The 576,716-nt window shown below is 43.5% G+C and overlaps 3 protein-coding genes across 14 annotated transcripts; 2 read left to right on the top strand and 1 right to left on the bottom strand.

Moving 5' to 3' along the window:
* Positions 1 to 11,911: 11,911 nt before the first annotated feature.
* FAM107B (family with sequence similarity 107 member B) lies at positions 11,912 to 74,806 on the top strand. Of its 3 annotated transcripts, XM_069874701.1 has the most exons (5): positions 11,938 to 12,016; positions 14,412 to 14,498; positions 64,425 to 64,608; positions 69,367 to 69,520; positions 71,429 to 74,806. In XM_069874701.1, the coding sequence occupies exons 3-5, from the start codon at positions 64,481 to 64,483 to the stop codon at positions 71,543 to 71,545; spliced, it is 399 nt and encodes a 132-aa protein (XP_069730802.1). In that variant the 5' UTR covers positions 11,938 to 12,016; positions 14,412 to 14,498; positions 64,425 to 64,480; the 3' UTR covers positions 71,546 to 74,806. The 3 variants fall into 3 exon arrangements, with proteins under 3 accessions (XP_069730982.1, XP_069730802.1, XP_069730887.1); XM_069874881.1 differs by lacking the exon at positions 14,412 to 14,498 and having other exon boundaries at positions 11,912 to 12,016; XM_069874786.1 differs by lacking the exon at positions 11,938 to 12,016 and having other exon boundaries at positions 14,394 to 14,498.
* Positions 74,807 to 152,225: 77,419 nt separating this feature from the next.
* On the top strand, positions 152,226 to 540,014 carry FRMD4A (FERM domain containing 4A). Of its 9 annotated transcripts, none has more exons than XM_069873274.1 (24): positions 152,226 to 152,276; positions 152,745 to 152,879; positions 399,374 to 399,439; positions 433,175 to 433,269; positions 441,483 to 441,575; positions 456,078 to 456,162; positions 461,883 to 461,939; positions 464,428 to 464,450; positions 473,307 to 473,390; positions 480,702 to 480,767; positions 480,978 to 481,035; positions 482,857 to 482,943; positions 498,430 to 498,506; positions 503,628 to 503,766; positions 510,199 to 510,340; positions 517,423 to 517,556; positions 521,487 to 521,609; positions 525,049 to 525,277; positions 526,452 to 526,508; positions 526,979 to 527,216; positions 527,625 to 527,789; positions 529,534 to 530,393; positions 532,839 to 532,935; positions 536,440 to 540,014. In XM_069873274.1, exons 2-24 carry the CDS (start codon positions 152,835 to 152,837, stop codon positions 536,540 to 536,542), a joined length of 3,123 nt encoding a protein of 1,040 aa, XP_069729375.1. In that variant the 5' UTR covers positions 152,226 to 152,276; positions 152,745 to 152,834; the 3' UTR covers positions 536,543 to 540,014. The 9 variants fall into 9 exon arrangements, with proteins under 9 accessions (XP_069729375.1, XP_069729459.1, XP_069729541.1 ...); XM_069873358.1 differs by lacking the exon at positions 152,226 to 152,276 and adding an exon at positions 152,580 to 152,646; XM_069873195.1 differs by lacking the exons at positions 152,226 to 152,276; positions 152,745 to 152,879 and adding exons at positions 323,845 to 323,963; positions 534,665 to 534,736.
* Positions 540,015 to 544,655: 4,641 nt separating this feature from the next.
* Positions 544,656 to 561,914, bottom strand: PRPF18 (pre-mRNA processing factor 18). 2 transcript variants are annotated; one of them, XM_069872400.1, is made up of 11 exons: positions 561,830 to 561,914; positions 560,222 to 560,299; positions 560,074 to 560,100; positions 557,201 to 557,305; positions 555,401 to 555,514; positions 553,465 to 553,611; positions 551,836 to 551,904; positions 550,598 to 550,738; positions 550,039 to 550,110; positions 547,462 to 547,617; positions 544,656 to 545,339 (listed from the first exon to the last, which is right to left on the bottom strand). In XM_069872400.1, the coding sequence occupies exons 1-11, from the start codon at positions 561,893 to 561,895 to the stop codon at positions 545,259 to 545,261; spliced, it is 1,056 nt and encodes a 351-aa protein (XP_069728501.1). In that variant the 5' UTR covers positions 561,896 to 561,914; the 3' UTR covers positions 544,656 to 545,258. The 2 variants fall into 2 exon arrangements, with proteins under 2 accessions (XP_069728501.1, XP_069728582.1); XM_069872481.1 differs by lacking the exon at positions 560,074 to 560,100.
* Between the last annotated feature and the right edge of the window lie 14,802 nt (positions 561,915 to 576,716).

Below are 576,716 nucleotides of genomic sequence, written 5' to 3'. Positions count from 1 at the left end.
GCTGGGCTTAAGTGCAGTAGATGAGAAAGATATTTCCTTATTTCAGTCTAACTACCCCCTTCTCCTTGTTTCCTTCCACTGTGAACTCTCTATGTGAGCAGAAACTCTCTAGTTTCCTCCAACTTTGCTAGGAAAGCTATTGTGCTTATGGACTAAATAACTCTAACTCCACCCTTTTCTCCATCCTTTCTTGCCATCACTTCAGCACATTCCTACGATCCCAGGGACACAAGTGGATTTGCAGACCTAAGTCCTGTATCCTGTAGTCAGAGCTGTACCAGGCGACTTCAATATCTAGCAATTTCTGTAGGTGCTGTTTTATTAAGGAAATTGGCTGGGACTATTGCATCATATACAAAATATGACAACCTCCTAGCCCATACGCGCAAGTTATTAATGATGGTTGAGATGAAATAAGATAAGGCGGCAATACAAAATATTCATGCTCTGGAGGTCTGGATGATCTAAAATGTCAGAAACACTGAAATTTAGTCTGCTTCTGTAGGTCTAAATAGTTTAGGATTGTTTTAATTGGATTATGTATTTAGTTTATATGAGCACAGGATGGCTCTAAGAAGTCATTGAATAATGAGATTAACAAAGGACATGGACTGAAAGCAGAAGCATTTATCTAAAGCTTCCCAGACAGGGACTTGTGATTATGTCCCAGTCATTCCTACTTTGGATTTTGCAAAACAAAACTCATCTGGCATACACTGCCCAATACAAACAGTTCTTCAGATTCGGTGCTTGGACTGGTAAAATCATGTTTGTATGCAGGACGTGGCAGGTCCCGGGAGAGCTGGTGACACGTGGTAAGCTTCAGTTTGCTCTCTCTGAACCTTTGATCTTAAGGTCTGTGAAATGAAATGTGCCATGGGACAACTTTGCCAGCCTTTCTCCATTTAATTAATTACTAATAAAATGCATGTCTTGGCTGGATGCGGTGAGACCAGGACAATGAAGCCCATGGACAAAAACAAAAAGCCATGACCAAACAATACCAAGCTTCCCTTTCCAAAATCCACCTTGTAAAACATACACAAACAAAAACCAGCCACTGATTTTTCATTCTGTCTTTCTGGAAAGGGAGATCATAGGAGACAAATGACATATCCCTCCACTACCCATTAAATCCAGGGAACACAGACAGTGAGAGAAACACTTGATGTCAAAGGCAACAGATATGCCACTTGTCCAGGACTTAATACACAGGAGGGCCCTGTAAGCTGCCCACAGGGAAGAATGAACTGAGACTCACCCACATAAAAGGGTCTGCCCAGGATTGCCTGAAGTCTAACATCAGCTCCTCTATTATAGAAGAACTGGTATCTCCAAAAGAAGCTTTTCCCAGAAATGGGTTTTTAGACTAAGTGGAAATATTTGTCAAAAGTTTTAGGAGGGCATGTGCTTTTTGGTTAATACATGAATGAACCTGGAAAAATATGTTTGATTTTAAGCTGAAACAAAGTTGTTTTCAAGTTTTCATTTAAATACATTGCAAGAAAAACAGAAATTATGTCTAAACAGCTCCTTTTATCAGATCAGAGTCAGCTTGAGTACGTGTACCAATAAAGACATAAATTTGCAATTCAGTAGAACAGCACAGAGAGGTTTACATAAACTACTGGCAAACCCCCACCCTGTAATTATTTCCACCCAGGTGGTACACTTTCCCCTTGTGTTTTCCACAGTACAAAGGCTTTTAATATAAGTAAAGATTAGGGACCAAGTGCCTTCTGCAGGGGTGAGACAGTGAGCAAATGCACTGGGAAAACTCCATTCCTCTTTATAGGCAAGATGTTTACTATTTCACTTCCAGGATTGTATTTTTGTAAAGGTTAATTTCTGATGTTTTTGAACTATCCTTTATTTCCACAGGACACTAAAATGAATTATTTCACCTCTGTGTTTCCAGGAAAAGCTAGCAGGAAGCTTTTTGTTTCCTTTTCTTCCTCTTTTGTGCTTATGGGGATTTATTTAATACAGCTGGGAGGCCAGGGCCCCCTGATGTCTATTTGTATGTAACTTTACAACTGACTTGCATTATAAAAGAATGTAAATGCAACACATGTTGACTATGTAGGTCATGATGGCACATCTAGTTTGGGAAAATGTTGAAGTTATCTATAAATAAAGAAAGAAGGGAGTCCTCTTCATTGAAGCATACTGTATTTACGGGGTACCTCTGCCTTAGTTAATAGCACAGTAGAAAACAGGTGATCAAAACCAGAGCAGAAATGGTATAAATTTGAGGGGATTACGAAGAGATCATCTGGATTTAAATCCTTTGATAAAAGAGGCTACAATTTAGGTAGATGAGTACTGTTGCTATGTAAATGAGAACAGAGCTTTTTATTGGACCTTTTTGTTTCTGTAATTGTTTATGGGGCAGCCCCACTCACCATTCATTAGCATTCATCCTTTCATTTTACCTTAAGAAACACTCTGTAGCTCTTTTTTTGAAGTGAAATCAATGTTTTGATGCATCCTGCTAGAAATCAAAGCAGTATTGCAAAGCCAACTGTATTAAAAGATACTGGCTACTTAGGAGATGTTAAATCTCACTTTAACTAAGTCATGATTTTGAATATTTTTTTCTGGTAGCCAGGACCTATCTAAATTGTAGACCTACATAAAACCAAGAATCTCTTGCTGATTTTAAGGAGGTTTGAGTTAGACCATGTTGCTGAGATCCATCACCAAAGAAGACTGCATAAATTTGCTTCCATTGGTTGCAGAATTATGGTTCCTACAAGAAAAATTTTACTAAATGGCAAAGATTAACATTTACAAAGCCTATTTCTACCAATGGTAGCACAGTATCCTCTCCCATGAGAAGACTATTGAGCTTTGCAATTTCTTGCCAAAAGATATCGCCAAAACCTTTACATGAATATACAGGAAGGCTGGACAGATTCAAGGGAAGGAGATCTACTGAGAGTTATTTATAGAAATCTGTATCTATTTGTAGAAATTAGTAGAAAACTACATCCAGCTCAGGAAGCTGCAGGTAGCTGGGGGTTGTGATTGGGGTGTCCTGCCTGTTTGCCCTTTTCTTGTGGTATTCCTTGGGTGTCTTTTGTTCACTGACAGAGATGGGTTTACACGGATCTGTAGTCTGAACACTGCAACCACTCATACAGTCTTTTTTACAGAGTGTTGTGACTGGGAAGGAATCCACGAGGATCATTGTCCCCTCCTCTTGTCTCTGCACAGGACAACCTCAGCATTCACAAGTGTCTTTATCCTATATTACTGATCAGGAGGAAGTGCAAGAAAAGAGGTTTCCAAGAGGATCCTATAAGGGTTGTCCACAGGACAACCTGTAACTGTAACATAGACTGAGGAAAGATGATCTGTGTGTACTCCCACCATGTCCTCAGATGGGTGCTCCTCCTTCTATCATCTTACATCCCAATCTGTCTTGCCCTCCTTGGCAAAAATTAATGATCTAACAAACAGCCCAAGTAGATGATAACAGCAATGAGACAGCTTGTTCATTTCCCACCAGAGATGGCAAAATTCACTCTATATTTGGAGCTGGGTGAGTAATTAACTTCCTTGAGATGAAAAGAAATGCTGTGGAATAAATGTTTTTGTGCACAATTACAATAAGTCATTAACATTACATTGAGTCAAACTGCTATATAACTTTGGCTTGGGTTCACAGACTCCATTAATTTAGTTGCTAGAGGTACATTCGCTCCTGAATGAAATAAATACTTCTGTTTCTTCCTATTTATCCAGATGAAAACACAAAGCTATACATAGAAGTCGGCTTATCTATTAGTGCCGAAACATACTTGTTAGATTTGTATAAAGAAAGCATGCAACTCTACACTATCTCCAGTGAGAGGGTGCTCACAAAAGACAACGTTCAAGAAAGGCCAGAGCTCAGGCAGGACCTGCAAAGCTGTACACGGGGGCTATGATGTGCGAAGGTCATAGAAAGTGATGGCAGTTGTCTCAGATGCTAGAACTTGCAGCAAGTGCTAACCCAGCAGGAGCTCTAATGGGGTCCTTTATTCACCCTTTATTCAGTATGGTAAGATGCTTCTACAACATGAGGTATTTTTTGTTCACGGAGCTCTGAACTGGACTAACTCATCTCCATCAGCACTGATGTGTTGAACTCATCCTGCAATCCAGGACATAATTTATCTTCGTAACATGCAAAAATGTCAAGATAAGTTTGTTCCTTTTCCATTTGCTCTCTGTCATTCATTGATCTCAAAAATTAAATGTCTTTCCTCTATCTTGGCATGGAGATGAAGTATCTTCCAAGGCTTTCTGCAGCAGACTGGAGAGTCTAAAGCAAGTGACTTATCCAGTACATTTCCTAGAGTTGTCACCTGATTGTCACATGTGGTTCTTGCAGACAGAAATACTTACAAGTAGTTCCACTGACAGGCGTATGGACATCTAATTTTTAACTCAGTTTTGTGGTGAAATAAGAGTCAACATTAACAGGAGTGGTGATACATTATTCTACTGGAAACCACATGGAAATCAGGAGACTGGCCTGGAAACGCTTAGCTTCACTCTTGAGTATTCATGTTTACACTACTTAGGAATGGTTTATCTCATTTCATGTTCACCAGGGAAGTCACTTCTTGAACAGTACTCTCCAATAATTGAAGAGACATGCAGGATTAGATCAGGTTTTATAATGAGGGGAGAGCAGCCCTGAGACAGATGCTCTTAAGCAGAGCTATAATTTACTGGCAACTTTATCTAAGACATGGTCAGTCAAGAAGAAAGCCTCAGTGGACTTCAGGGTAGCCACAATCTCAATCAACCTGCTGATTTCTTTATAAGGAATGCCAGCTGGTTACTAAACCACAGGAGGCAGACAATGAAAACGAAGAGTTGGGGACAGAATAATGATTTAATTCAAGTGGGAAATCAGGAAAAAAGTTGAAAACATTTTTCTGTCATTTGCTTGTGTTACTGTCATTACTCTTTATTACTGTTTGTATCAGAATTTTTGACTAGGGACTCAGCCAAGGTCATAAGCTGATTAAGCTGAAATGGATCTATTGAGCTCACACTGTGCCTACCATACCCACTGTTGAAGACTCTGATACAGTGTTCTCCATATTTTCCTTCTTGATAATAGACAATACACTGTCACCCTGCTTTGAAGCCACGGTTGGAAGTGCAGGCTATGGCCCTGCTTTCCCTTGAGACACTAAGCCATTTACTTTGCCTCTTCAGTTTTTTTCCCACAGTTTTCCCCACGTGTCCAGAAAACCAAGACAAGCGCTCCCATGATGAATGACTCACTGAGAAAGAATCAGAGAAACTTTGAACTTATTTTAGCACAACTCCCCCAGGAAGAATGACCCCAGACGTCCCAGTAGCATTCAGGGGCAGAGATAACACAGGCAGAATTTCATGGTGGGACAGTCTAAGACATGCCTGAACTAGCCAGAGATGTCACATGCAGATCAGACACCTGAACTGGTTCTGGGGTGGAGACGCAGTGTGCAACCTACCTGTTACTGGGATAGTGAGAACCAGGAGCTCTGACTCCTGTTCCTGGAATTGCTAGTAGCCCAGAGTGTTGACTTGTGTGTTTCTGTCAACTCTACCACGTCTCTAAGTTATCTGCCATCCTGTGGCTTTTTCTGGTTTTGTAGGAATTTATGGACTTGGGCACATCCAAAACTCTTCAGGCACGCTGTGAACGTACCCACTGATTTTTCTGAGCTGACAGAAAAGGTCTGAGATTTTGAGCTTGCACAAGACTTGCTGTTCTGCATAGCATGAGCCACATTCATCGATTTCTGCATAGGAAGTCTCACATAGAAATGCATGGAACTCAACAACTAGGGGATAAACTTTCTGCTTTTAGATGTCAAATGCCAGCAGGTATGATGTAGGGTTCTTTTTCTTTTTCTTCCCTTTATTTTCAGTTGTAGTTTACTCTAAGGCTCCCATTAACTTCAACAAGGGTTGGCAGTTCTTGGAAAATGAAAATCTGTAGTTTTCCATCTCTAAATTAGACATGCATATGTAATCTGGTGGTTCTCATGCTGGAAATGGCATGGTTATTGATTTCGCACAGTTGTTAGGTTTAATCAACACTTAGAGATCCTACAAAGGAAGATGCTGTAGAGTCCCAATACATGTACATGTTCCTCTGCAAACGTGTACATGACCTGTGGAAAGTCTTGGGACTCCAATCATTGCTACATGGAAAACAGAACAAAAGCTACTTGCCACTTGCAATGTGTTTGTACTTTATGGTACAGACCACAAAGGGTATCTGCCTGTCTCTCCTTTTGTGAGAGAAAGATCACTTTATTTTGCTTTAGAATCATAGAATGGTTTAGGTTGGAAGGGACCTTAAGGATCATCCAATTTCAACCCTTTTCACCCACCTGACCATGAACACCTCCAGGGATGGAGCATCCACAACTTCTCAGGGCCACCTGTCCCAGTGCCTCACCACTCTAAGAATAAAAAATTTCTTCCTAATATATAGTCTAAATCTGCTCTCTTTCAGCTTAAAACCTTTGTCCTACCTTTGTCCTACCCTTGCACTTGCTGATAAAGAGCCCCTCCTCAACTTTCTCATAGGCCCTCTTTAGGTACCAGAAGGCTGCTCTAAGGTCTCCCCATAGCCTTCTGTTCTCCAGGCTGAACAACTCCAACTCTCTCAGCCTGTCAGTTTCCTTTTAATGGAAATAATATGAGATTGACTGTTCCAATTGCCATAAGGCCACCCTGACTACAGTCTGCTAATGGACCGTTCTCTTTAACAAATAAAACCTCTTGGAAATTGAAAAAATTGCCCAGCCTGCACAACACTCCAGAAGTGTCCTGGTTGGAGGTAGGGACACACCTCCTCAGAGGCTTTGTCTCAGGTTTTTCTGTGTCTCCAGCTATTACAGCTGTATTTTTATAGACTTTTCTGTGTCATCCCTGGGAAGACTGCTGGGCATGTCTTTATAGGCCCAGTCCAAGCAAAATTCCTTGTGATCTCCACAGGAGCAGGAGTAGTTTCCAAGCCTTCATCAGGCTTTGCTGCTTCATCTCATTGAGGAGGAAGGCAGAAATGAGGGCTCAGTCTAAACTCACTTGAGGACCATGGCAATTCTAGCAATGGCTTTAATTAGCTAAGGATGAAGTTTTCTGTGTCAGACCTGACTCTACGGAAATCAAATGAGGAGGAATTCTGGTATTATTAATCTCAGCATCTCAAGGCTTTAACCCCAAAGCAGATGCCAGTGACATGTTGGTTTGAGTCTGTTAGAAAGTTCTGCATTACAACTCTGGGCCCACCTACTACTGTATATTTGAGGATCTGATTTCCTCAGAAAAGTGCCATAGAGTGCTAGGCAGGGGCCAGTGGTACAGAATGATCTAGTGTTATTAGAATGATCTAAGTTGACTACAATGACGTGAGAAGGCAAATACAATCTAAAGACAGATAAGAACTGCAAGATGGGGGTAGAAGGTGGCTGGAAAACCATGATTCAAATGCAGTTATGATTTTCTATCCTAATCCTGTGAAACCTCTGGATTGTAGAGGTCCATATCTAATTTTGTCTGAAGAAGAATTTTGTTCACTGTCTTCTATCTGCATATTTGAAACTGTGTCAGCAAGGAAAGCTCAGTTATTTTTGCTGCTCTGATAGACCAGAAACTGAGACAAAATCACTAATTTCAGGTTGTTCTGGCAGCCAGTAGCAGACACTGTACAAGAAGGGTGATCTTGGAAGTCCTAGTTGAGGAAGTGCGGAACAGCTCTTCAGAGGCTAACCTACAGGCAGGGATACAATCAGTCATCAAAAGAGTGGTCAAATAAAATTCTGCTGTTGGAAGGTAAATTAAATCCCCCTTTTTCCTGCAGCCTGGGGAACGAGCACATTTTGGATCCAACTGTGCAACATTAATCACAATACGGAATATTTGAGCCAAAGGTCAGCCACAGGGGGCCAACTATTAACATATGGGATTTATCTGTCTCCATCTTCCATAAAGATGCAGCCTGCTGGATAATTAAACTTCTGAGTGCCAGCGTGGAGTGTAGTCTTTTTTTTTCCATTGCTCTTTGTGATTCGATCCAGAACCATTTCCTTTCACTGTATGCTCAGAAGGGGAGGAAACAAAGGTGGCATCCTGATCTTCATTATTAATACACAGGAAAACTTGGAGGAAATCCCTTTTATGCTCCTGGCTTTGTGTAAAGAAAACCCTGCAAACTCTAAAGTCGTATTGTTCAGCTCCTGTATATATTTATATATCTATGTGCATAGCAGATGTTTCTTTGAATTCTTAACCGATGTTTCTGCAGAATTTTGGTATGGAAAAATCTTCATAGCAACCTGCATTCTGGTTGATTTATTTTAATTAAATAAAAAAAATCTAGGAAAAAAACCACTTAAAGTGGGTACAACGGAATGAAGAAAACCACATTCTCCTATGATGCAAGTCACTGCTTCTCTATGTTATGTGGAATAAAAGTACCAGTGGTGTACAGGCAGCACTCATTTCATTTATAAATGGAAATAGGCAATAGGGAGGTGTTTTGCCTCTTTGGGTAAAGGGATGACAAACAGCTAAAGACTATCTGAGGAAGGCATCTAGCCGAATCTTGTATGCCACTGCCTTATATAGCCAGCAGAAGCACTTCCAGAAGCAATTAATCCAGTTCTAGTACAGACACCTAATGTAGGAGGCATGAATCTCCCTCTGGAGGCACCTACCTCTCTCCCAGCCTACATGACCTGCTTAGATGAGACGCCTGCTTTCAGACAGCTAAAATTAAGCAAGGGGAATCCCACAGCTGCTGAGTCTGTACTCCACTTTGTTTCTGCCACAGTAAAATTGTTGTTATTATTATTTAAGGGTATATTATGGTAACATTCAAAGGGCAGGTATGCTGCAAGCATGGAGTAAAATGCAGTTCCCTACTCCACAAAGAGGACAACTCAAATAATTAAAGGGTGATTTTGCTTTTAATTCTGCAGTTTGACTGAAAAGAAATACAAACACCAACAGACAATTAAAATACATAATACTTGATTCATAACATATCAAAATGCCTAACCACATACTAATTACGTCCCACGACAGTTAAACAATAGAATGACTATATACTTTTGGCTATAATATTAATAAAAAAGGGATTTATCTTGGTAACTATTTCCAGTGCATCTTTCTGTCTGACAGTTGTTCTAAAGTGCAGCCTGTTTATTCACAATTTGAATTCCAAATTTTCATTTAAAATAAAATGGTAATGTCTTACATTTCTATCTTTCATCTAGAAAGATCCCTGAGGCCTTCCTGAGCCTGGAGTTTCATTACCCACAGTGCTGGAGGAAGAAGGCTTATCATGAGTAAAAAAGCAGTTGTGGCCAAATTTCTGTATTGCATGAACCATGCATTTTCCTGAGGTCAAGAGGCATGAGGCATACACAATGTGCCTTAAAGAGGGAAGGGGAACACCAGGAACATGAGTGGCTCACAGATGGGAGACAATATTGACTCCTTATGCATCTCTTCCTCATTTATGGGCTGGAGGTGAGCTGTACTGACTCACTCTCTCCCTCGCCAGGGGTTTTGGGTAGCTAGTGGCTCTTGCACCAAAATTAGGCAAAAGCCTGATGAGACAGGCTATTCCTTAAATTACTTGTGAGATGTTTGACTCAGAGCTGTCATTTGACCACTGTCTCATAAGAGGCACTGAGTAAGGAAGTAAGAGTCGAGGATGTTGATTTTAGCTCACACTGGTTCTCAGGTGTGTTCTTGGTGTACCCTTTCAGCCTTCTGCATCTCCCAAATCTTCCTCTTCATTGATTATATCCAGCAATAGTTTTCAAGTTAGGATACAACTATGGAGCTGCATGACATTACAGTCACTTCATGGAGCATAAGCTGACAGTGTATGTGGGGACTGACTTTGCTAAATTTGCACCTGGTATAGCCAGCAATACCACATAACCACACACTTAAACTGAATGCAACACTGGAACAAAGTAGCTATCACCATGAAAAATACCTGTGCTCCTTTGACAAGCTGTGGCAAGATACTCGGAAATTTTTGGTAGCTTCAGCGAAGTGTTACATTCCATTTAAAGGTGTGGATGTGCAGGATCTGCTGGGGAGACAGTTACATATTGCAGCAAAATAGCTGTATGAGCGGAGAAAGTGTTGGGAAACATTGATGTAAAGTGTTGGATTTCAGAGCAGGGACAACTGCCTGTGCAGTGTCTAAGGCAACAGAGTTGAAAATTCCATCAGGACTACAAAGTGTCTTTAGAATACAAATGGTTAATACTTACATACAGAAATGATACGGAGAGGTCCATAAGGTCAAGAATGCAAAAGATAGGGAAATCCAGCATTCCATCTGGCCTTGCAGTTCATTGTCTTTCTTTGCTGTTTGCAGTTCTGAGGTCATATACTATTTCCCTCTCCTGTGCTTCAGATAGACGGTTGCTCACAGAACAGGGAACTATTCAACATTTATACTCCCTTATTCATCTAGGCACATCAATTTACTGCATTTAATTAAAAAAAATCAATTTTTATGAGGTTTTTCTCCATACAGTATCCATGGGCTCCACATACATAACAAAGATATCTCGCAACACTCCTGTAAAGGAAAGGACACATGGGGAATGAGGCTGTCATAATGAGGGCACCAAATGGGTGCTCAATGCCACAAGTGGCCTTTTAGAGGAACGTGTAGTATTTTATAACATTTTGTTTGTTCAAACATAGCTGTGACTGCATATGTAGGTGATGGCCAACAGACTCGAACTAGATGAGGCTCTCCCTGCTCTGGATTTTATCCATTTGTCAAGTTTCACCCAGGCTGACTTTTTTTTTTCCCCACATAGTGAAAGCACAGGCACACATAAAGACCTGAGCAGTCTTTTAGTACGTACCAGCAACCTGGGTTTCAGCCCTAAGCCACAGGAATCACATTTCTCCCTGCCTGCTCATGCCCCTTGCCATGCGGGGGCAAGGGATTACTCAGGCCAGGTTTGGTACAAACAGCACCATCTGCTGAGCACCCAATATCCTGCCTGCAGGGACACCTTGGGACTGTGGATTTTTGGAGGGGAAGGGTCTGTCTCTGCTGCCCAAGCGATGTTGAATGCTCGGCCCCTGAATTTATTGAGCTCCCCAAATCAGTCAGAAGTTTTCCATCCCTAGGACGACTCGAGTTGCTCCTGTCACTTCCCTGTGATTTGAGTCATCTGCTGTGAAGAAAAGCAAAATAATCCTAGTGATAAATATACAAGGGATCTATTCCATCCAAGTTTGTACACCAATGTATAAACATGCATTTTATCCCCAAAGGACTTTTGGGTTTATTCCCCGAACCTGTGCACACTTCGCTGCATCCCAGGCTCTCCATCCCTTATTAGGGGCTATGAAACAGATTTTAGGGCACACTGAGGCACGTTTTGGCTGGCTGGCTGTGATTTCTTGGCCTTTTTCTTCGATGGGTCCGCTCCCAGAGCCGGGACATGAATTCCTATGGAGAAACATCCACAGGGGATGGGGAAAGGGAGAAGAAACCTCGTGGGGAAAGTTAAGCGGGGGCACAGATTCCTCATCCACGAAGAGAAGGGAGTCCTTGGCAGGAGACTGGGGGCACCCAAGAGGACCAGGGCCTCGCCAGGGGTTTTGGAAGCGACCCGCGGGCTCCCCACGCGTGTTGCGCTCCCGGGGACCGCGGGTCGCGGACCGGGGGCTGCTCGTCCCCCCGCGCCCCGGGGAGCCAGGGCTGCAGGGCGCTCCCCTCCCACATCCCCCAACTCCTCTTCTTTAACCCCGTTTCTCTCGGGATTCCCACCCCCCACCCCGGATTTTTCCACGCCTGACAACAAAGGAGGCTGTGGGGCGGTGACTCCGCGGCGGCTCCGCCTCCCCCCGCGCCGAGGCCGGGCGAGCGGACACCGAGCGGGACCCGGGCGGCTGCCGCCTCCCCTGCTGCCCCCGAACCGCTGGGCGGCTCGGGACCCGCCTGCCCTCGCCTCCGGGAGAGGTAGGTTTGGGGCTGCGCACACAAAGGCGCGGCGCGGGTTCCCATCCCCGCATCCCCCTCCCAGCATACCCTCCCCGAGCTTCTGGAGTGGGGGGTCCCATCCCAGCATCCCCTCCTCGAGCTGCCGGAGTGGGGGTCCCATCGCCGTATCCCCTCCCCGAGCTGCTGGAGTGGGGGGTCCCATCCCCGCACCCCCTCCCCGAGCTGCTGGAGTGGGGGGTCCCATCCCGGTACCCCCTTGCCGAGCTGCTGGAGTAGGGGGGTCCCATCCTGCACCCCATCCCCGGGCTGCCAGAGTGGGGGGTCCCATCCTGCACCCCATCCCGGGGCTGCCAGAGTGGGGGGTCCCATCCTGTACCCCATCCCCGAGCTGCTGGAGTGGGGGTTCCCATCCCCGTATCCCCTGCCCAGGAGCTGCTGGAGTGGGGAGTCTGATCCCCGGTATCCCCTCCCCGAGCTGCTGGAGTTGAGGGGTCCCTCCCAGCATCCCCTCCCCGAGCTGCTGGAGTGGGGAGTCCCATCCCAGCATCCCATCCCTGAGCTGCTGGAGTTAAGGGGTCTCTCCCTGTATCCCATCTCCGAGTTGCTGGAGTGAGGGTTCCTATCCCCGCACCCCCTTTCTGAGCTGCTGGAATGAGGGTTCCCATCACCGCAAGTCTCCCCAAGTCGCTGGTGTGGGGGTCCCTGCCCCCTTTCCCCAAGCTTTTGGAGTAGGGGGAGTTCCATCACCACACACCCTCCCCAGGGTGGGAGGCAGCAGCACCCCCAGGCTGTGAGGTTCTCTGTTCCTTCATTCTTGAAGGGAAACAAAAATAAAAAAAGGGGGGAGCGGTATACACGGGAACCCAGGGGGCTGTAAGGGGCAGTGAGGGGACTACAGGTCACTGCTTGATAAGTCCCCCCCCCACTGGGCTGTGGGGCTTCTCAGTGGGGCAGCACTTGTTCTGTGGGGGCTTTGGCTGAGGTTGGGGACCCTAGAGCCCTTCAGGTTCTGTGGCTGCAGCCTGGTGTGGTCCAGGTTGGGTAGGAAGAAGAGGTGGAAAAAGAAAACCAAATACATATTTTATCTCCTATTTGTTCTTCCCTGGGAACTGATGTGGAGGGTGGCTGTTGCCCTGCAAATTTTTCAAAAAAGTAAAAGCTGGGAGCATGGTGAGCCGCAAGGACTTCAGCTTCCATCCCTCCCTGTACGGTGCTGTCAAGTTTCCCTGGAGGGTCCTGGGAGTCGGAATGTCCAGATTTTCCTATGCATTAGATTGAAAGGGGCTACAGCTGGCCAGAGTAACTGCATGAATAAATGTCTTTTGGGGATTCACAAGGGGAAGGGGTGCAACGCAGGAGCTCTGTGTAACTTGACTACTTGTTTGCTTCTTCAATAGGGTTTTTGGTTTTCATAGTATTAATGAGTTCTGGCATATGTCAGTACTGTGGGGATGCTGTGTACGGCAGTGGCTGGCATTGAAACATGGTCTGGTCCTGTAAGACCAGGGAAATGCTCGTAGCAGACTGGAGAGAGAGAGGCAGGAACGTGAACTTTTTGGGTTTTGTTGCAAATTTGCCTGGTCAAACAAAAAAAAATGCAACAAAACAAGGAAAAGATGTGAGCATTACGTGGTTGTTGTCTGTAGTTTGTGTCGGGAGTATTTGCTCTGGCAGTGGTGCTTCTCTGCCTCGTGGTACGTTTATGTGTGCGCTAAATCCTGTAGGGCCAATGAGGATAGTTAACTTTCAATGATTTGGCAGAGAAGTGGGAGCATGGAAGAACATTGTTAAAATTGGGAAAAAGTGCTTGTAGATCTTGTAGGCAATTTGAGAGGCATTTAAGCTGTCTGCAATCTCCCTGTGGTATGAACAGAACTCTGAAAATCTCTTCCTTTATTGATGGCTACTTTCCTAGCAATATATGGACAGACAGCATGTACTGTGAATGTGATAGCTGCTTGCTTATTGTCAGCGATATTTATGCAGGGACAATAAACAATTGTTTGCTGGGCTGTATTAAAAAGAACCACAAATGCCCCATAGCTCCTAAAACAAAACCTTTACTGTCTTAAAGCAACTGATGGCTGATTTTGTGCTTAGTGTGGTTCCACTGATGTCAGTGGAGTTTTGCCAGGGATGATTATAGCAGATGAAGTGTCACTTCTATTTTTCAGAGTCCAAATGCTCAAGACTAATGTTGCTATTTTGCCTCAAGCACTTCAGTATTGTTAATTGAAATGGTATGCTGATGCTTCCCAAAAGTAAGGGGTAGAGGTCAGAGGTCAGGACCTCATCAGGTCCCCTGAAGACTTTCCTTCTTGGCTTCTCCTTTCTGCTTCAGAACTTATATCCTAAATTTACGCTCTTCCTTGTTTTTCAGTCTTGGCATCTTTTTTCTCTCTTCAAAATTAAGAAGTTTCTCTGAGCTCCAGCTCATCCTTGAGCATTTAAAGGTTTTGAGACTTTGTTGAACTGCCCTACAACACCACTGCATGACGAGGTAAGTGAGGAGCTGTCTGGCAGCTGCACTTTGGAGATCTTTCTTGTCCGTTTACTTTTCTTTACAAGCTGATTTGTGTGGTGGCGATGATCAGGGCGTTTGCTGAAGTGGCAAATTGTTTGTCAGAGTTGTGCAATGGAACAGTGAGACTTGAGAGAGACTGAGTAGACTGGGGTGGAGGAGGCACTCAGTTTGTACATAGTACCATACCAGACATTGAGGGACAACTGATTTTTGAGTACACACCTTCATAACATCCATAAGAACAGGGAAATCATCAAAACATTAGAGCAGAATAAAAAAATGGGATAGAAGCAAATACTCTTGTTTACTAGCTGTAGGAAGAAGCATGGGACTGTTTAATCAGTAATTGGCTTTAACAGAACTTTGGCTCCATAAACGTTTTAAAAAAAAAAGATGTTATTGAATAAAACTATGTTATCTTTGTATGCATTTAATGGTATTAAATAGCACTTAATGGTATTAAATACATATGGCCAACTCTAAAGGCTGTTTTAAACAGAGCAAGTTTCAGTGCTCAGATTTGCAGAGTCTGCTAAGATGTTTTTGTATCTAGTATCTTTGTGCTGTACACCTTCCCTTTGCAGAGGGGGAATAAAAGCACAAGAAACTACGTGGGTCATACATGACCATACAGGAACTGTGTTCTGGGATGGGGGAATCACTACAGGAACTGTGTAGTGGTGCAAGGACTTAAGCTGATGTGTCCTGGACTGTTGGCTGGCATTGAAAGAACTTCCCCCTGCATGAAGGAGCAGGAGAAGAGAGGAGCGAAGATGCACGGTATGAAAATCAGCGTGGTTACTGGCTGTGATGCAATTAATGGTTAACTGCTCCTCCACGAACAACATGCATATTTGTCTTTGTTATATGAAAAACAGGAGGGTTTTCTAATGATAAGTGCGTAAACAAAAACATTCACCATTCATAGGAGAGAGAAAAAGTCCAGTAAGGGACATTTTTCTTCTCCTTTCTGCACCTGCCTTTATGTAGCGGGTGCAGTTTTTACAGGTGGGTCTCTGGATGGATCTTTGCAAAGTCCTTCCTCTGACCAGTTCTACAGTTGCACGTGAGTAGGTGCTGGCAGAAAGGAAGCAGAAGCTCTGTGGAGCCAGGAGGGTTGTGGCAAGACCAGAACTGCCTCTCTGTAACCCCAGCATGATGCAAGTGCAGATCTCCACCCTGAGATACCAGGCTTGTGCTTCTTTTTAAAGGTGATTTGTAAAGGAGTGGTTGCTCTTACTTCTGCTATGCACAGACACTCTCTTCCAATTCGGGGCTTTGGTGCAGAGGGCTGTGTGTGTTGTAAGACAGCGGGGAGCTGCGTGTAGCAATTCTCTTGTGGCAGTAGTCTTATAAGGATTATATTTCTTCACAGAAAGGGTCATTGGGAACTGGAACAGGCTGCCCAGGGAGGTGGTTGAGTCACCTTCCCTGGAGGTGTTTAAGGCACGGGTGGACGAGGTGCTAAGAGGAATTGTTTAGTGTTTGATAGGAATGGTTGGACTCAATGATCCGGTGGGTCTCTTCCAACCGGGTTATTCTATGATTCTATGATTCTATATGAGCAAGGAGCACTGGCATCTGCAAGAAGAGGAAGGATGTAGTCAAACAGAACCTTTTCTTCCCCTTTTTATGTAACTTGAAAACCTGGCACCTGCTACCTTCATGTTTTGTCACTGAGTAAACTGAAATTTGAAGTAACCCTTTTCCTCACAGCACTGTGCTTGGCGGTTGACTGTTGTAATTGCCGTCTGTCATAGTTCTAACTTGAGTTTCAAAACATGTTGTGAGCTGGCAGCCTACTTCTTGTGTTTAGGCCAACACTGTAAGATTTGTGCAGTGAAGGGTAGGAAACTCACAGGTGGAAGAGAAAGGTTTCCAAGTTGTGTCTATAAAAGAATAAGTTACAAAAATTTTGGAGCAGTTGTATGCAGTGCTCTGCCCACCGGTCTGCATCACATTTTAAAATAACATTGGACATCATGAGTTACTCTGGTTCTTTAGCCTCGGTGTATATCTGTAAGGACAGGGTTTGTAGTGGCTTGATGCAGTTCACTTTCTAGAATAGATCTTGTCTACCTTGCTTAGATGGAACAAGGACCTTATTTAGCTTTATTTATCCTAGAAGCAAAACTCCTGGATTTGCTTATGTTTTTAAAATGTCTCTAGGAACATGAAGCCACAAAATTGCCTTTTGTGCAAATACATGCTCTTCCTCAAAGGGAGGAATAGTGTAGTAACTTAGAAACAATGGGACAGATTACTGTTTCAGGTGAGATCAAATTCTTTATTTTTGCCTTTATACTGTGATTTCAAGTTCTGTTACATGCCAGATGAAAATCTCCGGTCTGCCCTTTAGCAAATCTCAGCCTCTTTTTATTTACAGTCCGTCTGTGTGAGCTGTATTTGTGTCCTGTAGAGAGCTATATATACAGTGATGAAGCACGAAATCTGCTCTTGCTGTAAAGAGTGCTTTGATGTCCTGGGCAGCAAGCATTCTGCTTGCTTGTGGTGAGATGGGTCTTACTTTTTAACCTTGTACACAGAAATTGTTCACCTTTCCTGTAAGCTAGAGAGCTAAAACCCAGAAATGCTTCTGAAGGAGAAACTGTCTTCATGTTTGACTTTGGTTTAAGTCTGCTTTGCATTGTAGTGTATTTCAGGGAGGGGAAACTGAGTCTTCAAAGTGTTTGTTGTTGTGTAAAGGGAAACACACGTTAGGCTGCTTTGGCTTGCTTGAATATTAAGAGTTCTTTCTGGTTTGGGAGGATGTTCAGTTCATCAGGCCTGTGCCAACTGGTGCTAGCTAACTCGTCTGGTCTGGTGGCGTCTGTTCTGAATGGGAGCCAAACGCTGCCAGTCAAAGGTATTTCTATAGCAATGGCATTTTGTGGGTCTTTTGGTGGGTTGGTGAGAGGAGGATGATGATGGGAAATAACTGAACAATTCTTTTCACTCTAAAGGCAGGGAATGAATGGGCATTCATAAGCCCTCGTGTATGTACACAGGCTTTTGTTCTGGTGCTATTAATAAAACAGAATTCACAGCTCCTGAGTAGTCACGACTATGTGATGAGAAGTGGGTCAAGACCACTCGTGTGTGCATAACTGCACTCCTGATCTAGGCCAGTGCCTGTGCTGGATGCTTCTAAACAAGCTGAAAAGATTTCAGAGGAGCTGGAATTTACACTGTCAAGTGGTGAAGTTCACCTCTAGCTGAGCAGAGCACTTAGGATGGGGATCAGAACGGATGGGTTTGAGTTGCTTTGCATGTTAATATGACCATAGAGGAACAGCTTCACTATTTTGTACCTCTGGAGAGCAAGGAATTTAGTTTGAGCCAAAGGAAATTTTATTCTTCCTGGCAGGTTGAGTTGCTGAGCAGCCCAACAAATATGTGCACTGCTCTGCTATTTCAACTGAAATACATCTCTGCTACCTCAGTTTTCTCTTCAGTGTCAAGATGACTTGCTGAGTATCCATCCTGATGTGTTGGTGCAATGATCTCCAGGCTGGCTGCGGTTATTGAGTGCTTCAGTGCCCTTCAAGGAAGAGTGGATGCCTGGGCTTGTCTTGGGATGCAGTTTGGGGCTTTTGGCTGTTGGTAGAGTAAGAAAGACAGATTTTATCTGAAGCTGCTGGGATGTTTGAAAGAATAAGGAGGAATCCGTTTGGGTTATGATAGTCTTTGCATTGTATTATGATTTTATTCCTTTTTCATCCTAGAGCTTTTTCCAGGTAACTTGTCCTTGAAGATGCTCTATGTCATATAATGCAAACTGCAATACACAGGTTTAACTCATGTAATGGCTGGCATGTCACTGCTGCCCCCTGAAAACAGTCTGGCAGAAACTGGTAGCCAGGTTTGGGTGTCTTAGGAGAAGGGAGGAGAGGTTGGGAAAAGAGTTGTGGCGGTTTGGGGAATTTCTTTGGGTGGGAGGTGGTTTGATACTGCTAGAAGGAAACCAACTTTTTCTTCCAAGCCTTAGGACCTTAGAGGCCCTCCTTCTACGTAACATGCAGAAGCAAACCGGAGCGCTGTGTATTGTAGCCGACTCCCCAGCGGTGCTGGCAGTAGGGTCTGCAAGATGAAGAGATGACTTTTTGTGGGAGGCTGCTAGGGTAGCAATGGGCAGCTGGCACAGCTTGACTTGCTGCTCTCCCACCCTTCTCCTGTGTCCTCCGACAGAGTGAGCAGCGCAGCGACACGTTAACTGATTAGAAATGCTCAGGTATGGGTAGTCTTGCGTATTCTGGAAGGAAGCCCTGGCAGTGCATGAGGTTGTCCTGTGGGTACTATTTGTTACCACAGAGAGCAACTGTGAGGAGCGGGATGGCTCTTGAGAGACAGTTTAAGCATGCCCGTTACTCTTCATTTACCTATTTCTTCTTTCAAGTACAAGAATGAAAAATACGAGTGAACATATTAATCCTTTTTCAGAAAATACCTTAAAAGCAAGCTTTAGAATTCAAGAAATCTAATGTCTCTGAAAAGCAGAAAGCATATGATCTCTTGGGGTGAAGCTGTATCCCCCGTATCCCACTGAAAATATTTACAAAGCTGTTTTTCTGAAGTCTAAGCAATGAGACAGCAGCCTTGAAGCCTGTTATGAAGTCTGTAGTTAGTGACTGTCCATGCCAATCAGCCGCAGGTGGAGGACTTAGTCTAAAAGGTTGTTTTTTTGGTTTTTTTTGCTCAAGGATGTGAGGACAAGTTAGCACATCAAGTTAGAAAATAAGTGTGCCATCTACTGTTTTGTTTTCCAGTGGCCTGGGGGCCCTTCCTGCATAGCACTGTCCTAAAGAGACAGTCTCTGCCTGGAGGAATTTACAGCTTGAACTGGGAAGAAAGAGCACCCAAAAAGATGAGGCATGTTTGTAGGGTGGGTTTTTTTGTGCCACCAGCTTCGTGATTTTGCAAACTTGAAGCAGAAATTTTTTTCTTGCATCAGAGATTAGTTTTGCATTGAATACAGCTACTTTGCAGGAGAGCCAGATATCTACTGCAGCTTCCAGTGCAGATGTAGCTTTATGCATCTGTACAGAGGTGCTTTGTCATTCATGTTTATTGCATTACAGGATCATACTTCAACACTGTAAGTTGCCCTGTAGGGATCTGTATACTTTCCAGCTAGTTAAGGTCTATTTGTTTTCTGTAGAAACACTGAAAAGGCATCACCTCAACCTTCTTACCTGTTTCCATGTAACTAGTAGGATTAACAGGTCCAAGACAGCCTGTTACTTTAGCAAAATGTAATCCATTTGCCAGCTTCAGCCAAAAAGTATTGCAGGGAATTGAAGCACAGGTTTATACAGTAAATTTTAGAGTAGTGAAGTGTGTGCTTTCTAAGAGCTTGTTCCTTCAAACATTGACTGAAATTGAGTTAATGAAGGCCCATCAAATTGGGCATAGTGTGCATTGATGAAATGATGTTTTGTTAAATAACTCCTCTAAGGGATCATTTCAACCACTTCTTCCCATTTAAATATTGGATCTTAATCTCTTTATTATAAGTAACATCAGGATTAGTAGAATTAAGTATTTAAATTTGAGCCAGTGGTGAGTTCATTTATTCCTTCTTTTATCTTTAATGGTGAAGAAGCCTCAGCTGATTTTCTGTCCAGATTTGATGCTTCACAAGTCTTGAAATTCATTTTTATTTTATCTGCAGAATCACATTTTGCTTTAGGGTGTTTTTTCTTTCCAGTGGGAAGCTTATTAAGCTTATTAATTGGCTGCTAAAACAGCCACAGATGTAGTTACTGTACTTTCTAAGCACATATGTTTTGAATGCTACGAAGTCCGGCAGATTGATTTAGAAAGCAAGATTACATGCACTAGTCAACAAAACATTGACTATCAAAGATAACTCATTACTGTAAAAGCAATGAAATAATGAGCTCCCATTTTTACTGGGTATTTTCACCCAGGAAGAGGACTGGGAAAAAAAATCTAGTCTAAACTACGACCATTCAGATTCCTAAGATTAAATGTCTTTGCAATTAATATACTGTTGCATTTTCTTGATTTTGTTCTTTTTTTGTTAACTGCCATAGTTAAAATGACATGAACTCAGTTTAGGGTATCATGATTTGCTAAATGGGAGGCTTAGAAGCACACTGTAGGAAACGTCCCTCAGGAAGAAAAGGATACGAAAGCTCAACAAGCCATTTGCAAAAATTACAATCATTCCAGTTAGTGTGGTTAAACTAGGTAATTTCTGCTTAGGATTTTATAGACTTATTGTGTATTTGAAAAAAACCCACCCTGTGTCAGGGTAAACAAATCCTTCAAATATCTAATTAAGATAAATATTTAGTATTGTATGTTTTCTACAGATTGAGAAACAAAGTCTGAATCGACTTGCCTACAGCTAAAACTAATTAGTGCAGGGATAGAATTTGAACTTGGGAATTTGAACCAAGAGAAGACCAAACAAGCTGAAATATTGCAAGCATAAACATAACGAAAAAGATAACATAAACTTTTTCAAGCATATTTCAAGAATAAACTCACTATCCCAATATAGAAATCATTTTCCCATAAAGGCCCTTAGGCAAGTATGCAGCCTGAAAAGCTGCTGCTTACTAAAACCAGGATCTGATTGGACCATGATCATTACTTTACTTGCCAGTTTTGTGCATTTTGCCTTTACCCCCATTAAGGTTGTTGCTTCTGAGAAAATTCCTCAAGACAAATGGGAATTCAGATTAAATTTTCAAATTGCTGAAGTTCAAATGAGGAGCAGCAGGCAAATTGCACCTAATCTTGAGAAGCTACAACAAGGTCATGCTAGGCATTTCCTTTACTTATCTACCAGATAGGTTATTGGTGTGAGCCACCTAAAGCAGTTGTACTGAATGTGGAAATGTAGCTGACACACATAAGTCATTGGCATCATTTTATGGGATGTCACTGAGTGCAGTTGCATTAAATTGCAGTGCTACCTGTCTCGGTCAAATATTTATTTTCATTACAATTTGGATTGAGCATAGAATAAACTTTTTTTTCTGTGTGTCTGCAATTGTTAAGTTTTTGGGATCACCTTTAGTTTTTATTGTAAAGGTTGTTGCATCTTAAAGGACAGTATTCACTTGCTTCCACGTGGGAGAGGTGGTAGCACTCACAGTTACTGCACAACTTTAGTAATTGTGCACTTTGGGAGAACAATGTGATCCTGTAACAGGGTTTGGGATTCCTTCCCCTTCTTTTCTGGAAATGCTTTCGTAAAACATTTAATTAATTGCAGTACCTAGTGTTTTCAGTCAATTGGTTTGTCTCACTGATGAAAATTAAGAGATAGGGAGTTTTTAGTGGCATTTCTGTATACATTTAAGCAATTTTATACTTTAATTATTTTTTTTTTGTTTCTAAACATACACAGTTAAAAAACAAAGCGAACTTTACTTAGTTTTCTGGATGTCTAAATGTCTTCTGTACTGAATGTTGTTTGAATCTCATTCCTTTGCCTTAGCTGTCATGTTTGCTGTGACGCTTTTGATTGATTTGAATGTGAACAGGCCAGCATGTGACTACTGGAAAACTAAAAGTGATTAGTGATAGTGTGTGATGGAGAACCTGAAGGCCCTACACTGAACCGTGATGCTCTTTAAAACAATGTAAATATCTTTCTATAAACCAGTTGTTGAACGAAGAGCAGATGAATGGAAGTTTAAAAGCTTGAATCATAGAAGTTTGGGATATTTACAGCCTAGTCTAAAGTGTTATTACTTCAGAGTGCCTAATGGAAGTGGAGTAGAAAAGCGCATTTAAAAGAGCTTTCCGCATCTTTGCTTAGGGTTTATAGTTCAATCTAGGGCTTGGAGTTTACAGAGTCGGTTTGGCATTGGAGTGGGAGTATTGACGTACAACTTGAGTGTCAGCTATTCAGCTTAAATAATCAGAATTTTCTGTTTTCCTCTCTTAAACAATTTAGTCTCTACAGTGAATTGCTTTTTTATTTTTCCAATGCACATATCTTCTATGCCTCTTTTATGGGAGGCTTGAATTTATAGTGCAATTCCTGCCTAAGAAGTGTTTGTTAGGAATATCAAACATTTTATCTAGAGCCAACTGTTCTGAAGCTGAAAACCTACCTTCAGAAGCTAAAGTCCCTCAGCTGAAAGCAAGTTAAAGTGTACACATATGTGTGTGCTAAATAAAAGCAAGCTGCCTTGCAGCTGGTAGTTGTGATGGCACCATGGTTTCTCTCCTCCCAGCTCATTTCTGGACTCTGTTGCATTTCATAGGCAGAGCAGAGGGCATAAAGCAAAGCTGTGTGGTTTGGTACAAGCGTGTATGTATCTTCCAGAACCAAATCGTACTGGACTTAGGCCAGGTCTGTGCCTGATTCCGCTCTAGGCATGAATAAAATGAGCAAGAGAAGTAAAAGCAAAGTAGACAGTAACTGAAAAGAGTTCTAGTGATATGACTTGTCCTCAGCTGAATAAGTGGCCTGGGATTAAACTGGGTTTATTCTCATTGCAGCTGGGGTAGACCTTGTTACATTATCCCTTACCAGACAATTTGTTAGTTGTTGTTTTTTTATTTCTAAAGTGGAAACACTTTATATTGTGCGTGACAATTATGTAATTGGCAAATGTCAGGAAGTTTGTAAAATGATCAAAAGTGGTTCTTGCAAAAATCTAAAGTTTTAATCATGTTCAATACAATGATGGTGTCTTTTTCCTAATAGAAATGATCTTTGTACTTAAATCTGGAATAGTTTGGACTTTGGAGGTGTTTTCTGTTTAGTTTTGCTTTTTTTACATTTTCTTAAATGTGTCACAGAAGCCAGAGTTATCCTACAAGACACTCACTTTCAGAAGGAGTGCAGGCAGGTAGGTACGTAGGAGTTGACCTTTTCATCTAGGAAGCACATTTTCATTTAGGGACTGCAGTGATAGGATGAGGGGTGATGGTTTTAAGATAAAAGAGGAGAGATTTAGATTGGATATTGAGAAGAAACTTTTTACTCTGAGGCTGATAAGGCACTGGCCCAGGTTGCCCAGAGAAGTCATGGATGCCCCATTCCTGGAGGTGTTCAAGGCCAGGCTTTGAGCAACCTGATCCAGTGGCAAGTGTCCCTGCCTGGGGGGGATGTGGGTGTGGTGTGTCAGAATTTGAAGTGAATAATCATTCAAGGCCCTTTGAACCCAAAACACTCTGTGATCATCATCATATTTGATAAATATTGACTTGATCTCTGGATTGGGGAGAAAATGGGTCAGACTGCAATACTGGACTGGAAAGAAAATGAAATGTAAGATAACTTAAAAAAATAAATATTTATGTGTTGTATCTGTTTGTACCGTATCTATTTGTACTGTAAAAGCTGTAAACCCAAAGCTGTAAACTTGTGAGCTGATTCCCACAAGATAAGCTGCAATGAATCTTTCACAGCAACATCACAAGCTTGAACTCCTCCCTGCTGCATAACTAATTACTGCTGTAATCCAGTTCACATGTAATCAATGTGAAGATCCTCCAGTTCTGCCTTCCATAAACCTTGGGTTTGTTTTCTTGACACTTTGTTTCCTGTTGATCGAAATTCTTAGAGTTGCTTGTTAGTTTTTCTGGGTTTTGTTTGGGTTTGGATTTTTTCTTTTTTTTTAATGTGCTTCCAAGGGCTATTACTTGCAACTGTTGTCTGGCAGCATGGGAATGAGCCCTGTCAGAGCCTGGACTCCTGAGTGGAGTCCTTCATTACTCAGCCACCAGTTTACGTGAAATTTAGGGGAACTTTGTGTCCTGGAGGCTTCCAACCCTTTAAAAATTTGGCTGAACCAGCCAAAACTTATGAGGAGGCGTGCAAGTGCACACTTGAATTAGCATATAAGAAATCTAAGAAGGTCATTTAACTTAAATACCTGATCTACTCCTATGTTTGTTCCTTGGTTGTGAAGCAATCTCTCTGGATATGTTTTTGCAGCATAGCTTTGCACCAAGGGAACTCCCTGCGATGGCTCTCATAGCCAACTTTTGCTGTCTGGTTTTGTGAGAGCCATACTGATTTAAGTAAGATGCTGGCATCAGAATAGCATCTTAGATTCTTCCTACTTTGTGTCTAAATGCTTTACGACATGGTTGCTACCTTTGTAGAAAGTCTGTTGCATAAGCAAACCACACCAATTTCCCTCAGCTCTGTTTAACTGTCATTTGGTGGGTAGCCGAGGTGGGGAATAGTAGATAGGCTTTCACTCTTGTAAACTTTCTGATCACTGAACCACATAAAAATTTTGTAAAGCAGAAGGCAGGGGAAAACCCCCTCTGTATTTCAGTCTCCTCATTTGGTTACAGCTATCAAGGCGTAGGGTTCGTTTATCACTCCTTCCAAAGCTTTTTGTAACTGAATGAGCTATGCCTGTAATTTAATTACATGTGCCTCACAAAGTCTTTAAAATTAGAACATATAGAAAACTCTTATTTCACATTGTTCTGTGTTTGTAAACTAGCTTCAGGCCTTTTTGTTGAAAGGCTGAACACACCTCTGGGCTGTGTCACAGAAAGACAGAAGTTGGTTTTACATGCAGTGGAAATGTAGACACAGTAGTGTGAAACTCAGTAAGCCCACAGTGAATATACGTTGGCTGGAGGTTTTTTTTACAGTCACGGATTGTATCATAAAGCAATTTCTTTGTATCAGTGGCCTGTCACATCATATAGGATCAGTCTTCCCCTAAGTAGGAAATACTTACTCAGGAAAGCTGCTGCGGACCTGAGCTCGCGTTTTTAGCTGTATTATCTCTGCTGGCCAATAACCACATGTTTTATCTGGTACTCTTTCCAGCCCACAAACATGCCTAGTGAGTAACGCATGAAAAACAAATATAACAAAGGTTGATACATTTGGCCAGCTTGCAGAGTATAGGGATCTCATTATTTTTTCCTACTTCCTGTCTTTTTTTTTTTCATTTGAAACTCACCTTTTAAATACACCATTTCCCTTTAACAGCCTAAGCAAGATTCTGTCCCATTTGACCTGCATGCCAGTCTTTCTATGGGGATGGTTATGTTGAATGATGAATACAGTATTTATTTTATTTTTAGTAGTACCTTTTTCATTTGGATCTTCCAGGAAGTTACATAGTTATTCTTAATTTTTTGTTGTTGCAGTGCATAAAGGCTAAGGACTGCATTCTCCTGGGGAAAAAATGAAGGATGTCAGAAATGTACCATTTTGTGCTATCAGTAAAACTGTAATTAACTAAATGCTTTGTCTGGTCTCTTGACCATCTAATAAAGAATCACAGAATCACAGAATCACAGAATAACCAGGTTGGAAGAGACCCACCGGATCACCGAGTCCAACCGTTCCTACCAAACACTAAACCATATCCCTCAGCACCTCGTCCACCCGTGCCTTAAACACCTCCAGGGAAGGTGACTCAACCACCTCCCTGGGCAGCCTGTTCCAGTGCCCAATGACCCTTTCTGTAAAGAATTTTTTCCTAACGTCTAGCCTAAACCTCCCCTGTCGGAGCTTGAGGCCATTCCCTCTTGTCCTGTCCCCTGTCACTTGGGAGAAGAGGCCAGCACCCTCCTCTCTACAACGTCCTTTCAGGTAGTTGTAGAGAGCAATGAGGTCACCCCTCAGCCTCCTCTTCTCCAGGCTAAACAACCCCAGCTCTCTCAGCCGCTCCTCATAAGGCCTGTTCTCCAGCCCTTTCACCAGCTTTGTTGCTCTTCTCTGTACTCTCTCCAGAGCCTCAACATCCTTCTTGTGGTGAGGGGCCCAGAACTGAACACAGTATTCGAGGAGCGGTCTCACCAGTGCCGAGTACAGAGGGAGGATAACCTCCCTGGACCTGCTGGTCACGCCGTTTCTGATACAAGCCAAGATGCCATTGGCCTTCTTGGCCACCTGGGCACACTGCTGGCTCATATTCAGTCGGCTGTCAACCAACACCCCCAGGTCCCTCTCCTCCAGGCAGCTTTCTAGACAGACTTCTCCCAGTCTGTAGCACTGCATAGGGTTGTTGTGCCCCAAGTGCAGGACCCGGTATTTGGCCTTGTTAAACCTCATGCCATTGGACTCTGCCCAGCGGTCCAGCCTGTTCAGATCCCTTTGCAGAGCCTCCCGACCCTCCAGCAGATCGACACTTCCACCCAGCTTAGTGTCATCCGCAAACTTGCTAAGGGTGCATTCGATGCCTTCATCCAGGTCATTGATGAAGACATTGAACAGGGCTGGACCCAGCACTGAGCCCTGGGGAACCCCACTTGTCACTGGCCTCCAGCTGGATTTCACACCATTTACCACCACTCTCTGGGCCCGGCCATCCAACCAGTTTTCCACCCAGGAGAGTGTGCGCCTGTCCAGCCCAGAGGCTGACAGTTTCTCAAGCAGAACGCTGTGAGAAACTGTGTCAAAGGCTTTGCTGAAGTCCAGGAAGACCACATCCACAGCCTTTCCCTCATCCAGTAGCCGGGTCACTTTGTCATAGAAGAAGAATCAGAGGCTCCCCTAAGCTGTTATTACCTATTATTTGAAATACTTATGTTTCCATTTACGTTTCCATCCCACAGTGGAGCTGAAGAACAACTTGCTAGCAAGTATCTATATGCAAAGGAAACCTGATTCCCTACATTTGCTTGTTTGCACTGATGTCTTAGAGAGTCACCTTTATCAAGCAAATTTACCACAATATGTGGGATGCCACCTGCAGAACTCCTTGGAGAAGTAAATTCCTGTTAGGCAAAGCCTGCTCCTTGCTTCCTCCTATACCATTAACCCGGTTTCTGTGGATGCGAGGTCTTTCTGCAACCCAGTAAGTCAGGATTTAATCTGTCTGAGCAGATATTGGGCAGCTGGGCTGCCAGTGCAGACAGCGGCTTAGCTTTCCTTCCCCAGGAGGAGTTTTTGCTAGTTCTCGACGTTTTTTAGTGGACACTAGAAACTACCCAGCTCTCCAGACAGGAATGATCCAGTATCAATGCTGCCTGTGAGTAGTTGTCCTTTAGGTGCAGTTACAGTGATGAATATTGTGGAGGGAAGCAACAAATTACCTGCCTTGCTTTACTTTTCATACCTGAATCTCCTGTTTTTTATCTCTAATCTGCTGTGAGGTTTAATTGCAGATCCTAACACTGAGCTGATTATGCACAGATCTGTGGGTGAGGTGTTAAGCTATCGGAAGAGACACTTGCTGTGTTGCCTGCTAGATCCCCATCAGGCAGACCACGTATTCCTGTGTCCTTCCAGAGCGCTACTATCAGAACTAGAATTGTGGGGGTCACTGGGTGCCATCCTGTACCACACGAGGGGAGAGTACAGGGTCATCTTCTGTGCTGTGTTTGAAGTGTGCACATCTGCACATTAAGGGCTTCCTGACTCAGACCCAGGTCTTTGTATTTAGAATCATAGAATCACCAGGTTGGAAAAGACCCACTGGATCATCGAGTCCAAACATTCTTATCAAACACTAAACCATGCCCCTTAGTGCCTCATCCACCTGTCCCTTAAACACCTCCAGGGAAGGTGACTCAACCACCTCCCTGGGCAGCCTGTTCCAGTGCCTAATGACCCTTTCTGTGAAAATTTTTTTCCTAATGTTCAGTCTAAACCTCCCCTGACAGAGGTTTAGGTCCTGTTTTGCCTTGCAGTTTCTCCCTGTCACGAAGCGGGTTTGCCATAGCTGACAGCAGCCTCTCACAACAGCCAGCAAAGGGTGGTGGAAAGGAGACATCATCCTAAAGTCCCACCCCCTACAGATAAGGAGCGATGGTGAACCCTGAAACAGGATTCTCTGTTTAGAGCTGGGATTTCCCAGACCTGCTCCTTGGGGCACAGGAATATCCATAATTTTCTTCCATCCCATTTTTTTTTTTTCATTTCCTGGTTCACCACTCCCGTTAAATTTTTTTAAGTGCTGTTTACATTTGCAGCTTTAAAAATGTGGGAAGGGCACTGTTGTGGCAGGCTGTAATATAATAATTATTCCAGAGATGGCCCCAGTGCTGCCTCTTGCCCTCTCATCTGTCATCAGCTCCCTCCTGTGTTTTGTGAATTTTTGTTTCACTGCTGACTGTGGCACGGCAAAAAGTGAGCTCATACGGAGCTCAAATTACTGTTGAACTAGTTCAAATCTCTTTAATGGAAACCTTGCTTCTCCAAACATTTTTGCATTCATTTTACTGAAATCATAAAACTTCTGTTTGAACTTTGTGAAAACAAACCAAAACCTCTCCTGTGTTAATTACAAAACACTTTGATTGCCTTCTGTGCTTTTGTATTATTTATTTAACTGCTGCTGGAGTAGCTTCTTGGGGTAAAAAGACACTGCTTCTTAGCCAAACAATTTAAATTTTTCATAAAGGGAGGTGTATAACCAAACTCTTTGTGAAATGACTTAGACATCTATTCCAGCCTAAGCTTTAAATAGGAAGTGTGGATTACTTCAAAAGCCAGGAAAATTTGGACATGATAGAGTATGGATGTGATAATATTTTTCAGCAGCTTTGGGAATAAAGGAAAATGTCTGACTGGTTCTGGCGAGAGCTTTCATAGATGTATAGCTAGGGGTGTGTGCATGTGATCTCATGAGACAGAACGAATTTTTGCAACAGCATGTAACACTGAGTGGTATGCGATCACCAACCTTTCTTTACAAAATCCTGTTGGTAAGTGTCTTTTGAAACTTTTAACGTTGTTTTTTTCCCAAGGCAGAGATGTGCCAGGATCTATTACAGACCTGACTAAGTAAATTCTATCTCTCCATTTGTATTCTTATTCTGCTTTTTGACTTTATGTGCCAGTGGCTGGTCTGTTAGCAGTGCTCAAGTTTAAAGGGACCTCAGTTGTACAGTCATTCATGTGGAAAAACAAGCAAAAATGTATATACTTCTAAGTTTCTCTCTGAACTCCTTATGTTTCCTCTGTTTTTTTGAGACAGCATGATATTGTCTAAGTTATTTTGGCAGGTTGTGAAAAGCTTTTTAAAGTAGTCAGCCTTGCATTTATGTAGGAAAAGCTTTGGTGTCTTCTGCCTTCAGAATTCCTATGAAGCTCCGGATCACTGCAGAATTATTTGGGTATGGGTTCTCTCCAATTGCTATGTTTGACTTGTACAAGGAATTGTACATGTGTTAAAAAAATGTAATGAGAAATAGTAAGATATTTTAACCCTACGGACTCAACTCTCTGTATGCATTCAATAAATGACTCTTAGTGAAAGCAATGGTTTCCTGTATTTTATTAGCGTGCCAGTTTCAGCTGGTCCTGTAATCTCACATTTCTTTTTATAACTATTTTATAAGGAGAAGGACCCAATTAAAGCAGTTCAGGTTTCTCTGTTACAGCGCTGTTATCCCTGCTCTCATCATAATGTGCCTGTCCTGGCTGTCCGTCTGCTGTGCTTTGCAAGCTGCTGTGTTCCCCCTGGCATTCCTGTGTTTGTGCCAAAAGCTCTTGCAAGCACTTATTCAGCCGTATCTTTTTGACCATCTCTGCCTCCTTTTATTCTGATGTGTACACAAAAGCGCACAATCCTGTGTTTGCTTTGTATTTTTTAGCCAACAGAGGCTGAGATTACGAGGTGGTTCCACCTCTCTGTGCAGGACTGCTCCAGATGTTGAAACTTCCAAAAGTGGGGCTGTGTGCCTCTCTTCTCCCCTGTGCAGTTACTTGCTTCTGTGCCAGCCCCAGCAGAGCAGGGCTGATGTAGGGAGGTGAGAAAAGAGTGGAGAGGGGGAAGGGGGTGGCCAACTGGGACAGCTTCTGCTATCTGATCTCGTAGCCAGGTGGTTTCTGTTGTTGCCAGTAAAAGCGAGGATACAAGGCAGGCAGGAAAGAGGGACCATCCTATACCTGCAGCAGCCGTCGCGCAAGCGCAGGTAGCTGGGCTGTAGTAGGAAGAAAAAGAAGAGTTCAGCTCTTTGAGCAGCGTGCCTCTCCAAGAATTGTTTCCTGCTTCTCCAGGGAAAAAAATGCAGGTGAGCAGAGCCTGAAGATATTCTGCTGGGCAGTAAGTCTGATGTGAATCTGTTCCTGGCGATCTGGGTTCCTGGTGTGTGGCAAATCAGCACTGCTGTGGTATTCACTGCTCTACTATTTAACTGGGAATTCAGTATGGTATGGAAGCATCCACTACGTTTGTGCCTTTGTATTTGTATGAGCATCTTGCCGCTGTTGTGATACAGGAATGAGTCTTATCCAGGGTGTCGTCAGGGCAGTGTACTTAGATTCTCTGTTGGGGTTGTAAGACTTAAATGCTAACTGTAAATTCAAGATTGTCAAAGACCTGTTTCGTGGTGGAATGATCAATGATTTCAGTTTGTCTACCTTGAGTTCTTTGAGTATATTTTTTTATGTGTAGATGTGTAGGTGGAAATATTAATTTAAACTGGATTGGATATATGTAAAAGTAATGGGGGGAAAGGAATTCTTATTTACAAGTAAGATCAAAGTAAACGTGTAGTTTAGCCATAATGAAATATTCAGTCTAACTTCACCTCCCCTACTTCCCTGATCTAAACACCTTAAGGCGTTCCTCCTTGCCCTGAACATTTGTGACCTTTTCACATGTACTGGATAAGAGGCTGGAACCAGTTTTGTTGAAAAACGAGCAAAGTTTCACAGTAGTTTTTGTGTCAAGTTCAGAGATATTTTCTTGGTTTTGTTTCATTTCATTCAATGAATTCCATAACTTGTTATTTCAATTTAATAAGTAGTTATTCCAAGGCTGAGAAAGTGGTGAAGAGTCAGGAACGTGATTGAGATAGGAAAGGAAAACTCTGCTAGTTCTAAAATCTGGAATTGGGACCAAATATAATCAAATTGCTAACTCTAGATAACCATAAATTCGATCTGTAAACAAAATGTCTGATCGCCTTAATGCCCAGCCTGTTCATGTGATTTTATCTAAGAAAATAAAATCAGTTTCACTTTGATGGTTTTGTGGACTTACCCTGTTTACACTTAACTCCCTTAATGCAACTTTGATAGGAATAACAGCTGAAAATGTGTTCACTTAGAACATTGGAACGGAGTAATTTTCCATATGTAATAAAGAATTTGAATAAGTGTGTGTTATATGCGGCCAATTAGTGGTGTAATTTATCTGCCTCTTCTGCAAAGAAAAGGCTCCTGTTACATCAACCCTTCTGCAGAGAATAGCTGAAACATAGGAAATGCTACAAATATTTAAGAATCAAGATTTCTGCTTAAGTTATTTTCTTTTTTACCATCTGTTCCTTAATAGAATCAACACCAGTGCTTTCTCCTCTGATGTGACTTGAGTCCCTTTTAGCTGAAGTGAAAAATGGAGGCATGGGGTTATTTTGTGTTTGAAAATTGAAGCTTGCTGTGATTCCTTTCTTAAATCTAATAGATGGTTAGATAAAGGGAATTAGTCATAAGAGGGAAGTCTTAAAACTGTTTTGAATTAGATTTCAAAGGTGAGGGTTATGTTGGTCATCTAAAACTTTGGATTTCTCACCACCACCAGAGTCAATGAACATTAATGTAACATGAGGTTCTGGCAAGGTACAGTCTGGCCTGTAAAGGGCCTTGTGCAAGTTAAAACAGATGTGGTTTGGGATCTTATGTACCATCTGTGGCTGGTGAAAGAGTAATACATGAGAGGAATGACTTGTTCTCATCAGCACAGGATGGCTGTAGATTCTGCTGATATCGTCCTATCATTTCTGCATGTTTTGTCTAGTCCTTCAACTTGAGTGGGAGAATATAGGTCGGTTGCACCACTGAGGCTCTGGTTTCTGAAGGAAGGTTGCTGATCCTATCCCTGTGCCTCTTTCCAGTACTCTTTGGGCTTTCCCTTGGAAGACTTCATTAACAGTCTGCTTCCTGGCTCTCTTCTGCTCAGAAGTCATCTGGTATTCATTTGCCCAACGGCAGCCATGCAAAAGCTCGCATAAAGGATCCTCTAAGGGAAGCAGAAGGGTCATTTCTTCGAGTCTGTGCTTCCCTCTGTCATCTCCAGCCAGTGTCCTGCATTGACACATGTGAGGATGTGCACAAGACGTATGGTCGGGGAAGGTCCCTACTTCTGCACAGTCTTCTTTCAGTTGCTGTGACCTTCTCGTGTACCTTTTCTGGCTCGTGGAGGAAAGGAAGCATGTGCTTCTTTACGTGTTTGCACAGTAAATAAAGGAAATGGGTATCAAGTACATTACATCCTTCCAGAGCTGTAACAATTTTGCCACCACCACCTTTATTATTGATCTGAATATTCAATATCAACAAGAACACCATAGATTAAATAGTGTTTTCAATCCCAGCTGGATGTGAATGCTGTAATTGTTGCCAGGCGGTATCTGAAGACGTTTCTATCTAAATACAAAACCTAACCACTGGGAGAGGGAAGAAGAGGCTGCTAATGAGATTATGAAGTAAAATATTGACGAGCAACATTCTCTGTCATGGAGACTGGGGAGGAGGAGAACAATTTATGCAAAAGGAATCAAAAAAAGTCTTGTTTTGCATCTTAATTATGGATTGCAATTTGTAGTTTAAACAACGGGATTTAATCTGTTAGCTGAATTAGTCTTTTATAGTTAAAGTATGTGGGGTAAATGGGGATAAATATTCAAAATATAAGTATTGCAAGCATTTAGATCAGAAGCAGGAAGAAGGAGCGGGGGGTAGTAGGAAGGAACTGGTCTCTCTGTAAGGCTCTGAGGCTGACTTGTGTATCCCAACTGCATTTTTTGCTTTGAAGCCCTTTAAAGGGTAGTTAATAATACACATGCCATCTCCTTGAGAGGTCAAGGATTTCTGACAAATTACGTTTATCAAATGAAAACATACTGTAATTTGCTTAGCAATTTAAAAACAACAGAATGTTTCAGCATCTATAGCACCTACCTCTATTAAATTGTTTCAACATCAAAGGTCTTTCATTGAGGATAACGTTTTGCCTGTTTTACACAGTCCACACTTCGTTGTAGTACTTGAATTCTCCTTGTGGCTATTTCCTATGATGACATTTTTGTAAAGAACTTGTACATATTTCTGTTCTTTCTCACATACATCCTTCTGTGCAAGCTTTGAATGTGGGAATGGAGTTTCTTAATGTCGTGGTAAAGCTTTTTTTTTGTACTGAAGAGTACATCAGTCATTATTTTAGAAAACACTTGCACAGTGATGGCACCTATTAAGCATAAAATGCTTCTATGACATCCATTGGAAAGAATATCCATTAATAAAAAATGAACGACTTGAATCAATACTATTACTTTTCATTCTCTGCTTGCCTGTTGCTTTTATTCTCTTTATTATCTTTCCGTGATGGTGGAGCTTTCCTTTCAAAGGAGGCAACATGGCCCTCTTATTTGTTTCATTTGTTGTGTTGTTTCATCTGCAGTGCACGCAGTAATGTGATAGGGAAGGTGGGAGTTACAGTTTCAGAACTGTGCATGCAGATAGTTTGTCTTTAAAACACTCCCCCCCCTTTTTTCTTTTTTCTTTTTTTTTATTTTTGTTTTCTCTTGCTTCTTCTTGGATCTTTTGCCATATCAGCTCTACCTTGTTACCTCTTTTTATTACTTCATTTTATGATCTATTGTACATACTCTGTGAACACGAAGTAAACTGATGGCCTCTGAATCAGAGGCTGTTGCAGCATATTCATGATTTGATGAGATCTGGTTCTCGTTTACTTAAATCTTAAAAGAATCCAGAACACTTCAGGAGTAAGTATAGTCTTAATGATAAAACTTACCCTGTGTTAAATTCCTTGTGGTCTTTGTAACAGCAGTCCTCATTAGGGTCATTAACCTAGAGGTTATTAACTTTCAGATGTTCACTAAGACCAAATCTTGTTCATGTCCCTTCAGTATTCTTTTACTGATTTAATAAACAGCATCATTATATCTTTATTTCACCTGGACTTGTGTCTTTTGTGCAGAGGGTAGTGGTGAATGACTGTCAAATTTCAAGATTTCCAAAGTTTATATGAAGTGCAGTGGCCAGTGTTCATTGAAGCTGATAAACCTTCCCTAAAAGGCTAGTGTGATAACAATGAGGGAATGAAGATGATAACAAGAGCCGCTGTTTTGGAGAAATGAGTAGGTGTTAATGCTAGGCAAAGAATAACAAAGCGTGTAATGAACAGGTAGTGAGAGTAACTCTCCAGCATTGACTTCTGTTCACATCAATTTTGTTCCCTTATTTTTCTCATGATCACAAACCTGGACTGTAATTTAGTGTGGATTTTTATCTTGCCCTTCCTTGTTAGTGTCACAGATGCTGGTAGTAATGAGCCCACGTACTGTACAAAGTCAAGGGAGACTGCAGTTCACTGCTGTGCCCAGCCCCACTTAACGAAGCTTTTTGAGAGCGTGCAGCATTAGTGTGTGCATTTTACAATGATGACAAAGCCTGTTAGTTTTTAAATACATTTTCTTTCCAGCAGTTTGACAGGGTTTTCATGCAGCTTGGTGCTGTGTTTAAGGTTGCATCACCATTTCCATTACAAACCCCTTGTTTCCAGTAACGGTGCTGTGCAGCAGCCTTGTTCTGTTACAAAGTACTTAGTGGAAAAAGTTTTGTTGAGAATAAGAAAGGAAAAATTTTCAGCCTCCTCTAATGTTATGTTCACAAAAAATACTGAAGGGAAGAAAGCCTCTGAGTGCATTATTAAAATGAGCTCAGATGGATTTTCAGGTGCTTGGAATAAGAGGTAAGCTGAAAGGAGGAATGGGATAGCCCTTTACAGTCATTAAGGACTGTGAAGCTATTTGCATTGACCTACAGTAGTAAACACAAATGGTAGCAAGGCTCCTGCAGTGAAAAGAGAGTACCAGCTACTGTAATGCCGTTCTGCTGGAATGCATTACCCTGATAGCTACGCCAACCACAGACTTGGGCTGCAGAGCCATTTATGTATTGTCATTTCTAAGAAATGTGATTGCTGATGAAGGTCTCTGGCTTCTTTCATTTGGCTTGGTGCTGGAGAGATGTGATCTGTTTTGTTGGTAATTGTCTCTAGCTTGGAAGATAAACACTTGGATCTTTACTGGTGGTGAATTTGTGACTTTTAATAGACTTTTCTGTGACCTCGGACCACGTGCTTCACAGCTACGTAAGAAGAAAGTAATGAAACACCTGACTGTACTTTTTAAGGATCAGAGTTTCATTTTTATTTTCTTGACTAAAATGTCATGAATTCAAAGTGAATGCAATTTGCCATGACTTTTGACTAGGGTGAAGCATTATCTTGCCTTTCTTATTCTTTCCCCTTGACTTGTGAAACTGTCATTCTGAATGGTGCATGAGGTAGCCGTTCCTTGCTCATAAACTCAGATCTAAACTCATAGTTGGTGGCAGTTTGTGGTATTCAAAAAGGAAGCCTGGAGTTAATCAACTCTGTTATATTTAGTAAATGAAATCTTAGTGGTTAAATCGACAGACTTCTAGTGCTGGCCTTGTACACTCTTGTAGCAACTCAGCAGTGTGCAGCAATATTCACTTCCTAATGGAAAGGCTCGTTAAAAAGAAGTGCTGTCCTTGCATGACTTCAGTTCTTAATAATCTGTATTATTTTACATTTTCCTATTTTTAATGTAAATTAAATGAATGTTTGACTTAGAGCTAAGAAGGCAAACAGTATCTCAGATTTTTAGAGTGAGAGAGGATCTTCTGGCATTAATGATGAACAGGCTCATGTCTTATTCAGCTTATAACTTCAGTCTGCCAATCAGACTTTTTTTCACATATTTTCTTAATAGTTCACACATGTGGGGATTGCTTTTTTCAAAAATCACTGTAAAAATATCAAATAGAAGTGATTAATCAAGATCTGTTATGATTCTTAACAAGGGGTATATATGTGAGTGAGTATATCTATGTATGTTTATATTTATCTGTATGTGTCTGTGTGTTTTAAAACAATAGGCTTCAGGCTTTAACCACATGCAGAACATAATCACATCATTTTTTCTTGTGGCCAAGAAATGCATTTGGCCAAGAAATTAACTTCTTATTCTCCTTTTAAGTCTATTTGTGGACTTTAAAGGAGAGAAATAGATAGAAGCAATCGAGACTTTTGGGTTTATAAGGAAGTCTAGTATTCTCCATAAGAGTTAGGGTCATCTTTTTCCAATGGTGGAAAATTCAAGAGTCTTCTGTTAGAATTTAAATAGGCAGGGTTTGAAGTTACTGCGCATCAAGAAGTACGTAGTCAAATGCAGACAGGTTTTTCTCACAGGGCTCAACTGGGACTTTCACGATGCAACTCCAGTTTCCAGTTCTACCTAAGTTCCTATATAGCTTGGGACAATAGCTTGATTTCTGTGGTTGGTTGGTTCTATTTTTCCATGTTCACCATCTTACCAAATGAGGAGGTTCGAAGTGTTCAGTGCACAACTGCAGGCTTCTGCTTCTACCTTTAGCCCTGGGCTACTGTGATAACCAGTCAGGTGGTGAGAAATATTTCCAGAAGGTGACTCCAGACTTTTAACTTCAGACCATAAGTGCACGAGTGAATGCCAGTTCCCCAGAGCTGTCGAGTATTCTAGTTTTCTTCTCTGCTGTTACAGCCTTTCTGTCTTCTGGGTACTTCCTTCCAAGCAGTCAGGGAGTCGCTAACCCAAGTTTGCTCCAGCACTTGTTGTGAGCGGGTGTGCTGCTCTGCTCTTCAGTTGTTGGCTCTGTTTCTGCTGTTTGTTCCTGCAAGTCACTTGAACGGCTGATGTTTTGATATGAAACACTTTGTTTGTATATATATATTTCCACAGTGCTACCAAATAAAATGGCAATAATTACAAATTCCATTTTTGAACCTGTGAGGAATGTGTGCGTAGGTTTGTCAAGGGGCACGATCCTGCAAGACTACCTGCATAAATTCATGTTCCTAAAGACAGAACGCAAAGCAATTCAACAAAGCTTTTAAAACTGGGTGTGGGGGGGAATGTTGCTGCCTAATGGGAAGTCTTGTGCTGATTTAAACATATATTTGATTTGAATTTATTGAAATAACTGTGAGAACATGTGCTACTGAAGCCACTTTTCTCAAGACCTAATTGCTTTTAAGTCTTGAAAAACTCCTCTTGTGCATGCACGTCTACAGTTCTAAATATCTTTAACATAAATGTAGATTAATGAAGTGTCTTGAGGATGCTTGCCTATACGTGCACTTAATCTAAATGGATGCTGAACTGAGTATGTGACTGCTTCATTACAGTGAGACAGGTGAATCTGAAGTTTTTAATTTGAATGCAGAAAGCTGGGACTGACTTTTCTATGGGTCCAAGTGGTGCTTGCATATCTCCTTGCTAGGAGTCTGCCATGCTTTTACATTCTGATCTTATTCCTCTCCAACGAGAGCAGATGGAGATTCTTAAACTTGGACCAAATTCCTAGAAAGTCACTGCACTGACGTTTTGGAAATGTGTGAGAGGGAGTGGGAATTTGGATGGCAGAGGGTGCCATGACAGAGAATGATAAAAGGATCAAGCAGCAATGCTTTCCTTCGCTTTATTCAACACTGCAGTGACGACAGTGAATATAAAATACTTCAATGTGGTAGAATAAATGCTCCTCTTGCCATCTAGGTGCCATATCAGATGGATCCACTTTGCTTGATTTTTATTCACTTCCAATAACATAATTAGCTCAAAATTATAGTTCTTAATGGCACTTCCAAATTTAAACATCCCAATACTTGAGTCTTTTCCTGCCCCCTCCCCTATCTGGATTTCTACAAGAATTTTAACTGCTTTGCAGATATTTTGACAAGGCCCATACAGACAATAGGTGAGAGCCACATGCAGGTTATTTCCTATTCGTCTCCACCCTACATCTGCCTGTCTGTTCTTCTGTGGTCCCAGCATTGCTGCTCCCCTCCAGGGGAACCTGGGAGAGAATATTAAAATCCCAAGCAATTTTGAACAAGAAGGTGACATTGACTCTGCTACCGGTTGTTTTCTAATGGAACAAGCAAAGATGACTGTACTACTGTTGATAAAACAAGGTAAAAAAAATTTCTGAGTTATTGTATTTAGTAATAATAATTCTAAAATTTTCCACATGGAAATATGATTCTGCCTATTTGAACAGGCTGTTTGCACTTGTAAACCAGACTGGTAATCCCAGCTGTCTACAGCTTTACTGGTTGAGTTGTTCTTGCTTTGCTTGAAGGATTGGAAATTTTGTGAGCAATCTTACAAGCTGGTTAACCTTAATTTCAAACCAAGTGTTTAAAAGAACAGTGTGCGCTTCTGGCAGAGTAACTTCTAAACACAGAATTTTCTTGCTTCTCTCAAAACATTAAATATTCATACCAGGAAAGGTCTGGTGGTATTTCTTCAAAATGTGTGGCTTCAGCCTCAATACCAGCAACTTTTTGTGTTAGATTGAAATTGCCATATGTTATCAGACTACAGTTGTCTCCTTATTTATTAGATACTACTTGCATGATGGGCTTTTCAAAGGAAAGCTGAGCACATCTTTTGTTCTAGGTGGCATTAGTTTCATATGTGGAAAACCTGTGTGTGTGTGGTGTGTGTGTGATCATACACTGAGCTGAATCACTGCTTTGGAAATTATTTTCAGTTGGTAAACTTAATTTTTTTAATATTTTCTTTCTTTCTTTCTTTCTTTCTTTCTTTCTTTCTTTCTTTCTTTCTTTCTTTCTTTCTTTCTTTCTTTCTTTCTTTCTTTCTTTCTTTCTTTCTTTCTTTCTTTCTTTCTTTCTTTCTTTCTTTCTTTCTTTCTTTCTTTCTTTCTTTCTTTCTTTCTTTCTTTCTTTCTTTCTTTTCTTTCCTTAAGCTTCCATTTATTAGTTATTTTGTTTCGTTGTTCCAGCAAAAAATCAGATAATTTAAATATTTAAATCTTTTGGACCAAATGAAACTGTGTAACAGAAGATTGAACCAGGAAAGGGCGTTACTGCTGGTGAGTGATTAGATCTATGCTGTTTTTCAGTATCTAGCAAGAAAACTGGCAGATGTGTAGGCTGCAAACCTGGTATCTGTGTAATGCAGGCTGGTGGAGTTGTTAACCACAACACCCACAAGACTCCAACTAGCATGGACCCGTCTTGCGTGCATTTTTACAGCTATTTGCTCTCCTGAAGCATAGGTTGCTGTTTCTTACTGACTGCCCTGACTGCGTCCTTCTTTGGCTTTCTTTACGACAAAAAAAGCTAGCACTGAAAATGGCTCACGTACAACCACCCTGCTGTACTGAGCCGTGTCCTCAGAAACTACGCGACAGCTTCCAGATGCCTCTGGCGTCAGTGCAGTGCTGTGCTCTCTGCTTCTCTGTGCCGTAGAAACCATGTGCAATTTTTACCGTGCCTAAAGGCGCTCCAGTCCTGTACGAAACACGTTGCCATTTGGCACTGCTGGGTCAGCAGAGCGGTTTAGCAGTGCAGCTAAAAGACACACCAGAGAAAATGTGAGGAATAGTCTGCCTTTCAAGCTAAATGTTCAAGCAGCTGCTTTGAAGCAGCAAGCCTGCCAGTTCCTATAAAACCAGTTGTCTGCATGCAATGGATAATAGTATCCCTTGCTGCTGAATCTCCTTCGTTGTAACGAGCAGGTCTCAGCTGATATTTCTCGTGTTTTTTACCTGTTTTTTCAGGTCTGCTCATGTTTAGTGTGTTTTTCTTTTAAACTGTGTTACAGTTCCTATAGTGAGTCTTAATTTAATTCTTCCCTGTCAAATGTCCTCTTGTCTGTTTTACATGAAGCATATGCTAACATCCACTCGATTCTCTTAATCAAGTATTTGGCAGCGTAATTATGTATGAAGAGTCATTCAGACCACGCTGGCTTATACCTGCTGAAAGATATGGCTCGCACTGTGTATTTCTCTCTAGCTTTTGATTTACTCAGCTCTTAGAAGATACCTACAAATACTGGGGGGAATAACCATCAGTATTCAAAATATGCAATTGTTTATTTCACTCTTAACTATCAGGGTTATATTTAGTTTACTATATAAAAATAAAAGCAGTCATCTGCACTTGCGGATATACAGATTGTATAAAGGCTTTAAAAGGGTATGAAACATTTTTGTGTGCTTTAGGGGTTTGGCGACTGCAATGTTAATGGTTTGCTACAGAAAGCTTTATAATTGCTGTCCCTCTTGGAGGGACTTGTCCTCAAGGTGTTGTGGATAAAGGAGACTCCTTGGATGCTGCCTAACTTGTTGCTTTGTTCAATAGCAAGTCCAGACCTAAGAAGAGATCACCTGGTCTTTTTTTAGTGTCTTGTTGAACATAGGTTTCAGTAGCAGCTGGTGAGCTGTTAGTCCTTAAGTCTGCCCTGGAAATCCCCAGGATGGCTGGCTACAGGCATTTTGTCCAAGATTCAGGTAATGTGCAAAGTAACATTTGTGCAGTTCTTGTACCCCTGCTCCTGTCTGTGCTGTATGGGATTCAACTTTATCAATGACCTGGATGAAGGCATCGAGTGCACCCTTAGCAAGTTTGCAGACAACACTAAGCTGGGTGGAAGTGTCGATCTGCTGGAGGGTAGGGACACTCTGCAAAGGGATCTGAACAGGCTGGACCGCTGGGCTGACTCCAATGGCAGGAGGCTTAACAAGGCCAAATGCCGGGTCCTGCACTTGAGGCACAACAACCCTGTGCAGTGCTACAGACTAGGAGAAGTCTGTCTAGAAAGCTGCCTGGAGGAGAGGGACCTGGGGGTGTTGGTTGACAGCAACTGACCATGAGCCAGCAGTGGCCCAGGTGGCCAAGAAGGCCAATGGCATCTTGGCTTGTATCAGAAACGGCGTGACCAGCAGGTCCAGGGAGGTTCTTCTCCCTCTGTACTTGGCACTGGTGAGACCGCTCCTCGAATCCTGTGTTCAGTTCTGGGCCCCTCACCACAAGAAGGATGTTGAGGCTCTGGAGTGAGTCCAGAGAAGAGCAACAAAGCTGGTGAAGGGGCTGGAGAACAGGCCTTATGAGGAATGGCTGAGAGAGCTAGGGGTGTTTAGCCTAGAGAAGAGAAGGCTGAGGGGAGACCTCATTGCTCTCTACAACTACCTGAAAGGAGGTTGTGGAGAGGAGGGTGCTGGCCTCTTCTCCCAAGTGACAAGGGACAGGACAAGAGGGAGTGGCCTCAAGCTCTGCCAGGGGAGATTTAGGCTGGACATTAGGAAACAATTTTTCACAGAAAGGGTCATTGGGCACTGGAACAGGCTGCCCAGGGAGGTGGTCACCTTCCCTGGAGGTGTTTAAGGGATGGGTGGACGAGGTGCTAAGGGGCATGGTTTAGTGTTTGATAGGAATGGTTGGACTCGATGATCCGGTGGGTCTCTTCCAACCTGGTGATTCTATGATTCTATGAACTTAAACAGCTTTGTATGCAGATGTCCTAGATCCTTCATGGGGTCACTTGCTTTACTTGCTTTTGATGAAACTATTTTGCCATAGGCATTCATGTCTGTCCGTCTTGTTACCTTGTGAAGAAACAAAATTCATGCCGTCTTTCGCAGCGAATATGCCCTGAGAGTTTATCTGGTCAGTGACCTATTTTATTGTAGTCAGAGAGGTGTGCGAGACTTGGCTTCTTTTCTCTTTGCTAACACAGATGTAGAACAGGTGGATGTTTTTATGAAGTGGATGTAGCATCCAAGTTGGTGGTTGAGAGCTGAACCTGAATTACTGAATTTTAGGTACTCCATGTCCATCTTTGCTGTAGTCTCAGTCTGTATTTCACAGTTAGTAGATGTTTGAGTGACTGGCAGCACTGGGAACTGAAACTGAGGCTGCCCTCTGACTTCTGAGTTGGTGAGTCAGCTTACTCTGAATGTCATATGGCCCTTGTAGAGTTCCAGGGACAGAAGCCATGGTTACAGAACAGCTCAGCATTACTCCAGCTTTTACATCCTTTCTTTCCTGTTTGAACTTTTTTAAGGAACAAGTGGCTGACGCACCAAGTGAACAAACCTGATAGGCAGGGACCAGCTTCCAAGTGAAATTAAAGGCAAGACTTCTGTAACCAATATGCAGAAACGTTTCCATTTCCCATTTCCATGGGCTGGGGCAGAGCTGGCTGTTGCAGCAACTGGCCACTCCTTGCTGAAGTGGAGCAGTTGTTTTTATTGCAGCTGCCAGTGTGGGACTGGTTGGGTCTTTGGGAGTGCAGGACACCTCCAGCTTCACTGGGACAACTGTGCTTGTTACTTTTTAGAAAATAAGGACAAGTGTGTCGGAGGACAGCAGGGAAGTCCTGTGAGCTGGCAGCTGTGAGAATTTGAGCCCTGGGATGGAAAGCTGCCAGCGCAGCTCCTTGACCACGAGTACGACATCTCTACTATGGGTCACGGAGAGACTTGTGCATTTGTCACCCAGGAGATACCCTGCCTGTCAGAAAGGAACAGAGCCACCACAGATGCTCCTTATTCAGTACTTTAGCATTTTCTTGGTGATTATGTGATTTACTGAGGACTTTAATCCCGAGAACCACAGTGTTCAATTTTAGTTTTAATTTTATGTTTTATGGCTTCTAAAACAATGCTTTGTTTCCATCTCATTAATGTCTTTATTCAGAGCGATGATCCAAGCAGGAGGACTAATAATAGAATTTGACATTGTGGTTTTTGATTTGAGAACTGCATGAAGAATGGTGTCAAATTAAAATACTTAGTGTTTTGTGTGTTGCTTTTTGTAGTCTGAACTCTTTTTGTGACAAGCGATGTTAATTTTCATACAATTCTGGTAGAAAGAAATCTGATACCTATTTCTAATTGCTACTTGGTTAGGAATGTGATATGTGTATAATACAGGATAGATTGATTAGGCTCATTATGATATGAAATGAAATGTCAGTTGACAAAAATAAGCAATAGAATTGTTGCATTTTTTATTACACTTCTGCCTTGGGTTTTGCATAATTGAAAAAGGTTCGTACACACAAAAAATAACCTTGCCCTGAAAAACAGAACATCAGAGAAGAAAAAAGCCCTCTCAGTTATTGGAATAAACTGAATCGCAGGAGACTGAGGAATATGATTTGTCTGAATAATTGCTTGCAAAGAAATATATGTGGAAAAAAATAGAAGAAATATGTAGTCTGGTTTAGAATCACAATGAGGAGACTGGGCTGCATCTCTTTACAAGCACCAGATTGCTTTTGAGACTGTGGCAGAAGCAATGGAAACATTTCCAGACAAATCCTTGTGATGCCATGCCTGGAAGACATGGAAGGAAAAAGATGTTCGTATTAGTCTGTTATTTTCTTTAAATAAATTGCAGCGTGTTGTTACAAGAATTGATGCGTTGTTTTAATAGTCTGAAGCATTTCTAAGACTGGGTTCTGATGTCCAGACCCTTCTCCCTTTAACTTAGCCCAGAAGCACCATCAGCAGCACTGTCAGACCTGAATCATTCTGTGCTGGTGAGAACCATCCAAGTGCTGTTTTAGCAAAATGGCATATTTAATGGCTTTCCCTGCCAGCCTCTCCTTCTCCCCCCTCCGCAAACTCCATCTCTGGATTTGTGCCCTGGGAGGTTTGGGAGGCAGGGGAGTGGGAGCTGTCTGCTCCATGGGACTCTCTTCTGAGCCTGTGCCTTTCTGGTGGGAAAACAGAAGGAAGGAGAAGTACGTGCTCCTTTGCCATCGCAAGGGGACTTCGTCACAAGCTTGTAAAAGCTGGGGGATGGAAAACAGGCTTGGTTGGAACATGCTGGAGAGAATAGGGTTCTCTGGGAAAAGAGTGGCCTCTTCTGTATGGCAGAGGGAGGGTACATTCTCAGTGCCTGTCACGGAGAGGATGGCCTTGCTGAGAGCACTGCAGATTTTCTCATGACCTCTGTGATCTCATCCAGATGTTCTAAAAATATCTTCTGCAATGGAAATCTGTTGAACAGATTTTTTTTATTTCTGCTATGTTTGACTCGGGCTCTAAAAAAAAAAATCATTAATCCTACCTGTTTATATCTTCTGGTCTCCCCATGTTAGCAAACGCTAAGCTCTGTATTCACATAGGAACTAGCCAGCAGTTTGATGTTCTTTATATCTATGAGCATTAAAGGCTAACACCTGGAGCTTAAAATGAAATGAACAAATGTGTTTAAATCACATCTTTTTTTGGAGTGAGATCAAGAATGAAACATTTTGGCTCAAAACCCTCCAAGGAAACAGGAGGTGTCAGAGAAGTGTGTAGGTGTGCTACAGCTCGCCCTGGGGCAGGGAAGGGCTGAACAGCCTCTTGAAATTTTTCCAGCCCAGTTTCCTATGATTCTGCAAAAAAAGTGATTACATTGGTTGCTGTCTTTGCAAATTGCTGGAGATAAATTACTTCCAGCAACTTGTGTGTGGTTTACGGCTGTTTTCATCATTTTAGTTGATGTACTCTTGCAGGAGAAGTGCTAGGGGTGCATTCATGCAGGTCTCCGGCATCGCGCTTCTGCATCTGAAGGTTAACTGAGGCCATTGCCCCTGCCAGCACTTCTGCATATGCAACTCCATGGAGAACTGTAATATTAATAATTGTACGCATTGCCTGAGTGAGTCAGATAAGCTGAGGAAGATTAATTAATTTTAGCAGACTGGCTCCAGCTTGTGCCAGCTGAGAATCTAACCTGATGCTATTTATAGTCATATTTCATCTGATTGTGTAATCTTGATGTAAAAATTGGTAATCCCTTGAATGCACAGGTCTGATTCTTCAAGTACTCCTGTAATTTCTGAGCTCTGCAATTCTTGGTACTCAAGTTGAGCTGCATATAAAGTGGCTATGTTTTTAAATCTGCAGATATTTTGATGTTTTAAAAAAACAAAGCCAAAAAAATCCTCACACTCCCTCCCCACCCCAAAACCAACCCTGAAAACAAACAAAAAAAATTAAATAGCGATAACAAAGAAAAAATCCTCACAAATCCACACTGTGAGGACATCACGTTGATCACCTGGAAACAGAGTATTATAAACCACCATCTTAAAATTTTCCACCTACTTATTTTATTGTATTTCCAAATATCTGTGTCGGTATATTTTTAAACAAGTGCTTTGGGAATGCCAGTGAAATTGTTTCAAGTATTTCCACACAGACCTATTTGGGTAGAATTTATTCTGAAACTCATCTTTGTTGAAAAACCTCTCCAGGCCAATTTATCCCTGGAGTAATTTTCCTTGATTTTTAATAGCATTGCAGGAAGGATGAATTTGGCTAGTGTTTTAATTTATAACACAGGAAATATGTACAGCTATAGCACATCTTTGCCCAGGGTATGGTACACAAGGGGAAAAAAAGCATGAATCTATTAGTACTTTGTTAATTTAATTATAACAACAGCTGCAGCATTTAATCTATTTGACTTTTGTTATTGAGTTACTAAATCCCATTCAAAGAATATTTTTATTATCCCCAGCTACAGCACTGAGTGAGAAGCCTCACCACTTCTTGAAATGTTAAGCAGCTTTGCAACTTCCCCTCTCTCTGCATCAATAATCTACTATTTTTGCTGATAGCACTTTGTTTTGAAACTGGGAGATGTACATCTGTCTTCCTTTCTGCTTGTACCAACACCTATTTCCTCCTGTGTTCTCAGAAAGAAAAATGCCACAAGAGAGACCTTCTTCCTCTTTTTCCTTCCCTCCACCTCCCTTCTTTTTAGGTTAGAACATGCTCAAATTTAATTTAAAAACAGATCTTTCTCAAAGATGCAGTTTAGGCACATCTGTGTTCAAGAAAGCACTTCCATTAAAGGCATTTCTCAAATTGGGAAAACAGAGTAGTAAACTAGTAAGTGCTACGTGTGTTTGTCTGGTAATAACAGAAATATTTCCAGTGGTGCAATTTATGTTGCCTGCAAACAGAAATCTGTACCTCTTGCTTAACCAGGATGCACAGGAATGAGCCATTTACAGTTGTGCAAGCTGAGCGTGGTGGTAGTACCCGGCCACATCTGTGGTTACGGAGAAGTAATTCCGCTCAGGGGCTTCCTTCACTCACATGGGTGTCCTGGGTCTAGGAGGGCTTGGCACCTTGTGGTATCTCACTCAGTGTTGGACTGCGTTTATTGATCAGTACAAGCACCTCAAAACCACATTTATCCCATCGTATTATAAATCTGATTAGTGACAGAATCACAGAAGGGTTTGGATGTCCTGCCATGGGCAAAGAACATCTTGCACAAGATCAGGGTGGTCAAAGCCCCGCTCAACATCACCTTGTACGCTTCCAGTGATGGGGCATCCACGACTTCTTCTCCCAGTGTTGCAATACTCTCCTTTTAAAAAATTACTTCCTTGTGTTGTTATGGAAATTACGCATGCCAGTCACCATAACTGGCTTTCGCTGTAGGTTTCTGCTTGTTTTACTCCACCCATGCCTTGTACCTAGTGTTCGACAAGCCACTTCCATGCCAGGAGCTGAGCATTTCTGGGCAAGTTTGGGTGTGTGGGAAGAAGGTGAGGTGTGTGCATCTTCTAAGCAATCTCTGTTGGGATACACCAGGCTCCGCAGCGAGTTGAGCCATTCATGGTGTTGTGCCATTCATGGTGTTGCACTGTTCTTTGGGATTCCACATACAGGACTGAAAAACATTCACTGTATGGCATTTACTACACAGTAAATTGATGTAGTGATTGCTAAGAAGTTCTGTCTCCTCATTGCATTGCAGATGAAGCTAGATGTGCTAGAGTTGATGACCCTTCTCTCCATTGTTTTCAACAGTTTTGCTTCTAGGTATGAAAGCCCTTTCCTGTCTTCAGTTCTCCCAATCACTAGGACTTTCCACAGTTGTAAAATGTTTTAGTCACCTTCCTGCACAGGGAGGAAGGTTTTTTTTTTCATCCATATATAGCAGGTAGGAGGGGGTGGTTCTTCAGCTTCCTTTGTGCTGTAGATCACAGGAGCACATTGCTCTGGTTCTTTAGATGACTACATCAGACTGACAACATTAATGGCACTTGCAGTCATTTTGTTATCTAGATAATTAATCCACAAGGTATTGCACTCAACGTGGTGAATAATACAGGAAATGATTAAACTGACTATTTTCCATGGTTTTATGTTATGCAGCATGTGAAGCTGGAAGTAACTAGCATGCTGGAGATATTGTAAAAAGCAGTGGATGGTTTGATTTGTTCAATATTACTGTAGTTTAAGAAAATTGAGCTGGAATTTCTAACTGTTTTGATTTTTGAAGCAGTTTGGGGGTCTAGGCTCCCTGGATTTCTCATGATCCCAGTGGAGGGAGGCAAGTTACTCTGGAAGCTACTTGAGAGAGATGATAGTTGACATTCGTGCTCAGCATAGCTGCTTTGATTTGCCCTCTGGATACCCATGCTAAGAAGCTTGCTTTCCCATTTTTCCTACAGCAGTTAAGGGCCTAAAGGTAGGCAACATGAATGCTTCCATAAAAATGTATGTTTTAATCAAGCCGTTGTTATAATTAAATAATAATCATAATGGTGGGATATATAAAAGGTCTTAAGTGAGACAGAGATGGTTGTTGTCTTCAGGTTTTAGCTGAGCTCTTGGGTAAGATGAATTGACGGTGTCTACAGCTGAACTACGTTGATTTATCTGATGTAAAGAAGGGGAGAACAAGATGAGAATTTGGATTAAATTCTTGATGCATCTGCCTTACTCATTTAACATACTGTCTCCTCCTGCCTCTCAAGTCACTTATTGAAGTAATGCAGCTGTCCTGTAGTAATTTTTTGGGAAGGGATATTTAAATGACACCTGTTCAGAAGTTTTATCTAAAATGGATGTCAGCACCCTCTAGCAAAGGAAATACCCCTCAGAGGAGACTGAAGAACTCTAAAATCTTTTCTCTGATAAGAGCCTGTGCTCTAGCCTCTACACACTAACTAGGAAACAACTAATAAATATATTACTATCTCTACCAGCGAGACTGGTACTTCTGATGGCAGGCAGGCAGATTTGCTGGCATGCTTTCTGGTAAATCCATTGCTGCTGAATTTCAGAGCTCATCCATTGACTTCAGACTTTTAATGGTCTTATTGTAATTTTTTTTATCACTGCGTGAATTTAACCAAACATTGTTTTCCTGAAAGCTCTGGGTTTTCAATGGTAGTAAATGTTTATATTGGATAGAAGCCATAGGAAACTGCTGAGCACAGTAGGATGCGGATCAAAATTAATTTGCAGACATACACTTCCTGAATCACAATCTGTAGCCCTGTATAGCCACAAACTTATTGTTTGTTCTATGGGGCCCTGAGGTGTATGCTTCATTAGGTGTGTCTGCGAGAAGGAGTTGATTCTTGGAAGAGGGTGTTTAGCCCAAAACTGTGGAGCCGTTAGCTCAGCTACCTGTAAGATGATGCTGTGTTGGTGGACACTAATGGAGTGACTGTCACCCTGCTGAAAGACACATAACATTGCATCTCCTGCAGCCTCACTTTGCAGCAAACAGGTTAGTAGTCCTGGCAAGGTGAGGTTGGGGAATGAAGGTGGCAACCAACGTCTTTTTATCTGGAAAATCTAAACTAAACAGTTACCTAACTTGTTTGGACTCGATGATCTGGTGGATCTCTTCCAACCTGGTTATTCTATGATTCTATTCTATGATTCTATTCTATGATTCTAAAATGTGAGTGGGATGTATACCTGTGTATGAAACATGAACTGAGGGTCATGTCTATCTGGAGGGACACAACGTTGGCCGAGGGAAGTCAAAAAGTAAAATTTCCATAATTCTCCTGTTTTGTAAGCCCTGAAGGCCATTGGCTTCCAAGAAGATTTAAGATATAAAATGGGGATAATGATTTGGCCCTCTGCATGGACTGTAAGCTTGTGGAACATGACTCTCTCAAATGCGTGTGGACAGTGAGGTTGCTCTTATCTTGCTTCTAGTTGCTATTTGTAAAACAAATGTATGGCATGAGCTCTAATGAAACTCAAATAATAATGATTGAAATCTTGTCATTTCAGCCTTTTGTAACTCTTTCCTCATTGCCTTCATATGTCATAAAAGCTGAAGGAACTGGGATTTGTTTTTCTGACAGTATCCGTAATAGGGATATTTCACTTTTCCACCTGCACTTTCAAGTCTGATCTTGTTACTGGGATTCTGACCTGTTCCTACAAGTTGTACTGTTCTATCTGTAGGGTCAAAGTAGTTCAGTTCTCTGTGCTAGCTGTTGTTTATAATGGCTCAGCTGTTTCCAGTCTGCACTAATTTTGATTGACACTGATAAAGACAGACCAGCATGCTGATTTTCACTAGTACATTGCCATGGTAGAAGCTGCATGATCCTAGGTGCCTTTACCTGTCTCTTCTGGAGGTTTTTGCTTCCTTGCAGGGTCTGTTTGCTCATGGATATACCGTACAAGCTGAGGACTGCTGTAGTTTCTCAAATATGGCTGCTTTGGGACTGGCAGGAGCAAGCTGTTGTCTGCTGGTAAAGATCCGTGAGAGACGCATCTTGCTGAGTCAACACCATGTTCAAACCATGTTCAAACGTTTACTAGTTGTAATTTGGTGCCATCAGTACCTGGTGTTGCTGCTCTCAGCAGTGCTGGAAAGGTGTAGGTGAGAGAACAAGACATGTTAATGATAGATCTCTGTTGGTGAAGGCTCCTGGGTAACTTTTGATAGCCTGACTGCTTTCATAACCAAATGCATTTTCAAACTGGAAATGGATCCTGTTGCTGTCTGGCAGTAAGAATACTGCCCTTGTTGTGTTTCTGTGCAGCTTTTCTAATCACTTTATCAGGATCGATGATCCGATGGGTCTTTTCCAACCTGGTGATTCTATGATTCTATGATTCTAAGGTGGGACAGCACCCTTTGTGCAGGTAGGCTGCTGGGTTAAGCGTAGTAGGTAGGAGTTGTGTAACATCAAATATCTCAATGATAACAAAAAGGCTAAGGCTTACTTGTTAACATTTACATGAAAGGATGACTATTAACATTCTCCTGATGAAACGGGATGTAACTGTACAAACATTGGCTGTAATTTTAAGCACTAATGTGTATGGTAAACCCGCATTGATGTAGTGGCTAAAGATGCAGCATTTACACCCTGCTGAGCACTGAGACTGTTGAGGAGCACATGCTGTTTTAAAGAGGAGAGATTTTGATAAATGGGTCTCTGTCTTACTACTAACATGCTGGAGAAGAACATGCTGTATTCCCAACTGGGATTGGAAAGCCCTCAGGCTCCCAGCTCTCATTCTGGCTTTTCAATGTGGATCTTTGTCTTGGAGTCATTTCTGAGAACATATTTACTATTGCAGCTTACAAAAGCATGTGTTTAATGTGTCTTTCTTTGTTGTTGAGATGATAAATCCGTAGACAAATAACAAAAAAAGAAAACACCAGAGACTTTGCTAATAATTTGGGTAGGAAGAAATTCATAAAAATAGTCTTGGGGTGGAAATGGCATTGGTCCTTCAGGGATAAGAATCATAAATCCTTGGCCTTTCTTTTGCAGTATGTAGAAGTTTGCAGCCTGCATGCTATTAAATCCCAACATCTTTTCTAAATTTTCTTCTGTGTATCTGTTAATTTGTAAGTTTTTAGCTTATTTTAAACATCATCCATTTAATTTTCTAAACTTCATTCAGCAAATTACCTACTTATATTGCTTCTTGATTCTAAACCAAGCATCTTTTCCATAAATAAGAGTGTGTAACATGAAGTGGCTCCAAAACTTTTCACAAAATGCTGCCTATAATAGAACAAAGCATAACGTTGTTGTAATTTATGGTGTTTCTTACTGATCTGCTCATCTGAAAAAGCCTGTCTTGCTCTCTCAGCATTTGGTATCCGACATGTTGTCTTGCACTGACAACCACAGCCTATTCCAGATTAATTTAGGCCTCAGCGACTTGCTCAGCATTACAAATCCAGATTTTGGTACAGCTGAGAACAGAGCCTCTTTTCTGTCTCAACTCAGTTCCTGGCTGTAATTACAGGGCAGCTTTCCTGCTGAGTGAACAAGCCTCTGTTGTGACCAAGTCCATTATAATGCACAGATCCCACTTTACATTTTGATGAATTCCCCTTGCTTAGTAAATTTTTTTTGTAGTTTTAAAACCTAATTCTTCAGTGAAACATGGCAAAACATAATTGTCTAATTAAAAAAAAAAAGAAGCAGATGTTAATTTTCTGGTTTGGCAATCTGGAATTCTCCACTACTTGTTAAGAAAGCAGGTTAAGAAAGGGATCATATTATAAAATGATGGACAAGCTGCGGTGGATGTAGGAACTTGAGGAATTTGGGCTAAGATGTTTGAAAGTGTTGTGGAAGTTTGGTTTGTTTCATTCAGACTTAGGAGACTAGTAACAGATCAAGAATTTACAGTAAAGGAAAGGGGTTTCTGTCTTCCTTTACTGATGAAAATAGTGCTTACAATTGCCTACCAGCTTTCTTGTAGTGAGGCACAACCAGAGGAATGAAGAATGCATGACAGGCCAACACAAATAACAACTCCCCTTTCACCCTTGATCACAAAGACAGTTCCTCTCTTTCTTGAAGTCCATAACATCTTTGTAGGTTACACAGTCATGAAGAAAACTAGTAATTAATTTAGTGATGGGAGACAACAGGAGGCAGTACTCGCTGTGATGTGACATGGCACAATGTGTTCTCTAGAGTGCTGAGTATACACCTATGACTCTTGGCGTGTCTATTGAGTGTGTAGCAGAGATGTGCTTTTTGAAACATGACGGTCATACAGGCTCATTGGAATTTTAATTACCATTTTTCTCTATTTGGTGTTTTTGAAATAGCTCATTTAGCTGTTCAAGGGAGTAAAAAGAGGACCACAGAAATACCTCTTGCTATTTCGTCCTTCCTTCTACAAAAATCTGAGACAGTAAGATGATATCCTGCTGGGGACACCTTATGGTGACACTTTTAAGGAGTCTTTAACATGCAATTTATTGCCAGTGTATCAAGTTTGCTGGCCTGAAAATGTCCTTCTTGAACTGCAGGCCAAGCAGATGCTAAGAGCCCCGAAGTTGTCTGTTCAGCAGAGGAACAAACAACAAGGCTGGCTTCAGGTATGAAGAGGTGCAGCTGGCAATTGGTGGTTAAGATTGCCTGTCAATAGGAATTCATTGTATTAATTAAGATGCTGTTGTTAAAACTGGAGGTAGCAGACAGCTTTTCAGCCTACCTGTAAGCTGGGTCATCTGTGAAATGTTGTTAATAAAGGTGTCTCCAAGACTTATAAGAGGGCTTCATTCAAGACCTTTCTCTTCAGGCTGACAGCACCGTCTTTCAGAGACATGTCCGTCTGTCTGTCTGTCTGTATGTGAATGACAAATGGCATTCTCTTCCCTGGAAGCTCTGTATGCTGCTTTCTTGAACCTTGACTATCAAGAGCCAAGCTGTGTCCTAATATTGCTTTTCTTCCTCAGCTCCAGGCATCTAATGACAAAGACTTTCAGACCCTTTCTTGGCTGTAAGTGAATCTAGTTTTGCAGGACTGTGGGTTTTGGCTTTTTAAAGGTTTTTCTTTATTTTTGAGCATGAAGAGACAAGAATATGCACATTTTATTTTCCTTTAGGAGACCATTGTGAATTGGAATGTGACTCTTCAGAATGCAGGTGGTTTGTTTTAAGTTTGATGGAGACCCCTGCAGTGCCTCTTAGGACTACTGAGGGTTTTTTTTCTTATTTAACTTATGTACTTCTGAGTTCCTCTAGTTCAAGTTTAAGGCCACCTTAATTCCACTCTGTAGCCCATAAAGCAAGTGAGTTATCCTCTCAAAAGCCCCAGGGAAGTTTGTAAGGAGCAGAGCTGAGCAGTCCTACTAAATCTGATGGCACAGCTGACCCCCTTCATGACTGCTGCTGAGGAAGGACAGTCTGAGACTTTCCTCCAGGTGGTCTGTTAAGCAGAAAGGTAACAATTGTAGGAAATTCCTTTCCTACCACCAACTCACAAGCTCAACAAACAAACCAGTTGTTGAGAGACAGAGACAGAGGTCATCCCTCTAGTTTCTTATTTTTCTTCATTAACTATTTGGAATTTGTTGAGCAGTTCCTTTCTGGAGGGATTAGGGAGTGGTGGTCTGTTTCTCCCTTCCTGAACCTCTTCAAGCCATTCTAGGCAAACCGAAAGAGAAGATGACATAGAAAACATCCTAGAAATAGTCCCATGTCACTATACTTGACTTACTTTGTTCTGCCAGAGTACAAGCTTCCCCTGTGCACCTGCTAAGCTTGTGGGACTGCTTTTGTTTTAGGTGTTGACATTCTGTGATCTTCATTCAAGGGAGACTAAAAGACCAAAGGCAACTCAGTTGTGTGAGCAATGCTTCAATATACTGTGCAGATGGAGGCATGTTTCTTCTGTCTGAGAAGCAGGGCAGGCTGTGTACCCTTTATGTGCAGCGAACTGACTGATACTCAGCTCTGGTGTCAGAGTTCCTGATTTGTGAGGTTGCTGATTGTAGCTGCTCATAAGTAGTACGTAAAAAGTCACTGGCTTTGACAGATGTGACCTGGTGTCAACATTTTTTTCCAGTTTTTGTTTTCTAGAAGTTCTTGCTTTTCAGAAATTACATTTCTTCCATCAAACCGTGAGAAGATGATGTTCCACTAAATGCCCTGTGGCATGTAGTGTTCTTTGCAGAGCTCCTGTTGATCACTGCTGCAGTTAATAGCTGCATGTAGATCAGTCTTGGATGTCCGAAACCCATGTGATATATGCCCTTCCTCCCATAGCATGCATTTCCAGGAGCTTTGTTCTGACTGACAAACATTCTTACACTCACTTGTTCCTTTTACAGCCATTAGGGCATTGTGCCTTTGGTTAAGGTCACAAGTAGGGTGTGGAATAGCTTTCTCTTTAATTTCTTGCTCCACCTGGTAAGAAGATCAAGTCATCAGTTTTACTGGTCTCCTTGGTTTTGCCTTTTCCTTCAGGTACTTATTCCTTGCCTTGGCCATCATGTCTCTTTCACGTGAGTTGTAGTGAGGAGCCACACACCTAAAATACATCTCTGACAGTGGATAAAACAGGTCTGAGCAAGGAAGGGTGCCTCTCTCTGGACACAGCACAGGCTGGAATGTAGATTTAGTTGCCTGAGCCAAGACTAACTCATTGAGGTGAAGGTTTTATTTCTTTCTTGTGAGTAAGCTCGGAGTGTGTTAGTTAAGAGGAGCTATGTTTCAGAAGATTATTTCTTTTTGTTTCCTTTTATCTAAGAAAATATACTCCTTGTGTTAAGAAATCAAAGTAGATTGCTCTTGCTCTGAGCGGTTTGCCACCACAGAGAGAAGAAAAAACAATCATTGCTAGTACAGATTTTTTGTTTTCTCTTCCCACCCCCCATCCCTCTGCCTCTTCCTAGGAAAGGGATTTCTTCCTAGAAAATGAAGGGAACTCGAGTTGTTGAGTTGGCAGGTAAATCGATACATATCTGTTCTGTCTGAAGAAGTGCTTAACTTTTACATAACTCCCTATGAATATATTTAGGAAGATGGCAAGCTGGAGTGGACGGTGTGTTTTTCATTATGCCTGTGCTTTTAAATTTGTTGAAAACAGACTGCTTTTATGAGTAGTAGAATTCCTTTTAAACTGTCATTCAGAAACATGGAGAGAGGAGGGGAGGTGTGACAGCTCTGTAGATCCTGCTGTGCTGTAACTCCACGAAGGATGCTGGTGTGTCATAAGGAACATGAAGGAAGACCCAGAGGTTCACCAGCCCTGTTATGCTCTGACTAGCAAGACTGAGGGATTTACACCAGTGGTGTAACTTAGGCAGCATGTGAAATAATGAACTTTCTTGTTCTCAATTTTGCTCCTTTAATTACTGAGTAATTAATATACCTGATTAATGCAGAGATTTTAATCTTCAGACCTCCTTGCAAACATTTATTAATTGCATTGATACATTTATAAATTTGTGAAATTAGAAGGGATAATTATGTTCCTGTAATTTGGTCTCTCCAGACAATTGAACTATTTCTGATTTCCTACCACAAATCTTTTATTAAATACAGCATTTTATTCCCCTCGCTTTAAAAGCGTGTGCCTTATTTTAGGGATTTGTTTCCTAGCCCTGATCTCTAGTCACTGGTAACTGTTCAAATTGTTGGCCTTGTTGCTTGTAGGACAATAAAGCTGGTCTTAATCTTCAGTTTTTATAAACCAAATGGACTGAGCTATTATGACTGCTTCAGTATAGAGCATGTTCTCCAGGTCTTAGATGTGTTGCTCTTCCATTTGCTTTTTAACATCCTATTTTCTTTATAAATAAGAAAACTGTGCCTGATGTGCCAATCCTGTTTACATGGTTGCCAAGTAACCTCCCACTTCTCTTGCTCCAAAATCTTGTTACGTATATCAAAAGTCATTTTAACCTTTTTGTCTTGGTTTATATCCGGCTTAGACTTCTGCCTGGTTGAATATTTACCAAGATCCATCAGCATCATAGCACCCAGAAGAATATTTCTCTTCAGGGAGCGTGACTTACACATTTTTGTTCCCGCATCTTGTTTGGCCTGCTTGGGACACACTTTCTCACCTCACTTACCATATCTTAAGGAACAAAATACAGAACGAGTGAAGAAACAACCATCATCAAGGTGTTTCTCTCTTCCCTGTAAAAATCCTGATGAAGCCTTCTGAAGTAGAGTTTAAGAACACTCAAGATTCACCAGTCTCATTTTAAGCATCTCAAGTCAGGTGGTTGAAATGTGTCAGCTCTCCCAGTTCACAAGAGGCTGCTGGCTGCTCTGGATTTAGCTCTGTCCCTCAGAAATCCACCACTTTATTGGTAAACCTTTTGTTTTTGAAGAATCACTGTCCTCTAATGCCAGTGTTCTCAGAAACAGGATGTCTTAGAAGTAACACTTTCTGGTAAAATGGTGTGGGATTTAGTTTGTTTGCTCTTTGAGTTCAGTGGTTTTGTACATAAACATGAATTTGAGTTAGTCTTTCCCCTTCTCCCCACACCCCTTTTCTGCTCTGTTCCTGTCTGCAGGAAGGCTTTACCACTGGGTGACACTGTTTGATAGTTCTTAACATTTGCAACAGCAAAGCCCGGTAGAAACTGTCCTCTGACTCTTTGGACTTCTGATTTTGAATCAAGGCTCGATTTTCACACAAAACCCTCTATTTTAATGTGATTAAATTTGATTCAACCAAACCTGCCCTGATGTTTAATTTAGTGGTCCAAACTGACTGATATAGAATGCTGATGTTCCACTCTAGCTGCAAGGAGTATAAACTGATCTTATTTGCTTTTCTGACCTTAAAATATCTTTAGAAATGTGTCATTTCAGCATCAAATATGGATCACTGTTGGCTCATGTACAAATAAATTGCTAGGTACCTCTTGGGATTAATCTAGGTGCAAACTGTGCTGTGGAGTGTATTTCCTAGGAGGCACAATTTCAATGATCTTCTGAAAGCCGTGTTTACTGTGGCTCAGTAATTACCTGTGCACTGTATTGATGAAAGGCAGATATATATTCATTTTGCAAGCCTTTTGTAGTCATGCTTAATTGCTTTCAAATGAGTGACATTAGATGAGATGGAGGAGAGGGGATGTGTGTTTGACATGCTGTTGTTCTTCAGGAAGAAAGCAATATAATTACTAATGGCCGTTTATGTGAGAGGTGTCCAAAACCCTGGGTCTACTCCTTCTTGTCAGAATGGCTTTCCATGTGCCCAGCCCTGTCTAGGGATTTCAGTAATCACAAGGACCAGAACAAACTGAGTATGGAGTCCTTAATAAACGCACAGGACTTTTGGGGAAGAGAACAGATATAAGATGCATAGTCTGCTTTGTTTGCCATTAGTCTCAGATTGGAACCATGGTGTTACAGCAGGTTCAGCATAGACCGGTCGTTAGGGGAGGTGGGTGTTGTTCACAGTGTGCTAATCTTCATCCTGTATCTTTCTGTCTATTCCTCTGCTTGTATTAAAAATTAGATGCTAGGGACTTAGTTTCAGGGAAAGTCTATATCTGAGTTTTGCCTGCGACTGACAAAAAGGGGATCCAGTCCCTGCCTGCAGGGGTGAATGAAGGACTTCATCTCCTTCTTCCCTCCCAGTGATTGTACAGCCCCTTGTGAAAACCTCCAGTTGCAGTAGGAGTGGAGAGGTACCTTCTTATTCCACCTCTAATTACACAGCTGCGTTGATACCTCTTCAGCATTTTAACTGAGCAAGAGAAGAAATATAGCTATTCGGAGCTGGTACTTTCAGCTGGGTTCAAAGCCAGTGGCAGAGAGCTTCATTGCAGATCTTGCAACTTGAATGAAAATTTTTTTGAATTAATGCAAACTCCTGTTTGCTGAGCCTAGTGATTTTAGTGGAAGGTGAGGCTATTCTTAAAACTGTTTGTGTCTTTCTGCATCTCTTTTCCAGGTAGACTGGAGACCAAGAGGGACCAGCTGTTCTGTCCTCACTAGCACTGCTCTTTAGCCCTCAGCCTCTGAGGGGATCTAGGCTCTTCCCTTAGCACCCAAGACTTGACTGAACTTCAAAGCACAGGAACAGGGACCGCATGGTGCTGTTTAAATTGAACGAGAGCCATAAGCAGCTCTTTGCATTTGAGAGAATTCTAACAGTGTGGAGCACTGCCCCGCATCTTGCACTCTGTCTCCCTTTAGGTGTAAGAGCCAATGCAAACATCTTTAAAATGACCCCCTGTCTTCTGATTTCTCATCTAATGGATCATTTATTAGTGCTTTGTTGACATTACACTCTCAGCAGTACTTAAGGGAAGAAAATGAGCATTAACTGGATTTCCTTGAGATTTTGAGTGGTTTAGTTCTTTTTAACAGCCTCTAAACTGACAACAGGAACAGCTTCAGTAGTGAACAAGCTCTGTTTCATTCTGTATTCTTGACATCACTGAGATCACTTTGGGCTGCCCTGGTCAAGTAAGTGGCATATTTGTTCCCGAGAGAAGTCTATGTGGTTGGTCAGTCTTTTGGCAGCTGAATGAGTAAGGAAACCATTCCAGCGATACCTGGTGTAGGGAAGGGGCTCTGAGTTAAACTGTTCTGGCATAGTACAGGCAGACGTTTTTCAGTCCTGCTGCTTCATTTTCTCTGCTGGTTATTGAAGATTTTAAAAGCTTCATGGCAAGGATCAGTGAAATTGGCCTTGCAGAAGCTTGTGGTGATTTCTAAAATGCTCTTGTCTTGTATGTGCATGAGCTGAGGGACACAGGGATGAAATAACCTGCCTAAGATAAGTAAGGCAAGGCTGTAACCAGAAGCAAGAGCCAAGACCTGCCAAAGCATTAAAAAGTCCAATGTACCTCGTTTTTTTGAACAATAGTAACGTAGGAAGTAATCTGGTAGTGGGTTTATAATCAATAAGTGATCCCTATGGCACAGTAGGTACAAACTACCCTAAATATGTTTGATTTTGAGTCAGGTGAAGATGCTCTTATTTCTTGATCTAGAAGCAAAACTCCTGCAGCTAGGAAGTGGCAGCCTTTTTGAACAAAGCATGAGGGGCTGGGAGGAATTGCAGCTGCCAGGATCCCTCTGGTCCTTCCCTCTCCCTCAGCAGGCAGTCTGGCTGTGTTTTGCCATGATCCAAACCCCGTCATCCCTTTCACCCACAAAAGATGGTGTGAATTAAAGCCAAACTCCTTGGATGATGGCTGGCTTGAGCATCTTGAGTGGGAAGAGTATTTTGTATTCTGTTTTCAGGAACTTTGAATTAAAGGGTGAACTGGGGGAAATTATTAATGATATCTATAATCAAGGATTAATCAAATAAATCTCTCTAGTCAAGTGCCTTTTATGACACTGAAAGCATATGGATAGAAACGATGGTTGTGGGGAGCTTTGATGTGTAAACACAGCTGAGGTTGTGCTTGGAAGGCCCACTCTGCATTTAAGCAGTTCTGTAGCTTTCCACCCAGGCTGGCCCGTGCAAAGCTGTGCTGGTTGTGTAACGTCTGAGCAGGGACTTGCTGGGGTATTTTTATTCCGATTCCTCTCTAAATAGGAAGGAGGAGAGTAAAACCATTTTTCTTCTCAAAGAATGCCTTTGGGTTACTTGTAACAAACCGCAAGTCCATGCAGTAGTTTAAAGACCTAAAAATATAAATCTTAAAAAGTAGCATTTGATGGCTTACAGCTCAGAACAGATGTTGGAGATTTTTTAAAAGAAAATCTTGCTTCAGGAGTTATTCAGTGTTTGAGCTAATGCTTCTGTGGAAGATGTTAATTCAACAATTTATTAAGGCAGAAAGGAAATCACGTGAATTTAGCCTTAATGTAACTTTTGAATACTGGACTAGTCTATTATTTTGATCTTCATCGGTACTTTTAGGCATTTATTTATCTGCGCTTTAGATGGCCCTCACCTCTACCTCTGCTTTCACAGCTGGTAATAATTGTGGGAAGCATCTGAAGGGTGAAAATGCCATATGTATGTATAATAATATAGATATATGGTGTCTCACGGGAATTTTTATACTCAGATTCCATATGTAAAGGGTGATCTGGTATGAGGAACACCAGGTAGAAAATACATGCAATTCCCTGAATCCTATATAAACATAAGGGTGTTTTTGGCATGAACTCCCCTTTCTTTTGGAAGCCATGGGAGCCCTGTTGTAGGAAAAAGCTCTGGCAGCTGCTGAATCCCTAACCCAATGCTGTTAATGTCTACTTTGAATCTGTTAAAAACACTAGTGGCTGTCTGTAGATATTTTTGCATGCGTTTTTCCACTGTTATTACCATTAAGGGAATTTTGGTGGGAAAAAAATACGTCTATAGATAGCATAAAAAATAAACAACACTGGAAGCAAATGTGTCTGTTTGATATGTTTCCCCAAATGTAGCTTATGGGCTTTAGGCTCACCCCAGTGCAGTTGTATCTATTCAGTATGAAAAATGTAAAAGGTCTCATCTGCTCTCCCTGAATTTACTTGCCCTTCAAGGGAAATAAGTGAGAGAATTGCAAGTAAGTGACCATTTGGTCTTGACTTTCCACAACTACAGTGCCAGTGTGGTTCTTTATTGCTCCAAGTGCATCTTTGTATCTGAACACATTAAACTTCAGTCTGGGAAGGTAAGTGAAGTAATTATTTTTTTAATACAGAAGTGTTACATTGTCTACTGGGGCACTGAAATTGCTTTGCAGTCCTGTTTGAGGAGTTAAAACTCTTCTTCCATGCAAGATCCCAAATTTATTCTTTCTGGATGAAAATCCACGTGTATATGAGAAGTCATGGATAAAGTCTGTGAGTGTTACTCAGGATGCAACAGGGTAGATAAAGGCTTTTGTGCTGCTTGCGCAGCAACAGCTAATTCAGCAAATGCACTGGGGAAGCACCTGCCAAATCAGTGGGTGTATTAAACGTGAGCCAAGCTCAGCTAAAACATCCCTCAAATGCAAATCTCTACCCTTTGTTTTCGAGCAAGGTAACAGGGAAACCCAGAAATGGATTGTGCATTTTCATTTGGTCACGTAACAGCAGATGGTGAAAAGAAGCCTCTCAAATGCTCTTAAGGCAGCGTATTCCTGTGAAGTGATTATTTAGATTATTCATGTCCCACTGTTGCACCTAGTGATGATCTGAGAGCAGCTTTATGGGTTATGATTTTCGTGGTGATGAGCACTAGAGACTCGTGCAATTAATGTTTATTTAATTATTATTGCTTGAACATTGATTAAACTTCATTTAAGGACTTTTAACGGATTCTGTTATCAAGTTTGTGCCTGTCTGCTGTTGTGTATCCTTTGTGCCTCAGTTCCCTGTTGACGTGAAACTTGTCTGTGTCTTTGTAAATGTTTGCTTTGAAAGGGTGTGGGTAGGAATCACACTATCGTAATTGGATTGTTTGTTTATAGGATTACACAGTGACTCTGTGGGGATGGGTTGGTGGCCTCCAGCCAGACTGAGGGTTGCAAAGGCTGTGAGAGGATTCACTGAATGGGAGCTGGGTCCCCTGTTTTGCTGGCTCTGTTTGGAAATCCTAGCTGAAATAATTTACAGCTTAATCATACATGGAAAGCGTCTTCAGTTCCCAAGGGAGTTTTATTCATTTAGGTTTGCTGCTAGTAGAGGTACTGTTACATTGGGAAACCACAGTTCTTGACCTCAGAGTTGAACACATGGCCTTAAAAATAGAGGTGGGGCAGAAGAAAGAAGAGTAAATAGACTTCATTTTATGGGGTTTACAAAGCAGATCTAGATGCTGAAAAATATTATATGAAACCTTCTGAAAAATTATTGAATCAAGTTGTTTTTCAGGGGCTCATGTTAAAACAATAGTACATTGCTCATGACAGACAGTTTTAGGGTAATTCTATGTTTTTCTTCTTTGCCTAAGCAAATAGAAGACTTGCCTTGAAGAAGCAGAAGGTTACTCCCCAGGGAAATTGTGAATGTTCCCATCCCTGGAAGTGTTCAAGCCCAGGTTGGATGGGGCATTGTGCAGCCTGATCTAGTGGGAAGTGTCCCTGCCCATGGCAGGGGGGTTTAATTTGATGATCTTTAAGGTCCCTTCCAACTCAGACCATTCTATGATTCTGTGATTTTCAGATATACTTTAAAGGAGAGCTGTCAATGATAAATGCTTTCTAGAAGAGTTTCAGCCCTATCAGTGCAACTGTAGGGAAGTACAGAAAACCAAATATTTACAGTGCAGGTCTATTTCAAGTGGAGGCTGGATATGTAACATTTGAGCTGTTTTAGTTGCGATAAGCCAGACATGAACACTGAGGAAGCATTAATCGATACATCAGTATTTAAAAAATAAAATAGTAAGCTTATTCAATGTCTATGGTAATGAGAATAGACTTCAACACTTTTTATTAACGGTGTGGTGCTGCTTTGTATACGCTAAGAAGTGTGCTGTGGTTTGGGTTTTTTGGGGGCTTGGGTATTTTTATATTGCATGCCATTAAAGAGCAAGGGCTTTGCAGTGTGAGTTCAGTGAAGGGCCACCGAGATGAGTTAGGGGCTGGGGTGCAGGCACTGTGAGTGAAGGCAGAGGGATCAGGGCTGGCTCATCCCTGTGCAGAGGCAGCGTTGGGGGGACCTGACAGCAGTGCCCCGTGGCTGGAAGGAACCTGCTGAGGAGACAGAGCCAGGCTCTTCACTGTGGTGCATGGTTGGAGGGCAGTGGGCATGAGTTGAAACAAGAGCTTCATATGAGTGCAAGGACTAACTTCAGCCTGAAGGGTTGCCCCTAAAGGCTGTGCAGGCTTGGAAGACTTAGGACGTTACTGGGTAAAGCCCCAAGTACCCTGGTCTGATCTCTTAGCTGTTTCTGCTCTCAGCAGTAGATTGGATTAAAAATCTTCCAGGTTTCTTCCAACCTCAATTTTCCAATGATCCTGTGTATTTCACATGTGTGGTGATAGCTTCTTGCTTGACTGATGGGAGAAGTATTTTTGTTGTATGATCAATGTCAATTAGAGGTTTATGTCAGATACAGCAATATACTTACACAGTTTTGAACTGAGGGCAATTTTTGTATTAGTTTCAGAGGTTTCTGTGGGAACTTGTACCCCCACAGAGTTCAAAACCACTACATATAAACTTGCTTTGAAAACCTAATGCAGGGGCCACCCCAAGAGCTGCTTACACTGGTAAGCTGTTTCTCATTGGATTTGCTCCATAGAAATTTGGGGTGTGATACGTAGCACCTATAAAACACAATTCACACCGTCCATTCAAACAAAGAAGCTGAAAGGGCTATTCTGGACCTATTGGACAAGTTCAAATCCAGAGTGGCTTCCCTCTGTCCGCTGAAAACTTAGTCCTGTTGTTTTGCTTCTTCATCTGTAAGTGCACGTGCAGCCCAAGCAGGGTGATGCTGGTACAGATCAGTATTAATGCACTGAAGTGTTAGTGGAAAACTTTCCGCTATATCAAGTGGATTTTGAATCAGTCTTTCTAAACAACCACGTGAGATTCCCAATGAAACAAAATAGTTTAGGGGTTAAACTGAGACTGAATTTAGCCACGTTTTACAGCCTGTGGAGTGAGAGAGGGAGGGAGCGAAGGGCTGGTAACAGAGGGATCTGAATTAAAGCGCATAGTCAGCTTTTACTGGAAAATACATGGCAAATCCCAGTCATTCTCTGAAGTGTCTCATAGTCCCATGTCATACAGTGCGCAGCATTCAGCGGGTCTGCCAGTCAAGCTGATGGAGGTCTCTTGCCTTTTCTTTCATTCTTTCCTTGATTCATCTCTGTAAGCCTACATGCTGTGAGATTACCTTTTTTGGGTCTGTTTGAGGGGCCAGAGTTTCATCAACCTGATAATTGCAGTGTGCAGGTTTCCACAACAGCAAACAGAGGTAGAATTGCTCTGAATGTGCTTTGTTTTGGATGCTGAACTTTTTGTGGCTGAGAATTTAACGGAAGGAGGTATGAACGGTCGTGTATAAATTATTGTAAGCTGTTGATTAAAAGTGTTGTGATTTTGTGTACAGATACATTTTCTGTAACAGTGTAGGAAAGTGCCAGATTTCTAGTTGATATAAATCATCAAGACTTCGTTGCCTTCAGATCAGTGAATCTGTGGATTTCCACTGAGCAAAATTTCCACTCAAAATTCTGTCCCCCATCCAAGCAACTGCAGTTCTGGCAATTTCCACTGCTTGGTACAGTACAGGGCTTATCCGCAGAAGGAGTTTTTCTCATAGCTGGCTGATGGCAGAAAATAAGACACTGATTTTGGTACATATTCACAGTATTTACTTTAGTCAGTATTTAAAATGTCTTTAAGGTCTCAGTATTGCTGATCTAAAAATGCTTCATCTGAGTAGGTTTATTAAAATCAGTAGGGCTTGTCATGTGCTTAACCTGCGTTGTCTAGTTCTTAAAACTGAGGAGTCTGTGTTTCCGAGTCAATAGATGAAGGCTGTTGGAGATGGTATTGTGACATTGCTGCTGCTGTTTGCTCTGAGAGCCTTTACTTACTGCAGATAAAATTAATCTAGGAAAAGCATAACTGTTACCAATGTAATACGCTGGCTTTATGCTTTGATACATTTTTAAAAGGCCTTTCAATGTAGATTTACTGCAGTTTCCCCCTGTTTTACAGATACTGTGAACAAGGACACTGAACTCAAAGATCCATATCCCATTCCAAGAAAGATTATGGCTGAACCGGACTATATAGATGATGACAATCCTGAATTAATTCGACCTCAGAAATTAATTAATCCTGTGAAGTCATCTCGAAATCATCAAGATCTCCATAGAGAGCTCCTTATGAATCAGAAAAGGTAAGAGTTTAAAAATCACTTGTGCCACCCCGAGCACACAGCTTGAGTTTTAGTTGCATCAAAATGACATTTTAGCCAAAGCCCAGCATAATGCTTTTTGTTGATGCAGATCTCGTAGAAGAAAAGGCTCTGGTCCTTAACCATGGCGTTTATTTGTTTGAGTTTCAGTTGACCTGCAAAAGCCTAGTGTAAAAGATTTCTCACTGCGGTTCTGTGAACACTCACAAAGGGTCAGTTTCAGGGGAGGCAGTTCAGTTCTCCCCAACACATTTCATACTGGTTACCTGGGCACTGTAATTTGTCTTGAGCTCTTTATCAAATATGTGACAAAATTTTGCTGTTACTGGTAGGATCATAAAATCTGTGGATTTGCACCATTCCCAGCTCACTGAGTTTATGGGGCCACTTTTAAATCAAACAAATCACATATTTTATTTCACAACTGTTATCTACTTGCTTGATCCTTCTTGCAATGCAGTGTGATAGTCTGGTTTCTGCTCGGCTGCTGCCCAAGTGTTTCTTTGTATGTTATGCAACTGCTGCTTCCTTCGTTCTGGGATGGGTTGCACAGCTGTTGCTCTATATGTTGCTTTTAGATGTAAATAACTGGAACTTGATTTCCTCAGCTTCAGAGGCACAGGCATTTGGCCCAATTCTGTTATTAAATCTCTTCAGCAACGGAGGACTCATTGAGAAAGCATATTAAGAAAATAACCACCAGATCACATGGTGGAGGAAAGGCCACCAAGTCTGTCCAGGCTCCTCCATTTAAACAAACAGAAACTAAATTATGATATAAATTACTGGTTTACTATGTTGAAGCCATGGAAAATGTACTTTCCAAAGGCAAGGGTGTGGAGATCTACTTAACAGGAGTGGAAGAACAGTATTTCAGAGTGTATTTAAGAACAGAGTTGCGGGTAGCAGGCATTTAGGCTTTTTGAGACCTAGGACCTTGATAAAAGAGAGGAGGAAGCTATTGCTTTGGCTACTGCAGCATGACTGGATTTGTCTGTTTGTCAGAAACAGTCCCATTATGAAAGTTTCTCTTATTTTTTTCCCTCTTGATGGGGCAGTACTTTGAGGGGAAGAAGGGTCTTTTCTATGTGTAACAGCAAAATGCTCAAAAATGCTAGGCTTAGATACTTAATTCTAAATGAATCACATACACAATACAGCATTTCTTTAGTGATGAAGAAATAGAAATGTCTTACAGAATACCAACTGAATTGGAAGAAACTGGCCTAAATAGGTGTTTGTCCTATTTTTCGTTAATGGGATTAAACATCAAAGTCAGTTCCTAGCACCAGAAATTTATAGGCATTGAAAGAAAGATAGTTGAAGTTTCCCGACTTATGGTATTATTCTAAAGGATATGGAGGCTGCAATAAATTAAGGCTATTTTTTTTTCTTTTAAGTTTGTGAAAAAGCACTTCTAAATAGTCTGGAGTTCTTTTCTTCTAGAAGAATATCCTATTACACAGAGGAGTTTTGCAGCCCTCAATAGCCGTTCTTCTCTTATTGTAATTTTGATGAACTGCAGCTGTTAATTTTAGATTCTTATTATTGGTGCAGAAATGAAATACTCTGAGGGTTTTTACCAGCAGAAAGCCTGGTATTTCTAAAAAGAGGGTTAGTCTTCTGTGCTTTGTGCCACTGCACTAGTTCTGATATGAGGCTTTTTGGTAACGTAGATATTATGCCTGTGTTCTGCTTTGTTATTGCAAACTGCCATATGTTTGGAGGTCTTTTAGTGCTCTTATAGAAGTCCATTTAACATGCATCTTATTTTATTGTGAAGACTCGGTGTGTAGGCACCAGCAGCTTCACTTTTGGAGCAGTCAGCTCTGAGCAGCCATTTCTGTGTCTTAGAAGATACTAGCCAGTACTGGTCTGATCTTTCTCCATGCCTGCTGTGAGCAGTGTCTGCTGGGTCTTGAACTGATGTTGTTATTTACCTGCTGAAATGGTAGTTGTTTGGTGAAACAAAGATCCAGGCAGTGGTACCTCAAGGTCCTAGTCACTTCTTTTAAACTATTCTTACTTACTCAGCCTCAAGTCCGCAGAGTATTGGTCCTGTCCCTTCCAGAGCTTTTAATCCTATCAGCCCTAACTTGTGTTATAGCACATTTTGCTTACTCCATACCAAAGCTTTAGTGTTTTATATTTAACCACAACAATCATCAGCAGATGATAAAAGACTCCCAGTTAATCCAGTACAGCCTGTTTGTTGCTTTTCCTTCTTACATAGGAGAGGGAAAATAAGATTGATGTTACAATTGTTCTGTTACAGACCTGACTACCTACCCCATTTGATTAGACTGAGAGGTTGTATTTAGTTTTATTTTCTGTGGGTCCCCTTTATTATAGCAACAGCACATCTAAATTGCTCTTGTGGCTCTGCTTTCTTGTGCTGCAACCTTACTGGAAAAAAAAGCAGGAACAAGTACTTTTACTTAGCAGGTTGCCTCTGATCATTGTTGTCTTGATTATGAATTGGCAATATGGAAGTTTCCATCGACATGGCTCTCACTGACTCCATACTAGTAGTAGTAATAAAAATTCATTCCAGCTTTTCTCTGCCCGATTTTAGTTTTTTGTGTTAAAATGTAATTAAAATAGCATAAAACATAAAATATTAACACAAACTTGTAGCTTCTGTTGCATTCAGGCCACAAGAACTGTTATGAGAAATAGGGAATAACATTTGGTGTTACTAAATATTTGATTTTGCTGTCACGGTATGTACAGGGATAGAGAGTTGCATAATATATGGAGTCATTCATAGAGGTAACCATAAAATGGAATTTTAATGCTGTCAGATATGCATATTTATAGAATCATAGAATTGTTTGGGTTGGAAGGAACCTTAAAGATCATCTAGTTCCAACCCCCCTGCCATGGGCAGGGACTCCTCCCACCAGACCATCCAACCTGGCCTTGAACTCTTCCAGGGATGGGGCATCCACAGCTTCCCTGGGCAACCTGTGCCCGTGCTGCATTGTAAAGAGTTTCTTCCTAATGTCTAATCTAAATCGTCCGCCTTCTAATTTAAAGCCACTCCCCCTTGTCCTATCGCTACACGCCCTTGTAAAAAGTCCCTCCCTATCTTTCTTTTAGGACCCCTTCAGATACTGTAGGGCCACTATAAGGTCTCCTTGGAGCCTTCTCTTCTCCAGGCTGAACAACCCCAACTCTCTCAGCCTGTCCTCGTAGCAGAGGTGCTCCATTTCTTTTGTAGTCCTCCTCTGGACCCATTCCAACAGTTCCATTTCCTTCTTATGCTGGGGATTCCACAACTGGACACAGTACTCCAGGTGGAGTCTCATGAGAGTGGAGTAGAGGGGCAGAATCACCTCCCTCAACCTGCTGACTACGCTTCTTCTGATGCAGCCAAGGATACGGTTGGCCTTCTGGGCTGCTGGTGCCCGTTGCTGGCTCATGTTGAGCTTCTCATCAATCAGCACTCCTAGGTCCTTTTCTGCAGGGCTGCTCTCAATCACATCATCCCCCATCCTGTACTGAAACCATGGATTGTCCTATGCCAGGTATAGGACCTTGCACTTGGCCTTGTTAAATCTCATGAGGTTCATATATGGTTCATATTATGAAAGAATTAGACAACTGTAGTTGTATATAGCTAGTAAGCAAGGCTAAAAATAGACTTTCTGAAAGCCTAATTCAGATTATTGAGTTCCTTAAGGTTGAAATAAAAAATCATTGATGTTAAACTCAATTTTGGATGTTTTCACGTAATATTCTTCACAGGGAAGACAAAAATAAGAAAGGTAAATTTTTGATCCTTCTGCTCTAACTTAAGTGACACAAATACCTGAATAATGAGGAGAGCTTTGAATCTTATTGTAACAAATTTTGAAAACTTCGTAACATAACAGATAAAAAATAGCTGAAGTCACAAAAAAAAGTGGGAGTGAGTGTGTATCTGTGCGTGTGCCTGTGCAAATAGAGTCATACATCTTCCCAAAGAAAAAGCTTTCTCATTTTAGAGTAGTTGGCTCGGAAAGCAATTTGAGGTGAACAGAGCTGAAACATTCAGTTGATGTAGTAGCTAAAATCTTACAAGAAGGAGAATCTTCCAGCCTTTTGTCCGGTCTCCAAGGTGACTGCAACGTTTTTTATTCTGGATTTTGTCATCTTTGACTCTTTGTGGTTTGAGTGTAGCCTTGGAGCTCTCACTGGGAATAGCTTTGCAGCCAGGCATGGGTAAAGCTCTCACATTTTCAAGAAAGGACAGAATCCATGATTTCCAGAAGCAACTTTCTGTCCATTCAAACTTCTATGGGCATAATACCCTGCATAGGACTGTCTGAACACAATCTCTCTGAGTTATCAGCCAGCAACAGAAGTCTCTTTGTCTAAAATTTTTTTCTAGCTCTGGTAGAGTCTTGATTTGTGATCATTTCTTTAATCCATTCTTCTGAAATTGAGATAATAGAAGAAAGACTTAAGATGAGAGTAAAAATAGTGAATTATCCAGAAGAAATACTAGCATGCATATTAAAGAGAAATATCCTTAGTAATAACATGGCTTAATTTCTAGCTTAGAGTTTTGGTTAGAAATCAGGCAAAGGTATGCTTGTTTTATCCCTGTAATTAATTATTTGTATTCTGATGTATCTAAATAGGCAACTACTTGACTTTAGAAAAGCTGCCTACAGTTCTGTGTGAATTTCTGCTAATTAAAACTGATTTTTTTTTTCCCCTGTTTCACCACCACTTCTCCCATTTAATTTGAAGGGGTCTTGCACCTCAGAACAAACCAGAGCTACAGAAAGTGATGGAGAAAAGGAAACGAGATCAAGTTATTAAACAACAAAAAGAAGAGGAAGCACAAAAGAAGAAATCAGACCTGGAAATAGAGCTGCTGAAACGGCAGCAGAAACTGGAGCAGGTAAGATGGGGAATAACACTACTTTTACACATCTACATCTGAGCTTCTCACCCAAGGCTCCCTGCGTACACAGGAAAGAAGCACCAGTCCATTGCTGGCATATTTCTTCTGACCAAATGCAAATATATTTTTTAGGATGAGTCAAATCACACTCTAGAAGTACCTCGTTGCTGTCACTTACTGTTTAGGAACTGTATATTGTGTCTGCCTTTGGTCAAAGGAATCCTGTACTAGACAGCCAGAATAGGTGGAGCCCTGACATGACTTAACCATTGAAACTGTGGTGAATTAATCAACTTCTACAGTGTAAGTGTAGAGATGATCCACTGTGAGTGGTTGTTAGGCTGTAGTGCATCAAAACTGGATGCTACCAAACAAAAAATAAATTCTTTCTCCCAGGTTACGTAAAAAAGTATTTTGTAGCCTTAAAACTTACGAGCCCACCAGCGTTTTCAAAAGAAGGTAAAGATTCTCAGGCCTAGAGTATGGAGGTGATGTGGAGTTCATTGTGGTGAAGCTTAGTGCTCAGCACAGGACCAGCCAAACATCTTTGTGCCTCTTAATGCACTTCATGTACCTTCAAAGAAATTTCTATACAGTGGAACACCTCATCAAAGAAGTCACTGTGCAACAAGCACTGCATTTATTTTTAAATAAATGAAGTCTTAAAAACAGTATATCCTGTTTTTCTCAATGGAAATCAATTAAGCGAAATAATTACTTTATTGAAAATGAGGTGTAATCCAGTCATCATTTAGGTTTTGAGATTTTTATAGTTCTTTTTAATTAGGCTTAGAAATATTTTTAGAGGGAGAAAGCTACTGTGTTTTTAAGTGTATCACCCTGTCACTTTTCCCTTCTGCTTTTAAGCACCCAGCTTCAAATGGTCAGCTTGGGGGAAGGTTTGATTTGAAACTGAGACATCCAAGGACGTACTTAGAATAGAAAATTCTGTTAGAAGATGAAAAGCCTGCCAATTGCAAACAATGTTGTGACTTTGTAAACATAATAGGAATGGCATTAATTGACAATGTGACTCCTGGAGGAGTGTTGTCATGATATATTTTAACAAGGCATGTCCCTTGTCACTGAAGCAGAGACAAAGCAGAGATTATTTAGGTGAGCTATACGTGGTCCTCATTGATCAGGGAGCCCTTGGTCTATTAAAAAACTCCAATAACTCCTTTCAGGAGCTTTTGTTAGTTTTCTAAATGGTTGTTTCTTCCTTTCTGCTGATTCATCTGCCTTTGTAGAGTATTGCTAAGCAATCTGTATGCTCTGCAATGTGTAAGCTATGCTCTGTATGGGCACTGTAGAGCCTTGCCCTGTAGAGCACAGCATCTAACCTCACATTATAATTTTGAGTGTCTGCATGGGCAGCAGCTCCCACTGGATTAAAAATGTCAGTGGATGGGCTCTCAAAAATGAGCAATTAAGGGCCAATAAGGAATTTTTTGTATTGCTTTTTGTAATAGAAAAAAACAGATACACCAAAAGGCTCAAGTTAGGTACAGGAATCCGTATGTAGACACTCAGAAATAAAATTTGCCAGTGCGCTCAGTAGTGGCTGTTTGCATTTGTTCTCCCACAAGGCACATTCATCCTTGCCCTGTTGTAAAAGCCAGAGAAGGGAAACACTGTTGTTTCTTTAATGTCCAAGAATTTCCTCAAAAATGCTTCATCTTGTTCTCGTGCTGGGCTTGCAGAGACAGACATCTGGAACAAGGGTTTGAAAAGATTTATCATTTATAAGAAAAGATATTCCCAAAGAAATGCCAGTATCTTTTCCATGAGAGAAAGAAAGGAAACAGTTTTAAGAGTTTTGTATGGCCAGTTATTGAAAACTTTAGATTTTTGTCTCATATTTCAATGACCTGGCTTATGTCCTTCTTTTTTTACGCTTTTAAGCTGGAACTGGAGCAACAGAAGATGCAGGAAGAGCAGGAAAACGCACCTGAATTTGTCAAAGTCAAGGGCAACTTGAGGAGGACGGTCCAGGAAGCAACAGAAGCACCAGAGTCCTAGAGCCAGCACTTGCTAAGACTTCCAGCTTTCCTGTGGAGAGAGGCTTTCGCAGGTTGTCTCAGATCTGCCCTTCAAGAGGGAAAATCACAGTGTCCAGCTGACACTTACTGAAGATGAGATTTTTAATTCCTGAGACATGTGGATTAAAAAGACTGTACCTTAAACAGATCGACTTGCCAAATGCATTTCTGAGATCAATGGATAAAGAGTCTGTCAGTTCAGTGTCATGGACCAATCTGATGTGCTTACTCAGAGATTTTAACCAGGGATACTAGAGAAACTCCTTCAGTGTTGCACTGCTTTATCTCTTGTGATCCTAGTTTAGTGGAGATAACACAGATTATATTTTGCTTTAAAACGCAACAAAAATCTTCCTGTGATATCCTATGAAGCTTTGCTGTGCAGGTAAATTTCCTCCATCTAAACCTACAGCTTGTATATAACCAACAATAATTCGTGTTTAGTTGGAATTTTTACCAAGTCCGGGAGGAAACGAGGTATGTCAAGCGCTGCTGCCCATCCCCACTAGGATAGGCAGGTGTGGGCAAACTGAGAATGCTTAAAATTCACCAGCAGTGAACAGTTAAGCAGCCTTAAAGCCCAGTTCTCCTGTTTAGGATGTAGAATTTGGGCTATGAAAGAGTAAAAAACTGATGATCCTCTCTCCAGAGAGAATCCAGAAGCTGATTTATCTCTGTCTCTAAACTTCTCCCTTCCACCATTGTGTGCAGGCGTGCGCAGTGCTACCTGTGAATTTACCTCTTGCGTCTCAATGCAAAATGACCTGTCTTCTACTTTTTGTGTTATGAAATCCTACATACTTTGCTGTTGTGGCCTTTCTCCTCCAAGGACACGCTGATCTGAGTACAGTGTTAACACATTACTCAGTAGTGTTTAAACTCGTTTGCTGGAACTGAAATCGGGAATCTGATCTGCCATCAGTTCCTGCTTTTGGCTTGCAGGACTTTGTTGCAGTTCCTGCAACAGAGCAGTGCTTAAGCCAGACCAAACTGATCACTGGAATCTACTGAAGTGGAAATTTTTTCCCTAAAGTAAGGCATGAAATGAAATTAATTTTATTTTATCCTTCCTTTAGCCTCAAGAAAAAAGGGAAATGTGTTGCCACTGAGTCTAAGGGTCCAATTCTGTCACCTTCTGTGTTTCCACAAGTTGCCCCTATGACTTGCCATTAAATAAAATATTGCTCAGCTTGCACAGGGATGGCAGAATCTGATCCTTAATGCTTATGACTACTAGTTGTCCACGAAAGCCTGGGATGAGGAGGGGGGAACAGATCACTCATGTAGGATTATAGAGTTGGATTCTTACCTGATGTGAGTGCGTGCAGATACCTTATCTTCAGAATCTGGGGATAAATCCTCATCTTCCTTGGCTGTCACAGTCCTAGGCCTCACTGAAGCTGTGTTTATCCGTATCAACTGAGGATCTAATCCTAGTATTTGCCTTAGGATGCTATACAAAATACTTTCTACTTTGTAGTTACATTGGACATAACTGTTTAAGAACACTTTTTATTAATATCAACAGTGGTGTGTTTGTATTGTAAAGGTGGTGGGGGAGGGTTTGTTGGCTTGTGTTTTAGTTCCTTTTGCCTGTAAGTATTGCACATTTTAAATACAATTTCAGTAGAGCACATGGGAAAAAATGCTCACAATTAGAAATGTTTCCTAGATACAGACTTCAATTTGTCAGGATCCAGGCATTTTTATGAGGTCATAATCAGATCAAGAGTAAATTGAATTGTGATAAGCATATTGCCATTGATTTAGACTTGCAGTGTGACTCATGTCTAGATTAAATGTGAAGATTGTCTACCAGACTGTTCAGATTATGGACATACAAAAGACAAAGGCCAAATGTAAGACTCTTCCATGTATTTTTCAAGTAAGGACACCCTGAATGCTGCAGGTTCTTCCCTCTCTCCTTCCCTTCTTCTGGAAGGAGAATCTTGCTTTTTGAGGCAGCACATTATTCAAATGCTTACACTGATTGAGTTTGTTTCATTTTGTTGAGACAACACTATATACGAGCCTTTCATGCCACACTCATGTTTTATCTTAGCCACCGTTGGCCTACCAAACTTCATGCCTGTTGGACTCCGCTCCACAATTAACCTTCTGTGCAGTATAGAAACATCTAGAAGTAGGTGAGGAAACCCTCCTCTGTCTTGAGCAGACTAATTCTTCTCAGCCATTTCCCCTAGGTGAGCATGGCAATCCTACCATGCATGCACAGTGAAATGAAGTTTGTGCAACCCAGATGGCACTGGAGTCAGTAGGGGATGAGGACCTGTCTTTGGCTTCAATGAGTGTGTTGGATTGAGCCCTTCAAGGCTGAAGGGCATTCTGCTTTCTTTCTGTGTTAGCTTGTGTTTCAGGGTAGCGTTTCTCTTTCTGAAACACAGAAGGCCAGAAAACTCTCTTGTACATCCAGCGTGAAGTAGGTTTTTGTTTTCACTTGGCATTAATTCACTGTGTGAACAGAACATCAATGTGTGTGTTAGAACATCTTTGAATTCTGCTGACCCTTTTGTATAGGAATCCCAGCCACCTTATGTTGATTCGACAGGCAAAAGCTTGTCGTACAGTCAGGATTGGGCTAGAGCAGGCAACCCTTAACTGGGCAGTCAGCTGGCCACACCACAAGTGTCCTGAGCAGCGACTCAAGTAAGAAACTGCTTGCCGCTGAGTGTAAGCAATTCCTAATCTGCCCTTTAGCTAAATGAGTTTTAAAGCAATCTGGCAGATACTTCAGTGATTTGAAAATGGCTCACTTACCACTTTGTACTTTTTTAAAACTCTTGCTTTTGATAGTATAGTAGTAACTTTTTTAGCATTTTTGTGGCTTTAACCTTCTGTTAATATCTGCACTTGTTTGAGTGTACATATATAAATATATATAAATATAAAAAGGGAGCCTTAATGGATTTGTTTTCATAATTTAATATTTTTTGTATTTGCTCTTGTATAATTGTTTTTAACTAAAGGTATTATGAGAACGAGGGTGGAATACTTAGAACCAAAGTTACGCTTAATAAAATCTGCTACGTGCTTGGCATATGTGGTGGTGTCTGTTACGTCCTAGTGAAAATAACACCTTGGGGACTGCACTAAGATCTGGGTTATTTCAAGTTCTGCAGAACAGGGGAAAGTATCAAGATCATGGTGACTTTTGGCTCCTTTAAGCTGTATCTGTGTATTTGTATGCAAAGTTATTGGCAAGATAGTTGGCAGAAAAATCTCATTGTGTGTCATAGTCTTATTATCATAGAATCATAGAATGGTTTGGGTTGGAAGGGACTTCAAAAATCATCCAGTTCCAGCCCCTCTGCTGTGGTTAGAGACACCTTCCACTGGCTCAGGTTGCTCAAAGCCTCATCCAACCTGGCCTTGAACACCTCCAGGCATCGGGCATCCACAACTTCCCTGGCCAACCTGTGCCAGTGCCTCTCCAACGCCACAGCAAAAAACGTCTTCCTAATATCTAATCTAAATTTCCCCTCTGTCAGCTTTAAAGTGTTACCCCTTGTCTTATCCCTGTGCTCCCTTATAAAAAGACCCTCCCCAGCTTTCCTGTAGGCCCCTTTGAAGTGCTGGAAGGTTGCTATAAGGTCTCTTTTCTAGGCTGAACAACCCCAACTCTCTCAGCCTGTTCTCATAAGGGAGGTGTTCCAGCCCTCTGACCATCATTTTGGCCTCCTCTGGACTTGTTCTAACAGATCCATGCCTTTCCTCTGCTCAGGGCCCCAGAACTGAATGCAGTACTCCAGGTAAGGTCTCACAAGAGCAGAGAAGAGGGGCAGAATCACCTCTCTCAGCCTGCTGGCCATGCTTTTTTTGTATATTTTTGATGCAGAAAATTTTCAGGGCTGTGTAGCTCTTCAGTTAGTGCAAAGAGGGGCAGAACATGAAGGAAATCTCTTGATGAGGATGAAACAGTTGTGGAAATCATCCCCTATCCTGCTAACTTCATCAAAATGCACCAGGCAAAGCTCACCCTTGAAATCATAGAATCATAGAATCATAGAATAACCACGTTGGAAGAGACCCACCGGATCATTGAGTCCAACCATTCCTATCAAACACTAAACCATGCCCCTTAGCACCTCGTCCACCCGTGCCTTAAACACCTCCAGGGAAGGTGACTCAACCACCTCCCTGGGCAGCCTGTTCCAGTGCCCAATGACCCTTTCTGTGAAGAATTTTTTCCTAATGTCCAGCCTAAACCTCCCCTGGTGGAGCTTGAGGCCATTTCCTCTTGTCCTGTCCCCTGTCACTTGGGAGAAGAGGCCAGCACCCTCCCCTCTACAACCTCCTTTCAGGTAGTTATAGAGAGCAATGAGGTCTCCCCTCAGCCTCCTCTTCTTCAGGCTAAACAACCCCAGCTCTCTCAGCCGCTCCTCGTAAGACCTGTTCTCCAGCCCCCTCACCAGCTTTCGTTAGCATTGCTGTAGCTCCATCCTGAAAGGGTATGAGGAAAGAGTAATGAGCCTGGTCCTGAGTTCAGCCCTACAAAGGTCTTTTTAATTTTGCTGGTGCTCAAGCCTGTGTTTCTAGTAGGAAAAACCTGGACATGTGAAAGGAAGTGCATGCACAAATGGTTTGTTGGGTCACATTGCTTGGTGCCATTGCTAAAAGCAAAATCCTGTGTCAACAGCAGATTGAATTAGGAGGGGAAAGAACAGGGCTGAAGCAGGTGTGGGTCATCAGATCTCCACAAAGATTTTCAGCTCTTAGCAGTGAGGCCTGGTCAGGCGGGGACAGGTGGTGATGGAGGGGGAGGTGGAGTGGAGTGCTGGTGAGATGAACTGGGGGAGGAGGACAAGAGCAGTGAATTCAGAACAGATGTCAGGAAATGCTTTTTCCTTCAGAAACTGCTCAGCATGTGGACTAGGTCCTGGCAGTACTGCTGATGCAATGATGCTGGACCCTCTCCAGGAGCTGTCAAATATGGGCGAGATAAGAAAGAAGAGAATTATAAGGGGTGGTTTTCTACGGCCTGATGGGGACACTGCCCTGTGCTCTCCTACCTCAAGCATATCCAAATGTGTTTTGAATTATCCTTTGATATTTCACTCCAGCTCCATAAAGAAAAGAGAGAGTGTATGCGATCTGTGTTTGTAGCGTGTCCAGCAGAAAAGATGATTTTCCTTTTGTATGCCTTTTTGGATTGAGTTGAGCTAATACACTTTGTCATGTGGCTTTGCAAGCACTGGTCTGCTGGGGGCTTTGCTTATGCTTCTGTGGCTGTATGCAGGTGGGTTGTGTCATGCCATTGCTATGTGGAAAGAAGGACCTTCCAGTCCCACGGCTGCTGTCACAGTGCCGTGAATGGCATTCATAACCTAAAACGGCTGATGGCTCTTGTGGTGACCAGTTATGCTTAAGAAAATAACTGAATGAAACAGTAGGAAACAGAACAGATTCAGCGCTATGGTTTCCACAGGAGCAGAACTGATGATGTTAGGGTGAAGAACAGGAGGGCACATGGGATTCACAATCGGAAGAGTACTAACACTCAATGAGATATGAAGGAGGGGAAATATGAGGTATCTTTCCCTCTACTTCACCACTTTAAACTGCTTGTGTTCTACTTAAGATCTTTCATCTGTCAGAGGTGGGGTTTGTGGTGCCTTTGTCAATATTAAGGATGAATCTTCTTAATGGAGGTGGTGGAAACCATGGGCAGAGGAAGTGTTTGGTGATAGTAATAGAGCACAGACATCCTGACATCTCACTCCAGTGCTTGTCTTCCACAGCCTGTCTTCTGGCAGTGCTTTAGAGCTAGGTAAAGGCTGCAGGAGGTCCATCACTCTGCCTGCATTGCCTCTCTGAGGTTAGAGAGAAGCTACTTCTGTTCTTTGGGTACCCAGGGGTCCATTTTGCTGAACCTGATAGGTGCATTTGAGCTAATCATCTGGATTTCATTTGTATTGCTGTGGAAAAATCAGCCCTGTGGAGCACAGTTCCCTTCCTTTCTTTGACTGCAAAGGAACCTGCAGCGCTTTACTGGGAGGGAACGTCATCTGCATTGCAAGGACTCTGAAGCTGGGCATTCAAATGCAACCTCTAAACCACCAGGAATTTTTCATGGAGTTTTGCTTGCCAGGAAAGGTGAGGCACTGGATACCTTTAGGAAATTCGGCCTTTAATCCCGATGTGGTTCATAAGTTAATAAAAAGCCTGTCTCTCCACTGCACTCACCAGCTCTGGTGCTGGTGCTGTGGAGTCTTCAGCTGAGCCCCTGAAGTGCTGGGGAGACTTGCTGGGAGCTGGGGAGAAGGGACCTGCCCCTGGCTGAACACCGATCAGCTGGAGGGGAAGTGGCATCTCCACAGTGGTGGTGAGGGACAGCGAGGAGGGTCGTGAAGCACCTGAGAGGGGGCTTCAAGAGCCAGAATCAGCCCATACAGCTGTAGTACTTAATTATCTGAGTAATCATTTCCTGAATTAACTTCTATTATGTACCCAAGTCTAATCTCTCCAGTGGATGGCATGAGCAATTTAACACAGATTGAGGCTGGCATTGAGTAACTCCAGCCTGATTAGATGGGAAGAAGAAATGTACTTCTTTTCCCCTCTTCAGCTATTTGGAAACAAATCTTTCATAATGCAATTGAAATGCCAAGTCTGCTTCATTGTGCTCAAAAATTAAAGAGCACCCAGCAAAGCCTAAATCCTTTAGCAGGGCTCATTTGAAGAGCAGATTGCTCGGTATAGAAAGTCAAAGGGAGCTGCCCTGGCTCCCAGCTGCTCTGGAGTTGGAGGGTGGCAGTCCTGCCCATCCGAAATAGGCTCCCTGAAAAAGGGGGTATGTCCAACAGGATCTCTGTCTTTAAACTCACCTTTGGTAAATGAAGCCTAAAAGATTCTCCAGTGTGAAGCTGATCAGGAGTTTGTTTTCATCAGTAGCAGCAGGAAAAGAGAAAGCCCCTTGAAGGCCCTTCATCACTGCAGTTGTGGACCATAACGTGTAAGTTTCCCTGATGTATAATTTCAGCACTTGTCTTTATCCAGTTTTATTTCTATGCTGATCATTTAGGTGAATTCTCCTCTGTGCAATTTCAGGGTGCTGCCTTCAGGAGCTGAGCTCAGCAAGGAAATGGCTTTTGGAAATTTGCTGAGCACAGTGGTCCCTATACTTCAGAACTGTGGGTTTATTAGGAAAATTATCCTCTCATTTCTAGTACAAATTGAATTAACTCATTAAGTACCAAGAGTATATTATCTTCAAAACACAGATCTTGCATTTCTTGTTATTTTCTTATTGCAAGGGAGTTGTTTCTGGTTTGCATCAAGAACTCTATTCCCTGCTTATTTGGAAATTGTGCTGATAACCAGACCAGAAGTGAACAGCAAACTGCCTATAGAGAGCTTTGAAAACCTCCTCTGCAGGGAGGCCCACTCAATCCTGATGCTGAAGAGCAGGGATTGCTGTCTGGGGAGGAAAAAGGAGGTGCTAAAAAGGAAGAAAACAGTGGGAAGGTGAGTCCATGACTGATGAAGATTTCTACCTTGAACCCAAGGTTAGACAGCAAGTTGAGGATGATGCAGAGCCTGTGTTCTCATTTAATGTACCAAATATCTCCTTCCCCACCCCCAAGCTTCACAGAGCTTTTGACTCCTTCCCTATTGTTTCTTTTCACCCAAGCTCTTGCTGCCTATTTTTTGTTGCCTATTCAGGCTCATTTCCCAGTGCTGATTTGTAATGAAAGGCACTTAATTAGTGAGGAATTCTTGGGATGGATCCTAAAATGGGTGTTTGGGATTGACAATTGCACTGCCTGCAGAGTGAAAGCAAACCTAGCCCAAACTCTCCATATGTTGGGAGTGGAAATAAAAAAGACAGTGTATGCAGGGTAGGGGAAGCAGATAGGAATAAAAATTCAAACTACATGTCTGATACAACATGAATGAGCAACTGGTATATGATGTCTGACACGAAATTATCCTGAGACTGTGTCTGTAACTGTTTTTATTTAACAAATTAAGAAAATTTGTGTCCGTGTGTCAGACCTCATAGTTGTATCAATGTATTTATCTCCCCACTTAAAAGGAAGGGCTGTGATGATGGAAGCCCAGTGGAGGTGAGAAGGAGGATGGATGTACGTTGTGTTATTAGCAAGAAGCCTAAAACACATAAAATGATAGAATTGTTAAGGTTGGAAAAGATCTCTAAGATCATCCAGTCCAACCATCAACACAATACCAACGTGCCTACAAAACCATGTCCAAAGCTCCACATATACATGTTTTTTTAACACCTACATGGATGGAGATGCCATCACCTCCCTGGGAAGCCTGTTCCAGTGTTTCACCACTCTTTCAGTTAAGATATTTTTCTAATATCCAATCTACAACCTCCCTTGGCACAATTTGAGGCCATTTCCTCTCATCCTATCACTTGCTACTTGTTTGAAGAGACTAGTACCCCCCTTGCTACATGCTTATTTCAGGTAGTTGTAGAGAGTGATGAGGTCTCCCCTCAGCCTCCTCTTCTCCAGGCTAAACAATCCCAGTTCCCTCAGCTGCTCCTTGATGCTGTGAAAAAGGACAAACTCAATAATCAATGCTAATTTGATTATTAAACAGGTATTGCTTTAATAAATAACGATGCTGGACACACAGGGAATCATTTTGCCTAATTTGTGTGTCCATTGAGACTGGTAACAGGACTTTTATACTGGTTAAACATACATATTCATATAGATTCTGAGAAACACTGGTTACATATTCTGGAAATATTGGTGAAACATACATAGAACCCATTATCATGTCTTATCACCCACTCTTGAATGTATATCTCAGTTCCTTTGTGTCTTCAGGATCCTCTGATGCTCTTTATCTTATCTCCTCCTTGTGTCCTCTTGGTGAGCTCAGGTATGTCCTTGTTTCAACTAGTAAACAAGCTAAACTCCTGTTACAATCACATTCTTGCTTACTGCAAGCTGGCCAAGATTTGATTCTTATTATTCTTAACGATTTATTCCTTCCTTCATCCTCATAAGGCTTGTTCTCCAGCCCCTTCACCAGCTTTGCTGCCTTTCGTTGGACGCACTTCAGCAGCTCAATATCTTTACATAGAAACAATCCCTGGGCAATGTCAGATTGCTCTGCTCAGGGGGATAAAAAGCTGCTTTGAATTATTTACCGTCGAGGTGATTTTTCCCCCCTTCCGCTGCGCCGCATCCCGAGGCTGTGTGGGCGCCGCTCAACCCGCACCCGCTGCTGCCACCTGCTGGGCAAAGCGGGGCCGAGGGGGGCGGTTCGTGCCCGGCTGGAGGATTTCACCCTCTGGGATGGCCCTGCCGAGGCTTTTTCATAGACTCATAGAATCACCAGGTTGGAAAAGACCCACCGGATCATCGAGTCCAACCATTCCTATCAAACACTAAACCACGTCCCTCAGCACCTCGTCCACCCGTGCCTTAAACACCTCCAGGGAAGGTGACTCAACCACCTCCCTGGGCAGCCTGTTCCAGTGCCCGGTGACCCTTTCTGGGAAAAATTGTTTCCTAATGTCCAGCCTGAACCTCCCCTGGCAGAGCTTGAGGCCATTCCCTCTCGTCCTGTCCCCTGTCACTTGGGAGGAGAGGGCAGCTCCCTCCTCTCCACAACCTCCTTTCAGGTAGTTGTAGAGAGCAATGAGGTCTCCCCTCAGCCTCCTCTTCTCCAGGCTAAATAACCCCAGCTCCCTCAGCCGCTCCTTGTAAGACTTCTTCTCCAGCTGCTTCACCAGCTTTGTTGCTCTTGTCTGGACTCGCTCCAGAGCCTCAACATCCTTCTTGTGGTGAGGGGCCCAGAACTGAACACAGGATTCGAGGAGCGGTCTCACCAGTGCCGAGTACAGAGGGAGAAGAACCTCCCTGGACCTGCTGGTCACACTGTTTCTGATAGAAGCCAAGATGCCATTGGCCTTCTTGGCCACCTGGGCCACTGCTGGCTCATGTTCAGTCGCTGTCAACCAACACCCCCAGGTCCCTCTCCTCCAGGCAGCTTTCTAGACAGACTTCTCCTAGTCTGTAGCACTGCACAGGGTTGTTGTGTCCCAAGTGCAGGACCTGGCATTTGGCCTTGTGTTGTGTGTCCTTAACAGTTGCTGAGACGTCCAGCTAAAAAGCTTTGGGTGTGTTTCGAGATCTCAGCAAGTCGGGAGGTGAATTCACAAAGGGGGGATTTGGTGTCTCAGTTTCTGTTGAAATGCTCAGTCTGATTTGCCATGGAGAGGGCTGTTGTGGAGCATCCAGGGCCGTTTTGCACAGGCAGATGGAGATCCAAAATGTTATCAGGATGTTGTGGGGGTGTGATAAGCCCAGCTGTGCCAGGTTTGTGGCTGGGACTGCCTTCTCCAGCAGCTGGTCCTTTACACTTAGCAGCAACAGCAACCCCTCTGTCTTACTCTGGGGTCATTGCAGAGGATTTACATACCCCTGCAATTCCAGTAACAAACACAAAATCTCTGTGCTCCATCCCCTCTGCCTCCTTCCCCCTGGCTGCCCCACCAGCAATGGTGTTTTTCCTGGTGCCACTGCGGAAGATGTTGCTTTGCCCTTTTTTCACTGTCAGCCCTTCTGCTTCTTGGCAGGAGAGAGACCCTAGCCAGACCCTCACTCTGCCCCGGGGAAGGGGCTCACGGGACGCCATCTGAATGCAGGCTGGGAGAATCCACTCCAACATATCCTGTCCATGCCTCTGCAGTTTCCATCTTGGTCTCCAGACCTTTGTCTTCTCCCTCTCTTCACCTGTTCAAACTCCCTCCTTTGCCTTCTAAAGATGCCCCTGTTCCCCATCCTCATGCTCCATCCTCTCGGCTGACAGCAGATTCCTGCTGTTGCTATAACAACGAGCAGCATCCTGGCCAAGTTGGCCAGACCCTGCCACACTTCTCTGCCTGCATCCAAATCGCTTCCCTATGTGTGAACACATTTGGTTCCTCCTCAGGCCTTCACCATCTGCCTGCAAGAGGGAGATTACTCTGTTCAGGGGGATGCCAGCCCTCTGCAGCTCCCATGTGCCTCCTTCCCCCTCTTTGCATGCTTTGCACCCCTCCAGTCAGGCTCACACATGACATGGATCACATTTACTGTCCCACACGCCCTCCAAGCCAAAACACCACTGTTTTGGCCCATCGACCCCTTGCAGATAAAATCACAAATATATGAAAATGAAAGGATTGCTTGAAATACGGTGAAAAATGATGTGTCCAGGACTGTGTCCTGACCTAGCCTGGAAGCTGGAAGACATGTCTAGCACAGAAGTATAGCAAAAAGAAAACAAATAAAATCATATATCAAAGTCATCGGCTATCCCTGCCCTGTGGTCTGAGCCTCAAGTCCACTCCACGGAGTATCTGCTGGTGCTGGCTAAAACCTCTCTTCTACTGCAGGCTGGTTATAGGGTGCTGCAACTAGAGCTTGCTGTGCCTGTAGAGAGTGGAAAAAGCAATCTTTAAACTCCTGGGGACGCAGCTAAACCGAGCAGCAAGCAGGTATTTGTAGCTTTTCCACCTTGTGTAGGGAGCTTCACTTAAAAGTCCTTTCTTTAAGCCTTTCTGCAGGTTGACTGCAGCAAAATGGAAGATGCAGGTGGGAAACAGCAAGTTCTCCTCTGGCAGGGAAAGTGTGGCACCAAGCTCCTCACCTCTTCTGAGCTCCACCTCTGCTGCTCTTTCCTTGGGGAAGCTGCTGCCCCCAGGGCTCATCGTGAGTTCTTCTGACAGCTGTGCTGAAGATGACCTCAGACTGCCTCCTGGGTTAATGCCAGACCGGTGGGACATCAGGAGCCACATGGTGTCCTCTGCCATCTCATCACCTCACGATTCAAAGTGTTCCAGCTGCCGCTTTACCTGTACCATATTCCATGCCAGGCTGTGGGTCTGGGGAAATCTGGGGGTTTCACAAAAGAAATATTACATAAGGTATTTCCCTCTAGTGGGTTAGTGAGCCTCAGGAGCTGGTCTCCTCCAGTGTTCTCTCTGTTTGTATGATGAATAAGGTACAAGGCAATAGGGACCTGCTGAGAGTTTGTTCCCAAAAAGTACTCTTGTGTGCACTTTTAAGTTCTCCATCCCCTTGGCATTTGTGACTCATCCTTACTAACTGAAATTAAATCACTTGAAAACCAGAAAATTAAAAGCAAGCTGGAATGCTTATGGCAGTTTCTGGTCCTTGTAGAAATGAACTGGTTTTGCAGTCCTGCCTGTGGCTGGAACTATGTATCAGCTAGTGATATTTTTGGTAGTGTTGTGACCTCAACCACAATATAAATTTATTTCTTTATATTAAATTTTATATTAAAGAGCTGTTCTTTAAGTTCATCTTTGGTTGCAGATGTGAAGAGCTCCCTTATTCCAGAGCTTCTCCTCTTTCCTTTTTTAAAACAGCTTTTGGGTGCAAAATGCTTTTGGCTCTGTGTACAGATGGGCTTTTCACACGGCCTGGTTTTGATAATTGGGAAGAAGCTTGAGACAAATTTGAGAAGCTACTGCTACTCTTCCATCAGGAGGAAGCATATGTTCTTCCTGTGACTACCCACAACGGTGCCCTTCGTGCTGGGTTTTGCATCCTTCAAGGTTAGAGAGAGGATATCTTTAAGGAAGCTCGTAAGTGCCATGGGTTCTCTTGCCAGACAGAGTTTTCATAGAATCATAGAATAACCAGGGTGGAAGAGACCCACCGGATCATCGAGTCCAACCATTCCTGTCAAACACTAAACCTTGCCCCTTAGCACCTCGTCCACCCGTGCCTTAAACACCTTCAGGGAAGGTGACTCAACCACCTCCCTGGGCAGCCTGTTCCAGTGTCCAATGACCCTTTCTGGGAAAAATTGTTTCCTATGTCCAGCCTGAACCTCCCCTGGCGGAGCTTGAGGCCATTCCCTCTTGTCCTGTCCCCTGTCACTTGGAAGAAGAGGCCAGCTCCCTCCTCTACACAACCTCCTTTCAGGTAGTTGTAGAGAGCAATGAGGTCTCCCCTCAGCCTCCTCTTCTCCAGGCTAAACAACCCCAGCTCTCTCAGCCGCTCCTCATAAGACCTGCTCTCCAGCCCCTTCACCAGCTTTGTTGCTCTTGTCTGGACTCGCTCCAGAGCCTCAACATCCTTCTTGTGGTGAGGGGCCCAGAACTGAACACAGGATTCGAGGAGCGGTCTCACCAGTGCCGAGTACAGAGGGAGAAGAACCTCCCTGGACCTGCTGGTCACACTGTTTCTGATAGAAGCCAAGATGCCATTGGCCTTCTTGGCCACCTGGGCCACTGCTGGCTCATGTTCAGTCGCTGTCAACCAACACCCCCAGGTCCCTCTCCTCCAGGCAGCTTTCTAGACAGACTTCTCCTAGTCTGTAGCACTGCACAGGGTTGTTGTGCCCCAAGTGCAGGACCTGGCATTTGGCCTTGTTAAACCTCCTGCCATTGGAGTCAGCCCAGCGGTCCAGCCTGTTCAGATCCCTTTGCAGAGCCTCCCTACCCTCCAGCAGATCAACACTTCCACCCAGGTAAGTGTCGTCTGCAAACTTGCTAAGGGTGCACTCGATGCCTTCATCCAGGTCATTGATAAAGACATTGAACAGGGCTGGACCCAGCACTGAGACCTGAGGAACCCCACTTGTCACTGGCCTCCAGCTGGATTTCACTCCATTTCCCACCACTCTCTGGGCCCGGCCAGCCAACCAGTTTTCCACCCAGGAGAGTGTGCGCCTGTCCAGGCCAGAGGCTGACAGTTTCTCAAGCAGAACGCTGTGAGAAGCTGTGTCAAAGGTTTTACTGAAGTCCAGGAAGATACATCCACAGCCTTGCCCTCATCCAGCAGCCGAGTCACTTTATCACAGAAGGTGATCAGGTTAGTTTGGCAAGACCTGCCTTTGGGAACCCGTGTTGATTGGGCCTGATCACCCAGTTCTCTTGCATGTGCTTCATGATAGCACTCAAGAGCACCTGTCCTATGACTTTCCCTGGCACTGAGGTCAGACTGACAGGCCTGTAGTTTCCTGGGTCCTCCCTGTGGCCCTTTTTGTAGATGGGCACAACATCAGCCAGCCTCCAGTCCAGTGGGACTTCCCCAGTCTTCCAGGACTGTTGGAAGATGATGGAAAGGGGTTTGGCCAGCACATCCGCCAGCTCCTTCAGTACTCTTGGATGTATCCCATCTGGCCCCATAGACTTGTAGGTGTCTAGTCAGGCTAGCAAGGCTCTAACCACCTCCTCTTGGATCATGGGAGCCTCGTTTTGCTCCTCTAGCTCCTGGGTTTGTACACAGACGGAACGACTTTCTTTACAATTAAAGACTGAGGCAAAGAAGGCATTAAGTACCTCAGCCTTTTCCTCATCCCCTGTCACTGTTGTTCCTTCTGCATCCAATAGGGACTGTATGGTCTCCCTAGTCCTCATTTTATTATTTATATATTTATAGAAATATTTTTTGTTATCTTTCACAGACTTTGCCAATCTGATTTCTAGTTGAGCCTTAGCCCTTCTGATTTTTTCTCTACACAATCTCACTTCCCTCCTGTAGACCACTCAAGAGGCCTGTCACCTCTTCCAGAGCCCATAAACGTTTCTCTTCTTCTTGATTTCACTCAAGATCTCTCTGTTCAACCAAGCTGTTTTTTGCCCCTGCCAGCTTTTTTTCTGGAACATGGGGATGGCTTTCTCCTGAGCTGCTAGGATTTCCTTTTTGAAGAGCTCCCAGCCCTCATGGGCTCCCTTGCCCTTAAGTACTGTCTCCCACGAGACTTTGCCAACCAGCCTGCTGAAGACGTCAAAGTCTGCCCTCTGGAAATTAAGTGCTACTGTCCTGCTAACCACCCTCTTCACTTCACCTAGAACTGAAAACCCTATCATCTCATGATCGCTTTCTTCTAGGTGTCCACCTACTGCCACATCCCCCACAAGGCCTTCTCTGTTCACAAATAGCAGGTCCAGGAGGGCACCTTCCCTTGTTGGGTCACTCACCAGCTGTGCAAGGAAGTTGTCTTACACACACTTCAGGAGCCTCCTAGACTGCTTCCTTTCTGCTCTATTGTACTTCCAGCAGATATCAGGCAGATTGAAGTCTCCCTCAAGAACAAGAGGCATTGATCTAGAGATTAACCCCAGCTGTTTATAGAAGAGCTCATCAGCTGCTTCTCCTTGGCTGGGTGGTCTGTAACAGACTCCCATCACAAAAGCTACCTTCTTATGGGCTCCTCCGATTTCAACCCACTTTGGTCCCATAAGTGGAGACCGTCAGCTGCTCTTTTTTGCTGCACACTCAGAGGTGTGTTCTATGCCTCAAAGCAGGCTCAGCTGAAAGCCATGGTGAGTCCAGCCTGTGCCAACTGCAATCTGGCCCAGATGTTCTTGTCCTTACTTTGGTTGTTTATATAACTTGCTAATTCCATTTGAATCTCCAGGTCCAGTTGTGCTGGTCCACCTTCCCTAGCGTGGGGATGCCCCAGAGGCAGGGGCGAGAGCAGCTGGCCAAGGAGTGACATGGTCTACTACACAGATGATATCCCTTGACTCAAGTTGACTTACCCAGTGAAATGGAATAAAACCCAGCTGCAGATCACCTTGACACCAGCAAACCTCTGTCACCTGTTTTCTCTGGAGAAAGCATCATTCTTTCTTTAAGCCCATCCAAATAGGTACGTACAATGGATCCTTGTTTCTCACCTGCCATTTCAAGGGCTATTGGAGGAAGACATCAAAGTTTCAGAAAAGTATCCTTGTTTTCCAGTAGCCTGAGTTTCTTTGTTCCTCACTAGTCTAAGGACTGCCCATCTGATCCCACAACAAAGCATTTGAGAATCACTTATTCACAAAGATGAAGTGTTTAGACCCATTTGGTCCTGTGCATCATTTCCCATACAATCCCCCACAGATCTGTGCTACTGTTCTAGGTTAGGGCAATCTTGGGCTTCCTCTTCAATACATGATTTATTGCTCTGTCAATCGATGATTTATTCCTCTACCAGTCCATGATTTCTTCTAAAGTTTTCATTCCAACCCCAGTCAGATTAAACTGAGAACACTACTGGTGCAGTATTTTACAATTTGGACACTAGCAGAGGTTTCCAAATTCTGGTTATTTTTTTTTCAAAAAGAATTGGCCAGTATCCACCTCCATCTAGCAAGTATTCAAATGAGTTTTACATGATTTAATACAACAATTCACAAAACCAGAACCCTTCTGATAATGCCAGAGTACATTAATCATGGCCTACAGGAAAGCTGAGGACGGGCTTCTTATCAGGGAGTGTAGTGATGGGACAAGGGGCATGTTTTTAAGCTGAAAAAGGGGAGATTTAGATTAGATATTAAGGAAGAAATTTTATTCTGTGCGGGTGATGAGTCATTGACACTGGATACTCAGAGAAGTTGTGGATGTCCCCTCCCTGGGAGTGTTCAAGGCCAGGCTGGATGAAGCTTTGAGCAACCTTATCCAGTGGAAGATGTCCCTGCCTATGGCAGGGGGGTTGGATCTAGATGATCTTTAAGGTCCCTTCCAATCCAAACCATTCTATGAGTCTATGATTCTATGAATTTGTGGCTTTCTGAGTCTGTGTATTTTTTCCATTCCCAGTTTTTAACTCACCAAGATATGTAGGGTTGCTGCTAGGAATGTGGTTAAGCCTCACTGGCTCCTATGCCTTTTTCTTCCTGCTTTCTTACTTGAGAAGTATTTCAGAAGAGCTATTTTATGTTCCTTTGTCGATTGCATGTGTCAAAGCAGTTCCCTCAATCTGTTTGTCCACACCTTGAATTGGATTTGTACAATCATGCATTCAGGAAAAGATAAGTTTGGGTTTTTTTTCTTTATTAGCAGTTATTATAATTCCTAAAGATTTTAAAAATAATCTGCTGTGTGTCATTCTGAATAAAGTTTGTAGTCGGATTTAGTTACCACTGAATTCATATGCAGCAATGATGGTATCCCAATACTTGGGCTAATTTAAAATTGAAGATATTTGGAATGTCGAAGTTTCCAAATAAGAGGAAAACATCTTAGAAAATATCTGCATAGTAAAGTGATGCTATTCAATGAAGGTGTTCTGTATGTACATATCCTTCAAAGTGGCTGTCTTCATCAAGGCCAATATTCAGCCAAGGGTCTTCCAAAAAATCACTTGTCTTGAAAATGTCAGGATTATCCCAAATGTAGCAAGAACGGGACTAGAAGACATTCATGATCTTTCTTTCAGCCATGGCTGTCTGTTTTGCCTGTTGTGAGGCAGGGGTTAGCTCATGGAAAGAGCACTGAATTCAGTTCAGAAATATCTCATCTGATATTCAATTTCAAAAATATTTGTATTGCAGGCAATGCAATCGTCCATGTTTTTCAGAAGCTGCTAGGAGCGGTGCTGGAGATATTTGAAGATGATGCTCTGAGCACATGTGGCTCCAGCATTCTCCATTGTGTTTAAATGTGCCTTGAGTCCACAGGAGTACAAGCACAGCTTGTGCAGCATGAGGGTGCGCCTGGGGAAAACCGCCTCAGGATAATTCATTAAGAAAAAGAAAACAGAGGATGCTGCTTGGATCATCTCATTTATGTAGTTTGTTCTTTTCCTTTGTACTACAAAAATACTTTACTGAGTGGCTTTATGTCGTGAACGGCTGCTTTAACAGTTCCTTCTGTTAAAAATTCAGTGTTCATTTTAATATATTTTAACATTTCTGTTTTGTAAGGAGGGTTGAGGAACATGACGCTAAGCCTTCTACAAAGTTGTTAATGCTCCTGCAAATCTACAAGTGTCACATTTCTAGAAGTTCATTGTTTCAATTGCATATTGCTGTACCAAGCAACATTGAGACCTGGGTATTTATTGTTTATAGATCTTATTTTTCGACCCAGTTCTTTGGGCAGCTCTGGTTTATTTCCTCTTGATTAACTGTGTTTAGATTTGTTTACATTCCTCCTCTTAAATATTTTCCTCTTTATGTTACCTCAAGCATCAGTCACTATGAATGCAAAGATGCACAGGCCATCTCCAAATTGTGCATGTAGCTTCCCAGTTATCACCCCTTATTGCTCTTACGTTAAAGCACTGAAGAGAGAAAGCATTGTTCTGTGGGCTGAATGGCAAACAAAGAGCCAAGAAACTCCTGGGTTTTATTCTTGGCACTATTTCTAGCTCACTGTGTGGTCCTGGCCTCCTCCTTGAGGCTCTGTTTCAGCCAACCATTACAGCTCTTTGCTCCTGTTGAGACTTTGAACAGCCCACTGAGTTCAATGGGAAGCTGACAGACTAAATGCTTTTGTATTTTGGTTTTAATCTTCTGGTATCAATTGTTCTGGTGTCAATGTCATGTATATTACATACCCTGAATGAAAAAAATATATCAACATGCATAAAAGATAGAGGTGAATCTACTTACTTCGGGGTTTCTCATTGCCATTTGTAATAGTTCAGAAGGCAAAAATTAATGAGGTGTAGTTAAAACAATAATGCAGCATGAGAGCACAAGTCCAGAACACCAATTAAGCTGACATCTTGTCCGCAGCACAATGAGAAAGATGCCTTTTTGACTTATGTATTTTTTATATAGGCATTGAGCTGCAGAGTTAACTTTGGTACTTTCACTCTATGTTGAAAAACCGAAGAGTGTCTGATGTTGTGTAGCATGGGTGCTTCAGGGAGTGGGCAGCAAAAACCAGATTACACAGAGATTCTGCAAGACAGAGGTTCTAGCTGCTCCTGGGATCCTTCCCAGACATGTGCAAAGGAAGGGGGTTCCTCAAGCAAGAACACTTCAGACTTGTTCCTGCACCTGGAGCTTTTTCCTCTGCCTTACTCTTTGCCTGGATAGGAAAATGAGATGCCTTTAGGTATGATTTAAAGCTGGTCATGCCGATTTAGGGATGGAAATCCTCTTATATTTTAATGTGATTTTTTCTGCCTCTAAGTGCCACTTTGAAAATATATTTCCTGGTTTTTAAAATTGATGAGATAGTCTAGAGGAAGGCAAATGGTGTTCGATACTCTCTACTTTCCGAGGTTTGGAAGGTTGCCTGGGAATATTTCTATATTTCAGAAGCTTTTTGAGAAAAAAGATGTGAAATTGAAAAGCCAGAAGAGAGTTCAAGTGACCTGGGTTATTTCTCTGCCTAGTTAATGAAAATCAAATAAATACACTTGTTCTTAAGCGGTGCTTTCTCTCCGGAACATCAAAACATAGCATGTTACTAGGTAAGATGCATATCATTCCCTACTCATCTTTTGGAGGGGCCAGAGCAAGACCTATTGTAAACAACCCCAACCAGTCTCATGGTCCTTTCTTGTGAGCCTCATCTTGACTTATCCCATCCCTGGGTACATCAGGCAATTTCAGCCAGTTTGCTGTTGCCTGCTCAGCTTCTCACTGGTCTACATTTGGATTCCTGCTGCTGATCCGGGTCCTGTGCTCAGAAAGCCACACAGTCCCTCCTGCCATGCAGGAGCTGAAACAAAAAGCCAGAAAGGACAGAGGAGGGTTATGTGAGCTGAGGAACTGTCACCTCAGCTGACAGCTTGCAGAGTTGCATGGGGGCTGGGCATTGCTGGAGGTTATATGGCAGTCCAGACCAAGAAATTATTCCTGATGGAGACCTGGTGTTGGGCTGCACCTGTGGAAAGCACCAGCAGTGCTCAGCAGTGCTGCCATCCTCGTAGTGCCATCCTTCCGCAACACTGCTGCTTAAGGCATGTACATGTGCTTAAGACACTGGTACTTAAGGCATGCAAGAGAAGATAATGGACACCCGATGTGGTGGACAGGTGTGGAGTCAAAGTCATATGAGATATTCTGTGTTTGTAGCCAGGCTGAAGTGTCTCTGGCCTTGCAGCTTTCTGGCCTCTCTGTGCACAGCAAGCATTAAACCTTCTTCTTGTGGCTAATGAGCTGTGCTGCCTGAGGCATGTGGGTAACACTGAGCTTGGGTTCAGACCCTGGAGAGCTGAAGTGAGAGCTTGCAATGCCTCATGTGTAGAGCAAGATGCTGCCAGTTCCTCATGCCGTGAATCAGTGGAGCTGCAGTAGTGACCTTACACTGGATCTGGCTTTTCAACCAGTTGAAGCTCCGATTCATTTCGACAGAATATGATGTAATTAGTGGAGCTAGAACCTGAACACGATGTGACATTCAAAATTTCTTTCCAAGGAGTTCTAGAGATTTGAGATATATATATATAAATATCTTATATCAGTATTATAATAACACAGATATTTAATGTATAATGTTAAACTTATAACATGACTAAGGATTTATCCTCTGATATGTGACATCCTCAGCTATGTGGAACATGATGAATAGGTAAATAAGCTGCAGGGGTCAACCACAGTCAGGCAACCCATAAATGTAAGCACTTCATTCTCTGCAAAGACCAACCTACAGTGATTGTATTAAAATGTTATATGGGTGCATACTCTACCTGAAAAAGAGGGCCTGTCAATACTAAGATTTCCATGCACAGAGATGGTTTTTCCTGCCAGAGGTGCATTGCAATAGACACAAACATTTGCATTTTCTGCTTCATGAGGCAACTGCTGGATGGGGAGTTTTTCACCCAATAGTGTGGAAATAAAATACGTTTGACAAAGGCAAAGTCTGAATGGCATATACCAATAATCAGAGGCACCAGTCTCAATCGGGGGTTTGCAAAATGCACACTGAAGTTTTTCTAAACAACATCCTCGATGTTTGAATTCTTGAGCTGCCAGATTTCTCAAGGCCCAAAGGCACTAAAGAAAAAAAAAAGAAAAGATGTACAAACAGAATTTTAAATAAAGCTCTCTCCAGAGAGGAAGCTAAAAAAGAATAAGACTTTGCTCCTGTGAGGGAGAAAAGGAGCTGAACACACAGGTCCTTTGTTGTGTTAGACTCTTGAACTCAGCTCACAGTGCTATCATTTCCAGTGTCTTTGACTTGAGGTGGCTAACACCAGAAAAAAAAACAATGCACAACTATCAGACGGCTTTATCTTGGGGAAGACTTCCAGGAACTAGAAATCCTGCCTGAACTGTAACAGTTTTATTTTCGTGAAGCAACAAAACAAAGTCTGGAGGAAGGACTCCCTGTGGAGTTAGTCAATGAAGCAGCTCCTTCCATGCTAGCACAGCCTGCACATTTGGCACTGGGCAGAAGACCCAACCCAAAGAGCTGGCATCCTGTCTGAATTCAGAAACAATTAGGGAATTTGAAACGGTCTGTGCTTGGGGCACCAAAGTGCTTGCTTAGTTACGTAAATCTCAGTCCTGATGTGAATGCCGCAATTGCAATTTGTTAGTGACCTGAGCCTGGGCCTTTAATTCCTGTTGAAATCACTGGAACGTGAGCATGCATCTAACACCATTGTCTAGAAGGACATTTAACTTTGTGAGGGAGCACCTTGGTCTGTCTTCAGAGAGGTATAATCAAGTAAGATCTCACTGTTGGCTTTGATATCTGAAAATCTTCCAAGACACCTTTCCTTCTCCTTTGACTACACAAGGGGCTTGGATACCTAAAGATAATTTTTCATTAGAAGCATGGACCCAGTTTCATACATCTGGTTCCTGCTGCTCATATCTGGATGGAGACTTAAAAGACATTCTTACAGTCAAGAGACTTCAACAGAAATTTAGCAGACATCTGAGGATAATCCCGCACCACTGAACCTAGGTGGGATGGAGCTCACTGCAAGAGATACTCTTGACTACATGCAAGTTTTGAGTAGGGAAAATAAAATTCTAAGGAGTCTGTAAAGGAAATCCTGTCCACAACAAGAAGTTACAGGTAATCAGCTGGTGCCCAAGTGAATTTTGCAGAGAAGCTGTCTTGTTTCAACACAATAAGACATTGAACAACCATGTAAAGATTTTTTTTCTGAGTTTCTGGCTCAGTGGAGGTCTTATGGATGGGTAAAAAGAATGAGAAGAACTGAAGGAAAGAGGAGAAAAAGCTGTTACCTCCTCAAAGTACTTTATATAGCTATTTATGCATCATCATATAAGCATTTTGACCCCCACCAAAAAAAAAGAATGCACACCCTTGGGAAAAAATGTAAGGAATTTTTTTCCAGGAAAACCCTTTTAGGGATGATTTGCATGCTAGAGGGAGGAAGTAATCTCAGCTGTGCAATTCCTATAGTATTTCAAAAAAATGACTTGAGGTGTACCTGTGCTGTAATGACTTCCAGGACTATAAAACAGAGTGAAAGGAATAAAGGATGAGCATGAGAAAGTTCCTCTGAGAAATTCATTGTCCTGTGATGATCAAGAAGCCTTTAACCCTTGGAAAATTTCTCCTACAGACTGCAGATGTGAAAAATGTTTCCTGCCCAGTAGTTCTTACGAGAGAGTTAACAATAAATGGGGTCATATTACACCCCACATCATTAGAGAAGATTGGTCTCATTGTTGCTGAATATAATTTCCTTCTGGCCTGGGATTAAAAATTACTTAAATATGAGCAGAGGATACCAGTGGGGATTCCCTATCATTGGTAGGGAGATGCCAGTGATTTTTTATACCTCTCTTCCTGCATCTCATGTCCAAGGGGGAAGGAAGGAATGACAGCTGCCCTTCAGCTGTCCCTTACCTGTGGGTTGGTCCTGCCAGAACAGCCTGATGCAGGCTGTCTTAGGATACAGCAAGCACCAGCAGCCAGCTTTTCTTAATTCTGCTGCCAGAAGCAGCCAAATCAGGGGCCTAAAGTTATTGGTCTCAAATATTCAAAAAATCAAATGAGAATTGCAAAACTAATGAAACAAGCCTTAAAAAAATAACTTGAAAAACACTCAGTGAGATTATTTTTTTTTTTTCTACCTACAATTTTTCTGCTGCTTTAGGCGCCAGAAGCATATGTTTTAAAGTGATGGATAAGCTGTCCATGCACACATCTTAGGTAAGCAGACATGTAAGGTCAGGAGGCAGGACTATTAACAAATACACCACATCTTTCTAAATACCAAAGTGTTTACCAGTTATTTGTCTTCAGCCCTTAGTTTTGTAGTGCTGCTGGTGAAAAATACGGAGAAGAATCTTTGGAGAGCCTTTCTCCACAGTGCTGCATTTCTGGGGAGCTCCTGATATTTCATTCCTTTCTACTTCACCATGGTGGTATCTGAACAACTTCTTGCTGAGCCTGAAGCTCATGAGTAATATCTGTCAAAACTGATTGCAGCTTTACTGCTGCTGAGACACTGTAATGTCAATTCTTCTTATATTTAGCTTCTCAATAGCCCCATTCTGAATTCAGACGTTTGCTGTAATTTAATAAAACACTCCAACAAATATATTTGTGTCAAACAGAAGTGTCCTCAGTGGTAAGTAATAAAACACTTAATCCAGCTGCAGAAGCATGGAGTGTAATATTTCCTGTAATCATTTCTATTTCTGTGTGGCAAGATGACCTTAAAATCTCGCAGAATGCATCAAACTCCAGTGCTGGAAAAGTTCTCATTTACCCTTCACCACCTAATGAGGATTTTTTCCTTCTCTGGTCTCCAGGTTGAAAGAAGATATAAAAGAATAAGTACTATGTGTGTTGTGGCACTGAATGATCCCAGCTACACACTGCTCAGTTTGTTTTAAGTAATTTAGCATCTTCTTTTTCCTTGTTTTTATTTTTTTTAAATGCCAAAAAATCTGGAAAGACAGTTTAAAAAATTGTTGTCATTGGAAGAGAATTTTTTTTTGCTTTGATTTTTAATTCTGTTAGGAAACCAATGTAGTTTAATGGAATGAGTCTGTAAAATTAAGAATCTCTTTCAACTACTGCTGGTTTTCCGGCTTCTTTTTCTTTTATCCAAAATTTTTGCAGAATATCTATTAACTCCTGGGACTCCACATTCTGGAGGAGCATTTTATGTTTCACCTTACAACTTCTTGGAAAGTCTGGAAGGGGTTTGGTTGGCTTCCCCCTGAACTTCAGACTGTTAGCAAGTAGGAGAGCTTTCCTTTCTTGATGTTTCTTCCCTGGGGCTTTTGAGCACACGAAGAATTTCAGTTAGGAGCTGCAAATAGTAAACACACCAGATTACAGTGAAGGGCACCATGGAAGAGTGTCAGCATCCAAACACCACCGCTCCAGCTTGGTATCACTAATAACTGCTACCGAGAGAGGGGGCTGTACAACACGCTCTTTTAGCTTATTTCTTTGTCTGGTGCACAGATATTTCTCATCTTTCTATTTTGTTGCAGATCCTCTCCCAGGTCCTCTTTTATTTACACAGCCATTTAAAATACATATATTTAAAAAGCTAAAAATAAGTATAAGGAAACAAAAAACCCAGAGGGACACATTGACTAGCTAAACTTCAAAGCCATTCCTTCCCCACTGCCTCCTGTGTCTACACATTTCTCAGTTATGAAACGCCAGTGTTTCATTTAACTTGCTGCCACTAGCACAGCGTGACCTTCCTCTGTTTATTCTGGATAGAAAGAAGAAACTGTCTCAAGGGAGTGCGATGGGCACTGCAGCTGCTGGGAGAGGAGGCTGAGGAGTCAAAGCTTGGCCATGGTTCTGCAGTGCACACTCCCATCCCAGGAAATGCCCAGCACTTGTCTTTTCCCAGACACTCTGCTTTCCCCTCCCGAGCACACAGATTCATCATTGACCACAGATGGGACTCTCCAGGAGGCAGCAGAGACTTGGGAGGTCCAAGTGGCAGGGTTTGCAGCGAGGAAGGTGTCAGTCATTTCTCAGTGGGCCCCTTCTCTTGCAACCAAGATGCTGGAGCTGTCAAGATGTAGTGAAGCTGATCAGAGGATTTCAGACAAGCTGAAAAGAAGATAAATCCAGAGGCATAGTGGGAAATTAACCCCTCTACTGTTTCTACAGCTGTTATGCGTTGAATCTTATGCACTCAGAGTTAATAAAAACATGGCAGAACACGTGGTTTCCACAAAAAACTGCATGTTTTACGTCTTTGATATCCTCTATCTCACTGAATTTCATTCCTAGGGGTGAGAATTTGTTTAGGGTCAATGGTTGGACAAATGAGGCTGAGGGAGGTCTTTGAGACTGGCGAGAAATGAAGGGGATGGGACCTGTACATCTGGGGGCTCTTCTTAGAAAGGCATCATGGCCTTGGAAAGCAGGAATCTGACTCTGAAAGAGAACTTTGCAGTTTCCAGAGTAGCAGTAACACCTCTAATGTATAACATGTCTACTTACCCACACAGAATTCCATGAGCCTGAAAACTGGGACAGAAAATCTAGGCTGTTGTGCCCAAAAAAACCCATAAGCTGGGCTGTTGTGCTTCAAGTATGCAACCAACAAATGGGTCAGATTTCCTCCCTGACTTATTGCTTATTTCTGTTCTTACAGGACTTTTTAAGCATCTAATTCACATTTCCAGTTACTAGGTCCTGGGTTTATATTTGGGTTCCCTCTTACCACTGGGCACAGCCAGATTTTTTGAGCCATATAGAGGACTAATAGCCAGCAATTAGATCATTCTCTCGAGTGTGAAAGAGCCAGGTGCTGGGCTGTCCTCTGCTTTTCTTGACATTTGCATTGAACTCAGGGCTTCTGACTCCTCAGGGACTTACCTACCTCTTGGGCATTTAGAGATGTGCTAAGCTGTGTCTGCCTTTGCTGGTGTTTAGCCACTTTCTATGGTAATTGAGATGATGGAAGAAGAGAAAATAAATGAGAAAACCTGGGAGAGGCAGCAAAAGTAAGCCCTTATAAAGTTGCTATATGTATTTTAAAAGATGTAAATGATCTAAATGTGCAATATATAAATTCCAGGTAACACTACACCCTCATTTATTCTTAAAGAAAATCCTGGGCTAGATTTTCAACTGGTATATTCCATTTTGTTGCCAATTTAAAAAAAAAAATAATTATGCAGATCAACACTTTGTAAAGAATGACTTGGCAGCACGACACCAGCTAGAGCTTTAAGGCTGAGTTTATTATTCAAGCTGCTGCCTTCTGACAGATGTAAAGGTTCAGGTTAAAACGTGATTTCGTGGATTTTTCTTGTGTTCGTGGTTGTTGGGCTGAGTGGCCAGCAAGAACAACAACTAGTTTACCTTGAAATGGACTTAAAAATTCTACCATAATTACACTATTGTGTATCAGCAGAAGATTTCAGCCGTGTTATTCAGTTTTCTTCTCCCCTTTTCACATGCCTCCATGAAATTTGGAGAGGGGTGAGTCACCTGCAGGTAGGTAGTTTTTCTGTAAGTTTTAGAATAATTCTTCAAGATTCAATAGAATCTGGTGTAATTTCAATCATAGCATCCATGTGGAATTTGATTTGTACAGACTCTGTGGATCTGCTCATCTCTCTGCCCTGATTAGACAGACACATCAGCACATCTCTATTCTAAGTCACAGACTCCTTGGAGTTCATTCTTCAGAAACATTAATTACTTCAGTGCTCCATTATGGGGAAGCCCCTTTTTCATGTCCTCCAAATCATTCTGCTTCTTCACATTGCCCATGAATGGCTGGAAAACCAGCATATCTGTGCTGGTGTGCTCAGAGAAAAGGTCTGAGAAAGGACTCATGTTTTGCTGGGGCACTGCTCGTACCAGTTTGGTGAGGAACAAATTGGGGTGGGGAGGGGGTGGGGAGGAAATCACATATGCAGACAAGGAGACAGCCAGCAATGTGCCCTTCAGTCTTTTTACAGCTATGTGCAATATATTACATGGAAATGAAATACACATTTAATTGGTGTTGAGGCTTGTGAAATAATTTGTCTTCCTTGAATCTAACCACATTTTTTTATCAGCTAGGCTGAGATATAACTACCCCTGGATGTCTGATGCTGACAGCTACGCAGATAAACCTATCTAGCTGTGCAAAGATGAGTATTGTATGAAATATGACAGTACTTGCTCATTTCAGCATTTTTTTCATGTGAAAAATTTGTGAAGTATAAAAAGCATGTGTGCTGTCTTGTGCACAGCCACCCACCCTTATGTGCCCCTTTCAGGGCACAGCCTGACAGTAAAATTGATGTAGAATTTTTTTATATAACATGCAAAGCAATGTTTTAAGTCTAATTTGTGACTTCATTGCATTTGGTTAGGAGAGAAGACCTTTAGATACAATATCTGTAATACAGACTAGTTCTCTGGAAAACCAGTATCTTTTCACTTGGACAGTTGCGGAGGGTTTGTACCCTGCTGGATCCATGACTGCAGACTCCCAGGTACTAGATACATCGTCAGAAGGGTCATAGAAAAATAGCATGGTTTGGGTCAGAAGGGACCTTAAAGTTCATCCTGTTCCAAACCCTTCCACTGGATCAGGTTGCTCAAAGCCTCAGACAACTTGACTTTGAGCACCTCCAGGGGTGGGGCACCCATGACTGGTTTGGGCAACCTGTTCCAGTGCCCTAACACCCTCACAGGAAAAAATGTCTTCCTAATATCTAGTATAAATCTCTCCTTTTTCAGCCTAAAACTATTCCCCTCTTATCCTGTCACTGCAGTTCCTGATAAAGAACCTCTCCCCAGCTTTCCTGTAGACCTCCTATAAATACTGGAAGGCTGCTGTAAAGTCTCCTTCGAGCCTTCTCTTCTCTTCTCTTCTCTTCTCTTCTCTTCTCTTCTCTTCTCTTCTCTTCTCTTCTCTTCTCTTCTCTTCTCTTCTCTTCTCTTCTCTTCTCTTCTCTTCTCTTCTCTTCTCTTCTCTTCTCTTCTCTTCTCTTCTCTTCTCTTCTCTTCTCTTCTCTTCTCTTCTCTTCTCTTCTCTTCTCTTCTCTTCTCTTCTCTTCTCTTCTCTCCCTGCCCTGCCTTTCCCCTTTCCCCTTTCCCCTTTCCCCTTTCCCTTCTCCAGCTCTCTCAGGCTGTCCTCATATGGGAGGAAACCCTGGATGCTCTGGACTGCAGCTCTTCCTTGCTGCCTGTAGCCTCATGGCCTGGGGTCCTGAGGGCTACAGAAAAGGTGTAAGGTCAGATCTAGGGTAGGCAAGAGTTCATCCTCTACAGACACTGCCCTCCATAAAAAGATGGTATTTTAAGCCCCTATTTGAGCACCAATGCAGGAGCTTGGGTGGGGTGGTGGTGTTGCTGTAGCTACGAGTGTTCCCCATAAGTTCACTGCTGGGAATAGACTTTGTGTCTGGAAGTGGAAGTGGGAAGAAACCTTGTTTTGTCTTTCAATATGTCATCATATAGCACCCAGACTGTTCCAGGGACAAGAAGGGAAAAAGAGACCTCCACTTCTCTGTGCCCAGAGGTGCTGTTTGGCAGAAATGGTCCTCCCTCTGCTGTCAAAATAACTATAGGATTTTCCATCAGGCTGCAGTGACCCCCTGCAAACTTACCTCTGCAAGTCATCCCAGTGCCAGTTACCCCAGAACCACCCTCGTCATCAGCCATTCAGACACTCACACTGTACTCTGTGAAAGAAGACGTGCTGGGGCAGAAGGAGGAGGAAAAAAAGGCCTAATTTACAGGAGTGGAAAAACCCAATTACAGAGATGAAAGCGGCAGGCCAGGCATATGTTTCTCGGGTTTGGATCATCAGACCTGCCAGTTCTCATTATTTTCTAGCAAGACTCACTCTCTCCCAAGAATGGGCTCTGCTGTTATATGGCCTTTTGGAGAAACATTGTGCCTGCCAGGCTTACCCACGTCTGTGTGAGCAAAGCACCTGGTGGCAGAAGCAGTAATGTAGGTGCATTGTCACAGCAAGAAAAGAAGTGGATTAAAGATAGGCCAGAGAAAGAAGGAAGAAAGAAGGAGATGAAGATGAAAAAAAAAAAAATCATGTCCCAGGAGAATAAACTAATCAAAACCATGGCATTAAATAAAACAAAGCATCTTCCATTAATAATTGAGGAAGCATGCCAGCGCACTGTGTGAGCTGTGGGTATCTCATTTGTCTGAAGAATGGAAGGAGCAAAAGGGAGCGAAGCAGGTATGAAAGGCTTCATTTCCCTGTGTCTCTAATGAGCAGTGCTGCTTTCTTTCTTTCCCAATACCTCCTCCCCCATTACACTTGCTTTTCCCCTCTCCTATTTATCATCTGCAAATGTCTTACTCTTAAGAGGACACTGTTGTGGTGTCAGATCTGAGGGAGGCAGCAGAGCTGCTTTGTCCTTGAGAGCTATTCAGGACTCATCCCTTGGTTAGGAGATTTCTCCAAAAGGAGAGACAAGCTCGGTGTGTTGCCCCTTTGTGATCCTGGACAGTGGTCCAAGCATCTGAAATACATGGAGACTGTATTTTCTTTAGGTGGAGAGACACAGGGATAGATATGTAAATACCTAACTCCTGCATGTAGCATAAAAAAATGCAGCTTTGAAAAATTAAGTGGGAGAAATCAGGCATTTTGAACGAGGAGCGGGCAGGCTCAGCATTTTAACCCAATCTGATCCCTGTCGTATGCTGATGCGATGCCTTCTTGTCTGACTGACTGTCATTTACATCCAAAGCAATGAGTGAGACTGCGTTGGTTGCCTGTAGTACCCTGCTCTGCTTACTGCAGCTGTGAGTGATCACAAAGGCAGCAGCTGGGGTTATGTGCTGCGGCTAAAGAGGTCAAATACAGCCCTTCAGAGCTGTGTCCCATGCCTCCCCAGGATAGCTCCCCACATGAAGGGCTTCATGATGGGTGGTGGCACACATGTTCCTCATTCCCTGGATCCTCTTCGGAAACTGCTTCCTGCAGATCTATTTAGTCTGTTTTGTTTGATATATCTGTGTTTTATTAGTCATAGGAAGCACCAGAGTTTACATGAAAGAAAGGTTAATCTTGTTAGAGCCTGGCCTTTTGCTGCTGTCCTTTGCTTTGGCACATCTCTAAATATCAGCACGGGGCAGGGGCATGCAAATGCAGAGGTGGGATCCCCATGTAGGAACACCACCTCTCTGGAAAAGGACATCTCTGCCAGAGGGACAACTATGGGCTCTCCTCTCTAGGAGGAGAAGATTAGATACGATTCAGCCCATTCACCAAATATTTCCCCACAGAAACAGGCTCAGCTTTTAGCTATACACCAGCATTTTTTGGGGGAAAGACAGCCTTTTTATTCCTGAGAAAAATTGCCATGCAGACAAAGCCTTTATTTGACCAAAGCAAACTGTTCCAAAGAGGCATGGCCAACCCTGTCTTCTCTGTCAATATAGCAACAAATAGTTGGCACTTCCAAAACAAGCCTGAATTTGAATGGCCTGATGGTCTCCTGTTGTTTACTGAACATCTCTATAATGCTTTATGATCACTCTGGTCTCTGCAGTGAAAATTCCTATATTTTGGTGTTGTCACCAAATGGCTTTCTGTCTGCTACCCTTATAACCAAGTCATTCTGATGCAACATAAATGTGCAGTGGTATCACTCCACCTCAGCACATCCTTGGGATGCAAATCACGGCAGTCTGGGAGAGGGTCAGGGAAGCATCTCGGTGTGACAAGCCTGTCTTTACACTTACTTCTTTTTGAAGAAGAAGATAATTTCTGCATCATGGTCATATCTGAAAAATACCTTGTGAAGGATCTTAGGCAATGAAACAAAAGTAGTTTCTCCTCATAAACAACGAGTAAGCTGCAAATGTTTTTTATCTGATCTTAGTGTGTTTTAGAGAGAGTTGCAAGAGACTTGACCCTAAACCCACTGAAGTCAATGAAGAGGCACCTCCTTCTCCTTCTATGAAGCTTTGGCTGGGCTCAGCACTTTCAAACTGTCCTTCCATTAACACAGATAAGGGTTACTTCAAAGGAAATCTCGGAGCATGTGCCAGTATGGAGGAGCAGTGAGAGAATCAGCATCGCCTGTTAGCTCAGTTGCCGAGCTCATCTGCCCTATGACAGGGCTCTGGGGGAATTTATCCCTCTATCACTCTGTGCTGCCTCTGATTGGGTTGATCTAGAGAGCCTAATCAGCAAGGGGAACTCAGTACTTTCTATAAGCATCCCCATCTGAAGGGATGAAAGAGAAAAAAAAAAGTCCATCTCTATTCAAATTCCTCTTTAGATTTCCAGAATCTGAAAGCCTCCTGCTATCTACCACCCAGGAGGACTCAGCTTGCCCCATGGTGTGAGCCCACCTCTCCCTTCACAGCTCAGGAAACTCAGGGCCACCCAAGATGCCTACAGCTGGCTGCAGCAACACAGATGGTGGTGAGGAACAAAGCTGAGAAAGGAGCTGGGTATTTTGACTCCTCCTAATGCTGTTGACCAGGCTGTGCTGCTGCCCAGGGAGGAAAGTCTGTGCCTTGTTTTCTCTCCAGCTTCCTTTCTAAAGACATTTAGCAAGGCAGCAACCGTCCCCTTTCCAAACCAAAAACGCAGCCACACCCAGGACCAACTTTCACAGAGGGAGGACATGGGCAGATACAGGAACCGTGTGGATCCATGCTGCTTTGGGTAAGATAAATGTGTTGTAGTGTGTTGGCACATTGAATAATGGTGGGAGTTTGGGGACTGTTTCTAGAAGCAGCTAAGAAATCTCCTAAACTCCAGCCACGCAGATGGGGATCCAATAGCTCTTTCTGGGCCCTGGAAATGGAGTTATTCCTCTTTCAGTTTACATAAATAGAAGCAAAACTAGGTCTGTACATTGCTCCCAAAGGTATTTTCAAGAAAGTAATTTGTACTAAAGTAGCAGCAAAGAGCCTAGCAAGGTTCAAAGCCGTGCTCTGATAAGATACGGACTGTTCCTCAGAAACCACTTAGTGTAAAGCTGCATCCATACTAGCCATTTGATTCTGAGCCTTGGTGAGATTTCCAAGTGAATCTCCCAGCAGTAGTTCCTGTGCAGGACTTAGTTTGGTTTTCAGGTTGTGTTTAGTGTGCATGGGTTGGAGTCCTTCTGGAGGTCACATAAGTTCTGCTACCACCACCATTGCTCTCCATCTCCTCATGGTGACATAAGGGTCCAATGGGACCAATGATTGCCTTCCAGATACCCTGAAAACACCTGTATGGTGGGATTCACCAAAGTAACAAGTGACGGGACTAGATGAAATGGCGTCAAGTTGCATAAGGGGAGTTTAGATTGGATAACAGGAAAAAATTCTTTACTGAAAGAGTAGTGAAAAATTGGAACAGTCTGCCCAAGGAAGTGGTGGAGTCACCATCACTGGAGGTCTTCAAAAAATGCATAGATGTGGCACTTCAGCACATGGTTTAGTAGGCACGGTGGTACTGGATGATTTGACTTGATGATCTTGGATATCTTTTCCAACCTTAACAATTCTATGATTCTATGACATTCAGTGTAAAGCCAACAGTACAGTTGCTTTCATCACTGCCAGCTTCTATATCTTATCTCTCACCATACTGAATTACTTGCCAGTGAAGATGAAACTTTAAGCCAGAAGAGGTGTAATTAAGGCCTAAATGCCTGGATTGCTTCAGATAAGAGAACATAGGTATATTCTGACTACATGCTTCTGTACTGATCAGTAGCTGCCTAGGTCCAGAGAGGACCCTGCGCTTAGCATGAGGGAAATGATCCCACACTTTTCAGTGTCTCCCAAATTCTCGGTTTACAGTCCTGAAGGGTATGCGGATGGAAATGCGCCAAAGGAGGTTTTCAGTTTAAAGGAGCTCTGGCAGTATATTGCTGAACTACCTGCAGTGAAGTGTAACCTATTGCTGGAATCGATTGCACTGGCAGAGAAATTCTGTTAAAAATCAGTTCTGCATTAAAAAGGACTCTAGGGAGTCAAGGGAACTATTACTTGAATTGAAATAGTTATTTACTATAGCTATGCAAGTATGTCTGTTTACTAGTGTATCTGATGAGTGTATTTGACTTCCACACTAGGAAAATAAGCTAATATAATATAATATAAAGTAAGGAGGGGATACAGGAATAAATACATTGGGGAAAAAAGCATGACATTTTTGAGCGAAATCATGCAACGCAGATGTGTCAGAGCTCTTCAGTGGTCTCAGAGAGGATGTGCTTAGGATACAGAGTAACTGAGAAGTCTTACCTGGGAAAGGTGTGTCTAGGGGGTCAAGGGGGTGAGCAAAGTTGTTGCATCTCAGTGGAATGCAGAAGGTGCCCCAACTGCTTTCTCTTTCAGTGTGAAGAGTTGCACTCTAAGAGACCTGCAGGTGCTAGGCTTTTGAAAACAAGTTAAAGGACATACAAACAGCCATACCATAACTGTGCACAGCAGTAAGGGTGTACTGTAGGGCTTAAGCTATTTTTTCATAAAACATAGACTTAAACTATGGGACTCCTCACTGCAGGATGATTTTGGAAACTTAAAAGGGTATAAAGAGAAAGTAGGCAAGTTGATGGAAGAAAAATCTGTTAAAGACTGTTAAACACTGCTAAACTCTGTTCAGTTCTGGACCCCTCACCACAAGAAGGATGTTGAGGCTCTGGAGCGAGTCCAGAGAAGAGCAACAAAGCTGCTGAGGGGGCTGGAGAACAGGCCTTATGAGGAGCGGCTGAGAGAGCTGGGGTTGTTTAGCCTGGAGAAGAGGAGGCTGAGGGGAGACCTCATTGCTCTCTACAACTACCTGAAAGGGGGTTGTGGAGAGGAGGGAGCTAGGTTCTTCTCCCAAGAGGAAATGGCCTCAAGCTCCGCCAGGGGAGGTTTAGGCTGAACATTAGGAAAAATTTTTTCACAGAAAGGGTCATTGGGCACTGGAACAGGCTGCCCAAGGAGGTGGTTGATTCACCTTCCCTGGAGGTGTTTAAGGCACGGCTGGACGAGGCACTAAGGGGCATGGTTTAGTATTTGATAGGAATGTTTGGACTCAATGATCCAGTGGGTCTTTTCCAACCTGATGATTCTATGACTCTAAATACAAAGCCCTGGGTCTGAGTCAGGAAGCCCTTAATGTGCAGATTTCTGAGTCCAGGGAAAATATTCAGGAATGACTTACAACCCTCTCAGTATCTTCGTCTTGTCCTTTTCCATGGAAAAGTATTGGTCACTGTCAGAAACAGCACCAGGCTGGACTCTCCTTTGGTCTTCACTCTTGTCAACATCCTTATGCATTTATTCCACAGTGTTCAGGAGCCATCTTCAAAATGACTGAACAGTAGTGCATTTTAAATGGATAACAGAAAGTTATTCTTAAAACACCAGAACTGTGGCAGTCATAACAAGTTATCATGGAACCCAAATTTAGAATGGGTTTGAGAGGAAGCTTGGCAAATTCATGGCAAATACATCCATACTGTACTACTAAACATGATGCCCAGAAGCAGCACAAGACTTGGAAGTGCCTGTGCTGCTGGTGGTCAGAAGTTCTGTGGAGATGCCAAGGTTACGGATGACAGTTTCTTATCTCCTCTTTTAAAATCCAGTATTAACTGCTGTAAAAAACTATGTCAGCTGAACTTTGCCTGTTGTCCACTTCAGCAGACCTCATCAGAGAATTTTATCTTAACCCTCAGTGCAGCAGGAGCCTGTGAAGATAGTTGTTGAAATGGCCATTCCATTAAAACCTACTTTTATCAATGCCAAACTTTTAGATCTGTTGGAGTGAGTCCAGAGGAGGCCACAAAGACAATCAGAGGGCTGGAGCACCTCCCATATGAGGACGGGTTGAGACAGTTGGGGTTGTTCAGCGCAGAGAGAGAAGGCTCTTAGGACACCTTGTAGCAGCCTCCCAGTACTTAAAAGAGGGCCTATGGGAAAGCTGGGGAGGGGCTCTTTATCAGGGAGTGCAGGAATAGGATGAGGGGGAATGGGTTTCAGCTGGAAGAGGGGAGATTTATGTTAGATATTAGGAAGGCATTTTTGCCTGTGAGAGTCTTGAGTCACTGGCACAGGTTGCCCAGAGAAGTCATGGATGCCCCCTCCCTGGGGATGCTCAAAGTGAGGTTGGATCAGGGTTTGAACAACCTGATCCAGTGGAAGGTGTTTCTGCCCTTGGCAGGGGCGTTGGAACTGGGTGGTCCCTTCCAATCCAAAACATTCTATGATTCTATGATCATGCAGGGGAATGATGTACTGACACAAATGCAGCTATGCTGGTGTTTATTGAATCCCTGAACATGGTAAACCCAAGGTAAGCAGAAGCCTGAGCTTTCAGTTTGAGTTGAACTAGTAAGCCAAAAGTTCTCTAGTTGATACAGAGCCAACCTCCTCCAGCCAGCTCACCTCCAAAGCACTTAGTATGCAGCCTTCTCTAGGAAGGAAGGGCCGCACCACAAAGGAAATCTTGTTCAAATTGAGTCCAAAACACTGAGAACAATTTTTCTCTTAGTAAACCATAAGCATTTCTGCAAGCTGCACAAAAATCTATAATCGCTAGACAGAAAGATCAAAACCGGATCTTGTTGTAAAGGAAGCCTATTTTAAAAATGCCCAGGCATTATGAGGACACTACTGCATTATAAACCCAGCATATTCAGCATTTCTCCAAAGTCATTTTTCCCCAGGCAATCACCTTTCACTCCAGCTTCCACCCCTGCATCCTCATCTTCCCTAATCTGTGAGAGGATGTTGATAAGATATAGGTTTTCAGCAGGAAATCTTTGATCCACTGAGTTTTAAGAAAAACGGGTTTTATCTTCATGAAAAGCAGATAGAAAATTTACTTTAAAACATTTATTTTCCTAGAAAAATGAATAGGGGGAAAGTTCATGGTCTGCCTGGACATCAGCTCTATCCAAAACAGTGGTAAGAAAATGGAACTGAATGAAAATCGAAGATTTTATTGTTTTCCTATTTGCAGCACTGCACACTTCATTACTATAGTAAAATAATACATTTTTTTTTCTAGGAGTATTATATGAGCTACTGGAATTGAGAGGAAATTAAATATGTGTTTAAGTGCTATTGTTAGTATTTAAAAGTCTTGCTAGGAAATGTATAGGTTCTCTTTTGTTATGACTGACATTTCTAAAAAGGATGTTGGGATTCCTCTGAGAGTAAAATACATTTAGTCTATATAGCAAGTGTCAGAAGTGTATGTCTCAGTCCTGATATATTTTTGATTCCTCAACCATGTATTCATAATATGTCAGACATGCTAAGAAGTTGCTGAAAAATGTGTTGACGGAAGAAATATGAGTTGAACTCCTTTAAAGCCCCTCCAGAATACCAATGAGTAGACTGATCCATCAGAAATATCCACAAAGACCTGATGTATTAAACCCCTCCCTTGTTGCTGCAAGTCGTATGATTAACATAGCTGTCAGATTCTTGTCTTTATCTCTCTCCCTTTCTAAATCATAGTTTAAAAGATAAATTTTTGCAGTTATCTGCCCCTAAAAGGCAATCCAATAATACTATGCACCCCAGAAGTAATTCTAGTCAGAGGAGCTCAAAGCATTTTACAAATAATCCCCAGGCATTGGATGAAATCAATAGATGCTTCTGGAGGGTATGAGGAAGACTTAGGATTGAAGTCCAAAGACACACAGCAATTTCACTGCAAAGCTGTTAACTTCTGGGCTCTTGTTGTCTCCTACCTTCCCTGTTAACAGGGGACCAGTAAGAAAACTTTAATACCAACAAAGCAGATGAGACATGATGCAGTTGTCACCTATGTCTCAGTGGTGACACTCTGAAATAGTTAAAGGTAATTCTCAAACAAAGAAAGAAACAGGGATTTTTCCCTGTGATTTGCTTCTCTCCAAACATAAAAAGAAATCTGGAAGTTCTTTTGTCTTACTAGTTCTCAAAAAGATGCCCTTTTTTTTGGCTTCTTGATACATTAAGAAACTACTTCTGTTCTTTGATTTTGGAGTGTGACTCAGCGATCTCTGATGTATATTATACTCATTTTTTTAAGCTTTATTAAAAAGGTAAGGACATAACGATATTCCATCAAAGGAATTTTTTGAACATTTTTTCCCCCAGGTGTTTGAATGACAATTAATGGAATCACACAGAAAAATAAGGCAGAAATCCTGAGCCTTGTGGCAATACTTGTGTTCAAGAATATTGGATTTCAGTAGTGTTTTAAAAAGCTAAAATTCGTCTCTCCTCATAGGCATTTCGTTTGCTTGTTGTCTTTGATGTCAATTTTCCAGTCTTTTAAAGACTTTTTAATAAAGTACAGGTTTTAAAAGTGTACAATTTCTAGCTAAAAAGACAAGACTTTGTTCTAAACTCATCAATTGTGGTTTAAACAAGGGTTCCTTGGCCTCTTTTTAGTTAATTCTCCTGGGAATGTCTACGGGATTCCTTGTTTTCAGCACTGATCAAGAACATCCAATGTGCCATGTGCAGTCTCCAACTTGACACAAATTATGACAAATCCCAGTATTTTAGAAGTCTTTTTTATTTCCAGACTAAGAATCTGAACTTCCTTGCTGTCAGATCTATGCCCTTACAAAAACATCAAAGAGTCCCAAGAGTCAAGAGGAGTTTAAAAAATAATTCATAAATAAGAAGGCAAGGTGCTTTTACTGTATCTGCTCGATTTTACTTCTGCGCATTAACTCTAGTCTCTGAGCTTTCCTCTTTGATCTTGGAGAACTATGAAAATTTTAATTCAGGCGAAGTTCTCATTCAGGGCAAACTATCTCAAACCTCACTGACAAAATAATGTGAATTCCCAGGACTCCAACTTATTCATTCATAGTAAACTGTTGGAAAAAGAAGCAATGGTTCTTATCAGCACTTCTGGTAAATATTGTCTCACATTGTATTTGTGGATCAAACAAGTTCTGTCTAGGTGAAGTTGTGATGCCAAGACTGATACCAGCTCTCATGAAAGGCTCCTGGACTGTAGCTCAGGGTCAACCCATATTTAAGATCCTAGCCATGATTATTCTGTCAGCATGAAGTCTTCCTCTGGTGGGTTAGCAATGAGGAGCTTCACAAAGAACTGCGCTTTAAATTAAGTTCTGAATTTGGCTGACGCAGATCTTGTACACAGACAATGGGATGACATCCCATCCATACAAGGTATGACAAGAAGAATAAAAGAGGGAAACTAAGGATAAAGTCAGGTTACAACAGACAACAGGAAATATTCTCATGTATATGTTTGACTGCTTCTGTCTTACCTGTAATTGGGTCATAAACTTCAGTATAGAGACTGTACATATTGGCCACAGAACAAATAGGTCCCATTTTTTACCATGAAACCTTAAGCTGCTGCAGCCTCTGGAGATGTTGCAGTGTAAACAGTAATATTAAAAGAAAGATTAATATTAGGGAATTTGAACAGTAATGCAGGTAAGAAAAAGCCATGCAGAGTTTCAAAGGTGATGCTGAAAGCTGAGAAGGGAATTCATCATTATTACTGTTGCTATTATTCATCTATATTGGGCCATAAGTGCGTGTGTCAAATCTGTGAAACGGAAGTTTGAAGAATCAATATTTTCTTATTGCATTTATGTATTTTTGTCAAAGCCTCATAAATTGCTACCATTTTTTGCATCAGATTCTGAACTTCATGCCAAATCCAGCAGTTGTGCATTTCTAACAGAAAGCATCGCTGCCATTTATTGTTAGGCATAAAATTGAGAAACTATCCATAAAAGGATGCTCAGTACTGTAACTCTGACAAATCCATCTCAATGAAGGTTGTTATCTAGAGATATATAAATATTGAATGGGAAGTTGCTTGTTTCCTTTCAGCACATTCTCCTGGATAATCCATTTGGGCATCCCAGAAAAAGCTTATATATAAAATAGATTTGTTTCTTTAGTCCCTAATCACTCTGCCTGTGCTTTGCCTTCCCACTAAACTGGTTGTGTTTCAGTTGCAGACTCCATGGACAGGAGAGAGAGAGCTATTAAAATATCAGCCTCCGAGGAGACCTCTTGCAGCCTGCCACTCGCTTGTACAAGCTGCCACTGTTTAAAACAGCTTTTGTAATTACTGCTGGGCTCCTCGTATGAGGAGATAAGGACAGTTAGCCACCGAGGTGTTAGGAGAATGTCCAGTGATTGCAGTGTGTAAGGAGAATGAATGTCAGGAGATGTAGGGCAATCATTATCTCACGTGCCTAAACCTCCAGCAGATGCTGCATTTGAAGTTCTCCTTTGTGTGGAAAACCACATATTTAGATTAAATATGTCAGATTTCCTCAGGAGATGAAGAGATTATGTGGAGATGGGATGGGGGGGACTACTGTGCTATAAATAGCAGCCTTCTTGAATATATCAAGGGATAACTAACTGCTTTATCATGTAGACACACACAGGAGAAAGCTACACAGAGAATCCTGTTATTCCTACCCAGCAGTCTCTCACTAAGGCATTCTTCTTTCCTCCACCTAATTGCCAAATACAGAGCTGAAAAGGGAAGGTCAGCAATATTGCCTTTATTTATGTGCATAAAATTAATCCAAGAATGTGCTTGCCCTACCCACTTCCATATACATGAATTAAGGGTAGAATTATTGTGTTCAGCTTCAGCTATTGCACAAATACAGTGCCAGCAAGGAATACACAACAGAAACATATATGACAGGGAGATGGAAAATAAGGGGTTTAATGAGTTAAGCCCAAAATAGCCACTTCATGTTTCATAATTTGCAAAATCTGATGATTTCAGAAGACTTCTGTAAGCACAGATATCCCAATAAACTCTAAAAGGTGGGCAAAAAGTAAAGAAGAGGCACATAGAAGAGTGATCTGTGAGTCTGAAGACTCGAGTCTTATTTCCGGCTCCTCAGTTGACAATTTCTGTGAGTAAGATATTTCATCTCCCTTTTGTGCATCTCTCCTTCCTCTCCTCAATTTATATAGTCTAGTTTGAAAACTCCTTCAGCTAAACTCTTTTAGATAACTTGGTTTCCTCCTGCAGGAAAGTGCAGCATAAAGAAAGTGTCTTTTCTGACTGTGTGGTGTCTTTGGAAGCTATTATAAATTAGGAATATTAGCAATAGGCTGCATATGCTATGCATTTTAAGGAGTCACTATTTTGCAAATGTTTAAACAGATATATTAGGAATATTTTTGTATTTTTACTGTCTGACCATCTGTAAATCCAGGTGTCCAAATTACATGACTTAAAAAGACTAAAATAGAGACATATATAGATAATATGTTTGGAAGCCGATGAACTCACTTTAACTCTCAAGCACACAACTGTACGGCATTTCTGAAGTGCGGTGTCTTGTGTGTGTCTAGAAACCTTGCATTGCTATACCAAGGTAAGCAGTTATTAGTATGCTGCAGAGAGCCAAACAGAGGACCGCTAAGATGATTAGGGGGCTGGGGCATGTGGTGTAAAGAGGCAAAGGGGATGGCTTAGCTATCTTGGAAGAGATAAGCAAGTGTGTGACAGCAGATTTCTGGTACTTGGAGGGGCTTGTACAGAAGACAAAGCCATTTTTTTTTCTCAGATATGCAATGGTCACACACTGGATAGAAGAAAGTTCTTGGAGACTTTACAACTCAATTGGCCAGAGCCCTGAGCAGCATGATATAATGTGGAAGTTACCCTCCTTTGTACAGGGGACATAGAGACCTTCCAAGGTCTCTGTGAGGGCTCCTTCAACTTTAATTGTCCTGTAGGTCAGTGTTTTTGTGATATGAAGCTCCTCTTTCTGTTTCTGAAGGTGTATGTATGATGTTTATTTCTCGCACACAGATGGTTCTGACCACTAGAATAACTAGTAATGCTTATTAACGGTTGGACTCGATGATCCGGTGGGTCTCTTCCAACCTGGTTATTCTGTGATTCTGTGATTATGCCTCACAGCTCCTGATGGGATGTGCCAGCATTATTACATCATTAGGAAAAAAGAAATCATGTCAACCTCTTTTCAAAATGGGAATTCATTTTGACCACATTTAGCCTTTATTTAGGAGTCTAATTGAATCGTAGCTTCAGCAGTGACTCTGTGCAAGCCTCCACTACACAAAATCACCTCTTCAACCAGGGCTGAGAGTAGAAGGTTCCTTAGGGCTGAGAAAGGTACCCAAGTGGTTTTGCATTCCTTTGATGCTGGACAAAAATTTCTCAGTGGAGAATAATAGACTTATTCATGGACTTATTGCATTAACTGCTACCAACTATCAGAAGATGGCCAGAGCTACTGCTTCTGCATTGTGGTGACCTTCCACTGTATATGATTTATTTCTTTATGAAAGCATCTTCCAAAGTTCTGCCAAATTCCACACATTTTCCCACATGTCACAGTTTGGCCCCACCTGGCCAAATCTTGGCAGCTAGAACCATGCAGCTGAGCATTCAAAATCCCTTCCCCCCGGATCCTGCAGGGAAAGGGGAGAGGGAAATGACAGGAAAAAAGAGTTGTGGGTTGGAGACTAAAATTACAGCTTTAATGAAATGATGACAATAATGATAATAAAAATAATTAGAGTAATAAGATATATACAAATATATGAGATCATACCCCCACCCCACAATGACTATATCATCATTGCAGAGCAGACATGAGGGAATGGGTCCATGGCTAGGAAGGAGCTGGACTCAGGAACTGGATTCAAGAACACACGGATTGGGGATAAGGAACAACCAGACAGACAAGGTCCTCACTGGACGTTGGCCATCACAGAAGAGAGCGAGGCCCTTGTGATCTCTCAAGTTTATAATGAGTATCATGTGATTGGGATGGAATCCTCTATTGGTCAGTTTAGGGTCACCTGCCCTACTTGCCCCTCCTCACAGGTGGCCCCCCATCTGCCAGTTTATGGATGACCTTGGTTACATATAAACATTGTCCATTTCGCATATCAATGCTCTCAAAACCACGCAGATAGTTTTCAGAGAATGAATTTACAGCAACTGAGTTAGTGAGGAAACTGACTCTAATTTAGCTCAAACCACAACACCACTCATTGCTAAACTCTTGTGACATTAAAGCATCAGGTTCTGTACTTGTTACTGGGGAATAATCCGTCCTTCAGAGCTCCTATATGCTGGACATATTGTTCCCAGTTTATAAGAAGTGTGCTAGCAGAGACAGTTCTTGATGCTTTTTTCAGCCTGCCAGAAGCATCAGGAGATGATTACTTCCAGGCACATCTTTTGAGAATGGACTCTTTCAATTTGGCAGACTTAAACTGCTGCAGCACTAGATCTACCATACTGTAATTAACTGTAACTTTTCTGCACCTATTTCTCTTCATTCTGAGAACCAGCTGTTTCCTCTGTACTACTATCAAGGAAATTGTAATTGTGTGAGAATGATGACATGGTTAGACATCCTACTTGTGTGTGTTGGTAAAGCTCTTTAATCTATGCCATGTAAAAATATGAAAAATATTTGTGGATTTTCCTTTTTTTTGGGTAACACTAAGAAAATTCCCTGAGAAGCTCTCACAACAAGGTGTGGACAGTGGAGGGAAGGCACTAATGTGAGTTTGTCCTGATATGTGGCTCTAAGCAGGTCATGTGGAGATGACTTTCAAAGGCATTTTATGTATATGTATATGTATATGTATATGTATATGTATATGTATATGTATATGTATATGTATATGTATATGTATATGTATATGTATATGTATATGTATATGTGTGTGTGTGTGTGTATATGAATTCGACCATTGTCAGGAAATTATGTGCATTGTGTTGTCGAGGGAGATAAGTCTATGCCATGGGCATTTAGGAAATACCTCAAGCTATGGGAAAAGGGTCACCAGACTCCATTAGCATTTGAGACTTACAAGTTCCCTGGTGGTTCAGAGACCATGAAAGGGTGAGATTTTCTTTATTCTCAGGCAAAGTCCAGCTTTCAATTAGCAGAATTGCAGGAGAAACACAGGATAAATGCCTGGGGTAGGAATCTGACCAAGTGACTTAATGACATCATTTAAGCTAGCTCCTTCTTTTTCCTGAACAGTAGAACTGTTTGGCAGTTCGTGCTTTCAACTGCAGAGCAAGCCTTGTTGTCAACAGAGAGCCCTTTAGCCGGAGCAGATATTCATACATTGCAACTAATTGTCTACACCGTGTGGTAATGTTCTGACAATACCCTCAGAAACAGCCTCCCTGCATCTAGTTCCAGCTGATGAACCCTTTACTGTCACACACACAGGCAAAAGGGCAAGCATAGAGTTAGTCTATGCTTGGACTTACCCAAACCTCCTAGGCAGGAAGATAACAGAAAAAAATAAAATCAAATCCCCCCAGAAATTTTGAAGTACCCAGCTCCAAATGCAGACTCCCGGTGGTATCTGTAGCTTTGGCATAAAACTTTGCTCCAAGTCTGCTAATCTTTCCAAAACTGAGGCGTGCACCATGGTCTGAATTGACATCTGCATGATGATCCATAGATGCTCCTAGAAACTAGGAACTGCAGTTCTGCTCTGCAGATATAGGGCATGACTCATTCGCTAATTAGACAGGACACCGAGAGTGTGTGAAATTTTATTGCACTGCATACTTCCATTTGTGGGTCAGGCATGATCAGCAGACCATAAGACTTAACAGCTTGGGAACATGTTACAATTAATAATGAAATACAGCTGCATTCATTTGTAATTTGTAAGCCATTGTTATCTAGAGGGGGCAGAGGTTTTGTAAATACATGATAGGAATTTCACACAAAAGGCATTTTTAGCAATGTGAACTTTAAACTTCTCACAGTATTTTGCTTATGAATGTTTTTCAGGTCTGAACTCTTCATGGGTGGAAGCATCATACTGGAGATGTAAATTCTATTCTTAATCCTGAGAGTTTTCCTCCCGTTTCTCCATCTTCTCTAGTAGGTGACTCCTATGAAACAAGAATGAAACAACTTAGGATAATGGCAATATTTCCGTGGTTGTGCAGGGAGTGTACCAGTTGAAAGACAAGGGAAAATCAGGGGCAACAGACTCTGTTCATGCCAAGCGCAGTACTTAAATACAGTTCAGTATTTAAAGTCCGTGACTGAAAATTAATATCTGAATACTGAAGTTCCTCACGTTTCTCTTTCCCTTTCCCTCATTCCCATCCCTTCCCATTACCATTCCTTATGTCCTTCCTGCATTTGTTTAATTGGATCCCGTTAATATTGGTAGGATTTGCACCTAAATAAAGAGAAAGTAAACTATTTTTCACATTCCATTTACCAGGGCAGACAAGATTAATACTAAGTTCAGGAGTTAGTAAATGGCAAAACAAGAATAACTTTTTTTAACCCTAACTCTGACCCTTTTTTGCACATGCACTCTCACTAAATGTGTTTTCAGTGTGCACTGTAGAAGTTTTGCATTTCTTCACATCATTTTCATTCACTGTATGAAATTCAGTGTATTTATGCATCAACTAAAAATAAAATCGACACTTCCTTTGCACTGAAAATAGAGATCTTTCCATACAACCTTTGTCAGTCTTCTCAGTATGATACTTGAACATTGTGCAAATATTACTTCTTCTATTCTAAAACAATCCCCTGAGTTTGAGAAATATGACTCCTACTATACTAGCAGGGAATTGAGGCACAGAAGGAATAAAAAGGCTTGCTGGAAGTCACACAATAAATGCATTGTACGTATAAGAAACATGCTTTGCCTTCCCCATGGATCTGGCTTCAGTCATCAGATATTGTACACCAGAGCTCAGGTCAGTCATCATACAGCTTGATCTTATTGGCCTAGGAAGGAGACGGTGTGGGCTAGAATCGAAAATAGAGGGGAGGAAGAGTTAAAGGACCAAACAAGATTTTCTTTCTCATGCCTTTAGAGTTCTTGTTTTCCTTTCACCAGCTGCATATGGACATTTAATTTAGAAGAACATCTTCACCACCACTGAAAATCCAGATATAACTAGATGCTGGTGTTAGAGGACATGAATTCCACCCTTTGCTGTGAAGACATATATTGAAAACTCCTGTTTTAAGTTACTATTTCTACCCCGTATTTGACTGAAAAATGCGGCTCAGAGTCACCTTGTTTGGTTAAAGATATTTACTTAAAGATCTTGAGGTCTCCTATTCCAGGAGGAAATGAATCTTCCCTTAGATCTGGATTGTCCTCTGGATGTGTCTCTCTGTCAAGTGACTACAAAGTGGGTGAAGCTGCTGGTTTAGATCATGGTGGGGCTCACATCTCAGGTAACAGCAGAAACTCCAAAAACTATCAGGATAGAAATAACAAGCACAATGTCTTTGCAACGTGAGTTCCTTGCCATCCTGCTGCATTGCAGTCCCACTCTGGACAGAATGATTTTGCTCCACAAAATCACACATCAAACAGAAAGGTCACTTATGAGCTCTTGTAATGTGGGCTGTCCACAATCACACATTTTTTTGCGTGTGAGACGCCTTTCCTTACTCAGTGCATGAAGTTACCCAATGCAGAAACCTGCATTTAACTGCTGTGAGTTTGATCTCATCTTTATCCAATGCCAAGGAAATAATGGTTCTTCTTGGTCATCACACTCAAGCCTGCATTGTGAATTTAGCGATGGACTTTCATGGCTCCTGTTTTAACTGGCATGACTTTGGTGGTGGTGTAATAGTTTAAAACTGGGGCAGAGTGATGGAAGACAAAGGGCTGCGATTTCAAAAGGTGTCCAGGAGCCAATTAATTAGTCTTCTTAGACAAGTTGTGCTAAGAAAATAGGTCAGTTTCTTCTCTCATTTTTACCATGGTAGGCTCTTGACTCCAATGGACCAGTATTGATTTTTCAGCAGCAAAGTCTCAAGACTGCTGTCTGTCTGAAGCGCTGCTCCCACTATCGACATGAAGTCTGCCTTTGCAATGGTTTACATCCCTTGAAATGATTTGGAATAGGCTGTGTGGAGTCAATAAAGAACAGACCTTTTTTCTCTGCACATTTCCTGTTTTAGCACCAGAAGAAAAAAAATTATTCTGCAGACAATAGGAACGTATATGGCCATTGGAAAGATAAACTCTTGCCTTAAAGCAGGTCTTATTGTTGTTTTTTCGCCAGGGTAATGAGACTGCTCTGTGAGCACTAATAAAAGCTGCAATATGTGAACCTAACTATTTTTGTACCTGTAACAAAAACCATGTATATCTTAAAAGGTTATGTGGGCATAAAAAAATGTAGTACAGAAGCCACATGAAAGTCAAGGTAACCTCATGAGAAATGTAACATAAAGTAGCAAACAGAGGGCAACATTTCTTGATAGAATATATAGATCATATGAAGCCCATAATGAAACACATAGATTTTATGGTGAAATTGCATTCTTTACTGATACATGTGTTATGTGTATGGGGTATTAAAGCAAATGGATGCACTTTCCCAGCAATCGAGGACCACACTCCATGGCACATAGGGTTGAAAAGCATGACACCAGTGAGTTAAAACTACAGTATTATGGAACTGGGAGAAAGAACAATTTCAGCTCATATGGTGGTTGCAGCTTCCCCGGGTCAGTTCCCCTGCCTATTCCACAGGGTAGAAACCTCTCATATATTTACTGTAAAAGATGTGGCTGGGAAACCTGAGACAAAATTACAGGTGGAAGCCCAGGGGATGATTTGACCTGGCATAATCAGAAGCATAGACAGGACTTGGCAATTATGCCTGGTGTTCTGGACTCAAGTTTCAACACCTGACCCCACTGTTGGGTAAACATGTGTGCATTACCACTGTTTATGTTAATACATTTTGCACGCTCATAAAAGTCCCTGATGAATTCAGGCCAGGATGTGGGTTTGATGTAGGACTTCTCTTGCAGCAAAAGGTGTAAGGTCAGGACACCCTTTCTAGGGTAATTTGGTCTGTCACGTGATGCTGAAAAACTAGGTCAATTAGTCCGTGCTGAGCAGTGCACTGCCGTTTAAACAGTGGCTAACAACCTCAGCCTCTCCCTTTACTGAGGTTTGTAGCATCCCCACCTTTTCAGCCTCTTATTGACTAGAATATAATATAGTTCCAGCTTTTGCTTGAGGGATAAATCACACACTTTGCATTAAGGAATAATCAAAATATTATTCAAAGGTAGGCTTGGGGACTAAACTGGGTTTAGTCATACCAGTATGACTAAAGCCAGTATGACCTCCAATTATTTTATTATGGCTTACTTTAAATGAGAGTCGTCAATGAGGGCACAACTTAATTCCTTGTTTATATTTGGATTAATTGCTGTTGTGTATTCTCATCTTGATATGAACTATCCTGCACGGAAAAGATTTGCGCTGAAATATTTACATAAGTTCCTGAGAGAACAGGCGTGAATCCTCATCAGGATTTTGTGAAGTCCATGGTTCTAATTTTCCCAAAGGACACAGGTATGTCATAGACGAGGGCACAAGCTTGGAGCAGGGAGTGCTGAATCTGCCTGCTGAGGAGGTTAAGGTCCGAGAAGGAAAAGTCTGAACTGAAGCCCCAGGAGACTCCAGGAAAATTACTGTATATGAAGATCTAATGCAAACAAATTATTCCTCACCTGTAATTCCTCACCTCACCTTGATAAGTATAGAGGCTGGAGTGCCATGCTATGAGTTTGATCTTCAGCTTCCCGGATGGACATGGAGAAGGAATGAATGAATTTAATCTTTGAATAAGCAGATAGTTTAGTTTTCTTTGTCTATTTTGAGGTTTGGAATTATGGTTAAGCTTCATCTGTCTCAAGTTTAGGGTGATTTTAAGAGACTAGGTTAACATCAAGATGTTCCATAATTCTGACTGTGTTAATACTGGTAGCTCAGTTTCTGATTAACCCATGAAGTCATAGAATCATTGAATAATATAGATTGAAGGGACTCCTGGAAGTCCGTAGTCTTGCACATGTGTCCCTTGCACAAAACAGGTCTAGCTTCCAAATTAGGTTGGGTTGCTTGGGGCTTTTTGTCCAACTGAAGTCTGAAAATCTCCAGGGCTGGAGGGAAGTGGTTGAGTCACCTTCCCTGGAGGTGTTTAAGGCATGGGTGGACTAGGCGCTGAGCGGCATGGTTTAGTGTTTGATAGGAATGGTTGGACTCGATGATCCGGTGGGTCTCTTCCAACCAGGTGAGTCTATTATTCTATGATCATATGACCTCTTTGGCCATCCTCCTCCAGTGCTAACTGTTCTTATAGTGAGGATTTTTTTTCTTGAGATCTTCCTTTGTTCCAGCTTTTGTTTAGTGACTTTGTTCACCTTTCATTGCGAATCCTGAGAACAGACTGACTCTGTCTCATCTATAACCTCCTCGTTAGAAAGAAAAATGCTGAGCTCCAACTTCCCAACACCTCCTCAAAGCATCTATGGAGGAATGGGATACAAACTCTCATGCAGGTACTCTGAGAACTAGTAACAAAGACGTCTGAGACAAAGGAGCGTCTTCACTGGCTCAGTGTTAGGCACAGAGCCCTGAGAGTTCCTGTAGCAAATGTACTTTCCTGGAACCTTAGTGCTAGTTTTTGGCAGCTGGAGCATGAAGATATTTCTGTTTCCTAGTGCCAGAAATTGCTGATGTGTCTTCCAATGGAAGTCTCCTAAAGAATATAGAAAATAGTCACAGGCCCAACACTAGCTATATATGATGTTGGTGAAAGGATTGCCAGTTATTTGTGAGTCGCAGGGAACAAGGAGCCAATTTCAAGAGAAACACACTCAGGAGCCCAGTCCGCTTTCTCTTGAGCCTCTGCATATAGCAGCCACTCGGTGGACTTCAAGAACAGGGCCTTTTCCTCTCATTGTGCCACCTGGCATTGTATGTCTTCTCCTAATGAGATACTGGACATCACACTGTATATGGCCTCAAGCTCCGCCAGGGGAGATTTAGGCTGGACATTAGGTAAAAATTCTTCACAGAAAGGGTCATTGGGCACTGGAACAGGCTGCCCAGGGAGGTGGTTGAGTCACCTTCCCTGGAGGTGTTTAAGGCACGGGTGGACGAGGTGCTAAGGGGCGTGGTTTAGTGTTTGATAGGAATGGTTGGACTCGATGATCCGGTGGGTCTCTTCCAACCTGGTTATTCTATGATTCTATGATTCTATATGGTTTTCATATTCATCTGGGGTAGTATTGAAGCAAATAATGGAAATACTTCATGGATCTGGTCATGGAAAAGTTTTAATTTTCCCATCCTTGTCTACTAAAAGTTTTGATGGTCAAAGTCCTCTGCTTAGTTAAACCACGGAAGGGGAATTGGATTATTCTGTCCGAAGTCCTTCATAACATCAGGATAATCATACCTATTGGCAGAGGGGTGCAGACAGGGGGAAGTGTGAAGCAGGATCACTCTTTCTGCAGGGCAGCAGTGAGAAGTGGAATTAGAAGAAGTGAAATCTGTCCATAAGTAAAATTCCAAACCCCCATTAGTGAAATGATGACAGCCTATTAGGGCCATTCAGATGTGTCCCTTTGGAGCCATAGAGAGCTGTTTAGAAAAGATTAAAGCTTGCTACAAAGGCTGTAAATGAGAATTATCTGTACATGATGACTCCAGTCAGTCTTCCCTGTCTCAGGCACTTCATGCAGCCACAGGCTGCACACCGAAGCGTGTTCCTTGCTCCAAAAAAAGCAAATCCCAATGGTTCATATTTCCTACCTCCAGCAAGTGTGCAATCACGCAAGGGCAGGACAAGCTATGGGACAAGTGTGTGAGTGTGTGTGTGTGTGTGGAGAGCCACTGTGGGCCTGAGATGAAACTTGTGAGGCTGTGAAAACAGATGAACAGGCTTTCTGGCAGTGGGGAGTCTGCAAGTGGTAACTGTGTCTTTTGTTGTTGCTGCCTTTGTTAATGCCGACTCCAACACCATAAGCAGTAGCAAGGAAAACTCTAAGCATTGATACAACCACTTGGTCTTCTAGGTCTGGTTTGGAAGTGTGAATGCTGATTGTGTGATACCAGCCAGAAATTACAAGCTAATCGACTGAAAGATTGGAAGTGGAATTTTTTTGCATCTAAATTACCTGCCAAAAAGTCCAGGAATCTGTGCAGAGTTAGGACGTTTCTGCTCAGTGGTTTTCCAGAGTGCCTGTCTTCATTTGATGCAGCAAAACTGATAATAATTCCTGGAGAGATGGAGCAAAGCAGAGTAGCAGCACCACATGCTCAGCAAGGCACTTGATTGTTTCTACTGTTTTCATCCAAGCATGCAACTCCATTTCTCACTGTGACTCAAATATCAGTCTGTCTATTTACTAGGGCTGGAAAACTCATAATGCACTGTGGTTCAGGGGAAATTTCTTCCTTTGAAAAACAAACCACTTCCACCTGATTAAGTTTTGTGGGTTTTTCCCTGACATAGCTAGTGATGGATCACTGGTGGAATGTACCAAAGTGTAAAAACAGCAAGGGATTTTATTATAATTTCTGTAACGTTTTTAATAAAAACACACTAAGCAATGTAAAGGAAATGCCTTCCAAATTTTATACCCCCAGATGACTTTGGTATCTATAGATCTTCTTATGAATAAAAATGCTCATCTATAGGAGACTTAGTAGAAGTCGGATTCTGCCATGATTTACAGTTATGAACAGTGTAAATATGAATTAATGGACTTAGGGCATCCTGCATTTATTTAGCCTCGGCTCACAGTGTATTTTTGAATAGCCTTCAACTACTTTGACATGCCTAGATTGTGTGCTAGAAACAGCCAGTTGCAATAATATTTTCTTCGAAATAGTATTTGAGAGCCACACTGCAAAGCCCCAGATATTAAGCCGACAGAAATGAAAACACGTGGGCTGATCTTTCCAACTTCTGAAAATTGCATATGCCTTACAGTATGATTGATACAAATGATACCAGGGGGAGAGTTTCCTTGCATCCATTGAAATGTCTTGACTGCAGGGGAGGACCTGCTAAATCATGACCAGGTCGGAGTTGTCAGTTTGGAGCTTGGCAATGAAAAGCCCTCAGAGAGCAAGCTGGTGCTACTTCACCTATTTTTCCATACGCTGCTTCTTGGAAGTGTCAGGGCTGAAGCTGGTGTCCTCCTGGGTAACAGTCCTGGGGGTAGCTTCTATAAGATTACTATGGAGAATACCAGAACAGGGAGCAGTCGCCTTCTACTGATCGCCAGAGAAAGGGTGAAAAGAAGAGGATGAGACCTGCAAATTGCTTGCACCTGGGTCTCTGCAGGTGTTTTGAGGCAGAGCCCTTTTGAACAGATAGGGTGGGTTGCTGGCCAGAGCACTCTCACTATGTTTATTTCTAACTCCAATTAATATACTATGCTGATCAAAAAACATCTTGTAAGCTACTTCCCAGATGCCTCTACCAACATTTTGATTATGACTGAAGTTTCTCAAAGGTCACCGCAGATATTTATTATTTATCTGGATTTTGGATAGCTGCATCCCATCCAACTCAAACAAGCACAAACAGCTTGAGGCTGTGAGGTGATGATGTGCAGACATACCTATCATATTGCAAAAACAAGCCATGTCCACATTAATTTCCTTTTTCAGCATGATCAATAGCTATGAGGTTTATTGACTTCGCACAGGACCCAGCTTGACAATAAAGTATGTATCACTGCGTACAGACCGATAGTCGCATCTATCCTTATCTTCATAGTCAGACAGTCCCCATCTGAATCATTCTACCAGTAGGGTTAGAAATTAAAGGACAGGGGTTTAAGGTAAGAAACAATAACATTCTTTTTTATTGCAGTTGCAAACAAGCTTTTCTTTAACCCTCATTTTCTCTCAATATAAAGTGTTGTGCAAGGGAATTTGCCTGCAGTTGAACTCCTGAAATTTTATCTTTGGATTGGGTAAAGGATTTCAGAGTCAGCATCACCTCAAATGCAGCCTTGCCGAAGCTCATTGTGATCTGAATGGAAGTACTTCAGTGTCTTTATTTGCTTAATCTCTGAAAAAGCAGTGTATCAAAGTGTGTTCATAAACACTGAAGTAGCATTTCTGTCTAAAAGAAAAGTTCTGGGATGTCAGTGCTTAACTCCTTTTATATATTTCCCTTGAAACAACACCAGGAATACCCCTGACTTGTCAGTCCAAAGCCAACGCCCTGCTGCTGGGTCTTGCTTGCTTCTAATTGGCCTTGAGCCCTTCTCCCTGCCCCTGAGACAGGTGCATTTTGCTTGCACTGACTTTGCAGGATGACAGAGCACACATTGCTTTGCCCTGTCTTTCAGGTAATTTCATGAAAGACATGGGTTTGCCCTGGCATGTACAAGTCTCCTACAGTCCAGACTGTCCAAGGAGTGAAAAGCAGGAAGATGAACTACAGCACAAGATGAATTTTAAAAAGAGAAAAGTGGTATGTGCTCAATTCTTGTGAGAAATAGAGACCTCCTAAGCTCTAGAGGTGGTGCTATTTGGGATCCAAAGATGGAAATTTCTCTTTGCAGGTCTTCTGAGGAGATGACCCACCTAACACAATGCAGAGGGAAGTGCAGAGCCCAACAAATGTATCTGCAATGCAGCCTCTACAGTGTGTAACTCCAGGATCAGTAGTCGAAATGGACCAAAACTAATATTCTCTTAACTAATACATTTCTTGTATGCACTTATTTCAGGAATTTCTGGAGAACTCATGGTCATGATAGCAAAGAGGCCAGGTCTTTTCTGAAATGAGAAACAGGCCTGAGTTCCACCTCTAGAGAGCTATGTTGTGACAAGGCCAAGGAGAACCATGCTGAAGGACAGCCACATCCCAGAAAAGCTTCCTTTAGAGCTCAGTTTTGTAAAGCATTAAGCCACCTGGCCTCTGTCCAGCAAAGCACTTCAGCGCATATTTAATATTAAGCATACAAGTAATGGTATTGACTGCAATAGGCATTTGGCAAAAATAGGCTCCTTTGATAGATGTCCCTTTATTGCCTCCCTTCAGGTGTTTCCTGACCATGTTTCCAGGGGTGTGACAAATTCTCAACAGAGTTTGCAAAGGGTACAGACAAAGATGACCCATAAATACACCTAAATTGCAGGCAATAGCTTTGCCATGCTCAAGGGACTAAGATGCTTCCACATGAAAAACTGCTCCTTCCTCTATTCAGAGTCCTTCTCATATTCTTGTTTTCCTGCTGTTTCTGAGGCCAAGGTCTAAGTTCAATGAATGTGCATGAAACTGTAATCCACCAACAAGGTCCTTTTCCATGAAAATTTCTATTCCACTCCAACAAGTTCCTTCTGTCTGTATAGGAGGAACTAAACAAGGAAACTTAATTTTAACAAGGATAATTTTAGGAAGATTTCTCTCTCCTCATTAGCAAAACACAGGAGAGAGGTGCATCATCTGGTGCAGACTGTAGTGGAGTTTAATTGGCTTCAGCTAAGCTATGGCAATGTATATCCCAGCACACTAGCTCAAGCTTTCATTTTGTAGCCATATCTGTAAGTGCGTGCTTATAGAGTTGATGTTCCTTTAGGGGAGCATGTGGTCCATGAGCCTATTTGTTCAACATTTTTTATATCACAGGAGCAGGTATATGTGATCACAGTTATTCTGAGACAATGAGAACAGCAAAAAATTACCACTGGCTTCTAAATGTTTAATTGACATCGGTCATTTTACAAATGAACATTTCTTTAGTGATGTTTCATCAATCCTTCTCATTCAGATGTTTCTCCCCATACTGATAAGAACCTTATAAAATTCTTTTTGCTATTTCCATGTGAAGGTTAAATTCGGCAGTGCAGCTAAGTAATTACACTTCACCGAAGTATGTGTGATTCATCTGAAAAAGATTGTCCTTCTGCCTCCTTATGTTCCAGAAATTTGCAACACAGTGTTAAAATGTAGACCATGAAAAAGGTTTTGTTTGATTAGTTCTGCAAAAAAATGTATTCTCAGAAGCTATGATTCCCTACACGTATGCATACATCTTGAGTGTGCCACCTCACTACTGAATTGCTAGGATGCCCAGATCAAAATCTCTCTGTTCAATTTTAGTTAATTTAGGAAAACAACCAAATAGAAGGCTATGGGTTATGAATGGATAATACCTCCCATTGATCTCTGCAAATAATTACTGATTCAAATTACCATGGAGAAGTGTATTTTCAGTTCCTCACCTCCTGCTTCGAAGAAAGGAAACCTAATCGTATTCAATTATTGTATAGCATTGCTACATGTTACAAAGATTTGACTCTGTTTTAGAGGCAGGAATAATTACATTAGCAATATTGTTACCATGGTGTCACCACTGCTTTGGAAATTTATTATGTTGTAGTAAATAAAATTCAGGCTCCTTAATAGCTTCCACAGACAAGTTTAATAAGAATTCCACCTCGTTATGAATATATGTATAAAACATCTGTAACTCTCATGGCTTAGAGGAAAGCATCATGTGCTGTTAGTATAAGAGCAGCATAAAAGCAGCAGAGATAGGTATGAGTGAAAAAAGGGTAAGGAAGAAGCAGGGATTTTCCATAGTCGAAATCTTCCACTCTTCCTTTTGGGATTAAGACTTCTTTTTTCTTTCCTGAGCATCAACCTGCATTTATGCGGAAGTCTGGTCCAGCAGCATTAGGAGACTTTTTCTACATCACTATGTCACCTCTAATTCCAAGTCTCCAACCCCTGTCTCAAACTCTCAGCCCTTGTAGGACCTAAGGCAGCAAGAGGTGAGAGATGTGACTTGGGGGATGAAGAAGGCTTGAGCTTCTTTCAGCAGAAAAAAATCTGCAGTGCTTTCTTTGTGATGCAAAGTTGCATAACTGCTAATATTTTTGTAGTTTATTCCCCATTAAAGCAGTTCTTTAATATCAGTAAAACAGCACCCATTACAAATTACTTCATGCTTTTGAAATAATTTAGCTGTTTTTTCTGCCCTTCAGTAAACAAGAAAGCTGTTACGATAGAAAGGTTTTCTATCTTATAAAAATGCAAGCATAAATCAATGCCAAGATGAAGTAAGTCACTGCAAGATTATTGCTGAAATGGGACCCTGCAGGCCATCTAGGTAATGGCATTGTGTTATGCAACGAAGAGCGATGCTATTAAAAAAAAAAAGGTGATGAACTTCATGAAAATGATGGTATTGAGCAGTGGAATTTGCCTTTTACAATAGGTCTGTAAGGTGATTCACATCCCTGACCACAATGCTGTTAAGTGCAATGTGCAATAAAACTGTGAATAGATTTATGAATAAATGGGAATAGTTATATTTGTATAAATTATTTCATGATATAAGTAATTCATTTAGACATGGGTTCAAAGGTAGTTAGCATTCTTGGTAGAAAGCCTTCTTAAAAAAAGATTCAAAAGGCAAGAACTTCCCTGTATTTTTCTGATTTGATGCCTCTAAAATGAGCTTTAGAAATGAATATTGGAGTTTTCAGTTCCAGTGTTTCTGCTACACTCTCTGCATCTTTGTGGATGCATTTTCAAATGTCTTGCTTATAAACCTGTATTCCTGTAACCAGGAAAGATGCCAAAGAAAGTCAGGTCAGAATAAGTTAATACTCCTAAGAAGTAAGCAAACTTAAACAAAACAAGACCAAACTCCTCAATTCCCAAATGCCAAAGATATTTAATTAATATGGGTCTTGCTTGCGTGCTGATAACCACTAATGAATATGAATGACTCTGAGTAATCCAAGAAAGGATTTCTGAGAATTTTGTTTGCACCTAAGGCACTGTTTGAAGGTGCCCAGCACAGCAGCAATGAGCTGAGATATGACACGCAAGACTGCTGAGGAGAGACTAATTTTGATTTCTCCCCTTTGGCCAGGTAAGGTGAGGGACCCTCGCAGAAGCTCCTGCATGGACGTGTCCCACCAGACCCTTGATGCTGCCAGTAGATTCTGCTGGGTCGTGGTGCAGCTCGTCCCATGAGATGAAGCCATGAAAGCCTGGAGAAACTGGTCACCAGGGATGCTGAGCTAGAGGGAGTGTGAACCAGTTTAACAACTGTAATATAATAATACAGCTGGGAGTGGGGATGACTTGCCATGCCCCCTGGTTTCTGGAGGGAGAAGACTCTATTTTAAGTATGCTTTAGCAAAATGAGTGGGATCACTTACTGCTTTCTCTTAAACATCCACTTTCCTAGGAGCAGGTCTTGAGGAATGGAAGAGGATGAAAACAAGCCACAAATGGGGCTTTCTTTTTTTGACACTTGCGTATCAATGGGCATTTACTTTTGTTGATTTTCCTCTATTCCATTTTGGTTTTATAGTCTCAAGAGGGAGACTTGCAAACCCAGAATATGGACCCTGATTAAATCCCAAATATTTCTGAATTTCATCCTTCAGTAGCTGTAGGAAAACCTATTTCTTCTAGAGATGGATATGTTCTCACACATGGCATAATGTGCAGAGACTAATCCCCAAACACTCATACATGTCTCTCTTGTCCTTTCAGTGGGAACTTGGTTGAAATGTCCCAATATCTCCTTGCAACCTCAGAGTAAGGGCTGCTTTTATTAGGATTTCTTTCATTAAGATAATGCATTTTATATTCCCCATAGAAATGAAAGGGTGTCCAATCAATAACAATTTTATTCTACAAATCTCTACCACTTACTAGAGAACATTTTCAGTAAATAATTTCAATATCCTCTATCAGAAGACAGATATTTCAATAGAATTTTTAAAATCAGTCTGCAGCCTTTTAGAGATTGTGACTGCTTCTCAAAAGACATGCAAGATGTGAAGCTAGAAGAAACTGCAAAAATAACTTGTTGCTGTTTATTTTCTCCTCCTTCTGGAACAGATGGGCACAGCACAGAGCCAACATTTAACTTGGGCTCTTTGGCTCTGCTCTGACATACCTGTCTGCAGGGCTTTGTTTTCTCCCCATAGTGCCTAAGTAATTTGGTACATCTATGTCTTGCCATGGAAGATATATAAATACCTGTGCCAGTTGTCACAGCTGCCAGCCTGACTATGAAAGCTGGTCCTTACATGCTCCCCACTCCAGCTCATGATTTCCAGCTTTGGCAAACTTCAGTCTTCATCACATCTCTTTATACCTCCTGGTTTTCAGCTCATATGAATGGCCCTGAGTAGTCTGCATGTTCTTCATCCAGCATTTCCTTTTTCAGCTGCTGAAACCATAACTGATGTGGAGGGTTTCCTGTTGCCTGACTTCAGGTGATTGCAGAATAGATGAATAAATCTGAGCCAGCTGACCAGGCTGTTGGTAGTGTGTTCTAGCACAGTCCTCCTTACCTACTGCTGTTTGGCAACCTGGAAAAATGCAGAGTAATTCAGTTCATTAGACCTTCTTACTGGCTGAGAAATTAATTTCATTCAGAAAGGCAGGCTGAGAGAGCTGGGCTTGTTTAACCTAGAGAAGAGAAGGCTCCAGGGAGACATTGTAGCTGCCTTCCAGTACTTCAACAGGAAAGATGGGGAGGGATTCTTTCTCAGGGAGTACAGGGACAGGATGAGGGGTAATGGTTTTGAGCTGAAAGAGGAGAGATTTAGATTAGGTCTTAGGAAGAATTTTTTTCTTATGAGGGTAGAGAGACACTCCTACATGTTGCCGAGAGAAGTTGTGGATGCCCCATCCCTGGAGGTGTTCAAGGCCAGGTCCGATGAGGTTTTGAGCAACCTGACCTAGTGGAAGATGTGCCTGCCCATGGCAGGGTAGTTGGAACTGGATGACCTTTAAGGTCCCTTCCAACCTAAATAATTCTATGATTCTATGAATTATTCCTTTCAAATTCCTCTAACTCTCCATTGACTGTAAAGGAGACCAACTCACAAGTAGGTGACTAAATTTTTGGATTAAGAGGCACAAACTCCACCACAAATGCCTATCAATTGACTGGAAACATGCTCCAACATGAGGAATGAATAGAGCTATGTATCTGCGTATGAAATTGCAGATACACGGGGGACACCGCTACAAAAGAAAGAGAGAGAGGAATCCCAGTGATGGTGGAAGAAGGTAACTCAAGACCATTGAACCAAAAGCTTGTAAAGAAATTTCCCTCCCTCTGAAATGAATATGCTTGACTAACAACTAAAATCTGTGTTTATTAATGTTATTGCTTCTCCTCTCAGCTTATCTAATCTGCTCTCTTATCAGCTCAGCCACTCAGTATTTTTTCTTGGTTGTCCGACAGTAGCAGAAGGGAAGGAGAGTCTGCAAACAAACAGACCATGGACCACGAGGGAAAAGTGATGTGGGCTGAGGATGAGCAATGACTGTCTCATCCAGAGTCTGCCCAGCATAGGGAGCCCTTGGCAGGTTTTTTTTAGTCAAACATTGTCACAATTGAAAATAAACAGCCATGTTTGTCCACACTGATAGCAGGCATTTGCCCACAGCAAATGCATCTGTTTACAAAGGGCTTTCTTGTTGGATGTGTTCAGTCTAAGTCTGGATAATGAGATGCGTATTGCTTCATTGGCAATTCTCCACCAGACAGCAGTTTAAATCTTTGCCCCCCATTTGTGTGCTGTATTTGGTCCATAATGTACCTATTTTCAAGTGTCATTTTTAATTTAACGCATGAGAGAACTTATTACCCCTGGCAGAGTTAAATAGTTAAACTAGGGTCTGTCAATTCCTCCTGAACTGTTGACAAGTGGAATAATATTGCACTGTGATTAGTTTATATGAAGAGTTGTGGACTAGTTGAAGCCCTGGGAGTCATGCAGTGATTTCTGCTCTGCACGCATCAGACGAAATAGGCATCTGCATGTTTTTGCTGGAACCTCCTGTGACAGAAAGAGGTAACTTGGACATAGACAGGTTTGGGTCCCTGAGCATCCCAGAGTTTGAGGTTGCTTAATTATCGAGTTTTGCAATGTTTGGAAGATGTTCCTATGTGCAAAACCTAACAGCAACTTAAACTTAACATCACAGCATTTAGGGATCCCTGAAGGTGGCAGATATGGATTTAGCAGTGAGCTATGCGTGATGCCACTCACAGAATCAATAGGTTGGAAAGGACCCACAGGATCATTGAGTCCAACCATATTAAAAGACATCCCCATGGAGAGTTACAACTTAAAAGAATTTTCTCATTGGCATCTTTCATGATCTGAATGAGACCTTGAGAAATCATTTTTGGGACACTTCTCCCCCTTTGCTTGCATTGCATGAAGGGTGTGTCGAGCTGCACCATCTTTTGCTGGGAGGCAGCTGGTGAGTTGGAGGCAGCTGCCAGTTTGGCTCAGCTGCTGAGAGCTGTGACACACTCTGTCCTGCCTGGTAGAGACTCCTCACAGGCTTTTATTCTGTTCTTCCTATAAGGAAATTAAAGGTCACTCTGGTTGAAGCAGCTGGTAGGTCATTATTGTATAGGGGCAAACATAACACTTACTGCTGCCGTGAAGAGTTCTTAAGCAGGAAATTAGTGAGAAGGAAAATCACATTCCTCACAAAACCCCCAGTGCTTTGGATAACTCTGAAGAAAAGCTGTCATGAAGTGCTTTCATACAGACCTAAACTCAGTGAACAAGATCGTATTTTCCTTATTGCTAAGGATATTTGAAATAAGTATTGCAGCTTGTGTTTGGATGGGGAAAATAATAATAGTATGAATTCTTATGTAAGATTTTTCACCAACAGGTCTTGCATCAAATCAGTACCACTGGCCGCATTTCACAGGAGGTGAAATTGTGGCATGGAGCAGGAAAACAACCCATTCCCAGTCATTCAGAGACCAGTGGCTCTGCCAGAAACTCAGTCCCGGTTTTCTGAAGCCTAATTCAGCTCAGATTACCAGTCGAGACTTCTGATTTCCATATATATCTCAACTTCATGTTTTCATCATTTTTTTTTGTTTGGAGTGAGCCAATGTTTATTCCCCAAGAGTGAAGTTCTTTTGCTTCCCATATAGCGAATATGATGACAGATAATCCTACCATGCTTCTGCCCAAGAACATAGCATCTTCTTGTGCTGATTTTTCAGTCTTGTGTGCTCATTGATATTGTGCCTGGCAGTCAGTTCATATTCAATCATCTCACAAAACCTCTGCCCTTGCTATGAGCAGCATCAGGGCCTGTTGTGGAGGGACCCAGAGAGCAGGGGAACAATGATTCTCCGTGAACACCAACAGACTTGGGTAGCTGGAGATGGAGTTTGTACAATGACATGTAGTGATAGGATGAGGGGGAATGGCTTTAAGTTGCAAAAGGGAACTTTTAGATTAGACATTAGGATGAAATTCTTCATGATGAGGGTGGTGAGGCACTGGCACAGGTTGCCCAGGGAAGTTGTGGATGCCCCCTCCCTGGAAGTGTTCAAGGACAGGTTGGATGGGGCCTTGGGCAGCCTGTTCTGGTGGGAGGTGACCCTGACCGTGGCAATTGGATTGGAACTGGATGAGAACTTTGCTTCAGTAGCTTCACTTTGCTTGGCCATGAACTCATAGCTATAAAACCCAAAAAGACATGAGTAATAATCTTGCATTTCTGATAACAGCTTTCCAACAGGCAGCCTGCCAATTTCATGAGGAAGAATTCCTGCATCAGGTGAGACTCTTGTTGGATTCTGTCATACAGGTGCAATATTTTTCAGTAGGAGACTGGTTTGAAAGGAGGAATTTCTTTGAGTTTTCCTGTTGACTTCTACCCATTCTAAATAAAGCAGATTTCAAAGGTCTCTGTAATAGAAAGTGTGACGCAGAAAAAGTCACTGCATAGTGAGAGTAGTAATTTATGATGCTCGAAACTGTCAGATTTGCTAGGAGCACAGATCATCTAGTCAAGGGAAGCAAAATAAATTTCCCTGAGACCATCATTTTTCATAGGATGTGACTGGAGTGAGCATGCTTGCAGCAACACAGCCACCATGGGCTGGCACAGGAGGCCCTGAGTTGCATTAAAATGTAGCTCAGCAACAGATAAATGATCTTGCACCCACAGAATCACAGAATCACTAGGTTGGAAAAGACCCACAGGATCATCAAGTCCAATCATTCCTGTCAATTACTAAACCATGTCCCTCAGCACCTCATCCACCCATGCCTTAAACACCTCCAGGGATTGTGAATCAACCCCCTCCCTCGGCAGCCTCTGCCAGTGTCCAATGACCCTTTCCCTGAAAATTTTTTTCCTAAAGTCCAGCCTAAACCTCCCCTGGCAGAGCTTGAGGCCATTCCCTCTCATCCTGTCCCCTGTCACTTGGGAGAAGAGGCCAGCACCCTCCTCTCTACAACCTCCTTTCAGGTAGTTGGAGAGAGCAATGAGGTCTCCCCTCAGCCTCCTCTTCTCCAGGCTAAACAACCCCAGCTCTCTCAGCCGTTCCTCATAAGGCCTGTTCTCCAGCCCCTTCACCAGCTTCTTTGCTCTTCTCTGGACTCGCTCCAGAGCCTCAACATCCTTCTTGTGGTGAGGGGCCCAGAACTGAACACAGGGTTCGAGGAGCGGTCTCCCCAGTGCCGAGTACAGAGGGAGAATAACCTCCCTGGACCTGCTGCTCACGCCGTTTCTGATCCAAGCCAAGATGCCATTGGCCTTCTTGGCCACCTGGGCACACTGCTGGCTCATGTTCAGTCGCTGTCAACCAACACCCCCAGGTCCCTCTCCTCCAGGCAGCTTTCTAGACAGACTTCTAGTCTGTAGCTGCTCAGGGTTGTTGTGCCCCAAGTGCAGGACCCGGCATTTGGCCTTGTTAAACCTCATGCCATTGGACTCTGCCCAGTGGTCCAGCCTGTTCAGATCCCTTTGCAGAGCCTCCCTACCCTCCAGCAGATCAACACTTCCACCCAGCTTAGTGTCGTCCGCAAACTTGCTAAGGGTGCACTCGATGCCTTCATCCAGGTCATTGATGAAGACATTGAACAGGGCTGGACCCAGCACCGAGCCCTGGGGAACCCCACTTGTCACTGGCCTCCAGCTGGATTTCACACCATTTCCCACCACTCTCTGGGCCCGGCCAGCCAACCAGTTTTCCACCCAGGAGAGTGTGCGCATGTCCAGGCCAGAGGCTGACAGTTTCCCAAGCAGAACGCTGTGAGAAACTGTGTCAAAGGCTTTACTGAAGTCCAGGAAGATCTTCCACAGCCTTGCCCTTGTCCAGTAGGCAAGTCACTTTGTCATAGAAGGCGATCAGGTTAGTTTGGCAAGACCTGCCTTTTGTGAACCTGTGTTGACTGGGCCTGATCACCCGGTTCTCTTGCATGTGCTTCATGATAGCACTCAGGATCACCTGTTCCATGACTTTCCCTGGCACTGAGGTCAGACTGACAGGCCTGTAGTTTTCTGGATCCTCCCTGTGACCCTTCTTGTAGATGGGCACAACATCAGCCAGCCTCCAGTCCAGTGGGACTTCCCCAGTCTTCCAGGACTGTTGGAAGTTGATGGAAAGGGGTTTGGCCAGCACATCTGCCAGCTCCTTCAGTACGCTTGGATGAATCCCATCTGGCCCCATAGACTTATGGGTGCCTAGCTGGGCAAGCAAGTCTCTAATCACCTCCTCATGGACCACGGGAACTTCGTTCTGCTCCTCTAACTCCTGAGTGTGTACACACAGAGGGAACATCTTTCCTTACAATTAAAGACTGAGGCAAAGAAGGCATTAAGTACCTCAGCCTTGTCCTCATCCTTTGTCACTGTTGTTCCTTCTGCATCCAGTAAGGACTGAATATTGTCCCTGGTCCTCCTTTTATTTTAAATGTATTTATAGAAAGATTTTTTGTTATCTCTCACCGACTTGGCCAATCTGAGCTCTAGTTGAACGTTAGCCTTACTGATTTTTTCTCTGCACAATCTCACTTCCTCCCTGTAGTCCACCCAAGCCATATGTAAAATTTCAGACCAAGGGTATGGGAGTGCATGCAGAAATATATGAGTTACATGCAGGAATACTTGAGCCTTGCTCCTCAGATGGTTTTCCTGCCTGCTTTTTATTCTCTGCTTACAACTTCAGACAATCACCTTCCTCTAGGGATGAGATCAGACCCAGGGTCCTTCTGGAGTAAGTGTCTCATGTTGCAAACACAGCTTCTGTTGAACCCCATGACATTTGTTTCTCTTGCCAGATTGAGTCAAAGTCCCCCTCCTTGTTTCCATTTCCCTTGTTTTAATGCAGGGCCTGTGAACAGCTCCTGCAGTCCTAGAAGGATGTTTGTAATCAGTCATCTTTGCAACTGCATTTAAATGTTGATTCTATGTTTGCTATTGTATAGATGAATACAAAAAATAAGGTTCTGGCTGTGGACACACTCCATATTGAGAGGAGGGAGGGGAAATTTTCCGCTTCACTGGGTCAAGGACTGTTAAGGATGTGACATCTGCACTAGCAAGGTTGTGCTTGCATCTCTAAGGAAGTGAAACGATGCTTGCTGTTATTAAACAGTCTGTCTAGAAAGCTGCCTGGAGGAGAGGGACCTGGGGGTGTTGGTTGACAGCGACTGAACATGAGCCAGCAGTGGCCCAGGTGGCCAAGAAGGCCAATGGCATCTTGGCTTGTATCAGAAACGGTGTGACCAGCAGGTCCAGGGAGGTTATTCTCCCTCTGTACTCGGCACTGGGGAGACCGCTCCTCGAATCCTGTGTTCAGATCTGGGCCCCTCACTACAAGAAGGATGTTGAGGCTCTGGAGTGAGTCCAGAGAAGAGCAACGAAGCTGGTGAAGCAGCTGGAGAACAGGCCTTATGAGGAACGGCTGAGAGAGCTGGGGGTGTTTAGCCTGGAGAAGAGGAGGCTGAGGGGAGACCTCATTGCTCTCTACAACTACCTGAAAGGAGGTTGTAGAGAGGAGGGTGCTGGCCTCTTCTCCCAAGTGACAGGGGACAGGACAAGAGGGAATGGCCTCAAGCTCTTCCAGGGGAGGTTTAGGCTGGACATTAGGAAAAAATTTTTCACGGAAAGGGTCATTGGACACTGGCAGAGGCTGCCCAGGGAGGTGGTTGAGTCACCTTCCCTGGAGGTGTTTAAGGCACGGGTGGACGAGGTGCTAAGGGGCATGGTTTAGTGTTTGATAGGAATGGTTGGACTCGATGATCCGGTGGGTCTCTTCCAACCTGGTTATTCTACGATTCTATGATTCTATGATTCTAAAGCCACATATTTTTTCTTCTGAAGATTTTAGTAAGAAATATCTTTAAACAGGAAAGATTAAGTCTGCCCAGACAATCCTGAGGGCTCAAACCCAGAAATTATCTATAAAATCTAGTGTCATCTACCATGAACAGTTTCTCTGAAGGATGCAGCCCATGCTACACCCTGGACAATCAGGATGGTGTGTGTAGCAAATTGTTGGGATGCTGTGAGAGAAAGAGACAGAGACACCAGGCAGAATTAACCTCCCTATAACCAGATTGTTTGAGAGTGCTCTTTCAATTTTTCAAGTTATCACTTTTACGATCACTGATATATATAATTTTTTTTTTGTGGTGTGTGTGTAAATAAAGATATTTATTTTCACTGTGCCTTAATGTAAGTTAAAGAACATTTCTTGTCAAATAAGAACTGACAAGACATCTCTCATATGTGACCCCATAGGGGTTAGGAAGAGGAAGAAGTGTCTTCTGATAACCAGTCCTGTCCACAAGAGCGTTTGGGGTAGGGAAGGAACTTGGATTCAGAGTATCCCCAGGGTGTCTGCTGTAACAGATTCTCCAGAATAGTATGCTGGTCTGTATTTTTACAACTTAGCAGCTAAGCCTGCTGGTAGAAGCTTTGCAGGATTTGTAGGATGCTGTTGCTCCAAGACAGTACTTCTGAAGGTGGTGTTGAAAATATGTCTACTTGAAGGTGTGACACAAGTTCCCTTCTCAGATCAGACTGAAGAGGACCAGGATGAGGCATCTGCCTTTCTCATACACAGATCAAGAGACCTCGTCCCACAGCCTTCAGTCCTGTGCTGCAAGTCACCAAATTCTGAGTCTGTGTCACCTTTCACTCAGTGAAACTGGGGAAATGAAAAGCAAACAGAGGTATGTTTCTACTCTCCCCACAGACCTCCAGGGTGGGTGCAATGTTTTGGGGTGCCCTGAGTAGCAGCCAGGCAATTGTGCCTTTCTACAATATGGAGGAAAAAAGGTGTTTTGAGCTTAGCAGGAGGGAAGGAAGAGAGTGTATCAATATCCTCTTCAAGACTGCTTTGTTCTCTTTTTGCACTGCATTTTGCTCATAACTGCTGCTGCTGAGTGTCCCTGTGGAGCAAATAACAGATCTGGCCTGTAGATATTACATATTTGATGTAAAAGACTGATTTATAGGATTGGAAGTTAATTAGATTGCAATGATAGGGTGTAAGTGCTGTGTCACTTGCAATAATTAGGTGATTTATGTCCATTAAAAATAAAGCTACCACTATAAAATACAGTGGAGCTGAAGATAGTTGCTTCTCATTAGCTATCAAGGACAGAGAACCTGATTTTGCAGAAGAAGGTGTTTAGTCATGTAACAGAAAACTGTGGCGATCCCAGCTGCATGTGCAGAGCCATTGCACGCAGATGGACATAAATGGCTGAAGCTGCACAGGCTCCTCCTGTGCAGGAGGTTGGCACTAGAAACATTTGCTCCCAGAGACAGTTGCATCAGCCTGGACAGTGCATTTCCCATGATTATGGGGTTGCAAGGTTGATAAATACGACTACACATTAGTTAACAGACTTTGGAGCATCACTGAACACCCACACTGTCTGGATCTATCTCCTTTTCACCTTTCTTTTGTCCTAAAGGATAAATATGACTATTAGGTATATCTGTACCAAACTACCGATGAAGTGTGGCTTGTTTCTGATTGTGGGATGAAGTTATGAGATATACCCATTGCATGTTTTTAGTCATTCTCCATGCCACATGCATAAGCACACATGGTGTATACATAAGTTCAGGTCTGTAGTTCACATATTTCCATTTCTGTTTGCTGGATGAGGAACTCTGCCCCAAGTGTAAAGGCATATTTGGCCCTGTGCTCTTGCGTAAATGTCAGCCTGCTCGAGAGGAGCCAGGACAGCATCAGGGACACGTAAGAAGCAAATGAAGCTGGAGAACTGTGAACCTGTTGTTTTCAAAGCCTGGTGAGTAGGAGTCTGATCCTCCAACTCCAATATTGGTTAATGGGATCTGAATGCTCGACTCCCACACACAGCTTTGAAAATTTACTCCATCTGCTCCGTTTCTTGTTATCCTTCCTCCCTCCCTCCCCCGCCCCACCCCCCACCAGCAGAGAAGACAGAACCCTCTCTTTTCCTGAGATAAGCTTTGAGAACAGTAACAGTTTGAGTACAAATGTTAATTTTACCAAAGCCAGATTTAATGTCAATTGGGAATTTGGTTTCTTCTTTAGCAGCACTATATCGACATTTAAAAATAGATCTGCGTGTCAAATGAATGCACAAGTTCACAGATGCAAAGTAGCAGTAATACGCAGATTAAAACATTATAGTGTACTGATTCTATCACTTCAGTCATAAAATGGATAGGGATCATCTGCAAGGTCAGTGGATTGGGTTTTATTGATCTCCTAGAGTTCCTTTTATTTTTCTTTGTGTCCATTATTACATCACTGGCACAGAAAAACACATAAGTTGTTACGATTACTTCAAAATGTGCTGACTAGTATCAGCTGAAGCCAGAGTGACTTAGTGGTGCTGCTGATTTAAAAGGAAGCTTGTGGATGAAACAACAGCCAAAATCTATATTTTTTTTCCTAAAATCTTTTTTCACCATTTGTTCTTTCAATGCCTTTTTTCACTCTTTTGAAGAAGTGTTGTCAAACTTCTCTTTTGTCTGTTTTTTATCTGATTTTTCTTTGCCTTTTCCCTTCAGCTCCTTTTTTTTTGTGGTTTTCTTTTGTTCTTTTGGGCTTTTTGTTGGCCTTATTAAATGGCTCTTTTAGCAACAATGACATGAGTCCCCATTTCACTTTTAGCATTTCACGGTCACTGATAAAACAGAGCTGAAAATTGTAGCCGAGCTATTGATTTCCACTGAGTATCCTAGAAATGCTGTAGATATCATATTCCTCTCTTTACAACTCAATAAGGGAAACTCAGGCACTCTTGTGCTAAGGAAATATATGACAATTCATGCTAAGTTAGAGCCCTGAACTAAACTTTGTATTAATTAGTGAAGCAATAAAGACATTCTCGCTCGTTATTTGTTAAAAGGCACACAGCACTTACACTTAGGCAGCAATCACTCAACCACTGGTAATACTGAGGCTACAAATAGCTTGCTAGATGTATTCCCAGAACATAAAACAAATGCATCACATTTTTATTTAACAAACATTACTACCTAATATGAGCCATATAGTCTTCTATTATGCCATTTGCAGTAAACATAGCATTAAATATGTTGTCTAGATAAGAACTTGCCTAGGAACACTTGAGTCATAATGCAAGCTGGGAGCACTAAGTTGATTTTAAGTTAATCTGACGTTTTAGAGGAAATTGTCATTATCTGATTCACAAGGAGCTATTCTGAATAACTGTACAGAAAACTCTTCATTTCGCTTGTATCTGGCACTGTGAAAGGTTACATGCTTCTAAGCAGACCTCCTCAGATTACAAAATATGCTTGGAGAGATTTGCATTTGTAGAATTAGAGTATTTAACTGTATTTTAATGAAAACAGCCAGTATTGTTTGTCTCAGAAGAAAGGGAGGATGGAAAGATAAATCCAAGAGGCTGAAGTTCAATTACCTGTTTCTGTGTGTTTGTCACTCACAAGGCTTAGCATATAATTGACTTTTTTGATTTTCTGTTTGTTTGATTAAATTCAGAAGTAGAAGGAACATTTTAGGTCAACCTAAAACAAAAGTAATCTTTTTCATTTTAATTAATTTTTTTTTTCAAATTAAATTAAATATTTTTTCTCCCAAAGAAAACACATATATATGTATCATGGGTTTTTTATATTAGCTAAATCTCTAAATGCAACCTCATTTTAAAGTACAGCATTTACTGAAATAAAACATTTTGCTTCAATTTTATTTTCATCTCATTAATTTTCCCCTGGACACTGTGGGCCAAATGTGAATACAGTTTTTGAATAGCTTCAGTTCTATGGGGGTTTTGCTTTCTTTTGTTTATGTGGCTGCATTCCTCAATGCTTTCACTGGAACCCATCTAAATACTTTCAGATTTCACTCTTGTTTTAACCTTACCAGCTACAGAGCAGGGATATGGGATTTTTCTTACCTAAAATAAAAATAGTGACTAAATGCCTTCAGGAGTAGCTGTTGAGATGCTTTCACCACAGGGGGAAGGAGGCATGTGTGACCCTCACAGACTTCGTGTCATCTTTACTGGGGAGAGCTTAGAAGAAGCCTTACAGGACAGTGATTTCAGTAGGCTCAGTTGTCTCCATATGCAAATATCCAGTTGGTGTACAGTGGGAATTTGCTGGCTCTTAGCTTGGAGCACCATTTGGTACCATTTGTTTGCTGATGTAAAGCAGAGAAATTCCTTACTCCCTTCATTGACTTTACCTGCCTCTTCCTAAACTCAGTGCAAGAAAGGAAGGGCGCTATTACATCTCTGCATGGTGCTACCTATTCAAATACTGTTTCCCAAGCAAAGACAAGGCTGCCTATTAATAAATAGGTGTACGGGTGCAGCACCACACCCGGGTGCTTCATCAGCCAAGCAAGCTGTTGTTTCTTTAATTATGTACAGTCAGTCCAGAGGATGAGACCTGCTGCATCCCTCTGTGTTCATGGACCCTGCATGATGTTTGTATCTCTTTGACTTGGAAGTAGTTTGGTTTTTTTTTAGTTTGCAATTTCATGTTTGCGTAGAAAATCTAATGCCCCAAAGCAAGAACTTGGAATGAGTTGCAGAATATTAGCATTCCCCTGTCCAGGAGAAAGGAGATGTAAGTTTCATGGCTGACCTTCAGTTGCTTGATTCCCGATTTCCAGATGCTGGGCTTGCCTCTTCCTCTTTCTCTTCCTTCCCAGGGACACCCAGTTCATCACAGACAGGTAAAACTGACTAATCAAGGTAAAAGTAGATGAGCCAACCAAACTTGGTGTATGAGGTTTTGATTGTTTGTTTCCTTGGTTATAAAACAGGTTATGAAAATCTGTGTGTAATACCTAAATGGGTCTCCCTTGATGTCTTGTCTCTGTGGTGGCTGCTGCATGAAGCCATAAGGAGTTCAAATAAGGCAAGACCAGATGTAGCCATACATGGTTCATGCACTGTTCACCCAGATTACTAAGCAATACTGGCCAAGAGAGTGACTCTCATTAAACCTAAGTGGGGTAATCAAGGTGAATCTACTTGGGGGACCTCGAGACATCCTCCGCTTGGGAGAGCGTTGGATGAATCGAGCTGTTGCTTATGATACTGGGTTCTCACTGATGGTCTCTTGCACTATGTGGACTAGGAGGGGAGTGAGGCCTTCAGGGCCACATTGAGCATAAGGACAGCAGTACAGACCTCCAGTGAGAAGGGAAAGCATTCCCACTTCTGAGCACACAGTCCAGCTAGGATCTCCTGAACCATGTGCAGAGGTCCTTGGAGAGACTATGTTGAAGATCTACCTCATGAGATCACAAGCAAATGCAATGACAAAAGTTCCTGTTCTCTTTGAAGAACTCCATTTATTAGTCATGCAAACGGAGCAGCATTCCTTGGTGTCACAGACTCAAGCTAACATCATGTTTTTCTTAAGCTTTGAAAATGTATTTTATTAATGGCCACTTGAAAGGCACTCTTACCTATGCCACTTCATGTTCTGCTGAGGATGTTGGGGAAATGAGAGTTGTTAAGTTGGGAAAATGGTGCAAAATTCAAGGTCTGAATATTGTATCTCAGAGTGGCCTTTGCAAATCTGAGCGCTTAGGTGTTGTAGCACTGAGACTGTGCAAAGTCACAGAGATAGCGCTGCCCTCAGCTCAAGCGTGTACTTCCCTGAATGACAACATGTTGCAGAAATCAACAGACATTTCCTTACCCAAGGGAAGGCGCTCCGAGTTAGATGTATATCTCTGAGCCACCCCCTGTTTGTGTGCGAGTAGAAGAGCTGAAATATGTTTTCCCAGTGAGAAGCTGACCTAAATCCTCCTTAATTTCAATAGGAAAATCTACTGAGCTCACCAGACTAATTCAAACAATCAGCATAGCTGAAAATGCAAAATAAAACATTATTCTGTGTTTATTTGCTTTGGAAGGAATGAAGCATGGTTTTTAGCTGCCTGTGTAAGTGGGGTGGGTGTTCAAACTACTGGTGAAAGGTTTACGATACTTTGTGAATCAAACAGCTTTTTCTGAGTAGGGAAGAACTTGGTATATTAATACTGCTTGATCCCAGAAAATTAAGGAAACAAATATAACAAAACAGCACTGCAAAGCATCAGGGTTTTACGTGTTTGTGAAGAACCAAATGTTGTGCCACCTGAGTCCCTCAAAGTGTTTTGCCATACTTGCTTTAGGAGGGTGAAGTGCAGTTCTCTATCTCCACTCTGTTGCTGCTGTTAAAATTTTTCTAGAAATTCAGTGGGAGATACCACCCAGAATATGCTATAAAAATGCACAAGAGGATGTCTTCTTAAGGAGATGTGATGACTCTGTAAATCCTCAGAGACAGGATACCTGGTTTGAGGTAAACCTCTGGAGTGATAAAGACTGGAGATAAACTACTTGCTGCTCTGCAGCTGTTGAAATCTGGTATAGTCCCTTGGAGTTGCATCTGCAAGATGATGTGCCCATGCTCTGCAAGGCAGCACTACACAACATCTCCAGGCAGCTGTGGGTGGCTAAGTGCTGCCAAGAAGTGCAATCCTGCAAAAACTCAGCTGGGTTACTACAGAACCACAGAAGACAGAACTCACTTGGTCCACCATAGGCACCAGACCATGGTGTCCCATGCCTTTTGGGGATATCCAGCCCCTTGACAGCTTGACTGAGTCAATTGCCTTTTCAGTACCTCTCTTCTGTACCTTCCTGCACTTCTTAGGTTTCTGAAATTGCAACCAGGATGCCTGAGCCCAGCAGGAGCTTCTGGGCTGTAGACTCCTCTAGGACCACACTAGGTTGGTTGGATGACACAATCTTCGAGAACAAGCAGATGGAAAAGCTTTCCACCTCCTCACTGCTCAGCATAACAGGGCATGATGGCTCTCTCCTTGGCAGTCTCATGCTCCTGGGAGAGAGCTTAAACTCATCGTGGTGTCCCTTGTCCTTCTGTAATTTGAGATGTTGAGCCCTCCATAGTCATCCCTGCGCTATGCTGGCATCTAAGAGGCATAGACTCTGTGGTCCATGCTGAGGTAGGGGCCAATACCTAGTATTTGAGAGATGGTGAAGAAGAGGAGCTGGGTAAGCTGCTTTAATGGCAAAGCCCAACATGGAAACTGGGGAAATTAAAAATAAATATTCTCTTGTAATAAGCTGCAGTTGCAGGAGTGCTGTGAAGTATTTCCAGATGAAGACTGACACCAGTAGGTTTCTCCAGTGGTACAAACTTGAAGTAATTGACTCTGCTAAAATGGAGATGAATTTCGTCAGATGTAATTATCAGGTACCATGCTCATGATCAACAAATGAGAAGTGGTGAGGAACAGCTCTGTATGCAGGCCTGGGTTGCTGCCTTCATATCTGCAGCAGATCTGCAGGAGTGGTCACTCTGTGGAGTTAGTTGTTAATTGCTGTGGTCTAGAAAGGCATTTAAATGCTTCTAACTCTTCCTCTGAAGAACTACACTCACTCTTCCTGTGAGTACGCACACTACGGTCACCCCTGATTTCTAGGCATCCCAGCCAGACCTATTATCTGTCTACCTAATTAGTCAGAGACACCAGATGTCCAGAAATCCCTGGCTAATATGGAAACTATTCAATATCCCATCAGTTTATGTTCTTGGAAAGGAAAATAAAAGCATATCTGGGGAAAACTGGACATACAATGTCCTCATATGGGCCTGGAGCCCCAGCTCCTGGCTGCCCAGATGTGATGTAGGGAGGACTTGATAAAGTGATGACCAGAAATATCTTTCATAACTGAGTTATACAGGCAACCATAAACACGGAACTACTGGACTTAGGATTCAGAAAACCAATTTTCATTATGAAGCTGCTTTACTGTGAAATCACTGTTGGCTCTTTAATACAGTTAAGCAGTAACTCTTTGGCAAACTAATTGCCGAGAAAGCAGAGGCAATCTATCTTAACGTTTGTTTATATGCAATGAGGTTTTATAATCTAATTTGCAGATTACCAGCCATGATATTTAGGGCAATTAATGGACTAAGCCGAATTGCTCACTCCCTTTATGTGATGTTTTCACAGAACATATTTCTGGACTGCGGAAGGGTACTTAAAATTCTGCACTCACTTCAGTTTATTAATGGCTACACTCTTTCATAACTGTAGATGTTACCTAGAGAACACAGTTCTGCTTTTATTACTATTCCTGTAAATTAGTTACTTGTAGCAGTAATTCAGAAGTGAATAAAACTAATTTTACTTTTTATTTTAAAATTGACTTTTGTTAAGTATGATACTGTTACTCTGACTGCATTATGAAATAGCAACTGAATCATAATCTCTTAACGCTTTGATAACATGCTCTGGCAAGCATCAATTTACAGATTGCTGTAAATATTCTAAATGCATAAAGCCTTTGCATCTTAGTACTGTGAGTACAATTCCACCCCCCCATGCCCTTCTCAAACTACTGCTAGTCCCGCCATCTCACTGTGGATTGTTAGCTCTGCAGCCTGAGCAATTCATCTTACTTAGGTTGTGCCACAGCAATCACCGCTGAAATTGCCATGATAGTTTGAGAGGTTACAGTACTGTGCTGGAAGCCAGGTGAAATAGACTGTGAAAGTATTCATCACTTCTCTATTCTTTAAGCCCAGATTTTACACTGAAGCAGTTGTGATTTGATCTGATGTGGGAGTGGTAACAAATAGTTGATAACAACAGCCCTGGTCTAGTAAAGTATCTGTACAATGCCTAACATCACTGGGTCATCTAAATCTCTTACAGATATCCAAAATCAGCCGTGGGTACACATAAATAATTTTGACAAGGAGATCAAGAGTGAATGTTCATGCTGACTTTCACATGTGAGATTGTGCTATTTTTATTCTTCAGCCCAAGGCAAATGACCTACATCTTTGGGTTCCCCATCCTTGCCACAGCTTTCACAGAATCACAGAATTATTTAGGTTGGAAAAGATCTTTAAGATGAATGAGTTCTACTGTAAACCTAACACTGCCAACTCTGCCACTACACCATGTCCCTAAACGTCACATCTACACACCTCTTCAATAGCTCCAGGGATGATGGCTCCACTATTTCCCTGAGCAGCCCATTCTAGTGTTTGACAATTTCTTCTTATTCGTCTAAGGGAACCTTCTTAAGAATCGCTTTTGTCTCTTTTTAAGATTACCTCAAGGCATAGCAGAACTACAGGGTAAACCTAATGGAGGATGGGCAATCTCCAGAGGAACATCCTGAGTGGTCAACAGCCTCCAGAACCTGGACTGAGTCTGAGCCTGTGGTTTGTGTGCATCCTCAAATACACACCCAGCACTGGAGTGGTGCTTCTGGGTTCAGTCTGGAAAGTCTCAGCTGAGATGTTCAGAGTATGCACAGCCAGCAGCACTCGTTGCTGAGAGTTGCTCCCAAACCTGATACTCAAGCCAAGATTTGCTGACCATGTTAAGATAGGCATTTAGGACTCTGTAGTAGCCAATGGAGAAAGTCTAGGCTCTCCAGAGAGCACTCATCCCGTCTGAAGATTAATAGGATGTGTAACTTACCCTCTGGAGGTGCACTTATTAGTCCACTGAGTAGGGTAGGAGCCTTAATTGGCTATTTTTGGCTAGACATCTCACCCATAAATTGTTTTTACTAGGCTAGGTGTCTCCTGGTCTAAGGACAAAAGATGAGAAAAAGACTGCTCTCAGTAATGTTTGCATTCAGGTAGATATTATTTGCTTTAATTTGTCTGACTTTTTGCCCTAAGGCATTAGTAGTAGAAGTCACTTTACTTACTATCCAGCCAAACAGAATCTGTATGAAATCCACACTGTGCAGAGACTGTTCTGAGGCTGAAAGGCAGAAGCTTTGTCAGGTGAGGAAAGGTACTTCACACGGGGGCATAGATGGGACTGAAGGAATGGGCATCCAGTCCCCTGTTTCATTACAGACTCTCTTTGAGAATATAAGCAAATCTTACACTGTGGCCCTAAAAACGGCCCAGTGGACTTGAGTTCAAAGTGCAGAGGCCTCAAACCTTCGCTTTCCAGGCACTGAAATCTGGTCTACTCAATGTGCAGAGACTTCTGTTACAGAAATTTCAAGAAGTCAGGTACGCCTTTCAGACCCAAGGATAGCACATGGGGCAAAGACTGGAAGCTCCATAACCTCAGGACATTTGAATGTGGTCTTGTACTGATGAACTCATTTCTGTTTGTATTGTGAATTTTTTTATGGGCCTAATGGCGTGTGTAACACATTAATCTGAACATATTTAACAGTGGAATATGTACATAATAGCTGCACTGAGAAGAAAAGAATTTGAATGCTGAGTCCATTCCCAAAGGTAAAGGGAACTGCATGATATGCACAAATCTGTGGCACAGTGTAGTGAAGATGTCAGGTCTCATCTAAAATAACTGTTTGTCAATGCTGTCCAGGAAAGATAAATCCTATATGGTACAGGTAGAAAAGAATTTCTAATGTAAAGAAGTAGTCTTCTCCTTGGAGGACTGCTAGAAGACCTATAGAGGGCAAAACAAAGGCTCAGAAGCAATTTGTCTATCCCAAATGTATCTAGAGATAAACCGTTAGGAGTTAGAGATACTTCAGTTGAATTAAAGTGTCAGTGTGAAGATAAAGAACTGGTTATGAATGAATGTAGATTGGAAGATAAAAATGCACAGTAATACAAAACCTAATGTTTTTCAGCACAGCTATGCAGAGGCTGACTAGAAGAGGAACCAGCCTTGTTGATGAGACTTCAATCTCATTCAGATTCTTTTAAATGAATACTAGGAGAAAAAAAAATTAAAAAAGTGCAAATCAAATCAGTTAAAAGTGCTGCTTTATTTCACTAAGACTGCACTTGCACAGTGCAGTCTAAAGCCCAATAGATCTTGCGATGGCATTTTCAGAAAATAAATATAACTGCAGCGGTAATGCACACTTGCAGACTTCCACAGGCTGTTTTGGGCCTCTGAGTTCAGCTGGTCTCGTGCTATCTGAGTCTGCTGGGGCCACCATCTTATAAATGTCAAATTAATATTAAATAATCATAATATGAAACCTAGGGCTTTTAAATTGAGTAAGATGGTTATTGAATGTTAATTACTATGTTGCTACTAAGTCATACTTTGAGTTATGACATGTTTATTTCCTAGTTGTTAACCTTCAGGGTTCTTTTTTTTAATTAGGATTGTCCCAGTACAGCATTAGCGTGAAGCTGCCACATGCTAAATGAAAAAGAATATAAGCTGGAAGGTCCACTTTTGCAAGATCTTTATGTTCGGTTTTTCTTTTAATCTACATCTTTTCTTCTAACAAGTTGAAATGCCATAGACTGCTTCTCGACGTTCAGAGTTCTGCTGGGAACTCGGCTCTTCTCCTGGCTTGCTCGATGTGAGCTGTGATAAACTTGGAGTGGGCCAGAGAAAAGTCATCTACATGCCTGAGACATATGAGTGCCAAGCAGCTACAGAGGTCAGCCCAGCTGTGGGTTCAAACGGCCGATCATAGACAAAGGGAGATGCTACGTCTGGTTAAAGGAGCTGTAAGACCTGCCCTGTCCAGGATGGCTATAATTCATGACCCCGAATGCCAAGGTTGCCCAGCCCCTGCTGAGTTCAGTACAGAAATTTAGTACTGATGGATGGTAGATGCAGGAGGTGCTGTTGGGTGTCAGCTTCCACTGACCAGAGCTCAGCAGGAGGTGCTTTGCCTCCCAAATATCAGGTACAGACTACCAGGATGCTTAAAATCTTCCACAGCACAGGCTGAAGGCAGAACCTGGAAGACAACAAGCTTTCTTACATTGAAAGTCAGAGAAAAATCGACCAACTACATCTCAAAATTGAGAGATGCAGTACTGTCTGAGGCAGCTGACCTTGTGCAAGAGTAGCAGAACAGCTCACACACGAGTCCATTCACTGCTCCTGATGGAAAGTCATCCAACTTCCAAAAAATATTTCTTATATGTGACTATGGTGCACTTCTCTCAGCCTGTTACTTAGTGTTCTTACTCCTGGTATAACTTTCTCTTTTTAGTTCTCATACTTATATACACAAGCTTTTTCTGGTCCACTTAGGACTCTTGAAAGTGGTCTAAGGCATGACACTGACTCATGGGTCACACAGAGGCCACAAGAAGCCTCAATTCTCTTCCTAGCCAAGGCAGCTGTCTGCTAGGGAACTCTGGACTGGTATTCTTGCTTTTCCAAGTCTCACCCTCGTACCTGCAGGAGAAGTGTGAAATGACCTTTCCTTGCAAGGATCTTTGTTCTCTAGGGATAGTCACCCTAGAGAACATAGTTTTCAGATAGTCTCTGAAGAAGTGTCTTCAGAGGGTTCAAGAAATATCTCTGTATCTAGCTATGGTGATATATCAAGGAAGTTCTGTGCTATCTTGCCCTTGTTATGATAAGATATTTCTAGGACTCTTATTATTCCAAAGCAATGCTTATCAAAGATAAATAGTGTTCAGACATAAGTCATCTTGGGAGAGGGACTGCTTAGCAATGAGCAGCCTGTGGGTTTCTTGCAGAGCTCTAAAGATAAATGATCCAGGGAGGTTCAATCAGGGAAGCACTCAGTACTGGAAGGGAGGCAGAGCCTCTTGTTTATACCGTTCATGAACAGCACCATTATCTAAGTGAAGAGCTGCCAAAAAAGGGAGATGTGGCGGTCAACAGCTAAACTGGAATTTAGAGATGAGTTCGACATCAATCCTTCTTTTACCCTGTGTCATAGTCTAGTTATCCACCTAATGTGGATAGATTTATAGCAATATTTTCTGTAATACCTCCTTACTGAGGAAGGCAAGGAAATGTTTTCCCAAACAACTGGTAGGGAGCCCTTCACTAACTTTCTCCTCCAGAGAAGGTAGCAGTGGAGGAGGAGATTGACCAGACACCCTTCCCCTTATGTATCCCCATGCTGGGCTTCGTTTGACAGACGCTGCCTCCAGGAAAGACATTTCTCCTCCTATATAGTATTTCTTTGGCAGTTTGGAGAATCATCCTTGTCACTGCAATTATAAATATCAAAAGCTTCTAAGAGAGTTTTCAAAGGAAACAGGGCCAGCCCTGCTGGGATCTGTTTGTGGGTCATGACAAGTGATTTTCAGAGTATTTGGGTTGATGCGATGGAGCATGGGAAGGGAAGTAGAAGCACTAATGTAATAAATTCCTTCCAGATCTTTTCTAAAGCTGAGTGAATAATACACAATAAATAATTCACTTGTTGGCATCAAGCTTTTATCTTCTTTTGGGATATGCTACAAGTGAAATGTAGGTCCTCAAATTTGCCTGTTTGAATTACGTGAATATTTCTTTTTGTGTAATTCTCTACAGTTTGGTTAGGCATCTTAGACATCCTAGATGTATTGCTTTGTTGCAGTTTCTTGTATGAAGTGGTTACTCCTTTGTGGATTAAAGCAGAAGCACTTACGTCATGGCCATTCACAATGTAAATTTGATTTCTGTGACTAACACGTACTTGAAACCCATCATTTGAGTTCCAGCAAACAGTTGAGATTCAGCAGGCACATGAATGGCTGAAGGAAATTCAATAAACTCAGCTTTTCATACTCTCACATCACCTCTTCTTTTCACACCCCTGAAAGCTCAGTGTCCTTTAAATTTAAGGTTGAACATATGCAAGCATGGCATAAACTATGATAGATCTCAAGTTATAGAGATGCTTGCTGGGTTTTCCACTGGTTTCTTGGGTGGGTGAGGGTCTTGTAGAGGGATCTGAATCTGGCCATATTGTTGCTTATAGTAATACCATCAACATTAATTGACTATTTTCCTGCCAAGACAATAGCAGGACTGTTATTATTAAATCATGGTAAACTGAGGTAAAAACTTAAAAATCCCCTTGATAAAGTTTCTTCATACACACCTTTGCTTAAATAAGTGATGTCCTGGCAGTTGTCAAATCACTAGATAACATTTCACTCAAACACGCATCTGTGATGCAAGGAGTCAAAGATTTCTTGTAGTTAAAGTATATATGCTAGCAATACACAGGAAATTTACTTTCCATTCAGGAAAAAAACCCAGGAAATAAATCTAATAAGAAATTTAATCTCAGTTCTGGCTGAAATCAAGTCTTGTCATTAACCCTGAATTCTATATTGTCTTTGTTCATACCATTAATAATGCCACCTTCTTCTTGGCCTCCAAAACCTCCTTGTATGGAGGACAATAGGTTCCTGTTGGGTTCTGTACATCCATGAACAGTCAACACGATGTGCTTCTAGCAGAGGATTTTCCTACCACACCACATTACCAGATGCTGAAATCACAGGCCCACCAATCACCAGCTCTAATGACGGTGACTCACCGTGGCATGGCACAGCCATGCTTAGATTATCTCTGTCAAATTATTATCAGTGATAACACTGGAACTGGAGGGTCCCTCTATATCTGTCAGTCTGTAAGTGCTTTGTGTCTCCCTACATGTATCAATTTTGCTGTAATATTAATCCAGCATTCTACATAATAGATTTTATTTGAGTGATTATAAGCAGTTACTTTATTAACCAATTTTAACACCCATTTCTCCTAAAGTATGGGGGGGGAAAGCCCCTGTAGCTAATAAGCATTTCTTTTGCCAATATCATAGCTTTAGGCCTTGAAAAAAACCCACAAGTCTGCACTTTTAACCATTTACTGGATAAGTTCCTTTTTAAAATTATTCTTCTTATCTCTTGACAAGCTGTAGTGAAAGATGATTTTTTTTCTCTCGCTCTATGAAATTTATTCATCTAAATAGAAAATGGCAAACCTGTACGCAAGTTTTCAAATGTAACTTGAAGCCATAGTACATAAACTTGCACACAGATGGCTCCCTGCATATGATCATTACCCTGAGACTTGCAGAGCTCAGGAAAAAAACCAAAACAGATTTTATTTCAAGGACACCACAAATAATAACTAGTTCCCAGTGTTTGACTGGGATTTCATCCACGTCAACTGTTGAGTGAATTTAGGATCTAGAGGTGGAAGAGACATCCACACTTCCAGATGCTTCATTTTAACTGCGTCTAAAAACGTAGGGATCGACTGTTCCTTAGAACCACTTGGCAAAGGAGAAACCTTGCTTGTCAGATTCAAGAGTTACTGAATACATCGTTACCTCAACTTCCTCCTTACAGTACTTCAGATTGGGTTAGTGTAGGGAAAAATGTGATAGCCTTGGGATATTTGTCATGGTACTGTTGAAAAAGATTTGGTGACACATTTCACAATTTGATGCCTTCATCTTTTATGCTGCATATTTTCGCCTTTCAAAAGATATTTAAGTAGCCTGCTTCTCTACTTATAACGGGCAGCAAACTGTTAATCTTCAGGGAGGAAGACAAATCTCTTTGGAGGGAAGGGAGCAGATCACATTGCATGATATCTCATAGCTTGAAGTGACTGTAAGGTGAAGAACAATCTGCTGCAGACAGCCAAGTGGGCTGTCTTGTTAGAAAACACCTTGAACCTCTGCCTCAGCTCTTTGGTCTGATTGAAGCAAATCACTGAAGCAAAGAGCACTTTGCTGCTCAGGTACCTTAATGCATTTGCGAAGCTTGGCCCCTGTTATCCATCAACAGACATGACTTGCACCAGAGGATGAAAAAACCTGAGGCTGCTGGCATAAGTGTGTTTTCATAGGAACTATGGTCACTGCAGTGGAGAAGGTCGGGTCTCAGAAATAGTGCAGTGTCACCCCCAGGTAAGACGGATTCTTCTTAAGTGCAGACGTCTGTGACCCAAAACCAAGGGAGGGGGGAAGAAACCAGAAAAGCCCCTCCTGTGTGCCTGTGAGTCTATGGTTTCCCTTGAGAGGCATCCCCTCTGTGTGCAAGTGGCTTCCTCCTCCCACTCCTCTTGGTGGAGAACCTGCTGGTGAAGGAGGTCCCTGCCCTCCCCACACACCACTCAGGCTTGGTGCTGCAGCTTTTTAGGAACAACGGATTCCAATGATTTCTATATTTATGCAAACATGGTGACGGGAGAGCAATGAGGGGTTGGTCCAATAGGTACTCCAGTGTGGTGCATGTCACAGCTGACCTGCCAGATGTATCTCACAGAGCCCAAGGGCTGAATTACTGCAGCCTGCTTTCATGGAGTCAGTAATTTGATTCTCTTTTCTATCCTGGTGCCAATTTCTATAAAAGTTGCACAAATGACACGTGTCAGAAAATCCAACTCTGGTTGAAATTGTGCGATGCTTTTGATTGGGTTCCTAAATCATGGGGGTGGAGGAAGAATGTGCAGGTGGGAGTTGGAAGATGAACAGACATTGTCATTGTGGGAAGCCTAACATTTTAGGAAACTCAGCCAAAATTCTGTCTGTTCAGAGGGAAGATGTGAGGGTTGATAGGCTCAAGTGAGGAGGCTTTTGAGTGCTACAAAAACAGCGGTCCTACAGGTCTGGCAGGGCACACCTAGGTGAGAGTACTGGCCTTCCTACTAGAATTCTCTGTTTATTTTTAAAGGCTTTCAGAAAGCCATCTTCTGCTTACAGCTAACATTTAAACAAGGGGCTTATTTTCAAGGCTAATTTGTCTTTGTGCTTTAACTGGCCACATTTTCACAATTAGCCATCTTCAGCCCCCAAAGCCACAGGAGCTCGGTGGGGGTTTGTGGCATGTTGCCTTACGAAAGGAGGGAACAGGGTGGCAGGGAGTGGGGGGCTGCCTGGTCGCCGTTTCCATGCGGTACAGGCAGCGCGATCACAGCGCTAACACAACAGCCTGTGTAATTACATGTTTCTAGGAAGTGTGTTAGCTCCACAGGGAGCTGAGTCCATTTGAAGAGGAGGGGGAGGAAGAAGAGACTTTTTTGGGGGGGGGAGGGGAAGGTGAAAAGGGTCAGTGCATAACCCAGCTCTCACTCAAATATGATAAAGGTAATTGTTACTCTCAAGCGAACGCTGGGTGCTTTCTGGTTCTGGCTCCTCTCACTCATTGCTCATGTCTGTATTATGCAGGCATCTGCTTTCAAAACCAGGTGAAGCAGGGCTTTGCAAGAGGGGAGAAGAGATTTGACCCTGTTGGAAGCGGTATGTTGCAGTATTTGACATTGCTTCTGCGCTAGCATCACCAGGGCAGGGAGGAAGGCAGAGTCAGAGGCATGGCTAGTTTACGCTATCTAGGCATTTATTTAGGTGGAAGAAGAAGAGTGCCAATTAAAGGCAATTAATTCTAGTCCATGTGCTGGGGTAGGGGGAGGATGGCTTGGACATAATCTGTCATGTAGGTGTTTGATGCATGTCCTGTGTTGCTGCTGCTCACTGTGGCAGCATGTGCCTGAGCTTTAAATATCCTGCAGTTCCCGATATCTTGTTTCTCCAGCAGTCTCTCCATTTCATTTTCCTCCTCTCTCTAGTGTAAAATTTGGCCTAGCTTAAGCTTCTTTCCCTGGCTGAGAAGGTTATTTCCTTCCCTCCTCTCCTCCCCACCCCCTCATCCATCCTCTCCTCCTCTTGCAAATGCTCTCCGACCCTGATTTGGGGTTTCTCTCTCTGCAGTTAGCTGTGGGCTCTGTGGATGCATTGCCGTGACGGAGGGCCGAGGGCTGACCGAGTCGTGGGGAGGATTTGTACATAGGAAGAGAGGCAATGGCTGTGCAGCGTGCTCCCGAATCTGCTCTGAGCTTGCTGATGGTAAGTGCTTGCTGAAATCCGTTTGGGAAGGGGGGGTGGGCGAGGGGAGCTGCACTGCACAGATTCAGGGCACTAAATCCACAGGAGGATTTTGTGTGAGCCTCCGCTTGGCTTTTAGGTCCTGGAGAACTTTTCAAACGGCTCATCTGATGCTCACACAGAGGCAGTCCCCCCCATGATGGGTTTTAATGCATCTGTACCAATGTTCAAAGCAGAATTTTGAAGTCACCTTTCTGTCAGAGCTGACACTTGCATTCGGGGTTTATCCTGAGCTGTAGTTTTTCATTTGGTTGATTGTACCAGTGTCTAGAATTCTCATGTTCTTCTGCTTTCTCCTGATTTTGTCCTTGCTAATTACAAGACAAATGACAAGAAGGAGAGTATGATTTCTTTGTAGGTTCACGGGCATGTTGTTCGCAGTGACCAGACACTCAGATGTTATATCATTTGGGGAATGGTCCTCTAATGCAGTGAATTGCCATTCCACTAGCTGCTGAGTGTGCCAGACTTGTTACTGACTGCAGACCACGGGGTAATCATTAGTATTTATCTGAGCTATTTGCTACAACATGTTGAGCCACTGACCTACTTCTCAAAGTTTGGCATATTTATAATATTTCAAAGAAGATTATATAGCAAAACACGTGGCTGAGTCCAGAAACATGCCACTGTCCTGCTGCAATTAAAATAAACCCTTTTGGTAGGTTATTAGAGATTTGTCTAGCTTTACTGGTTTTATTTTTTTCCCTGACTCTTAATGCCATTTTCTATTCTGCAGCATCAAGGGTGGTTTTAGTGTAAGATCTCTGCTGGATGTTTTTCTGCCTAAATGTCACTATAATGCTTCCGCTGGATAGTTGTTAAAAGCAAAGGGCGTGTGTGTGTGTGTGAATGCATAGATCTATATGCATTATATAGATATTTACATAATTATTATTACAGATTTTTCTTCTGATTGTATTAGAAAATGATCTCTACCACTCAGACATATGATGAAAAGGGAACGTTGCAGGATGATAGTCCTGTAGTGCCTAAGGTTGTTAATAAAGGTCAAGTGGAGAAAGGCAAATTTTCTGTCCATTACTCAAGAGGCTAAACATGTTATTAAGACTCTGCATGGTTTGTTTTATATTTCCCAGAGACTGACTTCCTGTGTAAGTTCATTTTAACCCCTCTTGCTTACCTCTGGCCTTCTTGGCTTTTTAAATGGCCTCTTTCTATTTATTTTTCAAAGATAATTTGACGGGTGTCTGTCACCTCAGTGTCACTGTTTGGGCAGTATATGCTTTTAGTTTCACTACCATCTTAATTCTCAAGTTAAACCTCTCCTTCCCCCATCTCTGTGCTCCTTGAAAAGACCTTGTCAAACTCTGGTACAGTGCCAAGCTTCCCACAGATTTTCTCTCCTAAAACATGGCTTTCTGCAGCTCCATGGTCTTGCCCTAGTTATCATTTTGAGATGGGTTGAGTGTTTCTACATCTTTAGCCTATCACCTGGACCAGTCAGGTCTCCTCACCTTGGGCACAGCCCTGGGCAGGGCTGTTGTGGTCTCCTGTCCCCACATGGATGGGCTGGGTTAGTTTTGGGGTCAGCAGCCGAAAGAGTTCCTGCCTTTGATCCCATGGATGGTCAGGGTGGTGATTATATATTTCTGGGTTGTAAGAGGACTCAGGTAACTCTTCAGGATTTGTTCTGCAATGGTCTCAGATTAGAGGCTGCTTATGCTCCACTTTTTGCCAACTACTTCTTTTACCCTAGATTTTTCTTCGGTCATGAGTCAGTTTAGTTAACTATAGAAACCTCATCCTTTCCCCTCTGCTTTGCCTTGGCTTTGATTGCATGCTTGATCAGGCTTTCCTTGAATCAATAATAAATTCTTGCATAATTCATCCCACAATGAGCAGCTATAATGGCATCTCTTCTAAAACTGCCACTCTCCAGAGATTAAAGGACTAGATGTCTTTGGGAAGTCCAGAGGAGTAGCTTTTAATACTTTGATGGACTTTCTCCATTGAGAGAGCTTTCTTTCTGCTATGAGGAGTATTTCAGTACTGCATTTTCCCTGCAATGGGATGCAGAATGTGCATCCAACCATCTACTTTTTATGCAGCATCATACTCAGTCTGAAAATAACTCCTTCTCAGTGGGGTACTTCAAAACACTTTGTGTTGCAGGTAAAGAAACCAAGGTACAGAGCTATTCATTGACGTCACTGGAATTTGATGCACTGAATTGAGTGACTAAAATTAGGAGTTTACTCATCTCAAACTCCTTTCTGGTCAACTGAGAAAGATGGGCTTCTTCAGAGTATGGGGTTTCCTTCCCATAGAAGGGCTGTCTATAAGACTTAGGGGTCTAGCATCACTGTGTCCCAGCAGAAAGCTGCACGTGGGACTGCATGGCATTTCTGTGTGCCAGACATGAAGACAGCTCACAATGACTTACTTGTGCATAGTCAGTGCTACCCAGGACATGGAGTTGACATGGAGCCTAAACCAGCTCCCAGACATCAGGTCAGCTGAGAGTTGCACGTTGCTCATACAGCACAGAATTTCATTGGACCTGCAGCCCTAGGTGAACAGATCCTACTTCTTTTTAGGGAAATAAATATTGACCACACAATGCATTAATCTAAAATGAATCTGTCTTTTATTTTGAACTTGTTTTCTAGCAAGTTCAATAGTCAGGTGGGAGTTTTTTCTGGTTTTAGTGATTTTTTTTCTTTTTTTTTTTCTTTTTTTAATCCCAGGCCAGGGAAAGGGCTCAAAGAAGAATTTCAGGCTTAAACACTTATTTTCCTAACATAAAGATATTGGATGTACCTTGTCTTGTAGGACTCCTCACTCAGACCTTGCTCCAGAGATCATAGCAGATGAGGGATGTTGCCTGGTTCAGCATGGAGGAAACGGGGCTGAACTGTGCCCAAAGTGGCTCTGCCTGTAACATTATCAAATCATTAAAACAGAGTTTCCCCAGCTTTTGTGAACCAAGAGGAAGGAGCATCTAAGCATGAAATAGAAAAAAAAAGGTGTCTTGTTAGGAATGATAACACCTGCTGTGGTAAGATAATTAAGGCTGATGGGAGCAAGTGCAATGCCAGTAGAATTTTATGTCTATCTTATTAGTATATTGTAAAATTTTAAAGCTGCAGACATATTGATTGTAGAGATTTTAACAGCACAATAAGATATGATACATGGTGTCTCTTGAGACAGTGTTACTACGTCTCATGAAAATAGATCTTAGGGACTTAACCTTCAAAGTACTGTAGGTCATAACACTAGCACTAATTAATCTGTATTAAGTAGCAACAGAGATTCAGATGAGCAAGGTATACAGCTCACTATATACCGATTAATCCAACACAGTCTTCAAATGGTAGGGAAGAGGAACACGGTTTTCTGCTTCCAGAAAATCTAGCTCCAGGTAACTCCTCTCATTCCTCCATCAAATTGAAGATTTACTGTACTTATAAGCCAGATTTGATACCTCTGGCATGTATATATAAATGATTTCCTTGAAGAAATAACAATGTACCATTTAGAAAACAAGTATACTTGTAAACTGATGGTAACTACTTGAGTTTGGAGGAGCATCTTTCTTTTGAGAGGACCTTTTGATGCTTTCCCACTCTAAAAATAATTATTTTGTGTCTGAGTTGCATTCAAAGCTGAAGCTGGAGTAGAAGAGAGATCCTAGGTGACCCTAACTACATGGGACTCTGTTACCTCTATCGTTCAAAGAGAAAAAGGGTACCAACAGGGAATTTGGAGCATTAACTCAGGCCATGGTGTTCACAATACCCAAGATGAGGAGTGAGAAGTTGGCTGGCCAGCCCACCACTGGGGCTGGCAACCTTGATTTTTCCTTATTCTGCTGAGTTGAAGGCAGATGCCTGCAACAGGAGGTCATGTGAAAACTACTCAATTTCTAAATCTTAGCATAAATAATTGTCATCTGACTGTTGCTGTCCACTGAAAATCCCAGTTTGCTGCTGTACTTCCAGTTCTCCTTTTAAAGGAAGATGTCCTGAATAATCCTTTCATCCCTCAAGGAATGCTACACTAGAGTTCTCAAAACAACGTGAATCTCCTTGATCTGATAATTCTTCTGAAATGAACTCCATAGCACTGAACTCCATAGGATCACCCTTAGAACACACTCAGAGATTTAACTGTAACTTTACTAAATGCTGAGAGCCATGCCCTGCTTGGTTGGCTTTTGAGATGTTGGACTTGACAATGTTACAGATATTTCATAAATTATTTCACATTTGACTGCTAAGTTTTTTATGGCTGATGTCTGTCCTTGTGAAGGTAAATTTGATAACTCAAAAGATAAAGAGTTTCTAAGCCCCGTTTAGACCTAGGACTGATTCCACCACCACCATAAAGCTATGCTCTATCCCACCCAAACTTCTAGACAGATTGCAGCAGCACAGCTCAGCTTGGAGGATCGTATTAAAACCTTTGGGAACAGCAAGGTTACAGTGAAGGATGAAGTCATTTTCTGCCTCTCTCATCTCAGGCTTAAATTATCTGTATGCTGACAGCATGCAAAAGCCCTTCACATTCAAACCTCCTTACTGCAACCTCATTTATGGACCAAGTTGACCTGGAAGGCAAGCTAAGCTTGGCATGCTCCTCCCACGAAAACAAAACCCACCCGTTTCTTGCCACTGCCCAGCATAGGGGTTAGTACAATTCCATCTGATGTTGAAGCAGTGTGACGTGTCAGCAGATTGTGACCCATACATGGGGCTGGGTGTAAGAAGTATTGCTTGAAATGAATGATGCCTTCCCCCAGGAATCGGCTGCACTGCTGACATCTGGCCCTCTTCAGACTCATATTCCAAATGAGGTCTGTGGGGATACTCGAACAGCAAGGGAAAGTGATTATGCAGCCCTCTCTGTGCTCCTTTTACAGATATTTCTCCTGTGTAGGTGTGTGGACTGCATCCACAGCCTTCCCAGAATGTCTGGGAGGGAGATGATAATGCACCATGGCACATGGGGGTCACTGGGGAGGAGCTGTGCTGGCAGGAATCTCTCTTCCTCTCCAGCTCCTTCCTTGCTCCAGTCAGGCAGTAATTTGCTAATGGGCTTCATGAGCAGCAAATAGCTGAGCTGTGCTGGTTGTTCTTTTGGAGGGTGGGATGAGAGTAGCAAATTCCTCCTCAGTGTTTTATAGCTGCTTGCTACTGTGGATCAGGAATTTAGCCATTTCTTGTTGATAGGTTTCTCTGAAACACTGAAATGTATCTGAACTTTACTGTATACCTTTATAAACTTGCAGTAAGACTTCAAACGTGGTGATTTAATTCAGCTGAATGAGATTAAACACTCCCCAGGATTGCTCTTGGATCCCCTGTGGTGGGTGTCACCTTTTACCCATCTGAGTTGCAGGACTGCAAAATCGTTATCCCTTTGATTCTGCCCTGGTGCATGCCATCAATTTTCTTCTCCTTGTCCCTCTTCACGAACGTGCTGTAGAAGAAGCAGACCAGAATGTTTGCACATCTGAATTTTCCCATTTATTACTACGCTTTAAAAGAGGACTAAGAGGGATTACTGGTTTATTTTTTTTTTATTATGAATGTGGCTTATGCCTTTTATTCCAGCTGCTCATTCTGAATGACTGATAAAATTATCTCATCAGAGATGCATCCATTGATTTTTTTTTTATGATTCTATAGAACGTGGCTATTCGTAGAAGAGAATTAACGGGCACTTGAGTAAATGATCATTATGATTAATTGGAATCTTTCTACAATTAGGCAGAAAGTAAGATATTAACAGATTGGAAAGATCACTAAATATGACAACTCCTTTTGACAATACATAAAAGAGCAATGTCATTCTGATTTTTTTAAAAAAATAAAATGCATTGGGAAACTTGACTGATATCCCTAAACCAAAATAAATGTTAGAAATGCTGTAATTGCCACAATTAAAATACAAGGGTATGAATAGCTAGTAATACATAGGAAAGACTTGTAACATTGGGTGATTTTGATTTTTCAATTCTTTGCCTTCTGGTTATGAATATCATAATTCTGTAATCACTGTGCTCATCACTCCTCAGCATGGCACAGACCAAGCTCTCTCACAGCTAATATGGTTAGCACATCAAGGCCCAGTGACATACAAATTTCTGCATGGATCCTTCCTTGGTAAATCCCATGAACATGCAGATTTTTGTGATTTGATGCCTATAGCTTTTGTGCTTAGGTGGCTGGTCGTGTGGATGCTCACAGAGTCTGCCTGTGACGGCAATGGCCACTTCATTTCATGTGTCTCTCAGAAAACAGAAGTCACCATTTGGAGGTGGGGTCAGTTAGAGGGGCTGGACCAAGTTTTTGGGTCTCCCCAGCTGGCATGCTGGCCCCAGCTCTTCATGGCTGTTGTAAATGCTGCTGGGGGATGGGTGTTTCCACCCCTAACACCACCGGCAAATTTTGGTTAAATATCTCGCCTGCTACCCTCCAGGCAGATGCATCAGTTTTGCCCCCAAGTGCCTTCATTCGTTCTGCTTTTAAGTATCAAAAAGAACAGAAACATGCAGAAGTGATTTGAATTCAGTCATTTTACGAACAGGTTTTAATGACACTGAGTGTCCAACTAACTTGCTCTTGCTAGTTCTAGTGCCTGGTATTAGCCTTCCAGGACTCCCAAAAGCTGGTGAATGTGCTGAAACACCAACAACTGACCAGGAATGATTAGACTTGAGCTTTGTTTTCAGGACATGGTACAAAAGCCTTGCTGAAATCACAAAATGTAATGAATGGAAATAAACCAGAAGAGCATAAAGCTGGATGCCTGATCATTGAATCATAGAATCATTAAGGCTGGAAAAGACCTTCAAGATCAAGGCCAATTGTCAGTCCAACACCACCATGCCCACTAAACCATGCCCTGAAATACCACATCTACATGTTTTTTGAACACCTCCAGGCATGAAGACTCCATCACTTCCTTGGGCAGCCTGTTCCAATGCTTCACCACTCTTCCAGTAAAGAATTTTTTCCAAGTATCTAACCCTGGCACAACTGGAGACCATTTCTTCTTGTCCCGTCCCTTGTTACTTGGGAGAAGAGATCAACATCCACCCCACGACAACCTCCTTTCAGGTAGTTGTAGAGGGTGATAAGGTCTCCTCTCAGCCTCTTTTTCTCTAAGCTAATTAATCCCAGTTTCCTCATTTGCTCCTCATGCGACTTGTTCTCCAGACCCCTCACCACCTTTGTTGTTCTTCTCTGGACACACTCCAGCATCTTCTTGTAGTGAAGGGCCCCAAACAGAACTCAATATTAGAGACGAGACCAGATATTCCCTTTAAACCAGTTACAGAGGTATTGGTGCACTAGGCAGTCTGGTAAAAACATAACATCCCTTCCCCTTCCTGGCCTTACCCCCAACACACACTGCCCACCTTTTGCCATTGAAGAGTTGCTCTATGCATTGCATCCTCTAGTATCCTCTCTCCTCTCGATCAATTTACAGCCACCAGAAAGCTGAAAATTATTTTTAGAGTGGTTTTGCTAGTGTAGAAGCAAAATCCACACAAGGTCTGGCTTCAGAGTATTTTTCTACCTGTGGGAAGTCTGTGACGATACTCATTTTGCAAGACACTTGGCTTTGGCTCCCCATAAATTGTGTGAAGTTAATGGGGGAGTGTTGTAGAACATATGTTTGGCTTAATACATGTTCAATCTTTTTTTAGTCTAACATACTAAAACAAAATCCAGGACAACTTCGCAGTAAATAAGATTGAAATGTTTTTCATTTTTTAATAATACAAGGCTAATTGAGCCATACTGGTTGAAGCACATTGTATTTCCTGGTAATTAATTGCCGTCTGTGATAGTTGACTGCATAAAACTATGCCTTGGGCTATTAACCCCAGGTCATTAGCACTCAAAGAAATGTCTAGTGAAGGTCATTATTACTGCTGTTCGATAAGCTAATGTAATAGTAAAAAGTTGGTATGAGCTTTTCAGAAATGCATTTTCCCTATTCTGGTCTCCTTTCAGAGATCTTCAGGAGCAAAGATGGTTCTCAATTATTCTGCATTTACATTGACTTTCAGGGGGTTAGAGTTTGCCCACTTTCTTAAAAACAGACACCAATTAATTGAAGGGTTTGAGAGGATGACCATCTAGTTTTATGTGGCCAAAAATGTTGGCGTTCCCAAAGGATTGGCATAGGTAGTCTTTTCACAGGAAATCCTAGGGGATTGGATAATGACTGAGCAAAAACCCAAGTGATCCTTTTTAGCAGCGTGGCATGGGCACTGGGTAGTTGTCTGTGGGGCAAATGGTGCAGTTGTTGCTACATGTTCGACCAATGGATTTACTTGGATTGAGTTTCCAGGATTTTGGTGATGGACCCAAACCAACCTTCTCATGAAAACCAGCCTTTGTTCTGGTTATCCTACTGCCTCCAGAGTGGATTCTAGCTGCCGGTGCTCACAGGAGCTATAGGGAGATTTGCTTTTGTGCTCTTCACCAAACTACACTGTAGGGCAGAGGCCCCAGAGCAGCAGGATGATAATCAGCTCTGCTGAAAACTAAAATTAAAAATGGCAATTCTAGGAAGGATTAATAGCTGGCAGGCTGGTGTAGTTGAGAATTTCTTATTTTCTAGTTAAAGACAGAGAAAGTGCTAATGAAAAGAAAAGAAATCTTTTTTAATATATTAGTAATAATACCACTTATTTACTGTATTAAATACAGATTTTCATTGAATGCTGTTTTCTTTAATCATGTGTTAAAAATAGAGTCAGTATTTCATGTGGATAAAAGTCCTTGAATCAGTATTCTGAGACTGCTGGCTTTAGTGATATCAAGAGGAAGCACTTCAGCTGTAAATAGACAAAATTACAGAGAGCAGAAGATGAGTGATCACACAGAAAAATGATGGGGAACTTTCATAACTTGCTGACGTTCCTAGTAGTGATTTTTTCCTCACTTCGAATTTTAGTTTTGGAGTCAGGAGTTAAATAATTCTGCATGAAGAGAACCGTATTGCCTTCTTGACTGATATAAAAACTCATTTTGTCCCCATCCTTAATCCAGCATATAAGCAAACACTTATTTGGTCACAGACTTCTACTGATGGATTCTCCTCTTGAACTCTCTTCCTTCCCTGTATCTAACAACAGATTCAGTCTCTGCTGCCCACTGCTTTGCATGAAGAAGAAAACTAAACATGCTATTTACATTGGTTCTAAAAAATGCTTTTGCGTAGCGGGAGTATTTTGACCCATTCTTTTATCAAAGTTTTACTACTAAACTTCTTTTGGTAGGTAGTGCTTAGGTCATTTTAGGGAGTTTCTCATTTTTGGATGCACCATTTAAATTTAAAGAGCTAAATAAAGGATCATCCACGTGAAAATTCTTTAAGAGCATTGATTCATCAGTGTCATGGTGAATGAAACCTTAGCCACAAAGTCCAGAGGACCCTGGTGTTTTGGACATCAATCCTGTTTTTAATGTTCCTGTTCGGTTTACCTCTGGTAATTAGCTTACCTGAGATATCACTTCCAAATACAGGTTTCAGTACTTAACTTTCTACATTTCTCCCAAGAAAACACATCTGTGCTCACATTGCAAATAAAATATGTCTGTTATGGCTAGCACCAAATATATTTGGGGAGGAGAGGAGGAAATGGAGGCTATCCACTTGCATGGTGAAAGGTAAACTGATGTCAGAGAGTAACTGGACATTTTAAGCCTGTATGACCACATAGGCAAATGAAAACCCAGCAGTTTTGTACATAATGGGAGTAAGCAACAAATCCTATTTGAAATCTGCATTATTGTATGTGCATTATCAAGCAAGGATGGCTTAATTGTCAAAGCCTATGCAAACAGAATAATACACAATCATCTCTGAATATGAAAACAGTAAGTTTTAATTCTTAATAATCTTTATATAAGTAAGCATTCACAACACTTCTGGTATTTCTGCATTAACACAACTGTCTCTGAGTAGCCAGAGTCATTCTTTCATACATAGTCTGGTGTCAATTGATTTTTCCATGGTCTGTAGTTGTAGTTGAGTCTGTTTAAGTTCTATAAAACTTCCCCCATTTCAGAAAACCATTCGTGTCCAAGAGATAAAGATTTGATCTTTCTTCTCTTAGGATCAAGCTGGGAGGAAAGTGTAAATCCATATTATTCTACTTATCTCCATGGCATTTCCAATTTCTACAGATGCAATCAAAAGAATTTGGCTTATTGATCTTCAAACTCGTTGACAATTTCACACTCCGAGCTGAGTGGTGCTACCCATACAATCGCTCTTTGCTTTTCATCAATAAAAGTTTTTACCTTCATCAAGATAGCAGAGTTGTTGCATATAAGCTATGAATCTTGGAGATGATTATTAGTTTACTGGTGGAATGTTTATTTGCAAAATGAAAGGAATTCTTAGATGAGTCATTGCACACATACCCTGCCTTGATATTTTTAGGTGCTAAAGCCACTATTTCAATGGGGTGGGGAAAATTGTCCATAATGTTTTGGATGTACAATTAAAGTGCCATCTGCCTCTGTGATGCAGCAGATGTATAATTGATATTCACTGCTGATTTGCCACTTGATTTTCTGCGCTGAATGCTGTAATTGTTTATACAGTATGATCCTAAATACCCATGTGAGAACTTTCCTCCTCACATGTTCCCTACCAGAAGTATCACTGCCATGCCTAACACTCAGAAGACAGATTCATTAAAAGATAATTTACTGTTAGCTAAGTTAAAATCTTGCAGGAATCCAGTGGGGAAGAAAGAAGCAAGTTTTTGAAAGGAGCAGCTTGTTCCTGTAGGCTCATGGTTTAATACAAGAGAGCTTGTTGGGAAAACTTAAAATTCTCGTCTCAGATCTGGTTACCTTTGCACACTGTTTTAAATGTAGGATGTAGCCAGCACTAAGTAAAAAGAGTTGGATTTATTTTCTGGTATTTCTTTGTAAGGATGAGAAAAAATTTATGTGGAGTAAACCTGAAAGGTCAACTGTAACCCCAAAGGAACTATTTTCTCCAGGGCAAAGACTACTTACATTATAGCTGGAGACAGAAACTACAGCAGTGAATTGTAAACAGAGGAAAAAACAGATGTGCTACCTAATTTTTTTTTAACACTGTCATTAATTTTAGGAAATACAATCACTAAAATCTTAAACAATCAGCAGGTGTTGATTCTACCTTATGACTGGCTTCTAAGATTCTCTTTCTGAGAATACCCTAGACCCGAATCTGCTCATGCTGAAAAAGGAAATGTTACCAGTAACTACAATGGCAGAAGGTTAGAAGCTTTATTTCATATTGCTGCCCCTCTTTTTGACTGCACTTGCTATTTCGTGCATTAGTAAAACTCACTATGGAGTGGCAATGATTGTCCAGGGCTTTGCATTCGGCTTCAAAAGATAGTACAGAATCTGACTCTGGCTTCATTGCAAGTGACATTTTGAGTAATTATTTCTTAAGGCAGTTACTGGCTTGCAGGAAAAATCAGCTCTCTGGGCACTCAGAGAAACCAAAGTCCATTTTGTTGCAACTTGTTCCCTTTTCTCAAGCCATTGCCTGTACATGGCACTTAGCATAACCTAAAAGGCTCTCCTGTATCTTCCCAAAGTTGAACGCATGTTCTCATTTTTCAATGTATCTAATGGCAATAGTCTAATTGTACCTAAAGGCCATTATGGCTGATAGTTGTAGCATGTAACTTGGGTGGCAGCATAAGCAAAGGACCAAGCGAGGAGTTAAGGTTGCTGCAGAAGAAAGGCACAGATGATGCAGGGGAGAGTTTGAGGAGGGGAAATGGAGTTGAATGTAAGAATGTATGGTTGGAATCGATGATCCTGGAGGTCTTTTCCAACCTACTGATTCTGTGATTCTGTGAAATGGGGCTGTGTTACTTCAGAGCAATCTGGTTCTTCTCAAGACGAGGTGCTACTAGCCATGGTTTAGTGTTTGATAGGAATGGTTGGACTTGATGATCCGGTGGGTCTCATCCAACCTGGTTATTCTATGATTTTAAGTTTTCTTTCGGATGTCTATTGCTCTCTGAAGAAACCTACCAAGTTAAAGAGAAACAGAGAGACAATCCAGGAGAAACTGTATATCTGGCTATGTTAATGCTTACTAAATATTTGAAGTAGGGAAGTATGTTTCTCCATGAGACATTTGGTCACAACTATGCCAGGTGCTCTGTGACAACAGCAAACAGAAATCCAACTACAGTGCAATATATAGTTATTTTAATTCATGTAGCTTCTTGTTGAGGTCTAGGTGGGTTGTTCAATGTGGAGAGGTGATGGCATCTGAAGGAAAGAAATTTCCAACCGTAGCTTGTGTGTTCTTGTGGATTTCATTTTATTTTAGTGTATTTCTTGTTTCCAGTACCTTTCTCTTATTTTTGTAACAAGCTTTTGGATATTCCTGGGCATAAAGATTCATCTTCAGGTTTGGTTTGTATTTACTGAGAAAGTGGAACTCCAATGGCAAATTTAAACTTTTATTCAAATAAAAAGGTCAAAATACTTACCAGCTTTTCAGTTCTTAGAAATGACTTGAGGATGTGGAACTACTTTCCTTCCAGGAGCTCAGAAGGCTAAGAAAGCAAGGCAATGGAGTCAAGAGACTGCAGTACCTGATGGTGGGTGGGATTGCAGCAGAGTCCAGTAACAGCCCTTGCAATGCATTTGAGTTTATATAAAGGTGCTGGGAAAAGTGAAGAACTCATCCAGGGGATAGGGGCATGGACCACAAGATTCCTGTGACCTGTCTGAGTGCTTCCTGAACCAGAAGACTTACGGACAACTTCCACAAATAGATCTGCCTTCTATGTCCTTCCTTTCCTTGTGGTACAGCTCTGGCAGGGAAGGGAATATATCTTGTGGGAAACTTAGATATGGACCTTCCCTGAGAGCTCATGTGCCTGCAGGCTTAAGAGAGACAGTGGTGGAGGTCTCCAGCTTCAGGGTAAAAATGTCTCTATGGGAAACAAAGCAATATGTTTGGGGGTGCTCAGATGGCATCCAGCAGCCTTTCAGATGGCAGCTTTAGTGACATCTTGTTCCTCCAAAGACATCACCTGCAAATAATATACATTCACCAGCTGCCTTGAAGTTGTTTTGTCCCTCTGTAGCAGTGCTCAGTTTATTTTATATGGTAACAAATTGTAGCTTGTAATTCCCATTGGATCTTCAAAAACATGTGAGCAATCCTAAGGGACTAGTCCATTATCCCTCCAGGCAGCAGGTAGGAAGGACTTCCATGTGGAAAGACTTCCATGTGGAAAGAAACAAGGTTTCTCTCCTCCATTTCTCTTCCATTACAGCTTTATTAGATTCAATTCTGTTTCTGCCACTCTAAATAAGAAAGCAGCTTTCCCTCAGAGAATCATTCCAAGCTTCACATAAAGTGTCTTAATTTTTATCAGGTAGTGCTGTACATGTCAGCTCTGAACTGCAGCAGTTACAAAAGCACCACAGTGTGAGAAACCATGGTGAAGGCTTCCAGAGCACAACATCTGGTGGGGGGTCTGCCTTGCCTGGAAAAAGTTTTATATTATTGCCAGAATCAAATTATCTGAAGCTGTCCTGCTGGTAAGCAGCAAGTATGAGCTGTATTGAGTCCTAAACTGGTGAGTACAAAAGAGGTAGTATTAGATTTTTAAAATCCCTCTTTGGATTATGTTGGGTTTTGTCAATATTCTCAACTAAATCCAAATACAAAGTGTCCCAAGATACAGGCTACGGCTGAAATAAATTTTAATTTTGTTTTTACACATTAGTATTATTTTCTCTAATTTTGGGGAATGTTTCTCACAAGAAGTTTCCCTTAGTAGTGTGAAGGGCTTTGCTGGGAAGCAGAAATTGCTGTCAATTTTGTCCTAAGACGTTTCTGTCTTTCCTTAAAATAAACTCGAACAACCATGGGGAAAGAAGCTTTCATGAGACAGAAGCTGACATAACTGTGGCTGAAAATTAAGCCTGCAGAGAAATGTGGAATGGCGTCCTGTGGGGTAATCTTTAATGTTCCGGGGATCAGGCCAGTGTAGGTGGCATCTGCATCCCAGGTGAGATGCAGTAACTGATCACGTGGATACTCCCTTCTGCTCTTTGTACTCTTCTTGACAGTCTGGGTGAACTGATTTTCAGCAGACAAAATTTAACTCCTAGGTGTCAACTGAGGAACAGTTACCTCAGATGCTTCAGTTTAAATGATTATGGTGGACTTATCATCCCTATTGCCCTATTCATGCAGCCATCTAAGAAAACAGAAATGTCGTGTTTTGAAGGTTTGCCTGAGTTTTTAGCTTTGGGGCATCGCTGGCAGTAGTAGATAAACTTGTTTTCTTTTCCACTTATAAGTAGCAGTCAGCCTCCTACTAGTGACTCACAGCTGTCTCCCTTCCCACATCCCTATAATCAGCTGGGATCATCTAAAACTTATTCCCTTGTGCAGTTGTACATCTATATGCTACCACCCTGCTACAGTGTTTGCATTAGAATGACACCTAGATTCTCGTTGGAGGCAGTAGGATTATTGTAACAGAAATTTTGAAAACATGGTAAAAAAAAAAGTAATATTTCCTTTTCATGCTTTTCGAGATTTGAGTCCAAATCTTTTAGATCACTGTAAATTGCACATTTGTCTCCTTCGTTTGGTAAGGACGACTGCTTCATTTGCGGGTTTTCCTCTGGGGAAATTTATAGTAAGATTTAAATACGAAGTGAGTGGTCCCCTTTAAAGTCACACATGCTAAGGGAATGTGACTTATGAATCCTATTAGCAGTAATGGCTGCATGAGAATATCAAACACTTAGTCAAATCAAGATTTTGCTGTGATGCATCTTGCACTACAACAGTTGCTATAAATTTTGTACTGTGCCAAACGTTTTTATGTACCTCAAGTGCATGGGCTGTTTGATGCTTATAGAAGCTGAGCCTGTTTTGCTTTGGCTACTGATTGCTGGAGGAACACACGCATATGTTTGCGTAGATGAAAAGAATTAAAACTCATCTGAATTGCAATGTTAACAACAGAGAATGCTACTGCCTGCAGTAAAACAGGAGATAATATTAAGCTGCAAATACGCTATCCAGGGAAGTTGCAAAGATCGGTGTTCTTTTCATAACTTCTAGCTGTCAACCCAGGTGGGTTCTTCTGGATAAAGCACATTAATTGGAGAGTAGCAATTTACTTAAAAACTGTCTGTATGAAATATTCATATAAAATCTTGCTTCTTGTAGTGAATATTTGAACAATTAAGAGTCTATTCACTGTCACTTTCTGTCCTTGGGCTACACTAGGGGGCTGGCTTGAGGATGGTGGTGTTTGTAGGCTGACAGCTGTCTGGTACTTATGGGATCCTACAGAAAGGCCAGATGGAGCAGACGGGAAGGCCAACAAGCCTGAAGGAGAAGGTAGCAGCCTGAGCTCCACCAGGAAGCCTGGGTTTTCTCTGCTGTCCTACTCCACAATGGCAAGAGGTGGTTATGGGGCCAAAGAGCCACAAATGTCTGACCAATGTCCAGGAAAGATGACTCTGTGTGCCTGAAATGATCTGAATAGCTAGGCTAAGACGTGGGCATGGGTCCAGATTTCACAGCAAATATATTACAAGCCTCATGCATAAGGATGGGTTGCCACAGCTTCCTAAGTCCCTCTTGAGCAGGTGATGTAGTACTGCTGTGGCTGAGGACAGGGATGCCTTCAGGACATATATTTGATCACATCATCTTTTTGAGCAACATGAGGAATTTTAAATGGGGAAAAAAAACAAACTAGAACTCAAAAAAACTGGATTGGGGGTTCCTTGGAGGAAGCCCCCCTCCAAACGCACTCACATTTCCTCCTGAAATGAAAATAAAGAAAAAATATTACAATTTCATCTTTGTTTGCTTAACCAGCAAAATTCTGCTTGTGCAAATTTCTGGTACTCTTGGTTCTTTTGTGGGTTTATTCTCTTTGAAGAAATATCTTTGTCATCTTTAATGTCATCTTTAATATCTTTAATGTCATACTAATTGCCTGACCACAGCGAGGATCTCGGGGCTTCTGCAAGATGTGGAAACACCACAGTGATGTCAGCTTGTCCCTCAGCACCCTTCTGAGCTGGGGCACAATCATGGGCTGAAGTTGTCCACTGGCAGATTCTTCTTCAGATGTTGTCTCAAACTTCCTCTCTAACAATGAGGCCATTCCAGAGTGAATCAGTGAGGTGGCTACTCTTGTGACTAGGTCTGAAAGGTTTTAAAACCAGCTTTCCAACATGACTATGAGGGCAAGCAGAAGGCTGTGATTTCACCATTCTATTTGTTTCTCTAAGCAAGACTAAAGAGATTCATTTCTTTTGGGTTGCCCACTTGAATACCACTGAATCGGGACAGAAAATTTCTGAATGCATGAGAGGAGTGCAGTAATCATTTGGGGTCAGTGAACTATAGATTGCAATATTTGGCAGAGTTATTGTGCTTGCCTGCGAGCCACAATCGTGTCCCCAGTTCACCCGCCAGCAGCCACTGGAAAGGAGGGGAAGGCTGCTCTGCATTTCGTTCACTTGGCCTTTTATATTGTGCCCCCAGGTCATCGGCCCTTCCCACCTGCCGAAGATTTCAAGATGCATTATTGATTATTTTTAATCAAAGGTTTCAGAGTTATTTTCCCCAGTTGTTGGTTTTGTTTGTGTCACTGTTGATTATTGTGACTCGCTGAGATACTGAAAATAACTGTGTAGATCATGAAGTTTAGAGGTAGAAAATAGGGAAAATCTGACTAGTCAGGGCAACTTGTTCTGTTTGACTTGATACTTGATGGTTTTGCTTCTCTGGCTCTGTCTGTTATGTACAAGCTGTTTTACTTTTGTTTTCCCTAGGCAATCAACCAGTAATTTAATGACAGTTGCCTGTTCTTAGTCCTTGGTTTCTAAGCCTCCAGATACTACACATGAATTTTAAGGATCTATCAAAAATTTTCTGTATGACCTTGCGCAGGCTCCTTCACCGCTGGGTGAGGTTTGTAGATGGGCTCATTGGGATTTGTAAATGGGTACAATGTCTTCCTTTTGCAGGACCACTTTACACATCTCTGGTGCACTAGGTATTTTGGCAGTTCACTAATCCAATAATGAGAGAAAGAAAAAGTAAAGCAGGTAGCTGACCTATGCACAAAGATGAACATATACTGACAAAGGGAGATCTTGGTAGGGAGGATTCATATTCTGCGTGGATGGGCGCTTGTGTGAGTGGAGGTTCATGTTGCAATGGGCAAGGCCCTGGCTGCTGTTTGCCATGCTAGTTGCAAATTCTACCTCCCTAAATCCATTCATTATCTGGAATTGGGCATCTTATCATTGCCACCACGACTCAAGCTATAACAGTGATAGGAACTTTCAAAGAAAACTTTATGACCAAACCCTTCCAGCTTGCTTATTAATGACATGCAAATTATTGAAGTTCAAACATTTACACTCAATGCTCGTAGCCGTTTCTTTGACTGCTAATGATGTTGATTCACAAAGAAAAAGCTGTCTAAAATAAAGAGACTATTTCATCTACCACACCAAAAGCAAATGAAAGGATGTTGCATATAGCTTTTTTTTTTTTGTCATGTTAAGCCCTGTCCAAACACCTCAGGACTCATAAATTAGGTGGAAATAAAATGCAATTTACTGGCTAATGAGCTAGTCTTTAATTTTTAAACAGAATTATAACTTAGAGTAAACAATAAACAGGCACATTTAGTTGTTAACTTCTGTCCTGAATTCTACTATGTGGTTGTCACTTATCTTTATTATTTATTCATGTTACAAGATCAACACAGTCATTGTACACATCCTAAAATGCTCATAAGTTGTCCACTTATAAACTTATGATGTGAACTAACTTTGCTACCTATCCTTGCAACTAGAGACTGTTTAAGAGTGAAAGACAAGACATCAGGCCACTAAGAAAGAAAAAAATCCTCATAATGTATTACAAAGTGAGATTCTTTCTGTTGCATTGCATTTTTATACAGGCTTTCATGAAGTCTTCCAGCAGCCATTTTATGTTTGGGTTTTTTTTATTGCTGAGTGTGAAGGCACTGAGTACTGTTTAAAATAAATACGTGAATAAGAATTCTTTTTTGTCATTTACTTAAATAGAAGCCTCATTCTTTGGGAAAATCTGGTCTTCAGTGCCCAAGCTAGTCTTCAACAGTGAATGAAATACCCTGGTTAGATCAGTGTTTGGGATATGAATATTACTTAATACTTTATAGGCAAATTGTAGACAGGGTTGGACTCACCTGGTCTGGTCATCTGCTGTCCTGTGAGTCAAAGAAGGTCAGTGGGTACTGCTAGGGCTCTGACCTGATTAGGAGAAAGTAGAAGCCTGAAACTGGGCAGATTGTGTCTTTAAAGTATTAATTTTCCTTTTGTTTACAATAAAATGAAGAAAAGAGGCAAGCTGAAAGTTAAAGGAGATTAATCCATCCTTGGTGATTTCTGGGCGCAGCCCCTGGCCTCTTCCAGACATACTTTAGATGTATGATCATGCAGAAGCAGCAAAATTCATCACTTGCAGCACTATCTCAGTTGTAACGTTTATTCCTGGAGTACAAGACTCAATGTCAGTATAGCAATGCAGTTCAACCTTATGAATTTAGGCAACAGAGTTTTTAACCAGTAAGTCCAATATTTACTGGTCATCAAGACATTATCTGCCCAAAATATATCCTCAGGCTTTAGGTGATTTCTGGTTCACAAGGAACCCGGCTAATGTGATGTGTGAGTACATGTGTACAAAGGTGAAGGACTCAATGAATAATTAGGAAGTGAAGAAACTTCACTGAGAGAAAAAATGAGAATTTTTAAAAGTAGAGAAAAATATCTGAACTTGAATATCAAGAAGACTGATCAGCAGATCTTGATGATTCAGCTAGGTCTCGTCTGCCGACCTATTTAAGTTTATATTATCAGGACAAATGGAGGAAAAGTTTATCCCCAGAGAGTCTGCTTTAAAGACTCTACAAAAAAAATATTCTACAACTGAAATAAAATGATGACACTTGGGAGTATGAATACTGATGGTATTACTTGAGAAATGCAACTACATCGGTTTTTTGCTATGCACTGTATAGAATTTTGCTTGGAAATTTAGTGCCATTTTGCTCTTCATAATGTTGCCTTTGTCTCTTCTGACACTTTAAATCTGTTTATAATACTATATTTTGCTGTGAAGAGGCTAAAAATCCACAAATATTAATAAATGGAAACGGGACCAGAGAAGTTGTCATGGTAGACAGCCAAGTTATAAAAGATTTTCTGCTTTGACTTTTAGACAATACTGCTGAGAAATGTACTGTATAAACTCTTTTCTGACTAAAATTAAATAGCAGTCTGTGTGTCTGCTGATAGAAAATACCATCAGGATTGATTTTATTCTTTCAGACATTTGGCTTTTTTAAAAAAAAATCTGTCTTAGCAAATATGAAACAGAGAACTGACACCAGAAATGTAAACAAGGAATGCAGAATTTCTTCAATGGTTTTAAGCAAGATTGTCACATATAAACTCCCAAAGGAGGCAAGATTTACAGGCACCCTCACTAAGATACTTATTCTAGTGACAGTCAGTGAGTTGCAGGTTGTTTTGTTTTGTAGTAGGGTAAAAGGTTTACCCCATTCTGGAGCAATTGGCTTGATATGCTGAGATACTGAGGACTTCACCATTCCATTCCTCCTGAGATATCCTTGGCTGAAGGATCTGGTTCGGATTTGTATATCGATGTGCCTGTGACCTTCAATGTGCATGGTGAGGTTAGCTGCCAGCCTACTAAGGATGCACCTGAGGTGCAGCAACTGTAAAGTATGGATTGATTTGAGCACTGTATGCAAAAACTCCTTGAGCCACCTGGATACTCCTCTGTTTTGTATTAGATTTAATTTTGTTTAAAGAAAGTGTGAACTCAGGAAAAGAAAATGATTACATGTTAAACCATCCTCAAAAAATTTGCATCAGTTTTTTTCCTACCATCTCTATCAATGCTACAAGTAGGACATAGCAGCAACATTGCACCTGCAAGACATAGAATTTGTATTGCGTTGGTGTCAGCCACTAATAGGATTCCAGTACAAAGCACTTTAATCCATTGCTAAGTAAGTGACAGTGTAGTAATATTGTTTGAGAAAGCGGCATGGCTAACGTTACTTCTGCTGTTCAGTGACTTAGTTTTATAATCCTCTGCAAAAGTCTTTGTTCAGGTTTCTGGAAGTATTTTGTGACCGCCCACACATGCCTTTAAATATTGTCTCAAGCCCTACCAATGTATTTGCTACAAAATTCAGTCTGTAATTAGTTATGCTTTCAGTCTCTGAATCACCATATAACGGTATGTTGTGTTAGAGCTGTAACTATTCTCTTTAATATTTCAGTAGGCTAATTGCTAATGCAGTTTTAAGAACCAGTAGGATTGTCACCACAGATCAGTAACTTTATCATCACTGCTAGATAAGGCTTCTGAGCTTAAATATGACATCTGGTCATGTATAGTGTGTCAGCCTTGTGTCTGAGTTAGGGGTAATAGATACTTCCAGACTCATTTTAACCTCACAAGTTTCCATGCTTTTGGGGATATATTGGCATATGTCTGCTGGTCATGCTGGTGCTGCAGGCTGGTGAATGTTTCTGGGTTTAAAGCCATGTGTGTTTGTGCAGTTAAAGTTTATTGTGGTTGAGTACTTTTCACTTTCTTCACCTTGACCTTATATTGAATCATTCAATCCAGATAAGTTTAATCCTTTTCTGAACGCAGTAAATCAAACCTCGGTTGTTTAGAACTCTTTGTTGGGATTCATCTGAAAAATTGCAGTGACTATAGGATATAAATCTAAGTGAGCCTAGGATTCCAAATAATAGAATAGAGCATTCAAATACAGACTCTTGTCAGTGCAGCTTACATTTGGTTAAATGAGTTGTCACCTAAACTCTGTTGACTGACTGAACTTCAAATTCTATGGTGAAAGTCTCAGGCAATTTGCTGAGACACTCAGACCTGTGCTGTGACATGTAATCTTAGGTGGCGTAGATCTTACCATTGATAAGATTACCAGACTGAAAGCTCCTTCTCCACCATTAACTCATTAAAACAGCATATTATTACAGTATTACTTAATATAGTAATCCTTGTTTTCTGTTGAAAGAGACTAGGTGCCAAAGTTTCAGGCTAAAGAACACTGTGAATTCTGCTGAAAACCATATTCAAAACTGAGATCTTAACACACTACTGCTGAATGGGATGATGCTCAGCATCCTTACTGCAGCACAAGACTTATACAAGTGTATCAAGTATGTTGAATCAAAGTCGAGATACAGAGTTCTGGAGAAGTCGCTTTACTGAGGCGTTGCCTTAATTTACTAATCTGTACAAACTGTTAAGATGCTGGAAAAGTGCGTATGGCAAACAGCCATATGAAAACTGCATGTGTGAGGGCAGGTTTGAATTACGCTTTTTTATTACTCAGCCTCCAACACAATGGGAAATGGACTGAGTAAAACACAGCTTCATCCAGTCCCTCGTTCAGAGATCGTAGAAGCATAGAATCATAGAATCACCAGGTTGAAAAAGACCCACCGGATCATCTAATCCAACCGTTCCTATCAAACACTAAACCATGCCCCTCAGCACCTCATCCACCCATCCCTTAAACACCTCCAGGGAAGGTGACTCAACCACCTCCCTGGGCAGCCTGTTGAATGCCGGCAGCTCTGCCTGAGTTGTCGGCAGAGCTACTGAGTGCATGATGATGAACATCTCTTCTAATTCTCACAGCTGCATCTTTGCATGTCCAGATCGTGGACTGCCAACGCTTGCTTATTTTCTGCAGTATTAATAATGGACTATAAAGAATGATGCTTTCACAAATGATTTAGAAACCTTATTCCCTTGAAGCTCAAAGAAAATCAGGCTGTTAAATTGTTGTATAGCTCATGAAAGTGTTCTCCCTTTAATATCAGTAGGTTGTATTAACTAAATATCCTAAAGGTGTTAGCCTTTCTGTCGATGGTACTTTGGCTTCAAAATACCTTTGTGAGTCCATTGAGACAGGCTTTGTAGGAAGAGTTAGTATCTTCTACAAAAGCAAATTATATAGGAGGAAAAGAAAAGAGGCTTTGGGGCACATAAGCCATTCTTTAGGTCATCTGTATTGAATCTAGACTTTAGTTCCAAAGTGATGTATGAGCCCTTCAAAATGTCACTCAGTGGAAAGATTTATGAATTCTGACTTCTTTCTCCCCCTCCCCTTTTGAATGCTGGTGTAAATCAGAAGTGGTTCAGTGGAGCAAGACTGTGTCAAACTGTCCAAGAGACACAGGCTGTACAGTATATTACTGGTACTTGGTTGTAGAGAGATGGTAACTATTACCTTTCCAGTACATCTTGAAAGCTCCCTGTCATTTTCTTTTCTCTGGTGGTCTCAAAATGGAGTAAAGTCAATTACTCTGATGGGAAAAAAAAGTGCCCTTTGCCTGGAAGATAGAAGTTAAAACATTTCTTTAAAAGTACTATATGCTGCTAAATAAGGCTGTGGCTATTTTCACCAGTTATTCAGGTTTTTTTGAAGCTTAATTGTTTTCATTCTATTCATGCAAATCAAAATTATACCCATTGGGATGGACCAAAAATAAAATCTAGCTGCTGTACTGAGAGCTGTGAAAGATTTTAGATAAACCATCTTTTATCCTTTGCCTTTTTTTTCTTTTTTCTTTCTTTTTTTTTTTACTTTTCCTGCAAAGCAATTATAAATATGTTCTGTGACCTGCCCTTATCTTTCTCTGGTGTGTCTGCATACTGCAAGGCTTGTCACAGGCTGCGTGGGTCTCTCTGCTAGCTGTGCATGCAAAGGCTGCAAAACTAAACGCAAGCTCTGAAGCTGTGTCCTATCTTGTTGCCAGGGAACAGTGACAAAGAAATGCCTGAGCTAAACTCGAATTTCAGAACTGTCTTTGCTATGAGCTGCTTATGTGACCTTGGGCAAACAATTTGTGTGGAGTGGGATTCCCTCTTCCAGTGTCAGGCTTTCAGTAGTTAAGGTTCCAACTTCAGTCTGATGGAGGACTCTGCCTATGGAGGGGAGAGCAACAGAAGGACACCGGTCCACTCCTTTAGATGCTTGTCTAAAAGTGGGACAGACCTCCCACTGGGGCCCCTTATCTCTCTCCAGCTATAGTTTGAGCCCAAATGGCTACCTTGGACCGATACCTAACATCTGGACTTCTGCAGAACTGCACAGTTGTTTGAACTCTGTATTAATCCCCATCTGACCTAGATATAATCTCTGAAGCCTCTGCAATTGTCGCAAAAGTTTCAGTCTCTGTTTGGTGTTACGTGACAAGTAGCTGCAACGTCAGAAGATTTTTGCACATCCTTAGATTTTTGAGGGTTGTTGGAGGTCAGCTTTGAAGGGATGATGAATTCTTCACTCTTCCTCACAGTATTTATGAAGCCTGAGTTTTGTTGTTCAAAGTACTTCATGGTCATGGCTGGTCTTATTTCCAAGACTTACAGACCTGACCCCCTCTCTGAGGGCCATTTTCTTTGAAGGCAGCAAGAAGAGAACTTTATCCAGTAGCAAAGATGTCATGTTAGCCAGTGGCTTGCGGCACCCATCACCTGACAGTGTCAGGACCCAAATAAATCAAGATAAGTAACAAAGAGCACATGACCAGTTTGGCAGAAGGATTATTCTGGAATAAACACAGTGAAAATCTAGCTGGAAGGTGGGACCTCCAGCTAGAATGACTTATTTCCAAAATAATTTGATTCTGATGCGATAATTCTGCAGTTGTAAGTGCATGTTCTGCATGTAAATGTGTTCATCTTGTTCTAAAGGATTTCACATGTCCTCTTTTTCATCAGTGAAGGCAATTGGGTTCATTTTGGGTGAGAAAGTGAATGATCAGCTCATAGCTTTTGATTTTAGATCAAGCAAGTTCTCTGCAGTAGGAGGAGAATTAAGAGACTTCTTTCCTTATAGACATTTCATTTCAAGTTCTCTTTTGTTTGTTTTAAATGCGTTTCATTCCACCAAAGGGGAAATGCTTTTCTAGTCTCATCTTTGGAAGAAAGCTGAAAGATTTCTTCTGTTAATGCTTTGATAGTTTGCTGAAGCATCTACCTTAGTTTTGATCTCCTCCTCTCCTCTCCTTATTAATTTTAACACTTGTTAAAAGATTTGTTCTATTTGTGAGTCACAAGAATGTGTCTTAATTTATAGACAGCTCAACTATATCTTGCTGTAATTTCAAAGTATCATTTTTTTCACCTTCAAGAACTTAATCCATGTCTTCAGCTACCATACAGCAGCCCAAATACTTTGAATCTTATGAAACTCTCTTGAATTTCACCTGATAAAGTTTCTGATCTTGTTAGTCATAAAATTTAGAGCTGATTTCTCACCAAGAAATTCGCACGTGAAAGAATCCTCTATCAATTCTGAAAAAAATTTCTTGGTTATCATTAGAAAAGAACATCAGGCACTGTATTGGTAGGAACTACTGAAGTTATCAATATCCAAACAGAAAAATGAATAATTTTTATTAAAAATATATGAAAATTCAATTTTCCTTTTTGAAAAGACCAACCTCTCAAATACTATAATTTTGAAAAGTTTTTGAAGTGCTTTATTCTCCTCCACTTACTTTTTTTTCCATACTGAGAGTGTGCAAGTTGTCTAGGCTACTAGTAGTAAACATGACAATGAAATTAATCCACAGTCTGAGCTTCACTGTGACATGTGTAATGTGACATGATTAACAGTATTAGTAGTACTATTTCTTGGGAGACCCCTGATTTTGTTTTTGTTTCTTTCTGTACACAGAAGGATTAGATTTTTGTCTCTTGTCCCTGTCCATCAGTAAAGATAAGAAATTTCTTATTTTCATGGTTTTTATGTCTGAAAAACTGCAAATTGCAGGACAACATGCAGGCACTTTTGACCATTTTCAGTGCAATAAAACCAGGACAGGGACAAAGGGGTGAATGAGACCAGTTTTAGGCTGTCATCTGAAGGGTAGTGTTGATGTAGTTTCAGTGCCAAATTGATCTATTTTTTGCTAGAGAAAATATTTTTTGTTCTGTGCAATAGACAAAATGTCTTTAAGGTTCATCAGCTCAATGAAAGGCCAGGCTGCTGTGATATCTTCTTGTGAAGCAGAAAAGATGAAATACACAGGCCATGGTCTAGAAAACTGTGCATCAGATCCCGTGGCAAGAGGATCAGCGCCCCACTGAGAGGGTCTGGACTAGCTCTGTGCTGCCAGTATTCTACTGCAACACACTGTCCTCTCTCAGAGGGAAATTTGGCATTTATTTGTAACCCTTGATATAAGGAATACTCCCCAGGCAACAGGTTAAAACAGCAGGAGCAGACTCTATTATCCTGACACATGCTACGTAATAAATGGCAGGTCATAGAAATGCTTTAGAGATGCCTTTCAACCGTAAAATTCACATCAAGACTTCACCCATTCCCCTGCTTCCTTCTGCCCTCCCTCTCATTTTCTTTTCTCTCTCTCTATCTTCCTCCCTCCGTTGTCGGTGATATTTGATATCCGAGACCTTTGACTGAAACAAAGCTTTTATTCATGATCTTAACCTTTGCTTTTTTTCCTTCCCAAGCTCAGGACATTGAACGTCCAAGCAGTGCTTTGGGGCCAAGGTACTTGCTGGTGTTTTTCTATTAGAACATCACAAACACACAATTCACTGATCTGGGGCTGTGCTTGCTTTGGTCCATTTACAGAGACAGACCTGTTTGGTAGTCCATTAACCCTCTCCATTGCCTCCGAGACTATGACAGGTGATATGTGGATGAAAAAGAAAGAACTTTGAATGCTGCAATATAGTTTCTCAGCTCTTTCCCTTATTTGACATGTTGGAACCTTCTTTTTAGGGTAGAAGTCCTCTATCAGCATCTGTACATAAAAGATGGCATTCAGATCTCATTTTGTTGCTGTCTCTGCTTATCTGGGTTGTAAACTAATTCCTCTGGAGCATGCTACAAGTACTCCTTCAAATACTCTTGTTATAGCTTTCGCAGGACTTTGCAACCACCTTTCTTTTCTATTCAACATATAGAGGCACAGGAGAATCATAGAAACATAGAATACTTTAGGTTGGAAAAGACCTTCAAGATTACTGTGTGCAACCATTAACGTAACAATGCCAAGTCCACCACTAAACCATGTCCCTAAGCACCACTTGTACATGTCTCTTAAATACCTACAGGGATGGGGACTCCACCACTTCCCTGAGCAGCCTGTTCCAATGCTTGATAACCCTTCTGGTGAATAACGTTTTCCCAATATCCAATCTAAACTGTTCCTGATGAAACTTTAAACCATTTTCTCTTCTCCTATTGCTTGGTACATGGAAGAAAAGATGGACACACACCTCATAGAACTTCCTTTCAGATAGTTGTAGAGAGCCTGGATCTAGGGGAAGACTCCTTCCACATTTTTCATTGACTTCCCCTTCTTCCTTCCTCTGGCATATTTTGGCAGTTTTGTTAGATCCTCTTTGGTGGCACAAGATTTTTTTGCATGTACTTCTTTGTTTGAACCTCCTCCATCTACCATTTAGCTACAAAAAACTTTTGTTTCCCTCTTCTGCTCAATGCTTTGTGTGTTCTGCTCTTGCATTCTTCTTTTGTAAGTCCTTTCCAAATCTTCTCTCATCTCTTCTTTTGCTCTGCATGATGAATTTCTATTGCTTCATAGAGGAGGGGGTGAAAATATAACTACTACTTCTCACATCCAGAACCTTCCAAAAATGCTTGGTTTTGGTCTGTTCTCAGCACAGCCATGGAATTCAAGTGCTCTGCTAATCTGAGTTTAGAATTACACAGAATCTTGTCAATAAAACTGCATAAAGGCTGAAAAAGAGACATATCTTAAAACCACAGTTTTCCTAGAAAGAAAATCTTCATGTAATCCTGGAATTTAGCCATTTTTAATGGATCCATTTCCCAAATCTTCACATTTAAGATCATAAAAATACTTGTTCTTCTCAAACCAAGCACAATAATGCTCCAAGGAAATCACAATGATTATACATTGTTGCAGTGAGAATGTATACTTATTGACATTTGCTAATTAAATTTGTTCAAACAAGTGAGGTATACCCTGAAGAAGGTGCAGACTAAATGAAAGCTTGAGAGGGAGGAAGTGTTGGGAGGAAATAGTAGTAAAAATATGAATTATTTGTTTCTTGTGATCTATTTAAAAGGCAATAACAAAATTTGCAGAAATGTAAAATGCCCCCGTATCAGTGGCCTAAGCTGTGCCCTAAACAAACAGTAGAATCCCAGCTGTGTGTGTCCTGAAAAGTTAAAACTAGAGGATGTCTGAATTTCAGTTAAGGTGCAGGTGCAACGTATATATCGACAAAAGCATGCTGAATCAGTTTACATCATCCTCCACAATAAGCACCAGTAGAAAGATCTTGCTTCCTGTGATGTTATTATTGATTGGAAATTTCATATCAAAGTGGTTTATAGCAGAGGTGCAGAAATCAGAACTTGTTTTTCTTCCTTATCCAAGAAAGAGGCGGTTTTGTTTGCATTCATTGCCTTTAATTTTTTTTTTTTTGTAATTTTATTTTAAAAGCATTAAATTACACTTTTTCAATGTTACTAAGAGGTGAAAAGTCTTTCTCAGGTATGAGACTCAGCTGGGGGTTATGCAATAGTATTTGCAGATGCACAACCCTTCTCTGTCTTACTTTCAAATATTGCGTCTTTTCCTCCTCCTTTTCTCTGCTTTTGCTCTTCTCACTTAGATCTGAGCCTCCAAGTTACCATCAAGCTCAGCTGGAAATCCATGTTCCTGCTTGCTCATTTAAGGACTACAGGCTATAATCCTATGCCATCACCTCAGCAAGTCTGAGTTCATTTCAATACCTTCATCTCTGCTTTTTGAGGGTCAGCAGGTGGTCTGTCAGCTCTCCCAAAGCAAAGTGCCGTTAATTAACAAAGAAATTTCATAGAAAGTATATTTTAAAATGATAGCACCATTATTTAAATCGCAGACTTAACAAGGTATCACTCATGCTGCATCAGAGCCAGTTCTTGGAGAAGTCTCAGCCTTTCTATTGTGCCCAGTCTTAGTTGTCTCCACCTGAGCTCTCTGTTCTGTCCGTCCTTTACAGACAGTGCCCAAAACCAGGTAGCTTTGGAGCAAGCTTCAGCCATTCTATATGCCTATTTAGGATGAAATGAATTTGAAGTAAAATTTCTAACTCAAAAGGAAGCTAGATAACAGCCATTTTTGTGTTGGGGAGCTGTGGGGGTCAAGTGGTGTGGCAGATGTCATGCAAATTGCCTTTATCGTCATACCATCTAGGACATACGCAACATAGTTCTATACGTAATTTCAATCAAACTAGTCACTGCTAGCCGGTGGTTTGTCAAGTATCTTGTTATCTCCTGTCATAATGGAGAGTCAATGTTATTTATGTCACAGAGTGATATTTCCTGCATGAAAAAAAAAAATCTGTATCTGACTTAGGCTATGAAGACTGCTTTTTCTAAACTAGGACAAAATACACGCTATATAGTTGAAACATTCCTGACATCTCTATGGTTTGCCACATTTTACCAGCCTATTCTGAGTGCTTCAGGTTCATGAAATTGCTGCCACATGGTGTATAAACTGGCCTTTATTCTATAGATGCAAAATACATTAGACACTACAAAGAGGGAGAAGTATTTTTCTTGACAGACAAAAATTATTCCTGTTTTGGGGTTACTGAGGTTTCAAAGTGGTGTTCAAAATGAGAAAATGCAAAACTGGAAGGAAAGGCTAGTACCCCAGATGGGTCATGCAACTATTTGGAGTGAGCTGAATAGCAGGGAGAGATAGGCTGACAGGAACCTCATGACACTCAGCCAAGTGAAATGCAAAATCCTGCATACTGGGAAGAATGACCCCATGTCTCAGAAAATGATAGAGCTGGCAAGCAGGAAAGCATCTTTGTGAAAGAGGGTCCTGGTAGACACCAAAATCACCATGCAGCCGCAGTGTGACCTTGTGGACTGTGCTAGGCAAAGCTTTGCCAGCAGGTCAAGGGCAGTGATCCCTCCACTCAGCACAAGGAGACACTTCTGGGGTGCTGTGCCCGGCTCTGGGCTTGGCAGTATGAGAGAGACATGGACATACTGGAGACAGTCCAGTGAAGGACCGTAAAGATAGGACTGGAGCACCTCTCCTATGAGGAAAGGATGAGAGAAATGGGACTGTTTGGTCTGTAGAAGAAAAGGCTCCCTGATGGGAAGAACTAAAGAATAGGGAGCTAAGCCCATCTCAGTGGTTTCCAGTGACTGGACAAGGCAATGGCCTCAAATAAAACACAGGAAATTCTAGTTAGACGCAAGAAAAACTTTTTTTTTTTTGCTGTAGGGGTGACTGAGAACTAGCACAGATTTGCCAGAGAGGTTGTGGAGTCTTTGTTCTCGGAGATGTTCAGAACCCAGCAGAACATGGCTCTGAACAACCTGCTGTAGGTGACTGTGCTTTGAGCAGGCAGTTGGACAAGATGCAGTGAGTAAAGCTCTAAGTGACATGCTGAGGCCAACCAAGCTTGTGCTTCAGAGCAGAGCACAAGTCCTGCCTTTGGCAGCCTGCTGGGAGCACACACTGATACCTTGGTTCCCTTTGGAGAGCATCCTCCTGGGACTTGTACTGACCATTCTGCCACTCCAGATGTAGGGTATAAAGTCAGGTGGTCTGATTCTTTCTTGTCTTTGAGCAATGGCCAAAGCTCTCAATGCATGTCAAAGGTGACATATCTGTGTTCAGGATCAAGTTTTGTAGTCTGCAGGTGCCTTTGCTGCAGCAAAAGAATGAATGGGGTATTCTTTCATTGGCCTAAAAATAGTAGTTTTTGAGAAGCCCTTTGGAAATATATTTAAAGCAACTATTGCCTAGAAAAAACAGAATTTCACCATGTGTCGCAGGCTGATTTATGCATTCCTCAAAGCACTGTGCTACCTGTAACTTAATTCATTGTTTTAACTCCTCTGCAGCGAGCCTTCAGCTGGTCCTGCTGGATGTGTGCTGCATAGCAAATCAGTCTATACAAAGCTTTACATTTCCATAGGGACAGAGGCTGTAGACATGCCAATGCATAAAAGAATACAGACTTAAACCTTTCTCTCCATGAATTAGATACTCTCCATTTATTCACTAGAGCCCAGAGTGCAGCAGGTAGTACGGGGAGAACTCCAGCAATTCTCTTTGCCATATTATTTTATGAAGATTAATGAACGGAGAAGTGAACAGGAGAGCTCAGCAATCTGTTAAATCAGGGTGTTCAGGCCTGTTTGTAACCAGCAAAGAGGTCCTGGGATAAAGTGATACAGATGAGAGGTGTTAAGACACGTTTGCTGATTTCAGAGATCTGCAAACAAAAATCGTGCTGTGTGATCTGTCATTCATTTTGATTATGGGTTACAACCAGCACTGGAAGACATCTTTGCAAGGTACTACGAGGAAGGTTTTCTTTTACTGACAGAGTGAAATGCAGACTCCATGGACTGAAATAAGCTGTTTTGTTTCAAACATGGAGTGAGCAGAGGAGAGAAATCTTTTGGAAGTGTCATTTTTTTGTCTGTTAATTTATTTTATTTTATTTTATTTTATTTTACTCTATTTTTTCAATTATCTTTAATTTTAAAAGACTGAAACTGTGGAACAAGATCCATTTTTTTAAAAAAGGTCTATTACATGAAATATCTACATTTTTTCTTCATGCCACAAACCGTAACACTTAGTTATGACATTTGCAAGACCAACATCTGACATTTTTTGAAAGTTAAAAGGTTGCAATTAAAGGATGTATTACATGTCTCTGACACTAAATATTTCTTACTTAGTTGTTTGCAAGATCTGTGCTCAGTAGTTAACAAAATCAACTTATGGCTGTATATGCTAGAATAATGCCATGCCTGCTTGAATAGGGAGTCCATGGGGCTTTGCAGATCCAAATCTTCACCCTCTCCTTCATATTTCTAGCTTCCAGCCCTGATGGAAACCTGTGGTGATACTGTCCATATATAAATTCTTGGGTACTGGAGCGGAGTGTTCCCACTAGCTGAAAACTCTCCATGCTGGATGAATTCCTCTGTAGATGCAGTGAAGGCTCAGAGTGGAGTGGTGTGGACAGCAAGAAGTCCTGTTAAGAGTCCATAGTCAGGCATGGGCAATAAAGGACCATTCCCTGATTACACCATATGTATGGAATGAGACCATTTCTTCACCCCAGCTGTGGGCTAGAAAGGGGTAGGACAATCTTCTTTAAAGACTATTATGTAGCAGAACAAATGAGACCTCTACCATCTGCCACATGTATGTACAAGGGAATTTGTTCCTTTCGTTAGATTGTGATCTTATTTTAAGTAGAATCACAATCTGAATTCCAAATGATTTAGTTCATTAGTTCAGAGAGGAAAGGCGTATTAACTGATGCCTGTGAATGTGAAGGTTTCTCATCTGTTCACATCTCCCTATAAGCAATTTCAAATGACACATAACAGTATCTATATCTTCTCTCACTGGTAAATAGATGCACCTTTCCTTGTGAATTTATCAGACTGGTTTTGTTCTCCATCTTTCAGATGAGGACATGGTATTAGGGTTACTGTAGGCCAATATTAGCTCACATGTTGCTTTTCAGTGATGTGGTAAAGATATAACTGATTATATTCTGCTTCCCTTTTTCTGCACAACAAGCAGAGTTATTTTGGCAGCTATCTGTTTTTTTTATCACTCAGTGTTTGTAATGTTCATAGTAGAAAGTGCAGAAAAATTCATACATATGTGGCTTATGACTGTCATAAATGCTTTCTTTCAAAAAACACCTCTTGAAATAAAATCATTTATATGGTCAAAGAAATATTTATTTCATGAGGCCAATGATGGAAATCTTCCTTTACGGCACTTCAGTTCAATGGTGCAAATATATAGACTAATATATTTGTGTATGTGTAGATGATTATTTCAAAATGAAGAATTTTTACTGCCAACTGTACCAAAGTGATAAGTTAAGGTTGTAAAATAGGGAATTATTCCCATGTAATTAATTTTTCATTGTCTCTATGCGCATATATTGTTTTATTGCCTTTTCAGTAGGTAGTACGAAAAATACACACAGTCTTACCTATGGGCAGTTCAACACAGTAATGAGTCTCTTCAGGTATGAAAATGCATCTCTCTTCTTTCTCACTTCCTGTCTCACAAATTGGAACTGACTCCTGCTGAGGTGTCAACTCAAAGTTGGTTGTTCGTGAAGGGAGAATGAAAACCAGAGTATTTGTCTGCAATTAGATCTGCATTTTTACATGTGTTGAATTACAGCTTTGGCAGACAAAAATCAAAGCATACCTTTACACCTACTTGAACACCGGGTTCCCCTAAATTTAAATATATCTTAATATTTCTTGATATATATGCTATATAAGTATGATGATATATAAATATATGTCTTTATTCCCTTGAGTTCACTGGATACATGGTTCATAATACATTTGATAATGTATTTCTGGTTTTCTACCAGTAGCAGGTAATGAAAGGAGGGAACTGTGAATATCTGAGTTACTTGCTGAAGAGAAGTGTTGTTCTGACCTATTTCACGAGAGGTGTATTGCAATAAGGTCACAGCAGGCTTGAGTGTCCTGTGGGAGTCCCTGTAGATTGGACTGTCTTTTCTGACTACTTTGAACTCATACTTTATTGATTTGAATGCCATCTTCAGGCTTAACATAGTCTTTAGAAGACAATTTAACTTCTTCAATAATATTTTTGTGCTGAGAGCAATGCTTAACCTCAGAGAGGAATCATTTTGCAGAGAGAAATGGTGAACGTTAACCTTTAAAACCATACTGATTTATACCCCTAATTCATTGCAGACTTCTACTGATTAGCATCGGGGGCAGATGGAGCTGTTATATTCATAGGTTATAGCTGTTACAGGATACACTAATGTTTCTAGACCAATACCCTTGGGAACTGGGCACAAAGTTTATAGTCACAGAATCACAGAATCACAGAATAACCAGGTTGGAAGAGACCCACCGGATCACCGAGTCCAACTGTTCCTACCAAACACTAAACCATATCCCTCAGCACCTCGTCCACCCGTGGGGTCCTGCCCATGCACGCTCGTTCCTACCTTTCTCTGATGTGTATGGTGCCAAGCCCACTGAACACAGTAGGTTTGCGGTATAATGAATGATCTTTAGAAGCAAAGCACTTCCAGTTTCCTTTGTTATTCTTTTGTCAGAGAAAAGAAAATAATGCTGCATCTACTGTAAAATAGCTCAACACAGTTTTCAGGAATAGCTTCCCAGAGAAATCATATAAATGTCTTAGGGTCTCTAGTTGTTGCTTATAGGAAATCTTTGAAATGAATTTAACATTGCTTTAGCATCTGTCTCCCCCTGAAATTCTCCATGCCTTGCTGCAGACCTCAGATGCAGCGTTGCATGTTGCCGTGGTGAACAGGGCCTGTTCCAAACCCTGATCATGTTTGCATTTGCACTTGTAAGGGGTGTCAGTTCATCTATCAATCACTCCCTACCACCTTGTCTCCCTTCAGAAGTCAAGCTTTTGATACCTCTTTCCAAGTAAGCCCATGGGAACTCTGAAAACCCTTCTTTGAATATGCCCAAAGGAAACTTCTGATTTTTTTTTATTGTGCCTCATAGCCCAAATGAAAAAACTTCCCAACACATATCATATACACCTTACACATATTACTGACTCTGATCTACCATTCTCCATTTTTATATGACCTTTTCAAGAAAAAATGGAGTGTCAGGAGCTCTAATAATAATAGCTAGGGGTCTTGCAGCAAGTGGGCACAATGTAATAAGCTATTAGGTAAAGTACTTACTGCAATAACTTTTATCGGGTCAGTGATAATTATTTAAATGGTTTCTTTTCTCCTTATCATATTCCTCCTATTTGATTGTCCTAAATCAAGAGACCAAGTTCATTGGAAAAAAAAGAGGCAGGCTCCTTTGACTGTGACTAGAGTCTGTGTAGTAAATTGGAGCAGCAGGAGGAAAAGAATTCTGATTTGATTTGCAAATTGACTCTCTTCCACTCCCATTTGCAGAAATCAGGCCCATATGCCCAGTAAGCAATTGCTGCTCAAGGTAAAGCTCTGCACCACAGAGGGTTTCTTGGCAGCAAATGAAAGGAACATTGCCACTCTGTTACGTATGCCAGCTCTAATAAATCTGTGGATTAGTTTCCTAGCTGCCAAAATTGAGCCAACTCAAAACCATATGGTTCTCCTTTCTTAAATGTTGCCAGTCAAAAGGAGCACGACTGCCTCCCTTCCAGACTCATTTTCGTTCTGAGTAGAGCTCCACAACAATAAAGAGTCATAAATACAGGAGAAGTCTGTGACTTAATTTATCCCTGTTGCCTAGTCCGACGGATGGTATGAGACCAGAATTGCATTTTATTGGCCTTCTTGCAATTTCCTTCTGTTTTCAGTCTGTCCTCTGGTTCTCTTTATGAATTGGAGTATGGCACAGCGTGTTCACCTGGCTTATTTATTTGCAAGAAAGAGTCCCTGGGATGCATTCTGAATCATACTTGTTATAATCCTAGAGAGTCTTATGAAAGAGTTTAGTGGTTCTTGGGCTTAAAATGAGATTTTTGTTCAGAGATATATTATTTATTCTCTTTTTTCCGAGTCTCAAAGATTCACTTCTACCCATTAAGCACTAATCTGCTGCTGCAAATGTGCTGGGGCCTGACCCATCCACTGTTCTCTTATGCATATCTCTCACTTCTGCAAGTGGTCTTCATCAGCTGATGGGACAACCCGCATGTGTGAGTGAGAGATATCCAACAAAGAGAGAGGATAAGACTATGTTACAATGGGGGATGCTTAATCTGTTCATCTGCAAGGCAAGGTTTACCTTCCCTCGTGAAATTAATCTTTAAAGTATCTTCTAATTTACTATGCTAAACTGAAGGGTCCTATTCTCATGTGTGAGCGGCTGCAGCTGCTGCATTGGCAGAGCCTTTTTCCAAGAGTTGTGAGCCTCCCATTGGGGCACCTAAACAGAAGATATTTTTACTCTTGAACTACCATAATTTAAAACTTTTGTGTTAATGCTGGTAGAATTAACAATTCAAGAAATGGCGAACAGTCTGTATTTAGTCCTAGCTCTGTAGTGGTTTAAGTGTTTAACTCATTTTAGGTAGTGATTTAACTACTTTAATTCGGGGTTTGGTATTTTTTCCTCAACATTCCCCCCTACATCCCATATTTCTTTTTTTCTTTTAAGTAAGAAAACCTTAACCTAAATTTTGATGCCAAGATAATCTCCAGATTGAATATAGCTATATAGGAAAGCAACTTATACTCCTTTCCAGATTCCTTCATTTGAAATAAAGCCTCTTTATAGCAACATAAGTGTCTCTGCATTGGAGGGCTTGTACGCTTTAACCTAAATCAATACCATTAAAGTAGTTCAATGCTTTTATGGAGACAGAGGTGTTCTTTAGAGGGCTAGTGACAGATTTCATTACACTTGCTGTGTTTTCACCAGGTAATCATTGTACAAACCATTTTCTGGTTTGCCTGGGTTGCATCTCTCCTCTCATCTCTCGTTTTGCTGTTGTTGATTCCTCTTTTCAGGCTTAGCAAGATGCATCACCTTAAAGAATGTTTTCTCTCCTTAATATAGAAGGGAAATTACTGTAGGTTTCTAATTTTTTTTCCCCTCTCTCAGCCATGGTTTTGTATATGAGATAAGTAATGAGTTCGCCTATTTCCAAGCAGTTTAATAGACTCTGAGAAGTCTTAGAAGGTGAGGTGGAAAAAGATACACTTGCTTTGATTCCTCTGCAAGCAATTTTACTCATTCAGAGCCTAAGATGAGTACCCAAATCCTCCTTCTGTTATACAGTAGGTTTGTATTTGTCCAAAGTACTCAATCCAAAATACATTTTTGTTCTATGAGTCCTAGACTTACAAAAAGATTACCTTCAGTAGTACTGTTGTTCGCATTTCTACCTTTTGTTACTGGACTCGCAGGTCTGGACTGCTGCAAAATCGTTGATGCATTATCTGAGGATCCTGCTGGCAAATGGATGATGTGGTGCTGAGGGTGCTGGAACAGGGCTTGCAGGAATTCCCATTTCTGCCACTGAATTCCTCTATGGTCTTTGTCGAATTCACACCAGCTATTTCCTTTTTTTTTTTCTGCTTGTATTGTAAGTCTATTGGTGAAACAGCTGCTTACTCCCATGTGAGTACCTTGTACACACAAGTCTCAGCTGTGGCTTCTACATTCTACAAAATACACATAATAGCTTCAGATCTGCCTATACTATTTCCTCTAAAATGTCTTGGTCATTAATAACTAAAGGTCCCAGCAAATTTTTTAACTACAAGGATTGAAACTGAAGGCCACAATGACCTGAACTTCTGTGTCTTGGATGTCCCAAAAGGGAGAAAAAAGTGCAATAAGGGGAGCTGTGAAATAACAGTAGAAAAGCTGAGCATATGAAAGGTAGGAGACAACAGAGAAAAAGTGGGAGTGATGTATCAAATTGCTCTGGAAAAAGATTTGAAGTCTGGCCTTACTGGGTGGCTTTCCAGGTCCATGGTCCCACTGAGGTCTCACCAGGGGAAGACTTGGGGCAGAAGCAGAAATCATTTGAGCCCCAAATTCAATTTTGCAGACTTTTCAATTTTCGTTGTCCTCATTTCATTTCCAGATGCAGGGAAAGTAGTAAGATAGGCAACGTGCATAGCTCGTGGCTGCTCTTGAATGCAAATTGTTCTTATAAAATGGAGCATCCATCTGCAAACCTGCCTCCTCCAGAGTCCCCTCCTGCACTGCTAATGCATCATGTTACTTGGTTAATTCAAACAGCAAGGTACCAACCCTTCCTCATTATGCACTTCAGAGTTGTTATCTCTTCCTCAGGGACAATCTATTGCTCTGGGGCAGATAAACTCTTTAAGGCAAATATATGGGACCAAATCCATCCCTGGTGCAATTCCATTGAAGTGAACAGGGTTTTACACCTGAGAGAGATGTGAAGCTTATTGCACAAAGACAGACTTTTTCCCGTCTTCCTTTCATTTACCTCTCTATGAATTTGAAATGAGCTCCTCTGCTCATGACTTATTTATGTTGAGCCACACATTTAAACTCTAGGGTTCCCTTTTTTTTTTTTTAAACATGATATCCTTTTACACTATTGTTTCTAGTGGAAATGCTCAAATGATTAGCCAGCAAAAGGGAAGTTTTGTGGGACAGCATCAGCTGACACCTTTCTTTCTCCCACTGAAACACAAAGGGATTGCACAGTTTCGATTTCTTTTCATTCCTCAGCTCTCCAAGGAGGAAACTTATACCATTAATGGGGAGGCTGTTGTACATTAAAGGGGAACAGCATCCTGAAAAGCTGTCCTCAAAACTCCAAGCACAGATTCACTTCAGCATCACTGAAGTGTTCTCAACTGATCTCAGAGTGTATTTTCCTTACTGTAGTGGATTTTGCAGGGAAGGCAAATGGTTGTAGAGACACAGATACAGGTTCAAAAGCAACGTTTAGGCCTCCTGTTATCTATGAACTTGCAAAGTGGCGGTCTTTCATCCCCTTTTCCTTCCATCTGAGCTCATATAGATATTGGCTTACAGAGGAATATTACTCTTTAACAGAAAGAGCCAAATAAATATTGAAGAGTGAAGATTGGGGGATATATGTGAATATAAAAGAAGACTAGTGGAAACAAATGCATGGCGTTACATGGATGTGGTTTCCTTGATCTGCATGCATAGCCCAATTTCAGTGCACTTCTCCAGCCAAACAGAATCTCATAATCCCTCCCACCAATCCTCCCCTTTCAGGATTCAGCTCATTTTGAAGGGATTTTTTTGCACTCCAATTTCACAACTTGGGCAGAGCTATTTCAGGATGTGAAAAGAAATCCCAGAATTTAAGTATGCTTTGGGGCCATAAGAAATGCATTGTCTTAGCGTGTCTAGGAGTGCCCCAAAGGTAATATTTGATTTAACACCTTCTTCTGAAGAGGTATCTCCCAAAAAGCATCAGAGCAAAACTTCTCAAACCAGGGCTCTGTACTGCCTTCGATAAACTGGCGCAGATCCATTGTGTTACAAAAACCCCTTGGTCTGGTTGTTAACATATGTTACTGATGTAAGTAGGGATGTTGAAATTCTTCCAGGTGTCTCTTAAAGAGTGGTGTGTGCCCTAGGAATTTCATACCATAGGACCGCAACTTGTCTGCTACTTGGCAGCTGTCAGGAAATAAAAAAACCCACTATTCGAAAGGGGTTTTTTTTCCTGAACAAATCAACAAGTACTGCTATGGACATCGTGGTGGGAATGAGTTCTCAACAGGTATAAACCAGGATGAAGGCTTACAAAATGGATGCAGCATAGCGGTGATACTTTTCAGCAGAAAGGTGGAATAGACAAGAGCAGAAACATGGACAAACAGGTGGAATGAGACTTGAGAAATATGTCAGGGAGGAAGAAAGATTTCTATAGAAAAAAGAAAGCCTGGTAATTTTTCTGTTTGTTTTTTATTACTAGTGTTAAGTGAGGCTCATTTGGATGCTGAGCAGGGAAATCAGCTCACCCAATGTAGTCTCTACAATATATATGCTTACATGTGTGCTATTTGTCTCAACACCGTCTATTATCAGAGGAGAGAAACAGATGTTTCAAGGACCTGACTCATCTCATCCCAATTTAGCTAAAATAGATGGTTCATGACCTAAACATGCTTGTTTCCATTAAGAGAACAGGGAGCCTGAGCAGTCGGCTCTTATCAGGTGTCTCAGCTGGGAACATCCCTTTCCAGACCTGCAGTACAAAACTTTCTTTTCTTTATTCAATGAAATTTGTGGAGAAAATCAGGTTGTGAGAATCCTGTCTTGTGCCATAGGACACAGTGTCTAGTTTAAATGCGTGCAATACATACTTCAAATAATGACATTTGTATTTACACATGACTCTGGGAAATAGCTTTATCTCATCCTTGAAATGCTGACAAAGAGAAGATTTAGTGGGTGTTTAGTGTAACTGATTATCTCTTGATTCAATCAATTATGTGAACCTGGAGCTGAAGAGAACATTATGAGGCTTTATGCTGGTATTGCAGCTGCTCTGTTGCTCGACCTTATGACACGTTTGCTATCTGGTGTAAATATTTGCATCTGTCAGAGAAACCTGGTCTGTGCCCTACTGCCAAATTGTTCTGCAACAGAGACTGAAACCTTCCTTATTAGCTTGCATAAGGGCAAGCACAACCTGTTCAGAATTCAGGTAGAATAAATTGAATGGAGGGAAAAAGAAATCTTTGAAAAAGAAAAGCTGGGTCAGCCTGCAATACAGCTGAAAACATTTCCAAGGTGGAGCCTATTGAAAGCCCACTCCTGCCTTAAGTGGACTTTCTGTTCTGTTTTCACAGAGTTACCTTTTGTACTGAAGTTGTTTTCCCAGTTGCATGGATGTAAAAGCAAAGAAAATGAGGCTGACAGTGATCCTGTGTGGAATGAATTGCGAAGGCAGATATCGATGAGGAAGATGATGAGCAATTCTGCATTGAAAAGGCTTAGGAAATCGAAATTCCTTCTCTGTGGCAGAGGCTTCTCTCCAGGCAGAACAAACAGTGCAGCTATGGGGGGGATCCAACCCACTGTTTCAGTTACAGTGACTTTTCGCAGTGATGACTGACGCTGACACTTTAGCACAGCAATTCTTAGTGCCTTTCACTTCAGCTGCCTGGATAGTGAGGGAGAAACACTCCTATCAAAACTACTGTATATACCTGTGTCAGGTTTACTGTCACCCACTGAACAGGAGCACAAACAAACACAGTTCTTCTAGACATGTGTTAAGGTCTGAAAGTTGGATTTGGAAGGACAACAATTTGACTGTCCCTTCCATCTTAACCTGGGTGGGGGAGGTTAATGATGATCCTGACATCACACTACCTACTGCCCAAAGAACAAGGGAGATCACAGGAGTGGCCACACTGTCCTTGATGTTCTTTCCAGCACAGCTGGGGCTCTTTGGTGCTCGGGAGGTTGTTCCATAGCCCTTGCTCCTGACAGCAAAGAGGAGGTGATGCTGGCTCAGTCCACAGCAGGAAGTGAGGAGCAGCCCTCACGGCATCCAGCCACAGGAGGACATCCTCAGCCCTGTGGCCACACCAAAGGCACAGCCCTTAGGAAGCGATATCCCTGCTTTTCCTTCTCAGAAACAATTGTCTCCAGGGCTAACATTCCCAAAGCTCTGATTTCACTGGCAAAAATCATTGCAGTTCATCAAACTTGTTTGGAAGAAGTGGCTGTGTCTCATAGCGATGTGATGCATGGACTCTGTGGCTTTCCATCAGCTCACCTTCGGCTCGGGTCAGGCAGCACTGGATAAGTGGGACTTGGGCTGTGGGCTGACACAGGACAGCTGGTGAGTTTGGCAGCTCACTGCTGGAAAATGGCTTATCTGTTTGTCTCTCTCTTCCCTGTTCTGTCTGTCTGTCTGCCCTTGTAGCGTCTCAGACTGTAAATCTTTTAAGTGAGGAAACACTTTTTTTTTAAAAAAAAGATCTTTCTAGTGTCGTAGCAGCATGACAGCTGCTCCATGCCAGCTGTTCCTAAATACTGCAATAACACAGATAAATAATTGAAACGTGGGGTCACTCTAGTATAAATTGAGGCCAAAATCACCATCTCTCTTAGCTCTGTGTCTTACCTGGCATCACTTCCCCATTACCCCAAGGAGACTGAGAAAGAGAAAAAGACAAAACCACAGTACAACTGTTACAATAAAGCTGTTGTACTGTAGCTGTACTGTAAGGACATAATGCATTAGTTGTCATACACTAGGAAGAAGGGGTCACTCTGTGTTTAGAGCTGAATTTTTAATACTCACAAGCTGACAAGCATAAGTAAATGTTGAAGAAAGTCACACGGCAGCACAGCCTGGAAGGAGACTCCTTTTGGGGGATGTGAGAAAGCATGGAAAAAACTTAGCATGTTGGGTTTGAATTTCTAAGCATTATGCAAGCAGTTCAAAGTGGGGAAGTATGCACAAAAGACATCTTCATCTACAATACTTTTAAAGGTCCCTTGAAATAGTCTTTTGTTTTCCTTTATTTAATTTTCTTTTGAAAGGCCATTTCTAAGGGGACAAATTAATACTTTTTTTTGCAGGGGAGGGAGCAGGGGGGGCAGTGGTTCCAAAACAGTTTGAGGTCTTTGGGTGAAGATTGCTGACACTCTTGAAGACTTTGGGATGAGAGCCTGGGATATTTGTTTGGAGCCTCATGTCATGAGGAGGACCCTGTAGAGGCTAATGATGCAAATTATTAATTCTGTCAGTTGAGAGAAGGGGACCAAGGTCCACCCAGGAAGGAGATTCAGTAGTCTTACTAACATGATGTTGTTTCTGGCTTTCCAGCAGCCGCCACTGAACTGTGGAGGCTGCTCCAAGCACACAGAACATAACAGTGGGTGATACATATTATGGGCCAAAACCAGAGCAGTTTTGTCTGGATATATGGCTGAGTTACATTCATGCTTTCAGCACTTCTAAGGAAGGTTTGGTCATTCTTTCTGAGAAGTTCACAGTCAAGAAGGGATAATGCCTTCTCACCTTTCTGTCATGAGAACTGACTGTTCAATGTCTTCATCAATGACCTGGATGAAGGCATCGAATGCACCCTTAGCAAGTTTGCGGATGACACTAAGCTGGGTGGAAGTGTCGATCTGCTGGAGGGTCGGGAGGCTCTGCAAAGGGATCTGAACAGGCTGGACCGCTGGGCAGAGTCCAATGGCATGAGGTTTAACAAGGCCAAATGCCGGGTCCTGCACTTGGGGCACAACAACCCTATGCAGTGCTACAGACTGGGAGAAGTCTGTCTAGAAAGCTGCCTGGAGGAGAGGGACCTGGGGGTGTTGGTTGACAGCCGACTGAATATGAGCCAGCAGTGTGCCCAGGTGGCCAAGAAGGCCAATGGCATCTTGGCTTGTATCAGAAACGGCGTGACCAGCAGGTCCAGGGAGGTTATCCTCCCTCTGTACTCGGCACTGGTGAGACCGCTCCTCGAATACTGTGTTCAGTTCTGGGCCCCTCACCACAAGAAGGATGTTGAGGCTCTGGAGAGAGTACAGAGAAGAGCAACAAAGCTGGTGAAAGGGCTGGAGAACAGGCCTTATGAGGAGCGGCTGAGAGAGCTGGGGTTGTTTAGCCTGGAGAAGAGGAGGCTGAGGGGTGACCTCATTGCTCTCTACAACTACCTGAAAGGACGTTGTAGAGAGGAGGGTGCTGGCCTCTTCTCCCAAGTGACAGGGGACAGGACAAGAGGGAATGGCCTCAAGCTCCGACAGGGGAGGTTTAGGCTAGACGTTAGGAAAAAATTCTTTACAGAAAGGGTCATTGGGCACTGGAACAGGCTGCCCAGGGAGGTGGTTGAGTCACCTTCCCTGGAGGTGTTTAAGGCACGGGTGGACGAGGTGCTGAGGGATATGGTTTAGTGTTTGGTAGGAACGGTTGGACTCGGTGATCCGGTGGGTCTCTTCCAACCTGGCTATTCTGTGATTCTGTGATTCTGTGATTCTGTGATCAAGCTTACTCCTTTCTGACGTTCAAATCCTCAAATGTGCATGGAACTCCTATGGGACAGATATTTCTCCATTCTTTCACAGATGGAAGGAGGCTCTGGGTGCAGCCTCTTGTGTGAATTGCTAAGACATTGCTCATGGGATCAGCGTGCAATTCATTTTAAAGTGTCCATTAAAATTCTCCATCATAGACAGGCTTGAAATTCAGATTGTTCCAATGTAACCTAACAGGGTTTAGATATGACCTTCTAAAGAATGAACCCACAGTGATATGTTGATTAGTTGGAATTGTCCTAAATATCTGAGTACATAAATAGATAAACTCAGGCTTACCTGTGAAGTCAGGTCTATCCATAGTTTTTTCTACAAAGCTGCCAGTTCTAGTTTAGCAATGTAACCATTGACCCTCTCTGAAGTCTTTTTGCCTCCAGATTGGTCTGACAGTCCTGTAATCTATCTGAAAGGGGTTTTGTCTGATGCCCAAAGGACAGTTGCTCTGCCTGCTCCTCTCCAAACAGCTGTGGTCTCTGTAGTTGGTTTGGTTGGATAATTTTCCTTTTCAGCAAGGAAAGCTGAAACTGCTGCCAAGGAGCAAAGACCCACCACAAGAGGCTGTCCTGGCTAAACCAGGAGAAACATAGGAAAGAGCTGTGGTGAGCAATTGAAGTCCATCTGCAAATGTTCAACACTCAATTTATTTAATGATGAAGTAATAACAGAAGATCACTTAAGGAAACATAGTCTCCCTGTATGATAAGTTCTCTTTTGTTGTCCAGTTTTTCAAGGAAAAATGTTGCCTTGACAACATAAACCACTTGGCAGGGATCTACTGTCATTTAAGCAAGGCTGATCTGGAAGAACCTGATGTAGGGAGTGAAACGTTTCACAGTGACATCAGCTGAAGAACACGGCCCTGCAAAACCCTTCAGGACTTCCAAGAGAAGGATGAGAGAAAAGGGATGGGAGTGGGAGGGAAGAAAACTGGGGTATCCCTCTCGTAAGAGATGAATCACTACACGTAGGACCAGGTACAGACCACAGCTTGAGACCTCTAGACTGGGGGTGCACAATGCTCGTTTCAACTCCTCTGGCTCTAAACCCCCAGGGGTCTAGTTTAATGGACCCTCACTGTCGACATGGTGCAGTCTATGAACCTCATGCTGCTATGTGTGGTTATTTTCTATTGCTTTTAACCTGGCAATGTGAAGGTGTGTTAAGTGTAGACATGCTGATCTGGTTCCCATTTTGGATTTTTCTTATTTCACGTGCAACTTAAACTCTGACTGCATCCCTTCACTTGCATTTCAAAGGTCTTTACAAAATAAATTCTGATATTTAAATATTTTTACAACTTCTATATCAGGACATTGCAGCCTCTGCAGAAAAACCTGTATTGTACTGAGTAAATAAACCATGAGTTACAAGCTGCCCAGAGAGGAGAGAGTATGTGACATCTGCCTAATTACCTCATATTCTAGGACACCTTTAATGTTTTACAACATAAGCACAAAGAAACGAAGACATAAAGCATGCACCTACATCTTGTTTTCTTGCTTAGAAAGACCTAATCTTCTCTTTGAGTTGATTTATATAGCCGTGAATATTTTGTATGAAGTATCTATTGAAGTTTCCCTTTAATTTAAGACACAATAAATGCAGAGCTGTTTGCGAAGTTAAGAGAATGGCATACGGATTTCAGAAAATGGGACTACAAAACCCACAAAAAACATGGGGAAAATCTCAGCGAAAAGGTTCTCAGGTCATATGAAATTACTGCAGTACATCCTATACACATTAGGTCTTTGTTCCTGTCTTCACTCTAAACAGTGTCCATTCTTTCAGAAAAATCTGGTATTATTTAAAGACCATAACTGGTAAAGAAACCACTACATCCTTGGGTATATTGATCCAATAATTAATTCCTCTTCTTAAAAATATGCATCTAAAATTATATTACAAGTCCCAGCTTTCAGCCAGTGGATAATGCTACAGTATTTTCTTCTAAATCAAAAAAGCTCCTGGATAAAGTGATTTAAGTGAATTCTTTAAAATGATCAAAGAGATAAATCATGTTCTGTTGATGATTAAAAGCCTACAAAGAAAAAAAATAGCAAACAGCATGTTTGAAGTTCTATTTGGTTGAAGTTGTCTGAAAACTACACAAGGCTGTATTCTCCATTGGATGGATTCTCCAATTCTCATATTGGATGGATGTTCATGACATTATATACCCTAAGCCATAGCAACACAACCCTCTAAAAACCTGTATTCCAGATAAGCAAATTAAGGATTAATTTCCAGCCCTCCTCTTTGCAGCTCTGTTCATTCAGCAGAGGTTATTTGTCACCTGAGTTTGCAAGATTGACTTTTAGTTGTTTTGGCCAGGGACCCCAGTTGCTTTGCTACATAACACAACTATTAGGTCACTAAAATTTTTTAATGGTTACAACAGTCTTGGAGAGATGATGCAGTTCCCTCTTCCTTGTAATGGAAATGACCTGTGGCACCTTTGTCCCTCAGTGCAGTGATAGCAAATGCTGACCATGCAAAAGCAACTGTTGTCCCCGTCACGAGCCATCAGATTCACAGTCCAAACAAAGATAGAAGATAAACCAACGTGGATGTAAAAATGTCATCACAGCCCATTCATGGGTTTATTTAATTTTTTCTTTTGTGAGGTTAGTAGCCAGAATGAAATTGCCTTCTATAGCTGCACTTAATCACATTTACTACTGTAACAGTTCAGGATGAACACAATCCCACAAGTCAACAGGGTTTTGCAGTGACTGATGTTATGTAGACGGAGAAGACGTGTTCATCACAAGTCATCTGTATTTCACAACAGAATTTACAACCTAAGCCAAGAAGCCAGATGTGGCTGTGCTTTGGGGTCCTCTGACAGCAGAAGCCACCTGCATCCCCATCCAGGCTCTTGCAGAGCAATAGATCGATCCACTGCGGTGACCAACAGCACAAGACACTTCAGCAGAACCCTGGTGCCTGGTCTGTGCTGTTGGCAGGGAGACTACAGTTGTATGTGGCAGAGAATAGTCTTTTTTTCTTTTATTGTGTATGAAGACTTCCAGTTTGGTGACTGGAACCCAACTCAGTAGCTGCCACAATCTTCAGTCTGTATTTTGAGCTTTGAAAATGTATTTACTTAAAATATTGTTGCTGTAGCTGTGGCTGCCAAAAGACATCTATATCTGCTTGCTCCTCTATCTCTTTGCCTACTGGGCCTGAGTTTTTGATCTGCTTTAGTGCACCTGCTTGTCTTCCCCGTGGGTAAGAACAAGAATCAGCTTTCTTCATTTCATATAAAACCAGGTGCTGTCGGTTGGAAGTTATGGCTGTTCTGCTGTGAACGGTGTAACTATAGATCAAGTTCATAATTTGACTGGCTTGATGCTAACCATTTTTGTAGTGATAACAATGAATTTCTGGGAACTCATGAGACCCATAAACTCCTCTCAGTAGAGACCTGGTAGATATTTATTATGCAACTGGCCTTGCTGATACTGTCTTTCATCTGTATCTAGTTAAAAGTTCTCTCAGGTAATCCTGTAAGAGTAAATTTATGCTGTTTGGGATTCAAATCAGACTTTGGCACTTCTGCATTCCCAGGAAAATCTGTACTGTTTAGTTTATGCTCTCAGAATTGAAATCCATTTCCAGCAATGAATAATCTTTGCCTGGATTTCAAAGCTTTTGAGGGGTGCTAGCATTCCCCTGACATATCACTGTTGGTCATGCATGGTGCCCAAACCCAGAAAGACTCTAGAAAATAATTACAGAGGCCACTCGCTGATACTTTTATGAAGCCTGGACAGATGCTGAACTGATAGCGAACCTGCTATACAGTGCCTATAAACATATCAAGCAGCAGGCTGCCCTGGTGCAGTCTGATGGACCTCAGTTCTTCTCCTATTTTATCTTAGAAAGAAATAGGTTGTTCAACTGCTGTTTCAACTGGAGAAAGAAAAATACAAAACCAAAACTTTTTATTTTTTAGTGTGCTATTATGGTGTTCAATATCAGCTTCATCTGCACTGCATTTCTTGTAACGGCAGTGGGGAACTGATCAGCCTGTCACACTCTGCTCTTAGGGCATAAGCACTCTTCTGCTCAGCACCTCGGCAGCAGGCACCTCAGAGGATAAGAGAGAAGTGGGACTCTGGGTTTGCCTTCTCTTGTGCTTTGTACAAATCTTAGCAAATGTTTCCCCACTGCTGAAGAGACTTCCCATACCTTGTGTTTCCAAGAAATCTAACCCTTCACTCTGTGCCGTAGGGAGGTGTTTGAGTCACCTTCCCTGGAGGTGTTTAAGGCACGGGTGGACGAGGTGCTAAGGGCCATGGTTTAGTGTTTGATAGGAATGGTTGGACTCGATGATCCAGTGGGTCTCTTCCAACCTGGTTATTCTATGATTCTATGATTCTCTGACTGTTGAGAGCCTGACGTGGGATCCCTTTTGAACAGATCACATTATTGTGGCTTTCTCTCAACAAGTCAACAAGCTTTGAATTTAGTGGATATATACATATCTCCAAAAATCTTCTTATGAATCTGCTGCTATTAGCTGTCCCAGATGCCAAACACGCTACATGGGCATATGGTATCAAGCCCTCCACTGTACATTGTGTGTGATGATTCTTGCCCTGCTCTTGACCGATCATCTCACATCAGTAATCACAGTATTAAATAAAGCTTCCTGCAACAAATCCTGGGAGATTTCTGGGAGAGATTTTGCTGTTGCCTCAAGTAACTCTCTTGTTCTTTGGCTTTTAATACGGTAATTAGGGGGAAAAAAATGAGTAATATTAAGCAGCACGGTCATGCAGTTGAAAATTAGGAGATACTTTGAGTCTCCTTGGGCAACTACAGCAACTAACCTTGGCAGCTGTGTCCTGCTGTCACCCTGGACTGCCAATATATGCTCCTGCTTCCACCTCTCAGCCTGTCTCTGTCTCCTTCATTTTCAGCCATGCCTCACTGATGGTCATTCCCCTTTCCCCCTAACTCTCTCTCAACAATTGTCTATCAGATCTCATGTTTCTTCTCTTGTTTGGGTCCTTTTCATATATTCTTTGTCCAGCTAGACACATTTCTGACCTCCATACCTTTTCTATGGTGGCTTCAGACTTTCCCCAAATCCCCAGCTAATCCCAGCTCTTCCTACTTTCTCCTAGTCCCCAGACTTCTCCTCTTCCCACCACCTCCAAGTTGTGCTCTCCCTCTAGGCTTTATTTCCTTCTCCTTTTTCTGCCCTTGCCTTTGCTATAATTAAATCCCAGTTACTGGGAGCACATAGTAGCAATCAATACAAGAGGGACCTTACCAAGCAGAAGGAAACTTTGTCTCTGGCTGTAAGAATACAATAGTGTGCCATCTGGAGAACTTTAAGAGATGTTACAAGTTCAAGCTTGTTATCTGGGGCCAAAGAATTAGATAATCATAGCTTGACTTTATCAAATAAATGCAAACTTTAATTTTTTTGGAATTTATTTATTTTTGCAAAGTTTTACAGTTTAAATGAGTGGATTCCATAGAGTAACAAAATTCTGTGGAGTGATTATATTGCGTAGACCATGCGTAACAACTTTCAACTGGTTGCTGCTTTGCCTGAGGGTGCTACAACTTTGCAGATTACTGAGAAGGTTGAAAAATGCCTTCACTACACTCCCCTTGCTGCCCTCCCAACTTAGATAAATAACATTAACTTCTGCCTGAATTTAGGGGGTGGAGGAAATAATCAGCCTGAAGCAGACAACCAGAACGGAAATTTCAGTCTGTATTATTAAACCTGAGAAAATCATTAGCAAGCTGGAAAAGGTTTTCCAGTTCAGGAGGGGCGCACCCTTAATTATTTATATCTCCATGGTGGTCCAAGGCAAAAATTATTCCTGACCTGCAAGTATCCATTTATATCAAATATTTGCTGTTGCTTCTTTGTTCACTAAATATATCAGCAGGCTTTTACATATGCTTTACAGATTAGCACAAATGTCAGCATTTGGAAAGAACAACGGTGTATTTTCTGCTTCTGGGCTTTTCACACCAACAATCATGTGGCACCATATGCAAAGGGAATCAAATTGTGTCAGATACACTCCGTTTTTCTGAAATACAATCAGGATTCCTCTCTGTGCATTGCACCTTTTATTCATACTTCTGGTGTGGTTTAACTCTGCATGAACGATACTGTTTGTTTTCATATTGTTTTTATCCTCTTCTGGGACATGTGCATTTCTCTCAGCATTGCTCCGATGACTTAGGGCCAGCACCTTTTTCCTCTTTCCATACAGATTCAGCAACATAAGGGATGATTGACTTAGAGCCTTTTTAAACTAAATAAACCATCCCAACCCAATATTGCACGTGAAATTAGTCAAAAAAGAAGCTCTAGGACTCGAACACAAACACCATGCCTGAAAGTTCTGATGTGCAGATATGAAGGGATTCTTCAATGCATCTTTGAACAGAGTTCTGGAGTAATTAGAGCCAGCACCTTTGTAAGAGACAGAAAAAAACCCAAAAAAACTAACAACCAGGTTAAAATAGTTAGACTGTAGTCCTGCCAGTATGATTTTCATATTAATAATGCAAGTGAATGTAGAGAATACTCACTTCTGGATCAAGGAGTGAATTATCAGATAAATCTTCATAATGCAAACACCAGAGCAGACAGTAAAAATGAGTGCAAGACTGATATGTTTGGAAGCTGTGTGATGCACTCCTGATAGTCTGGAAGGCTCGGCTGTAATATGAAGGAAGCAAGATCAAAAACACGGCTATTGAGCATTTTTCAGTTAGCAGACCATGTTTCTGTTAGACTGCAATGCACTCTCAGGACTGTCTGGTTATTTCCCTGTGAACTTGCATTGATTTTCTTACAGATTGCATTAGTTCCAGTCACAAAAGAAATTGTATCTGTTCTACAGCTAATGCAAACCTACAGCCAGTGTTTTCCTGAAGGCTACTTTTTCATGTCAAATGCAAGAAGTCAAATACCTCTGGGAGCATGCATGGCCCTGTAGAAAGAATTTCAACATCAAAGGCACCAGAGAGGTGGTACCAGTTAACAGTGAGAGTAATAGTAAGTCTAAGGTGTGCTATATTGTCTCCTCAAACTTATTGTTATCTAGAAAATTCATGAAAAGCATTCTTAAAATCTATTTTAATCTGTAGGTTAATTTAATTACCAATTGCAAATAATAAACAAACACATATTGCCTCAGACTCCTGTGGATCCTGTTGGCATCTAAAGACAATGTTCTACAACTGGGAAAAAGGAGGTTTATCCAGCTGAGACAGTGCATCTACCAACCTGTCAGCCTCACATTTGTGCCTGGAAAGATCATGAAACAGATCTTCCTAGAAGCTAAGCTAAAGCACATGCGGGACAGGGAGGTGATTAGAGGTAACCAGCATGGCTTTGCCAAGGGCAAGTCCTGCCTGACTAACATAGTGGCTTTCTATTTTGTGGTAACTACATCAGTGAGCACAGGAAAACCAAGGGATGTGGTCTATCTGGACTTCTGTAAAGCCTTTGACACTGTCCCCCACAACACCCTTCTCTCTGAATTGGAGAAATATGGATTTCATGGGTAGATTGGTCAGTGGATAAGGCATTAGTGTTTGATGGGAACGGTTGGACTCGATGATCCGGTGGGTCTCTTCCAACCTGGTTATTCTGTGATTCTGTGATTCTGTGATTCTGTGATGGTCATATTCAGAGAGTAGTGGTCAATGGCTCAATGTCCAGATGAAGATCTGTATTGGGACCAGTGCTGTTTAATATCTTCATCAATGATATAGAGAGTGAGATAGAGTGCACCCTCAGCAAGTTTGCAGATGACACCAAGCCCAGTGGTGCAGTTGTCACACCAGGAGGACAGGATGTCCTCCAGAGGGACCTGGGCAAGCTGGAGAAGTAAGCCTGTGAGAACCTCTTGAGACTCAGTGAGGCCAAGTGCAAGGTCCTACACCTGCGTCGGGGCAATCCGCAGTTTTGATACAAGATGGGCGATGAAATAACTGAGAGCAGCCCTGTGGAGAAGGACTTGGGAGTGCTTATTGATGAGAAGCTTGATATGAACTGGCAAATGGGAGTTTGCTGAGCAGAAGGCCAATGATATCCAGGGCAGCACCAATAGAAGTGTGGCTAGCAGAGCAAGGGAGGTGATTCTGCCCCTCTGTTCTGCTCTCATGAGACCCCACCTGGACGGAGTACTGTGTCCTGTTCTGGAATCCCCAACATAAGAAAGGTATAGAACTGTTGGAATGGGTCCAGAGGAGGGCTACAAAGATGGTCTGGAGCACCTCTGCTATGAGGACGGGTTGAGAGAATTGGGGTTGTTCAGCCTGGAGAAGAGAATCCTCCAGGGACACTTTATAAGCAGCCTTCCAGTACTTGCAGGGGGCTACAGGAAAGCTGGGCAGGGACTTTTTACAATGGCATGTAGTGACAGAACAAGGAGGAATGACTTTAAACTGCAAGAGGAAGATTTAGATTAGACATTAGGAAGAAATTCTTCATGACAAGGGTGGTGAGGTGCTCGAACAGGTCGTCCAGGGAAGTTGTAGCTGCCTCATCCCTGGAAGTGTTCAAGGCCAGGTTTGATGGGAACTTAAGCAGCCTGGTCTCATGGGATGTATCCCTGCAAAGCTGATTAAATGCCATTTTCAGCCCTTTCTTCCTACTACTTTTTATTTTGTACCTACTTTTTCCCTTCTTGAGTTTTTTCTTTCTTCGCATTCTGTTCTTTCCCAGGATTTTAATTGCTTTGCAATTAAGGCTGAACAAATCTTTGTTCACCCTATAAATAACCAAGCAACTCTGTTCTCTCAAAAGTGGAGACTGTACCTTCCCCTTCTCCTTTCAGTTGCTCATGATGTCAGGGGAAAAGGGGCTAATACACTGCTGTTCCCATCACCCCCATGCTTTGATGTTTTTTAGTATCCTGCTGAAGCAAGATGGTTTTTGTCTGCTAACTCCTCAACCTCCTTTGCACGGGGTTTTATGTTTCCACAAGAGTCTGATCTCAGCCCAAGGGTCTGTTGCAGCAGCACACAGAAATCCTTTCCAGGGGAAGTCAGTACAGAGCTGGGGATTGTACAAACACACCCAAGGCATGGTCTGCTCCCAGAAGAGCTGGGATTCTTAAAGGCAAGAAAAACACTGGGAGGAAAGATGGACTTTCCCATTTTCCAGATGGGAAGGGCTGTGCCTAACCCTAATACCATTGGATAAGGACACAGTGTGGCTGAGGTGTAATTTTTTATCTTCTGTTTTGTAGTCCTGCTCTTCCTTTCAGCAGTAAAAGGTGGAGAGTTTTGTCTGAATGTTGACCGATGAATTTTAAGATGCTACCTCATACCCCTTTATATCCAGCTAATCTCATGGGTGAGTTGCTGAGTCTAATTCCTTCCATCAACACTGCGAAGGGGTCGAGTGGCTGGCTCAGGGTTAGGTTATGACATCTATGTCATACAGCTCTAAAATTATTTGAGAAAACTCCTCACCTAAAACTCTCTGAAAGCTTCGAAGAGGGCATTTTAGGCTCATTGCTCTATCCTGAAGGTCTGATCAGGACTGAAGGCTGAGAGATACAGAAGGGTATTTAATCAACTGAGGTTGAGCAAGTGATGCTAATTCCAAGCAGAACAGAATAATTTCTTGTCTGGAAAATATAAGCTTGAAATACCTGACTAGGTCTCGTGGGAGGGAGCAACAAGGCAATCATGATTCAATTCTAGGGTAAACAAGCAAATTCAAATCTAGGTCTGACATAAGATCCATAAATCAACTGACAATGCCAAAGTATTATGGCAAATAATATTTCATCTCCTGTACTGATCTGACAGCTGTGCAACTGCTTACAACGTAGAAAGTGTCACCCACAACTTCGACACATCTTGTTCTTTTTGTATTGAATCTAAATATTGCCCTGATGTGGGACTTGGGTAAATCTTGCAAAATTTGCAAGTTTAAAAGAGGGAAGGGGTAAATTGTTCCTAGAAGACAAATGCAACACAAGGAAAATGGCATACTACCTAATGAAGTAATTTAAATGCAAATGAAGAAAAATGTATGTGAAAATTGCTGTGAGTTTTTTAAAAGAAGAAAAGTTTGTCATTCATCAAAACATATTGATGTGATTTCTGGGTAAGCCCTTCTGATGCCAAATTTTAGACAAGAGAGGTTGCTGTTTGTGTGAATTCTGGGTTTTTTTGAATGCTGAGATGTCAGCTGCCTCAGAACAGGGGTTTTAGAATGAGTTGGCTGACAGCCTTAAGGACAGGAGTGGGAATAGCAACTCAGTAATTGATTTGAGATGAAATATTCATATAATCCCTGGGGAAAAGGCAGCCCACTACCCTGCTCAGCCCATATCACAGATGTCATCATTAAAGCTGGCGTTGCTCAATACACACTTTGGTTTGATTGGCGTAGAATCCTCATAACTTTTTGGGTTAGATTTTACCAGGTTTTTTTTTTTTCTTCTTTAATCCTGCAGAATTATAGCATGATCTGGAGAGTCCTGGTTCAGAAGAACTGGCTGTGTTCCCACTGGAAAAAATATGGCATCTTGTAAAAGCACATGAATTGCTGCAACTCCTCTTGGGGAGCAAGGGAGGAGGGGGAAGATGCTCGGCAATTAGGAGATGACATTAGGCAACAGTCGGAATAAAAGATCAAAGAAGCACTAGGATCATGGCTGTACTTTACAGGCACACACCTTGCGCCATGGCTCTGGAAGTGTGTCATGACAGATCTCAACAGGGGACTAGTAAAGGGATTTCTTTGTACCACCTTACAGTGGTTCCCTAGCCCAGTTTAAAGACAATGTCATGAATTTAAAGCAGGCTGGGGAGAGGACAAGCCTGTTGTGATCTTGCAAAACAAGATAATAGCCCTCTAGTGCAATAGGAGATGGGATACTTGTCATGTCCAGAATGGCTGCTTGGATTGTGCTAAACTGATAATTTTTAACAATTGCTGAGACTTATACAGTGTGTAGTGAGTCTCTTTCAGTAGCGTGGATTTGTGGGAGGGGGAAGGGAGGCACTGTTTTCTCTGAGGTATAGCCGGAGCCTCCATCGTAAGTCAGTGGAAGCTCAGTTGCCGCTAAATTCGACGAAGGGTGCTGGATGCTGGTGTTGCCCCTAACAACCGTTGCTAAGAGATTTCTGCTGGCATACAGAAGGATTGAAATTGCTGCAGATTATGGCCCTATTTATCATGGTTGTATGAATAGCCTTGTTAAGTGAATGCATGACATATAAATTTAGCGTGCACATGATAGAAATGTAACACACAAGTCGCAAGAGGAGACTGGTATAGCAGAATATTTGCTGGCTTATAAATAGTCATCTCAGCCTATAGTTCCCTCTTACTGCTTTCGTGGTTTCTCATTAAAACTTTTGTGAGAGTCTATGAATTATAAAGCAGTGACTAACTGCTTAACAAATCGGCTTTTTACAGAGGAGTCTAGCAGGAGCAGGGGGATGAAAAATACTGACAGTGTCAGTGTAATATTATTATAAGGTGGCAGCAAGTGACGTATCGTGTTGGCCTAATTCTGCTGCCAATTGCTGCAGCTTGGGAGAGGAGGGAGTCCCTCAGCATCAGCATCTGATCTGGAGGATCCAGCCTCAGCCAGCCAGAGTCCTAACTGGCCACAAAATGAATGGCTTCTTTTCATCATTAGATCACTTTATTAGTAAATTACTGTAGCTCTCCTAATATAATTCACTTCCTGGGGTGAAAAGGGTTTATGCCAATACTTGTTTTGTGTTTAATGGATTCATTATGCTTTTCATCATAAAATTCATCAATGTTAATTGAATGGATTAGCTAAATGTAATTAGAAGAGGGATCTGTAAGGGGGAGGGAGTGTGTCTCTATGTCTCTACTTTCTCCTACTGCCTGAATGTTAATTCCACTCTTCCTATTACCCTTCCAATTTGACTAATCAATATGATCTCTGCATTCATGTCAGGGCTCATACAATGTATTAGATTGCAGATTAATTCAGGACCAAAAGAAACATTATCAACCTTTTAGGGGCAGTAGGTTTTTTTTTTGTGGTGAGAAGTTTTTTTTCCCCCCAAATGTCCTTTTTTTAGCAGAGATTCTTGGTTAGAAAACTATGCCAGCTTGTCAGAAATGACCATCTAACCCAATTATTCCCTCCTTAGTTGTGCAATGGCTGTTAGCCCACCTGATAATCATTTCCAGCACTTGTTGGAGGGTGTTCAGGGACAAAGTGCCAAGTACAGTTGCTGAGTGGTCTGGTTTTTGCTGGCTATAAGTAAATTAAGCAGTGATTAGGTTTCTGTAGCCACTTTTTGTGCAGATAAGATAACTGAAGCTGCAGTAACTGCCTCAGGGAGAAATGTCATACCTGCTTCACTATTTTCTTCATGTCAAGGATGCATTTTTGTCATATCTTTATAGGTCAATAAACAGCTACAAGGGAATTTCAGCTGTGAGATGTTAAAGTAAAGGAGCTTCTGTCTGCCTAGAACATTAATGGTTCTAAATAGACAAAACCTAGTTGTTTCAAATCTCAATTACATTTACTCAAAGATAGGAAGGTAGATCTAAGATCAATTTTTGCAAGGCAGAGAATACAGAAGACCCTTGGGCTAGGTTCAGTAATGAAATTAAGTGCTTGAAGTGTAAGTGTTGTGACTGCCTAAGCAGTGAGACCTTGCAACAGGAGTGTTAAGACACCTCCAAACTCAAAGTCTTTAAAGCCTAACTGTGCAGATGTTTCACTATTGTATGTGGACTAAGCTTTGAAGGAAGCCCTGTGTTGAAACAACATGACACAGCAGCCAGGAGACAGCACCAGTGTCCTCAGGAGACCCAGCATCCTTGCATCGGGTGAGGATGCCTGGGGCATGAGGCTGTTTGTCTACTGAGTTGGCTGGGGAGCTGGCATGTGTCATACGAGTGGGTTTACAGGCAGTGCCAGAGCTGTCAGCACCACGCGAGGCTGCGGAATGTGTCTACAGAGCAAGTTTGTCTTGGAACTGGCAGGTGATAGTGGATTCTGATAGAGGAGAGTGGGACCAGTCTGGATTCCTCTGATGCACAGAAAACACTGCTTGAATAAAGAGGCTGTAGCTGTCGCAGTAAAGAGATGATGTGCTAGCTCCGGTTGCTTTAGCTTGGCAATGTGTCCTGTCCTTCTCCTGTTCCATTAAGTGAACGTGAAGGGTTATCTGGGGATTACTAGAGTTTGTCTACAAGGAAGTGTTAACATGCACCTGTATTTGATTCCAAATACCCATTTTATAACCACTTCCATTTTCCACCTTTACAATAGTTGTTCATATTCTCTTCTACAGAAAATGCAAGAGCGATATTTTATGTAAGAACAATTCCACTGTGGGCAATAAGGAGCGTTTTTACTATTAGTGGCAAGCAATAATCTCACAGAAAAGGAGATCTGGTGCCATAATCTTCTATCTAACATCCAACCAGTTCTGTTGAGAAACTCTCTTTGCGGCTTTCTGTGCTGCTTAGTCTCTGAACACACTCCAAGGCATGTTTGGGGAGACTCTCCCCAGCTGGGAGCTGGAGCAAACATCTATTTTGTGTGAAGCAGGTTTGCCTCAAATTCACCTTTGCAACTGAGAGCAGGAAAAGATGGTCAGGCGACAGAGAAGGACATAGTAAGATAATACAACCACGTAGGTTTGCTGGGGAGCCCACAGGTGCACTGTGCAGTACGGATTCCTAAGTGTGCAGAATGGTTTCTAGAAGAAGGGCTGGACTTGTCCCACATCTTCCTGTACTGAGACATGGCAGCTCCCTCCCTGGCTGATCAGGAGGGGTGAAACTGCTCCAGCGAGGGGAAAGACAACACTGATTTAGGAGATAAAATCCAGTGGAAGGGTTAAACATTTTTCATTTGAGGCTGGACCGCTGGGCTGAGACCAATGGGATGAGGCTTAACAAGGCCAAATGCCGGGTCCTGCACTTGGGGCACAACAACCCTGTGCAGTGCTACAGACTAGGAGAAGCCTGTCTAGAAAGCTGCCTGGAGGAGAGGGACCTGGGAGTGTTGGTTGACAGCCGACTGAATATGAGCCAGCAGTGGCCCAGGTGGCCAAGAAGGCCAATGGCATCTTGGCTTGTATCAGAAATGGTGCGACCGGCAGGTCCAGGGAGGTTATTCTCCCTCTGTACTCGGCACTGGGGAGACCGCTCCTCGAATCCTGTGTTCAGTTCTGGACCCCTCACCACAAGAAGGATGTTGAGGCTCTGGAGTGAGTCCAGAGAAGAGCAACAAAGCTGGTGAAAGGGCTGGAGAACAGGCCTTATGAGGAACGGCTGAGAGAGCTGGGGTTGTTTAGCCTGGAGAAGAGGAGGCTGAGGGGAGACCTCATTGCTCTCTACAACTACCTGAAAGGAGGTTGTAGAGAGGAGGGTGCTGGCCTCTTCTCCCAAGTGACAGGGGACAGGACAAGAGGGAATGGCCTTAAACTCCACCAGGGGAGGTTTAGGCTGGACATTAGGAAAAACTTCTTCACAGAAAGGGTCATTGGGCAGTGGCAGAGGCTGCCCAGGGAGGTGGTTGAGTCACCTTTCCTGGAGGGGTTTAAGAGATGGGTGAACAAGATGTTGAGGGACATGGTTTAGTGTTTGATAGGAATGGTTGGACTTGATGATTCGGTAGGTCTCTTCCAACCCTGTCACCCTGTCAAGGATGATTCTAAGTCACCTACAAGTCCTCACCAAGTGATAAATCCAAAAACCTCACAGGAGCAAATGTTATCATCCTAAAATCTGTGTCATATGTTATCCCAGGGACATAGTAGGCGTCTGCATGCATACATCTGCCTATGAACCCCCATATCCCTCCCCACGTTTTGCCAGCAGGGCTGGCAGCATCCCTCCACCCGGGCTCATCCTCAGCTTCTGAAGGACAGAGGGTGTGAAGGAAGGATGCTTTTAACCATCCAGAAGAAGATCCCACTGAGGGAGCTGTGGCACAGGCTTTCCCCGGGGGGTGCCCGGCTCTCTGAGCCAGGAGCACACCCAAATCCTACCTCTACTCTTTCTGCAGAAGCAATGAGCATCCTGCACCTGCAGCATTGCCTTCCCAGGGCTGCAATTCTCTGATTTGCAAAGTTCACCGCAGAATCCAGCCTTGCTGCTGTGGCTGGGAGCGTGAGCATCAGCAGGTCTGGGGGCAGCCAGCCTGGGAGACACCGAGGGACTCAGGTGGGACACCCAAGGAGACCACACCGGCTGCCCCTTCTCAAGGGCAGGAGTGAGATTTGCTCTTGATTTTGGGGTGCCACCTCAGCTACACTGCTTTTGGGGGAACTCTGGTGCTCACTCATGAAATGGGTGACTAATTATGAACAGTCAGGAGGGAATCTGGGCTTCAAACACACAGTCTTCTGCCTGGTTCCACAGATGGTCCATGGGAGCAGCTCTTGTAGTGCCTCCTAGCACAGATGAGTGTTTGTATTGCAGAGAGTAAATGTGGGGAGCCCTGTGGGTCACCCCAGGAGGTGGATTATAACCAGTACACGTGAATGGGGATATCGAGCAGCAAGAGAGCTTTCTGACAGCACTGGGACAGGCTGCTTCACACCCAAGCACGTGTTTCATCAAGTGTGAAACCAGGAGAAGATTATTTACCTTCTTTGAAAAGTGTGATGAGATTCTTTGTTGAAAAGAGCAGTGCAAGAGGTCGTTATTTATCTTCTGGATCTGTTTATGGGAACTTTTAATTTAACATTTCATTCCTGATGTTCAGTAATTGACTTTTTTTCAGCCTGTCTTGCAAGATCTATTATTGGTGTTCAGTGGACCAGATCAAAGAGAGAAATTGATGTCTTTTATCGCTTGATCTATACACAGTTTGCTACTTGGGAAGATAAAATATTCCATGTTTATTGAGAATCTGCATTATTGAGAATTGTATCAATGCTTGTTTTATGCTTATTGACATTACATTTAGACTGACTATTTCACTGCTGTGTCACGTTTGACCAAGCTTAACTTTATTTCTAGGTCACAGTAGTCTCTTGCCCTGAAAAAAAGGTAAAAAGGAGGATTGCTATTTTAAACACAAAATAATTATAATTTAATTTTGCTGAGATATGCACATTGATGCATACAAGCCTTGATATCTGCCCAGTCCACTGGGGACTCGTTTTGACTTTGAAGTGCAGAATTGTGTTCATATTTAATAATGAGTTCTTTTTAAAGTGAGGCTTAATAGAGGTTTGTTGATAATTATTCTTCCTCATTGATAAAGATCCCAAACACACTAGTTTCAAATGATTTCACGCTGATATATATGCACAAAGTATAATTAGGATCATGTAATTTCCTTGTTAGATTGGTTCTCATTTGAATATAGAAAAATGTCACTTAGAAAAACTTTCATACTTTGTTGTTTGACTGACATTGAAAAATCAAATATGAATTGCAACCACAAAAAAAACCACCACAATAAGAAAGTATAAAATGCTGCATGCTATTACTGAGTACTATTGAAATGCTGCTTTGAAGACAGAATTATACATTGTGTCACAGGTGCTTTTAATGTATTCCCTACTATATATTATCAGAGACCTTCACAAATGTCAATTTTGTAAACACCTCGAAAAGGAGAGAAGATGCTATTACCATCACTTTACCAATGAGGAGCTGCGGTACAAGGGAGTTTAAGGTCAAAAACATCCACTCAATTTAGCTGCGTTACTGGAAAAATCTAGAACTTGATTTTTCAAAGCATTATACAATGCAATATATATTTGAAGCACTACTAAGGTGCACTTCAGTGCTTAGTATTATGCCAAATAAAATTCCAGGATTTTCTGTTGATTTTAGACTGGAGAAAGAGAAAAGCACAGGCTGTGTAAGAGCTGTAGATTAAGTGAGATACCTGTTGCCATGTGGGATGCCAGTGTTGGGGAAAGGGACGGAGTCCAGGTGTCTGCAATGTTGTCTGCAATGGAGGGTTTTTGTAGGAATATGTTAACAGATGTCCACATTTGAAAGAAAAAAAAAAGCCGTTTGTGAATTTTTCAGAAGAACAGTTTCTTTTCCATTGTGAGCATATTTTTTGCTTGGAAACTTTTCTTCTCTAGTGAAGTTAAAATCCAGACTGATACTGAAATAGTGATTCTTGTGGCCAGGGGAAAGAAGGAACGTTTGAAGTACCAGACAGTAGTGCTTTTTGAGAACTCGTCTCATCATCCTGGCATGGAATGGGAAAAAAAAAATCCAAATTATTATCTCATGTAAGGCAGGAGAACAGCCATTTTTTGGTTCTCTGTAAAATTGCCTGCATTTGTGTTAATCCTAAACACTTTTTTCCTTCTCATTTCCCTCTGCCACATTCTTTGCTCACTTCTCAGACTCAATAGGTCTACAGGCATCACCCTCCTAAATTGCTCAGCCACGATTCATCCTCAGCAATCCTGTGTCCTAAGTGAAGCAACAGTCCTCCAGGGAGAAAAAACCCACATGTGATTGTGTAATGAAAGGCTGTTTCATAATATATAAGTACCAGGTGTGGGATTGAGCCTGCCTAATTTAAGCTCCCAATTTGTATCTATAATTTAAGTGCCTAGCAACCCAGTCCTGGGAGGAGGGGCTGAAAATCCCTCTGCAGAGATAGGTAGGTGCCTTTGAACGTCTCCAAAGGGAGATAGAGGCTGCTGCAATCAGTTGCCTGTGGTGGACTGGTGGTGGAGCCAACACAACTTCCTTCCCTTGCATTTAATGCTTGATTTTCATTTGGGTAATTTGCTCTTTGAGGTCCCTGGTTGGGATACTTGTTTGAGCATGGACACATGGCACCTGGAGTTGCAGATATGCAGAACTGGGCTGAGGCTGCTGGCCAAAGCCCCTCCAAAATCCCATGAGGGGTGTGGTCTCCCCATGCAAGCACGTCTCTTGTTTCCCGGTTCTTGGGCACAGGGAGTCAACCAACCGTCCTAGCTTGGGGGAGGGCATCCAAGCAGTTTACATAAGGTATCATTAAAAGCCAGAAGAAAGTGGGGGGTTATGTTAAGAAAACAGACAGAATTTAAATTGAAGAGTATATGCAAGGAGCTCTGCATTTGTTTTTAAAATACATCCTCACACAGAAGAAAGGAAAGGTCTTGATATATGTCTGTCTATGATTCTTATCCTAATATGAAAGGGTTAGACCAAGTATTAAGAGACCTCAGTAACAACCCCTTCTCTGTTATTCCTAATGCAGTGACATTTGCTTCTTTCTTAGAGGTACACGGAATTAATTTTCAATCTCTCTCCACCTTGGGCCCCTTCTGGCTACAAGGGGTCTGTTGAATCATTGCATAGAATCATAGAATCATCAGGTTGGAAGAGACCCACTGGATCATCAAGTCTAACCATTCCTATCAAACACTAAACCATGCCCCTCAGCGCCTCGTCCACCCGTGCCTTAAACAACTCCAGGGAAGGTGAATCAACCACCTTCCTGGGCAGCCTCTGCCAGTGCCCAATGACCCTTTCTGTGAAAATGTTTTTCCTAATGTTCAGCCTAAACCTTCCCAGGTGGAGCTTGAGGGCATTTCCTCATGTCCTGTCCCCTGTCACTTGCTGTTATGACCTGTTTGACACCTCAGATCAGATCTGAACCATGGAGAGAGTGAAATTGAACTTCTCCTCCTGAACTTCCCCTTTCTTATTTTTCTGCAGGTCTTGATTGTGTTCAAGTCATGCTTCTATCAAGTGTCATTGAGAGTCTAATACAGCATGTATGTTAACTGTACTTCTACTCACAGGCAGATGAACCATCACTTATGAAAGGGATCATTTAAAGTCTGGCACTATAATGGAGTGCCAGACCCATACACTCAAAATGATGAATAATTTTCCTTCCCTAATGGTAACAGCTTAAAAATTGTACTAGCAGAAAAGTTGTGTTGTTGGTTTTATATTTTATTTTTCATCTGCATTTTGGAATTTCACATTTGAAGGCTTATTCCTGAAGAACAAAAGTTAGTGACTTTAATGCCATGGCTCCTGGAGCTCAGGTTATAAAAATTCTCTAAGGCATAAAACTGAAGGGCCCAGTTGATGTGTTGAAAGTAAAGACAATTCCATTTTACAATACATTTCACCAAAGAAAATGCCTGATGTCCTCTATATAGTCCATGCTACCCTGTTATGCTACTCTGTTCCATAGCAGACTGCACGGAACTATCACAGCTGTGTCAGGGACAGGAGGGCTCTCAGCTTCATAATGAACTTCCATCTATCACATATTTTAGCTCAAGTCTTCGTTCACCAGCCCATTCTTCCCCTACTCCTTGAGTTACTGAAGCCAGCATTTTCTGTTATGTTCAGCAGTTAAGAGCACTTCAATCGGTTGACTTCCAGACCTGATTGTTTAATGTGACCTCTGAAACCTTTGGAAAGTCCTTCACAACTTCAAATTATGTATAAAGAAAAAAAAGAAAGAAACAAACAAAAAACCCAGGGTAATTATGCACCACTTCTGTGATAAGTGGGGCAAAAAAAAAAAAAGAGCAGAGAAGATGCAGTAACGAACAATTCAGCATTTGCCAGTATATGAATTAGGGGTCCTTGCCATGCTAAGCTCATGAGCATCTCTCATGTTCCACTTAGGCTGAGCTAAAACAGACTTGTTGTCTCATAATATCGCATCTGTGTTTTGACTTGGAGCCTCTTCTGTGTACCAGGAGAAAATAGTCTTGTAATCCGACCATTTAATATTGTCACCCTGTCATACATATAATGAGGTTTATGGTAAAGTTACAGCATTTGAAGCTTTGGACCAAGTTTCCTTAGCAAGTAGTGTGACTCAACAGCAGGTTTATAAAGTGAAAGAGTTTGTGTTGAAGACCTCTCTTATATGCTAAAGCCATTTCATGGCATTTACTTCGGAAGAACTCTAGCCACATCCCATGAACTATCCGGTCCAACAACGTTTGGAGCACATTAGGTGTGTTCCTGAAATGCTTTTAAATCATCTTTTAGTTGAGGCCCACCTGGAAGGAATCCAGGTTATGTGCTTCCAAGACCACTCTGTGAGGAGAACCACACAGCTGTAAGGGAAGACAGTGAGAAGATTCACTCCAAAAGAGGATTCACCATGTAAAATAAAACATGACCTTATACACAGTCCTTGTTGGCAAGGTGCAGTGGTAGGTCTGAGAAAAGAGGGCTGGCTCTGCTGTTGTGCTTTCTGTCAGAGCTGCAAGTGTTGTGCTCCTTTCGTTTGGCAAGACCTGTGTTGCTGGTCCTCAGGCTGGTTAAAGAGGTTGCTGTTTCTTCCTCAGGAAGTGTCACAAATTGAGTGATTCACCGCTTCACAGATGACAGTTGCTAGAGCAGAGCGTCACTAATCAGCAGTGATTGTCCTGCAAAATTATGCAAATCATACCAAGAACGAAGTTGCTTAGGTACTTATAAAAATGACTGAATGGTCTAGAAATGGACAGGGAGACAAATCGAAGGCAGGAGAAACCATCTTTGTCTGTTCTAATTGAGAAAAGCCCATGAGCTCCATCCTCTGCTCTGGCTGTGACATTGGCCAGGGAGTAGCTAAGGGGCATGAAACAGAATAAAGTTTATCTGGACTGAGAAAGACCACGGTCACTGAGAATACCTTCATTTGCTGGTAACACCTTCGTGGATATGAAGGTCCGTCTTTCTACATCCACTCCAGATGTTGGCATAGATCTCATGACCATGATACAGTTTTCAGTAGCCATTCTGGTCCTTTGAGACCTATGATTTCAAGAGATTTCTTGGGTTTTTATGCTTTCCTGAGTTAAATTTACTGGATGAAGGAAGTAGGTTTATTGTAATCTAGCTTGCAAATACGTTGCTTCCACTGATCATACTGTAAATATGAATGAGCCTTTTTCAGTGTTTTATGGAAGTACGGGTTCTAAAGTTATGGACATTAAAGATTGTTAAAGACACAGGATTTGCAAGGTAAACCTTGCAGCACTGGGACAAAGTCCTAGGAAGGGGGCGTTCAGAGTTTGGCAGTGATTTTCCAGATCAGATTTGTTCAGTGATTTACCAGAAGAAAAGGAGAAGACTGATTACTGCATGCATTCTTTGCTAATTCAAAGGCTGGTGCACTCTCACAGATGTAATCCAAGAAATTTTGAGTTGTCCCTGATGGTGTTGGATCCTAGCCCCAGCCTTAGCTGTCCTAACAGATTGTGTGAATGCCCTTAGATCATCTCAGTTTGAACCCAGTCAGGTTTAATAACCTCTTGCCCCATAGCAATCCTGAGTTACCCAAGAGATATTTTTAATCATATGTGGTACCTCTTACTACAAGTGATCCGTGCAGCTCCAAAGATCAGCAGGCATCAGTCACACCAGGCAAGCCACTCACACACCATGCGAAAAATGTAGCTTGTGACCTCCTGCTCTCTGAAGAACAGTTGATATTAAAAGCCGTCCCACAACATTCAATGGTACCAGCAGAGGGCAGATCAGACTGGCGCTTACTAATACACTGTGTCAGTATTTCTTTAGTGACATCATTGGTCCTCTCAGAATTATCTTTCTTCAAAAGATGTCATGTCTGTTTTGTTCTGAAGAAAATCCTCCAGATGAGAGCTGATGTTGCGTGTTCTTGCATCTAGAGAGAAGCGGTATCAGGAGGAGGCATTCTGACCCTTCTTACTCAGGGGGATTTTAACTCTGAAATTCAGTGACATTTCAGTTGCTACCTGTCCTTTAAGAGAGAGAAATACAGCCATTCTGGGTTTGTGGGTTTGGTGTGCTAGGGAAGTACCAGGAGATGTACATGATCAAAAATGCTAAAAGCATGTATGCAAGATCCCAAGCTGAGATCCAAGAGCAGATGGTCTTCTATAAGAATGAGAGATCAGCAACTGCATCACCAAGTCCACAAGCTCAGTTGTAGTTTGTTGTAGTGAGAGTGATTTTCACTGAGCTTATATTATTAATCAGAAAGTATGTATATGTGGGGTTTTTTAATAAAACATGGTTATGTTTGTTCCATTTTGGTTTTGTACTCTGTAAAGCTCAGTATGTTTCATCAGTTGGTTTGCCTTTCAGACTTTGGCATTTTAACCAAACTAAATAAATTTTCTCAAACTTTATTAAATGTATATGCAAAAATGCTGAAAAAGTGAAATTTGCCACAAATTCCATCTTTCCACAGAGTTCTGAGCCACCATTTTAATCTTGCTATCATTTATTTGAAGCTGCCAAACTCCACATGTAAATCCTAAGGGAAGAGGATGGTGGGTAGGAAATAAGTTTGGAGAGGGTTGGGTCTGTTTTTTTGCCACCTTCTATTTGTTTGCAGTTTGTGTTCATGCAGTTTTTTTCATTGTCTTCCTTGCAACAATCAGACATTTATGTCTATAAAACTGAGCCTCATATTCTCTGGGGCCTTCAGAAAAAAAAACAAAACCAAAAAGTGAAACACTGTAAGATTTGCAGTACAATGATGGAAGTTGGCAGTTCTCAAATAGTAAGAAATTATTTTTGTTTAGTCTCATTCTTCTGTATCTCCTACTCATCTACCACCCTCCCTCCTTCCAAGTCAAGTGTTATCTGTGTTTTTTTCTAGTGTTCCTATGATACCTTTGCTCTCCACTTCATAAATGCAATCAAACTATAGAGCAGTGCAGAGCTGGTAAATTAAGGCACTTAAGACAAGAGTTGATTTCAGAAAACAGCCAGAATTTTGTGTGGTTTTCAGACAAAACCCATTCAGGTTCATACCTGGCTTTGCAACCAGCATTGCCAGATCATTAGAGAAAAACTGTGGCTGTGGGAGAGTTAGCAGATTGTTGCACTTGCATTTCTGTCAGTGTATTATTTCAATCCCTGCTCTGAAGAAACATTCTGGAATTATTTAGTTAACTGCTGAGTTCCTATTCACAAGAGAGGTTCTTCATGGAAATGCACTGCTTCGCACCCTCTCTTACAGTACGTATATTGGGAAGAAATAATTGCACAAAACAGACTCGTCTTATTTCTGCCAGGGTGGCCGCTCTTGGGAACAACAGCTCTTGAGAAGCCACAGAGTGGAGGTATGTGTCCCCAGAATGTCATACTCTTGATCAGAACACTACTCTTGCCCCTCACTGCCCTGAATACCAGGACTATTTGCAACTCCTTCTGTTCAGATTTCTCTGCTCTACCAGTGATCAACAATTTGCATTTGCAAATGTTCTGAGTATGGCCTCTGAGGTCCACTGACATTCAGTGTGCTCAGCAGGGACTGAGTGGTTTGCTGGCTCCTCCAGCAGACATTGGAGGGGTAATATTGATCCTTAGAGGTGGCTTGGAAGCAAATTTACAGCGAGGAGTCCATAGAGAAATCCCAGGTTTAGTTTGATGCCATTGGAAGTGGCTCCGTGGTTTTCACTCACACTGCTCAAGGGGGCCACATTCATGATACCTACTATGAGGAGATGGGACAACAGCCTTGACCAAGCTCTGAAGATCTCAGAAATAAAACATCTCCATGGGCAGCTTTAAGGACAAAGCAGTTTGAGGCATCTCTAATGGGGTACTGCTCCGGTGTTCAGGGTGGAAGCTGCTGGCTAAGTAGAACAGTTGGTATGAGGCACTGTGAGCCACAGACAGGTCCAATGAAAACCCATCATATCATCTACTTAAGCAAGCTTGTTCATGGAAAGTGGTTTGATGAGTTGGGGGAATGTTTTTTATACATTGCGAATGTTAAATGACCCCTGACAAATAACAAAAACCTATTAACAGGCTGCTCCGAAGGCAATCAGGCTTAATTATCTCAAAATACAGGATTTTGCCAGACTATTAAAACCTGTTACTTATTTTAAAAGTTTTGAAAACATCTGTAAGCTAAACATATTTGAATATGTATTTGTATATCTACATGCCTATGTATGTGGTGATTATTCAATCAGAATGACCTTCTGCTACTCATTTCTTCTTTTTGGCTCTGGTTGTATTTTCTGACTGTGGCATTTAAATGCTTGGTGTCAGCAAAATGCATATTCTCTCCCTGCATTTCTGGGCTTTTGAAGGAAGATTTGTTCTTGCCCTCCCAAAACAAAATCCTCACCCACAACCTACTTGAGAAGTCCTTTGATGTCCGCTTACTCAGTATAAAGATACAGAACTCCAGATCTCAGCCCTCCCCCGTTTGCCAGCCCAGGCACTAATTCTTCCATCTAATAAAACTTTGTAAGAGGACAGAATAGAACATCACATCTAATCATTGATCAGACCATAATGAGCTGCATATATTATATTAACACACTTGTGCTTTTATTTCACTGTGAGCATCTTCTCTTTTTATTAGAAAGGGGGATAGGGCATAGCATACTTTTTGTTGGTGTTACCAAGGGTAAGGAGAGGAATTATTTCAGGTTTTTTAAAAAATCAACCCAAACACTGCCTTTTCCAGCTGCAGGATTTGCATATATAAAATGAAAATGCTTATCTGATGGTTCACGCTGAGTGAGGCATTCCAAGCAGTCATTAATGATCCAAATCTTTCTAATTCAGGTGTTAAATTTTAATTAAGGCACTGTGCTGATTAATACTAAAGAACACAAGGCAGGAATGACTGCATTTTGCTCACCAGGGACTGGCTGCTGTGCAGATCTAGTGGTGTCAGAGCACCCTCATTAAATGTCTCTCAGCTGTGCTGCTTTACCCTCCAAAATCCAGTGGCAAAATTATACATTTACAGCCTTATTATATCAGTTTGCCCTGTATTCAAAGCATTGTCCTCTGTCTTGCACAGGAGTAGCTAAACAGGTTGTCAAGCCTCATCTTTCTTTCTCTTTGTTGTTGTTGCTATTGTTGAGAAATACTTTACTTGTTCGTAAAGGTGCATAAGGTAAATAAGAAGTAGCTACCATTGCCTTTTCCATCTTCTGGACTTCTGATGGCAAATACTTTGCCTGAAATTGCACATATCTTATGTCACTTGCATACATTTCGTTAGCAACATCAATCCCAAGAAGCAGGCCAAGACCAGCATTGAAAGCTGCCACCTTGACCAGCTGCTGCTCCGGATCAGTGGAGGCCATCAGAGTCCCGGCTCTCCTTACCTACCCATCCACTTGAGCTGCCGTCTAACTGGATAAAGTGATCCAATCCATCATGTTTGCAATAATCGCACTGAAGTAATTGATTGGGAAAGAGTGCATGAATGTAGTCCCACGAGCCTCAGTTTGCTTTGGCTCCTGAAACAGCCACTTGCTCCATGGCTGTGGCTAAGCCTTTTTGAGACACTGGATGTTAAGGTTTGTTTAGTACTCTCCCCTCATTCCCCTGAATATTGTTATTATAGAATCATAGAATCATAGAATCACTAGGTTGGAAAGGACCCACTGGATCAGGGTGTCCAACCATTCCTATCCCAAAGTAGTGAAATCCTTTACATTTACCATTTTTCCCTGAAAGGCCTTCAAAACACTCTGTTGAACTGCATATAGACAAAATAATTTCTTCGCAAACCCCACAGTAGACAACAGACGTGCAAAGGTGCTAAGAACAGGTGAAAAGAAATAAAAGACCATGACTCTGCACTGAGATTATCCCTAGCGGCTTCTTTTTTGCTTCATTATTCACTTTCAGTGTCCTATCATCTTCAGATTGCATCCATTGGGTGGTTCCCCAAACTAATGCACCCCATTTGATTATATAGTCCGGATCCGTCAGCAGGGATCATTCAGGTTTGACTTCCCTTCACACAGGACACTCTTGTACTTCCCTTCCCATCCAGCTGCCTGTTGTCATCATCCACCCTGGTTGTTCTCAAGTCCCTTGAGTGCAGGTCCAAACAGCTCAGCCCTTACCACAAGGGCAGGAGGTGATTTTTCTGACCTAGTTTAGGACATCTAATTCTGGACTATTCACCTTATTGTCTCCCTACAGTCAATGGAAACTACTAAGTGCCTCCTAGAGGTGGTTCATCTCATCCTAAAATTGGCATCTAAGATCAGTTGAGTGGCCTCTGGACACCAGTGCCTAGGAGGAAGCATGGTGTGGGGTGACTAACTTAAAATTATGCATCTGATTTTGACATGACTGAGTTCAGATGGGAGAAACCCTTCCCTTGATGACTGTGTTTACTCAGAGTAAGCCTAACTTGCATCTTCAGGCCGGACTTAGCTCTGTCTTGGATGTCCAGAGCATGTTATTTTCTTTTTTTTCAGAGCTATATGATGACTGTCACATTTTTTTGGAAAGAAAAAATCTGGGGACCTGTGCCTGTGTCCCATTGCAGTTGTGGGTTGCAGAGGTGAGGGTCTGGGTGATCTGCCAGGGTCCCATGAGAAAAGGCAGGTCCCTCCCCCCAATAAACTGTGAGGTCCCTTGGTGCTGTGAGGGGCTCCTTTCTGCTCAGCTGCATCTGCAGAGCCAGATGGCTTAATACTGCTCTGTGTTGGCACTGGAGATATTTTTGCCATCGCTGAAAAAATAGTTTGCTGGAAGCCCCTGGGCCATCATCAGAGGTCATGAACTTCCTAACTGATAAGCAGCAATGACAACCTAGGTGAGGCAGCAGCTGTACCTGAATGCTGAGTCTGAGCACACATGACTGCAGGAGAATTAATCCCAGACAGCGAAAGCACATCGCATGGAGCTGATTATTCACTGCATGTAGCAGAACAGGTGGTCTGCTGTCAAACAGAAGGACAAGTGCTTTACCCTCTTGGAAGCTGGAATCCACAAAATGACATTTCTTTTTCTTTGGCTGCTCTGGCAGAGAGAAGGGTTTTCTGAGCTCCCATGGGGAGTTCAAAATCAGGAAACATGGAGGTCCTGACGCTTCACTCCTGATGGTTCACCCAGTGCAGAAAACAATCAAGACTCAGTGCTGTCCCAGGGTAGCAATGGCAACGCTGCTATCCATGCAGGCAGCAGCAGGGGTGGAAGACGGCTGTGCCGCCTGCCCCATCTTCTCCCCTCTCTGCATAGCAAGTACTGTACAGCATCAAAATAAATACATTTTTATCATATGCAAGAGGCAATTTAGGTGACAATGTTATTCTTGTGGGATGGTAGGTTTGCAGGGGGAAAAAAAAATAAAAAAAGCAAGCCTGCCCAGGTTTAAAATTGTGATGGTTTTTAATGTATTTCTCATCCTAGTATTTAACTTTCGTGTGTTGAAGGTGTGATTGACAAAAAAAAAAGTGGCAATCATCAAATTGTAAATCAAATGGGAAAAGTAGAGTAGGTCAATAGAAATAAATAAGAGGGATAGTCTACTGGGTGGGGTGGAAAGTGCTTACTCTGAAACACACATTTCTCCTCCCTATAATCAAAGGCATTTAATTGCATAGAAAGACACAGGTGAAGTAACTTATCCTGAGAATGGTCATTGTCCAGTGCACCACAGTAACTGCATCAAACTAAACTGTGACAAAACACGCAGCAAAAGAGGCTGTCCTGGTTGCAGTTCTGGGTACTGTTTCCCACTGTCCCCTGACTGAAATATGCCATGCACTGGAGAAACTTGTACCCACAAGCCTCTTATTACTCTTATAAGACTTCTCCTAGATATTCAAATTTCTTAACGGTACTTACCTTCTTCCCGATCAGGTAGTCTGGTAACACCTTCAGAGTTAGCATTCTCTACTTTGAGCTCCTCCAATCCCAGCACAAACCTTCACATACAACCCAGGCTTTACCTTTGCAAACTCTGCAATTCTCCCTGGAAGAGATGCTGGTTCACAGCCCCGTACGTACCACAGTAAACTCTCCAAGTCATTTTTACTCCTTGGTGCAGATAGATTTGACCTCTGGCCTTGAAAGATCAAAGGCTACGGCCTGACACCATTCTACTGTCTAACTTCCACTTCATTTGTTCTGTTTATATGGCCACTATTTTCCACATCATTGACAAGACACTGGTTGGGTGATTTGTCACAAGGTTGACAGTTATAGACTGTAATGTATATAAATAGCCCCTGTTTTTTAAGGTAATCAATGGAAAAATGAGTCTCAAAGTCTGAAAGGCTATGAATATATATATTTATTCCTGCCTTTTGCACACACAAGGGGCAGGGGTCTTCACTGGAGACTTCCGCTCAAAACATATATTGCATAGGCCATCTGTAAGCCAAGACCTCAGCTGATGTAGGGGAACAGAAGCTCTCTTGGTGACACCAGGGCTGTCTTTTTATACCAAACCCTATTTTGCCATCAAGAACTGTGCCGTGTAGTTGTGCTGCCTCTGTAAGACGGGGTCTGTAATGTGCTCAGGTGTCTGAGGCACCCTACAACTTTAGGGCAAATAGTCATCAAGCCCAGGGTCCAGCGTCTGCTGATGGGTGCTTACAGAGAGAAATAAGGATGTGTTTCATACTGCTTTCCAGCAATGAAACTTTTTTTCTTGAGCTAAAAGTTGCAGACAGATTCTTGTGTTTAATAGCCACAAAAGAACTTGACCACTCTAGAATTATCTATTTCCTTTATCCATTTGCTTTTGAGTTTCCTATACCTTGGGATCCGTGGTATCTTTTGGCAAGAGATTTCAGTTTAATGACATATTGTATGAAAAGTGTTCTCTTAGGTTCATTTTAAACTAATGCTTGATGATACTGCTGCATGACTACCACTGCCTATATGATAAGACACAAACCAGTACTATTTTTCTGTCCCTCTTTGCTGCACTATTTGTGATTTTACAGGCCTTTATCTTTAGCTCCTCTCTACCACTTTTCCAAGCCCAAAAGTACTCTGTTCAGTTTCCTCAGTTTTCCGAAAGCCTTTCTATACCTTTGATCATCTCTGTCTCGTCTCTCTTCTCCAGTTTTTCAAGATTAAGTCTTCAGAACAACTCAGAATCTTAAAAATATGAGTGTGCAGAGATTTCTACAGCAATGTAATGAAGTCTGCATTTTATTTTCAACCACTTCCCTTAGATATCTTTATGTTCACTTTGCCTTTTTCATCACCACTCAGTATAAGCCAATATTTTCAGAAAAACATCCTCAGTGTCTCCAGCATCTGTTTCATGACAGAGACAAGCACTTTAAAAGCATCATTGTGCACACGTAGCTAGGTTAATTTCCCCCTCCCCTCTATCCCCACTATTCTCCTTGCACTAATTGTCACTGAATTTCATCTGCCACTTTAATGCTATATAATTCAGGACCCTGATGTCCTTCTGTAGTCTATTACAGTTGACTCTGGAGCTGCAAGTTGTGGCACTTGAGTGTCTGTCCTTTCTGGGATGAGCTGGGAGCAGGGTGGGCAGCAGAGGTGCGAGCACAGACCTGCATTACTGTGAATTTGACCTCTGGTCTTCTCCAGCTCTATACCGAGGAGTCTGAGTTTCCACACGGGTTTGGTGGGGACTTGCTCAGTCTGTGGAAAGTAGCACTCACGGCGTGGGCTGAAAGAGGGGCTGTTACATATTGCATGCACACAATGGGCTTTTTATGGCCTTATTAAAGTCAATGGGAGTTTGCCATCTGCTTCATCAGGGGAGGCACCAAGGTATAAAAATATTGCACCCTGTTTAGATGCTGCATTTTTCTGAGCATTGACTGATCCTTGTGGTAACCCCTGAAGTAGGTACGAGTTATCACTTCTGTTTTTCAGGAGGGAAAGCAGAAATTGAGAGTAACGCAGAGATTTCAGTGATGACTGTCTCTCAGGTGGCCAAGTGTGTCTGAGTGGAGGGAATGAGAAGCAGATGAGGGAATTCTTGGCAGCCTGTCTTATGTGACATCCCCTATCAGCGAGTCCCTATTTCTGTCTGACTTTGTGATCTCTTGTTCTCAATCTTGCAACTCCAACGCTTCACAGTAAGCTGGGAGTCTGCCAGGAAGGCTGTGAGCTAACTAGGTGACAGTGATAGTGAGACACAATAGCAGAAGCTGTAATAAGCAGTATTGATTTTGAATAAACACGTGAGTAATATTGACTTGGAGAAACTGTCTCTTAACAAGTGGAAGAACTGACTGGCTCTAAAGGATGGAGAAGTGGCAGTTGCTTTCTGGAACTGGATAAGGAAGGTTTCAGTCACAGATACAAACCCACAGTTTGTTTCCAGCATCCTGTTTCTCAGTCCCGTTAGCAGATAAAGGTAGAAGAACTACAGGGCCTTGTAACTGAATGAAGAATAAAGAAAGTGTTTTAAAGACGTTGGTAGAAGAAGAGGGACAGAGAACAGAGCAATGCAAGCAAGTGATTGAGTGAGCCATGGTCCAGTGCTCAAGAAGAAACTGACATCTGAATGATGCAGAACTGTTGAGGGGAAAGAGAAGAAAGGTTTTGCTGAAGCATAGCTGTGAGAAGCTGGAAAAGTCAAGCAGTGAAAACGTAGGACTGTGATTTTCCATCTGTGGTTGACAAAGCATCCCCTATAGATCCTTATGGATGGATGCCCAGGCATGAGTCACACCTGGATAGAGCAGCCTGGATACCTTCTCACAAAATTCCTACAGTAGATTCCATTCCTTCTTATTTACAATGCAAAAATCTTCTCTCTTTTATTCTCAATGGCACATATCATCAGTTTGCACAGTCAGTTGCATAAGATGCCTATGGTGACACCATTTCTGGAAAAGGGATATGGAGGAAATGTTTGTATATCTTTTTGAATAACAGTAACTGGAAGAAAACACGGGGGTAAAACTTCTGCCTGTGGTCAGGCAGCTCTCAGCAATCTACACGACTGCAATCAGCAATCCACAGCGGGAAAACATTATCTAACACATGGACACCAACAAGATCTCACAGGTGTCACTGCTTTGGGCTCCAGCAAAAAAACCCTAACATTGAGGCCAGTAATCTTCATAAGTGCTTCTGCCCAAAACCCCACAACCCCCACAATTTCAGATCTCCACCCACACTGCTCTGAGGTCCCTTCAGGATCGATGGAGATGTGTCATGGACTCAGTGGACTTTGGATTGGGCTCACAAGTCATGAGACATTGGTCTTGAACCTGAAATTAGCAATGAAATTACCTGGAAGTAGCACTGAAATTAGTCAAATGATATACAGTGGCAAATGGTCACTCTGATGGCTCATGCCTTGAACAAAGGTGGAAGCGCTTTAACACTTCTCATTTCTTGATGAGCAACTTCAACATCTTTGGGTCAAGGAACCGTCTCTCAATTCTGAGACTTGTTTTGGGTACCTTTCTGTCCTAGCAGACAAGCATAGAAATGTTTCTGTTCTGGGTAGTGCTGTAAAATAACTTTAGAGGACTCACCCAGGCCCCAGAGATCATCAAGTGTCCATGGATCTCTACATGGGACCTGGTCATACTGATATTCCATGGATATGTGGATTATGCTATGTGTAGTAAAACTGTAGATGCTGTGCACAGTAATAAAACCACTGAGATCCTCTGCATAAAAGCTCAAAGAAAGGAAAAGTAGGGCATCTGGGAGGCAAAATCCCCCATCTTTTACAAACTCCCTAGTTGTTATTTCTGTACGGCAGCGAAAAGGCTGCTGTATGCAACAGGGGTCTGCTGAAACAAGGTCATTCCTTCTGCACATGCATATTCAGAGATTAAAGAGAGAGCTTTGAAATATTTTCAGAAAAGGGGTCAATTATGTAGATTTTACATGCCTTGTTATTAAGGCCAAAACTCACATCATTTTCACAAAGGCTGGAGGATACCAAAGCAAGGGTGTAAAGGCCTGAGTCCAAATTTGCCAGTAAGAAGGGAGGGAGAATCAAAACATTGTTAATTATGTCCTCTCGAGAAAGGGCTTGTGGTGCTAGGGATTCATCCCAAGAGGGCTACAAGTTGTAATATATATTATTGCTGGTCTAAGCAGGAGTAGGGAGGAACTCCGACTGTTGCACCTTCAGTAGTTTTGTGCAGGGGACTTTACTTGGAAATTAAACAGCCTCTTCCAAGAAAAATTATATCCTTTCCCCAACCTTTCTGAAGTCTTCAGCACTAATACAATAATGAGTTCAAAGGAAACTGGACAACAATGGTTTTTTTGGACTTTGCAAACTCTGAGAAAGTTTCTTACAAAGGCTGTTAAAGAAAACAGAGGAATTTGATGAAAGGTAAAGTATTGTGTCATTGATTTAAAAACTAGCCAGGACAAGAAAAAAAACAAAACCAAAAAAAACAGAGCAGGAATAGCTAGTTAGTTATTACAATGCCAAAAGCCTAACAAAAAGGTATCAGAGGGAACATATTGGCCATCTTTTCATGCACAAATTAAAGGTATTCACTTAGAGGAATTAAGACTATTATATTTCTTTGATATCCAACTAAAATTCCAGAGGTATTATTTTTCTCAACTTTAATTCCCTGTCCAGGGTTTGATGTATTTCTTCAGTCTGGGAAGGAATGTTGGGACAGGCTGAGAGAGTTGATTTTGTTCAGTCTGGAGAAGACTGCGGAGAGACCTCATAGCAGCCTTGTAGTGTTTAAAGGAGATCTACAGGAAAGATGGGGACAGAGTTTTTAGCAAGACCAGTTGTGACAGGACAAGGAGTAATGGTTTTAAGCTAATGGAGGGGAGATTTAGTCTGGATATAAGGAAGAAATTATTTACAATGAAGGTGGTTAAACACTGGAACAGGTTACATAGGGAGGTAGTGGAGACCCCATACCTGGAAACATTCAATGTCAGGTTGCAGGTGCCTGTGAGCAACCTGATCAAGTGAAAGATGTCCCCTAGTCCTGCAAGGGGGAGGCGGACTAGATGACCTGTAAAGGTCCCATCCAACCCAAAGCACTCTATGATTCTATAAAAATTATGTCTCGTTGTTGTAAATGTGCTTTTGTGCTCATAGTTTCTACAGTGCAAAAAGGAGAATGGATAATGAGTGGGAATGATCAACACTTTATATCTGGGCCAAAAATTCACTGCATGTATAGTGTTACATTTGGATGGCAACTGGATGCTAATGAAAATTTTAAACCCTGATAAATCACCTTGCTGTTCCACAACAGATCACAAGATGATTGTACAAAATAATTTTTCAATGGAAAAACAGCTTTCAACTAAAGATTTAGAGATCATGAACACGTATAACTTTCCAGGAGAAAATAGTCAGTTTTCTCAAAAAGATAAAACATTTGGACCCAAGTAGTGTTTTCCAGAGAAAATTGTGGTCTTTTATGATGTACACAGCTTACATCAGAGGGAAAAATATTTTCTGATCAGCTCTGTACATCCTACATTCCTGACATCCTAGCATGAATTATCTAGGAATACAGAAATGATAGGGTGTTCTTTAGCACTTTTCTTCTAGAGTTGTCAAAACATTTTACAAAGGCATTGATGTATCTTTAGCATAGGAAGGCTGATGAGACTGATAACTCAAGGAAGTACCTAAAGCCATCATGAGATCCTGGAAGGCAACCTGAACATCCTAACTTCCCATGCAAGGGCCCTTTCCAGTAAATTGTGGGATGTGTTATTATCAAATGAAAATCTCTGAGCTGATCCTTTAGAGCTGGTAGAAAGAGGGGATGAATAGTCACAATTAGGAAGCTAATTTTGACTTTTGCTAAAGAGGAAAAATATAGGACTACCCATTTATCTCCAAACTGAATCGAAGACTATGCAACTCTGTGTAAGCATTGTTATTTTCCTTTATCAGCAAGGCATTGTTTTGTTGCATGAAATCTGTATGTTCAATAGATTTGATTTTCCAAGCAGCTGGGTTATCTTGCACTGTGAAGGCTCTCTCTTAATCTCAATTTCTGTGCTGTTCTCAGCGCCATTCCCAGCTGTTCAGAAATGAGCATGGTGCTTTCATCTTTCTTTTTGTGCTCTTATTAGGTGTGACAGTTTCAACAATACCCGTATGTAGAAAAATATGCAAGTTTTAATTTGTTTTTTAAAAACGTGATTGTCAAAAAAAAATATGGGCAGAAAGATGTTGCTTTTAAATAATAAAAATCCTGCCATGATCATACAAAAATGATATAATTCCTTAGAGAGATGGTGGGTTTTTTTTCAGATTGCTGTGACATATAATTGCAGCCAATCCTTATTTATCCTCAAGAGACAAGGGAACAGAAAAAAGCTGAAATATGCATAGTTTGACCATAGGTGCTTTTCAAGTGCTAGTGACGCACAGTTAGGATTAATATATGTATCTGATCATTTGACTTCTGGTTAATGTCTTTTGAGAGACTAGACTGTAGATTATGCACTTTTTTTGTGTGTAAAGAAACCCTTTGCTGGCATGAGGGGTACATGATTTTAGAGAGCACCTACCTTGAACTACCAACACAACAGGAGAGAAAGGGGGAGCAAAACTGCCTGGGAGGATGGAGTGCTTCAGTGGAAACTCTTCGCTCTGAAACTAAATAGCATTCGATGTTACAAGAAATGCTTAGAAAACCAAGTTGGAAATGCCTGAAAATTAGTGTCAGCCTCGCGACTATCTTGGAGGCTGAGCATCTGCAGTGGGAGAGACAGATCTCTCTGCCTGCTTTCCACACTCAGTGTGTTGCCATTTTTGCTTGAGTTTGCTCTCTTTCAGTGCAAAGGAGAGCTTCACAACCTGGCTCCTGTGAAGGCAGGACAGCCAGTCTCATTCTGCAGAGAGGGCCAAGCATGATAAATCATGAGATACGATGAAGTGGTGACTGTACATAGCCTTGGTCCAAACGTTCTTCCCCTAACAGCCCTGGGGAAGAGAGCAAAGGGAAAAGCGATATGCCAAGAAGCAGGAAACAATGTGTTCAGGAGTGAGGATTAGATTTGCAAAGGTACCTACATTTGTATTTCTTACCAGTGCAAACCAACTTCCCTTGTTTAAAGTTGACTGGGCTGCTGTGTTGTCGGTGGTTTAAGTTAATAAGCTGCACTCCAACCAGGGCAACTGACAAGTCATCTCACAGCCAGCTGGGCTACAGGAGTGCTGACCCAGAGGCCAGAAAGTACTTGGCCCACTGTTCTAAATCCAGCAGATCCTAGACACAGCTCTGATAAACCCTGCATCGCTCCATCAGGAAAACAAGAGGGTGGTGCCTTTTCTGGACCACTGTCGCTCTCCTGCCTTTGTAACAAAATGGCTTTGACAAGGAAATCCTCCTATTACGCAGAAGGAATGAGCAATTGCTCTGGTTATGTCACCATCAGATCTAAACTAATGCCATTTGGATAGGAAAGGTCTATTCCCATCGGCTGGAATGCTGCAAAGAAGCTAAGACAGACAAGTAGGTAAGAAGCCAGCCTGTAGTCTGTTAACTTTTGTGTATTTTCCTGTTCGCCTATTGCAACCATGTTTATGAGACAAGCATTGGGAGAATACAGAATCACAGTGAACTCTGTCAACATCTAACCAATCATGTATTGGACACCTACATTTTAGAAGATGTAGAGATGCTGAAGTTTTACATATCTGAGGCTACAATAAGGACGGTAAATAATTTTCGCTTTGTATATGAAACTCAGGAAAGCAACTGATCTGCCTATTCTATGATATTAAAGGTTTATTGATAAAAGTTTGATCTATAGTCCAAGATTCTTGGGTTGGGCAGCCCAGGACAAAAGACACCTTGCGTGACAGAGTTTACTGAACTATTGTAACATAATAGATTACCAGAAAAAGCATTATTTTGCTAGTGCAAGTGTGCTTAAGGGATTTTTCTATATAAGAAAAACTTAAAATTAAGTTTTTCCTTTATGCTGAGATTGTTTTTCTAACCCAATATCTCCCAGATAAATAGCCACACCAGCTTTAGGAACTGGGGAATGGATTTGGGTTTGGAGAAGCAATGGAAGAATAATAGTATCTTCGCTTACTACTGCTAGATAAATCATCACACCAAATCATAGTCTGCGTGTCTGACACTAGTGCTTATAGTCTGCATTGCTGCAGGATGAGTTTTCCTTGGATGAGACAATTTTACCTTCCAGGTGGTTATCACCGCTGGGTAATAAATCCAATGATGTTTCTAAGTGACCTTTTAAAATAAGGACCACTTAGTTATCCTTGAGACACTGATTTAGGGTAAACCAGAAGTGAGATTTCTGCATCCTGATATGGTTTTCTGCCTGTTTTAGGTCCATGTCTGTGACACAGGTTGCTGTTCTCTTGGACATGCGGTATTTGTGAGGGAAAGGCAACAAAGTGGTGCACTCCACAGCCCACTGGTGAATTGATGCCAGGACAGGACAGGCTGCTCAGGCAAGGGTGCTGAGCCCAGTGGCCTCATTCCCACCTTTTCAGAGTCTGCTACAGTTATAGCTGGTATTGATTTGGATGCCCTGTTAACGGGTTATCCAAGACTATAAGGAGCAGCTTGCTAGTGATTTTTACTTAGGAGGAAAAAAAAAAGCATCTAAAAATGTACTTCTGCCTGGCAGGGTTGCTCTGCAGAACTAATCCTTTGCATTTCTTTTGCATCTTCCATCTGTGATTTCATGGTTAATTGACTTATCCATGCAATGTTCCTCTGAGGCATAGTTTATCTCCACTTTCAGGGTGATAAAACCAAGTGCGTAGGGGTTTGCGACATAACTTGCTCTAAACCCTCAAGGGATTACAAGGCAGGGAACAGAGCAGACCTAGGTCCCTGCTCCACACCCCAAAGGTGAGCTCCCTCTCCTTGTGGACACGTGCAAGAAATCATGCTCCATGTGGTTGAAAGCCACCATGTGCTACACGCAGTGGACCTCAGCATTGACCGAAATGTCCAGCCAGGATTTACTGGGTCTAGTCACGACACAAAACATGGAGCTGCTCTTGTCCCACACGTGAGACCCGAGACACAAGTCAGGCCAGTGGTCATGGAGAAATTCTATAGCCACTGTCACGTGTTTGGCTTTTATTTTCAGTCATCCCAGCATCAATAAGTACACCAGAGAACTGGTCATATTGATCGTGCTGATGCTTCGAAGATCAATGTTTGTAACAGTCCTGGCTAGAGCTCTACAGGGCAATCAAAGCTCAGTCCTCTAGTTGTAAGGCTGAACTTCATCCCTGTGAAAGCTGTGGGAGATTTCTTCCTGTTACGGGTTAGAGGGAGACACATAAACATACTTTGGGTTAGGCCTGCATAATGCCTGTAAGGGCTAGTAGAAGACAAACATCAACTTTATTTGAATCAACAAGAGATAACCCCCATCCAGAAGATTTCTTTCTTTCACTAAATTGAATCCTTTCTTAGATCTTCAATTGAGTGTTTGTAGAATGGTGCTGCCTTTTAAATTTTTTAATAAGGTAAAAAGGAAAGGACAGTAAGAAGTCCTGATGACCTCAGAAGTGTAGTAACAGATAAAAAAACATCTGAAGAAACACTTAGAAAAATTGGGTTTCCAGTAGTCATTACATCCAGGTGATGCTAAGACTTCAGTGCAAAGTGAATTAGCTGATTAACTTATTGAACTGCTGTCCACTACCTTTGCAAATAGCATGCACAACAGGCAGGTGTCAGGCAACTGATACAATTTGACCTTATCTCCTCAAACCACAATTTCTGGCTGTTGTCTCATATTGTATGTAATCTACTATTATTTCAAAAATGTCAGCCCCACCAGCATGGTGACTGGCTTTCTTGTCACATGCCAGGTAACTCAGATAGACAATCATGGTTAGAAGGTAATGAGCAAAAACCTTAACAAGATGTTTTCATCCTTATTTCTGCCAGGCTCGTGGCTTGAGAAACACAAAGACCATATTTCTGTTTGGAAGACAGGAAGCGCATCACTTTATCCTAACACAGTTCAAGGGAACTGAGCCTTAGAAGTGCCACTTCATTCCACTTACTATAAAGAAATTATAATGAACCAGCCAAGCTGGAACCAGGCACACTGTAGACATTTCAAGTTAGCTGAGAAGAATCCCACCTCTAAAGACTGACCTGGCTTGGTTAGTTTTGTTGTCATCACCAGCCGAAGAAAGATTGGGGTCCCTGAATTTTAATAGCGTCTAATAGCGGCATGAATTCCAGCATAAAATATTAATTCAGATGAAGCTTTGATGTAAGTGAGGATTGTTGCTTAGGCTGAAAACAGGCTGATGATATGTATTCATTATATGTACAAACTCTCCTGTGCCTTGCTGGGGATGCTATGCTGGCATCATTATTTTACATCTTTATTGACATTCTGGGAGATGGTTAAATGTCCCATTAGCCCAGTAAAGATGGAGAAATGAGGCATCAGGGAGACCTAAGACTGAAAATATTCTTAGAAGAATATCTGCATGACTGTGGCTCGTACAGTGAAAGGAGCACCGAAAAGAGGGTAGCACCTCTGCAGACAGCTAAAGCCCCTGCCCCAAAGAGTGGAATCCACGGGGTGGAAGGGTTTGAGAGTACCAAGAGTTTAAATGAGCTGAATGAGATCAGAAAAACAGATGAACAAGAAAGCAAGGCCTCTGAGTCACTTTAGTCTTCCTCTTCTTTCCAGAGACAATGAAACCTTGCTCAGGAACCATCACACTTGGAACATGTAGTGACCAATAGCTGGTGGGCCAAAGGGCATCCCCAGGCAGGCCTGGAGCTCACAGAGGCTGGTAACCTAAGGAGGGGCTCACAGGAGCCTGAAGAAGCAGCAGATGCATGTAGCTAGAAATACCCATTACAGCACAGGGCAGCAATACACTACTGGTATGAGCTGAACACAATCTTTATTTTGGGGAGTGACAGGGGGCCCAGCAGAGCTGTTAGGAGAGGGGCATCTGTCTTCTATACCATAAAGTAAATCTAACAGACATAGTGATGATTCTGAGTTTATGAACAGTTTGTGAGCACTAGAGGATGGGATTCTTCAGGGTTTGAACAAACCAAGATGAAAAAAATACATAAAATGAAAAAATACATAAAATGAAAAAATGTAGGATTATCATGGTGGAGAATAGTTATATCTTACTTCCCTGAGTCCTGTTTTCAGGCATCTGGTCATATAATGAGAGGCTGTCTGTCTCCATCCAATTAGGGACATGCAGGATCTACCTCAGAATTTGTCATGCAGGTGATCCTCCTGCCTACAGGATTTTTTTCACGTTGATGTATCGTTTTAGGGCTGAGCAGCTGTGAAACTCTCCCCCAGCCTTCACCCTCAGAGGGACCAAAACTGCACAAATGTTTTGGAGAAGAGACAGTCTCTGGTTGCGCTTTTCATTTGGGGTTCTGATCTGCTTCAAAATTTACATGGCCCTTAAAGAAACTCAGCATGAAATAGTATTTTATAGGACTGCTTTTGGGCAACCTCAGCTCATTATTCTTTTGTATTTTGCCAACCCCTTTCTTCCCCCCTGTCCCTGTCTTCTAGTTCTGCTTCTATTTTCTCCCTCCTTGTTTCCTCTTCCCCAAGCCAAAATGACCACAGTCCAGGATTTGCACAGTTGTAATGACATTGCACTTTAGAGAAATGGCTGTTTCTCACTTAATGCCTTTTCTGCCCTGCAAGAGCTGGGTCTCCTCTCCAAATACATGTCTATAGAGCATCAAATGCATTTATGAGCATTTGCAGAACATCTGGGAGTCACCTTGGTTCAGGGGTTGTGTTTTTACAGACATGAAGTGACTATAATCAGGTTTCTAACTGAGAGCATAATAGCTGTGCTTCTGTGGAGTTGTAGCTTTGGGAAACAGTGTTTAATTTGACAGAGATATTAACAGGGATGGTAGTGGAGTCCTTTACATTGGAAAAACCGCTTCTGTTATCCTGTTCTATCGATTTGTTCTTGCAAACCAAACACACTCAGTGTTTGTTTCTTTCTACACTGTAGTGAACATCGTGCCCTGTTTGAATGGTTACTGAAGTGGATGAATAAATCATCTATCTGTCTGTTGAAAATGCATACGTAGACCTAATGCTTTCGTAAAAGGCTTTGTATGTGTTTTGACTGCTAATATCCAGAAGAGCAAATATACCTTGGAGTGAAAGGAAAATATAACACCAGTTACTGTGTAGAGAAGGAAGCCCCTTCGTATTTCCAGCACACAATTTAGCAGAAGAATAAGCAGGAAGCTCAGCTTTGTGGCTGCACCCACTGGAAGCCAGGAGAGCCAAAGGTCATTTTCTCTGCCAGGGCAGAGACTCCAGACAGCAGCTACTATTTTGAGTCTTTGAACCTCATCTCTAATGCTCCCATTTTTCATCTGCAGATCCCCAAAACATCCATAGATTCTCCTGGTGAGCCAACATGGAGGTAAGGGGAAACAAAGTGGTCAGAGCCTCGCCCGAGTCACCAAGCCACAGTTTTGTCCTGGGGACCTTGCTGAGGTGGATGACCTCTACTTCAAACACAGTGATCTCCATCTCTGCTGGGTTGATCTGCTTGTGTGGTCAAGAGGCAGCTTTTCATTCCTAAATGACCACACTGACGTAACAGGAATAAGGATGATAATGGCTGAGATCATTGATGTATTGTAGAGATAAATGACTCCCAGTTGTTGGAGGAGGATGGACAGACCCTGATAGCTGTGCTGGGCAGGGTAGGATGCTAAACTGGCTTTTCCTTAAGTCAGTCTCTCTCTCTCAGCCTTGTACGGAGACCTGCGATCTCCAGATATGATATTTTTTATGTCTGCCTTCCAAATCTGGAAGACAGCTAAATCAATCTTATTAATACCTTGATACTTTAATATTGTTTTTCTTTCATGGAAAATGCAGAACTGTTCTGAAAAAAGCAAGTCATTAGAGCCTTAAGGACAAACTCCAGAAAAGCAAGTGCTGTTTCCAGCCCTCACTAGAACTGGTGTCATATCAGGGTAAGTTGGCAAATGATTTTGACAACACTTACTCATGCAAATGCTGCATCAATGGAACAGCTTGCAAAGAGGATAGGTCTGCCCCTTGTTTACTTCCCCAGAGGCGGGTCCCTCACCCTTGAAGCCACAGGGTATATCTCAAAGGACTGCACCAGCAATCTTGGAGAGGAAAACCTTTGTTGGTTTTGAATATACACCCTATAACCAGCAACATATAATCACAGCTCCAGTTTCTCACTGCTGCCAAAGCAACACACCCAGTAGAGCACAGTTCCTCCCCTTGCATCACTGACAAAGCTGCCAGCTGAATTGCGCCTGTATTTTTGGTACCTTGGAGCTTTACCAAGCAGGAAGCACATATAAGTTTTCAGGAACACAGCAGCTCTTGCAATGCTCAAAAAAAGACTCCAATGCCTTGCCACTGGCCAGTAAGAAGAGCATTTCACTCTAAAAACTGTTGCTGAGAATCTGGTCTTTCAGAGAACAAAGTGTTTTACACACCAGGCGGTGACTTCGGAACAAGATCTGAAAGATCACGGGTTTTAACTCTGTTTATAACTTAATCTATGGCTGAATAGGTAGTGCCACCCCAGAAAGGATGCACCCAACCATCAACACAACCTGCAGTTTGTGCCATGCCACTCGTCCCTGTGCCTTCTGGAGACAGGAGTCCCTAGGCAGGCAGTGCTACGAGCTGCACCCAAATGGGTGGGTACCTGCACTCCATGTCAGTGTAGGTCTCAATTCCTTTTGTCATCCTTTAAAAAGAAATCAGCTTTCTCATCATCAGGGGGTGCAGAATCTGTTTCCCTTGCACAGCCCTGGCAGTAGTGGAAGGGACTCAGTCACACGCGGTACCTTTGCCTTTTCCTAAAGTGTGTTATATAAAAAGGCACATAAAAATATTCATAATTTGGGCTTCTGGGTGGTTTGACCCTCTTTTTTTCACCATTGACTCCTTAGGGAAAAAATGCAGAAGAAGAAAGGCATTACAGGTCATTTCCAGTTGTGTGTTTTTCCTGGATGAATGAAAAAGATTTATTTATTTATTTCCACAACACAGAAAATTTGTTGAAAGCAGCTGTTTTTAAATGAGGAGAGGGGAAAAAGCCTTAACACGGCCTGATTCTTGTAGGCCATAAGAAAATCTTACCCAGTTTCAGATAACCCATGAATAGTTTGCCTTTGTTACCATATCAGTAGACTTGTAGTAAAAGACACAATCTAAACACAGCAGAGACGGGCTAGAGAACTAGAGCACACAACCATTCCAGTTCTCTCCTCACCCCCCGCGACCCGCTGCAGGCATCGGTCCTGATTTGCAAATGCCACTTTTGTGAGGGTTGTGTGCTGGTTTCTACTTTTATTCACAGAAGAGAAATGACAGCCAGGGGAAAACTGGAGAAGCAGGGATGAGACAAGCACGGTAGCAGTAATATTCATATCATTTGGAGGCAAATGTTGTGCTTACAGAACATATGCAACAAAAATAAAAATGCGAGCATGGAAGGCGCTCCAAGTGTTAAATATTCATTAGTATTCCCCACGCTGGCTGTTCTAAATATAAGATATATTTCAGTGCAGCTCTGGTATGTGACTGGGATGTTTCCCCCTCCCTTATATGATGCCATAGACATTTGGATGGCGGGATGTCACCATAGCAACACTGTGATGCTACCTTTTGTTTGCTGGATAAAATGACCAGTTGTGAGGTCAACCAGCAGCATAGATACGAGTGAGCTGTGGCAGCTCCTATTGTCCTGGCCATTGGCAGATCTGGGAGGTGGCAGGCAGGAAAGGATGGTAGCTCTTTGCATCAGAGAGCATTGGAGACTGGGGCCAAATCCAGACTCCTCTGCTCTTCAGGACTGTAACACACAGCACAACTTGGTTCTGTAATGAGATCCTTATTCCAAAGGTTAGGAACGGCTTCAGCTTAGTCCATGCTTGGACACATCCACAGCAGGCGAACAAGAGGAAAGCTGAGGGTTCAGATATATACCATAGAGTCTGGCTGTTTCTAGGACCCTCAGCCAATAGCTTAACAGTGCATATAAGGCTTTTGGGGGCAATTTTCCCCACTACTAGTTACCTTGGGGCAAGATTAAGCTCCAGAGTCAGACACCTAAATTCAGCCATTTACTACTACTTGGCTAAATGACAGCAGGTGTCTCTACTCTCATTCCGGTCCTTAGAGGTCTGTCAATGCAGTCAGCAGAGCCTAGGAAGAGATTCAGCTCCAAGGAGGACATCTATCTTGCTCTGCTGTCTAGATACCCACAGACATTTAGATTATGATAACATAAAGGGGTTTCAAGGTACATATCTTGCTCCCATGATTAACTAAGGAGCCGAGAGAAGCTATATTCCCAGCTTAAATACTTCTTCTAGGATGAGGTGGGTTGAACACAGAACAGGATGAACCTCTGCAACATCTGTGTGAGCCAGACAAGTGGGTGTCCTCTTCCACAGATGGAGAATTTGAGATACACTGGGTGTAGCTGACCAGGCTCTGAGGCAAATGCTGCTCCCCTCCCCAGAGAGAAGATGAGAAAGCAAGTGTTCACATGCTCATTTTGCCTATTTAGTGCCTTTCATCTGAAAATCGCAGGAGCGGAGGCTGTCAAACAAGTCTGTGATAATTTGAGTATTGCCATGAGTCGCAGCCCAGGGGAGGAACAAAAGGTCACACCATGGCACATGCTATCATAGCACCACTCTCCTGGTTAGAGCAACTAAACCTTTCACTTTAAAGTGAGGATAAACTTCTCTGGCTCCCACAGTTGTAAAGTTCTGGCTCTGAATGTGAAAGGAGTTTGCAAACAGGCTGGATGTATACAGAGAGTTGTTCTCCTGCTCCTGTAGCACATGAAAGACAGGTTGGTGGTTGCAAAGGTTAAAACAGAGTATCTACCCAGATACTAGTATAGCTCAAGTCCTACCTGCATGGAGATTGAGACAAGAATGAAATATTATGCCCAATCTTCATTCAGCCACTGCTGTTCCAGCTTTTACTTTTGCTGGAAATTGCCAGCTTTAACACTTTCCAGGGAGCCACACCAAAATTTGCCCAGGCAGAGCCAGATGGTTTTCTCGGCCCCGCTGGTGAAGGTGGGTGTGGACAGACCTCACTGTCAGATACTACTTTAGCTGTGGCTTTCAGTAATCCTCTGTGGGAGCTCATAACTCATCCGGGGGCTAAAATCATCTTCCAGGATGCAGCTGGGGGTCACAGCCTGTGCTCCCCAGATGGGCAAGCTCGCTGCCCACTTACAGCTGTGACGAGGGGTGCTGCTCAAGCATCATCCTCTCTCCCATTCCTGCTCATCCTGCTGAGCTGGGCTCTGCTCTGACTCATGCAGTATCAGCACAATTCCCCAATCCACTCAGATCAGAAAGGCTTTGAGTGCTGCTGAACCAGAAATGCCCTGGCTCACTTTTCTGGTCCCAGATTGAATTACTCTTTTGGTCTTTAGGAAATCTACCTTTTTTTTCACTAGTAAACAGTTATAACACAGGAAACCTCATGAGGCACTGTGGTTTGGCCTAGTTCAAAGCAGAACTGAGCTTTAAAAGAGAACTCGGGATTTATATGCTGCTGTGGGTATACCATCCACATTATCATATTGCATTAGAGCTGGCCCACATGGCCCAACATATACAAAGTTCCAAATGCTCCTCTTTCTTTAGGTTCTTCTTGACACTTTGGAAAACTGAATTCCCCCGATGATTCAGAGGACGGGATAATGGCAAAACCACCTCAGTGGGCATGGGAAAACCAATGGATGTAATCTATTTGGGCTTCTGTAAAGCCTTTGACACCGTCCCCCACAACATCATTCTCTCTAAATTGGAGAAATATGCATTTGATGGTGGACTGTTCAGTGGATAAGGATCGGTTGGATGGTCTCATTTAGAGAGTACTGGTCAATGACTCGATGTCCAGATGGAGATCCATGACAACTAGTGTCCCTCAGGGGTCCGTAGTGGGACCAGTGCTGTTTAATATCATTATCAATTATATAGACAGCAAGATTGAGTGCACCCTCAGCAAGTTTGCAGATGACGCCAAGCCCAGTGGTGCAGTTGTCACACCAGAAGGAAGGGATGTCATCCAGAGGATCCTGGATAAGGTGGAGAAGTGGACCTGTGAGCCTCATAAGGTTCAACAAGGCCGAGTGCAAGATCCTACACCTGGGTTGGAGCAATCTGTGGTCTCAATACAGGATGGGGGATGATGTGATTGAGAGCAGCCATGCGGAGAAGGACTTGGAGCGTATTTATTGAGGAGAAGCTTAACATGAGCTGCCAATACAGGCTTGCAGTGCTGAAGGTCAACTGTATCCTGAGCTGCATCAAAAGAAGCATGGTCAGCAGGTCAAGGGAGGGCATTCTCTCCCTCTACTCCACTCTTATGAAACCCCACCTAGAGTATTGTGTCCTGTTCTGGAATCCCCAACATAAGAAGGATATGGAACTGTTGGAACAGATCCAGATGAGCACTGCAAAGGTGATCAGAGGGCTGAAGCAACTTCCATACGAGGACGGACAGAGAGAGTTGGGCTTCTTCAGCCTGGAGAAGAGAAGACTTGAAAGAGACCTTATAGCAGCCTTCTAGTACTTAAAGGGAGCCTGCAAGAAAGCTAGAGAGGGACTTTTCACAAGGGCATGTAGTGACAGGATGAGAGGGAATGGCTATCAATTGGAGAGGGGTAGATTAAAACTAGATATTAGGGAGAAATTCTTCATGAGTGTGGTGAGACACTGGAACAGGTTGCCCAGGGAAGTTGTGGATGCCCCATAACTGGAAATCTTCAAGGCCAGGTTGGATGGGGCATTAAGCAGTCTGGTCTGGTCATAGGTGATCCTGCCCATGGCAGGGGGTTTGGAACTGGATTATCTTTAAGGTCCTTTCCAACCCAAACCATTCTATGATTCTATGATTCCATCTTTCACAGATACAAAGACTTTTAAACCTCATGCCAGAGTCTCATACAAAGTTGTACAGCAGGAAAACCACACTTGTGTTTTACTGGAGCTTGGGATTCCTGCTGCCATTTATTAAAAGTCTTATCAAAGTCTTGTAAACATCAATAGCAAAACGTATTTATATACATCCAACAAGAAATAGATGAGACTTCCAGCATTATACAATGTCTCCTTAGCTCCAGAAAACTTATCTCTGCATTCAATATGATATGATCAGATTTGTTCACATTTAATAAGGAACTGAATTTGGCTGAGAACAGTTAATTATCTTTGAAATTAATATTAATGACTGTAGGGGGCACCTCCCTTCCCTGTTTTTACCCCATTAGGAATAATAAGAAAAATGCCCTAAAACGGCAAGATCTACAGGATTGAAAGAATTGGAAGGGAGAGATAGAGAGGAAAAGGGATGTGTGGGGTCGAACACCCTCATCTGTGTCACTGCCTAGGTGCATTTCTACAGGGGCTTACCAGGACAAGGGTCATGTCTATCTCTGGCTTCATTCCAGGCTTTGCACTCTATGCCCTTGTACACCACCACAAACATATTCCTTCGCACCATCTCCATGTTGGTGTATCCCTAGGAGCCTGTGTTGGGGATGAAGGATTACATGGGTAGAGATGGTCCTTGCCTCGAGCAGCCAAAGCATGAAAACACGGCAAGAGGAGATGTATATGGAGGGGTGAGGAGCTACAGAGGACCTGAGGACAGGATTGTCCTTGTCTTTGGATATTGGGGGCTAATCATTTTGGAAAGGAGTCTCTCTCATTGGCCTTGCAGGAGTCTTGGTGGCTGGTTCAGAGCGAAGAGCAGAGTTTTAGATGGTGAAAGCTAAACGAGGTGAATCCCCATGTTCATCCAGGAAATGTGTGACAATATCAAGAGTTTAACCGGATCTGCTGAATCCCAGCTTGGTGCCTTAATCAGACAGCGTATCCCCCCGAGCATGTAGCTTTGGGGCCTCAGAGAAGAGTGAGCATTAAAGAGCATTAGAAATTTCTGCCTGTGGTATGCTCCAACCAGCTTGACAGGGCTTTTCTAACACTGAAAATCAGGTTCTAGAGGTGTAACAGGGTTTTTAATTTCATTTTTGGACAGCAATTGGGTACTGGTATGTGGAAGGTTATCCCCTGGGCCAGAGAAGGGGAGGCTTTTTTTGCATCTGTATTAGGAAATAGGGTGGCCCTGGGGGGAGACAACCTTCAGAGTAATGATGGGCAGATGGTGCTCGTTTGACAACCTTTCAGAGGGATTTTATTTTGGACTGGTTTAGTCTGGTCCTGTGGCCTGAACTTTGATGCATTTACAGGTCTGAAGTCCATTGTTGTTGGATTTTTCTCCAAAAGAGATCCAGTCCCAGCATCACCCTGGGATGGAAACCAAAATGCAGGAAATGGGGCATTTAGGGAAATTTCCACAAAGGTGTGCTCTGATCTGAATTAAAATGCTATTAGAAATGCATTCTGTGAGTATCTTTTGCTGGTCAGCTTCGCAGGACCATATTCCTTTTGTTTTGCTCGCTCTTTTTTTCTCTCAATTCCCGGCTGACAATTGATGGGAACTCCCTTTCAGCGTGGGTTTGGTCACTCACTGACAGCAAACACGCCTAGCAGAAAATTCTCCAACTGCTGATGCTTCCTGAGCAGGGAAAACCACTTGGGCTGAAGCTTGGGATTAAGAATCCACCCCTTTAAGTCATTCCTAGGGAATCTGCAATCTTTCCATGGTGACGAAGTTTTCTTGGTTATTTCCTAGCTAGCACAGAGAGCTGATGAGCGCCAGCTCCACGCAAGGACATTACCAGATTAAACCCAGCAGCACAATAGGCAGGGCAAAGTCCCACACCTTCCCATCGCTGCCACCGACTGGATCCCCACGGCTGGGTTGGGATTGCTTGTCCTGTGCTGAATGAATTACGTAAGGCAGGGATCGTTTGTCAGCTGCGATGGTACAAACATAGCTGCAGGCAGATTATGCAGAGAGAGAGAGAGAGAGAGAGGAGGGAGAAGCAGGAAGGTCTCTCCAGGAACGGTGCTCCACGCAACTGAGGATTGCAAGTTGGCAGGTTGGCGGCTGGCTGAGCTGCCGTGAGGGCGTCACTGGCAGTCCCTGACATGCTCTTATTCATGTGGAATGCTTGAGACACGGACAAGAGACTAAGTTGGGGAACAAGGATTGGCATGAGGATTGGACCAAAATGGAAGGGCTTCTGTCTCCGATGAGAACGAAGGTAGGGCAAAATGTTAATGTCTTTTGAAGCTGCTTTTACCCGAGGAGGGGAAGGGGAGGCGTGGGGCTAGCTCTGTGAATAGGGGGCTTGCTGAGCTTTTGTCTCTTTTCTTTCCTCTCTTTTTTTTCCCCTTTCTTCTTTTTCAAAACTATACTTGTGAATGTAACTCAGTGGAGGAGCGACAGTAGCCACCTCCAAGAGGGGAGTAACCCATCACTCTTCCTCGACAAAGATAACCTTTGTGAATGAGTTTGCCTTTTGGAGTAGACAGCAATATTTTTGTTTGAATTTCCAGTTGGAGGATCTCATTGTGTCTGTGTGTCTCTGCGTGTTCTCCAGGGAGCCGTTTGGGGAAAGTGTACAGGGAGTGATGGTGCTGGTGGGCTGCCCCAGGATGGTATTTTTAGCAGCAAGGGATGCACGGACAAGCAAAGAGGGTGCTTTTGTGCATGAATACCCCACCAGGGTGGAAGACCTGGTGGTGTGGACTCAGACCAGAAATCTGTAAAAGAGAAAGTGAGCGTGCAGACCTAAGGAATTGCTTCACTTGTCTGCTGTCTTCTCATGCTCCAGACTCTCTTTAAAGGTTTACAGTTAATCCTCATCATAAAATAAACTTGAATTCCAGCAGGGAAAAGCCAGAGACAAATACAGTGAAGGTTTAGTTTGTAAAATCTCCTTCTTTGCTATTATTTCTGCGTGGTCCTAAGGGACAGACTGAACCCTGATTGTATTTTATTTAGTCACTGTCTCCAAACCATGTGGTAACTGCCTTGGGTAAATCTTTCTGATTTTGGTCCATCACCACATGCAATCCAACCCTGTGTTATTGTATCTCAGGACTGGGAGAACTGGAAATCAATGACAATTCTTGCTGGCAACAGGGTATTTTCTTATGTCTCGAACACAAGCAGTTTTGAAGGTGTAGTCAGACCAGAGTTGTTTCATATAAATGCAAGACAAGAAAAAATTCTGAGAAATCACCTGATCCAGCCCCTATACTGAAGCAGATCAGCTAGTCTGGTCTCCTCAATTACACCTCTAACATCTTTTATCTTAAATTAAAGGCTGTTCAATGACTGAAAGTATTTTCAATATTAAAAGGTAGAAAAGTGATTTAAATAATAATAATTCACCAGCAAATGTCTGTACTGTAATTCTCCAGGGGAGTAATTTCTTTTTTCCACTTTCATTCAGTTAATTTTTGTCTTGCCCAATAAGTTGGGCATTAAAAACAGGACCTACCAACTTCATGTAGCTCTCTATTACCAAGAATAATGCTAACGGGCAGTTTATAGAATGAAAGATTCATAAGGGATTATAGACCCAGCTATTCATACCTCTCATTACTGGGGAATACACACATTAGTATAAGTCTTTGTAAGGCATTTCTCAGTATTAAGTTCTTTTTTAAATCAGAAAATAGAAAACATAAAACCTGCCCAACAGATCTCATTTGCATTATTAGAAAAGATAAGTTTCAGAGTTTTTAGTTGATGTTTGAATCCTGCTCCTTTAACCAGGGTTGAATTGACTGCTGGAGGCAGTGTCTCCCAGCATCAGTGCACTATCAGGTTAGCGCGTGGATTATAGTCAGACGTGTGTACTATCAGCACCTGCAGCACGCGTACAGCTATAAAAATGACAGAGTAAGGGAAGCGGACCAGAACTGGGTATTATGTTTGTTTATCTGACTTGCTTCATAGCTGCAGCTGGAATGTAAATCTTAATAATGCCATTCATAAAGTGTAATCTCAATTATGACTATCGGGCTATTTCAGTGATCCTATAGAAGAATCTACTTGGGAATGTAGACATGATTCTTTGGATCCCAATCTGCTCTAATATCAGAGAAGAGACAGATCCTTGTATATGGAAAAAGCTTCTTAAGTCAAAGTAATGCAATTTTTAACCATCATTACAACAAAGCAAGCTGACTTGATGCCTTTGAAGATCCAGGTCCTGATGTTTCTGTTACGTTGCTGTTAATCTGGAGTAGCTCCATAGCAGCTGATGGAGATATTCAATTAGATTCTGTGTAATAAATATCAGGATTTGTCCCTTACTTCTTTACCTTTCAGAGAAATAAATATGGGAACGTCACTTGAACAGATTTGAAAACTAATCTCATATCCAAGATGCCTTGTAGCTGGCAGTGACTCCCTGCTCAGATACTAGAAAATTGTGTGTAAAATGTATAAGTCTCCAAATACAACCTTAATATGTGATGACTGCAAGAAAAACTTGACAACAGTGAGGCTGCTGATGCGCTGAGACCCCTGCCTGTCACACTCCCTAATATTGCTTCGTTCTTTCCTCTCTACTCCCCCGTCTGTCTGATCCCATCTGTTGTCGCTTGTTTTACACTTAGGCTGGAACTGTTGGAGGCTAGTTGCAAGTTTTTTTGTCTTTTGGTTTGTATGCTGACGTGAAAGATGGTGGGTTCCTGGTCACCACTGGCAGGGCTGCCTGGAGTGAGCCTGGACTGTCTGTGAGCTCCAGAATTTGAACCTGCATTGTAATATCTCTGTGTTACAGTGAAATACAAATAAGTGACCCAGCCAGCTGTATTTAATCTGCTCAAATCTAGACAGAAAACTAAAAAAAAAAAAAAAACAACCCAGCTTTCTTTGTTTCCATGCATTGGTATGAATAAGGGCTGACTTTTGCGGGGACCTCTCACAGTGTGTCACCAATGGCTAAGGACAGCGTTCATCTGCGTCTTGTAGTCAAACAAGTAAAGGTCTCTGTAATTAAAATGGGGTCCAAATCCTTGCAGGAGGGCTTGGGCAAATCTTGTGGTGGCAAATGAAAATATGATTGCTGTCAACTCTCTGATTCCTTTTGCTCATAAAGGTTCCCATTCTACAGCTGAGCTGCCAGAAGGGTAGGTGGGCATATCCTGACTTCAAAAGCCTGATTTACAGTGCAGGAGCCTGGAGCTGAGATGCTGGACATAGTGAGCAGGGCAGAGATATGGGCAGATGTCCTCGCCTCTCTATCCAGCTCCATGGCACATCTTGCCAGCAGAGGGCTGGGAATACACAGCCAAAAACATATTCCATAAGGGATTTATTTCCCTTTGCACAAAGTCATAGTCCATTTGGTCACTGGACCATGCTAGGTGATCACAGAGCAGGGTCCTTAATAACACCGAAACTCTTTAAAATACTTGTTGAAGTAAATTGCATATGAAACATTAAGTGCATAATGCCATGTAATGGACTCTACTGCAGTAAGTCACGGGTGATTAATATATTTCTACTTTTGTATAACTGGGATGCACAAATACAGACACTTAAGGAAAAGTCAAGGAATACATGGTAAAATTGGCTGGTGTATCAAAATTTAAGCTGATAAGTAGAATGCATTGAACAGAAGACTTACTGCATTTTCGGCATTGATGATGAAATTTCACATGACTAGAAATAACAGTGTGATGTCAATATTTGATGGTTTAACGCTAATACAGATAAGAATTCCCAGAATCAGCTGAATTCTGTAGCTTAGTGTGTCTGAGTCCCTTTTCTAAGAGCAAGTGAATGTACACAATAGCAATGTCCCCACGCCACCTTAAGAGACCGTGGAGTTGATTGAGTACCACAGAGTGAAAAGAATGAAGAAATGCATAAATATTGCACTCCTTTTGTTAGCCTCCATTTTAATTTGCTTTATAATCCCCAACACATGCACAATTTGCCTTAACCCTCAGTGCATCGCCTTCAGCAAATTACACTGGCATAAGAATTTCAGTAATTTCAGTTTCTCTGCCGCTGACACTTGCCAGTGCATGCTACTGAATTTGCAATGAGCACCTGGCTTGAACCACACAGAATTGGCTGGCTACTCTATTTTCCTTTGAGAAGCCTGTGTTTGGTGCTTTTTTGTTTGTCAAAGCACTGCTTTTCTTTCAGACTGACTGAAAGAACTTTTTCAATGGACTTTTTGCCTGTTCAAAAACATACACAGAGGGTAAATGGAGATTAATTACCATCAAATTTACTAAGCTTTGCATCCAAAGATAATGAATTTTGAGTGTTCCTGTGTACAGAGAATTCAGCTAGGGAATTTGGTAAATAATGTGTGTAATATTTAGATAGTGCTTTTAAAACGTTAATGGGGTTGTTCAGTCTTATTGAATCTTATTAACTTTATCTGTTTATTATAGATTTGGGGGATTAGCAAACTCCCATGGTGTTACTGTTTATTCGTTAAGCCCTGTTGGCCCTACTTTCAAAGCAAATTAGTTTTTGACCACTAGATCTCTCAAAAAGAATGGTTAAGTTGTCCTTTGTGCCTTACATAGAGAGTTCACAGCGTCTCGAAGCAGAGAAACTTTGGGAGGTAACACAACCTCTGTGAGTCTTGAAGAGTAAAGATCTCTGGTGTCTGGCCTTTGAGATCACCAGGAGAGAAAATTGGAAGGAAAGGGAAAATTGCCTCAGAGCAAGGAAAGTCTGGAGTCTGGGTTACACCTACAGATGGGATTGCTGCAGCCTTTAACTCGTTTGGATGGTAACTGAAAGGAGGTTTATATATGCAGGGTTTTTTTTTGTTATGGTTGAGGCTGCAACTAGCAAAATATTTGAAAAGATTCTTAACTTTAAGCCCACAAACTGTCCTACAGAAGTTAAAGTTAGGATTCTGCACTGTATGAAGAGCTATACATCTTAGAAACACCTTATGACACCCTTGTACAAGACAAAATGTTGAATAAGTCTCTTGCATGTCACATGAAACTATTCCTGGTATTTTTAATAATGGTAGAAGACCAAGTGGCAAAAGGCAGCACACGTCCCTTCAGAAGCATCCACATACCTTCTCTGGAGTCTCAGATTCCTGTTTCCATACCCCTGAGTAACTCCAGTGTTGAATAGCCCATCAAGATAGACACATACAGATGATAATGACACTCAGAGACTGGGATTTCCAAAGTCATTTGCGGTTTTCAGACCTCTTGTCTGGACTAACTTCACATGGATGATGAGTGCCCAAACCTTTTGGGTTTCTGTGCAATCACCCATGAGCTGGTGTGGCCACATGAAGTCGTAGCATGGACTGGGAGTCACCAGTGCTCCCTCAGTAGTCCTTCCACAGGGCACTTACATAATCTGCTGAGGAGTTTAGGGGGTACCTCCTTCCTTACCTTACTAGCAGTTTGACTCAGAGGTTAATGAGGCCATATGTAATTCTCTGAGCTTATAAAAAGTTAAAAAGAAAGGTGATTCAGGAAATTATGAAGCCCTAAGTCTGCTACTGTTAATCATAATTTTATAAACACCTGGGAGAGAGGTTGTAGGAGCATAAGTCAGAGCGGAGTTTGGCTTCGTAATAACTCTGCCATAACATTATGCCTCTGGAAAAACAGAGTCCTTTCTATTCTGTAACATTTCCTAAAACCATTCAGATTTAAAAACTGAACATGTCACCGAACATAAAACTAAAAGGTTATTTTTCCTCCCCGGCTGTGTTTTGTATCAATGCAGTGAGATATCATGCCTGACTGGGCACTGCTGTTGCATGCAGTTGCAGCAGGCGTGGGTTATTTACTATGCAGCGGGAAAGCATCCTGGGCATGAGCTCGACACTGCTCCGTTGGTGAGAATTGCATTGCAGTAGTACTAGGAGGTCCAAGTCCAACACAGAGATTCATATGCTTAGTGCTGAGCAAACATACAACGAGAATCATAGAAGCATAGAATCATAGAATAGTTTGGGTTGGAAGGGACCTTAAAGAGCATCTAGTTCCAACCCCCCTGCCATGGGCAGGGACATCCCACTAGATCAGGCTGCCCAAGGCCCCATCCAACCTGGCCTTGAACACCTCCAGGGATGGGGCAGCCACAACTTCCCTTGGCAGCCTGTTCCAGTGTCTCACCACAGAATCACAGAATCACTAGGTTGGAAAAGACCCACAGGATCATCAAGTCCCACCATCCCTATCAACCACTAAATCATGCCCCTCAGCACCTCATCCACCCGTCTTTTAAATACCTCCAGGGATGGTGACTCACGACCTCCCTGGGCAGCCTTTGCCAGTGCCCAATAAGCCTTTCCGTGAATTTTTTTTTTCTGATGCCCAGCCTCAACCTCCCCTGGTGGAACTTGAGGCCATTTCCTCTTGTCCTGTCACCTGTCACTTGAGAGAAGAGGCCAGCTCTCTGCTCTCTACAACCTTCTTTCAGGTAGTAGTAGAGAGCAATAACGTCTCCACCACTCTCATGGTGAAGAAATTTTTGCTTATATCAAGCCCAAATACGCCCCTCTCCAGTTTATACCCATTCCCCTCGTCCTATCATCACAAGCCTTTAGCTCCAGCTTTCTTGTAGCCCCTTTCAGGTACTGGAGGGTCGCTATAAGATCTCCTCGGAGCCTTCTCTTCTCCAGGCTGAACAAGCCCAACTGTCTCAGCCTGTCCTCATAGGGAAGGTGCTCCAGCCCCCTGATCACCTTTGTAGCCCTCCTCTGGATCTGTTCCAACAGTTCCAGCCCAACCCAGCCTGCACCCTGGACTCAATTCTCTACATTTTGCTCAGCCTGTGAAAAGCCAAAGAATACCTGAGGTCCCCAAAATCTCCTGTAGCTGAGACTGCCTGAAAGTGCCCGGGGACCTTCTTTTGTCTCCCATGAGACCTCACAGAAAGGTGCACTGGGGGGCTATGTAAAGACAACAATGCCACAACAGAAATAACAACACGATGGTAAATAATGATAATTATAATAAGTTTTAAAATGGAGTAGGACAAGACACGGACTGGAGGAATCAAGGGGAAGTGACAATGACAGCATTAAGAGCATAAAGCTCAGAATCTCAGTGTGTGCGTTACAGGATACAGGTTTTTTTAATAAATGCAGGGAAAACACACTGGTGAGTACCCATCTTCCTAATGATTTCATTAAGCAGTGTGCTTAATGGGCAGCTGCTGGTGAGGCAATTGGCCATCCTTTTCAAAAGTAGAACTCAGACAGAGCTGCCTCCTATTAGTTGCGAATCATAGATTGTATCCAGTTGGGGAAGGTCATAAAGTTCTAATTGCTGTAAAAAGTGGGAAAGCTGAAAAAATGGGAAAGATGTGAAGATGGTTATGAAACAAAAATGTTGGTTGTCCTAAAATGTCAGCATAGTAGTTATCTATGGAGGAAAACAGCTCTCCTGCAAGCCTGTCTGATATATTACATCATTCTGAAGGCAGTTATTGGTAAAGACTTTGTGCATTTAATATTTGGGACTATATAGAATGTAATAAAGCACTTGCACAATGCATATTTCATGTACAAAGCATCTGACCCATGACCAGTACATAACAGCATGGTTCTAAGTGCTTCAGCACACAATTCAGTAGTGGTCAGCTATTATGATGTTTTACTGGGTTTAGATGAATGTGAAAATATGCGTACAGCTGGGCATGTGGGCTTTCTTCCTGAGAATGCACATCTAATGTACTTTAACTTTCCTCTTTTGTTTACATTGCAAAATAAATCCCAAGAAATCTACAAGACCAAAAGTCTGACCCCATTTGGGATTCAACCAGCAAGACAAAAATCCCACACCCTGCAGGTTGTTCCAGTTTAGGAGAGACCTGAGGACAGATACAGGTGTCTTCTTAACGTACTTTATAAACATATAATAATGTCAATAAACATACAAAGTCCTGTTTCCCTGAGCACAGCAGGTATCAAACAAATGAGAGAGGAGTTTTCCTGCTCAGTGTGCTGTCTTTCATGCAATACCCACCACACTTGTGTTTTTCCTTGGTGCCTTCGTCCTTAGCTTGGTTATACTATGACGAAGATTTTTTTTCCCCTCCCTAAAACAGTCACAGGGTATCACAACACATGGTAGACCAGCTAAGGGAGTCAACCCTTTCTTCTCTTTAAGCTCCAGGTCCCCATTTGGGTTTTTTGGGGGGAAGAGCTTGTCCTTTTTGTGCAGGAGCTCAGGTTTCTGGAGGTGCTGTGTTGCCACTTCGCAGCACCCAACCTCTCCTCATATCCAGAACTGCAAAACCTCCCAAAATACAGCCATCCTCAGGCAGAGCCATTGGCTTGCATCACATGTGCCAGGCTGAACACTGCTATTAAAAGCTGTTTTAATGTTAAATGCAGTGTAAATAACAGTAATAAAAATGCACCACTCCTTCTATTACGAAATTATATTAATGGATCTCCCATGCATCAAAAAGAGAGGGAAGTGGTGCCTCTTGTGGCATGTCACAGGGTCCCTTTGGGTTGCAGCACTGATGAAGCACAGACCAAAACAGCAGCCAGACCCATTCCAGTCTCCTCTGAAAACATGGAGATATCATCGCTCTTCCGCACATCCGGGGCTTAGTAGCGGAAATGCTTGCAGAGCTTGACTCTGCTGGAGTAACATTAAAGGTAGAAGCAGTCTCCTGGGTAGACAGGCCTCAAAACACTCGGGGCTTTGAAGACAGGAGGTCAAAAACAATATATGAAGTCGGTTATCAGCCAGCTCTGTCTTCTTTCCCTCCCTCTGGCTTAGAGCTGCAGGAGCTCAGGTCCTTTGATGTAAACCTGTCAGACACTTTGGACTCTTTCCTGCTCTGCCCTACCCTATTCTTCCCCATACACATTTGCGTGAGATTTTAATTATAAGCATGAGCTTATTGGTAAGAAAAACCTTCCTTAATTACACGGTCAATTAATTCTCATAATTTAGGAGCTGAAAGACAAAGTTAGGTGAAAACATTACTGTTTCATCTAAAGCTGGATCTCTCCTTGGCCACCTTTGGAATAATACTCTGGAAGTCATATTTTCTTTAGAAAAATGGATTTCATTTAGAAGAGATTAAATTATTTTGGATAGAGAGAATTAGAGCATTATCTAGTGTCACTGAAACTCTTTTCCAGCTAGACTAATTACTTACAGAACTAATCTTTCCAGTAAATATTCCATAATCAGACCCAAGAAATGTATTGTACAAATGAAGCAATATTCATCCCCATTACAGCTGGCACACCTCCCATAATGTTTTGTGGTCTTTAAAGACAGAGATCAGATGAGATGAGAGATTAAATGTGTCTTCGTAACATCAGATACCTTTCCAAGGCACCAGGGCCTCAATGTTTATCCTCACACTATTGCTGGCAGTGGGTAGTGCACGTATGGGCATCCACGGGACAGGGGTAGGGATGCCTGAAGACTGAAACTAGACTGGAACTAGCTCATCTGAGCTTTAAGCCAGGACCTGTTCTTATCTCTAGAGAGATAAAGTGATACTGGTGGCTCTGAACATTTGGGGCAGGAAGCCTGTGTTACACCCCCAGGATCGCTGCTGACACTCACAGCAGCACAGATAATAAGGCACAAATGCAAGGGAAACAAAATCCAAGCTGGAATAAACAGTCTAGGAGGCAAGGTAGGATGGGGACAGAGGATTAAGACTGGAGCAAGGAGTCTGAGAAGTGGCAACCAGCACAATATAGATGAAATCAGGAGAGTATGGGTGAGGGAAGGAGGGGAAAGAAGGTTACAGAGGACTTCTGCCTGAGAAGTGGAAACCTCCTTCTGCTCAGACTGCCCAGCTGAATGTGGGCAGTAAAATGCACACATATAAAGCTGCTTTGTAAAGAGGGAACTTCATCAAGTTGAAAAGCTGGGAAATACCAGAGCACAGGACATCCCTGTAGTCCTGTCCCATCCAATTATGCAGACTCACACTGGTTTTCCACAGGCTTCTTCTCATCTCTGGAGGTATTTAAAAGACAGGCAGATGAAGGGTTTAGGGATATGGTTTAGTTGTGGACAGGACTCGATGATCTCCTAGACCTTTTCTAATCTAGGGATTCTATGATTCTTGATTCTATGATGATGGAGAGCAGTCACACAATGAGCAGCTATTCCTTATTTTGTGTTCTCATTTCTCAGTGACTAACCCTAGGTCTTATTTACAGAATAGTGCCCTGAAAACAGAATTATTCATTTTCTTATGTATTTTTTTTTCTGTAGCACTAATTGCAACAGTATTGAAGTTCATCAAAACCTATAATCAGATTCTGGGTTTGTCTCCATTTAACCAACACAGAACTGAGCCATGAAGGGATCGTTAAAGGTCTCCTCCAGTTTTGGGCCATTTCTGACTTTTCTGCATCCTTAACATTATACAGTGCTTTCTATGTTCACTGTGCCCCTTACCATTTGCCTCTGGCAAAGCCTGAGCTTTTTTCACATCATGTGTAAGGGGTGTCATTCACAAAACCAAAAATAAAGCTTAGATGTCAGGGATCATTAGTAAAATTTTGGAATATATGAATCACCCATCACTGACTGTCTTCACCCAAAGATTATTTCGTCTTCCGCAATGATCCTCAACCTCATTACCTGTGCACGTCCTGTCTGCTGCAAATGCCAAAGAGCCCTTTAGAAAGGAGGCGCCTTCATCGATTCGTTCTTAAGATATCTCCACCCTGCACAGGAAGAAGGAAATCATGGGGGCAGAGGTTAGGGTGATGAGAGCATATAATCATCCAGTTAAAAACTTCATCATAAAACATTTATTTATGCCTGGTATTTTCTAATTTTTCACCTTGACACACACCCAATGTAGTTCCCATATGTATAGTACCAACGTGCATAAAGCACTGCAGAAGAGGTGGCTGTTGTCATATGGCTGCTTTTTCTTTAACCTCATGTTTTTAATTCCCTTGAAGAGTTCAAGATAAACTGACTGCAGTTAATCATTCCTTCTTGGACCTTTTCAGAGTAACTGAGACTGACAAAACAGATAGTCGTAGGAGTAGAAGCGAGCAGAGCAGAACTGGCTGTATGAAAAAGCTAAGCAGCTTTTGAAAGCACAAACAAAAATACGGCACTGTGGAAAACCCATATGCTGAAGGTGGGGAGTGAATTTATGTCCTTCCATTTATATCTCTCTATATGCCATCTTTGCCCGGAATGAATGTTTTAGCCCACAGGAAAAGGAGTATATGATTATTTGGCCTCATTTGATAGTGTGTTGCAACTCATTTTTAGGTATGTATCTGCATATGCCAGTAGTTGCTCTGTTTGAAATCATTCATGCAGTTACTGATGGTTATTTACATTCTTGTTGGACACATATTTTCTAATTAGTAAACACAAAGTTATTATTATTGTAGATTTTCAGGTAGATTGAGAAGAAAACATTAAGCAAAATACTTTTTGGCCTTTCTTTAACCTCCAACCAGCTCTTTTCATGTTCTAAATACATTTATTTGTTCAGATCACAGTTTTGTCACATATATCTCTCTTTGAGAGTTCTTTGAGGATCCTCTCAAATGAGTGCTAACAGTGTTCTAGCCATTCAGCAAGTGCAAGGGCCAGCCAAATGTTTCAAATCTCTTACACAGACATCACAAAACTTTTCCACCAAGTGAGTCGTCATTTCTCCTGGATGCAGCAAAAAGAAAAGGGAAGGGTGGCAGAACAGGCAGGTGACTGATATTACATTGCATAGGGTCAGAGTCTCTGCTGGCATATCTCCTGAAACTCAGTAGAGATAAATTGTAGTTTCTCATACATTCAGCTGAGTTCCAGGCTTATTTGTGAGAATGACTCACATTAATATGGGAACATCACACATGCACAGAAAGATGGTAAAGTTGTTTGGGAGGCCATCAAAGGCTGGAAAACAACAAATACCAAGGCAGAAAAATAAGAAAAAAAAACATTTTTCAATCTGGACAAAAAAAAAAAGAAGTTTATTTTCTTTTTTAATGCAAGAAGTATGAACACCATTAAATCAGCTTAAGCCATTAATCTTCCCCTGCAGAGATCACCCACAGTACAAACAACAAGATGAAGTGAAGCTAAGTTGCCTATTACGTATATTGCTAAAGAATTAGTGTCAGTGGAGAAAAGACCAAACCCAACGGGAATGAAGTGTAGGGCAGAGACTCAGCAATGCAAACTTGTGTTATACTACCAACCTTGAAGGAACTATGCCATTCTGTAATTCAGTCAGGAATGTGGCCACTCCTTTGTCTATGTGATACCCTGAACAGCACAGAATAAGGTCCAAAAATTAGGAATTCTTGAAAATTTTCACTTCTAGAGATTAACTGGTAAATTCTTACCAGAGAAGATGTCTTCATTGACAAGTCATGTAAATTTTAGCAAAGAATCAGAAATATTTGCTCTGGTATCAACAAACAAAACCAAAATCAAAACAAAATGAAACTATAACAAAGAAGAGATTAATGGTGATTCACAAAATTAGAAATATTAGAAATATCTCTAAAAATCCAAGGAAATTTTAAAGACTCCCAGAAGCAAATAATTAATGCTGAGCATTTACATTCATTTGACAGAATTTATCTACTCTTCTGCTTCATAAAACCTAAGTGCAGCACTTAACCTGCAACCTCCAGCGATGTCTGGTGTGCGTTACTTCCAGCCCCAGCGATGCTCAGAGACGTGCTCCGGAATGCAGAATGAAGTATGTGGTAGAGTCTGTGGGCTGAAGGGAAATCATTATTATACAGTAATCAATACTGTGCATCTTGCATGGCTTCTTGGCTTCTCTGACATTCTACCATAGCTGTCAGAGGTTGGGATTAGGGCTTTTTTTCTGATTTGAATAAGGTCATAGTTTGTTTGTGGGGTTTTGATTTGAATTGATTTTCTTCCTTTTATGATTATGACAACACTCCTAAATTAGCCAGCAGCAATGAAGCCTCAGTATATATACATCATTTTAGCACCTGGGGACAAATTCACCCATGGTGGGGGTGACCGTAATTCTCTCAAAATAAGTGCAGCTGAAAGGGCGTTATTTTGGATGAATTTATTCCACATGTTTTGTGGTTTTCTAAGCATAGGAGCAAGACAAGGAGAAGGGAATGGGATCAAATGCTTTCCTTCCTATAATACATTGATAAAGAGGATAGACACAGGCCTGCTGATGCTGGACTTGCAAAGGCAAAGGCTTTTACCATTCCCAGGTGGTCCTAGAGATGGACCGTCTGGACACAGGTTGGAATGAACCATGATGCCAAGATTGTTTTGCCAGAAAGTAATGGGAGTCACTGAGTCTCTAAAGCAACACAGGGTGGAAATTTGGCTTAAAATTTTCCTGTCAAAGCTTTTCCAGACTGCTTGCTTCCAAGATGTCTTGGTCAAAACACGTTAGCCTCAGACTTTCTGCCAGTTTCCATCAATGTTTCAGTAGCAACCCAAAGCACTCAGCTGATTGATTCCCGAGGGTCAGGGGCTCTGTGATTGCCCAAGGAAACTCATCCACAGGATCCCAGCACCCCAGCAGTTTGCCGGTGGAAAGGACCTTACATGACAAGGTTTTGGCCCTGGCCTTTTGAAGCTTGCAGGTCCTTCGGTTTGGTACTGAGGCCCTGAAGCACAGTAGTGTCCTTGCTGTTAACTGTCTTGTGTCCCCGGAGGTATTTAAGGCCAGGTTGGATGGGACCTTGGGTAACCTGATCTAGTGGGATGTCCCTACCCATGGCAGGGGGTTAGAACTAGATGATCTCTAAGGTTCCTTGCAACCCTAACTATTCTATGACTTCATGATTCTGTAGTCAGGGGTTCATTTAGCTGATGAGGCTTTTGCTGGGACTAGGGGTTACAAACACCCTGAAGAGTGTGGGTAAGGCCCTGGTGTCCAGGTCCTAGAGGGAACAGGCCAGTACAGAACTAGAAGGTTTCCAGCCCAGCACCATCAGTGCCCCATGCTGCCTCATCTTCTTCCAGCAAACAGACACTTAATAAATTTCCACTGTGGCCTCAGAAATCTCTTTGTATTGGCTCCCTGCCCAGCTGTGAATCGTCCTCACAGATTCATAGAAATACTGTTGAAATAACACCTTCCCATGGATAACACCCTATAAACTTCTGCTGCGTCCTCCCACTGCACTTACTGCAAGACGAGAAATGTTAATGCCTCCAGGGCGTCCTCTTAATTGTATGGCGTCTGTCCAATGGAAGCATATGTACAAATTAACTGTGATTGCCAGTGTGAACAGTGGTAGTGCTGCTTGGGAAGATCTCCACTGGTATTAACGCAAATACAAGAGGTAATTCCATAGAGAAGTCAGCCATGGTTTGGTATTAATCCTCAGGCACAAGGCATAAGGATTTTCTGGCTTGACTCTAACGCAAAAGAAACCATGGTAATAATAAGGTCCTCCAGCCAGCTGATTATCAGAGATTAATTAAAACCTAGTATAACGTGAGTATGTTCCATATCTTATGTAGAAAGGCAGAAGAAAGTGGAAGGATATTTTGGTGAATGAGCAAGTGGCAGTAAAGAATGGGTGAGAAGTATCCAACTGCATCTGTATTATTCTTAATGTTATTGTATGAATTGGAAAAACAATGAGGGGAATAAAGAAAAACAATAATGGATGCCAATCAAAAGTGATGCCATTGTTGTGCTTCTTCCTTTGGTGAGCGGGGCTCTCACCTTTAAATGCATTTGTGGTGTGCTCAGAACAAATAACTTCCTTCACCAAAAAATCACAAAGCACCACATCTCACCTTATGCCAGTAGCACATGGAAGTTGGTTAAATCCTAAAGATTGTTTATTCCCTTTTTAAATGGGTATTCTGAACTGGCCAGGAGGGTTTTTTACAGGGATTTGTTTATGGGAACAGGTCAGGCAAGCAATGAGCACCGATACGTGCACTCTCACCATGTGCTGGCCAGATCATCTTCCAGGCGAGAAAGCAACATCTTCTGCAGTCCCAGCCAGGTCATGGTCTGAGGCTCTTGGTGCCACAGGTTTGGTGGTGTCATCAGTAGCAGCCTTTTGCCCACTGGGGTAAAAGCATGGGTCACCCCAGTGCTTTATGCAGCTCAGCAGAGCTTTGATGACAGGGTTTGAAGGTTGATTAGCAGCAGTGTTTATCTGTAATAAGGCAGCTACAAAGTCAAGGTATGCAGTTAGTGCCGTGACTAGCAAAGTGCTCAGGAAGAAAAAAAATAATACAGGAAGCTGCCAGGCAATTGCATGAAAATAGAGCCAGATGACAAGTGAGCCCAGAAAGGTAGATGCTCTGAGAAGGAAAGAGTGGGTGTGAGCTCCTGAGGACTGGTGGATGCAGAAATGCTTGTGGTTGAACCTCCTCTGACATGCGTGTTTCTTCCCTGGCCTCAGGGATGTTACTTAAATCTCTGTTTGTATCTCCCTCAGTTTTCTAAATTGAAGTTGTAGTACCTGCCCACCTACTCACCTTTCAAAAGAATATTCAGAAGCTCTGTCTGTTTGTCAACTGCTCAGGAAATAACATACGCCAAACTCTCTCAGTATACAGCAAAAATTGTTAAAAACATAAGCCTAAAAGGCACACAGGCTCAGAGACAAAAGAGGGACATTTGCACTGTTCACAGCAGGAGTCTGTTCAAACTGTTCCAAATACTTCCAAGCATGGGAGATTTGACTCCCAGGTAACCAGCTCCTCCTCCAGTGCTGAACTAGTCTTACGATTAAATAAGTTTTTCTAATGACCACTTCATTTCTCTCTGCACCATGAGCCAGATTGTCCTTCTCTTGCAATTAATCCTTGATGTATCTACCACTTTTATGACAAACGGCTTCACAGTCCCTCAGATTTCTCTTTTCTGGAGCATAGAAACCCACATCATTTAACCTTTGTTCACTGGTCATGTTTTCTAACCCATAATCATTGCCCTCTTCCAGAAATCGTCCAATAATTCCTTAGAAGGCGGTATGCAAGTGTGGATGCAATCTCCAGATCACAGAAATGTCTGATACTTCTTGAACACATCCCTTAGATGACATCTGCCTTTTCATCTTTATTATGTTTTTGCAATATAGCATCATGCTTTTGATTCATTTGCAATTTGGGATTCAAAATGCTACAATCTGAATTATATTCTACCTGGTGTGAAGATTTACTTTACTTGTAAGCTGCTGCCTTTTATTGCTGTGAAACCTTTCACATCTTTTCTAATTTGCCAGACTTCAATATTTTTCTTTCTGCACATATCCACATGCCAATTTTTATTGGCAAAATGTTGTAAAATGTAACAGCAAATGCTGCTGTTGCTGCAGGTTTACTTGAACCATCCTATAAAAATTAATATAAAATAAAAGCCCTGCCATAAAATGCTTTAAAACCCCATGAGCAGGGCAGTCATCTCTGTTACATTTTATAGGGTTTTGGAGTGACTCCAACAAAACCCTATGAATTTAGGGCTAAATCTTTAGCATGTGTAACTTGCCATATCTGCTTTAACCTCATTATATCCATACCAATTCACAGCAAATGAGGACCCAGCCTTTAATCTCTACTGCAAGCCATAGGGACTGTGCTTCTCAGGGCTGACTGAGACACTGTATGTTTTGGACCAGATCTTCTCACACTTAGCAAGCCTCGAGCCTGCAAGGAGGGAGTAGCAAAATGATGGGAGGAGATAGTCACTTTGCATATCTGAAGTGTGGTCTGGACTTCCTTTTTCCAGGACAAATAATAAAAAGCTAGCTCAGAAGTGCAGCTAAAACTTCCTCTTTTTTCAAGCACGAAATAACAGAGGTATCTTCCAACTCTTCAGTGCTGTAAGTAGTTACATGACGTGCTCACATCACTGCTGACCATCAGAAGCAGGTCTAGTTTGTGGACAAATTCCACACCAAGGCTGGTTGCAGACCTCCCCATTATGCTTCTGGTCACTCCGTTGCACCCTCCAACAGCAGCAGCCAACGTACAGCCTTTGATCTAAGCAAGAACTCCTGCTTGGCTCATGGTAAGGCATTGCATGCTGGGTTGTATAGACCTTGCTGGATAATTAAGGGAAAAGATGGACACAATTTAGTAAATCACCAGCAAATTAAGCCCAACACAATGCCTCTTGGCAGGTTGCTAGTGTGACACTTAATTGAGGACAATTTGGCCCTCACCATTGTTCCCTGTGAACCTACCAAATACCTTGCGTATTGATTATTTACTAATCAGGAAATGTACATTATTAAGTGTATTCTTGTACGAACTTCTCAGGCATGTAGATGCCTTATAGGAGGCTACATTGCTACCAATTGTATTTTTAATTGCTGTGTTTAGAGAGTCTCATTGATCTAATCAGAGCTAAATAAGCCCCATGGTACTTCCCATGGTAAAGTTTACTGAGGATGTGTTTCTTTAATTTGCTCTAATGAAACCTTCTGCTGTGCTGTCACTGGTCAAATGCAACACCAGTGAGTAGAGTGGGACACTCCACACTTTAATAAATTTGTTGTATTTTTGCAGTCCAGAAATCCTGTCACCCAGGCAGTAGGAAAGCAGCTGGTTGACATTATCAGTAATTGCTTGATATTGTCATTGCATTTGCTTACAAGAAAAAAAAGCCACAGACTATCAATCAGCCGACAGAATATTCATAGTCTACGATAACAGTAAGTGCTTTTTGAATGTCATGGCAACTGTCACAGAAGCAACATGACCGTGTATTTGATTACTTCCTGCCACATTCCTGATAGTGTCCATGTTGCTCCATTAATTTTGATCTCTCCTATTTTTTTTAAATCTCACTTGTGTCTGGCAAGCGCACAAAATACACGGCACCATTTCCAAGAGGCTCCCAGCAAGCAAGACCTCTTTGGGTATCTGTAGCTCTTCTAGTCTTATATTGGACCCAGCACTTCCGAGTGCATTTTAGGAATTATGTCTGGATTATTACAGCAGATAATCTCTGAAATCAGATTTGAGAATTACTTTTGTGAAAAAGATTTAGAATAATCTCATTAAATAATTTGTTGGAAGGGCTTTTCAGAGGAAATAAATTGATTTGTCTAAGACGTATCTGGACCTGCCTCATTCTCCGCTTCTCCTAGTTACCTGTGTTTTTCAATTGTTTTATCTCATTCAAATTTGTGGGTTTATGGCTTTTAAAGACCAGAGAACATTATGAGCCTTTAGTGTCCTGTATTAGAAACTCATCCAGTAATTTCTTTATCAAGTCCATAATTTTGAAATGGGCAGTGGCATATATTTTTAGAAAGAGCATCTTGGAGGGTTGCAGCTGATCAGTAAGCTACTATATACCCAAATAAGTTCTAAATATTAGTAACCTTTCTTCATAAACAATCAAAACACCAACAAAATGAAACAAGGAAAAAGCTGAAATCCTTATTTGCAGTCTGGATTTGCTCAGCCTCAGCTGTGGATTCTTAGAGCTCATTACAACTTTGACTTTGACTTGAAGAGCTGAATCCTGCACAAAATCTCCTCATGCAAGTGCTAATAGGCCATAATTGAGTTATCTCTTAACCTTCAAAACGATAAACTACTTCAGATAAATTGGTTTAACAAAAGTGAAAAGTTCTGCTGGGATGCGTGTGTCTGATCTCAGGTCAGACAGCTTCTGGACTCCAGTTTGTCCTCCACTGTATTTCACCTAATGACTATTTCTATTCCAGCAAAGACCTAAACTGCAAGTATACCCAAATGAGTATACTCTGACAAGAAGGTGCAGAGGGGCAAAGGAACAACCAGGAATGGACCTGGAGGCACTTCTTTATAGCACTTGAAGCAGCAGCCTGGTTCAGCCATCACCCGCCACAAACAATCGCGGCTGATGGAAATTTTCTAGTTAAATCTGCCTCCCAAATGCATCTAAAGTATTTTAAATACTTTCATAATTGTAACACTGTAGCTATTTTCCTCTTTCTTTTCAAAAAAAAAAAATGAAGAAAAGGAAAATGCAATAGTTAACCAGGAAATAAGGGAAATAAGTACTCTGGTCTACCCAGAAGACAGACAATTGCAACTTCCAATTTTACCATTTTTCTTAATTCCAAGCTCTACCAGTTCCTACTTATGGCATTTCTTATTTAGTCCTCTTGTGCTCAACTTTCTCGATGATGATAATGATGATGTTGTGAGCATTTAGTCCATCTCGGTAGGTATGGCCAACTCTGGAGCAAGTGACCACTTGCATGATGATGTCCAAGGACTCTGCTGCTCCTCTGTCAATGGATTATTTGGTTGAATTATTTACAAAGTGCTTTGATAGGTTCCTTTACTAGGAGCTAAGCAATGGCAAGGCCTTTGTAGACTGGATCCTTGTCAGACGCTACTACATTAAGTCTACAAGTGAAAATCAAACTACCTGGCTTCAAAGAGGTTTGGCTGGTGTAAATTAACCTGTATTTTAGAAGTTCTGGAGCAGATGTCATACTTTGCCCTGGAGATCTCATTACTGCTCATATATGTGTGCAGATTTTACCACATTAAGGAAGCAGTGGGATCCCCCTCCCCCACAAAGCAGGATTAGCTGCTGGTGTCTGTAGTTATTTTTGTCAAAAACCTTTTGAAAGCCCATGCAAGGAGAGGAGGAGGGAAAGTTCAGAAAAAAACAGTATCTGTCTTTATTAATTACAGGATGATTAATTATTTAATCTGCCCAGATATCTGTATGCACAACTCGGCCGATTCTCATTTATCAGGCTTTCAGTGCCATTAATCAAGGGAAGTTTTAAATGTGAAGGGAGACAGGTTGATTTAAGGTGTTGTGTGGTGGTGACCCCTCCGGCGCACGCACTGCCCAGCCCCGGTGCCAGGGTCATTGATCACAGTAAGTCCTGGCCCTACCTCCTGCTAACGAGCACACAGCACTCAGGCAACTCTGTGATTTACCTCAGGCTTCTCCAGGGCTGCTTCTCCAAATTTTGTCATGAAGCTTGAAACCCACCACAGGCTAAAGTGAAAGCACAAGCTAGATAGCAAGCGAGGGTCTGGAAACAGCGTTGACTTAAAGCAGCTGAAGAGAGGTTGCCCCGTTTCAGCCAAGACCATGCAAGTCCCTCTTCTGAGACCATCTTCTGGGATGGTGCACACTTCTCAAGAGCACTGGATGATACTTTAGCTTAACTTCATCACAGTTCATTACCTTGGAAAGTATATGTGAATTTCCAGCATGCACATAGTTGCTCAGGTAATTATGCTTAGTAATTTGTCATGCTGCCACAAGGTTGATCTTATCTACCTAGCTCCTGGAGTACACATCCAAGCATAAGTCATTTCCGAGTCTTCTTTAAACTCATAGGCAAGACCCAGATGTGGGATTTAGGAAGGAGATGAATAAGCCTGCATAGGCGATAAAGTGTCTTACATTGCCAAGGCGCTTTCCTGCAGGTGAGCAAGGGTGCAAGGAAAAGGTAGGTGGATGTGAGCTCTAGCCTGGCTGCAGACTGTTTTTTTCCTTTTTTTCTCTCCCTACCTTCTGCTTAGGACTTAGACAGTGCTAGTTTTTCAGACTGCAGTTGCCAAATCTCATAATTTTAGAACAATTTTAGAATGAACCTTCTGTTATTGGAATTGTTTCTAAATCCTTATCTCCCGAAGTCAAGTTATATTGCAAGTCAGATGCCAGATTCCCTTTTAAAGCACAATTTAGCTTCATGATTGCTAAGAGAAGCTTATCAGTAAAGCCAAAAGGATTATTACAGGCTTAAAAGTCAGATGGCATATACAATCTTTAATTTTTATTTTGCATGTACTATTTTTCTTGATATATAATGAATATCAATGACTTAGGGTGTATAGAAATAGTCATAAACCATCGAGCCAAGGTATCTGGAACACTTGTTCATTACTTTTTCATGACAGAAGCTTCCCATTGCTGACGTTATATAGCTTAATGCTACATAACTGGTTTGCTTGCCACTGTGTGGCCATATCTGGCACTGGATTTGCCAACCTCTACTAATTGTTCTTGTTCAGCCATTTCATGAGCTTGCTAGGAAAAAAAGGAATTGTGTCCAAATTTGCCTGTGCTGCACTGAAGCCTAATGTATACTTTGTATTTATAATGAATCTTTTGTTCTCAGCTGAATAGCAAGCAAGTCTTATAGATGTATTCAGTTTTTATTTGAAAATAAGGAAATTAGTGGCTGGTGAGAGATGCAGTCCTTGTTCTAACACCGGCTGGCAGAACACAGGCATACCTACAATCTCAAATACTCTGTCTCTGCCTTATCACACATAGATTTCCATTAAAGACAAGAGTCTCAGACTCATTAGCCATAGCAGTATCCTGCACATTAAATACTCCCATAAAGCCAATCTGTGGGCCTGACACTGGCAGCAGATGTGTCCTCTCTGTCAGAAGGACTAAGGATGATTTTCCCTTCTAAGGAGGCTTAAAGATCATCTTTCATCGGTGAACTGACAATGAGTGAGGTCTCTTGCTATTGTAATGATCAGGGAAGGGTGGTTCATGATGGCCAAGAACAGTGTAGATCATGAAATTCCATTAAAAATTATTCCCGTGGGTTTACTACACCTCTTTTCTAAGAAGAATCTCCTACTTTCTCCTGCACACATCTTGTCTTTTTGGTATGACTGGGCATTGTTGTTATTGTTCTTGTTGTTGTTGTTATTATTATTATTATTACTGTAGTGTTAGTGCACTGAAGTTATCCTAGTCTTGCTTTGGTACCCAAATAAAACACACAAAGCTTTAATTTGCCATGCAGGCAATGGTATGGCTTCTACAGGTATGGACAGACAACAACTGATCACCAGTGGATACCTAAATATAGGCTCTCACCCCCTTCCTACTCCCTCCAGTACATTACAGTAGCTCGTCATGGGTTATTTCTGCTGATTAACCCTCACCTAGCCCACAATGGCTTATTTAGGACCATAAGAGAAGGAATGTAAAATCAGGATTTATCTTACAATGAGGCACCAAGCTAGGAGTCAGGTCATGGGAAATCTGTTCCTATTTCTGCTGCAGTTTCTGGCAAACCACCAAATCTCCCGGTTTCCCATTCCTGTCAAGGGATGATAACACGTCTTCTCCTAATCCCTGTTTTATGTAGGTAAAATTTCGTCTTCACTCTGCAGTGTCCACTTCTGATGTGCATACTTAGTGCCTCGTTAATAGGAACTAATTTGAGATGGGAACTACCAACCAATGGATAAGTGTCAGAACATGTCTGTGGAGTATTTTATAACCTTCCTTTCCTTTTTGTGTCTCAGTGATGGACTTGCCAACAGAGCCTTTTCCCATCATAAAGCCCTAATAGCAAATTAACCTTTGTTTGATTCCTTATAAAAATGTTATTCTCCCTGTAATTGAAAAAGAAGGGAGCACAGTAACAAAGCACCTGTTTATTGCTCAGCTTTCTCTCCAATGCTAAATGTTACATTATCAACTGCTGCCTAACTTGTGAACTAATTAAAAATAATTCTTTGAATAACATAAGTACGTAGGATTTTCAGGCATTCTGTAAGTAATAATTGGACTGCCAAGATACTTTGACATCTTATAAATGCTGCTTTTGCATGGAGCTAGTACAACGTACTTGGGATTTTTAGCATGAATACATATTCATGCTAATGAGAAAGAAAATTTAGCAGTACTTGTAGCTAAATTATCTTTTGCTATTAATAATTTCTTTACACTGGTTTCAATTCACTTATTCTGAAAACGTTTAATACTAAGGATTGATTTTGCACTTTCTTTGCATGCAAAACTCTCAGTAAAGTCATTTGAGATTTTTAAGTATCATTAGTTTGCAGGACATTAATAATCAGGTTCAAAGCCTTGTGTAAGTGAGAAGCTTCCTATTGACATCAACTAGTTTTTCACCCAGTTGCAACTGAAAAGCAGAGATATTTTTTCTGTTCAAGTTCTTTCATATGAAAGTCTCAATAGATGCCAATAAACTGAGCATGTCAGTTGTTGTGGAAAGATAAGAAAAAAGGCTTTTAGTTAGCAGGGAATGATGCTTAGTATTTTCCTGCCCCTATTTGTAGACTTTAGTCAACATGTTTGATGATTAAAACATCTGTTAGAGCAACTTTTGAGTCTAGGGAGGAGAAAAAAAATATCTTGACTTTAAGTTCACACTGTAATAAACAACTCTTTTCCTGAGTCTATAATGGCCTAGATCAATAAAACAATTGATGTTAACCGTAGGAGAAGAAGAATAACAGCCTCATTTACATTTATAGACTACCGCTTCTGAAAGACTTTCTAAATGCTTTAATTAAGCATCACAACAACACTATGATGTACAGTACAGGAAGAATTATTCTCTGTATTTTACAGGTGGAGATCAGTACAAAAATGTGCCCTCCCCAAGGTCACAGAGCAAGTATCTGGCAAAACTTATATTGGTAATCATGTTACTTAAGTCCTGGTCATTTACCCCAAATTTTGGAGGATATACCCTTCCCTTTGTGTAATGTCATTTACAGGCAAACCTTTAGAGATGCCTGACAGAAGCCTGGGTGAACGCAGCAGGAGTTAAGTGAACAAAGCGTTCATAGGACAACAGTAGACTTTAGCCAATGTTTCATTAAAGGAGAGAAGAGCAAGTTTAGGAGGTACAGGCAACACCCAGCTCCTACTAGATCTCTGCAAAGTGGTTGGGAAAGTTCAGATCCCATAGTCTTTCCGTGTATCCTTTTTTTTTCCTGATTTCTGGTTTTGTCTGAATGTGACGTGAGTTACTAAAGACACGGATAGTGGAAAATTCCCTGTTGGTAGCATTATCAGGAGAATTTTTAGTCAGGATTGCTGCAGATAAGATCTCCAGTGAGACAGTTTTCATACACTTCACCTTGGCATTGCACACTCAGGTAGTTTAGATCACCTCTCAGTGGCTTTAAGAGAAATATCCACAATTTTTGGAGTGGCATTTTAGTGCTCTAAAGGCATACGAGCCACCAACTATGGAGTGACAACATCACTGATAAATCAGTCAGAAAACTCTGGGAAAAGCTGGATAGCATAGGAAACCTTAATATCAGCCTAAGGATGCTCCTTTCTAATGCAAAGCTTGCAGCTTAACTCTTGAAATCGCCATTTATACTGAAAACCATTATATTTTCACTGTCTTTTTCCAGAAAAAATGGTCTTGTGACTAAGACTCAGACCCAAGAAAGGACTTAAATATCTTGAGCAGAACATGATCCTGCCTTGGGTACTGAGATTCTCTTTGTTCTATGAGGGGAAACAGAAAAATCAGAACAAAAACTATGAAGAGGCTGAATGGGTGATCACCTGAAGTCAACACTTTCAGAGTCATATTCAGACATCATGAATCCCACCTATGTGTTCCTAGTATTTTTAGTGTTTGGCTCCAGTTTATCAAAACACCTGGCTCATAAGAGCCAGTAGGGATGCTGGATGTGATCCCCTGCACCTAGCCAGGAAAGAATGCAGAAGATGGGGATCTTACACCCTGAAATTTGATAGATAAGTAGTTATCAGCAACTTTTCCTTCAAAAGAGTAAGCAGGGACTATTTAAAGAAAAATATTACAGAGATGAAAGAATGTTCCCACTTATCTTACATGGTTGTGGTGTCCAGAGAAAGGAGGGAGTAAGGTTCAGTTTTCATCATGTCAGGAGGTGTTACACCTTCACTGCTCAAATCCAGGTGCATGGCCTGATCTGGTCAGAAGTGTTCCTGTTCTTGACTGATCACAAAACACCCACCAGGATTTCCCAAACAAAATGGTTGATTTTTGCTAAGGAAAGCAAAGATTTGCAAGGAATGAGAACTGTGACCTTGCCACCTCACAAATAGCTTGGAGATCTCAAGGTGCTCATCTCAGCAGAGAGATTCTCATGCCAGGGCAAATGTAGAGCCCCGTGTGGTCAAACACAAGTTTTCCAGCATCCCTTTCTTTACCTCCTTCAGTAGGCATCAACTGTTGTGATAAAAGCAGAAATGGGCCAACTTAGTTTTTCCCTCCCTGTTTTTTGTGTTGCTGTCAGTCACACTATGTATTTGTACTGTGTACCCACTCTCCATCATCCCTGCTGAGGCCCTCACACAACATTTGCCTATAGAGAAAAGTGACATTCAAGAGCAAGAGAGGTCTTCTCCCAGGACCCCCACATTATCTATCTAATGATGTTCAGCAGAGAGTGTATCTACTCTGGGGATTTTGCAGCACAACTGCAAAACATAATCCTAGATGCTAGATCCATATGTAGCAAAAGTGGGCTCTCTACCCAATAGGAAATTTTCTGTGTCTTTGATTTTCTCTACCTTCCATCCTTCCACACCCGATCTGAAAAACTCTATCTATCCTTATCTATCCCCTCTGTCTTACTGAACTAGAGCTAAAGGAGCAAAATGAGGCTCCCATGATCCAAGAGGAGGTGGTTAAAGACTTGCTTGCCCAGCTAGACACCCACAAGTCTTTGGGGCCAGGTGGGATCCACCCAAGGGTATTGAAGGAGCTGGCGGACGTGCTGGCCAAACCCCTTTCCATCATCTTCCAACAGTCCTGGAAGACTCGGAAGTCCCACTGGACTGGAGGCTGGCTGATGTTGTGCCCACCTACAAGAAGGGTTGCAGGGAGGACCCAGGAAACTACAGGCCTGTCAGTCTGACCTCAGTGCCAGGGAAAGTCATGGAGCAGGTGATCCTGAGTGCTATCATGAAGCACATGCAAGAGAACCGGGTGATCAGGCCCAGTCAACATGGGTTCACAAAAGGCAGGTCTTGCCAAACTAACCTGATCGCCTTCTATGACAAAGTGACTCGGCTGCTGGATGAGGGAAAGGCTGTGGATTTATCTTCCTGGACTTCAGTAAAACCTTTGACACAGTTTCTCACAGCATTCTGCTTGAGAAACTGTCAGCCTCTGGCCTGGACAGGCGCACACTCTCCTGGGTGGAAAACTGGTTGGCTGGCCGGGCCCAGAGAGTGGTGGGAAATGGTGTGAAATCCAGCTGGAGGCCAGTGACAAGTGGGGTTCCCCAGGGCTCAGTGCTGGGTCCAGCCCTGTTCAATGTCGTTATCAATGACCTGGATGAGGGGACCGAATGCACCCTAAGTAATTTGTGGATGACACAGTGGCAGACACACTTGGGTCTTCTGGAGCTGAATTTGTCTTTTCAGGCATAAGATATGAAAAGAAATTCTCAGCACAAGTCCTCAGTGCTTCATAGGGGTCATCTCTTGGGCTTGTCTTGAAAACCTTTATCGATTAAAGGCAATCTCTTCCACAATATTATAGTATGGGACCCGCCTCTGGTTCAGGAAAATGTTGATTGAATTTAGGTTAAATTTTGTTACTGAGTTTAGCAGACATCTTTCTTTTTCTCTCATCTTGATTAAAAATTGATTGGACTCACCATGAATTTATTCTCATCCATGAAATTCGGCCTCTCATAAGAGCATGTGCTCTTCAGACTACATCCAAACCCCTCCGTTATGGCTTATAGCCACAACCTGGGCCATGAGCCTTATAGTTCCCCATCTCTGGCCAGATTGTGGAGTACCTTCCATGGCACCTGTATCCAAGCAGGACCCATCCTCACTGTTGAATCAATGAGAATTTCCTTTGTACTGATGGGATATTTTTTCTGCTAGAAGGCGTGGTAGTCTATATTTAGAGATAGAGAAGAGAAGCTGACAGGGGATTTTTATTTCCTATGTATTTTTTATGCAAGCAGTGTTTGGAGTAGATTGCACTTACAAGTATCATAATTGTCTGGAGTGCTTCTACCAAAGTGTGCCTAGTAAAAATGGCTTTTTCCTTCTATAGCATTTTCAAATATCTCAGTGCAGAGTGCATCTTCAGGAAAAACAACCAAGGGATGGATTTTTAAGCAGGGATTTTTTCTGCTTGGTTTTCTGTTGCTGTTTGTTTGGTTTTTTAATTTATAAGCTAGTCTGTAGAGTTGGAGAAATGTTTTGACAGAGAGGAAAGAGATGATAATAGATAATGGACTAATCCATTTGTTGTGGCTGCTTTACCACTGAAATTTGTATACATTGGAGACCGCTAATAAAAATGGAGCCATTTACACATAATTTAGTTGATTGAGTTAGTTCTAACTCTTTCACAGCTGCCTCTGAAGTGCATAGTTGCTTAAGGTTATCATTTTGAGAAGGTTTCTAATTTAAATGGATGCCAGAGATGCAGGCTACTCTTATTAGGAGACATTCTGTGCTGTCCTTGTACTGTGCTTTATATAATTAGCGCATGCTTAAGCAGTACAGCTATTTAATAACCCCTCTGTGTGTTCCATGTAATGATTATAATTATGCCAGTGACTGAACACATAACCAGAGCATCCAACAGGATGTCCTTGTGATGCAGAATGGCATGAATTTTAATCGAACCCTCACCCAGATTTGGCCAGGAGATTCCAGCTGTAGGCTACTGGGCTGCCTCTGCCAGCCACACAATGCTCAACCACACCTGGAAACAAAGGTCTTCTTAAGACCCTTCCAAAGACTGATTCTTCTCCCAGTCCACAAACCAGTCAAGTGCTGGGAATATTCACCCTTACTGCAGAAAGCCTTGGATTGAGTACACAGACAAAAGAAACTGTAAGCAACACTATCTTCTGAGTCAGCAGTTGCTAAAATGTAATGCAGGCTCCCCAAAATGAACGTTTAGTCTAATCTTTTTCTGTATTAACAGTTCACTTATTACCAACACACTGTACTTACTTCCCTGCAGAGACAGCTCTGCAAAGGATTACAGATAAGAGTAAAAGCCTAGAGCGCATGAGTTTCCATGTGCCTACAGGCATTAAAAATTAGCCCATGGTCCCTCTGATTCAGTACACACTTCTCTATGAACTACATTTCAACAGCATTTGAGCCAAAGAAGGACAATACAGAAAATGATTTAATAAAAATATTACTGTTAGCAAGATTATTTTCCTATTAGGAAAATCCAGAAAATCATGCTCACAGCCCTTAAAAGTAATGCTTCATACTTTTGTGTGAAAACTACAATTTTTCCAAGTCCACAGGTTGTTCATAAGCTGATCTCCACATTCCTCATGTAAGATCTTGAAACATTTTCCTGGCAGGAATCATAACTAAACAGCAAAATAGTCCTTCCCTCTCTGAGTTTTATGCTTTCTATGATGGTTACAAAAGTTGGCCAGCTGAAAAGTCACATCAGGAAGAAGAGGTGTCCAAAGAGCTCACTGGCACTTGGTACCATTGCTTTCAAGTTATTACTAAGGATAAGTATTTATACTGAAAAAACAAAGCAGATGTACCCTTCTTCACAGCTTTGCCTGTTATCAGAGACAGCAGCATCTCATCACAGAGGTGCTCTACTCCAGCTTCGAGTACAGGACTAAGGCAAGCAGGCCACACACTGACCAAATCCAAGTGCCCTCCATCCATTCCTACACTGACCTTGGTGCCAGACCTCACACAAAGATCCCTGTTCAGGCTTCTGCCAGGTGGCTGCTGGCCATGGCCCGGGAGCCACAGTCTGCTTTCCCCTGCAGTAATGCATTGCTTACGCCCAATTATTCACCCAACAGTTTATGCTAACAAACTTCAGTTGATTGGGTTTTTTCCTGACTTGACTCACTCTTATCACAGATCCCATGGTGGTCAGAAGAGTTGCAGCCATTTCATAGCAGCGGTGAACCTACCCTAAAAATGGTGACATCCCTGATTTGCCTCCACAATCTTTTAATTTTCTCCTATCAAAAAGGAGGGTAGCGAAAAGCAAGCAACATGCAGAATTATTGGTGCTAAACTTCTTCAAAGCTCTTATATAATTCAGCATATTCATAAACAGTTGTTAGGTCTTGAACTGCTTTTTGACATAGTAATCTGACACCAGGTCCTCCAGTTTAATCTCCTGCAATCCACTTTGCTCTGCAAATTACAACTTTCAACATTCTAATTCTCTAAGCCAAGATGTCTTTTAAGTTCATCACTGACAACCATTTAGTTGTTATAGCTTGGGTCATTTAATTTCATTAACTTGCCAGTAAGGAGGACACTGGCACATTAATTTTCATTTATCTGGAATGATAAAATAGATCTCTAGATCTCTTTTGAGAGATTTCTAGTGCAGGTTATTGAGTGGAAGAAAATCATACCTGCAGGAAGATGTACCGAGCCAAATGTGTTTTGGTGTGGTACACTTTGACAAAAATTAGACTTTTTCCTGCTTCATATGAACATAGAACTGCTTGAGAACAGGTTCTTCTACAGCTAATGGAGAGATAAGGGCATCGCTCAGGGGTTTTTGTCCTTCTGTGGCTACAACCATCCCCTGGTGGGAAAAGAGGGAGATAAATTTCTGTGCCTAGCATACAAAGCGCATCAAAAAGCTGTAATCTGTATTGACCACAGCTGTTAGTGTCTGAGATAACTGAGAAGTGTGGTCTGGTTCCTTGTATACTCTGTGGAGAGAGATAGCCACACCAGGGAGGGAGCAGAAGTTAGACTGAATGTCTAACTTCTGCATGTCTAACTAAACTGAATTTAGTTAGATTGACATTTAGGTGGATTGGATGTCTAACTAAAAGTTAGTTAGTTAGCACAAGTGCTTCTTTTTCCAATATATTTCTGCTCAACTTGAGTTTGAGATCTGTTGTGAAAATCTGATGTTGGTCATTGGTGTCTCAAAACTATAACACCATCACTACCTATCAACCGTGAGTACCTTGGGAGTCAGACCTCAACACCCCACTCGGTGAAGATGGCTTTTACTCCAGGAATGACAATGACTTTGGGGGAATAATAGAAGGACAATTTGCTAAAATGCACTATCCCATCAACAAGAGAAAATGTGTTTCATAGGTTAGCATGTTGCCCATAAGCAGATCTGACAGCTTAATTTTCTAACATGGTATATGGGAAACTTGAAATGTGCTTTTCAGTTAAGTACAGAACATAGAGTGTGTCTCTGCAGAGTTTTAATGAGGGCTTTCAGCCATGTCTCTCTTCTCACCGCTCTTCAGCTTCCTTGTTCTGTTTCTTTCTTTCCACAAGATGCATTTTCAGATATAACTGCCACAGAGAGCATCCAGTAGCTTGACAATGGCAGAGTGTGGACAGGGATTGATTTAGATGCTTCTTTTACAAAACAACCTTCAGGCCCTGAATTCTGGGTTTCAGAGTTGCGCTTAAGAATTTTTCTAGTTGGGATAAATGATGTTAAACTGCTTCAGTACACATACAAATAAGATGCTATAATGGAGTCATAGCATTAAAGAACCCAACTAATTTTCAAATCCAGAATGTACAAAGCTAGTCAGCACTGACATTCTTGTTCCTTTAAGGTGAGGGATCAGCCTCTTCCTGCCCTTGGGAGAGGGAGAGGTCTGAGGAGCACATAGTCTCACATAGGACACATGGTTCAAAGTACAAGGCAGAGGGCCAATTGCTCTGTATTGTTTCAGGGTAGCTGAGTCTTGCACAATTCCTACAGAACAAAACATGGAAAACTGGACATATTTAACAAAGCATTTAACTTATGGCAGTTGACACTTCACCATCTAAAATTTTACCTGCTACAATAATGGCAAGAACTGTACAACCAAAGTGAGGATCCTAGTGAGTAAGCAATGGCAGCACTTAGTGTTGCAGCAAAATGTAGCTGCTGTGATCCAGGGCATTCGAGGGGAAAAAAAGGAAATCATAGAATAGAATCATAGAATCATAGAATCATAGAATAGAATCATAGAATAGAATCATAGAATCACCAGATTGGAAAAGACCCATTGGATCATCAAGTCCAACCATGCCTATCAAATACTAAACCATGCCCCGAAGCACCTCACTCACCCGTCCCTGAAACACCTCCGGGGAAGGTGACTCAACCACCTCCCTGGGCAGCCTGTCTCCAGACTCAGCAGACTAAGGGCAAGCATTGTCCCAAAGGTTTTCCAAAGTGCTTGAGAGATGTTAAGGAAAGTCTTTTGCGTAAGTCAGATGCTAAGAAAGTCACCCTGAAAGTGAGTGTCAATTTTTCCACCTAAACCATGTACCATTTGTCAGTTGAATGGTTTTCATGCACTTATGTTTCTAGCCTAAGGTACCCATGGGCTGCTAGTATGGATCTTGTTTTCTGAGTGAGGGGGTGTCTTTGGAAAAATGAAAAGTACAACAGCTCACCCCCTTCCTGCTTTGACATGCTTTTGGTGACCTCCAGGCTGAGAGAGCTGGGGTTGTTTAGCCTTGAGAAGAGGATGATGATAGGAGACCTTATTGCACTCTGCGACTACCTGAAAGGAGGTTGTGGAGAGGAGGCCTCTTCTCCCAAGTTACAGGGGACAGGACAAGGGGGAATCCCCTCAAGCTGCACCAGGGGAGGTTCAGACTGGGTATCAGGAAAAAAATTTTCACAGAAAGGGTCATCAGGAACTGACACAGGCTGCCCAGGGAGGTGTTTGAATCACCATCCCTGGAGGTGTTTAAAAGATGGGTAGACAAAGTGCTCAGGAACATGGTTTAGCAGCAGATAGGAACGGTTGGACTCGATGATCCAAAAGGTCTTTTCCAACCTGGTGGTGGTCGTGGTGATTCTGTGATTCTGTGATAATGCCTGGTGCCTGAGAGCCACTGCTGCATGTGAAGCCACTTGAAGTTGTCACAAGTAGGACAGCAGATGTTTCACCCAGTCCTTCCCTTTGCTGTTGTCTCTCTGCTATGGAGGCACAGATTTTTAAGGCTCAAAGGTCTGTTTTGAAAATCAAGCTGAGTGCCCCTTTGGTTTGCCAGCAGGCAGTAGTCATTGCTACAGCTAGGGCTAATGGGGGAAGAGAAGAGTGTATTTCCCCAGTGGGTTACTTTCATTAAAGTCAGATTTAGGCAATTGAAGACTCTCATACGGAACATGCATCTCCATCTTGACATCACATTTTTTTCTCTAGGAGAAGCTGCAGTGATCTCTGAAAAAGAAATAAAAAATTAGGCCACAAATGCTGTCAAATCCACAGTATGACAGTGGGAGATCTGTTCCCACAGCCAGCATCCCTACCAGTCGGAAACGAGTGGCACATTCCTAGTCTGATGCTGTCTGCCTGTGATATTCAGCGTTGGATCTGTTCTCTCAACCTTCCCCTGCCCTGAACATTTTCTTCCTGCAGGCCGTGGTGGGTCGTGGTGACCGGCTCCAGACACAGATCATGTGTTCCTCAAGTCCTTGTGCCTGCTGTGCAGCTTAGAAAGTTGCCACTGCAAAATGCAATAGGAGTGAAAAGTGTTATCTTGTTATTGCTCTGTATTGGAGGCCCAAGAATATTATAGCTGAGTTTCTGGAATTTTTTTAAAGCTGGTAGCTCCACCTCATTGCCCAGAGTAATTTAACTTTGCAGAGTATGAAGGGAGAATGCTAAAGTGGTTTTGACTGGGAGTTAATCCATTAATTCCTCCAAAGTACCCAAATGTGTCAATCTTTGGCTGCAGCTTTCAGCTTCTAATAAATTGTCTAGGGACCCAATTTGGGCATTACTTCAAATGTGAGATGACAAGACAAGGAAAACAACCAGGCATCTTATTGCAGAAAATACGGGTTTTAATCTTCCCTAACGGTTTCCCCATCTGCAGAATCTGGGGTTCACCCCGCAGCTGATCAGGAGGGAAGCTGGCTAGCCTCTGTTTTCCTGGATTTGGTGAGTGGTGTGGGTAAGCTTCACAGCATGCAGAGCAGAGCCAACTTTCACAGCATATGGTGCAGCTGGAAACCTTCATTCTCATTTGGCCAAACTTCTCATTATCAAAATGACTTTATCAGTCAGTGGTGGAGTAGCCAGAAAAAAAAGCTACTTCAAACATCTCTGCTTGTGTTAAGGTCCTTTAAAAGGACGGGGAAATCCTCTAAGGATAACTTCCTTGGCTGTGCTAATTAAATGCTTAGGGCTTAAAGACACTAAAATTTAGCTAAGAAAAAAAAAAGAAGGTGGGGAGTCAGAGGGAGGATAGAGCAGAAGTGAGAGGGTGGCCTGCCTTGGCATTCTGCATTTCAGTTGTTCCTATCCCCTCCAGAATCATGGCTTGTAGACCAGTATGCAACACTCAAAGTACTTAGATTCATCTTTGCAAGGAAATGAATGAAGCAAGAATCAGGTCTTAATTTTGTACGTTAAGTCAAGCAAGTAAGCTCTCTGGTTTTATTTTTGAAGTGTTTTGACCTCTTTAGTCCAAGAGGCACTGAGATGAAACTGGGCTGGGATGTGTTTATGTGTAAATTACAGTTTCAGGTACAAGCTGGCTCTTGTGCATGTGGGAAAACTGGATTTAATGCAGCATGTGTGGAGGTGCATCTGCGCTTATAGCTCTTAATTGTTGTTATTTAATAGATGCTTGTTGCTCTTTAAGCATACTGTGATTCCAAGCGTCATCATGGCTTTCATGTACCATGAATGCTGCAAAGTTATGAAGAACATTGTTCTTGCAAATGCAACGATTAACATAAAAATGAAGCATGCAGCTAAAGAAACCCAAAGTTAAAGTTTGCTCACAAAAACCTGCTGTGCATGTGAACCATTGTAGTTAGTATTACACGTCACATAGATGTCACTTACAACCACTACTTTCACCCACAGCAGCATGAAAATGTAAAGCATTTTGTTTTCTTGCTGATATCTATCCCAAGGGGATGTCATTTCTTACAGGAAACCTTCCCAGCTGAGTTTAGCTCGTGCAAACGAGTTTCTCACCTTTCCATTAGGTAGATTATAAGCATCTTAGTTCTGGTTTGTGTTGTTACTGCTGTTTTGGAGTCCAATCCTGCCACTCGCTGAGCACCTTTGCCTTTCATGAACATCAGGGCATGTTAAGAGGTATTGTGGGAACTCAGTACTGAGCAGGATCGAACTGTGATGCATCAGTATTAAGGTCAGACTTACAATGCATTAATATCGCTCAACAGAAATATTAGCTGTCAAGAAGCTTAGAGTTGTTCTTTTTATGGCTTAGGGAACAGTATTACAGCAAGAAAGACAGGAATATAAATTCAGAGGGTGTTTACAAGGCGGGAAAACAAGAGTCAATATAAATGGGCTATTATCTGTATTCGGTATTGCCTGATTCTCAGTGAAATGAACACAGAGGATTTGTGCTGAGTAGGCTTTTTCAAGGTTAGCAGAGACAAGGAGTTGTTCCCAGGGGAGGATGAAGAGCAGACAATGATGGAGATGAGCAGCAATACAAAATGTCAGGTTTTGCACCCCACAGCAGTGTTTCCAAAAGCGAATGATGGAAGATGACTATGGCACTGATGAAGCTGTTTGCCTCATCACAACCTATGAAATAGTGTCTTTCTCCCACACCCCAAGCCCTCAGCAGATCTGCAGGGGTTAGTGAGGTCAGCTCCTTCTGTCAAAAATGTTGTAGCTTGCCAAAAGCAGATTGAGACAATGTAGAGAACAGAGATGAAATTTATTCAGACTATTTACAAAAATTAAAAGTTTCTGGAATAGCTGCAAATAATAGAAAAACTGTAAATTCATTGTGTGTGTTGCTTTTAGAGCTGTAACACCTGCACAAAACTACCTGTCAAGAAATCCAGAGGTGAAACTGCTAGAGACAAAGATTTGAAGACAGATACTATTTCTTAATAAATGTATTTATCAAAAAATATTTTTCTCTTAGGCATCATTAAGCCCACAGATGACATCAACTCTTAAAGTTTGTCACATGAAGGTCTGGTCGAGTCAAAGGAAACATGCTGGGCTGTGGCTTTAAAAGGGAATGTTTTGAAAAACTCTTGGCAGATTGGAAAATGTAATGGCCTTCAATTTCAATAAAGATGGTGATTCCAAATATTATAATGACTTTCATGTAATGGAGCATCATGAAGTTATTATAATATCTGTTTGGCAGAGGCAGCAGTGAGCAAAAAAATAAATATCATGTATAAAGAAAACCTGAAGTAATATTTTGCTTCAAGGGATGTGTAGGCATGTGTACAGGTTGTGCTAAATTGCAGTCAGATATCAGCTTTTAGATAAAAATGGTTCATTTGATCAGAAACACTTTTCAATTATTTAACAGAATTCAAAATGAAATAGCAAAATGAAATAGCAAAACATTTTAGCATATTTACCACCTTTTCTCCTTTTTTTTGAGATAAATCTATTCATTGAACTCTATCCAAAATTGCACACACTTTTAGTTATTTTTTAGAGGTGTTTAACCAATACATTTTGTTATTTTACTTCCAGGATAGGGTTTTACAGAAAGGTCACAAATTGAATGTTTCTGGAATTTAAAATGTCTTGGAAAGCCTCTAGAAAATATTTCCTACAGAAGACTACAAAATGGCTATGTGGGAATAGGAAAATCTTGTTATCTGTGGTTCTGCTACTGAATTCATGTAAAAACAGAAAAGAGTTTTAAAAGCAAGAATGATGAGGCAAAATTCTATGACATAGTGTGTATGGGTCAGACTGAATAACAAAAATGGTCAAATTGTAGCCTTAATAATCTATGAAAAATATCCTTAAGCTATCCCAGGAATGCAGTCATTCTTCCTCTCAAAAGGAATTCTATCATGTTGGGGTTTTTTCCTCTCTCTTCCTTGTGATGAAATGCTCCACATTCCCAATATTTCACAAAATTGCTATTGTCTACAATTTAATCCACTGGTAATTATATTAACCTTCCCCTTTATATTGATCTGGATGAAGCAGTGGCTCTAGCAGCTCCCTTTGGTGCTTTTAGGCCTCACCGAAGGGCAATATCTTCAACCACTGGAATAACGTCTGGTGTAATTAAGGACCTGATGTACGAGTCAGTGTACTGGAGACTGCATTAAATGTACTTAATTGGATACCGTGCTTGGTATGCACACTCACTGAATAGTTAGTCTTTATACAGCAAGGGACTGTAAATGTTTGGGCTGGTACTAAAACAAAGCTCCATGACTGAAGTATTAATTTGCTTTTCCCAGACTCTTTCGTGGTACTTAGGACTGCAGTAAATGCTCAATCCTGAGTGATTCTGTGATGTGCATAGTACCCCTTAGTGAGAGCAGACTGCAACAGGATTGAGTTATGGATCTCAGCCATGTTGTAGGCATTTGGCTTGTGTACGTGTTAATGTAGAGTGAGCTTGCAAAGCCTTTCCAACGTCTGATGATAGCTCTGAAAGTTGCTAGAATTGGCCTCAAGTTGTACCAGAGGAGTTTTAGATTGCATATTAGGAAAAATTTCTTTACTGTAGGAGTGGTAAAACATTGGAACAGGCTGTCCAGGGAAGTGGCGGAGTCTCCATCCCTGGAGGTATTCAAAAACATGTAGATGTGGTCCTTCAGGGCACGGTCTAGTAGGCATGGTGGTATTACGTTGATGGTTGGACTTGATGATCTTCTAACCTTAGTGATTTTATGATTCTGTGATTTGGAAAAATATTATCCTGTCTGCTTCACAGATAGCCAGCACTGAAAGTATATGTTTGCCTCATACTGATCATAGTCATCTATGTATCCATCTACTGTGTGATCCCATTTCTGAAAATAACAGAACAAAGCAAAATCAGCCACAAAACTTGGAGACCTACAGCCCAATAAGCCTTAGTTGGTGGGACATCCACAGCAGGTTTTTCAACCCCTTTACCACCTCAATGGTCCCCCCTCCACTTCTTTTGACTTGACTTTGTGAAAAGAGAAAGTTTGGCCCCACAGTCTTTGGTACCGAGATCTGCAAATTTGCACATTTCCTCTAAACTGAGAGCTTAGTAAGGACCACATTCTGTCCCTGATTCCTTCTATGCAGCTCCTACAAGACTCCTATCCAGGTCTGACATGATATAGCCATGTAAATTAGCAACTCCTTGGCACTGCCAACTCTACTTTGACTTTTGGGGATTAGGTTGTTCCTATTTGGCTTTTTTAGCTACCTGAGGTTCACCTGTCCTGCTACTTTGGTATAATGTCTCACATGACTGCTGCTGTCAGGATGGTTGCAATATGCAGGTCATGAACCTGACCAATATTTGTGGAATAGCATTACTGGCTCTACATTTTTCAAGAAAATGATCTCCTAGTTGTTTCCTTGCTTGGTGGCAGGATGGGCTCTGAGGTGCCCCAGTGCTTCATGGAGCACAAGAGGAGAAGACAATTGGCATACTTGCAGGATGCATTACATTCAGCACAAGTGTTCAGAAATGCTGTGTTTCTTTAACAATTAGCAATTCCTTATTTAAGTGTGATAAATAAACATATATCTGAAAAAAACCCCACATTGGCTATGATTTAATGTAGTTTACCAAGTTCTTTATTTATAATAAAAGCTTTCTGATTAGGAACTGTGGATAGCAAACCTCCCTTTCTGTGTTTGAGGAGCTGAGGTTCTGGGTACCTTCTAGGCTTTAGCAGGGTGGCATCCCTGCTCCTTCAGACTGGACTTTTGTTCCCAGTCTGCCATTCCCTGGTTCAGGTCTGGCTGTCACAGACCTTAGTTCAGCACACAACTGCTCATGCTTTCGGCTGCCCACAGCCTTCATCCAGAACCCCATCTTTTGACCACATTGACATCTCTAATTTTATTCCAGAGATTAAAATTAAGAGAAAAGAGAGCCCAGCTCCAACTTCCTAACATGTTTTAAGAAAACAAACTACTTTGTCAGCTCCCCTTTGCCACCACAACTCCACACTAGTCTCTCTGCTTGGCTATGTTAAATGATCCATAGCTTTACCTGTGCCAGGGGGATACACAGGGACATTCATGTGAGCAAAAGCCATGCAGGGCAGCTGAATAAACCAATCTCTCAACTAAAATCTTCTCTGTAGAGTCAGGAAACCTTTGAGAAATGGGATCATCAAGCACAAATTATCTTCCTATCTCATTGTCTCTCATCTGCTGCACACTAACTTGCCTGGAACGACTGCTGCTTAAAATGAAATCCTCTCTTTAATGTGTTTTGGGGTACAAGGTGAAGGAGAGGGGCCTTAATCATCTTCCCAGCAAGGTTCACTAGATGGCAGTAAGCAAAGGCAAAGTGGTTAGAAACCCCATTTCAGAAGGTCTCAGTAAACTTCAGTGACCAGCTGCCTGCTTCAGCATTACACCTCAAAACGGGAGGCTGTTCCTGTGAAGGAGCATTTCCCTGAAAGACATCAGGGTTTAGTTAATCTCTCGTCAGTCTCTGTGAAGGCTGCAATTGTCATGAGACTAATTCTGAGCTGGAAAACTGTGTTCTGTAGCTCTTCTGCAGGGATACAGAAGTTTGCCTCCCAACATCTCCCTCTGCAGGGTTTCTTTGTCAGGTCATTGCTCTGCAGGTTTGTGTTTTGTTTGTTTGTTTGCTGTAACGTCAAAACAACCTCAAAGGATCTCCAAAGTTCAGGGATATTTCATGTCCAGTAACCTGGGAGACACCCCTTCCATCCCAAGGGTGTGGAGACATGAGCCCTGTAGCAGCTTTTGCAGTGCTAGCACAGTAGTTTGGCTTTCCTACTGCACATCAGATGCTCAGCAGCTGCTGTTTGGTTCGGCTGGGAAGTCTGCAGCTTGGTAGAGGCTTGATTTGATTTGAAGCTCGGCACCTGGATCACCCCTCTCCTCCCCTTCCTTGGTGGGAAGCTGGCTGGTGGCAGTGCACTGCTCCCTTCAGTGTGTGCTGTCTGGGGGCTGCAGTGCCGTGTCAGGCAACATGCAGGGATATCTGAGATTAATCTGACCATTCACTGCACTGGATTAGAAGGTACTAATTGCTGCCAGGAAATTTTTCCCTGCAGGTTCCCTGTGGACATTGTCAAAGCAGGCTGAGGAGTGCTGGGCAGGGGTCACTGTGGAACGTGTTGTCAGAAATGACAGATCATCAAAAAACTGAGTTTGTCAAAGTATAATAGGTTTGTTTTAATAAAACCCTCCACAGGAGGCTTCCAAGGCCAATGGGAAGGAGTGTAGTAGCATGACTAGTTCCTGAGTAAGGCACCATTCTCAAGCCCCAATCCTAAGCCCAGTGGCACCTCCTTTCCAGGCTCCTGTGGGAAGGGCCAGAGGTCTCTCAAGTTTTGTTTCATGCAGAAATGCAACGAACTTCAGCTTTAAAATCTCATCTTTCTACTTCGAAGGGAATTTGGGATTTTGTTTTTGTCTGGCCAGCTCTCATATCAGGACCTACAAAGGAGCAAACCAACCAACCCCTTTGTGTCAAGAAGACATAAAGCACCCAGGTCCATGGCAGATCCAGGGAACACAGCAGGGTGTCCCTGGTGCAAACACAGAACCTGAACATCGTTTCACATTTTAACATTGAGGAGAAAAATCCAGATAAATAGTTGCAAGGAGCTAAGACTATGTCAACACAGAGCTCATAGGAGCAGCAGACAGGAAAGACTACTGAGCTACAGAGAAGCATCTGCTGTCATTTATATCAAATTTAAATATGAACTAATACAGATTCAAAGGACCAAGGTCTGGAATACAACAGTCGTCTGGTCTGTACCAACAATTCCAAATTAAAAGCAAGGATCCCTCTTTGTAGCTCTTTTGCTAGATTTGTGACTATTTCTTCATGGTCAAGTGAAGATCCATCTCCCACAAGACTGGAGAGGGTGTCTGCACTGAGAAAATCCAGGAGCCTGGTGGTGAGAATGTTCCCTATGGGTACCAGCTGTGTCATGCTCCAGACAAGCCCTGGAAGCTCAACCAATAAACTTTACAGCCTGTCTCTCTAATAAATGGCAGGTGCTTAGAAGCAGGAGATGGGTTAGTTTAGATGGAGGTTGCTAGCTGCGAAGGTCTTTGTCAGGGTCTCCTCCTCTTTGTCAGCTTTTGGGGAAACTTAGGATCTTATTTTAGGAGGTCTGGATGACCTGCTCAGAGTTAATAATTTTGCACTTAGGTGATGTGATGCTTGAATAAGACAGAATGGACCCGAAGCCCAAGGATGTATGTCTCGCATCAATTGCTCTTACAAACAGGAATAGCCTTGCAAGGCCAAATTCTCCCTGGTCTCATCATAGCCCTCAGAATTTATTTTGAACTGCAAGTCCTTGCTAAAGTGCAGTTTCAAATGAAATATTTGCTGCTTGGATAGATTTAGAAGCTAGGTAACAGTATGCAGAGATTTTCTCAGCTTTTGATATCCTTCCTTTCCTGCAGGACATTGAAGTGTCATACAGATGAACAACACAATGCCATTTTCAGTCACATAAAATCAAACTCAGTTTAATGGGTGGCAGCAGCCCCCAGATGTATCTTGTCTATCTCTGGGGGTTAGTGGGCTATACAAGATCCATATAGCCTCGCCGACATCAAGGATGACACTCTCATGACTTTCCAGAGCAAATACTGAGAATGGGAAGTTACTCTCTTTTGTTCCTTATGCCCACTTAAAATGAAGATGCTATAATAAAATAAATATATTAAACCCATCTGTTCCTTATACGTACTTGTTGTGAAACCATGAGATGTTGTACCAGGAAGCCTCAACAATATTTCAGTATCATTGCTATTAAGCCTTTTAAAATGACTATGACTACTACCTGACCAGCAGGTCCAGGGAGGTTATTCTGCTCCTGTACTCGGCACTGGCAAATACTGTGTTCAGTTCTGGGCCCCTCACTACAAGAAGGATGTTGAGGCTCTGGAGCGAGTCCAGAAAAGAGCAACGAAGCTGATGAAGGGGCTGGAGAACAGGCCTTATGAGGAACGGCTGAGAGAGCTGGGGTTGTTTAGCCTGGAGAAGAGGAGGCTGAGGGGAGACCTCATTGCTGTCTACAACTACCACAAAGGAGGTTGTAGAGAGGAGGGAGCTGATCTCTTCTGCCAAGTGACAGGGGACAGGACAAGGCGAAATGGCCTCAAGCTCAGACAGGGGAGGTTCAGACAATATCAGAAAGAAATTTATCACAGAAAGGGTCATTGGGCACTGGAACAGGCTGCCCATGGAGGTGGTTGAGTCACCATCCCTAGAGGTGTTTAAAAGACGGGTAGACGAGGTGCTCAGTGATATGTTTTAGGGTCAGATAGGAATGGTTGAACTCAGTAATTTAAAAGGTCTTTTCCAGCCTGGTGATCCATCAGGGATTCCAAGTCTGTATCAGCTACTTTGAATCTGAAGCTTTTGAAAGCACCAGCTGTGCTGTGTTAATTTGCTACTACAGAGCTTAGCACGACCAGAGCACTGAATTGCCTGCAATGCTCGTTTTACTGATGTGGCTGATCAGAAGCTTTCGAGGTTGATTTGAGGTAATGTAACCTACACCTCACTAAGAAGATTAAATATGTTAAAGTGAGGTTACTGCAAGCAGTGGACTATTGCATGTTCTTCAAGTCTCTGCTGCTAATTATTGCAAAGCCGCTGGTCTCTGTTGTGAGGATTGTTTCAGCCTTTGATTGCACTGGTTTAGAAAGCAGAGATATGTGGTACATTTTAATATCCCAGTTTAAAAGAATGGAAAACTAGCAGTGAACTGAGAATACAACTGTGAAATGGACATCATCATCATTTTCTTTCAATTCATAGGTGCCATCCTTACAAGCAGCTGCTTTCTGAGAGCTTTTAGGTTGCCATGTAGGAAGATGGAAACACAGCTTGCTACCTGCTAATGAGATTATGAACTCTAATGCCCTCCAGAGAGGCCAAAAAATCCCTGTTCAGCAGAGGACTCAGAAAATAGAGGGGGGATGATTAACCGCGAGCTCTTACACAGCACTGTCAGAGTGGTACCTGTTCTCCAGCAGGGACAACCTACTGCACACACCAAGGGATACCTGTAAATGTCTGCATCACTTGGACTATAAGTCCCTGATGTGTTGGATCCATTGACACCACAACATGGAATAATTCCCTCCAACAAGGCGAAGCAGATGAACTGGTGATATTTAATATTTGATTAGCATCAGAAAAGAGTGTGCTTCCAGCACTGAAGCCTTGGTGTCTTGCTCTTGGGATTACTTCTATTTCCATGGCCTCTGTCAGGAGAGGACATTTGCAACCAAATAGGTGCAGACAAGAACTTGACTGCACATGGATATAGCAGAGCTGTTTCCAAAGTGATTTGTAAAACTTGTCCTGAGTATAATTGTACTCTTAATCTTCTCTCCATAAGGTTTTCCTCTTTCTCTTAGTATCGCTTTATTTTGCCAAAGTCAATATTTCAGGTATTGTTTGCTTTTAATTTGACGTTTATTCCCAGCGTTCAAATTTTATTAATTCAACCTCTTTTCATTATTGTTTGTCAGCATTAGTTCAGGAGTGTATTTCATTTCTAGGTAGAGTGGTATGACTACTAAAGACTCCCGACATAATTTGCTGCCCTGTTAACAGTAGCAATAATTTGAGCAATTAGCAAGGCCTTGACATGGACTTTAGCTTCTCTGTCACATAGGAATACCTCCTCGGTGCAGCTGCTGTGCTATTTATACTCCCCTGTCAAGTCCCAGTCTGAAATAGTGCCCCAGGAGAGCAGCCTGTAATCAGTCCCTTTGCAATGACTGGATGAGCACTAAATAAGTCCTGGCCTTGATTATATTAATGAAGCTGTATGGGGAATGCTCATCTGGAAATCCTCAGATGCTGTGATGATAGACTACCCTGTGCGCTTGCAGCATCCCTTCCTGGGCCCTAAGGAAATCCCCAACAGTCCCTTTGCCAATGACCATGGCTTTCATAACAGAAAGGTCACTTCAGTTCTTAGGGATTAAACCTGCTGGGAGCTTCCACCAAGAGAAGCTGAAGCAATCTCCCAGTTGTTCATCTTAGTCTTCTCTGTTTTGTTTTGTGCAGAAATGCAATGACTTTGTCTCCGAGGCTAAACATATCTCAGTGGCTCCTTGTATAAAGTGCAGGGTGGTGCTGTTAATGGGAGTTCCCTACACCAATAAGTACTGGACAGACACCTGCAGAATGGAAGGGCATCACTGGTGTAGCCAAGCGGTACATCACTGTTTCAGAGGACGTCTCCAAGTGACGCAGTCCTGTGTTTTACCATCTTGTACTTAGGATGAGGAATTGAGGCAGAGATGCCTCGCACATAGGAGAATGAAAACTCATGATGAAGCTGGAATTAGCTCAGACTCAAAGGTCTGCATCCTGAGACCATCCTTTTCCCTAGCAATGCAGGATTAGGGCCTGAGTTAAAGGAGCCATGAAGAACAATCCCAAGTCCTTGACTAGCCAGTGGGACGAGATTCAGCCCTTGGGTCCCTTTGGTGCACTGTGACACAAAAATAGATGCTTTATCTCTAGGAAAGATCAGCTTCATTAAAGACTCTGGAATATTTTGCATGAAAACATCAGAGCTTAAAGTCAACACACTAAAACTCTATTTTTGGATCTCATTAAAATAGATACAATCAGTGCATAAAATAAATTACTTGGCTTATAATTTTCAGTTCAGTTAGAGATTAAAAGTAGTAAAAGTAGTAATTAACAAACTTGTTCTGCTTTTTATCATCAAGACCCTGATTCAGCACAGGGTTTTGGTGATGCTTGAGCTTGGCTGAGCTTCCCTTACATGGCAAAATGCAGGTTATGACGTTCTTCCTAACTCAGCAGGGTGCACTGCTCTGCTCTGTTCTGGAGGCTTGGAGGGCTTCATACTAGGTAGTGCCCCATGAGTTCTATCACCCAAACCTCAGCCCTTATTAAACACACCAAGACCCCCACAGGAGGATTTGCAGCTACCTTCTGGCCTCAGCAGTGGCTGGGCTGCAGTGGACACACAGTGGCATTACTTGCAGGTCCCCGTTCCTTAAGGATGCGGTTGTATGGCAGATGGCTGAGATCCATGCTTATTAGCAATTTGAGTTGGAGGCAAGTTTGAGCTGGCTCATAGGTATCTAATATACCTTGTTGATTAACTGTAGGTTATGTGTTCAGAAGCAATCGTTATGATCGCCTAATCTGCCCTGCAACATGACATGGATCTGCAGCCACAGTCCTGCATCACAAGTGCAAGGAAAGGTCCGCTTCCAAGAATCTCTCCTGCAGAAGGATTGTTTGGAACCAGGCTCAAGTTGCCTCCTAGACTTACCCTTTCCTTTCACTCAAGTTCATCAGCAGGATTTTGTAATGAGCTTAAAGCTAAGCCAGGTCAGGTCTGGTGAACTTGCAGATAAAATACAGCTTAAAGTCTGTATTTCACAGAAAGAGACCTCAAGATTGACAGGTTGAAAGACCGCGTAAAATAAGGGCAGAGTAGACAAAAGAGTGAAATCTGCTGTTGCTTTAGCAAACAACTGGCATCTGCGACTAGGGATAATTTCCTTCTTTTCCTGTGAGTTGCTGCATGACGTGATCAAACAGGAATAAGTATCTGAAATTAAAGGCCAAAAAAATAGAGCAATTGAATTGCTGATTTTTCTGTAAGGCTCCCTGAGATAAAAGAGTTGTCCCCTGGGGAAAGAGAGACCGGGGAAAAGCATGAAAGGCACGGCTGATGTCTTTTCTGCTTTGCATATAATCCTCTGAAAATTGGAATGTCCAAATGCTTGCAACGACACAAGTGGGACTAATACTCTGGGATCACATGAGCAATTATCTGATTCACAGGTGAAGATGGTAATAAAGTGGCTGAAAAGCCAACTGCCAGTGAGAGGGCAAGAAACAGCAAGCTTGCTTCGTTATGGGTCATCTTACAAACACCTCTTGAGATCAAGCAGTAAAAATAATGAGGGCTGGGGAGGCAAGGAGTGAGATTCCCAGATGGTGTTGGTGATAGATAAGAAGTCGTCCTTTTTATCTTCTGCCAGGCCATCCGTTCATCCAGTTTTGTGGCTTACTCGGATCTCTGTTGACATGCAGGTCTCTGCGCTAGTGGAGCTGCCAGGGCAGTGTTGCTTCCAGCCTGGATTAAAGTTTAGGCAAGCTGTGTCTTGCTTTGAGGTCTGGTTATTTGCTTTTGTGTTTATAGAACAGAGAAGAAAGAAACTCTTGCCAGGGTGGAGATGAGTTGACACCCCCTTCTAGAGGACTAACAGCTAGGAGCTCAAGGGTGGGTAATTCAGCTGCATCACACGTGACTCTCATACCGTACTGTGTAATGCCAGGTGTAGCAATTCTGACCTTTGCCAAACCTGTGGCCCTGCATGGTGCTTGTGGAAGCCCTGCTGAAAAACTAGCTCCATCCTTGTTCGCACATTTGTCAAATAACAAACACAGCAGTCATACCACCACAGCCACAATGATTTGCAAACCAGCTCCCCTTTCCTTTTCAGGTCTACCAGTGTCCATGTACTAGTTGCAATTTGCCCATAGAGAAAGTCACAAATGGTCTTTCATAGCTCCCTCTGTACGTGATTTTGTAGAGATCGTGGTTTGGTCTAACAGTGCACCTGATCAAGATCTTTGTTGAGAGGCACATGGAAGGATCATCCTCTGTCATTGTGTTTACCTGAACAGCAGTAACGATTGCAATAACACTAGCTGCAATAAAAATCTCTTGTGCTTCTTCAGCCTCCAGGGAATACAGTGATCAACCCTGAGGTCATGAAGAAACACTGTTCCTTAGGGCAGCATTACACAGCTAAGGCTGCTCTGCAATTCCAGTGTCTTTCTTTTAAAGCACACAGTCTTAAATCAGATAGAGGGGCAGGCTTTTCCAGTGTGGAGGTGTGTCTTAAGAAGGACAAATCTCTGAGAATGGATGAATATGTTATTTCTGGTTAAAAGTAGATTCTTATCAAAAGGTCTGTCTGGAACACAGTAGCCAGATGCTGCCCATTGAGCTACCCAACTTTTTTCTGGCTGCACTGGTGACAGCAGAGCAGATTCAGACTGTCTTGCATGTACATGTTAGGGTGTGTGACATGGAATCTTTCTTTGTGGGTCATGCAGGTAGCAGGAAAGGGGTTGGGCAAGCCTCCCATTAGACATGTATGACCACACCCAGTGTAGGAAAAGATACTGATGGGCTTTAGTTGAAAGGATGCCAGACTAAACTAGCTTGTTTGAGAAGGCATTTTATGGAGCCACTTTATATGCTGTGTAGTGACATGCCTAGTATGATGTTTCAGATTAGAACTGGTAGTATCAAAGTGCATGGCTTGCACAAATAAGGTGTGGAGAGGGTAAGGCATGCCAGCACTTTCCCATTCCCTGCACCTCCTGCAGTCAGTGATGTTCACAGACACCTCTTGCTAAGTGCTCATAGAGGGAAAGGAAAATCTATCAAAATCCCTTGCAGTGTGACTGTGAAGTAGACTCTTTCCCAAGCTCCTGCTGCTTTTGAACCCATTGACGCTGCACAAGATTGCGTAAGATCCTCCTTCTTTGGACAAAGAGGCAAGGTGTGACAAAGGCAGCGATATATACCTCTAGAGAGAGGTTTTCACTGAAGAGAAGAACAGAAAATGGGGTTACAACAGGAAGGAAATCCTGTTTTCGTGGGAGCCTGGTAGGGGTAGAGTTTGCAATAACATCCTCGTGAACCATCCATCCTCGAGAGGCAGCGAGAAAGCAGAGGGAACACTAGGTCGTGCTGTTTCCCCAAATTCTTGCTCAGCAGCGCTGGGAATGGATTCCACATTTCTCATAGGGATGGAAGGATTTTTTTCTCTGCTGTGGGTTAGCAGAGAACTTTGATCACACTGTTTGGGTGTTCTTGCAAGGAAATTAATTGCATTTGCTGCGTGAAATGCTTTGAGCACAAAGGCAAAGGCGCAGGGCAGGTCTTTGTAGGGAACTAGAGCTCCTGCGCTCAAACGCAAGATAACAGTGTTTATATTATAGGTAAGGAATGATGAATAACAGCAACAGTTCAGAGGGTTTAATTAGCCTTCCTGCTTTTCCCATCAAGAGGGAAAAGACAAAGTGGGAATTCTCTTTAGATACAAACTCAACTGTGTGCTGACACGAGGCACAAGAGAATATCATCTGGGTGTGGGAAGGAGGCAGCTCAGTTTGAGTCTATTGTACTACTTTAACTGTGTTGAACACTTGAATTCACTCTACCTTAAGGCTGAGCATTTAGCAAACTGCTGCAAAGTAATCCAGTGTCTCAGTAGGGAAAGAGCTCAAATGAGTGGTGTATTGGCTTTGTTTCACTCACATGGTAGAGAAAACTCTCTGTTCCCAAAGAAGAGTTTCTTTGTGTTCCTGCTGTTAAACTGCGGCTTCTGCCTGCTAAAGCTTTTAAATGAATACATGAAATCAGTGTGGGGATTTTGAGCTATCTAAAATTCATTGCTGTGTGCGCACTTCGGCAGCACACAGGAACTTTAAGCATTTTCCTTTAATTTAGCAGGGAGCTGTTGCAGCTGCTGTGGCACTTCAAAGACCATTCTGTGTATCGGTCCTGCACCTGACTAACACAAGGCCATGGCATTGTTAAACTGACTGTTTGGAGGGAAACTGCTTTGCAAGTAGCAGCCAGAGCCACCTCATTGCTCTTTAGCCCGGCTATAGCCACACCATGTCCTGTTGTGCTACCCCATCACTCCAGTCGGGTACAGTTAATCCAGCTTCATACCCGCTTGGACCTTCCTGAGCCTCTTGTTCATCCTTTTGCCTAAACATAGACCACCTGAGCTGCTTTCTGCCTCCTCAAGGAGTCTCCGTAGCACAGGCTGTTCGAGGAGGTTTTGGGTATTTTCAATGACAATGGTTTTTTTCCTGCACATCACGTGCTGAGGACTCCTCACTTACTAGCAAGCATGTTGCAGATGTGCTGAGACACGAAGCATATTCTCAGACAGAACCAAACCACTAGCCTCCCTTAGCCTCATGTGGCTTCAGAGCCACAAGATGTTTGTTATGGATCTCAGAGAACTGAGAAAAGATGAGCTACATAAATAATTTGCAGGTGATAAATGGTGGTAGCTCTCCAAAACCCAGTGTAGGCAAAGCTGAGCAAGCTCACCTGTTACTTCCACAGCCAGGGAGTCAGATTGTCAGGCAGCTCTTTCCCCATCATATCTTACCAAATAATTTATATTACAAATCTGTGCCCTTGTGCTTGCCTTTGTAACCCCATTCCAGAGTCGACGGCTGGAAAATAGCCACACAATCACAGAATCACAGAATCACTAGGTTGAAAAAGACCCACAGGATCATCGAGTCCAGCCATTCCTATCAGATGTAGCAGACTGTCAAGAAAATGAGAGCTTTCTGCTAGTTAGGTCAGCAGGCTATGCCCTATCTGAGTCAGCAGCAGCCAACAGATGCAGATGAGAAGGGTGGGTTCAGTCACCTAGGGGCAAAAAGCAGCTGTGAACTTGATCCATCTGCCTAGCTGGGCAACGCAAAAGGAGCGATTTAGCAAAATTGCCCAACATATTTTTGTCTGCTTGGTGAAATAAATGTAAAATGAGTGGATGGCTTCAGCTTGCTGCCTATAAAATGAAAGCTGTTGACCCTGTGACAGCAAGTGCAGGTCTGTGAGCAGGCATATGTTAAGGGACCTGCACACGCTGCCCAATAGCTGTTCCGGAGGTAGTGTGGTCACAGAGCACACTTCCAGAAACAGCTCATATCACAGAACAAGGAGGTTGAAAGAGACCTCTGGAGATCATCTCATCCAATCCCTTTCTCAAAGCAGGGTCACCTACATACAGCAAGTTGCTTGGGGCCATGTCCAGCTGGGGTTTGGGTATCTCCAAAGATGGAGACTCCACAACCTCTTTGTGAAATCCATGCCAATGTTCAGTCACCGTCACAGTAAAAAGTGCATCTCTAGCTCTGCTTCCATCAGCCTCATCCCAAAGGGCACATTGCGCAGATTTCCTGCCTCCTGCAACAGAAGGCTGGGACAACTTGTCAAGACAGGTGTGATTTAATTTATCTGTGCTGTTCTTATTTCACAAAGAGAGAGAAAACTTCAAATGCCAAAGCAAGCAATCAGGCTTTTAGAAGATCCTCAAAATAATGAAAAGCATCACTGTTACAAGCAGAAGCTTTTAATACCTTTTTTCCTCCATTCATTTCTCTTCTTGCTCTTTTTTTGGCTGCATAATGAAAAGTATGAAAAGGACATAGTTCCCCATGCTTCAACCCAGGAGGCATCTCCTACTAACAGGGCTTAGGAACAATGCTTTTATCTTACTGCCTGGCATGGATTTTTTTGAGCTTTTGGTACAAGTAGTTAGCAGACCTGGATGCAGGATGCTCCTGTTGGTCCCGGCTGTTCCTGCCTTCCTAGGCTGTGTTGTGTTCATTTATATCTCAAAGCTGCTGAAAACAGGGTATTTGCTTATAAGAAGCACAGTCGTATCTGTCAAAGACTATAAAACTGTAGCCCCTTATATGACATAACAACTGCACAAACAGGCACCCAGGTTCTAAAATAGAACAGCATAATTGGTTTGCTTTCCCAAGGAGATACTTGCCAGACAATGAAGCACAACAGATTAACAATAGCTTTGCCTATACATAGGATATTTTTAAACAAAGGGAAGAACATTTGGAGTAGAACTAGGTAGTATTTTTCAGATGAATAGTTTATTTGCTAATAAATGCAGTTTCAGGTTGACTGAAACTATTCTCAGTCTCAGGCTGAATTCAACTTATTTTTTCTGCTACAAAAAGGTCTATTCTTTTTTTCTTGACAAACCAGAAAACCACTGTTGTAATATTTCAATATGAAATATTTAAATCACTCATTTAAGAAAACTCTGTATCTTAGAATTCAGCTTGATTTTATCTCTTTATTTTGAAAAGCGTATCCTCAAATTCAATGAGTTCTTTTATTTTGGGTCAATCCCGGATAAATTCTTTCAGCTATATAGCAGGGAAAGCAAAAGATTTAGAAGGGAATTTCTTAGTCTGTTCCCATAGGTCTGTTCTGGGGCTTTGCTTGCTCTTTCCAGTGGCTTTGGAGTGTGAACATAATGTACAGCTGGTGAGCTTGTCTTAACAGCTGATAAAGCGAGTTACACCAGGGTCATGTTGAAATGAACCCTGGATACATGTCAAGTACATAAAACAGAGTTCTCCTCCAGCAGCCTCACGCTGGAGACCTGATTTATGTTTGTGGTTCTGTTTGGAGCCTGGCATGTTTACATGCAATCTGCTCAGCCAATCTTGAAAGCTCCTCTTTTTCAACTTGCTCATATAAGGTGGGGAAGGTAAGAGGCATAAGAATCAGCTTTAAAAGTCAGAGGCTGATGGAGGCAGCAGCAGTAGGTCTTGCTGTACCAAATGTGTTCACTATCGGTAATTTGTGAGAAGAAAACTTGGAGAAATAATTCTTGCAAACAGACAAAATATGACTTTTCCAGGCAATCTAATATTTGAAAAGCCACATTAATAATGGTCACAAAACGTGGAGAAACTATAGCTTCTATATATGGGTCACAAGGCATTTTGCAAGTATTATCTGAGTGTCAGAAGATAAAAGGGAAGAAATCAATCTGGGCCTGATTTTCATTGAGGTCCTGTGGTGGTGTCTGGAGAGATTACTAAAAATATCTAAGGAGATTAAGTGTGTGTAAGTCCTTTTACAAGCAGTGGGGTTTAGGCACCTAACTTGCTATTCCTTTTTTGCAAATTGTTGTCAGAAAAAGGGACATTTAAACTAAGCAACTTCAGGTGTCTAACGCATGTGCTGAAAGAGACTACAATGGCCCTGCATTGCTCTGCAGTCCGTGCAAAGTGTGGGAGTAAAGGCCAAGCTGCATCACACTCCTGCTCTGAATTACACTCAGGAAGACTCTCTCTCTAAGCTAACATCACCCATGCTGTAACACTATAGTTCTGATAGGTCGAACTGAGGTTTACCTGTCCCGATATCCAGCTTCTGTTAGCAGCTACAAACCCTTAGGAGAAGGGTAAAACAAGGGAAGTCTGAAGAGATGCTTCCCCAGTACATCCTGCCACTGCCCAAGAGTCACTTGTTCAGCCACTTTCTGGCTTCATCATGTTTAACAGCCGTTTATAGGCTTTTCCTATGTTAATTTGCCTAATTATATTTCCAACCCACTTATAATGTTGGCCTCCCCTGCATCTGCTGGTGTTACTTTCCCTACTTTCACCATGAGCTATTCAAATAAGAGCTTTTTCTCATTCTGAATCTGCAGCCTCATCATGTCATTGCACAGTCTTTAGTCCTGGTGTTATAGCATAAAATAATTTAAAAAAAAGAAAAGAATAATCTTTCTCTATTCACCAGCTCTGTGTCCTTCATGATTCGACACACTTTGATCATATCTTCCTTCTGTCATCTTTCCCAGCTTGAATGTTCCTTATCTACTTAGTCCCACTGCATAAGAAATTGTTCCCTAACTATATATGGAGTCTATGGTTAAAGCTTAATGTGGGTTGGTGCATCAGTCAGCGAAGATACACTCCCTCTGCCCAATCCTGAAGTACAGGTACCTTTGAGATGGCACACAGTAGGCATTGCACTGTGCCCCAGTGCCCTAGGGCTGAGGAAGGAAGGGGAAGAGCTGTATTCAGCTGGTTATGTGGAGGAAATGTATGAGGCAAGAAAATAACAAGCCTGTTCAAATATACTATCTTCTGGACATGCATTTCTGGACATAGGAATGCTGCTTCTCTGGGATTTACTGATCACTGATCCTCCATTTTAGGAGGAGCCTAAACCTCATCAATTCCTAGCTCATGGTTGGCTACCACATCCGCAGTTTGAGTGTACTTATTCATTTCCCTGTCCTCAGGCATTGTTCTCAGAAGCCAGATTTCTAAAATTGATTGAGAAAGGCTTTCTTCAGCAGTCCTGCATGCTGCCTTTTCCCATCCCATTTCAAAGTTTCCTTCCACATTAGACTCAAAAAAAAAGAGATTTTCCCACCTTGATGAGATAGTAACTGAAAAAGAAAAACAGAAAAAGAAAAAGCAATAGGTTGAAATAGATGAGAAGTGAGTGACAAAGTGTGTCTTAGAGAAGTGGAACAACCACGTTCCCCCTCTACCTGCTCAGCACTCTGCCCTCTTGACTATTGAGGCACACATTTCTCTCCCATTTTGACAAAAAAATCCTGTGCTGATCATAGAAACCATCCCACCACAAGTTCGTCAAAATGGGCCTTTTCATCCTAACACTAGGAATCTCCTTTAGGACCTGAGGGAAGGACAGGAAGATGTGCCGGCGAGGTTTAGGTTGGATATTAGGAAAAAGTTCTTCATCCAGAGGGTGGTGGAGCACTGGAACAGGCTGCCCAGGGAAGCAGTAATGGTGCCAAGCATGGCAATATGCAAGAAGCATTTGGACAACACCTTCAGACACATGCTGTGAATTTTGGGGTTGTCCTATGCCAGGACAGGAGTTGAACTCAATGATCCTTGTGGGTCCTTTCCAACTCAGGACATTCTATCATTCTTTCTGTTCAATGTATTTAAGAACAGGAGAAATATATTTTTTTCTAGGTGAACTACAAAGGGAATTGCTCCTTGTATGTTAATGTGCCCTCATCCCCTCAACCCAGTTAGAGTGATCACATAAACAAAGCTAATGCAGAAATGCTTGCAAGTGACTGAATTATCACAGATTAGAAAGTTGTTATCACTAATTTAAATTAATATGTTTTATGTTGCATTAAAATGTACTGGAACTATGCAAACATCTTCAATTGCAGCCATCTTCCTTCTTGAAGGAAAAGGTGTAATGTTTAATACTATTTTAGTGATGACAGGTGATTGCTGCAGTGACATAAATAAAAAATGCATGTTCTTGTTGCCTGAGTCAGAGCACACCAAAACATCCTTTTGTAATGATGCAGACTATATATTTTAATGTCTGCAGACATCAGAAATGTGTTTGGAAGAACAAATAGATTATTTTCTTTCCTGTGACTTATAAGTTCCTTGCCTCCTATTGTCCATGTCCAGGGCCAGCCCAGGTGCACAGGACAAACCCAGCCCAAATTCTGTCTTTGGAGCGTCTGATGTGCCTTCCAGAAAGGCTGAGAAGTTTTATCATGGATGCAACCATCTGCTGCAGACATTAAGTGAGACTTTCACACACTTCAGCTGATCGCTCAGGTGGCATTAAAGGCTTTTGCTATACAATCCCAGAGCAGCAGGGATCTCCAGGGATGTGATCCCAGCCATTAGGTTTGCTTCTCTCAGTATTTTCCTCTCACTTTCTAGTGCATGTAACATCTCTGTGGCATACAGTTTTTAATCTTTAGTGGTCTCTCAGCACCTCATGCTGCTAACCTCCCCCTCTGCCTCTCCGAGCTCTTTGAACCTATAGGTTTCAGTGGAGGCATAGTCATATGTAAGTGTTGGGGATCTACCCCACTGACAGTGCTAAGAATCTTGATTTTCAGGCTGCTTTCCCCTCTCATATCTTTGCCTCCCTCCCCCTCATGTCATTGACCCTTGTTTTCATGTAGGGGAAGAAGCATGTCCCAGGACAAAGCTGCTCTAAAGGACTCAGAGCTAAGGCAATGAGAGACAGTGCTCCTCAGGACATCCTCTCCCTCCTGATCTCCAGGCAGGTGAGAAAAAAATGTAGGGAAATATAAACACCAAGTTATGTGGCCAGGATGATGAAAAGAATGAGGATATTTTTCATTCTGTTTTTATTATTTTCCTTAAAGTGATGAATAAACCCAAATATCCTACTTCATACCTCTCCGCCTGCCTGTTATCCTCAGCAAAACAAGAGAAGTCTGCAAGCATTTTCTGTCCATATGCTAGATCTGATTTGTGTAGGAGGAAGGATGTACCAGAGAGCAATGTATGAGTTTATTCAGCTCCAAAATTGGCCCTCTCCATTAGCCGGCAAGACATTTGGAGCGTGGTACTTATTTTGCAGTATAGAAAGCATGAAAAGGTATGGAGACAGCAAGAAAACCTTTCTGTAAAGTGTCTGCATGACACCTCGCATCTAGGGACCAGTCTGCTGAGCTCAGTGGGGTTCCTGATTCGAGTGGCTTTTTAGGTATGGAAAGAGGAAAGAGAAGGCTAAGTGAGTGAACACCTGTGAGAGAGGTGTCCCAGGAGAGGCTGTGTTTCAGCAGAGATCATAACCACCTTCACCTTACTAAAACTTCTTTTTTCAGGAGGAAGAAGATCATTATGATGCTAATGTCTGGGCTTTGCTAGAATGCAGCTCTCCAATGAAGGATGTGCCACTCTTAGAAAAGTGTTTCACAGCTGAAGGAATTAAGGATTCTGGCTTGTACCTAGAATTTAAACTAGAATTGCTGTGGGGCTTAACCTTGTTTTAAACAAGAGAACGTAGCTTGCCAGATCTGGTGAGATTAGCAATGGAATTGTACGAGCCTTGGCTTCTTGCTTTCTACTGAGTGCCTAAAACCCCTCCAAGATGCCCATTACCTTGACTATTTTTTCTCTTAGATTAACCAGGCAGTTCAGAGCAACATAAACACAGAAGCAGGACAGGGATTCCCTGGCACATGTCTCAGGGTTTTATAGCTAAATGCCTCCTGATGGATCTGTCAGAGCAACCCATGAGAGCAAAACTTATCACTCCCTGGAGCGACCATTAACTTTATTTCTAGAGTCTGGGCACACACTTTACAGCTGTCCCCTGTTGAACTCACCAAAGAGAGTATAGTCTTTTCTCAGACAGCTGGCTGTCTTTGAGATGGAAGGAAGCGAAGTGAGCAGCTAGGATGCAGACATAGGGTTTTGGGGCTGTAAGCCTCAGCAGGAGCTTTTGGGGATGTCATAGAGGACGGCTGAGTGCTGCTTTATGTGGGAAACAGGGGAAAGGCAGGCAGAAAGCTGCTGAGAAAAGTATGACATACAACCTGCTGGACTCCAAAAGGCTGTCTGAAATAGGGAGTCAGAAGTAAGAAGTGGCAGCCGATGGGGTTTTGTGTTTTCCAGTTGCGTGTTATAAGTTTAATAAAGATTATGATGTCCCACAGCATACACAATGAACGCTTTGCAACTGTTTTGCTTTCCAGCACTGACTGTGGAGCATTTTCAGACAGTCCTGCTTTATAGATGCTCTTCAGAGATAGGAGTTGAGTTCCTTATGCAAGTCCATTCATACACATAGTAATTGCAGTGCCTGTAATTTGCTTAGACTGCATTGGTATCTCTGGATTTAGACCAACTCTACTCCTCCAGCCTTACTTACATATCCAGCAGGCATCCACTGATCAACAGGGTTTGGGTCTCACTATACTAGAGTCTGTTTTTGCAGTAGGATTCCTACTAAGGAGCTTAGAGAGCAGGTACCATGTGGTTTTAACAGGTACCTGACTGATGCCTTTATGACTCAGAAAAGTAGTGGTTTCTACATCCCCTAAACCCTTATACAACCACAGGGCAGAGGTAGGAAAGGATTAAAACCTGGAGCATCAGACTGTTGCTGCCAGAGATATTGGCTCCCTGTTTTATGTGAAATCCTTTAAAAACCAAAGCAACATCTACTCTGCAGGCATCGCAGGAAATCTTGTGAGGATGTAATGGAGCGTAATCAGTGACAGATTTGTCATCTCTATTCCATCTCTGCAGCGTGGGGAGGCTTCTCCACTGATTGTTTCAGTGGAGCACTGCAATAGAGGAGACTGCTGCTTGTTCAAGCTATTTTTATGTCATGTTAAGCCAGGCTTCAGTTTCTGGGACAGGCTGGGAGAAATGTGTTTCTCTTTGGTCAGTCATTTGGCCCTGAGGGTCACCCACCTTGGAGGTTGTGCTGGGGTAGGCAAAGGATGTAAGACAGCGCAATGGCACTGCTCAGGGTGTTACAGTCTCCCCAGTGCCCAATTTGTGTGATCCGATCATGCCTTCAGAGGTAACCCATGCTCCAGACTTGGGATCAGAAAGTCATTTCTCCAGATCACATAGTAAGGGATATCGCTCATGTCTTTACCTGACACAGCTCCTAGTCTGCTCCCTCAGCCACCCGGGAAATTTGGCTGATGCCTCCTATGGTTGCATAGGAGCATTGGCAACGCTTTGGTGCCTCCTGCCACGGCTTCCAGCATTGTTTGCAATAGTGTTGGTGGGGTTTGTGACGACAGGGGCACAGGAAGAAGGTGTCCTCTGGCTCTCCCTAAACTAAATGCCATTCCTGGGACTACTTGTAGTGGCAAGAGTGTGAAGTGGTTTCTTTCCATTCTCCTGCTTGCTGCTGGTCCTTCCTGAGGCTTTGAGGAGGCCCACAGCACACATGACCCTATTTTGCTTATTGGTCTCTGTTGACCATGGACAGCCAGGCAAGACCTATATTAGCCAAGAAACCCTCCCTGTAGTGAGCTCACTGAGGGTGTGATGAATGTGAGGGAAATAGACCTCAGGTCATACAGAAGGGCAGTCCCCTGGGAGTCTCACACTCCCTGAACTCTTCCTAACGGCCCGACTCCTCTGACTATGTCATTGTCTGGCAATGTCAAACTTGATTGGAAACCAGATTTTTTACCCTTCACCATCCTGGGAAAGAGCACTATAGTACAGCAAAGTATAACAAAACTAGGAGGCAATGCAAAAGGGCTCAAGCAGTATTTTCTATTTTGAGTCCCATAGTTGGAGGCTTTTTTTTTCTTTTTTTTTAACAGATAAATTCATGCTGAGGTCTGATTCATGTTTTTTTAATGCCTCACAAGTCTGCAGTGTCATTCTCCTGGTTTGGCATCCTAATTCAAAGTGAAATACATAAAGCCAAAAGGAGTCTGTCAAGGAGTTTCTCTAGCTTTCATCATCTCTTTTTCCATAAGCAGGCACTGTCCTTTTTTAACTGACTAGCAAGGTGTAAAATAGAATAGAGGGAAGGGCTTGGTAATAAAATGTTAAAGAGGTTTTTGTTATTGTTCCCAGCAGTATCAGGATTGAGCCTTTATATATATCATATCAGCTAAACATTCAACAGCAGAAACTTGTTCTTACCAAGCTTATAACAACTCACTGCAGCATACTTGCAGTGGTCAGCCATTAGAACAAATTAAGAGCTATTAATAAATGCTGCCAGCAACTGGATACATACTGTAAGAGGAGCTTTATCTTCACGCAAAATAAGGATATGAAAAAATACGTGAGGATGAGACACAAACTCCCGCGGCTCTGCAGACCCTCACGAGTGCCAGCTGAGCTCAGGGTCTGCACACCTCTGCCAAAGGTGAGATGCTCATGCTGGGGAGGAGGTGGGTGCCAGGGGATGTAGAGGGCTGGGACAGGGAAGGAGCGATGGGATGAAATTTAATTATGTTCTTCTGTGGCAGTTTTCTAAAACTGAAATCTTTTGAAGATTGAGGAAGGAGGGGGATAGAATGGAACAGGGAGATGGGGGCCTCTTCCCTGAAAGACGGAGACCTCTGGGACATCCTCTGGCCAAGTTAAATGAGACATTGCTTCATTACATGAAATGTCTTCAAATTTGGGCTAAAAGAGCAATCAGGAGCACACAGGGGCTGCTCAAATCGGTCAGTTGGGAGCAGGTTGGAAAAATGTCCTCCCTAACCTCCATCCATGGCCAGAAGAGGCACAGGTTTCAGCTCTGATCTGCCTTTGGAGAAACCTCTCACTCTTGCTAACTATGTACAGAGCAGCCACCTAAACACGGGAGTTAAAATCACCAAAAATCTCCCAGCTCCCTTCCATTCCCCCATCACCTCTACAACATTTTATCATGTGTGTATTATACAGGACATCGCTTCTTCTTGAGCCGCTAAGCTCTGATATGCAAAAGCCCATGTGTCATGGTGCAGGAACTTCTACAAATCCTTCTAAATGCCCAGCTTTATGGGAAGTGCCAGGGAAATACCCTGTCATTGCCCGAGGATAATTTCTGTGAGCTGTATTGGATGGGAGCTAGAGGAGGAAGGAGGCAAAAGGATGTGAAGTCTGGTGGGTCAAGCACAGGATATCGTTTCAGTACTTTTAGATGCATCGGATTCCTCTGTGTACCTCACATGAGCAAGTGATAATGCAAGCTGAGAGCATCGTACCCACTGCATCAGATGGGTTACTTCACTTCTGCTTGCAAAATGCCTGGAATCTCACAGCAAGGTGGAGGGGTTGTCCTATATTTGTTGTGGGAGACCTGGGCAATAAAACCCCTCAGCAAACACAGTGTGATGGAGAGGGTCCTGGCTCCCTGAAGCCCCTCCTGCGTGGACTCCAGCTGTACGGGGAGCACTGAGGATGAGGACTGCTCTTTGCATCGCTGGGACCCCAACCCTCTTGCAGTGCCAGACTTTGTAGAAATACTAATAGCAGAATTATAGGCATGCATCACCAGAGGACTGTAAATATCATTTTTAATTAACTGGCTATTCTACAGAGGAGACTTTGTGCAGCGCTGCGAGACATGGGAACAAAGTTCAGCCTGTCCCTGTGACAGAGCTCCAAATTTCCCCTTCTCTTTCCCAACTCAACATCAGCAAACAGATGTACTCTGTGCCTCCTATTTATGCGCTCCCAAGAAATTAGCACCCCGTTAAGCTAGACAATGCAGTACATTTATTTTTATTTCACTGCACTACAGCATTTCAATGTTATGGCTGAACTATTTCTTACTGGAATCAAATCCAGACTAATACCAAGAGCTCCTTAAATCAACAGCCTACAAGGGTATGAATTTTGCACAGCAGAACTAGTGCCTATGGCTTAAGGTAAAGCAACCCCCAAGCTGCAGAGTCCAGTGTTTGATCCAAGTCCAAAAATGAAGGGACAGAGAAGGAAGATTTGACTTCTAAATACCTGAAGCTGGGACTGTGATTTGTCTGCAGACCCATTTTAAGGCAATAAACAGCTATATTTATATCTCCTGAATGTGCCTATTATTTCAATATCTCACCCAAGCGAATAAAAGCGACATGACAAAGCAGCACTGTAGGGAGCCAAAAATGTATAAAAAGCAATTGATCCATTATAGATGCAGTTTCAGGCAAGCTCAGGCTATTTTTAATCATTTTAATAATGCAGCTGATTTGCTACATCAAGGAGGGAAGCTTAAGAGGGATCCCTCCCAGCAAGCTAAATAATAGGTTCACGTGGTTTAGTGGCATCTGGACACTTCCAAGCACATGCACAGCACAGCAGTCTCACAGGGAAACAGCATCATTGCCCAGCAGGTCACCTTGAGACATGGGAGACCCCAAAGACAAGCAGATGATGCTTTAGGAAAACAAGGGGAGAAACCAGTGGGACATTGAATTGTGGCAAATAGGATTAAAAATAAATTAAAAAGTGGAGGGTTTCTCAATAATTTTTAAGAAGTGCTTTTCTATTGCTTTGATTTGGGTCAGTGATTTGTGTTGCAGAAATTAATGTCATGGTAGGCAGGATTGGGTACACACAGAATAACCAGGCTGGGGGACTCCTGATTCCTTCATGTTCTCCATATTCTCCACGATCACAGCCCTTTCTCCAGCTGAAACAACTAAGATCCTTCTGAGCATCACCCATTCATCTTGCCTGTGTCAAAGATGAAATGGCTTCTCCATCCTTGGGTGGTTTGTTTGGCCCTAGGGGAAGTCTGGAACAGAGAAAATGTGAGGTTTCCCCTCCCTTTCCCATAGTGGTCTTGAAAGGAGAGTGCATGTGGAAGGGACAGGAGATGGATGTCTTCTAGCCAAAGGATGGCTTTCAGGGCACTCTGTTAAATCATGAAAATCAAACAATGTCTTAGTTACAGAGAGCAGTGTGAGGCCATCAAAGAAAGAGGGGCCACCCACGACGAAAAAGGAATGCAATGGGGACAGTGAAAAAATCAGACAGTGGCAGCCCTGCCCAGGAAAGAGATGGTAAAGGAGTTGGTTTAATGTAATGACAATAAAACAGAAATTATAGCAATGATTTTTAAACTTGAAAACCAAGTGCTCTATGACACCTGGGTCTCTTCAGAGTAAGGATGGTGTGGGACTCCATTTTGCTGATGCTAAGCTTGCTTCACAAAACAAACAGAAATGTCCTGGTTAAAGGCCATAAAAAAGCTGGGGTGAGCCTCGACGCTAAATCTACCAAGGAAGGGTGACTGGTCATCGCTTTCCTTATTCATAGTACCTCAGGGCTGCTGGCGCTTCCCATCTGGGGACTTTCTTATAAAAACGTTTATCTTGTTGTCGTGTGGAAGCAACATTTTTTCTACTTTATGGACCTTTGTCAATCCCACTGCAGGCGAGAGGTCAGGAATGGGACTCCCACGCTCATTCTTCATCTGGCAGCACGGACCAGCGCCAGCCAGGCAACTCTGTCAGCTGCAAGCAATGACTTCTCTGTCCCTGCCAAAGAGGGGATGGACAGACACGTAGGATCTCGGCTGCCCCATTGAGCAGCCCTTAGACACGCCGTAGCCTTGCCTGGCAGTGCACTATGTACCTGTGGGCTTGGCCCACACAGTTTGGAAAGGGGAGCTGCTCTGAAAGAAAGGGCTTGTTTGTAACTGAGGTTGTCATTGTCCATGCTCAGCCCCTTTCTCTGTGGATGCTCTTGTGTCAGCTTTGACAGCAGTAGAGCTGTCAAAGTGGATGCCCCTCCATGGGGTGTCATCACTTTGGGACAAAGGCAAAACCTATAAATAAAGGGAAATAAACATACTTAAATCCCTCTTATTAAAAAAATAAACCCCTGACCTGCTGTGAGAGAGGCAAGTAGCTCCTGTTCAGGAGATCAGAGCTATAAGTTGCTTAGGCCTTTCATCAACAACCAGTGTCACAGCACTTACACGGCTTCAGCATGCACATACCTTCCACGTGAGCCTAGCCTAGATAGTAATATCTAAAGGTCTGGAGTCTCTGACATTTCTGTCTTTTGGGGGTCAAAGAACTTCATGGAGAACTTTGTTTTGTAGAGTCTGGAATTGGCTTAAGCATATAGGAAAATCAATGACAAATTTAGGGCAACTTCTCTTATGGAACTGAAACTTAAAAGGAGTCGTACTGGGTCAGAGCAAAGGTCCATGCAGTGTCCCATCTCCAGCAATGGCTGTAAGTGAGGCAGAGAGGATAGTGCAAAACAGACATGATACTTCCCCTGGATACTCTCCCAGCTCCATGTTTTCAACGTAGGGACCTCCTGTGTTGGATGTGACCTCTAGATATCCAGTACTCCTCTATGGATTTATCATCCTGTAATTTATCCAGTCTTTTTCTGAACCCAGGTTAAGACTTTGCATCCTTACCATCCTTTGGCCACAGATCAACTATCAGCTGGGCTTGAAGCACTTCCTTTAATTTTTTTCTGAGCATGTTTCCTGCCAGCTCCATGTGATGGACCCTAATTCTTGTATAGGGCAAAACAACGAAGACTGATTCCTTTTCTCCCTCTATATGTCACTGAGCATCCTTCTGTATATCTCCTTAATTTCTCCTTCAGGAATCTTTTTTTTTTTTTTTTTTTTCCCAGATCAAAGAGCCTACTTTGCTTACTTAGTCAGTTCTTTACAGGAGCCATTATTTTACACCTAATTGCCTTTACTGCCTTTCCTTGAATTCTGTCCATCATTTCTGGATCTTTTCTGGAGATAAAGGGGTCAAAACATAGTATTAATGATATAAGTGAACTTTGGTTTCATTCAGTGGCATATTTATAGCCTCTTTTGATTGCCCCTTGGTAATTGTTAATATTTTTTTTGCTTATTCCACCACTACTGAGCAATGAACTCATGTTTCAAGGAACTATTATAATCCAAATATTGTACTCATGAGTGATCTCAGAGACCATAATTTTATACGTAAGGTTCAGAACATTTTTTCCTATCATGAACATTATTTCACATTTGGCTACATTAAATTTAATTTGCTGTTTTATTGCTCGTTTATATAGTCTCTTCACATCTTTCTGTAGGCCCTTGTTCTCACTACCCTGAATGCCACAGTGTCACCTGCAGTGTGTGCTCCCTCACTACTCATTCCCTTTCTAGGTTGTCTGTGGTAGAGCAGTGCATGTCCTTGACCAGATCCCTGGAGAAAACCAAAAGACCATGTTCTCATTGCCTTGATTACACAGACTCAAGGTTTACAGGACTCCTCTGGAGATAATGTGCCATAGTGAGATCCCTTCATCATATGAAGTTTTTGCATTTCATCACAGAGCACAGCTTTAACGTTGGGCCATAGGCTGACCTTCAGCATTTGATGCAGCATTAGGTTAATTCATTCATTGGAAAATCATTAGCAACACCGTCAGCTGACATTGAAAGCTGGGTGGATTTGCTTTACAGCATCTTGAACCACGGTGAAGGCAGATGGCTGCTCCCTGGGCCAGCTGGACCCTGCGTGGATGCACACATAGCTCCAGATTCAGTGAATTACTGCAATACAACCTGGAGATATAAAGTTGCTGAGTTCCCATATCCAGAATTTTGTGTGAGAAGGAAAGCTGGAGGTGAAGGAGTTTTGAACGCTGATGTTTCTATGTCATCCAAGTTTACCAAGAGGACAAGACCTCCCTCTTCACCTTCCCCAAGGGGAACAACTCTACAAATTGTTGCAGGAGACCTATGATTTGCCCTGAAGAGGAGAGAGAAGAGAAACACCTGGATAGGAGACAAAAAAGACTCACATTCAAATCCTCCCTTTGATTATTTGAAGCAGAGAAGTTTATGAAAGTTCTCTACTAGTTGAGCAGAAACACATCCTGTCTTGCTGCAGCTGAGTGGTGATCCCATTCTACACTGGTGGGCTGGCAAATGCACTGGCCCAAAAGGGCTTTCACCCGTATTTGTCATACACATTCATAACCCACAATTACTGAGGACCTGACTCTGGCTAAACCAGTGGAGGTGACCCAGGTTTCCTTTTCTAGTGAGGTCCATCACCCAGTCATGCTTTTCACCTCATACAAGAAATGACTGTCCATTCTCCCCAGACTCCTCAGCTCCCATCTTTGCAAGCTGGGTTGGCCCAAATATAGCACCCAGGGAGAACTCGGCTTAAATCTGCTCTTTAACCCTTTCCTGCCAGCTTTTGGACTTACCTGCTGAACTTCACACTCTGTTTTTACACTCCCATCTTTGTAAGCCAGACGTTGCAGGGTGACTTTTTCCTACCATCACCAACCACCTTCACCCCTGAAACTCCCCTAAGAAAACACTTATGGACCTAGTGTGTTCCAACATAACATTTCAGCTTTTGAAAATCAGCATATTTTTCTGAAATCTCCTTTTGGCAAAAATCATAATCCAGATTGTTTAGGTTGGAAAGAACCTTTAGGAACAGCGAGTCCAGCCACTGAGCTAACACTGCCAAGTCCACCACTAAACCATGTCCCTAAGCACCACATCCACAACCTCCAGAGATGGTAAGTCAACCACTTCCTGGGAAGCCCATGCTTGAAAACCCTTTGGGTGGAAAATTTTTTCCTAATATCCAGTCCAGATTTCTCCTGACCAACTTGAAACCATTTCCTCTTGTCTTGTTGCTTGTTACTTTGGAGAAGAGACCAACATCCAGCTCATTACAACTTCCTTTCAGGTAGTTGTAGAGAGTAATAAGGTCTTTCCTCAGCCTCCTATTCTCCAGACAACGCAAAACCAGTTCCCTCAGCTGCTCCTCGTAAGACTTGCGCTCCAGACCCCTCAACACCTTCGTTGCCTTTCTGCAGACATGCTCCAGCAGCTAAGTGTCAATGTAGTGATGGGCCCAAAAATGAACATAGTATTCCAGGTGTGACCTCATTAGCACCAAGTACGGATGGACAATCACTTCCCTACTCCTACACCATTTTTGGTGGATGCTGTTGGCCTTCTTGGCCACCTAGACACACTGCTGACTCATATTCAGCTGGCTGTCAACCAACGGCCCCAGGTCCTTTTCCACAGGGCAGCTTTCCAAACATTCATCCCCAAGCCTTTAACACTGCATGGGGTTGTTGTGACCCAAGTGCAGGATCTGACGCTTGGTCTTCTTGAATCCCATTCAGCTGGCCTTGGCACGTCAATCCAGCCTGTCCAGATCACTCTGTGCAGCCTTCCTACCCTCAAGCAGATCAACATTCCTGCCCAACTTAGTATCATCTGCAACTGTTATTCAAACTGTCTCCAGTTTTCAGCTCTTTTCTCATATTTTATTCCCAAATGGTAGAAGAAAACTAGTAAGGAAGTGAGGGGAAAATGTGGGTGTAGAAGAACATCCTGTTCTGCACAAATACCCTGGTGTGTTGTCAGATGGATGCTCTGCTTTAAATAGAAGAAGTCTCATGTTTGCAAAGGCCAAAATCATGAATTCTCATCAGAAAAGACGGGAATAATTACTTGAAAAAGACAGTGTTTGGACCTACTGCATTGAAGAATCAACCAAGTTAGGTCTTCTCATTTTCACATGCAATCTCGTTTTGTGCGTACGTATAATGCATACACACACAAACACACACAGGCTTTGTGAATAATCCCTGGGGAAGTCAGTAAATTCTGTTTCTTGTTTTTTCTATTTGAGAGGCTATTTCCACAAAAGAGGTCATGTGGGGTAAGCAACAGTAATGTGAGTGTTAGAAGAGGGCAGACAGGATAGATTCAGAGGTCCCTAAGCTTTGATGTGTTTGAAGAAGTTCTGCTTAGATATGATTTTTTACTGATTTCTGCTCCACACTTTTTGCAACGGGTTGAGTGAAATAACTTTTTTGAATCTGGTGATGTTATTTTTACTGTCATTATTTTTTATCACAGCCATGCCTACTGCTTCAGTTATCACTAGAACAAGGAGATTTTTTTTTCTCATTGTCCACACATTTTCTATGTTTTAGAACTTATTTAGAACATACTGTGCTTTGCTTTGAATCTAAAATTTTAGTCCAATTTGAAGGAACAATGGAAAGATAAATACCCTTGGGTACAAAAGACCCTGCAGTCTAGGACTTATGAAAACTCCACAGCACTTACTTCTACAAAGCAATTTTTTATATCAACAGCATTTCCCCCAGGCTTCTAACTACTTCCAAAGACAGTTAATATTGATCAGTGAGAGAACAGTTCAGCTGAATATTGTACTTGCAAGAGTCTAAGAGCCGGTATATCTCATATAGCTGCTATTTATTACAATGATAATGGAAACCCAGGCCATGTAAAGCTCAGCCTGGGTGAGAACCTGGGAACCGATTCATCCTCCTTGCCATCACCAGTGGAGCACGTGGTGTTTTTAATGCCAGGTGTTTCTTGAGTGGGAATCAATTATGTGTTTCTTTATGCCATTTTCTTGTGCCTGATACTATTTTCTCCATTATTTTTAAATAATCTTGAAATTCATCTCTGTGAAGACAAAAATGTGCTTGTGTTGATGTCAAAGAGTCTATCACATGAACATTGCATTCTGACCCTGGAAGATGTCTCCTGTTGTTTGGCTCTGTGGTCAGTACAATGCAGCTGTAGGGACAGTTAGGGGTCAGAAGTGACAAGGTTACTCTGTGCTGTTGCACAGAGGGATCCTACAGAAAAGGATCTTTAATTTCATATTTCAGTATTTAACACATAGCCTTTGTGCAATAAATGGGGTGGGGAGGGCAGAAGTGAGCACATATTCAGTTCCAGTAAAATTCTTGTTGTGGTCAGACAGAGTTGAACAGTATTATCAGTTAGAGGCAGACAAATGCATGATTCAGTCTTGGTGGATGTCTGTTGACTTGTACTGATACAGCATGAGCACTGCTTGCTGTGTGCAGGGATGGGGACCTCCAAAAGGACGCTCGTGTTCTTGTACCCAGCCTGCTCTTGGAGAAGCTGTAGCTTCCTAGATCTCTGAATTTCCACACATGCCAGAGGAGGTGAAGGCTTACCATCACTCAGACCTTCTGCAAATGTTTTCTAGGGAGCACTGCATGTGGAATCCTGTCTGCAGTGAAAACCATGATGCCCCTCGCAGCAGTGAGCTGCTAGCTCACTCATCGGTGTATTGCATTATGGTTCCCAGGGTTTCAACCATCTCCAGTGTAATACCCTCCAAATACATTATTCTGTGGTTTTATTCATGCTTATTAAAACACTCCTCCACTCAGACTGGTGAAGACAGACACTTCGTCAAAGCTATAATGAGAGGGCAGCATATGGATGATGAACAGGCTTTCCCTGCAGTAGACAAGCTTCCCGAGCTGGGTTTATTTCTGGAGCAGCTAACCTATTATCTGATGCAGGGCCTTGTGCGAATGAGAGTTGGTCCAGCCAGAAAATGAATTACATGCCCCTCTTTGCTATTGAAACTATCCATCATATCATGTCCCAAATGGTCTATCATGTTGTTGACTAGTAAAACTCAGTCATCAGAGGCAGCTCCTGTTCAGATGCTGATGCTTGATGTCTGAAAATGTGATTTCAGCTATAACTCTGAGGACATTTAGTTGGAATTTATGACTAGAGGCCCCTCTAAGCTCCATCAACTCTATCCATCTCACACTTTTATAAATAATATTGGTCTTCAGCTTCTGAACCCTTTAGGGAAGCCTTCTGGGTTTTTTCACAATGTCTGGAATATATCATATGCAAGATTTTACCCTGATATTTCAAACTATGTGAGTATATATTAGACAAATGAAAAAAAAATTTGGCAAGTAATGTGGGCATCTGGAAGACTGTTTGATGAACTTAAGGTTGTCTAGAATGCAGGAGATTTTAGCACTACTCCCGGCCATACCAAGACTTTCAGTATTTCTCCTTTTTGTATTTTTCCTTTCTATTTGCTTCCCAGGCAGCACTAGCCAAAATCCTTGAAGGATTCCCATTGGGTCTAGCTTCAATTGGATCATGTCCACCAGTACCTTACCACTGCATGCAGAGCTACAGCCAAGAGGTGCTAAGCTAGCAGAAATGTCACCTTTTCTCCATTGACTTAAGTAGGAGCAGATGTGCAGAGGAACAGCAAGCACTTAGGATCACGATTTAAACTTCCCATGAATACAGTAAAAGGAAGAGTTTAACCCTGAGAAGCGCTTAGCATCCTCAACAGGGATGCTGCAGAGCTGAAGGGGGTGAGCAGTGGGAGGACATTTCAGAGGGGATGCCAGCGTGTTTGCAGAGTCAAGCCTTGCAGGATTATTTAAGGTTATTCCCCTTCATACACAACCCTAGCAGTCACCATGGCATTCACCAGAGTCCAATGCCTTGGGGAGTGGGTCAGGGAATCTATTAATACTCTTAGGAAAAAATTAGTATCCAAACAACTTTTGTTTCCTTGTTTTTTACACGTCTGTGCTCTCCTCTGTCACTAGCTACAGCACAGAGCCTGATATGCTCTGACAAAGAGCTATTGATGGTGTGCTTGTGTGAATTGGCCCAGGACTGGTCACAGCCAACTTCTGTGGGACCTGCTGCCCCCGTTTTACAATACGCTCCAGTGTGCTGAGCCATTTGTGAAAGGTCAAAAATGAACAGAGAAATGGACTGGAGTCAAAAACAAGTAGTCCTATAAATATCAGTCATAGTCAAAGGCAGTTTATTCCATTCCTCCCCTCTCTCTCCCTCTGTGTGTGTGTCTTTCCCTCCCTCTGTTGTGGTTTCCCAGATATAACTCCATGTTTCTGACTGGGAAACTCTGACAGGAAAGCAGCACAAGCATTGCAGTTTCTTTTCCCGTCTTGCACATATGGAGTAATCCTCAGTCCCGCAAGCAGGACTGACAGCCGGCACAGAGTCTGGGCATCATCTGGACTCGGATGATAAGTTTTCATTTCTCGGATTTTCTTTATTTGTGAGAAACTCATTTGCTACAGTTTGAGAACTAGCTTTGGCCACAGACGGTTTGGATTGGGACTCGTGAGGGCTCTTCTCCATCCAGAGCTAACTTTGGACTTCACAATGACTTTAGCAGCTAAATTAGAGGATATTGAAGTGACGCTGGAGCACCTACTAATGGATGTGTTTGTAAGTAAGCTACAATTTCCTATTTAAAGTGAGATGCTAATAATCCAGGAGGCAGCGTACAAATTTAGTGTTGTATCCGAGTGTTGCATTGATTTAATTCCATTACCAGTGTGGTTTGGTAGCTAAAGCATCTACTGCAAGTGGCAATATGCAAAACTGGAACAATGTGACTCCAGAGCAGGATATATTCTGCTTTGTTTTATGTATCATCTAAAATTTTGATGAAGCACATGAAGAAAAGAGATTTGTTCAGAATAATTTGAAGAATATCTATGTAAAAAAAATGCATTGAGAGTGCATTTGAATTATGTATTGCTTATCAAGTGTCCTTGGCTTTAGGATTTTGACAGCTCTTAGACTGCAGTCTTACACCACTTTGACTTTTGGGTTAGTTTGGTAAGAGATGAATGAACAGGACAAAATAGTCATGTTTTCAAGAAAATCAAATTTATTTCTCCTGGATATATCAAACAAACTGACTTTTAACCAATGTTAATCTGGAATTTCTTCCTTGAGGTCATCAGAGTTCAGTGAAGCAATGTATGATTTGCTTCTGCACACCTGAGATAAGAATCTGTCTGCATAATTTGTTTTTTAAAAATTATTAAAAACATCAAAACATTTCAAAAGAGATTCCTGCTTTATCGCACACAAATGCTTTTTGCCTAAAAGTCAGCGATGACCATGTCTTTGAAGTTTTTGGGGGGATGGAGGAAAAACAATTATGAGGGATTGCCAGATCATTTATCTTCTTTAAAAAAAAGTCATGCTGAGGTGATCAGTACTCTGAATTCAGGCTATAAGAAATAAGATGGCAAGTGACATTCCGAATATTCATTTTGGCATCTCTTAAATGAAATGCTTCAGATTTCAGGGTCTAGTGATGAGGAATCTTAGGCATCAACCACAAAAGTGAAAAACAGGAGAGTTTGCCAGCTTTCCAGCCTGTGGTCCAGTTACTGCAGCTGTGCTGTGAAATGCATTCAAGCCGGTCTGGGATCACACGACCTCTCAGCCCTTTGGGGAGTACCCTGTCCACTTTTGTACAGGTTGCAGAGTTGGGAGGTAGAGGAAACCAGTTGGAGGCTGTCCTGTCAAAGCCTTTATATAGCGGATGAAATATTGAAATACCCTTTGGGCTGCAATATTTGACTCAACTTCATCTTTATTTGCAGCTCTGGGTTCAACTCCTTTCCCCAGCCCTGAATATCACAGATCCCAGAGAAAATCCCTAAGGGTTTAAATCCCCATGACAAGTAAGGATGCAACATGTGCATCTCACATCCACAGCATGCTGTGAATACTACTGTGCGTGGGAAGGAGCTGGTGCTTTCTTTGGACTACTTGCAGTTGCTGTAGAATAAACTTGGCATCACTGTCCCTCTCAGTCAGTTTGTAGCTCAACATCACTTCATCGAGCTGGGTGCTTGGCACCTGGGAGCCTTCATGGGGCAGGTAAAACTGAAAAGTGGAGTGTGCAAAGGCATTATGTTACAGGGTAGCTCCAAGTAGTATCTGACAGACTGCCAATATCCTGAAAGCCAGGGCTGACTGAGGCTGAGAGAGCCAAAACTACAGTTCTACATGTGTCTGGTCATGTTTGAAGGGCACGAAGAACCTCCTGCCCTGCTGGGAACTGCCCAGCCCTATGAGAGAGATCACAAGGACTCATTTCTTCAATGGCTCTTCATGCCATGGTGATCACAGTTTTGGAGCTCTATCAAATCTTTATCTAGCCCTTTGTTCACCACCTACCTTCATCCAAGTTTCTTTCCTCATGGGTTTTGGGGTTTGAGATTTTTCATAATGAGGGTGACCGTAGACTAAACAAAATACGGGTCAAATTCTCCAGAGGAGCAGGTGGCCTTACTCTGTGAAACCAACAGATCCCTTCTCAAGTTGTGCTTTGAACTGGTTCCTCAAATGTGTAATTCTGGAAACCAAATGAAACGTGCCCCGCTGGGATGTTGCAGTCACAGCTTAAATTGTGATGCAGGGACATGTCTATTTGGTGCCATGCTGTGCCACGCTGGAGGCCCAGCTGGCTCTGGAAGAGCTGGTGTGTCTGTGCAGCATTGTGCAGGGTCACACTGCAGCAGTGTTGCTGCTTCGACCCCTTGTCCCTCTGCAGAGCCTGGTGATGGAAGACTCAGGGGTAACGTGTCCAGGCTTCGTGTCTCAATTTGACTATTGGGGCTGTGAATCTAATCCAGCCTCTATGCAAATTAAAGAAATAAGTTTTCCCTGATGAGTAACCATGCTTTCAGCTAGCTGGGCTTTTCTAAAAACTGCCTAGGAGTTATGGGAGGAAGAATTTTGGATAGTCTAGACCAAATATCCCAACAGAGAATCATTTTGTCTGACATGATCAGGCACAATTTTCAGGCTTTAATCGTACTTCATATTCACCTTGCAGTTATGTTTGATCTTACACCACCTGTCCATTGAGCAGTGATAACAATTATATTTGGTAGTGGATATAGGAAAGTAAATATGAAACTCAATATCAAGAAAAGACAAAGCATAAAGCTCCAGCTGTTATAGATCATTCTAGCAGCCAGACTCGTCAGAAGTCATTAATCCACTACCAAGCATTTTGCCATTACCAGCAAGACTCGTACTTGGGTGAGGAGCACGAGGCAAGACCAGTGGGGCCAACTGGGCTGCAGGCAGATGGACTGCCAGGTAATGGGACCTCTCGGGAATGATCTCAAAGTCTGCTCCATGCCATGCATCTTCATCTGTGTCAGGTTTATTGCTGAAAAACTGAAGCCATCTGTCACCATAATGCTCCCCTTCCAATTCTCTAATGCCCTCCACTGCTCCAGACCAGGTGATACTTGCAAAATTGGGAAACTGGGGTTTATGGAACCTTGGCTTGTCTTTTTTCCCTATGAAGAAACCTAGTTTTAATTTCTGTCAGACTACAGGAGCGGTAATCTATTCCCAGATCAGTTGACCCTGACAAAGTCTACTTTACCAGCTCATACCAAGCTAGCAAGCCCATTTTGTCACAGTGTAGAAAAGATACAGTAGACAGCAAATGTGAAGTAACTATCAGTTTCTAGAGAAAACTGAGCCCTAGCTCAGCCCAGACTAACCTACCTCAGTGTCATTTGGCTTCTGCAGGATTAAAGAATGAAGAAAGACTATAGGATTTGGCCAGTTTTTTTCTGGACAAGGTTTTTCCTGCAGGAACTCACCTGGAGTGAGTTCAGCAGAGTTTCACAGGGAGGATGGAAAACCTTCATGGCAGATGTATTTAACACTTGATCTGGAAAGCTAATACTACATGGGAACACTTTTTAAATTTTTTTTCTTTTTTTTTTTTGCGGAGACTAGAGATTTACATCCACATGGCATGAGCTGCCCCTTTCTTCCAGGACATGATGTACTCACCACACTGTCAACCCACTATCAGAGAAGCAGCTGTTGCTACACTGACACTTCCTTTCCCCTGTTACTCAAGGGCATTGGAGAGCTTTGCTAGGCTCTATGAGGTGAGATAAAAGTGACGCCTAAGACATGCCTTTTCATAATTAGCTGTCATCACCAGCAGGCTGCCACCGAGCTAGGACCTGGCTGCCTGGAGAAACCCAGACAAGGAGGCAGGGGAGGGGACAAGCTTGGCAGGTCCCTTGGGTATGCTAAGTGGAAAAGGGGAGCTGAATAAAGCTCTGGATCCTTGTTTCATTGCTTGCAAAAGGAGTCACTGGGCCAAACCCTCCCTGTCTCTGGACACGCTAATTATTCTTATGCAGTCTGTGAATGAAAACCTTTGAGATGCACCTCAGGACCAACCTAGCTGATTTCCAAGCCTTGCCTTAGTCGTAGCTAGAGCATCCCTCCATGCGACACCGTGCCCAGCATGCCCACGGCACTTCGCATGGAATGACTGGAAGGGTTTGGGAGTGAGGTGGGCTCTGGAGCCTGCCCCACTGAGGGATGTTTTTTCTTGCATTATGGATGTGACTTTAGACCTGAGAGGAACAGACTTTCAAGCAAACAGGCAAAGGGATAATAATCCGGGTGGAAAGGTGAGCCTGAAGTAATCAAGCATCAGCTGACTTGATAACAAAGATGATTTTCTGTAGGCAAGCATATCAGAGCTGTTGAGGATGTCCCAGGAGAGAAAGAGAAACTTAGATGAAATTTTCAAGAATACCATATTCCTGGCCCGCTCCAAATACAACCTGGGAAATGACAGGCAGTTTATCTCCAATGGTTCATGGGGCCTTATACATCAAGCAAACACAATGAAGCCTGCCAAATTCACAGTACACTCCATAGCTCCATCCACATTCCTGCAGACATATACTTCTGCAGCTGCTTTCTCAGCCTTCCTCCCACCACACTCACCACACTCCACAGATAAACATATGTACCTGCATTTGTGTATGTATATAAAATTATATATATGGCTTTAAAGATAGATAGACAGACAGATAGATAGATAGATAGATATGAAAATATCTGTCTGTGTATACATAGGAGACTCTTGGATGAAAGTGACATTTGTGAGGGCTTCCTGGCACAGAGAGGGCTGTGGTTGCTTTGTCTTGGGTGGACGTAGCAATCAGGATTTGCTTTGCTCCAGCCTGAGAAACAGCTGCATTTCTCCTTCCCCACGTTGTCAAGTCCTGGCAGACTTAACATCAAAATAACAAGGATATGAAATGAAATCTCAGTGTCTAATAGCAGAACTTAGTCAGAGGAATTCAGAGGAAAGTATCTGGGATGCTCTAAGAATTCTGGCTCATTCATCTGCCAGTTACCAATGAACAGGAATTAAAGTCTGAATCAAACTCTTGTATCCAACCAGACATAAAGCTGCATATATGAGGGAGAATATACCAGATAACCTTGAGGAGTCCAAAATGAGGCTCAGTTGCCTTGGCTGGAGGGCACCAAGGGGACGCAGGGCTCCCTGGTTGGCTTGGAGGATGGCACCAAAAAGCGGAAAAGGCAGTCCTAGTAAAGATCTGGAGTGGCCACTACCAACGCCTACACTTCCAAGAGAGGGGTATTTAAGTGCCCTGTATCTATTAATAATAGAGAATTAGCAACAATTGCAGAAGTTATAAGCTCTTTTCTTCACAATTTTACAGGTAGACAAACTGAGACAGAGGCACACAAAGCCATTTGAGCAGCACAATCCTCTGTCCCCCTACTTAAAACGGAGTAGAAATCTGATTTTCAGAATCACTATTTGATGATTTTTTTTTCCCCTCCAGAGTTTAACACTCCACCACAAATGCAGAATAATCCAACCATCAATGCCTGGGACACAGATCTCTGGTGCCAAGGATGAAGTGTGCCTTTGGATCCAGTCCTCTGGCATAGATAGGTGTCATCTTTGTCTATTGTTGGGGCAATTACAGCATTAAATTTCCAGTTTTCTCATGCCATCAACACTGGCAAATAGTAGTCATTCTCATAGGTGGTATTGAGGGCAATCTGAAGAAAAGAGGAGTGTAGAAAGATCATTGTGATGAACTTGCTCCAACTACCATTTGCCTTGCTCCAACTACCATTTGCACAGTGAACTCCACACACAGCAGTCTCCATCCCTGCTGTAATCAAACAAACATTTTGCAGTTACTATCGACTCCTGGTGTCTGTGTTACATTTTTCTTAATAACCATTGCAATAATAAGACATTATCAACATGTAAAGCGATCCATTAACCTCTATAGCGGCAATAAATTTTGTGGGTTTCACAGGCTGCCAGGATTTGCTAATCGAAGAGCAAGCAACAAGTTTGTACTTGGAGCAGTCACAAATCATGCATAATGAACAAGTGCGGGAGCTAACCTCAGCCTCTGCAATATAACGGGTATTTCCATGTGTGTTTATCAGATAAATCAGTTCTTTGAAAAAAAACAACCTCATGAGTTTCTCTCTGACAACAGCAGCATCCTCCAGTTTAGCCTCAGAATCTGGTTTGCAGGACATTTAAAGCATCATCCTGCACCACTGGAACCAGCCTGAGTTTTTCCAGTCTAGTGGGTAGGAGCAGAATCAGGTTGTTTGACATGCATTAAAGCTGAAGTTGCCCAGTATGATTTTAACATTAAAGAGACACAATTATGAGCTGTTTGTCAGGTTTTGGTTAGACAAGAACAGGCTGCCCAGGGAGGTGGCTGAGTCACCATCCCTGGAGGTATTTAGAAGACGGGTAGATGAGGTGGTCAGGGACATGTTTTAGTGGCACATGGGGACGATTGGAGTCAGTGATCCACGAGGTCTTTTCCAGCCTGGTGATTCTAGGATTCTATGACATTCCTGAGAATTACAACATAAAAATTATTGCACTAGATCTTTCCAATGAATTATCTAGCCCAATATCATAACTCAGGCAACAACCAACATCATGTGGCTACAGATGACGGTAAGAATATGACAAGTACGCAGCCACAGTCCCCACAGTCACCTTCCAACCACCAGCTGTTTGCTGTCAGAGGTTTCCTAACCCAAAAGTGGTGTCTTCAAATTTAGCAGCCCACAGCAGATGTTCTTTCATGAATTTGTTGAGTCACTTTTTGAACCCAGCCCAGGACCCACGTTACTACACACAACTGCCATGAAAAGTCCTGGAGAAGAAAAGCCATAGTGTTGTGCTGCAGCAGCATGCACGTTGCCATCAAACACAGATAACTTCTAACCTCACCACCATGAAAGTCAGGTCATGCTGTTGACCCTCAGAAAGCCTTTGTGGAACAGAAGAGCTTTGTGGAGCAGTCTAGGCTCACTCGCTCAAGCTGAAAAATGCTCAAAAAAGAAGACAGTGAGAATGAAGAGCTGGGAGTGAAAACGCCCCAACAGGTATATTGGCAAAGGTAAAGTAATTAAATACAGCTACCAAGAATCATAGCAGAGCTTCTGATAGCCAGAGAGGTAGACCAAAAGTGGCCAGTTATGAAGCTTATTTTATAATCAGTGGCAAGACATTGATGCATTTAGGTATCATTCATTCCCCAGTGAAGTAGGCAGCTGAAACTGGTCCACTGTCTCTTGTGCCCATTTCTCTTCACTGATGACAAAAGAAGCCCAGGTGACAAGCTCAGATAAAAGCAACTGAAGTTAGGAGAGGTAAATGCCACTCCAGATGACTCCTACGACTGAACCAGGGTGTTGTTACAGGTTGGCAGACACAGGAGAGCTGAAGCAATAAAGTATAAACTGATCGCAATTACAGGGAGAGACTCCAAGGCAAGGAGTCAGACAAAATTTTAAACTTTCATCTGTCTGTATAAATCTACAAAGAACAGAACAAAATTTGTTTTTTATTTTGCCAGTGTTAGCAGTTTCTCTTTCAGCTTTGTGCAAACAATTTTCTCCCACTCAGATAAAAGCCATCATTATTCCATGCCTGTAAGAAGCTACTACAAACCAAAATTTGCTTGAGAGGTTTTTACCAGGTCTGGCAAGGCTTAAAAATGCTCTGCTAATGTCTCTCAGTAGCCTTCAACTTTCTTTAGGGACATGATGGCCTCTCTGCTTTCCACGTGGCTTTCTCTGGGGGCACCATAACTCTCCTTCCCTCACACAGACCCCTCTGCTTTCCCACAATATATTAAGATTAATCAAACAAGTGCAACAAGAATGAAATTTTAACAGAGAGAAAATTACACAGAACAAAGAAGCATTTATCTTCACAGTGTTTGACATAGTCCATATGTTACATATCCTGTGTAAAGCTTAAATCTAGCTCAAGGCTGAGTCCCTTCCATGCCGTGCTGAGCAAAACCCCTATTTGTTCAGGAACTGAAACAAATCAGCAGTGCTAAGCACTACACAGGAACAGCCCGCTCTCATCTTAAGGCTTGATACTGAGATACACGAAGCATTTGCACATTCCTTGCAGTCATCAGGATTTGCAAAGACTTTCGATCCCTGATGGAAATACTGCGCAGTCATAGCCCAGATGAGCACATGACTGCTCCTGCAGGCATTGCATCCAGTCTCTGTTACACATCCACAGTATCCACAATATTGGAATGTGGTATTCTTGCCAAACACCTCCTTTTTTGTTTATCCAGGCCCTGGAAGTCAGAGGTGGCCCCTGTGATCCCTTGGTGATGTTTACAGGGGCGTGTCTCCAGGGCAATGGGGTCAGGCAAGTTCCCTCCCTAATTAATTACTGTCGCTCTGAGTTATGTGGGAAAAGAGCTGACCTACCAGCACACTAAAACACAAGGGAAATATCTTTCTATCTAGGAGATTCCCCACTCACTATCTGCTGCTCTTCTTCTGGCCAGTGTTTTCTAGGAGCCCATACGCCTGAATGCAAGGGGGCTGGGACTGCTTTCCCCAGCAAGGACAATATAAGAGACAGCAGACAAGAACTGGAGGTGGGATGGAGACTGCTCTTGGAGAGTCTTCTTGGTGGCAGCAGGGGAAGAGGAAGGGTGCAGGTTGTTCCGTCGCCTTTCCTGAAGACATTTTCTGAGGTGTCCATATCTGTGCCATGACTTTCACTAGGGGCTGTGCCAAGAACTTGCTGGCTTGGTGGACACACCAGCTGATGGGTCTAAGTGCTTGGCTAAGCGCAGGCTCCGTAGGTGACATCCTGGATTTCACATTGTGCTCTGCCAGCCATACCCCATGACACCTGGTCTGAGGTACAAAAAGCAAAAGATGAGCAGCTATGTGGATATTTCTGCTGGAATACCAGTGAATGAGGAAAGTTAGGAACATGTAAAATTACTGGGATAACCTATACCAATGTGCATCAAGTATGAACTTCTTTGTGTCCAGAAATGTTTGATTCTGAATTTCTGTTTAGTCATATACTAGCCAGACCTACTAATTAGCCTATGAACTGCAGATGGTTAAAAAAAAACATGCTGTAGCACACATGAGCCTAAATTCCCAGTCATCTCTGTTGGTACAAGTGATGGATATGCTGCACAGACAGTCCAACATCATGCTGATCACTGCATTACCCACAGCACCAAAACAGAGTAAAAGAAAGCAAGAATCTCTGTTCTAGTGCTAGGCTGATCTTCATATTCAGCCTAGATTGCTGCACCCAGCAAAGGAACTCACGTGCCAGAGGAGACAGGGACATGTGGCAGGCTGCATGGCCCCCAGATGTGACACAGCCCTGCTGAACACAGGTGAAGCTCCTCAGCTTTTATGGCTGGGGGCTGCAAACAGCCTCTCTCACCCTAGCAAGCTGCTGGGTTATTGCCAGCTGTGATGGAAAACACTTGTAGGGGAATGGAGCTCCACGCAGTATGTTTTCCCACATTCCTCCCCAGGCTAAAGTGATGGCAACATTTCTCTGTAAAACACCATGTAAGACTGGAAAATTGCTTTTTCCTTTAACTTTAAAGCAAGCTGGATTTGCAGTGACAACCTGTGTTTATCTTTCACTCCCAAATAGGCCATTTCCTTTACAGTCTGATTCTGGGTACAATAAAACATAAGCTAAATCAGTGTAAGGACTGCAACCCAAAAGCATTGCCCTGTTCTCCATGTCTTGCTATTGCTTTGCTGTGCCCCAACAAATCAGCTAGGGAGGATTTCTTACAGTGGAAAAAAATTCCTCCAAGATTAATAGGAGTTGCTAAAAACCTTAAATTCAAGTGGTGTCTTTATCAGGCTTCCAAGGAAAAATTTTTCTTTGCTACCAATAGCTATTACCCAGGACAGAAAATACTGTCAGGAGATGCAAATTATCCTTATTCTCCTCTTATTCTGATGCTGTACTCGTATCTTCGTGGTGTAAAGCACTTGAATGTTTTTTCCCTGTACTGACAGACTTTTCAGTTTTATAAAACAGTGTCTTATCAATAGAATGTATAGATACCACCTACTGCATTTCAGTCTGTGCCACTGCTGTCCCTCGTTTCCATTCACTGATCTCTGCTGGGCATACACTGACTTGAAACTCGACTCCTCTGTTGCAAATACAAGACACGCTTTGCAGCAGTGAATGATTTCTCTCTCCTTTTCATTAAAGACCAAAAAAAAAAAAATCTACTCTAAATGGCAGTCTATTGGAATGTACTTTCCTCTGATGCATTGTTACCACAAACCACTGTTCCTGGCAGCTGCAATTAGTACTGAAAAGCATTCATTGCTTTAAAGAGTTTCGTCTTTCAGCAGTTAGTAAATACAGCGTGTCTCTTTTGAGGGTCTGTGATGGTAAGGCTAGGACGTTCCCCTGCAATAGTTCGTCTTTTATTTATTACTGTGTTGTTCAGTTAGAGATTGTCTCTGCAGACAATAAGTTGAATGAGGCCTCAGTGATTGTTGGGTCATCTTAATCCACCTCTGCTGTCAAGTTCCAGAAAGAGGGTGTCTGCCTAGAAGGAAATTGAGAATTTGATGGGCTGAAGTTCCCTTGGACATGCCTACATCTGCCACAAACACCTCAACATCCTTTCCAGGAACAGCTAGAAAGATCATCATGAGAGCATGTTTTACATTACCTATCTTATAGGCAATCTATCAAGCTAATCCTAATAGACTACTCCTTACACTTGCCAATGTATCTTGAACAAATCTAAAAATAAAAAGCCAACAACTCATCCTTCCAGACAGTTTCCACAGTCCTAATGATTCTGGTTTGGCTTCCTGTCTCCAGGTTCATACCAACTGGGAAATGAGGAATGAGACAGAAGAGTAATTGTCATAGTGGGACTAAATATCCAGTTTTATGGTTTTTTTCTGTGGAGGATACCTGTAGAGTATTACCTGTGGTGCAGCACAATGAGGGAGGGAGGGAGGAGTGAAGCCCATTGGCATATGCATGGATCTTCTTGGAATGCGTTCTGATACTTATCAAATGGATGGATTTTTTCCTACTTTTCACATGCAAAAGAGCTTTTCTGCAAGGAAGAATATTTGTGTTATTATTCAGCTCTCTTAAGTAAGATGCAGGTTGGCAAGATTGGTCTTTGCAAGACCTAAAATGTAAGCAAAGATCTTGAGGTTTGTGGAAAAAACTGAACAAATGCACCTTTTTCCCCTATGGAGAAAATGAGTCTGTGAGGTCTTTGTGTGGTACCACTAGACTGTCTGTCTGTGGTCCTAGAGCTTCGTTGCTGGTGGACTTGAGTGGAGATGCACATTATGGCTCTTTGTCCCCTCTAGTGGATAAAACTCTACAAGGCTGGTCTTTCTATGAGTTGGACTTGCAGGAGACCTTGACTGCTGGAATATAACTGTTTATGGAGAAGGGGCTGGTTTGAGAAGGAGACCCCACAGCCCAAGGCTTCAGATTGGGTAAGCAGGGAGATCTTTGGTTTCCTGTGAAGCACACACCCCCAAGGTCCTGACTCAGACCTGACTCAGTTTTTATTCAGGCAAAGCTCCCAGTAAAACAGATCGCAGTCACCTTTGCCCTCTTCCTCCACCAGTAGAACCCCAGTGGCTCTGCTGATGAAGACAAGGGGTCCCTGTGGGCAGCTGGGACATGCCAGCCACCTCATGCTTAAACAAAACAGGTAGGCAAACTGTGAAATAGCTGGGGGGGAGGGGGGGGGACATTAGTAATCATAAAAAATCCCTGCAAGAAGCAAAGACCTTAACTCTGCACCTATTCCACAAAAAGGACCTATATAAATCAGTCATGCTTAAGATATTTCCATCTTTTCCTGTTTCTCTCACTCTCTTTGGCAAGAGACATATGGAACTAATTATGAACAAAGGCCAATTGTTTTAATATTTAGAGTTTCCCACATCAAGCCGCTGAGTTTTTTCTTTGGCTGGTTTTAAGGCATGTGCATATGCTGAACAGATACAGAATTTGTCTTCTTTACTTTGAACCGTTGCTTTAATGTCCTGTCCCTACCACCTTCATCCTGGCTTTTGGACTTCAATCAAAACAAAGTATCTTTAGTTTTGCATTGAAATGAGAACAATACATGGAGGAAGGGTTTGGCTTCATAGCCCAGCAGATTTTGATCTCCCATTTTGCTCCAAGGACAAGAGCATCTTTTCCATTTTACTAAGCAAATTCAGAATACCACTATGGAGTTGGTGGATCAAGAAGCTCCTCCTTTGCACACATTAACTCTAAACTATATCTGGTCCAGCATCTTTAACTGAGCTTGGAAATGGGAACATCCAAAACAGATCTCTACAAAAACACAGAATCACACCTGGATACTTTGAGACAACTCCTGCTGTTGCAGAAAGTCTGTGGGAAGGGAAAGAATCTTCCCCATCTCCAAAACACTTGCATACAATGCAAAGGGTAAAAACGGTTTCAAACGTTCCTTCCAGAGAAAGGAAATATCATCTACTACTCTCTAATGTGGCTTTGTAAAAGAAAAAGAAAGTAGACATTGAGACTGACTTTGTGAAGACAACACTTCACAAATATAGACTTTCAAATAGTAATTTTTAAAAGTACACATAGGTTGTAGGCATCACAGAGCAGGCTTTCACCGACACATGTGTACAGATGTGAATGTGAGTGCTAGCGTTTTGGTACTTATGCATGCACTGCACTGTGCCATATACACCAGGTAGCCTGAACTGGTGAGTGCTTGGAGTTTAATTGAACAGTCTAGAGGATATGTTTGAGCCCTGTGCTCTGGGTATGCACTTTCCAATATCTAGGAGAGAGGAATATCTGAACGTAGGATTTAACATTAATCTCTGCACCAGATGGTGATACACCAGATATTCTTTTTAAGGTGGACATGTGATCTTCTATACAGCAAACCAGAGGGGTCTGCAGTCACATGGCAAAATGTATAATAACTCTGATAGAGCTTTGATTAGACAACTGACCTGGTTACCATCTGTAGCAACAAGAAACAAGCTTGACATTTTTGGAACATTCTGCCCAGAAGCCTAATTTTTCCACCTCTGTGGCACAGCAATCCTGCTGAGCAAACTACACGGAGAAACAGAAGGAAGCTAAAGATACGCTGCTTGAAACATGTTGTTAAGGTTACAAGGCTTGGGTTTTCCTTTTTCTTTTTTTTTTCCCCTTTCCCCCCTCCTCCTTCTTTCAAACAAGCCACATCTTGACTCATATGGTCTGATGTGAAAACCCACTCAGCTATTTGATAGTTGGGAAATCTCGATGAGACTGTAAGTTATTTCAAAGGAAGCCTGTGCGTGCTGTGAACCCGCGCAGACACACACAAGCACGCACACACGAGTTAGCTCTGCACTATGGTAGTACAGACAGCTGTGACTCCGGGTAGGACCCGAAGACTTTTATTCAAAATACCATATGGATCACTGAGGAGACGCAGTGAGGAAAGGGTAAGCCATGATTTCTTTGTCCTGAATGCATGCCCAGAGGATGAGGAGGGTACCATTTGATAGCAGTTGTCTGTCCTGTTAGTAGTCAGAACTAATAGGGGTTATGTCATAGCATGTAGAAATTACTATTGTTGATGCCATGGTGTGTAGAAGTTACTGTTGGTGGGACTTGTGTAGAAATGAACGGAAATTAGTACTAGCTAGAGGTTGTGTGATAACTTAGGGTAGAAATTGTTGCTACAGGAGCAATAAGATAACGTACAGCAATTGCAACTAATTAAAGTCTCCATTACATGGAGGTAATAATTGCTGAAAAGGATCATTTCTAATAATCAATACTTGTTGAGACAGTGTGAGGGCATGTGGCAGCACCAACTTGTAGCAGAGGGAGTAAACAATAATAATAATGTCAAATAATAAATACCAGCAGAAAGCTCAGGGTGATGAGGAAGGGCTCTGCACAAGTAGATCCAGATGCCCACTCGTGTCTGTCCCAGCTGAGATGTCTAGCGAGCGGTGCTTTTGTAGCACAATGAGGGCTATACAGTGCATGAAGCGTTGCTCTCATCAGTGCCAGGCAGCATTGCAGGGCTGGCAGTCCCTGGCTAGCCAAGGCACAAGTGATGCTTTCTTGCTGCAGTGGGCAAAGCAGTGGGTCCTGGGGAAGCTGTAATTCTGTCATTAACTTTCTGAAAGCACAACACCTTAGTGGCACTGCCATGTGTGTGTGTGTGTGTGACTCATTGCTTTGAAGGACTGACAGGCTGGCAAAGAGGTGCTGGCTGGGACATGGGTCTCAGCTCAGCAAGCAGGGGACACCTGCAGAGTGCACAGTGCGTGCACATCAGGTACACACCAAAGTGTTTTGGGTTGCCTTTGCCTGGCAAGCTGCCTGTGCCGGAGTTGGCACAGCCCGCTGGGAGACCAGGGAGGACAGGGACACCTTGCACCCTCTGCTTGTCATTGCTGATATTCTCTGAAATGCTGCTCAGCTGGAGGGGATGGGCATAGCCTGCACTCTGCCTGCTGTGGGAGGCTTGAGCAGAGCGTTGCAGGAACGGGTGAGGGGGGCTGCGCCCTGTGGTCCATGTGTAGAAGCTCTGCAAGCCCAGAGGGGCTCAGGGTTGGTCCACACAGTACTGAGGGGAAACCTTTGCTTGAGGCATCTGTTCTGCTGAAAAGCAATTTTGCAGCAGCTGAAGCCACCTGCGAATTTGAGTCCGTTGCATGCGTCACTCTAAAGAAAAAAAAAAAATCTGGGTTTAGACATTTCAAACCAATATTTTTTCCACTTTTTCTTTCAAACACATTGTAATTTCATTTGGGTGAAAGCCTTGATTTTTTTTAAGGGGTATGAAAAAATCCCAAAAACTAAATGAAGGTCAAAAACTTTTTCGGTTATATACAAAGCTTTTTGTTTGTTTGTTTGTTTGTTTTCCTTCCTTCTCCATTTGGCAGAAGGGAAAGAAAAATAACTTTGTGTCAACCTGAAATGTATTTTCTTTGCCTTTCCAGTCCATCAAGCAAGCCATAGATAATCAATTATTCACACAGCTTTGGTCCGCTATTATTTGATTGTTGTTTGTTGCTTTGAAGTGCATTCAGAAATTTCCCTCCTGGTAAATGTGAGCTTTGCAGTTCAAGATGCAAGAGGGGCCCAGGGCAGGCAGTCCTTCCTGCAGCTTTAACCTGCCTTGAGGGCAGGTTTAATTTGTATGCCCTGTCCAGTGCCCAGCACTGCTGGCCAGGGTTCCCTACTCTGGAGAGGCACGATTGTTGCCAGCCCAGATCACAGGAGCTGGGTCAGTGTCCAGCAGCTTGTGGCTGGTCTTGCAAGTGTGGGGAGGCAGAAGTCTGGTGTCTCCTTCAAAGGTGGCTTCCTGCAAAGAGGCAGATGATTTTTTTGGCCAGAGCAAGATCTCAGCTGCTGTGGGGCCATCATCCTCCACTGCTGCTGGCCATGGCAGGTCCCCTCCCCATCTGGAAGGGTTCATGCTTTCATATAAACCATACCTGAGACCACTGAGCCTAGAGACAAGTTGTATAGCAGTGTGGAAGATGGGAGAGTGCTCTCCTCCAAGCACACACGTACCCCCTTTGGAAACAACCCTATCCATCCACCTCAGCAACAGCTGCCCAAGTCTACTCTGCTGTGTTCCACGTGATGGAAAGGTGTGAAAACCAGCAGTACTCTCACAGGCTGTTTCTGGGAGGTAACACCAGGGTGGGAAGCGAGGGAGTGTATGGAAATACCTGCAGAAGAAGGTGTGGACAAGGTCGGTATTTATACAGCAGAAAAGAATGGATGCGTAAGGATGACCAGCACTGCAGGGGACTTGGCAGTTGTGTACACACTTAACAGCCCCACGTGCAGCCTCAGTGACTGAACACTGGGGGGAAGGAATTGGTTTATTTTCACTCACATCCACAGTTTATTTCTCTCCTTCCCGCTTTGTGACCTAAGATTGGGGTGGTTTAAGCTTCTTGTCAGGCAAATGCAGGAGCTTTGCTATAAGAGCAGCCAGAGGATTTCATAGGATGGTTTTTGCAACTGGCTTTCTTTTGTCCTAAATCCCTGTACCTGCCGTTATTCTCTGAACCTCATCATAGAGCTGTCCCAACAGGCATGTGGTCCACAAGGCTGTGGTCAACCTGGTTAAAGCATGCATCATGCTCTTTCTACCTGAAACCTTCTGCCAGCTAGAGGTAACAGGGCAGATGCTCTGCACTTGGGGTCCTGAAGTCCCACAGAAGTCGTATTTCTAAGCTCACAGTCCACAAAATCCCACTTCAGCAGTGGAAGAGCCCAAAATACGGCCCCAAGTGAGCAAATTTCAACATGTACAGCCTGAGATGTGAGATATCTGTGCAATGCGTGGCATGCACCGAGCAGAAGAGATAGCTTTGCAAAGATTTGTACAAGTCCAAATAAAAAAGGGCAGTGCTTAATATGAGTTGGTATGGCACAGAGACCATCAAATGTGTCAGCTGAGTCAGTATTAAATTTTGTGCTATGGGACACACCAGCAGGCAGTGTCAGGACTGAGACATGAGTTGGATTCACCTAAGCCAATGTTGATGTCTATGAGACATCTCCATTCTGGCCAGCACCTCAGGCTGACTTTGGGATCACTGCAGAAGCAGTCAAATTACTCTGTGGGAGTTGCAGATGTCATCCCCTGAACACTCGTGTATGGTTCAATTAATTACTCCTTAAACCCCAGCCAGCTCTCCTTTAGCCAGCATATGCAGGGACGCTTAGCAAGTTTGCAGACGACACTAAGCTGGGTGGAAGTGTTGATCTGCTGGAGGGTAGGGAGGCTCTGCAAAGGGATCTGAACAGGCTGGACCGCTGGGCAGAGTCTAATGGCATGAGGTTTAACAAGGCCAAGTGCCGGGTCCTGCACTTGGGGCACAACAACCCTGTGCAGTGCTACAGACTGGGAGAAGTCTGTCTAGAAAGCTGCCTGGAGGAGAGGGACCTGGGTGTGTTGGTTGACAGCGACTGACCATGAGCCAGCAGTGGCCCAGGTGGCCAAGAAGGCCAATGGCATCTTGGCTTGGATCAGAAAGGGCGTGACCAGCAGGTCCAGGGAGGTTATCCTCCCTCTGTACTCGGCACTGGTGAGACTGCTCCTCGAATCCTGTGTTCAGTTCTGGGCCCCTCACCACAAGAAGGATGTTGAGGCTCTGGAGCGAGTCCAGAGAAGAGCAAAGAAGCTGGTGAAGGGGCTGGAGAACAGGCCTTATGAGGAATGGCTGAGAGAGCTGGGGTTGTTTAGCCTGGAGAAGAGGAGGCTGAGGGGAGACCTCGTTGCTGTCTATAACTACCTGAAAGGAGGTTGTGGAGAGGAGGGTGCTGGCCTCTTCTCCCAAGTCACAGGGGACAGGACAAGAGGGAATGGCCTCAAGCTCCGCCAGGGGAGATTTAGGCTGAACATTACGAAAAAAATTTTCACAGAAAGGGTCATTGGGCACTGGAACAGGCTGCCCAGGGAGGTGGTTGATTCACCTTCCCTGGAGGTGTTTAAGGCATGGGTGGACGAGGTGCTAAGGGTCATGGTTTAGTGTTTGATAGGAATGGTTGGACTCGATGATCCAGTGGGTCTCTTCCAACTTGGTTATTCTATTCTATGACAACTTGGTCAGGAGAGGACCTCTCCAAACCAGGAGATATGAATCCCATCCCTAACACAGTATTTCTCAACAGAGAGCCCCCCCCACCAGATCTTCCTTCTTTGTATCTCCTTTCCCAACCAGTAAACATGCACGTTAAATATGTAGTCCTTCCTTCCTTTGCATTATTAATGTGAGACAGTTTATGCCTGCAAGCTATCTTTATTATATCCATGTGCTGCAGATGTGTGTGAGAGGAAGATGAATAGAGTCCTGCTAATGTCTAACAAATGCCTAGCATCATTTAGAGAGCTGTTTCTGCTGTTGCAAGGCATTGGTAAAGAAGAACGCATATTTACTCCTTCTCTCAAGACCTCACTGACTATTTTCCAGCCATTAGAATGCTTTCACCACAAACACAAGGCATTGCTTTTTTGAGTTTGAAAGCCTAGAGAAAACATGCAGCTTTCTTGTATTAAAAATGAACAAGCCTGCCTCCTCCTTTGCCTTCAAGGCTAAAAGGATGCTGTGTAAAAAGGAAAGCCATCTCCAGACTGTAAGTGCCATAAGAAACAAATCAAGCTGGGAGAGACATGGCTGGAAATGCCATTTTAAATGAGGTCTTGGAGTTTGCACCCCAGGTTTAGGTCCCTGCTCTCAGCTACAGTAAATTAAAGACCCTGTGACCAATTGTGACTGTGGATGTCTGCAGCTCAGCAGGATTTTAGTCCAGATTGCTTTTTTATTTCTTGTTCCTCCAAAGAAGATAAGCTAAGATTAAAAATGCAGTCATAGCCCCAAGTCAGAGTTCCACTGTCCATTACAGAAGTGTAAATCTACACTGGTATGGAGCTGAGACTGGCATTTACCTATGACACCTTTTTGAATGGATATCCATGAACACTTATTCATATCATGACTTTAAACCACACCAGGCAGAGATAAATCTGTAAATGGATATTTATTGCCATAGAAAACAGATGGTGGTAGACGAAGCTCCCATGTTCTTACCCCAAGCTGCAAGCATGTTAAGAATGCGGCAGGAAACATCATTTCTCCTATAAATAAAATTCTCTTGAGAAGAGAGAACCCAGGGCTCAAAAAAAAAAAAAATCACTCTTTCTGCTCTGCAGAGGCAGGTTTTCCCACGCTATTCTGCAGCTTATGGTGACCTTTGCTTTTGGCAAGAAAGAAGGTTGCCTTCAAGCAAACCCAGCAAAAGAGTCCATGTATGTCTTGCTGCTGTACAAATCTATTATACAAGTGCTTTTACTGCTCTGAATTATTGGATTTCTTTTTCTACTAGACAAAGCATAATTCAGAGTTTGGCTTGTTATTAATCTTTTTTCCAGCATGGCTTCAAGAGCAAACTGGTCAGAAACCTCTCACTGTAGCGAGAGGGGCTGTAGTGCAGGATCTAACAGGCTAGAGTAAGGTAGATATTGTGGTATTTAGGGTGGAGTGGTCCCTATTTGTTAAACTCTCTAGAGCAAGCTTCTGGGAGTGATGCTGTGAACACTCACTCTGACACCACGACCGAGTGCTTCAAGGAAAGCTGATCTTTCCAGTTCACGCTATTAACTTGCATACACTGGCAGGTCTTGCAGGTCCTTTGCTTAGTGACATTTTTTTTTGGATGGGCCTCTTACCTTGACAGCATCAGTACCAATCTCCTAGTCTGCCAAGGTGACAGTATAATTACTCAGATACTGTGGATAACAAAACCAGTACATATTTGAGTGTAGAAGTTGTCCAACAGAGAATAGAGACCTTAAAGCAAGAAACTCCTGTCGTCTTAGCTTTTTTCTGGAAGACACTCAAGACTCAAGGTGATAAAACCAATATAAAAACTTGCGACAACAGAAAAAAGAAAAAGCAGCATTTTGCAGCATTCTTCATTTGGAATGAATTATTCACTAGCCCTATAGGCAAATAATTGCATCCCCCCAAAAAAAATTAATAAGCGAATAAGCTTAAGTAGCAAAACTGTCACCTGTATAAGGCTCTGATATAATGACTTGTGACTGCCAAGACATCAAATTTATCTGCTTTATCTTTTGTGACCTGTTCACAAGTATTTTGGAGGAATTGGTTTAATTTGAACTCTACCTAGACAGATAAATGCTTGGCGCACCTTCTTGGGTGACTGGAAGTTGTAATATTTTGTGACACTTCTAAAAGGTGTAACAAATCAAAACAGACTTTCCTGTGAAACAGATCAGGAGCTGTGCCAGACTTTATCCTCCTAAAATTCATGCAGGTTAACAGAGCAAGAGGTGAGAGCAGGGTAGAGGCTAATGGGTAGTGACTGGTGAACTCTGCAGAGTTTGGAGCCAGGATACTGCTCAAATTGGCTTTCAAATGGTTTGAGCTTAATTGAATTACTGGAAGCTCTCAAGGTCTGGAGACCTCACCAGCAGTGGCTCTGCTGTAAAATTTCCAGTGCTCCAAATTCTTATTTTGATCATAAAATGAAAAGCTATTTTCATTAAAGTTTGGCATTTGTTATCTTCGCATTGGCCAGACCCCGGAACAGCAAGGGTAGGTCAGGGAACAGAGCAAGGGCAAGCCAGGGGACAGAAACGGGGAGCCAGAAATGAGCTAAATGTTTTGGATTTGGGTGAAAGGAAGGGAGAGGGGATTATGTGAATTTAGTCATAAGGGTTTGGAGAGGGGTGGAAAGGCGCCTATAATTCATGGACCCATTTTGTTACATAGCTAATAAGCCTGCTCAGAAGGCTTTCTTGGGTAGCTCATGTCATGCCTGGATCACACCCCTTCCAGCAGTCCAAAATTCAGGAGTTAACAAGGTTTAATACCAAACTAGGTTGCCTATAGGCAGTGTTCTACAGTACAAAAGGCAAGAACTTACCAACCCTACAAAGATCTCCCTGGAAGGCCTTTTCCATACTGAGACTTGTTTCAACTAGACCAGTAAGCAACAGATAATGCAAAGCAGTAGCTTGTGTGTTTGAAGTATCTCCCAAGCTTTCCCACCATGAAGACCAAATCCTAACTCATCTTCTAGCCAGGACGTGTCCCTGAAAGGGTTTAGACATGGAAAGGGTTCCTGGCATGGAAAGTCTTTAAACTCTGTCAATTCATGATCCATACAAGGGATTGCTTAAATGTTACTTCAACAAATTCCTGAAATAACAGCATTTTCAGACATTAAGTGCAAAGTGTGATACTTGCCTTTTCCCAGTTCTTAATTTCTTGATCAATCTTTAAATCAGTCAGCATACTATAAGTGAATGAAAAAAATAACCAAGCACAAAACATACAAAAGAACCCTCAGTAATTAAAAAAAATGTAAAAAAAAAAAACAAAACAGAGGACAAGCAACAAACTTAGCCTTCAAAGAACTTTTCCATTTTCACTTTTGAGACATATTTGGTCCAGACTAGGCACCAACAGAAGGCTGGCTAAACATCAGCAGTGACCTTAGTGAAGCTCATAAGCACCAGGGCCTCCTAACCAGCCTGATAGAAATCATAAAAGAGGCTGTTCTGACCCAAAGGAAATCTGTTCTATGGGTAGCGGCACAGTTTTTATTTTGCTGATTCAAGAAAATTGGGAAGTTAGATTTGGATTTCAAACACGCTTCAGACTTCTGGTCAAACTTTCTGTCTAAGCGTATTTTATTTCCCAGTGCAGCATGTATTATCCTCATTGTCTCCATCGTTTCTAATGGCTTCAGAGAAATACTGACTTTTAATTCTGCCAGCAGATGGATATGAGTGATTCTCACGCTTTAATTTTTCTTATTGGGACCAAAGTATCAAACTCTCCAAATTGCGTAAGCAAGGACCTCAATTAGTCTCCACTTCCCAAGGATACCACATGAAAAGCTTTTGAAAAGATAATGGGCTGAAATGATGCCATTTAGTCACCAGAACACACTCTACATTCCAGCTGTACTTCTGGAATATATTTAGAAGATGCAATTATGGTTGTGCATGCTTCAAAATAAGTGAGCAAGGTTCCTAACTGAGGTTGAAATTCATTTTAGTTTCCAGCATTCCCTCTATATAAGCTACCAAGTCTCGATGGGGTGGAACCATGGATATCTGTTTTCTCTCTGGGTTTTGCACGATCATAGATTAAGTAAACTCCGTGTGAAACAATGGCTAAGGACCAATAACCTGCAATTAATGTTGATGCACTGAGTATCCATCTTTTGGAGATCTTCATGCAGAACAAGCATCATTTTACTGTTTTATCACTTTAGTTCAGAAAAGAAATCACTGCAAATTGGCCTTAACTCAAAAAGTTCTGCCACAGGGAGTTTCCACCCTGTCAGCTCCCAACAGATAAGTGATGGGATGAGAGGTGTTTTGGAGAAACTCATCTAAGAAAGATTACAGGTAGGGGCTTATGTTCTTGCTAGTGTGTATTTCCCATGTTAGATGCCTGACACTTGTACCTTCAGCCAGCCTGCACTTAGTTTGTCATGCAGCTATAGTAATTTTTACTAACTTTTTAGGCCTCTTTAGCAGTCAAAGAAGAGGGAGCAATGTGTGTCTTCTGGAGACAACTCATGCTCCTCTCTTCAAAGACAATTTAGGATGGGATTAATTGCCCTCTGTGCTGACATCCATCTTCCGTTAACTGTAGAGGAAAAAGCCTTTCCAGTTAGAGGAGATAAACACAGGCTGCCGTGTGTTCTGCATGCTCACTCCTGGGGACCAGATCCAGGTGGGATATCCAGGCTAGCCAGATCCAGCTGTGGACATCCCTGCCACAGAGGTCTGACTCCATGTCTATGTGTTGTTCACTAGCTCTGCACGTGGCCCTGTGAATCTTTCATTTACCAGCCTGGGTCTTGTCCTGGGAAGCCCTGCGCTACCACCTCTGATATTTGTGGGACTTCTGGAAGAAGTTGTCTGTTCTTGGAGGGGAATTCTAGAGAAGCAAAACAGATGGGCTGCACCTCACTTTAGAGAGGATATAAATCTATTTCGCAGCCAGGAAAGCACCCCAGCTCATTCACATTAGAGCTACTGTCTGTTCCTCATAGCTTTTCCTGTGTGGAAGAACAGATGATCAAGAGTTGGCTCTGTGTAGTTGTACCTTTAGTCAAGATTTGTAAGTACAATGCGATCCCGCATCCTAACAAAAAGCGTGCCTCTTGCAATACAGTTTATTGATTTTGCAGCAAGCTAGGTGGCTACCATTGGCTTTACTGAAAGGGGTCAATGGTGCTATTCTTCTGGTGGCCCTGCCCTCTTTGCCCTCTTAGCCCTGGCAGTGGAATGCTGCTCCTCTAGGTCAGGCTGGAAAACAGCAGTATAACATAATGCAATGTTGGCTTTGGAGTCAAAGCCAGTCAGAGGGCTCTGCTTCGTTATTGCCGTGGATCGCTAGATCATCAGCAAAGCTGAAATATATATCCAACATATGGATGACTCCATCAGACGTAGGGCAGATGCCAAGCAGTTTGGTCCTGGACTCCAGCCCACTCTGTGACTTTCAGACAGCATTTGCAGAAGCAGTAGTTCTATTCTAAGAAACTCTGTGTTTGAGTCCATTTTGGGGAATTCATGGTGCTGTTTCTTTTGGAGAAGTGTGTTCAGAGACCCCAAGGGAATGTTTGAATCTGCTCTGAAGGACAGCCTTATGGCCAGCTTCTTGGTTAGTCTTCCACATTTATGTGTTTGCAGGCTGGAAGTGAGGGCACCGGAATTAGATAATTGAAATGCTCGCCGTAGCTTTGTGACCAATAGCTTCGTAAAATGCCAGATGCCTCACCTGAGTACAGAGTAGCTGGGGAGAAAGGAAAGGGACTGGATCCTGTATTTGCACCCTCTCCAAATGCCTCTTTTTCATTGCAGGATAGATGGAATCTGACATTCAAAGCAATATGTATTTCTCATCAGTTTCTATGCATAAATATCTGTATTGACTGCATCTGAAGGAGATGCTGACTTCTGGCTGGGTAACAGCACTGAGTTGCTGAGAGGAAGGGCACAGGATCAGTGAGCTTCGCCGATCAGTGTGACCCATGAGAAGTGAACACCTTTTAGAGAGAAGAATGCCAATGTCCTTTTCTTCCCACACAGCACTCCAAAAAAGCTCTCCAACATCCTGCTTTTATAAATCCTTTCGCCGTGCATTCAGCAGCTACAGTATGTTTCTAACCACAATATCTCTGATACGTTGGAGCATTGAGGAAGTTGAATGATGATGGCAACGAGTGACTTTATGTCTTTCAGTCTTCCCTTAGTCAATCATAATCCATCACTAGACACCTGGGAGGAGGAGGAGCAAGGTTGAAACCCCACAGGTAGTTTGTCCTCATTAAAGGTCCAGATTTTTACAGATTACCAAGAAAAGCGAGTTGCAATTGTTTCACAGGCTCTCCTTTCCTCAGAGCTGAGCTCAAAGCTGTTATTTTTGCCTGAGGGCAGAGCCTGGAGTTCCCAGTTTTTGAAAATACCATCCAGGAAATTCCCTCAAGGCTAATATGATGGATCGGCTATTGCAAGAGGGAAGCTTGGCAATCCTAGGTCACAATTTAAGATGATTCCTTATAATATGTCAGGCTTTACATATTACGAAGGTTCCTCAGACACTGATCCTCTCCAAACCTCTACAACACACAGCCAGTGCTGTCATTTCCACTTGGCACCCAGGATGCTTTTAAGGTAAAAGCCAAGGTGAACTGCCAACACCATGATAATCTAGGTGTGTTTCAAGCAGGATCAAACTTCAGGGCTCCCATTAGCCTCAAGTACACATCTGCATCCCCTTTCTCCGTCTCCTGAATCTCTTCCCCTAACCCGTGCTTGCAAACCCCACTAGGGAATGGGAGGAGGCTTTCTAATTTTCATAATTTCCACTCTGAAATGTTGGAAAGCTTCTTTTTTCCATCCTGGACTTTGCTGTAATGCAGCCATCGTGTATCCTCCTGTAAACTTTCAAACGCACCAATAGTGGCAGTTTCCTGCATATGAGAAAGGATTTTCTTCAGTTACAGCAAGTGGGAATCTGGCCAAGAAGAGTCATAAAACCAGAGGATGTTGATTTTTAAAAGCACAGTTATGTTAGTGCATTCCAATGCATCCAATCAGTCACCAGAGAGCGGTTAAAGTGGCCTTGGGGCCAACCTCCAGCTTCTGGAGGCTGGTGTCAGGGGAAAGATAAAGCAGACTGATGCCAGCATATGATCTAGCCCCTTTTCCTTACAATCAGTCACAGCAGAGTCTGCAGTGCTAGCCAGACTCTGAATTGCAACAGCATTTTGAAAACTTTTCATTCCTGAGCTTTCTTTTATACTGATCGACGGATGCTGTTCTCCACCCTAGACTGGAAGAGAAATTGCTGAAAGATTCAGGACAAGGATGTAGGCAAATGTATGCTTTCCTGCAAAGGAACATCTGTTATAGAGTCCAGCACTGGTGTTTTCTCTCAAGTCACTACCTTCCCTTCCTCAGGAGTCCTCTATATGAGGGGCTCAAGGTGAAGGAACCTCATTTTGGAGAGAAGGGAACAAAACATTTCTGAAAGTCAACAGCTTTTAGAGAAATCCCAGATGGAAACCCACAAATCCAGATATCTTGGATCACCTGAAGACAGATCAAGCATCTTCTGCAGCCCAGGATATCTAACAGTATGCTTTTTCATGCAGCCCCTCTCTCATGAGGTCAGTGCTTCACGAGGAGAGACTGCAGGATTCTCCTCAAATTCACCAGGCACCAGCCTGTGAGAAACCCTCTGTTGATTGTGTTTTGTAACGAATGCCCATTGAGGAGGCACTGACCATATCTCTCTCTCCATTCCTAGCTTGCAAAGCCAAGAAATACCAGCATGAAACGGTCCACGTTCTCTTATCCTGGAATGAACCCACTCGGTCTGGTCAAACGGGGACAGTTCCCAGAATACCATCTATGTGGGCTTTCTTTTCCCATGACTCTTTCCCAATCAGATCTTGAGTAAACATGAGGTAATCAACAATTTGCAGTTGCCAAGATTTATGTCTCTCCTGATCACGTTTTTATAGAAGCATCACTATGCTTTCATTCTTGTTATTCTGACCATATCTTAATCGCTCTTATGACAAAGCCAAACACCCTATTTTGTAATCAAGCATTCACAGAGAATGTTCCCTGGCAAGGCAGTGACTCTTGTCTGACTGGACCGCTGCCCTGTACAGTGTTGATTTTGGTGGGCTTCAGATATAAATCTTCCCAAAGAGCATTTTTCTCACTGCACAGAGTAAGAGCCCTATTTATATCGAAGCATAGGCATGCAAAAGCACCGTGATGGAAATGTGTAGTCATTTATGCTCCTCCTGAACCATGCAATAACCCAAATTAGGTCACTCAAACTGACACCTCGGCTCTCTGAAGGGAATTTTTCCTGGCTTTTCAAGGTTGCGGCATGGCTTTATCAGTTGATGCCTGTTCCCAATTCCTACCCCTACTGTCAGGACTCTTCAGAGGTAATTCTTCAGCCATGTGTGCATGGTTAATAAAGGGCATTAGGCCACACACTGCCAATACTTCTCTTGGAGTGAAGGCAGTCATGCAGGGACCAGCAAGAGCTCGCTGTCCTAAAGAGAGGTGGAGTGAGAGGGCAACATAACACTAAGAGTCATAAGTGCAGATCAAAAGATGTCCAACCCTGTGGGAGCTTCAAGCTCCCTGGGTAGAGATCGTGCTGACTGGATTGCATCTGGAGTCGCACAGGGTGTGTGTTGTGTGGGACCTACAGGAGAGGGCATAGCACGGCATTTCAGGCTGACATGGAGAGCTCCATTGCATCCGTCCTAGCAGGAACTGCCCAGAAGAAAGGAGGGCAATCTTGCATGTGGTTCAAAGAGAATTTAATGGATAGAATGTATGGCCCTAAGCAATGAAATAGTAAGTTTATTTAAAACCACATAAAGCTATTCAACTTGTGAACAACATTAGCTACGGGTTTGATCTATCTTTTTTCCCAAGCTACTGTGGCGCTTGGGCAGAATTTCCAAGTTCATCATTCTCTTAAAAGTTCCAATATTTGTTTTCCTTAGACTTGAGTCTTCTTTAAAAAAAAAAAAAGAAAATCTGCTATATCCTTCAGCTGCAAATGATTTAATCATTCTTGGCTTTGTGTGATCTGAATATTTTCTTGTTCTCTTGCTTTGCAGCTGTGACCTACTTAATTACAAGCAGGAAACAAATCCCAGAATCATTAGACATTCTGCCTGGCTTGAAGAAGGGGAAAAAAGTAAAAATCTTGTGTTGTTAAATACTAGGATGTCCTTCTTAATAACAGGAAGTCGAACTCCAGATAGCGACAGTGAACATTTGAATTCTTTGTGCATCAAGATAAGGACAGTAAAGAGCTTATGAGTTTTATTTTTTATGGCATGGATGTTTTGGGGGCAGGGGAAATGGCAGCCACTTCTAACAGCCAAAATGGGAATGAGTCATAAATTTCTAAACTGAGAGCGTAAATCCTCTTTGTTTTAACTTCTGAACAGCTTCAGTCTTCTGTCCACAGAGACAATGAAATGACTGACTTGCTGCTTCGATCCAGCAGCTTTCAATCTATTTTCTCCTCTTTTCAGGAGGTATGAGCAAACAGGCTAGATGGTGAGTTTGCATTCCACAATGCAAATCATCAAGTTAGAAGACAGAGTGTGGAAGAGTTTGATTAACTGCACTCCACCTCAGCAGATAGAGTCTGGGCTACTGTTTAAACCTCCTGAAACTCAGCGCCCTGTCTAGATGTGTTGGCTGGTATGCAGGTGTTATAGTAGCTATAGAAAACAGCCAGAGAAAAGGAAAGCCAGGACTGCCAGCCACTGTGACTAGCTGTTCCACACAGGCACTTCACTCCTCTCATCCCAATTTATCCACAGCCCTGGTAGCAGCTCAAAAATACAAATCTCCCAAAGCACTGTGAGGCAATAGAAGCTGATGTTTGTACAGGGTTTTAAGCTGAGCAGCAACAGAAGTGCAAGTTATCATCTTCTGTCAACTGTGCATGCATTATCACTGTAAATGGCATGGATCCAGCGCTGTCCTACAACACAAATCGAGATTTTCCATTAGCACAAGCCACAGGGGTCTGTGTTTCGGGAGCAAATGGGGTAGAGGTCAACTCTTATGCTCTATTGAGAAGGTCTAACTGGTCCCAGCTGGGGAGATATTCTCAGCATGAAGATGTGTTGCAGTACAGTAATCCCCCTCTGTTGACTCCTGAGTTTTCCATCTGCAGATTAATTGTGCTGTGGCAATAGAAACAACCTGCCTACCTCACATGAGTTTGCCCCAGTGCATATGCCCTGAATGAGTGCGCAAACATGTGCATGCACTGAGTTTTATGGTGCTAACAGCTCAGTATGGGACCTCTCTACCCCAGAGTCAACAGAGCCATCACCCTCCTCCATGGCATCCCCACTTAGCATGGCCTGGATGTACACTGGCTGTACCGCTCCCACAGGCAACATACACATGCGTAACCAGTCTTCACCTCAGGGACCATTTATTCACTTATAGTTATGCTCATCTTGATATTCAGTGTAGAAGCTCTCAACAGAGGGCACATTATCGATCCAAGATATCTTAAGTATTTCTGGGGTTTGCTGCATAACTCTTGTGGGATATGACCAGTTGACTTTCTAGCAGGCTGAACACATATTTACTTCTTAATGTAAAACAATTCCCCTGAGATTTCATAGGACCTGATAAATGTCAGTGAATTAATCTACTGAGGAAATGGAGACCCATAAATTTATGTGACTTGTCTAATTTTACTCAGGAAACTGATGACTTTTCTGGAGTAGGACCAGATCCCTCCTTATTTCCACTCTTAAGGTTCTATTTGAACTGCTTATACTACATCTTATACTACATCTTTTGTCTCTGTCCAGTGACAGTTGCATCTTAACCAGCAAGATCTGAATTTATTTGTAATGATCATTTACAAAGATCTTCAGAATAAATTAAACATATGCACTTTAACTTCAGCAGGAGCAGGCTTTCCAACCCATAAGCAAGATCAAACATGAGAAATCTGGACCATTGATTTTCTAAAATATGTTCTCTTTGCCCTCCTCCTTTTTAATGAAACGCTCAGCTTTTGTCTGTGAACAGAAAGGACTTTGTATTAATCATTGAATGCAGGGAGTGTTACCACTGTGTCTGAATCAGTCAGGCTACTTAAATATATCTGCAGGATAAGTTGTAAGAAAATGTTCTGCTGAAATGGGTCATTTGTGCTGTATATAGGCTTGTTCTGCATAGACAGCAAGGCTGCCCTTCATTAAATTATCCACGTTGCCACAGGGCAAAACTGTAGACTACTTTTTATGAGCCACCAGATTTGTCCTCTCTCCTAAGCAAACAGCACCAGTTAAGAGATACCTGCAATGTGAAGCAATGTGTCCTCCAAACCACAGCCCAGAGCCAAAGCCATCTTGACAGTTTGGCTGTTGTCTTCTGATATAGGGTGGGAAGCACAACTTAAACATATAATTCAAAGTGATGTGAACTCAGGGGTAGAGAGGAAACTCTCCTGAAGACAAATACTTGCTTTACTTACCAACGGATAAGCAAAACCTTGAAACAAGAAAAGCGTAACTGAACAAGTGTGTGACTCCTCCTGTGAACAGTTAGACGTATTCGATCCCCAGTCTGAAACTCAGTGTGCTCCTGATGAGCAGAAATACAGGTTTCCCCCTGCTTTGTACTGCTTCACTCCTGAACTTTGCTGGAAGCTATTTTAGATACAGGCAAATAACAGGGAAGCAAAACAGCTCAGGTGCTGGATGAGCTTCATGTTGTCCCACGTACATACATGACTCTTAAGGAGACTGTAATTGTTTTCTGGTTTTTTCTGGCCAAAAATAATTGTCCCGAGCATTTCTGCATGCAATACCAGAGAGCAGCATGATGGTAAACCTTGCAGTGATGGGCACATGCAAATGTGTGCTGCTTTGATTGGACACCCTGGTCACAGAACGTTACATTCCCCAGTGGGATCAGAGTTAATCATAAGCTTGGGTTTCCAAAGTGAATAATCGTATTTAAGATCTCGCCATTCACTTTCTGCGGCTGCTTTGCACTATTTACTTAATAAGTTGTCCTGACCTACATCCCCTCCTGCAGATTCATTCACTGCAGTGTTCGCAGAGAAAGAGGATTGAATAACAAATCTCCGCACAATCTCTTTCATGTTTCTGCGTAGTAGAAGTGAAATCACTTTAGCTGGTGGAATATTAGGGACGAGTACGAGCCCAGCTTTATAGGATTCACCTACTTTTAAACCTTGTTAAATCGCTAACACAGCTTACTTTAGGAAATGAAATGTGTATGATTTGAGTATATGACATACTCTCCTGTGTCAGTCAATAAAAAAACCTCTTAAAGTGAGGTCACGTACAGCCTTACACAGAAAGAACTGCTGTTCACATGATGATAATACTTAACACCACCAGAGCACTTTGCATTTTCAAAGAGCTTTAGAAATGTTATGATCAAGGTTGATGACTGGAATAGTAAATTTTCTTTCAGTTATTACTGTGAAGCAGCAGTTCATTTCATTATGGAACATTTTAGGCCATATGGACACATGAGAACATCTTGAGGAAATCAGCCAGGATTTCTGACTTGTGATGTTCATCCTAAAATTTAACCATCAGACAGGTTTGGATGAGGCTTTAAGTGACCTGATCCAGTGGAAGGTGTCCCTGCACATGTCAGGGATTGGAACTGGATGGGCTTGAAGGTCCTTTCCAACCCAAACCATTCTGATTCTATGTCTTCTGCTTCTTGCATTTTCTCCGCAGGCGACTGTAGGGCTGTCAGTAGTGGCAGACTTGTGGGCGAGAGGTGGAGGCTATTTGTATCTGTGGTTTTTGTATTATGTGATGGGGAGAGTTAGAAGGTAACTGAAGTGGTGCAGGCATGGCTGTCTCGTTTGCATGGGACAGTAGATCTTTGGGGGAGATAAGTCCAAGTATGGCTTCTTGACCTACAGTCTGGAGAGGTGAGCTAGAGGAGTTGGTGTCTCCTCTGCAAGTCTGCAAAGGCTCAGGCATGATCATTGCCCAGGTCTAGTCCACCCAGAGTCAGGTCGTGAACTTATAGCAATAGAAAATGATCGCAGGGTCAGTAATCAAATAAAAATCAAAGCTCTTAGCAGACCCAGTATGGATATCCAAGCTTTATTTTCGTTCTCTTTTTGAATTCAGGTGAGTTTCCTTTTCCCAGGACATATAATGTAGCCCTCAAAGTCTGAGGATCTGCTTCTTCAACTCAAATACCATTTCTACCTCCTATTAAAACCCTTCCCTCAGACCTTTCTTTATACAAACAAAATACAAAAGCTGGCGTAGGTACAAGAAATAAAGCCAATTGTATCTGATCCTTGCACTCCGGGAAGCTCCAGCTGGACACATAAGAACCCTCCATAGTCCCTGTTTGAGTGGCAGCAAGGCCATTTGTCAGGGGAAAGGCAGAGAAGCCCAAACGGGTCAGCACAAGGAATGAGAACATCTTGGTTAGGACAGGGATAAGGCACTCAGAGGCTCAGGTTCTCAAGTGGATTTGGTGCCCAATGTCTATTTGGAAATCTTTGCAGAGTTTGTGGTCCAGTCCAATTACAGGAGGGAGATCACTTCTGCAAGTCTCCACCAAGGGCCCTGGTGCTGTGTGAGCAGATATGAATGAAGGGGGACGGTGCGGGGAGAACTCCTTCCCTGTGTGTTTGCTCTCTTGGCAGTGGGTCATCTCTAACTGTTCCAGTCACGTTAGCCAAGAAAATGATGTGCCATTAAGGCACAAGAAGGAAAATATGACTCATTAAACAGCTCAAAAAAATATCTCCAATGTAAAAAAGTGTGAAACTGCGACATGAAAAGGAGCTTTAGACACAAAGATCTAACAACATTAATCTTCTTAATATCACAGAGAAATAAAGATCAAAAAGGGTAATGGATTTGAAATAAGGCCGGAAAAACCCACTTGGGCTGGAACTGGAGGGACCGTTGGGGCCATGTGTTGAGCAGAAGGAGGGTGTTTCTGGCATGTCTACAGCAAGCTCAAAGGAAACCACCCTCCACCCGACACGTCTGTCTTTCAATGTGCCCAATACGTTCACACCCATTTGAAAGTTGTGGGTAGATATTTACTTGAGAGCGTGCTAGAAAGAGATGCTGAACTCCTCCTCCTGCAGCCATAATATACAATCTGCCTGAAGGCAAAACAAGAACCCATCTCTCGAGCTCCCTGTGCAGGCAGCATCTACCTACACCAGTGCACGGTAGCGATTTGCAGGGTCTGCGATGAAGGGGAGTTGCCTGCTGGGCCTGAGAAGTCCAACCCCAGCCTTCAGGCCTTGGTGACAGCCCCATGAAACAACACAGCAGCCCAAAGGATTTTGAGTTTTTTATTTTGTTTTTTTTTTATGGGATATAAGGAGCTATTTTTATACCCCAGTAACAGCCTTTGGACTGTCAGTAAAACGTGGGAGGTTTCATGGTAAATGTTTTGCCTGACATTTTCTCAGAGACAGCGGGAAATAATCAGTGCATAATTAGAGAGGCTGTGCTGAAAAAGACCTGCAAATGTCTGTAGATCTATGTAGAGTGCAAAGGGCTTTCTTTTTCCCTAATTGACCTTGGTGAAGGTGAAGCTCAGCACATTTCATAGAAATGTAACATGATTTTACAGAAACTACTCAACATCTACCCCAGCACAAGAGCTGAGTTCTGATTCTCGGTAATTTTTTCCCTGGCATTCCCTGTAGCAATGACATCTTCTGGCCCTTTTGAATAAGTGAGAGCACCTCCTGTGGTGTCTCCCTGGAAAAAAAAGTACCTTTGATGGTGTATACCTTGGCTCTGGAGGGGATTGTCTGTCTTTGTCTGAGAAACATCCATGGTCGCAATTCCCTTGGAAGCTGCAGGGCGGGACGGGTTATCTGTATTCAGCCAGCTTTTACCCCCTTAAAAATAATGTGTGTCTAATCAGCAGGAAAAACCTCTGCAGGAAACCAAACAATGTGTTCTAATCATAAAGGTAAATCTACATGCTGAAATGCTCACTGGGTCTCCTATAGACTCAAGTGACTCCTAAGGAGACTGCTTCAGTCTATCAGTTAAATAAATACGTAGGGGAACTGTTTTCAGAAAGTCTGATTATGTCATCAGCCAAGTGAAAAGGGTCCCAGAGCTGCCCTCATCTGTTGAGTAATTAGTAAGTTGGGTTGAGGGACTAAAAGTCTCCTTTTGAGCGTACAGAAAGACAAGATGCACGTGTGGAGTAGCTAATTTTAAAACTTAAGCATATCCTCCGTTTCCCCTCCTCTCCCCCTTTGCAGAATGCCAAAGGGGTTAGGTCACATCCCAGAGCAATCACTTGCTATGGCTTCTTTCCCCACTTCTCTTTTGCTTTATCAAACACATTTATTTCTTTCCTCTCTTGTGCTCCCAGGCAGAGATCTTCTACACTAAGCTGTAGCCTGGAGCAAATATTGTCTTTTCAAGTTGTGTATAAAGAAACCCATCCACCTTTCTTCCAAATGAGGCTTAATAATGAAGATGTTCATTGTCCCTTGTCTACACCACTGCTAATAGAGGCAGCGTGTTACCTAGTTTACAGGCAAGCAAAGAAATACAGAGATGATGAGCACAGGGAGATTACCAGTAAAGGCTGGACACCAAGAAAATGCAGGGACAGAAAGAAGAAGAAAACTACCCTTTGTAGAATTAATATCTTCTAACAAGTTTGAAGGAAATGTTATGACTTTATTACCGTATTATATTATGCCACTCTAAGAACTATGTCCTGAAGAAGCAATTAAGCTGAGAACATGAATTTTGCAGCTGTGTTTTGCTGGCCCTGTCAATGAGCTCATGAGCATCCTTGTGCTGTCATCATGACGCACTGCTCGTTTTGTGCCATCCAGTCCTCAAAGATCAAATTATGGATGGGATCAGGGTGGGACAGACCTGCAGAAAACCAACCAGAGATGAATATTGATGCTCCTCCCCCATCCAGGGAGTTGAATCAAAGAAGACATTGAGGCTTTTGGGAAACGATATCTTCTCAGCTCTGCTAAACCAGCAGCTTCAGGGGCTCAGTGCATGCAGGTCCCTAGTGATTTCAGCTCAAAGTGGAGTTGTCCTATCTACCACTTTAAAAAGTACATCCTCAGAAATGCCTCATGTAGGCATTCCCCAGCTGACTCCCATCTCCTCCCTTCAAGTCCTGCTGCCTTTTTGCACACATTCCTCTACAGGGAGGGTGAAATGAGGGAAAAATAGCACTGACAGGCAGCTGCGTCTGAGGGTGCTGCTTTGTATTGTGCCTTTGGTAAAAATAATTCCATCTCAGTTTCCCCACATGGTTACTAAATTTTAGCCCGAAAGTAGAAGGGGATTTAGTTGGAAGGGCTGTTGCAACTTAACTGCATGACTTGGTGATGATTTAACTGAACTACAAAATCCTTGTGTTGATAATGTATTTTCATCCTCACTGGATCATTCAGCCCACCTCAACATAGATGTTGGAAGCACTGAAGACTCCACACAAACAAGCTGCTCTTGGGGGGAAATGGACAGGAAACTTTTCTCAACACCTATTTTAGGAAGGGATGTCAGAAGTGGATCTTAGCGTCCACAGACTAAAAATGTGCTTTGCATCCAGCTCATATGGAGAGAACTTTATTGCATTCTCCTGGGCCTGCTCAGCTGACACCCACCCTTAAGAATGCAAGCTCAATGAGGGCTAAAAATATGTCTACAGCAGCTGAATCAGACTGATTTTAAATGAGCATTGTTTAAACTGTGACGCTTTCCAAGTTATCATCCCTTGGGTAAATAAGGTGCTTTGCAGAATGTTGTGTGTCTCATAAAGATTAAGTCCCTTTCTGTGTCCAAAACATTTAAAAATTCCAGAACAGGCAGCTGGGTGGAAAAAAAAGACCAGCATATGATGTGCAATGGCTAGTTGACACACGAAACAAAAGGATGAAATGTTGCGTGTGGCAGAGTTGTCTTCTGAGCTGTTCTTTGGAAGTGTTTGAAAGAGTTAAGTCCAATACTGGAATGTCTTGGGAATGTTGGCAGAGGGAGAGTGAGTGGCTTTTTTCCTCCCTCTGGATGGAGTCCCAGGACTGAACTTGCAATGTGATGACTTTGGATCTAAGTTTGCCTTTTGGTTCTGCGTTGGGGAGCCGGGAAGTGATGCAGTGTAACCAAGAAGCCCTTTGCAAGGGATGTGCAATTGCCTCCCTGAGTCAGGAGAGGTATTTCCACCTCTTCTCTGCTCATCCTTGGGTGCAGAAGAACTCGCTTTGAGAAGATACACAGAGGGAGAAACCACATCCCGAAGGGCGTGTGCGAAGGGAGAAAGACACATCCCCAACCAGTTTACTTTGGCTGCTGTTTTTAGTTGTCGGGTTTGGTGGTTTGGGGTTTTTTTCCTTTCTTCTCCTTCTCCTCTTTTGATGGAAATTGCGGTGACTTTTTAACCTTCCAGTTCATAAGGCGCCTTGGGATTAGCTGATTGCCTCCAAGCAGGGAGTCTGGGGTGTTTTGCACAGGGAGCTGGCATGGCTGCTGTGCTCTTTGGCTTTGAGGACCTGCTCTACAGCTGGGACAGCCTGGTGTGGAGTCTGACATCCCGGGCACTGAGGACTTGCCGCTTTGGAAACCTGAGGGTCCTGCAGCTCATGCTGAAGCCATGGTGCATTTCCAGAGACGTTTATCAGGTAGGGTTACAAAACACGAGGCCAGACCCTCAAACCTCGGTTCTGCAGAGGGAAAAACCCCTGGTGAGTCCTACAGGGTCCTGTCCTGTTCCTATTGACTGCTTTAGGTCCTACGGCAGGCGGTGGGGCAGAGGAGACATCATGGGCAGGGGAGGTATGGGAGGAGAAATGCAGATTTTGAGATGGTGGTGGGGTCTCGCATGGCTCAACATAGGTCCAAACTCTCCTTCCCACAGAGCAGAGGGGAATAAATGAACACAAATTAAGGGTCACTGCCATATCTGCTTTCCCTGTGCTTTATACTCATAAGTACAGACAGTCTTAGCTGTGCTGCATCCTTGAACTGTCCCTGCAGCTGCATAAGAGTAATTTAGAACTTACCCACAGCAAAAGGCATCTCAAGACACGTAAACTGTGGAAAATGGGAAAATGCAGTGGGTTTTAAACTGCAGTAGCACTAGTTATCCCCACTTAACTTTTGCAATGCCTTCAGACTGCTTAGTATTGCAAAATTTGAGGGGTCTGATTGTCTAAAACTATTGTTTTACTTGGCGTGTGTTTTATGTGGTATAGAGAGGCTTGGGGCTGGGTCGACTGGCTTGTCTGTAAAGTTAATCTAACTGCTTGCAGTTTGAGGTGTAACAAAGAGCTCTATTAAATTATGTATGTTTCTGAGACTGACCAAACTGGGTTAAATATTCTGAACATCACAGTGAAGGTACTAGAACCTAATACCACTTTGAACAGCAACTCATGCCAGTCCAAAGGTGAGCCTAGGTTGAAATGACAGCTCATCTGATGTTATAATAAGCCTTAGACAGCTGAGGCTAGATGCTTACTCGGACATGGGGACAAACCCATGTCTATATTTATCATTATTTTCATAGGTTTGGCTAATGCCAGACACTGGATTGACTGATTGATGTTTCCATTTGGAAATGACATTTTCTGCTACTCTCATTTGCTTGGTATTTTGCTTTTCCTGTACTTTGGAAGTCTCCATGTGTGAAGCCAAGTTAAAAAGACAGATTAAAAGCCTGTGGAAATTGTGTGTGTTGCTTAGAGGGAGATCAAGGGAAGGCTCTTAGTAATTTCAGCAACATTGAACCAGCTTCAAATCATGCTCTGGTTTCAGCAGACTTCAGGAGCAGATTATATGGCTTTCTTTGGAGTTCAGCAGGCACAGGCAGCCTGTTTATTTTAAGTATTTGTTTGTCCTAAAAGATGCTTGCAGTCAATAACACAAACCCGTTACCTGGATAGACCCCTTGTCCCACTGATTTCCCTGGTGGCCCCTGGACAGGGCTTTGAAACACCCATGAGAGGTACCACACTGATGGCTTCAAGTCAATCAACCAGCCATCCCTGGGCTGTGCTCAGTCTTGGCCAGTGCTAAGAACCTGCAGGTCAGTCTGTGCAGAGACTATCTCTTGTGCAGGGTTGTCCTATCCACTCTCTGCAGTTTGTTTCAGGAGCGTGGCCTTGAGGCCAATTACCCCATGTTGGCCTGGGAAAGCGCTTAATGCTAAATACCCTTTTGACCCTCCACCCATGTAAAACCATCCCCAAAACCCGAGGAGTTAGTTTTCAGATGTGTTCAGATGCTGATTACAACTAACCTGTCCCAGCCCCAGGGGGTACCGCTGTTGTGAAAACTCCTGGGACTAGTGGTCTTTTAACAGATTTACTCTGTGGCTCACACTGAGTATCTGCATAAGTGCACTTTTTCCATTTCATTATGCACACATGTTCAGCCATCTCCCATGGTGTTATATCATGTCAAGCGCTGGAACAGGCTGCCCAGTGAAGTCATGGAGTCACCATCCCTGGAGGTGTTCAAAAAACATGTAGACATGGCACTTTGAGACATGGTCTAGTACGTATGATGGTGTTGAGCTGAAGGATGGACTTTATGATCTCAGAGGTCTTTTCCAACCTTAATGATTCTATGATTCTATGTTTCTGGCATGTTATCCTGTTATCCCCCTTTGCTGGACTCACCAGGGAAACAGGACAGGCAAAGGTTTCTCCCTTCCCATCCAAACAAGCATCAATGTAGCCTGACAGGGCAGGGTGGACTTGAATAGCTGTTTGTTTCTGAGATGGACTCAATGAACATCTGCAAAAGCTCAGTAAAATCATGTCACCTTATTTGTTGATGCCCACAAGCCTCCAGTTCTTTGGAGAGGACATGAAGTGGTCGGGTATCAGGACAGTTGCTGCTGGGTGGACGTTTGCTTGGGAAGGGTATCTCATAGCTCATTACTGCAGAGAGACAGCAGCAGCAGCATAATTAGGGGCCAGCATGAGCTGATAACTAATATTGCTTGGACAGAAAGCCTCACGGTTTAATCACTTCCCAGAGACAGTGTTCTTCCACTGTTTATTATTTAGATGAAAAAATAAGCTCTGACTGTGAAGATTCGTTGCTTCAATATATTAATCCCTGTTGCTACCACAGCTTGAAAGCAAAGCAGATCAGTGGTAGGACCTCGGCATGCTACCAGAACCAAGAGAGTCCTAAAAAGAAACATTGGACAAATTTGTAAAATGAAACAAAACTTTTTCATACTCCAGAAATGTATGTGTGTCACTTTCCTTCATGATTTTTTTCCTTTGAGTTAATCTCATCTCAGTGCATCTGTGATTTTGGAGCCATTTGCTGTCTCACGCTTGCTGAGACTGACTTATGGGTACCACAGCAGCCCACCCACCACACAAGCAGGTCCCTGTCTCAGCAGGACCTGCTCTGCTCTGCACACATCACTGGGGAGGACTCAATTCCTCCTTTGCACCACCAGCCAAGACTAGGCCTCCTCAGGTATGACAATAACCTGGAGAAATTTTTGTTATCTTTTACCTAGACTGTTGTCTCCACCACATATACCCTGAAAAACCTCCATGGGTTTGGCAATTCCCTTCTACTTTCTCATCTACAAAATACATAAAACCAAAGCAAATACTGTCTAGAGGGCATGGTCCAGATTTACTGCCAGTGCAACAAGGAAAGAGTTCTTGAAAAGAAGAGAAGCTCCAGGCATCAACATCATCAGTGTAATTCCCTTTATTTCTGACAAGTGAGACATTGCTTTCTTGGCTCTTGGGAAATCAGTAGCAATCCATTAGCAGAGGTAGATGGAATAGCAATTTTGGGGTGATACTAGTTGTGGTGGTCAGAATCTCATCCTACTTGAAATTTCAATCTTCAAATCCAAAGTGACACAACAATCGGAAGTCTGGATTTACCCAGGCTGCACTCTGAGCACAGTTGTTATAAAATAGGTTAAAATGATCAAAAACTGTTCCTTCATTCTCAGTCTCCAGAATGGATTTGACTCAGAGATGCTGAGTAACTCTGTTCCTTATTTTCTTCAAGCAATGCTGTGATCTTTAGGACATCCAGGAACTGGAGGCTTTTCATAGCCTCTCGCAAGTTGCCATCATCTATCTGAGACTGCATTTCTCTTCCTGGAAAGCAACTCCTCTTGCAAGTCTGCTGTGATTTGCAGGAATATATTTGCCCACACAGTGGGAATGAACCACTTGCCTTGCTCTTTTTTCAGTGGGGCTAATATTCACCAGTTGCTATATTTTAATTGTGGTGAACTCTTGCTATATTTTAATTGCATTTTGTGATCCACTGTGTAGCTTTCTGACTGCATGTTTGAAACACATTTGATAAAGGAGATTAACAAATAATAAACTCCCAGTTGAGGCTTGCAGACCATCAGTTGCATGAGATGCCACAGAGTTGTTGGATGTATTTTTACCAATGCCTAGAAAATGTCTGACTGCTCTGACCTACTAAAAAATGGCCCTGTGAACTAACACAGTGCCTGATTTTACAGAAATACTCACATTTCAAGAAGTGCTGGGGGAGGGCTGGTTTATTATGGGATAGGCCATCAATTCTGCATTTTAACATCCTGAAAATATTTCACTATTTATTTAATCTCCAAATCCATCAACAAATGTTTTAGTTTCCAGGCTATGTCTGTGCAGTGTCAAAGCACATTAGGCAGGCCAGGACCTACATCTTTAGTAAAAATGTGTTTATATGCCTGTCTGTTTAAAATCCCACCAACTGTTCCTACCAAGTAGGAGGCAGACCACTGGATGCAGAGCAGTCTTCCGAGGAGCTGTAACACCAATCACAGGCATTTCATTCCTCGCACACTGTAGACAGTAGTGCTGTGTACTTTTTGCATGCTGCTTCTTGCCCACCAAGTACTCGGAAAGGTGGTTAAATAATATAATTCCTATTTGACTACTGTAGAAACTGAGGCAGAGACAGACAAAATTACTCACTTCAGGCCATGGACACAAGGGCAGAATTGTCTTCTTATTGCTCCCCATATATCCAATTACAGTTAATGGAATTAAGGAAGAAGGTGGTCTGTAGCGTTTGAGGGCTGAATGTTAATTTAAAATGAGGAAGAGAGTATTTGCCATACTCTCAGGAGAATAAAGGTCCAAAGAGCAATGGCAGAAACAAATGTAGGAGCTAAGGTCCCATGATGGGGGAAGGATAACTGGGGGTTCTGGGCACTCCCAGCCCTGGAAGGGAGATCGCTGCTGCTGTAGAACCCCCCAATTCCTTTGAAGCAGAACTAAGCCACAGATCCCAGCTTACTACCTGGTTTCCAGCTGTAAAAATCAACTGTGACTCCTGCCTTTTAGTTTTGAGGGTGTTGTTGCAGTGCTTTAACTCCCTGCCAATCCTCTCAGGCCAGTGCTGGCAAGTATCATGCATCAGAAGATGTTTTTTTACCAACTTATGCGCAGATGTACTCAGCCACATGAGCCCCCAAACCATGTCCTCCTTGGACCTTACGTTCAGCTACTCTATTCCTCTTATTTTCCAGGTCCTGTGATTGTATTTTCCCTGAGGGCAATGCATCTCAGGTGTGTTTCCTACATGGTGCCCACTGCGGACAATTGGGTCCTAACGGGTTTTCACTCATCTGCTACAGGCACTGGGAACTTGAGCTGAAGGGACTTCTCCTCCATTCACTCGGAGGATTGTTAGCAACATTCTGGGTATTGCCTCGATAAATGGACATTATATTATCCACCTCACAGGGTACAATGAGACATCCCCAAAATCCCATATACCCTAACAGGAATATGGTCTTCCACCTCATAAAGGAACAATTTGGAAAGTCCATTCTTGTTTCAGCATCATTCCTCACTGTGCTTGCCTTGAAGACATTTAAGCACAATTAGGGATTCAGGAGTAAAAGCAGCATTTTGCAAGCCTGCTCTGCTGCCTTAAAAGGCTGTGCAAATCAATATCAGGCAAGAGAGAGGAAGGAAAGGGCTGAAATGTTAAACACATCACTGCAGATTGGTAAAACTTCCAGGTTTTGATTTATAGCTTCATCACTAAGTAGATTAATGTGGAATTCAAACACAACCAGCTCTTTGCTTTCCTTTCAGGCCTGACATATTAGCATTTCCCATTAATCTAGTCAGCTCCAGCACGATGAAGGCTGAGGAAATGGAGGATTAGGGATGTGGGAGTGTTGGGTGGGCAGGAGAAAAGAGCCAACAAAATTTGCTTTAGCTAACTAGCTGAAGCAGAGAGCATGGGACTTGATTCAGATCTCAGGTTGTAGCTCAAGCTGTTTCTGACTTCTTCAAAGTCAGCAAAGCCAGGTCCTTTTTCTCCTGGTGTTGGACAGAGGGATTTCAGTGAGGTTGTTGATTTTCTACTCATAAGTACAACAGTGGATGTTGGTACTTGTGCCACCCATAGAGCTATGCTTGCGTGGGTCTTTACTGGCAGCTGCTCTGTCCCCAGAGCACTGTGATGCCTCAGTACAGCCAGTGTTCAGGAGGCTTCAGGCCCTGTAAAGCCATCCCACGGGATATTGTACCAGCGTTAGACTCCTCTGAGTTGGCAGCCTGCCTAATTCCCACTTTTAACGGCAGGCAACTGTGATGTTTTTCCTTGGCATTCTTTACTGAGCCAGTCCACAGGCTCTGGAGCTGCCCTGGAGGGTTCTCAAACTTTATTGCTACATATTTAAGGATTTATGAGACTTGAATTGCATCCCTTAAAAAAAGAAGGGGAAAAAAAAACCAACAGCAACAAACACAAATCACAGAAAAGAGGAAAAAAACCCTTCGCCCAAAGTCCCGGAGTTGCAGAAAGGGCTAATGAGTCTCACATGTTTCCAAAGCCTCTCTGGAGCTTTTGGCTTGCAGAGTTTCTCACCCCATCTTCATTACAGGCAGAAGCAAAGAGCGTTAGACAGACAGAGGAAAGGAGAGAAAGCACAAATGTTAAAAACACATTTTTGCCAGGAAATTATATCCAAACATGCCAGAGGGTGGGGGGTGGAAATCAGCCTATAGAGGAAGCTCAGGCCGTTTCTACTCATGGCATCTGTGGAGAAAGCATAAGAGGTGTTCAATAAGTTCCCGTCCCTGGGTATTTTTACAACACACTGTAAAGTTACCCTCAGCATTTGATACAGGCTTCCTCTGCCTTTCTAAAGCTGTCAAGGGCTGGGGCAGTCTAGTCAGATTTGTGTTGCTGTCATCATCCTCACTGTAGCCCATGGAGCATTGATGTTGGTGGAGAAGAGGTCAAAATGTTAATTTTGGAAAATATCCAGCTAGACATGAATGCTTATCCCCACTCCAGGGCATGCTAAATCATCCTGCCCAGGGCTGGTCTCCATCTCACACTGCATTGGGCAAGAGGGCAATATCAGTCAGTCCAGGTAAAGCTAGAGAGCTTATTGGGATGTCTTGCTCAGAGGCAAGGATTCAAGGTAAAGTGGTGTGGTGGAGCTCACCAGAGGAGCACAAAGATCTTACACATCTGGGAAGTTTGGGGCAATAACCATTTTGCCTCCTTGACAGTAACAAACCCCTCTCAGCAGCGTGTGTGGTCTTTTCTCTCTTTATGTTGTCCCAAGGCAGCTGAGTCAAGACCAGAGGCACAGGGTGTTCCTGGAAGGGTAGGGACAGACATCAGAAGTTTCCTGGGAAATGCTTGAACTTGAACTATTAAATTGCCTTGGGGTGGCTGTGCTGCCTTCCAGTTAAAGTGCATGTGAAACTGTACCAGGCTAGGGCTTGCGCTCACTAATTCTTTGCAAGCCGAACACCAAAGTGCTTTCCATGTGTTGTAGGAAATGGTCCAGTTCTGCTAGAAAATGAGATAGACTTTAAACCTCCTACCCAACTATATGTGAACTTTTAGGGATGGTAGGAGGAGATTGAGTGGTCAAGTGTCACAACTGAGCTTTTCGTTCAAGAAATACAGCAGTCTCTTAAAAGTAGAGGAGAACTTGGTGTTGTTTTGTCTCTGCCTGTTTCCCTGTGAGAAATATTCAGTCTCCGGTACTGGTCTGTTCACAAGGAGTCTGGCTGCCCTGGTTATGAACATGAGCATAGTCTTTGATGGTGTTAATTCCAGGCCACTAATAGAAGGGTTGGGATTGCCAGCGCAGCTTGTACAGAACGTTGGCCAAGGAGCAAACTTAAGTGACATTGAATTGTTTTTAGCCTGGGACATTTCTGAATCTATCCCAAAGCAATTTTTTTTGAAGTCCACCACCAATGGCTTGGGCATTCCTGGCCTTGTCTTTTCTTTAGGCTGCATGGATGAAAACTGTGCTTTCCACAAGGTATATAAACTGTCTCAACTGAGAGAAACCCCAGTGGCTCACCCTGCTTATACTAGAAAGGCACCTATCAAGAAAGGCAAGGGAAATACTGTTTGATCCCCTGGGTTTGCAGAAGCCAGGCCTGAACTGCTCCTTCCTAGGCTTAGCTATTTTCTGTTCAGCATCTTGAAACACAAGAAGGCACACAGCTCATGTTCCTTTAATTATCAAAATCTAGCCATTTCATCTATGCTGGTTCCTTTCAAGATGGGTGTCTAGGGTCGATGGTATAGGCCACTCTCTGGAGATGTTTACCCTTCTGTTGAAACCAGAAGGATCCGAAACCATTAAATGCAACTAGATGTCAAAGTATTAAACACCCACAGTCCTTTGAGACCCCAGTCATGTTGTTCTGATTAAATATGACATCCAAGGCCAGGGTGTAAAATGCTGGAAGCCCTTGGGAAGACAGATGTCCATCAGGACTGCATGTCCAGCAACCTTGCAGGTTGAGCCATCCAGCTTCAGCTCTTGCAGTTGATACAACTTGCTCTGTAATGGGACAGGCGTCTAGGAACCTGGTTTTGGCAAAGAGCTTTGCCTTCCCCAGAGAGACATTCATGAGTGATTCAGTCCTCTGAAGTAAGTAAAACCAGCAGGGAGTTTTGCCTGAAGAATTTTTGTTCAATTCACCCCCTTTTCCCTTAAAGAGAAATCCATCCTGAATATATGGCTGTAGAACAGAACCACTCCCATCAGGCTTCCATGTGTTTCTTCTCTTGTGTAAAATAAGATGATCATGGGAAAAGTTGCTTCTTTCCTCTCTTCTTGCAAGATGCATTCATTGCTTCACTAAGGGCTCTGTGCAATGGATGTCATTTCTTTCTGATGTTCTCCTGGAGAAAAGGTGGAACTGACTAGTGCCAGTGATGTGATCCTGCCCTAACTGTTTGCAGCTGCATCCAAGATGCTGCTGTGAATCATCTGCACTCTTGCAGAAACTCTCTTCACATCCAGCTGCCAGCATCCAATTGTTTAGAGAAAACCAGTTGCTTTTGGGCATGGGACCTTGGGGAAAAACAAGCCCAAATTATGCACTTGAAAGATGAGTCTCATGTGATATTGGAAAAAAAAGAACAGAACAAAGGCTTTGAATGCCATCCAGGTCTCAGTACCAGAAGGCGTTGAAGTCAGCGTACATCCTGCCTCTCCTTCCTCCCCTCCATCCCTCCCAGGCTGGATTTAGGAGGATATTAACCCCATGCATCTTTGACACCCACCAGTGGCTGCAGCAGGTCTTTTACCAACATTTGCACATTAATTATTTCTGAAGTTTAAATTGTAAGAGTCATTCCTAGTGTCCACTTATTTTTACTTATCTATAACACCCTTAATTTAAATCTTCCATGCACCAGATGCATTCGCTTGGGCTCATAGCACAGGAGAGTTGTTGTTTCCCTAAATTGGAAGCTTACAGGGCCAAGCTCAAGGAAAATTGTCATGGGATTTTCAACCCTGCCTTTTTTCCTTCCTCTCCTTTCAGTTTGGGAGGTACTTTTTTTAACCACGTGAGTCCACCAAGCACTCCAAAATAGCTGACAACGCATAGTTCCAGGCTGGTCCTATCCCTCACTCCTGGAGAAGAGCTCCACGACAGCCAGTGCTAAGTCGCAAATACAAAAAGTTATCCAAGGTCAAATTCCTCCATGCTGTGAACTTCCATCTGACATTGCAATGGGGGATTAGCGTCTGTCCAGCACCTGGCAGGAGTCACCCAATGTCTGCAGTGTTGCATAATTTGCAAACCCCATTGCACGCAATCACTTGCTAACTTCACTGGTCACTGAGCTACTGGGCTGCTGGGGCTCAAAGGGCTCTCAAAAACCTCCAGGAGGGCAGGCATGTGGGTTTTAGAGCCATTGCAAACCTGCTTTGTTCCACTTCCATGGGGACTGATCTCAACTCCTGCGTGCTTAGGGGCTTAACACATTTATATGGTCACTTCCAAGTTGGTAAAAAGGCAGCTCATGATGAAGACAGGCCTTTTGGGGAGGAGGGAATTTTTATATTATTGTAAGTTGCTGTACTTGGGTTGATCTCTGCTTTTTCTTTTTTCTTTAATATTTTTTTAATACTCTTTATAGTCCCATAACCACAGGAGCCTAGATTCTGGAGGGTCCTCACGCATGTAGCCACAGCTGAGATAACAACTTTGAGTATCAGGAGGGCTAGTGGCTGAGCTGGGCTTTGCAAAACTTCAGGTGATCAATCAGGGGTCTTTGCAAAACCAGACTACAAATGAGGAATTGTTTGTGCCTGACAACCCGTATGAGAGCAGCCACTGGGATAAGGATGTAGGAAAGAAGGAAGAGGAATAAGCAGCACACGGGCTAGATAATTTCTAATTAAAGTGAGAATAGAGTCACTGTTCATCTTAGAAAAGAGAGGTTCTGGGAAGTTCACTGTGTCACATATTCTCCAGCATTCATCATATGGAACGTCTCTTAATTGCCACTATTATATCACAAATATTCCCGTAATTTAACAGTCATATCATCCTACAAAGGGATTCTTTCATTCAAGCCATTTCCACAGAAATCTTTTCCCCTTGGATCCCCATCCTATAACACACTCAGACCAGAAATCTGGAAGTGGGATTTTTTTTTCTTTTCTCTGAATGCCAGATGTTGCTTTGCAGCCAATATGTTTCAATAAAGGAGTGTGTCCCGTTTTCAACTTCTCTCCTCTTTCTCCCAAGATAATCAGCTCTTAACAGCTCTTCATCCTCTTATGGTAAAAGCTGAAATGTAAATATTCAAGACTTTTTAAGTGTCATGAGCCAGCTGAGTCCTAACCCAGACAGAGGGTCCGCGACACGAAGCTGCCTCAAACGTTTGGCTCGCCCAACAGACTGTATTTATAATGTAAACTCTCCTTGTCAGTTCCTAACTCCTGGATCCAGTTTTAGAAAATTTAACATTTCTGGGGGTTGTATTTTCCCACCACTTTGTTGAGAGCCTAAATTTTTTCTCTCAGAAATTACACTTGTGTGTCAAAGGCCAATGACCTAAAATATATCAGTAGTTTCACAGCCTAAATATAGCACAGGACTGAAATCCTGGATTCCTGTGAATAAGCCAGTGTAAACAGCCATCGTCTGTGAGACCAGGGGGTTGGGGATGGGCTGCAGCCAGGGCTTTTTCTTTACATTATCACATGCTGTTGCGCCTGGATGTCCCAGCATGGGTGAGAAGACCTTTGTGCAGGAACCTCCTGGCCAAATCCCTTCCCATCTATGGACTTCATTATCCAGCTTCAGCAATGGGCACACTAGTTCAGAGTCAGCCCAGCCTGAAGATGCTGTCCATCCATTGGTTTACACCCACTTCTTGTAAAGGGTTAGTCGTGCGTTCTTGATGTGGAAAGCCCCAGGTTCAAGCACTGTCGACTTTACCAGGGAGTTGTGTTGCAGTGATAAACTATGAGGACAATTGCTTTCATGAGTACCAAACCAGCCAGAAGTGATTAAGCTTGGACCCATCACTGAGTGGTGATGATAAATACTGGCTCCGAGGAGAAGTAATGCACCACTACCCCCTGAGTGGGAGCCTTTATAATAGCAAAACCAATCATATATTTATCTGTGGATGCTTTAACAAATGCAAACTCATTCCTGTCATACATCTCATCTTACAGTTTGCGCATAAAGCAGATCAGAATTCGCTCCTACTAGCAGTGACAATAGCTAGGAGTGACCAGGGCAAATGGACCCATCTGCCCTGAAAAGATCTAGGATTGCCCAGGACCATATCCTACTTAAGCCTAGGCCAGCATTTATCATTTATTAATACACATGGTTCACATCTGAACCATTAGCTGTGGATGGGGAAGGCATGAGAGCTGTTAGAGCTTCCTCTCACTCTTGCGTCAGATTGGGAGGGTTGAAAGTAAGTGAAATCCAGCCAGGAAAATGCAGCAGGGAATACAGTGTGCACAGTAGTGAAATGGTTTGTGTAGGCAGCACTGATTTTTGCCAGAACTGATAACTGTTGGTTTACCTCACTCCATTTCCCTAACCCAACTCTCAGTGGATCTCATTATCTTAGAAGTCATTCAAGTACCTCCCTCTCCTCTAACAGGGCTCCAGACACCTTGCAGGTCTCCAGAGATTAGTTGCTATTAATATAGGCCAGTCATAAGATTTCTCAGTGGGGCATTTACTTCAATGTCTGGCGAATTTGTTGTGTTTTAGGGATGAGTGTATCCGGATGGCTTCTTAAGGTTTTCTCCAAAGGATTTTTCAAAGGAAAGGTCTTCTCCAAAGCTGTCTGTTCACGTGCATTTTTCCCCAGGACATGCTGTTACTCTCTCATTCTTCACAATTCCTGTCTTTGGTCACATACAGGGAAATGCTTCATGCACTCAGTGTGCTGTCTGGTTGGTGTGAGATCTGGGCAGGGTGACAGACCCAAAGTGAAAGGGTTGTATTTCTCTATTTCCTACTTGCCAGTGGTCTTTAAGAGCTGCGCTACCCTTGAAACACCAAGTATTAGCCCTCTTATAGATTCAGGAAGACCTGGTTCCCTCCTATCTGCTCCTTCTCCCCTTGTTATTCAGTACTTTTTGTTCCATCTGTTCTTGCCAGGAGTTCTTGCCATTTCCACCCTGTCTCCTGTTCATAAGCAAATTAAAGTGCTTGCAGATGACACTGCTTCTAGCCTCCTCTGAGGCAAAACCCAAAAGCCTCCTAGAATGACAAGTGCTCTTTCACATGCCCATGGTGCGCCCCTGGAGTGAGTGCAGCTGAGTGATTGAGCATTCTGCAGCAGCAGCTGTGGAGCACAGGACCAGTTATTTGAAGAAGACTCTTATGTTAGTCATCACTGACCTAATTTGAGTCACCCATCAATATGCTCTTCCTTTTTACAGCAAACTACCCTTCATGCAAAATGAAACATGCTAGGAAAAATACTCTAAAAGGATTTTGCTGGGCCATTTGTCAGTTTGAGAAATCTGCAGAATCCTTAGTCGACTGGCAGTTTTGTAGCTATGAAAATAGAGAGTTTTAAAGTAGTACCATTACAGCAGTGTGAGATCTGGAAGAAGGCTGTGAGATAGCTGGATCTCGAATCAATAGTTCTGCTGATGCTGTTTTGGACTGGAGAGGGTTTTTGGGGTGTAGCTGAATGCTGGGAAGTGCTGAATAAGCTGCTTCATTTTGGAGGGAAGAAGAAAAAGGCAGAAATTAGCAAAGCTAATTTAACAGGTGAAACATGCCTTGGATCCATTGTCCTGGCCTGAGATAAGGACACTGGGCTCTGCACTCAGCTTTGCCATGGGGACTGTACAATCTTGAGATCTTGCATGACCTTTGCTTCCTGTGTGTTGGTGTTGTGCCCTCCCATTGTTCAGACCTGCTTTGGGACGATCTGAGTAGGGAACTTCACAAGAGACTTCAGCCAAGCTATAAAAGCTGCAATATGCATAATAAACAGGTATCTTAATAAAAGAGAGGGCAAACATTCATCATTGCGTTCATTCAGGCCATATAGCCTGTCATGGGCTCTTACTTTACAAATGCAAGAGACAAGTTTCCACCCCATGGGCTGGTAGAAGTGAACATTGCTGTACAGGGCTGAGACCATACACTGGGAGGCAGACCAGGATTAACAGTCCTTTTCTCCACACAAAATATGTACAGCAAGACCTGGTTTGGAAGCAAGTAGAGGTGTGTGATGAGCCTCTGCTGTCCCTGGGCTGCTCAGGTTTTCTTTCACATGCAAGCAATGCCCCCCTTTCCAAGTTCTTTTGAATCCCTTGAACTTGGAGTTTTGCCAGAAAGCTGAAGGGCTACAATGAAAATCCAACAATCCTCTCTCTTGTTCTTTCCCAGGCAGGGGCAGGATAAAGATCTTTCTAAGATCTAAGGGTTTCATTCCAAAAAGAATCAAAGATCTTTTTTCCTTCCCTGTTTTTACAGAACCATCCCTGGTTTGTTTGGGTTTTCCTTCCCTTTCATGAGCCTGAGCATCTGCAGATGAAAGGTGTTATAACCCATCACCAAACGGCTCAGCAAGGCAGCTTTAAACACGTGCTATTTGACAGCAGAAACCCAAATTAGTCACCAGCTCTGAATGTTAGTTGAGTCAGAAGTTTTCTGTTGCCTTCAGCCTTCCTGTATGTGAGGTCAGGAGTGCATGAGAGGACTTGGACAACAGGTTCCCTCTCTCAAAGCACAAAATTTACTGGCAAAACATCTAAACCAGGGAATAGACAAACGCAAGATTAAGGAATCAGGAGAAGGCATGAAGCTGTGATGCACAGTACCACCTAGTGACAGAGCCCAGATACATAAGAAGGGCAACCCCATGTTTCTGAAGTTCAGGGTTCTTTACCTCATCTGATCTCTAATCCTATTTCCCAGCTGTGCCATGTGTGTTAGCATCTCGCACGAGTGAAGAGACAGCATCGTTCGAGCAACCCTGATTTTTTTTAGTCCTTTTTATGGTTTCCTTTTTGCAAAGCAGACTTGGGTTGCAGTAGGCAGGGCTTCTTGTGTCCCACAAGAGGCAGCCATCAGATGACGGTTTGTTTTCTTCATGGGGTGTCAGGTTGGGCTCGGCACACATTGTCCGCTGAATCACCCACAAGGAATTCCTCAGTGCATTGTGCAAACAGAGAAAGGAAAAATGCAAGGTCCAGTGAGTAATGCAGCCTTTTGGGGCATCTGAAATGAAAAGAAATGCCACAGACTTTTTCCATTTGTAGTAACAAAGTAAAAGAGCAGCATGACAGGCTCCGCTCAAGAGAAGGCTTGTAACCTTTTCCATTAATTTCTTTTCAAAGAATTACTTATTGAAGGCTAAGCTGCTTTTTAGAAGCTTTAGAGGCTGAGTGTGTCTTTGTCCTTTGTTATTATTGCTGCTTCTCTCCTTCGTTCTCTCTTTTAAGAGAAAGCAGTTACTGTACATGGGTGGTGTTTCTCTCTCTGTGGCTGAGACAAGCCCAGCATCGAGATGGGAATTTTGTCGCATTTTGGCAACAGTGAGATTGCATTGAGCAAAGTGAATCAGAAGGATCTCAGATCTGTGGAATTTCCTCATACTGCACCCTACAGATTTATCTAAACTCCAAGCAGCTGGGCTTAAAAGGATTTGATTTCTTCTCCTCGTTAAGGTCCTTTTACATATATTCTTGAGTTGGAGCTAAAAGGTTCTACTCAGTCTTCATGTGTGGGTGAGTGAGCAGAGGAGACTCGGTGTCTGGGTACCATCCTGTAGCTTGTGGGAGGTGGCCAAGAGTTCTGCACCTCCCTGCAAGGCTCCAAGACTTCTGCATACAGCCTTAAATGTGTGCATGAATTAAAATCAGGCTGGAAAGTGTTTGGGCCACCACTATGCTCAGGCTTTACGGGAGCAGACATGAGGGGATGCATGCATAAGGTTGGGGTTAGGGTCAAGTTTAGGGTTAAGGCTAGGGTGAGGGTTGGGGTAGCCTTTTCTTCCTTTTACCAAGGAAAGGGCCCCCTAGAGAGACGTTATTCAGACACTCTCCTGGACCTCATCTAGAATCTGCAGTAGTTGAGAGGCAGTCCCTTGCTTGTACACTAGGTGTACAAGCTGTGAAGGTTCCCAGAGTGTTTAAACTTATATCCCTTCCGTGACTTCAGTCTTCCTCTAAGCACTGTCTGGGAACACAAACCCCAATGCTGAGTTTCCTTTGGTTGCTACAATTTACTGAATCACCTGAGTGCAAAAAGATAACATATTTCTTGGGGCCACTAGCATGATTCTGTCCTGGAAAGATAAAGCAGAGCCACTGAGCACACTGCTTCTAACTGTGCTGCCAGCCAAGGGACGGGGCTGATGCATGCACACAGCCACCCCTAGTATATATGACATTTCCAGCAGAATTTTTTTCTAAGCTTGCCCTCCTCGAGCTTATTCTTTTTTTCCTTTCCCACAGTCTGCAGTGCTATGTCCAGCACAGCAGCACAGCAGCCGTGGAGAAGCTCCTGCAGCTGGGTAAACTCGCCTAAGTGAATAGGGCCCTTCACAATGGCATCACCAGGAAATTCAAACACTGCAAAGGCCAACGCATCAGCGGGAGCAAAAACATGTCATTAGGAGACACGGTCCTCCCAAGCAGCAGGAAAACACAGCCTGAGCACTGCCTAGAAGTGTTTCTCATAGAACAATAGGTTTTCCACCCCACAGGTCTCCAGGAGTAGCTCTTTCTCTCGTCTTCTTTCAGCCATTCGTGGTGGTGAGGAGGAAGATGTGTTTCTGCAGAAGGATACTAGGATTTTCCCTCCCACCCAGGATGTTTCAGCTACAACAGACTGCACCATCCCCATTCTCTGTGCAGGGCTGAAGTCAGTGTGGGGAAAGGATGGAGGGATGATTACAGAGAAATATTAACAGGCTAAATCCTGCCCATGGTAAATGTGAGTTATGACACTGAGTTTACTCCTCATTTGCACCAGACTGAGAGAGAGCTGGGTCATGTAAGCTGCTCCCACAAGCACTGGGAAATACAGACTCTTAGGAATCAGGGTGAGGAGCAGAGGCAGAGACGTCTCCATCCCCTTACATTTTGCCTAGCATGTTGCAGTGGGTGTTGGAAAAACGATGTTATTTACTTCAGTCTGCACATTTGCCTAATGGCTTTGCACACTGTGGTCTCTTCTGGCTCTTGGATTTGTTGTTAGACCCATGCAAGCTTCCTTTTCCCTGGATCTACTAATATGATATGTTTTCCTGAAATGCAATGGTTAGCATGCAAAGCAACTCATATTAATCTCTGTCCATTGCTGCAAGCCAATTTTTCCTTCCTGCAAATTGCAAATTTTACCAGGATCTGACCTTGAACGTGGAAGCCAAAATAATATATGCAGATATGGGCAAACTGGCTATCAGTCTCCAGTGAGCATACACCAAGCCAAATCCTGAATTCAAGAATAAGACAGCTTTATATTAACAGAGGAGTTGGCTCACTGTGTTATTGGCATACGTGAAAATTAATCATATCCTGCTACAATGTTCACAGGATGCATTTGATTTATTACTAATCCTGTACACTCTTGCAGCTGCTGATTGCCTGCCAGAGGGTATCGTAATGATGCAGCTGGCACCCCTGTTGCGATGGCCATCAACGTAGCCAAGAGCACGTGTTGGGTCGGCATTCTCGGCAATACTATTGTATTTGCTACCTGAGCTGAAAAATCGAGCCCTGTGGCTGTGATTTTAAGTTTGTTTCCTATATAGAGAATAAGAATATATTATTCTTATGCAAGGTAAGAATGTATAATGTGCACAGACCAGGGGAGAACACATAAAATCTAAAATATTTCAAAAAATGTAAACCTGCAGAAAGAAGAAAACTGATTTTCACTCAGACTATGGGAGTTTCTATCCCCCAGCTGCTCCCTGGAAAGCAGTCAGTGGCAGAGATGTGTGGGGGAAGCATTGCCCTGAGGCCGAGAAGGTTTGTGATCAAGATTGGAAAGCCACAGCTACTGCAGCGCTGTCATCTATAAACACAACTGATCCTCTCAAGATTAGACCACAAAAGAAAAGATGGAAAGAAATTAAATTCTCAGTCTCAAAGAGTTTCTTGCCTTATTTTTGTCCTGGACCCTCTCCTAAGGCATTGCAGATTTTAGAATTTGCTGCCAAAACACAATGCCTTTACTACGACAGCATTTACATTACATATTCCTCTTAAGCTTTTCAAAAAATAAAATAAAAAATGCAGAGTTTTTATATTTTTTTTAGGGAAAGTCAAAATAGATTGTGAGGAATTATCCTACTTTTTCACCTCCAAGTATGACTTCTAGCAAAACATGAGTTTGCAGGGCATTTTGGTATAAATCCTTTCTCTACCAAAAAACTACTTTCATCAACATGTTCCAGTTTCCCAAAGCAGCACCTTTGCCCAGGTGCTAACCATGCATACAGCCTTAATGTTTTCTGCTGACCAGGAAGGGGCTGGGTCAACCCTGGCTCCAACCAGGTCTTTAGTGGTATACATGCAAAAGAAGATTAGGTTTACCTGGTTCAGGTTATTCCTCACAGAAGAATCTGCTTTGTGCAGACCAGAAGGGTCTCATTTTCAGAGCAAGAGTGATATATTTCCAAAGGCAAAATTAAATGACAGGTGAACATAGCTGTTCCATAGGGTCTTGCAGAGCTCAAGGCTGAGTCAGAAAATTTTGCCCTGGTGGGATGTAGTATGTTCCTGTCATGAGTTGGACCTTGCCTTAATTCCCCCTAGAATTAGGGATTTAGAGGTAAGGCTGGTTTCAACGCACATCGCCCCTGGCCTTGGACACTATGATCTAAGTCTTTACCTGTGTTATTGATACTGAGATAGCATTTTCACTTGACCTCCTCATCTCCTTCCACACTGGGCAATAAAGCAGGGAAAAGGTGGTGCACAGCAGAAGACCCCTGAGTCATCCAGGGACCTTTCCCCAGGGCAAGGTCTTCCTTAGGCATAGGCAGGACGTCTGTCACCCCATGCAGGAGACTCTAGGGCAGAGATCGTGGTCAGACGTCACCTAGCCTGGCTGCTAATTATTCCACAAGGAAATGGAACTAGCTCTGCAAATTGTGAAACATGAGGGCTGTCAGCATCAGAGGGGATTCACACTGGGGATGACAGGCATGACCTCCTTTTCCTGCTTTGTTTATTTATTCGGTGACATGCTGTCATTCAGTGAATAATCTGGAGTTTTCCTCTCAAGGGTTGCTCCCTTGCTTCTTTAAAACTGAGGATGAACAAAGGGGAATGGGGATGGACACCCCACTCCCTGACTCTGGCAGTGGTGTCCCTGTTATACTGGGGTAACCAAATGAAAAGGGCTTGGGACATGGTCCCTAAACTTCTGGGAAGAGACTATGGGTTTCCCATTTATCTCAGGGGAGAGCAACAAAGGTGATGGGGCTGGAGGAATCCCATCCTGCTGGCCTGCTCCATTGTCTCTTGATTTAATTTCCAGCAGAGAGGCCACTGCATCCCATTAATCCCTGCACAGCTGGGGGTTCAAACTCCACGTGGTGCTCACCAGAAAGGGCTTCTCCCACGTCACTGTCTGCTTTTCATTACTCACTTCTATTTAACAACATAGAGGGCAGGGAAGGAGCAGTCCCGCAACTTCAAATGCCCCAAACACAATCTGTTGCAGCTGGGTAATTCTAGTTGTCTCAGATGCATAAGGTCTGATTAAACTGTGATGGTACATAATGCTCAGTGCTTTCAGGATAGCCTTCGAAATTACTTCAGCACAGCCATCCACTAGCCCTGATTCTGGCTGAAATACACACATCATTACAGCAACGACCATATGTTAAATCTACACATAAGCATACACATATGTATGAGAAGGAGTCAATAAAACAAGCAGATTGCCAGCCTTTTTGCAGCAAACTTTGATTGTATTCTCTGTGCATGTTCAAAGAGGGGAAGGTGGGTTCTGAGTCTGGACATGTCAAGAATGGAGATACCAGTCCAACTGGAAAAAACAATAAGCAAATTCAAAAACCTCTAAAAAGCAGTTTATCTCTCAGCAGTTGGGCTTCATAATTTGCTAGCATGTGACCCCCGAAAAAGTTGCCTCAAGGTCATTGCAACACTGTCTAGATTTGGGCTGAACAGAGACCTGCCTTCTGTGCACCTAATAGTGCGTGACATACGGCCACAAACTCTCTCGGCAGTGCACCAGCATAGCACAAGGCACCAAACATTTTGCATGAAGCGGCAGCATCTTTAAACATAGGGATATTCAGGCCTCCCTTAACTGATTTCAGTGAAGTTCAGCAGGAGTCTTGCTTTCACCTGTTCTTGCCCCTCTAACTGTCTGTGGACAAAGCATAATTATAGAATTATAATGATAAGCCAGTTACTAGACCAAGGTATCTTTTTGAATTTATGTAATAGAAAAAGACGGGCAGGCATTCTCTAAAGTCATGTTTTTGCAAAGAGATTTTTACAGACTCTCCTCTGCCAACAGCAGCTTGCACCGATTATACTGCACTCAACAGCAACCTCTGTACAGATCACTATTCATGCAGTGGTTACGTTTTTATTTTACTACATTGCATATCTTACAGTGGGGTCTAGCACAGTGCGAAGGCACCAGACAAGGATCCCATCCTGTGTGACTGCAGAGCTGGGTCTGCTCTGAGGGTTTTACAGGTGCACCGTGACAAAGGGCACAAAAGTCCTGTGCCTTTTCAAGACAGGTGAGCCTGCACTCTTTGCTCTTGCGCAGAGCAGCCACTTCTATAAAAGCTCCTGACAGTAGGCAATGAGCTAAGCAATGCTCTCCTTCCCATCAGACTCTTGCCTTCCTCAGCATGCATGCCTCAAGCATTCTACTTTTTTCTTATTTGTACGGGAAGTCATGTGGAGGTGACATTCTGAGGCTGACCTTGTTCTTAAAATGTGCATTTGAATAAATATTCGCTCCTCTTTGCTATTCTGAAGCCTGTCCTGGCAGGGCTGGGCAGGCTGCTTGCAGATGGCTGGGGACAACTATGTGCTTGGACAGGGTGTGCGGATAGAACCACGGCTCCCAAGTTCCTCCCTGGAGGAATCACAGCTGCCCGTCCACCAGCCAAGTGCTCCATAGGGATCTGAGGTGGCCCCACACCTCCTGTTCTCTGTTGTGCTTGGTAGGAAGGGCACTGCTGACTACATCTCCTCACCTTGCCCCAATACCTCCCTGGCCATCTCTTCCTCATAATAGAGATTTTTTTGCAGTCAGGGTATCTGAGCAGAGGGGAGTGGGAGCAACCTGGGAGCCAGGGCCCACAGCTGTGCCTACACCTTCACAGGGCTGTGCCTGTGCCTCCTGTAGCTTCATCAATTGCCGTAGTGCAGAAGCAAACACCCCCCTTCACAAGAATCTTCTGAGCCCACATAGCATCCAAAATGCAAAATTAGCTCCTCCAGCCTGGATAATGCTGGATGCAAAGCAGTCTCAAGCACTTTCAGGAGTTATTTGAGATCTAGCCATCCTAGGAAGTATCATCTGTCTGGGAAATGTTCAATGTCTTTATCAATGACCTGGATGAAGGCATTGAGTGCACCCTTAGCAAGTTTGCAGACGACACTAAGCTGGGTGGAAGTGTCGATCTGCTGGAGGGTCGGGAGGCTCTGCAAAGGGATTTGAACAGGCTGGACCACTGGGCAGAGTCCAACGGCATGGGGTTTAACAAGGCCAAATGCCGGGTCCTGCACTTGGGGCACAACAACCCTGTGCAGTGCTACAGACTAGGAGAAGTCTGTCTAGAAAGCTGCCTGGAGGAGAGGGACCTGGGAGTGTTGGTTGACAGCGACTGAACATGAGCCAGCAGTGGCCCAGGTGGCCAAGAAGGCCAATGGCATCTTGGCTTGGATCAGAAATGGCGTGACCAGCAGGTCCAGGGAGGTTATCCTCCCTCTGTACTCGGCACTGGTGAGACCGCTCCTCGAATCCTGTGTTCAGTTCTGGGCCCCTCACCACAAGAAGGATGTTGAGGCTCTGGAGCGAGTCCAGAGAAGAGCAACAAAGCTGGTGAGGGGGCTGGAGAACAGGCCTTATGAGGAACGGCTGAGAGAGCTGGGGTTGTTTAGCCTGGAGAAGAGGAGGCTGAGGGGAGACCTCATTGCTCTCTACAACTACCTGAAAGGACGTTGTAGAGAGGAGGGTGCTGTCCTCTTCTCCCAAGTGACAGGGGACAGGACAAGAGGGAATAGCCTCAAGCTCCGCCAGGGGAGGTTTAGGCTGGACATTAGGAAAAAATTTTTCACAGAAAGGGTCCTTGGGCACTGGAACAGGCTGCCCAGGGAGGTGGTTGAGTCACCTTCCCTGGAGGTGTTTAAGGCACGGGTGGACGAGGTGCTAAGGGGCATGGTTTAGTGTTTGATAGGAATGGTTGGACTCTATGATCCAGTGGGTCTCTTCCAACCTGGTTATTCTATGATTCTATGATTCTATGAAACCTCAAGCAGCTTCAGGTACCAGTGCCTCCCACAGCCATGAGCTTAGGGAAGAGCGAGAGCATCATGACTGCTCAAAAAAGGCAAAATCCAGAGAAAGCCAGGTTATGATTATGCTTCCAGAGTGAGCTTGTATCCTTACACATCCTGGAGATGCTGTGGCCATAATTCTGGTCCTTAGGCTGTTTCCAGTAGAACTAGGGCGTTTGGTTGAATAAGGGGGAAGCAGGGCACAAGCCAACTACTTCCATGCCGTCACCTGAGCTGCATGAACATCCATCCCTAGAGGGCTTCATGGAGAGGGCAAGATGTGTCATATTTATATCACTTTAACCTCTGCTGGCTTCAGATGAAGAAGGGACTTTGGGTAGTCAGGCTCCCCGGTGCTGCTCTGTAATTAATTCTAAATGTCCCTTTTTACTTGGAGGCAACCAGAAGCCACTGCAGATTGCAGTGGGGGTTAGCCACGACCTTCAGAAAACTATGGAAAAATACAATGTGTTCGCTGTCCTTTGTCAAAATGTTAAATAACAGCCCTGCCAAAGTTGGTAAATATTCTGTTGAAGGCACAGGGGGCCACAAAGAGCATGTTTTAACAGTTGCCAGTTAAAAAAATTTGCATCTGGCAAAGGTCCTACTCTGCACCAAGAGCCACGTGAGCTTTCGGAGCTAGCACAGCGCCTTGAATGCATTTTTCACCCAACCTCTTTAGTTTCTACGGATGCCATTACCAACAGAGGACCTGGTTTTATTATTAAGTAGCACATCAATCTGGCTATGCTGAGTGCAATCCAATTATTGCTTGTAGTTACTGTAGGCTAAAGAAGTCATAAATAAACAAACATGCTGGAAGTATTTAACATTGCAGTCCCACTGTAAGTACCCAATCCCTTGGTTGTCCTGCGTGTGCCAGCTGGGCATCAATCCTGCCATGAATTATTCGGTTTTGGGGTGAATTTCGATCAGTGCTGCAGGACAGGGTGGTCAGAGGGCAGGTCATGGTGCTCCATGCAGTCCCAGACAATTGCAGGATAATCAGGGGTAAATGCAGATTCCTTTTTTCTTTTGTTTCCCAAGGCCAAGGCAGGGCAGGGGCCTCTTCCTGCTCCTCTAGCATTCACCCACTGGGAGGGAAGCAAAGGCAGGCTCAGGTGTCGGTCCATAGGCACAGGAAAGACCAAAAATAAAGAGATTTGCAGAACCCCAGCTGGCTCTGGGAGGGACAGGACTGAGCCAAACACTCACTTTTCTCCTCCTACCACTATTCCCAAAGCACCCCAGCTGTTTGGTTTGGGGCTTTGAACCTTATTTTCAGAGGATTTGTGTTGTTCAGTGGAAATAAAGCATCTTCTAGTATACAAGCACCTAGATACTCATTATCTCATTAGCACGATGATATATGAACAACCGCACAAGTAAAATGTTACTCAACTGCAATATAAACACAGTTATTGCTAAACAGACCTGTTTAAAATTAATATTCCTTAGATCTGAATTTCTTTCAGGATTTTTTTTCCTTTCTTCTTTCTCTTCCTGTCCTCCAGACTATTTTTCCACTTCTGCTCATTAGGATCATTTTGATGCACCCATCCTCAGTTGTGCCAGTTTGGGGGTAAAGTGTTGCAAGGAGAGAAGGTGTCTCCATGCAGGCAGCTGCCCCGTGAAGCTCACACCCATGTCGGTGCCCATCCTCAATCGAAGCAGTATGCACAATGAGTTCTGCCCATGTGGTGCTAGTGGTGAGGAGGATGCTGGTGTTTAACTTGTGCTCTCCTTTGTATTCAGCTCTAGGGTGAAATGACTCATTTTTTCTAAGTTATTGTTGTCGTTGTTATTTACTGTTTCTTCCAGGGAGTGTATAAAAATCACATTTACAATTCTACACCATAATTTATGTGACTTTGTCCCTGGTCAGTTGGTAATACAGAAATCAGTTGTCCTCACTAGTATAGAGGAAGAAAAGAGTTGATTTTGTATCAAAGCCTGTGGCAGCTTCTCAATTCTGTCTGTCACAAGCAGCAAGACGTCTTCAGCCATCCAGAAGTCTAAGGATTTCATTTTGAGGAAATAAAAGGATGAGAGGGAAATGGGGTATTTCCTATGGATTGCCTTGTTTATTTGCTTGGGCTTTCTTGTTTTTCTGTAAGGGAAAATCAGCAGGAAAAAGAACTTCTATCGAAAGCTGTGAAAGGGGAAGACTTCCAGATTTCCCTCCAGATATTTCACACAGCCCTACATAAGGCATTTAGAAAGCTGCTGTTGAAATGATCTTTGAAGGGTTATGTTTTCCCTCCCTGACAGAAGCAGAAGGCCTGTTATGGGATCACCACTCCACAGTCCTAGGTACTTTCTGAATTGTATCCAAATTAATTATCTGAAGCTTTGAAATTTGCCATCCCTCTCCTTGGTGTGGGGAGTGAGCCTTGTGACCTCCTCATTCCCATGGCCGTGATGCCATGGAAAGCCACCAGGACAGAGACCAGCCATATTCTGATCTCCAGAACTTTTCCTGTGGAGTTGAAGAGCGAAGTGGTGGCTGCTACATGCTGGCCTAGTTGCTCTAAATCATCAAAGCCCAGAGCACACTTCACACACATCCACTGTATCATCCTTGAAATTAAAAATCTAGTGACATGACTTGAAAAACTTTCATATTTCTTGGTAGGCTTCAACAAAGAGGTCTGAATTCAGAGTTCATGGGATTTCTTTCTTCACCTTGGAAGCAGAAGTGGAAAGCTGCAGGTTTCTGTGGTGTATATTGGCACAATCCTTTATTGAAGGTTTGCACCATTTCAAAACCTGAATCTGTATGTTCTTACTAGAAGTTTTATTTATTTTGGCCATGTGCAGGTGGAAGTACCAAGCCCAGCGCTGGTGACTGCAGGATCAGTGATACTATAAGGGCTCTGGGAACAGGCATGCAGAGACAACCTATGTGATCACCACTGGAAAAAAAACATCATTCACCACCAATTATCACACTTGAGGTCTCAAGAGAGGCTACAATTACTCCCTGCTCCAAGTCTAGAGCAAATCAGCATTTTCCCAGTAATTGCAGTGTAGTAACCATTGTAGATGTTGACTTTTTAATAGCAAACACTGCTTTAGCATTAGATTTACAGTCATGTTAGTTAGCTTTAGTGAATTGGGAATCAATTACCTTGCTGTACAACATGACCAAAGATTATAGGGTAGCCCATGTAATAATTTATACTGCCATCTAGGAGTTTAACTATAACTTCATGGTTTCATACAGAAAGATGCTCTGTTTGCTCAGAAATAATTCTAACAATAATAATAACCATAAAAAGAGAAGAAGAGGAAAACAGTGATTACAAAATAAGAGAAGACCTGTAGACAAATAGGGCACTGGGAGGTGTCGGGAGACTTGCCATTCTCAATTATTCTTCAGAATTACAATAACAGTAGCATTTTGTTGATTAATGTGTTTTACCAGTTCAATTCACTTGGGTTGGCAAGTAAGGCTAAGCTGCTCTAACCTAGCAGAAGAGTTGTCCCAGCCCAGTCACTTGTCTCATGTCATCAATGACATAAAACTCATGGACTTATTGATGTCAGCACTGCTGGTTTCTAGGAACAGCTTTATAGGCTGGATTTTTCTCATTCTTTGCCCACCTCTCTGCCTCCCAGGATCTGCTCCCATGCTTGACTCTTTTCTCCCACTTCAGATGGGAAAAACTTGTGCTTATTCCTCCAGGCCCCTCTGCACAAAGCAAACATTTCTTCTTTTAGCTCCTTTGAAACAAGACCACCCAGGTCAGCTTTTCAGCCTGAGTTTCCAAGCAAATTATGGAGAAAGAGCATTAATTAATTTTCTTTTCCTCCTGCAAAGGAGTTGCTACTGTGACCCTTTAACTATTGGCTTTGTCTGTTTTCCTCTCATTTATTTCCCATTTATTTCAGTCCTCACTCTACATGAAGCTGGCAGCTGAGCTCTTGGAACCCTCCAAGCACAGTGGTCCCTCAGGAAACAAGGACCAGTGTAACTACATGAAAACTGGTTACTGGCACTATAAAATGGAAAAGGCAGGGGCTTCCATACATAAGTCGTCATCACTAGACAGTAAAAAGTTTAAATTAATATATCAAACTACTCCCTTGACTCTAACTAGCAAAGCATGCTCCATTTTTGAGATCGCTAAGGTTCAAAAATATTAAAGCTGCCTTAAAATAATGGAATTAATAAAATGCATAGATTTGGGCTGTCTTCTCCTTCATATTCTGGAATCATCCCAGAAGAGCAGGTTGTCAGAAAAATGTCATGTATCATGAGATTTGGCAGCCTTGCACTCTCAGATTGTAAGGTCACTGTCACTGCAGAAAAGCAGCCTCTGGAGGACGAGAGGGAGAAGCATCTACCTGCAAGCCAGGGGATGGGAAAATTAACATTGCTTTAAACTAGGAACCTTAGCTGCAGTTGGGAAACAGCATCACTGCCCTTCTGAGATGATCTGAACCCACTGGGGCTGTGCAACACTCACTCATCCAACCCATGGTGTACGGAGAACAGCACAGCCCTGCCAGCCCCGCCAGCCCCGGTGTAGTGGGACATTGGTCAAAATGTATTCCCCAGCCATAGTGGAGGCTCCCATACCATTTGCAGAGAAGGCATAGAGGATCCTTTTATTGCTAGTTTCCCTCATTACAGACTGAATGTTGAAAGGATAATGTATGAATGCAGTCAACTCCTCACAAATGTTTGTTCCTTTTCGGAAGGTGCAGTTTAGTTGCACCATGAAGCTAAGCAGTGATGTTGCAAATATCGGGGATCACAGAGAATTTGGGGTTTATTTCCTCTCCTTCTCCCATGTAGCCTCCCATGACAACTGCCACGGAAATCCTTGTTTTGCTTGAAAATACACATTTGACCAACCATGACTGCATTTAAGCCTATTCAATTGCTTTAATAACAACCCTCCCAACACACTTAATCTGAAATTGTTTTCAATGTACTTAAAATCTTATAAACAAAGATTGTGGTCACCATTGCAGTGTTCCTGCAAATCCAAAAGCCAAACATTAGTCAGTTTGTTGTATAGCTTGATCACCATGTATCCTATCTGACTGGTGGCATATGCTGCTGTAGCTATCTGAATATAACTTCTCCTCCTTTTTTAAATAAAGCAAGCCCAAGGAGCTGCAAAATGTAAGAGTTAACCTATGCGTTATGTCCAAAGTCTATATTAACCTGTCAGAGCTTAAAGAGTTAGTTACACTTCACAGTCCTCCCAGGAGAGAGCGAAGTGTATTAGGACCAAACTCACATTATTGGTAAAAATAGAGGGACAGTGTGAGGCAAAATGTCACTGAGAAGTGGGTGGAAGAGAACAGACCCTAGCATAAACCCATCCTTCTCCATCCTAGAGACAGGCAAGTAGTCTTCTGTAGTCCAAAGTCTGCAATTACGCTACAGAACTGCAGTCGAACACCAAATAGTGGTAGTTGATGGGGTTGATCGGTCTTCAGAGACAAAATATCTCCTGTTCCTCACATTCAGGACTCAACGTATTCAAGGGGAAAAGGTGTTACAATGCTAAGTCTCACATCTTGCCTGCAAACCCTAGCTCTGCGGTACTGTTAGAACTATACCCAAAGTGGGGATTACACATTTAACGCTGACTTTTTAGGAATCAGCAAGCTGCCTGGAGGCAGGCACCTCCATCCTTTCCTGCAAAGGGAGTGTTTTTGAAACAACAGTGAGTAGGCAAGCCCCTCACCCTCTTCATACAGGGGCTCTGTGCTTTGAGACCTCCCTCAGGATGTAAGAATTTGAGCTTCTCACCTCTGTTTTGTGAGGGAAGTATCAATGCCACTTATCCAACTGACTCACATGTGTACACAAGGCCTGTTATAGCCATCAGGTGAAAGACATAAAGAGTCCTCAAAGAAGGCATTGTTACCTAATACTCCCCTGCTGCAAGTAGCCGCCAGCAAGGACTGCTACGTCCCATCGATGGGCCACTCTCAGGTTCTTCTGCCTTTTCTGGGGCTTGTTGCTAGCAGCTTGTGGTCCGCGTGGCCCTGTGCAACCGCAGCTAGACCTGACAGTGCCGCTGCTCAGAGAAATCCATGCAGACCACAGGGTGCCAAGAAACCAGGCCACCACCGCATACGGAGGGGAAATGAGCAACCTTTATGGAGTGAATTAATCAAGCACTTCAATCTTCTTAGCTGAGGGTTAATAGTCTCGTGGTGACCGCCCTGGATAGGGTATAAGGAGAGCTGGGTTTTATTCCTGGTGTGCTTCAGTAATGAAAAGGAAATCATGTTCAGACGAGAGATAGAAGCCTATGCTCCCAGAGACATCAGATTCACAGCAATTAGACTCGAGTTAAACAATAAATCAAGTAACACTGAGCCTTTGGCTCTAGCAGAGCACCATTATGACTACTGCTAAGTTTATTTAGAAGATGCTGAGCCCGTTTTAAATGTGTTCACACTAAATGTAATTTGTGTGTTTGTTATTAAAGCAATTGACTTGGCCTAACTGCAAACATTATTGGTCAGATAAATATTTTCTGGCAAATAAGATCTGTTCATTGCACTTTTATGACATAAGGGTTTACTTGCTCCAAGATTTATTTTCTGTTTGCTTCCTCTCTTTGCAAGGGTTGCCTCATAAAGATTAAAAGAGCTAAAGTGAACCAAAGTGTAAAGTAGAAATTGCAGATTAAACTGTCAGAAATGGAGCAGCCTCTGTTAATCACTGATTCATTAGCTGGAGGAAGAACAGGGGTCTTGAGTTAGCACAAAGGCTTTGGTGTGACAAGGTTTATAATTCATTCCCAGATGTCTCTCTCCCCAGTTTGGTACGGGATCTTACCCAGGTAAATTGATCTCTCTATGACTCCATTTTCCCATCTGTTCAACTTAGGTAACGATCTTGCTTCATAGAGACAGTGAAAAGTTTCAATAACAAGAAAAGGTTACTTTAGAAATCACACCAGCATCTGAAATAAGGATGCCCCCTACTAATAACTAAAGACCTTTGGCTAGAACAGCTATTTCCTACTACAGCCAGGAGGTTTCTCTGTTTTAGTTTTGTAGGCAAGCAACAGAGGAGAGAAAAACATTTCAGGAAATAGACAAGTATGACTGAAAAGTGACAGAAATTGGGAAGCAAGTTAACAGCACCTTTTTTCAGCTGTTAAAATTGTCATTTGGCTGTGTTACTTTAGTATCCCGTGAGCCTTTTTTCATTGTTGCAGTGATATAATGAAAGCATTGCCTAACTGGCTTTTTATTTTTTAAAATTTACTTAGCAAAAGCTGTTAATAATTATTTTGATGTCATTTTGGAACGTTCTCTGGATTTTCTGTAAAATGTGGCACCCTTTGAAGCAGAAAGCTTTCCCAAGCAGTGTAAGTTTTGCAATCCTCAGTAGAAGGCAGTGTAAAACTACAAAAAAATTCTTCATATCTGACATCATGCAAAGTACAAAGTCTGCTTCAGTACAAAAAGCCAAACAAATGAGAACCAGTTTGTTTTATTCTTCTATAGAAAAGAAAGTACCTCATTATGTAGCTCCATGCAAGAGGTACATGTAGGTTTTCTTAACAGGAGGCAGGTTTCTGGGTTCAGCCTCTCAGTTGACTCACTGATGTCCATCACAATTACCTGTGCTGCCTTTTGTCATTCAAGAAGGCTTTTGGATGGCTTTCACCAGTGCCAGTCAATTGCAACGTCTGAGGACAGGGTGGGGAGAGTAATCTCACCTTTCTTCATTCTTGTTCTCAGGTTCTTGCTCTTCACTCCTTTTCTCTTTACTCAGATGCTTTGATGATGCTGGTCCACTTGCCTTTGTAGGAATGAGATTTCCTCCTCTTAGCTGCATTTTATTTTTGTCCTTACTGTGGTCTGCAAGCATCAATCTAAGTCTCCCCCAGCCAAATAGTGCCCTTCACCAACTGCATGACTGTTTTCTGGTTTTCTTTCATGTCTTCATCATCTGCCTCCTCCACCAGCCCCCACTTCTCCTCTCCTCTGGGGCAAGACCTTCCCATCTCCCACTACCACCTGGCTCATTTTATGGATGGAAGAGTCCTCCACCACACCTACTCCTTCCTTCACTGTTCTGCTTTCTAGCAATTTCACATAGAAATGGCAAAATACTGGAAACAGAAAAAGGTTCTTGAGGTTGAGCTTTGCTCAGCTTTGAAGAAAAGGGCTTCAGGTTCCCACCCGTCCTGTCTGTCCATGTGAGGGCAGAAGAGATTGGTGAGGACCTGACCTCCAGCAGAGAGGGGAATCCTCTCCTATTCCTTCTGCAAGGACAGGGATGGCTCCCAGAACTTTCCATCAGGAAAATTTCCTTCTGTCTCCTCCTTGCTCCCAGTCCCCTTCAGTCAAAAAAAAGTTGGGACTGTAAAAATGGCTCCTTTCCCCTTCAAGGCATCATCTTGAGTGCCATCACACAGCATGTACAGGACAACCAGGCAATCAGGCCCAGTCAGCACGGGTTTAGAAAAGGAGGCTGAGGCCTTATTGCTCTCTACAATTACATGAAAGGATGTTTTAGTGAGGTGGGTGTTTGTCTCTTCTCCCCAGTAACGAGATAGGATGAGAGGAAATGGCCTCAAGTTGCAGCAGGGGAGGTTTAGATTGGGTATTAGGAAAAAACTTCTTTGGGGAAAGCATTGGAACAGGCTGCCCAGGGAAATGGTTGAGTTACCATCGCTGGTGGCATTTGAAAGATATGTAGATGTGATGCTTAGGGACATGGTTTAGTAGTGGACTTCGCAGCATTTGGTTTACAGTTGGACTCAATTATGTTAAAGGTCCTTTCCAACCTAAGTGATTCTATGATTCTAAGGCACAATTCACCCAGGAGGTCTGGTGGCACACCCGGCTCATCTTTATTCCCTTATGCACACTTAGCTGTTCATTTTGTTTGGCCTCTTGGGTGCTGGAATTACGCAGAGCTAACTGGGACACAGGAGACTGACGCGTGACTCCTGTCCCTCTCTGTGCCAGCCCAAGGCTGGAGCTGGAGGCAGCAGGCAGGATTTGCCAGTCCATTGGTCATAGCATCAACCTGCTGGAGTTGGCTTGTCCCCACCACCCATTTCAGCTGTCACGTGAAGACCAAGCTTCATTTGCCTGCATAATGGTCCTGCCAGCATGCACTTTCTTCACCTAATGAAGGGAGGATTTATTCCACCATCTCTGTGGGAATGTCAAAGTCTGCTTAGTTCTCTCTTCAGCTCTCAGAGATCCCTTAAGTAGAGTCTGTGTGAAAATTAATCAGACATCCTAAAGGCTTATTTTGTCCAAAGCTCAAGGCCTACTTTTCCCCCTCCTTTTACGCCCCAGTTACTTAAGGGATTGTGCTGGAAATTAATGAAAGCATGGCATGGGAAGTAACACCCATGGTCCACCTCCAAAGTGAAGTGTTTCTGTGCAAGACTCAAACAGAAACATTTCATGGTTCACTTAGCAAAATTGGAGATCTTCCTATGCACCATGACAGGTGGTATTTCATGTGCTCTATCTCCTAAATTGTTTCCAAGTCTGAATCCACTTAACAGAGTCAGGTACTGCTCCTTAGTAAATGCATTTTACATTTCTGAATGAGCTCCCTGTGGTTCCCAAAGTTCTTTGCATGAATTATCTCGAGGATGCAGTTCATCCTAACCTGCTATAGAGGGAAAATGAGATGATGGGGACAGGTTTGGTAGTGGTATACACAATCTTTCATCTTTATCTCCATGCTCGCCATGGTCCATGGAGTGGCTAAGAGCAGTCTGGAGATCTGAGTGATCAGTTGGGTCATATCAGTCCCCTTTCTACTTCCCAGCATCGAGATATATTTGTTGCATGGAAGATTCAGAGTGTCCCAGCTGAAAAGAGATGCAGACACTTGCTTCTTCTCCATCCAACCTACATTAGAGCTCATGAACAGACAAGATAGATAGTGCTATACCATGAATTCCAGAAGAATCACATTAATTAACCCATTGGCTAACCTGACAATTCATTTTCTAGGGCTGGTTGACCCTTGTCATAGTTAGAATAAGTCAGCTGCATTGATTTACAGTGAGATTCATGTGCCTAACAGATTATATCATCTCTGAAAATGTATTTTAGTTCCCAAGTTACTAAGGTTCATGCTGTTTCTTAAACTGGGGGGCTTTTTAGTCTTTTACTGCCACTCAAATATTATGAGTTAAGAGTTGTGCAATGAATGGAAGTTAGAAACTTAAACATGTCCCACAGGGAGGTAAGCAGTTAGATACCTTTAGCATATCCTAAATATTCTTTGAAGGCTTTTCTCTCATCTTCCATGGGTCTCAGATGTACTATATGGGGGAAATGACATTGACTTCTGTAAAGCACTGCATGACTTACGGCTGCAAACCGTTGTGTAAGTATGAATATTACTTCATGACATGACAACTCCTCCAACACGTTAGTGCTAATTAATGCAGATCTGGGACAGACAATTCATTAAGCTTTTCTGAAAATACTAGAAATGTTCATGTAACAGCTCACACATTTTGATGGCACTCAGAGTCCTATCACCATGTTCCCTGTAAAGTATTTGGATACTTCAATCTTTGCTAACGAGTGTGGAAATGAATTGTCAACAGCAGTTCTCCAGCACAAGGCCACCATGTTTCTTCCTGGCTTTGTTATCAGGAACAAATAAAAAAGAAACAGTGTGTTGCTATTTTGGCGCAAGGGCATCTGGTTGCTGGAGGCTTCCCTCTGCATATGTCAAAATCAAATATTTGGGTTAGTGTTCTCTTTTTGGGACTTGCCATGATATGAATCCGCTTAGAAGAGATGTCTCTATCACCTACTTCTAATCATTGCGATGACAGCAGCTTTGCTGCCTCTAGACTAAATGTTTGCTACTAGTCCATATTGTTGGGGTATTGACAACTCCAGAGACCTTGTGAAATTACTCCTGCTGTTGAGTTTTTACTAGGAAATTTAGAGAGGAATGTGCATGAGGGGAACAGTGGGTTTATTTTTCCTGAAAGGATGCTGTTGAGGAAATCTGAATTGCTGCATGCATGTCTGGGAGAGGAAGAAGGGAATAGTAAACTGGGTGGCACAAGGCATAGCCTCTTCATTGCAATGCAGCCATCCTTCTGCAAGCTTTAATGAAGTTGGTGGGGGTCTCTGCAGCTCTTTCACTGAGCCAGCAGCAAGTCCTGTATGCATTACAATACTCCATTAGGCTTTGGTGTCTTCCCTGGACTGGTGGTCCAAGTCTCGGTGACCTCATATCTACCAGCATCTAAACAGCCATCCAAAGCGGTTCCGGGTATGGGTGACACATCAGGCAACACTCCCTGTAGTGTATACACCTATCCTATCCCATGGACTGGTGCCACCCCCCCCCAAAAAAAAACATTTATTAGCTTGATTTCCCATACATCAGAGAGCTCTGAGTGCCATTTTGAACTCATGTGTGCTTGCCCATCTGTGAAATGAGGCTGGCAGCTCTCCTCGACATCATGGGAGTGCTGCAGGGCTCGGTTAACTGTGGCTGCAGAGCTTTGCAAGTGATGCTATGTAACTGCAGACAACAGTTACTCTTCATCCAAAAGGCTTTTAACACCCTCTGCTGTGCCAGCTTACTGATTGACCTGAAATGGGCAAGGCTGAAAGGAAGGATAAGGGTCCCAAAAGAATGCTTTTCCCTTTGGAGGCTTTGCCACGGACAGCGTTCCTCATTTTTCCACTCTGGATGTGTTTTCTTAGTGTTAATGTCTGCAGCCACTCTGAGAGCTTCTGTTTCTCTATTTATAGACCCCAAATTAAAGATCTGGCAAATGTTAGTCTATACCCTCCACAGACCCTCTCTTCCACCCCACTGCAGGTGTAGCTCAGGCTACCACCCTGTTACCCGGGAATCACCCCACGTCTGGCCAGGGTGTTCCAAGGAAGAAGGTGCGCAATGAACCAGTGAGAAGATCTGGAGCAAATTCCTTGTCTAGTTCTGTAGTAAAACAACTCTTTCTGGTTCAGCTTTTATCATCAACTCTTGGCAGGGACAATGCTCCACTGCCTTTTCTTGTTATGAGAAACAATCCCCATTTCTAAATTCTCTGTTATCTCCAGATACCTGGAGGATGTTATCTTCACTCATACTAGAAGTTTGTTTTTATTACAAATGTTGCATCTTGAATTAGAAGATTAAGGAAATGTAGCAGGACTATCTTTCACCATTGCAGAAGATGTTAATCCTCCGCACCAAACCATATTGCACTTTCTTTTAGCAGAGTGCTATGCTTGTGGTCCTGGATGGGTAGAAAAGGTCATGTCCTTACAAAGGATCTGAGGAGGATGCGGTTGTGTTTTCAAGTGTGATGACTCAGCCTCTCTTTCTGCATGGTGGGGCTTGAAGGTCACAGAGGTGTTGAAACATTGCACCTGGGAAACCAAAGAGCTCCCCATCAATTTATACTCTGGACAGTTTCCATGGTATGACACCTGTTAGTCAATCAGTCTGTGACTCAGGTGCTTCCCTGTGACATAAACCAACTGATGCCCCAAAGATCCTGGAGGACACCATTAGGATCACCCAGTGGTGGGATGCTCTTTGGGGTATGTTCTAGAAGGCAACTCCACCATAACATGGGGCATAAGAAAGGATGCTTTCTTGCTGTCTCCAGACTAGTCCAAAACCCATGCCTGTTTATCCAAGCTTTGTGCTAAGGGAAGAGACTGAATTGTTGTGAGGAGCCTGTAATTTCAAGCTAAGGCCAACAAAACTCCCCACACCTGCACTGAAAGCTGAAAATTGCAGTTCTGGGCAGAATAAGACTTGCTTTCCAGTATTTGCTGCTATGAATGAAATTTCTTTCCAGTTAGAGGTTTCCAGTCTCTGTTGCTGCTTCTTTAACCCACCAGATGAGCTCTTTTATCACCAGCTGAATAATGCTGCACCACACCCTGGCTCTGCTCTAGGTTTGGAGGCAGATCCTGTCAAGAGTGGATGAGTTACCTTGAAGGGCAGCATGTGCCATACAGTGATGGGTGGGGAAATTGCCTTGGGGTTTTATTATTCAAAGGATCTTCCTACCTCAAGGGCAAAGTCCATTGCCTTGGCATATTCCCACAGAGGAATAAGCACAAGCAGACATCTGCATAGTGAATGCACCTTTGAAACAGCTTCCCCTTCCATTTTAGTAAAAGACAGCCTGGGAAGGTGATTTTTCACTGCTGGTCTTGAGTAGAGTTCAGGAGCAGGGCTGAATTGCAGCTGGGGTTTTGGGTTTGCATGCTCTCCTTCGCATGAAGGTGGCAGAACCTGCTTGAGATATGTTGTGACTTCCATTGAAGGAAAATAGCACAGCAGAATTTAGGAGGCAACTTGAAGTTTTACCCATCTCTGAAACTATGAGTTTAAAATTCCAGGAGGTTTTGAAGTTTGTGTTTCTGTTCCTTGGGGGTACTTCAGCAGCTGGAAAACAGACATAGGTTAAATGCAGCTTGAAAACCCCAACGGGTTATATCTTTACCTTTGCAATGCAGCCGTGGTTCCCCTGCTTTTCCTGGAACAGAAATGGTACCTATTCAGCCTCTTGTCTCTGTGTCCTGACCTTGAGATTGTCTCCAGGACAGACTTGGGCCACCTCAGCCTCTTGCTCTTAACCTTCAGCAGCCAGGGACCAGAACTGCCTTTATATTTATCCCATTAATCAAAACCAGCCCCCTGGGTGGAGAGAACTGGATGGGTGAACCTGCCTGTGGCTGCATGCGCAGCTCCGTTTTTATAATCTTTTTGCCTTTAAACATAGGAGAAGGAACTATGCTCATGCTCTAATATTTACCTGTTGTACCCAAAAGCACTTTGCAGGCTGCCAGCCCCCAGGCCCAACGTAGAGTAGAGGACATCAAGGCTCATGGCATCTCCATGCTGGCATGGTCTTGGCTTTCAGACTGACAGCAGACCAAAACCAGAAACATCCCCCATTAAAATCACCCCGTTCACCCCCCACACACTAGGAGTGTGACTTTGTTGTCTTCCTACAGGGCAAAGAGGAAATTTCCTATTTCCCATGTAAGCCCCATCTCCATCCTCGTCATGAGCAGACTCGTGGTGGCACAAATGCTGAGTGAGAACAAATGAAGAAAGGGCTCATCACCACACCTCCCCTCCCAAAGCAGACCTCTGCCTACCCAGTCTGTGCCAAAGCACGGCACAAGAGCAACATCACGGTTTTGCCTAGTGGGAATAAACCCAGGCACAAAAAAGAAAATGCTGATGAGAAGGTAAAGCAATGGCAGCAAGTCAAAGACTTGGTGCGGGTGCTTTGTGCTGTGCTTGTTTAAACAAATAAATCAGCACTTTTTGGAGGCTCACACACATTGTCCTTCTTGACTGATTTAATTATTTAATAACAATACCCTTGCACCAGGACTAGTGCAGTCTGTAAGGATGCTTTATTCTCAGGTAGCTTCCTCTGCTGCCAGGTGCACATTTACACCGCTGCAAGCTGCACCCTTCTCCTAGCGGTGGGAAGGAAGGAAAATAAGGGGTGCCTGCCAGCACTGGGACTGCAGATGCTTTGCATGCCCAGGTCCATGGGTGCCTAGGGTCCTCTTAGAATCATAGAATCTTAGAATCACCAGGTTGGAAAAGACGCACCGGATCATCAAGTCCAACAATTCCTATCAAATACTAAACCATGCCCCTCAGCACCTCGTCCACCTGTCCCTTAAACACCTCCAGGGAAGGTGACTCTTCCTCCCTGCTGGGGCTGCCTGAGCACTTGGAGCATCCCTACTGCTCTCATCCCTCTCCGTTATCATCTCAAGGTGTGCACGTGTGAGTCGAGGGGGGATGAACGCCTCCATCCCTGCAGCTTTCCCCCCTCCATCCTTCCATCCCTGCCTACAACTACCTGAAAGGTGGTTGTAGCGAGGTGGGTGTTGGTCTCTTCCTAGTGATAGGTGATAGGATGAGAGGAAATGGTTTCAAGTTGCGATGGGGGAGTTTCAGATTAGGTATTAGGAAAAAATGCTTCCCTGAAAGGGTTCTTCGGCACTGGCAGAGGCTGCCCGGGGAGGTGGTTGAGTCACCGTCCCTGGAGGTGTTTGAAAGACCGGTAGATGAGGTGCTCGGGGATGAGGGTTTAGTAGTGGCCGGGTACAGTTGGACTCGATGATCTCCAAGGTCTTTTCCAACCAAGAGATTCAATGATCTATCCCTGCATCATCCTCCCAGAGGCGAGAGGGAGCCCAGATGTTGTCAGGCCCGAGCCGGGTTCATCTGTTTCATATGACCCAGCGCCAACTGCTGCTCACTGCCCTCCTCCTCTTCCTCCTCCTTCCTCCCCCTCCTCCTCCTCCTCCTCCTCCTCCTCCTCCTCCCTCTCCCTCCCGGCTCCAGCCTCGCAGCGCGGCGGCCGCGCAGGAGCCGGGCGGCGGGGGCCGGCGGGAGGGGGAAAGGGAAGAAGAAGAAGAAGACGAAGCGGGGTGGGGAGGAAAGGAGGGTTACAGCATCCCGGCACGGAGCATGGGGCCGCCCTAGGAGCGCCTGGGGAGCCCGGCAGGAGCGGAGGGAAGGGCCGCGCATCCCCCTGCGGAGCCGCGGGATGGACGCGGGGCGGTAGAGCCGCGGCCTCCCGGCGCTGGTCCAGCGGGGATGCGCTCGCCCCGGGCTCGGAGCTGAGGAGCCGCCGAGGGAGCGGGAGAAGGTAACGGGGTCTTTGTCTGCCGAGGGGAGGGAGGAGGGCCGGGGCTCCCCTGCCCGCGGGGAGAGCCCAGCCGCAGCGTGCGGGGCTGCTCCACGCCCCCCTCCCTCCCTTTATTTTAGGGAGAAATGGGGGCAGCATCTGCTTTCTCTGCCCTTCCCAAAAACAAAACCCTCCCCAAAAGCCTGATTTTAACGGAGACAACCTCAGCGGCTCCATTTGTTTGGGTTTTTTTTTTTTGGTTGGTTGTTTTTTTATTTGGTTTTTTGTGGGTTTGTTTTTTGGGTTTTTTTCCGCACTAGAGGGAAGGAGAGGGTGTGGGGGAGAGATGCTGGGGCTGTGATTTCTTCCCCCTCAACCCCAGCAATCTGGATGCCGATCCCCACTAAGATGGACTGCTTGCTCCTTCCCTTTCCAAATGGCTGCAGCAAGTTTAACGCTCAGCCGGGGGCTTCTCAAAAGGGCAAAGACCCTCCTCTGCTTTCCCCTTCCCCTGTGCACCTTTTCCTATATCAGGGGTAGAAAAGTTGCTACAGATCCAGGGCTAGAACAGACAAATAAATAGCTCCATTTCCAAACTGCCTGGCTGGGTGTATTTGCACGCCTTGCAGACATGCTCTGTGTAAGGAGGGTTTCTTGGCCGTATTGTTAGCCTGCTGGCTGTTGGGGAGGGCATGAGAAAAGTTGTTTCAAGCCTCTATATACAATTTCCAGGAGAAGCAATTGTTTCTAATAATAGCCCTGGCAGTGGTTTAGCAATACAACGCGCACAGATGCGGGAGTGAGCTAGCAAATCTCCTCTCCCAGGCAAGCCAGGTCACAGGGAAAGCTAAATTCCCAGCTTGTTGGATTGGATTTGGGATTTTAAAACGTTGTCCTGAACAAAAACCTCGGCATCGCTCGCCCTTTCTCCTGGGAAGGGGGTGTGGTGCCTGTGCCTGCGCGCTGCACTTTATGGGCACAACTGAACTGGGCTTTCCCATGCCTCAGGTATGAAGAGAGACTGAATCCAAACTCTGCCTACTACCAGCTCAGCTCCCTCTAGATTGCCTCCCTGGGTCTGATGAGCATCCCCCTGACCTTGCATGGAAAGGGCTGTGACCAGTGTGGGTGTCTGTGCTCTTTTCCCTGCTGAGAATTGCCTGCCAGGCACCAGAGAGCTCTCGATGGAGCCAAAACTATCACACTGATCCCCTTTCTCCTTGCGGTGATGGCAGAGGGCCCAGCAGGAGGGCTGCTGCCTTCATTGAACCCACAATGACAGCCCTGGCTGGGCAACAGTGCACCAGCTCAGCTCAGTGGCTCAGAGCTGCTTGTCCTGACCTTCCTGGTGCCAGTTATTGATAGCTTGTTCTTTTCCAAATATGTATATTTTCAAGGTGGTTTTAAGTACTGGTGTCAGGTGGGTTCATGCCATGTGCCACAGGAGGGAGAGCTGCTCGTGGGGCAGTTTTCACAGCCCTGCTGGGCTGCTGAACAAGGAGAACTGTAGCAGAAGGCACGGGGAGGTAAGGAGACATTGCTTCTTGTAACGAGAGGGGATATTTTGAAGGATGTTCAGCTCAGCACCATCTCATGCTGCTGTTAAGCTCAGCTGTGTCTCTCTGAGGACTAAACAGGCTAAAGGAGTTGGCATTGGACATCGTTTGCATTGCAAGTGGCCCTATCCAAATCAGTTCCTGCAGTGGGGGTAGGTGTGCCAGGGGGGCAGAGCATGTGGATTTATGCACACGTAAAATGAACATTTCATTCTTAGGTGAATTTTTGTTTTAAAGACCCAGGCTAGAAATAGGGGATCTCAGCCACATCACAGCCTGTTGTGTCAAGCTACCTGTTTCTTCAGACAGATAATTTCTGGTGGCCCCATTGCCATGCATCTGAACTGTTTATTGTGTTACAAAAGCAAGTTGATATTTGGTGATACCTGTGGTCACAGTGTTGAGTCACTCGGGGCCGTACAGCGATGCAGTGTCAACTTGGTGCAGAGAGCATGTTCTGTAGAGATCATGTCAAATTGTTTAGCCAAGCCAAGAGCTTTGGTTAGTTCATTGGGTTTTGTTAGTATGGACACAGGACTGGGAAAGACCTTCCAAGTCAAGGAGGCCTGCCCCACCCTTCACAGGTAATTACAGTCATACATATCCCCTTTGTTGCTACATTTACTTGCTGTATGAATAACAGCAAAAGCTTTGAATGCAGCTTAACAGACAGCAAAGGCAAAGTAAACCTGTATGGTATGGATGAGGGAGAAAAAGTTGTATTAGGGATAACTTGAAAGGGAGAGAGGAGTGACTGAAGTCTCAGGTCCCAGGATGGCAGGACTGTGAAGGAGAAGGAAGGGCCGTGCATTGCAAAAGAGGTGAGACACACAAGGAAGGTATAAGAGGAGTGTGTTGATCCAACACTAACCAAATCTTGGGTCAGGGCTTAGTGTTTTTCCCTGAAGATGCAGTAAGGCATGATGTGACCCACTTCTTGTGAGCTAAGGAGCAGGCTGGATTGCTGGGATGAGCAAAGGCTGATGTCAGGCATGGGGCCACACTCATGCTCAGCTGTCGGTGACCTTGGGTGACTCATTCAAAACACTCTTAAGTCTGAGGTGGTCAGATTTCTTGTGCCCCGGACCTGCACCCCAAATCTCCATCTACCTGGGAGCCATCCCGCAAATGCCTCATCTCTTATAGAGCTGGGAGCAGACTGTGCTGCTGGGGGAAGGTGTAAGGGTAGGTGACGATGGCTTCCTGGGCTCCCCATGCTTCGTGACAGCATGGAGTGTGTTTGGGTGTGCAGCTAGATCCCAAGGTCACTCAGCAATGTCAGTGTCCAGTCATCCTTGCTGGTTTGCTCCTTCCTTCCAGTGGCTGGAGATGCTGACTGCCCTGCGGCCCCAGTGCAAGCCAAGCGTGGCAGCCCAGCAGGCAGCAAGGTCTGACAAGGTTAAGCTGCAACTGAATTACACAATCACAGAATCACAAAATTACCTGAGTTGGAAGGGACCCACGATGACCATCGAGTCCAACTCCTAAATTGCTTGCTAGTTTCTTCCAGCTCCAAATCCCAGTTTGTCCTGGCTTCTCCCAGGCCTGACAGTTCACTAAAGCCACAGTGGATTTCCCAGCATGGCCTTGGGAACCACTCCAGCTGACAACATCCACTGATATTTCTCCTATCAGATTTTAACAACTTAATCCCCAGCACTCCTGGAAATCACAATTTGTGCCGTTTCCTGTGAAACCACAAAAAAAGATCTGGGGCTGTACAATGCATTGGAGCCCCTGTCATCTGCTCTGGAGTTGAATCCCATCAAGGACCAAAAATTACTTTGATTTTCTCTCTGATCTGACACTGAGAAGATGCCCCAACCATATGTTTGATCAGCTCCGAGCTTCCCGGAGCACTTTCATGTTGATGAATTGTAAACACGTAGGATTTGATCCTGCCTCTCTCTGCTCCAAGTCCCCTTTGCACTCCACCTCCTTGCAGGTTGATGGGAGCATTGAGGTTTATTCCTTGTCTATGTCTGGCTCCAGAAGGCTGTCTGCCAAAATAAGTAGAAAAAGAGTCCGGTGTCCCTTCATGTCCCAGGATGTTCCTGCTTTGTGGTTGTGTTTTACTTCTCCATAGCACCATGCTTGTGCCCTGGGTGCATCTCCACAGGGTGGGGTGGGACTTGCTCAGCCTTAGAAGACAAAGTAAACCAGAGGAGCAGGGACCATCTCATTTCCAGTGCATTCGACAACGTTCTTGCTTACAACCCCCTCTGGCTCCTTTCCTAGCACATATACTATCCTTCTGCTCTTGTCCTGAGCTGCTGTGTGAGGTTTTCACACAATGTTAAACAGTTGCTGCATCCTGCTCTCAAGAAAAGATCACTAGTGGGTAGCAAAATGCCTTTTTCACCTTCTGTCTTCTCTGGGGGGACATGGTGTGACGTGATGTGCTAATCTTTGGAAAAAAGTCCTTGAGGGCAGAAAAAAGGAAGGCAAAGGCAAGTTGACCCTTTTTTTTACTTAAATCCACTGTAAAAGCATCCACTGAAAATCTCCTAGAAAGCCACAAACCAAAAAGAGCTTGATATTCCCATTTTGGCTACAGAAATCCTTTCTCCATACACTTCCACGTGTAGCACATAACATTTTGACAATAGCTGTTGGGCTTGCCAGCCCACAAGGCTCAAGGCTCTGTGTTTAGATTATATTTTTTTTTTCTCCTTCTTAGAAGTTCCCAGATCTCCCAACCAAAATAAATCCACCCTTGTTTGGGTTTCCTGACCGCGTGGGACTGAACGTGGCTGCAGCTGTACCACACATGCTGCAAACAGTGTTGGCGTCCAGTCCATCCAGGCTGAAATATTTCACACTGGAAAGTGCTTTGCAGATAGCGGAGCAGCAACAGGCTGACCCTGCTACCTGCACACTGGGTTTATGCAGGAAAAGCCAGGGGTGGAAAGCTGCTGCATCAAGTGAGCAGCTTGGAAAGTCAGCACAAAATCTGAAGCTGAAACTCAGTCCATGTCCTAGAGAAAGGAGCATGGATTGAGCTCTTTCCACCTTTAAAAATCAGTTTTGTCCTTGGTCTGTGTGGGTGGTATATATCTCCTGGCTATCCTCAGCTAGGGCTTTGTGAAGATACCCCTCATCTCAACACATGGCTACCATGTGTGTACTTGTGTCCCACCAGACATTCTCATTTCCCATTGAAATGCAGTGCTCAATGGGACATGGATGGTTTAGGGGACTTGTAATCAGACACAGTGCTTGCTTTGTGCACACGCGCACCCCCCAGCATTGGAAGCACACTAGAAAATAAATGTGGAAGGTAACTTCTGCTGCCTTCTACAATTCTGAAGTGGAAAGATGGAAAAAAAATGGAAAAACCCCACTGTCTGAAGTGGTCTGCTTTGCAACCCTGTTGGGGGCAGCAATACAGTCACTGAGGTTGTCACCTGGATTGTGCTGCAAGAGGTGGCAGGAAGGGTTTGGAGGGCAGGGGGAGACTTGTGCCTTGCCGAGACAGGGAGGCTTGGAGGAAAGCACTGAGTCTGCTTTGATTTGCACTGTGGAAGATGCTTTCTGAAATGCTCCAGGAATATCGATGGCAACTCTCAGGGGAATCCACAAATCTAAAGGTGCTGAGCTGTGTCCTCACTTTCTTAGTCCCTCTCATCGGCACAGCTGATTGCATACATGGCAGAAGACTGCTCCAAAATAGGTATTGAATTGGGAGCTTAGGGCTCAGGGGTATTGGATCCAGATGCTGAGTTTGCAGACACTGCATCAGGCTTTCTCCTCCTTGCTTATCATCCTTAACTCCTCAGCATTGATTCTGCATGGTATTAAAGAGCTACTGTCTCTTCCAGCAGGGAACATCTTTCCCATCTCTTAAAAGGCAGAGACGTCTGGTACAAAGTCAGGCTGAAGTCAAGGTGTTTATTCCAGGTTCATCCCATGTAGAGATTACAGAATGTCCATCATTATTATGTTGCAAGATGTCCTAATGGAGAGAGAACCTAATCTTTCTGTGCTGACAGGCAATACAAATACAGGCAATGCAAATTCCTGGCATTACTCAGAAAATGAATGGGAATATGAGAGCTCAGGCTGTGTGTCCTGGAGGCAGTTTTCCTTGCTGGAACACGGAATGGGGCTAGTCTTAGCCCGAGTCTTCACCAGACAGGTGCTCAGCATCAGGAGCTGTGAGGGCAAGAGAAGGTAGGTAGGACCCCTTTGTGCTCCACACCCATCTCGGTGTGCGATCAGAGGCCGTGGGAGATGTCCCAGCCCTGTAGTCCCAGCTCTGCCCTGCTCAGCACAGGGTGTGCTCTGGAACAAAGCAGGAACAGAAACGGTCAAGCCAGAGTTTTGCAACCAGGACCTGTTTCGGAAAACACTTGCATCGCTGAGGATGAGTCAGCTACTTGTCATTTGAATGTGCTCTGCATCTGGCTCTGTCCTTCCTGTGAAACCCTCTTGGGGGATGATGTCCACACAGCACCAACCCCATCAAGCTGCTGCAGCTCAGGCAGAACCGCTGGCAGCTGCCCAGCCTGGGCACCAGCCACAACCCTGGCTCTCAACATCAAATGTATGTCAAACTTGCTGATTAGCAGTGGCTGGAAACAACCTGGTGACATATTTCTCCACTGGAAGCATATCAGTCCTTAGAGTGTTATTCAAACCAAAAAGAGGAGGGGGGGAGGGAACAAAACACTTCTGTGTACAGATTAACATTTTCCTTTTTTTTTCACATCTGAAATGACTTTTGTAAGTGTGTTTTCTATTATGCGCTATATATAAAACTGCTCAGTGCTATCTATTGACCTAGGCTGTTAGAGAATATCTGAGTGATGCACTACCCAGTGCCTTGGCTCCATTGATCACTGCTCACACCTCTGAATGCTTAGTGATACAGTAGGTACAAAACACTCAATGAGCACTAAAAGGACACTCTGAGCCTTAAATCTTAATTTATCCTTTAAAAATATTTCACACATTACTACTGCTTCCACTGCCTTGGGTCACTTTGGTCATCTTCCTATGAACCTACATTGATTTTTTTTCTCCAGCAAATCACACTAGTTTCAGTAGCAAATAAATCATGCCGTTCTCCTCTATAACTAAACCAAACCTCCTGAAAATGTTTTCCCAGAAGACTTGGATGCTCTCATGTAATTACCACCCTGTCTGCATGCACAAATGAGTGATATCTGGAACAGTTTGATGAAAATATGCCATATTGAAGTGTGAAACTGTACAAAAAAATTACATTTCTATGTACTTTTACACAGAATTAAAAGTCAGGCGTAGGAGAGATTAACAGACATGCTAACATCTTAGTGAAGAATAATAATAATAATTTATTGCTATGTACTTTAGTGCCACATAGCCGTTATCATGATGATGAGTCATGGTGCTTCTGCAGTACGTAGTGGAGAGTGAACACGAAGGTGATCAGGAGTCCCCACAGACAAAAAGGCTGTAGATCAATCACTGGTAAAGGGTTGCCCTGGCAGATAATTTCAGTCCTTTTCTTTAGACCATGCTATGTTCTTTGTGCATAGTGAACAGAGTAAATACAGAGGAATTCCAGATGAAGCTAGACCCTCCCAAGGCATATGGTTTTCTTGAAGCACAGCTATGCTCAAAAGTTAATGAAGCACCTGTCCTAGGACCAGGCTGCTTGTCCTTGTGCAAAGACACAAGAGATCCTTTATCTTCTTTCCCTCTAAGCACCCCATTTTAGTTCTGCCATTGATATTTATTTCTTTGGGCTGCATTAGGGACTATCAACCCAAATGAGGGATCACGGCCCTTGTATATAATGTGCAAGCATGGGATGAAACTATAGAACTTGCCTTAAAGCGATCATTATCTAGAAAATAAGTTCTCCCTGGAGAGGGAAGAAAATCTCACAAAACAAAGATGTTCACAAAGCTTGCCTGAGCTGAATTAGCTCAAGGGAAGTTTACATAAAGGGCAAGTTATCTTGGGTTTTAACTGGGAAGCCTGCAGCAAGGAAGAATGTCTACCTATCATCTTTACTAACATAGCAGTGAGCGGACTTATTTTTTGCTATGTTTTTTGGTGACAGCAGCGCTTTTTCAGCCTTTAGCATTACTTTGGCGTACAGAGGAACATTCCCAAGGTCTGTTAGATGGGATGAGGCCACAGGCTGCCCTAGCCACACACCTTCCACTTCCTGTAGGATGCGACCTTCTGGTTGCAATGGTTTTATATGGGTCAAGAGGTTTCACTGTGCCAGAGATACTCCTTAATGCTCAGTGCAAACAGCTCAGTGTCTGTTCTGTGCAGCATCACAAACAGCTGACCAGCACTGTGGCTCTCCTCTCTCACCAGGACTTGTGGTTGTCTCTAGGCAGGAGCTTATCTGCCAGGTCTACAAAGCTAAGCAGAAAAACCAAGCACAAAAGGATGGAAATCTCATCCTCTGACTCAATTAAAACTAATCTAGATGAAAGCGCTGACCACAGGGAAGAGCCCCAAGTTGGCAAGAAGAGGAGCAGCTGGACCACCAAGTTTGCGCAATTATTTATTTGTTATTTGTTCCCTGCGCAGCCCTTACCCATCACTGCAGCCAGCACACTGCATGTGCAGGAAGGCTGTAGGAGCAACACAGGCTTCCCAGGTCAAAGAGGAGGAGGCAGCTGCAGGATCCCAGTCTGAAGCAAGGTCTTAAGAGATCTGGCATGTTCTTGACCTAAAAACATTGGGCCAAAGCAGATGTCCATGATGAGCCACCTGTACAACTGACTGGCTGAGTCAAGGTTTATCCAGGCACACTTTTCCTGAGTACAGAAGGGGTTGCAGATCTGTAAGGTTTAAAACATCTGTGGCCAGTGAATCCCCTAGACTAAAAATAATAAATAATACTGAAAACTGTGCCACCTCCCTATGGTCAGCCTCAGCTTCACTACTCAGAGGATGCTCTGACCAGCTGTTTTAAAGCTCCTACACTCTCCACTCCTCCCTTATTAATAGTGAGGATAATGCCTGGATAAATTTCTAGGCTGGCAACTGGTTTTTTTTTTTCCTAGCCAGGAAAGGGAACAGAAGGAATTGCAAGAGCAAAAGAGTCAAATGTAGTGAAAAGTATGCATCAGGATTGCCTTGTCCTCCTGCATCAACATCAGAAGACGAGGAGGACATGAGATGTTCTGCTTTCCTTTGTAAAGATTTAGATCTGTATTATTTTTAAGAAAGAAAACAATACGTGACACAAATCAGCACAGCCTCCATTCTAGTGAGGAAGCTGGTCTGTCCAGGAAAAGACTTTCTTATCTCAGGATATAACTGAAATCAAGCCTCCGAGGCTGGCTGCTCTCAGAGCAGTGATTTAGGCGTCTGCTGGGTAGTACCCTGGTTGGTTTAAAATGTGGCATTGGAATTAGATTTAATTCTAACTACACGGCTCAAGCACCAAGCATTTTAAGGTTAAGACGTGGCATTCCCAGCTTTAAAGTTCGCTTGAGAGTTATTGCTTGATGTTGTAAATGGACTTAAGGACCGTAGGAGACGGTTTTTCATTTCAGCCCTGATACAGTAAGCCACTTAAACACTTGCTTATGTCACGCTGAAATAAAAGGGATTTATGGACACAGCTATGTGCTTTGCTGAATCAGAGCATTTTTGCTGAGCGCTGTTTAGAGGAAGCATGAGAAATAACCTGTGCAGATGTCCTCGGGTGATGCAGGAGCCTGAGCGAGGCTGGAATGCACAGCGTGGAGGAAGCAAGGAGCCCCTGGGCAGGCCAGGAACTCTCAAGACAAAACAGGGAAGTCACCAGGTCACTCAGCCTTTAGCTTGCCTTGATTTTTATCCCATCACTCCCCCTTGGCACCCACACAATGGATGTGTAGTGCCTTTCACAGCATGCTTCCACAGGAGTGACACTGCAGCTGAGACTTCCACCTCCTTTCTCGAGGATGACTCTTGCTTTCTAATTACTGAAGCTGTTGGGGTTTTCCCTGTCCTTCTGGCAAAAGAGCATTTGCAGAAATGAATGCAACACTTGATATGACCCCTCCTAAACTCACCCCTTGTGCAGATCCCCAGTGTGATGGGTAACATCAGGCTCCTCCAAGGGAAGGCAGCGTTCCCTTCCTGCAGGATGGGAGAGGTTTTTAAAAGCTGCATCTGTAACCATGGTTTCAGCAATTTCATCTCCGTTCTCTAGTCCATGGGTAAGGACATTGATTCTTCAAGGGGTGTGATAAAGAGGCATGGTGGGAAAGCCAAAAGCTGTGCAAGCGATATGTTCCTCTGATCCTACTAAATCTGAGGGAGATGCTGTGTCATTGTTGGTGTATATTTTCTGGCCATTCAGTCTGCCTATAGACTGTGCATGTATTTCACAGGGCCCCAGAGCACTTCCATAACATGAAACCCAATGCTGCATTAGAAGCTGGAGTCTGTTTATGCATCAGCCATCAGCTACTTTTTTTCGCATCGCCAGTATGCACTTCTAAAACGTCTTTCCTGAACCCATCTTTTCAGCTCCTAAGCTCCATTTACAAGCAAGTTCCATTCCTAAAGAGGATTCTTCTATTTCTTTGAATATGCCACATCATCTATCTCCTGCGGAAGTATTAGCAAACCTTGCCTGCTCCCCAGCTCCCCAGCCAGTGCTGCTCCCCTTCCCACCACACACAGAGCCAGCTGTGGCCGTGTCCCCTCTCCCCAGGTGCCCCTGCAAGCACTGGTCATGCAACTTAGCTCTTTGCGCACTATCTCACAGCAATCCCAATCCCAGTCACTATCAGTTTTATTTATTAAGTGCTGATGCAGACCAGTGACTGGGTAGGACACTCTGAGAACTCATGGCATAAAAAACAAAGATAAACCATTGCTTCGGGATCTTGAAGTGTGAGTGTAGGACAGATGGATGCAGGCAAGCAAAGAGACAGTGCTGGTCAGTGCGACAGGCAGCTGTTTGCACAACCGGCCCCGATTCAGCACAGCAAAGTGCTGCCACATGCACAAAATAAACTGTGCAAGACACCAAAAACATGTGGCTTTTCCTCCCTCTCTCTCTCCTTACAGGCTTAGAAGTTGCCAAGATGTGAAGGCAGTAAGAAGTGGTCAAGTGGGAGCAGGATGTTTAATCTAGTAGTTTATTGTAATCAGCAGGCTGTCATCTCTTCCTATCGCCTTTCAGCAGGTCTGTCCAAATGGCAGGCAAAGTGACACAGGTTTGGTGTATCCAGCACAATAATTGCCTCTCATAGAGGCAGAAGCAAGCATTTAGGAAATATTCTTCCTCCAATTATCATTTCTGATTTGAGTCATGGAAGAACACACCGTATTCTTCTTTATTTCTGCAGTTACCAGCTAATGAAACGTGCCACAGGTATTTATAGAACTGCCTTTGTAAATAGCATTTGCATTTGGTGCCTTTGAGTTATTTAGTGTGACAGTGCTTTCACCAGGAGTGTTTTTTCACTTTGAAAAGGAAAGGTTCCCTTTGGATCTGTTTCCTCCCATCGCCTTCACTGTTTGCATTGGATGGAGCAGTTCTGTGGGCAGCTACTGATAATTTAGTGACAAAATGACAGACGTGCAGGGATTAGCTGAGCGTGGTGCGGGTTTTTGGGCTGTGTCACCAACAGTTTATAGGATTCTCAGAGACAATGTTTGGATTTACAGCAAAGATGAATAGGGAGGAGGGTAGTCGCCAGAACATTTCATGCTGCAGAGCAAAACAACCGCCAGCTTGCCTTCCCTAGGAAAACCCTTTGTGTAAATATTTGGGTAGAAGCCTCCAAAGGAGATTTAAAATCTTGTGATAAAGGTAACTAAAACGTCCTTTCCTTGAGAAAAACAACTACGATTCAAAAGATCCCGTGAGTAACCACAAGAGAGATTTCCTTTCCGTAGCATCCCTATATTAGAGTGAACAAGCCTGTATGTCACATCTTGTTATCACTCGTGGATCTCAAAGTATTTTGATCAGCATCAGTTTTGCCATCCTCAAGGTGCAGAAGACAAGGAGCAGAGAAAGCAAGCATGTCTTGTGTATGATCAGCTCTCCTGCACGCGAATCCAGCACCTCAGCCACACAAACACATTGCTTCAAATCTTCATGTGCCTTATAAGCACCATCTGTGTTTGTGTATTGAAGATATATTATCCCTAGTCTTTACACGCTCGTATATAAATGGTAAAGCTTTTTAAAACCGCTCATGTTCAGCTTTTCAAGCATTTGGGGGGGTCATTCTGCATGTGCAGGCACTAAAAAAAAGTGGCAGATTTTCAGAAGAAAATGTGACGTACTGAGCTGTTTAAAAAAAAATTTTAAAAAAATCTGTTCTGTATTTTGGTGCATAATTTCCATCTGAGTTTGTGATAAGTCTGACCCATTAAATGCATGTGCCCCATATTCACATCCAGCACATGCAGCTCCCTGCCATATGGGTGAACTGTTAGCACTCAGGGGTGTGTAACGCAGTCCTATCTCTTTGCACATCTTGAGAAGCATCGGAAATCTGAGTGGTTGATGTGGATGTAACATACTGGCTGTTGAAGGGCTCTTCTGGGCTGAGCGCTAGAGCCTGGCTCCAGGTATGGGACAAGACATGTGCAAGCAGATAAGCAAACAGCAAGCACAGGCACGGGGCTCACCTGGGGATTGTCTCACTGGACTTGAAATGTCTGACAGTTCTCTCTGCCTTGAGCATCAAGGGCATCTAAACTGTTAATTTAATCTAGACACTTGATTTTTCACTTTCTGGAGTTAGGCTAGAGGGCTCTTGCCCTCCAGAAGAAAACTGGAGAGCTCTGTTTGCCCAGGAAAGCTCACTCACTGAGCTCACAGTGAAACCTTGGACTTTATCAGGAGCAAACTCCCCTGCTTCCCTTCCACATCAGGTGTCCTTGTCTTGTGTCAGCAGCCCTGCTTAACTATCGCTTCTTGTCTCTTTGCTGGGATTTTGTTTTTCCAGGGTGTAGGGAGAGACTTGCCTTTGTGCCTCTTAGCTCTCAGTTCCCCCCATCCTTCTCTGGGTAAGAGCCTTGGGAGTGAACAACCTCATTTCACTCCTTGTAGACATCCTCTATCCAAACTCTGGTGCTGCACAGCTTGTACTTAGTGATCTCCTGTTCCCTCATTGCCATCCATAGGGCTTTGTGTTGATTTCCCTTCTCTGGTTACACAGAGAAGAAGAAAGTGTTCCTTGACTTGTTCCTCTTGAGCCAGCCACATCCCCGTTCATCTCAGCGCAGCAGATACCACAAATCAGCCAATTTGCTAAGTGTCAGAAGGAGCATCTTTCATGCAGACAGACTGTGCTAAATCAGTTCCTTCTCGCTGTGCTTTGAAATGTTCCCTTTTCTTGCTCTGAGATATTAGGAGAGTTTGTGTTGATCTGATGCAAAAAAAAAGCACTTAGTGTGGGCTTCAGACACCTGGCAGAATAATAAATCAGAAAGGAGGGCAAAACCATAATATTTTAGCTCATATCAAGTAGGAAGTCCGTCTTCTACCTTCTTTTCTCTTGGAAAGCATCATGTGTTTCAAAGGGGACTGAACAGCCTCGTGGCTGGGCATCCTGTCTACACAAGGAAAGACTGGGGCAGATCTCCAGCTACATACATAGCAGTCTTTCTGAGCTTCAAGGTACCAGCCAAGATAAAAGGAGAAGCTTCTTCACCATCTGTATTTGTAGCTGGAGCTGAAAGCAGGAGTCAACGCTGGGTCTGTTTCTCCCCATAAAGCTGTGCAGTGGTTAATGCATCCTCTCCAGCTCCTGCAGTAGCTCTTCACCCTCTCTTGTACAGAATATCTCAGGTGGAAATGGCCTGCAGGCCACCAGCTGGGGTCATTAGCCTGTAGCATTCAGCCTTCAAACCACAGAGAGGCACAGAAACAAGGTGGCACTAAAGAAATAAAGTACATGCCTTGCTGTGTGTTCACACACTGCATGATCAAACTTATAAACAATCATGGTCTTTGACAGCCGCTTTGCTGATGGAGAGAACTGCTGGGGACGAGCTGATCTGAAAGCAGCGCACATTCCCTCCCTTCACTCCTCTTCCCTCCCGCTTTCCTGCAAGTGATGTTCATGAAATGCCTTGCAATTATTCAACCATTGTATGCTGCATTTCAGAGCTTCACTTTATTCGGATACTTCATGTTGCATTCGGGATTCCTTTAAGCAGTGAAAACAGTAAGGAGATATGAAACTCTGGGGTGGAAAAGCACAGAGAGCTAAGGAACTCCACGTGGAAATCAATCTCGCAGTCTCTTTCCTGAAACGCTAAAGCACAAACATCTCAGAAAATTTTCCCTTTCCCCTTTCACATTCTTGTATTCTCATTTCAACTGTGGTATAACTGATGGGGCGTAACACACGAAAACTGGACCGTGTTTCCATCCTTGCCCTCACATGTTACTGCCAGAGTAAACTCACTGCTTTATCTCTTGCCTTGAGTGAACTCGTATTAAAACCGGAATATCAGTGCAGACTCACCATCTGGGGGGTGCAGCAGATATGCGATGGTAAGGGGATGGCAGAGATGCTGGAGAAGAGTTAAGGCACTTGGAGTTTTATCGCTGAGGAAGCTCAGCAAAGAAAGCTTGTGATTCTCTGCATCTGTGTGAACACAACCAACATCACTCTTTATTCCAAACAGGGCAAACCATTGCAAAGCACTTCTGTGAGCCCTTGTTGTAGCTTTACAACTGAACTGAAAGCTGTTTAATACAGACTTCATAGAGAAAAATATCACTCACCAAGTAATATACCTTATGAGAAGCCATATTTTGCATAACATTACATACCAGGGAGAGCTCCTCTAAGAAGACAATTTATTGTCGTGGCAGTAACTGGCTGACATTTATGAGAAGCCTTGTTTTACAAGGCTTTCCTTTGGCTGCTATGCTAGGGCTCCAGTTGTGCTCATGGAAAACAGAAGGAAAGTGATGTTATTTAGCGTGCGCAATACTCCAGAGGTGTGCTGGTGTGAATAACAACACGGGTAAAGTTTGCTTGGATGACATGGGATTGTGCATTCCAGGACTGTAAATTTGGGGTGAGTTGAAAGAAAAAGCTCATTTTGACTGAAGTTGTCTCACAATAAACCCCATATCTTGCATGATCAGCTTGAGGCTCAATAGAGTTGTTGGCACATCCAAATTTTTGCTACAGGGAAGAGGCCAGGGCCAAGGTAAGGCTTGGTTTGTTCTGGCCTCAGGAGAAGGGGAGGTGGATGTGGGACAGAGCTGGCAAGAGAGAGGACAGGAGCACCCAGGAAACACTGATGGGCTCCTGTGCCAAGACCTGGCCACCAGCAGGGTGAAGGTGATGCTGCTGGAGACGGCCAAGGTTCCAGACCCCATGGCAATGGCTGCACCCTACCTGAGCTTCCCAACAGGCGTAGCTGATGGTGGGACATCCACCACTGCGTCCTAGATGCCAGCACATCCAGCCCTATCAAGCCATAGGAATGGGTGAATTTTTAACCCGCAGAACTAAAGCAGAAAGCTGAGCTGTCCTCAGTTAACCCCTGAGCTCATTTCTCCCTGCTTTCTGCACAGCAGCTTTGCATCTGGAGCTCAGCTGGTACCAGTGGGGAGGGGTGATGTGTGAGGGCAGAAATGTCCAGGTGCTGCAGCAGCCACGTCCTCAGGAGCCTGTACCCTCTGCCAGACTCCTGTGAACCTTCTGTTACCTTCTGGTGATGCTTTAAGACTCACCATGACAAGAAATATCATTAAATTGAACTGGGGATCCACGCAGTGCTCAGGAAGAGGTCTTGGCTGGAGGGTGGTGAATCCCCGAGAAATTGAACTATGGGGTTTAGCTGAGTCTGTGCTGATGTGGGTCTGGGCATGCATGAGTGTCGTGGGGTGAGCCCACACCAGGGGGGCTGCCTGCGTGCTGCCTAAGTCGTGCTGAGGAAGGGATTTCCAAGAGGAAAGAAGCTTAGATGGTCCATATCCTATTAGCAGATAGCGGGAATGCGCCTGTGCCTGTGCATGCTGAAGGGCTTTGTGCGGCTGAGTTGGGATCCGAAACTCTGCAAAGTAAAGTCGGTCCTCACTCACAGGGCTCTCTGCAAGAGCATAGACAGAAAAGGGTTTGACCATGACTGTAGAGGACTCAGGCCACAGCTCATTTATTTCCTAGCACCCTAATCTATAGGACCTTGCAAGTCTTATACATCTTCTATGCCTAAAAGTTTTATTCATCTTATTTTTTAATAGTTGTTATAAACTATACTGAAGCAGTTTTGGATCAGTATAATATCAGAAGTGGCTCCTGTGGTACATCTTAAATAGGACACCCCGAGCAGAACAAGCCCATTTGGGAATTCAGGCCCAAAGGAGCAGCTGGTGCAAGCCCAGGGAGCACCATCAGCATGGCCCAGGGAAGAGCCTTGCTTGGAGGCCCTGGGCTTCCTCTGATTCGATTGGATCTTTACTGTTGAGGGGTTTAGGGGAAATTTTTTGGGTGCCTCTTCCACAGGCTAAACTGGCTGTGAAGCTGGAGGCTGTGGTATGAAAAGTTTCACGCTGGAGTGACCTCCTCCCAGCAGCTGCATCCAAGCAGACACTACACGCTACTCTGTGACAGCTACTAGGGTGGCTTTTCTTTTTCTCCTTACAGCCTTTTCTTTCCCCAGTGCCAAAAGAAGGGGGATTAATGAAAAAAAAAAAAAAGAAAACAAAACACAAATTGAAAGCACCATAGTGAATGAAAGCCTCCAGCTTGTGCCGGGGGAGCCGGCAGCCGCGTGCCAAGCTGGAAGCCGAGCGCCCTGACACACGTGTCTCATCTCTCTTGCAGATGACGGAGGGCCGCAGATGCCAAGTGCACCTCCTTGACGACAGGAAGCTGGAGCTCCTTGTTCAGGTAGGAACCGAATGTTTTACCATTCAATACTTCGCTACGGCTGTGGATTTTTGCCCAGGTTGGGGGAGAAGAGGGTTTTCAGCTGGGTGTCTCAGCAGCTTCAGGCTGTGGTTGCCTGCAGAGCTCCGGGAAGCTGCATTAGTGCTGGATGGGGAGGATCTGCAAAGATATATCCATGAGAAGGACTAATTCAGGACATATTTGCTTTATTTTGTGCCAAAACTGTCACAGTCACTGTCAGTGAGGTAGAAAAGCAGCTCTGGTCATTTGTGACACTATTACTATATCACTTAGCTATTTTTCGAGGCGTTGCTTAGCTTTGAAAAATGTATTGCGTATGCTTAAAATAAGTCCAGCATTTGTTTTTATCTTCTTTAATTGCCATCCTAAATTACTGGGGTACAATGCCAGGCTCTGTGCTGGAAGTTGCCGTGCCCTGTGCACCCACCTGCGACAGGAGTGCAACCGGCAGAAGAGGCTGCGGTGGTGCTACAGGCAGCTATTGCTTAAGACATTATGGAGGCTGCAAATCATGTGTCAAATGCAAACATGCATTAAAATAAGTCTGTGCTCCATCTGCCTTATTTTTTATTTTAAAAAAGAAATGGAAATGTAGGAAAAATGAGAGGCTGGCACTGGCTGTGTAATGAGGGGTTGATGGAAGCTGTATCTTTTCTGACAATTTTGGTTCGCGCCTCAGATATCACCAACGGGTTAATAACAAGAATTAAAAGAATGTCTTTCCTTTTACAAAGGCTGCCAGCACTGGCCACAGGCAGCACAAGAAGCAGGAAATGAAACTTCCCATAGCACCCAAATCCCCTGTCCGCAGCTGATAAGCTGGGAGGAGGGCAGGATCCTACGAAGCACAGGCAAACCTGAATGGGGATTGCTGAAGTCAACTTGAATCACCGGAAGCACATTCAGTCTTGCCTTCTGGAATGTTGCTTAAAAATACCATTAACAAAATGTTAACGAGTAACAGTTTTTCAAGTACATAGTCATCGAGGAGGTGACACTCAGTGTGGTCAGAGAGTGCCTGGATAACAGTGAATGAGCCAGGCCAGAGCTGGAATGAGAACAGCTAAATCGGGACGACTAATTAAAACAAAACATCATACCAATGGTCTCTACATCACTAGCATCTCTGCACCAGGCTGCTGCATCCGGCTCGATGAGGTTTAGCAGCTGGGTGGGGGAAGTTCAGCCACCTTCATCACAAGGATGTAGCACTTGGCTTCCTATTTCATATAAATTCCTTTTTAATTTCTTCTTCGTTCAATTAAAAATGAATGGGCTGTTGGAGAACAGTTCTGCTAAAGCACTACTCGTGATATTAATAATCACACTTTAAAATACACTGCAGGAAATCTATATGAGCTGCCCTGGCCAACCTGCTTATTTGGATTTTTCATCAATAACAAAAAACCCCACAGTGAAGATGGTGGTCGAGGAGGCTGGTTTGGGAAGCTCTGTGTCCACTTCTGAGTGAGCAGAAACAATATCACATGATAATATTTTTTCAAGTGTTTGATCACACCTTTAATGGGAATTTCTCATGATCAATATAGGAAGCAAATTGCTCTGTAAATCACGCTAACTAGTTTGCAAGTGACCCATGGCTGCATTTTATTCAAACAATAAATCGTTTCGCTGTTTTCAACTAATGTATGAATGGGGGAAAGCCAAGAGGTGTGATTATGAAAAATTCATGCCCAGAAAAACCTGCTTGACCCATCTCTCTGAGCATCACCATGGGTGGGATTGTCCACTGAGGCATCTCAGGTGCTTTTCTGGTTAAATAAGGCTCTTCAATGTTTTTAGGTAGCCTCTATTCAGCGCAATAGTAAATAATTTGGGTTTGAGTGGAGTAGATGACAGAGAAAGAGGATCATAGAATCACAGAATCATAGAATCATAGAGTAGTTTGGGTTGGAAGGATGTTTGGATTCAAGTGTGTCTGCAATACTGATATGCTTCACAGGCATGGAGACAACATTTTTGGGTAGCCTGCTTGCCAAGCATGGGCAAAGCCACCAGCTTTGGAGCGGCTGCTCCTCTTGGGGCAGGAGTGGGATGATGCTACCCAGACAAGTAGTGCTTTGCCCTGGCAGATCCCAAATCAGCTAAGCTCCCTTTAGGAGCAACGTGCACTTTGCCAGGGGAAATCTCACCAACTGAGTTATTGTTTGTAACTTGTGCTGAGATTTCAAATAAAGTTGCTTTGTAAGTTCTAAGTGCCGCTATTTTTTATTGTTACCTTACCTCATAGCTGAACTGAATAAAAAGCTGTAAATAAAATGTTCGTCCAGTCCCAAGCTTCTGGCTGTCACTTCAAAGCTATATTTTTCTGTGAGTATCTTGCCATGAGCTGAAACAAAGGGCTGATTTGTTGGTTTACACCATGGCAGAGGTTCCTCCACAGCTCTGTTGGGCCTTAACATCTACAGCTACATTGGCTTGAACTGCTCAGGAGCCAGGCTCTTAAATTCTTGTGTTAAATTTTCTGCTTCCCACCAGCCTCAACCTTTCCTAGCAGCTTTTCCATAGCTGATTTCACTCTCCTATGGCAAGTTTAGGAGAGACTGCTGGGAATTGGGAGAACCAATTTCTCTTCCATACATGAGATCAAAATGCTGTCCTCACCTGGATCTGTCTTCATGTAGCCTTGCAGTGCTCATGTGTCTGATATCAAGTGCTGAAGCAGATCGAAGGCCAGAGGTGGGTACAGCTTCCTCAAACGGATGCCGGAGGGCTCCTGGAGCATTTTGAAACTGCTTAGGTCAGTGACTCTGAGGGGCTGAAAATATTTCTCCTCCTGCTCCCTCGAGTACTGCTGGGCAGAGACAGATGTATCTGGGAATGATCAGGGTGTTTGCAAAAAGCAGTGCATTAAGCAAATGTACTCCCTTTTTGTCTGCAAATTAGCTGTGATCAGACTCAGGGGTTTATGAATATGTCATTTGAAACATATGAATTGATGGTTAACAAGGACCATACCTCAGGCTGCAGGAGGACGGCAAGTGATAACTGTGCTCCTGTGGTTGCTCGCAGGAGTCAGCATTGGCTCTGTGCAACAGCTCCGCCAGACCAGATTGAAATGTTTCTACATCACAAATTCTCTCACAAAACTACAAAACCTTTCAGGTTGGCCACACAGCCAGTGGGACCCCTCACATGCATATGTTTTATTTGCATTACTGAGCCCCAAAGTAAGTTTTTGGCTCAGAGAGAGCGTTTATAACCCCTTTCTGTGAATGCTGGCTTGCTTCAGTGTTGGCGCATAGTGCAACTACTTGGGGTCATCAGGAAAGTGATCCTGGGTTTAGCCAATCAAAGGGTCTTGACTAAAGTATGTTCCTCCCAAGTTGAGCGGCTGCAGAATGGTACAGCAGCAGCTAAGGAAAAGCAGAAACGCAGGCTTTGTGGATAAAAGAAAGCTCTCCCCAATGTATTTTGTCAGATAAATGCTGAAATTTAGAAAGCCTAATCATAAACAGAGGCAGAGGAGGATCATATGGAAATCTCTTCCTGAGGGTCTGAAACTCAAAGCCTGTTTGACTTGGGATTAGGAAGAGGAGTTGGATTTGGTATGTGTTTCATTTGATAAATGCCTGTTGATGATCTGGTGTGTGTGGCAAGTTTACATCGGATATTTTTTTGACAGCATTTTCTTTCTGAGCAGGAGCAGAGCATAGCTCCTTGGATTTTTCACAATCTATTTTTTTTTCCCTGTCTCTGATGCATATTTAGTTTTTAATACAGAGTCTTTTTAAAGTGTTTGGCTTTATCCAGCTAATCCTTTTCAGTGAACAAGTCTCTTTTCTTGCTTCTGGAAAATGGATTTGCTCACATTCCCCTTTCTCAGCCTCCTATCTATTATATTTTTTCCCTGTGACCATATATCATTTGTCTGTTGCACATGAAAGGTTTGCATTGCTTTAAATAAAGACTTTTGCGTAATTGGCAATTCATTCCTTTTCATGTGGGTTTTTATAAACATAGCTTTTTTCCAGTCTGGCTGAATCAGGCAGCCCGGCTTGCTCCCAACTCCTATGCCGGCTGCCGATGCCTGTTATCTGACGGGGGCTCCAGCAACTGTCATACAAAAGTGTTAAGCCTCCTAATTCTTTCTCTCTGGAAGAGTTATTGCAGAAGTAAAGTTCATCCAAGGCTCATAGCCAAGCTGTCTGTGGGGTCTGGAGGGCTCTGAAATTTGATTATGGAAAATAACAGGGCTTTTTGTTTCTAACCTCCTCCCCAAGGAGCCTGATTTGGAAGAGCCAGGGAGAGGCATGTCTGTAGGTATTTGGGTAATAAACCCACCTAGATGTCCACGTTATCACTTCCTAAGTGACTCTGGCTACCCAGACAGCTCAGGGTGCACTAGGAAAGCTTGCAGTATTTCTGTGCCCCAGTTGTGATGCAGGTTGATCCAAACCCACACAAACAGCCATGCATGCATACGCAGAGCCCAAATTATGGGATGTGCAAAACTTCCCTTTCCAGCCTTTTTACCTTGTGCACCGATTGTGCTTGGAGTGGGTCAGGAGTCCTTCGAAAGCCCAGGAATTTTCTCCAGCATACCTGCTGTGCATCAGCATCTCATGCCCAGGAATCACTCCAGACTGAGAGGCGCTGGTAGCTGTGAGCCAGCACCAGACTGGCAAGGTGCCTCGTGGGCTGGTGACTCACTGCTGCAGGGGTGGTTGTCACCAGTGTGGCCATCCTGGTGGAGATGCTCAGTTCAGAGTGCACCAGTGTCCTTTGCTCCTCCAGGCTCAGCCTCACTGGGGACGGGCTGAGGCGTGCTGTCCTGGGGAACATACAGCATATTTTGAGAGCAATATCTCCTCTAGTAATGGTTAGAGGGAGAAATAAAATGTTCCCAAGATGCTGTTGGGAGTTTTTGCAATAGTTTCAGTATTGCTTATGGTCAGGAAATTGCAGTCAACGGGGTTTTAACTGTGTTCTCTTGCTGTGTCACTTTTATATGCCAATAAGTAGGGTGGTTGCCTGGGCTGGCATGGTGAGCAAAGTACCTTCTCTTTCAGAAGGTACTAAGGGTGGCACTTGCCTGTTGTTGGGGGAGAAGCTGTCTAATTTTTGATAGGGGTTTTACATGCACCAGAGCAATTTATTGCATCCTCAGAGTGGGATAAACAAGACCCAGGATGAGATGAATCTCCCCTGGGAAGCCACAAAAAATTGCAGAAAAACGGGTTCCAGCCCTGTTCCACTGCCGAAACTGAGGATCCCTTTAAAAGCACCAGCTCCCATGCTGATGCAGAAATGCAGCCGTGCAGCCCTGACCGTAAATGGAGACATTTGGGTGCCAGCAACCACCCTCACAGCGTGGGAGAGGCAGTTCGGTTTCCTGCAGTGCTTGCAGGCTCTACTCCAAAAGTGCTTTTAACCATCACTGAGGAAGGCAGAAGCAGCCAGTGCTGTGCAGGGAACAAGGAAGCAGGAGCAGGTAAGAGGGTGAATACTGCTCTGCCTTCCCTTATACCCTTGCAGGAGCAGCATGGTGAATTAAGTTGCTGGAGTTGCTCATAGCACGTGTCTTACAGGGCATGGAAAGCTGGGATAGACTGGCAGTGATGCCCTTCGTGAGTGTCCAAAGGGGGCACCTTGCATCCCCTCTTCCTACACAGCCCTTCCATACCTGCAACAAAGCAGCTAGAAAATATCCCTTCATCTTAATGCAAGGGCTCATCAATGGCTTGGCAACTGTCTCGTGAGTGGTTTTGAGGCTTGTGGGTTGGCGTGTTGCTCCTTTCAAAAAAAATTTTTAAAAAATGCATGTTTTCTAAAGGGCAGACAAATAACTAGAGATCAGGCTCAATTCAGGTGGGGTTTTCTACTGGGAATCTGGCACAATCCAGTCGTTTCCACTGAGAAAATTGTGCAAGGTTGGATTTGAATCATAATTTAAAAAGGGTTGGAAATTAAGTACTGCTCGGATCTGCCTTCTGGAAAAGAGGCTTTATTTTCCCTAGCTGTGATGTTAGGACTCTGATATAAGTCTGATGTCAAAAAGAAATCCTACTTTACTACAACAAGAATGATACTGTAGTCCAGCTCAGGAAGTGCTTGGAAAATTGCAAAGTAGATATTTGAACATCTTTTTCATTTAAAATTGAGATCCACAGCTTTGGATCAACTTGGAGAACACAGAAGGATCATGCCAAACAGTATCTGAGGTGGGATTTACATCACCATGACAAATCATGCAATTCCCCCCTCTACAGCCTGTAGGTCCTGGCAGATGAACAGTGTGGAACTGTCTCTCTCCTTCAGGAAAGACTCCTCCTGGTCTGTTCCTGTTAGATCACTTTGCGTGTGGCTGCAAATGGAGCCAATGTACGTCTGGGTTTGATCACCATGGGATGGGGAGGGATGGGGGAGAGATTACTTTCCAAAAAGGGAGGTAGGAGCCTAGACTGGCAATCTATGTATGTATTCTCATTGAGCAACCAGTGAGCTATGAGTTAAGAACTTTTCTGCTGAAAAGTTGGCTGTTTACCAAAAAATAGTGTTAAGAAAATATGCCTAGCATTGCTTAGAGGGGAATATGGTGCTGTGAGTGTTGTTGGCTTTCCCAGTCAGCACACCTCTTGCAGAGAGGGCTGTGGCACGATATCTAGATCTTGTCTTAGACCAGATAAATGGTTAAGTGAAAAATGGACCAGAAGGGCCAGGTCTGCTCCCAAACTCAACCTCTCAGCCTGCAAGCCATGACTGTTGAGCTGCTCTGTAGACTCTCACAAATTCCCTCAGAAAACATCCGCCACTGTCATCCATGGTCTAGAGAACATCTGGTCTCAGGCTGGAGGGCTGTAGCTCTGGGGTTCATTTCTCAGTCGAGGCTCCAGTGAACTGAGAATCCCACAGAAGTCAAGCCTGGAGGGAAGAGTGCTTGCTAGGAAATGGAAGAGCACAGGAGAAGAAGATAAAGAAATTTGATGTGCAGAGGTAGGGAGCGAACAATTCAGCTTAAGATCCAAGAGGGATCTCAGGAAGGTTGAAGGTGGAAAGGCTCAGTTATAAGGGCTAAACTGAAGGGATTTGGGACAGGAGGTGGAATGAGCATCTCAGCAGGGAAATCCTGAGCAGGGCTCAGAAACTAGGGGTAGAAGAGCGTCTGCTGTGCACCCTGGCTTGGCTCCAGCAAGGCCAACACAGTGGTGCTGGCCTCAAGAGGCTGGTCCAAGCGCAGAGGTTCCCAGGTAGTGCTGGGTGCTCCAACGTCCCTTGAGTACCGGAGCCCCATGGTCAACGTGGATGACCACGATAATCAGTGAGAATAGACACAGCCCCGGTGCTGACAGCACTCAAGGGATGGACCTGCCAGAGAAGAACATGCTCTAAGGCCAGATGCCAGCAAGGCAGGCTGTGGGGACCAAGCTGGCATGCCTTGATAGTCAGTGATGTTCACTGGGAGTAGGATTTGAAGAGGTAAGGTAGGGTGCACAGCTCCAGGGCAGGGATCAGCAGTGAGCACAAATGGACGGGGAGTGTGGAGTGCCTCCAAGGGGATCTGCCACACAGCAAAGGTCAATCTGGTCAAGCAGCTCTAGAGAAGGAGAAGCTGTGTCTAGGAAAGGCAAGACGGGAAATTAATGAAACGCAGCAGGGATCACTCAGTCCCTCCAGGTTTGTTCCTCAGCCACCTGCAGGTCGGCATAGGCATGGGAGGAGCATTAGCAGAAGATGGGACAAGTGGAGGCAGGGGGGAATAGCTGCTGGGAGCAAAGTGAACCCAGAGAATGAGAGCTGACCTTGCTTACAGCAGAGGTACTTCTGTGTACTGAGGAGGTTAACTGGAGGGGATGATGCTTCCACAGCACAGTAAAGCTGCACATTCCTCACTTTCTGAGATGTCTGCTGGTTTCTAAGCAGAGGTGAGAAGAGGTTTCATCCTTTCACGCCCTAAGGCCCCTGTAACCCAGACCTGTATGTCTATCAAGCGCCACATTAGAAGCTTCAGGGAACAGACTCCCACAGCAAAGTGCTTATGGTCTCATAAAAAAAATAAGCAAGGAATGGCAATCATGCTCCTCCGTGGAGTGAAATGAGGATGTGATTTCCAAGGGCTTGCATAATCAATATCCCTATTATCAGTCTTCCAGAGTAAATTGCATTTAAACTAATACAGGCTGGGGAGCTATCCATGAGCTGTCAGGAGAGAGATAAGCTGAAGACATATGTTTATTCATAATGCATATGCTGAGAGCTGGATATGCTTTACAGCTGGCCAGATGTGGGTAAAGATATTCAGTAATTTTTTTTTCAGTTGTTCTGCTAAAATTGTCAAATACTCTTAACTTTGAGCACACACAGAGCTTTGCAAACTTGGGGTGGGGTTGGGAGGCTGGTGACAATCCCTGTAAAACACCTGGTGAAGGGAGAAAGCTGTTTCCTTTTCAATGAGTTAACCTTTAAAGTTTTGTAGAGCATCAGCAAATTAAATTGTCCTGATGACTTCCCACCTCATACACCAGTACGCGAATGGCACATCCAGCATCTAATAGCTCTGTTACACAGAAAATGTTTCAGCCGCAATTGCTTGGGAGAAATTCATGACTGTTTCTGTTCAGCTCAGCTGTTGTGTGGCTTTCAGTGGAGCTTTTGTTCATGCCTGGGCCAACCTGCAAGCATCCAACAGTGGCTGTGAAATACCCCATTGTAGCTCATTAGATACTGCTCCAGCCATGGAGAACCCAGTGCCCCAAACCTCGCTTCCCCCATCCCTGGATTGACTTCAGGGCTCAGCCATAGGGCATCACCAAGGGCAAAGATGGAAATAAATTGGGTTTCACAGCAGGCTGAAATGCAGAGAGCTCCTTCTGCTCTCCACTGCTGCTCCTCTGGGCTAGAACAGCCCCTGTGTTGGTGGCACATCCCATCCCTCGCCTCAGGCCCTGGCTTGCCTGAGCACCTGCCTGACTCAGTCCACTACAGGCAGCGTTGAGATGCATCTCATTTAACTTAAAGCACACGTAGTGTGAGTGTCTGTGCCTCAGATACCCTTTTACGGGAGGTAGAGAGAGGAGGGCATATGTAGGGCACAGCTGAGCTCATCCTAAACATGAATTGTCTGAAATGAGTCGTGTCCCTTTCTCTCCTTGACTGCAAAAGCACTCTGCATTTAGCTCCTGGGGAGGTGTTCACACTGTGGATGGTTATGTGTGGTCAGAGCAGTCCTGCTTTGGCTCTGACACCCCCTTTCATGTCCTCCCTGCTGGACAAAAAACTGAAATAGTAAATTCAGGTAAGCAAGTACTAAATGTGGCACAGGATGAAAGCTGACTCCTGAAAGGCAATGGAAATGGAAATAGAAAATTATTTTTATAGCATGGTCTGAGCAAGCAATTTTGAAAAAATAATAACGCATGTACCAGATGATTGCAAGAGATATTGAACAGTCTAGAAGAGTGTAGCTCAGAAGAAATGATGAGAAGGCAGCATAGCAGATTTGCTTTCAAGGTGAGGTAAAAAACCTGCATTTCCAATCTGACGTGGGATTTCAGGAAAGAGCATTTCCTCTTATTGCTGCCATTGGCTGCACAGTACAGATACTCGATTGATAGTGAGTGAGAGATACCAGGCTTGATTGTCTAAGCTGCATTACTCAGCTTAAAGAAAATCGTTTTCTATTCCCCTTCCATTCCAGCTTAGACAAAAGATCTCAACTTCCAGCTGAAAGTCTTTTCCTTCAGCACCACACAGTGAGAGCCTCAGCCACAGTGAGGCTCCTGGACTCAGAGGTATTGCACGTAACAAGAAAAAAGAGCCTAAAAGTGTTACTGTTTCACTGGGAAGTGATTTCCTTTCTATTTACCTTGCTGCAGGTAACCTAGAGCGTTTTCTGGCCGTAGTTGCGTGGTGTTGGGTTGGAACATTTTGTGCGCAGTGATGCATTTGGGCTGGTTAGTTCAAGGCAGCCCATGTGTGCTCACACAGACATGGGTTTCTGCATCACATGTGGCAGTGGCACTGAGAAAAGCAAAAAGCAGCTGGGTCCAGCACCGTGGTGCTACCAGCAGAAGTTGCTGGGGCTGCTTTTCCCCACTGCCTGCAGCCTGCAAGGGAAAGGAGACATCTGTGACCACACAGAGCAGGCAGGAGGCTGGGGATGTGCAACATGAAGATGCAAGGAGACCATACTGCCCTTCCCAAGGGGGAAGGGTGCTCCCTTGCCCTGCCCACCCCACCTCTCCCTCTACACTCCCCATCCATTCCCTCTACCTTTGCCTGGGAATGTGGGGGGGGGTTGCCCAGTCTCTTTGGAAATTATGCCAAGTGCTGTCCCTAGAAGCAGTAGAGCAGATCTCCATCCCCCAGCCTTCACCATATTTCCAGTGTGTGGTTTGTCAGTCCCTCCTGTCTTTATTTCAGGGAAGTGCCTACTCATGAGGAAGCTTTGGGCGATCTGATGTCACATTGGATTTGTTTCTCTCTTTGCTGGTTTATCTTCCTAAATTCCCCCCTCCCCTCAGGGATGCACTAGCTTGCTAACGGCAGCACGCCCGTGAGTTCAGTGCCTGAAGAAGGAGCGAGGCAGGCACAGCGTCCTGCGTGAGCACAGAAAGGCTGCCTGTGGCATTTGTGTCAGCCGCGATTCAGGATGTCATCAGAAAAACCATCAGCTTTTCTAATTTTCAGGACAGAGGAGAAGGCTCTTGGTTTATAATTGGGTCATGCTTTAAAAAATACTGCATGACCTCATTGTGAGCAACGAGACACGTGCTCATTCTCCCCTTGCATTCCTCTCCTGACCTCTCCCAGAGACGCAATCCTTTTGGATGAGAGGCTGTTAATACAGACAGGATGTCTTTTACTTTCCCATCTATCTGCAGTCAGAGATGGCTCATCACCATTATGTTTGAACAAAAACTCTTATGTTATTGCCTTTGCTGGGAAAGTGCCCATATTTGGGAAGAACGAAGCACAAATCTAAACCCACCTTGGGAGAAAGCTTCAGTCTCTGTCCCAACTTTGAAGTAAATGCCATCGTGGTAGTGGATCAAACTAGATGCTTGGAGGTAGAGCCAGCAAAATGGGCCAGCTCTGGGAGGTGTTTATCTTTGGGAAAATTGATGAATAGTATATGTTTTGGTTTAGTGATTCATCCCTATTTTTGGTGAGAACTCTCTACTCTGCTGTGCTGCCTCTCTCCAGCATTCCTGTTAGCTGAACAAGAATAATCCCTGCTGTGAAAGCAGATAGCAGGCTAGTGGATGTAGCGTGGTCCCCATCACATCTGCTTTCAGGAGCCACCATCCCCTACACCCCTTGGAATAACAAGGGCTGAGCAGTACAGGCATATGCCCTCATGCTCACACAGGCATAGGTACATTTTGAGCCACTGGAATCAAAAGGCTACCGAGCTGCAGAGGTGCCTCTGGATCACTTCTGGGCCTATAACTCTGTGGTTATGGTGGAGGATGGAGAAATGAAGGGAGGGAGGAGGATGGAGTAGGAGGTGCAGCAGTGACTAGATGGGATCTGACGAGATTGTGAGCAGCCCGGCAACTTTCAGCTCATGCCTGCCCTCCTGATTTGGCAACCCAGACAGTATTAGAGACTTCACCTTGTCAGAGTAGATCTTATAATGTCTCTAAGTTACACTTACCTCTTGAAAAAGAATGAATTAAAGAGATTTGCCTTTGCCCTTTTAAAGAATAAAATAAAATAAACCAGCCAAGCCATTTACACTTCACTTCCCCTCCTCATTCTGAAGCTGGGACAAGCATTTCATGCGTAGAGTTATTCTGACCCGCACGGCAATGTGGGCGATGCTGTTGCTCATGCTTCTGTGGTCTTTCTGATGGTTATTGAAGGAGACCATCCCAGCAACCGTGCTTCAGCCCCACATAGCAGCCACGTCACTGCATGGGACAAGCCTCCAGCTGCTGAGCAGCTCAAAGGCAAAAGCATCGAGGGTTTTAGCTATGGCACTGGGCTTCTCTTTGTTACTAGGTTACTAGGAAGACTGATTTTTGATTAATTTAGTGGTCTCTTTTGAGAATGTTTCATCAGTGGATGCCTAATGAAAACACCTTTCCACTTAGACTCTGCCTTTACTTCTTCTCCATACCTATCACTAGTGGGCAGGGGGTGAACAAGCTGATTTATTGAGGCTTATCATCTCTAGTTCTTTGATTTTTCTTGTCTTTTGAGCAATCAGAGAGTTTATACAGATAGGTTATAGGCAGTTTTAAAGAGGAGGAAGCACCATCCATGCCCCTGACCTGGTCAGTCTCAGGGGACTGGGCACTCATTTTCTGAGAGCTCCTTCCTCCACTGTTTCCCTACACTTCTCTCAAATGCGGAGCCAAATTGGGACTGCAGGCAGCAGCTGGCATAACCCTCTGTTCTGATTTGAGCCAGTGTGTGGGACTGCAACTGCTCACATTTTAGCTGCCAGTCAGGCTGGGCCAGGGCTAAACCGTGACACCCTCAAGGCCCACTGACTCCAATGTTCTTTCTGTACCCACGTCCCAGTCCCTGGTCTCCTGCCACCCCATTAGCAACCACAACTTCATCAATACAAACATCTCTGGCATGGCTTTGGGTCCAGGCTTTGGAAAGCGAGGGTGACATCTGCCCTGGAAGGACAGAACATATCGCTGAAGGTGAGGACTTTTATATGTATCCAGGATTGGGAGGTGTTAGGGACCAGGCTGGATGAGGCTTTGAGCGTCCCTGCCCATGGCAGGGGAGTTGGAACTGGATTATCTTTAAATTCCCTTCCAACCCAAACCATTCTGTGATTCTACGACATGTCTCAGTGATACAGAGACACAGATGCTGAGGCCCATTCCGGGTGATTCAGAGCTTGTCACAAGCATTTTGCAAAGCTCTAGCTCTTGGGCTTTAGCAAATGATTTTAAAGCAGTCCTTCCCCTGAAAAACATCGTGGAAGCAGATAGCATGAATTATTATTTATTTTCCCTGTGTGGACAGTTGATCAGTGACAGATGTTTCTAATTGCATTAAGCAAGTGGAAATAATGAGAATTAGATAGTAGATTCTCCAGGAATTTACATTTAGATTGAGTTACAATTTGCTATTAAAAAAGTAAATTCAATGTAGATGCCTTGGTTCTTCAGCAGAAATGGGAGGCAATTATTTTTAATTATTATTTGATTATTTAAAAATGAATTGTGTTACTGTACTTGAAAATATTTGACTCAGGGGGACGCTTTAATATGTGAGCTTTATGTCTCCTGAAAAAGAATATGGAACAATGAAGTTGTTCATCAGCAAACATCTCCTCTACCTCCCCATTAGGATCATATTGAAAGGCAAATGAAAAACAGGGGCTACCACAACCCCACCTCACAGCGCTCCTACAGAATTTAGCTGATGTTAGGTTGGCGATGACCACATTAGGCTCACGCAAACCGTCTGCATCCCTGACAAATTGAATTAAGTCGCACTGATGGGAGACAAGCTGCGTGTACACCCCCCCCACACACACACACTGCTTAGGCAACTCTACTCTGAGCTTGGCTGGAATTTCGGGTTGATTATCCCCACACTGTGCATTGTGTGTAGCTGATGTAGAGCCAGCAGAGGCAGAGAAGAGGTGGGTGCACAGGCTAGAGTAGGGTGGGGGAGCAAGTAAGGCTTCTGCATGCAGAGACCTGCATCTGCTGCCTCCAAATGACACATATATGACAGCTATCTCCCAGTTTGTGCCAAGAGGAAATGAGCTGTGGTTCAAACCGCTGGAGGTTCTCCTTTCAGGACTCTACTGCAGCATTTTTTTATTTTATTTTATCTCCTAGATTTCAAGTTCAGCTTCAGACACAGAAATGTGTGAGTCCCCTGTCAGTAGCGAGGGGATTTATGTGCAGTACAGATTGTTGTATGTCTCTGTTAAGCATAGAATCCAAGCTGTAATACTTTTTAACTAGCTAGCTGGCTCAGCTTTTAATTTTTTTTTTTCCTTTTGCCTAGTGAGAGCCTTATCCAGAACTCCTTGAAGTCAGTAAGTCTGTCTATCAGCTTCAGTAGGCTTTGGATCAGATTTCAAATCACTGATTCATTATTAATTACACATCTGGGACTCCCTTTTCAAAGAGTTCATTGTTAAATAAATTCACTTTTAGACATTACAGACTTGGCATTCTTGTGCATTTAATAAAAGTCTGGCAAACCAGCAAAGAGCCATAGGCCAACTTGTCTTCTGGTATTGATGGATGAATCTCTACTGAACATCAGTGGTTTACACTATAGGGTTATAACATATATCTTTGGTCTCATATAACCACTTTATGTCAGAGACTAAGCCTGTGTTTGAAACTTTAGCCTTTTTTGTGATTCCTCTTCACTTTTTCTTAACTTTTCTCTACCACCAAGAGTTTCTTTGTGCATTCAGATATTGTAGGGCAAAATATCCTTGCTATCTAGTTTTCCCTCTCTTTGAAGAGATACTGGCATCTTCTTCGTAGGACAAACTATTAGCCACAACTCCAGGGGCTCCTGGAAGAGCAGACAGGCAGGGACACCTTTTCCTCATCCATATAGCAAATGGAACGGAAAAGATCTTTCTAAAAATACATGTTCTTCCCTGTAGTCCTCAATAATCTAGTTCAAGTCCAGCCATTGAAACATTAAAGTGACCAAGAAGCTGGTCAGGAAGCTCTGTTTACACGTAGGGATAGTGTTTCGTGGAGGGATATGTGGAAATACAGATTTTTCTGCTGAAGTCCAATCAATAGGAGGCTAGGTCCTACGTGAAACTCAGGACATATTACAGTGTGATTTAATGGCACAGGGTAGTCCCACTTTGCAGCTGAATGCATGGGGACCAGCAACGTTGTCACGGCTCAAATCACAGCAAAGCTGTACAGGTCGTTCCTGTACTGCAAGCAAGGATCTCCTAAGCTACGCTCAGGTTATCCGTTGCTTCTGCAGGGCTACTTAGACACTTTGGGAAGAGGGAATGAGGCGATTCCTTTTCTTCTTGTTTAAGATGTTTAAAATGGCTGAATGGTCCCACTTAATACCAATGTCCCAAGAGATTGTAGGGATAGATTCAGATGACAGCTACGCAGTTTCCAAAGCTTTCATTTAATCTACAACTGTTTAAGTCATTAGGAAGGGAAAATCAATATAAACGTAACTCCTACCATTTAAATAATGAAACTCTGAATGTTTATCAGAGGTTGACAGCCACTATATCCATGGCACACTTTCAATGCAAGGGATAAAAGTCACCACACAGTTGTGAAAGGGACTATGAAGCAAGACAGATCTGCAACACTGGGGCACTCAAACCCCTCAGTAGTCAAAGCTAATTCCTCACTGCAAATCAGATCTCTCTCCTGTTTTTCACAGAAAAGGACAAAACCTTCCCTCTGCCCAAATTTACCCTCCTCGTTTTTTCAAAAATCACATTAAATACAATTATTCTCTTTACCCTCACATATGAAGTGCATCTTTTCCCCAAACTGAAGCCTTTCAGCATTAGAAATAATAAAGACATAATAAAGAAAGAAATGATAAAGACTCCTTGCACTAGAAGCAAGGCATCTGGTAGGACACCAGGAGGGAGAGACTTGTCACACAGGCAGCGTGACTGCTGGCCAGTCGGCAGAGATGCCTACAGTTCCTGGAAGGCCATCAAGATCTCCAGCATCATTTTCTGGAGGACTTTATACTTCCAGCAGCATCATCTGCCAGCAGCATAAGCAGACTGATCTCCAAGCTGGACCAGCTCATAAGACTTTGGCTCTGTCACGCAAATAAATGGACTGGGAATAGCCTTTTTGCTTTCTATGTCTGAATTCCTGCTTTAGGATCTGCTCCTGCCCATCTTTCCCACCGGGTTTAGTGAAAGCAGGAATAGATATAATTATGTAGTCATTTTGATCTCACTTCCTTGAGCCATGTAGCAAGGACATTTTGGGATGAGACTTAGAAAGAGGTCTGGACACTGGCAGGAAGGTTTGACACTTCTTGGGAAGAGGAAGGGCTCCAGCATCCCTCAAGGGCAGTTCAATGCCAGTCACAGTGGAGAACATCAGTCCTTAGGTCTGCTCACAAAGGGTTGGGCTTGGGGTACTGCAGGCAAGTCCTTATGAAGGAGAGAGTGTTAGCTGCAGTGTAAGGTTTGAGTTGATTTCATACCAAAACATCTTTCCTTCCTTGCAGTGCTGAGCAAGCTATTTGATATTTTGAGTGACAAAGTTGTGCTGTCCTTGGATTAAAGCTGACTGCACATTTTGGCAGCATATCTCAAGCCCCATGACTCCAGTTGTCTCAGCTCGTGGCTAGCAGCTCCCTGTGCTGGGCCACTGCATGGCTCACTTGGGCTGCTCTTGGCTCCTCTGCAGTGTTCCTAAGCAGAAAATGCCCCAAATCCCTCCTCTGGGACACCAACCCTGTAGGCAGACACATGAGATTTCAGTTCAGAAACCAGACCACCTTTGGAAGTCAGTCCTAGTCCCAAACTGGTGGGTAAGAACTTCTAGGGTCAGTGACAAACCTTGTCTTCAGTCTTCATTCTGCAAAAAAGAAAATAATGCAGACAAGGATCCCTTTTACCTGAAATGAAAGCTCACCAAGAGAGAAGTGGGCAGGACCATCTCTGGCCATTGCTTTTTTCTTCAGGCTTGGAGGTACTCCTGCCTTCAAGCAAGGGAAGCAGTGGAACTCGCATCAGCATCCCTTCCTAGATCCCTTTATTCAGCTGATCTTGTACACTCATCTTCCCCTTCCTTCTTCCTGCATGACATTACACCAGTCTCGGGCCAGGGATCACTCCTTTCCAGAAAACGGATTGCCTTTGTTTGCTTTCTACCCCTCGCTTAGAAAAATCTTCCTCAATTCTCCATAAAGTCTCCAAGCTTCTCTTCCACAGTTCATTACATTTATTGGTTAACTCTGCTATCGTCCATGTACACGGGTCATCACCCACATTTGTATGTGTTTACATTTTCCAATTATTTCCTTAGTAGCTGTTTATCACTAACAGTTTTTGTCCTGCCTGAGTTCTCTTCTAATCGCTCTGTCTTATTTCTTCTTTATTCTTTCTGTGTGGAAAAAAGGTTTTTTGTTTTTTAATAAAAGACACTCGTTATCTCATCCTGTCATTCATTTCACCCTCCTCCTTTATAATGGGGCTGGTTTATCACCAGCACTCCTTTTTACAAATATCAGGGGAAATAAGACTTTCTTATCCCCCCATTAATTCCTATGGTGAGCAAGTATTATTTTGCTTTCTTTTCTTTTGAGCTGTGACCATTTATCAGTACTCTCTATTGCCTCCTCCTTTATTTATGGGCATTGCTGTGTGACAATGGTGAGCCTGCAGCCAGGAAATGAAGCCCAGCATCCTCGTCCTCTTCTCATCCACCAGTGGGTGGGTTGTGCCTTCAAGGACGTTAGGAGCAAAGCTGTTTGGAGGGGGGAGTGGCTGGACCCACTTGGGCTGAAAGCAGACCTGAGATGTGCACCAGAATCATAGAATCATAGAATAGTTTGGGTTGGAAGGGACCTTAAAGATCATCTAGTTCCAACCCCCTGCCATGAGCAGGGACACGTCCCACTAGCTCAGGCTGCCCAAGGCCCCATCCAGCCTGGCCTTGAACACCTTCAGGGATGGGGCAGCCACAGCTTCCCTGGGCAACCTGTGCCAGTGCCTCACCACTCTCACCGTGAAGAAGAGCCCAAGTGCTTCAGCCACACTGAGTTTTAGCATTCCTTCTGTTAGCTCAGCAAGTATCCCAGGAGAAATAACTGAACATCTAGAAGTGGAAGCGGGACTTGTCTGTGCCCAGGCTTTCTCCAATGCAACTCAAATCTGCTCCTTGAAGTGCCTTGTCCTTGTTCCTCTTCTGTTGACAAGGGTGACTGCTGGGTGTGGTGATTGCCACGACTGACTGAGGGAACCAGTTCCAGAGCACCCTGGCAGCTCTCTTGGTGTCTCCCAGGGGATGCTGGACAGAAACCGTTGCTTCTTAGAGACATACAGTCAGTTGTTTCCACTCTGAATGTATGGACACATTAGGGAAGACTGCAGATGGTGCTTAATATGAGTAGCTGAATGCAAGGGGAGTTTCTGTCCTTTTATAGATGGCAAGTTGCTGACTTTCTCCATTCCCTGTGAAATAACCATAGTTTTATCATAAGTGTAATCCTTGATTATATTCAGCACCTTCTGATGGCTTAAGAAGCAAAGACTCCATTGCAGGCTCACTAAGAGGGGAGGGGATCCTCTCTCTTGCAGGACAAAGTGTGTTGGATCCTATCCCGTAGCCCAGGAGAATCATGGGCAGATCTTAGCCATTACCCTGTTGAGATGTAAGTGAAGTAGACTGATTTCCTGTGCCCTGGGAGCTGGATCTACACAATCCATCATTCTTTTATCCGCCTTCAAGGTTAAAACACTTTGCTTAGCTATCCCATTTCTTGTGGTCTCTGACCACTTGTCTCCCCATAGCATCTGAGCTTTGCCACAGGCTTTAGGCAATGCAACCAACATTTGGCAAGTGAGGTTGAGCCTCTCTCTCCTGACCTTCCCAGGGGAAGAACTGTCCATCTGATGTGTCGTATTTTCACAGCATGCCTTACATTTCATTTTGTTAAGCCAGAAGCTTCAAAACGTTGTGGTATGGGTTTTTTTGAGAAGGGCAATGAAGCTGGTGAAGGGGCTGGAGAACAATTCTTATGAGGAGTAGCTGAGGGAACTAGGGTTGTTTAGCCTGGAGAAAAGGAGGCTGATGGGAGACTGTCTACAGCTACCTGAAAGATTGCAGCAAGGTGGCGGTTGGTCTCTTCTCCTAAGTGATAGGAGATAGGATGAGGGGAATACAGCCTCAAGTTGCACTAAGGGAGGTTCAGAATTAGGAAAAATTCTTGACTGAAAGGGTTATCAGGCACTGGAACAGGCTGCCCAGGGAGGTGGTTGAGTCACTGTCCCTGGAGGTGTTTAAAAGGCAGGTAGATTAAGTGCTCAGGGATATGCCTCAGTAGTGGACAGGTACGGTTGGACTCGATGATCTCAAAGGTCTTTTCCAACGAAGCGATTCTGTGAGTCTATGTTCTTAATAAAGCAATAATATGTGAGCAGATAATTAAACTGATGAGAGCATTCAGGGCGACCAATATGCTTCGACTCCAAGCTCCTTAGGAGACAGAATATTGAATATTTCTGTGTGTATGGAGAATCTAACAGTGGAGTCAGCCCTTGTGAATACAACCCTAGGTATAAGTCTAACACCCATTATGCTTCTGAAGCCACTCCTCTTTCCCAGTCGCAGCACATGAGGATGTAGCTCTGGTTAAGATTATTTAGTTTCTCTGCACTCACAAATTGCGTGTAGGATAAAATGGGAAGATCCAATTCCATGCATCAGACCTAGCACTATTATTGATTTTATTTATTTTTTTTGCCATTAGATTTGCTAAAATCTGAACTAGCTTGTCACAATTTATAAGACGGTCAAGTAGGATTTACATGGGTATTTTTAATAAATTATTTTAAAATGTTTACATAATGTGCTACAAAAATAAGCATACACTTCAGCTTATTAAATACTTTCAGCAATGAAGAAGTGACTTTGAGTCAGGATGGAAATAAACATCCTTATTCAGGAGAGATTATTAAAAAGCAAATCAATACTAGAATGCAGCTAAGCTAGTATGTCTTGGGAAATTATTTTTCCTTTTCCACATCAGCAATAAGATATCAAGAGCATTTCTAAGCACCAATTTCTGTAGGCTGGATGAAGGGAGATGGACATTTCTACAGTTGATTTGAAACTGGATGAACTGGAGCACTTCAGAGGTTTACAGTCGAAAAGATAAATGGATTGTGTGAGATGTCCAATTTCATTATGTGCCCTAGCCAAACTCTTTCTTTAATGTTTGATAGAATTATGATCAAATATTTCAAAATAAAAATGCTGACCTCTGTAGAAATTGTTATTGACCTTGTCAAGGTAGCTTTAATGCTTAAAAAGAATACCAACAATCTCTCAGTGATATAAAACATCAACAGATGCTACCAAATCAAAATATATAGAGAAGGCAGCTGGTTATTCACACTGGCCGAGTTCTTATCAAACCCTGTCGTTGGCTGAGTGTGAAATGGATTCCTGCTACAAAAAGCTGGCTCTGAAGCTCACTACATGTTGAAAGTTTGATTTGCCACATGTGATACAGTCGGGTGATTTAAAACACAATTGACTTTCTTGCAGCAGTTGACTACCCTTTTTCAAAATTATACATATCTCCAGAAACGGAAAGGCAAGCACACATGAAGACCTGAAATACTTTAAGCCAAACCTTTATGATACAGATTATCTGCATAAATTTGTCATGTTGGAAGCGCTTTCTTAAACTAGGTCATAAAACCTTCAACCCAGTGTACTGCAAAGAATATCGCATCCAGGTCTTTTTTCCTATGCATTAAGACAAGGATTAGAACCAAAGCCTTGTACACAAACCCTCTTAAATCCACAGCATGTTCAGTTTGCATCTTGAGCTGCTTCAGTTTGTATTAATTTTGCAGTAATGTCCAATTGGAAAGCTCCATCTACTCTGATCTCTGTCTCTATCACTGCTGTACATGTGCAAAGAAAGGTGAAAAATCCTGTGCAGACTCCAGTTCTTTGCTAAAAGCATGAGATGTGCTATGCTTAGTCCCATTAATGTCTTTGGTGGCTTAAATTGTTTAGACGTAACTGTGGTGACATCCAAAATTCTACAAATTACATACCTTTGTGTTGCAAAAAGAGACTTTTTCACTCTTTGCAGGGATGAGGGAAAGAAGAGTTGCCTGGCTACCTGGGGTTCTTCCAGGCCACTCAAAGATATCAGAGTCCAGAAATATGCTAAAAGGACAATTATACAGAAAACTCTAATCCAAGTGAGAAAGTCAGATGTGTAACTCAGAAGGTCATCACATCCCTTCTTCACAGCAGGAAGCAAGTCTAGAGTAGCATTCTTTCCCCTCATATAAGACAAGTCAGAGGAAAGAGACAACAGCTTGAGTTTCTCTTGTAGTTGAGGATTCCATGTCTAGGGACTGAACCCAAACCAGCACACAGCTCTGTTTCTTGGCCACGTTGCAGTATTCTTCACCATGGGACCAAATCCAGGGAAGGGGAAAGAGCCTCATGTTCTGCCCATTGGATTAAGACAGCATTGTGCGGGGCTGGCTGGCTGCGGCTGCAGTTAGGTGACTGACAGAAAGGATGGAACATGGTGTGCATATCTGAGCTGTGTCTTGTAATCTGTGCAGAAAAGTTGTTACAGAACCTGGTGCTACATGAGCCAATTCTTCTGGTTTAGGAATACGCGAAATCTAGGTTTGTTCACCCGATTGTGACACCTGATGGCTGGTTTGAGACCCTCTGGCTTGGCTCACAGGGGAGGAAAACCAGTGACTTTGTCTGTACTAGTAGAAGAAACAAGTCAGAAGTTGCTTACTGGCTCATAGCGTCTGCTGGCTCCAGCTGGCTAAACTCTCTTCCCTCTGAATGAGGAGGATTGATCCATATGACACCTAGAAGTGGTTCCTCATCCAAGCTATCCACCAAATGGTGCTTAGGCATTGTCTGAGATAACATTAGCTGGCACAGGCCAGCCCTGTGCAAATGGTGCTGCAATCTGGAGGTCAAGCAATTCCATGCTATGACCCTTTTCAGGTTACTAGAACTGCTATAGCCAGTGCAACTAAACCATGGGGATCCAATATGCCAGATATGCCCAGTCACGGTTATCTGGAGATCAGGTGAATTGAGAGATGCATAAGTCGCTATGACCTTGAAAACAGTGTTTTGCTTTGAAGTACAGATGGTTCTATCTTCTGCTTATGTGAAACCAATCGTCTTCAGCCAGGGCAAAGTGCTCCTTCATGTGGGTATATTCCTTCTGATCCATTGTCCATAGTCTTCTCACTTACACATGGAAAACCCAGAGACGTTTCATGTAGAAGGAGATGGCAAGCTATTGAGTGGATCATTAATAGGTTCAAGGCATTGAGAATGCTTTGAAGGGCTGGTGAATCTAGCCATCACAACTGAGAATGGGTTTTTTTGGCTGCTCTGTGGGGACTGAATTTGCTTGGAAGTCAATTTTTAGGTTCACGTAAGTATCTTCTTTCATACCCGGTCTTTATGAGTTTGCACCTCATAAATTTGTTCTAATTTCCATGAAAGCTCAAAAGAAATCTTAGTCAAGACTGTCAAATTAGGGATGGATTTTCATTAAAGCCAAACTAATCCACAAAATGCAGCTCCTGACAATACTATAAAACCCCCTATGAAGTTCAGAGTAGTCTCCTGAAAACACAGTATTTGCAAGAGTAAACACAGATGCAAAGCAAGCAGCCAGCCCAGCTTGTCTTCAGGAGTGTCTTGTATGGGACAAAACAGATTTGATGTTGTGTAAAGTTTTTGGAGTAACCCAAAGAAAGATAATAGAGGAAGGATCTGTTTCCTCCACTATCTAAAAACAAACCTAGAAAGTTTTTAAAAAGAATAAAAAAAGTTACCTGCACAAATTGACTCGGGGCAACTTTTTAACTTGCATCAGTGATATTTTCATGGCTGATTAGCTGAGCCGGCAGTGACCCTGGCAGTGTTACAAAAGCAATTTTTACATCAGTCAGCATAAGGAACTCCACACTTTCTATCAAATCCCTCCTAAAAAGGTGCCTGCTTGCCCTTGCAGTCAGGTTTTGTTTCTGTGTTTGGCCAGATCTTCTCACTCGGTTCATGTTCCTGGGCACAATTCAGATGGAGGAACTTAAAGGTGGCTACATAGGAGGTTACTCTGCACAATCTCTTTTACTACCCAGAAAGATTACCCAGGGGGAAAGTCAGGATTTTGACCTCTTGCCTTTGATTCTCAGGCCTCTGGAAATCCCATGCAAAGGGTTGCTTGTACATGCACAGATGAGCAGTCTGAAATATGGAAGGTACATTGGGAGACACTGGATCTAGCACAGATGCTCCATGGAAGTGATGTGCATCTAGCCAGCACATCCAATCCGCACAGCACAGAGATGCAGGCTTTTAGGAGATCCCAGAATTATCTTACAGTGTGCTGTTCCCAAGTAGCCAGGGCAGAACAGGACATCAGTCAGAATGCCAGGCACAGCATCCTCTTTCTCTCCTCAGTCTTGCAGGAGACAGTGATGCAGATTCCCATGTGGGATGCTGTGCTCACAGCGGCCACCAGATTTCCTTGTGCTTCAAGTCTGTGGATAAAGAACACACGCACACAAAGCAGGGCCAGGCGCAAAGTTCAGCCCATTCTTCCATCCTCAGCCCATCAGCTGGATCTCTCAGCTGTATGTGGGGACTTCTGCTGTTCCAGCAGAGGCAGAGAGGCAACAGAGAAGGCCTAAGGGAGGAAACAAGAAAGCACTGAGGCTTTTGTCGTGCATGAGAGAAGGGTCTGAGCATGGAGCGGTGAAGATGGGCAGATGTCTTGTCCCAGCACCACCAGCAGCTGGCTGGTCTCTTTGGATGCAGTCGCCTGAAAATGCTGTTGGGATGATATGGAAGACAACAGAGAGAAATGGGGTCACTGGGCATTGACGCAGACCCCATCTCAAGGGGGGAACTGTGCAGCTGGCTCTGCATCAGGGAGGAGGGGGAGGAGGGATGCTACAGACCGCAAAGTGTCTTTTTCCTCCCACCAGCAGCTTCTCATTTTGGCTTTGACATGAATTTGCCTTGCAGACTTGGCCGGCTCATGCTCTCTGCTTTCTCTGACTACAAAAATATTTTAGCAGATTCGTATTGCTAATATGTAGGGGAATTAGAGATTGTCAGCAATGGCTTCTGACTTAAGATATTGAGTGTCAGGTATTAGCTGAACCCAGAAATGGAGCTATCTGTGAATATTTTTAAGGCAACTTGTCAGTAGGGTGTTTCTAATCCTTTTACCAAACAGTCTTTTATAAAACTTGAGGAATTTTTTTGTCTTTATCTCTCTGACCCTAATAAATCTTAATTCCCACGACTTATGGGTGTTGACTTTCCAAGAAAAATGTCAATGGCACTCTGTCACCACCCTCCACGTTCCCAGGGAGGCTGCTGGAGGCAAGTTGTTTCATTTTCCTATGCAAATGAAGAAAAGAGACTTTCAGAGCCAGCTGCTGACTCTGGAAATGGGTTCTGCTTGTGCCAGCGCAAGCAACGCTCCCACTGCTGGCCCCCAACACTGACGGAGTTCAGCTGTTTCGTGATAAAAAATAAAGTGTTTCCTCACCAGGCATCTTGAATTTCAGTGAATAATTTTTCACCCAGCCTGCTTTTTACATCCCAGCCTGCTTTAATTATGTTCAGTCCATGTATTGACACAGTAACACGGAATTGAGGAATGGTGGGTCTATCGCATAAGGGGAATTGCAAAGCTGAAACCCCTGAGGCCCCAAGCCTTCAGCCTGAGCAGTTTTGAATGATGTTGTTATGCTGTATTCTAGTGAGACGATACCTGAAAGAGGTGTTATTTGCTATTTACATAACAGCGCTGAGGAGTGACTTTAGATTTTTCTTTTCTTCGGAGGGTGTAAAATGGGTTAAACAACCAGGTGACAGAGCTGTTGGCAGAGCCAATTTGACAAGAAGAGAATCACGAGTGAGTGACAGTTCAATGGCCCCTGGATGAGAGGCTTTGGTGTTTCATGCACAACGAAACAGGCATGGGAGAGAATTGCCGTCTGTAACTATCAAGGGGTATCGCACTGCCTGATGCATACGGGTATACACGTGCTGCTGCCCTTCAGCAGATAAGGCTGCTGGCCACTGAATAAGTAATACCTAGAGAAACAGAGCATCTTTTATATGGGCAGCTTTACTGCCTTTATCGCTGTGGTGTTGGAGCATAGCTTTGTGGCTGGTTTTACCAGATGATCTAATTCAGCAGGGGCACCTGGATTTTGTTTGATTAGCAAATGATAATAGCTGGTGGAGGGGAAGAATTGTGTGCTAATCACCATTTTTCACTTTTATTTCCTTCTGATTGCACTGTCCAAGGCTTGAGATGGGCGAGAGCTGCTGCCAGCTAATGAGGGAGCATTGTGCCCTGCCTGGTGGTACTGCACGGGGCACAACCGAGGCGGGAATTACTCTGTATTAATGCAAACCACTTTTTCTGCCTCACCTCTCCCACTGATGGACTGGTCACACCACACACACACATACACACACCCCCTCAGCCTGCATTTCAGCTCAAACCACCAAAGAGAGGTTTTTCAAACATCCAGCATTTGAATGTTAAGCAAAACTGGACCAAGTCAGCAAGACTCAAGAGGCTGGTTTGAACTAGATACACTTAACAGTCCATTGTGCAGAAACCAAACCTGCTCGGGAGCTCATCAGACAGCATCTGCTGTGTCTATGCTCATAAATAAAATAGGTCGTGGTTCTCTGGCTGGGCAGGAAGCCACATGGCGTAGCCTGGCTTGTGTTCCTAGGGGTAAATGCCCTCTCTCTCCCGAACAAGGTAACCATCCCTGAGACTGTGTCTGGTCAGTGGCTTTGGCTTGGTGGGTGCTAGTGGGCCAGCCTGCGCTGGCATGTGCTTACAGTAAAATAGCAATAATTGGAGACGTCTCTGGAGCCTGTGCCTGGCCACAGCTGGGTTATCAGCACAAAGTTAGTGCAGGCTGAGCACCGGTACTGCAAACAGTGTTTAGCATTGCAGCACTTGGCATAGCAGCGTCTCATCTCTATGTTCCTGTGATGTATCTAGTTGCAAGTCCCTCCAGCAAGGAGACAGTGGATGGTAGCAGCCTTTTTAATCTAATGAAACGAGGCATTACTAAGTGTGATCTAGTTACCTGATTCCCACAGTTCAGAGTGTCTCTGTGCTGGATGGATTCGGGCAGTGTGCGTCTCTCCATATGTTGAAACTATGCATTTCCCAGAAACCTTCTGCCGCGGAGCGTTAGAGAAAAGCTATGAAATGGGGGAGGGGGAACAGATAGGCTTGTTTGACAGTTAATAAAACAATAAAATACACTTTGTCTGTGCCTGTGTTTCTAGGGACGTACCAGCAGCTGCTAATACCATGTCATCTGTTTTTTATTCATGACACTGCTGGACTGTGGATAGATAATCTCTCCCTATAACTCACTCATTTCTTAGCGTAATGGGAAGCCGTCACTGAGAAACAGGTTTCTCTGCCAAAAGTGGGCAGCCTGTCTTTCCACTGGGGAAACACTTGAGACTGGAGTTCCTCAGGCTGCTCAAATCCCAGTAACATTGTCTTTTAATTATATCGAATATTTAATACTGGAATGCTTGTGTTTCTGCTGTGTTTTCCATGATTACTGACAGAATGATCTGGTCAAACTACAGACAAATCCTTGTGCTTCTCTGATTTTGTTGGTTGACATAGGTTAATGCTTACTTCCCAGGCTCTGGGCCAGCTGAGGTGCCTGTGGCTTGGCAAGATGAGCTTCCAGTTGCACCCAAGGAGGCACTTGGGCTACCTGGTTTGCAGCTGTCAAGGAGCCCCTCCTCAGAGCACTGCCCTGTCAAGGCAGGATTTGGCTTGAGTCATTTTAGGTATTTACAGTGCTGGTCCTCAGCTGAGGCAATCACCATGGCCTCCTGGAGAGAAAGAGGTATTTGTAGGAATTTGAGCCAGTTTAGGATGAGATTAGTTGCCCCTAGAAGCTTGTCACAGAATCATGGAATGGTCTGGGTTGGAAGGGACCTTTAAAGGTCATGTAGTTCAACCCCCCTGTAATTAGCAAGGATGCCTTCAAGTAGATCAGGTTGCTCAGACCTCCATTTAGCCTGACCTTGAATGTTTTTAAGGATGGGGCTTCTACCAACCTCTCTGGGCAACCTGTGCTAATGTTTCACCAGCCTCACTGTAAAAAATTTCCTCCTTATATCTAGTCTAAATCTACGCTATTTCAGTTTAAAACCATTTTCCCTTGTCCTATTGTTTCAGGCCCTACGAAAAAGTCTGCCCCTGTGTTTCTTATAGGCCCCCTTGAAGTACTGAAAGGCCACAATGAAGTTTCCCCAGGGCCTTCTCTTCTCCAGGCTGAACAAGCAACCTCAACTCTCTCAGCCTGTCCTCAGATGAGAGGCATTCTATCCCTTTGATAGAATGGGACCTGCTCCAACAGGTCCATGTCTTTCCTATGCTGAGGACTCCAGAGCCAGACACAGCACTACAGGTGGGGTCTCACCAGAGTGGAGTAGAGGGGCAGAATCACCTTCCTTGACCTGATGGCCATGCTTCTTGTAATGGATAAAGTTCTCTTTCTGGGCTACAAGTGCATGTTGCCAACTCATGTCCAGCTTTTCATCCGAGAGAACCCTCAAGTCCTTCTCAGCAGGGCTGCTCTGAATCCCTTCATCCCCCAGCCAGCAACGATACCGGGGGTTACCCCAGCCCAGGTGCAGAACCTTGCACTTGGTCTTGTTAAATATCATGAGGTTCACATGGGTCCACATCTTGAGCTTGTGCAGGCCCCTCTGAATGGCATCCTGTCCCTCAGGTGTGTCACCCACAGCACTCAGCTTGATGCCAAGCTTCCCTCAGGCTACAAGAGGTTCTTCTTTTCCTCAGAATCCCTCTTCCCCCTCCTCTCATCCTATGGTCAATGAATGTCCATAACATATCAGTATTGTCACAAAACCTGTGTGAGAACGACCATGGCTGGTTCTAGGAGACACCAAAATGTGTTTTGCATGTCAGCTTGAGTAGCAAAGCCTGGCTCTGCATCACCTACATCTCACCTTCTCCTTTTCCTTTCTCCAGTGCTGGGAAGCTCTCCTGTCAGCAGATCCCAGCCTGCTCACCCTGTAGATCCAGCAGCACATTAATGGGCTTATGCTAATGCGAACTCATCCAGTAAATACATAGAAGGGTTGTGATGCTCAGGTTTTTTTGACATTGAATCAGTACAACTCATCCCTCATACAGCCTCCAACTCCCCTTCCCAAGGCATTCTCAGGGCTGACCTTACACTCCCCTCTCCGACACGGCACAGGGCACACTGAAGGGTGTCTGGGTCATCTTGCTAATAAGGAGGCAGCCCCTAATGAGGCCATCTGTGCTTTCTGGCCTCTCCAAAATGGAAGGGAGAAACCTCAGAGTGCTCCCAAGTCAGGTTTGACTTCACAGAAGAGCTGCCCACTCTACAGATGATCAGAAATCCCCTGGAGGATGCATTGATGCCATCACGCCACTGTGGGTGGTTACCCAGTGTTGAGGCATTAGGTTTTGTGGAAAGTGTCATGTTTGCAAGTCCAGAGAGCCCAGGCTGCAGTGTTGTTTGTCCCAGGCTGGAGTAGAAATTGGGGAGTACAAGTAGGAGCCCTGAGCTGTAAAAGTACTCACTTCATTGTCCTACAGAAAACCCTCAGTGACAGTGTCTTTGGCTGTGAAATGGCTGGTGTACGTGACAGAGACTCCACTAAATGGGAGCATGGATCCCTCAGCATTTCCTCCTGGCTGGGGGAGAGAACTCACCAGGAGCAAGCTCTTCTCCCCCAGGGCCACAGCTCCTGTGTGCTGGGACCACAACTGGGGCCCTACTGATTTCTCTGGTAAAAATAACAATTCATTTACAGTGCATTGTTCTTCACATGCATTTTCATAAAGAAGGTCCTTTAGCAGGAGGGAGCAGCAGGGGAAGCCTCCGCTGAATGATGCTGCTCTGATAAAACCATACCCACCAGCAAAGCATGCTCAGATCTTGCTGCTCCAGCTGAGGGGTTTCTGCTGGCATATCCCATCCCAAGCTCAGGCCATCCAGCTGCAACTCTGACATGTTCCCCTATGCTGCTTTTTCTGATGCAGGTTACATGGGGAATGCCAGGAGCATGTAGGTAGGAAGGAGATGAAGACCAGCAGATGGAGAGGGGTCTCAGCAGCCTCCCAGGCAGCTCACAGTGCTTCATGGATCTACTCTGTGTCTCTGCAGCATTCAGGACACAGTTTAGTTTCTGGTTTGAATGCCACCTGTTAGTCCTGATTTATGCCTGTGAGATTCACAAGCTATCTTGCTGACCATCCTGCAGTATTGGATGTAGAAGGTCCTAGGCCCGCTTCCTATTGATTTCACTGCTCTCAGAGACCAGTTCCCATCTTCTTCAATGTGTCTGTGGCAGAAGTTTTATTAATGCAAAATGAATATCCCTCTGGAAAATGAAGTCCAGAAATTAATAATGAATTAAAACAACTTGCCACAGGCATTGCTAATGAGCTCTTTGTCTGTGCAGCTCACATGAAAGGAGGTCATTGCTCAGCCCTTCCCATCACCAAAGGCAAGCAGATTAAGCCTTAACATTGAGCGAGTGGGTCTCTCCTGAGACAGCAGGGTGGGCTGCAGCTTAGCTTGGGCTAGGCAGCATTTTTCTGCCCTTATCCCTGCTCTTCAGGTTTGTCTTGTAGAGTCTTTGCTACCTGGAGAAGACACCTTCCCCTTCTCCCTTCTCAAGACTCAGGTCGACCATCTGTGTTGGGAGAACGTGGGACTGATCCCACTGGAAAGGACAGTAACCTTGCAGAGCTTAAGAGAAAAGCAGAAAGTAATCTTTAAGGGGACTAGCAGGGCTTAACTTCACTGCCATAAGCCTCTTCGAGGATGCTGGCCCAATAACTAACCTGGCACCACTCCAGTGCTGGGTCTGCATCTATTGTTCTTTTCCTTTATCTTGCAAGGCAAAGGGTTATCCTCCCTTATCTGCTACTGCAGGCTTTGGAGGAGGCCCCAGGCAAGGGCAGTGGGGATCATGCCCCTGCTGAGCCCAGGGACAGGAGGGGGGCTGTGCTGGGAGAGGAAGGCTGTCACATCATGCCAACCACCTCTCCATAGCATTTCCAGCAGAAATAAGAGGGCAAAAAGTTGCATTTACCCATCTTGCCTGGAGAGGGTGGCAGAAGGCGTGTGCCTTCAGGTGCTGCCGCTTACTCGATGCCTGGAGCTGGGTGCTGCAGTGCATGGGGCAAGGGACTCTTGGCATCACTACTCCACAATGTGGCTGGACTTCAGAAGGGGATTTCATCCTTTGCCCAGTGACCCTTGTGACAGTGCTGGCTGGCTGAAGCTAAAGGATCCACCACTTTCCCATGTCCCCAGGCAGACTGTTTTGCATCAGCGATTTATTGCTCTGTTCTGCTTTCTTCCAAAATACAAAAGCCTAACCTATCACCTCCAAGCATTTGACTCAGGCTTGGGAAATTCATAGAATCATAGAATTGCTTGGTTGGAAAAGACTGTTGAAATTACTGAGTCCAAGCATACCTGTCCACTACTAAATCATATCCCTGCGTGCTTCATCTACCTGTCTTTTAAACACCTCCAGGAGTGTCGACTTAGTCACCTCCCTGAACAGCTGGCTCCAGTACCCAATAAGCTTTTTGGTGAAAATTTTTTTCCTGATATCTGATCTTCACCTCCCCTGGTGCAACTTGAGACCATTCCCTCTCCTCCTATCGCCTGTCACTTGGAAGAAGAGACCGGCACCCACCTTGCTACAACCTCCTTCCAGGTAGCTGTAGATAGTGATAAGGTCTCCCCTCAGCCTCCTTTTCTCCAGGTTAAACAACCTCAGGTCCCTCAGCCAGTCCTCATAAGACTTGTTCTTCAGCCCTTTCACCAGCTCCATTCCCTTCTCTGGACACACTCCAGGCCCTCAATGTTCTTCTTGGAGTGAGGAGCCCAAAACTGAACACAGGATTCCGGGTGCAGCCTCACCAATGCTGAGGCTGTGTTTGAGGCATGCTTTTTCGTCACCCTTCCCCACCCTCGCCCTCTCCAGTGTGACACACAGCAAGGCTGGTTGATGTCTTGCTTCCTTGCTTGACTGGGAGAGAAAAGAGCAGAGAGGCTTGGGTAGGAGTGAGTGAGGGAAAAGCAAGACTTGGGCTCTCAAACTGCTCACTAACAGAAACAAAACCCCCTTCCTCTCTCTTCTTCAAAAGTTTGTTTGTCTGTTGCTATACTGAAAACTCATCCAACATCCTCAGTAAGTACATGCATACAGCCTATTTGTCTCTGGATTCACACTGCAGACTTACCATCCTCTTCATCACTGTATCCAGGGACCTCATAAGACAGACTGTATCTTGTCTGCTAAAAGCTCTGTCAAAGGGAGGTTCGTCTTACTGGAGACATGGATACTGGGAATATCCATCTCACCCAGCTCAATGCCAGGAAAGAAGCATCTGAGGAGCCTCTGAAGAGGCTGGTGTAGCTGGTATGTTCTTTGCTTGGGTCCCTGAAGGTGCTGAAGAGGACGAAGGACAGGACCACAGCCCCACGCCTAGTCTGCTTAGCTCTGAGCATTGTTCAGGACCTGGTTCAGGACTCTGAGAAAGACAAAGCAGCAGGGAGCGTAGACGTAGCAGAGACGGTTGCGCCTGAGAAGTTTGGCTTAGAAATTAAAATGAAGCTTGTTGCAACCCACCTATTTGTTATCTGCCAGGCTGTTCTTCCTACACAGCAACTTATCTTGTGTTCAGAGGCTGCTTTAAGCTAGTGCTACATTTAGGCACAGCTTTTGCTTCTTTCTTTGCCGGCATGACATAGAAACCACCCTTGCGTGGGGTGCACAGACAAAGACCATTAGGGATGCTGCTGGTAACTACTTTGGGATGTAGCAGGCAGACAAGTGGGTGGAGGATGGTGTAACGCTCACATCAATGCCAGAGAACTATTTCAGGCTTGTCTCAGCTGTACCAGGTATGAGGGCAGTGCTGGGTTTAGGACCATTTTTAGAGAGCAGTTGATAGTCTTATGAATCTATTTGGGAATTAAGTACAAATCACTTTTTTTTTCAACACAAGCTGTGTTTGTATTTACAGGACGGGACAGTCAATTAGGACAGCACGGTTCTTGAGTCTCCACCACCCATTTTCTGCATAGCACCATGATTTCATCTCCATTTAGCAACAGGTTCACATCTAGGGTAGCTCTGACTCAGCTGCTCAGCAGACTCGCTGGGGTAGCCAAGCCTGCAGACAGCTTTATTTTCACTGAAGCTTGCAGCACAGAGATTTGTAGGCCAAACCTTATGAGCAGTCACCAGGGAACACTGGTGGGATCTCTAACCCTAGCTGTGTCAGTGCTGCTGTAATCATCACAGCTCTGGAGCTATTACAGGCTACAACTACCTGGATCCTTTGTATCCTCATTTCTTACCAGCGATAGCTGGGACAAGAGCACTGCTGTAGCCAAGATTTCAGTTGCCCAGAAGGAAATGCAGGAGCTTAGCAGAGCTGGTGGAAACAAGACCAAGTGCAAAGTCCTACACCTAGGTCAGAGCAATCCCCGTTTTCAGTACATGATGGTGGATGATGTGATTGAGAGCTGCCCTGCAGAGAAGGACTTGGGGGTGCTGGTTGATGAGAAGTTTGACGTGAGCTGGCAACATATGCTTGCAGTCCAGAAGGCCAACTGTGTCCTGTGCTGCATCAAAAGAAGCGTGGCCAGCAGGTCGAGGGAAGTGATTCTGCCCCTCTATTCCGCTCTTGTGAGACCCCATCAGGAGTTCTGTGTCCAGTTCTGGAATCCTCAACATAAGAAGGATATGGAGCTGTTGGAATGGGTCCAGAAGAGGCTACAAAGTTGATCAGAAGACTGGAACACCTTCAGTATGTGGACAGGCTGAGAGAGTTGGGCTTGTTCAGCCTGGAGGAGAGAAGACTCTGAGGAAATCTTATAGTGACCTTCCAGTACCTGAAAGGAGCCTACAGGAAAGCTGGAGAGGGACTATTCATAAAGTCTTGTGGTGACAGGATGAGGGGGAAAGGGGATAAACAGGACAGGGGCAGATTTAGACTAGACATTAGGAAGAATTTCTTCACCATGAGAGTGGTGAGGCACTGGCACAGGTTGCCCAGGGACGTTGTGGCTGCCCCATCCCTGGAGGTGTTCAAGGCCAGACTGGACAGGGCCTTGGGCAGCCTGATCTAGTGGGACGTCCCTGCCCATGGCAGGGGGGCTGGAACTAGATGATCTTTAAGGTCCCTTCCAACCCTAACTATTCTATGATTCTATGAAATTCATACAGGGAGAAGGAAGCATTAGGCTTAAAAGTCAAATAAGATTTTGCAGAAAAGGCAGAATTGTCCTATGGTGGTAATGCCCGGTCCTCTGAATGGGGTCAACAGTTTCTTGGAGCTTGACTTTTACCCTCTTACAAAGGGTATTCTGAAAGTGTTTGTTACTTTCCTTCCTTTCCTTCCCAGTGCCTAAATTTCAGGACATATCCTTACCTCTAAACGACAAGCAAAATTGAATGCGAAACTATTTTATTTTGTCATTTACTTCTCATTTGATCCTGTCACATCCTATCTTTTGGCACTATCTATTTTCTTACTGTTATGAACATATATTTGTGCTGCCTGTGAGAGAGTGGGTGTCTGAAATGTGCTCGCAAATGTCCTTGATAAAAAACTTTAACAACTAAAACTATTAGAGAGGCATGAGTGAGCTGGTCATGGTAGATCTGAACACTGGCAGGCGGCAGGTCATCTGTCTGCAGAGACATAAAGTACTGAAGAGGTCAGAATTGCCAGTTTTTTAGTATTTACCTAGGAGGGAAACTACTGATCATTTCAAGGAGCTAATGTTGCGTGCAGATATAGCTTGAACACCAGAGGGAATATAAAAGCAACAGCACTGCAGTACCTTCAAGGATAGTGTTTCCCTCCAGAAGCAGAGTGCAGTTCTATCCCAATTCTCCTCATTAATCATTTTCTCTCATTCTTGTTTTACAGCCAAAGCTTTTGGCCAAGGAGTTGCTTGACTTGGTGGCATCTCATTTCAACCTGAAGGAGAAGGAGTACTTTGGAATTGCATTCACAGATGAAACGTAAGTGTATGAAAACAAAGACCTGAGAGGCAGCTTTTAGACCACAGACAATTTTGTCCCAAGCAAAATGACCAGCATAGAAGACCTGTGTGCCCCGTGGTCTTATACCAAAGTCTAGAGAGGCACGTATCTCACATTGGAGTCTGTCCTGCACTGCCTCTTCTTCAAAGGTCTGGAGGCCGCTCATGGTGAGCTAAGCATTGCTGGGGGTGCACAGAGGCAGTAACAATACCTTCATGATCCCATGTTCAAAGAGTTGGTGTCCTTTGGCATTGCTAAAAGGTTAGCTTAAGCTCTCACGGGTTTGAGGTCCACTCACTAGTTTGAAGTTATTACTGGTGGAACTGTTCAAGTAAAGTGTAAATTGGTTTATTTACTCAAGCACACTTAAAAGTAATGATTAATTATTTCAAGGAAAGAAAAAAACAAATCACAAAATTATTATTTCTGATGTTTTAGATCCCAGATTAGAGTTTCTTAAAAGAAGGAAAGAAGAAATTGTGAGAAAGGAAGAGATTGCCAAATCTAACATGAACAAAAAGCATTTTTAAATATAAAATTGCATTGTGGGAAGGATTTGATCTTACCAGGAATCACACAACAGTCTTATGGCTGAACTAAACCAAAGGATGGGGCTCCGACACTCAGTCACCTCAGGCAATGCTGGTTGTTCGTCTTGAACCCCGGCTCCCAGAGCCCTAATATTACCACAGAATTTGAGGGTTTGTCTAAAGATAGGGTATTTCTACCTCCTGTTTAAAGCACAATTATAAAATTAGCACTGGAGAAACGTCAATGTCTGTCAAATGCTATGATTAGTCCTAAACTGTGGACTCTCAGCAATACTGCACAGACCCTGCTACTTTTTACCATCTGCACATTTTCTCTCTGTAGCTAGACTGTCCTGGGTGTGTGGATCATGTCTTATATGTGTGCTTACCATACACCACTGTAGTTTGCAATAGGTTTTTCTGTATATTAAGCAGGAAAACGCATCCCACATCTATTGTGTTTTAAAAACACAAGATTTTCAAGTCAATGTTGTGTTCACAGAACAGCTGTCATGACCCAACTCTGCTCTCCTGCTGAAATGGCAGTGAAATTTAAATTATCTGCTGGAATACTCCTTTGGGATTGAGTAGTTAAAGGCTGCTGGACAATTGCACAAACATATACACATTCATCTCAACAGTGGTTTCTCCTCCAAAGCCAGTTCCTTTGGCCGGTGCCTGCTTTGGGCAGCCTGAGGCCACCTCATGACGCAGCTCCTGAGGTGGAAGGATGTTCAGCATTAGGCACATGCAGAAGAAGGACCTGAATCAGAGGAAAGCTCAGAATCTATTTCATCCCAGATCTACTTCATCCCACTGACGTGAGCAGCTCAGCCCTGTAGCAGAACTCCAACCCAACACATATTAGTGAGTCTGTCCCTCAGAGAAGGTGTGGCAGAAAGCACTGGCATCTTATAAAGCAGGAGGAGGAAATTACTTCTCACCAGGTTATTTCTTATTGGAGAGTGCAAGCTACTTAATGAGTGCTGCCCAATGGGTGCAAGAAAACCATGCATGGAAGTCAAAGCATACTAAGAGATGAAAATGTTCCCTTAACACTCCAAACAGTACAGGTTAAACCCGAGAAATACGTGTCAGACAGCAAGCAGATAGCAGCTGAGCCAGTCTCAACTCTCAGCTCTGCTGAGTGGGCACAGGGCTCCCCTGGGAGTGCAAGGGAAACTAATGAGGAGGTGTCAGGAATCAAAGAGAGACCAGCCTCCCCTGGGGCTTCCAGGTTTAACGGAGAGTGGTGTTAGCAGAGATGTGAGTTAGTGATGGGAGGAAGCACAAGAGGCTGACAGATGCTGTCGAGGGAATGCTCAAAGATTTGCAGCAGTTGCACACTGTCTAGATGGGATTTCAAAGGGTAAGGTGATGGCAACCACTTACTTGGTTACCTTCATGACCTGTGGATGGAGCTGGGTGCATTTTAGGAGATGCTCAGCCAGCCTCGATGAAATATTTGGGGACATCCTCATTAAATCTAGTAAACGCAACCCAGCAACATGCCAGTAAGTCTCTAGCTGATATAAAGCTTGATCTGCAGCCGTTCTCTTGACCTGTAGTGAGTCTGACCCTTAACACTGAGGCTTCATTAGTGCTGTGAAAATAAGCTTGACAAAAATGATATATGGGTAATATTTCCTCTTCAGTTGTAAAAAGCTCGGAATAGAGTTGGCACAAATGACAATCATTTTATTTGACTGAACACGGTCAAAAAAAATTGACACTTGAGGGGCTAGACTGGGTCTTGGAAATAGATGCCTCGTGCCACCTTCACAAAATAAACTAGTCTGTCGGTTCTGCAGATCTTAACCTGCAATGTGAAATGGAAGTTAAGAAAAAATCCTTTCTTCAATTAGCACAAAAAGCAGGCTCTTAATGTGTCTTTGCAGAGCACCTAACACAGCCCGCCAGCCTATACAGACCAGGCATTCAAAATGAAACCCTTTAATTCTGTGATGCAGACCCTCAAGCATTTCCTTCTCTTCACTCTTCACTGGGTTTCCATGCACCTTACTCAAACAGAGCTCCTAACCAGCTAAAACAGAACAAACCTGGTTCATAAATGTAGTCTGGGGGTGACTAAATTGCAATTTTAGAAAGAAGAAAAGCCACTAAAGTATTAAATCAATTGCTCTATTTAAAAGTAAAAGCTCTATGAGAGTAATTTATTTAGAAATGATTTGGACTGGGGATTTCCATTCATTAGTTGTGCTCTATCATGACAACCTGAGAAGAAAATCAATAAGAACAACCTTTGCGTTGGTGACTTAATAGTTTCTTTTGATAATATAGGGTCATTATGGCATTGAGCGTGACTAAAATTAGATTGTCAGACTATTATGGAGGAGAGAATAACGCCTCCTATTTTAATGATCATAGGAACACTTTATGGCATGAGCCATTAACTGCAGGAAAGCACAAGTCAAAAGGGTGTCCCTGCATATCACGTGGGGCCAAGCTTCATGTGAAGCATTAAGATCTACATGCCAGTTGATAAAGAGGGAAAAGGAATGGCTTCTTTTTTTAAGTTCAGTTGAGTATGAATCTCGAGTAACTGCTAGGCAGGTTTTCAACATCCTTTACTTGTCTTTAGATGTGATTCACGTGCTCCATGGAGAACTACCAGCTTTTGTATTCCACAGCTCCCTCTCTCCACAGGCCCTGCCAAAAGCTGATCCAAACCCTTTTGCTGATGCATAACCTCCCTCACCAGAGCAGAGCCTGCAGAGCAGCTAATATATAGGATAAAAACTGCAAGGCACTGAGGTGCCCATTATTTGTATTAGAGACTATACTAACTAAAGTAACAACAGACAGTGTCCTTGCTTAGCCCAGGACCCTATGGCAAAGGCACAGTAAAGGAAGAGTAGGAGAGGGAGAAGAGGGTCCCACGCTTCCCTGGAATAGTCTCAAACCTCCAGGAATTTGGAGGGAACCTATTTGCACCCTGCAACCATATATATGGCAGAGCCAAAACAAGGGACCAGACGTCTCACATCCTGGATGAACAGCCAATCCAACAGAGGGTGCAGCTCTCAGAATAACGTCCTGCTCTGGCATTAGACCAGCTCCTTTGCCACCAAGTCCACCGTTTTGCAAAATCAGTTTAGCTAATTTTAGTTTAGCTGTATAGCTAAACTCATACAGCTCCTTGTGCTTTGCAGACCCTTAAAAATGTTTCTGTTGAAGGATTAAGGCCGTAAGTGAGAAAATCTGTGACCATAAAGGGGGGGTTTGTTTCCATCATGATTGATGGAAATGTAAAATAGTTTATATGGTTTCTATTTTGTGAGCTAGTCTTTCCCAGTGTCTATTCAATTCAACTTGATTTTGACACTGAAGGGGCTTGAGTTGGTTTATTGGTCCAAATACCTTTATAGCACAAATCAATGTGGATCCACTTTCAAGAAAACTGGACACTAACTAGTAAAAAGGTATAAACAGAACCACCTGGAGGCAAAGTACTGACTGATTTATCACTCTTTACTGAAAGCTCTAATAAAAGAAAACAGAAGTACTGCATGCAATTGACAATATGAACCCTGGGCACCAAAATCCATACTCCGTCTGCAACCTAAATGGACCTAGCTTCTTTTCCTAAAAGCAATTATGTATTTGTTATTGACACATCACTTCAACTGCCAACATGAGTACAACCAAGAGAGAAAACATATCTTGCTTCCAATATTCAGCCTCCCTACAGGTCACCCAAAACTGTTTGCGCCATTTTTTGTGAATACAATGGTGTAAATACCCAAATGAGCAAACCAACGATGATAACGAAACAAAAGCTACTTTGTGTCTTTAAATTGAACCATGAAGGAAATCCAGCTAGACATAAGCATGCATGAATGGGATCGCAGTGCAAGCTGTCTAATTTGGTCCATGAAAACTGTCAGGATTAGTACATGCCTGGGGTTATATGCCCATATTTTTCCTTGTCTTACATGGGATTTTACTCCATGAATAGTTCTGCTGAAGACAGGAAGACAGCTTCCAGAGCAAAGTGTTCTGTGGTGTAACAGCACTGGAGTTTGGCTCCCTGATAGCCCACGTTCACAGGCAGATGCCAGTGACTTTTCACTGCTGCTGTTCTCTACATGCCACACATGCATGCCTGAAAACAAGGAGCGAAGTGACAATCTGCAGTGCAGAAGCCCTCAGCGATGAAAGATTGTAAGTGGTAATTGAGTACAGTGAGCAGTTAGCTCCTGCAGTGATTTAAGTGACCTTCCTTTACAGAAGGAGCTTTGGATTTAAGCTCCATGCAGATGAGAGTAACGAAACTCTTCAACTCAATAACTCAGTGGCAGTTAAATGTTATTCAATGCTTACACCCGTGTACATGTACAACATAAATGCGTGATGTGGTATGCATACATATATGCATATACTCATTTTACACTGATTATACAACCCAGTTTCTCAAGTTAAAATGCAGTGCAAATGAAAAGAGCAAGTCTTCAAAATAAGAAATACCTTGAAGTGAATTATTGTTCTGTGCACCATGGCTTCTCAACCCTTCATTGTACATGTTAGGCAAACGCAGAAATTTCTGTTGAATAAACATGGAGGTAGACAGTAAGTCCATTGTCAACAAATCAGTCTCAGTGGGAACCACTGTGTAATGCCATCAGCTGCTGGTGACTGCTACTTTGGTGATACAAATGTAGCTGGACAGGTTCAGGATAGGATGTCAGGCTTAGTGTGGCTTTTCCTTGCTCTGACAGAGTTTCATACATTAACCTACATGGATAAATGCTCATTTTGTACTTTGGCTAGGAATGGGTGAGCACGTCTAGCTTCAATCCCCATGCCGTGGTCTTCACAGTTAATTTCAGCTTTCCTGAATCTTGTTAAAAGAAACATAGTGGGACTTCAGAATGAAAAAAAAAATAGGAAAAAGGACAGAATTCAAGAAGGGGTTATGCAGTGGGAAATGTGGACATATCTAATTTTTTTGGTGCCCAGGCTGAGAATCTTCCAATGGGACTTATTTTCTGACAGCCTGGAGCATCTATCTTCTAAAAAAAAAAGACCATTAAAGCAAACATCTGTGCTGAACAACAGGGCGTGATGCAAGAATCCTAATCTGGCACTGGGCAACTGCATCCCAGCCACAGAAATGATGGACACCCCACTGTGCTGCATGCCCAGCTACCCAGCCCGCTGAGAACAAAGCCAGTTAGCCCATATACACAGCCCTGTTAACAAGACCATCCTATCCCTGATCCTTCATCCTGTCCTCACTCCTAGTCCCAGGTGGTGTCACTGCACAACACTTGCTCTCAGCACATGTACTGCAATAGAGGTATATGAAATGACTAGTTGGACTTGAAAAATCTGCATTACGTCCCCCCTTTCCTGTAGCCACACTGCTAGTAAGTCTGTGCCCCTAAAACACAGTTCAGGCTGCCCTTTACCTGGACAAAAAACCAGAGGAAAACCTGTTTAAAATTTTTATCTTAAAGGGGGCATACAGGAAAGGTGGGGAGGGGCTCTTTATCAAGAAGTGCTGATAGGATGAGAGGGAACAGTTTTAAGCTGAAAGAGGGGATATTTGGATGAGATATTAGGAAGACTTTTTTTCCTGTGAGGGTGGTGAGGCACAGGTTGCCTAGAGAAGTCGTGGCTGCCCCATTTTTGGAAGTGTTCAAGGCCAGGTTGGATGAGGCTTTGAGCAACCTGATCCAGTGGAAGGTGCCCCTGTCCATGACAGGAGGGTTGGAACTGGATGGGCTTTAAGGTCCCTTCCAGCCCAAACCGTTCTATGATTCTATGATCTAAAGAAAAACACTGGCTCACGGTTAAAATAGCTTGGAGAGAAACACGCAGGTGTCTAGAGCAGGACATAAAAATTTTTTTGATACTTTTTGTACATTGAAAGATGTCTGGGATGAGTCTGAAAAGTCCACAACTCCACCCCTCACTTGTGCTTGGCTGAGACTTGGTACTTTTGCAAAATGGATGCAAAGCCTGCTTAAACCAAATGCTTGTCTTCTGTATGGCAAAATCTGAGGTGCGGTAGCTTCTTTATAAAGGTCTGATACTGAACTCACTGGAGTGATGAATGGAGCTCACAAGATATTTTGAACCCCACAGAGAATGCAAAGCAGCACATTGTGCTAAGGTGAACACGTACGATGTCCCAGGGCAGCCCAGAGCTGCCTGGTCTTGAAGGTCCCTGAGTTGCCTGTCCTCCTGTATCTATATAAGCCAGGGCAGCTGCATGGAAATTCAGATTGAACCCAGGTGATTCAAAGCATCTTGAAACTGCTACTTGCCACTTCATGTATTTTTCTAGGAAAGAAAGTGGTGTGGGGGATCTACAAATTTGGTTAAATTGCTAAATAAAACTGTTGTTGCTTACTTTCCTAAGGGGCCTCTCGGTTGCTCAAAGCATATGCTCTGCTAAGGGGTAACAGGCAGACCCTTGTGAAAGCCATGTGTGTTTGCTGACAGGGTACATTGCTAAGCCTTGTGGCAACCCTAGAAGTTAATTTAATGCTTTTTTAAATAAAAACAAGCCTTTCTCTCCCCCCCCATTTTTTTTCTTTTTGGGTGGAATGAATTATTCTTTGAGCATTAGCATAAGCTGGCAAATAGGCACTGGAACAAAGCTCAGAAAATCCGAGTTCCATTTCCTGCTGTATTTGCTGCAAGATTCCCCCCAAAATCACTTCAGTTCTCTCTCCTCTTGCTTCAGCAGAGCGCTGAAGGCAAAGGCTACCTCTCCCTCTGGGTGAAATCTGGTCTGACAGAAATCAGCAGCAAAACACTCACAGGATGCAGCCCTGCGTCACTGAAAGCAACAGCAAAATTTCCGACAACTTCAGTGGGGTGTGAATTTTACCCTCTGTATTTCCATAGAGCCTAATTCAACAGGACCTTTATCTCAGCTGGGGAGTGAGGTGCACCTATAATAAGAATAATGGTGTTTATAAATACCTCTCACATGCACCCAGTGCTCTACAATGTGGGGAACATGACAAAAAACAGAGCTTCTGTCCAGGAAAGCTTCCAGCAACAAGGCACAAATGGATAAATTATAGGATAAAATAATAGCGGCAGGTACTATCTAGGCAAAAAAAAAACAAACCCACAGCTTGTGGTAATTGGAGCTGGAACGCTTCATGAAGCAGCTGTTTTTCAGGAGCTATCTGAAGGAAATAAAAAAAGAGGCTGGGCAAACCAAGAGAGGCTATTGCAGGCACATGGGTGGTAAATAAACTGTCTGAGGCTGTAGTGTCAGGTTTAGCCTTGAGTGAAATATTACAGGAGTTGTGGAAACTCTTTAACAGTAAGGATTTCTAATGAAAATCTTGACAGACTTTTAATGATATGACTGCTCCAGGGGGGTTGTAATAAAAAGGTGAAGCTCATAACATTTTGGGCTGTCCTGCCTGCTTGATGCTGCCAGCTTTCACCTGACAGATTGAACTTTAGCTGTTCGATTCCCAGACTGAAATGTTGCCCGGATTATATCGCCTCCACTTCTCAAACATTTACAGTGTATTTTTCAAATACCATTCAATAGCCAACGGCAAATAGCATTCTCTTTGGATCATCTTTTGTAAAACCTCAGAATTCATTGAAATCAGTAGCATGGAACCTCTTTGATGGCAGACTCAAAACTCTCTCTTCTTTTGCCAGGGGACACTTGAACTGGCTTCAGCTGGACCGCCGAGTGCTGGAACATGACTTCCCCAAAAAGTCAGGACCAGTTGTTTTGTACTTCTGTGTCAGGTAAGTGTGTTTTGGCAAGCCCTTCCCATGGGATACAGCTGAGGATGATTGCTTCAGAGGCCAGGAAACAAGGCTGTCAGGTTCTCACGCTGTAGAAAGTCCTGCGGACAAAAAACCACTTTTTGAGCTCTTCAGCTTCGAAAATTCCTCTCACACAAGTTTAAATGAGTAGTAACCACGCTAACACCCATAGCTGCCCCTCAAGTTTGTATAAAGGGAAGATCAGATGTTCTATCTTTACATTTTTATTTGTGGGTTTTGAACTCCTGGAAAATCCAGGCTGATTAGAAAAGTTGCAATGAAGATTATGACCACTGGGGAGAATTTCTTTTCATCTGGGAACTTGGCAAGGAACTGTTGGTGTTTGGAAGCCACTAGAAGCTGCCAGTGCTCTCATGTACGCAGTGTCTTTGCCTTCAAGGGCGATGCTTTCTAAGAAGACTAATTTGTTATTGCAGCTTTAAAACACCCAGAGAGAGGCTGGGGGTTGGGATGGCATATGTACAATATTAAGTTGAGGGGGTTGACTTACTTTTAATGGATAGCTCATGTCTAGAACTAGCCAGTGCAGTGTTACTGTCTTTTTCTGTTAGGCTTTCCACTCCAGTGTTATATTACATCTGACACCACACTCATTCATTCCGTAGTACCCACAAAAAATGAAGACCTACTTTTGAGTTTCTTCCCCTGAGTGAAGCTTTTTTTGCCCTGCTTAGCAATTGCCGTTCATTTAACTTCAATTACAAGGGAAGCTTCTCAAAAGAAGAGACTCTTTGTTCTGTTATGTCCCCATACTTAGTGGTGGGTATATGTTAAGGCAAATCAAGGTTGCATAAAGCCCCAAGACTCCAGAAGCAGCCTTCTGTCTCCCAAGAGAAGAGTTCAGTCTATGTTTTGGGTGCTTCGGACCATAAAGGTAGATCCAGAGCTGAACATTTCTTGGGCGTGCAATCCAGATCCACCTCTGCTTAGAACTATACAAAGCTATTGATGCTTATCAGGAAAAGTATTAGATTTTTTTAGGCAAATTAAAAAAAAAAAAAGGCAAAAAACCCACCCCAAACCCAACTCATTAAGAACATACTTACCTCTGTTATGGAGCATCTTGCCTAGGGTCCAAATTGAAGAGTCCATGCTAGGACAGGGCTCCTGTGGAAAGCAGGGAAAGCTCTGACTGAGCAAGAGCTAAGTGTAGGTTTTAGGAGTGGAACCACTAAATGTGTGAAAGCCAGCGCTACTGAGGCACTCTCATATTCATTTCAAAGACCACTCAGAGATCATAAATATTACCACCTGTAATGTTTTATGAGAGTTGGCAGGACAGTGAAGACAAGTCATTCTGGCAGGATTTTAGCCAAGAGACGTCTTAGGACTGGATCCATACAAGAGTTAGTAAATGAGAGAGCTCTCCTGTTCTGAAATCATAATCCATAGAGGTTTCTTCCCTAGGGGATTTTTCCCATAGGGGAAAGGTCAGCATTAAATGTCTAAAAAGTGGGAAAACCAGACTGACTATGGGCTTATAGTCGTATTTGTGGTAGTAACGAGTGGATTGTCATGAAGAGTTACAATTCGAATTGGACGGGAAAGCCAGATGCCTCAAGAGTTAGGAATGAGCATTAACTTACCATGGCTTTTCTACTGCTTATTTCCCCCATCACTGTCAGATGCTGGCAAGGAGTTGGAAAAGTTTCCCAGCATGTAAAGAGTTCCGATGTCTATTCCCAAATGTGATCTGAGCAGAAGGCAATCAGAGAAGAAATCGATTCCAGCCAGCTGGCTGAAGTTGAAAAGGTCCCAGGTGTCTCTTGCCCAACGGTTTCAGTTCTGGCTTGGGAACCAAAGCAAGGGCTGAAGGAAAGGTTGTGAAAAGATGCACCCATAGACAGGGTTGTATTTTGAAAATCTGGAGGGGCACAGGGGCTTGCAGAGCTATCCATACCCATACATTAAACACCATGCTCCCCCTCCCCTGCTGCCATGAGGTGGAAAGCAGAGATACCTGATGCTGTACCACAGATAGTTACAGATGTACTGATTCTTAAGGGACTGTGTGCCCATGACACCTACTGTACCATTGGTAAAGGTTTGCCTGTGTTTGCAGATATGTTTCTTACTTTCCGTCCCTCAAGAAGTGCAGCTGAAAAAGCTTAAATTGGTGCTGGAGTCCTAATTGGGGGGATAGTAATACATGTAACTGGGTGTGCCAGATGTTCATTACAGAGAAATCTGTCTACTGTATCAGGATTTAGTAATCATGTAGGTTTTTTCCTCTAGTAAAAGTAAATATACAATTCAACCACACTGGGTAACTATTGAAGACATGAAGCTTCAGGCAAGAAAACTATATGATAGTATGTGAAGCCATGTAGAAACTGGTTTAACTTTTTATGTGACTATCAAATTGTTTTTACCTTTAACATGCCTGCAGCGATGTTGATGGGCAACGTGCCCACCAAAGATGCCACAGTTTTTAGATTGCTCTAAAAGTACATTTAAAGGGAAGTGTGCTCTTTTCGGCAAAGCCTTCTTGGAAGAACTGTGCTGAAAATAGGAAGCTTTACAAAGTTCACAGTGGGAAATTCTCCTCCCTTATTTAAATCTGTGCAGCACTGTTGAAGCTTCATCTTTTGACACACATTTCCATGGGATTTGACGTTGTTGAACATTGATGTCCCGTGTCTTCACTCTCTTGCATAACCAACCACCAAAAATTTCACAGCACTGTGTCAAAGAAGGAGGATTTTAAAGGATGTTCTCAGCATTAGTTCAGAAGAAGTTGCTTCTGCCCTTGCACACTTGCACAGCTAACTGAAGCCTCTCTGTCTTCAGGTTGTCATCTTTGCTTCTCTGTAAGCTTTTCACTCAGAACAACCTAGGAATCTAGGAAGCAATCACAACTGCTTGGACAGCTGGGAACTGCCCCATGGCCGTTCTTGTGCAATGTTATTTTATGAGGCTCTGCTAATATCCATTTATATCACTTTAAAGCCATACATGAAAGCAAGAGGGAGTCCCATGTATCTTGCAGGGCAGGTGGGACACCTGGCAACAGGATGGGAGTGATAGTAGTTCTCATCTCAGTATTAGCTTCCCTGAGTGGCTTTCTAAAGCGCTGGTCACTTGATTCTTGGTGAAGTTCATGCCCTGTCTCAGAGGGATCACAGTGCAGATAAACAAAGCCAGGTGAGAATCACAGCTAAAGTCCACGAGAAGCAGAGGACAAGGATAGAGGAAGGAGGGATTGCTTCACTAGTTGATTTTACAGAGGTGTTTTGAGACCAGAAGAGGACAGTGGAACTACTTCACAGCATGAGCTGCGTGGCAAAGGGCAGTAAAGTGCAGAGACTTGGGAGCAGCAAGGAGGTCAAAGGGAAACAGAGCTAGCAGGGGTTCAAATACAAGTTGTTATACTTTTATCAGGGAAGGAAGCATTTTGCTCTGACTCACGCAGGCAGGAGAAGGAAGGCAAAGAAGCTCCCTTTGTGAAAATCATTGAGGTAAGAGAGGATCAGAGCATAGACATGCTCTTTGTTCACAGAAAGCAAAGTTGGCCAGACTTTGCAGTGAATTCTCATCCTCAAACAATAGCCTTGTGGGATTAACAATCCTTAGCTAGGGAACCACCAGCATGGGTCTGATCTCTTTGTCTTCTGGATGTTTGTCATGCTGTTAATTTATATGAACAAGCTCAGCAAATAAAATTCACTACATTGGTGGATCTTTTCCCAGGAATTAATATATGTGTTCTCAGGGTGGCTCCACCAGCCAAACAGTGACAACTCACTGCAGAAGTCGTCACACTAAATCAGAGTATCTCTCATGTGGAAAGGCTTTTCTTTCAGAAATAAATCCTTAGTACTCAAATGCACTGTGGGGCAGAGTTTGTATCTATGGCCCAGCAGTATTCCCACAAAGGAATGCCTGTGTCCAGCAACATCTGGCATATGTTTGTACATACTGGTTAGGCTGAAGTCAGCATGGGAGCTACAAGGGCTCAGGACTCTCAATACTGAGGCCAGACATTTTGGCGGGTTACCACAGTTACTGCAGAACAAGGTGGCCTTAAATAAGAAACCAGCACTGTAACACAGTGCAAAGCTCATTCATGTCATTGGTTTAACCTAAAGGAACATAGCTTTGTGTGCACCAGTGGTGGTTCAGGTCTGAGGCAGGTAGGACAGATGTCTGAGGTGGGACTCACCCCACCAAACACGAGATGTTTATCTGGTAGACAGCCCTATGTCAGAGCCAACCAGCACAGCCTCCCTGTATAACTGCCAGAAATAAATAGGCACTTCTAGGAAGAATTCATCCAACTTATTTTAGATGACTGCTTTGGAATTCAATAAGTTGCTGTCCAATATACCCATGTCATTTCTTTGACCTCCAACCCCTGCTCAGATGTAGGCATCTACATTGTAGCTACCTCTTTTTACCAGATGAATCCCCTCCACGTGCATCAAGGGCAGCCTATAAATTCAGATTATTATTTCAAACAGGGTTGGCACAGCCAGGGTTGAGGAGACATTTCCCATCTGAACAGAATTGGATCAGATTTCAGTTGCTAATGAGGCTTTCGGCTATTTCAGTTTTTCAGCCGTCCTTTACATCCTGTCGTTAAAGACATATTCCATGAGAAAATGATGAACATTAAAAATGAACGGCATAGGAGTCCATTTGGAAACAGTTCACCCTGCAAGGAGGAGAGACAGTGGTCGCTAACATGGATTTCTCATCAGGCTAGAGGGACCTTACAGTTTGTTGTTGAAATACATTGCTGCCTCTCTCATCATCCAGAAGAGATGTATGGGATGCAGATTCATGGCATGCTGCTCTCAACTTGCCCAACTCACTCACGTGGCGATCCCAGCTCACCGTGGTTGTGTGTGCCATTCATTTCCACTCAGCTTTGCATCTCTCCGAGAAATAAGATTAGGGGGTGGTGATGACAGCAGCCTGCTGTGACAGGAAGAGTGGAATAGAGCCACTCTAAATTAACCAGAGCAATTTATTTGTCTCACATGTAGCGGGCTGGGTTTCTCCATCCACAGTTTTCCCCACTCCACTGCTTTGCTCCAGACAGGGAACGAGGAGGGTGGATGAGCTGCAGTGGCTTCTGAGCACAACCCTGAGCAAGGCGGGTGGGATGAGGGAAAGCCGGCAGGAAATTGATGCCAAGCAGAGATAAGAGAGATGGTAGCAGGAGTATCTTTCCCCCCATCAGCAGCTACTGTCTCTTGCCACCAGGGAGGAGGAAGGAGCAGACTTCTCTCTGTCCTATGGTCTGAGACAGGGGTTTCCAGGAATTGAGGAGAGAGGCCTGAGGACATTATCAAATACATCAGTTTTACAGCCAGGAGACAGAGAGAGAAATGGCAGAGGTTGCTTTCACCTGTGGATATGTTTCATCTCATGTGCTAGCACCCAGGAGAAGATGCTGAGGAGTCATAAGTACAAATCTGCTCTTCCCTTCTCAGTTGCAGACCCCTCTGCAAAGGGAGCTGCAAGGTGGGTGGTGCTGGACCCCTCTTTGCCATGCAGTCTGAATATCCCAGTAGAGTTCAGGGAACTGTCCTGGGATATTTCAGCACCTTGGGTGCTCAGTCTTCATCCTCATGGTTAGCTGTCTCTGAGCTCTTTCCAGCTGTGCTGTCTCCCTCACCTGCTTTCAGTGGTCACCCCCCATACCAAGCTCGCAGGCAGTTTATGCTACATATAAGGGAGACAAAGAGACATCTCCCACTCATATTACATCTCTACAGCTCGACACACTGCTGGGATGCCAAAAATCAGAGTATTAAACCCACATAATCAACCCAGCCCAACCAAACTGCTTTCAGGAGCTCCCGTGAGCTGCTCTGTCTATAAAGTTCAGTAAACCTGTGCCACAACCAAGATCTGTTTGTACAGCATATGTTTTGCTTGTTGGTGTGCATCAGCTGTGTGTACATACAGGGGAAGATCTCAAAGCCATTAGCCCTGCAAACCCCCTCCTCTCACCCTGTCGCAGTGTATAAATACAGCCGCTCAGACCTTGTTTGTGCTGGAAGACAAGGCTCCCCGCAGACTATTTATTGCAGCCTTCTCAGGGTGGCCCCCTGCTCTGTTCACTGTGGGGGTGGAAGGTGTAATAAATTGCCTGTGGGGAGGCTTTGCTCCTCAGAGTCTCTTTAGAGATATGAGAAACTTCTGTCCAGACAGAAGATTTACTTGTGTGAAAACTGACCTTTGCTTGAGGAAGGGAACTAATGGGGCTCTGCTACTTAGCACACAGCTCTGAGCTAAGCCATCCATTACACACACATCTTAACAGCAGTCTGGCTCTTGAGTCCCATAACATCATTTCGGTTTTCTGCTTAACTGGGAATATATTTATATAAGTAAGCTGTGTTTAGTAAAGGGGATAAGTTGTTTTTCCATTCCATTCAGCCACTCCAAGGGGAAGAACAAGCAGCATTCTAAAAATTTGTTGGTTTGAGCCACATTTTGAATGTGTTGATGCCAGCAGCATTGTCTTGTCTAATTTTGGGAAGCATTTAGACAGCATGATAGGTACCATGTAGAAATGATGGATGCTGTCAGTGTAGGATTTGTACCTAATTTGGATCAAGCAGCGATAGCTCTGTCAGTGCCTACACAGAGATTCCCCAACTGGGTCAAAATCATGCAGACATAGTCTCGGTTTTCACTGCGATTTGTGTGTGTGCACCTTGCACTAGTGGGCGTGATGAGCTGTCACCAGTGAAGCAAGCAGCAAGATCTGCTACGAGGGCCATGGCACTGAACAAAGGGATAGAGCCAGTGAGCAAGTAAACCCCGCGCCAGCTTTCACAGCCAAATCCTTGTGCTGCTGACAACACAGTGGAATGGATGGATTTCTATTCCTAAATTGATTCCAGATCTTCAGACGAAAGATGCTATACAATTATTGAGTAATGGTGTTACACAACACAGGGCAGCCAGCATGTTACCTCTAATAGCCAAGATGTCACTCTTGGTAAGGATCAAAGAGCAGGAAAAAACTGGGCTGGAGCTCAGGGCAGTGTAAGGAAATTCCCCTGGCAGCTTAGAGAGAGGAGGGGAGGAAGGCAGTGTGCTGCTATGATCGGGTCACTGCTCTTACCTCACACCTGGGACAGATAACCACATCACTCCAAGCTCCAAGGAGCTGCAATAGTGGTTTTTTAGTACAAAGCTGCACTTCTCTTGCAAGCTAAGCTCCATGGGACATTTCAGGGGTGGAGTGATTTGCAGAATACATTGACTGGGCTTGCTGCTTTTATGGCTTGGTTCAGCCTGTTTTCCCTCCTGGTGAGAGGGCAGAGGCCTCACTGTGCTGAAATCAGTGCCTTTCCAGGTGATGCGTGATGCTGTAACCAAACATCAGGGAGGAATGTGCCTGCATTACTGCCTTGATTCCTTCCCTTCTCTACGCTGATGCTGGGGCACTTTGCAGTTTGCAAGGACTCCCAGGTTGTACAGCCTGGAAGAGAGATTGCCACTATATATTCCAAAGCAAATCCCATGGTATGAATGAGCAAAGATCCCCCAAACACATGGTTTTCCAGCAGTTCAGTGGCCCAGCTTCTTACAAGCAGAAAAAAATGACGGGCATTGGGTAAAGATGCTTCATAGTACAGTACAGCCAGTGGGAAAGAGAGAGGGAACAGGCTCAGGTTAAACAATATCCACAGCTTTGTTGTTGTTAGCTGCAATTCCCTATATTCCTGGAATCACATTCACCTCCAATTTAGTGGCTTCCTTGCAATAAGGTAAAAGTTGACACAGGTGTCTCTTACTGTGTCCCAGTCCCCAGGTGCTGGGTGAGGGAAGCCTGAGCGTGGCACAAGCACAAGAGACAGAACACAAATCAGCATCAAAATGAATGCAGAAGGGGAGAAAAATGGAGCTTTTTAGCACCACTAATTTTCATTCCTGGGTGGTTACTTAACAGGCCACCTATTTAGCTTGACCATTGTCTACTTTAATTATCAGCACATAAAAGTGTGCACACATGTGCAAACAGGGCTCGAACATCTCTCAGGTCTCTGCAGCCTGAGCTACTCAGAATACTCATTTAGCATGAGACACTGGACGTAATGACATCTGCATTTAAGTCCACTATACTGATGCATGCGATTTTTCTTTTCCTGGTTAGCAAATGGCCTCATATTTTTCAAATTATTTTCTGAGGTTTTGAATGACATGGTGAGGGATAATGAGCCAGCCCCCAGGATGAATGAAGCAGAAAAGGGGTCTTCTCCTTTATCCATTGCTTTACAATAATGAAATAAGAGGCAGTTTATGGACAGAGCCACTAAGATCTGCCCTGCATCCTAACCAACCAGCTGAGAAGGACATAGGAGACACCACTGCCCATTTCAATTCTTTCTCTTGAGTCTGAGTGCACTTCCCACCTATGGCAGGAGAAAACACTGGGGAAGATGACTGCACATCAAACCCAAAATCCTTTCGCTTCATTCTGACCTCTTCCATGAAATCCGGTTTTACTCTTTGTTTTTCTTCTTAATGGGAAAAATAATGCTTTCACCTGGGGAGAGAAGAGCCACTTGGATTGTCATTCTGTGATCTTTCCACTTTCCTATTCTTAATAGATCCAAGAGAGGTTGTCGAGCATTGAAAAAGGCTGGCCACAAAAGTGGTTGAGTCACCACTTCTAAAGGTATTTAAAAGATATGTAGACGTGGTACGTAGGGCCGTGGTTTGGTGGTGGACTTGGAAGTGTCAGATTTAGAGTTGGGCTTGCTGATCTTAAAGGTCTTTTCCAACCTAAATGATTTTGTAATTCTGTTTTGTCTCCCTGCACAAAAACAGCATCACAAAGCTGGAGGGAATGTACCATCCTTGCCCATACTAAGTTGCTGGCTCCTTCCCTTTAGAAAAGGCAGAAACTCACCCAAGAATCACTGCCTCACTGTTATTAGTCATGATCACCTTAATCAGGAAAAACATCCTCAGTGCCATCCTTGGCCTCCCCATCACTGCCTGGCACTGCTTGCCTTTGTTTTGACTGGCCTTCTTTCACAGCTCTGTACCAGCACACTGGAGCCACACACACTGGCATGTCCCTCATCCAGCTGCCTCCTGTGGCCATCACACTTCTTTTCTCTGAAAGCAGCAAGATGTCTGAGGAGTGAGGGTTGATAACACAGTAAGAAGATAGTGCTTTGCTATGTCTTTGCCTGGTCTGCGCTCTCCAGATGGCAGAGGGACCCTTTGTCCTAGTCCGGGCTCCAGTTCCAATTAGAGTTTTTTCTGGTAGAGGCACTCCTCAAGATGCTGTTCCTTAGTGAAACTAGGTGTTGAAACCTTTTTGAGGTCTTCAAAATCGCTTTCAATGTTTTCTTTAAATTTCCTTTGAAGAAAACACCATGGCACCAGGAGTGTTTCTTTTTGGTTAAAAAATGGTTTTGCTGTTGGATAAAAAGCCTTTGTACCAGCTGTTTCCCACTGAAGTCCAGCTTCTCAATAAGCAGGATGATATCACTGCCCCAGGACAGATCTGCCTACAGGACAGATTTGCCTACAGGAAAGATGGGGAGAAGCTCTTTATCAGGGAGTGCAGTGATAGGATGAAGGGTAACGGTTTTAAGCTGAAAGAGGGGAGATCTAGATTAGATATTAGAAAGAAATGTTCTCCTGCGAGGGTGGTGAGGCACTGGCACATGGAAGTTGTGGATGTCCCATCCCTGGAGGTGTTCAAGGCCAGACTGGACAGGGCCTTGGGCAGCCTGATCAAGTAGGAGGTGTCCCTGGCCATGGCAGGGGGGGTGGAACTGAATAATCTTTAAGGTCCCTTCCAACCCAAGCCATTCTGTGATTCTATGATCTATATCTGAAGTAGACAAGACATCCATTGCCTGTGGTTATGCTTCAAAATATCATTGTGATGAAATATTTTTACCATTTGACATAGTCTGCTTGGAAATGAAAACAAGGGCTTGTGGTCACAAGTGCTACAACAGTGTATTTGCGCAGTCAGGAACTCGACTGCTCAGAGCCTGGTCCCCGCTAGGTGATAGATGGCCAAGTGCAGGCTGATAGGATGCATCCAGGGATGTGTGTTAGAGGCAGTGCTAAATACTTTTTATTTGGCAGTTTCTTTTGGTATGTGGAAATTGGAGAGTGCTGCTCATTTCAGTTCTCACTGTCCACATAAGCACACAACCAGCTCAGGTGCTTTTGGAGGCCATTTCACTGACAGTCCTGAGGCCTCCTGTCCCCGCTATCAGGACAAAGTGCTAATGATCAAGCACCTTCCCAACACTGCTAAATTTGCCCATCTGCACACACACAGCTGGTTCATATATGACGCCGGCAGCAGTGGCCAGGGATTCTCCATCTCCTGAAGAACTAGAAATCAAACTGGTGAGCTCAGGGTCACAGAATCACTAGGTTGGAAAAGACCCACCGGATCATCGAGTCCAACCATTCCTATCAATCACTAAACCATGCCCCTCAGCACCTCGTCCACCTGTCTTTTAAATACCTTCAGGGACGGTGACTTAACCGCCTCTCTGGGCAGCCTGTTCCAGTGCCCAGTGACCCTTTCCATGAAAAACTTTTTTCTGATATCCAGCCTGAACTTCCCCTGGTGGAGCTTGAGGCCATTCCCTCATGTCCTGTCACCTGTCATTTGGGAGAAGAGGCCAGCACCCTCCTCTCCACAACCTCCTTTCAGGTAGTTGTAGAGAGCAATGAGGTCTCCCCTCAGCCTCCTCTTCTCCAGGCTAAACAACCCCAGTTCCCTCAGCCGTTCCTCATAAGACTTGTTCTCCAGTCCAGTCAGAGATTTCTCCACACTGCAAGTCAGACATGGGCATGTATGTAATGCAAGGCAGAAACTACAGTAGTCTCAGTTTCCCATCACCCGAGGATCAGGAATTTCCACAGATGCTTCTCACAGGCACCGCTGTATAAATATCTGTGCTTGGCTGGCTACGATGGGAATTGCCATTCTGCACAGCGTGAGGGGCCTTAAGTTGTCTCAGAGCAAGTTGTCAGTTAACCAACGCTTAATATAGAGCAGTCTGATCATTATGAAAAATGTCCTCGCAGCTAAAAAGCCTAAAACGCTTCATATGCAGCAGCTTCTGAAGTCTTCCAAGATACCTTCTGTAGCACTCATTATTATTTTCTGGCTGCTGACAGAGAGCAGCAAGATAGGCACTTTGTGTTCATTACCTAGCGTAATATTCACTAGTCTATTTAATTAATGCTTATAAAATGTACTTGATGAATTATAAGTTACTGAGGGTGGAGAGGGAGGTGGAATGCGGAAACAGATTTACATTGGCTGAGCTTTTAAACTTTTTCCAAAATTATTTCTTTGGTTTTTACAATCACGAAGTCTTGTGGGGCATTCCCCCTTCTTGCAAGCACCTTATTTCTCATAGCAATAGTTGCTGGCTATCAAGGAACCTCCTTTAGAAGCTGCTTAAGGCAAAACTGTTTCGTGGCTGTATTGCAACTAGACAGAGGAGCAGAGGTGTTGGACACATCGTACCGCCCGTTTCTCTGTCCATCCCATCTATTATTTCCTGAACATCTCAGCTTCACAGCACATGCAGGAATGCCTCTCTCAGGGTAGTCCTCAACAGAAATCTGAGAGTTGCCCCTTAAAACTGACAATCTTGAATCATGCAGTAAGAAAGAGCTTATAAGCTTTACAGGCAAAACAGGCAGAGGAGGGAGGAGGACTTTCTAAACACAGCACAACAGCCTCAATGATTTTCTGAAGGTTGTGAAGGAAACCTGTGTCCAAATCAGGAATTTAACACAGAGTTTTTGCTTGATTCATTGTCTTAGCAATCTGCTTTTAGTCACTGTCATTGGTCATTGCAAAGTGCTGATTCTTTCACTGTATTTGGAAAAAGGTGGTAACAGGAGGAGACAGAGATTCACCATCAGTGCAAAAAAAAATGTGCCTTTCCTTCCTCTTTCTGTTGTTGTAGCATCAGCTGTGAATTCAGGGACATCTGCTCCAGTTCAGGTTTTCTGAACCTGCCATACACCAAACCCCGTAAGAGTTCCCTCTGCAAAGGAGTTCGAGGTGCTAAGGGGCATGGTTTAGTGTTTGATAGGAATGGTTGGACTAGATGATCCGGTGGGTCTCTTCCAACCTGGTTATTCTATGATTCTATGATTCTATGAAATCCCTCTGCACCAATTTCCCGGTGAACGTGCTTTGTGTTTGTTTGGATGCACATGTGAGAAAGAGCCCGTAGCTCCCAGCACACTCTCCACTCTGCAGATCACTTGAGAACTGGAATTTCTTTGTGAAAATGAAGTATTATGGGCAGGCTCTGTGCTCCGAGAGACTCAGTTTTGTACTGAACATGAATTCTGTGTGTGTGTCTGTGGAAAATCTTGGGAAGGATCCTTGCAGCCTTAAGAAATGCACTATCGCCCTCTAGTGATGGTGAAGATGGTTCCTTTGAACATTGATGCAACAAAAAAAAGCATTTTTTGCTAACCTTGACTAGGATTTGGAAATGGAATAAATGTTCCTGCTTTGTTATGACCCTGGAATTAAAGATCCTAGCATCACAACTTGGAGAGCACTGCTAGTGGTGATAAGCAGAGGAGGTTCTTGAAGAATCATAGAATGTGTAAAATTATCATTTTTCTCCATGAATTGGGCAGATGGAAAGCCAGCTGCACTCAGAGAGCAGATCTAGTGAGAAGGTTCCTTTTTTAATGCAGCATCTTTTTTGCATTTCTAAATCAAAGTATATTTTCTTTTGCCAAAAAAAAAAAAAAATTCAAGGACAGGAAGTTAAACTCAGCAGAAACCAGAAAAAAAATAAGAAAAAGTTTAAATTTTGTGCTTTATGAACCCTACATTCAAATAGGGGATTTTATTTTGACTTGAATTTTATTTTCATTTCTCATTTCAACTCTTCTGGAGGAGGAGAAGGAAAAATAATAGCAGGAGCACTCCAGGAGATGAACAAGAAGAGCTCAAAATGTTTCTCTCACTCTAGTAAGCAAGTAGTTGGTTGCATCTGTCAGGAAATAAAGAGGTTTGAACGGTCTTCAGAAGACACTTAGGGGCACTGCAAAGCTTTGACCTTTCCCCTAAGAAGGTTACATTTAAGGCCCTGGATTCTTTAAATAGCTTGATATGGACAATCCTGCCACAGTTTGTGTGAAGCCCCAGAAGTGTCAGCAGGTCTGTTGGCTCAGTAGGGTCAGGGAATAAAATTTCTCTGCAACTCAACCCCACATCTCGACCCAGGGTTCTAAGTTGTCTTGGTTTTTCAAGTTCCTGATGCAGACAGCATTTCCCTGGCACATTCCCTATTCTAATTGCCTCTGACAAGACATGATAGTACAGGAATTTATGTAAGGAACATTGCTGCCACAGTATTGCAACTTAAAAATCTCTATAAATCAGGGTAGGCAGACAGATGGGGTTTTTTTCCTTACTTAAAATACAAAGTAAATGCAAAATTTATCTTAATTACTCACTGAATGCAAAATTTATCTTAATTACTCACTGAACCTATCCAGCATTTTTCTCTTACTACAGGAACACACAACATATTTCTATGTAAAAATCAGTCATTAATTTTGATGGTACCCTGAGCATTTTTTCCCCAAAAGGCCACAAGAAAGAATTAAGGCCTGAAGTCAATTCAAGTCAGTGTCAAAAATCTTTGAGTTCACTGCCAAAGAATCACACCAAAGCAGACAGGACATAGAGTACCAAATTGATTCAAAAATATCATGGGCTTTCAACGTAATTGCAAATATTTGGTTGGGGTAATCAGCCATCGCAAGAGAGTGGGTTTTGCTGACACTGAGGGTTTGGGCTGGTCAGCTTTCTACTGAGTTCTGAGAAGTCGTTTCAGCTCAAAAAATAAAACAGATTATTGGCATTCCCAGTAATCCCCAGCATCACTGCTCACAGTACTGGTAAAATGTGTAAGGTCCTTAACTATTGCTAATATCTTACTCTGCAACCAAAGCTGCTGTGTGCTAGCTACTAAAACATGTAAAGAAGCCTTTATAAAATTTGCCTTATGCAGAGGTGAAGTGGACAGGGAAGGAACCCAGAAGTGGATTTCTGACAGTAAATATTTTACAATATGCAGGTCAACAGCACAGAAATCAGCAGGTCAGGTAAAGGAGTTGAAGAAGAAATGCCAAAATGTGATAGAGAATGAAGGGAAGTTTACAAGCAAACAGAATAAATGATTATTTGAAGTTTGAAAACAAAACAAAGGATTATATAGAAACAAAACCGTCCACTTGATGATCCGGATCCTTTGGCATGGCTGGGATTGTGGTGACTGATCATGCCCTGGAGCGTGTGCAAGCCTCTTTCAGCACCCCAGTCTGCCATAAGTGAAGCAACTTCATTTTTCAAATACTCATTATGACACTGTTGACCACATTTTTATGTAATGAGGGTATTTTCATGTTTTACCCTAGTTTCCCCTGGCATCTCACCTCTGTTGCTTTCCCTTTCAGGTTCTACATTGAAAGCATCTCCTACCTAAAGGACAATGCCACCATTGAGTTGTTTTTCTTGAATGCCAAGTCATGCATTTACAAGGTAAGGTCTGGGGGAGCTCTGGGTGGCACTGGCATGGGCTGCGACACCTAGGTCTGCATTCTGTGCCCCAAAATTTACATTGGTCACTTCCAAGATACGACCTCCTCCTCCCACCCTCCCATACTGCTCTGTCTGTAACCACCCTGGCACTTGGCAGCAGCTTCCCTGTTGGAGACTGGTTCTGAGGTGAAACACCCTTGGAAATAACTCTAGTGGTTGGCAGGAAGGAATCTGCAGTTGCTAATATTACAGTCTGGCTTGTATTTAGAAGGAAATGGCTCAGTAAAGCCTTTGACAGTGTGTCCCACAGCATTCTCCTAGAGAAGCTGACGGCCCATGGCTTAGACAGGTTTACTCTTCACTGGGTAAAAACTGACTGGATGGCTGAATCCAGAGAGTTGTGGTGAGTGGAGCTAAATCCAGTTGGTGGCTGGTCACAAGCAGTGTTCCTCAGGGTTCAGTGTTGGGGCCAGTCTTGTTTAATATCTTTACCAGTTATCTGGATGAGGGGATTGAGTGCTCCCTCAGTATGTTTGCAGATGACGCCAAATGGAGTGGGAGTGTCAATCTGCTCAAGAGCAGGAAGGCTCCACAGAAGGATCTGGTCAGGCTGGATCAATAGGCTGAGGTCAATTGTATGAGATTCAACAAGGCCAAGTGCTGCATTTTGCACTTTGGTCACAACAATCCCACAGAACACTACAGACTTAGGGAAGTGTGGCTGGAAAGCTGCCCAGTGCAAAAGGAGCTAGGGGTGCTGGTTAACAGCTGGCTGAACATGAGCCAGCAATGTGCCCAGGTGGCCAAGAAGTCCGGCAGCATCTGAGCTTGGATCATAAATGATGTTAACGGCAGGAGCAGGGAAGTGCTAGTGCCCCTTTGCTCAGCACTGGTGATGGAGCACTTCAGTGGGCCCCTCGATACATGAAGAATGTTGAGCTGCTGGAGCATGTCCTGAGAAGGGCAATGAAGCTGGTGGAGGGTCTGGAGCACAAGTCTTATGAGGGGCAGTGGAAGGAACTCAGATTATTTAATTTGGAGAAGAGGAAGCTGAGGGGAGACCTTATCACCCTCTACAACTGGTTGAAAGGAGGTTGTAGTGAGCTGGATGTTGGTCTCCTTTTTCAAGGGACAAGAGGAAACGGCCTCAAGTTGCACCAGGGGAGGTATAGATTCAAGATTTGAAAAAGTTTATTTACTGAAAAAGTAGTGAAGCACTGGAACCGGCTGCCCAGGGCAGTGGTGGAGTCACCATCCCTGGAGGTGTTCAAAAACCATGTAAACATGGCACTTTGGGATATGGTTTAGTGGGCACGGTGGTGTTGAGCTGACAGTTGGACTGGATAATCTTAGAGGTCTTTTCCAACCTTAATGACTCCACGATTCTATGATTCTATGAAAAAAACACTGCTATTGAGGCTGGCTTTGGGTGGAGTGAATGTTATTAGCTGCGTCCTCCCGAAGAGGGCGGCAATGGCCGTGCGGGCTGGGAGCGAGTTTGTGAGAGATTAAATGCCTGGGTTTGCGAGAATGCCTGTGTGAGAGAGTGTGCAAGGAGAATGTGCAAGGGCACGAGGTTGTGTGTTTGTGTGAGAGTGGGGGAGGCGTGGAGGGCAGAGTGAGGTTGTGTGTTTGTGTGAGAGTGGGGGAGGCGTGGAGGGCAGAGCATGTGAGGGATGTGTGACTGCGTGTGTAACTGCAGCTGGGAGTGTGGCTGTGAGTGTGTAAGTGTGTTGGGGTGCCTGCGACTACGTTTGTGGTAACGTGACTGAGAGTTTGTGGGCTGCGGGGAATGAATATAGAATCACAGAACCATAGAATCACCAGTTTGGAAGAGACCCACCAGATCATCAAGTCCAACCATTCCTATCAATCACTAAACCATGCCCCTCAGCACCTTGTCCACCTGTGCCTTAAACACCTCCAGGGAAGGTGACTCAGCCACCTCCCTGGGCAGCCTCTGCCAGTGCCCAATGACCCTTTATATGAAAAATGTTTTCCTAATGTCCAGCCTGAACCTCCCCTGGCAGAGCTTGAGGCCATTCCCCCTTGTCCTGTCCCCTGTCACTTGAGAGAAGAGGCCAGCTCCCTCCTCCCTACAACCTCCTTCCAGGTAGTTGTAGAGAGCAATGAGGTCTCCCCTCAGCCTCCTCTTCTCCAGGCTAAACAACGCCAGCTCTCTCAGCCGTTCCTCATATGAGGGTGTATGGAGAGCTGGATGAGTGTCTGTGGGTGTGTAGTGAAGACCACCTTGTACAGGACCAAGCCAGGCACAGAGAAACAGGTTTTGTACCAGAAATAGCTCTGCCTAGCAGGCTATTGAAAACACCAGCCTGCTGTAGCCTACTGTAACTCAGAGCCCTGCTTTACAAGGTACACTGTATGCCAGAGATAAGGATGTCCTGGCACAGCCTGCACTCTGCGAGAGCTGCAAAACTGATCCCTCCAATGCCATGAGCCAACCATTCAAGGTTTCAGACAATGAAGCAGGTCCAGAATCCACTGAGGTGGAGGCTGGCTGTGTGCAGACTCAGACAGGTGGGCCGGGCAGACAGCTCAATGTGTGGGGATGGGTGAGGTTTTTGAGCAGCTGGGATTCCCTGGGGGGATCCCTCCTACTTCCCTCTGTGCTGGCAGAGGCCATTCCCAGTGACTCACCTCCATCTGCCAGGGAGGAAGCGGTAGGAAAAGACAGTTGTGGTCAGGAAGTGATTGTACTACCATCCCACCACCCTCAGCAGGTTTGTGACCTGCTAAGCCACACTGAATCTGGAGCCTCACCTCCTGACAGCTGCATGTCCTTAAATGCAGGGACTAGCTTTGAATCTCCTAAAATACAGGGTAGAAGCCAGAAAATGTCTTTTTTTTTCCTCCAGTGCCTAGGAAAGAGGCAGAGCTGGTGAGCTGAGCTGTGCAGAGCTTTGCTCTCTGGCAAGGCTGCAATTAGTTGTGCTTAGTCAGCCCTCTCCAGCAACAAGCTCAGTGCACATCACATTTTGGTTCCTGGGGAAAAGTTCCTTTTTGGAGTATTGCCAGGAAAAGCTTACACTGTTGTTCTTTTCTGGGATAAAGCTTAATAAGAAGAAGGGGCAGGGGGGAGGGGAAAGAGTGCCTACAGATCTAGGTTGGTCTATTTTAGTCTGACCTCTCCTGAAACCATTACTTTGCACATTGGAGCTGACTGTCATCTCCATCCAAAAATAGCCCTGCTGGATTCCCAGTCTGCCATGCAGGTCCCTCCCCATCTCACTTCCAGCCACAGCAATCTACGTTGCACTATTCAAAAAAGCACTGAATGTGAAAGTTGGGTGCAAAGTCTCTGCTAATATGCAGGGTGAGCACCCAGCTGGTATGCCAAGCATGGATTGGAAAAGGGGGATTCAGTGCCTAAGGACAGCCAGAGCTTGTTGTCCCTGCAGCTAGCAAGGGATGTTGCATCTCCCAAACCTTAGAAGCTTCCTTGTTGCACAAAAAAGTTTTCTCCTTGGACTTCCCACAGATGGCTTCACCCCAAGGTCCCCTGCAGCCCAGAAGGACTGGTGTCGTTTGTAAGACTATGCTAGCACCCTGTCGATTCTCCAAACACGCACCCTAAAATGACCCCATGCACAGGGCTGCTCAAGTTGGGAAAGAAAAGCTGTGGCTTGTTTAGTTTGGGGCTGCTGGTCTCCTGAGTTGCCAGCTGGCTCTGCGCTGGGTGCTGTACTCCTCTGGCTGTACCGTGGCTCCTCCTCACCCATCCTGTTGTATAAAGAGACAATGATGGATCCACACACCCAAACCCTCACACAGGGCCAGCAAGCCATTGTTGTGCAGAAAGGGCAAGCCACCAAACGAGACAGGGCTTGGCATCAGACACTGTCCCTCCATCAGTTTAATTACTAGGATGTTCTGGCACAGGTTCTGGCCTGTGCCAAGTAGTCCTGTCCCAGGCATTGCTTGGGCAGTCAGCGAGGGGTGAGCACTGGTGCCCAAGAGGCAATACAGCTGAAGTAACCCCATCTGGGACTAAGGGAGGGAAGAAGTGTGTTCAGCCATGAGCTGTACTGTGCCACGTAGCCTTAGGGACAGAGAACAGGATTTGGCCCGCTGTACCTACTAGCATAGACTTGCTATAACATCAACACGTCTTTTGCCTGTTCAGTGCTTGGTGCTTTGAGATGGGAGGAAGACCTGGCACTCTGGTTCTACTCTGCATCACCCCTTGCCACGGGATACGCCTGACTGCCCCAGCCCTGCCTGTAGCTGAATGTGCATCTCACGCCAGCCGCTTCCCTTGGCACACGCACATCGTTAGTGCAGGTGCCTGCGTGAATCAGGCATTTAGCTGAACGGGGAAAGGTGTGTTTATTGCCTGGAGCAGAGCTGGTCTTCATTCTCCAAGGAGTTGTTATGAAGCAGGTGAAGGAAGGGCTTATTTTAAAAAGTTGGCACAGGTGAAAGCCAAGGACACCTGGATCTTATCCTCGGTTTTGTTCCCTTTGTTTTTGATTTTGCCAGAGACAAGCCAAAGCACCAATTGTGGCTTGTAAATGAGGTGTGGCCATAACTTGGCTGGAGCATGGAGCACAGCAGTGATCTATATTTAGAACCCTCATTTCTTGCCAGATGAAGTAAAATAATGAAAAAGCAGCAGCTTAAATAAATACAACAATACACCACAGGAGTGAGCTGAAGTGACCCAGTGTACGTGGCCACGTACATATCGGACAACTTAGGTGATCTAGGTGCAGAATTAAGGCCTAAACAGTGTGTCAGTAAAAGACAACTGTCCTCCCAAAAGCTGACACTTGCAGGCACCAGAGACTTGGGGAGAGAGTATTTGGCCATGAGATTAATGCTCCTGCCTCCCATCCCAAGCACCTTTCTTGTTCGCTCTGCATTCCACACATTCAAATGGAGCAGTGCCTGGACCCTGTGGTTCTGTGACCACTGTCTCAGGCACAGCAGAAATGCCATGAGAGGATCTCGTGGGACCATCAATGTCCTTCATGTGATTACAGTGTCCAAACCAAATGATCCCAATATCACCTGATCCTCCAAAACTGCTTTCATCAGGGGCTGATCCCATAGAATGGAGCAGTGAAGATATACCAAAAGATTTGCTGTCACAGCTCATTCTTAAAGCACCCCCAGTCCCAGTTGAATGGGGTGGAGATGAAGGGCTGAAACCAGAGCTCCCATCCTGCAAGAAGGAATATGGTTCTTTTTCCTGTGAGTTTACCCTGGGAAAGGGCCAGGGGATTTCTGCAGGGGCATCAACACAGCCTCAGTGAAGACAAATTTTCTCATTTCCTTGCTTCTGTGAGCTAAGGACAAGGCTGTGTTCCCATGAAGCATGGGTGACATTTGAGGGAGAAAAAACATTTCCCAGACTACCTTTCACTAAATCACACAAGAAAGTAAAAATTAACCTGATCCTCCCTCTTCCACCTGTCTTCTCCCCCCGCCTTCCCAAGAATCCCTTCATGCCACATCCAGTTATGCTTCATTTACCAAGCAATTACACTGAATATTTGGCTCTCTCCACATCTAAGTGGGCAGGGTATCCCTCACTTTGGTCTCCGGGAGCATAGGGAATGCTTTGAAGCCTAGCCAGGGGAGAAAACTGGCACCACACGCTTCACCATGCAGTAGCCAGGAGGAGATGTATGTCCTTCTTTCAGGAGCTCAAACTGACTCAATTCTCTTTTTCTTTCTTGTTTTCTTCACCTTTCAAGGAACTCATTGAGGTTGACAGTGAAGTGGTGTTTGAGCTGGCTGCGTACATCTTGCAGGTAAGCACCTGCCTTCTCTCATTTCGTGTTTCCTCATTTAAGTGCTTGCCTTGCTACATCCAAAATGACTGTACAAAAGTGCAGGGGGTCCCCTAATTGCAAGAGAAGTTTCTCTTTACATGGTTGTCATCATTTATACCGATGCAAAATAGACACAGAAGGCTCTCAAACCAGACATTTGCACATGAGGAGCAGGTTCCACTGCCCAACATTTTGTATACGTACATGCATATTACGTTTGCACCAACACAGACATCCAAGAATCTGGGCCATGATGCATGCCAAACAAATTCTAAGTGATGAATGCAATTTCCTAGGTGAAATCCATACACGATGAATTGTCACTTCTCCAGTGACTTGGCTTGCCTTTGTTTTCCCAGTGGAGCTTGATCCTCTGATGATCTCCATGAGATTCTCTATGTGGAACTGTCTGTATTCTCCAAGGTGGACAGAGGGTCTTAAAGACTTTCCAAAAAATCCTCCAGAAAAAAATTATCTTTGTTAAGTCCTGCTCTTCAGGAAGACGGAGAGGGTCAGGGAGTGAATCACCAGCAGCGTCTGGTAAATCTCTGGTTCCCAAAGAGGAGTCGTCTCAGAGTAGTGGAGGTGTTTTCTGCTAAAGATCTCTTTTTAGGAGCATGACTGTGAGAACAGATCACAGATAATTGCCAGATGATCCTTGTTCCCCTTTCATACAGTATAGTTTTAATTTTTTTCCCCGTCAGCCATGAAGCTGTGAGGAGCCATGTGAGCAGACAAGCCATCTCCTCAGACTGCACTAATGAATAATAATGCATTGCACTTCTATAGCACTTCCCATGCTAAAGAAGCAATTAATGCATAGGGATTTGAATCTTCATTAAAATGATTTTATGTAACAAAAATGGAGCAAGAGCATCAAGACAGGGGACTCAATTAAAAGCCCATTATAGAAATGGCATATTGGCTGCTGGGGGAATACACATCAAACAACAGGTTCATTGTGAGAAGCAGCAACAGGGTTATGAATCTATTGTCTGCCCATCCTAATGAATAACTTGAGTATGTAGTAATTGTACAGCCAGATCCAGTTCTGCCACTGTAACCCTTGTTGCTGTGATTGTTTCTCATCACAAAGACAGGAAGTTACGTGTATTCCTGTAGTAGTTTGGTGTGTAACTTAATGAAAACAGTCAAAACAAGCCACACCTCTGCTGTCTGTAACCAGAAATTACTACAACCCATGTTTGTGACATGATCCAAGCAAAACAAGAGAGATCATACTGCATTTTGTTCTACTTTTCACTGCAGCATTTAGGTCAAAGAACTGAAATATGGAGCATCTACTCTACAAAATTCTTTTTTTAAATTCAGTATGCTGAACCCTGTACAGTGCGCATTGTTTGGGTTTTGCTCTCTGTTGAACTATAATGATCTGCTTGAGAACTCCTTCCTATGAACCAGATGAGAGCTTGTCTGCCCTCCAGGTCACTCAGAGGGAAATAGGAAGATAATAAAGGACTGTCAGAACTTAAGTGATTTAGCGTGCAGCCATATTTCAAATTGTTGCTTTACCAGAACAAATTAACCTACCACCAAAGCTCTGAACTTTACCCCAACCTCAGGACCGAAGCACCACTGCAGGTGGGCTGACAGGTTTTGTGGGTGGATGGATGTAAAGACAAAAGACCCCAATGCAAAACCTGGTCCTCTTGGCGCTGGAAACTCCCTCTCTGCACAAATTACACGGTTGCAGTGTGCTTTCTATGTAGCTGATGGCAAATGAGGTGCTTCATCATGCATCATGTGAAATGCGTATTGCCTATGGAAAATGCAAAATGCCTATCACATCTATTGAGGTGGGGACTCATCAGATTTTGGGAGTTCATCAGATATCCAGTAAGACTCAAGTACTAATCTAACTGCTGGGGTGGAACGTTACCCTTCAACATCAGTCTCTGATGATAATGAATAGAAATATCTAGATATATAAGTAAGGGATCTAACTACTCGCCCAGACACCCAGCAAGGAATTAGAGAAACCTGTGCCCTGCATCCCCTTGAAAGCTAACAGTGAGATGGTTTTTTGAAAGTCTTGCTACTAGAATAAGGAGAATACTTGTAAAAATAGTTAGGGGAGTTGCAGTTTCAGAGGCTGCAAAGTCACTGAGATTTCAGAGATATGCTAACAATGTAGCGTTTACATTGACTCAAAACTTACTTATTTACTAGCATTGTTTCCTGTGGTTTCTTGGGTATCCACTAGCAGAATGAGGAATCATCCAGCCCTGTAGCAGGCAAACCTTTTGTTTGTTGGTCTGCCCAGCTCACTGCATGTGTCATGGCACTTGACATTAGATACTGGTTCCAAAAAATACATGAGGAATCAATTACAACAGGAAATTGCTGCTAAATGAATTTTGCAAATGGAAAATCTTGAACAGCTGTTTTCTTAGGTTTTTTCCTATTTTTAATTCTGTCTTTTTATTTTTTCTTGCTTATTTTACAGGAGGCAAAGGGAGATTTTTCAAGGTAGGTGAACGTAAAAGTTTTTGCCACTGTGTGGTGTGAGAATGGATCTGGTAAAATCACTGTGTGAGCGATATGACTCAGTTGTAGCTGTGTAGCAACAGGAATGCATTGCTAGCACAGACGTCATGTTTCCTGAAATCATTTCTTCACAAAACACAGCCTTTGACCAGAGCATGCCTTACAAACAGCATTGTTTGTGACTTTGTTGTTGTCAAATCTCTTTATATGCCCATGAAGTTCAGGAAATAGACTAGTCTTCAGAAGGAAATTACTAAGGAAATGACACTACAATCTCTGTTATATCACAGCACCAACCAGAAGCAACATTAAAATTCCATCGCTAATTGATATTTCAGCTTCAATTTGGACGGAGTTCTCAAAATCACGATTTAGATAATTGAGTTTGTTGAACTTCCACTCTTCCTTGAGCCAAATCTTCAGATTTGCTGTAGGAAAATTCAATGAGGTGACTGCACTTGATGTTTTAGCAAACTGTTAATGAAATGCCCAAGTTTTTTCATTTAAGTTGACAGAATCTGTCAGTGTACACATTAGTGGCAACCACAGGTCAGATGCCTGTTTGATGCCTCATATGAGAAACATGAAAATTCTTCTTCTGAAGCTCAGGAGAACCAAATATGCTAAAAATTCCACATATTCCATATGTTACTTTTGCTGACCTGAACCTGTGTTCGGCAGGAGGACCACAATATCCTCTGAAGTTCATTTCCAGGAGTAAAACATGGTGTGAATGGGCAGTGAGATTGCATTGCCAGAGGAGCCTAAAGAGGTGTCTTAAGATACACTGAGAGAAGATGTTAATAATGCTCTGTGCACCCATGACAGGCTGTGAATATCAGGCAAGCTCTGCCTTCTGGTGGACTGGAACATCTAGCCAGCCAAAACTGAGACAATTCTGTGAAAAGGAACAATGCATTGCAAATATTGCTTGCCCATCATGGCATCTGAGATGACATGAGGTAACCCTTGCTAAAAGGAAGTTTAAGCTCTGCCTTATCATTCCTCAAAACTTTAATCAACTTGCAAAATTTCGACCTTCTTCTGACCACATAAACACAAGCCCCATCTTGCTTCATTTTTAAGTTCCACCCGATTTGGAATAACACAGCTATCGGCAGTGTTTATTTAGGGTGTACTGGAGCGCATGTGGCTCTTTTCAGTCTGGTTTTCAATGCACTGCCAAGTGCTTAGCCCAGAAGAGCCGGACCAAGCAGAGTTTTGCCATTCAAACCTGTGATAAACCACATCTTCCGTGGGCTTTGCTATGAAGACAAATATTTAATGTTTCTCAGAATATCTTGAACATGATGAAAACACATCCAGAAAGCGTACATTCAGACTATGAAACACAGAGTAGAAAGGAATCAGATCACTGAGGGTAATAGGACTGAAAGCACTGTATCTTCAAGTATCTGTTTCCAGACTAGAAGTGGAAACAGCTGATAGAAAGCATCCATCTGCTAAAAGCTGTTTGGTGTCCCTTGTAAAAGGAATGGTTGAGTTTATCATAGTGTATTTCTCTAGGCCATGAAGAAATGGAGAATCTTATAATCATAGAATCACAGAATAGTTTGAGTTGTAAGGGAACTTAAAGATCATCTAGTTCCAACCCCCCTGCCATGGGCAGGGACACCTCCCACTAGATTAGGCTGTCCTAGGCCCCATCCAACCTGGCTTTGTACACTTCCAGGGATGGAGCATCCACAACTTCCCCGGACAACCTGTTCCAGTGCCTCACCACTCTCATGGTGAAGAAATTCTTCCTTATGTCTAGTCTAAATCTGCTCTTCTCCAGTTTATACCCATTGGCCCTTGTCCTATCACTACAAGCCTTTGTAAACAGTCCTTCCCCGGCTTTCCTGTAGGCCCCCTTCAGGTATTGAATCATAGAATCATAGAATCACTAGGTTGGAAAACACCCACTGGATCATCGAGTCCAACCATTCCTACCATACCTATTGGAAGGTCACTATAAGGTCTCCTCGGAGCCTTCACTTCTCCAGGTTGAACAACCCCAGCTCTTTCAGCCTATCCTCATATGGGAGGTTCTCCAGCCCTCTGATCATCTTTGAAGCCCTCCTCTGGACTCGTTTCAACAGCTCCATATCCTTCTTATGTTGAGGATTCTCTGAGAGCACAGAAGATACCTCAACACTTGGTGCTAACTGCTTCCTCCACGTTAGTGTGGCAGCCATCACCATCCCCGTTATAACAGTTAGTTCTTAGTCCTTTCCACCTATGGATCACAATGGTTTGAAGCGGAAGGGGGAGTCCTTGCACCCAATTCAGGCAGAAGGGTTGTGTCTTAACAAGAACTTGTTAACATTGCCAGCATCTTTAATTTCTAAACAGGCTTTGGTGGCAAAGCAATCTGCTATATCAGTGCAGTTTAAAGCCTGGTCTTGGAGGAAGGTAGAAGAGTCCTACCCTGACCCTCTATACTCTAGGAGAAGACTTAGCATCTCCAGGGATGTCTGTCCATCAGCTCCCCTCTGATGTCCACTGACTTGGGTTTATATGCTGGGTGAGATCCAGGTGCTACTGAAGTCAACATGAGGTCGTTGTGGTCAAGATTTTGTCTGCTGAGATTTGTGGTTATTCATATCAGCAGTGTAAAATCTGGGAGGCAAATCAAGCCTGGGGCCAGCCAGAGGAACTGCAGATGGAGACAAATGTTCTGACTCTTAGGGCTGAAGTTAGCTTCAGTGTTTGAAGTTAGTTGATGTTGAAATGCTGTTTGAAATAGAAGTGGCTTCTCTTTGAAACAGAGAAGCTCTGCAGTTGTGAATCTCTTGCTGAGATTTAAAGATAAATATGTGCGTGGCAGCATACATTGCACGAAGGCTGAACTCTTGAACTCCCGCTTTGGTTTTGAAGAAATAAGTTAATTCTAAAGAGTTGCATGCTTGGAACGCAGACTGAAGGTTTCCCACACCTGTCCTGTCTGCTACCACCATCAGATTTATAGCCTGTGAGACTACAAGTTTGTCTTTGGCCCTGATCCAGAAAAGTGTGTAAAAACTTTCTCATTGGTAGCAATAGGAGAGTTGCTGTCCCTCATGGAGTCTCTGTTCCTTTGAGTCTCTGCTGATCATCTCAGGTGCTGGGATAGCCAATGCCAAGTTGTTGCAATTTCAGCCATGAGCTGGCGCCTGCCCACAGTGACCAGAACGGGATTACCTACAAACCCCACTGCACCCACGTGGTGGATCACAAAGGGCTAGGTCAGGACTCCTGAATGCAGTTGCAGGTCTGCTTTTGGAGCCTCATGGGAACTCAAAAACCAGAACTGATGTTACAAACTCTAGCAGTTAGTTTTCTACCTTCGTGAACTGCTGCACCTACAATGAAAGCATCTTTCACTCTTGCTTTTGAGGGAGCATGATTTGGAGTAATAGCTGTGTTGATAGTACCCTTCTTTCCTTTCTTCAAAAGGAGCTTATGTTCTGCATCCTTTCATAGGGTATCATCGTGCAGGAGTCTCTTAGCACTGATTATTGCCACCTAGGATAGTGCCTAACTGAGGCACCACAATGACTGCCCAGTGTTTGGTAAGCCCGGAGAGCACACAGTCTGAGTCGTTCTTATCTGTCTTGAACTAAGATGCCACAATAGCCCTGACAAATCCATTTGGCATCTATAGCAAACAATTTGACTAAGACCTTTTTCATTGCTAATGTGTGTTTCATTTCAAAAACAAACCCATCAGAAACGCAGAGGTCCTGAACTCATTTATATCAATTAAGAAAAATATTTCTCAGTGTTTGCTGTAAATGGCCTAGTCTGACTCAGTGTTTTACAAGCAGAGCTGTACGGAGGGCACATCTCATAGTTGATACAGATTTAGGCAGAACTTGAGCTCAGTAAGGTTTTAAAATAAAAAAAAATATTCTCCTTAAGAAGTTCTTCTTCCTCTCCCTTAAAGGAAAATCATTTTGACATTATGTAAAAGACTCCTCCCGGTGTTTCAGCTGACAAGACTGAAAAGGGTTTACATCTAGGCTGGGGCATATGACTGAATTTAGGACAATTTGGTGTCTCTGTTCAGCTAATTCTCAGGTTAAACCGGACACTTAAGATTGGATCTGTGCTTTTTGATATTAGCTACAAAAATTTTGACTTCTTAGAATCATAGAACCGTTTGGTTGGAAAAGACCTTTGAGGTCATCGAGTCCAACCATACCTGACCACTACTAAACCATATCCCTGAGCACCTCATCTACCCATCTTTTAAATAACTCCAAGGATTGTGGCTCAACCACTGCCCTCGGCAGCCTGTTCCAGTGTTTGATAACCCTTTCAGTGAAGACGTTTTTCCTGACATCTAATCTGAATCTCCTCTGGTGCAACTTAAGGCTATTTCCTCTCATCCTATCACCTGTCACTTGGGAGAAGAGACCGACACCCACCCCACTATGACCTCCTTTCAGGCAGTTGTAGACAGTGATAAGGTTTCCTCTCAGCCTCTTTTCCTCTAGGCTAAACAATTCCAGTTCCCTCAGCTGCCCCTTGTAAGGCTCGCTCTCCAGCCCCTTCGCCAGCTTCATTGCCTTTCTTTGGACATCCTCCAGCACTTCAATGTCCTTCTTCAAAGGCACAGAACAATGTATACAAAGCTCCTAAACTAGTATCTTGCAGATGGATGTAAAGGTTATTAGCTCAAGCTATTTTTGGTTCTAGTTGGGAGCTGAGTTGCACTTGGTTGGCAGAGCATGGGCAGGACAGATTTCAATTCCTTAGATGAACACAAATCCTACAGGTGTGACTTTTTAGGCCTACACAGAGGAAGGAACCAGGGGCCTTTTGCTTTTGCATAGCATATTGTTAAAACAGTTGAGATTTTCCCCCTAAATTAACCTTACCAGATTTAGATTCCAGTCTGACATTGACCAAAACCTTTTGGAAACTCACACCAGCTGTGGTTTTAAATGTTCAGAAACCAGCTTTTCAGTCTTTAACAGCATCTATGTCAAAGCATCTGTAAATAACCTATACTCATCATTTGTCTCTCGATTTGGGGAGGGCAAAAAAAACCTTATGTAAAACAAATTCTGAACCATTGCAGCTAGGTCCTCAGACAGGCTCTGATTGCTAGATATCTTCCAGTAAAGCAACGTAACTCCAAGAAACTCCCAGCAACAAATGAAAGAATAACAAGGGAGGAAAGCAAACAGCCAGCTTCCTGTTAAGCAGAATTTCACAATAATTTCAGCGTTTGGGCAGATGATAATCTGACATAGTTGCAGTCTTACTTTTCTATCTGTGTAACTGAGTGACATTTAACCAACTGGAATTTACTAAAGGGTTACAAAACCCAGGCTGCATTTTTGCAATGTTACAGAGGAAATCCTGAACACTATTTCAAACAGTTCCATTTAATCCGAGAATCTCAGGCTCTGCATTGCCTCTTGCATTCAACAGAATTAATTACCATACTGGAAAGATCTGATAACTTTAACCTGCAGTTTTGTTTTGTAACCGATCACTATTAGTACACACGCTGGGAAATGTAAGGATTTCCTGGACATCTGCATCTGTAATCTTGCTCAAAATTATTGCAGCCAAAAACTTCTTTTTCACAAAATGCTTATGAAGTGGCTAGGTAGAATCATAGAATCACAGAATAGTTTGGGTTGGAAGGGACCTTAAAGATCATCTAGTTCCAACCCCCTTGCGATGGGCAGGGAGCTTTCACCCCCATGTGTAGACAGAACTACTGAGATGTGGAGACTCATTTATTTGTCCAAGACTCATTAAAGAGGCACTGCCAGACATAAGACCAGGACTCGGAAGTTCCTGTCTTCCAGGTCCATTCTCCAGTCAATTGAGCATATTTCTGGATATCTAACCAACTTTCAGGAACCCATGCGGATGGCTTTTCCAGTTCAGTTTTCATATTGTTATTCAGTCTTTTAAATATTATAATTCTGACCATAGTGCAGGAATGAAGTGGTCTGGAGGACACAGAGAAAGTACCTTTCCCCTCTATATTAATAAAACTATATCAAAAGCACACTTCAATATTTAAAAACCCTGGAGGTTGGGCACTTTTGAATATAAAATAAATGCAGCACAAGTGACCGGATTAAACAAACACTTTCTACATACAGTAATAAAATAAGCACACTGAGATATTTCACTAGAAAGAGTGGGAAAGCCAGTAAGTACAAAACCACTTGTGATCCTACTGGAAATACTTTAAAAATTAAAGGGTTTGGTGTTTTAAACGGAGCCAAGAGGAAGGTGACCTCACGGCCAGTAGCTCAAATACGACCTGAGTCATCATTTTTTTCCTTTTTCTTGATTTGACATCCTTTTGGGAGTCTGAATTCATTTGTCTTGAGACAAATCTTGCCAAAAGACCTAGTGAATATATGGACCATAGAATCTAATACCTTTTTGTTCCTGGAAATGATTACCTGAAATACATTAGGCACTTTGAAGTTGTGAGGCACTACCTTACTGCATTTTCGACGTACTGAGCAGAAATGCTAATTCCATCCAACAACATTCTGAGTGTCTTTCTCTCTGATTCTTAAAGGGCTTTTTATCACAGTGCAAGCAAACTTTGCTCCTCACTGACAGAAAAGATAGAGCTGAGTGGGGTTGCCTGTTTCTTTCATAGGAGCCATTACTTGTTCAGGGTTTTTCCCAGGCTCTCGAAGATAGTTAGTCAGCAATAATCTGTCCTATTTAAAAGTTTTCTGGGCTCAGAAAGTCCCTCTTTGAAATTACCTCCTGTCTTCCCAGAAAAGTTTTGGAAATTTCTCAACTTCCTTCTGTGCACAGCCAGCCTTCAAAATCTTCATTTGAGGGCAGCGACTGCTCTTTGTGCTCTGACTGTGCTGGGTCCTTTCTTTTTTTTCTGGTTACTTTCATTATGTCAAAAAAACTCAGTAAGAGCTGAGTCCCACACACTGGGGAGGATACATCTCTGGGCAGACCCAGTTAACTCTGTAAACATCAACAGCTCCTTTTCTAGGCTGTCAGTCACAGAGCAGAGCAGCCAGATCAGCAGTTAACATGGAACAGAGCAGCTTCTTGTTCAGACTTGTGCAGATATTTACCTGCTATGGAAGGAAATACCTGAGTAGTTTCTGAGCGTTTGCCCTTACAAAGGAGGATCTATCTGATGGTCAAACGACCACGAGATTTAAGTAGGAGTGGATGTTCAGACCCTGTGTGTCGAGAATCATTTGACTTGGCAAGTAAGGTGCTGCTGAGTGGTTTTCTGTGTGCTTGGCGTGGAGGTGGTTGCCTTAGTAATTTCTTGTAAGTGCTGTTCTACACATCTCCACTCTGCAGAATCTGAACCTAAGTAAGACTTGGGTATCTCTGTCATGGATTTGTCTTGACTAGAAGCTGCAGTCCTGTTTTAAAACTATTTAATTGATTGCCAGGGAACTAGCATGATAATAAATGCCTGTACACATACCCAAAAATGCCCACTCCAGGATTTATGTTAGTGGTTTACCCTATGGCTCAACCTAGCAATTAACCTGCGAGCTCCAATTAAGACAAACCCACCCAAGTCTCAGGTAGAGTCTGTTGCCGGAATGTGCACAGGGAGAAATGCTGTGGGAAGATTTTTACAACTGAAGCTCATGTCTCTGCAAGCAACCACACAGGCTGCCCCAGAGACAAGAAAAAAACTCAGGTTGACCTGGCATGTCCAATAGCCTTTAGCCCTTGGCAGGTTTTAGAGCGGTTGTTCTACTACCTGTCTGCCTGGTTAATAACCCTGCTGCCCTACAGAAGAAGCCAGTGAGCTGGGAAATCTATAGCTCTGGAAGAGGTCTCTCCCTGTATAGCTCCAGGACAGCCATACTTTTTAGTAGTGTAAAGGGAAGGGTACAAAAAGGTAGACAAAAAACCTCCTATTAAGAAGTAACAACAACAACAGAACCAACAGAATCATCAAAAGACCTTTGAGATCATTGAGTCCAACCATTCCTATCAAACACTAACCCATAAATAATCCTTTGGCACTCCTCAGTGTCATGTCTGGCCCTCTCGGCTGTGTGTTTCTATGATTTAGAAAGTAATAGAAACAATGTCTTCCATCCCAAGCCTTTGAGGGATTATGTTTTTTCATGTGCTCACAATTCATTGTGTGTTTAAAAGTTCGAAGGGAGGCATTTGGGGTTTGTAGAAGAAAATCCCATGGTATTATTTCATATACAAGAATCTGTCTTCCTTTTCATGAGCAATCCTTGCGCTCTGGAGTGCAGGGCTGCTGCACCAGCTGGCCAGTGTGGCCACTAGAGGTTGCAGGGAAGAGAATGTCAGTGAAGTGGTTGGACCTGGTCCCATGAAGGTTTTTGTGTAGCAGGACATAAATTCAAACTGGACTCTTATCAGTTAAGATGTTGTGCAAAGGCCAGGTCACTGGGGCAAGAGGCTAAGAACAACCTGTAATGCTAATAAAGCAAATCATTACTTTTTGCAGCAGGTTGTAAGGCTTTTGATGAAGATTCTTTATTGCAGCTGAAAGCATCACTTTTTCTTCTCTTCCCCTTGTTTTTTTCTCTGTATGAATATGTCCATGAGACCCCACTCAATGAAACGTGACATGGTGGCTTTTGTGTCCAGTCACTGGTAGGAAGTGCTTCAACATAACCATCTGGGAGAGCTTCTCTCCAATTTTGATAATAGAGGGAAAAGTTAACTGGGCTGCCATAAAATAAATAAAGAGAGAAGAAAAAGGAAACCCCAGTGCCTTTTGTTAAGGAGGAACAGATGTAGAACTCTAGCAGCCTGCCAGCTAGGTCAGGTCATATCAAATATTGTTGTTGTTTTCTTGTAGCCTGATCCTCCTTTTGAACTCTCTTTCAGCAATGAAGTTGTAAGGAATGAATTAAAGAAGCTGCCAGCCCTTCCAACACCGGCGCTGAAGGAGCATCCTTCCCTTGCTTATTGGTAATGTATCATTCTGCTGAGCAGTTTTGTAGTGACTTACATAGGACTTGGCTCTGGCAATAAGTGACCTGAGAGTGGAACTGGGATGCACCGATTCCAGCCTTCTAGCTCTGTGTCTGCCACTGACTCACTGAATGATTCAACACAAGTAGAGATACCACCTTGCGCCTCAGTTTCCATGTCTGCCAAATGGCTACAGTAATATTTGGTCGGATAATTCACTGTAAATGTGCAACTGTCCTGGTGAAATCAAGAGACCTAATCTGCCATTTCCTTTCCCAGCACTTCGTGTCTGTGCAAAGAGTTTTCCTGGTTTGAAATGTCAGCGTTTTGTGCTGCTCTGTGTTATTTTTGAGTGATTGAGCTTCATATTGCAAGTCCTCTCTGTATGTCGTAGCTGGACTGAAAAGGTTGCATTTCTCCTTTAATTCAAACTGGGTGATGTTCAGAGGTAGACGTTTCTGAGCTCTGTCTGTATAGCACTGAAAATTAAAGCCAGGGTAGGAGCAGGACCACAATTAAATTTTGTATGCCCCACACATAGATTCTTCATGCCACCCTGAGCATCCCTTTTATCTGTGCAAATAGGAAAGAATTTGGGGAAAGACTGTTCATTAATGGGGAGATGCTTTCACTTGATTTTCTGTTTGTTCCTCTTTCATGTTTGTCTTTAAAGCATTAAGCTATCAGCCTCCGGGTGGGAGCGAACTTTATCTTCTGTGCTTTGAATTACAACATCTTGGTAAATCTAAGGATGGCAGGGGGAAACAAATCAGTTTGTAGTTTATGATCTCAATTTTCCCTTTCCTAGGAGGGCCATCCACTTTTCCTAGCACGACTACAATACCAAAATTAGCTGTACCTAGTGTCGAGCCTTAGGCAAGCTAGTCTGTGAGGTTTCCTAATCACTTTCTGAGCACATCACAAGAGACTCAGAGTCCCAGGCTGAGGTTAGGAACACTTACACAGAGGCTGTGGATCATCACAGTCTCTTGGTGTTTCCGTCAAAAAAATAAACCAAATCTTTGTGAAAATTTAATAAGTGTAGGGTATTGACTAAGCTAAGGGCTTCTGCTGGGAGATTCCAGTGGGGTCTAGGACTACCCCTATCTGTAAGACACTCTCCTTGGGTCTGGGCTATGTTCAGTCATCTGAAGCAAGAAGAGTCATGCAAAAACCTTACACACCAAATGTGAGTATTTACAGTTATACACAAGGTACAGCACTTCTTGCAGTTGTACTTAATTTAGAGGGAGTTCTCGTGACTGAGAATAGGTTGCAGGTTGAGAAGCTGGTTGTTTCCAATGGGGTAATAAAGCCCATGGCTACAGTCCTGTGACTCCCTTGTGATTTCACTTCAGTAGCCAGGTCTCTTATACATTGGTAGTTCATTATTTTTTAATGGTGGCATTTCCATAAACCCCTTCTGAAATGCTTAATGCTCTCAAGAACAGGCTGCTGGTCAATCAGACAAAAATGCAGCTCAAACTCAGTGATCTAAGAGGGCAGATTTTTGTGTTTTCTGACACTTTTGCATCTCATGATTGGACTCAATGATCCAATGGGTCTTTTCCAACCTGGTGATTCTACAATTCTGTGATTCATGCAGATTACGTACTGGACACAAATTTCGTCCTGTACTTTTTTTGTGTGCAAACAGTTTTGTGCTGAAGTTCTTCAGCATCAGCAGGAAGCAGTAATAAGTGAATTTCCAGCTTCAGAAAGAAACATTTAGAACACTAGGGTTAGTATGAATGATTGTTCTAGTTAATTTAAAACAAAGAAAATAATCCCGTGCTACATCTGTATAGGCTGCAATGGACTAAGAGGTGGTAAAATGGATAGTCAAGTAAATACTACAATAGGGTCAGCAAGATACTATGGTAGAACTGCATGGAATAATATAAAATACCCATCACAAACCGTGAAAAAGCATCACCTGTTCATAGAATCATAGAATAACCAGGTTGGAAGACACCTACCGGATCATCGAGTCCAACCATTCCTGTCAAACACTAAACCATGCCCCTCAGCACCTCGTCCACCCGTGCCTTAAACACCTCCAGGGAAGGTGAATCAACCACCTCCCTGGGCAGCCTGTTCCAGTGCCCAATGACCCTTTCTGTGAAGAATTTTTTCCTAATGTCCAGCCTAAATCTCCCCTGGTGGAGTATGAGGCCATTCCCTCTTGTCCTGTCCCCTGTCACTTGGGAGAAGAGGCCAGCACCCTCCTCTCTACAACCTCCTTTCAGGTAGTTGTAGAGAGCAATGAGGTCTCCCCTCAGCCTCATCTTCTCCAGGCTAAACACCCCCAGCTCTCTCAGCCGTTCCTCATAAGGCCTGTTCTCCAGCCCCTTCACCAGCTTTGTTGCTCTTCTCTGGACTCGCTCCAGAGCCTCAACATCCTTCTTGTGGTGAGGGGCCCAGAACTGAACACAGGATTCGAGGAGTGGTCTCCCCAGTGCCGAGTACAGAGGGAGAATAACCTCCCTGGACCTGCTGGTTATACGCCGTTTCTGATACAAGCCAAGATGCCATTGGCCTTCTTGGCCACCTGGGCCACTGCTGGCTCATGTTCAGTCGCTGTCAACCAACACCCCCAGGTCCCTCTCCTCCAGGCAGCTTTCTAGACAGACTTCTCCTAGTCTGTAGCTGCACAGGGTTGTTGTGCCCCAAGTGCAGGACCCGGCATTTGGCCTTGTTAAACCTCATGCCGTTGGACTCTGCCCAGCGGTCCAGCCTGTTCAGATCCCTTTGCGGAGCCTCCCTACCCTCCAGCAGATCAACACTTCCACCCAGCTTCGTGTCATCCGCAAACTTGCTAAGGGTGCACTCGATGCCTTCATCCAGGTCATTGATAAAGACATTGAACAGGGCTGGACCCAGCACTGAGCCCTGGGGAACCCCACTTGTCACTGGCCTCCAGCTGGAGTTAACTCCATTTCCCACCACTCTCTGGGCCCGGCCAGCCAACCAGTTTTCCACCCAGGAGAGTGTGCGCCTGTCCAGGCCAGAGGCTGACAGTTTCCCAAGCAGAATGCTGTGAGAAACTGTGTCAAAGGCTTTACTGAAGTCCAGGAAGACCACATCCACAGCCTTTCCCTCATCCAGCAGCCAAGTCACTTTGTCATAGAAGGCGATCAGGTTAGTTTGGCAAGACCTGCCTTTTGTGAACCCATGTTGACTGGGCCTGATCACCCGGTTCTCCTGCATGTGCTTCATGATAGCACTCAGGATCACCTGCTCCATGACTTTCCCTGGCACTGAGGTCAGACTGACAGGCCTGTAGTTTCCTGGAGCCTCCCTGTGACCCTTCTTGTCGATGTAGTTGGTCGTATCAAGCATAGTGAGACCAGTGGGAGAGGTCCTGGATTCTTAGATGCAGCGAGGGCTGAATCAGCAGTTTGGTGCCTCCAGCTCCACCTTCATGGAGTCTCCTGGTTGCTGCAGGCCTTTCCCTTCACTGTAACTTTTTTTTGGAGGTTCATAGACACCACAACAAAGATAAAAGTTGTAGTTTTTATATGATCAAGTTTTTGTTTCCAGCTCTCTATAGATTAAGAAGAATCGGTTGCATATTTTGTTCTCAAGCATCTCTTAGCATAACTGACTACCAGAGAAGCAAGAAGAAGTTTTGAGGGTATTTTTCTTTTAAATGAAAAGTGAACTTTTGGCTTTCCCACACAGTTCAGGAACTGGGACCATGAGTTTTTATTTCTTTCACCCATGTATGGAAACAACTGTCAATGTTTATCATTTTAGACACAAACCTAATCACAATAAGTCAGGAGAGAACCTGTGTTAGTTCACAGTTAGTTCCTTTCCAGCCATTGTCATTGCATTCTCTCTCAGTTCAGATCCTCTCCGGCAAGCCAGCTCACTACTAGGTTGTCAGTAAAAATGCAAGGATGAGATGCAGTGGTACAGAAGTGGATGTTAGATTGGGGGTTTCAACAGACCAGGGGGAAGACAGACTTCCCTCAGATTCCAATGGACTTTGAATACAAGCTTGTTTTTAGCAACCTAAAGCATCATCATTGCCAGAAAATTAATCTCTGAAAATATCTATAGCTGAAAATCACTATTTAGTTTCTCTAATACAAGACAGACCTGGGGCTCTGATCCTGCTCTTGGCCCAAGAAATGCTCTGCTGGCTTCAGTGGGACAGCTTATGACTGCAAATAAAGATGTGAGTAAGTTCAAAAATATAATCAAGACAGACAAAGATTAGAAAAGAAAAAGTAAGATGCAGCAGTGAGTGGACAGCTGTTTAAAACAGCTTAGCATGCTGAGAAGAGAGCTGGGAAACAAATACCCTTGAAAATTTGAATCTGATGATGAGAGGCACTGGCACTCCATTTGCTTACAAGTTGTCTACCGTCCAGTTCTGTGAGCTGCTGGGACAGGAGAGATTTCTTGGTAGTTCTAAAGATCCCTATCAGAGTTGTCTGCTGCAGGATATCACCCATGTACTAATTTTTGCAGCTTTGAGGGGAAAGTTTTACAAGCTGGCAAACAGACAGTAGTGTTTCAGCAGCCTCCTTGTCTCCACATTAGTTAAGCATCCTCTGTCAGCCCTGTGTTATGAATGAGTTTCTGTGTCACTGACAGAGCAGGGGGAGAGGAGATGTCAGCTGGTGGCCCAGGCAGTGTCCCAGCACTGTCCCAGCTGTCAATAGCAGCATGACAGCCGCTCAGAGATGAACAGCTGAAATGATAGGAGAGAATGATTTTAAGCTCCGCTAACACTCCTTCTGACCCATGGGTGATTTTGCTTGTTTTCCCTGGCACATGCTGGGCTTACCCCTCTGTCCCAGAGCTGGAGGCAGAAAGTGACCTGCTTGCTGGATGATCGTTCTTGCGCAAGAAATGAAAAGGCAGTTCAAAGAACTCTTAGAGGAGCAACTGCTACACAGCTGGGGTGGGCTTCATCTGACCACAAACCTTTCTTCAGTGTAGACCTCTCCTTCCAAGCTAGGTGCCCTCAGCTGTCAGGATGACTTGACTTGTGCTTTGGAGTTACCTCTTTCCTTCCACAAAGTGTGACTAGCTCAGTCTTGTAGAAAGGTGAAAGGCAGCATATCCCACTCTTTAATATTCATGGCACAACTGATAATTCAGGGTGGGGTGAACTTTGTCCAAAAGTAGAAACAAGAACAATACTTATCTGTCACTTGACATCTGTGGACCTTGAAACATTGCACACTGGAAAGGAGGATAATCAGTATCCTAACGAGGCAATGGAAGTACAGAGAATGTTGTCTGCCTTTGTTTAGGAGAACTGGGTTGAGCCTGGACTATCCCACATCTTTTAGTATGGGTTAAGAACACAACTTTATTCCCCGACACTGTTCAGGAAGGCATCCTGACATCTAGTCCATCCTTTTGAAGGAAAAGGACCATCGATTGGCTTACTTACCCGAGGGGCGTGTTTGGGAACATATACGTTATTTTATAATAATCATTTGTAAGAAAGCAGAGCGCATTTGGAATCACATTAAATAATCATCCTGTCAGTACATCTATCTTTTTCTTGAATGGCATCAGTATGAGAGAATGATCTGCACAATAAACTGCATAGAATGGAAAACAGAGCTTAGAGCGTTTTCCACTGGAGAAACTCCATTGTTTTCTGAGAAGTCACTCCTGGTTTGTTCCTGTCTGAGACAGAGAGGAATTGCATCCACATGTTATCGTGGTTTTAAGAGGTAATTTCAAAGGGCTGTGAGCACTCTCTGTCTATCTTTTTTATTAAGAATGATGGGGTTTGGAGATCTTCCAGTACTGAACACTCATGTAATTCAGTTATTGCTCCAAAAGTAATCCTGTTTATGATAATCATGGCAGGAGACCTGGACTCTGCCTTCATGTGCACGCCCATAACATCTGTGGTACTTGCTTGGCTCAGTGGGCTGAATATGGCTTCATAGCTGTTGAATTTATAGCTTACAGATTATTTTCTAAGCATTAAAATTATTCTGAGGGATTTGGTGGGAGAGCTGCACCATTTCTTTACCCATGTAACTCGTCACTGACTCAGCCAGCACCCTGTACCTGCTGTGGTAAGCTGGCGGGACATTACTTCACCTTACTCTGATATAAGCCCTTTTATTTTCACAAGTGACTTTTAGGGGAAGTCATTTGGCGAGTGTGTAAGGAAAGCAGTGACTCTCAGACAAATTACAGGCTTTTGGGGAAGCAGCTGGCCCTGCTGACAATCCGACAGTCCATCTACTTTGAATTACTCTGTGCTGTCTGCACTGGTGTTTCTGGTTCTCTCCCTCCCTGCATTACCCTGCACAGCTCCTCTCTGCCAGGCCCATCCTGCTACCCATTCACTAGACATGAAGGAATGAGATTCTTTAAAAGTGAACTTACAGCTGTCTCTCAGTCTTTCATTTGGGTCGTGCTAATCTGCTCTTGGATGCTACGTCTCTGCTGTGTATAGATGAATGTCTCAACATGCATTTATCAAACACGCCCAGATCTGTTCTCTGTCACATAAGCCCATTGCTGTGGAACAGTATCCATCTGTACCATGAAACCGTCTTAGTTCCCAAAGCAGTGCTGGGAATGGGCCCCGATCCGTGCTGATTCCCAGTGCCCAGGAGTTGCCTGGAGGAATGCAAGTTAATGTAACCTGAAAAAACATGCAAAGGCACATCAGTACTTCAACAGTCAAGGGACCTAAGTTTGGGTGCCTTGGAAACATTCCCTGCCACTGTTTAACCTGCTGTTATAGACATTGCCTCTGTGTATACTAGGAATTTAACTGTTTGCTGAGAGAGTTTTCTCCAGACTACTTCCACTAGTGCTCCTGTATAAGGTTTTGTGCAGCTGCAGTGAGGAGTAATCTGTGAGGCTGAGGACTATTACTGGTCACCAATTTCTGAAAGCTCTGCTAGCTTTCAGAGAACATGGTGGACTTGGAAAGAAGTTGCACCAGCTAGGGCAAAGCAGAGCAGCAAACACACATTTGTTTGCCACACAATGTAATATCATGGGCGTCGTTTGTAGATTAGGAAAGTAATGCAGAGAGAGAAAAGTCTGTGCAAGTAGATACTGTATTTGGGAGAAAAAGGGTTCTTCCAAAAAGCAACCCTTAAAAAGAAAGTGTTTGTTCTCAGTCTGTGAGAGCCTCCCTCATTTGCCCTGGGCTGCATCAAATCACCTCATCTAACACTTTTGCTTGGCATCTTTTGATTCCCACAGTCGGTAGCTGTGTTAACAGAAGAATCTCTTCACCTTTTTGGCAAGTTTCTTAGTCATGGTACTCCCATTATCTAAAATATCTCATTTCTTCCTTTCCAGTGAGGATCGAGTCATTGAACATTACAAGAAACTAAATGGTCAGACAAGAGGTCAAGCAATTGTGAAGTAAGTGAAATAAGAGTGACTTTTGATTTCTGTTTTATCAGGAAATATTTATACTGGACTGTAAATGCAACATGTAACTATGTCTCCCATCTCATCTAATGCTTTATTTTTAAGTATTTATGTACTTAATTATTTATTTATTAAAGCATTTTTTTCAGATCATCCTTTCAGCTTCTCAGACATGTTATTCTCTTATGTGTTGTTTTGCAGTTATATGAGCATTGTAGAATCCCTCCCAACATATGGAGTGCATTATTATGCAGTAAAGGTACGTGCTACTAAACAGGCTCATTATTGAACTAAACTTTTGTTGGAGAGGGAGGGAGAGAGGTACAAATAACCATCCTGCTCTCAGAATACAATACACTGCTATTCAAGTCTTGTTTCACTTCCTGTGGTAGGATAAGCTTATTTCAACTGTGTAATGAATGTTTGGTAAATACAGCTCCAAAGACGAACATCCTGTTCTTGGAGATAAAACTCTTGCAGTCCTATTGTGCTAGAGATGTTCAGCCCACAAGCAGTGGCAAGTTCTGGTGATGCCAGTGAACCAGCACCAAAGGGAAAAGCCAGCCACTTCATTGGCAGACTCAATATTTCACTCCTTTTTGTAGTTCCAGGAGGTCTGACTTTTCCCAGCTGGCAGATCCATGAGCAACTAACTCGGGCCAGCCATGGCCTGCAGACTGCAGCTCCCTTCACTTCATGTATAGGTAGATGGATATAGACAGAGTACAACGTTTTAATGCCATATCGTTGTCCCATATTCTAGAGATAGCATGTCTCCCTCCCCAACCAGCTCTCCACTTCTAACTGTGTGCATTTCATGCAGGTATTCATGAAATCTCACATTTGTTCCGTCTTAATGATATATCACCACATCTTCCAGTCTCATATTATTATTGTTAATACTTCCATGCCTGACCAGCTGTGTAGGGTTGTTATTTTTCTTAAATAGAAAAATCAATAAGCATATAAGGAAAGTTAGCGCCACAGTCCCCAGAGCATATTCCCTCATTTATCACCCATGAAGTTTTGATGTGTTTCATCATTATGTCTCTGCACAGATCGTATGGTGTTTCATACATCTGTAATGTCTTGCACACATGGGGTACCATAAAAACACAGCTATCTGACAGTACCTCTCTCAGGGAGATGTGTTTCTAGTCTATTTTGCTAATGTGCATGGCATTTTGTGAAATGCATTAGCCTCATGTTTTGCCAGAGGGCAGGATTCCTCCAGCACCCTTTGCATCCAGATCTCTTGGAGTACTCTTGACTAAGAAGGATGTGGTGGATTGGGCTGGGTATCCAAGCCTGCAAACACTTGAGAGCCATGAGAGCTTGAGAGCAGTGAACTCCCTCTCCATGATCAATAAGCACCAGTGATCAGCAATGAGGCAGCAAATATTGCATATAACAAGTTTTACCTCTGCCTGATGTGGGGGTTTTGGTTTTGCTGCATTTTACCCTGCCCTTCTCTATCACATTAACAGAACAGATGTAATTTCATTGAGGACGCCAGTTCAGTAAATTGCAAAGAGGCTGGTATCAGATATCAGCCATTAGTCCATAAGGCCATTTTACTGCACTCTCAGACACAAAGCAGTTGGGTCCGAGCCTGTCAGAGCTTATCACTTGGTAGCTCTCAGATCCCATTACTGCTACATTTTCGAGATTAATGCTAAGATCCCTCCACATAATTCAAGTCAGCTGGGTGATTTGCTTTCCTTCCTCTCCAATCTCTGAGTGTTCAGACTGAATAATTTACAGGGAAGAGAAAGAGGATGCACCACTGCACAAGGGATCCATGTCAAACCTCCCCACCTTCCCTGGCAGCATTTTTAATAAGTTGATCACAGGTGATGCATTTTAAATGGTTTTTTATGCCATGGCCAAAAGTGAAACAGATCTTTCCTGAACACCATGGAGCTTTGTGTCTTGAGGAAATTCAGCAGGGGTAAACTCAACAGCACTTGTGACATTTAAAGGTATTGCTTAGAAACAAATCTTCACCTTGATTAACAACCTAGGAAACCTCCAGCACTTCCCTATCCCATTCAGTATAATTTTCTGGTTTATCTTCCAGGACAAGCAAGGAATTCCCTGGTGGTTAGGACTTAGCTACAAGGGGATTTTTCAGTATGACTACCATGACAAAGTGAAACCAAGAAAGGTAAATGTTTACTTTTCTATCAAGGTCTGGGCTTGCCACACACGTTACAGCTTGATTTGAGGGTGTGATAGATGCCAAATGCTGCCATTGATTCGTGTGATTTTGAAGGATGTTGATATTCTTCCAAACTTCTCTGAATGTCTGCAAAGACTTAATGAACAAAAGTAGCTCTTAATTTATTAAATGTTTTGGTACAGGGACAGGGGAAATCAGTGTCATTTAATCTCACATTTTATGCCTCTTTTTTTGCATGGTTCACAAGACATAAGTAAGAACTAAAGGAGTGATCCTCTCTGCTGGAGACCTTCCATCTCCACTGGCTATGGCAGGACTAAGGGCACCTAGATGACCTCAGATAGCATATTGTCAAGCCACAAATGACCTGAGAGAAAGAGGAAAGAAGGGACAGAAAAGCTTGTTCCATTTCTGACAAAAAGAAAAAATTACATGGTATTTCCAGGAGCAGCATTACATTTGATAAGTAACAATTTTATTATCTGAAGAGTTAATGTCAAACTTGCAGGGAAAAAAGACTTTCATCTCATGCCTAAAAAAAGACATTAAAAAGTTTGTGCCCAATATCTGATTTGTTTAGGAGCTTTACTTTGAAACAGTTCACAAATCAAGACATGCATAGTTCTGATCACAAAACTAGAGCTTGGTCAGTGATAACTTGCCATTTTGGTCTATTTATTAGTATTTTTAGTGAGGCTTTCAGTGCATCTGAAAATTGGGATTTGTCCCAGTCCTTACAAATTGACAGCTAAAGAATGTCCTGCTTATTTGGGAGGGGAAAGGTTTTGATCCCCTGAGCTCATCCTACCAGGCAGACCCATGTGTTCTGGATTTTATACCTAGAATGCCATCTAATAGAACAAAGCTCATCTCTGAGCACATGCCCTGCAGGTGGGCATGCACAGTCTGTTAGCAACAGCAATTGTTGTACTGCAAACCCATAGAGATATCAGGAGGCTTAGTTTCAGGCTTGCTTGCATGCTGCAGAACTGGATGATTTGAAACAACTGGGCAGCTCTTCTATGGATCCAAATACTTCCATGCTGAATTGAAGTACTGCATTTCTCTTTATATTTTCTCTTCCCCGTTTTGCCTATGTACCAAGGTTTCCCTCCCTCTCTTTCACCTCCTCTGATCATGTTCAAGCTGGACACACTGATGCTCACAGATAGCATCTTCCATTAAAATAAACTAGAATTGAGGTTTTGGTAGAAAACAAAACTGGTAAGGAGGCAGCAGGAGATAATAGTGCCATATTCACTGAAGGCTATTAATGGAGAGTTGTATTCATTGAAGAAAGGCTGAGAGGAGCAAGTGTGTCTTCATAGAGCATCTGTGCCCTAAAAATGTATCTGTTTTGGATCAATCATTACCTGCAGGGCAAGCCTTACTCACATTTGATAGTTTAAAACATGCCTAGGCTAGGTGTCTGCACCCACATACCTCCATTAGTGCCAACTCCCCAGGGAAGACATGTCCTTAAAGCACGCCTTCAGAAGTCAGTCTTAGTGACAGAAACATTTCTTTGGAGGAAAACAGTGTCCTGCCATGACAAGGACTCAGCCATTCACAAGCTGTAATTTTTATCAACCCTGAAAGGGACGATAGTGTTGGTGGAAAGCATCAGAAGAAAGAAACTAAGAGGTCAGGTATTCTGACTGCATGCGAGGAGACAGTTGTTTCCACTAGAAGAATCTAGCCTCCTTTCTTAGCTCTCTACCTTCTCTTCTTCACAGTCGCTCAGGGTGTTCCAGTCTGCAGCATTCATTTTAGAGATTGATAACATCTTGGCCAGCCTCTCTGTGTCCCTACAAACCTACCCTTAGCTCTCACATTACCCCTAGGATCAGGTACTGTAGGCACATGCTACCTTTTTTCTGCAAGTGTAGCCCTGAAAAAAAAAATATGGCGCCAGTTTTTTCTTTATTGGGAATCACTTTTTTTTTTCTCTCAGCAAATTATGTACAAAATCCAAGAGACCCAAAACAACGGTAGCGCCTTATGTATAAACCACCAAGGACTTCTGTGGCTTAGCAGAAGTGGCCATAAATCTGGGAGGGAAGGTTGGGTGGCAAAGGAAAACAGGAATTTCCAGGCTAGAATTTGTCCATTGCCATAATCCAGAGACCACAGCAGTGAAAAGACTGCCTAGATGAGCATTTCTCTGTTACATGCTGCTTGCAAACCCCATCTGTTGGCAGGGCTATTTCAAAACGCACAACCTAAATCAGGGGCAGGACTTGGATAGAGTAGCTGAGGCTTCATTATTTCGCCACTGTGTGCTTTTACCCTCTAAAGCAAGTAAAAAGACTTCTTACCCTACACAGGTGGTAAAAGCCCTCTGGCGAGAGCAGCCCAAATCCCTCAGCGAGGTGCAATGTTTAATCCTCTGCTAATTAGATTGTAAAATTGCACTTGATAACCCTGGTATCTGGGAGCTTACCACACTATGTGATTCATTTCACTACACTAGCATGGACTGGTTCAAGTCTTTACTGTGCAAAGGAGAGGGGTAGATCTAACTGAAATTTCTGCAAGGTAAAATTAGAGGGGGGAGGGAGGAAAGAGGTTATGTCTTTTCCGGCACATTGCCAATGCCAGAAACAAATTGAAAAATTACGATGGAAAAATAAATCTCCCTGGAAGAAACACAAGCAGAAAATTGTAGCAAGAAACCAGCTGAAATCAAGACATTTCTATTAAATGCATATAAAAACCTTGCTTGTCTTACAAGGGAGATTGTAATGTTTTCCTATTATGTCATCCTAGATAGATTTCCGTGCTTATTGTGTTTGCAAGTAAAACTGTAACCCGCACCAAGCAGCTGAGCCTATCTCAGGCGATGCCATTAGCAGTCAGTCAAAACCACATTTTTATTAAATTGCTGGAGTAAATCAGCCATGTGTCTCTAGAAAACTAACTAGGTTTGTCAGCAAGTTGGATGAGTCCAGAGAGGAGAATTGAGGCTGACACAGGCCCAGAACTTGATCTTGCTTGTGCTATTCTCAGTCAGCCATAAGTCCTCCAGAATTACTGGGGATGCAGCTGAGATGGGTATCTGGCACCTAGTTGAGGTGGTTCAGACAGGAATGCAGGGCTATTAAGCTGGAATGCAGCTTGTACTGGGCTGCAGAGCCTAATGTGACTCTGTCCTTCTATTTTTATGTGCCCTGCTACCTATGTTTGAGTTCTGTGGAAGCCCTGATGCTACCCAAAGCCATCGCTTCAAGGCTTATCATTGTCCCTTCTGTTTCTCTCCTGTATGTTCAGGATCTAGCTCACAGACTCACCAAGCCCTGACAAAGGCTTCATCTTGAATATTCCCTGTTCAATGCTAGCTTTGATCCATATCAGTTATGCTCTGGTAGCCATTCATTCTTTGGTATTAAATAAATGCAAAAGTTTCAGTATACTTCACAAAATACACCACTGCAACTGAACAAAGAGAAGGGAATATCAAGTGTGGAAAGGTGGCTGTTGTCCTGCTAAACCTATGATGAAGCATTCTGAAAGTTCAGCAGTGGCTTGCAGAACCAGTGTCATTTTTGTAGAGGCAGCACATAGCATCCAGGATGGGCAGAATTCATCTCCCTCTGTATTAGTTAAGACTCAGCTTCTACAAACTTTTCCCTGTGAAGAGAAAAAGCCCTTCAAGGCTCATCAAAAAGGAATCATTGTCCTGCTGGGCTGTACCCATCTTGGGTCAGCACCATCCAAAATCTATGATAAACCAATGCAAATGCTTTGGAGTCAGGTTTTCAGAGAGGATGAGCCAGCACCACTCTCCCACAAGTTGCTGAGGCTGTAGTGACCAAAACTAGTGTTTTTAGAGAAGTGTCGATGGGGGTTTTTTTGCTTGCATTGCAGAGTAGTTGGGAAGGAAGAGCAGGGCACTGCAGCCCCACTGTATGACTGCACTGTCTGTGAGTGCTGTTTGTTGATTTGAACCAGCACGTAGGGATGCAACTCCACGCCTTCCCAAGAGACCTGTACATGAAGTAGAATTGGCATAGCCTGGAGCTGCGAGACCGGCACGCTCAAGCAGTTGTAGTAGAACTAGGCATGTCTCTGTTGTTCTAGTGAGATATTCCCACTGATTTAAGGGCCCAAAGGCATCTCTCAGTGCACACAGCTCAACAGTTAGTAAAGAATTAAATCCAAGCTGAAGAGTAAATGATTAACAAAGTCAGCCAGAGGACTTCCATATGGCAAATAAACAGAGAAATTGTTTAACGTCTCACCAAAATAAAACTACCCTAAAGGATAGTCTGGTAGTATTTGGTTCTTTTGCAAGAAATACCACTACATAGAGTTATTGCCTTTTCTTCCACAGAAGGCTAGTGGCAATTAAACTTAAGGCAAGCCTTTTTTCGCAGACACATAAACATTAATGTTAACATTGTCTGATTGACTGAAGAGAACCCAAGGGTAATAAAGACTTTTGGAAATAAGATAAAATGTGAGGCATCCCAAAATCCAGCTGTCAATGTGACTTGGCAAAGATTTTTCCCTGTGACAGCCAAACATCAGTTTCTACCATTTCTTCACAGCATTATGCTTGCTCTGAGAAGAAATGAAGCATGCTATGAAAATGCTCTGTCCCTTGCCATAAGGCCTCCACAATGCTCTACAGACTTTCATTACAGAAGAATTTAATTTGTAATAGTGTTATGAATCCAAAGCAATGGTAACAGATTGACTTCCTATTTAAACATGCAAAACTAAGAGCTGAGTTGGACCCATCCTATCAAGCAATGCAAAGGACAAGTAAAGCCAGTAGCCTTAAATATCTGAACAGAGAAAAATCACCTGCTTGTCAGAAGCGTGAGCAAAGTAATCAACACATCATTTCCAGAAAGTGAAAGATTAGTGTGTTACGTCACTTGGCCTTTTCCAAACAGCAAGAGATAGAGTGAACTTTCCCAATTCCAGAGGGAAAATGAGATATTTACACAAGAGAAGCAATAGCCTAATTAAGAGCTGCTTTATTGCAGAACAAATAGAGATCCTCTCTGCTTTAGGGCATAATGAAGCATTGTGAACTTAGTAATTGCCTTGATGGAGCGGTAAAACTTGTGCTTCCTGTGGTGAAGGAATGTCAGATCAGTAACTTAAAAACCCCATAAAGTAGGGATTGATGTGAAATGTATAGAAACTAGTGAATGATGGGGAGGAGGAAGCTGGCAAATCAGTCTCCATCCTGATCACAGAACATCAGAACAAGCCAAAAGAAACACAAAATTCCAATCAGTTCCAGGGAGCCCAATTTACTTGCATAACTCCTTACCACGTGATGCAATAGAAGTCAAGAACATAGAGGGGCTGAAGGTAGGACTACAAGCATGACCCTCCATCCCATGTTTTAATATTTATTTGGTTGTTTTCAAACAGGACATTATGAGGGGTTATAAACCCTTATGTTCAAGGAAGGTGTTTGAGTTGGCAGTGAGTTGTTTTCTGTTGTCAGAGGTATGGAGCATGTGTAACACTTCTCTCACTGGCACACCACTGGGCCACAGGGCACACTCTGAAGCATCGAGAATCAAGTGGAGTCAGAGACAATGTATTGGACTCACTGCTAACTGGAGTCTTCTTGGAACAGCATCATTTCCTAGGACCTTTGCAAACATCTTTTCATTGCAGACAGGGATAAAAGATTTCAGATTTACAAATGATACAAGAGGAGCAGAAAACATTTCCAGGAAATACTGGTCTAAAAGCTAGTGGAGTCTCAGTGGCTTTGCTGTAATAAATTATTCACTGTGATTAGATGACTGTTACAGACTACCTGCTGACTCCTTCTGCTCAGCGCTTTTATTTCGCTTCCCATTGCCGATCCTTCATGCTTTTTGGATTATGGACTTGGCTGTAAACTGAACCAGTCTTCAGGTCATGGCGGGTTCAGCTCATTTTATAGCGCAGTAATTCAGGCTTGGTTCAGTGTTTGGAAACATGGAGCACTGGAGGAGGGAGACATATATAAAGCAAGGTTCATTACCATGCTGTTTCTTCTCATTGAGAGAGGTTGCTCACCCCATTTCCTTCCTTATCAAAATGTAAGACCCAGACCTGTGACTGTTGAACAGCAGCCATAGTTTAAGACCTTACCCTGCTGAAATGTATTGTTGCATCCCTGTTACACAGGAGACCATGTTTTCACTAGCCCCTTTTTTTGCTGCTGCTTGCCCTCAATTTGTGTCTACCATCCACCACCAGGGTCTTCTCCTTTCAATACCCTCTGCTCCATGCCTTACTGTGGACTTCATTGTGCTAAAAAGCTGCCAAGAGCACTGGGAGATGAATAAATCAGATCAGAGCACATTAGGCTGGAAAGCAGGGTTTTGTCCCTGACACTGAGGATTTCCATGGGATTTGGCTGGACATGCCACTGGGCTGTCATTCAGTGAACATTTCTTTTGGCAGCAGGACCAGCTGGAGTGGCCTTCACCACCCTCCTCCTCCTCCGTAACAGTGCTGCCACCACCGCTCATTTCCTCCCCTGGGCCCCTTCGTTGGTCATGCTGCTACAATTGTGCAGCCAGGAAGGAAACTGCTCTAGAGAAGAGATCAGAGCTCAGCATAACCCAGCCAAAAGTGGTCACTTTTAACCTCAGTCAGTTCCCAATCCCATTCACCATGTGGTCCACAATCAGTTATCATACAGCAGAGCTGTAGGAGCCGGGTATGGGTGCAAGCTGCATGAATCACGCCAGCCAGAGAAAGAAACTGCCATTAACCTACACAGTAACTTTGTGGAGCAAGACAAAGACTCCCTAGCTCACAAACAGAAAGAAGGAATTTGGCTGAATGGAATTTGCCATGGTTGAACCAGGATGAGCTAACAGCTTGGTACAGGTCATTGTCACTACTTTTTCTCATATCAGCTGGAAAAAGTTTGCTTCAGTGTCTGATCCCAGACCACTGAATAGATTGTCTAGGTAAAACAACTTGTTAAAATCATAGAATAGTCATGCTCGGTTTCCATTATCTAGGTAAATAAGCAGCTTGATCAACCATAATGCTTGTAAACACTAATACACAGTCTAAGGCACTGCTGTTTTATGAGGAAACCAGCACTATTTTGGTGGTTTAATGCATGTTTACTGTGGTGATACCAGCAAGCATACAGTCCCCAGGGCTTTCTGTGAGAATTTATAGTCACAAAGGCTACAGCATGATGTCCCACTCCTGATCCAGCCAAGTTAAATCCATGGCTACCATTAAATATAGTAGTCCCATCAAAGTAAAACACACTTGCTCTAAGTGCTTTGCCGTATTCAGGTCTTAAGGGGTAATCCTCTATAAAAGCAGCAGCCAAGTCTTAAATGATTCTGCAGCACACAGCAGGAACTTCAGCAAGATGCAAAGACAAATCACTCCAACAGCACAACATGAAACAAATTGGATCTCAGCACCCTGGAGTTTGGGTGGAGATCTGGAGTGAGACTGAAAAATCCTTGAGCACTTGTGTTTGGCTCTGAAAGGACAGCAGGCTCCCTGCATGCCCCACCCTTCTCAAACGCTGTCTCTTAGTTCACCACAACTTGCTGCTCCAAAGGCTTGGGCATTTCCATCACCAGATGAAGCCAGGTATTCAGTGGCTATGAATATGAGGCTTCTTTAAGGCAGTGACCTGCGCAGGAGGCTCAGAAGGTCAGGCATGGCAGCCTGTTACCATGTACGTGGGATTACTGTGCCGTGGCACCCCATATGCAGACACCCTGCATCACAGAAGTGGTTTTAGTCACACAGCGGGTGTGCGCATCATCATAGCAGTGTGGGATGCGGATGGCAGTTCCTCTATTTTGGTTCCATGAGAGATGCACTTTAGTCACGCCACTAGAGAGGACATAAGGATCCTTAGGAAAGAGCGTAGCAAGAATGGTTTGTGGGCGGCATAAATCATTCTAGGGTGCCACCGCTGATTCATAGGTTACAGGCTGGGCATCCTTTATCTAATACATAGCATATAATGCCAGAAAGGAGAAATCTTCAGTCCAGAAAGATGGAATCACTTTGATTTGCTTGCAGAGCATAAAGGGGAGAAAATTTAACTCATGAGAAGCAGGGGAAAAAGATCAATTTAGATGTATTGATTTAGACACACCAAGCATGGTGACAGCAGTACAATATCTAAGAGCATCTACCAGATATATACGTGCAGCAAAGGTGGACTTGGTTGTATATAAAGTAAAAGTCTGATCTTTCAGTCTGTATACATTATAGACACAAATATCAAGTTCAGTTATGCCAACAAATAATGCTTTGTCCAAATGACAGTGCTTCTCTTTGAGATCTGATGCTTTGCTGTCTCTTGAGCCAATAGATGACTTTGAAATTGAATAGGGAATTGTCTCTCCGTAATGGAAATGAATGCAGAGTGGTGATTGTATAGATCTAGATGCAATTTCTGTTTGGTCAAGACAGAAATGTTTGTTGGGGTGGTATCGTCCCATGAGAACAGCACACAGCAAAGGGATCTCAAATTTGGCCAGAAATTGTTTGTCTGTTTGGCAAAAAAAGAGTCCTGAAGCCTGAGGGGAAGAAGTAATTAGATAGTGAGCTGGGAATGCTGACAGACCACTGAAAGTTCCACTTAGCCAAGCCATGCTCTCATTCCATGGGGGAAGGGAGGACAGCAAGCCTCTGGGAAGATCATTGGTGGGTTGTTTCCCACATCAAATCACACAGGAAACCTTTCATTTTTTTGTTTTGGGAAGTGAAAGAAAAAAAAATACTCCAAACTAGAGGAAATACAGGCATGAATGGAAGTGTGGCAGGATGGAGGGCTAAGTTATGGTGCAGCAGCATCCCCATCTCATGACCTGGGGGCACCCTCAGCAACGGGTCACACTAATTCACAGGTGACAGCCCATGGAAATCTCTTGGTAAATCTACTCCTGAAACAAGAGTCCATTTGTTTGAGCTGAGATGGTGCTGTTCTGCCTGGACCAAATCCTTCCTCATTCATTCTGACTAGTTTGACAGAAATATGATTGATGGGAGCAGGGTTGACTTGAGGCAGAACACAAATCCATGCCCGGAAACCACGGCCCCGCTGAAATCACTGGGACAAAACTGCCATTGACTTTGCTGAAGCTGTGATTTTCATAAGAGTTTAAGACCAAAAAGGGACCTCTCATAACCCCTACCCTGACCTCCTGCATAACTCAGCCTCTAGAATTTTACTTGCTGGTCTGTTCAATGGAGGGAATTACATTTCCAAGGAGGAATTTTTTTATGTTTGTTTTGTCTTTAAACTGCAAAACAAAAGACTTAGGAGTTTGTAGCTGCATTCATGCAAGCTGTGTGCAAATACTATCACTGTTTAGTTCCATTGATTAGTACTAGCTTTAGTATCAGGATGTCATCCAGAGCTGGCTCTTGCCCATAGTGTAGGCAAGGGAAGGGTTCACATTTGGGCTGTGAGAAGCATGCCACATTATTTCCCTGCCTTTCCTAGAAGACTTTCTGAGCATCCAGCCTGGGTGGTAGTACATTCATTTGGAGGGATGATTGATCCTTCTGCATAGTGTGATTTAACAAGGCATTAATCATCTCAGAAGCTGCAAGACTTGAAGGACTGGGAGATGCCATACAGGTCAATAAGCCCAACAGTAATTACAGTCAGTCATTTATTAGAAGCTTAGTATCAAAGAAAAATATACTAAGTCTGACACAAAAAAAAATGAGACTGCCTGTAACTCTTTTTATTTAACAAATAAAGAAAATCAACTGCAATCACCTTCAAAACAGTTTCCTTCTGAGTTGGTGCACAGCTGCATACAATGCTGCCAACATTCAAAGCAGTTCCGCAGATCATTTTCTGAAAGGCTGTTGAGGAACTCCATCATTGTTGCTTTCACATCTTCAGCCACCAAGAAGTGGGTTCCTTTGAGCACTGACTTGATCTTTGGGAAGAGGGAGACAGGTCTGGTGAACAGGGTGGGTGATCAAGCACAATGATGTTGTTATTGGCTAAAAACTGTTTCACAGACAAAGCATTGTGGGTTGGTGCACATTAACATTTTCCAACCAAGGGTAAGAAAACATCTCTGTTTGAACACACATCCACTCGTACCGAGTGAAGTGATTGAGCTGAGCCTTGTCTCACTGTGACAGGTTAGAATACATACTATAACCTTCTTTTTGTCTCACCCCTCTCACTCTTGGTTCCAAACCTACAGGGCTAGTCTCAGTTTTTTTGGTTTGGACCTTGTATGTCAAGAAGGCCTCTGGAAGCCTCTATCCCAGCCTCCTGCCCAAAGTCAGGCCAACTTCAGAGTTCTGTCATGTTACTCACAGCCCTGATATTTGACCAACTTCACTGACTGTTTTGGTTTGGGTTTCTTTTAACATATCTAGTTAGAGTTGCAACCTGTGTCCATTGGCTCTTATGCTTTTGCTGGACCCCTCTGAGAAAAGTCTGTCTCCATCTCCTTTGTAACTCACCTTCAGGTCACCAAAGAGAGCAGACAAAAAGTAGGTAGATCCTCTGTAGACTTCTGCATGTGGTTTGACTCTAAACAACCACCGTGTGTGATATTTGACACCCCTGAGAGCGTATGCCTCACTGAGTAACCCCATTCTTGCCTGTGCCCCATTTCAGGCGCTTGAGGGAAAGATATATACACAAAAAAAGAAAAAGAAAATGAGACACCAAATACCTGGTTCTTATAGACCCAATGCAAAATGGTTCATACTGTGTCCCCACAGGGTCATCCAGTCACAATATACACTCCTTACTGTGAGGCTCAGCACAGGCTAACTCAGCTCCCCACACCTCAGCGAAGTCCAGGTCACCTAGGACATGAGTGACCAAGCCAGAAATTCTCCCCTGTCTTTTATTCACAAAGCAACATCCCTTTTTATCAGGGAGCTCTGGCATTTACTTCCTGCTGCGCGCAAACTCCACAGCACCAGCCACATGGTCAATAAAACTGGTAAAAAACTTCTTCAGACTCACATGGGTGAAATGAATGCAGATCCCTGGGCCTCTTCTCCTCCAGGCTCAGCTTAATTAGGGAGCAGCCAGCAAACCACAAGCGTGCTCACAAAAGAAGCTTGCGTCTGAAGGGCTTTGACTGCCGCTTTTTGTAACTAGTCACAAACATCTGGTGCCTGGCAAGCTTGCCTGCTTCTTGGAAGGGGTTTCCAATGAGAAAATTCCTATAACTTTCACCTGAATTCTCCACAGCACACAGTGCAGCACTCGAATCTCTCCCCTGGCTCCTCTTCCAGGCTGCCAGCTTTGCAGAAAAGCCATTTCTGGCACTGGTTTCCCCACCATACCCTGGCTGCCCACTCCAACACATTTGAAACAGTACATATGGTCTGACAGGGAACAATTATTCTCTTGAATGCTTGTGGGTTGATAAGCAGTCTTACAAATTCAAGTGATAGTGTTGGTTCCAGTTTTATTGGCACTATGAAACAGAGCCCATGATGGGGACTGTTCCCCGAAAGGAGGGAATAAAGGTAATTTTTTTTCTACTTTTCTAGTAGCTCCTTTCCCTTTTACGTGTCTGCATCACCGTGCAACTATACTCAAAAGCCCGTCTCAGGGAGACTTCCTTAAGTATCTGTTGAGGATTAAATGATCTCATGTGCAGCCTGTAATGATGGTTACCACCAAAAATTGTTCCCATCTGAAAGCTGCCCAGTGCTGCATGATCCGAAATGGGCTGCTGACCTCAGAAGAGATCTCAGTAGCAAACTACCACATCACAGAAACTCAGCCTACCACAAGCACCACTAATTGTCCCCTTGTCTGCGGGTTCCAAGTGAAGGCAGCTACTAAAGGACAGGGGAACTGTGCTCTCAGCTTGTCTTACCGGGTGACTTTCTCCTAAGCTTTATTTCCAGGGGAGATGATGTCCAAGTCCCTCCTGTGAGGTACCTTTTGCACTACACCACTAATACAGCTCCAGAAAAAGCCAATGCAATTGTCCCACCCACAAAAACAGGCATTGGATTCAGCCCTGCAAATTAACTGAAGACAATCATAAGCCAAATAACCCAGAGGCAAGAAAGAGGCAAACCTGCCATGAACATGGATGCCTCGACTCAAACTAGCCCCAAAACCAGCACACATCTGTTGTCATTGCATTTCTGCAAGACTGTTGAAATTACGACCAGCTCCCTGCTGTGCCTCCTATTCCCCAGTGAAGGTTGCAAGCATTAGCGTGGTAAAAGGATCTTGATGGGTAAAAATTATGCTTCCACTTAAGAAGACCCACTAATGGCACCTTGTGCATCTGTCACTGAATTAACGACATCAATTTGAAACCATACGTAAGCTGGGGAACTGGTGAAGGGAGGAGCTTGCCTACTTTAGGAGGTCTGGCTGAAGGGAGACCTTAGGCTTTTTTATTCCTGAGGGGTTGTGATCGGCTACCAGGAAACCAGATACTTTCTTGTGAGTATTCACATTTTGGATTCCTTATGTATAGGAAGGGTGAGAGCACTCAGATCAGTGTGGGCAAAGGGAGGGGGAGACTGCAGAATAACATGCAGGCAGCAAAGGAAAGGTAGTTACAGCAATGCTAAAATGCACGTGTATGTTCGGAAGAGTAGGGCAATATTAAAAAAGACACAAACTTGGGTTGTGGGGTCCTTTTCACCCTGTTCTTCCCAAGAGTGTGGATTTGCCTCCTTCTGCACCCTGCCAAGAAAAACAAAGTCACTAAATATAAAAATGCAGCAATCTGGGGATCTGCTCTGGTGCTTAAAATGTAGGTGTCTAATGCTGTTTCAGGCACCACTGGGGATCTGAGACATCTGTGTGGGGCTGGCAGGCTCGCTCCTTCCCTCCTGGGGCAGCAGCTGGGGGCCAGGCAGGGTACCTCGGGGAATGGAAAGCGGCACTCAACGCCTACGTTTGGGCTTCTGAGCAGTTCCCCCAGAGCCCTGTGTGTTTGGACAGTTGGAGTTAATCATCGAAGGGAAACAGAGCTGCAGTTAATGAACTGAGCACTGTGAGGTTTGTTAGCAGAAAGGCTAAAATAGGAAAGGATCAGAGTGCAGGGGAGAATGCGGCAGAGTCCGAGGGAGAAGAGCGTCCCAAGGAGAGCGGCTGCCACTCGCTTGGAAAAGGGTTTCAAATTCCTTCTGCTCCACGCCAGAGTTTAGTCATAAATGACAACGGGGGACCCAGGGACAGAGGGGTAATTTCTGAAGGGTGTGATCTGCTGGTTTTTTAGACTCTGATGTGTTCCACATGTCTGAGCGCCTCCCAAACACGTCCTCTGCACATGCCGCGCGGCACGGCCGCGTTACACTCTCTGCCTTGCAGATGGGCATCTGGAAGCACAGAGGGATGTTTTTGGCAGCCCACGTGGCAGTCTCAGGCCTGACCCCAGTTGTTGTCGGTGGGAGTTTAGGCCTCAAACTTCCTTTTCAGGCCTTTGAAGCTCTGCTACAGCTGGCTGGGTGCTTGCAGGGGAGCCAGACTTCATGTTCAGACCTCAGCTCCCGGCTTAACCCTTTCACCCCATGTCTGTCCCATGCCTCAGTGGGAAAAACAGTGGGTATTTCTGTGCTTTGTTAGGTTATTATGACTTCTATGCAGCCGTTAATTTTTCCAACAGAGGAATAAAATAATCCTCCAAGGACAGTGTAATGCAGCCCTTCAAGCTTCCCATCCCTTCTGGCCCCTTTCCTCTCCTACCCTCCTGCAATGCTGACAGCCCAGAGCGAGGGCAGCTCAGTGCCCTGCTCACCCCACCCTTCCTTCCAAACACCCCCTTATAGAAAGAAAAAAAGAAAAAAAAATATATAAAAAAACAACCAAACCAAAATAAAACCCCAAACAACTCTTGGTTGGAAACTTTTACAAACACAAATGTTTTTAGGTTTGCTGCCTCTCAAGTATTAGTGTGCAGAAAATGTTTGGGTCCTCACTGTGGCTTGTTTTATTTGCTAGATTTCACCTCCACCAGCAGCTTAATCAGTGCAAATCAAATTACGCCTCCTGTTTACTTATCTCCAGAGCGCTGACACTGGCAAGCGGCTTATCTCAGTGTGGCAGGAGCCAGCGCCTTCCTTGGGGGTAGCACAGGAACTCCACAGAAGCTGCTTGTAGTGGGAGAAGGAGCATAAATCAGGGGAAAGCTCTGCTGGCTCATCTCCCCAGAAGCCAGGTTACGCTCCCCAAGCTCCACTGCTTGCTAGGGAAAGCCAAAGCTCCATGGGGTGGCGGCTGCCTTCTCCCTGTGGAAGCCAGGGTTGGAATTTTGGCTTACTCATTTGTAAAAAAGGAGGAGGCGGTGGTGAACCTGTCCACAGCGGTGACACACTGTTTTGCAGTCACCGCGTCCTTTGCTTGTGTGGTTGGTCCTCCCTCCTGCCTGGCCTGGGAGGGATTTCATGGTAGAAGCATGGGGTACGCAGACCACATAAGCGCGTCCTCCTGCCCAGAGCACGTACACCCAGCAGGCTCAGGGGCGAGGGCGCACAGCTGGTGTCCCGGAGGTCTGCATTTTGCTCCTGTGACTGCTTCGTGCCTCAGTTTCCCCTCTTGGTGAGCGTGCTGGCTGTCCGAGCGCCACATGGCGATGCTTCTAAAAGAGGCAGGAATATAGCTGGCAGGAATATAGAATCATAGAATCATAGAATAACCACGTTGGAAGAGACCCACCGGATCATCGAGTCCAACCATTCCTATCAAATACTAAACCATGCCCCTCAGCACCCCATCCACCCGTGCCTTAAACACCTCCAGGGAAAGTGACTCAACCACCTCCCTGGGCAGCCTGTTCCAGTGCCCAGTGACCCTTTCTGTGAAATTTTTTTTCCAAATGTTCAGCCTAAACCTCCCCTGGTGGAGCCTGAGGCCATTCCCTCTTGTCCTGTCCCCTGTCACTTGGGAGAAGAGGCCAGCTCCCTCCTCTCCACAACCTCCTTTCATATGACCAGCTTACGCCTGCATTTTGCACCGCCCAGAGCTCCTGTGACTGCTTCGTGCCTCAGTTTCCCCTCTTGGTGAGCGCGCTGGCTGTCCGAGCGCCACATGGCGATGCTTCTAAAAGAGGCAGGAATATAGCTGGCAGGAATATGACTGGCTTATGCCTGCATTTCGCACCGCCTCGAGCCCTCTGGAGCATCGTCCATCGCCAACACGAGCCTGTCAGCACACGGGATGGATAAACGGGCTCCGTTTGCGTTCACTGCGGGGCTACAAGCAGAGATGGGCGCTGCATTTCGGGGGTGCGATGCGGGTCGCCTCCGTGGGGTCTCACCCACCCGAGCCAGAGGCTGTTGTGCACCCAGCTCCCACCCCCAGAAAGGGAAATATATATATATATATATGAATCCCGTTTTCCCCGTGGTTTTAAGCCGCTTCTCGCCCTGCAAAGGGAAAGCGTCGCCCTCCCCCGGCGGGGCCAGCGGGAGCCAAGCGGGAGGAGCCGCTGGCCCCGGGGCGGGGCGGGCTTTGCGCCGAGGAGCCTCACCCGCTTCTTCTTCCCGCAGATCTTCCAATGGAGGCAGCTGGAGAACCTCTATTTCCGCGAGAAGAAGTTCTCGGTGGAGGTGCACGACCCGCGCAGGTGAGAGCCGAGCCGGGATGAGCCGGACCGGGCCGGGCTTGGCAATGCTGAGCCGGGATGAGCTGTGCCGGGTCAGGCTTGGCAACACTGAGCCGTGCCGAGCCGGGCTGAGCCGTGCCAGGCTTTGCAATGCTGAGCTGTGCCGAGCCGGGATGAGCCGTGCCGAGCCGGGTTTTGCAGTGCTGAGCCGGGATGAGCCGTGCCGAGCCGGGTTTTGCAGTGCTGAGCCGGGATGAGCCGTGCCAGGCTTTGCAATGCTGAGCTGTGCCGAGCCGGGATGAGCCGTGCCGGGTCGGGCTTGGCAATGCTGAGCCTAGATGAGCCGTGCCGAGCCAGGCTTTGCAATGCTTAGCTGTGCTAAGCTGGGCTTTACAATGCTGAGCTGGGCTTTGCAGTGCCGAGCTGAGCTGAGCTGTGCCGAACCGGGCTTTGCAATGCTGAGCCAGGCTGAGCCACGCTGTGCCAGGCTTTGCAGTGCTGAGCCGTGCCGTGCCAGGCTTTGCAATGCTGAGCTGTGCTGAGTGGGGCTTTGCAGCGCCGAGCTGGGTCACAGAATCAATCATAGAATCAAAGAACGGTTGGAAGGGTCCGTAAAGACCATCCGTTTCCAACGCATGACACTGGCCGGGTCGTGGCTCCCGCTGTCGTGCGGGGCTTTGGGGCAGGGGTACGGCGACAGGGGTGCTGCTTCCCTCCAGCGGGACGTTTGGGGTTCAGGTGGGGTGGTTTCGAGGATGTGTTTCCCCTCGGATCCTCACGGGTTGAGCTTTTTCCCCCTTCCCTCTCTTTTGACACCTTCTGAACCGCGGGGATGTGCATCTCCCGTGCATGGAAGGGGCTTTGCCTTGTCCCCGCGTTGCACTTAGAGCCTGGAGAAGGGCACCAGATTTTGTACTCGCATGCTTCCTTGTAAATAAATATTCAGTAGTGCAACTGGAAGGAATGGCACGGTACCAGAGGTTTACCGGCAGTCTGGATGAAAGCCCGTCAGCCTTTTTGGCACAGGAGTCTTTTTTTTAATTACTTTAGAGACCTGATGTGGGAGAGAGTGAGGTCAAGTGTCTGTGCTGCATTTAATCGGTGCGTTCAGCACCCCTGCTCATTTGCGCTAGTGGATGGTTGCTGCAGACAGTGACCAGCATGTATGTTGATCCGTAAGCTGCTCCTGCTAGAAGCAATGTCCCACTTGCAAATTAAGTGTGAATACGACTGATGGAAACCAGCTCTCATCCCAGACTGATTTGATGTGCTGCTGGTAGGAGCGTGTTTTGCTGATCACTTAGCTGTAATCCTGTTTCACCTGTTTCCCATGCCTATCTGTGTACTAATATGTGTGCTTTTATTAGGGGAATTTCACATGCAGTTTCTGCTCTTATTTGCCTTGATTCAAACACAGTCACACACACAATACAATGACAGTGATGCCTGTCTCCATAGCTGCATTTTGTTAAAGCAAAAACTGCGTGAAGTGGCTCGTGCCATTCTGCAGCTTCAGGTCAGCAGAGCCTTGAAGCATCTGCTTAATATTAAGCATGTAAATAGTCACTTGCAATCTAGCAGAGCAAATTCCCAAAGTTGAGGATATGCTGGGAGATTTTCCAGCAGCAGGAGCTGGGGGTGGTGAACTCCTTCCCCAACCAAGCCTCCAGCAGTGAGGGAGGCGTTGGAAACGTGTGCCACAAGCAATCATAGAATCATAGAATAACCAGGTTGGAAGAGACCTACCGGATCGTGGAGTCCAACCATTCCTATCAAACACTAAACCATGCCCCTCAGCACCTCGTCCACCCATACCTTAAACGCCTCCAGGGAAGGTGACTCAACCACCTCCCTGGGCAGCCTGTTCCAGTGCCCAATGACCCTTTCTATGAGGAATTTTTTCCTAATGTCCAGCCTAAACCTCCCCTGGCGGAGCTTGAGGCCATTTCCTCTTGTCCTGTCCCCTGTCACTTGGGAGAAGAGGCCAGCACCCTCCTCTCCACAACCTCCCTGCAGGTAGTTGTAGAGAGCAATGAGGTCTCCCCTCAGCCTCCTCTTCTCCAGGCTAAACACCCCCAGCTCTCTCAGCCATTCCTCATAAGGCCTGTTCTCCAGCCCCTTCACCAGCTTTGTTGCTCTTCTCTGGACTCGCTCCAGAGCCTCAACATCCTTCTTGTGGTGAGGGGCCCAGAACTGAACACAGGATTCGAGGAGTGGTCTCCCCAGTGCCGAGTACAGAGGGAGAATAACCTCCCTGGACCTGCTGGTCACACCGTTTCTGATACAAGCCAAGATGCCATCATCGAGAAGCCCCTAAACTCCCAAGCTACCTGATTCCTGTAAGCAGCAATTGTGAGGAAAAGAAAGCAGATAGCTCTGGGACATTAAAATCATAACAGTATTTGCAACTTAATGTCATGTATGAAATGTGACAACACGGAAGAACCTCTTCTGTCTCATTTGTATTTAGATGATAAGAATTACTGACACAGAAGAGCTGCTGTTTTTTATTCCATTGCACTGTGTCTCTAAATCAACACCAGGAGGACAAAACCAAGTCCCAGGTTATTAGCCTGGTGCTTTCTCATTACAAAGGAATTCATTTGATCGATTTTTCATATCCAGAGAGTATCACCTTCCAGGTCAAAATGATACGCTGGCTGTAAAGCAGCAAGGCACGTTGCAGTGGCATGGTGGGAACATCGCTTGGGTTGTTGTCTCCCAGGCATGTGGGATGGACTTCTGCGAGGAGTTGTTCAGCATGTGCAAGCAGAGGAGTAGCCAGCACAGTGCTCTCCTCATTCCTCTCTGTGTAGCCAAACCAGAGCCTGAGTCAGCGAAGCCACACGCGCTGGAGAGCAAGCACGGCTTCACAGTTGTGGCCAGGGACGGGCAACACAGTGTATGTTTTTAAACCCTGTCTCTGCCTGTGGCTTCCTGTTTCAAATAAGCCATTTAAGCTCTCTTTTTCATAGTTACTTATCCCGTAAAGGAAGGAAATTATATATGTTTTAGGGGATATCAACAGGGTTAATTCCATAGCGCACATGGCATGCATGGAGGGAAGTCACGGAAAAAAAGACACATGGGCCATCTCTCACAGGCTCCAAAAGACAGCAGTGAAAAACAAGTCCATGGCTCTGACCAGCTAAGTCTGCAGACTTTCTAATGGGGTCTGCAGTTTTGATGGGAAATGTGTACAGATCTCAAAAAGAAAAAAAAATTTGAAATCACTGCTTTCAAGATGAGAAGATGAATGGCTTGCAGAGTATGTTTCTGAGAGCTCAAAATTGGTAACTGCGTTTGAACTGAGTAGGATGATACCAGAATTAAAGCTTTAGCCCATGTTTGAATGCCTTAATGCCTTGGAGTCTTATGTACTGCCATGGTTTGTGTCCAATAAGCCAACATAAAGCATCCAGAGTTGGATCTCCTCTCCTCAACTTTAGGAGCACCTCCTAGCACAGCCTTCATTCTCTGTCCAGTGTCAGAGACAAGGCAGCCCGGCACCCATCATCATTAGGACCACCAGCCCCCGTCCTGTTGCATCTGTGGAGAGTTTTCTCACAAGAACAGTACTCATATCAGGGCAAGGTCTTCTGTTCCAGTTGGATGGAAAGGGCTTGGCACAGGGTGGCACTGAAACCTGAGATCACGGTTGTTTGAGAACTTGCTTGGATTGGACATGGCTGTTTTCTCAGATAAATTTCTTTCTGATTTGTAACTTCGCAATTTGACTTTAACACATTTTGCAACACTGAAAAGGCCCAACAAAAGGGCTCTCAGCCCTCTCCCAGGCTGACCCTGGCCAGCAGTTCCCCCTTCACTGCAGAGTTTTGCTTTGCTTTCATTCTTGGCTCTATCACAACTTTCTTTGACTGTGTACCTCCCCTTCCCCACATTAACCTTGAATTTTGGACAGGGCAGTAACCCACAGGCACCAGAGGAGAGGTGGCCAGTGCAGGTGCGGGAGGGGAACCGCTGCCTTCGCAGGCTTGAGGACTTCCAAGTGCTAGTAGAAAGTCGCCCGTCATTTGCAGTGCACCGTAGAGCTCCTGGGCTGACCTGCAGTGTTACCTCCACATGTGCATCGCCGGGCTCACTAGGGACTGTGGCAGTCCCTCTGTAGCACCCCCTGCTCCCCAGGCTGTCTCTTGCACTGGCCCCTCTTCACCATCCACCTGTGTACCAATGCTCACCTTCATTTCATAATCGTGCTCTACCCCAAGACTCCTTAACAGACTGGAAAGGAAGACCTGATTTTTTGGGGGCGCTGTAGATTGGTGGCTCTGGTCCAGGCAGGGCTGTATCCCTGGGTGTGCTGGTGTCAGGGGCTCTGCTGGTGGGGTTAGAGTTGAGGAGCGGGGAGGAATAATCAGGCAGTTTTGTACAGCTGTGAAAGCATGGGGAAACCTAACCTGTGTTTTTCGCTAATATTTGAGGACAATTGGGAGTCCCAGAGAGGAAACATTTAGCTCTTATTTTTCCTGTTTTTTAATTCACTCAGCTAATCACTGAGTAACATGCTTCTCTCCAGGGCACTAGGCAGCCCTCTCCGAGCCTCACAAGCCCATTTCCGATACCATGTGGTGAGTCCTGCTAGATCTTTTTACAATCGGGGAAATCAAGGTACCTGAAGAGTTTCTTCCATGTTTTCTAAAGCAGCCATTGATCCTGTGCATCTTTAGTTCTCACCTGGGTCATAATATTTGAGAGCCACCATCCAAAGCCAGAAGTAGTGAAGGGTGTGAGGACTTTGCCTCAGGTATCTCAGCATGTGCTGAGACATGGAGGACTCACACATACTTTGGCGTTGGTGATTCTTCTGGGACATGCAGCAGGTCAGCATCAGCTGAGCCAAACCCAGCAATACAGTCTGAACTGGACAAACGGGATGGTCTTTACTATTACTCCTCTGGAGCTTGCTAACATGAAAATTTATTTAAAGTAAATGCTCTCCCAGTTTGATCAGCCATTCTCCAAGCACTTTTTGCCATTCTCTGAGCACTTTTTCCTGTTAGTACAAGGATGTACGCAGCAAAGAAAGCAGCTTTTACTACGAGGCATGTGATAGGTTCTGTTACAGAAAACAGCTTGAGGAAACTTTGGTGTAATCCCAGTTCATTCTTTTCTCCTCTCCAGAGCATCCGTGACCAGGAGGACTTTTGGGCATAGTGGCATCGCTGTGCATACGTGGTACGCCTGTCCAGCACTCATAAAGTCTATCTGGGCTATGGCCATTAGTCAACACCAGTTCTACCTGGACAGAAAGCAAAGCAAGGTAAGTATGTCAGAGATGGGAAGTGCATGTTGCAGTGGATGAGGCCTTCCCACTCCCTACAGTCCCTGCAAGGTCAAGTTCAGATGTTGGCTTCTTTCTTCCCCTCCCTTTCTGCTTAAGATTAAAAAGGCAAAGTGACTTGAAATATCTGCTGCTTTGGCCAGATTGAAGGAATTTGTATCAAATTCACGTCTATGAGAGTGAGGATTGAGGGAAAGCTTGTGCTGAACTGTGGCCAAATTGGAGGAGCCAAAGTTTGTGGCAGATAGGCTCGTGCCCCTGTCTGGATGGTTTGCACATCTTCTGGTTCTTGAACTCTGTCATAAAGTTAGAGTAGCTTTCAATAACTGAGTTCAAAGTATCTTCACGCTCTACACCTGTTTCTAAATCCTTCTTGCTGTCCCTTGCTTTTTACTATTGTATTTTCCTAGAAATGAGGGCTAGGGATATTATTTCTTTCTCCGCATAGAATCTCACAGCAGAAGGAGGGGACTGGATGCTGACAGCCTTGCCTTAGAAGTAACTGTCTTGATCTGGTGGTGCACAAAAGGCTGCTTAATACACAAAACAAACCACCTTGAAACCAGAGGAATGTGTGTTTTCCCTCTAATTCCTTTATTCAACAGTAATTTTAGGCATACCCAGAGCAGCAGGAGATTGCTTTGATCACTTTGAGATCACTTTGAGACAGAAGAGAGACTTCTCATGCAGATGCCCTTCTCCATGTGAGCGTGCTGATATAGAACTTCACAGGGAAGATGAAGTCTGTGCTGAGTGTTTACCTTCTTATACAGCTGCCTGAATTGCCCCCATCTCTTGCGAGACAGCAAGAATGTGCAGGGCAATAGTCCTCTAAAGGGCTGAAACAATCAACTTCTTGCTCTTGCTGAAAACACTGCCTGGATTTTCAGGCAGGGGCTGCTCCCTTCCTTGCACAGGCCCAGTCCCAGCCCTATCAGGTCCCTTCATAAGCCAATTCAGCCCACTGAAACTAGCAGAAAAATATTGCTTTTTCCTCTTTTCCTTCGCTGCATTATTTTTCAGCCTGTTCAATGAATTGAATTGTCTTGCTGAAATTATGTGAAGGGCCATCAGTGCCACATCAGTGACACATGGTTACACCCATTTTGGTCATGTCCCATCTAATCCAAAAAAACAGGATTCATGTTGCTGTGAGCTGTGTTGAATTTGGGGGCGTAGCTGTTCTCCCACCCCTGCCTGAGTGCCAGCTGTGAATACGGACAAAATGGCACGTTCACCTGATACCAAGTAATGGTTTCCTGTCCCACTCCTCTGCTCAGCAACATCAGGGCAAGACATAGCCCTCTCTGTTTTGCTCTCAACAAAAGCCACTCAGCAAACAAACAGAAGTTTTTGGGTTTTTTTTACTTTTAGCCAGATGGATTTGCTGATCTAGCCACGAGGTATTTAGGTCACAAGCAACCAACAAACAAAAGGAGATTCCCTCCTCCTACCATTTCTTTGGTAAGGAGCTGGGTCTCTTGAATGCCCAGGACTTCCCTTCAGTGACTTCTTTTGTTGATAGCAGATTGTGTTTCAATCTGATCTCCCCTCTCTCACACTCCTACAGACAGCACCACCCACCAGCACTCGTTTGTCAACCTGTCACGTCTGTGACCATGTCAGTGTGCTTTGTCACAATAATCCTGGTGGTCATGCTGAGGCTTTGAAGTTAAAGCATACAAATATTTTTTTCCCTTTCTCTTGACAGAGCTTGTATTTTAGTCTGTTGTCCTCATCTTTGATGTGGCACTGACAAGATTGATAGATCCATCAATTTTAATTGATCGGTTCATCCCACTGGTCACTTCAGGACACTGTACCCATGTGTGTTTCACTTTTGAAAACCAGTAAAACGTACAACAGAGTGGGGCAGTGGGAAATTACTTTGTTTCAGCTCTCAAGGGCTTAGACAAACATTTATTTGAGTTTCAGGTCACACGGGTTTGCATCCCCTTAAGTCTCAGTCTCCACTTCAGTCGAATCCCCAGCTTCAAAGCAAAATTTAGATATGCTGCCCTTTCATGTCCAAACTTGGCATTTTATATCATTCTGACAAAAGAAAGAAAAATAAAAACAAACTTAAGAAAAAGCCTGCTGGTTCTCACTGCAACTGAGCCTTCAGTCCAGTGATGTATACTAGATGGCAGGACATATGACATAGTCATGAAACAAGCTTGAACTCCATGCTCCTCATATAACTGGGCACCGGTTGGATTTGGATGTTCTGCACAAATCCACTAGAAAAGCTCCCTCATTTGATTTTAAAAAAGAAATAAACCCAGCTTTGCCTGGATTTTGACATTTTTGCAAGTGAGCTCCCAGCCTTCTTTGCAGCCTCACTCTGCCTTGAACTCCTGCCAGCTCGCCGAGTTCCCAGCATCTTGCTCCCTGCTGATCTGTCTCTCTCTCCTTGCAATCGAAGCGTAACGTGGAGACTGAAAAGATCCCCAGCTTTCCAAGCGAACATGTCAGCGTGCAGAACTCCTGTCAGCTTCCCTTGTTTTCAGGAGACAGATGCGGCAGGACTTTGAGGCATATCTTTGCTCTGTTGACTGCGCTGAGTCAATCAATTGTTTGGCCTAGAAGCCTTGAGAAGTCTTGTTTTGTGGGAATTTCCAACAGCTCATTCCTCCAAGCACAAGGCTTTTTGGCTGAATGAACTGGTAGAAAATAGGCCAAGGGTTTAAAAAAATCACCTGCAGCAAAGCCCCATCACTGCAAGCGAGAGGGATGAATTCATCCCTAGTGTCCGTCTACTCTTGCATTTCAGTGATGGATTTTTCTTCAACCTCTGACCCTGTCAGAACAACACTGGGGATCAGTTTGGCCCCGTGCTTTGAAATGACTCGTGAATGAGCCAGTCTCCCTCCATGTAAATGAGACTTGGCAGGTCTGTGCTAAGTGCTTTAAAATTTTTGAGTCAGGAGGGACTGCAGGGCCTGAGGGAGCGTTAATGGGATGTAATCTAGCTTTCCGCTATTGTGCTGTCAGTAGAGAGTCTAGCCCAGACCTTGCGCTGGCTGCTGCTCAGTGGCCTGTATGAAATGAGCTGTTGGTCTGATTCCTGCCGTTGATGAGTGACTGTCCAAAGCACAAGACCACCTGATGCTGATCGGCATCGCTGTAGGCAGCAGGGATTGAGCAGCATGGAAAATTAACCCCATTCCTTTCAGGAGATACTCCATCCCAGCTGTTTAGCACAGGGCGCCATTAGCACAACTGTGGTCAGATCTAAAACCTTCTTCTACAGCTTCAGCAGGTTTGGATTGCACTGCAGCATCTGTGGAGGAAGCTCACTGTGCCCTGCAGATCCCCTCTCTGCTCTCTTCTGGTTTGCTTTTTCTCTCCCTTGGCTCCAGGGATGCCAGGCTTTGATCTTATATCATTTGTTCATTTGCCTTGTGTAGGGCACGCTTCCAGCAACTGCTGGCTTGGCGTGCCAGCCAGGACCAAAACAGCATCCCGGTGTCTCGCCTTTACTCAGCATTTTAGATGACCAGGTGCCTGGTCAAATAGGTAGGGCCAGTGTCTCCCCTAATTTGTAGCCTGAAAATGATTGGGAATAAACTACAGTGCTTCTCCTGTAACTATCCTACATTGGATATCCTACATTTCCTATATTGGAAAACCACTGCCTTGCAGAGAGGGAGAGCAGGATCTGCCTGTGCAGGCTTGGAGTTTGTACCTTCCCTAGACATCCCCTGCAAGGACTCATTATAGGATAGGCAGATATTGGATGTGATCAGTCTGTCTGTTCTTGGGATTGTACAAGGGGTACATATCCCAGTGTATGTACAGAGTCACATAGCATATATATATATGTATATACTTGCAGGGGATAAATCACTAGGATAGGAGAAGCCTAGAGACTTGTTACCTTCAATGCCAGACCTTTGCAGCAAGACAGCAGCTCAGGCTCCTTATCAAAACTGAAGTAGCAGGAAATCTCATTAGATAAAAGCCATGACTTTTCCTCTTCACCTAGAACTAGCCTTCCAGAGCTGGAGAACATCTTTCACAAAACTTGTTTCTGACCACAAACCTCAGATCCAGGAAATTTAAAAGGTGCTGTCCTTCTCCTAGGGTTGAGTTTGGGTGAGAGCTGCTGGAAATAAGTGGTTTCTAATTGGTTATGTCATTAGAGAGAGCTGTATCATTTAAGAGAGTCAGTAGTGGTTGCCTGATCTGCTCTGACATCTTGGCAGGTAGTTCAGCTTCTGCACCTAAATAAGTGAGTGCTGCACTCAAATAAGTCAGTGCACACACTCTGCTCTTGGGGCTGTTGTGGAAATAAGCTTGTGAGGCATTTGGGTACCTCTGAATGATAATGATAGAGACTATAAACACCCAAAAATGCTAAATTATGATAGTACTTCAGAGTGTTTTCAGAATGAGGCTTTCCCACTACTGTCTTCATTTGAAGTCTTGCATTAATCTTAAAAATACAGTGTGCAACAGGGAGACATTTTACTTCCCTTATTATTTCGTTGATGTGCAAACAGAGGCAGGGGATCACTAAGAATTTAACCTTAAGTGTCTTACCCAAAGCCCCACAGCAAATTAGTAAAGTGAAGCTCAGTATGGTTGAGCATTCAGCCATCAGTTCAGCCTTAGCTCTTGTTAAAATGATTTCTGCTTCCTGAGGACGTGAAGTAACACTCAAAATCCCATCATGGCAAGCGTTCCTTGCACTCTCTTCTCGTGTTAGTTCCAGTGGGAAGAGATCACACCCTGGTACATGGACATCAGTCAGCTTCTGATTTGTCAGCGCTGTAATGATATCCCTGTCACCTTAACTATATGACTAGGGCTGAGATTCTCTTCTGGCCTTGAGGAGTTGTAGAGGTGAATGCTCAGCTGAACTGGGCTTGACCATCCTGTTGTCTTTGTGCGACCAGACAGTCTCACCACAATGTTCTAATAACTTTCTGGGTTCCGGGAAACAGAAATTGCAGGTCAGTGGCCCTGCAGGGCCAGGCTAATTGAAGTTCAGCAGCACGGGACTTGTGAGATTTGTGCGATGAGCTGAGCTCCAAGCTCCCTCCATCCATGATGGAGGAGCTCACATGAGGGTCAGTGAGCAAGAAGCCAATTTCATTTTAAGAGATGCAACAGCATTCATCTTTGTGTGCCATGTTGCAGATGGGGAGCTTCTTCCTGGTTGTCAGTTCCCTCCTTGCTAGCATAGCTTGTTACCTGAAGCAAATTCAACAACCGATACATAAAACAGAGCACAGAGCTTAAGCATTAGTTCAAAACAGGCAGGAGGTTATTTTCCATGTGGACAAACTATTCCACAATGGCTTAATGAAAAGTTTCCTTAGATTTTATTATGAAGTGCTTGGAGATGACCCCAGTCAGAAATGAGGTAGAGGACTGGAAAAGCTTTGAGGTTGTTCTAATGTGGCAGTTGCTATTTTAAGGTTATCCTAAGGCTGTAGTGGTCAGAAAAAAGGACTGAAAGATTCTTGTGGCCACCCAAGACACCCTCATATTTAGGGTTCCTTTTCCTGCTAGTGCTAGAGCAATGACTGAAGGGTCATCTCCAGCAGCTTTGTTCGGTGTTCTTGATCCTCTTGTTCATGTTCAGTGCCCATTAGATGCTGTCAGGAAAATGGACTTGATGGGGAGCTGCTAACAGTGGAGTTTGTCTTGCATTGAAGGTTCTTGAGTTAGCTCACCTGAACTTTCTGGGCATCTTGTTGTCATGTATCGTTCCATAACCAATGGAGTCAGCTCATTCCTTCCTAACATAGCTTGAGACAGTATATATGTTCGCTTTCACCTGGAGAGGTCTAGATTGTTGACACATGGTGGTGTACAATGGATGACTCCTTGTCCTAGTATGGCCAGTTACTGAGCTGGGGCTGGCTATGGTTTCTTACTGGAGTGATGTTAATGTATGGGCATTGCGTGCAGCTTGTAAGTCTGGACCATAACCTGAACGTGTTCTCCTGCCAGTATTTTCTTCCAGCTTCTCATAACAGCCTGTTTAAGCCACATCCTCACTGTCACTTGGTCCAAAGCTCACTACCGATTTGTAAAGGCTCCTCCTTTTAATGCTGTACTTGGTCTTCAGCCTTTGGGCTTTGCAGTTTATTATGTTGATATTTTTGAAGGTGTCTCATTGCATGTGCTAACTCAGTGACTCCATACAGTTTGTTTGAGAGGGAAAAATGTCTGTGGCAAAGCAGAGAAAATAACAAACAACAGGAAGCGATGCCAGAATTGCACCCAGTTAAGAATGTAAAACGTGCAGCAGTGAATGCTGTGCCAGACTGCTTCTGTTCTTATAAAATAATCCAAGTTTGTTGTGAAAGCCTGTTTCCTGTCTCAGCAAAAGGACATTTTCCTCTATGAGCTCTAAAGAAGTGCTAGATCATTATTAACTCCTGTTTCCATGTCCAGTCCAAGATTCATGCTGCAAGAAGCCTGAGCGAGATTGCGATTGACCTGACTGAAACTGGAACGCTCAAGACCTCAAAGCTGGCCAACATGGGGAGTAAAGGCAAAATTATCAGTGGCAGCAGCGGGAGTCTTCTGTCATCAGGTAGGTCCTTTATCCTGTAACTGGAGGGAATATGGCAGGAAGGGTCATGGCCATGGCAGAATGGGGAGCAGCCAGAAGCTGCATTGCAGAAATGAAAGTCACTTCCCCTTAGTCTTTCTGTCTTTCCAGGTGTTAGTCTGTCTCTCAGCACGTTGCCCCGCAAACAGCACAGGCAGCAGTTTCCCCCTCTCTCATTACTGCTGCTTGTTTCCTCTTTGGCCCCAGGATGTCATCTCCAACCTGTCACTTTCCAGCTGAGATGTGATGTCTCTTCACAGTTTCTACTATAATTACCCCTTGGCACCCATCTCATCCTTAGGCAGATGCATTTGTGAAGCAGCCCCAGCCAGCGGTGACGATGCAGTCAACCAGTGCAGCTCACTAGGGAAACCGAGGCTGGGAGTTGGTGATGTCCCTTAACAATGTTGAGGCAAGGTGGCTTCTTCACAGGGTGCACATCTGCCTTGCCTCTCTATTGCTGGAATTTGCCTGATGCCCCAGACTGAAAAGAGCTATTCCCTAACACTCTCCACCATATGAGTGTGGGGGCCTAGAGGTTTCTTTTTGTGGCACAGAGCACCTTCCTGTTATAAGGAAGATGTAATCTGTGAAAGAAACTCAAGAGAAGTTGATATGGAGGAGAGACAGAGCATCAGACGAGGAGACAGGAACTCATCTGTATTTCTTTGAAACTCTTCTGTCAGCCTGAACAGGGCAAGCTGTGTGTAAACCAGTGCTAAAGATCACTCCAGGAGCAAAGCAAGCATTGATAGTTTGTGAAGAGCTTGAAACTGTTCAGGTGAGAAGCTCTCCAGAAGGGCAAAGTTAATTAACAGTTCCAGTCAATTAAATGCCCTCTGTTAAGCATCAGATCAAGTTATCAAAACCGATTGTGTTAAGATCGGTAACACTGAAGAGTAACCTTCCCACACTTGACAAGGGAAGAGGGAAGAGTCCATGTACCTTCATGTACCTTAAAAGCCACACTTTCCTGCATGGAGAAGGTCCAGCAAGGGGTTAAAATGTGCAGTGCTTACAGAGCTCCAGAGCAGCCTGCTGTGCAATTCCTTGCCTTGCTTGCAAACAGAGATGCCTTTCTGCTCCTTAGGTCCTCCTGGTGCAGTGCATAACCTGTGCCTCCCATCGCTCAGGGAGCTGCAGTAGCTGAGCAGCTCCTGGACTGGTGTCAGGTTGTTGAAGCTCTTTGTTTGGCATTTTTTTCTAGCTCTCCTGGAAAGTAAATAACATTAAGTACCCCAAGGAAGTTCTTAAGGTCTTTCCAAGATCTCAGCCTCCTGGGCACCATTCCCAAGTTTGTGAGAGCTACTTGGTAGTAATCCTGTTTTCATGTTAATACACTGACTTTTTGCCTTCCCAGAAAAAAGACATGGGAGTCTGCTGCTGCTCTCACACTGAGGGAGCAGTAGCCAGGTGAAAGCCAGTGGAAAATGAGGTTCATAAAAGTTTCAGTAGGGCTGGCAGCTATCAGGAAATCCCAAACGGGGAGCTACCCATGTTTTTACTTCTGTATGTTTTTGCTCCCTGCTCAAATCCCTTCTGGCTGAGCAAGAGGTTTGAAGATTAAGCAGAATTGTGCTGGTGACTAGACCCACGCAAAGTTCATTGACCAGATGAGTCATTTCTTCAGGACTGGGTAGGCAGTTTGGTCTACCTGGATGCCTACCTAGGACTGTGAACCTCTGTTTTGGTTGAGGTACTGGCAGGCCAGGCAAGCACGGCTCCCTCCAGGTTCCTGTGTTCAGAGCTGCCTTTAGGTTCTACTAGCTATGAGGTCAGGGCTCTCCCCAAAATGTTAAGGAGAGCTGTCAGTTTTTCTGCTGCTCTGTGCCTTCCAGCATCTACAAGCACACTTGTGGAGGGAAAGAACTGTAGAGGGAGAATATCTGGCAGGGGAGGATAGATATAAGGGACTGGGAGACCCTAGATTGCTTCACCCAGACGGGGTCACCCAGACCCCCTGTTCCAAGAGCTCTCTGGCAGAGGTGACCCAGCCCTGTCCCACTGGATGGGAGGGGGCATTAACTGCCTGTCCCAGCCTTTGCGTTTCCTCCCATTGTGCCAAAGATTATCAGCACACAGTCACAACAATGATGGGTTATCACAGTACAGCCTGCGCGCTGGAGAGAATAAGTGCAAATGATTAAGTGGCCACAGTAGATTTCCAGGCTATAAATAAACCGAGTGACTCGAAATCACAAGGGCAGAGCTGAATTTCTGTTTACCCCCACTTCCCTACCGTTCCCTGTCCTTTTTTCTCAGAAATTACTTGTAGCCGTTTCCTCTGTCCATCTCGCTCCTCCTCACTGAAGGGGCTGTCAGCGGGATGAGGAGCACGCCGGAGCTGGCATGGCTCCCCTGTGTTTGCGACAAGGCCGTGAGGAAATAGTTGTTGTTGCTTCCAGCTGTTACACTGTCTGGCCAAGATCCTGCTGTGCGGTGCAAGGCAGCCACTGCCCCTCATCACTTACAGGCTTAAGGCAGCAGCAAGGAAATGGAGTCTTGGACGGGGACAGGGACTTCCCTGTGGTTGTAGCAATTCAGAGCCAAAGCCTAAGCTTCTCCGTGTTTCCCAGGCCCTCCATCTCAGTCTGTGTCCACTGCAGAGTTGTAAGTTTGGTACCTGGTGCTATCAAGTGCATTTCTGACAAGCTCACTCTTTAAATTTTGAGGACATTTGGGCTCTGAAGGGGGGCCCCAAGCTAGGAATGCTGGGATTTAACTCAACAATATTCTGCTCAGGATCTCTGAGCCATCCCTGGACATCTGGGACAAGACTTGCCCGGGGGGAGTGAAAGCTTTGCTTTTAAACTGCATGAACCCTAGTCAAAGCCAGCAGGGATCATTATCAGAGTAAAATCATGTTAGGTCTAAGGTGGATTTTTTTCTTCAGGGCAGTCTGTGCCCTAAGAGCTCTGCAGGTCTCTTAGCTAGAGAGGAGCCACATTATTGCTGGGTTATTGTTGGACTGAACCCCAGACTGCTGCCTTCGTCTTGGTGGGCAGAGGAGAGACTACAGCGTAGCACCTCTGCTTTAGCTCTGCAGATGTGTTTGTGGAGCCTCTGGCCCCCTGAGCACCGTTGCTTCATCAGCCGTGGAGTTTTCCTGTGCAGGGGCCTGTTTACATTTGAAAATGCCATGACAGAGCCCAGCCAGCCGGTTTCCCAGCCCTCCATCTGGCGGAGCCTTCTCCCAGCTGGACCGCCCTGGCGGGTGTTGGAGCGGATAAGCAGCACCCGTGCAGCCTTCAGCACGACTGTGAAGACGAGTCGCCCACAGGATATCTGAGCACATCCTGTGCCGAGCAGCTCCAGCTGGGCTCCCGCATGCCGCAGAGGATATCCTATTTGTCTGGCAAAGACGAGAGATAGTGGCTGTCTGGGATTGCTGGCTGTCGAGCACTGACATCCTGGCGCAGTGAGTCAGCCTGGGCTCTGGCACGGAGCAAGCGTGGGGGGACCTTCCCTTCCCTGCCCAGGGGACAGCCTTCCATGAGGACCTCAAGTGAATGCCAGCGAGCTGGAGTGAGCAGCCGGATGCAGCATGAAGGGTTTGCCTTATTTAGATGTGTTTTTCCTGGAGGAGGAGACTTGCAAAATCAGAAAGAGAAGAGATGCCTGGATGCCCTTGCCTCACTGCTGCTCAGCCGTCTTGTTGCATCTCCTTTCCCCTCGCAGGTGCTAGCACCAAGCCTTGGCTCCCTCTGCTCTTTAGCATCCCATCTATGCTCCCTGCTTATTTTCAGCTTTCTCTTTTATCCTTTTTCCAAGTTGACTCCACTCTGCTAAAACAGGTGGAGGAAATGGGGACAAACAGTGAGTCACTGGTAGGGCTTTCCTCTTCAAAATGGTGGCTCGTGTTGCTGGTCTCATCTCTTTGACACACTTTAAAACAACATTTGTCTTGGAGCCAACACCTGGTAGCCAGGTAGCAGATCTGCACAGACACAGCACATTGTCTTGGTCAAATCCTTCGAGGGTGTGGCTGGCTTGCTTCACATCCCCATCAACATCACTAAGACTGTCCTGACATCACTGGTCTGGAGCAATCAGAAACCAGCACATTAATGCTGGTGAAGAAGCTAAACCATGAATTCTGCTGGAGGAATGAATTGGGAAGGGACAACCACATTCTCACCCCATTTCACAGCTCATGTTCTCCTGAAGGTTGGTGGATGGAGAAATTGCCCAGAGAGGCAAGGTGTATGTTAGAAGATGAGTAGTGTATCTATACATTGATAGGGTATTAAGCAGATGTTCAGGTCACCAAGAGCTGTGTCCTGTCCTGTATTCTAAGCAGAAAAGGGCATATACCCTTGTCTTGGCTTTGCAATGAAACCCGCAGCATTGGCTGTCAAAACACAGTTCAGCAGGTTCCTGATGCTCATCAAGAAGATGGCCCTGTGCTTGCTACCCAGTGTGTTTTCACAACCCTTTTAATGACATCAAATGGTTCTGCAGAAGTGTGTGTTAAAATGCAGAGTTTGGTTTCCCATTTGCACAGCAAAATGGGAAAGAGGCTGAGTAATATTTTTTACAGAAAGGTTCAAAAGCTGTCCATGGAAATTACATATTTCAGCAACCTTTCTCTGGTTTACTCTGTTAGGAATTATCTCTAACTGCGAGAGATAAAATACCCGAGAAAGCCTCCCATTCAACCATATCTGTCGAAATAGGAGTCTCTCCTGTTAGGACTGATCTTTCAGGACTGATTTTTCTGTGTTGATCATCCCCTTTAGAAGGCACCGGGCAGCCATGACTCAGTGAGCATCATATTTAATGTGGCTGATTGAAGGTAGTATCTGCTTGATTGGTTTGGTTTGTGCTGGTCTTTGATTATTTCTTTGGTTGTTTTTATGGTCTTTTGATTAGTTCTGACATTTTTGGGTCAACCGCCACTGGATTTGGAGGTGGGTCTGTGGTCACAGCCTTGCTTGAGGCTGGATTAATACATATTTATAAATAAAGAGTATCTAATGGAAGCTGTAAGTACCCCAGCAATAGAAAGCACTGTTCTCTGCTCCTTTACAAGCATCTCACATGGGTGTGATTCTCTTGATCAAGTTTCCATTTGCTTTTCACCTGCGAGAACAAGCAGGGTATCCAACCCATAAAAATCTAATAATACACCCCAAAATAGTTCAGCTTTTAAATAAAAAAAATAATCCCATTGCTTAATTCAGAACATGACAGTGTGCTTCCAGATCTCCCCCAGTTCTTTGATTTCTGGGAAGGGTGGGAAAGATGGCAAAGTGTGTGCTCAGTGGACGATGCCACTGACCGCAGCAGCGTTGAGACCAGTGTCGCTGTCACACAGGGTGAGCACAGCTGGAGCAAACACCATGAACTGTCTGTGCTTGGTTTGGGTCTGTACCAACTCAGCCAGAAGCCGTTTGTTTCCTTCTTGTCGGCACACCCCGAATCAGCTCAGGCGTCTGGCCAGGGTTTAAGCTACCCTTATGCTTTTAAATGTTTCGGCATCTATGTAGCTGCTGTGGCAACCTGCGGTGCAAAAACGGAGAGCTTCTAAAAATAAATACAAGGCTGGCGTGGAGGCAGGGAGCAGAGAGAGGAAGGAAAGGGGAAGAGCATTTGAAAGGAAAATGTAGGTCATTAAAGTTGTCTTTAAAAAAAAGGGGGGGTTGAAACATCTGCTGGAATCATGAGCAGCTTTTTACCAGGACTCAGCAGTTTGCTGGCAATTCAGTGAAGAAATTCAGCACTTCAGTTTTTGCTAATAACTGCTCACCAGGGTTACTATTAAGAATTACTAAATACTAGAGAGGGCTTTCCTTGCCAATGCAAATACAAGCCTCCTCCAGAAGATCCCGTCAAGTTCCTGCAGCACAGATGTGTTTGCGGAATTGAATTTTGTTGCTCTGTGCGGGCAAACCCAAATAAAATTATATGACCGCAGCAGCTAGATGAGGATGACCACAGCAGCTCAACAGACATCTCACCATGGGACTATCCTTTGCCTGGTGATGGTCAACCTGGCTGACCTTTAGAGAGACCTTTAGCCACCTCCAGCACAGCCCAATAAAAGGTGTAACAAAGAGGGGCAGCACTTTGCAGAGTGAGTGCCAACAGTCTTCCTGTATGAAAACAGTGATGGAAAAGATCTGTGAGACTCTCTGCTCCCCGTGGGCCCATGCAGAACTGTTTCATGGCATGGGTTGCCTCAGTCCTCTCTCAGTTTAGCTTTAATGGTCTGCTGGAATAGTAGCAATGAAAAATGAAGCTGAAAGCACAAATTTCACTCTGTTCTGCTGCCAAAACAAAGAGTTGTTCCCAGGTTCCTTCCAGAGCTCTGTGAAATGGCAGCAACATTTTCAGCCTCCTTGGGCTGAGTATCTTCACTGTATGCTTGGAGGCCAAGGTGCAAATGTATTTATAAGCTCCATCTCACCCCAGTCCTACAGATGCACAAAAAACTCCATCTATCGTCCTATTGTGTCTGACTCCTGCAGAGAATGAAGGTCTGCTTACTCTGCACCATTGCTTTAGAGGGGTAAGGGAGCCCCCCACCGAGAGTCACCTTGGGACAGTGGATGCTTGGGAGCACTAGAAAAATTACCTACTTGCTAGGTAATTTTGTTCCATTGCATTTTTTTCATAAAACAGACACTGTAAACAGATTGAATTAAATGTTGACTACTTGGATAACTGCAATTCTTAAGAAGCAGGCTGTGTTGTCAAATGTTTTCTTCTATGCTTAATTTCAAAAAAAAATGCATCTTCAGGGCTTTCATAAACTGTGCTGTTATTTGCCATTGGGAACTTTAATGGCAGTGGTATGTCTTTTTCTTTCTATGTTCTTTACATGAATAATTTTGGTTTTCTATATTTACAAATGTCTTGTGTGCCCCGCTGTCCAGTTTCTGTCTGTTAGCTTAAACATTAAGAATTTGCTGTAAACAAACACGGCTGGGTAACACCTGCTTCATGTCATAATGTGATTTCTCTTTTGGAAGTATTGCATCCAGGCTTTGGTAAAATTACAGAGCAGTCCAGATGTGTATTCTGCCGTCAGCTGGCCTAGTGAAATCATTGTTTATTGATAGGTTCCCAAGAGTCAGATAGTTCTCAGTCTGCCAAGAAAGACATGCTGGCCGCGCTGAAATCCAGGCAAGAAGCTTTGGAAGAGACACTGCGCCAACGCTTGGAAGAGCTGAAGAAACTGTGTCTCCGAGAAGCGGTAGGCAATGGGCATTTTATAACCTGTAACACTCAGTTACTTGCGTTATCATAGCATGCTGGTTGTTTGGAGGGGGCGTGGAGTCAGGCAAAGAGGTCCATTCTGCAGTCTCATTTTGCAAAGCTGTTTCAACTCCAGATTGCAGTCACAAAGGACATTTACCTCCCAGAGAAAAAGACCCCATGTCAGTTGGGTTCTCAGTTGGCTTGGGGCTAGGAAGGTGCTCAGCATCCGTGGCTGCTGTTTGAAACTGTTTAACACGCATTCAGACAGGCTTCTTATTGACTTTGGTGGGAATATGCAGCTACATAAATGGCATAGGAAGGCTATCCTGTTTACAGGTAATCAGTTCTCAAATACTTTTGACTTCATTGGCAAAAAGGAACAGGAGCAAGCCTGACTTTACATGATTTTCTTCACACAGTACATTCTTACATACAGCACGCAAGATCTCATCTGCCCCGTGTAGACTCCCTTCGTCCAATAAGCTCTGGCACTGCTGGAGAGAAATCACAGAATCATAGAATAATTTGGGTTGGAAGGGACCTTAAAGATCATCTAGTTCCAACCCCCCTGCCATGGGCAGGGACATCCCACTAGATCAGGCTGCCCAAGGCCCATCCAACCTGGCCTTGAACGCCTCCAGGGATGGGGCAGCCACAGTTTCCCTGGGCAACCTGTGCCGGTGCCTCACCACTGTCATGGTGAATAAGTTCTTCCTTATGTCTAGTCTAAATCTGTCCCTCTCCAGTTTATACCCACTGCCCTTAGTCTTATCATTACAAACCTCTGTAAGCAGTCCCTCCCAAGCTTTTTTTTAGGCCCCCTTCAGGTACTGGAAGGTCACTATAAGGTCTTCTCAGAGCCTTCTCTTCTCCAGGCTGAACAACCCCGACTCTCTCAGCCTGTCCTCATATGGGAGGTGCTCTAGCTCTCTGATCATCTTTGTAGCCCTTCCCTGGACCCATTCCAACACTTCCATATCCTTCTTATGTTGGGAATTCCAGAACTGGACACAGTACTTCAGATGAGGTCTCACAAGAGAGGAATAGAGGGGTGGAATCACCTCCCTCCGACCTGCTGGCCACGCTTCTTTTGATGCAGCCCAGAATACAGTTGGCCTTCTGGGCTGCGAGCGCACATTGCTGGCTCATGTCAAGCTTCTCATCAATGGCAGTGTGGTAGACTTTGCAAAGAGGAGTCACCATGGTCATCCTAAGACATGCAGGACAGCTCAGGAATTCGTCTCATAACCATCCCACTCACTTGCCAGTTCATTCTTGAAGTACACGGGCCAGTTTAGAGATCAGTTTCACATTTGGGGAAATCACAACCCTGCTGCAGATGTGTGTGGAGATCAGCAGCAGCAGGCACTTGGCTCATTTAGCAATTCTCTGTGTTGTACCAGGCCTGAAAGCCTGAATTTAACAACGAATCATGGTATGTAGCACAACAGAAAAATGATTGCAGACTGCAGCACCGTGATCTTCCAGTTGTTGCTCAATGTTTGATGTGTATCTCACAAAAATGGGAGAGATAAGTTACTTATTCAGCTTTTGTGGCACTTTGTGTCAATTAATCTGTAGTTTTAATGCCAGCAAGAATAAGTTGTGGAAAATATCTCTCCACAAAAATATCAGCAGAAACCTCTGCTGCCCCAGTTCCCATCTTTTGCTCCACACAAGCAATCATTTCCCACCTGAGAAGTCCAGGCTGACAAACAGCTTGTGCTGAAAAAGGTCGCAGGACCATATGCAGTCTCCTAAGTCCATCGAGTATAGAGCTGAGATCATCTGCAGGATGCAGTCACATGCTTTTTGGGATCTAATGGACAGGGTCTGGAGGGCTCTGCTGCCTGACTGCTGGGGACTAGTGCCTTGCAGCAGCATGCATGCAGGGGAAAAATATGCTGTGTGACAGTTGCAGGAGCTCACAGCCCCCTGGCTTCACTTTAACTCCCGCCTCATCTGCAGTGCAGCCTCTGACACTTCACAAGCAACAGGGATGCTTGCAAAAACTCCCACTGGGGCATGGAGGCTGTGGTAAGGAGCAATATCTCCTTAACGTGCTGCGGCAAGACTGGCCAGAGCCCATCTGTCAGCACCTTAAGAGCTGGTAGAAAGTGTTCGTGCTTTCTCTAGGTGATCTGAGACAGGCAGTTGATGGATACTTGGAATCTGACCCTGTCTTGTAGCTTTCCATCAGCAGCCTCCAGTTGGAAGTATTTCCTCTCAGGCTGCCCTTTGTCCTTTCTGCTTTGGCACAGGAATGGGCAAAACAGAGGGAGAAGGAGGCAAACCAAGAGATTAAAAGGGTTAAAAGTGGGGGCATAATCAAGCAAGCACAGCAGAGCCAGAGCCCTTCCTAAGAGTGGCATCAGGTTACTTCGGGCCATCACTACTCCAGTTACTTATTAATTCAGATTACATTTCAGGACTGTGCCTGTGAATACTTTTCAGTTTATGAAGGCAGCGTGGTAGCCCATATTAATTTTGTTCTGCTCCAATCCTGGTGCATTGCACAGAAAATATTAACTCTTTCCCCGCTGCCCTACTTCATATTAAGTTAGGGGTTACAAGGGAAATATCTTTGTTTCCCTCAGGAAAGGATACAGGGATCTGTCTCTTGATGCAGTGCCTAGAGCCACATCACACTACAAGGAATGTGTTACTGAAGAAAAACTGAAATAACCTGACAGGGTTGGAAGGGCATCAAGGAATGGGACTCGTTGGGCACTACAATGGTGCCTCTGGAAAAAGGGGGTTGTCTACGTCAGCTTTGCTGCAAACCCGTTTTGCTGGGAACTGCTTGAAGGAAGGATTTGAAAAGGCCAGGTCCTTGTTTCCTAGTGACCTGAAAAGAGTAGAAAGAAAAAAACCATTAGGGAGCTGGGGAGAGGCCAGGGCAGGCAGGGCCTGAGCTGCACACTCGCATTAAGGTCAGCTGCTGTTCTTTGGGCTTCAGATGATTTAGGTTACTCTGCCAGCTGGATCCTCTCAAGGCTGATGCTAAAGAACACAAAAGCCTTTTGTCCTTCATGGGGAGACTTCTGAGTACAAGGATTCGAGCTGTGCTCCTAGCGAGGCTCCTGCCCTTTTCTGTAGGCATTTGAATGCCTTCAGTTCAGATGTGTGGCTGTATTGTGTAGTCCAGGGAGAAAAAAAGTCCCACAGCATTAACATCAATATTGGTGCTCACTGCTTCCTGTGTTCCAGATATTCCCTGGTTCTGTGAGGTTTGCTTCAGATTCTGAACCAATCTTTGCAAATGACCCCATCACTCTAACAAATCGTCATCGAATATTGCTCGAAAGCTGCCCATGACATCACCGGGGTTTGGAAAGGGCTCTGATACATGAAGTGTTATCAGACAGATAGTGAAGTACCAGGCACTGCTTTTAGTGACCATTTTCATTGCATTCCTCTCAGACATATCATAAATCAGATGGGAATGTTCTTCTGTGCAGGTCATAACCTGCATGGCTGTTGCTGATGGGGCTTTCTGACTCAGCAGCCCTGCGTCCTGCGTGAAGGCTCTTGGATCTGCTCACCACTCTCTCAGCAATAACTCAGCAGATGATAGAAGCTTTTCTTTCCTGCTCACACTGCAGCAGAGATGAAAGCATGTGTGCTGCGGTCTGTTCAGCCTCAGGCTCCATTGCCCTGGGGATGGACACCACCTACAGACATACCCTGGACAGGCCATAACAATATGTATTCATACACAGGTTAAAATAAAATTCCCTCCCTCATTGTGAAGTCCTGGGACGAGTTCACAGGGCTGGGTGCCGTCCTGTATATTTATCATCTGGCTGAACTGGATGTGTTGTTAATGCACGCCTGTCTTTTTATGATCACGGTTGAAGAGCAGTGTTGTGCTTTGCTCTGCCACAGGATTTCCCAGATCACTAACAGAATTTTCTGCTTACAGGAACTCACAGGAAAGCTGCCACGAGAATACCCCCTTGATCCAGGGGAGGAGCCACCTATTGTCAGGAGAAGAATAGGAACTGCCTTTAAGCTGGATGAGCAGAAAATCCTGCCTAAAGGAGAGGTGAGACCGTGCCCTTCCCTTCCAGCCTGTGTCCCCATCTCTGAGACATCCAGCATGCATCACATGGGAACCATCAGTGTTACAGTCATTTTTTTCTTTGAATGACTGTAGCTGGTCGTAGTGCCTTTTTTTTGATATCCATCAGAACAAGGAAGCCGCGAGAGAGTTGGTGCCCTGGAGTGAAGCATAAACCCTCTTAAGTTCTCTAAGTTCAGCCCTGGCTTAACTAGAGGAAACAAAAATAGCCTGGGTGACCAACTGGACCACGGCAGTCCAAGCACTCTGGTGACTAAGTGCAGTGATTTAGAATCATAGAATCACTAGGGTGGAAAGGACCCACCGGATCATCGAGTCCGACCATTCCTATCCATCACTAAACCATGCCCCTCAGCACTTCATCCACCCATCTTTTAAACACCTCCAGGGGCACCTCCCTGGGCAGCTTGTGCCAGTGTCCAGTGACCCTTCCTGTGAAATAGTTTTTCCTGATGTCAAGCCTGAACCTCCCCTGGCAGAGCTTAAGGCCATTCCCTCTTGTCCCCTGTCTTTCAGGTAGTTGTAGAGAGCCTTGAGGGCTCCCCTCAGCCTCCTCTTCTCCAGGCTAAACAACCCCAGTGAACTTGTGGGAGTAGGGAGCACTTCAGGAGCCCTTGAGCTATCTGAGCCCTCTGCTGCTACCCTGTGTTGTTATGACAAACAGCCACTCGCTTGCTGTTTCAGTAGCAATCCAAATTCAGACCTACCCTAACCGGAGAGAAAAGCATCACAATTATCCATCTTAGCCCTGCAATAACACGGTGAAAGCATTCTGTGCCCCGGTCCTCAAACAAAAGAGCCTTCATCTCTACCTATGGGGAGCTAGAATTGTTTTTCTAAGTTTGCCAGGGAGTGTTTGTTCTCTTGCCTTGCTCCCACAACGTGCTGGGTCAGTGCCCTGAACCGTGGTTGTGAAAACAGGCCTGCAGCAGCTGTAAGGCGGGTCCAGATTCACAGAAAAGCTATTGTCTGCAGAGACACATTTGTCTCAAGACACTTGTGTATATTCCAGTCTTGAGTTTCCTTTTTACTTTCGTAAGAGGAGAGACTGAAGCTGCTGTGACACTGCGGTCTAAGGCTCCGTTCAGCCAGGGAATTAACTGTTTGGCGTTTTGTTGGCGTTTTCCTTATGCTGAAAAAATAAACAGCTGGAGCTCTTTAGTTTTGTTCTCAATGGAGCCTGGGAGAGGAATTCCACCAAAGTCAAATATTCATGAACTAGCAGATTTAATTAAGGTTTTCGAAGGGAAACGTGGCTTAGCTGAGTTACTCCTAAAACCCCTGCAGTCTGTTGGCTGCTCAGTTATAACTGGATCTCCAGCTTCCCTGGATATTACTGCTACAAGGCAGCTTTAGGGGCCAGTGGGTGAGGAATCTCCTTAATCTTGTGGCAGGGTAAGGTGGGGAGAGTATGAAGGTAAAGCAGCTCCTCCCCATTGCAGGCACTCTGCCTTCTGGCATCAGCAACCCAAACACGCTGACTCAGCTTTTCTTTACTTCCCTTTTCATCTGTCAAACTTTAAGACTGTGTTGAAAACCATAAATTTCTGTTCTCGAAGAATTGTGTTGAGCTGTGTTTATTTGGCTGCCAGTTTGAGAGCATTTAGAGAGGCCAGCAATGATTTTCATGCACTTTTCAGCAAGTGCAAATGCTAGAAACTCAATTTAAAACAAAAGTGAAATAATCCTTCAGTCACATAAATTCAGGACTGATATTAGCATGTGTGACAAGGACCTGAAGCAAGACAGTTCCATCTGGAGGCAGATGATAACCCTCATTTTCTGAGGCTTTATTTATAGGGGCCGCACTGGAAGAAAATAGATGATTATGGCCGTGAGGAGAATGAATATTAGTTTTCTAAGATATACAACATGATTTAGAACTGAGTCTGTGAAGGTCTGGAATGACAGGTCACATCAAACTCTCTGTACCCTTAGTAAGGGCTTTGTCAGGAAACAACTTGCAGGGATGGGTCCTATTGTATTTTTTGGTAATTGCCTCTACCTGGTCCATAATTCCTGATTCTATGAAGGATTTTGTCAGGACATAACAAATTCGGTTCCAGTCCTTAAAACTCTTGTGGTGTCAAATTCGGTTTTAATAAGTTTGGTGCTGACAGAGCTTCTAAACTCTCCAAAGCAAAAAGGGATCTGTTAAGATGATGAGGGTTGGTTCAGTCTTCAGTAAAATGAGGGAATTTATAATGGCAGTTGTAGGGCAATACTGACTCATCACTGACAGCAAAAGGATTTTTTTGAGCCAGAAGCCCAGAATAAAAACTTTAGAGAACTATTTCAGTTCAATTAATGCCCACAGCATTAGCTTTTGCAGCATACACTGCTTCTAAATGAAGAGGAAGGATTTGGATTTGCGTAACAGGGGATCTCTATTAATATATGGTTGTCAGAGCTTGCAATCTGAACACTCACAATTCACTGGAAATAAAAAAGCTCAGCATTTTTTTCTCTGATTTGCAATATACTGTGTTCCCCTTTCTAGTAGACTGACACCAAACACTCCATCGAGCTGGGGAAGGTAACTAGATCTGCTGCAGATCAGCTTGGGGACCCAGTGCAGACCTGGAAGTTCTATTTCAGCTTCTTTGTAGGCATGAGTTGGCTTAAATCCCTTGACTTCGGAGGATAAGTAAAAATCAGTAGGTAGCTTCCAGGGCACAACTGGTTGCATTTGAAAATTGCTGAGACCCTGCAAGGGCTTGTACTAAAGACACTAGTCCTATTTGGTGTACAGAAAGCCTGCTGTTGCACACTGCTCATTCTGAAATCACACTCCTGGCTTCTAACTCAAGGAGACAGTGTTCTGGTGCAATCAGTTGCAACAGCCCATAATTACTTCAGCTCATACTGTCCCCTGGACTTCGGTGGCCATACACCACGGAGAAATCAGACCATCTTCACCAAAGAGGTCAGTGGTTGCCAAGCAAATCTGTCAGGAAAGTTAAAGCTGTAGCTTTGCATCGTTACGTAGCACTGGTATCAAAGGAGGCTTAAATATGGAGATAGGAAACAGGGAGAAGGAGCGAGTGGGAAGCAGGGGTTATCCCTAAGATGGGTGTAAAAAGATGGATGTGTCAGCAGTAAAGCACCATTCAACTAAGCTGTATTGAACTGCACGAAAAGGCCAAACTGCACATCAGGGTTGAGGCTTGAGCACATACGTCCTCCTTGTACGGGGCATCCCTTCCACCAGTTGTGCTCCCAGGCATTCAAGGTGAGATGGGTGTGCTTAGGGAGTCCTTGAGATGAGAGGAGCAGCATGATCATGGATGTTTTGCTAATGCAGAACCTTGGTTGGAGGCCACTGGCCAGGTTCAAGGTGAGCTTCTCCATAGCTGGGCTGAGAGAGCTTGGTGACAGCCGGAATCCACTTGCCTTTTCCCAGGAGGCAGAGCTTGAGCGCCTGGAGAGGGAGTTTGCCATTCAGTCCCAGATCACGGAGGCTGCCCGGCGCTTGGCAAGCGACCCAAACGTCAGCAAAAAGCTGAAGAAACAGAGGAAGACGTCCTACCTGAACGCCCTGAAGAAACTGCAGGAGATTGAAAACGCCATCAATGAGTATCGCATCAAATCTGGAAAGAAGCCAACCCAGAGAGCCTCCCTGATCATAGATGGTAAGTGAGACTTAGCACCCATGGCATCTTGGTAGGGTCTGTGGAGGGCAGGAAGCAAAATTCTTGATTTAAGGCAAAAATTTCCTCCACTTCTTCTCCTCTTTACTCTCTGGAGGACTCCACAGGTGCTGGCGGTTGGGCTGTCTCCTCCTGTGCTGGCGTGCTCAGATGGGTATCTGGGCTGCCTGCTGTGCATTGGGATGTGCTGGTTCACAGCACAAGAAGCAGTGTCGTGCTGTAGATGATAAGCGTGTCAGGAAAGCAGACTGTGACTCCTTTGTTCACCTATAAAATCGTTCTGTTAACGTCTCCTCCAGAGTGGTGCTGTACAAATGTAATTAATGTTAGCAGATTGGGGTGAGCTCTCTAGCTGAAAGGCATCTGTAAAATCAAAGTGGTAGCAGTGTCATTGCTGTGCTCAAATGCTTTTTTCCCTTTTCTTTTTTTCACAATGTAATTCTCAGGGCACTTTATGGTTTACTGGGCTGTTGATTGGTTTTTCATTAAATCCATTAACTTTCTGCTGTGGCTCTTTCTTCCTTGCTGATTTTGCCCTTTCCCTTTGACTTGCAGAGCTTTTCTCAGCGCCTTTGTAGCAGCAACTGAGATTAGAGCTGCTGTATTTGTGACTTGGGTACCAAGCTGCAGGGATAACAGACAGTCAGGAGGACACAGGATGGGGAGGCAGCTCAAATGTGTGCATGCCAAGGATGTGAGGGCTTCTCCTGCTGCTACAGAGGATGCTCAGAAAGTGTTTCCCTGAATTACACAAAACTGTGGGCCTGTAGTTAGGAACAGGATGATCATTTTAAGAAGGCAGAGATCAAACCCAGGGTCCTTAAGGCCTGAGAGATAAATCTCACTAATGGCACCATGCCATTTTCCATCCTCTGGGGATCGTTGTGACTCAGTCTTAATCCTCATTAATTGAAAAGAGTTAGCAGCTCCTTGAAAGGCAGCTTGCTAGTGAGGGACCTGGCTTGCTGCTCTGCCCTCTGAGACTGAGAGTGGGCTGAGTCAGTTATTCATAGGAATTTTGCCTCTCAGATGTGTGAGGAGGAAGATGTGGGTGACTGCTTAAAGCTAAGACTCAGTGGACGAAGATCACAGTGCAGTTCAGTTACTGTGACTCTCTCAGGACCATCTGACCATCTTTTTATTTTCTTCCCTTCAGAAGGAAACATTGCCAGTGAAGACAGCTCCCTCTCCGATGCCCTTGTTCTCGAGGATGGTACGTTGGCTGCTGAAGGTTCTAGAGGGCAGGAAAGAAAGAGGAACGGATGTGTGATCTCCTGATAGATGCTCAAAATAGAGGAACTGTTCTGTCTAATAATCCGCTCAAATATCCCAGTAGCAAAAATGTTTTGTTTCCCCTGTTTCCCTTCGTAGTCAGATGTCAGGCCTGGAGCAGTGAGTAGTGCTGTGGTGACTGCCCTGATTTGTTTCAAAAGACAGTTCCAGAATGCCCCCTTATTTTCTCATAAGGGTTCAGTGTTTTAATGCATCCCACACTCTCGCTGACCAAAATGGGAGTGTCAGCCCCTGCGCTTCTGAAAGCTGGGTCTTCAGGTTGCTCTGGAGCATAGCAAGGGGAAGCAGAGTAAGAAAGGAGGCTCTGAAGGCGTGGTGGTGTCCCTCAGGGCTGTGCCCCCATTGGACCTGTCACACAGCCATCACCTCTCTCCCTTCTTCTCTTTGCAGACGATTCTCAGGTTACCAGCACAATATCCCCTCTCCAGTCCCCACACAAAGGACTCCCTCCCCGGCCACCCTTGCACAACAGGCCTCCTCCTCCGCAGTCGCTGGAAGGCCTCCGCCAAATGCATTATCACCGCAACGACTATGACAAGTCCCCCATCAAACCCAAGATGTGGAGCGAGTCATCCTTGGATGAACCCTATGAGAAGGTCAAGAAACGCTCTTCACACAGTCATTCCAGGTAAGCCAGCTATCTTGAACCTCCATCCTGAAACTTTCAGGAGGGATGGGTGTGAGTCCTTTCAGAATTTACAAATTACCAAAAGGAGACGTACAGGTGTTTTGGCCAATAGGCATCTCATAAAAACCAGCTGCAGCTACATGACTGCTGCTTGGTATCTCAATGTTACTTAAAAAAACATATAGAAAGGAAGGATGGTGGGTCATCTGAGAGCTTTGGCAGGGCCTGGCCTTGACCTCCAGCTAGTACAGGAGCACAAGATCTGGGATGCAGCTCAGAGCAGCAGCTGACCCAGCCCCTGCTCACCACGCTGAGATCATAGGCACATGCCTGAGATCTGGAGAGAGGCGTGGGAGCCCCTTCCCTAAATTCCCGACCAGGAACTGAAGCAAGGTGTTTGCTCTGCAGCAGTCACAAGCGGTTCCCCAGCACTGGGAGCTGTGCTGAGGCGGGAGGGAGCAGCTCGCTGCAGAACAGCCCCATCCGGAGCCTTGGCCACTGGAACTCCCAATCCAGCATGCCATCCACACCGGATCTACGGGTACGCAGTCCACACTACGTCCACTCCACACGGTAAGTCTTCCCAGCTGCAGTCTCGCCTTGCTTACCCTGAAAGAAATATTCTTTGCTTTACCCTTCCCTAATACATGAATTAATTCCCAGCTCAGGAAAGGACACAAACCAGTCCTGTTTACATCAGAGGCTCAAGTACTGTTGGCAGTAGGGAATCTCTCCCAAACTGAGACCCTGAAATCACTTCAGATAAATGTGATTTGACCCCTCATCACCCTCTCAAAGTAATCAAGCTTTTCTTCTGCTGGGACCTTTCATCTCAGGGACTGTTTATGGATGCCACAAACCCCACGCCACATTTAAAAGGGATGTGGTACTACTGCTAAATTCTGCAGTAAATTCCTCCACAGATACAGCTGCAAATAACATGTTGTTTCCTGTCTGATGTGAAATGTTGAGCAATGTTAATTCTCTCTCATAGATAAAATGTTTGCACATGTGTGAGCATATGTGGAGAATGAGCCTGTGTGAAGCAGTCCACCTGAGGGTCCAGGTGGCAGTGGAATAAGCCCAGGGCTGACAGGGAGGAGAGCTGAAGTGTGTGAAGGAGGTGGTTTGATGTGTGGCTCAATTTGACTCCAACTTCCAGCAGGATTTCTACAAGCTGTTCAGCTTCATTGCTGTTTTGCTCTGGTGGCAAACTTGATGGACACCATGGGAAGCAGAGCTGAGCCATCATTTAGCTCATCATAAATCAAGAGTAATGCCAACACATTAGACTTGGGCAGAGACAATATAAGGCATGAAGGCCTTGGGTTAAGTTTATTACAAGTTTTTGGCTGAGTGTACCTCTCACGAGTGCAATGATTGCTAGCACTGCAGTTGAGCTGCATGAGAAACGAGCCTGGCACAGGGTTTGAGAAGTGGCCTTGACTTGGGTAGGAGCCGTTTGGGTGTTTGAAACAACCATTGCTCAGTCTGTGGCTCATTCATGAACTGTGCGCGCTGGCCTTGGCCATCTGTCATGTGGGTATGTGACACTTTGCAGGGTGTTCCTGCTCTTTGAATGGGTGGCTGAAACTCTCCAAACAGCCAAGGTGAATAGAGACCACCCAGACTTGGCTGTGAACTGAGAATTGTAAACTTACAGTTGGCGGTGGTTGCCTGAAACAGTCCTACACGTGCTTTTTGCAGCTAGTCCTCAGTAAAACCGTGCTGCTTGGCAGAGGTGACTTTTTCAAAGGCCAGTGGAGAAATGACTGCATGCTGGTCTAAGTAGGAGTAGTCTGTCTGTCTCACACCAGGTGGGTTGTACCTGTGCAGGACATTCACTGGCCACTTGAAATGGAATCCCACTGCCTTTGAGGCTAAGGTCTTGGGATTTGCAGAGCTGGAGCAAGGTGAACTGGGTAGCACAGGCATGGTGCCGATTCAAACAGCTCTGCTATGGGGCTGCACCAGCAAAGACAGGACTTGAAATCCCTGGGTTTTGCTCTTCAAACTGGGTCTTTGCCATGGTGGCAAGTCACAGAGGAATTGGGCTGCATAAGGGTTTACATCCTACCTGGTGCTGCAGACCAAGAGTGCAGAGGAACAGGAGTAGGAACTAATGACCCCAAACCCTACAGCAGGGAAGCAGGTTCCTTTCTCGGCAGCAGCGGCCCCATGCAGTGCTGGAGGGTCCAGGTTTTCAGCGCCCTCAGATTTCTTTGCCAGCGAGGCTGATCTTGTGCGCAGAAGGGGATGGGAAGTGCTATGTCCTGTTAACTTATAAGCCTGGATTTTTTTTTCCTGGTACCTGCAGGTCAGTAGACATCAGCCCAACCAGACTGCACAGCTTAGCTCAGCACTTTAGACACCGGAGCTCCAGTCTGGAGTCGCAAGGCAAGCTCCTCGGCTCAGAAAACGAGACAGGGAGCCCTGATTTTTACACCCCAAGGACTCGTAGCAGTAATGGCTCTGACCCCATGGACGACTGCTCTTCCTGCACCAGCCATTCCAGCTCTGAGCACTACTACCCTGCTCAGATGAACCCCAACTACTCCACCCTGGCAGAGGATTCCCCATCGAAAGCCAGAGAGCGGCAGAGGCAAAGGCACAAATCGGCAGGCAACTTGGTCTCTTCCAATTCAGGGAGCATGCCCAACCTGGCTGCGAGGAACGGCACAGGGCATCACCGAGTCTACCTGCACAGCCAGAGCCAACCCTCGTCCCAGTACAGGATCAAAGAGTATCCCCTGTACATCGAGGGCAGCTCCACACCCGTGGTGGTGAGGAGCCTGGAGAACGACCAGGAGGGACACTACAGCGTGAAAGCACAATTCAAAACCTCCAACTCCTACACAGCGGGGGGGATGTTTAAGGAGAACTGGCACGGGGATGAAGTGGACTCCGTCAGGCTGACCCCTTCCCGCTCCCAAATCATAAGGACTCCATCTCTGGGCAGGGAGGGCCACGAGAAAGGCTCGGGTAGGACTGCCGTGTCAGACGAGCTGCGGCTCTGGTACCAGCGGTCCACGGCCTCCCACAAGGAGCACAGCCGCCTCTCGCACACAAGCTCCACTTCCTCAGACAGCAGCTCCCAGTACAGCACATCTTCGCAAAGCACCTTCGTGGCGCACAGCCGCGTCACGAGAATGCCTCAGATGTGTAAAGCAACATCAGGTGAGAGCCGGGCCAGGCAAAGGGGCAGGAGGGACGGGGGTTCATGCAGCCTGGTTTTATGCTAGACATTACACCCTAGCAGGAGACAATGCCAGACCACAGCATGTTATTTGGCCTTCACACACTGCTCATCAAGCCTGTCGGTGTAACGCTGTGGGGCAAGCCTTGTCCAACACTCATTGGGTGACATTTTTTTTGCCGTGGAAATCATCACTTTGCAATGATGGGCTCAAAAGACAGGGAGGGACTGAAGTCGTGTTGGTGCCAAGTCTTTTCTCAGAGTGCAGTTGGGGTTTGGGTGACGGCACTCGGGGCTGAACAGGGAGAAACTGCGGGGGGGGTCACTCTCGAGTAATCACAGCAAGGGGAGCAATGAAGCAAGCAGTGGCTCAGCACAGACTGGGAGAATGCATGTCGTCATTGAAACACCAAAAGCATGAGAAAGGTTAAGTGGGGAGCATCCCAGCCCTTCCACCCCCTGTGAAAATGTTTGAGAGATGACATCTTTGTGCACTGCTGGAACTTGGGTTTCCCATGCAGCTCGGGTAGCTTTGTTGTGTACAGAGCTTTGCGCTGCTCCAGGCTGTTAATATTAAATGGTAAGAAAACAGTCAGATTCACAAAACTGAGGGGGCCACTATGTGTTATGGAGCAGTCCAAGGTTAAATATTTATCGGTCATCAGTCACTGCCGGGCAAGCCAGTTTAGATATCTCAAAGACTTGCTAAAAACCTGAATCCGGCCCCATGTGGACAGGATTGCTGGTTAATCAGATTTTGCGCCGTGCTCATCGCCACTCTTCTACACACCTCAGGCTTGGCATGGGAGACGCCATTGCTCCAGCCTCACTTGGCACAGGTCCTTGTGGCCTCCCCGAGCTGACCAATGTATTGCCCACTTGTGCTGGCTGTTGGCCCTCTGACATCCCAGCATCATGCCTGGGACATGGTGACCACCACACTGATACCAGTGGGGCTTTGTAGTCACTGCTGACTCCAGCATGAAAGCAGAGATGGGGTTTGACCCCAGGCTCCTCGTGGGCCACCAACAGCTGCCCGAGAAGAGGCTGATTTACATGTGATGCCAACACACACAGGAAGCCCAGATGTGAACCAAGATACAACTGAGTAGTTGGTGGAACCGTCCTGTGTCTCCATATGAAACTGTCTTCACCCCTTTGATTAAGTGGCATTTCTGTTCTGCCCGGCAACACAAAATACTTAAACACTGGAAAGCTTGCTTAGCTTTGGAAACCATACCTAGTCCATCAAGTAATCTAGAAAGGAAAATGGTGGGGGTTAGGAGGAAGAGCACACAAAAACTGCTGTCAGTCAGCCCATTCCCCCACCCAGCTTGGTCTTTACATCTAAATGTGGTATCTGGGCAGCACAGTGGCAAGTGTGCTCAGTAATCAGAGCTTGTCATCACCAGTTGGCAGTGTAGCTTGGTTTTGCGTTCAGAGTCAGTTCCCAGTTTTGGCTGTGGGAGGATACTGACCGCGAGGGTTCTCGGCTCCAAGGAACAGATTAGAATTTGTTTTTCTCTTGAGGTGTCATTTGGCAGCAGCTAAAGAATTTAACAGCACAGAAGGGGATGCCAGGTAGAAACATCCGTCATTTTAGCTGATTAGCCCTAGCTGATAGATCTGTTGGACTTCCCACTGCCCTTCAGAGTGGATCAGACTTGTAGGCATACATTAAATTCAGAGGTTCAATTCTGTGTGGAGTGGAGGAGGAGGAAAGATCAGTCAGGTGGCTTTCTCAGGCTCTCACCAGGAAGCTCCCCTGAGCACCACTGCCAACAGTACATTTTGTAGTTCGCCTTGCTTCTGTCTGCGTTGAGGCAAGATAAGCCTTTCCGCTAGTCCTGTAGTAGTGGGGTCAGCAAAGCATTTCAGTTTATTACAGATGCACAGTGAAAGGTGGTTGTAGCTTTTGAAATCTTTAGGTCTGGCTTCCTCCTTTGCACCTGAATCAATGTACTTGTCCAGACTCTTGTCAGCACCAGCTCTGGCTCCGAGGGACATGGAGCATCTCCTCTCCTAACACCCCTGGAAGCAGAGGGCTAAGCCTGACTGGCTGAGCTCCTCTAATTCAGGCCCCAGTCCAGGCAGCAGCTTTCCTGATGGGAGAGGGGCAGTGTTTCCCAGGCAGGGCTCGGGAGAGTCTTGATAGTTGTGTTCAGCTGGAGTCTGGGCTGAAACAATGCGTTCCTGCAGAACTGAGGATGGACCCAGCCAGTGATGTGCATCAGCACCAGGCTCCTGCTCCCATGCTGTGTTCAGGCACCGGCATCCAGGAACAGGATGAGGTCTGGTTCCCAGGCTGTGTTTACTCACAGCAGGACATGTTTCTGCTGGTCTGACCAGCTCATGCTTCTGAACCACCCTGACCCTTGCACCCTCACCTCACCAGTTATTTTTCTCCCTCTTCGGTTGTTTTTCAGCTGCCTTACCGCACAGCCAGAGGAGTTCAACACCGTCAAGTGAACTAGCAGCCACGCCGCCGGGCAGTCCCCACCACATTCTCACATGGCAGACTGGGTGAGTGTCTGTGGGATCGCGTTAGAGAATTCACCTCACCCAGTGCTGGTGAGAAAAGCCTCCCCGCACACGAACAAGGAAAGAGCACGGGTACAGGGAACATTTCCAGCCTCCCACCCGTGCTCTCATAGTGGTGGAGCTCTAGTTCAGGCTGACCAAGACGCGACAGTGCCATCCACACCCAGCAGCGCTGCTCCAAGCGTGCCGGATCCACAGGGAAAGAAGCCTTGCAGGTTCTTCCTGCTTGAACAGTCTCCTTCCTCCAATTTTCTGTATGTCGAAATAGCTGATCTTTTTTTTTAGCAACCATCACACTAGCTGTCCAGACCAAGGAGATCTTCACTTTAAAGGCAAGGTTGCGTACCTGCCATATTTGTGTGTGCAGCAACCACACTTTCTCCTAGGTTTTCCATAGCAACGTCTCTTAATGACTATTAAGGGCACCTTTTTTCAGCTACCACTAACTTAACATGCTTCGCCAAAGCACGAATGAGTCATTACATGCAGATAGCCATTACTCATGTAAATATAGTAATTGGGTTCTTTGGCACCCCTTTGTAAAGTGTGTGAGTGAACAGCAAACCTTTTGCTAGCTCCCATGGGTATTCTTTAGCAATCATCTCCTGCAATTCTGTCCTACCCCATGAAGTAAAGAACATTTCCAGATCCCATCTAGCTGAGCTTATCCCAAATTTTTGCATCTAAATTCAATTTGGTGAGATCAACTAGAAAGTTTCAGACTGCAGTCCTGAAAATACCCCTAGAGTAGAAAAACTTATATGAGCCTCCGAGTTGTGAATTGGGACCAGTCACTTTGCAGACGTTTCACTGTGCAGCCACTGGAAAATCTCATGCTTTTTAATTTCTTCTGGTCACCTATGACCAAGTTTGACCTCTGGTTTCACTCCACTTGTGACTGTGCTTTAAAATGGAGATGAGGAGAACCATAACCGCAACTGCCTTAGGCCTGCCTTCAATTTTAAATTCACATATTTGACATCCAGCCTCACATTGTCTTTGTATGTGCTTCCACCTTTAGAAGAGGAGAATTTTCCTGGTCTCATTTCACAAGTCGAGGGCTCGCAAGTTAGGCACAACAGCAGGTCTCTCTACTGTACACTGACGTTTCCACTGTGAAAGGGTTGAGTCTACACTCAAATGTTAGTCTCAGTCTCCATTCCAATCCTAATTCCTTTAAATATCTTCATGATGACCAGAAGCAAAACTGGTGAGCAGACAGCTGAGGAAACTGTTTAGAAAATCCAACTTTTGTTTTTCCATTCAAGATGAAATTCCTACTCCCTGTCTCTCAAAGCAAAAAAGCATCGAGCCAAATTCTCAGCTGGTGAAAGTGAAGTTATCGATGTTTATAGCTTAGGCCCTGCACCAACCACCAGTACAAACAGAACTGGAGACAAATCAGCACTTATTTCATGCCTGAGCACAACACCCAAGGTGTAGTTACAAATACAGCTGGAGCAGACAATGTTTGCTATTAGATATACAGCACAACCGCCCCCCTACTGTGAGAGCCACTGTGCCTTCCCAGCACAACTCAAAAGATTGACAGTTCTCCCCAACGCGTTTTTGTGTCACTAACTTTTTCTAAAGATGATTCATCAACTTGTTTCCCCACTGGATTAATAAGCTCGTAACAATGTCTGTGTCACTTCTTCTCTTTAACATTTCCTCTCTCCTCTTTCCTCCTTTTTTGCTCTCCTTTGTTCAGAGAAGCAACAGACAACTCACCCACTATGGATGAGTCTCAGTCTCCAACCCACCAAAGTACTGATGAATAGAGGTATAGTAAGGGGATGTTTTGTTCTTTCATCCTTCTGCCTTGTAGTCCGGGAACACAGTGCAAATAACCGGCATCCCGCAGTCCCAGAGGAGCAGCCCTTTTCATTGCGTGCCTGATGGTTTGGCAGCGAGGCTTCCTTCAGCTCTTGGAAGAACAACTTGAAAGTATCTCAAAGCCCTCTCTGTGCCTTTTCAGCAAGTCTGCGGCTGCGGGGCTTTCCCCTGTGAAAAAGGACCACAGGCCAGCCCGCTCAGCATTCCTGCAGAGGCTGAACGGGCACAGAGAGCGGGTGGTGGTGACAAATCTGCAGCTGGGGACATTTGAAAGCAGCATGGACAAAGTGCTGTGGGAGAGCCTGGGAGAAGCGTGGCAGGGAGACAAACCTGAGCTAATGGGGACCTCGGGAGACCTGGACTGAGCTCCTGGCAGTGCTCCAGCCATGGCACCGAGCACCCCCTTCTCCTTCTTCCCTACTGCAGCACAGAGCTGTGAAGCAGAGGCTGTTAGCAGCAGCAGAAAGGTTTCATGGAGCGAGGAGCAATCTTGGCCCCGTTCCTGTGGAAAGACAGAGGGGGAAGGGTGGTGGGAACAGAAAAACCCTCAGAGTATTTCTATTTTAATTAAACTGCTGTCGTGTCTGACACTCATTTGAATCTACAACCATTCACAGCTGGCATCTGTCAAGTATTTCAAGCCCAGCTTTCTCGAGGTAATCCATAAACCTCCGTACAGGGCTGGGAAACAAAAGGTTCTTTAACATGCAGATGGTGATGCCCTTGCTCATGTTCCTCCCAGAAACTGGTCTCGGGGAAACCAGGTGGAAAACAGAACTAAGGAAGCAGGAACTGCCAGACTGCATCAGATGCCATGAACTGTCTCGTATGCTCTGTGCAAGCGAACAAAAAGCCACGTGGCAAAAGAAACAGTAGCTTGTCAAGAGAGGTGCCCCAAGATGTGGGCTAGGCTACCTACCACAAAACACAGTCCTACCCACGTACCCTCTCGGTAGCTGCTTTCTAGCTCTCCCCTGGAAAGCCACATAACTCTGGGATTGCCAGGTGATGCACAAGCCTCTGCCCAGCATCAGGAAAGCACCACCACCCTCCACCTTCTGTGTTCCCACTCCATACTACGGTCTATGGCCAGGAGGGCCACTCTTAAGACTTGCTCCCTGCAGAGCATCCTACTGAAAAATACCTTTACTGCAACTTACTACCAGGCAAGAGCCCTTTAGGCAAGGCAGGGGGCCGCTGCTGGACCCTAGGAAGAAAGACGCCACACGCAGAGAAAGCAGAGGCAGGCGTGGTGCCACGTGTGGTGGGGTGGGCTACAAGCTCTCACCCTCCAGTAGCCGCTGTGCTCTCTCACGGTGCATCCACTAGCAGCAGGCTGAAAGCAGAGCAGTTCTGCCTGTTGCCATCGCGGCATCATGCAAAACTCATCCAGAGCTTGGCTTTCTCCTGCCTTCTCACACCAGGCGGGTTGCTGGGGCGAATGGGACTGCCAGGCAAGAGCAAGTTGGGTCAAAGCAGGGTCTTGCATGCTGAGCCCACCCCAAACACTGGCTCTGGGGTTACCTGCAGAGTGCAGTGGGGTCTGTAAATATCCTGCATTATTTCCCATCTGTGATATGATGTTTTATGCCCATGGTTGAACTTCCCAGGAGCCCTCGTTGTCCTAATGAAACTTCCTTTCTCCTGCAGGAGCTACAACGATAGCTGTTTCCTGGATTCTCCCGTCTATCCAGAATTAGCAGATGTCCAGTGGTATGGGCAGGAAAAAGCCAAGCCTGGGACTCTAGTGTGAACCCCTGACCTCAAGCTGATCACATCAACGCCATTCTGAGATCACCTCACTGCCTGTCATTTGCCTTACCCAGATGCACTGTCACCCAGCACCAGCTTCAACTCTTAAGCACTTTTCTCACGATGCAATTCAAGACGACATTACAGAACACCGGCCCTGAGACATCCACCACGACAACGACAAACCACAGCGTATCCCGCTGCTGGACTGGTGCACGCCCCTCCCGTGGCCCGCAGGGCAGCAGGCACAGATCAAAAACCATCTTAGTCATCAGTTGCCAGTTAAAAAATTGATTTTCCTTGGAAACGATGGAAGCCTTTCAAGGCTTACATCAAATCTTACTGCTCTGCCACAGTAAGATTTCCGTGACCTGCAATCTGAAGCCAACAGCGCAGTAGTTTAATTTAAAGAGGGGTGGGGGATAAAATGAGACAGAGACTGAGAAATGGATATCATAATCCTGAAAGAACACCTGTTATGAAATAGTAAAATCTCATCACTTCAACGATGTGTCAGAGTCTCGCAATCAGATCTGCGCTGCCAAAGATCACCACACTAATGTTGCAGGATGAGTTTGCTTAGCAAGTTCTAGCTTCATGTCTCATTTAACTCAACGGCAGACACGACCACCTCCTGTGAAACGGCATCGCCTTCGCTTTGAGCCCACCTGCATGCAAGTCAAGTAACGCAACGTGCCAAAGTCACGCTGGAGGTCTGGGCTGGTATCACAGCATCACCGACTACAAGCTACTAGAAAACTGGACAAACAAGGTTTACAAAGGCATTGTCTAAAGCAGAGACGAGGGTTGCTGCTTGCAGCATCGCTGTGGCTGGCACGGGCTGCGCACTAATACACAGGGAGGTTGGGGTTGTGCTGGTTTGGGTTTTTTTATACTCTGATGAAGATTGCCAAAAAACCTTTCTACAGACAGACACAGCCAATAAAATCTTATCTATTTCTGCACAAAGCGTTAACATGAAATCAAAGGGAAAGCACATCGCAATCTAATAGGCCCTGTAAACCTGCATTAACATATCTGTTCCACTCATCTTCCCTTCGTTAGCACCAGTGTAGCAAAGGGCTCCTCACCCAGCGGGCTGCTGTGTGGGAGAACCAGTCTGTCGGGAAACAAAAAGGCTCCGCAGCGGGATGAAACAACCAGCAGACGCGGCAAGTTTTCCCATTGCAAGAAGCAACTACAAGAAAGAGAAGCAACTAAACAAAGCATTGGACGCAAGGAAGAGCTGCGTGCTGAGACCAAACGGAATCGAACGAGAGCGTCGTGGAAGGAGCTGCAAGTTTACACGTACTTTCGAGCAATGCTTTATACATGTCAAGCCATGGAACTTAAAAAGGCCTCAAAAACACTTTTGTAACGAACAAGTGCACAATCTAGGTGGATGTTGAAGCTGGCACATCTAGTCTTCACTGCGGTGCTACGCTGTTTTTATTGCCACTAGATGGGGGGAGGCACCCGGCCTTCTCCCGTTTGTGCGTGCAAATGATGATTTCCTATGGGAAAGGCATTAAAAGAAACGGCTGGAGGGGGTTACTTTGTGAAAAGCAGAAACTGAAGTTGGCTTTAGTTTAAGAAAAAAAGATAAACCAGTGCGAGTGTGTGTGCGTGTGTGTGTTCCAAGAATAACAACAGCGTCTACCAGACAAAGTAGGGCGAAACGTTTAAAATGAAACACCGACTTGGGGGGCTGCCACACCTTTTGGTATTAAGATTGCTGGAAAACTGCATTCCAGGCTTTCAAAGAGAATGGGTTCTTCAGAATTGGGCTTGGAATGATGATGGGGTTTCTAAAAATTAATGCAAGCAGCGGATGCCTTTCTGCAACACATCAGCAATGTTTTCTTCAGGTCTCTGCGCTGCCTGGCGTCACTGGGAAGGCAGGGGAGGTGGCCGGGTAGAGAGGAAGACAGCGGTGGGCAGCGAAAGCTGTTCCTTGCCCAGGGAAACCCGCAGCAGAGCCAGGAAGGAAACCGTTTCATAGTCAAGCATGAAGCACAAATGAATTACCCCTTTGAAAACAAACAAACAAACCATCAAGGCGCACACTTTTTCACATTGGCAAGGGGGTTTTAAAGGTGGCCAGGCCAGCCCCACAGCTCTGGCGCTCCGTGAGGAGGCACCGCAGGAGCACAACCCCTTGGCACAGTAACTGAAGCCGTGTAACCGATTGCTGCAAGAACAGAGAGCGGCGAGATTGCATCCCGTATCTGGACGTGCAAATCGCTGTTTTCACCATCTTTGTGCTTTGGGGTCTTTAACATGGGAATTACTCCAAGCTCCTAATTGGATTTTTAGCGGGATAAGAGATAGTACTGATTAGTAACATTTACTGATAAGATTCGGTAGCTAAAGCAAAAGGATTAAATAAGGACCAAATTAAGCAGCGGCAAGTAATTTAGCCCACGGATTTTTAGGGGCTCTGAGCAACTGTCTGTTTTCTTTTTAATTTCCCTGGTAAGTGGTTTTGGTTGGGATTTTTTTTCTGTGTACCTTCTTTTAATTAAAAAGAATTCAACAACAGCGGCACTACGAGGCCTCTGGGCACTACAGGAAGAAACATTAATTCCCGCAAGATCAGATCTGCAGTTTTGCAGCAAAGGTTAAAAGGTGGCAGCCCTGAAATTAGGACAAAAAAAAAAAAAAAGGTTGGCCTGAATTGCAAACAGGCTCGAGTAGAGAAAAAGCTTTCTGGAAACGGATTGAGTTTTGCTTTGTGTTCTGCTTTTCTCTTCTGCAATCAAGGCACACGTGAGCAGCCAGTCTGGTAGTAAAGACAGATTTAAGTAAAACAGGTTTTACTGTTTAGCTCAATTCAATTAAACACAAATGTACATAAAATGTTAATCATACGAGATTAACATATTTAAGTATAACACAGAGGGGTATATACAGAGCTATTGTATACAAGCACTTGACTACCAACTTAACCCCTCCTTTACTTTTTTTATTTTTCAAGGCTCCAGCTGACAAAGCCACCATTGCATTCTTAGTCTCCGTGTCTGACGCTCCCTCTGTTTTAGCCAGGAGCCGGGCGCACGGCCGATGCACCAGGCCGTGCTGGGAGGCAGGGTTTATTTTTCAATGATATTATATGCAGTTGAGTGTTGAAAATGTTGGAACAGTCCGATTTGTTTTCACTCTGTCTTAGTTTTAGTTTCAGGCATAGCCGATCCCCATTCAGGTGCTATCAGATGACCAGTTACTGCTTAGTTAACTAGATGTAAAGTTTTACATATATATTAATGTCAATAGTTTTATTACAAGTTGTGTAAAATGGACTCTAGTTTAAAAAAAGAGGAAAAAAAGAAGAAAAAAAAAATAGGTCTCTCCTGAAATTGACTTTAGAGCATGGAAAATGATTTTACTGGATTCTGTTCAACTGTAATCAAGGAAAAAAATATGTATGTTGTAGAAAAAGGTGCAGAATTAAAAAAAGATCTGCTTTTAATTTATTCTTTTTGTATTAAGGATTTGTATAGTTACCTTTACATTTTGCAAAACGGTGTTGTCAACACTTCCTTATTAAAGCATTTTCAAAATGAATCTTCACCATGGTCTTTTCAGGAGGGCACAGCGCCTGGCGGATCCTCACTGTGGCCACTGCGCCACCACTTCTGCATGATGCTCTTGGTCCAGATGTGTGCACATCTGGCCAGGGCTTCAGGAAGAGACCCGCTCTCTGGCTGTGAGGGAGCCTGATGGCAGAAAGTGCTGGGCATTCCCCGCAAAAAGCCAAGTCCTTCTCAGATCCCTTCGAATTCAGCACTCATGCCCAGCAGATCCCAGCTCACTCCATTGAATGCTCCTTCAAGCACTGGTCTTGGGGCAGCAAGAAACCATGCGAGCGACTTCCCACCTCAGTAGTTGATGAAGTCATGACAATAATACTTCTAACACACGTAACTTGAAATAAGGTGAGGGCACTGACACAGAATCACTAGCTTGGAAACAACCTCCAGGATCATCGAGTCCAACCATCCCCATCTGCTGCCAAACCATGCCCCTCAGCACCTCGTCCACCCGTGCCTTAAACACCTCCAGAGATGGTGACTCAACCACCTCCCTGGGCAGCCTCTGCCAGTGCCCAATGACCCTGTCCATGAAAATTTTTTTTCTAATGTCAAGCCTGAACCTCCCCTGGCGGAGTTTGAGGCCATTCCCTCTTGTCCTGTCCCCTGTCACTTGGGAGAAGAGGCCAGCACCCTCCTCTCCACAACCTCCTTTCAGGTAGTTACAGAGAGCAATGAGGTCTCCCCTGAGCCTCCTCTTCTCCAGGCTAAACAACCCCAGCTCTCGACCGTTCCTCATAAGGCCTGTTCTCCAGCCCCCTCACCAGCTTTGTTGCTCTTCTCTGGACTCGCTCCAGAGCCTCAACATCTTTCTTGTGGTGAGGGGCCCAGAACTGAACACAGTATTCGAGGAGCAGTCTCACCAGTGCCGAGTACAGAGGGAGAATAACCTCCCTGGACCTGCTGGTCACGCCGTTTCTGATACAAGCCAAGATGCCATTGGCCTCCTTGGCCACCTGGGCCACTGCTGGCTCATGTTCAGTCACTGTCAACCAACACCCTTGTGCCAGACCTCTTAGAGGGCACCACATCATGTACCCATCCATTCCCCCAGGTCCAGGAGCTGGGACACTCTCCTCCACCTGAGGAGTGAAGCCATTTACATCTCAGCCAAACTCATTCTTTAGGCAAGACTGGATCTGTAACGGAGATTAAAGAAGGTGGTGAGGCACTGGCACAGGTTGCCCAGAGAAGCTGTGGATGCCCCATCCCTGGAGGTGTCCAACACCAGCTTGGATGAGGCTTTGAGCAACCTGATCTAGTGGGAGGTGTCCCTGCCGAGGCAAGGGGGTTGGAACTGGATGATCTTTAAGGTCCCTTCCAACCCAAACCATCCTATGATTCTGTGGTTCTATGGCACAGAGTAGAATCCAGTTCCTCCATCAAAATAAACCGATCCCACATACACCAACCCCAAGAGCCTTGCCAGCTATATAGACAAACGGCAAACAAGGAGCTAGAAGCATTTAATTACCTCCAGGCACAATAACACCAACATCAGACTGGTATTGTGTACCTTGAGAGCCCAAAGTGCCCCACCACCTCGCGCATCCCCTCCCACCACTGGGCTACGGAAGGGGTGGGGGGCTCCAACAACCAACCAGTAGCACCAGAGCCCCAAAACCACTCCAGACATTGCTATGGCAAATGCATGACTTCATCCTAAGGCTACAAGTCTTTGGATTCAGTGGAATTATTTCCACCTAATGCGAGAATTATCAGAAATAAACATCTGGAAAAGCCCAGAGGGAAAAGTCTAAATCACTGAACTGAAACATACCCTCCCCACAAAAGCTGTCCAGCAGTGTGACAGCTGCACCACACCCACTCGTCCCTAAACCAGACTCGGGTGGGTTTGGGACTTTTTTGGCCAAGAGGCATTATTAACTATTCCATCACGGTCTAGTAGCTGCAATTTGGAGCCAGCCAGCTGCAAAGAACTTCCAACCTATGATGAAAAGCAGCTGCCATAACAGTGTCATCCCCCCACCTCCAATCCCCTGAGGACTGACGCTGGCTCTCACGTGCCGGACAGCTGGAAACTCTTACACAGATATGCCGTGAGAAAGTACTTCTCAGTTCCTCGGCTCCCCGCGCAGCGCCATTCCACGAATTGCAAGGGGATAAAGTTCTTCCGTCATGGGATTCATTCAAGCAAAGTGGCTGCATTTCAGGGACTGTCAGCAAAGAGGCATGTTGCTTAAATTACATTCTTTAAAACCTGATCAGACTAAAACATTCCAACCCCAAATTCACATCCCTACAGGAGGCTTATCCCTATTGAAACCTGTGCTCAGGGTACCATTAAAACTCTCCTCAATAATTAGCTCTTAAGCAGGAGGGGGAGAAAAAAAAAAAAAATCTATCTAACATTATTACAGATGCCCTAAGCTATCCAGTTCCCTCTAAAGCAGACATTACAATGCTCCTTAAACCATCCCCTGGCTACTCACTTGCTGCACTTCCCAGGGTAATTATAGCTCTTCTGAACGAGGGACAACATTGTCCCTCATTTAAAAAGTTCAAAACTAAGGTCAGGATGAAGACTTAGAAACCACTCAGGAAATCATCTGGGTGGGGAGAGGGATAAAGTTGCGCTGATATGTATGTTTCCTGTTGTAATAAAGCCTCCAAACTACATCTGGATGGAGCACTGCAAAAAAAAAAAAAAATTAAAAAAAAAAATCACCAGACACCACTGTTAATGAAACTCTTCCACGCTCTTGACATCTGCCCAGCTTCTCCCCACAAATCCCTGTTTCCCAAAGGCCCCTCCCCAAGCACTGGTTAGGTCTCATCAGCCTCGTTTTTATTACTTCTAAACCGCTTAAGTTCTTGACATTTTCTCTGGGGTCAGACACTCCAGACTGAACAACTCCCATGTCCAAAGAGGCACTTCAGAGTACAGAGTCTCCAGAACCTGCAAACTCACTGCCTCATGAGTACTGCAGCGCGATGTCTCACTGCGCCACGGGACACTATAAACACCCGCAGGAGACACGTGCCCTCCTTCAGAAGAGGGCGCTGGGTCCTGCTCCGTGGTTCCAGTTGAGGTGAGGACTCAGACAAACCAATACACTGAGTATTAACATATTTCTTCAGGAAGTGGCTCTGCTTACTGCCATGGCAGCAAAACGCTTAGAAGTCCAAAGCCCATGAGTACCCAATGTCTCGGCACAGCTGCTGCCTCACAGGAGTGCTAACAGGATAACAGATTCAAATACCTGCTCGAATCCAAGCCCCGGCAGCCAGGACCAGACCCTCTCTCTTTTCCACTGACTGCACAGAAAAGGCTCCTCCAGAGGCAGAGGAGCAGGTTCTATACTGGATCTATGGGGCCACACAGATGAGAGGTTTGGGTTCTCTCGAGTGTGGGTAGTGGCAGATATGAGCAGCCACTGCAATGATCAGCAACGTGGAGCTTCACTGCAGGTGAAGCCTCCATAAGAGAGGGGCATGTTAATCGTATTAAAGTTGGAAAAGACCTCCAAGATCATCACATCCCACTGTCAGCCCAACACCACCATGCCTACTAAACCATGTCCCGGAGCGCCATGCCTACACACTTTTTGAACACCTTTGGGGATGGAGACTCCACCACTTCCCTGGGCAGCCTGTTCCAATGCTTCACCACTCTTTCTGTAAAGAATTTTTTCCTCACGTCTAATCTAAACCTCCCCTGGCGCAACTTGAGGCTATTTCCTCTTGTCCTATCACTTGTTACTTGATCAGCACCCACCTCACTACAACCTCCTTTCTGGTAGTTGGAGACAGTGGTAAGGTCTCCCCTCAGCCTCCTTTTCTCTAGGCTAAACAGCCCCAGGTCTCTCAGCCGCTCCTCACAAGACTTGTTCTCCAGCCCCTTCACCAGTTTCATTGCCCTTCTCTAGACATATTCCAGCCCCTCAACGTCTTTCTTGTAGTGAGGGGCTCAAAACTGAATAAGGGATTCAAAGTGCAGCTTCACCAGTGCTGAGTGTAGGGGTGTGATCCCTTCCCTACTCCTCCTGGCCACATCATTTCCAACACAAGCCAGGACGCTGCTGGCCTTCCTGGTCACCTGGGAACATTGCTGGCTCACATTCAGCCAGTGTCAACCAACACCCCCAGGTCCCTTTCCACAAATGCTGCTGCAGAGGTATTGCTGCTCTTGCGATTAAAAACGTGCATGCCTTGTATGACTTGAGCCCAAGATCTTCAACCAGCACCATTAACAAAGTTTCAATATCTCACTATTTAGACATCATTCACAGATTCAGACACCACCATTCCTGTGAGTTTCTTTGCCATTCCCAGTCAAGACGCACAAGAGTAAAAATTAGTGGCTGCTAGGAACACTGTATGTGGTCATGGGAGGTCCTAATTATATTCTCTGCAATGCCCAGCAGACTGAAATTTTCTCCAGATGTATAAAAACGGGATTTGAAAGCCTCAAGGGCCTCAAGATTATTTCCCCCAAGCCCAGAAGGTTTCTATTAAAAATGTCACTACAAAAAAAAAAAAAAAAAAAAAACCAACAAAACCAAAAAGCCAAATCAGATTTATTCAAGATCAAAAACTCTTTGCACCGAGATGGCTGCATTTTTCAACTAAGAAATATATAAACCTTTTCTTTTTCTCCTGATAAATACCACATGAAAGATTACCCATTAAATTCTTCATATTTACAGAAATAACCGAGATTCATATTTGACTGCTTCACTCCCATCATCTCCCCACATAAGCCTCCATGGGAAAGCAGCCAAAAAACTCCACGTAGGCTCCTTGCAGGGCTGAGTCTCACTTAAAGCGCTAAGATACGGGAAACAGTTCAGTCTGTATAGCTCCCTGGATAACAAACTGAAATAAAACCAAGGGCTCTGTTCATCGTCCCCTGGTCATTGTCCAGGTTGTACCCCCTTCAAAAAAAACCCCATTTCCATATACTGGATGCGCTCAGTGTAAAGCATAGATTTAAAAAGAAATCTAAATAACTGGGACTCATAAAAAGGAAGCTGTAGAGAAATCTGCTTTTTCACAAAGCCCGCCCTAGGTTCCTGTTGGCGGTAAAGCACAAGCTCTGTCTCTTCTGCCCTCTCTGGGTCTGGGAGATCAAAATGTGTGTCTCTGCTTGGACACTGCAGAGCCTCATAAAGCGTTGTACTCCACGCATTTCGACGGGTCTGTTGGGAAGTGCTTCTGGCAAATGGTCATGAGTCTCTTCAGCCCCTAGGAGTTAGCAAAACAAGGACAATGCTGTAATAAAATTGCAGCTGTCAAACAAACTTCACAGTCTAAAGTATTTTTAAGCTTAACAAGAAGAACTCAAAACAAATGGCTGTTATGTTGGAGTTGAGTTTTTTTTATGCAGTTGTTTTTCCAGTTTTTGTGTTTTATGAACCTTTCTGTCTGCAACGTATGGAGTTATCTCCAGCATTAGAGGAGTCTGTGGCACAACTGAAGAGATTACAGGTTCAGTCCCTCCTGACAGATTCACGGTGAAGAATCACAGTGATGCTTTAATCCCTCTTCCCCACCAAGGGGGAAAACAATACCATCACAATAAAAGACATCTAAAAGAAACCTGAATATCAAAAGTAATTATGTAGAGCAAAAAGCAATTTCTGACACCCAAACAAGCTGCACAGCTATGAAAATAGTTAGTGTTTGATAGGAATGGTTGGACTCGATGATCCGGTGGGTCTCTTCCAACCTGGTTATTCTATGATTCTATGAAAAGAACCAAACAATGTTTCTGGAGGGGAGGTGTCAATTCCCCCATGGTGGGGCCGCACCTGTCCTACACAACTGAGGCAAACTCAACAAGTAAGCAAGAAGAAAGGCAGAATATTGACTTTTCTCTTCAGTTCTTTTAAGGCGTAGATTGCTAAAACCCAACATGACAGAAACTCAGTGATTATTTTCTTTAAAGTCACACAGAAAAGTCTAACAAAGAAGAAAGAAAATTGCCATGGTAGTAGCATAATTTAGCAGTGACCCTGTACTGCAATATGCCAGTCATGTCCCTGTCATTAGACACTCATCATGGAAGACGGATCCTTACTGAAGGGAAAAGCAATTCAAGAAGAGGATGCTTTGGCCTCTTCAATGTAGGCAAATCTGGAAAACACATCCTAGTACCACAATCTCCTTGTTTGGGCTGTTATGATCCCAGGTTCCTTGTAAATCACAAACACGTTAACTTCTTGGATAACATTTCATGCTCCAATTTGAATCAGACTAGCTAAACAACACCAGGTATTTAAAACCACCAAAGACAACACACTTTTAAAGCCAACTATGTCTTAGAGCTTCAGTAAGCAGAGCACTTCAGAAGCAAAGATAAGAAATTCACAGTGGAAAGATGAACACAAAGATGTCTTCGATCAACAGAAATACCCCAAAAGCAGAGAAAGGACATACAGGGGAATTCATACACATTGTCTTCCAAAGGATGTGTTAAGAGAGATCAAGCAACACTAAAGAGTTGCTGGAAGAGTGGCAAATGGACACACGATAGCCAATCATTCACCAAAGCTGGACAAGCAGTGTTATGGCTGTGCTGAGGTCCATACCAATCTTCCTTCAGAGTCCAAATCCCTTTTTTAACACAGACTAACAACATAATTTAGTTCAACGTCAGCTACATCATCCATTCAATACTACCAAGCAATCATTACACTAACTGGTGCCTGTCTTGAAGATACATAATCCACCTGCCAATTTTCACCTTACCAAAGAATTGGTCAAATTTCATTTGTTGGCTCTGTAAGTGCCTGGAAGCTCCCTCTGACTTCACAATGATATTTTCCAAGGTGATGATATTAAAAACTATATTGAAGAAAAACCAAAGGTTATACTTGTGGCCCCAAAACAAAGAGCCTCCAGAGAGAAAGAGAAGTCGCATTTTGCAGGCAATCTGCTTGCAAACATCCGTAAAACTTGAAAAGCAACAGTTCTGCTGCCACAGCAGGAAAACATTTACATAAACCTGCCCTGCCAGAAGTTCCAAGCTCTGTGATGTTGCTCTGAGTTAGGCCAGGAGGTCTTTATCTCAATGAAACTGCAACTGGCAAGAGGCAAATAGATTTAATAATCTATATAATCATATAGGATCACAATAGTTAAGACACAGAAATACCCACCAGAGACTGTTCCTAGCCCAGCACTGAAGAGCCTTCAGGTCCAGGATGAGCTACTTGTTAGACAGATGTTACACTTGACCCAAACTAAGGCAACTGTCCATTTCTAGGACCATTTTACCATAACACCTGTAGCTATGAAACTAATAATTCTCAAGGATCTCCTAACTTGAAAAGGAAATTTGTTGGATTTCCAAAGCTGTTGTTACCTGTATGTATTTCCTTTGAGTTTCGTCATTGAGAACATGGGCTACGTGCTTGGAGAAAATCTTTTCACGACCCGTTCGAGCATGGATTCCAACCATAGTGACACCAATAGGCCACGGGGCATTTCCAATAGCCATCTGAAGATAGGCATCATTTGCCTGAAGGAATACAGTACATATACACTTAGCAAAACAGAAAGGGTATCAGAACACAGAGCGTTTTTGCACTGCTAGATACCACACCACCATATATGACAGCCCCTCCCAATTAGGTTTCATTGTGGAACCCAAACCAATTTTACAATGCACCTTCCTAACAGAACTCATGTTTATGCTGAATTGAGGGAAGTAAGGACTATGGACTTCACCTACAGGGTGATGAAAGAAAGCACTGGATACAGCAGTCTAATACTGACCAAAACTAAAGTTTACCGGGACTGTTTTAAACTCTGCTTTCTTGAGTTTCCATAAGCTTTTCTGCTGTAATCACCTCTATAGCCCTTGCCATTTGGGTTGCAGACTGGACATGGGAGACTGGCTGGAAGTACAACCCACTGCAGGCCCACATCGTGTGTGGAGAACTGAGGTTACACGGAACACAGGAGCGCACTGCGATCTAACAGATCTCAGAGACAAAAATGAGCTTCCAACAAGGCTGAGACCCAGATATCCACAGAACTGAGTTAAGAACGGTGTAGTAGCAGCAGTAAATGAATCTGAAGTTTCCTGATCAAGATAGCAGACCCTGTTTCTTAATATAAAGGTGTAGCAGACAACAGTTGCAGGGAAGAACAAGGATAAAACTTGAAGGGAAAATTAACAGAAAGAAAGGGAGAAAGGAATAGAAGTACACAGCTTAAAAAAAACCCAAAAAACCCCAAAACATGACAGCTGAGAAGCAGGAAGTGAAGACAGACACACACATGCAGTTACAGAAACACAGCTTCAAGAAGGACTTGGAGCAGGACATTCCGTCACTGTTAGCAAGCAGCTACAAGACTCACTGTTAACAGAGTTCACTTATCTCCCATTTAAAGACTAAAGAATAAGAAGAAGCAACCATGACCTGTAAATGCTTTTATTCCCAACTGGCAATGAGAAAAATAAGAGATGAATAATGAATGAGGCAGGGACTGCAGACAGAGCCGAGAGTAAACCTGAAGAAGGGGCATGACTTACATGAGAGAGGACCTGAACAGTCTGAGTCAAATACCTATTTACTGTGTTAAACATGGGTTTATGATAAAACACGTGAGCACACTATTAAAGACCCTTCCAGGACTGTCACTACAGGCTTAATTAAAGTTGAGTGGACAACTTGCATTCTGGCATTCTCCTGCTGTCACATGTTGATTTCAAAATTTACATCTTTAGATCATTTCATCTAACAAAGCAGTCAGAATTTGTGGCTGACAGTATTCACTAGGCTGCACAACAAATAAGCTCAGAAGACAACAACAGGCAGAAAGTGACAAGTCTCATAAGAAGCAAAATGGAAAAGGGCACAAGTATCTTTAAAAGCACAAGGCTCGTTAGCCTAATTAAAGAACATCCCAATTCTTCCAAATGTGTTCTCAACTCCTCCAGAATCAGACAGTGAAGTTTACATAAAGTCAAGCACCCCCAGGAGAGAGGAGCACAGCTGATCAACCCACAAGATATCGCACATCCCTGAACATTCACTACTTTGTTTGAGAAGGCACTGGAAAGAGAATTTCAGCATAATGATGAAAACCAAAAGAAAAATAACATCCCAAAAGAAAAACCCACTATCATACAATCCACACTTGTAGTTCTACTGTCAAATGATTTAGATTAAACTTGCCTTAGGCCATCATGAAGTTTTTTCAAGAACAAAAGCAGGCTTGCTTGCTTACTTGACAAATTATCCAAAGTCCTCACAAGAATAGCAAGAAATACTAGAAATTCAAAGGCAAAACACAGCTCAATTTCCTCTGCATACATGAGCTGCTTAAGTAAATGCTCTCGGTATTTGAGTTCCACTTCTGAAGGCAGCTACAAACAAAACCTAACACTGCCTTTGATCTTGCGTGCCAAAGCACCTCTGCATCCTCCAGTACACAGACTTTGTCCAAAATACTTTTCTTTAACTTAACTCAACCTTACCAGGCCAGCTCATGTGAGCAGAGCCAAAGAAAGGGACATATCCAACAACTCAGTTCACCTCAATTACTTCCTAATTAATGAATCAACACCCTATTACTATTAATTCAATACCTTCATTTAACCTTACAACATCGGATTACCCACAGAGGATTCCTCTGTAACTTAATATAATCATCTCTGAGGAAAATTCTCTTTGTGTTTGCAAAGCTCTGCAGTTTCACCAACCTCAAAAGATCTCCTGACAGGCTGTGGATCAAACACTACATGGAGCCTAACCCTTTAATAGCCATTTTTCACCTTGTTCAAATATATGTTGTGTGTATTTCCAGCTATATATCTTCAAAATGCAAAAAATAACCAAAACCAAAAAAAAAGGGGAAATAATGAAGTAATAAATTCAATCTATTAGAACCAGACAGCCTGAACATGCTGGAAGAGTGCAAACAAACATACCTTCACATATTCCCTTTGCAACATGAATTTAATAATATCTGTTATTGATTCCTTGATGTCTGCAGGAAGTGTCTACAGGAGAAGAAGAAAGAAAAATACATTTTTACTTCAGAATAGCAGCCCAGGAAAATCATCCTACTCAGCATTTATACAAAGTTTGGCACCTACCCCAGCTTAAGGACTTGAACAAAAGAAAACATCATCTTTGTTTAGATGAAGGATCTGAAGCAACAGAGGTTAAGTGGTTATGCCTTGTAGCCCACGGCAAAGCGTAAAATATAATCTCAATTCTCTGTCATGTTTGCAACACAATGAACAGGTGATGCACAAAGCAACACCTTGAAAAGCAGCAGGTAGACAGAAAAACATATTGGTCCAAGATAAAAAGGTCGGAAATGAGATTCCTGGGCTCTAAATTGAGAAACTCTGACCAACTCGCTTATCCTCTTTTCTTCAGTGAAAACAACATCACCTTGGGAAAGGGCATCAACTACTAGGTACTTTGAAAGCCAATGTTAAAATAATTCTTACAGGATAGCAACATTTAAAAGCGATTTACCCGCTTCCGAAGCTTTCTGAAGAGTGGCCTCAGGTACGATTCTGTCTGCTTTTGAGTAGCACTGTTCAACTTGCCCTGCACTCCCCGTTTCACATAGTCTTCTCTGGCATTCAACTCCTTAGCCCAAACTCCAAGAAGAAACTATGAGAGGAACAAGCAAATTTATGTCACAGTGCCATCTAGTGAGAACCACAGCAAAACAGAGGGGAACAATGGTCTAGGCCATCAAGGCAAGATGAGTTTGTTTGAGAAATCTGAATTAAAAAGGCAAGAATGTCTTTCAGACAGACAGACAAGGAGGGATATGAACAACCCTCCTATCACGAAAACGTGTGGGCAAGGCAGGATCATGTATAAAAAGGCACGTCTAAGGAAATAACAGCACTAGGAGGAAGGAGAGGAGAGGTACATAAAAAGAGCAGAAATTGAAGTGGAATGCTGATGTTTCAGAGCAACTTTTGTGGAGGAGCCTAAGGACAAGTTAAGATAACAGTGAAAAAAGAACACAAAGGAAGGCAAGTATGTCAAACTCCATGGAAAAAAAAAAACTTTGAGCTCTTTTTGTCTGACTGCCCAGACAAATTATACTAAAAACCCAATGTATCTGATAAACAGAAGCTTTGATTCTTGCTGTGAATTCTAATCATCACAACAGTTACACAGTGACCAGAAGGCTCAAATGGGAGGCAACACAAGCTTCTTGCCAGGAAATAGTTTTCTACCATCCACCTGAACCTGTTTCCTCAGCAAAACCAGTGGACTTCCTTTCAATTTCTCTCAACTAACAGTACCAGGGGACATTCCATTTTAGCTTGCACTGTTCCTGCAGAAGGGAGGCAAGGACTCCTTGGAAGTTTTTAATGCCATCGCAATACACAGAAGCGAGTATATACGACTGCCTAAACTACCACGTGTAAATTAAAACCATATTTATTTTGTGTAAATTAAAACCATATTTATTTTGTCTGGAAAAGTAGGACCAGAGTTTGAAGAACACTGATCTCCCAACAGCTCTTTCCCAGATCTAACAGAAATCAGTATTGTGACCAACTAAAGCTGTGGAGTGCCAAGTATTTAAAAAATAAAACAAACCAAAACACATCTTAGCATAATGCGTGAGTTTTTCTCTCCAAGCAGAAGGGGCCAACTGCCCCTTCTATTCAGCAAATGCATTTGTGTGATAGCAGAACATTATGATACAGGCTACAGAACCATTACTCTACTAAACCAGAGTTTACCTTTAAGAACTTGGTTATGATGTCCATATCATAGTGATCATCACCCCGTCCTAATGACTCTCCCAAGGCCTAGAACAGGAGATAGAAGGCAATTATCTCCACATTGCGTAGAGGTTTGCTGCCACCATCACTGCAGCAGGACACGCACTGCAGCGCGAACCATAACAAACGCCACCAGAAACCAAAACACTCGCTATGAAATGAACTGAAACAACTATGTATGTTACTGGGATTCATTAATCTATTAAAAATATTTAAGTCAAAAAGCCAATATGATTACTTCCGAAAAGTCAATGCAACAGTAATTTTTCACGCATTAACTACTAAATTATTGGTATTGTTAGCAGCTTTCTGACAGCATTGTATTACAGGGGACTGCGGGTGTACTGCATTTTTGAGATCCCCAAAATCACCACTTAACCTAATTATTTTGTTAAGTGAATTAATTCAATTCTCTGACATACTGGGGCTTTTTACCATTTCATTTAATTGTAACTGTGAAATTTAGGGAACAAATCTAAAAAAAGAAACCCCACCAAAAATCCCCAGTAATACACTCCAATACTCCAGCTTCCTGCCACAGCCTTGAAACTGTTAACACTAACAGCATTTTAAGAAACATTTTCCAGTAGGTAGAGTTGGATTTCAGTATTTTGTGTCAATACTTAAGGGGGGCTTATAAGAAAGATGGGGAAAAACCTTAGCAGGGCCTGTAGCAATAGGATAGGGTAACGGTTTTAAACTAAAAGAGAAGTTTAGACTAAATATTAGAAAGAAATTTTTTCACTGAGGGTGATGAAGTACAAGAACAGGTTGCCCTACTCAAGGTGGTGGATGCCCCATCCCTGGAAACATTCAAGGTCAGGTTGGATGGGGCTCTGAGCAACCTGATTAAGCTGAAGATGTCCCTACTCACTGCAGGGGGGTTGGACTGGATGGCCTTCATGATCCTTTCCAACCCAAACCATTCTGATTATATGATTTAGAATTTATTTCCATTAACTTCACATTTCCAAAGCCTTTTATTTTAAAAATCTCTTATTAGACTGGGAACAAAATTCAGTGAAAGCTTTTACACTGAAGGGAATGCAGTTAGAGCAGCTGAAAATTAAGAACTGCAGTGTTTGCGAAATTGTTCTAGAAAGATTACTTCCATGGCTCAAACCAAGCTCACCCCGCTACTCCAAAAAGGGGCTATTTTGAGAACTTACAGATCAATAAATTCAGGCCCTTCACAACTGGTACCCATTCTGGTACTACAAACATTTTATATCAGAACCCCGGTACTCTGAAGAAAAAGCTAAAGACTATCTCCTAACAATAACATATTAATTTAAGCTTTCAGTTATAGATCAACTTATTTCTTGAACGCACTTTTGAAAGGAAGGTAGAGAGAATAACTTCTGCGAAGCATTACAAGGATTAAAAGTCTTCAGCTCAAGTTAACGTGCTTTGCAAAACATCAGCCTGAACTACCAGGGGGTGAACGCATTTCATAGCACTCATTCTCTGTGCACTTACACAAATACCACTGCATTCTTTCAGAACATCACAGTCCTTTACACTGAAGTTTCTGGGACGCTTTGCCTCTGCACTTCCTACATTTCCTGTGATCTACCCATTACATACCTCTAGTTCTTCAATGGTAGTATTCTCCTCATGGACTTTCAAGTCATTCTGTGAGTCATCGTCTCCTGCTTCTTGGCCACCTACAATTTCATTCAGATACTGCTGGTCAATCTTATCCAAAGCAGCCTTCAGGTCATTCCTTAAGCCCTAAAATAAAGATAAGAAATGACTAATTTACAAAAAAAACCTCAAGTAAATAAAAGCAGTTCAGTTCTGTCACTGTGAGCATCCAACTTCTGTTTAAGAAAAGCCATGTTCTGTAAAAACACATACAAGGATTTATCGTTGTTGAGTGAATTCAAAGAACAGTTTCTGGATTGCTTTGGCATTTAATAAAAAGCAGATGGGTGCATGAACTTCTGCAGTCTTCATGCCTATGAAAACAACTTTTTACCAAATTTTCACCAGAAAAGCATGGAGGACTAAATCATCTTTTGGAGTTTCGCCAAGCAATCCACTGCGCCACCCCAGACAAACAGAAAATAGATCATGATCATCCATCAGCTCTACAAGCTTTCATACATCTGCCCTAAAAATAACTGTAAATAAGTAAGTAACACTCTTGAGTACTATCACATAAAACATTTATGTAGTTTCCCTTTATTACTAATGATTTCAACACAGCACAATATTTTATATAGATTCAGTGTTTAAAATCCTCTACTCTAGAATAGGTGATTAAAATAAAAAGTTCAAATGAGCTTGAAATCTCATATATATATATATATGAAGTCTCATAAATATATATATATTTCTATTTAAAAGCAGCTCTATATATATATATATATATAAAGAGCTGCTTTTAAATAGAAATCTACTTTGTCACAGTTAGAACTTGCATTCTTAAGACATAAAATATAAAACTCCATAAAAGAGCATGACATTTCTTACCCTAAGATAAATTCAGCCACTCCACTGGGAATTGATATGCGCAGTTATTTCCCCTCTTCCATCATCATACTTGACTGTCTAGAGCACTTCTATTAATCATTTAATGGTCTAAAAATGTCTGAACCACAAACTGGTAACAGTTATTATCTACATTTTAAGCAACACATAGCAACAGAGTAACTGAAACAACCCAACACAATCCTATCTATGAGCTCACTACCTCCTAATATTCCTACTCCTGTCGCCAACGTCACTGGAGGAGAAGCTTTCATTAGCAGAATTTATTTTCTTTTAATAGTTTAGATCAGTTTGTCTTTTGTAAAGACACTTGAACAGGAAAAGGCTCTCCTTTTCAAGGCAGCCCAGGCAAAGATGTTTCAAACAATTCGATTTGCCACACTTAGGGAATAAAATCCCAATCATCACTCTTGTAGCTGGGTTGCAAATTTAGTTAAAAGCGAATGCAAAACAAGCCTCAGTTGCATCTCTCCATTTAACCAATCAATTCTTAAGACAAAAGGAATAAATCTGTTAACTATGATGAACCTTTCACTCTTTTTTTGACTCAACGGCTGCTTTAAAGGGAAGTGGGGAAAAATGAAGTTTCCCCAACAAGCTCTGGAATCAAGGGATTCGAAAAAACATTTAGATACCAGAAAGACTGGATGCAGACCTCTTTCTTACTTGTACCTTCTCAGAAATGCATATAATCACAAACACAGGCTAGTTTTAACAGTAAATGACTGTCTTCTCTGCTGGTTAGAACGCAGGTAACAGCACAGGCTGGGGCATCACTGCCACCTAGAGGCCCATTTTCAACTGAAGAGAGCCTAGTCTAACATAAGGAATTGTAATTGTGCACAAAACTATAACATCTAACATACTTTCTCAGGCAGTAAATGAGACAGAGCAGATGTTTCTCTCTGCTCTCTACCCCTGCCTCCTGAAAATGAACATTTACTGGAACTGATTTTCTGTATCTTTTATAGGGTTCCTCATTGGTTATCCCTCTACAAATTAGTAACTAATAGGTAGCCAGTCTTACCTTGTTCACTTCAGGTGCAAGAATTTCTATCTTCCTCAGACGCTGAAAGGCATCATAATCAGTTTCTCCAAACAGCCTGATGGGTTCACCTCTCTCTCTTAACCTCCTGATAACCTGAAAAGAATCAAAGCATTCCCTTACGCAAACTCATAAAGGAAGCAGAGGCATTTATTTGCTTTGCTTAGAATAACAAGCTGAGCTGGACTGGAGAGGAAATGTGGCAGTATTTTAAGCAGCAGAAAAACATTCCAGACACTTTACAATCTAAATATAAAATTCCCACGGCTTTTCAGCAAAAGGTTATTCCAAATATTGCCAATCTAAATTTTGCATAAAACTCCAAGCTCCTTGCAATAGCGTAACATCTTCCTGCCACGACTTGTTTAAACAAATGCACAAAAATCATCCCTCTGGCAAAGCATAAAAACCATTTTCAAAAACACAAAGGAACTTGACGATAATCTCGCTAACCTACTTATCCAGGGCAATAAAAAAAAATACACCCTAACTGGGTTGCAGATTGTCCCAGCACACTGCAAGGCTGATATATTGAAAACCCTCATCCTTAAGCATTTAGTAAATATTAAATCCCACAATCTAGTATGATAGTTACTTTAAATATAACAGAGGGCTAACATCCTCCCTCAGCTAATTTGCAAAGTCACAGGCAGAGCCAAAAATTGAACTTTATTCTCCCGACTCCCTATGTCATGCACTGCTTCTAAATTTCCTAATATAGTCACCATTATTCATTTAGCATATCAAGCAATAGGGTTATTGATATACAAATCCCACATGATTCTTTGCTGATCAAGAAAAGGGCTCACACTTCATTTCATGTCACTTTATTATACCAACAGACTGGTGGGACAACAAGAAAATAAACAGAGACATTAATTAATTTATTCAGTTCAAGCGTTGTGCTATCATGCTGGCAAGCATTTGACTTGCAAACCTATCACAAAACCGGGGCAGACAGAGTGCTGGCACAGCAACACCCAAACCTTGAACAACACGTGCACCTAAGCAGATGACCAGCAGTGAGACAGTTCACATTACACAGGACGTACAGACCAAACCGCAAACCATGAAACCAGGAGCCAACACTACAAATCCTGTGACATACTCCTCTAAAAATGAGTAAGAATCTTGCAGAATTAAGAGGATATGATATCCTTGGATGGTCTCAGTTGTGAAGTTCAGTATTTCCAATAACAAAATTTATTCTGTACTTCAGAACCTCCCCCTTCTATCCTGCTTTGGAGTACACATCTGTTTACCAACACACATTCACAGAGGTATTGTTATCCTTAGAAAGGACAAAGAACACATCAGCTCTTCTGGCTTGAGTACTTTTTCTTCTAGAAATCAAAGTGAACTTCCAAAACTTAGTTTCTAAATTTGGGTCCAGACCAATGAGCTATGAAGAAACGCAGCTGGGAAAGGAAATCTAGGAAAAAGTCAGCATGCAATTTTCAGCACTAATCAGGGATAACGCTGATATCCAGGGCACTATTCTACAAGTCAACTGAAAGAGCCGTAAAATATTATAGCGCATCTGTGCAAATCCATATGACAAAAGAGGCTCTATCCATCTGTACCTCTCTATGCATTCAACTGAACAGCAGATCCTTGAAGTGAAGATGATCATTAATTGTTGGTTGTAAAAACGAAGGCTTATTATTTACTATAAACTGCCTTAAAAAAAACACAGTTCAACAGGAAAAAAACACCCTAACAAGAAATTTCAGATGTATTTGCTGTAAACTCAAGCAGTCTCTTTATGATGATTGATTTTACCTCCTGTCTGGAAAGGGTCATTGGTAGCTTTTCTTCTGCCAGCTCGAGTTCCAGCACTGGATTTGATGAAGTCAGCGGTTTCTCCTCCTCTTCCTCCTCCTGTACCTACATTCAACAGACATAGTTACTAATCTGTTGATGGAAATAAACCCATATATTGAGCACAATGTAAAGACAGAGAACCCTAGAATGCAGATTTTAATATGACAACATAAATCTTTAGTTTCATAGTTTTTTGCTCTATAATTGAATTTCACAGAACAATAAAAGCTATTAAAAGACTCGGTATTTAACTAACACTTCTGCAAGTTGCAGGAACCAGTCTCTACAGCAAATGGAAAGGGGAATTGCTACAGTTTGGCAATCACTTCAGCAGGCAGATGTCAGCACTGGTGCCAAAAATAGCAAATCCACCCTCTGCCTGTTGATTCCTGCCCCCGCTGTATCCACCTTACCCATGCAAAAGCATTTGCACCACTATGTGATGAACCAGATAGGGGGAAATGATTCAAACAGAAAATAATCTGGCAAACAAAAAGAAAGGCACTTCCAAGGCTTCCCAACTCACTTAACCTCCTCATCCAGGTCATCAGGCAGTGGCACATGCATAGACTCAAAGGAAGAAACAAAAACCCAAGGGCAAGAAGACAGTAGGGTTGCTTCTTTCAGTGGCAGCGTTGGCTCAAAATGTTTATTACCTACAGTTTCAGCGCATTGAGGGCAATTAGCAGTGATCCGTGGTTTCTACTAGGCTTTGAGAGATGCTTGTTTAAGGTAAAATCTTTCTAACAAGATTGCCGTAGTTCCTTGTGGGTTAGAAAAAAAAGAAAGATACCTATAACTCCTCATAGGGATACAATCTCATTAACGACTCCTCTTAATCTAGAAGAAGATGCCTGAATCAAACAGAGCTTTCCTTCTTCATTACTCAATATTTTAATAATGCAAAACAACTCTTTGATCAAAGTGACTTTGAGACAGCAGTCGTGTAACTACAGTTCCCTTTATAAGCTCATATTTGACACTTCCGACAGCACAAGCAGATTGCTGTTGGTAATATTCCTATAAAAAGGAAATATTTCCAGTACGTGCTCACATCTTGGTTTTCCCTAGATCTGTTATTACAATTTTTCCTTTCCATTCTTGCCTTCTCTGTGCATATGCAGTATGGTGTCACTCCTGACCCATATTCGATCTGACCAGTTTAATGAATGTACCAGGCAGGTATTTTAAAGAAGAGTTACTATTCTTTCAGGCCAACGTGCCAGACCTGAGCTCAGGTGTCAGTACAACTCCTGCGGATCACTCAGAACTATATGAGCAAACACAGAAATCATTCTTACAACCACAGGTGTTTGGAACAAGCAAGGGAAGGACAATCAAATCAATGTTTAACACACAAAGCACGCAGTAAAACAAAGCTTCTGCCGATGCAGGAAGGAGGGAATTGATGGGACAAAACATGGAAAAGTGTAAATATTTATGTAAAAAATACAGTCTCACGGCAAAAGGATACATACAAATTTTAACTTACAAACATTCTTGAAATCATAAAGAGACAGCAGCATTGGGGGAAAAGATTTGATCCATTCTGTCAGCTGGACTCCAAGTTACAAACAGGATCTTTACCACAGTTATTTCATTTTCAGTGCTTTCTTTTTCAAGCAAGTCAAATTATTACAACTTACTAAATCTAAGCAAAGCAAAAAGGCACCTGAATTTAGAATCATTAAAGTTGGAAAAGACCCTTAAAATCATCCAAGTCCAACCACCAGAAAATTTAAAATCTAAAAGTAATTTTGAAAGAAACCAGTCTATATTCTACGTCTTATTCACACAGAAAAGATCAAATGCAGAAATCTGGGAGGCTCTAAAAAAAGGCACGAAATTTAAAGCAGCAACTTATTTTAAAACCATTTTCTGGTTTACATTTCAAACCAAAACCAGGAACTGCAGCAACACAGACAATTCCATTTTAACCACCATATAAGGTTCTGAAGAATTCAAGCTAATGCTCGAAGGGCATTATGTAGTCATTTCCACTTGGAAGAGCGACTGGATTCACAAAACACGCTCTCATGAACATGTGCTGCACATCCCAAGAATCATTTTGACACTGACATTCAAACGTTCTACAAACAGATCAAGGTTTCAGAATAAGTCACTAACTGGGTAAAGTTCGATTGAAAACAAAGCTCCTGTTTGTGCCCAGTTACAGCAAACAAGATTATGAATCAGCCTCAGTCTTCCACACGTGAATGCACGCCCCTCACATACACATACAATCAGGCAGGCAGGCACACACACTTGTAAAAAAAAAAAAAACCCAACATTCCTTCCATTTCATAAACTAGTGCTCAGACACCATTTCATGGCAGAAAAAGCCTTCCAGATAACTCATTTGTTTCAAAATGCACCCTAGGTTATCAATTGCATTCTAAGATCTTGCCAGCAAGAACACAAATGGTGTTGCCACATTCTTCCAACGCTGAACGGCTGATGGCCAAAACCCAAATACAACTTGATATAGTATGAAAGTTGGCAGATCTTTATAACATGTGCCCATGCTATACTGATTTCTTTTGGACATTTTGACAAGACCCTGGAAGTCATCTGAATGGATAAAATTATCCAAATGTATCCAATTTTTTTTCAACAAGGTGGGGAAGGGGGAAGGGTGTCTAGATCAGATCCAGTGTTCATGCTTAACACCACAATTTAAAAAGAAAGGAAGACAAGCTTTGATCCCAAGCCACTTCATGCTTTCCACAAAAAAAATAAATAAAATAAAAGCCAAACCATAACACACACTTAAGTAGCTGTACATCATGCATATCTTTTCCTGCATTGAAAATGGTTTTGGAAACTCATACCTCTCCAGGTGGCTTCTCATTTACAGGCTAATGTATAACATTAACAGATTGAACAAAGAACAACAATTACCATTAACAATTTGTAATGTTGATAATAAAATGCAGACTTCAAAGTAAACATATAAGTTCCTAGGAACAATTACTGTACCTTGTAGCCACATCTCTGATAGTAGGCCTCCTCCTCTTTTTTAGCTAACTCACTGCGTTTGAAATATTTCTTATTTCCCTGAAAGAGAGGAAAACTGTTAACAGTTTACAGCTTTGCATACCTGGGCAAAAATGGCTCAAACTTTCTTACTTGATTTGGTAAATTCAGCTACGTCTTTTCACAGAGATGGCTATACGGTCATACAAAGGGAACTAGTTGGAAATACCTCTTAAAAATCAACAATACAGAGTAACTCGGCAGCACATTTGTATAAGCAGGTTTGAAAGTACAAGGTGTTCACCAGTGTTTTAAAAAACACAAGTTTTTTTGTCACGCAAGGCCATGGTATTCGCTAAAGCAAAGCTTCACTTCAGACATGCACGAGGCCCAAGACGGAGTACGGGGAAGTTGTTTAAATAAACCACACAAAACACAGTATTTTACACCAAATCAAGGAGATGGGAGAAATCCTCTTTGAGCAGAGTTTTTGCAAGTTTGTCCAGCACACCTATGTAGAAATGCATTTCATAAGACTTTCCAGACATACAACAGCTGGCAACTGTGGCCACGCTGAAGTGCTTCCCTTGATTAACATGAACTACTCATTTCTCCACACTTTGCCTGCCCGACCTCCAAAAGCCTCCTATCACAGCTCCCTACTTCAACCACTAGCACCAAAACCAAACCCCAGACATCCGTGAAAGCACTCATGAGTGTTCTTAAGCTAACACACTCAGCACATGCACATGCCTCTGCAACCCTGCTACTGCTGTGAACAGAACACAGCAGTACCGAGGAAAGGTATTCACACATCATTCACCAAAAAGGGCACAGGTTTTTCTCATCTTTCAGTGCCTGAAATAATAACTAAACCAGCTTCAAAAGGCAAAGGCATACAGTGAGACCCCGAGGCCAGGCTGTTCCTACACCCACAATTCTCTGGTGTCCCTAACCCCAAACTCCTCATGACTCTTTTCCTGATCCCATCACAGGCCAAGCCTGCATCTCTTCCTCAAACCTCTCCCAGGCCACTCCTGTCCCCCACAGACCCCATCCCGGGCTGCTTCTAAACACAAGACTTTACTCTGAGCGGCTCAATCCCCCAAACCCCACCCTAGGCAAGCCCTGACCCTCTCAAACCCTGCCGTGGGCCACTCTCGACCCTCCCCAAACCTCACCCTGGGCCGCTCCCGACAACCCCCCAAATCCCACCCTGGGCAGCTCCTCACCTCCAAACCCCGCCATGAGCCACGCCTGACTCCCATATCTCACCCTAAATCCCTCCTGACCCCGAAACCCCGCCCTGAGTCGCTCCCATCTATCCAAACCTCGCCCGAGGTCTTTCCTGACCCTCCCAAAGCCCCACCTTGAGCCTCTCCTGAACCTCAAACGTCACCCTAGGCAGCTCTTAACCCCTGAGTCCCCCTCAAACCTCGCCCTGGGCCGCTTCAGTCCCGCCTTGCCCTGGGCCGCTTCAGTCCCGCCTTACCCTGAACCCTTGTCCCGCCTCCCCCTGAGGCCGCTCCCGCCACCCTTTCCCCGTTCCCGCCCCCGCGCGGCTCGCGGGCCTCATCCCGGCCACCCTTACCCCCTGTAGGCCGCCCTTACCCCCACCAGCTCCTTCTCCTCCAGCTGCTGCCGCTTCCGACTGATCTCCCGCTTCAGGATATCCATGGCCGCCCCGACAGCCCCCGCCGCCGGAAGTGGAGGAGAAAAACAAGATGGCGTCACTTCCGGGCGGCGGACCGGGGGCGCGCGCACAGCGCCCCCTGATGGATGGGAGGAGCGGGCGGGGGACACTGTGGAAGCGAGAAGCAGCCGCTAGTAGCGCTTTCTAAAGCTCCAAAACGAGTTTTAGAGAGTTTATTTGCTGGTGTTTTCGGTATCGGCGATACAAGAAGTAGTTACTCGTACAAAAAGTCGAATATTTTTGATTAAAGCTAAAGCAGAGTTAAGTTTCATCTGAGTAACTGCGTTTCTTGGAAGTTAGAATGTCCCTCTGACGGCGTGTTTTCTTTCAAACAGCGTTTTTCCAGACCCTGTTCACTCTTTGGCGATGATAGCGTCTTGTTATCAATATAATCTGTGCTGAGCAGATGTGTCTTCTTCAATCACCTCTGTTTGAGGTCTTTCCCCATCTCCAGTACAAGGTCAGGCAGATCTGCCTCCAAAGCTCCAAATTAGCAAGAGATTTGACTGCTGTGAAATTCATAATAACATTAAACTTAGTCCTTGGAAAGTAATAGAATACACATAACTAGGAAAATTTATACACATGCATGTGACTGGGAAATACATTCTGTAACTGGTTCATGTCTCACTGCACACAATTGATGGAGATCACTGCCTCGTGTGGCCGAGGCCTGATGACGGGTGCTTGCTTCCCAAAACTCCGAACTGTGTCTTAGAGAGTTTATTTGCTGGCATTTTCAGTATCAGTGTGACAGTGCACAGTGGGAGCTGTGCCAGCTCTGCTTCCCACAGGGAGGGTGTGGGGCTGCTCACTGAATCATAGAATCATAGAATCACAGAATAACCAGGTTGGAAGAGACCCACCGGATCATCGAGTCCAACCATTCCTATCAAACACTAAACCATGCCCCTTAGCACCTCGTCCACCCGTGCCTTGAACACCTCCAGGGAAGGTGACTCAACCACCTCCCTGGGCAGCCTGTTCCAGTGCCCAGTGACCCTTTCTGTGAAGAATTTTTCCCTAATGTCCAGCCTAAACCTCCCCTGGTGGAGCTTGAGGCCATTCCCTCTTGTCCTGTCCCCCGTCACTTGGGAGAAGAGGCCAGCACCCTCCTCTCCACAACCTCCTTTCAGGTAGTTACAGAGAGCAATGAGGTCTCCCCTCAGCCTCATCTTCTCCAGGCTAAACACCCCCAGCTCTCTCAGCCGCTCCTCATAAGGCCTGTTCTCCAGCCCCTTCACCAGCTTCTTTGCTCTTCTCTGGACTCGCTCCAGAGCCTCAACATCCTTCTTGTGGTGAGGGGCCCAGAACTGAACACAGGATTCAAGGAGCAGTCTCACCAGTGCCGAGTACAGAGGGAGAATAACCTCCGTGGACCTGCTGGTCACGCCGTTTCTGATCCAAGCCAAGATGCCCTTGGCCTTCTTGGCCACCTGGGCCACTGCTGGCTCATGTTCAGTCGCTGTCAACCAACACCCCCAGGTCCCTCTCCTCCAGGCAGCTTTCTAGACAGGCTTCTCCTAGTCTGTAGCACTGCACAGGGTTGTTGTGCCCCAAGTGCAGGACCCAGCATTTGGCCTTGTTAAACTGGGACTGGGGATGGACAACATAGAATCACAGAGTCATAGAATGGTTTCGGTTGGAAGGGAACCTGAACATCATCCAGTTCCAACCCCCTTGCCGTAGGCAGGGATGCCTCCCACTGGATCGGGTTGCTCAAAGCCTCATACAACTTGGCTTTGAACACCTCCAGGGATGGGGCATCCATGACTTCTCTGGACAACCTGTGCCAGTGACTCACCACTCTCATAGGGAAAAAAAAAATCTTCCTAATATCTAATCTAATTTTCTACTCTTTCAGCTTAAAACCATTACCACTCATCCTATTCCTGCACTCCCTGATGAAAAGCCCCACCCCATCTTCCTGTAGCCCCCTTTAAGTACTGGAAGGCTGCTATAAGGTCTCCCTGGAGCCTTCACTTCTCCAAGCTGAATAACCCCAACTTTCTCAGCCTGTCCACGTATGGGAGGTGCTCCAGACCTCTGATAGTCTTTGTGGCTTCCTCTGGACTCACTAACAGGCTCACGTCTTGCCTTTGCTGGTGGGTGTCAGTCTCTTCTGCCAAGTAACAAAGAAAAGGTTGCAAGTTGCACCAGGAGATGATTAGATTGGATACTAGGATAAAATTCTTCACTAAAAGGACTGTCAAGCATTGGAAAAGGCTGCCCAGGGAAGTTGTTAAGTCACCATCCCTGGAGGTATTTAAAAGATGTGGAGATGTGGCACTTGAGGGCATAGTTTAGTGGTGGACTTGATGATCTTAAAGGTCTTTTCCAACCCCAACAGCGCTATGGTTCTGTGAAACTGTTCTCTGACCCACAAGCAGGTAGGTCCAGCCACACAAGGCGGCAGCTGGCAACGGAGAGGTCAGGAGACCTTTTTGGCTGTCCCTGGTGCCAGAGTGCTCCTGCCACCAGCCTGTTCACTCCTCCGCTCCAGTGGGCTTACCAACAACCTAATGGAAATCAGAACTCTTTCATTTGCTCCAGGATACCCTCAGCAAAGACAGCAAACATTGCCAGGTTTAATTCCAGGGTGCTCACAAGTGCCCCACTCCTTTCCCAGGTGCTGGTATTAGAAACCACCCAAGAGATGAGAAAGGTCCCTGTCCCCTGTGCTGCCTTTGCACCCAAGACAGCACCTTGGCATTTGCGTGATGACTGTTTTCTGCTTCCTTTAGGCCTGGTGGACTGAGGTAGCTGGCAGGGATGGAGCTCCTTAGCGTGGGTATCCTGGAGCTCCTTAGCACGGGCATCCTGGAAGTGAAAAACTGCTGCCTTTGCTAGCTCGAGTTCCTGTCACCAGACAGGGACCAGCATTTTGGCACAGGTAATAGAGAAATCTTGTTTTTCTTATTTACCTTGTTTTGTCCAGTGATTTCCACCTGGTGGCTTGTGAAGTCCAACAGGTCCAGAAAAAGCTTTGAAGAATGAGTAAGAAAAGCTTAGATTCTCACTACCTAAGCATCTCACCATGCTTAGATTCATCAGGGCTACAGTTTTCTGGAAACAAATGTCACCCAACAGAGAAGGGTAGAGGTCACTGTAACTTCAGCTCCTCTGATTTGCTTTGGTGCAGCCTGGCTGGTGGCAGCACCTCTGTCCCCTCCTGCCTCCTGGCACACAGCAGCTTCTGCCACCCTCGGTCCTCTCAGACTTTTTTTCACCTTTAGATGCCCTCAGATAATTTTTTTGCCTTTCCCCCTTGTATGCTTATTGCTCCAGTAGCTATTTTGGAGGGCTATCACTGCAACTAGCTTTTCACCTGGGTTAGATAATCTGAGCCATTTGCCATGGCCCTTTCTTAAAGAAAAAGGACCTTTGGTATAAGGGTGTCATTTAAACCCAAGCCAGAGGGGGATGAATTTAGAAATCATGCCCTCTTTTACCATAGGCTTGGATGCAATCGCTTTGCAATGAAGAAGCTCAAAATCCTACACTTTTTTGTAGCTCTGCTAAAACGAAAATATTTCACATGTGACCATGAGAGGATGCAAGCAGGTCTCAGTAGAGAGGCCAGGGGGGTGTGCCCACACTTGGCTAAGGGCATAAACCAGGAGGCTGTAGGAATACTCTGTAGTGGACTTCATGGCAAACCAACCCAGATGCTCATGCCTGAGTGCCAGCTGCTCCCCTCACTTAGCTGCAGTGTAAACATAACCTCAGACCTTGCTTCATTTCCTGCTCTAATTTGTCATTATATCTCAATTAGAAACAGTACAGAGTGAAGGAGGAAAACCATCTCTCACACACTATTCACAAGAGTGATGCAGTTACTGTGAGTGACACCTATATCAAAGATCATCTGGTTTATAAAAATCAAAATAAACCCACAAAGTGGCAGGGATTTGGTATAACAGACAAGGAGAGCAGCTGAACAGTTTATTTTGGTAAAACAACTTTAGCTAGGTTTTAAATGGATGCTGCAGCTCTAAAAGGCATCTAAAAGTTCAGTAACGATAACACAACCTTCCACAACTGATTTTTTTTCTTCCAGTACTGATTCTGTGCTTTTCTGCCTCCAAATCAAAGCCTTCTTTCATGTAAATCCCCTCTGTGCTCAGGACAGTTCTCTTGTCTTGTGGAAGAGAAGTGGCAACATACAAAGTACAACATCCCCCAAAAGAGTCTCTGTATTTATGCAAATATGCATATACATTGGCTCTGTTTTTCTGAGGATGTTCACTAATATCTCCCTGAAGAAGGAAAAGGGGAAAACAAATACTTGGTGTCGTCTATCTCCTCAACATTTCTCATCCTGAACAGATTAGGAAATCTTCTGATCTACAATAAATGGTGGTGCCTTCTTTTATTTTACTAACAACTCATTAGGGGATTCACTCCAGCTTTTCTCTGATTTCCAGGATAGCAAATCTCCTGACTTCTCTTTGCCTTGGGGTCAGGGCAACATTTTCTAAGGGACATGAATTTTTGAGATGGTTGGTTCAAATATATAGGCTGGACTCTGTTCAAAGCTCCTCTGTTCCTCAGAACATCTTAGAATCATAGAATCAGAACCATAGAATGGTTTGGGTTGGAAGGGACCTTAAAGATCATCTAGTTCCAACCCCCCTGCAAAGGGCAGGGACACCTCCCACCAGCCCAGGCTGCCCGAGGCCCCATCCAACCTGGCCTTGAACACCTCCAAGGGATGGGGCAGCCACAGCTTCCCTGGGCAACCTGTGCCAGTGCCTCACCACCCTCATCGTCTAAATCTGATCCTTTCCAGTTTATACCCATTGCTCCTAGTTCTATTACTACAAGCCTTTGTAAAAAAGTCCCTCCTCAGGTTTCTTGTAGCCCCCTTCAGGTACTGGGAGGTCTCCTGAGCAAGCCCAACTCTCTCAGCCTGTCCTTCTATGGGAGGTGCTCCAGCCCTCTGATCGTCCTTGTAACTCTCCTCTGGACCTGTTCCAACAGCTCCATATCCTTCTTATGTTGAGGATTCCCGAATATATCTATGCTGACAATTCTTTATGGGCCCTGCCTGCTTCTTTACAGATCTCTCATCCTTTGATTGTCTCCATTCACACGTGCTGGTTGGTTGTAGGATGGATATCTGGGGCACACCTTGCTGAACAAACTCACAGTTAACATGAAAGCTCACACTGTGAGCTCTGCTCCTTAGACCATGTAACTGAAACTGTTCCTGTGTGCCAAAGGAGGAGTTCTCTGAGTCTCCCTTGCTCCAAGGAGCCCTTAGACTGTGGAAAATGCTTAACTGTGTGTTATGAAAGTGGATGTTTCCTTCCCTGTACTGATCTGTCACCCATGCAATGAACATTTTGATGACATCAGTGCATAGGGTATTTTTAACATGTGAAGTGGATGCTTTTCCAAGCTGCAATTCAAGCTATCTTTCTAATTTATCATATACAGCATAACTCTACTCGTTAAAGTCAATTAGATAACTGCTATAAATCTTTAGCTTGACTATTTATTTTCCACTGCTCCTCTTTTGCTTTTCAGGGCAATCCTGCTGGTTTGATACCACAATGGCTGTGTATTTTAGCCTCATATGCGATTAATAAACATTATGTTTGCTGTTAGGACCCTAGCCAGGCCTCTGAGTTCTCCCAAAACCACTTGCAGCATCTTGAGAGCTCACTGCATCTGAGCTTGGGTCTGGAAGCAATAGTGTTACCCATGTTTTCCCTGGTTCCAGGTTTCCGCAGACCTCTGGAACAACCCCACAGAGTTAACCACAAATTTACTTTGAAGTAATTCACTTCACAACATTCCATATGAAATCAAGACTGAAAGGGGAAATATAGAAGTGACTCAAAATCTTGGAACACTTGTAAGAACCTTGTAAGTAACAGAAATACAAGCTTAAAACATACACAAGGTGTTTCATTCCAATTTCTTGATGATTAAATGGTTGATCAGCTTTATCTGCTGCAAGCCAGTTTTCAACATACAGGAAGATTATTGAAGGCAGCTCAGAAAGACATCATTTCACTCAAACAACCCAGATGTCATCCATTTGCTGAAGTGGTAAAGCTGATCAGAGTGATTTCAGTTGCGCTCAGTTGTTACATTCAGTTTATATTTAGTTGTTTTCAGGTTGTATTCAATACTTTACGGTATCCATTTTCACTTCTCTGTTTGATATTAGAACAGGGGAAGACCTCAGCTCAGCTAGCATATGCTTTCACTTCACACAGGAGAGAGAACTGATGCCTTACAGCTGACTGAGATAGCAAAAGAATCGTTTCAAGTAACACAGGGCACAGACCACACTTGGAAATCTTTTTCAAATAGGTACCTTTTTATGCCTTTTCAAAATACTAAAAGAAAAAAAACCACTTGATAAAATTGCCTTTATACCGTGACTAAGTATGCCCACTTCTGGCAAAGGTTGCTCCATGTCCAGTTCAATTTTTCCTCATATATTAAAGCAGCCATTAACTTTTTCGAAAGAATTAACCCATCCAATTCCCCATGCTCTGCCCCTATATTTACTTAGTTTGTTTACAGGTATCTCCAGCATGTCACATCCACAGGTCAACTTTGCACACACAACAACTTGTGCTGGTAGCACTTCTGCTACGGTCTGCAAATTGCACTTCCCTACACTTGCACTGGGGATGTGGCCAACCCCTCCATCCAGTGAATTTAAGCCATTCATACAACACCTGCTGTTTCTTATTTGCCTCTCAGAACTGTCTGAGCACTAGTGTACCTTCTCCAAGAGGTCACAGACTGAGAAACACTCAGCCAGAGGAAGATTGAGGAGGAACTGGGGGGTAGCACTTCACCACAAATGTCCAAAAGCTGCTGGCAAAGACAAGAAAAGCTCACAGGTGGGGAAATGGCACGAAAAAAGTTCCTGGAATTTCTAGCCAACTGAAGTCTTCAAAAAGGTGTGATATTCATGCATTGTTAGGGGTAGAAGAAACAGGTAGCACTTTAATTTGGTTTGTTTTGCTTTTTAAAGCATTGCTTGATAAGTTCTTACGGTAAGCCAACCCCCATAGTGCTCGTCTGCCAGGACAAATCTCTGTAATGCACTGCTAAAATGCTTAGGGGAGTAATAACGTCCATATGGACCTTACTGGTTAGTTAGGCTAGTGTGGCTTTTAGAAACATGCTTGAAATAGCTGTTCAACTTATAATTATCCTCTGGTTTTGATAAAGAAGCATTTAGGTGAATTGTTTAGGTTGTCTAAAGGATGCATAGGTCAATTCCTATTCCAGCAGCTTTATTATCTGTAAAACAGAGGTGGTGTAAAATCTCATTATTGCTTCTACACAGCTTTACATTTAAGGACAGCTAATTACTGCCCAACTGGCTGGTACGGGAGATATCTTAGGAAAATGTTGTTTCAGGAAACAGTATTGGTAACTCAGCTTACAGCATTGTGTCAACACAGCCCCTAATGAATTGGTTCCGAGATGTCACTAGGGAGACCATGCTCTTTTCCAGCAGTGGCCATTTGTGACTGTTAAAAGAATTCAAAATGCCTTGCAGGAAAATGATCTTGCTGCTTTTTTGATGTTGTTGGTATTTCTGTAGATGTTCTTTGTATCACTTCAGCAGTATGAGGCAAACCATGTTAAGTGGGGAGCATACTTACTCTCAGCACCCGCTGGCACTACAGATGTCCAAGCAGCAAACTCTTTCCAGGAAAGGTGCAGTAAAAGGAGTAATCCCTCCAAATGCATACTGGTTTACCAAACTCCATTCTCTTTCCTCAACCTTCCCCAGAGCAAGTTCTATGCTTAACAACCCTCATTTTTGAGACATTTCAGCTGTCAAATGTTCATATTGAAATGATAGGTGAATAAACATAACAGAGACCGCCACCCCACCTCAAAATGCCAAATAGGTCTCACTGAATGGTAGAAAAGCTCACAAAAACATCTATCTTTTATTCTGTTTTTATATGTACAGAAGATAAATGGTAGAGCATAAAGTATTGTACTTCTGAGTTCATTAGCTTCTCTTCAAGGCAGGCAAGAAATCTCTCAAAGTTGTTACTAAATGATCATAGTTCTGTGTTGTCAGTTTGATCCCTGCAGGATGCGTCCATCTCAAAGAAAATATCCATTCAGGTGCATTGGCTGCCTGAGCAGAGAGGTCAAAGATTGAATGGGTGATAGAGTCTTCAATATCCACACATCTCTGAGGGTAGATCCAGCGGGGGCACATTAATGAAAATGCTGCTGCATAGATCTCGCTGCTGAATAAAAGCATCATTTTTAAGTGTTGTCAGTCTCCAGCCTGACACAACTATTAAATTCACATAATCTGTCTTTAAAAAGTGCGTGTGCGAGTAGATTCGGAACCACATTGTATCTAGCAAGGAAATTTCATTTTTTAGAACTGAAAAGCAGGTAGATGGTTATGAACATGTCTTAAGCTATTTCCCCAGCCTGAAATGTAAGTACTGTTTGAAAACACTTAGGGAAATAGAACATCTTAGTAGAAGCCGCAGCAACTTCCCATGAATTTATTTTAGCTTGCATCAGTATTCTGAGCTACAAGGATTATAATTTAGTAGAGAGACTCTCATTGGGAGAGGGGATTGAAGGCATCGAGGCAGCAGCCCTGTAAGTTGACAGGGATGCTAATATAGCCACAGCAGAAGTTTAGAGAGCAGATCAGAGCAGCTGGGTGGGCTGATAGAGAGGATCAGGGCAGCCCAGAGGAGCAGTAAGAGGATCCAAATAAGTGGATTAGTAGCATACCAAAGCACACACTACTTTTAGTTTTCAAACTCCCGTTGATTTTAGTGCAAGTGCATTTACTAATGTGTGGCAGGAGAAACGGAAGAGGATCAGAGCAGAATCAAGACACAGAGAGCAGCTTCTGTGGCAAGCTGGAAACAACAAGTAGGCTGGGCTGGGGAGGCACAGAATAATGTCCCCACATCAGTCTCAGTCAGGACTTAGTGGAGGATGGCTGTTGTTTGGGCTGCTTCATCCCAGAGCCTAAAGGAACTGTCTAGCATTGCTAAATGCTGTGGTTCCTGCAGCTGCTTCTGCATTCATTTTCCATCAGTAGCTCCAGTGACTGGCTCTTTCAGTGGCTGCAGTCTTACATCTCCCTTCACTTGTTGTGACTGAAGCAAACTGACACAAAAATGTAGGTATGGTCAGAAGCACAGCCCTCTTTGAACCCTTCCTACCAGGGCACCGTTCGGCTACAGGACTCAGAGCTGAGCTTGCTGCTATTTGTGCCTGTAGAGTTCATTATAAATGGGATCACTAACCTTAGCTGTTTTTGGGCTCCCACAATTAATGTTGACTCCTGAACTACCCAAAACTCAAACACACCCTTTCCTACAATGCCAACCTGGCTTTACATTTCCATCTCTCTAGACAGAGGTGGTAATGACATGGAGACACATCAAGACTAAGATTTCTAAGCACTATTACTCCTTATTAAGACAAATCTCAAAGTTCTGGGCAAAATAATGAACCCTACTTACATTCCCCTGTGTTCTCTTGAAGTGTCTTGGCTTCTAAGTGGGAGGCAGAGCAAAAATTTTGCAGCTTATAATTACTCCACATTGCAGAGTAGCACAGGACATGAATGTATGTAGGCCCCTTTCACTCTTCCAAATTAGCTTTCATGAAAGCATTGTTGAGACCTTTTCTTTATGCTCCAGCTGCACCTGTTGTTTCAGACACTTTGGTCTCCCCACCTGCTCCTCCTAGAATTCAAATCCCCAAACTGGTTGGTCCTAGGAAGAGTTAATACCTTAATATCCAATTATCTTGCAAGCATTCGATCAGGGTAGATCAAACTTTGACTCTTAGACTATACTGGCCTTCCATGCAGTTGTAGTCCAATCTACTGATAACATGTTAGAGGGGAGGAAAAGCCCAGCCTTAGAGATAAAATGGGATTTGCATTCTGCTACAGAAATATACAGAGGGTTTGTAACTGCACACACAAAGAATGCTTTGTACATAGATCCAGTTATGTTCTTCATTGTTGCAACAGTTCTGGAATGTTTTGGTCTCCCTGAGCTGGCAAACAGATGAAAACATTGGTCTGACTAGCAGTTTTTTCTTTTAAATTTATGAGAGGAAGATAACAAGCTGCAGAATGGACAAGAATGTATTTCAAAATCACGTCCCAGAGTTAGAGGAGAGAAAGGATAGAGGCATAGTAAGACATCAAGTACTGTAACTGAAATTATACAGGAATAAATTAGGAGGGATCAGAAAAACAGTGAAACTGCACTCCTAGCTTCAGCCTTCTTCAGGACATCCAGAAACCTCCTTGTGCAGTGATCCAGTCCTTGGATGTGCTAATGTGAAACTCCCCTAATAGGGAAGGTTTGTAGTAAGACAGCACACCAGCAACCAGACCTAGTGTCAAGTTGGGAGCTGAGAAAAAGTGCTGCCTACATATTTTGTATGACTACAGAAACATCCCTGGAAACCTGCAAGGGAAAAACATTACCACAGTTCATACTATCCTCAACAACATTCATTACACATAACTAATCAAAATAATCTGTTAACCCATCACCCGTTCTGCTCCTGATTTACCTCTTCAGCCTTTTCCTGCTTCCTAATACTGCACTGAACTTCTTCAGGCTCCAAGACAAGTAATAGTCATGGTGCTGTTAGTATAATGGTCAGCAGCCTCTTCGTACTTCCCCAGCCTCACAAGGATCCCTTCACACCAGACTTAAAGCCTGAGAACAAATCATCAAATTTGTATGACTTCTTCTAGTATCATTTTTCTAACTGAAAAGCTGAAGGAGCTCTAGCTACACACATATAATTCTCCTCAGCTCTAGGATTCTTCAGTGTTTTTTGCCCTACACCATCCTAGTTTCTGCACAATAATCAAAATATTGTTATTAACTGGACACACCTGTAAGCCTGGAAGCAAAGAAAAAGTCTGGGACATCCTGATGCAGAGAGCACTGCTGCTGTTAATACTGAAGTATTATTAGATTAATTACAGTTAATTACTTAGCTCATGATCTAGCATCTGAAATGGAAAAAAAGAAAAAAAAAGGCATTTTACACACCAGAAAGTTCTTGGGAAAATTAACATTAGTTAGAACAGAGAGGGAATATTTTGAAAGTAATTTACAACATAATAAAATGGTAACTAGGAAATAGTCAGGGATAATCATAGTGACTTGGAATATGCTGCAAGATAAAGCCCTTATTTAGTTAGCTAATTTCATGGCATTTTGAAAAACACATTACTCAATTAATGGCTTGATTGAGGAAATACTTTGTAACTATTCATGAATATATACAAAAAGCTCAATTTTTTCCATATTTTCACCAGAAAAAAAAGGAACTATGGGTTCTTAACATGAAATAACACCAATTCCACATGAGACATTAGGCGAAATAAAAGGTGAATTTAAAAGCTGACTGCCCCTCACAGCCACTGCACTTTATCCTAAATCACTTGGCTACCACAGCGATGCAGCCAGTGACTATCTGTGGTGAATCAAGGCAGCCACTTTCATCTCTGGGTTTCCCCAGCTAGAATAAGGCAATGGTGGCCTGGGACAAAAGAGCCCTGAATCCAGTTGTACAATACCCAATCCAAAATGTGCCACAACAGGCTCACAACTTCCACCACACAGGAGCCTTTGGGTTCTCGAAGTAATGTTCTTTAAGTCACAGCTAAGAAACATTCGCAGTACAGGATGGAAAGCTTGGTTTTCAGCTATTGGATCCTCCTACACATTCTGTGGATAACTAAAAGACTTTGACCTAAAGCCACCTCGTCCTAGTTTCTAATTCACTTTTATGCAGATGAGATGACAGGACCAGAGCCCAGGTATCCAAACTGACTAGAACTTTCATAAACGAAAATCACAACATTTACACATCTGTGTCACCATAATTAGGTTTGCTCGCAGGATCAGGCTCATTCTGCGTGTAAAATAAAGTGAATCTCTTAATTCCAAGAAGCAAAATGATAAATGCTAATGGAAAAGGGTCTGTGCTAACTCAAAAAATACTACTTGAAGCTTCAATGTGCAGAGTTCAGACTGAAATGTCGTTTCGAATCATGAGTGTCCCTTTACACAAAAAAAAAAATCCAACACAGAGAAGAACTAAAAGGAGAAAAAGAGCAGTTGATAAAACACTGTGATCACTTTTTCATAAAGTATAGCCCAACATGTTTCACAAAATTGAGTAATGGAGGAAAATAGAAAAGACCTTTTTATTTTTGTAGCACATTCCTTTGGCAAATGCGGGATAAATACTATCACATGAGCTGAACAGTAAATGAAGGCCTTATGCCTTATAAAAATTCTCCTATTGTCCCAGGAAGGATGAGAGTCAAACACAACAGTTTCAGCAACGCTCTAAGTCTTGTAAATAAGTTAGCAGACAGAAATCAGCAGACTAAGGCGGAAGGGGGAAAAAGAGAGAGAATATAGTTTTTGTACACAAAACTTACGCACAGTGCTGCCGCATTTCAGACCTGACTTCTTTGTGCCACACCAAAGATTAATTGGACCCACACAATTTAGCAAACAGCATATGACATCCATCTACCTTTGCTGCTTCAGCATCCTCCCAAAAATATATAATGCAGGATTTTAAATAGTACATTAGCCCAGTTTCCTTTCACAAAGTCTTACAGCGAAGTTTAGGAAAATTCCAAAAGCAGCATATTGATTGCCTCTGGGATTTTCCACTGAGCAATTTAATAGAAAATTACACCCTTACCCAATCTGTGAGGTTTCCATACCCTCCTTCATGAATTTAATTTTCCAGAGTCTAATAAAGTTTACCATTAGGCATTTTTTTTGTATTCCTTCACCATTAAGTGTATTTCCTGATTTTACTTTTCGGAACCAGATATACTCATTGCAGCACTTGGACATACCTAGTTGAAGAGAATTCAGGTCTGACTGTGTCAACACACACAGTTAGGGTACAAATCACTGTTGTTAAGATTCAGTTTGCTTTCCTTTTACTAATTTTGTGTCATTATTCCAAGGAATAGGGTCAGGCAGCATTACTGCAGCCAATGGGATTCTCCTGGGTGCTCTGACGAGACCAAGGGAAGATCTGCGTCTGCATCTGTTCGAGTAGGCGTATGCAAGTATCACATACTCTCCTCCTTGTCACAACACAGCCTGACTGCACAGAAAACACAAGATGATCATCGGTAGCTGTGTTTTCAGTCATCGGTAGTCACAACTGTAAAAGCCTGGGTCCTTCCTCCACAGGCAAAAGGCAAAAGCACTCCTGGCTGCAAAAAAAAAAAAGGTACATTGCGAACTAATTTAGGCAAAAGCACTCTTGACTAAGTAAGAAAAACACTACACTGGGAACAAATTCAGTGCTGTAAGTGAACAGGAAGTATGGCTGAGGGCGTCAAGTGGTAAATAAATTGAAATGCGACTTCCAAATGTTTGGGCTGTCCGTATTGATACGGCAACCTCCTGACACCCATCAGAAGGTCGCCAGGTGCCCTAAATCTCATTTCTCTGGAGGATTGAGACTCTTCCTCTTGCTATGGTGATCCACGTTTAACCAATGTAGGTGAAGCCTGGCATCCCTTGGCCCAGCCAAGGACAATCCCAGGTGCAGGACCTTGCACTTCCCCTTGACAAACATCATGAGGTTTTCACAACTCCACTTCTCCAGCTTGTCCAGGTCCTTCTGGATGACATCTTGTCCTTCTGGCATGACAACTGCACCACTTAGCCTGGTGTCATTTGCAGACTTGCTGAGGATGCACTTAATCTTGCTGCCTATATCATTGATGAAAATACGAAACAGCACTGGTTCCAGTATGGACCCCTGAGGGACACAGCTTGTCACAGATCTCCATCCAGGTGCAGAAATCACAGAATCATAGAATCACTAGGATGGAAAAGACCTTTGAGATCATCGAGTCCAACCGTACCTGTCCACTACTAAATCATATCACTAGGCAATTCATCTACCTGTCTTTTAAGTACCTCAAGGGACGGTCACTTAACCACCTCCCTGGGCAGCCGTTCCAGCGCCTGACAACCCTTTTGGTGAAGAAATTTTTCCTAACGTCCAATCTGAACCTTCTCTGGCAAAACTTGAGGCTGTTCCATTTCGCCCTATCACCTGTAACTTGGGAGAAGAGACCAACACCTACCATGCAGGAACTTGTACTTGGCCTTGTTGAACCTCACAAGGGTTTCACAACTCCACTTCTCCAGCCTGCCCAGGACTCTCTGGATGGCAGCTGTTAACATGACCCAAGCCCCGCTCCAGGGTTTTCCTGACTTTCCACACACCACAGTCCCAGCAGTTCCAAGTTCAACCTCATACTCACCGGCCCTTCGCCCAGGAATATCTTTGGTCTCAATAAACATGAAGAGTTACTCCCTGCAGCCCCAGAGGGAGCCTGACCGCCACGGGCAGTGGGGTGGTCCCGAGCATCGAGCAAGGCTGCACTGTGAGGCCACTTCTCCCGCACTGCTGGGCACCCCGAGGCATCGGCAGGAAGGGGAACCCATGGCAGCAGTGGGGGAGAATCATAGAATCATAGAACTGCTGTGTTGGAAAAGACCTTTGAGAGCATCAAGTCCAACCGTACCTATCCACTACTAAATCATATCCCTAAGCACTTCATCTACCCATCTTGTAACGACCTCCAGGAAAGTTGACTCAGCCACCTCCCTGTGCAGCCTGTTCCAATACTCAATAACCCTTTTGGTGAAGAAATTTTTCCTAATATCCAATCTGAATCTTACTGCGACTTCGAGCCATTCCCTCTCATTCTATTGCCTGTCATTGGGAGAAGAG

The sequence above is a fragment of the Phaenicophaeus curvirostris genome, chromosome 1 (genome assembly GCF_032191515.1).
Source record: "Phaenicophaeus curvirostris isolate KB17595 chromosome 1, BPBGC_Pcur_1.0, whole genome shotgun sequence".
Taxonomy (NCBI): domain Eukaryota; kingdom Metazoa; phylum Chordata; class Aves; order Cuculiformes; family Cuculidae; genus Phaenicophaeus; species Phaenicophaeus curvirostris.
This window is presented reverse-complemented; position numbering and strand designations above follow the sequence as displayed.

Coding starts and splice junctions, on each gene's coding strand:
- FAM107B (XM_069874881.1), top strand. CDS start 64,481: ATGGCTGAACCGGACTATATAGATGATGACAATCCTGAATTAATTCGA. Junction 64,609..69,366: donor CTCCTTATGAATCAGAAAAG/GTAAGAGTTTAA, acceptor TTTAATTTGAAG/GGGTCTTGCACCTCAGAACA. Junction 69,521..71,428: donor GGCAGCAGAAACTGGAGCAG/GTAAGATGGGGA, acceptor TACGCTTTTAAG/CTGGAACTGGAGCAACAGAA.
- PRPF18 (XM_069872400.1), bottom strand. CDS start 561,895: ATGGATATCCTGAAGCGGGAGATCAGTCGGAAGCGGCAGCAGCTGGAG. Junction 557,306..560,073: donor ATGAGAAGCCACCTGGAGAG/GTATGAGTTTCC, acceptor TGTTGAATGTAG/GTACAGGAGGAGGAAGAGGA. Junction 545,340..547,461: donor CTCAAAGGAAATACATACAG/GTAACAACAGCT, acceptor GCTAACTCCTAG/GGGCTGAAGAGACTCATGAC.
- FRMD4A (XM_069872865.1), top strand. CDS start 345,630: ATGGCTGCTGTGCTCTTTGGCTTTGAGGACCTGCTCTACAGCTGGGAC. Junction 456,163..461,882: donor CCAAGTCATGCATTTACAAG/GTAAGGTCTGGG, acceptor TCACCTTTCAAG/GAACTCATTGAGGTTGACAG. Junction 530,394..532,838: donor GATGTGTAAAGCAACATCAG/GTGAGAGCCGGG, acceptor GTTGTTTTTCAG/CTGCCTTACCGCACAGCCAG.